Here is a 576716-nt window from a genome sequence, read left to right as displayed (position 1 = left end):
CATGGGAAAGCAGTCAGACAGAATGCAGTATGGCATATTGAAGACAGCAGCAGAATTCAAAAAAGTCTTCACCAATGGGGTTACATTTGAGGTTGCCCTAGATGAATGAAATGAATTTCTGTACCCAGAGAATGGAGGAATGTAGGAGCAGGCAGAGGGGAAAAAAACAGCAAAGGCACAGAAGGGTAATGAGATGCAGCAGTCCGAGGAGGAGCAAGTGGTCCAGTGTGAGCAACAGGCCTCATAATTCTCCAGTTATGTGGGAGACTTTCATTGTTGTTTTGCATTGTGTCTTAAATCTCACAGCCATTTCAAGAAGCAGAAAGTGAGGGCCATAGGATAACTGAATTGTTTTATATATAGACTCAGCAATCTGCTTTAAAAAAAAAAAAAAAAAAAGGTGGGAAGGGGATATTCATTCCCTTGCTCTTATATACATCAGTGAAGACTTTCTTATATGACATTCATCCATTTTTTGCAGTAGGATCTCATTGTGGGCTCACATCAAATTTATTAATAACTATCACCTTAGCACCTTTTTTTTCCATCCACATTAATGACTTCTAACCTATATTTTCTGGCTTATAATCTTTTTTTTTTTTCCTTCAGATTTGGTCTTTCCCTAGTGGATTGCTTTCCATTTATCTTGATTAAACCTCACTCTATTGATTTCTTTCTCTAACTTCTCAGAAATCTGCTGTATATTAATTCAGCTTTCTGTGAAATTAGCGATCCCTCCTAGTGCTGAATAACATTTAGGGAAGTTTTAAAATCCAAAATCATTAAATAACCTCCTTCTCAAACTTTGGGTACTATATTTAATTCCAATAGAATGAGAAAATATGTGCATACATATTTCATCCTAGGATGACAAATTCTTTGTTTTCAAATAATTTGTTTTTATTTTATTGGAGAATATTATAAACTTTAAGAGTCCTTGAATAAAAAGTCAAGCTTTAATGTATACTTTCCTTTATAATAGGACAGAACAAAGGGGAAAGTTCATGAAATGTTCATACCCTACAATCAAGGTATACTTACTATTAGAGATGTATAACAAGCAGAATAAAAAGTATGTATAATTACTTTTTATTTTTCTATTTACCAAATAATATTGAATCATCACTGTATCTCCAGGAATTAACATTGAGTAATTTATTCAATGTGAACAGCAAGATGGGATTTGAACCCAGATACTTCTTACACTTTTCTTGTTAGTATAGCATGATGCACTTTTAGTTCTTTCATTAAACTCAATAACTATTTAGGGTGAGTCTTGCTTTCCAGCCACAATTCAGGATGTCAGGGACCCAGTGATGAACAAAGAAGCCTCCTGCACTTAGGGTCTGTGAAGTGTGATTCACTTTGAGTTCATGCATTAAACTCAATAACTATTTAGGGGGAATCTTGCTTTCCAGCCACACTTCAGAACATTAGGGATCCAGTGATCAACAAAGCAGCCACCTGCTTCTTAGCATCAGTGAAGTGTGATTCACTTTTAGTTCATTCAGTAAACTCAGTAACTGTTTAGGGGGAGTCTTTCTTTCCAACCACACTTCAGGATGTTAGGGATCCAGTGATGAACACAGAAGCCTCCTGCTCTTCGTGTCTGTGACGAAGATAAATCGCTATCTTAGGTTCATTCATGTTCTTTTCTTTACTGCACAGAAACATGGAACCCTCAGACATGAACTCCTTCCATTGAGCTTCCCTCCACCAAAAAATGTATCTGTGTGCCTCCCCAGTCCTCACTTCTCTCCATTTCACCTGAGAGGACAAAGTGTCCATCCACTTCTCTCTTTCAGAAGAGGCAGCTGCTGAAGCTGTGGCTTGGCACCTGCAGCCCCAACATGTCTGCAAATGTTTTCCATCCATAATGGCAAGTCTCTCTCTCTCTCTCTCATCTTTGGTCTCTTTCTGCTAAGTTGTTTCCTTTGGCCAACAAGGAAACTTCAATCGCCCCAATTTTTTAAATTGGTTTTGTGTCTTTCTCAAACTGCTGCCTTCACTCTTTCTCCTCAACAATAGATTAAACCGATTTTAGACTCATTTTTATTATTTTCAGGCATCCCATTCACTCTTCAAATCAATACAATTTTGCCCTCTCTGTTACTCCACTTGAAGGTGAAGTTCCCTCACTCCCTAAGAGGGAGAATTCTGAGGAACATATTCTGCACATCTTCCCTGGTTCCCCTGAGTTTTGCTGTGGTCATGAGGAAGCAAGGCACCGCTAGCCACATTACCCCTACCTCACCCCTCTCCCACTTCCCTTCCAGCATTTTCTGTACTTCACCCACTCACATCTTTATCTCAGGGTTAGCATCTGAGAGAATCCAAACTAAGAATAGAGACGTTCTCATACCAAGTCCTGTCAATTCTAATTCTTTACTTTCCAAATCATCTTTTCTCTCATTTCCTCTGTAATTGTTTTATTTTAAGCACTCATCTTCTGGCTCCTGTACTAACTTGTCTTTCTGCCCCTACCACCTTCTCCCTCTAATTCATCCCCCACGGACTTGCAGTATGTATTTTTTTTTTCCTATAAACCTTGTCTTGTCACTCCTTTCCTTAAAAACCTTTGATATGTCCCTTACTGCCCACAGAACCAAGTTTAACATCATTGATGTGAATATTGGGCCCTTTCCAAACCTGTGCAAGCCCTGAATCCTGCCATTCTCCTTCCAAACCTGTGCAAGCCCTGTATCCTGCCATTCTCCTTCCTAACCTGTGCAAGCCCTGTATCCTGCCATTCTCCTCATTTTCCAGCTATATCAAGTTAACAATTCTGTCTCTAAACACACACCCTTTACTTTCCTAACTCCACCTTTGCACATTGTTTCTTCTTCATGAAATGCCCTTCCCTCTCTGCATCCCCTTCGCCAGAAGATTGTATTCATTCTTCAAGACTCCACTTGAATTCATTGTCTCTAGAAAACATTTCTTAGTGTCCCTAAACATAGCTATATGTTGCACATAATAGTCCACTGAGACCTTCTAACAAAACACATAGGTTTTATTGAAATTTTTGTATATCCATCTCCTTCCCTGGACTGTACATTTTCCCAAGTCAAAGCCACATCTTACTGTTTGTGACGGTTAGTTTTAGATGTCAACTTGACTGAGTTGAGAAATACCTAGAAAGCTGGTAAAATATTATTTGGGGGGTGTCTCTGTGAGGGTGTTTCCAGAGGAGATTGATGTGTGAGTCTGAGTGGACTGAGTGGAGAAGATACAACCGCATGTGGGTGGGCACCACCCAATTGGCTGGAAGCTTGGATAGTACAATAACAAAGGAAAGGTGAATGGGTCCTCTCTTCCCCCAGGAACTGGAGTGTTCTCCTCCTCCTGCTCTTAGACATCAGAACTCCACACTCTCCAGCCTTTAGACTCCAAGACTTCTACCAGTGGTCCCCACCTCAACCCCAGATTCTTAAGCCTTTAGACTTGAACTAGACGTTACACTACCAGCTTTCTGGGTTCTGAGGCTTTTCTACTTGAACTGAACCACCCTACTGGCAGTCCAGGGTATCCAATTTGCAGGTGGCCTGTCATGGGACTTCTCAGCCTCTGTAATCATGGAGACAGTGCTTCTAATAAATCCCCTCTTGTACATACTTCACACATACATAGACAAACATATATATGTATTCTATATATGTATACACATATACATAGAATACAATAGAATGTGTTTATATATACATATATACACACATATAAATAGAATACATATATGTGTCTATATATGTAAAATATTAATACAAATATGTAGAATACATATGTGGGCATATATATAAATGCATATAAGTAGAATACATATAGAATACACTTATACTATGTATATACACATATATGCATTTTATTTATAGAATATAAATGTATGTATATGTATATATATGTATATATACACACACAGATATGTACTCACAGATACACATACACACAGGTACACGCTATTGGTTCTCTCTCTCTAGAGAACCCTTACTAATACACTGATCTTCTTGTTTCTAATTACTGTCAACAATGTCTATCAATAAGTATTTGGATAAATGCATGAATTAATTAACATGAAGGGAAACAAGCAAGTGGGATTATCCTGGGCTTGTTGTTGTCTCGTCTCCTCCATCCTCCTCCTCCACCACCATCACCATGGCACAACTAAAATTACTAAAGTACATTTAATTTTAAAGCAAGCCTCAAATGCAATATGATTTTTGAAACAAGAAGGCCATTCCAGCTCTAAAAATGTCTCTCGGACTGGTTCTCCAACTAATCTTTTCCGAGAACACAAACCTTATATTTCAATATGAAAAACAAAATGGTCAAGTTCAATGACTTTGGAATTAACACGTGTATATAAATTAGCTTTTTTGCTAAAGTAAATTACATCAAATTCTGCCTGTTTTGATGTGGAGAGAGGATTAAAAATCAAGAAGGCAAAGAGTCTCTGAAGAGGTAGGGTTATAAATACCCAAATCCATTCCTTGATCTTGAGACAAATAAAATGTATGCACAAAAGTTTATATTCCATATTTCCAAGCATGTTCTACTAAGTTTCAGATATATTCATATTTCTTTTACTACCAAAATGCTTATCAATATTCTATTTTCTTGGTACCCTGCTCTGCACTTCATAGGGTAATACTGAATAAACCTGGGTAGTCAGATCAGCTAAGCTGGTAATTCCCAAATTTGTCCAATTATATGAGGTATTTGTTTGTTTTTTAACAGAGTTTATCAACTGCTCCTCAAATCTATTAGGTTTGAAACTCCAGGAATGGAGCCTAGAAATCTGAATTTTAAAATCTTCCCAGATGACTTTGATGCTCATCTAGGTTTCAAAATCCTTAGGTTGACAAATATATTACCTCTTCTGTAATATTTCATTTAACTTAGGTATTAACTGAGTGTTGATTATATGCATGACATAGAGAATATGTTTAGCTTTTCACAGTCTCTGTGAGGGTTTTTTTCCCCATTGATTTCTCTAATCCTAACTGAGCATTCATTTTCTCTAGGGAGAGTTGTTATGGGTAAACTGATTGAGGGAGCCAAAATAAGTCTCCGTATAACCTGAAAATGATTTCAAAGGATGTGCTATTTAATACCTTTACCATCCTCCTTTCCTCAACTGTAAGGTTTCTGTCATAAGGGTGAGGAAGGGAAAGTGACAACACCTTAAATATTTAAATATTCAAGAGAAGAGAGCTTAGAAAAGCACAAGAGCCCAAAGTCATCTCCCTGTTCTCAACAACCCCCATCCCAACAAACAGGCAAACTTCTGTAATGCTAAGGATGGGTAGAAAAGATATGGCACCATGGCCAGAGACAGCCTGCAGAATTTCCCTTGACCTAGAGAACAGTAAAAATGTATTCAAATTTCCCCAAGTCTTACAGAGGATCAAGGAAGTATCAGACGTGGAGTCATACCTGAGAATATCCTAAACTTTAACACGGCTGTAACCCACGTGGTCTAGTGACACAGGCCAGCCTGCAGCCTGAACAGATAATAAACAAGCACCACGCTCATCAACCCCCCAAGATTAATGGGTAACCTCAAGAATGAGGATTACCCAAAATTAGGTACCACTTGAATTGACTGAGGTCAAACTTCTACCAAACAGAAAGAAGAAAAAATGAAGTAACTTCGATTCATAGGAAATGGAAATAAGTGGTATCTCTTGGAAAACTAACTCTGTGGTCTAATATTTATGCCAGTACTTTAACATTTATTTAAAGTTGAAGGTGACTCCAAACACAGAGCAAATTGTTTTTGTTGCTGCTGTTGTTGTTGCTGTTGTTTTGAGTCTCGCTCTGTCACCAGGCTGGAGTGCAGTGGTATGATCTGGGCTCACTGCAACCTCCACCTCCCGGATTCAAGCAATTCTCCTGCCTCAGCCTTCTGAGTCGCTGGGATTACAGGCACACGCCACCACACCCAACTAATCTTCATATTTTTAGTAGAAACGGGGTTTCACCATGTTGGCCAGGATGGTCTCGATCTCTTGACCTCATGATCTGCCGCCTCGGCCACCCAAAGTGCTAGGATTACAGGTGTGAGCCACAGCACCTGGCTGCAAATTGTTTTAAATGTCAATTCTTCCTTTAGAGGAGCCACTGGAAGGATGCAGTAGAAGGAAAACAAGCTTTAGAGTCAGATAAATTTGAGGTAAATTCTGAGTATCTTACCAAGAGCTAGGTGTTTATCTTCCCAAAGGCTCACTTTCTTCACCTGTGAAAGAGTGTTTTAGAATTCAGTGAAGGACAGAAGTTAAGAGCTGTATACATATTATAAGCTCAATAAATGTTAGTTTTGGCTTTTAAAGAGTCAAAAGATAACAGATGCTGGCGAGGTAACGGAGGAAAAGGAACACTTATACACTGTTGGTGGAAGTGTAAATTAGTTCAACCATTGTGGAAAGCAGTGTATGGCGATTCCTCAAAGAGCTAAATGCAGCACTACCATTTAACCCAGCAATCGCATTACTAGGCACATATCAAGAGGAATATAAATCATTCTACCATAAAGACACATGCAAGCAAATGTTCATGGCAGCACTACTCACAATAGCAGCAAAAACACAGAATCAACCTAAATGCTCATCAATGACAGGCTGGATAAAGAAAATGTGGTACATATACACTATGTATATACTATCCAGCCATAAAAAATAATGAGATTATGTCTTCTGTGGGAACATGGTCGGAGCTGGAGGCTACTATCTTTAGCAAACTAATGCAGGAACAGAAAATCAAGTACTGCATGTTCTCACTTACAAGTGGGAGCTAAATTATGAGAACTCATGACCACAAAGAAGGAAACAACAGACGCTGGGGTCTACTCAAGGGTTGAGGGTGGGAGGAGAGAGAGTGGCAGACCAGATAACTATTGGTTACTGGGCTTAATACCTGGGTGATGAAATAATCCGTTCAACAAACCTGCATGACATGAGTTTACCTGTGTAACAAACCTTCACATGTACCCCTGAATCTAAAAGTTTAAAAATACATAAAAAATAAAGTAAATGCTAGCTCTTTCATTTCTTCAAAGAGTTTTAAAATCTTAAATTAGAGGCCATATTTATACAAAACAAAGTATAATCATGCCAAGGTATCATAACTCAATATTATAATTTCTTGTAAAGCATGACTTTGTGGATTTCCCATCACTGCTTAAAACCTAATGCATGCAGGGCTTAAAACCTAGATGATGGCTTGATAGGTGCAACAAACCACCACGGTACATGTATACCTGTGAACAAACCTGCACGTTCTGCACATATATCCGGAACTTAAAGTAAAATAAAATTTAAAAAAAAAAAAAAAAAACTTGGAAGAAGGTGATGTTCTTCCGAACATGTGGGTGACAATTCCTTCCCTCCCACCAAATATACCAATAAAGCAGATGCTGGTTTTACCTGCTCCTAAATTTCTTAGATGTTTGAATCAGAGTTTAACCTAAATCACTCTGCTTGCAATACGTACATAGAGCTGTAAGCCAGGGTATTGTTTTGATTACAATAGCAGAGGGAAGATTTTTATTTTTGCTCAGAGTGGTAAGACTTTGTGCAACTAAATTTGAATTGTAAAATCCATTTCAAACACACCCTCCGTAAGCACTGGTCTCTGCAGATGGAGGAAGTAAAATGAGTTTCCTAATTTACAGTCAGTGTTATGATGCACAAGGTAACCATAGCTTTCGGGTAAGGAAAGTGGGGACTTGACACAGCAATTTAGAATTTTTATAGTGAGTATCATTTTCTTGTTAATAGGCCCATTGACAACCATAATACTGGGCCATAAAAGTTGGTGTTAACTTGACTTTGCCATTCTCAAATTTTCACCTTACATTTTGTTCTTATTCAAACAATCATTGCCTGTTATAGCTGAAGAGGATTTTAAAGATCACCAAATCCAGGAATAGAAAAGTGGCAGTCTCTCGGCAGAATTCTGTCTATAGAGATGGTTTTATTTTCCCCAACAACATGTTTCCTTTTTTTTCTTTATTTTCTTCTTTAATTCTTCTCTTTCTTCCTTTTTAAATTTTTCTTTCTATATATGAAGATATGACTGAGCTACAGTGAAGTGTCCACATCTTAAGTGAACTTTTATATATGTATATCCTAATATAACTACACCCCAATCAAGATACAGAAAATTCTCACAAAGCTTCTTATACCACTCTGTGGGGGGGAAGGGGGGGTGTGTTTGATGGGGTGTTTTAATTTTCTTTAAATATGTTGTCTTCAGAAATAACAAATTTATGATCAAAAAGAGAAATAAGATTTACATGGTATTGGCCGGGCGCGGTGGCTCATGCCTGTAAATCCCAGCACTTTGGGAGGCCGTGGCAGGCAGATTACGAGGTCAGGAAATCGAGACCATCCTGGCTAACACGGTGAAACCCCGTCTCTACTAAAAAATACAAAAAATTAGCCGGGTGTGGTGGCGGACGCCTGTAGTCCCAACTACTCAGGAGGCTGAGGCAGGAGAATGGCATGAACCCAGGAGGCGGAGCTTACAGTGAACCAAGATTGCACGACTGCACTCCAGCCTGGGCAACAGAGGGGGACTCCATCTCAAAACAAAACAAAACAAAAAAGATTTACATGGTGTTACAAAGTTGAATAAAAAGTTCTAAAAAATTGTAATAGATAAAAAAATAAAGTTCTTTTTCTAACTTTTATTTATTTCTAATTTTTATTTTAGATTGAGGGAGCATATGTGCAGGTTTGTCACCTGAGTAAATTGCATATTGTGGGGGTTTGACATACAGATTATTCATCACCCAGGTAATGAGCATAATACCTGATAGGTAGTTTTTTGATTCTCACCCTCCTCCCACCCTTCACCCTCAAGCAGGCCTCAGTGTCTACTGTTCTTGTCTTTGTGTTCATGTGTACCTAATGTTTAGCTCCCACTTACAAGAGAGAACACACAACATTTGGTCCTCCATTAATTGACTAAGAGTAACGGCTTCCAGCTCCACCCATGTTGCTGCAAAGGACATGATCTCATTCTTTTCCACGGCTGCATATGTGCTGCGTTTCCATGGTATATACATACCACATTTTCTTTATTCGGTCCACCACTGATGGACATCTGGGTTGAGTCCATGTCTTTGCTGTTGTGAGTAGTGCTGTGATGAATATGTGCATGTGAATATATGATCCCTTATAGCACTCTTACATAACCAAAATAACCCAAAATTACTTCTATTCTGACAACTATTACTCCCCGAATAATTCTGATTATTTTTAAATTTTGCACAGATGGAATAATATATAACCTTTTGTGCCTGAACAAAGTTGCTCTGAAAAGTTCTCATATGTGTTTTGGTGGACATAAACATTGATTTCTGATGTGTTTCTACACAGGAGTTAAATTGGTGAGCTCACAAGTAATAGTTCAAAATTATACTTTTAACTGCCAACCAGTTTTCCAAAACAACTGAACTAATGTATATACTCCCCAGCAACACATGAATTCTAGTTATTCCTATATCTTTACCAATACCTGGTAAAATGTTTTCAATCCATTTTCATTTGAATGTGTTTAGGGTATGTGTGCACCATTTACAGTCCTCATTGTTTTATATTTAGCCATTTTGAGTTCTTGTTTTAACCCCACAGCCCTCCAAGGACTTTTGAGTTTACCAACTACTCATCTAATCCACTTTCTCATTTACCATTTTCAGAAAACTAGTCCCAGGAAGTTTAACTGGCTAGCCCAACATCACGAAACTCATGACAAATAGAAGTATTTGTCAGGCTGAATTTCTCAACCAGCCTTCTTTCCACTGCATGGCACTTCCACTCACTGAGAGTCTGCCTCCATTCCAGCTCTTCTCTCTACTCGCTAAAGTTCCATTTGAATAACTTTATGAAATGCACCCATCAGTGATGTGCCTTGACACCATAGCAGTCTTACATCACACTTCTGCCACTCCTTTACTTGAACAATAAACGGAAAGCATAAACTCAAACATGTGTTGTAAAGGAGGCAGCATCCAGGTGGAAAGACTGGAATAAGCATCAGCTGACCCCCTCCAGTGTTCACACTCTTATTCAAGAAGGAAGGAGCCAGGTAAGAGTGGGAACAGGTCATTCTCATCCTGCTTCAAAGGACTGTGTTACCAGATTCACAAACGCTTCATAGAAAAGTGTACTGATTATCTGGTAGGTATTTCTCCCTCCATCTCCATTTTCTTTACATGGGATAAACACCTGCTTAAAAGCAGAGGAGCATACAGAAAGTGACGTGAGTGAATATGATATTATTTGAATTAGGCAAAGGCTATTAAAGAGAGTAGAAAAGTAGCTAAAGACACTAAGTCTCTTGACTTTTCCCTCAGTTTCCCCATATATAAAATGGGAAGTTAGCTAAAGTATTTTTAAGATCCCCTCTAGCTTGGTAGTTCTGTGAATGGATTAGCCATAACTATCATTTATATGACAGAGGGAAAACATAAAACAAGTCCAGAATTTACTTATAAATATCTGGTTTGAGAAACAAACTTAATTATCTAAAATGGACACACATGTTATGTGATAAACTGTATTTCTGCTAATTGGTCATTGACATGAAATTGATCTTATTATTTCATAATAAATTGTCCCCCTTCTCCCTTCTCACCTGTCTTCCAAAGGAATTTGATTAAACAAACTTATGTTTAGTATTTCATAAAGAAATACTGGGTTTTTTTCCTATAGAGTTACACTGTATCAAAGTGATATATTCCTTACTGGCTTATCTGAGAAATATGGGATCAATTATTATGCTATATCAAAGCAGAAATCTGAAAGTAATAAATCCACCTCAAATAAATAATATAAAATTGTATTTATAGAGTCTAAAATAAAATTAACATTTGTCATCTTTTCACCAAATGATCTGAAACATATTTCTTTTTCCAAAATGATCTCGAACAATAGAATAAAAAGGCAGGAAGAACTCTTGGGATTTCTTATACCTAAAAGCAAACAAGGCCTATAAAAAAAAATTGTGGGGGTCTAGATTAAAATTACCAGTGAGTGTTTTGATTTGTTTTGACAGATTGGGAATTAAGAGACAAGACATTCAGTACTTTACTTAGGAATCACCTTTTCCCCTTGTCATATGAGGATTCATGTTTTCTTTAATTAGAAATTGATCAGAAGCCTAATAAAGCTTGATGAGTGATAGCACTAAAAGTCCCTTTCCCAAAAGCTGAGTTCCATCTACTCACAAATTTTCTCCCCTTGGACTCTCTCCATGCCTCCAATTCACATCTGAACAGAGATGGGGGGAAACTCAAATTAATTGTCTTTATATGGTTTCTCACTAAATGTTTCATTGCCACGAGTAGTTCTGAAGAGTAAGTCAAAGTAACTGAAGAAGTATAAATAATCTTCGTACAGAGTAAAATGCATAAATTTAAAGATATACATGGCGAAGTTTCTAGAGATTTATAGAGGTGGAAGAACCTAGGCTTAGAAGACAGAAATAATTTAGTTTATGCCAACGGGACCTGTGGTTTGTAATTCACTCAGACCATAATCCTCAACTCTCCCCTTAGGAACAAACATATGTCTAAAGAGCCAAAAAGTATGGATAGCAAGAGTTAATGAAACATTTTGAAAATCAGCAGGGTGAGGAGAGGCCGCTGAAGAGAGTTCACAGCTTAATAACTGTAGATGACAGTGTAGGTGATGGCCCAGTGTCACATCCTCCTTATGATCAGGCTCAGGATTTATCGTGTATGTATTTTGATGGAGATATAAATATATATGAATATATATTAATCTCTAGAGCTATAGGTAAATCTCTCTTGGTGATGGGTAAACAGGAGATCCTACTACTTTCTACCATGGAAACAAAAATCCCATGGAAAAACAGATCAAATAAAAAAAATATGAAGTAGGCAGAGGACAGCTAAAGTGAAAACAAGATACAGAAAAGTACCTGCCTGGACTGTTTTGCTTGGGTTAAGGGTGCACTTAGCATCAGAGTCACCACCCGGGCTGAGGGTAGGGCTGCTACATGAGCAAAAGTAGAACAGAGATGGCAAACTGGGGTCATGACTGGGCATTCAAGCAAGTAGTCAGAGACACACCGGATACAGTGTGGTCCCAGTGGTGTCTGGCTGAGCTGGTGAAGATGTGCTTAGCTGGATCTGAGGGATCACGGTCAAACAACAGTGAAAGCTAAGAGAATGTTGCAAAGCTAGAAGAAAAACTAATCTGAGATGACCTCGGAATTCTGTCTTTTGCAAGGATTCCTGTTGTTCCCACAATTCAATGTGGTAGTTTATCAGGGAAATGACAAACATCCCCTTGGCAACTCTGTCCTAGACTGATCTTTCTTACTAGAAGAATTCTGGGCCCAAGGAATTTTATTCTCATCTAACCAAACTTTTTCTAGGTCTATGCCATATAACGGTCATCACTGACCAGCCTGCAGCCATACCCACCTAATCAGTGGAGAAGAAGTCTTTGAGTCTCCTAAAACTTTCATTGTTAGCTTCTTCCCCAAAATAAGAGTTTTAGTAGCTAAACTTTTACCTGAGGTTCTGACATAAATCAGAAAAACATGGAGAGTCACAGAAGCTTGGTAATAGCAAATTACGTGACTCTGGGGAAAACAAAAATAGCCAGTTGACTCTTGAGTGTCCAGTGGGAAAACTGAAGCTGGATCAAGGATTGGATTTTAATGAAAAGAGAAAGAACGAACAGATTTCTTAGAGGTCCTAAGAAAGAAAAGTAGATGCCAGGTACGGATCAGATTTGGGAGATAAACTGGGGGCATTTGCTATAAATTTCAATAATTGCATACCTGAAGAAATATATGTTTTTAAAAATCTTCATGACTGCTCATGCCTGTAATCCCAGTACTTTGGGAGGTCGAGGCGAGCAGATCACCTAAGGTCAGAAGTTGAAGATCAGTCTGGCCAATATAGTGAAAACCTGTCTCTACTAAAAATACAAAAATTAGCCGGGCATGGTGGCACATGCTCGTAGTCCCAGCAGGCTGAGGCAGGAGAATTGCTTGAACGCGGGAGGCAGAGGTTGCAGTGAGCTGAGATTGTGCCACTGCACCCTCACCTCCAAAAAATCGTCACAACTGTAGTACTGCAGTCTCTGTTTCATAATATCCTTTTTAACCACAGTGAAGGGATTAGGGAAAAAGACAACTAACCTTAGTACATTTTTAAAGCAGTATTTTAATTGGACATTTTGAGGCTAAAGACAGAAGGAACCATACATGAATATTGTACTTGGGTTAGTAAACTCGTTTCTTGAAGGGGCACAGGTTAGAAAATTTAAATATAGTTTAATTGTATCCTAATATTAAGCAAATAAGTAGTTTATAGATAATGAAAGGCAAGTTTTTCACTAATGAAGAAAGAAATACAAACAGTAAAAAGGATAAAGAAGACTAGAATAAATCCTGTGTTGCTGGACTGGAACTGGAGGTATTAGTATGAACTCGCAGTCTTTTACTAGATAGATTTTGATAGAGATATAAATATATGTGAATATACATTAACCTCTGGAGCTGTAGGTAAAACTCGCTCAGTAATAGGTAACCAGGAGATCCTACTACTTTCTCCCATAGGAAACAAAAAATCCCATGGAAAAAAAACAGATCAAATGAAAAAATATGGCCTAAAAGTGAAGTAGGCAGAGAACAGTTAAAGCAAAAGCAAGATACAAAGAAGTGCCTATCTAGAACATATCGTTTGGGAGGGAGAGATAGGTAGGCAGGCAGGCAGGCAGGCAGATGCATGAGTTAATATACATACATATAGTTCCTAATTCTGCCTGTTGAGAGGACTTAAAAGCAATAATACCCAGTAGAAATTAACACATCTTAGGACCCACATTTTGGTTTTGCTTTTTTTTTTTTTTGAGATGGAGTCTCGCTCCGTCGCCCAAACTGAGTGCAATGGCATGACCTTGGCTCACTGCAACTGCCGCCTCCCAGGTTCAAGTGATTCTCCTGCCTCAGCCTCCCAAGTAGTTACAATTACAAGTGCCTGCCACCACATCTGGCTAATTTTTTTTTTATTTTTAGTAGAGACGGGGTTTCACCATGTTGGTCAGGCTGGTCTTGAACTCCTGACCTCATGATCCACCCACCTCGGCCTCCCAAAGTGCTGGGATTACAGGCGTGAGCCACCGTGCCTGGCCCACATTTTGGTTTCTAAATACTTTCTCCAATAAAAGGAAACATTTGGAGAAGTGGTTGTTCTTACAGCTCAGACAGGGGAAACAAGATGATCCTGAAGAGCCATAAAGTAAGGAATTATTCCAAAAAGGATGAGAGAGCAAAGGGAAAGAACACAGGAACCAACTAAAGGGTTCCCAGTGGCCAAAGCTGAAAATATTTGAGCAAATACAAATGAATATACAAATAAATAGTATTCTAACCCATAGAATAAAATAAATATAAAAAATGTGGGGGTAATATATCTCTTCTTTATAGCAGAATTTCCATTGATAAGTGGAGAAGGAATGAGAGAACTAGAAAGTGGCCATTAGACCACCACAGTAATCAGTCTGCAGGCAAGACCCCACTGGTGGATACTAAGACTAGTGGGTGAAAATTTGAGAAACTGGAATGTCTCAAACGATCTCCCCCAAGACATTGATTAATCAAAAAGGAAAAATAGTAACTTCACAATGGAGAAATCCAGCAGACACCACCTTAAATTAAGCAAGTAATTGAGCTTAACATCAACTGTCATAAGGCACATAGCCATCATGTGTCCCTAAGGTACACTGAGAAGGACACGTCACTTCGGTGACATTCTTACCAAAAACTGCACAATCTCAACCCATTAGTGAGAGAACACTGGACAGATGCAGACTGAGGGATGTTTTATAAACAATAATCTTCCAAAGTATACATGTCATGAAAGACAAAGAAAGACAGTAACTGTCACAGATCTGAGGATAGTACAGAGACATGACGAAGATCCTGGATTGAATCCTACAACAAAAAAGACATGAATGGAAAAACTGGTGAAATCCAAAAGAAGTCTGTAGTTTAGTGAATCATATTGTCCAATGTCAATTTCTTGGTATTGATAATTGTATGATGGTCCTGTATGTTAACATTAGACGATGCTGGGTGAAGAATAGAAAGAAGCTCTCCATGCTGTTTTGCAACTTTTCTGCAAGCCTAAAATTATTTCAAAATAAAAATAAAAAAATAAAAACGCCTAGATAAAGGTCTGTCTTCTCACTAAATATTGAATTTAATTGAATTCAAATGTATTAAACTCTAGGAATCAAAGATAGAAGAAGAAATGCTATGAAAAAGAAATAAGGACGGAAGTAAAGCCACAGGAAAGGGTCCCCAGGTGATGCACCACAGTTTTGGGGACCCCGGGTTCAGTGTAAACTGTATCCCACCAAAGAGTTTTAGACTTCTCTAGGCATAGGCGGTGGACTGGGGAGCTGTGTCCTCCAGAAAAATGTTTACATTAGGGACTGAGGAAATTCTAGACCTTATCTGAGGGCAGTGTTTCTTAAACTTTAGTTACTTTGCATACCATTTTTACAATTTTTCTTAGCTCTCGCACCACCTGAATTGTTTGCTCAATATTTTCCATCACATTGACTTCATTGGAATGATGCATTTTTTTTAACTTGCTCTTATCTCTATGCTACTTAAAATCACATCACATGTCACTTGTGGTCCACATACCACAATAGAGGAGCATCTGAGTCCTAGAGATTGCAAAGGAACATTGCAAGTAAAGAAAAAACTAAAAGGACTGTTCTCCATAAAACAAACACACCACTCAAACACACACACACATGCACACGCACATACATGCATGCACACACCACTGTCTCAGACTAAGCAGAGGGAAACACAGAAGGGGAGCCAGGCATTCTTGCTGCTTTTCCATGGAAAATTCCATGGCTTTGGAGCATTGAGGGACCCAGAGACCATAATGTAGGCCTGGAACATTAAGGACATAGACCACTGGGGATCCAGATGTGGCAGAGATAGTAGAGTATGGCGGAGTGGTGATAGTACCCAGGCAGCGGAGAAAGGCAGAACTAGGGTGTGAGCTAATGCCACCGTCTCTGGAAGCAATAAGAGTTGCCAAGTGCGGAGGTAAAAACAGTGTTGTCCCTAACAACAAGAGCAGCAGCTGTAAGACCCTGTAAAGGCAGTTGTGGTGCTGTGGGGGCTGGAAACTTCACTGAATTGGGCTGGAGTAGGAATGAAGAAAGCGACTTTACCTCAAAGTATCAGAATGAATTTGTATCATGAGTATATGTACAATATCCTTGAAGACTCTGAGCAACAACTGGAGGCTAAGTGGGGTGATTTTGTGCAGATGCAGATCCTATACGTGGGACCAGAAGCCAAGGACAACTCGCCACATCCATGGAGCTACAATGTGCACTTGTGGGAGTGTAATCTGGTAAAGTCATTCTAAAAACACCTGGAAGTATTTAGTGAAGTAAAGTGGGATAGATTTTATGATCCCATCATATGGGAAAAAATCCTACACAGCCCTCTAAGAGGACATGTTCATTGCAGCTGCGTTTGTAATAGCACAAATTTGGCCAGGCACAGTCGCTCACGCCTGTAATCTCAGCACTTGGGGAGACCGAGGTGGGTAGATCACAAGTTCAGGAGTTCAAGACCAGCCTGGCCAATATGGTGAAAGCCATTTCTACTAAAAATACAAAAATTAGCCAGGCATGGTGCATGCCTGTAATCCCAGCTACTCGGGAGGCTGAGTTAGGAGAATCACTTGAACCCGGGAGGCAGCTCACTGGCAGTGAGCTGAGATTGCACCACTGCACTCCAGCCTGGATGACAGAGTGAGACTTTGTGACTTGTCTCAAAAAAAACAAGAAGGAAAGAAAAAAAGCACAAAATTGAAAGCAACCTAGGCAGTCATTATTAGACTATTGAATAAATAAAGTCGAGTATGTGTATACCATGGAACACAGGGCAGATTCAGAATAAGGAATTACATGTGTGTAACACCAAAATGGTTTGATCTTAAAAACAGAGAGTTGAGACAAAACACAAATAAAACAATGTAATAGCTGACACTCATGTAGCAATTATTATGTGTCAGGCACTATTCTCAGCACTGGACATTATTAATTCATTTGCTTCTTGAAAAAACCTTATGAGATAGATGTTGTCATTGTTCCCAGGTTATTTATGAGGAAACTGAAGAACAGCAAATTTAAGAGACTTGCTCAAGGTCAGATGGCTAATAAGTGGTAAAGAAAATATTGAGAACCAGGACATCTAAGTCTAACCACTACATGATATTGATATCCTCTAGTGATAGAAAACAGGAAGAAACTCTGAGGTAAATGCATTATTGCAATTTCAAAATCATACCACCCAAAATTAGAGTAAAAATGTTACTTATATTTCCAAAAATATGCAACACAAAAACAACAAAATGATATGTATTTTGAGGTGGAGTAGGTAAAGATGAGAGAGAAGAATAGGATTGAAAGAGGAAAATAAAATAAAATAAAGCGACATAAAACAGAATAAGGCTTAGAACTGACAGCGCAGACAGGGAGAGTTTTAAGAAAAAACAGGAAGGTCAACGCTGCAAGAGTGAGCTCAGCAGGGGCCAGGCTGAGAGAGAAACAAGTGAAGCCTGAGACAAATTGTCCCCCGCATAAATCAAAATGCATTGAGTAACTGAAGGAAGAACTGCTCCAGGATACAGAATTCTTCCCTTGGTTAGTAATCACTGTATAATATTCATTAGATTTCTTGCCCATTTATTGACCAATGCAGAATATTTTGATCCCAAAATTTACTCCCCAGTGTCCCAGATTCTACACCTTTGAATTACTAATTCTCTTTGTCATGTCTGTCAAGAATTAAATTATGGCTATTTATCATATATCCAATTTCTAATAAATCTTTCTGGTAGTGAAAGTCACTATAAACTCAAACTGATGACTACAGTTATGAGTTTAAAATTTACCAATGACTAAAACTGGTTGGAAGTATCAAGCATTTCTTGAAAAAGAGAGATCTGCAAAATCTGACTCAAGGAAATTGGGTGTTGTTTGTACACAGGAAAGATATGAAAGAAAACTGACAGTAGTAAAAATGTTAATCTCCAATATTAGACTAATAGATGAACTTAATCTGTGTTGTAAAATTTATGGAGAAAATTGATTTCAATGTAAATGGTTTCATTAAAATAAAAATAGAATGAAATTTTTTTTGAAATGGCTTAACCCTGCTCTATAAAGAAGTGATTAAGTAATTTAATTATAGTTAGCTCCAGGAAATTATTTCTCAATGAAAATCCATCCACGATAGTAAAAGAAAACTGATTTAACAGGAAATCAACCTTTCTTAGGGTCAAAACCAGAGAAAATACCAGTTTCTCTTATCTTCTTCACAAGCATCTTCCCCAGCACCAGACGCCACAGCTGTTTGGATGGGGGGTAAGGCAGACAAGCCCATCCAAATCTACTTTGTAAAGATGATAAGAATTCTATTAAAATTTTACATTTATAGAGCAATCACTGCTGGCTAGAGAGAGGAGACTCTTTGTGCAGGGGGGGAATGGTTTTTGATCTGGGCCTTAATGGTGGATAAGATTTTAATGGGTAAGGATCACAGGTCAGGAAAGTGGACATTCTAGCTAGAAGGAACAGGCTGAGCGTATTAATGGAATAGAAAAAATACAAGGTAGGATCAAAATAAAAAATGTTACCTTCATGACTTGATCTTGGGTTTTACACAGGGAAATAGTAAAAGAGGCACCTAGAAAGGAAGGTTTGAACCAGATTGTAAGGGATCTTAAAAAGCAGGCTGTGTAGTTAGTATGTTTTTGAACAATGACAATGCCCAATATTTTTGTTTGTGTAATAAAAAAAAAAATTTAAAAAGAATCTTTAAAAAAGTTCTTCTAAGGTACTTGTTCAGAGGGTAGTTACCCTCTCCTAATAAGTAGAATAAATTTACTGCTTAGAGTTCATCCCTATTCTTCTACTCAGATCCATCACGGCAGCTCCTCTACCTTCAATGCAATCATCCAAGGACTTGGAACTTTGTTTGTGGCTATGGCATCAAGCCCAGGGCTCTTCCCCTCTTCCACTGAAGCAATACAACTGTGACTGTGGTAGAATGAAGCCTGGACAGAGCTCAGAGCACAGGGTTTAGGGCTCAGCTCAGCCCTCCAGAGGTTTCTGACCTGGGCAACTTTCTTAGCCTCACTGGACTTCATTATCTTTCCCTGCAATATGAAGAACTTGACTTGAGATGACCTCTAGGTTTCCTTTAAGCTTTGACATTTTATGTCTCAAAGACATTCCTTTAGTAAGCTATTCCAACATTTTCAGAACTATTTTATTCAGCATGACACAAAAAGTACTTAACAGGTGATGAGAGATCAGTATGCAAGTGAAAAAACGTAAGCACATAAAGCAAAAGTAGCTCTTCCTATGTTCAGCTTAAAATGCACACCTTACTAATGTGCGTTGTTACCAAATACCTTTAAGCATACACAACTGAGCTAACTGAGCACAGTCTGTTTTTGGCCAACATCATTTCACTGCATAAATGGAGGGGATGGGGGTGGGTATTAGTCTATTCTCAGGCTGCTAACAAAGACATACCCAAGGCTGGGAAAGAGGTTTAATAAAGGAAAGAGGTTAAATGGACTCACAATTCCACAGTGCTGGGGAGGTCTAACAATCATGGTGGGAAGTGAAGGAGGAGCAAAGGCACTTCTTACATGGCGGCAGGCAAGAGAGCATCTGCAGGGGGAACTCCCATTCATAAAACCATCAGATCTCATGAGACTTATTCACTACCATGAGACCAGTATGAGGGAACCACCCCCACGATTCAACGATCTCCACATGGCTCCAGGGGATGGGGGGTGATCATGACAATTCAAGGTGAGATTTGGGTGGGGACACAGCCAAACTATATCAAGGGGAGTCACAGAATTCTCTTCAGTCTGCCCTTAAAACTATGAAAGAATTAAAAGTAATGATTGATAATATAGAGACTGGATTCAGGCTGACCTATGTTTGACTCATCACTACTGGTTACTAAGTTATCTTGACCAAGTTGTTTACTTTCGCTAAGCCCCAGTTTCTATATGTATAAAGTGTATTTTCATGAGAATTAAACAAGATAATGTAAATTAAGACATGACACATAATAAGAGCTGATAAACAGTAGACGACAACAACCAGGCTAAGTATACAGAAAATGTTGACCAAAAATAAGGGAATCTTTTATATGGAAACCTCCCTAATAACTGACTTGCAAAACTAATCTGCAGAGATTTCCCTTCATCAAATTAAGTAATTCTCAATATTGACTTCACAACAGAATCACTTAGCAGGTTTCAAATACTACAAACTCCCAGGCCCCATCCATATCTAATAAACTGGAATATCTGGTTAACGTAGATGAGGAGATGTGCTGAGAAGCTCAGCTATTCAGACCATTGGAGAGCTGCTTTTCAAGATCCAGATGTAATTTAAACTTTAGAGATATCAGTACAATTTGGTTACCTCCCCCCATGAATACCTGAAATTCACAGACCTCAATTAGTTTACAGGTGAACTCATACTACATCTCATACAGTGAAAATCTCCTTCTGGGAAGCAGTGGTTTCCCCCAAAACCTGGTAATCTTATATATTCTGGATATTCTGAGACACTTGCCATTTCAAATATGCCAATAAATGTCTAAATTTGGAGTTTAGAATCTATTGGCATTAACTCAGACATACAGATAGAAATCAGGCCTAAGTGATATGTGATGGCAAGATTAATATCAATGAACCATCTCAGGTAATTTTATTATATATATTTGTACACTAGTACCTGACGTGATCACAGGACATGAATTAAAACAAAGAAACAACTTTAAAGTTTGATATTCTTGTATTAATTTCAGAATCCTTTTCTCAGTTTGATAAAGATATTTTGCATTTTGGGGGTTGGATATTTGTCCCCACCAAATATCATGTTGGATTGTAATCCCAATGCCTGAGATGGGGCCTAGTGGGAGGTGTCTGGATCATGAGGGTAGATCCCTCATGAATGGCTTGGGCCATCCCATTGGTGATAAGTGAGCTCTCACTCTGAATTCATGTGAGACATGGTCAAGTAAAAATGTGGGGCACTTCCCTTATGCCCACTTTGTTACTCCTACTTTCACTATGTGAATTGCCTGCTCCTGCTTTGCTTTCCACCATGATTGAAAGCTTCCCGAGGCCTCCCCAGAAGCAGATGCTGGAGCTATGCCTCCTGTACAGCCTGCAGAACCATGAGCCAATTAAAACTCTTTTCTTTACAAATTACCCAGTCTCAGGTATTTCTTTATAGCAATGCAAGAATGGCCTAATATAGAAAATTGGCACAAAGAGTGGGGTAATAGGCAGAAGTTGAAAGAGTTTGGAGAATTCAGAAGATGACAGAAAGATGAGGGAAAATTTGGAATTTCTTAGAGACCAGTTAAATGGTTGCAACCAAAATGCTGGTAGTGATATAGATAGTGAAATCCAGGCTGATGAGGTCTCAGATGGAAATGAGGGATTTACTCTGTATTGGGGCAAAGGTCACCCATGTTATGCCTCAACAAAGAACTTGACTATGTTGTGTCCATGCCCTAGGAATCTATGGAAGTTCGAACTTGATAGTGATGATCTGGGGTACCTGGTAGAAGAAATTTCCAAGCAGCCAAGTGTTCAAGATGTGCCCTGGCTGCTTCTAACAACGTACACTGAGATGTGGGAGCAAAAAAATGACTTAAGGTTGGAGTTTGTATCTAAACAGAAAGAAGATGATAAAGCTTTGTAAAATTGGCAGCCTGGCCATATGGTAAAGAAAGAAAAAGCTTTTAAAAGTGAGGAATTCAAGTAGGTTGTGGAGCAACCAATTGCCAGAGAAATTTTCATAACTAAAAGGGAACCAAGTGCTAATATACAAGACAATCAGGAAAAGGCCTCTAAGGTATTTCTGAAATCTTCATGGTAACCCCTCCCAACATTTCCTAGAGGTCTAGGAAAGAAGAATGGTTTCATGGGCAAGGCCAAGGGCCCTGCTGCCCTGTGCAGCCTCAGGAACCCAGGACACTGCTTCTGGCATCCTTGCTGCTCTGGCTCCAGCCTTGGCCCACAGGGTCCCAGATAGGCTTCTGTTTCAGAGGGTGTAAGCCATAAGCTTTGGCAGCTTCCACATGGTGTTAAGCCAGCAGGCACACAGAATGCAAAAGTGAAGGCAGCTTAGGAGCCACCACCTAGATGTCAGAGGATGTATGGAAAAGGCTGGGTGTCCAGGAAGAAGCCTGCTCCACGGGTGGAGCCCTTTCAGAGAACCTCTACTAGGGTAGCATGGAGGAGAAATGTTGGGCTGGAAGCCCCATACAGAGACCTCCCTGAGGCACTGCCTAGTGGAGCTGTGGAAAGGGGGCTACCATCCTTCAGACCCTAGAATGATAGTTCCATTAGCAGCTTGCATCCTGCTCCCAAAAACCCACAGGCATTCAATTCCAGCCCATGAGGGAAGCCTGGGGTGCCAACCCTACAAAGCCACAGAGATGGAACTGCCCAAGACCTTGGGAGCCCACGTATTGCACCAGTGTGTTCTGAATGTGAGACATGAAGTCAAAGGTGATTATTTTGGAGCTTTAAGATTAATGACTGCCCTGCTGGGTTTCAAACTTGCGTGGGGCTGATACCCCCTTTCTTTTAGCTGATTATTCCCTTTTGGAATGGAAATGTTTACCCAATGCCTATACTTCCACTGTATCTTGGGAATAACTAACTTGTTTTTCATTTTACAGGCTCATAGGTGGAAGGGACATGCCTCATCTCAGTTGAGACTTTGTACTTTTGAGCTAACACTGAGATGAATCAGTACTTTGTGATACTGTTCAGAAGGCATGATTGTAATTTGCAATGTGAGAAGAACATGAGATTTGGGAGGGGGAAGGGGCAGACTGATATCGTTATTTATCTCTGCCCAAATCTCATGTTGAAATGCAATCCCAATGTTGGAGGTAGTGGGAAGTATTGGGATCATGGGGGCAGATCCATCATGAATGGTTTGGCTGTCTTCTTAGTGATAAAGATATCCCAAATATCCTGTACTTAGGAAAAGGTCAAGTTTCTTTAACACCAAGACCCCAAAATACAACGGCCTAAAAAGCATTTATTTATCTTTATTATAGCAACCCAGCTAGTCTAGGATGGTGGCACTGCTCTTTTCTATGAGTAATTCTGGCATTCAGTTCCTTTCCTCTTGTTACTCCACCATCCCCCTAGGGAATTGGCCTCAGCACAATTTGGAAGTTGAAAATTCCCTTAGTAAAATAGTTGCTGTTTTAAAACCTCCATTTCCAGATGAAGAAAAAATCATAGAAAGTAAATGACATGTCTAGTATAATATAACAACTTGAGGTTAGCATTAATCCAGGATGCTATGAACTTGCATCTTCCATCACGTCAAACTCAAACCATCTACTACTTAAGAAGACAGCCATAGAAACATCGATTCTAGAGCCAAGCAGACATTTCTTTGCATTCCAGATTTCTCAGTTGAGCAAGTAATATCATATTGCTTAGATATAAAATGGAGATTATTTTATGGGATAGAAGTCAATATGAAATAATATGAAGGGGAGAAATGAATAGGCAGTGCCTATTTTTAGAGCAGTGAAAATACTCTACATGAAATTATAATGATAGATACATATCATTATATATATGTCTAAATCCATAAACTACAGGCTTTGGGTGATTAGGGTGTGTCAATGTAGATTCACTAATTGTAACAAATGTATGACTCTGGTGGAGGATACTGACCATGAAGAAGGTTATGCTTGTGTAGGATATATGGGAAATCTCTGGATCTAAAACTGCTCTAAAAAACTAGTCTTTAAAATGTAATGGAAATAAACTTGCTCATTATAGAGCTACACACATACTAAATGCCTCATAATGCATCTCTCCCTTCCTAACACCAACGTGAAATACCTTTCTGCGCTCAAGTACTGCATTGTGATGCCAAGATGTTCCCCCCAAAACAGCTCCGACATGACCAGCCTTCTGAGTGATACAATGATGCTTTACAATTACACAGTCCTCTCTGATTTCCAAACCACATTTGCATATATTATCTCATGCCCTACAACACCATGAGGCAGATAGTGCCTGTAGAACCACCCTCACTTCACAACGACATGCAACCACTCTGTCGTACCTTGTATTTCCAAAGCACGCCTTCGCATGGTGTTTCATCTGAGGATCCCAATGCTGTGAAGTGGGAAGAGAAGATAATCATCATTTTATAGGGATGACGAAACTGACTTTGAGAGTTTTTAAGAGTATAAATGGAAAGCTAAAAGTACAATTAGTTATAGAAAAATATTGATTGTCCCCAAGGAATTTTATAAAGAAGTGAACAATAAAAACATTTTAATAGTTAATTGTGGAACTGTAGTTCCACATCAAAATTTATTAGTAAAAATGTCATTATGCTTAAGGTAATATCACCAAGGAAAAAAATAAGTATGCCTCATTACAGCCTGTCAGTTACACTGCACACTTCCAACTTGATACCGTTTACTTGTTCCCTTCAAAGAGAGTTTGATTTTTATCACAGTAGGGAGCTAAAGTAATATATACTTAGTTCTCAAAAAACTTTTTTTTTTAGTGAGAAAAGTAAAGAAATAAATCCATATCTTGATTTCAAATACAGTTTTATTCTGAAGTGTCAGAGAAAACTATACATACGGTTAGGACAAGATCCCAATTTTTCCTATATATAGACCAGTATACTCCCTGCTATGTTGTACTAGCAAGTGCCCAAGGAATCAGAGCCGCAGACATCAGGGATTGCCAATTGCCTAATCACTTCTCTCAGCACTGTTCTCTGAAAAGATAGACAGCCACTTCTGTGACCGTGGAGCCTGCCTGACTATTCTGTGAGTCTCTTTTCCTCTACTGCTACCTCACCAGGATGTCTAGCAGCAGGATCAAGGTAGAAGTGTAGTTATTCCTAACAGCCCAGTAACTTAAATCTAGTATGTTTTCAAGCAGTATGTGCCATTTTAATCCATTTTGTTTTACAGATTGTTTTATCACATATTTTATCAAATGACAAAGCAATATGTATTCATTCAAAATTTAAGATGCAGAAAAGAGAGAAGAGGAAAAAAAATTAAAATCACTTCTATTTTCCAGAGAAAATACAAGGTGCAAGTGTTGGCCCACCATGCCATGGTGAGGTAGCTTCATTGGCCGGATAGTGTTCTTTCCACTGGGACATAATAACCCTCTTATTTCGTTGACCCTGAAAATACATTGCTAGAAACTTACTCTAACAGTCAGGAATGCTTTGGGCTGCAGAGGTTTGTTTTTTGTTTTTTGTTTTTTTTTAAATCAAAGAGGGATTGATTTAAAATATATATATTTATTTATATATGGAAAATCTCTATATAGAGAGTATATATTTATATATTATATATTATGTATTTATATATTATATATTTACATATTTATATAATATATATATATATAAAGAGACTGCTGACCTTGGTTCAGTGACTCTATGATAGCAGGTGCAATATGTCCATTATTTTCTTGGCCTTTCTTGGCCATATGATCACTGCTACACTGTAGCTGCAGCCCTCACATCCCTTTCTAGAAAAGACAAAGCTGGACAGGGGAAAGGTGGTGCCTATAAACATCTTCTTGACCACATTCCTCACTGGCCAGAACTCTATGACATGGTCACCTGCAAGCAAGGCTAATCACCTAAGCTAGAGGTAATACCTGCTTTTGTTAATCTCAGGAGAATACAGTGTGCATATTTGGGTCATGTAGAATTTTCTTGTGATTTGTTCCTACTGCTTTTCAAAGTCAAAACAGAAAAATTGAGAAAAGATCATGACTTTCTTTTCCTTCCCTGAACAATGTCCAATGACACTCTCAAAATCATTTACAAATTTCCTTGGCAAATAAATATGTACTAACATGCAAAAAGTTCTAAAACCTTTTGTATATACACACGTGTTGCCTAGAAGATGAACTGGAAAGATGTAAACCAAACTCTTGCCAGCCATAAACTGTGAAAAGGAAGGTGAACTCCATTTACTTTGTTTAGTTTGTAATAAGAACATGTGCATGTATTACTCAAATTCATTGTTTTTAAGAAGATATAGGCAAAACAGTCTTTGGAAACCAAGTCGTGATGCTTTAGTTATCATACATCTTCTTCATGAATAATTTGTCTCTATGGAAAGGATGTTTTTCTTACAGGAGATCTAAACACTCAGCTTCTAGGTAATTTTAATAAAATTAATTTCTTAAAGAATTGTCCTCTATAGTCTCGAAATTTTTTTGTTGTTGTTGTTTTTTGAGATGGAGTTTCACTCGTGTTGCCCAGGCTGGAGTGCAGTGGCACGATCTCAGCTCACTGCAACCTCCGCCTCCCAGGTTCAAGGGATTCTCCTGCCTCAGCCTCCCAGGAAGCTGGGATTACAGGCACCCGCCACCACACCCAGCTAAGTTTTTGTACTTTTAGTAGACATGGGGTTTCACCATGTTGGCCAGGCTGGTCTCGAACTCTTGACCTCAGGTGATCCACCTGCCTTGGCCTCCCACAGTGCTGGGATTACAGGTGTGAGCCACCGCGCCTGTCCTACTCTTGGATATTTAAAATCATAATTTAAATGGAACAAAACAAGTTTAGTTATACCATGGGCTCACATTAATTTCTTCTCCCTAGACATAACATAAAATGCATTAATAAGATTTACTCTATGATGTTTAGTCAAACTAATAAAATGACATACTTAAGTGCCACATGTACTACAGGAAGGAGAGTAATTATGTGTAATGAATCTATAAATCATACCAAAACACTTGACTGAGACTGGACTTATTGGCAATAAAGAGATGGCATAATAAGCCCAACAATGAAGTGATGTTCCATGTGGGATTATTAAACAGCAGTTTTTTAAAGAGTATAAATGGAAAACTAAAAGTACAATTAGTTACAGAAAAATATTGATTGTACCCAGGAGTTTTATAAATAAATGAAAAAATAAAAACATGTAGTTCTATGATTAGTTATTAAAATAGAATACAAGCAAAATTTCTAAGTCAAAATGTCATTATATGTAAGAGAGTATTACCAAGAAAAAATATAAGTATACCTCATTACAACCTATAAATTACATCCCACACTTCCAACTGGATATCATTTAGTTTGTTCCCTTTGAAAAAATAAATAGCCTCATTTTGTTAAAAATAAAAAGATACATATGCATTTAAAAATTGAACTATGTGGGCATTTTGAGAAGTTCATTTTCTAGAATTATGTTGACAAATAGCAGGCACACAATAACTACTGTTGAGTAGATTACTAAATTGAAATACATACCCAAAAATGTTATCTCTGGAAAATAGGATTAGAAGTTATTTTAATTTTCTTTCTTGTTTGCTTTTTTTCTATGTTAAATTTTTAATGAATACACATTACTTTGTCACTAGATAAAACAATCTTCAAAGCAAAACAGATTTAAAATGGCAACTACCACTTGAAAACCTACTAGATTCAAGTTATTGGGCTAGGCAGTGAGAGATAATGAATAATTGGTGTCGTCTGAGGGAATGTTACTGCAAATTAGGTAATAAGGACAGAAAGGAGAGGCCTGTACTCTTTATAGACTTTACCAACTTGGTTGAGATCCAGGAAGATGTTGCCCTTCTTAAATATAAACCTAAATATCACTTTGCTAACCTGGGTCATGGCTGTAAGCAAGCCAATAGACTCAGGTCCTGAGAGATAATTTTTAAGATATATATGGGGAAAAAAGTTGAAGCTAGGCAGAGTGGCTCATGTTTGTAATCCCAGCACTTTGGGAGGCCAAGGCAGGAGAACCACTTGAGCCCAAGAGTTTGAGATCAGCCTGGGCAATATAATGAGGCCCTATCTCTACAAAATACTTTAAAAAATAAAAATTAGCCGGTTGTGGTGGTGCATGCCTGTAGTCCCAGCTACTGGGGAGGCTGAGATGAGAGGATCACTTGAGCCCAGGAGGTGAAGGTTGAAATGAGCTATGACCACACTACTGCATTCCATCCTGGGTAACAGAGCAAGACCCTGTCTCAAAAAAAAAAAAAAAAAAAAAATTGAAATACTAAGTTTCTGCTACACATGTCTATATGGTCTGAATTCAAGCACTCCACATAGAGTACATAAGTCCAAAACAAATCTAAAAATTAGTTTGAGGGAGAGACACCACATGAAAGCCAATCCCTTGGTGAAGCTTTATGACGGTCTTCTCTTGTGAACATTTGAAGATTATTCTCTCAGATAATCAGTGTGGACAAGGATTCAGTGTGGACAAGGATTACAAAATATTTGAGGAAGTTCAGAGCCATATGAGGCAGTGCAAAAAGTCAACATATAGGAAAGTTCACAGAGGAGAAACCAGAGAATAAAGCAAACTGGAAAAAAAAAAAAAAAAAAAAAAACTAAAACTTTATAATACCATTGTTTAAAGTGTTCAAAGAATTACCAAGTGATATGGTTTGGCTCTGTGTTCCCACCCAAATCTCATCTTGTAGCTCTGATTAATTCCCACGTGTTGTGGGAGGGACCTGGTGGGAGATGATTAAATCATGGGGGTGGCTCTTTACCTGCTGTTCTCATGACAGTGAATGGGTCTCATGAAATCTGATGGTTTTAAAAATGAGAGTTTCTCTGCACAAGCTCTCTCTTTGCCTGTTGCCATCTATGTAAGACATGACTTGCTCCTTCTTGCCTTCTGCCATGATTGTGAGACTTTCCCAACCACGTGGAACTGTGAGTTCTCCATTAAACTTTTTTCCTTTGTAAATTGCTCAGGCTCAGGTGTGTCTTTATTAGCAGTATAAAAATGGACTAATACACCAAGGGAAATATAATATTTTAACAGGAACAAAAAAAAATCAAACAAGAAAAAGAGGAAATGTCAAAAAGAGAAGATAGAAATTGTAGGTATGAAACACAAAGTCAATGAAATCAAAGTAAAATAGTCAGTAGGCTAAAGAGTATAATAGACACAAGCAAAAAGAGAACTAGTGTGTTGGAGGAAAAAGAAAAAAGACATCTCCCTAAACATAGCACAGAAAAGTTAAGAAACTTTGAAAGATAAGTCAACACTTGAAGAACAATGAAAATTAGAAACTCCAACATTTATCTAAGGAGAGTACCAGAAGAGAGGAGAAAATATATGACTGAAAATATATGAGAAAATATGTAAAGTGATAATGGCTAATAATCTTCTAAAAATTAGTTAAAAGATAAGCCCTTGACTGGACACGGTGGCTCTCACAGCTGTAATCCCAGTACTTTGGGAGGCCGAGGTGGGCGGATCACGAGGCCAGGGGTTCAAGACCATCCTGATCAACATGGTGAAACATCTCTACTAAAAATACAAAAATTAGTGGGGCATGGTGGCATGCACCTGTAATCCCAGCTACTCCAGAGGCTGAGACAGGAGAATTGCTTGAAACCGGGAGGTGGAGGCTGCAGTGAGCCAAGATCACGCCACTGCACTCCAGTCCGGGTGACAGAGTGAGACTCTGTCTCAAAAAAATAATAATAAATAAATAAATAAGCCCTCGATCCAAGATCTAGACCTAGACGCACAATATAGTGAAATTATAGATTATCAAGGATGAAACAAAACATATTGAAAGCCACTAAAGACAAAAGGGAGATTTCCTATCAAGAACTAAAAACAGAATGATGTAGACACATCAGTAAAAATCAATATCAGAAGACAGTGAAGGAACATTTTCAAAGCACTGACATTAAATAAAATTTTTAAACAGCCAGATGTCATTTTAAGGAAAGGATAAAAAGATATTTCAGAAATACAAGGATATAGAAAGTTCACAGACCACAGAACCACTGAACTTATTTCTGCTTAACTCAGATGGTTTCATAGGTAAGTTTTACCAAATCTCTATTATTTGAACACTTCTTCAGAAAAGAAAAAAGTTATCCATTTCACTTTATGAAACTTTTATTAACATGATACCAAAACCTAACAAAACCATTACAGAATGAGATAAACCAATTTTATTTATAATTACAGAAAAAAATTCTAATAAAGTTTTAATCAGTAACTTAAATCCAACGGTATATACAAAAATGTAATATATCATGATGAAGTAGAATTTACCCCCAGGAATGCAAAAAATGATTCAACTTTAAAAATTATAATATTTTCCAACATATTAAAGATTCAGGGAGAAAAACATATAATCACCTAAACAGAAAAAAAGTTGAAGAAATCGGTATCCACTTATGATTTTTAAAATGCTAAACTGCATATTTAAGAGGAGTTGCTTTACATGATAAAGTAAATCTCACAAAACTCTAAAACAAACATCATACTTACCGGTGAAACTTTAGAAAACAACATCATTAATGTTAAAAGCAAGACAGGAAAATCTGCTATTAGTACGTCTAGTCAGCATTCTACAGGAAATATGAGTTAATACAAAAAGAAGGAAGGAAACAGATATATGAATATTTAGGCACCCTGAAATGGTGGTAAGGATTGGTCTTGCCCTATCATGGATAAGCAACTATAATACTGGACAGACAACACAACTATTTCCAATTACTGGACCACAAGTGTGCAGGGAGTGGTCCTTAAGAGTAAAATAAAGTGAGCTCCACTTTCCAAACTGTGACATAGGGAAGTGGAACCCAAATGGAATGCAGTGGTTTTGTTGAACTGAGGAAAGTATTTGGCAGTTGGGCTGCTGAGGGAGCTGGAAACTGGGGATAGGAAACCGGAGAGGAGGAGCCCTAGACATCCGTGTAGGGATTCCAGCTTGTTCTTAGCCAGGTCCTATGTTGTGCATATACAGGACATCTCCCTGAAGCCTATTAGTGAACAGCTCCTGGCCTATGTTGAAATCCTACCCACAGTGTGATGGTATTAGGAGGTGGCTTTTGGGGGGTGAATAATTAGGTCATGAGGGTGGGGGCTTCATGAATAGGATTAGCACCCTTATAAAAGGGACCCCAGAGAGCTTGTGAGCCCTCACCAGACACTGAATCTTCCAACACTTTGATTTTGGATTTGTTAACCTCCAGAACTGTGAGTTTTTGTTTTAGCCACCTAGTCTGAGACATTCTGTTATAGCAGCCTGGACTAACTGAACCAGGATATAAATTATTTGTGAATACATGAAAGCAGATACTATGTTTATGAAGGAGAAAACAACATTGAATACATTCTTTTCAAATTAACCTACAATTTCAATTAACAAACATTTCTCTTAAAATTCACATGAAAAAATAAAGGGGTATGAAAACCTAAGACAATTTTTAGAAACGAAAACAAAGGGGATTTTACACCTCAAAGTAGAAAAAATGTTAAACCACCCAAATCAAAAGACAGATAGCGAAGATGTGGGTTTCATGTATCAAAACTTCCATATGGTTAAAGAAACTATAGCCAATATTAAAGAACAAGAAAAGACAAAGATTACCCAGAACATATATAGAATTCTTGGAAATCCATAATTAAAATCCATTAATCTAACGGTGAAAATAGGATAAAATAGGAAAAGACAATTGGCAGAAGAGAAACACTAATGGAAAGTAAACATATGAAAAGTTGCTTAATGTCAACAATAGTCAAGGAATTGCTGACTGAAAATATGAGATACTGTTTTCCACCCACCAAGTCAACTATTTAAGTCTGCCAGTGTAAAACGTTAGTGACGATATAAGGAAAAGGAATTCTCACACACCGCACGTGGGAACAGAAACAGGCATAGTCCCTTCAGAGGGCAATTAAGCAAAATCAAATACTGTTGAGAATACTCATCACCTGGAACCCCTGCTATTTAATTTCCAGGTATATAACCTCTTCTTCCCAAGCCCCACCCCAGAAAAGCTTGAACATTGCACAAGGAGACATATTCAGTATGTTTACTGCAGCATCTTTAATAACAAAAGAACAAAAGCAAAAAAACAAGGGGGGAATTTTTGTAAGCATAAAAATGAAAAAACTGCAGTATTTTTATGATGAAATATCACATAGGAATTAAAACAAATGAGTTAATTTATATATATATAAACATGGATTGATCTTAATGACAGATTATAAAAAGCTAATATAGAGTATGTATGATATATACATACACACACACACATAAAGCACAATAGAGATTATGCATGAGTATGTAATTTAGAATAGTAACATCATAGAACTTACTCCAAGATCAGAATTATGGGTGATTTAGCTAAATCTATCATGTTTTATTTAAAAAAAAAGAAATACTTAAAGCAAATTATGACAAAATATTAACATTTGCCAATTCTAGATGGAGAAAAAGTAGATGATTGTATATTATTCTTTATCCTTTTTTAATGTTTTCAAGCTTTAAAAAAATTAGTGTTTGCATAACAGGCAGAAGTTATCGGCAGTTAAAAAATAACTGAAGAAATCTTGGTTGCCAACAAATACTTTCACAAATTCTAAGTCATTTGGTTGGGGAATCTGGCTTTGTTTGATAAATATAGCTTTGAGATATCCAGATTTTATTTTTTATGGAAAAGGTATATCAGAATCACTTAAGCCTTAAAAAAGAAACTTTTTGTTTGTTTACCTTAACTCCCATCTGATGTATCTGCTGGTAACACCTACTTGAAAGCATTATTTTGGTCCCTATTACCAGTCAGTGAAGTTTTCCCCAAGAACATTTTGAAGCAAAAACCAGATACAAGGCTATACTCTAATGGCACCATTAAATTGTTCAGTGCTTGGTTTGGTACTTACAGTAATACTTAAAGCATTCCCCCAAGGCCCATCAAAATAGAGCTAAGGTATTATGTTCATTCGAACAAATGAACAAATGTCTTGCAATTTATACCTAATGAAATCTTTCTCTAACATTGTTTCCTTCACTCCTCCCTCGTTCATCAAATAAAAGGGAGTAGAGTTAAGATACCAAGTGTAACATAATGTGAAAAAGTTTCCCAGCATTTCACAACTGGGGAGTAAGCAAATAACACATGGTTTTTAAAAATGTGTGCAATATATCAAAAGTGGAGAGAGGAAATTAATGTGAACCTGGGGAAAATAATACTGCTAATATTGTTCAGTAGCAGATCTTGGATATGTTTTTTCTCTTTGATTTGGAGATTATTGGATACTTTTATGGACATTGCCAGTAAAATAATTCTCATTTTATTACTATCCATATCCTGTGGTTTTATTTCCTAATAAAAAGATGTGTAGTGTTAGTGTTGTCCTGAAATGTAATTGATTTCTGAGAGGTATAATTTGCTACCTGGGAAATAGCCTTTTGAATTTCTATAAAATAGTGCATGGATGAATGAGATGCTGAGAAAGACTGCAGAGCCAAGCAGTAATAATGGAGATAAAAATTATTTTTCATTATTTTAGTATTGGACAGTTTTGAGTTTAATTTACTGAGCTTTTTTAAGCTTTTACTGAAATTACATATTTCAATAGAAACCTTCAAAAATCAGTTTGATGTCATGAAATATTTTCATTCCTCAAATCATTATGCTATCAGTAATTTTTAATTGAGCTTTTTTCCTAGGAAACGTAGCCAAATATATGTGGAGTGAAATCAGAGATTACAGAAGATGTAATTGAGCAGTTCTTCCACACGTGAGGGTTCCTGATCTGAGTCGGGGCTTGCCACCAGAATTACCTGCTGTAACCACCGCAGGAAACTTAAATATTTACTAAAGCACAAATCCTAAGCATTTTGGGAAGCACATAACAGCTAACTGGGCAGAAAAGGTGTTGTCTCCTATTGCAGCCCTCCTGACCGCCTCCAGGGAAGAGCGAGATGCTCCCAGGCTCCTCTCCTGGACCCCGCCCACAAATCACAGCTCCCTCAGCAGCCGCAGCCTTCAGATGGTTTCATCCTCCCAGCAAGAAGCTACTCTTCTCTTTGGATTTCACTTCTGTATATCACAGTTTGGAAGGCATCCCCAGGGACAGGGAGCACTTCGTATTTTCACTTTCTCCAGGACCCTCCTTGCACATCTGTCAAATTCTTCCAAACAGTTGGGTTGCATATTTTCTCCAGTGACAGAGTTCTCACTACTTTATGGTCAAAACGGAAGTGTCTTCTCCTCCCATCATACCCATACAGCTCTTATTTTCTCTTTCTTTTGTGTTCTCTCTGCTCCTCCCATACTAGGGCCTGAGCTACCTGAGGACCGGATTTATGGATTTGCTCTTGTGACAGACCTAGGACCTGCGGAAATGTATACTGAATGAAGATAAAGGGACCAAAAATTTGAATGTAATTGATAATCCGGCACATCCTTCCAACCCTATGTTTTTAGTATTTCTTCTGAACAAAGATGATTCCATTTGCGGTCTCTCTTCAGAATAAGAATACAAGTATCAAAGATTACAGTCACCATATTACAGATCCATTATCCCTTATCCAAAATTCGGAAAACCACTAAACCCCCATAAGTTTTTGTAAATTTGTGTCAGAACTGATCTGGCAGCAAAGCTGGAATTGAACTGGTGTGAACGGTCTTTTGTTTCTCAATGCCCTTCCCAACTACATGCACCAGTATTTACTATTGGGTTTTTATCTTAGAAATTTGGGTTTAATTATATTACAACAAAAAGAGTTAAATATTGGGCAACATTGAAAATAAATAAAAGCATTTGCCATTATCTGTATTGTAGAAAATGGAATTAATGGGTGACTGAAAGCATTTTTTTTTTTTTTTTTCTAACAGAGGTTCACTCTGTCGCCCAGGCTGGAGTACAGCGGCACAATCTCGGCTCACTGCAACCTCTGCCTCTTGGGTTCAAGCAATGCTTATACCTCAGCCTCCCGAGTAGCTGGGACTACAGGTGCGCACCAGCACACCTAACTTTTTGTATTTTTTTGGTAGAGATGGGGTTTCACTATTTTGGCCAGGCTGGTCTCATACTTCTGGCCTCAAGTGATCTCCCCTCCTCAGCCTCCCTGTAGGAAGACCCCCTGAAACTATTGCTATGGAATAAAAGATGAAATACTCCTGATTATTGTAAATACAAAATTGCATGCAGGATTGTGTAAAGACAATGCCAGGTTGGGCTGCCAGAATGAGCCAACAGCACATGATGTGTTTCCCCCCGCAGAGAGTCTATGAATGGACGTGCAGTCAGGGAGGTTTCACATCACCAAGATTCCTATCCCAGAAAAGCAGATGTTCATAGCCCTGGGAATGGAATGTGACCCTCGTGGAAAGCCTATAAACAGACGCATGGGGGGTGACTGTCCATGTGGATAAGATACGGCTATAAACGCCCTCATCTTGCCACGGCTCTTCTAGGCCTCTTTAGGGTTAAGGCATACTCCCTTCGGAGAATTTCTGGTCTAACCAGTTGTCTAACTTCACATCCTGTTTCTATGAATTGTTCGTAACCAGCTTTTGCTGCAACTGTTACTGCTGATTAATATCTTGCTAATCATAGGTTATGGAAAGACTGTGTTTCTGTTTTAAGGCTCTATTAGATATTAAACTTCATGTCCTGTTTCTATGAATTGTTTGTAACCAGCTTTTACTGTAACTGTTACTGCTGTTCCTGTTTCAAGGCTCTGTTAGAAATGACTGATGTACACACTATATTGTAAATTCTTATCTCTGTATACTGTACTTCTGCATACAGATGTTATGTTAAAGAATTACTTCATCCCCATGTGACCATCTCACCTCATAATCAAATGACCCTAAATCCCTCACTAACCTACCCCCGCCCTCACTAAACTTAATAATAAATGCTGGCATATCCAGTGCACTGCACCACAGGACCAGAAGGTGGTGACCCCCCTGGACCCAGCTTTCACTATCTTGTGTGTGTCTATTATTTCTTGACCTCCCGATCCACCTGGGAGCAAAGAGAGAGCCCCGTTGCATTGCGGGCTGCTGGCCAGTTCCCACAATACCTCCCAAAGTGCTGGGATTACAGGCATGAGACACTATGCCTGTCCTGAAAATCATCTTAAACTAAAACAAATATATAGTATGGGAACTACAGTTATACATGATTAAAAGAAAAGACAAGAAGAGAGCTATGGATTTTTTTTAGTGTGTAATACCAGGAAACTAAATTGTAATGCTATCATAATGTTCTGGCTACTTTCTCTGAGGAGGAGCGTAGAGAAGAATGGCAAAAGAGTTTGATATATTTGCCCACATGAAAACTGATTCTTTTATCCCCTACCATTTTTATTTGTGCCATTAACTGTGTTTAATAATATCAAACTAAGATCACAGTAAGTAGAGCATTCTAGAACATTTTTCTGCATCCTATTCGAGGTAAGGAGACTATTTGATTTTTCACTTATTTTTACATAATTCTGTTTGTATGAATGCAGCCACCAAAGGGACTTTTTCTTTTTGCCTTCTTGAATGTAAAACCAACTTAATGAACCCTGTCTTGATCTAAATTGCCGTTTGGAAATCTAGAAACTATTGATTTATTTTTTTATTTCCATAATATCAACACAACTCTGGAAAATGTGCCTAATTTCACGGATTGTTTTCTAAGTATCTGAAGTCATTCCTTTTACGTTTAGTGATTTAATAAAAATATGTAAATCACATTCCTTTTTCTCTTTAAAAAATGCTTAAGAACCTTAAAAATTAAATTCTCAAACATAAGATTTGTCAATAGTTTAGATATAATTCCAAATGATTTTTTCAAAAACTTCATACTTTCTCCACTCACTGAAAAAAATAAAAAGATTATAAAAGCTGTTAAGAAAACATGAAATGATCTTATCCTTAATAATTATAAAAGATATACAGATCTCAACAGTGAGGTATCGCTTTATCTTACTAAATGAGCAAAGAAATTTTCATTTTAACTTTAACCTTACTAAAATATGTGGTAAAATATGTTCTTTAACATTGCAGGTTTTTTGGCTGGGCGCAGTGGCTCACGCCTGTAATCCCAGCACTTTGGGAGGTCAAGGCGAGCGGATCACGAGGTTAGGACATCGAGACCATCCTGGCTAACATGGTGAAACCCCTTCTTTACTAAAAATACAAAAAAAAAAATCAGCCTGGCGCAGTGGCGGCACCTGTAGTCCCAGCTACTCGGGCGCCTGAGGCAGGAGAATGGCGGGAACCCGGGAGGCGGAGCTTGCAGTAAGCTGAGATCGCGTCACTGCACTCCAGCCTGGACGGCAGAGTGAGACCCCGTCTCAAAAAAACAAAACAAAAACAAAAACAAAAACCGGTTTTCTTGGAAAGCAACAGAACAACAGACATTCAGTCATAAAAATGTTCATGAATCAACTATTTAATGATGAAAAGTATAACCTCACATAAGATTAGCTTATATGAAATACAGACAACAATAATAAATATTATGTCCACTATAATTGCAAATGTAGGTAAAAGGAGAAGACTTTTCACTCACATAGAGATTTGAGAGAAAGAGCTGTGCCTTTAGAGAGCAGCCAAAATGCTGCCCGTGAATTTGCTCTGCCCTTTTTTTTTTTTTTTTTTTTGAGACGGAGTCTCGCTCTGCCGCCCAGGCTGGAGTGCAGTGGCCGGATCTCAGCTCACTGCAAGCTCCGCCTCCCGGGTTCCCGCCATTCTCCTGCCTCAGCCTCCTGAGTAGCTGGGACTCCAGGCGCCCGCCACCTCGCCCGGCTAATTTTTTTGTATTTTTAGTAGAGATGGGGTTTCACCGTGTTCGCCAGGATGGTCTCGATCTCCTGAGCTTGTGATCCGCCCGCCTTGACCTCCCAAAGTGCTGGGATTACAGGTGTGAACCACCACGCCTGGCCTACTCTGCATTTTTTAATGGCAAAAATAAATTACCTTTATGTGCTAGAGCTACAATATCCAAAACAGTAGCCACCAGCCACAGAGGGCTATTGAGCACTTGCAACATGGCTAGTCCAAATTGAGATTAGTTTCAAAGACTTTGTATACAAAATGTAAAATATTAACAATTTTATATTTATTAAATTTTCAAACCATAATATTTGGCTGCATGGGGTTAAATAAGCTACATTATTGAATTAATTTAGCCTGTTTCTATGTATTCTTTTAAAATTGTGTACTAGGGTATTAAACATGACCTTATGACTGAAGAATGCCCTTAGTCACAGATTCTTAAGAGAGGGATCCACCAAAACTGCAGGTGACTTTATACATTGTACCAAAAAGAAACGGGCAGCACTAACACCTTCTATGGGAGAATGTTTTATTGGCTACTCTAACATTAGTGAGACTGCTTTTGACTGCAAGCAGCATAAAACTCAATTCCAAATATATTAAATAATAAACAAAATGTATTGGTTCATGGAACTCAAAAGGACACAGAGAGTTCAGGTACCAGTTGATGCCTTGGCCCAACAATGTCACAAAAATCCCATTTCCTTCTGTACTTCCATCCTCCTGTATGCAATGTTGGCTTAATCTTAACAAAAGAATCCCCTTGTGGTTCTCCTAATGGTAACAAGTTAGTTGCCAGTACCTAACGGGGGCTTTAGGCTTCCTACTGTAAGACCAGAGGTGTCTTTTTTGTGGTTGTTTAGTTGTTCTCAAGGAATGAAGAGGAAGTTTCTTTCCCAAAAGATGCTAACAAATGCCTCCTGGTATCTCATTAGCCTTAATAGTGTCCCAGTCTCATCTTTAAGCCAGTCATTGTCAAGTGTTAAGATGAGCTGATTGACTGCAGGCAGTCCGGGATCATTGCGTGCATTTGAGAGCTTGAGGCTGGGGTCAGTCCTACCCAAACGGTACCGCAGGAAAATTCAGAGTCATTAAGAACAAACAAAACAGAAAATGGACAAATGGATACTAGAGATGTAACCATTAAATATCCACGCTATAACCTCAGGCATAAACACAGAGGCAAGAATGCTAATGGGAATTTTAATTAACATCTTAGCATGAGAAAAAAATGCCCACAAGGGCAAATGAATGTATAAACTTGGTGAGATATATTTTAAACTTTGTACAATCCCAAAGTCTTCTCTCTTTCTCCCTTTCTCTCCCTCTCTCTCAAGGGTATAAGTGCTTCTTTTTCTTAATATCAAGGAAAGGAATACTGAGTGGATATTCAGCTAAATTGCTACAGTCATCAGCCCAATCAAGTATGGAGGGTTTGGAAGGAGGAATACCAGTCCGTCCATACATACTCCTGCTTATCTGTCCATGTCTTGACTAGTTCTCACCAAGAAAAGAAGAATTAAAATTCTGATTTTGATCAATGGCTGTAACATTGCCTGCACTACAATGAACTACTGGAGGTTGATTTCTGTACATTAAATGCCAGCATCCCTGAGTGGAGCTCCACTTATGCTTCCTTTATTCGTATTAAAAAGTAAATCGGTACAATATTTCTATCCATAATTCTATCTCTGTTACTTAAATTATGACCCATCAATAGGGTAAGAGTGAAGGCTGCACCATAGTTCCAGTTATATTAGATATAAGGGGGGAAAGTAGAAAGCCTCAGAGTATAAGTCTGAGGTGGGTTGTCCAACCCAACTGACACTACCGGTTCTCCAGTCCAACCACCACACTGAAGGGTAATGTGTGTTTGTTTAGATATTTCTAAAGGTAATTTTTGTCTAATCTGCTATCATTCTTGAGAAGCATACTCACTTAACAAACCCAAAAAGAATGAGTAAAAGAACTGACAACATTCACCAAAGAGGGGGGAAATGAACTTAAGTGATTGGCATGAGTAGTGGCAAATAAAGAAGAAAGTTAAGTCAAGATTGAACCCTGAAGATGAAAGGATTTAAGGATACCGACAGATCAAAGATGGTATGAGAAAGTCAACAGTAGAAAAGCACACATGAAGAAAATATGACAATCTTTTTTAATTTTAGGTTAGCAGTTTTGCCATGAGTGTATTAAATTCAATAATTTGCTTGTAAGTAACATTTTAAGAGAATTTGACCTAGCTGAAGCAAAATAAAAGGTAAGCAAGGAAGTTCACTTCGGGTATTGGCAGACTAGCTTATTTTGAACCAAACATTCCAGTAAGAATAACTAAATTACATTGACAAGATATATATATACATACACACATATGTATGTATACACATATATGTATATATATGTGTGTGTATATACATATATATATATATATTTTTTTTTTTTTTTTTGAGACAGAGTCTCGCTCTGTTGCCCAGGCTGGAGTGCAGTGGTGTACTCTCGGCTCACTGCAAGCTCTGCCTCCTGGCTTCACGCCATTCTCCTGCCTCAGCCTCCCCAGCAGCTGGGACAACAGGCGCCTGCCACCAAGCCCGGTTAATTGTTTTGTGTTTTTAGTAGACACGGGGTTTCACTGTGTTAGCCAGGATGGTTTCGATCTCCTAACCTCGGGATCTACCCACTTCGGCCTCCCAAAGTGCTGGGATTACAGGCGTGAGCCACCGCGCCCAGCTGACAAGATATTTTTTAAAACTGTTTGAATGCTTCAGAAAGCTAGTAGAGTGGATACCCTAGTTCACTCACTCCCTATCTGCCCTCAATGAAGTATCCATTGTCCCAGCTGCTGAGAGTGTTGGCAGCCTTCCACTTTCAACTGAGTCCTTCTCAAATACTTGTCATCAGCTTAAGAAAGTCAGCTATTCCCAGGTTATGCCTCCTTACTGGGGAAGTCCTCATCCAGTGGACGAATGATGATGGAGCAAAAAGATCCAGCATTTTCACCCCAGCACGGTTCAACTCTAAAGGGCTATCCTAGCAGCAAAGTATCACGGAAGGATTGCTGGGGACCTTTGTTGCAGCTGCACTGTAGTTCAAATCCTCCTTCCACTCAGTGATATTTCCTTCACTGTCCTGTAGAGACTGAACTCTAGATCACTCACCCATAAATTCTCTGCCTGCAAATCTCAATGTGTGCTTCACAGTAATGGTTAGATCCAGGCACCAGGTGGCTATGTCATCGTTAAAATTTTCACTGATGATGAACAGAGACAGAATACCAGTAGGGGAAAAAAATCCCTGGTAGTTACAATGTATCGAACATTGAGACATACAGGGAAAATGATATTAATAATTATAAAGATTCTGAGATGGCAGTGACTAGGGGCTAGTTTGGAGAAAGACAATGAAAGGATGAGGGCGACTGATTGCCAATTTAAGAAGTGTAAAAGGCTGGGCACATTGGCTCACACCTGTAATCCCAGCACTTTGGGAGGCTGAGGCGGGTGGATTGCCTGAGATCAGGAGTTCAAGACCAGTCTGCCCAATATGGTGAAACCCCATCTCTATTAAAAGGACCGAAAATTAGCCAGGCATGGTGGCGTGTGCCTGTAATCTCAGGTACTCGGGAGGCTGAAGCAGGGGAATCTCTTGAACCAGGGAGGTGGAGTTTGCAGTGAGCCGTTATCTCGCCACTGCACTCCAGCCTGGGAAAAAGAGCGAGACTCCAGAAAGAAAGAAAAGGGGAAAAGAAAGGGGAAAGGGAAAGGGAACAGGAAGGGGAACAGGAAGGAGAAAGCGAAGGGGAAGGGAAGGGAAAAAGAAGGAAGTGTAAAAGTCAGAGGCCCTTCTTGTCAGCATTTTAAAACTCTTCTGCAGCCAGAGAGCAGAAAAAGTTAAACAACTGGTCCAAGACTTAATTATAGGAATAGCAGAGCTCCAGAGAGAGTGAATTATAAAAGTATACAAATTTGCTATGCCTGTTGGGTCCCTATGATTGGGAAAAAATCGAACCGTGAGCCTCTTCTTCAAGACAAGAGGGATCAGGAGATTTAAGTTTTCAAGCATATCATCCCAGACATCCTAACTCCATGTCTCAATGGAGATCCCTAGGACTCTCAAGCTCAAGGTCATGCCTTCGGCAGGAGATTCCTAGGTAGATCAATGTAGGTATCTATGGGTCCCGAAAAAGGTCATGCTCTTTTGGGGGAAAAAAAAAAATTCTAATAGAGACAGAACAGGTGATTACGCACACATGGACATCAAGGGCCATGCAGCCAAAATTGCCCTTCATAAGTTATCTCAGACCCACCAAAGGCAGGAGGGCCCAGCAGCAATCTATAGTAAAACTTAAGTAGTTAATTTGGGATTGGGCTTGACCAGGGCCAGAGGGCACAAGAAAGAACCTGATGGCACCCACAGTTACTGCAATAACTCCTCTCCCTCCACTCCACACCTAGGATATATGTGTAGTCTCTTTCCACCAACTGATCAAGGAAGAAAAATGCTAAGTTTACATTACAGATGGGTTGTCCTGGCATGGAAAAGCAAGCAAGATGGCCCTGAGAGACATCAGTGAAACTTCCCAGTGGGCAGAACTTTGGACAGTTTACCTAGTCACTCAGTCTGTGTGGAAAGAGAAGTCACTGAAGGTTAGAATACATACAAATGTATGAATGTTGGTACTTTGGCTGGTTGTCAAGGGACCTAGAAGGGGAAAAATTATAAGACAGGAGACAAAGGGTATGAGGAAGAGGAATGTGGGTGGATCTATGGGAGTTGGTTTTATGAGGTGTGACTGTCATTGTAGCATATGTTGCGGTGGCCTTGAGATGGGTCACCACAGGTAGGCTAAACTGCATTACCCAAAAATTCCCTTTCTAGTTTGTTTCCAGTTAGATTTTGTCAAGAGAGTGGGAAGATGGAGGGAGGGAGGAGTCAGCTCTTCTTCCATTTATTCAGTCGAACACTATTCCAAGCGCTGCTATAATGAAAGCCTCCAGATGTAATCAAAGTTCCAATGCAGCTAATTTTATGTAATCAAAAGAGAATATCCTAGACAGACAGGACTTAATGACGTGGAAGTCATTTAAAGAGACTGAGCCCTCCCTGAGGTTCAGAGACCCTAAGCAGCAGAGGAGAGAAAAAAACCATAAGATACCTCTACATTCTGAGATTTCTACATTCGCCTCATTTTTGCTAATATGCCAATTCATTTCATTGGCTTAAAGCAACACTTGGGCCTACTGGGCTCTCTTCAGTTTGGAACTTTCTTGCTTTCTTGACTCATAGGCCAGATGTATGTATTAGTCCATTCTCACAATGCTGTAAAGACCTACTCAAAACTGGGTAATTTAGAAAGGAATGGGGTTTAACTCACAGTTCAGCATGGCTGGGGAGGCCTCAGGAAACTTACAATCATGGCAGAAGGCAAAGCAGAAGCAAGGCACCCTCTTTTCTTCACGAGGTGGCAAAAGGGAGAATGAACACAGGAGGAACTACCAAACACATAAAACCATCAGATCCCATGAGAACTCACCCCCTATCATGAGAGCGGCATGCGGGTAACCAGTCCATGATTCAATTACCTCCCCCTGGTCTCTCCCTTGACACATGGGGATTATAAAAATTATAATTCAAGATGAGACTTTGGGTGAGGACACAGCCAAGCTATATCTGTGTGTAAAGTTATATGATGAAAAACTTTGGCTTCAGTAGTATAACCTCATCACCAAGGTCAGAGGCAACGAGAACAGACAGGGATGTCAGACTGTCCTTGTGAAGTTCTAACTGATGCTTGTGGGTTTCCAGCCTGCTCAGTCTTCCATTGCTGGCTGGCTGGCTGTGGTTCTGGGCTTCAGCATCAGATGTGGAAATAACTACCACATGTGTGGATGTGTGGAGACTGCATAGCCAGACTTCATGTTGTGGAAGCCAATTCCCTGTCATAAATCAAGGGGGAACATGGGGCTAAGATTCTGGAGATAAAGGAAGACCAGAGAGATAAATCTGTATTTGGCTTTGCTTTCTCCCTTGAGAATTTGTTTATTTCAATCCGTGGCTGAGAGACTCAAAAGATAAGAACAAAGCACAAACGGAGAGGCTAAAAGGCTGAGTAAAGCTTTTGGCAGTTTCATAGAGCTTAGGGCTTTCTTAGGGCTGACCTTAGAGCTAGTCTTCGGAGAGAGGCCCTGGTAATAGCACCAGCTGTCTGTTGTTAGCACAAAGCACTACACCTCAGGAAGAGGAGGGTACTGGTAATAAACTAGCTTCAAAGACTAAACACCAGGTTTGACATAGTTCAATTTCTGAATAGATTTATGTGATCTGCCCCAACTGCGAAGCAGAAGGAAATTTTTCCTAAAGGAAGAGAAGGCAATGAGCCATACATTATCTCCAAAATTTAAAAAACAAAAACAAAAATGAGACATTTAAATTTTAAAACTACAACTGAGAAAACCAAGAGAAAAAAAAGAAAAGAAAAGCAGGTGGTGTAGAAGTGGCATTACCAGGTGGAGACATTACAATGCTGATGACATGTACAATATATTTAATGACAAGATAGAAAACAATGGCAAAGAATAAAACAGATATTCTTAAACTGAAAAAATAACCGCAAATAGAATCCAAAAGATAGGCAATCTTACCAATACATTAGCAACAGCTGTAGAAGATTATTATTGTAGAAGATACATCAGAAGAAAATAATCAGAGTGAAGTACAGAGAGGCAAAAAGATTAAAAAAAAAAAAAAAAGGCATGGCATGGTGGTTCACATCTATAATCCAAGCACTTTAAAAGGCCAAGGTGTGAGGAATGCTTGAGCCCAGGAATTTGAGACCACCCTGGGCAACATGGCAGGACCCCCATCTTTATTTGATTTTTAAAAATTTTTTTAAAATGTTTAAAGATTTAAAATGCAGAAAAGCAGGCATAAGGTACATGTAAGACAGGATGAAAAGTGTAATTGTAGTTCCAGAAGGAGAAAAGAGAGAGAATCGAACAGAATAATATTTGGGATCTGAGTCCAGAGCTTTTTCAAAGATTTCCAAAGCAAGCTATCAATCCACATGTCAATGACAATCCGTACCCCCATGTTCACTGCAGCATTATTCACAATAGCCAACATATAGAAACAACCTAACAACCTACTATCAACAGATGAATGAAGAAAACGTGGTATACATATAAGTGTGTGTGTGTATATATATGTATGTGTATATATTTTATACATATATAATGAAATGTTATTCAGCCTTATTTATAAGAAAGAAAAAAATCCTGCCACATGCAACAACAGGGATGAATCTGGAGGTCATTATGCAAAGTGAAATTAACCAATCACAGAAACACAAATAGTGCATGATTCCATTTGTATGAAGCATCTAAAATAGTCAAATTCATAGAAGCAGAGAGTAGAATGCTGGTTTCCAGGGGATAGAGAAATGGGAGGTTGTTCAATGGGTATAAAGTTTCAGTTACGAAAGATGAATAAGCTCTACATCCAGTGCACAACATTGTACCTATAGTTAATATTCTAGGCCAGGCGTGGTGGCTCACATCTGTAATCCCAGCACTTTGGGAGGCTGAAGCGGGTGGATCATGAGATCAGGAGTTCAAGACCAGCCTGGCCAACACTGTGAAACCCCGTCTCTACTAAAAATACAAAAATTAGCTGGGCGTAGTGGCAGGCACCTGTAATCCCAGTTACTCAGGAGGTTGAGGCAGGAGAATCGCTTGAAACTGGAAGGCAGAGGTTGCAGTGAGCCAAGATCGCGCCATTGCACTCTAGCCTGGGCAACAACAGTGAAACTCAGTCTCAAAAAAAAAAAAAAAAAAGACTATTGTGCACTTAAAATTTTGTTAGGAGGGTAGATGTCATGTTAAGTGTTCTTACCACAACTCTGTGTACATGTATTTATTTATTTGTCTTCTACAAGTTCAAGATATACAATGAACCCAAGCAGGTATAAGACCAAAAAAATAATCAAAGTTCATTACATTAAAAGTAAGACAAAGAAAATCTTAAAAGCAAGTAGAGAGAAAAAGATGCCCTATCTTCAGCACAGGAGTAATGGGACTTCAGATCATTTCTCAATATAAACCATGGAAGCCAAAAGGCAATGAAAATGTGTCTTTAAAATACTGAAGGAAAATAACTGCCAAATTCAAATGGAATAGTCAAAGCATCCTTCAGAAATAAAAGCAAAATGAAGTTATTTCCAACAAACAAAACTGAAAGAATTTCTCTGTAGCAGAACAAACACCATGAAAGGAAATATTAAAAGGATTCTTCAGGAAGAAGGAAAATGATCACAGTTGGAAGCTCAGACATACGGGAAGGAAGGAACAGCAATACATAGGTAAATAAGTGGATAAATATAAATGAATATTAACTTATTAAACAATGAGAATGTCTGGGTTTTAAATATACACAGAAGATAGAACTTGAAAGCACTAACAAAAAGGGAGCTATCATAGCTACAGTATTAGATGAAGGAGGCTTCAAAGCAAGAAGCATTAGAAATTAAGGGAGACACTTTCTAAGGATAAAAGGGTCAATTTACCACAAAGATATTAAATATTTAGATTTGTATCTTCCTAATAAATGGCCTCAAAACATATGAAGCAAAACTTGGCAAAACTAAAAGGAGAAACAGACAAATCCACAGTCATATTGGGAGACTTTATCACACTTGTCTCAGTAATTTATAGAATAAAGCACCAACAAAAATAAAGATATAAGCTACTGGACCTATTTGGCATTTCTACAACAACTGAACTGCAAACTGTGCACTTTCCAGACATACAAGGAAAATTTACTAAAAGTAGATCACATATTGTCAGTCTATTTCATAAAGATGAAAATATCTTTTAAAAAAGTGCAAATCAAATCCAACAATATATAAAAAGGAAAATATATCAAAACGATGATGGTTTTATTCCAGCAATGCAAGCCATGCAAGGTCAGTTTAATAATTAAAAATTAATCAATAATTTGCCACATTAACAGAATAAAGTAAAAGACATAATCAGCTCAATAAGTGCAAAAATATTGGTAGAATCGCATACTAATTTATAGTTTTTAAAAATGTATAACCCTCTAGAAATAGAAGAGTTGTTATCAGATAAAGAATATATGATTCCTGCCGGGCCCGGTGGCTCAAGCCTATAATTCCAGCACTTTGGGAGGCTGAGGCACGAGGTCAGGAGATCGACACCATTCTGGAGAACACGGTGAAACCCCGTCTCTACCAAAAAATACAAAAAAAGTAGCCGGGCGTGGCGGCGGGCACCTGTAGTCCCAGTTACTGGGAAGGCTGAGGCAGCCTGAACCCGGGAGGAGCAGCTTGCGGTGAGCCGAGTGCGCGCTGCGGCACTCCAGTCTAGACGACAGAGGGAGACTCCAGCTCAAAAAAAAAAAAAAAAAAAAAAAAAGAATATACGATTGCTGTAACAGAAATTATATTAAGAGTAAAATATTAAAAGATGTCCTCTTGAAATTGGGAGCAATATAAGGATTCTTAGAAATAAATTTAAACTATTTCTCCCTTGACTGAAGCAGCGAGATAAACTAAAAAGAATAAAAATAAATAAACTGTTATTGTCATTATTGTCAGACCACTATTGTACAAACAGAAAACCTAAGTATCTCTATATAAACCATAATAATTAATGTTACTATAACTGTGTATAAATGTAACAAGGCCATTGGATTGAAAGGGCAAGTAAAAAATCAATTGTAATTATTTGAAAAAATAGGAAATTAAGTTTTTAAAATATCTTAAAGGTGAAAATAAAGATTATATGCCATGTTCTTCAGTTGGAACATTCAATTTGCCATGATATCAATTCTCCCAAGATTGGCCCATATTTCAATACATTCTAGCAAAAAATCTCACCATGTGTTTTATGTAAATATTTATTAATATCCACACTTATTACAAAAGATACAGTACTTATAGAAAAATGACAAGTAGACCAATAGAACAAAATAGAGAGTCCAAAAGAGTCCTGCAGATATATAAATTTTATGATACAGATGGCATTAGAAAGCAAACAGTGAAGAATGGCGATTTCTTTTGAATATCCTTCAATTGCTGAGTCAATTAGATAACTACATGCATAAAAAAAGAAAAATGAATCTTGACCTCTAACACAAAAATTATTTCCAGGTTATCTGTAGATCACCATATTAAAGGAAATATTTAAGCTTCTAAATGATAACATGTGAGACTATCATCATGACCTTAAGACAGGGAAATATCTTTTTAAGGATATTTTATATCATAAAGGAAGATTAAAAAATGATAGTACATGAAAACTGTGAGCTTCAGTTAGCCATAAACTGAAAGAAAAATAAGTCAGTGTGGAAAAAGATATTTGTGATACTTACAACTTCAAAGAACTCATAGTCAAGGCTCACGTGTGTATAAAGAATATATAAAGAATGCCTATAATTTCAAGGCACAAGTGGGTAAGAAGAAGAGATTCAATAGAAAAGTCAGCAAAAATCCTGAATTGCACTACAAAAAATGGGAAAATCCAAGTACCAAGAAACATATTAAAAAAGTGATCATAATCCCAGCACTTTGGGAGGCCAAGACGGGCAGATCACGAGGTCAGGAGATCAAGACCATCCTGGCTAATACGGTGAAACCCCATCTCTACTAAAAATACAAAAAACTAGCCGGGCGAGGTGGTGGACGCCTGTAGTCCCAGCTACTCGGGAGGCTGAGGCAGGAGAATGGCGTAAACCTGGGAGGCGGAGCTTTCAGTGAGCTGAGATCCGGCCACTGCACTCCAGCCTGGCCAACAGAGCGAGACTCCGTCTCAAAAAAAAAAAAAAAAGAAAAGTGATCAACTTATTGGTCATCTGAAAAAACACACATCAAAAACCACAAAGACAGAAGTTAACAGAACCACCAGAATAGTTACAATTAAAAATGAAAGCACTGAGCATTGTTGAGCACACCTGATCTCTCAAAAACTGCTGCTGAGGGTGGACTTTGATACAACTACTTGGAAAAAATGGTTTGGCACAGGAACAGAAAACCAAATGCCTCATGTTCGCACTTATAAGCAGGAGCTAAACATTGGGTACTCATGGATATACAGATGGCAACAATATAGACACCGGAGATACCAGAGAAGGAAGCAAGGGAGGGCGACAAGGGCTGAAAACGTGTTAACTACTCTGCTTACTATCTGGGTGATGGGATCAATTGTACCCCAAGCCTCATCATCCTGCAATACACCCATGTACAAACCTAAATGTGTACCCCCTGAACCTAAAATATTAGTTGAAATTTTTTTCCCTTTTTTTTTTGTTTTGAGGTGAAGTCTCACTCTGTCACCCAGACTAGAATGCAATGGTATGGTCTTGGCTCACTGCAAACACCGCCTCCCAGGTTCAAGCAGTTCTCCCGCCTCAGCCTCCCGAGTAGCTGTGACTACAGGCGCGTGCCACCACAACCAGTTAATTTTTGTATTTTTAGTAGAGATGGGGTTTCACCATGTTGGCCAGGCTGGTCTCGAACTCCTGACCTCATAATCCACCCTCCTCGACCTCCTAAAGTGCTAGAATTGCAGACATGAGCCACCATGCCCGGCCAAAATTATTTTTTAAAAGGGAAACTATTTGCTAAGGTTAAGTATATACATACACTAAGATGCAGCAATTTAAGTCCTAGTTATTGGGTTCTAATAAGTAATTCATTTTTATTCATTTTATCTTGAATGCATACATGAAGGGTTCTGGGTCAGAAATAGATTTCTTAATTGTTATCTCACCATAAATAATGCGTGTGGTCTATTCTGCCTGCCTTGCCCGTGACCTTTCACCTGGGATCCTGCAATGAAGCCATGGAAATTTTTCATACACAGTGGCAAGATTCTCCATAAACTAGGGATAAGGGAGAAATAATTTTTCTCTCTCCTTCCGAAAGTGTCTCCTCTGGATTTCAGCTCTTCAGTATGTACATAAAATTTCTCCAGGAGCCCAATGGCCAAATAGTCTTGGCTTTAAGGAGGCTTGAGGAGAGCCTCATTCCTCCTTGAAATGCAAGTATCTCAATGGATAAGTCTACAGACTTTTCAGGCGTCAAGCTAACCTAGGTGCCTATCCCTTTAGCTTTAAGGGAGATAAGAGATGTTTTATCATCTTTGGGATCAGAGCAATTAACTCCTTCATTAGGGAGATTAATGGCTACAGATCTAATCTTCTTAGTATGTGAAGGTGTTTCTAAGAAATGTGGGAACAAAATTCTCTAACTTTATTGTGTACGGTCATGCATCGTTTAACCATGAGTACACATTCTGAGAAATGCATCATTAGGCTATTTTGTGCTTATGCAAACATCATACATGTACTCACACAAACCTAGATGGTACAGACCACTACATGCCTAGGCTAGATGGTATAGCCTCTTGCGTCTAGTCTGCAAACCTACTGTAGACACTAAAAGTACTGTACACTTAGACTATATATTTTTTAAATTTTCTTTCTTCAACAAATTAACCTTAACTTACTGAAACATTTTTACTTCATAAATTTTTAACTTTTTTTAAAAAAAGTTTGACTTATTTGTGGTAACACTTAGAACACATTGCATAGCTGTACAAAATTATTTTCTTCCTTTATATCCTCATTCTATAAACTTTTTTCTATTTTTAAAATGTTTTATTTTTTCGTTTTAAAACTTTTTTGTTAAAAACCAAGGCACACACATTACCCAAAGCTTACGCAGGGTCAGGATTATCCCTGTCACTGTGTCCCCCACCTCCACATCATGTCCCATGAAGGTCTTCAGGAGCAATAACACGCATGGAGCTGCCATCTCCTAGGATAACAATGCCTTCTTCTGGAATCCCTCCCAAAGGACCCACCTGAGACTGTTGTACAGTTAACTTTTTGTTTGTATAAGTAGGAGGAGGACACTCTAAAATACAATAAGAAGTAAAGTACAGGCCAGGTGCATTGGGTCACACCTGTAATCCCACCACTTTAGGAGGCTGAGGTAGGCCAATGACTTGAGTCCAGGAGATTGAGATCAGCCTAGGTAACATGGCAAAACCTCATCACTACAAAAAATCACAGCTACTCAGGAGGCTCAGGTGGGAGGACCACTTGAGCCCTGGAAGCAGAGGTTGCAGTGAGCCAATAGCACATCACAGCACTCCAGCCTGGGCAATAGAGCAAGACTCTGTCTCAAAAAGAAAAAAAAAAATTAACAAAATTAAAAATAAAAGAAGTAAATACATAAACCAGTAACGGTCATTTATTAATTTCAAGTATTATATGTAACACATAACTGCATGTGCTATATGTTGATATGACTGGCAGCACAGATTTATTTACACCAGCATCACCACAAACACGAGTAATGAATGCATTGTGCTATGACCTTACGATGGCTATGACATCACGGGGCCATAGGAACTTTTCAGCTCCATTATAATCTCATGGGACCATCATCATATATGGGATTTGTCTTTGACCAAAACATTGATTAAGTGGCACATGACTGTATTTGTTTCTGTGGCTAGGCCTTTTATTTATTTATTTATTTATTTATTTATTTATTGAGACGGAGTCTCACTCTGTCACCCAGGCTAGAGTGCAGTGGCATGATTTCGGCTCTCTGCAACCTCCGCCTCCCAGGTTCAAGCGATTCTCCTGCCTTAGCCTCCTGAGTACTATGCCCAGCTAACTTTTTATTTTTAGTAGAGACAGTGTTTCACCATGTTGGCCAGGATGGTCTCAATTTCTTGAACTCGTGATCCACCTGCCTCAGCCTCCCAAAGCGTTGGGATTACAGGTGTGGGCCACCGCACCCATCCAGGACTTTTTACAAGAACACTGAAAATGTCAGAAATGTTGTATTTTGCCAGGTTATATATCCAACAGAAATGTGAACACATGTATACCAAAGACATGTTCAAGAATGTTCACTGCAGCATTATTCTTAAGGGCCCAAAACTGGAAACAAACTAAATGTCTATCAACAGTAGAATGGACAATTATCTATTATCGTGTATTGATACAATGGAATTCAATAAGAAATAAAAATGAAGGCAGCTCCACTACATGCAACAATGTGGATGATTCTCACATGCATAGCTTTAAGCAAAAGTAGCCAGACATAAAAGAGACACACTCTACAATTCCACTGAAATGAAATTCAAAAATAGGCAAAACTAATCTATGATGTTAGAAGTCAGGATAATGCTTACCTTTTGCAAGGAAAATGGGGACAATTGACAGGAGGCGGCATAGCCAGGACTTCTGAGTAACACTCTTTGTCTTGATCTGGATAGTGGTTACATGGGTAGGTTTATTTTGTAAATTTGATTGACGTGTACTTTTCTGTACATACTTTATATTCAAAATTTGGATTATAAAAAAAAAAGGAGGGAGGAAGTTATCATAAGGGCTCAACAGTTCTCACAGAATTCAAGGTCAGCAAAGCACCCTGGCTTTTGGAAATGCTAAAACCGAAAAAAGAAAATAGTTTAACTGATATGGTTTGGCTCAGTGTCCCCACCCAAATCTCACCTTGAATTGTAATAATCCCCACATGCCATGGGAGGGACCCATGGGAAGTAATTGAATCATGGGGTGGGTTTTTCCCATGCTGTCCTTGGGACAGTGAATAAATCTCCCGAGATCTGATGGTTTTATAAAAGAGCAGCTCCCCCTGTACATGTCCTCTTGCCTGCTGCCTTGTAAGACGTATCTTGCTTCCCCTTCTCCTTCCCCCATGATTATGAGGCCTCCCAGCCACGTGGAACTGTGAGTCCATTAAACCTCTTTCCTTTATAAATTACCCAGTCTTGGGTATGTCTTTATTAACAACATGAGAACAAACTAATACAATAACCCAAGTATTTGTTTTTCTCTGCCTCTCACCTCGGCTTCCCTCTTTCACTTCATTCATTATTTTCTCTCAAGTCTGTTTGACAGAGTAAGACAGATGAAGTGGTAAGACTAGTGAAGAGTGTGGTTAATATTGTTTATTCCTACAGGATTTTCTTCATGGAGAGTACCTAGGATTTGAGCTTTCTGTATTATTCCCAATAGGAATTAGAAAAGAGTGGATATTTTTAGTCCATATGCCGGTAGGGGTGGGCAATTATTCCAATTGGTATTTCCCCCTCCACACTTCTTATTAAATTTTTGAATAAGACCTCTGGCTTCGATTTTTTTAAATATGTAAAGGGAAAAAAATATTTCATCTCAAAGCAAATAGACTCCAATTATAAATTTAAATTTTTTACTTTTCTGTAATGAAAACAATCTGACCACTGAAAGAATAAAATAAAACAATCTGACAGTTTTCTATGCCAACGGGACTACAGGTGAGAGCTAGTAAATTGAGAAATATCTTTAATGTTCCAGAGCAATTTTCTAAAGCCCGAATCATTCCTTCACACACCTGCAAAAGATTCAGAAGCCCATGGGGAAGTAAACATTTATTTCAAAAATAAACTTCAAGGTTTGGAAATAAAAACAGACAAGCTGTTTTCTTACATAAGAAAATGTGGCTCTATGCCACCAGAGGCACTGTAATCAGAATTTCAAAGAGCAGAAATAACAGGTAACAACTTACTCAGAGATATTCAAACCAAGGGAACTGCAGAACTAGTGTCATTTACATCCATTAAACACCGTATCAGCAGAGAGGACTGCAAATAAAGAGACAAGGATTCCAACTCTGGTTTTGCTACGGACTTGATGAATTTTCTCCTCTGTAAAATGGGAATAAGAACCCCTGTTCTTGAAAACCAAATTCCATATGTTCTCACTCATAAGTGGGAGCTGAGCAATGAGAACACATGGACACAGGGAGCAGAACATAACACACTGGGGCCTGTCAGGGGTGGAGAGAAAGGGGAGGAAGAGCACTAGGACAAACACCTAATGCATGTGGGGCTTACAACCTAGATGATAGGTTGACAGGTGCAGCAAACCACCGTGGCACATGTATACCTATGTAACAAACCTGCCTGTTCAGCACATGTAGCCCAGAACTTAAAGTAAAAAATATATATATAAACTGACAATTTCAAATAAAATAAAAATTTTTTAATTGTCTTAAAAAAAAGAACTCCTGTTCTATCATGGAAAACAAATGATCAAGGTGAAAATTCTTCCAAAGGAAGTAACTTAGAAATTATGTTTGTAATTATTATTACAATTTTCTTTTCTGTGTGTGATGAGTTTTAAGATTTTTTTTTTCCATAAGCTATTGGAGATTCCTTAAAGAACCACCATTTGATCCAGCAATCCCATTACTGGGTATCTAGCCAGAGGAAAAGAAGTCATTATTTGAAAAAGATACTTGCATACACGTTTATTACAATTTTCTGAAGCCCTCTTTTCTTTTTTTCTCTTTCTCCTTTTCCTTATGTATCCTCTTTTCCTTCCCCTTTACATTTTTCCTCCCTCCTTTTCCCCCCTTTCTCCTTGTCTTTAACTTTTTCCTTTGCTTTCTCCCTTCTCTATCACTTTGGTAACTTTCCACAGTATGTCATTTTAACTGACCAGATAGTACATATATTTGTATTGTATCTGAAATATCAAATAAGTTGCTTTTGCTTGTTCGTGATGCAAAATTGATTTAGTTTCAGTGAGTTACTGATTCATAAAAGAAACAGCAACACTTTTTCTTACTCTAGTCTAAAAGAATCATCCTTGGGTTTATTGAAATGAAAGAATCAGTTTGTAAGTGAACAGTATTTCAGGGTCACAAGGAACCAACCTACTAGTGATTTTCCTTTCAGGGACATTGAACCAAACACCACCTCATTTCTTTCAGCTGCCCTGTGTTCTACCCTTGGGTGAGTATGTATCTAGCATGCCTCCCGACTCTGTCCACTTTCTGAATATTAAATGAGATCCTAGGATCTCTGATCAATGTTAATCAATCAATAAACACTTTCTTAGCATTCATAGTATACATAGCTTATGTTAGATCTTTGGAAAACTGTAGTTAGAAAAAATGTAGTTTTTAACTTCAGGTATCTCCCCACACCTTTATACTGGAAAAGAGTATATATCTTATAAACAGGGATAGATATATTAGGCTTCATTCATTTTATTTTTAAAAATTATAATCATATATAATTATGGGATACACAGTAACGTTATGATATACAGTCATGCATTGCTCAATGATGGGGATACATTCTGAGAAATGCATTGGTGGGTGATTTCATTGTTCTGCGAACATCATAGAGCATGTCTCCACAAACCTAGATGGTATAGCCTACCACCCACCCAGGCTATACGGCATAGCCTATGGTGCCTAGGCTACAAACCTGTACAGCATGACACTGCACTGAATATGACAGGCAATTGTAACACAATGGTATTTGTGTATTTAAACTTGGAAAACATCCAGTAAACATATACTATTATAGTCTGATGGGACCACCATTGTTCAAGCGGTCTGCTGTTGGGGTTCATGACTGTACAGCTCCTTGCCGAACACTGACATTTAAAGGGGGTCCAGAGCCCCTTCAAACTCATCAAGTCCCAGCTCTACTTTTCTGGCTGTTTCTTACCTATAATAATGCATGAGTCTCTTACCTGGTCTGCTCTGATCCATTCTCAGTGCTCAGGACTGGATGATTATTTCTAAATTAAAAATTGACTCTTGACATTTTCTTACTTAAACCATACAAAGTTTTTCCATTGGTCTTAGCAAAAACCCAACCTTTTTTTTTTTTTTTAATAAGATGTGGATTATCTGGTTATTGCTTACACTCCAGCTGTCTGTTTTGCTCTCCTGACCTCTCGTATTACATCCCAGTGATATTGAGTTTTCTCTAATTCTTCAAATCAAATACACACTGTCTTAATTCTGGAACTTAATCTTTGTGTCCCCACTACCTTGAACCCATACTTCTCCTGCACTTTTTCCTGGATAAGACTTTCCCATTCTCCAATCTTAAAGGTTTCCATTTCTGAAATGTCATTTCTGAGCCCAAAATGCAGGCTCGATACTGATGCTCTGTGCTCTCCTTTGTAGATCTTATTGCACTGAGCTGTCATTGCCCATTAAACATGTGATTATCCCCTCTAGACTGTAAGGGCCATAAGGGAATGATCATGTCCATCTTGAACAATGTTCTACCCCAGGTTTTTGTCACACATAGAATGCAACATATCAGAGGAAAGACAGATCAGAACTGATGAAAATAAGGTGAAAGTGAAAGAGGAAAAAAAGAAGAAATCAGTTTAAAGAGAGATCGCTGGGTGTGTGTGAACCACAGAATGAATGCCTATCTAGAGAGAGGGTACCTGATTAAATTTCAGACAGAGCAAATGCATAAAAACTGGCTAGCTGATTCAGAGGTAATGTTTACAAGGGTATATCTAAGTTAGGGGCTGACTTAAGCACTGACAATGTTATGGTTAAGTCTAATTCTCTCATTTCATTAAGACTTTTTTGAAGAGCAGAATTACAATCACCTGAGAGATCATCTAAAGATTTTTGACTAATTTTCCCCTTCTGGATTTTTTATTCAGTTCCTTGGCTTATACTCAGCTCTCGGAGGGCTAGAAGCACTACCCAGAATTAACACTGTATATTGAGATCACACACACACTGTGATAAAACATCACTATAGAATCCTAATATGTGACCAGTGAATTTAAACAAAATACAGACTGGCACAGTGTTCTTTCCAGTTAAGACATTTCCTCAAATAATTTAATAATCCTATCATAACTGGCTGAAACAAGTTTACCTACCTAGGCAAATGGAGTAAAATAGGAGTAGGAAAAGAAGGTTATTATTTATTAAGATTATCAACTTATTAAATAATTATTTGGTATATCTCATTGGATTTGTCTGTGCAACTTTAATCATAAACTCTTACAGGAGTGGTTGAATCTTCCATTCAGTGTTACTGCTATTGGTATTCAGTTGACATTGTAAGTACAGAGCTGAGCTCTATTCGCTTTCATGAGACTTACCTACAACATAATTACTTTTTCTGTAAACACCACTACATGACTATGTGCTGAAGAGGAGCATGAAACAGTCATAGAATTTCCTCTAAAATGTAATTGTTAAATTACTGAAATTTGATAATGTTAAATACCCTCAATATATTTCTTTTTTTGATTCGTGTATATGTACGTGTTTAATTCCGAAGTGCTCAAGATCAATTTCATGTGTTTATATGGATAGACTTTTGGTAAGTCAATAACTGAGAAACTAACCAATGTTCAATAATCATGTGCAAATACATTTTTAAGCATTTAGCCAAAGAAAGCAAACTACATGGGGCCCGTTGATCACAAAGGGTCCAGCTAGAGGAGAAGACATGTTATCATTCCATCTCATGGAGGAAAGGGTCCTTCTGAGGATGGGTGAAATGTGGTTCAACACAAGACACTCTGGGAAGAATCCACTCCCGGGATTTCGAGAACAGCAGGACCTACCACAGAGTTTGCTCTATGGGGTCTGCCATTCCCGGGCACACTGAGGGACAAGGAGAGGTGTGAGTGTGGACATTTGCCAGACACTGAGACAGTGACCTCAAAAGAAACCTTCTTCTCTTTTTAGAGAATCTATGGTATAATAGACTGCTTATTATTGAAAATTTAAAAAAAAGAAAACAGACAAAACAAAAAACAAAAAAAAACCAGCTTACATGGTCCAACCACAAAGATAACTGATTGCCTCAGCAAATTAAAAGTCCCAAGATAATTAGGCTTTAGGCAAGTCTTTTTCAGTGGCAAAAAAAAAAAAAAAAAGAACAAACGAACGAACTGGACCCAACTGAAAACTCTCTCAATTTCTTTGTCCTGCCTCCTAAATATAGTTTCCTCAATATGGTTTTTGTTAGGCTCTCCTCTGGAGACCCTAAAATTGCTTTTGCATTTTCCTGAGCTACACAATCCCAGGTTCAAAGTTCAAAAAAGTCTGCTGCATGAAGAATTCAAACAAAAAAAATTTAGATTTTAGATTTTATGGAAACTTTTGGCTTGACTTGACACAAATGCCTCAACCAACCACTGTAGTCAAGGGAATGGGACATGTTTTCTCAAGGTAGTTCCATTTTAACTTAGGACCTGACAGTGGTGTCTATCCAACCGAAATCACACAGCTAAAAACGTGGGCTATTGCGAAAGGAAGAAAAGGCTAGATTCTGAGGAGCCATCTAAGAAATCTTATTTCATATCACGTTAGTTATAGCAAAAATGCGCTGAGTACTTAGAACATGCCAGGCACTGCCCTAGGTGCTGAGGTTGGAGAAGATTTGGAATGACAAGAAAGAAATGCGCAAGATGTATAAATGGATATGACACAGTTGCTGCTCTCAAGGAGCTTCATGCTCTGTCTGTTGGGCAGACACGTAAAATTTTTTATTTTCTTTTTTTTGAAATGGAGTTTCACTCTTGTTGCCCAGGCTGGAGTGCAATGCCATAATCTCAGCTCGCTGCCACCTCAGCCTCCTGGGTTCAAGCGATTCTCCTGCCTCAGCCTCCCAAGTAGCTGGGATTACAGGCACGTGCACCACGCCCAGCTAATTTTTGTATTTTTAGTAGAGACAGAATTTCACCATGTTGACCAGACTGGTCTCAAACTCCTGACCTCGGGTGATCCACCCGCCTTCGCCTCCCAAAGTGCTGGGATTACAGGCACGAGCCACCGCGCCCGGCCAACACGTCTCTTTGATACAGCCACGCTGGATGTGACTGCAGGACAATTCAGCAGTGAACTTGATCCCCTTCCTGCTTCACGTCCAATGTTTCCACATCCTCTGTGTTAAGGTACTTCTACAAAGCACATTTTCACAAAGCAGGAAGCTTCCAAAATGTGAAACTGTCGTAAGGAAATTGGGAAAGCAGCAGATATTCTCATTTTAAATTATTGAGAGTTTTATGAAACCAGTGATTGCCAAGGATAACAATACTCATGAATTTAAATCATCTTCTATATGTTGTCTTTCATAGTTTTCCTTTGTTTTTTTTGTTTTGTTTTGTTTTTTTCTGAGACAGAGTTTCACTCTGTTGCCAGGCCGGAGTGCAGTGGCGCAATCTCGGCTCACTGCAACCTCCGACTCCCTGGTTCAAGCAATTCTCCTGCCTCAGACTCCCAAATAGCTGGGATTACAGGCATGTGCCACCACACCCAGCTAATTTTTGTATTTTTAGCAGAGACTGGGTTTCAATGGCACAATCTCGGCTCACTGCATCCACCTCCCAGGTTCAAGCAGTTATCCTGCCTCAACGTCTGGAGTAGCTGGGTCTACAGGCACCTGCCACCACGCCTGGTTAATTTTTGTATTTTTAGTAGAGACAGGGGTTTTGCCATGTTTGGCCAGGCTAGTCTCAAACTTCTGACCTCAGGTGATCTGCCCACCTCAGTCTCCCAAAGTGCTGGGATTACTGGCGTAAGCCACTGTGCCCTTCCCACAGTTTTCTTTAAATCTAGTTTAAACAACTCTCATTCTTTCTCCAGCGTGATGACTTGCCTGTCTCCCTCCTGCTGATGGCGTTTTTAAGCCATGACAAAATGACATTAAAAATGCAATCAAAATGTCTACTTTTTATCATTATTTGACTAGAATGATGAATTAACTGTGAAGTATAGCATTTTACCTCAGCATGAGGAAAGATATTAGAACCTGTCATCAAGATTCACAGGGTTTCTCTTATAATACCAAATCCCACTTCGGTTTTATGAAGTCTCATTGTCTCTGGTTGGGGCATGACCTAAGTATCTGGTTATCTCAGGAATTGCCAAAATATGCTTATTTTATAGTCCTCTGTTAAGATTTTTAAAAATATTTTATATGACACTAAAAGCACAAGCAACAAAAGCTAAATTAGACAAGCAGGATCAAACTAAAACTCTGCACAGCAAAAGAAACAATCAACAAGGGAGAAGGCAACCGAGAGAATGGGAAAAGTTTTTTTGCAAACCATGTATCTGATAAGGAACTAATATACAAAATATACAAGGAATTCCTAAAACTCAACAGCAAAAGAAAAAAAAAGAAACTTCAATTAAAAATGGACTGGAATGACATTTCTGAAAAGAAGGCACGCAAATGACCATCAGTTATATGAAAAGATGCTTTAACATCACTAGTGTCAGGGAACCACAAATTCACAATAGACGCAACATGGAAACAATCTAAATTTCCACTGATAAATGGATAAAGAAAACGTAGTATATATCCGTATAAGGAAATATTATTCAGCTGTAGAAAAGAAAAGAAATCCTGTTATACGCAACAAACATAAACCTGGAGGACATGATGCAAGTGAAATAAGCCAGTCACAGAAGGGCAAACACTGTGTGACATCACCTATATTAGGCATCTAAAATAGTCAAACTCATAGAAAGAGAGTAGAATGATGTTGCCAGGTGACGACTAGAGGCGGAAACTGGGAGTTGCTATTCAACGGGCGTAAAGTTTCAGTTATGCCAGATGAATGAGTTCTAGAGACCTTTATCTGCTATACAACAGTGTGCCTGCAGTTAGCAATACTGTTTCGTACACTTAAAAATTTAAGAGAGCAGATCTCATTTTAAATATTTCCACCAGTTTTAAACAGGAACAGAATAAAATAAAATGGTCAATGAACAACAACAAAAAAAAAAACAAGATTAGTTCTACTATCTGTCTTCATACAATAAAATACAGCTATTTAAAAGATAAGGCTGGGTGCAGTAACTCACACTTATAATCCTAGCACTTTGGGAGGCCAAGGTGGGCGGATTGCCTGAGGTCAGGAGCTCATGCCCAGTCTGGCCAACATGGTGAAACCTTGTCTCTACCAAAAAAAAATACAAAAATTAGTCAGGTGTGGTGGCACACACCTGTAGTCCCAACTACTCGGGAGGCTGAGGTGGGAGAATTGCTTGAGCCTGGGAGGCGGAGGTTGCAGTGAGCTGAGATCACACGACTGCACTCCAGGCTGGGCAACAGAGCGAGAGTCTATCTCAAAAAATGAAAATAAAAAAGATAAACATTTTCCAGAAATATCAATTTAGCAAATATTTTATTTTTTTTAATCTCCAGTTCAGAGATGAACAGCTAATATTTTAAAGCGATATATATTTTCAATAAGAACAATAAATACTTATTTAAAAAATAAGAACATAGAATATCTGTTATAGGAAGCCTGGTAGATGGCTCTCCAACATCAGAAGACACACGAGCTTCCTTACTATTCTCCGATGGCACTGTTCAGGATCGAATCAGACCTTGGGTACTGGTAAAGCCATTTCAAACAGGAAAATAGAGGTGAAGTGAAGCCCTGAGAGTTTATAAGTTAAGTGTGGACGTCCTAAAAAATCCTGATAAGGAAGGGCAGGAAGGTTAACAGTGGCATACAGATCTCAAAAGATAAGTGCTAACAGGTTATCAGCCTCCGGGTTGAGAACAAGCAGAAAATGAGGTAACATGACTGAAGAGAACATGAGGGTGCACAGGAAGGGTGGGGAGGACCTAGGTGATGAGGGACGCTCCATGCCACATGGGAGCACCATCAGAGGAGAACAGAATATAAGGACTCACCTTCTGGTTTTGCAGCCAAGCATGCAAACAATTTTGGCTGCATGATGCCTGAAGCCAGTAAATTCCTACAAGCTCAGTTCTGAGGCTTCGGAATTTATATAAAATGGTCCTGTCTATGGGAAGATTACTGCTCATGGAAGATAAGTAGAAACATGTAAGTTAAAATGTACAGTCCTCTATCATCCTTTTAATGAACTCCGAGACAGATTACGGAGTGACCCTCTCTTATTTCCCAGTTGTTTGTCTGAATTCAGAGTTAGCAGTAACATAACCACTACAATTTTCTTCTCATCCACAACAGAAAGTACTTAGCATCTTTTAAGAAGCATTTTTAGTCTCTCCCATTACTTGAGAATTTAGTTGTACTTAATGTGTGTGCTTATTTGATGTTTGTTCATTGGCCTGGCTGCCTTTTAAATTCATGTGTGCCTCAGTGATGGCTTCAATTCCTGAAATTGCAGGTTACCAGGGAAAGAGAATCTACCTAATTCTACCTAACACAGTATCATATTTAGGTAAGTATATTTAATAAATTGTTATTACGAGAAATCTTACATGCAATATTATGTCTCAAAATTGTTTCTTTCTGATGTCTGTGATGTCTTTTGGGGGAGTTCTACTTATCTTCCTTTGCAATTAACTTTTTAAAAAAACGTTAATAGTATCCCAGTATATGAGGACAAGCAGCAGCAATCCTTGAAGAGTGGAGAAAAAAACTAGTAGACAGGGTCCCCTCATCTCTGGATATTGCCCTCATCCCAGAACTCTGGTTTCATTTTCTCCACGTGCAATTCAGATCACATAGTTTTGTAAGACACAAGCTTCCCCTGAGAATTAAAAATGGCTGCTTTTTACTCAAGCCCCCAACTTCCACATCTTTGCATGTCAAAAAGGTATCTTTTTTTTAATCCCTTATTTTACAAATGAGGGAATTGAGATCCTTAGAGGTTAAATGGCTTGCTCATGGGGACGCAGCTAATTAGCAGACTTGCAGACATCATTCATCAGCCTTAAAAATGTCCTTTCAGGATGTTGTCAAGTATAACCTATTACCCTTAAGAAAGCTCCTTTGCTAAGAGCTGGGAGTTTCGTCAATACTGTCCACCTTTCTTTATAATTAACTTCTGTTTTATCTCTCTTAATAGAGTCCATAAAATAGAGGACAAAGAGCAGTAGGTATTTTTAACCTGTTACAGTTTCTGTATGTTATTAAACCAACTTTAAAACAATGTAAATTATTTAAAATAAAAGGCATCTGGAGTCCCACCAACATAATAAAACCACAACTATTAATTTTGTGTCCTTTCCCAAACTTTGTTTTTAATCTATCAATGTATACTTTTCAGAAGGCTGTGGTACGGTATTGGTTGGATGTGTATTTATATGTATTGTTATTCTATTTTTTGTCATATTATCATTTTCTTTCTACAAAATTCTACAAAAAAATACAAAGTGACTGCATCATCATGAAGTAATAGGATAATTAACTTAACCTTTCCCCTGTTTTTGGACACTTGGATGTTCCTAGTTTTTCACTATTTTTTTTTTTTTTTTTTTTTTTTTTTTTTTTTTTTTTTTTTTTTTTTTTTTTTTGAGACGGAGTCTCGCTCTGTCGCCCAGGCTGGAGTGCAGTGGCCGGATCTCAGCTCACTGCAAGCTCCGCCTCCCGGGTTCGCGCCATTCTCCCGCCTCAGCCTCCCGAGTAGCTGGGACTACAGGCGTCCGCCACATCGCCCGGCTAGTTTTTTGTATTTTTTTAGTAGAGACGGGGTTTCATCGTGTTAGCCAGGATGGTCTCGATCTCCTGACCTCGTGATCCACCCGTCTCGGCCTCCCAAAGTGCTGGGATTACGTTTTTCACTATTTTATGCACAACGCAGAAGAAAGCACATCTGCGCTTTAGTAGAAACACCGCCATCTTTACACACAGGAAACCAAGACTGTGTCAAATATCCTCACACCCAGTGAAAAATTTGGTTCAAATTTACCTTCTGTGAAATAAAATATGCAGGTCGGGCATGGTGGCTCACACCTGTAATCCCAGCAATTTGGGAGGCCAGGGTGGGCAGATCAGCTGAGGTCAGAAGTTGGAGACCAGCCCAACCAACATGGAGAAACCCTGCCTCTACCAAAAATACAAAAAAAATTAGCCAGGCATAGTGGCACATGCCTGTAGTCCCAGCAACTTGGGAGGCTGAGGCAGGAGAATCGCTTGAACTGGGGAGGTGAAGATTGCAGTGAGCCAAGATTGCACTACTGCACTCCTGCCTGGGCAACATGGTGAGACTCTGTCTCAAAAAAAATAAATAAAACATGCAAATATCAAATGTTCTTTTGACCCAGCATACTCTTGTTTTACTATGACAGGCTGGGGATAAAGCAAACATCTCTTAAAATATTTAAATATTTTTCTTGAAAACTAGACCTTTCTATTGAACTGTAAACTCTGTATGAGGAAATTTTTTTTCTTCAACTTGGAATAGAATACACCATTATAAATTACAATATTGTATACCATAAGCCAAGTACTTAATATTGATTATGTAAAACCCTCCCAGAGACCCTGTAAGGCAGGTGCTGTTCCCCTATTTTATGAATTTATGCTGGGGGAGGGAACCTGAGATTTGGCATGTTCAACAGCTGCCAGAGCTTATGTAAAACGGAGATTTACTGGGTACTAACGAAAAGTCTCACAAGCATGTAATCATTTGTATCACTGCCGTTGCCTTCCCTTTGTTAGGGAAAATGTATAAATACTAAACCTCCTGGGCCAGGCACAGTGGCTCACACCTGTAGTCCCAGCATTTTGGGAGGCCGAGGCAGGTGGGTCACCTGAGGTCGGGAGTTCGAGACCACCCTGACCAATATGGAGAAACCCTGTCTCTACTAAAAATAAAAAATTAGCCAGGCGTGGTGGTGCATGCCTGTAATCCCAGCTACCCAGGAGGCTGAGGCAGAGGCCACGGTGAGCCAAGATCACGCCATTGCATTCCAGTCTAGGCAACAAGAACGAAACTCTGTCTCCAAAAAAAAAAAAAAAAAAAAAAAAAAACTAAACCTCCCAAGAACTTCTTTGGAAAAAACATCCACAGAAGTTTCTATGATTCGTGTTTTTCCCGGGCATGTCCTCAAGCTGGCTCAATAAACCTTGATTTGAGACTTATGCCTCAATCAGTCATTTTGGTTGTCAAAGTCATTTCCTATAATAAATCTCCTGTTAGGTAAGTCTATATATTCTGTTGGCTCTGTTTCTGTGGATAATCCTGACTGATACATGCGGATATACCACATTTTGTTTATCGATTAAACCACTGATGGACATTTGGGTTGTTTTTTTACCTTTTAGCTATCATAAATAATGTTGTAATGAATATTTATATGCAAGTTTTTGTGTGGATATGTTTTTCTCTTGGCTATATACCTGGGAGTAGGATTGCTGAGTCATGTAACTCTGTTTAATCATTTGAGGAACTGTCAGTTTTCCAAGGTGGCTGTGCTATTTTACATTTCTACCAGCAGCATCTGAGGGTTCTGATTATTCTACAACCTCATCAACACTTGCTTATTCTCTGACTAATTGATCCTGGCCATCCTAGTGGGTGTTTTTAAGCTAAAAACTTAGTTGTAAAACAAGACCTAGTTTTGTAATTTAATGTTTTAATTACCAAGAAGCTTCAGAGTTGTCTTCACATGGGCCCGAAGACCACCTGTCACTGTCTCTCAATATCTTTCTTTGGGACAAAGTAGATCTGTCCTGTCACAGAAAAATCTCAAAGCAAAAGAAAAAGTTAAGGACAAGGCAGCTGAAAAAAAAATGCATTTTATTTCCATCAATCAGACACATAGGCTTAAGCTTAAGGACTGTGTATCTAACTTGCATATTCATGCGTCACTGCACTTCAATATGAACCTGCTGGGGATTCCTCTTGTTAGCTGGTTTCAGTTGCAAAATGGTATTTGTCAAATGACCCTTTACCTCCAGCTCCTACCTTCATTTCCCACTTTTTCATCCAAAGTCACTTGTAGATGTGTGAAATTCTCTAAAGTCTCATGTTGCCTGCTTTCCAGGACTGTTAGGCTATCTATTCAATACAAACATGTTTGCTGCGTATCTCCCCTGTGCTAGACGCTGACTCTGAAAGGCGTTAGAGCTACAGTTGTGAACAAAACCAAATAAAATCCTTGCCATCGTGGAGCTCACATATAGTGAGAAGGACGTTATCGATCAAATAATCACACAAAGAAACGTAAATCTACACCTGTGCTAAGTGCCATGGAGGACAGGTACTTAATTCATGGATTTCCAAAAATGGTGGGTGCAGAGGCGAGTGGGGGAGTGAGGGAGGGAGTGGGGGAGTGAGGGAGGGAGTGGGGGAGTGAGGGAGGGAGTGGGGGAGTGAGGGAGAGAGTGGGGGAGTGAGGGAGGGAGTGGGTTGGCAGAAAAACTATTTGCAGGAAACATTTGTGGCAGTGAGATGTTGAATTTATGGCTGTGTATTAACAGTTTCGTTCTATTTCTACTTTTTGTCAGACCACACTAATAAATGGCTCCCAGGTAAACCGTCTGGAACCCCAGAAAATAGCCGAATGTCTTTTTGCCTTATAGTAAACAAAAGCAGTTTCACTAATATTAAAGCTCATAATCTGCTGTGCATGTAAATGAGTCTCTCTACTAAGCTACTTCAGACATTGATATACATTTCCATGGACCTAATTCCACAAAATCTATTTTCTTCTATTTTTTTCTTTTTTTTTTTTTGTTTCAAATTCTGCTTATTTTTTCAGGTGTTTGTCATTGTGCCATTTGTTTTGTTATTTTAATAGTTTACGTCACCAAATCTATAGCCTTTTTCTTTTCGAACATTTGGGTTTTATCTCTTATTTCATCTCTAAATAAATCTAAAGTTTGTTTTTAACGCAACGAATTTCTTGGAGATTTCTAATTGACTTAAGATTTGATCTTTTATAAGTTTATACAAAAATGTAGCTGTCTCCAATGTATATGCCTATGATTACTTATTGTATATGCCTATGATTACTTATTGTATATGCCTATGATTACTTATTGTATATGCCTATGATTACTTATTGTTTTGCCATCGTTCCATCGTTTGGAACATTTGGCTTCCAAACAGTGGAGTGACTTTACCTGGCTTCACTATATCTTAATATGTGATGTTGTACAACTGGTATAAGCTCTGAGGTCAGAGCTGAGCTTCAATCCAGACTATTATTTATTATTGGTGTGATCCCTAACCAGCTATTTAACCTCTCAAGACTTCAGCCCTTTCATTAAAAGAAAAAGTGAAATTAGTGGGACATATCTTTGCAGAATTTTTAGCATTAAATAATCGTTATATCAAACATTTTGTATACTGTCTAGCAAATAAAATGCTATAGAAGGCTAATCTATTAAATAATTACTTTGCTTTGTATTTCCACTGCTCTCTATTTATCCGGAATGAAGGAAAGGTTATTTTCTCCCTCCCAAAAGAGTTACAAGGAATTTTGTTCCTAAATACTAAGCCCTCTGGTCCAGCGAGATAGGTAAAGCAGATAGGTTCTTCTACAGTTCTGGGGTTTGAAGCCTGGCTCCCTGAGAAATGAAGCACTTGCTGATTAGCCAGCAAGTTCCATGGATGGAGAAATGTGTATGAAGTGGGATTTGTTCTATTTAATTGGAGGAAGGAAGGACAAAAAGAAGGCAGCTGGCCCTTGGATGGCTCTCTGGAGCCTAAAGGAGAAAGGTTGCAAGGAATTTGAGGGTGGCACATGGATGCAGCGCCTAGGAGACAGACTTCAGAACCCCGGGTGGGGTGTGCTAAGTGCTATGGGGAGCCTGTAGCTGGCTCCAGGCCTGAGTGACCTTAGCAGACAGGAGCTGCTGATCTGCTCTGCAGAGGAAGCAGAAACTGGGAGTGGCAGGGAGCAGCAGGTGGTGGGGTTGGTGACCAGACCCCCAATCCACCATGGTAGGACAGAAAGGAAAAGGAACCTCCAGAGGAGTGGCAGCCACAGTTCAAAGACTAGGGCTCCTGCCTGTGACTCAGAAAAATAAAGGAGCTTTGTAACAGTCCAGTAATTAAAAGCTTTGAAGACTCTGAAGCAAAAAGCTGATACTGGTTTCCTCGCCTCTTCTTTTTCATTTTTCATTTTTTTTTTTTCTGGTGGAGGATGCAAGGGAAGCATCTTGAGCTTTTTCTAATTAAAGCAAAAATGAAACCAAATACAATATTGCATTCTTAAGTGATGTGGAACTGTTCATAACTATTGCATATATCCAAAAAAAAGGAGCAAGTATTAATCATTTGATAATTTAAAAAGCCTGTACATTATTTTAGCAACAACATTGAGATAATAAATGCTTCCATGCTATTATTTCACCTTTGTGAGTCCTTATTTCAGATCAACTCCTATGCTTTAGAGAAGGGATGTAAACCTTAGGAGGCCTGATCCTGTTCCCTAGTTTCCCAGCCCCTCCCTTTGCCTTTCGCCCTGTTTCTTTCCCTCTCTGCTGGTTATCTGTCTCTCCTTTGCATTTTCAATTCCTCTTTCTCTTTCCTTTCCCTTCTCCACTTTCTGTTTCTCAGTCTCTCTCCTTTCCTGGTTGCCTCTTATTTCAAAGTCCACAGCTCACCACCTCCCTTTTCCCTGTTTCGCCTCCTTTTCTCCTCCCCACTCACCTTTCTCTGCTTCACCTTGCCTGTCCTTGCCATTAACCCCATTCCACTTCCCCATCTTGCATTGACTTTTTCAAAATAGAATTTTCTCTAAATAGAATCAACAATCTTGATCTATATTTCCTCCAATTCATCCACAAGGGAAATCTCACCCCTCAGATGATAATAAGTGGGAAGCTTCAAATGTAAGCCCTTGAGTGCTCTAATATTCTGGACAGCGATTCTGAAATCTGTATATGTCTGTGAAGAAAACTTTATATATAAATAAAAAGTACTTAAAATATCTATGAGAACTTTTTTAAAACAATGTTAAGAGCTTTTCAGGCAAAAAGAAAAAGGAAGAAAACAGACATGGCCCCTGATAGCAGAACGGGTTATTTGGGGCTGAATTTAAGAAGCTGAAAAAAGAGATTCAGATAAAATATCATCTGAGGCAAAACCATAACATCTCAGTGTAGCAAGATTCTGTATTAAAACAGCTGAAGTAGAAAAAAAAAGTACATGTGATATTCTACCTACCTAATTATGACGTACAATTTCTTTCACTGCTGTACCTGCAAAGCCTGTCCTTGTTTACCCTTGGAACTTCCTTTCTAGAGGCAGAAAGAGCCTTGTGTGGGCTGGGGAGAGACAGCAGGACTGCTGAATTCTCACAATGGTTTTGATTTGAATAGATGGACCATGTGTTTCCTTTTAAGGATTGGCATTCTTTTTCTGAGAGGCTAATCAACCAAAACAGAAGAGTCGGTTAGTGTGCATCCAGTGTACTTTTTACCTGGGGGCCTTTCAAACAGATGCCCAACAGGACCTCGAGAAACACTTTCTAATAAATAAAGTGAGTTCCTGTGAACAGAAAGAAAGTTCCAAATAAAGAGGGGTGGCGCAAGTGGAGGAAGGAGCCACGAGAAAGGGAGGCTCACGCATTTCTTTCCTTTTTCTCCTCAAATATAATATTTTCATTTCCTTACCTCACTTTCTACACAGATAATCATTCATTATATTAAGATGATTCAAAATTTACCACTACCCAAATGTCCACCAAAGAGTGAACAGATAAACAAAAAGTGTGTATATACCTGCAATGGAATATTAACCTTAAAAAGGAATGAAATTTTGACATTGACATGTCACAGCATGAATTAACCTTGAATACATTATGCTAAGTGTAATAAGCCAGACCAAAACAAACAACCCCACAAATATTGTATGATTCCACTTAGATGAGATACCTCAAGGAGTCAAATTCATATAGACAGAAGGTAGAATGGTGGATAACAGGGTCTTGGGAGGGGGAAATGGGGAGTCATTTTTTAATAGGTACACAGTTTCATTTTATTTTATTTTATTTTTTGAGATGGAGTCTTGGTCTGTTGCCCAGGCTGGAGTGCAGTGGTGTGATTTTGGCTCAATGCAACCTCCACCCCCTGGGTTCAAGGGATTCTCCTGCCTCAGCCTCCCAAGTACCTAGGATTAGAGGCATGCACCACCACACCCAGCTAATTTTTGCATGTTTAGTAGAGACAGGGTTTCATCATGTTGACCAGGCTGGTCTCGAACTCCTGACCTCAGGCAATCCTCCTACTTCGGCCTCCCAGGGTGCTGGGATTATAGACATGAGCCACCATGCCCTTTGAGAGTTTCATTTCAGAGTGATGAGAAAGTTCTGGAGATGACTAGTAGTGACGTTTGCACAACACAAAAATGTAAATGTACTTTGTAAACTAAAAATAAGAACAAAAATAAAATTCTGAGCCCCCCAACTTTTTGAATAAACACCTCCTTTCAGCCAAGGGCATTCCAAAGTTAACCTGAAAAACTAGTTGAGGCCATGATGGAAAGGTGGGAGGCGAGACGTGACTCACTATACCTTCCTCCCTTTGGAATTCAGGCACAACTGAACAGCATTAACATTAAAACAGAGATCTTAAGACTTTTTGTAGCAATAAGATATCAAATTCCAGCCTGACTCTAGTGTAGCATCACATAACAGATAGCAGGCCCTAAAAGAAATAGCAGTATTTTACCCTCAAATATATTTCTTTGACATATTTTGAAATGACTCTACAAAGCTATCCTTGTGAGGAAAATCTACATTCTATACGAAATCTCTTTCCATTTCCAGGTCTTTTCCTTGATTCAGGAGAGAATTAACTAAGAGTCTGGCACCTTTTTAAGTCTGATAAGAAACCTTTAAAATCTATTCTCTCTGAAGCCTGGTACCTGGAGGCTTCATCTGTATAAGAACCTTGGTCTCCACAATGCCTTATCTTAACCCAGACATTCCCTTCCATGGATTCCAGGTCTTTCGATACTCTTTTAACCAACTGCAAATCAGAAAACCTTTGAATTAATCTGTGACCTGGAAACCTCCCTCCCTGCTTCGAGTTGTCCCATCTTTCCAGACCAAACCAATGTATATCTTACAAGTACTGACTGATGCTTTAGGTCTCCCTAAACTGTATACCAAACTGTAGCCCAACCACCTTGGGCACATGTCACCAGGACTTCCTAAGGCTATGTCATGGGCATGTCCTTAACCTGGCAAAAGAAACTTTTAAATTCATTGAGACTTGTCTCAGATGCTTTTTGGTGTACAACTGAATGCCACTCTACTTCAAAGTGAGTAAAAAGGTAAATTTTATATCGTGTATAGTTTAACAGAAAAAAAAAGTTCACTGCTATAAACCCTATGTGAATAACCAGGCTTTCAGCTTTGAATTTATTTCCTTTCTGTGGGAAGAATAGCTTCTCCATATTGCTTCATAATCATAGTTTGGGAAGTGTTATTATATTATTAATTATAAAACTACACCTTATTTTCCATATGATTGAACACTAGGTGATTTATGCAACAATTAGGAGGGTAACTTTCACTTGCAATTAGAAATGCAGGACCAAGTAAGCGATGCAAAAACAACAGCTACAAACCGTATTCTTGTTACAGAAGAGAGTGTGCTTGAGAAGGAGAAAATCAGTTCAGTTCAGTGGAGGGATTGTTGTTCTAACAAAGTAATACATGAAATTCTGGCTTTGGATGAGACATTAAAAAGGCTTTGTTAGTAGTAAATGAACAAAAGGAACTGCCAGTCTTTTCTGTAAAGACTCCCACCAGTGTTGTACTCAGCATCTCAAGATATATGAGCTTCGAAGGCAGAAAGAAGGGAGCATTTTTTTAACTTAAAAGTCCATTAATTAGTACATATTTATTGAGCGTAAGGATAACATAATCTTGCAATTCAGAGCAAAAGAAACCTTATATTTCATGGTTGAGAGAATATGTTCTCGACTTTCCTATCAATCGGGTATCCTGCCCATAGAACCAATGTAATAACGGAAAGCCCACGAGTTTAATTGTTGGAAAGGCCAATGTTCAAATCCCAGCATCGACATTAACTATTAAAACATTAGGAAGATGTTAGGTTCTCTGAACCCCTGTCTACTCACCAGTAAAATGGGGGAAATATTTACTTTTCAGAGTTGCCGTGAGGATTCTAAACAGTTTATATGAAGTGTCTGACATTGATAACTGATCGCGATTACTAATCTCCTTATGGAAATCGGATTAGGACTTACTCAATTTCTAGATCTAGTATATCTTTGAGTGAGTACAGTAAAAGCTGCGTTTCGCCTTATACTTTACAGAATAATCACTGCAGCAATTCAATAATTGGTTATTTAATTACCCATCTAATGTCTCTTTCCCTTGTAACACTAACTCCGTGAAGTCAAGGACCTCATCTGTTTCCTTCACCAATGTATTCCCGGATCCTTTGTAAATCATGCAAATAAAATGAGGAGACCTGAGAAGAGAAAGCATGATGACATCTAACAATGGCCACCATAATTCTGAGAGCAAGAATTTTATGCTCTCTCAGACCAAGTTAAACAAGGCAAGGAATTGCCCAGGTTCAGCCAGCCTAATGAGTGGAGCATGAATGAATTAAACAAAGGAATGTGGGTTCCAGTCTCACCTTGTCACTTTCTTCACATAATTCACACTCAATGCACATGAATCCCAGGGTGTGTATGCATGCTTCCCCATCACAGTTCCAGCACATAATGGTGTTCAATAGCTATTTTGAATAAATCAATTATAAATCAACCTTAGTCATGTACCGGTGTGAGTGGTGTCCCTGACCTTCAACAACGTAACGGTACTGCTTGTATATGGTGTATTACATTTAACCTAAGTAGTCATAGAAATAATCATATGTTGTTTTTGGCATAAGTGCTGTTGTAGAAACAACACTGGATCTAGTTTTGGAAAAATGCAGGTTTTAAATGTTACTTCAGTTTCTCTGTCTCTAAAACTGGTATTTTGTTTTTGTTTGTTGAGAGGCAGTCTTGTTCTGTCGCCCAGGCTGGAGTGCAGTGGCGTGATCTTGGCTCACTGTAACCTCTGCCTCCTAAGTTCAAGCAATTCTCCTGCCTTAGTCTCCCATGTAGCTGGGATTACAGGTCTGTGCCACCATGCCCAGCTAATTTTTTTTGTATTTTTAGTAGAGATGGGGTTTCACCATGTTGGCCAGGCTGGTCTCGAACTCCTGACCTTCAGTGATCTGCCTGCCTTGGCCTCCCAAAGTGCTGGGATTACAGATGTGAGCCACCATGCCCAGCCTAAAACTAGGAATTTTGAATGAACTCCAGTTTCCTTGCAGATATACTATATGATTTTTTAGGTATGTATACTTCATCCAGATAAGGAGAAGGTAGTAAAAGACATAATTAAAACAATGAGCAATTTCTCATGATTCAAAGCAATGTAATAGCTTCTGGTCACTATAGGGTTCTGGACAACTTATTTATATATAAAATCTTAATTACTCAAATTGATATATGTTTAAGGTACTGGTCCTAATCATTCTCTAATATCAACTGAAAACTCACGGGCATTTTCTCTATAATGCATCCCATGGATAAAGGCTATCTGGACCTGAACCAATATTTCTTGACTATGTAACAAATTTGGACACTACAAAATGGACCCTTGAAAGACAGAACTGTAAATGCATTCAGTTCACTATTCAACCCATTGTTGACTCATAAGAACAAACTGTCCACCCAAGATATTTGGATGCCTATGCCTCTATTCAGCAACATTTAATATAATTCAGGAGCATGCCTCACTCCACCTTCTAATTTCAGAGGTAAGAAGAAAGTTCCATCTCTTGCATCTGTCCTCTCTAGAGTGCTTGTTTGGCTATATAGTCTTTACTTCAGCTCCCACTTTTATTATGACCAGTCCTCTGAAGTAGAGGTGACTATGACCTAAAAGTAGCAGTCTATTTGGTACGAGGGAATCTATCATCAGTGGACCTTAAAAAGAGATGGGTGTGAAACAAGCTGTCATTACTCACCTTTCTGTACCTTCAGAATCCCCCAAGATTAGTATATTGGTTTCTGCAGATAAAAAGATGGAGTGATAGTCAAAAGATTTAACAACTGGCTCTGCAGAAGCATGAGCCTATAAGAAAAGATAAGGGTCTTTAGTTCTGGAGCAAGAGTCCTAGAGGTTCTCTAGGACCATTTAATCATTTACTTTTGGGACTCCAAGGAGATGGGGGTCCTAGGAATGAGTCTAGAGTGGCTGAGATAGTACAAAAAGTAACATTTTGAGAATCTCAGGGTAGCATAAGAATTTAAATATTTTAACAATGAGTATGGTCATAATATTGTATACTGAATGAATGTTAGCCTTGAGTGTATATGAATTGCTCTACCAAAATTTTAAGACAATTCCAAGAGAATTACAGTATGAAGGAAAATGTTAAAGTTCTAGCTAAATTATACTTTCCTTTGTAACTACAAAGTAAAGGCAACAAAAATGTAAATCCTAATCCTCTGGTCCAAAATGCCCACTCCCCTCCCCACTCCCTCAGGATTGTGTCTCATTTTCCAAGTGCCACCTTAAAACTTTCTATTGCAAACTCAAACCCTTCATCCTCAACAAAATACTAGCAAACTGAATTCAACAGCACTTTAAAAGGATCATACACCATGATCAAGTGGAATTTATCTCTAGAATGCAAGGATGGTTCAATATATGCAAATCAACACATATGATACACCCTATTAACAGAATGAGGGATAAAAACCATATGATCATCTCAATAGAGCAAAAGAAAAAAAATTTGATAAATTCAATGTACTAAGGCCATAGATGACATGCCCACAGCTAACTTATCATACTTAGCAGTGAGAAGTTGAGAGCTTTTTCCCTAAGATCAGGAACAAGACAAGAATGCCCACTACTGCCATGTCTATTTAGCATAGTACTAGAAATCCTTATCAGAGAAACTAGGTCAGAAAAAGAAAAGGCATCCAAATCAGAAAGGAACAAGTGAAATTGTCTCCATCTGCAGGTAACATGATCTTATATACTGACATTGTAAAACTACTGGGGGCAAACATACAAAAAAATCTCCTTGATACTGATCTGGGCAATAATTTTTGGATATGACTCCAAAAACACAGGCAACAAATGCAAAAGTAGACAAATGGGATTGCATGAAACTAAAAAGCTTCTTAACAGAAAAGGAAACAATCAACAGAGTGAAGAGATAACTTATTGAATGAGAGAAAGTATTTGCAAACCATACATTTGATAAGGGGTTAATATCCAAAACATATAAAAAGAATAGAAACAACCCAATACGAAGAAAACACAGAGCCTACTTAAGAACTAGGCAAGTAACCTGAATAGACATTTCATAAAAGACAACATGGAAATGGCCAACAAGTATAAAATGTTCAACATCACTAATTATCAAAGAACCAAAAATTAAAACCACAATGAGATATCACCTCACACTTATTAGAATGGCTATGATCAAAAAGACAAAAGATAACAAGCATTGGCAAAGATGGAGAGAAAAGGGAACACTTGTACACCCCCAGCCTTCTGAATATATATATATGTATGTACAGACATTATAGAAAACAGTATGGAGTTTTCTCAAAAAAACAGAAACAAACAAAACTATCATGTGATCCAGCAGTCCCACTTCTGGGTATATATCCAAAACAATAAAATCAGTATGTCAAAGAGACAGCTGCACTCTCATGTTCATTGCAGCATTATTCACAACCACCAAGATATGGAAACAACCTAAGTGTTCATTATAGATGGATAATCATGATACATACACACACACACACACACACACACACACACACACACACAGAGGATACTATACAGCCTTAAAAAAGAAGAACATTCTGTCATTTACGACAACTTGAATGGACTTGAAGGACATCATGCTAGGAAAAAAAAAAGCCAAGCACAGAAAGATAAATATTGCATTATCTCATTTATATAATGTAAAAAAGTTGAATTCAGAAACAGAAAGCAGAGTAGTAGTTTTCAGGGGATAAAGGTTGCAGGAAATAGATGTTGGTCAAAGTCTGCAAAGTTCAGTTACGCAGGATGAATAGGTTCTGGAGATCTAATGTACAACACGGTAACTGTAGTTAATAATACTGTGTTTCAACTTACCAATGGTAACAGAAAAAAAAAATACTGTATTTATATTAGTCTGTTCTCATGCCGCTAATAAAGACATATCCAAGACTGGGTAATTTACAAAGGAAAGAAGTTTAATGGACTCACAGTTCCACATGACTGGGAAGGTCTTACAATCATCGTGGAAGGCAAAGGAAGAGCAAAGGCACGTCTAACATGGCAGCAGGCAAGAGAGTATGTGCAGAGGAACTCCCCATAAAACCCGCAGATCTTGTGAGACTTACTATCATTAGAACAGCTCAGGAAAAACCCATCCCCATGAGTCAATTACTTCCCACTAGGTCCCTCCCACCACATGTGAGGATTATTACTATTCAAGGTGAGATTTGGGTGGCAATACGGCCAAGTCATATCAGTATTACATACTTTTTAAGATGTTGAGAGATCTTAAATGTACTCAACACACAAACATACACATGCACATACAATGTTAACTATGAATTTCCAAATTTTTTTCCTTGGGGAAACTGTTACATCCTATTGAAAGAAATATCTTCCTATGGATCCTTCTTCCCTTCACCCAATACCATGCCCAAGTGTGAATCAAGCAGGCTTAAGAGGTTCCTGGGAATGCTTCAGCCAGTAGACAGTAACACCCACCATCACAATGATCTTTATTTTCTAGAGACAGGGTGTTTCTCTGTATCCTAGGGTGGAATGTAGTGATGTGATCATAGCTCACTGCAACTTCCAACTCCTGGGCTCAAAAATGATCCTCTGCTTCCTGGGTAGCTGGGACTGCAGGTGCATACCACCACATCTGGCTAATATTTTTTATTATTTTTTCTAGAGGCAGGGCTTTGCTATGTTGCCCAAGTTGATCTTGAAATTTCCGGCCTCAAATGATTCTCCTTGCCGCCACCTTCCAAAGTGCCAGGATTACAGGCATGAGCCCCCAATTCCAGGCTTCTTCACGTTGATCTTTAAACAGATGAAAGTGGGCTCCAGTGCTATTGTAAAGTGGGACCGTGATTCTCTAGTCTGAGCCTCAATATTATTTGCCGATGAGAACTTTAGACCTCACAGCTCCAAATGACATCAAATTGTTCTTAAACACAGCTACTTAAAACCCTCATTAACCATTTTCAGACTACATAGTCTTATCTGATACTGAGAAAGAATTTTCTCAATTAGCATCAGATCGCTCTATCCTCTGAGCCAAATGGTTCCTTTTATCCCGGAAAAGCATCATTTTGTTTTCTTTTGCTTGATGTTTGTATAATTGTTCTGACCTAGTAGCCTATTTTAATTATTAAAAAGAGAACACAAATATTTGTCTTCATAGTTGTTTTCTAAGCTTTTGAAAAAAGCTCTACAAAGGAACTTTGTGATGAGGGAGATAAAAGGTCGAGGCTTTGCTGCTTATTCCATATGCCAGACTAATAATATCTTTCAAATCTACATAGTTCCTTATGAAGAACTTTCCCTTGAGTTTTCCAAACCCTGAGACATATATTTTTATTTCACCTCAAAGATGATAAAACTAATGAGTGTGAGGAGTGGACCAATTAAGAAATTTGCCAAAAGGCCGGGTGCAGTGCCTCATGCCTGTAATCCCAGCATTTTGGGAGGCCGAGGCAGGTGGATCACCTGAGGTCAGGAGTTCGAGATCAGCCTAGCCAACATGGTGAAACCCTATCTCTACTAAAAATACAAAAAATTAGCCGGGCATTATGGCAGGTGCCTATGATCCCAGCTACTCTGGAAGCTGAGGCAGGAGAATCACTTGAACCCAGGAGGCGGAGGTTGCAATGAGCTGAGATCATGCCATTGCACTACAGCCTGGGCAACGAGAGTGAAACTGTCTCAAAAAAAAAAAAAAAAAAAAAAGAGAAAGAAATTTGCCAAAAAACCACCAAAATAGAAATATTACCATGCAAACACCAAATTAAGTATTCTTTCTATGGGGGTCTAAAATGTTTTCCACAATAGTCCTTTATCTCAGTTTTATTCATTTTTTTGTATTAATCTAGTCCCTCTTAGAGGGTATGTTCCAAGAGAACAGAACTGTGCCTAACCAATTTTACACAGCATCTTACGCACATAGCTACTTAAATTAACATAATTCAAGAGATACTTATGAAGCTTCTATTATGTAAAAAGCACTATATTAGGCATTCTCTCCAGGCCTTTGGGAACTTACAGTTACCATTTGATGATAGCCTTAAAATAGAATTACATTGTTTAAAAACATATGTTTTTTACAGGGATGTCATAATTGATCCTGGAATAAATAAGGTTTCAGAAATGACAGTGGGCCTCTATGATGTTGTCTTCCCAGCATACTCTTCGTGTATTGTTGATCCCATCCAACTATTTTGGTAACAAAGGAGCTGACTTGTTCCTATGTTATATGACCCACACTTGATGACAGTTGATTGGCCCAGCAGTATACCTGACTTAAAGTAAGACAATGAGTTCATTCCCTCGAGTTTTAGAATCTGATATCCAGAAGTCTTCATTTGGAGGCTGAAGATTTGAAAATTAAGTCTGGGGAGTTGTCACTTACCATGTGTCTTACCAAGTGGAGAAAGGTAGTCTGCAAAGAATAAGAATAAAGCCAACAGGCAGGAAAAAGTGAAGATAATGGCAGTCTGCTGCCCTTTAAGTCTCTGTTCTAGTTATCCCTGAGATCTTAGTTCCTCCTGCCCTTTCTGAAATTCGGTTGCTACTCTTCATTGAATTTCATAAGCCCATATTTTTGGTATTTTGTGGGTATTTTTTTTTTTTTTTTTTTTTGTCTTAAGCTAAGTTGGGTTTGTGGCTTTCAATCAAAAGCCTCAGCTGATACAAAGAGGCTAATAGGTTGTTATTGATTCACACATCATTTTACTAGCACAAATGGAGAAAGGAATTTAATTCACCATAGTCCTACAAGGAAAAAGAAAATGTATGAAAAAAATTCTAGTAGTTTTTAACACAAGATATTCTATCATTTGACTTTAAAACATTATTTCACATAGAAAAGCTAAATTTCAATTGCAATTTTTTTCATGGCAAAATTACGTTAACTATAGTCACCATGCAATACGTTAGATCTCTAGAACTTCCTCACCTTATAACTGAAATACTGTACTCTTTGACCAATATTGCCCTATGTCCCCCACTCCGCCTCTAGCCCCAAGTAACCACTATTCTATTATTGCCATGAATTCAACTTTTTAAGATTCCACATATAAATGAAATCATGCAGTATTACCATTTCTGTGCCTGACTCTTTGTACTTGGCATTACATCCTTCAGTTTCATCCACGCTGTCATGAGTGGCAGAATTTTCCTTGACATTGAATAATATTCCATTGTATATAATACATATGGAATCTTGACCCTCTGAGTTTTTTTTGTTAGCAATGTTGTTGCAAATTCTGCAAGGTATATTTAAATATCTTTTGCATCTTTAATAGTTCCAGGCACAATGCATTAAAATTGAGCCTGCATGCTTGATAGCCATCAGTCTGTGGATAATTATAAAAGTGCTGAAAATCAGTTTTTCAAGGGAGCATGATATCAAGAACCAGTATTTTTGGAAATACCACAGTTAAGAGGCTAGAATAGACTAAGAAAGAATCATTGAAAAATGTAGATAAATGAAGTTGAGTCATCAAGTTTTCTGATCCTTCTACTGTAAATCTCTTCCTTGCTCTGTCTTCTTCTCCTACTTTTCCTGGCTAACTCTTCCTTCTCCTTCAACTCTCAGTTAACATCTCACTTTCTTACAAAACACTTTTCCAGTCTCCCAGAACAGATTTCTAATCCCCTGTAATAAGTTTTTTTTGCACTCCATATTTCCACTTCTGTGGCACTTATCACACTATTCATTATTTTTTAGTACAGTTGCCTAACAATGTTTCCAACAACAGACCAAATATACAACCTAGTGGTCCTACCAGATTATAATGGAGCTGAAAAAGTCCTACCATTTAGTGATATCATAGCTGTTGTAATGTTGCATCACAAAGATTACCTTTTCTGTGTTTAGATATGTTTAGAGACACAAATACTTACCATTGTGTTACAATTGCCTATAGTATTCAGTACAGTAGCATGCTATACAAGCTTAGGCAATAGGCTATACCATATATCTAGATGCATAGTAGGCTATACCATCTGGGTTTGCGTAAGCCCACTCTGAAATTCCCACAAAGATGAAATCACCTAATTATGCATTTCTCAGAATGTATCACCATTGGTAAGGGGCACATTAGCATGATGCTGTCTTCCCAGCATACTCTTCTTCCCCTACTTTTCCTGGCTAACTCTTCCTTATCCTTCAACTCTCAGTTAACATCTCACTTTCAGAGATGACTTTTCTGGTCCTTCAGAATAGATTTCTAATCCCCTGGAATAAACTGTTTTTGCACTCCATATTTCCACTTCTGTGGCACTTATCACACTATTCATGATTTTTTAATATAGTTGCCTAACAATGTTTCCAAAAACAGACCAAATATACAACCTAGTGGTCCTCCTGGTCCTAAATGGTGCACATTAACTGTATTTGCATTCCCCTCAAAAATGAAGCTCCAGGGACCACATCTTTCTTATTCTCTGATATATCTGTGATCCTAACCCATCCTTGGCACATAGACAACACCTATAAATACTGTATTTATTGATCGAAAATACATTGTGAAAGAAATCAAGAGAAAGGAAAACATGTAGAAAAATAGGAAATTAATTCATAAATGTTTTTTCATTATGTATTGTACAGTCAATAAGTTTTTATAGCCTATCATATTCCTGATACCATGCTATATGGAAATGGGAAGGAAAAAAAGCTGCTGATCCCTGGGAATGGTGCTCTTCTAAAGGAGAGAGAATCATTTCAACAAATGCATTCTAGGTGAACATATAGTTATATGAAACAGTGTTACCAAATATCACAGTGAAGTCAAAAGGAATCAGGCACACATGCTAAGCATTTAATTAGTAAATTAAAGGTTTATAGTGTCTTTTTAATTATTTGATATATTAATTTAAGACTTGTCTTTTTTAGAAAAGTATATGCTTAATTCTTGTGCTAAGTCACACAGGTAAAGATTATAAGCCAAAATATGTATTTAAAATATATATTCAAATGATTCAAAATACCTTAATTCTTAATGTATCAATTATGCAATGATATTCTGTTTCTTCTAGATTGAACTAAATATTGAAAATAACTAAGTTTAGGATAAAAAGAAAATGGTATGTAAAAATATTTTACCAGAAAAAAAGATAATATTGCATTATTCTTTGCTCTTTATATGTGTATTCCACCTACTCTAGTGAATAAAGAAGAGACTGTTAAAAGTTCAGTAAAAGATAAAATACTAGTGAGCCTGAACCCCAATTTAATTAGGGTTGGCTAGGATTTATTATGAGTGGAGAGAGACCGTCAAGACGTTTTAAGAAGTAATGCTAAGTAGAGATTATCTATGCAGTGTGCATATATATTTATAACTCCACTGGGCTTTTAACTCAACAAATAACCTTATTACTCTGTTGCCCAAATAACTTCCTTTTGTTTAAAAAAAAAAAAAAAAAAAAAAACTTCCTTGAACAATAGGAACACTTCCTTTTAAGTATAGGAACTGGGCTTTCAGGTGGGTCAAAAGAGGCTACAAATCAAGTGATTCGTACAATATATTTGAAATCTATGACTAGCAATATGGCGGATTGAAAAGCTCACCCTGCTGAAATGATGATGCCATTTTTGCACTTCATCTTGAAGGCACATGTTCCGGACTGTCAAGGCTCCACTAACTTGTGAAATTGTGATTTTTTTTTTCCTTTTGGGGACAATGCCACTGGGTCTTAACTCATAGCAAAATAGAGTGACTAAATTATATTCTAGGAGTACAGCTGCTCACTCAGTTAAGAAACATGCTTTTCTTAGTTATGTACAGCCAGGTCCCTGGAACAAAGTGCTGAGCACTGGTGGAATAGCATAACTTATGCTTACCAATGGCCATGCAAAACAACAGAACAGGTTTACTGACATTATATTATAGATGCCAATTTATTCCATTGAGTGAGATTGTTGGACTTTAAATGCCATCTGTTTTGTTGGTACTATTTTGCACCCTTTCTCTAGAGAAAATTAACATGATTCAACAGGCTACAAGAGTTTACTGTGAGTATGGGAGAGTTCCAGGAAGTTTAGATGCAATTAATTACTCAGAGCTTTATAATTCTAATAGAATCTATTGTCATGCCAAAGCGTCTTTCAATATTTTGTTGAAAATCTGGAACATTAGGTCCTTGAATGTGCATTACAGTCCCTGAAAAGAGCTAAGGGAATTCATTTCCATTTTGTTTTTTTAATCTTTGTTTGAACTTTTAACTAACCTATTTTTTTCCACCCTACTCTTTTGCTGTTGCTGCTGTGGTGAGTATTTATACAGCTGTTCTCATCCCTGAGCTGCTGAATAAGGAATAAGGTCCTGATTATTTCAAACAACTTTTGTAATTAGCTTTCAAGAAGCAAATTGCCATGTTACATACAGTATCTGTGATTACAATAAGCTGTTCTTTTTAATAACATTTCAGTGTGGGCTTTACTTGACAAGCCCCAGCAGCTTGGTGAGCCTTCTACAAACTCACTCAATATGTTGCAAAAAATTAAAAAATAAAAAGAAGAATGTTTGACAATCAATAGAACAAGTACAGTACGTTTAACTCAGTTTGGTTTTTAAAGGATCTATTAAATTAAAAAAAAAAAAAACCTAAAATACAGTGTTATAGTTCTCCCTGGGGGTACTCCTGTGGCTCAGAAGTAGTGATAACTTAGTAAGATCAGTAGTTCAGACAGATAAATCTTACAATTTCTACCATGCTTTGATATTTCTTGATTTAGGCACTTGCTTAACAAATATTTAAGCAAACACTTAGTATCTCTTAGAAATATTGCCAAGCATCTGCCAGAGAAATGTTCCCCAAAGCATCTCTCAAATTTGGCCATACAAGATGCTGCTGGGAAATGTGAGGCTAATCAAGAATACACCTCCCTGCCGGGAGGGACGGACTGTGCTGGGGACAGAGACCACAACTGTTATTTTCCCTTTTCAAAAGGAAATATTTTTTGCAGTCATCCTGTCTTCCATATACCTTACTTCCTGGGTGTGTCTGGGTGGTTAAATGTGTAAGTTAGGCATAGGTTGCTATATAATTAGGATATATATCTCTACATAACAAGATTATACCATTCAGAAATCCAGAGCCTAGAACTCGATGAGACTTGGATTTTTGTTTCTTTCATGAGAAGGTGAGTGCGTATCTGAGGTTACATATAATAGTTGCTTTATGCTAATGGAACATGTTTGAGATTATGAATATAAATGTATGTATACACATATGTGGGCATCCAAGAGGCGAAACCTAGTAGACATCCATTGTTTCTTCCTGTTCTGCGTTCCTCCTCTATTCTGGTGTAAAACTCCCTTTTCTTTTGTCTCCCTTGTCTGACGGTATTGACAATTACAAATTCCATATACGACACAGAAGTAGATGTGACTGGTCAAAAGAATCCTCCAGACCCTTGTCCAGAAATGGACACTGAACTCAAGCAGGCCCATTCTTTGCAAGGAATGATCTGCATATTGGAAGACCATAGATGGGATAGTGCTGGAGTGTTGGGAGCCCAAGCAGAGTCTCCCACAGATGAGCTTGACATGAAAAAAGTAAGTCTGCTGACAGCCTCTTACGGTAATGATGAGTTATCACATTACCTATGCAGGAAGCAGATCAAGGAAGGCTCATTTCATATGGAACTGTACACAGTGAAGGAGCAACACCAAATAATGGCAGCTGGAAAGTCAGCAGAATCGTGAACATGACTAAGAAACCCTTCAAGTATGAGGACATCTACAAGTTTCTGCAGCTCCTATACAACTCTGAAATGAGATTGAGTATCCCCAAAAGAACAGACATTGTTGAACTTGTATCTTTGTATCTTTGAATCCTGACCAAAGTCAGGATTGTGATATACATAGCTTATTTTGGAAGTGATTCCAGGAAGCAACATGAGGAAGTGTGTAGTCAGAAAGGAAAGCCAACAGAAGCACTGAGGAGTAAAGAACAAGTTATTGTTGTGGGCAAATGGGGTCCAGTCTTACTGGGGACCCTCTAAGAGACCACGTAGAACTCAGTGGAGGGCAAAGAATCTGGAGTTTATCCATCAACTCTTCTCTCTCTGTAATTGAGAGTTACTGTTGAGCATAATTTATACCATGCAGTCAACTTGCCCCCAAGGTTATCTGCACTGCAGAGAATGCACCCAGAGAAACACAGGAAGCTGAAATTGTCTGTGAGAAACTTCCACGGTGAACACAGAGGACTCGCGCAGGACACCAAAAAAGGTTATCACAGTTTATCAACAATCTTGGCGAGTGGAGTCCTAATTGTTATATTTGATTTTTAAAAATAAGATTCTAAACAAAATGACAAAATAAGCTAATTCATGGAAACCACTTCTTTCTATTCCAAACACAAATAAATGAAAAGTTAAAGTATTTAGTCTAAAAATAGTTTATTAAAGCCCATATCAAAAGCAAGGAAAGAAATCTCCAGGTGACGTAAATAACAAGAACAACTGCAACAGTGATTTGAAGCTCCATGGTCCATGGGAATAACCAAATATATCACCCTGGGTTAGGCATGTAATACTTGAGGGAGGGCTGCTGTTGTGAAAATAAATCAAACAGATTCTAGAAGTGAAAAATGAAATATGCGATAAAAAAATCAGGTAGTCTGAAGCAATGCATAACTGACATGAATACACAAAGACAACATTTTAATACAATTGTAGGACTGGACCCATACCTTTAAAATTCTGAGGGGAAAATTATAAAACAAAAATTGATTGTATATTTGGCTAAATTGTCCATCAAATGATGGCAGAACACAGATCAGTTTAGATATACAATAATCCTAATAGTTATGTCTCAGACATCTATTCCGAGAAAGATGCTCAAAAGTGCATTCCAGCAAAACAAAGGAGAAAACAAAGAGGATACAAAGTGTCCCAAGTACAGCAGCTCCAACCCAAGAGTTTAGTTAAAGAAAGGCCTGGGATAATAGCTCTGCTATAGACTTAGAGAACAACCAGTTTGTGTTGGACCAAGAGACAGAGGACTCCAATATCAATAGAAAAGGGGAAATAACATTTCGTAGACAGTATTGGAAGGAGAGGGCATTCCAGACAGAATGTATGAAAAATCAGAGGCATGAAACCACATTGTGTGTTCAGGGAACTTTCAATATTTCAGAAGCCAGAGATACAATGAGATGAGTCTGGAGAAATGAGTAGAGCAAGATCACTAGGGTCATGTGTGGCAGGCACACTAGATTTGCTGTTATCCCAGCTGTCATTCCTACTGCTCACTTATGAATGTAAGAACCAGGCCCCATCAGTATCCTTCACCCCCTTTCAATCTCTTTGATTTGACACCATCCCATATTCAAACAGCCAAACCCAAGTGTGGCCAAATTTGAAATACTCAAGTATCCTCGTCAATGACATTTTTTATAACCTTTGCTTCAATGGCTGGATCTACTCTCTAGAGCTTTCGATTTTTGTTTCAATCTATCGAAAAGCTTCTAAAATTAATCATTTATTACTTGAGTGACATAAATGAACATACTATTATCATTTTAAGGCCTTTTTTAATAAAAAATTGTAACATGAAAAGCTTTGCTCTCTATTTGGAAGTTTTCTATTGTCAGCAATCAGCTAACAGTGATTCAGTCAAGGAAATTTTTCTGAACTTACATAATATTATCATCATTTAAAAATAGATAAACCAGGTGGAAAGTCCTTTGGGTTTAGGGAAAAAAAGATAAAATAATATCATACTTTTAAATTTAGTTAACTTTTTAAAAAATACATAATTATATAATTAAGGGAAACGGTAATTAGACTTTTTGGTTTACTTTTCCCAGTGGTTTCATCCTTATAATCTTTGGACTAAAGTTACATTATGATGAAACACTTTCATACCGCTCATTGCTCACCTAAGGAATCTTAGTCTGCTCAGGCCGCCATAACAATACCACAAACTGGATGTATTAAACAAACGAAATTTATTTTAGCACAGTTCTGGAGGCTGGAAGTCTGAGATCAAGGTATCAGCCTGGTTCATTTCCTGGTGAAGGCTCTCTTCCTGGATTGCATACAGCTGTCTTCTCAGTGTATCCTCATATAGTCAGACAGAACCAGCTCTGGTTTCTCTACCGCTGATTAGGGCACCAGCTGTATCAGATCACGGCCCCATGCTTATGACCTCATTTAGATTTTACCACCTCCCCACAGGCCATATCTCCAAATATAATCATGTAGGGGTGGGGGGGGGGGTAAGGCTCCAATAGATGAATTAAGGGGAGAAGGACAAACATTCAGTCAATAACATAAGGCAATCCAGTATTATTATTTGTACTTTTCCTAAACTTAGCATTCACTACCCTATATACAGATAGAAATTTTTCTTCAGTTATACAAACAGTGTCTATTGTAACACACTCTGATAGGAATCAAGTTAATAGATACTATAATACTTTAGTAACATGGGATACACTATTATCTATCAGAATGTACAGGACAACCTAATATGTTAGGACAGTTCTAAAACTTTACACTGCATTTAGCCCAAACCAGTTAATAGCTAAAAACAATCACCAGGGTTTAGCCACATTAACCTTTTTACTATGTATGAATCGACAAATGTTAACTTCACAAGCTTTACCCCCTTTAGAAGCCAAGGAAACATCATCGATTGCTGCAAAACAAATCTTTCATTTCTGACACAATAAATATTAAAAATCACAGCACTTAAATGAAAAGCTTGTAGTACTATAAATGTAATACGTACATGAACATGTTCTGTATAGTGGAAAGTGCTATACAGATGTAGTATAAATGCCATAAAGTGGCAACAGGAAAATCAGGGCAAAATCTCGATGGCTAAGAAACACAGTAACCTCATCTCTTAGCAGAAGCAGGTACGAGTCAGTAAAATGAGATAATGTCGAGGATTCTAAATCTCGTAACTTTGGGGACATAGCTTGAATTTATGACCTAATCGTTTGTGAGTCCCTTTCATGCTAAAATATATTATGGTCTATAACATAACAAATATCTGTAGATACTGCCTTTGAAGAGTTAGTTCTCTCAACATGATTTTTTTCCACAGGATTTTTGGGTTCCCCATTACAGTCTTAAATTCATTATTGGAGACTATATAGGGTGACAATATATTTTCTCACCCAAACCAGGGCACTTGTAAGAATGAAAGGAGAGGGTCAGGCACAGTGGCTCACGCCTGTAATACCAGCACTTTAGGAGGCTGAGGCAGGCAGATCACAAGCTCAGGAGATGGAGACCATCCTGGCTAACACGGTGAAACCCCGTCTCCACTAAAAATACACACAAAAAATTAGCTGGGCATGGTGGCGGGCACCTGTAGTCCAAGCTACTCAAGAGGCTGAGGCAGGAGAATGGCATGAACCCGGGAGGCAGAGCTTGCAGTGAGCTGAGATCACGCCACTGCACTCCAGCCTGGGAGACAGAGCAAGGCTCCATCTAAAAAAAAAAAAAAGAATGAAAGGAGGTGCTATCAGGCACAGAGACCAACCTGAGCAGCCTGGGACGTATTAGCTATGGAGATGAACATTAGCTATGGTTACTTTAGCTATAGAGATGAACATTATTACTTCTACTTTATGAACTTTTCCAACTGTCCTTTGTATATTGCGGTTTGATTCTTTGGAAGTATGAACTATCTAAAGTATGTTATCTATCTTCTATTTAGCTTTTTCAGATATCTCAACTTTTTAAAATTGCATATTTTAGCAATCAGATATTTGGATCCAGGTACAGTATATTTTCCAGTTCTTTTTGGGATCAGGTGAAACAAGCAAAACATAAAGGATTGTATATGATACCAAAAGAGTCATTATTATAAATATTTAAGTTTATTCTATAATTTATCAATAAACTTTTAAGTGTTTATTGTACACATCACTACTAATTTATAGTGTATTATAGAAGACCAGAAAGGAAACATAAAACACAACTTGATAAGTACTATTCTAGAAGCATACAGAAATAATTGGTAAAGGGCAGGTGTAAGAAGAGTTCCTAAAGACAGCAAGGTTTAAGTTGAGTCTCAAAAGGTAAGTTCATTAATATGATCACATTTTAATTCTACATGGAAAAGTAAGAAAAAAATTCAGAAGCATGGTATGTTCATGCAGGGAGATGTAAGACTGCATCAGTATGACTGAGTGTAGCCTTTTTTTTTTTGAAATGGAGTTTTGCTCTGTAGCCCAGGCTGCAGTGCAATGGCCTGATCTCGGCTCACTGCAACCTCCATCTCCCAGGTTCAAGCTATTCTCCTGCCTCTGCCTCCTGAGTAGACGGGACTACAGGCGTCCACTATTGCACCTGACTAATATTTGTATTTTTAGTAGAGATGAGGTTTCACCATGTTGTCCAGGCTGATCTCAAATGCCTGACCTCAAGCAATCCACCCGCCTCAGCCTCCCAAAGAGCTGGGATTACAGGCGTGAGCCACTGAGACCGGCCCCAGTGCAGCTTTTGATGGAACTGACAGGTAAGTTGAAACCCATTCATGAGAGACACCGGGCAAGGCTAATGATAGCGCACACCGTGAAGGTTATGTTTTAAGGCAGTACACAAGGTAAGAATTGCACTTAGTTAAAATTGGCCTTGAAAGTCATTTATATTGCCTATGAAGTACAGTATTTAAAAAAAAAAAAAATTCTTTGGGATGTTCTTACGCACACTAAGGCGTGAGAACCACCAAGTTTCCTGTAAGAAGGAATTGACATCAGATAATCTGGTCATCCAACCCTTTCTACTCTTAAGACGACTACAAAAGCACTATGATGAATGAGATGGGTGGCATGGATAAATTCTCAGCTTGCCTACAAGTGTTACCAAATTCTATTTTAAGATTAAATCTCGGCTGGGTGCCGTGGCTCATGCCTGTAATCACAGCACTTTGGGAGCCCGAGGCTGGCCAATCACTTGAAATCAGGAGTTCCAGACCAGCCTGGCCAACATGGCAAAACCTTGTCTCTACTAAAAACACGAAAATTAGCTGGGTGTGATGGTGGGTGTCTAAAATCCCAGTTACTTGGGAGGCTGAGGAAGGAGAATTGCTTGAACCCAGATGCGGAGGTTGCAGCGAGCCAAGATTGGCCCGCCATACTCCAATGTGGGCTGGACTCCATCTCAAAAAAATTGAATTAAAAAAATTAAATCTCTACAACCATAATTCAAACAATTAGATTACATGATATGACTTCACTGTCTTGATTAAAGTCACTTGATATAGAATATACAGGCATATTTTATAGATATAGAATATATTTTAGTAAACCAACTGCAAATTCAGAATCCATGAGAATTTATCATGAATTAAATATATCAAAGAGAAACCATTTATATGGCACATTTATATTTTAACTAAAAACAATTGCCTAACAATAAACTTAAATTTTGAATACATTTTATTCTCATGCAAATATAAAATTCTAATTAAAAATTGGCATTAAAGCCTCTACTAGAAGATACTGTTAGTTGGTTGCTGATATACTTAAGATGCATTTATTTAAAAACTTTTTCTATAATGCAGTTCTTCACTAATTCAAACTGACTCATTCTCTCAAACTGTCCCTCCCAAACCTGTGATGCTAATTCAGATAAATGATATTTTACGGCTAAAGCATTCTCCATTTCCAATTAAGAATGATATTAGACAAATCAAATTCAAAATAAAGCAGAGGCTGCAAAACCAAGTTGAGATTGCTGATAACATATGAACACAAATAAATAGATTACCATGCCCTGGTTTTTTAAAAGGATTCATTTTGAATGATAAATCACTCATATTATGAGTATTACAAAGGTGGGTTGCAATCTACCAAAAGTTGTTTTATTTTTTCAAATAACAAAACATATTATTCCATGTTATTTATCTTTATCTTGGTGCTTCTAATTTAATTGTACTAAGTTATGGAAATATGAAATTGGCATTAAAAAAGAACTTGAGATCCAGAGTGAGTAAATACTTATTGAGTTCCTACCATTTAATGTGCAGAGGGAGTATCTTAATAAGTTCATACAAAACAATAATTTGAGATATTTTTTAAAGGAAGCATTTCAGTATATTGTACTAGAAGTCTCAGTTTTTTTTTTTTATTTGGTATTTCTATATATCCCACCTTCCTCTAGAAAATGGCTTAAAATTACCAATTTCTGAGAGTAAAGTATGTACAAAAAAATACTATCAATCAGCATATGCCATATGCATTTCATAAGCATGGTACAAACCAAAACACAATTGGATTCTGATGAGAACAAACCACTTCTGTCTTTGGTGATAAGAGAAGTCTTTGAGGATTCAGAGCTCTTTGAATCTGGCTTTGAAGGATAAATAGGATTTCAGTAAAGAGAGTAGCAGAGATAGCATATTTCAGATTCCAGAAATAGCTTGCTTAAAGGAATCAAGGCAGGCAAGCCCAAGATGCATTTGAGCAGAGTGAATACGCCTACCTGTTGTTGATGGTGGTCCATTAATTTGTTGGTTGGTTGGAAGAGAAGGGAGAGATGATTCATTCATTTCATTTTTTTTCCCCAAGTACCAAGTTCCTGCAGGGGAGGGGGAAAAGATGAGACCAGAAGTAGTGTAGTGAAGGTGGGTTTAAAAACCAGATAGAATTGGAATCAATACCAGAGTGAATCATTTACCCCTTCAGAACCTCTCCTTTTCCTTCTAAAAGGAGGTTTATAATTGGCTGCTACAAACTTAAACGAGACAGCATATGTAGACCATCTAGACCACAGTACTGATTGGATTTTTACTATTAGAAAGAAACAGGATAATGAAAGGCTTTTAATGTTTTTAAAAATAAGCATTTTATTGAATCTTGTACTATGTGCCAAGCCCTGTCTTCAGCATTTAACAAGTGTTAATTTACAAGAGATTAAGGCAGTAAATTCCCCCAGGTCACAAAGCTAGAGCTAGGATTTGGACACCAGAGCTAGCTCTAGTGCAGCTGCTAATGCAGAGGCTCAGGAGTTAGGACACTGGGTGTGAGTACTGGCTTAGCCACTGTCTGGCTGGGTGACACTGTGAAGTAATAACCATTTCTTTGCCTCAAGTTTTTCTTCATGTGTAAAATAGACTTAGGCCCTCTTAGGGACATCTGTGATCCAAAAGAACTTTATTTATAAAAACAGACAGTGGGCCAGACTTGCCTCCACCTACCCCATCAGAGTTTGCTGACCCCTGTTCTAGGCAATTACTAGCTGGGTGATATTTGGAAAATTATTTAGCTTTTCTAGCCCTCACTTTCCCCTTCTGTGGGGAAAGCAATTTGGAGATTTCACAAAGAACTTAAACAGGACAACCATTTGAAACAGCAATTCCATTACCGGGTACTTTCCCCTTCTGTTATAACAGGTCAACAGCAAAGCATTATTGTGGGGATAAAATTAAATGATGTGTACAGAAATGCTTTGTAAATTCAAACTACTGTCAACTTTCAATTTCATAGTATAAAGTCTACAAAACATAAATTGCTCTGATGAAAGATAATGTCCATTTCTATGGAAGGGTTGTTCATCCCAGGGACCCTGCTATCTCAGAGTCTTAAATTTCAATCATGTTTGAAATATTTCCTCTCTAAACTTTACGGGGATCTAAGACTAGTCTCAACAGCTTCCAAGAGTTTTTGTTTATTTTTGACCTCTCATATCAAGCCTGTTCTTCTCAATTTGTGTCCTTGTGGATATTGTATTCTGGAACTAATAAAGGCTGAGGCTGTTCACACGGAGTTAGTGACAGATGCTGAAAAGAAATCAAGAACAGGAAACATTTGCCCATTACCTGAGGTGCTATACTCACTCAGTTCATCTTTTTTTTTTTTTTTTTTTTTTTTGAGACGAAGTCTTACTCTGTCACCCAGGCTGGAGTGCAGTGCCACAATCTCGGCTCACTACAACCTCGGCCTCCTGGGTTCAAGCAATTCTCCTGCCTTAGCCTCCCGAGTAGCTGGGACTACAGCATGCACCACCATGCCCGGCTAATTTTTGTATTTTTTTTTTAGTAGAGACGGGGTTTCACCATATTGACCAGGCTGGTCTCGAACTCCTGACCTCATGATCCACCTGCCTCAGCCTCCCAAAGTGCTGGGATTACAGGCGTGAGCCACCGTGCCTGGCGGTGCATTCTTTCAACAAATGTTCATTGAGCATCCATTAAAAGTCAAGGACAGCCAGGTACTAGAGATACAAAGATGAATAAGACACAGTCCCTAGTCTGTGTAAACAGATCAGTTACAATCAACTGAACTGTTTTAGAAGATTAAACTCTACCTTGAATGGTTCAGTAAAAAAAGCAACCTTTGAGCTGGACACGTAAAGATTTTGCCAAGTGGAAAACTAATTGTTAGGGAGGAATCTAGACCCAACATGGCGGCGGTACCCGCCGTAGCAGGCCCTTTGTTCGAGACTTCCCTTCCTCTTTGAACACACCCGCAGACTTGCATACCTCAGAAGTTCCGGCTGGGCAACCACACTCCCCCATGACCTGCAGCTCACCTGCATTCCACAAGTTCGTAAACAGCAGTTTCGGTTGACAGTTTCCAAAGACCCCTTCCTCATGACCCTTACTCAACTCCTGCCCTAGCAGTTTCAAGACCCCCCAGGCCCTGTTTGCACAACCAGCTTCCCTACCTCTCAGGCTATAAGACGCCCCTACCCTCCTCCCTCAGCGCGACTTCCTTGGCCCACGCCTTTGGACCGAGGAACCTCGCCCGCAAGCCCTAATAAAAGGCTATTCTCACTGCCATTTGCCTTGTGTCTTCGTTCCTGGTTCGGCTCCAGCCTCAGTTTACCTTTACACTAATGTGTGTGCAAAGGCAGCATCATGAAAGGACATCATGGTAGGGCCATGTTTCAGAAGCTGCACTCTTGTGGGGCATCTTCAGAACTTTATCATACCCACATACCATGTTCCATTATTTACGTCACAATTTTCTTTAAGTCAACTCATATTTTTAAACTTAAGTAAATCTGTTTACAAAAAAAGTTTTGTTGTACTAGTTACAAATTTCTGATGCAAAAATTAAAATTCATAATTATGTAAATAAAATAATAATGAATTAAAATGTAATTTTATACCATTAAAAATTGTTTCTTTGACAACCACACTTCGGTTAACAGTAGTTGAAGGAGTGGTGGACTTCAAGTAGAAATTTTAAACTACCTACTAGAATTACAGCATGTTTAGTCTAGGATCGAAGAAGCCATGTAATCTAATTGCCATCATTTTACTGAGGTCCAGGAAGAAAGTATTTTGCCCAAGATGGCAAAGCTTAATCTGGAATTGATATTAATGTTCTTTGGACTTAGCTTTCAACAGTTAATGACTGATAAATTTATAGACCACCAATTTCAGCCTGAGTCATTTAGAAACATGCTTGAAAAAATTGGATTCAATATGCCCTGTTCTTTGGTGATGATATTAAAGCTTTAAAAAACAGTTATGAAATTTCTGTTTCACTTGATACAACCATTAGCCAAAATTGAAAAGGTTAGCTGGGTATGATGACTCACACCTGTAATCTTGGCAGTTCAGGAGGCTGAAGCAAGAGGATCCCTTGAGACTAGAAGTTCAAGACCTGCCTGGGCAATGCAGCAAGACTGTCTCTAAACACAATTTAAAGAGAGTGAATAATCATACTTCTAAATAAATATGATAGATACAATATGTGTTTATTTCTGCCATGTCATGAAAATGTCACTAAAAAACAGTAAGGATTAAATAAACAAAAAGTATAAAGTATATATAGCTCTACCCCTACCCCCCCAAAAAATTATGAGGGACAACAGTCGATGGAAAGTAGCAATAAAAATTGAGAAAAAAGATAATAAGAGAATAAGCAGATACTTATTAGCTAAGTAAAGATAAAGTAGCTAAAATTAAAGTGCTAGCAAGCCAGGCTGTAGGGAACCCAAAAGCAGAAATAGGAGGCTCCCAGCACAACTGAATTGAGGGGAAGAATTCAAAGTGGAGGTAAAATTAGAAGAATCAGCTGAGAGTCTGGACAAGGAGCAATTAGGCTTTGCTATCACCTACCCAACCTACACAGCCAGATGACTGGACCTACTTGAATGATTAAATCGTCAAGCGCCTGGACTTGAGACCCCAGGCATAGCTAAGGGCTATGTCCAAATGAGCAAGTTAAATGAAAGCGAGTTTAGCAGCCCAGTGACCTTCCCCTTAACTTCACTCTGCTCCCATTGCAGAGTATCAGGCCGTAAGATAATTTCTATCTGATGAAAGTAACCAGGCCAAAAAAAGGATCTACAATTACTGACACTTGAATATCCCTTAACCAAATGTCCAATTCCTCAAATCAGTTAGTTGCCCTACTAAAAGGTTGATCAGCCTACTAGCCAATATGCCTTCTACCCCTAGACTGGTTTTTTTCATAACTCCACTTTAAATGTACACGGACAATGGATCACTAGGTATTTTAGGGACAGCATTAGCATAAAGGATGGTGACAAAAATAAACAGATAAAGTAATTTGGAGTTTATAGGTAGAGGGACAAGAAAAACAAGTAAAACTAATGTTTAAAATAAGATAATTGTATTCATTAAAAAATAGATTGTAGGCCGGGCGCGGTGGCTCAAGCCTGTAATCCCAGCACTTTGGGAGGCTGAGACGGGCGGATCACGAGGTCAAGAGATCGAGACCATCCTGGCTAACACGGTGAAACCCCGTCTCTACTAAAAAATACAAAAACTAGCCGGGCGAGGTGGAGGCGCCTGTAGTCCCAGCTACTCGGGAGGCTGAGGCAGGAGAATGGCGGGAACCCGGGAGGCGGAGCTTGCAGTGAGCTGAGATCCGGCCACTGCACTCCAGCCTGGGCGACAGAGTGAGACTCCCTCTCAAAAAAAAAAAAAAAAATAGATTGCTAAAAAATGAGTAACACTTAAATGTCAGGAATAAGTTCTTGGAAATTATAAAATAGAGTAGGGAAAATATTCTTAGACATTTAATGAAATTGAAAAGAGGAAATAAAACAGAAAAAAGTAATCGGAAATAGGAGCAGGAGAGAAAAGGTTTTTTAAAGTGGATCTCTTCATAAGACTTGAATAGAGTCGATCTATTTAAATCATAATAAGAAAAACAGGCTGAGCGTGGTGGCTCACGCCTGTAATCCCAACATTCTGGGAGGCCAAGGTGGGTGGATCACCTGAGATTGGGAGTTCGAGACCAGCCTGACCAACAAGGAGAAACCTGTCTCTACTAAAAATACAAAAATTAGCCAGGGGTGGTGGCACATGCCTATAATCCCATCTACTTGGGAGGCTGAGGCAGGAGAATTGTTTGAAGCCAGGAGGTGGAGGTACGCGGTGAGCCAAGATTGCACCATTGTACTCCACCCTGGGTGGCAAGAGCAAAACTACATCTCCAAAAAAAAAAAAAAAAAAAAACAGCTGGGAAATTTTCCCAAGTAGCTCCTTGGGTATCTTCTACCCATATTCTATACGCCCCCCCAGACTTGCTCCAAATTGAATTATCTAATATTTTTATCAGGAAGATAACATTTTAAATGTTTAAAGTCATTCATGTACAACTTAACCTTAGAACACGCAGTCTCAGGCACTCTCTCCAAATATATGTATAATCACCATTATCACATTCCTGTTATAAGCCTCAGCCAATTTGTTTCATTACTTTTGGGAGAAACCTCCTATGTGGCTCATTTGGAACTCTCACTTCCAGATCTCACTTGCAGATACCTGCTTCAGTGACCTGGGGTGATGCAGTGACAGAGGGGAGAGCAGAATGGCATTGAAGAATAGAGGTGGGGTTGGGGGGTAAAAGTATACATAAGATTTTCCTAGGCCAGGTGTGGTGGCTCATGCCTGTAATCCTAGCACCTTGGGAGGCAAAGGCAGGTGGATCACAAGGTCAGGAGTTTGACACCAGCCTGGCCAATATGGTAAAACCCTGTCTCTACTAAAAATACAAAAATTAGCCAGGCATAGTGGCGCACATCTGTAATCCCAGCTACTCAGGAGGCTGAAGCAGGAGAATCACTTGCACCTGGGAGGCAGAGGCTGCAGTGAGCCGAGATGGCACCACTGCACTCCAGGCTGGGTGACAGCAAGACTCCATCTCAAAAAAATAAAAAAAATAAAAAAATAAAAAAATAAAAAAAAAAAAAGATGTTCCTGAGCAGCATAAGCAAAGTCCCATAAGGTGATGTGTAGTGTAGTAGTTTCTGCAGTGATTCCTAATACCATGGCTACCCACATATGAGAAGGCCACTGTCAAACAAAATCAGAGCCAGGACAGTAGCTGGATCAGTAAAAGCTGATTTGACCCAGTATCTGCTGCAATAGGGAAAAAAAAAAAAGACCTCAGTATAGAATTGGGCTAAATTCCAAATACAGCCTGGACAAGTGGGGATTACAGCCAAAGAACAGGTTGGGATTGGAGGGGGTGCATGTCAGCAGATGGAAAATTACTAAGAGTAAACCCAGGGGTACCGGGATTCTTGCCAAAGGTAGCCCAGGATCATCAGATAACACCTGGGGGATAGTGAGTGATAAGGGTATTTGATCAGATATCAAGTGATCAGACAATGAGGGTGGGAAATTCTAGTAAAACTGATTTAGCAGGATTCTTGCTAACACTGGGTTCTACAGGGACAGCGATGGAACCCTAAGGTCAGGCCTCATCAAGCAGAGAGCTCAGAGGAGCTTCACTAAAGGAGAGAATCATGATCACTTTAGAACAAAATTGGTATTTACCAGAGTTATTGTAGTTCTTCCCACCACACTTTGTCAATTGATACAAGGAAGTGGCACCCTGGCCAGTAAAAACCAAGGCTCAGAAGCAAGCCTCCCAGGCTAACTCTCCACAGTCCACTGTACTCACTGTGGCAGCTGAAAGCAATACTCAGAAGCAAGGTTCCCAGGCTAACTCTCCACACCCGGCTGTACTCACTGTGGCAGCTGAAAGCAATACTCAGAAGCAAGCCTCCCAGGCTAACTCTCCATACCCCCCCCGTACTCACTGTGGCAGCTGAAAGCAATACTCAGAAGCAAGGTTCCCAGGCTAACTCTCCACAACCCGCTGTACTCACTGTGGCAGCTGAAAGCAATACTCAGAAGCAAGCCTCCCAGGCTAACTCTCCATACCCCCCCCGTACTCACTGTGGCAGCTGAAAGCAATACTCAGAAGCCAGCCTTCCAATCTAACTCTCCACAACCCCTGTATTCACTGTGGCAGCTGAAAGCAATACTCAGAAGCAAGCCTCCCAATCTAACTCTCCACAACCCTCTGTACTCACTGTGGCAGCTGAAAGCAATACTCAGAAGCAAGGTTCCCAGGCTAACTCTCCATACCCCCCCCGTACTCACTGTGGCAGCTGAAAGCAATACTCAGAAGCAAGCCTCCCAGGCTAACTCTCCATACCCCTCCCCGTACTCACTGTGGCAGCTGAAAGCAATACTCAGAAGCCAGCCTTCCAATCTAACTCTCCACAACCCCTGTATTCACTGTGGCAGGCTTTTCTAAGTTTTCCACCTCAACCCAGAAGCTGAGATGTACATGTGTATTCAGAAGTCATATCATATGGAACATAAGAGCTCAGACTTCAGGAGCCAGAGGGTATGGGATCAGATTTTGACTGTGGCACCTGCTAACCATGTAATCTTGATAAAGTTACATAATATGTTTAACTCAGTTTTGTCATTTGTAAAATAGGGATAATAAATGTACCCAACCCTCATTGAGTTGTGGAGAGCAACACAACTCCACAACTGTGAAAACTTGGAACAGTGCCTGGTATATAGTAAAACCTATATTGGTTTTAGCCATCACTATTCACCATTTCTTGATGTTAATTATTCTTCCAGGGAATATAGAATTTGTTCCTCCACCACCCCCATTCTCTGTCCTAAGATTTCCCCACTTATCTTCCCCTTTGAACCTAAACCAATTGCTACTTGCTTTTTCTCAACATAATCCCTTCCTATTTCTCTAGATCAAACCAAGACAGTATTGTCAAATAACAAACAAAAAATCCCATGTAATCTTAAAAAGAGGGTGGGCAAAACGATCACTGAGGCAAGCCAGTTGTCCTAGATCCTTGGAAAACCAGAAATTTTATTTTTAATGGATACTGTAATTATTATTTTTAAAAACACAAAGATGTGATTTAAAAAACTGCTCCTCCTCAAGGGTTTTTGTTTTCTTTTGAGACAGGGTCTTATTCTGTCACCCAGGCTAGAGTGCAGTGGCACGACCATTACTCACTGCAGCCTCAACTCCCCGGGCTCAAGCAATACCCACCTCAACCTCCCAAGTAATTGGGACTACAGGTGCATGCCACCACACAGGACTAATTTTTGATTCTTTGTAGAGACAGGATCTCACATCATGTTGCCCAGGCTTGTCTTGAACTCCTGGATGCAAACAACTTTCCACCTTGGCCTCCCAAAGTGCTGGGATTATAGGTGCGAGCCACCTCGCCCAGTCAAGTCAAAGGTTTTTTGGGGGTTGGTTTGTTTTGAGACAGAGCCTTGCTCTGTCGCCTAGGTTGGAGTGCAGTGGTGCGATCTCAGCTCTCTGCACCCTCTACCTCCCAGGTGTAAGCGATTCACCTGCCTCAACCTCCTGAGTAGCTGGGATTACAGGTACCCACCACCACGCCCAGCTGATTTTTGTATTTTTAATAGAGACGGGGTTTCACCATGTTGGCCAGGCTTGTCTGGTCTTGAACTCCTGACTTTGTGATTCACCCACCTCAGCCTCCCAACGTGCCTGGCCCAAGTCAAAGGTTTTTTAGCCGGGCGCAATGGCTCATGCCTGTAATCCCAGAACTTTGGGAGGCTGAGGTGGGTGGATCAGCTGAGGTCGGGAGCTGGAGACTAGCCTGACCAACATGGAGAAACCCGGTCTCTACTAAAAATACAAAATTAGCCGGGCATGGTGGCGCATGCCTGTAATCCTAGCTACCTGGGAGGCTGAGGCAGGAAAGTTGCTTAAACCCAGGAGGTGAAGGTTGCTGCGGACCAAGATCTCACCATTGCACTCCAGCCTGGGTAACAAGGGCAAAACTCGTTTGGGGGCAGAGGTGGGCGGGGGGATAGTTTTTAAATGAGAAACAGGTTCCGTGTCCCTGTGAATAAGAAATACATATATTTACTTTTCTCTTTCTGGCATAGGGCTCCTAAAACCCTTGGAATTTCCCAAGTAACAGAGATGAGAGCAGTATCTTTTAAAATTCACAATGAGCCCCTTTCCACCGCATCTGTGTTTATGCTAAAGAGGTAACTTCGATGATGGGCTCTGGATGCCAGAGGAACCAACCATGTGATTAGAGGGTTGGGACTTTCAGCCCCTCGACCTCTGGGAAGTAAAGAGGGGTTAGAGATTAAGTTCAATCACCAATGGTCAATAATTTAACCAGTCATGCCTACATAACAGAACTTCCATAAAAACCCCAAACGATGGGGTTTAGAGAGGTTCCGGGTTGGTGAACACATGCAGATGCTGGGAGGGTGGTGCACCCCAGAGAACGCACAGAACCTCCATGCCCCTTCCCTGTATTTTGCCCTGTGCATCTTTTCCATTTAGCTGTTCCTGACTTGTAACTTTTACTATAAACCATAAACATACCTAATGTGCCTTTCTGAGTTCTGCAAGCTATTGTAGCAAATTAGTCAAACCCAAGAAGGTGTGGAAATCCCTGAACTACAGTCTGTTGGTCAAAAGTATAGGTCACAACCTGGGACTCTCAACTGTCATCTGAAGTGGAGGGAGGAGGGCAGTCCTATGGGACTGAGCCTTTAACTTGTTGGGTCTGTGCTAACTCAGGGCAGTTAGTGTCAGAATTAAACTGTAGGATACCCAGTCGGGGTCTGATAAGAATTGGAGAATTGGTTGATGTGGGAAAAGCCCCCACACATTTGATGTCAGAAACATTGTGAGTGTATTTTTAAAAGGGTTTTCCATGTTAACCCCCAGCCTGCAAATCCGCTTTTTCTTGAAAAGCAATTTTTAACCCTTTGATGTTTTTCCTTCTTTTTGTAGTTATCTCCCTGCTCTACGTAGGTTTATATTCATATTTATCTTTTTCCATATTATACATTATTTGATTTTCTGCAATGATTGATGAGGCTGTAATTCCTGTACACTATTTCTCCCGATCCACCTAACACAGTAATATTATTCTTTAGGTTAAATCAATAAAGCATAGTTATATTACTATAAATATGTACTATTGTTTACTACAGAGTAGGATATTGTGATTAGTTTTCCATTTTTTCTATAACCATTTGTCCCCCTAGAATTTCAAGAATATAACCGTTTGTCCTCCAAGAATATAACCATTTGTCCCCCTAGAATTTCTTTGTTCCTATCTTTTCTCATATTCTAAAAATCAAGTTCTCAGTCATAGCACATATTCTACCAAATACCATTGATTCCCTCAGTAGTTTCTATTTTAGTTCCAACATTGTCATGTCTTCATCCCCTTCGATTTCTGGATTGTTCTAGAAGGTCATGTTGGGGCTCAGAAACCAATACACCAAATATGGCACTTGGGCATGTTGAATTCAAGAAGGAGCCACAAGAGCTCTCTGACATCCCCCCTCGCACCCCACCTGGGTCTCCCTGTTCTCTGTGTCTCCAAAACACAGAATGAAGTTGTTCTGAGGTTTCTTATCTGCCTAAAAATCCAGACCTGCCAAAAAAGAAAACAATGACCTCTGGTCCCTTCCCTAACTTTTCATTAACTGTAGTCATTATCGCGGAAGAAAGACGGAAGTCTATCTACTCGCTTGGACAGACTTTTGTCACGGACCATTGTCTGCTCTGCAGGCCCGAGAGACTTGTTGGAGGCCACTGTACATTCTTCAAGCCCACTGAATTCCCCTAAAAATCATTACTTTCCCCCTAAAATCATCAATACTTCCCCAACCCCCTAAGACATAGGGTATATAAGCATCTGGAACCACTCCCCCTGCCTTGCTTTTTTTTGAGACCAAGTCGTCTTCTGTCATCCAGGCTGGAATGCAGTGGCACAATTTTGGCTCACTATAACCTCTGCCTCCCAGGTTCAAGTGATCCTCTCACTTTAGCCCTGACCAAGTAGCTGGGACTACAGGCATACACCACCATGTCTGGCTAATTTGTGTATTTTCTGTAGAGATGGGGTTTCGCCATTGTTGCCTAGGCTGGTCCTGAACTCCTAGGCTCAAGTGATCTGCCCACCTCGACCTCCCAGAGTGCTGGGATTACAGGTGTGAGCCACCATGCCAGGTCTCCCATGGTAATATTGGGCAGTCACTGCCCTGGACTGCTAATCAATTTATATGCCCTTTCTCCAACTAATACCTTTTGAGAGTTGATTTTTCTGGGAACCTTCAGAGGGTGAAAGGGAAGTTTTCCTTGGCCCCTATGGTAGGGCAAGTTGCTCTTATTTTTGTGATCCATCCTTTTTGGTTCTATCCACGTGCCATCTTTGTCTTCTTCAGGGCACTCAGACCACCACACTTTGATGATCTCTGACTTAGGATCACTTATTTCTTGTGGCTAAGGTTCACCATTGAGTAGTAGGAAGACGACTGGCTCAGTGTCAGACTCAGATTTAAAACCTAAATCGCCCACTTACCAAATATGTGACCTTATGCCATGTAATCACTGTAGTCTCTCACATGTACCACTGTGCATTAAGAATGTGTTAGAGATTTCTTCAGAAAACATGCATTTCCAGCCATAAAAAGAACAAGATCATGTCCTTTGCAGGGATATAGATGAGCTGGAGGTCATTATCCTTGGCAAACTAATGCAGGAACAGAAAAACAAAAATGGCGTGTTCTCTTACAAGTGGTAGCTAAATGATAAGAACACATGGACACAGAGGACAGCAACATACACTGGGGCTTATCAGAGGGTGGAAGGTGGGAGAAGGAAGAGGATCAGAAAAAATTACCAATGAATACTAGGCTTAATACCTGAGTGATAAAATAATTTGTATAACCCCCATGACATACAGGATGTGTAACAAACCTACACGTCCTGCACATGTGCCCCTCAACTTAAAAGAAACAAAAAGAAAATATGCATTTCCTTATTGAACATATATTATGTCCCTGGACACTATTCTAAGCTCTTGATAGGCATTTTCTAATTTAATCCTCAACCGACCTTATGAAGTAGACAGTATTATAATCCCCACAATACTTGTGCAATCTGAGGCAGGAGGACATTACACCGGAGGTCAGCAGCCTAGGGGTAGAGCCAGGAGTCACACTCAGACTCTCAGAGTGTGCCTCTGCTTGTGTGAACATACATCTCAACAGACTGTTCACCATGATAACAAACCATACGGCTTCTCCTATGCATTCCATGTCCCAGGATTTATCTGTAAAGGATGATCAGTCTAATGGAACGTTTTGTTAAGAAACTGATCAACTGTAACTATTCTCCACGCAAGAGCCGGAAGCCAGAAAGCAGAGTAGCACAGAGTGAATGAGTATGTTCCACCAAGCAGATGTGAGCCCACATGCTGAGGTTTAATGAGCCTTCCTCACTATATTATTTCTTTCACCACCAGATGCATTATGCAAAAAGTTCATTTTACAGCTCTAGAAGCCCTGAATTGCAGCTTCCCACAGCAGTCCCTAGTTCATTATCAAGAAGCAAGCCCATCTTCCTTAACCTATTGCATTGGCTTGTTGAAAGGATTACATGAGCATGTGGGCCCCCAAATTACTGGTCATCTGAATCACCTGAGAAATATCCCAAGTGACTGACAAGTTTACACACGAGAGAGAGACAGACAGACAGATATGGGGGGTAGTGAGGGCAGTGCTATATTCCCAGGCCTCACATCTAGATATTCAGATTAAACAGGTCCAGGGAAGGGCAATATTGTATATTTTTTAAAGCTCCTCATGTGATTCTGATAATCAGCCAGGTGCAGGAAATACTGTTCAAAGCACCTAGCGCAGTTACCACTGGGAAGTGTTCACTCTTCACTCGCTTTACTTCCTCCCATGTGGGACACTGCAGTCAGCTGGCATTACTCTTCAATTTCTTTCATCTTAAGGACATCTGCCCAAATGTTAACCCATATATTCTCTATTTGGATTATCACTGAAATAAAACCACAGATTTATTTCTCTGCAGATATTTCATTAACCTACACTGTTTGCGTTTTAAATGGATATTTCAGAACTTTTCCTTGCCAATTTTTCATATGAATTTCCATGGAAATATACTGAATTCTTATTTTCTCCCATTTACCTCGCCAAATCTTTGCCTCTGACCCCTACACAACCCCTGCTTTCCCATTCCCCCTTGGGTCCCGGCTGCTTCTCTCTGCAACCTTGCAGAAGGGATCATCCACAGATGTGGCCATAGAGACAGGTGTATTTCAGGGACGAGGAAAGGGCTTAAAAAAAAACTTTAAAGGTCACCTCGTTGTCTAATTCCCTGTTGCTTTCTTCTCCACACCAGTTGCTCCTGCTTTCTCAGCAGGGAATGAGCAAATTGAGGGAAATGGTGGGAAGGTTTTATGAGAACAGGAGGGAGGAAGGGACAAGGGCACAGGTAGAAAAGATACCATTATCAGAAGATTGATCCCTTGTACTTTTAGAGAAAGGACTGAGAAAAATATATGGATATATATGTGTGTCTGTATATATATACATATATATAGACCTGGGTTAAGAGTAGCTAAGGGGCTGGTGCCAAACTGTCCGGAAGTATGAAACTGTAACTTCAAAAATAGGGTAATTCGCTGCTCCAGAAATGATGTAAGATTAGGTGTTTGAAACAAAATTCCTCATTTGTAAAATAAGTTGGTGTACTGGTTCATTTTCACACTTTTAAGATACTACTAGAGACTGGGTAATTTATAAACTGAAGAGGTTGAATTGACTCACTGTTCCACATACAGCTTGGGCGGCCTCAGGAAACTTACAATCATGGCAGAAGAGGAAACTCACTTTCCTTACAAGGTGGCAAGTGCAGGGAAACTGCCCATTATAAAACCATCAGATCTCGTGAGACTTATTCAGTACCACGAAAACAGCATAGGGAAAACCATCCCATGATCCAATCACCTCCCACCAAGTCTCTCCCACAACACCTGGTGATTACAATTCAAGATGCGATTTGGGTGGGGATACAAAGCCTAACCATATCAGCTGGGTTCTGGTAAACCTCACACTGATGGGATGTCAGTAAGACAATAAACTGGAGAGAGGCTTTTCGTACTGGGTGGGTAAATATTTCTCCCCCCAAGGAGTGGCAGTGGGAGATGGCTTTCTGATTGACTTAAAATTATATTGTTGCCAGGTGCAGTGGCTCATGCCTGCAATCCCAAAACTTTGGGAGGCCAAGGCAGATGGATCACTTGAGGCCAGGAGTTTGACACCAGCCTGGCCAACATGGCAAAACCCCGCTCTACTAAAAATATAAAAATTAGCTGGGTGTGGTGGTGGGCGCCTGTAATCCCAGCTACTTGGGAGGCCGAGACACAAGAATCACTTGATCCTGGGACACAGAGGTTGCAGTGAGCCAAGACCACACCACTGCACTCCAACCTGCATGACAGAGTGAGACTCCATATCAAAAAAAAAAAAAAAAAAACATTTTTGAGTCAATGTATGATTATGATACTTTATTATATTTATTAGTTCATATTTTAAGTCAAGTAAAAGTACTCAAGTGGATCATTCTCCTGAATATCCAATTTATAGAATCCTGAGTTTGCCAGGTTTAGTTACCAGATGCCTGGCACCTTATTTTCACCTGGAGGACATACCCACAGGACAAGAAACACTGGTGGTGGGTGGGGGAGTCAGGATGTAGCAGACTGGGGCCAAGACGCATTATTTCTTTTTTAAAAATGCTACAGCACAAAAACCACAGCTAAACATACATACCATAAGATTAAAAACATGTAGTGGAATGTTTTTATGTGGAATACCCAGCATGGAATACCTTCTGCCTTGCCTGGCAAACTTTTACTTTCTGTTTATGGCTGGAAGCTTCCTCCATAAGCCACTATTTCATGGCCCCTCCAGGCATCCTATTTCTCTCTTTGCCACCACAACAATTCGAACTTACTGTTGAAAGTACCAAGTTCATCACGGTGTGATTTAAATAATTGAATACATCAATCTCCCAATTATATTTTGAGCTTCTCTCAGGAAGAATGTTCTATTAATCCTCTTAGTCTTTCTGGGGCAGTGCAGTGACAGGGAACGGAAGCTTACAGATAAGCGTGGTAAACATAATGAAAACGAACAGAAAATATTTTAATAAGGTGTAGGCAGGAGACCCTATCCAGTGCACCCCTCACTCAGGGAAACACTAAAAAATCTAACTCAAGGATTAACTAGGCTGAAAATCCAGTTGCAAGATAAAGATAGAGGAGATTCGTCAGGGCTCTCAGATTCTTGTCAATGTGTGAAATTTCCCCTGTATAGAGGTTAACAGCACTGCCTTTAAAGTCAGACAGCCTGGAATGTACTAGTTACAAGGCCGAAGGCAAGTCGCTACCTCCCGAAGCTTAGCTCCTCATCTGTGAGATAGGGACAGTAATAGTTTCCACTTCACCAGGTTGTTGTGAAAATTAAATAAGCAAATGAAATAAGCACCATCCTCAGTATTCAATAAATTACTTACTGCCATTATTATTATCATCAAACCAGATTTGCAAAATGGGGTAAAACAGTGCCCAGAAATAGTCAATAACTAGAAATATAAACAGTAACAATCACTACCTATGCATTATGGATATCAGAAAATCTTGTAGAAAACTCAAAAGCAGAGGCATAGTACTAGGGCAAGACTCTCTGATTGAGATAGGCAGGTATGTCTGTGTGTGCGTGTCTGCACATGTGTGTATACATGCATGACAGAATGTGATGGAGAAAGCCACAAATAGTTGCCAGGTTTCATTTAATGATGCACCTTATAAAATAGAATCAATGGCTTTCCGGAATGTTATGGACTGAATTGTTTCACCCAAAAGTTTGTACGTGAAGCCCTAACCTTCAATGTTACTGAGTTTGGATACAGGGTCTTTAAGGAAGAGGTTAAGGTAAAATGAGGTCATAAGGCTGGACCCCTAATTAAATAGGACTTGAGTCTTTACAAAGAGAGAAGGCAGGCTGGGCGCAGTGGCTCCTGCCTGTAATCTCAGCACTTTGGGAGACCAAGATTGGCAGCTCACCTGAGGTCCGGAGTTCGAGACCATCCTGACCAACATGGAGAAACCCCCTCTCTACTAAAAATATAAAATTACCTGGGCATGGTGGTACGGCCGGAATTGGTGGGTCCTCAGCCTCGCTGACTTCAAGAATGAAGCCACGGACCCTCACGGTGACTGTTACAGTTCTTAAAAATTGCGTGTCTAGAGTTTGTTCCTTCAGATGTTCACATGTGTCTCCAGTTTCTTTCTTCCTTCTGGTGGGTCCATAGTGTCGCTGACAGGAGGGATGTTGCACACCTTCAGGTGAGTGTTACAGCTTTTAAAGACGGCATGTGTGGAGTCCTTCCTTCACTCCTGGTGGATTCCTGGTCTCGCTGACTTCAGGAGTGAAGCTGCAGACCCTCATGGCGAGTATTACAGCTCTCAAAGACCATGTAGACCTAAATAGAGAGCAACAACATTTACTGCCATGAGCAAAATAAAAAACCTTCCACCACCTGGAAGATGACGCAAGCAGATTGCCCCGGCTAGCTCTGGCAGCCTGCTTTATTTCCTTATCTGGCCCCACCCACATCCTGCTGATTGGTCCATTCTACAGCGAACTGACTGGTCCATTTTGACAGAGTGCTGATTGGTGTATTTACAAACCCTGAGCTAAATACAGAGTGCTGATTGGTGTGTTTACGATCCTTTAGCTAGACATAAAAGTTCCCCAAATCCCAACTAGACTCAGGAGCGCAGCTGGTTTCAACTAGTGGATCCTGCACCGGGGCTGTAGGGGGAGCTGCCTGCCAGTTTCGAGTTACGCCTGCAATTCTCAGCCTTCTAGCAGTCGATGGGACCGGGCACCGCTCCCGGGCGCCACGGGGCTGCGGCCCGTCGGGGAGGCTCGGACCGCACGGGAGCCCACCGCGGAGGAGGGGGTGCTCAGACATGGCTGGCTGCAGGTCCAAAGCTCTGTCCTGCGGGAAGGTGACTGAGGCCGGCGAGAATTGGAGCGCGGTGCATGCAGACCTGCAGTGCTGGGGGACAAGGCGCAACCTCCGCAGCTGCTGGCCCTAGCTGCCCTGGGCCGGCGGCGGCCGCCGGCCGCTCTGAGTGCAGGGCCCGCCAACCCTCACCCTCGCCCGCAGGAACTCACGCTGTCTTATGAGCGCCTCTCCCTCCACACCTCACCGCAAGCTGAGGGAGTCAGCTCCGGCCTTGGCCCCCGTAGGCAGGGGCTCCCACAGTGCCGTGGCGGGCTGAAGGGCTCTTCAGGCGCCACCAGAGTGGACGCCGAGGCCGAGGAGGCGCCCAGAGTGAGGTCTGCTACCACATTGTCACCTCTCAGTGGCACACGCCTGTAATCCCAGCTACTCAGGAGGCTGAGGCAGGAGAATTGCTTGAACCTGGGAGGCAGAGGTTGCAGTGAGCCAAGATGGTGCCATTGCACTCCAGCCTGTGCAACAAGAGCAAAACTCTTGTCTAAAAAAGAAAAGAAAGAAGACTGGGTGTGGTGGCCTGCAATCTCAGTGCTTTGGGAGACTGAGATGGGAGGATTGCATAAGCCCAGAAGTTTGAGGCTCCTGTGAGCCCTGATCATGCCACTGCACTCCAGCCTGGGTAACAGAGTGAGACCCTGATGAAAAATATAAAAAAGAAAGAAAGAAAGAAACACTAAGAGCATGGGAGGACACAGCCAAAAAGACAGCCATATTCAATCCAAAGATAGAGGCTTCACCAGGAATCAACCCTGCCAGCCTCATGGTCTTGAATGTCTAGCCTCTAAGAGTCATGAGAAAAAAAATATCTTACTGGGCATGGTGGCTCATGCCTGTAATCCTAGCACTTTGGGAGGCCGAGGCGGGTGGATCACCTGAGGTCACCTAATATGATGAAATGCCATCTCTACTAAATATAAATAATTAGCCTGGCGTGGTGGCACATGCCTGTAATACCAGCTACTTAGGAGGCTGAGGCAGGAGAATTGCTTGAACCTGGGAGACAAAGGTTGCTAAGCCACTCAGTCTGTGATGGCAGTCCTAGCAGGCTACTACAGTACACTGGATAATGGTCATCTTAGCCAAACATGTCTAAAGTTCCAGCTACTTGGAAGACTGACGTGGGAGGATCTCTTAAGCCCAAGAGTTGGAGTCCAGCCCGGGCAACACAGCAAGATCCCATTTCTTAAAAATTAAAAAAAAAAAAAAAGAAAAAGTAGTAGTCTTTTGTTTCTCATCAAAATGTCTACCTCTCTGAAAGCAGGTGTTTGGGAACCACAGTTTGATCCTTCATTCTTGGCGGCCCTCACCTCTTCCTGTGCATACCCAAGCCTTCCTACTCAGGGGCAAGGGGGAAGCCCCCACTTAAAGTTCTTGTCAGTATTTGTCTAGAGAGCAAATATTAATGGCAGATACTCTTTGTCTGTTAAATGTTTATTCTAAAGTCACATGAATAGTAAATAGGAAGACCCGATTCAAATCCAAAGATGTTCAAATCTGATGATTATACTTCTTTTTTTTTTTTTTTTTTTTTTTTGAGATGGAATTTCTCTCTTGTTGCCCAGGCTGGAGTGCGATGGTTCGATCTCAGCTCAAAGCAACCTCCGCCTCCTGGGTTCAAGTGACCCTCCTTCCTCAGCCTCGTGAGTCGCTAGGATTACAGGGACCCGCCAACACGCCCAGCTAATTTTTTTGTATCTTTAGTAGAGACGGGGTTTCACTGTGTTGGCCTGGCTGGTCTCGAACCCCTGACCTCAGGTGATCCACCCAGCTCAGTCTCCCAAAGTGCTGGGATTACAGGTGTGAGCCGCCGTACCCGACCCCACACCCTTTCTGTTAAAACACAGCTTCCTCCCACAGTTTCACCAACCTGGCACATGGGAGACAGTCATAAAGCTTGGCTGAATGCATGACTGAAGATTAAACAACACAGCAACTTGTATTATGCATATTAGGTAATTTAAAATATATATACATATATTAGTTTATGGTGCTTTACTTTGGACAGGAGGAAAGATAAAACTAAAAAACTACTAGAGGATAAATTTGCATAAAGTAGCTGAAAAAATTAAATTATCAGGAGCCTGCACAGAAGTGTTTAAATTTGCTAATGAATTCTTCAGCATTACCCTTTTAATGCCGGATTTAAATAATTCACAGATGTACTTTTTGTTATCTCTGTTTTAGCAGGATCAGTTTTTACTTTCTTCCTTACCTTTAGAAAAAGCATCTGTTTGGGATTGCTCATGTTCCCAAGGCTATAGCTAGAGCATGGAATTAGCTGATGCATAAAAGGGCTTGCCATGTGCTTGCACCTCCTGCCCCCACCTCCAAGCTATTACGGCTACTGCTGACTCTGCGGATGGTGCAGCTAGGAAAAGCGACGAGTCTCAGATTCTGCTTTACTCAAGGAACGAGAAAAATAAAAAAAATAAAAGGAATAGGATCTAGCAAACTTACCTATTTCCTCCTCTTAGATACGCAGAAAACTCACTTTTTCCCAAAGCTTTGAGTTTCTAGTAGCCCAGGGAAATGCAGGTCATCAATATTTTCACACTCTTAAAAATACTGTCTATTTCTGGAGATTCACATTGGTTTATTAGTTGCTTTCTTTTTCTGTTTATTTAGTGATTAAATAAAAGTGAATACCTTTCGCTCATTGCTTCATCCTTAATCATGCAGAAATTGAGATGGGCTTTTAAAAGTTATCATGGCCGGGCGTGGTGGCTCCCGCCTGTAATCCCAGCACTTTGGGAGGCCGAGGCGGGCAGATCACTTAAGCTCAGGAGTTCGAGACCAGCCTGGCTAACATGGTGAAACACTGTCTCTACTGAAAATACAAAAATTAGTGGGGCGTGACAGCGCACGCCTGTAATCCCAGCTACCCAGGACGCAGAGGCGGTAGAAACGCTTGAACGCAGTAGGTCGAGGCAGCAGTGAGCTGAAATCATGCCACTGCATTCCAGCCTAGGTGACAGAATGAGACCCTATCTCAAAAATAAAAATTATCATAAATGTTCAACAATAAAGCAAACAAACAAAAACTAATCTGTGTAGCAGGCATCTACCACTCTCCAGTTTTCATTTCCTGAAATAATTTGAGGAGGGAAGGGAGGAGAAATGATGACACCTGATTTACTCCTATAATGGACTTTTTTGCAGGTTAATTTTGTCCATCCTTTTTTTTTTTTTTTTTTTTTTTGCAAAATTTATATTTTGAACATTTGTTTCCTATAGTTGGGATGACTAAGCCCAAACTTAGAACTTCTTCCTTTTTCTCCCAATTCTTCCCAAGTATTAAAAAAAAAAAAAAAAAAAAAAATGAAAACAGAGATGGTAATGTGGGACACTGAATAGTAACAAATTTTTTGAGCATATCATCAATTTAGTAAAACTTTTTAGGATCCAGAGAAATATGATCTCTTCACATTCAGGCTTAGCTATCCAGAAAAAATAATTAAAATGCTGCAAATGAAAAATTTGCAAAATACTGTGAATTCAATCATATTTCTACATACAAATTTGGTGAAGAATTTTTTAAAGGATTAGAGTTGATTCCTAAGATTTAATTAGGGAGGGGGAAGCACTGAAAAACACTTTTTCAAATTAATTACAATCAAATACAAAAATAATTGAAGCAAAAAAGCATTTTTGACAACTAATCATATTGCAAACAACTAATCATATTGCAATAAGAGAATCGAATGAAAAAGTCAGAATTTGAAACTAAAAGTAGATACCTGGAAAAGAGTCACAGTTGCTAATATATCCCACTGGCAGATATTTACACTATGAAGAAGGCTAGGAGAAGAGAAATGATACTGAGAATCTATTCACAAATGACCTCAGAAATAACTGAGTTTTTTATTCTCAATCTTTTTACTAAAAAATAATGACCAGTTTAATATTATGAAGTGACAATAAGTAGTTAAAAATTATCCTGTATTTTTGACAAAAACAAACTGACAAGTAGGACCTGATTAAACTAAAGAACTTCTGCACAGCAAAATAAGCTATCAATGGAGTAAAAAGACAACCTACAGAATGGTAGAAAATATTTGCAAACTATGCATCTGATAAAGGACTAATATCCAGAATCTATAAGGAGGTTAAATCAATAAGAAAAAAACAAACAGCCCCATTAAAAGTGGGCAAAACACATGAACAGACACTTCTCAAAAGAAGATATACAAGCAGCCAACACACGTATGAAAAAATGTTCCATGTCACTAATCATCAGAGAGATGCAAATGTGAAAACGACAATGAGCTACCTCACACCAGTTAGAATAGCTATTATTAAAAAGTCAAAAATCAACAGATGCTGGTGAGACTGCAGAGAGGAGGGAATGCTTATACACTGTTGGTAGGAAGGTAAATTAGTTCAGCCACTATGGAAAGCAGTTGGGAGATTTCTCAAAGAACTTGAAACAGAACTACCATTTGAACCAGCAATCCCATTACTGGGTATATACCCAAAATAAAATAAATCGTTCTACCAAAAAGACACATGTACTCATGTCCACAATACCAAATACATGGAATCAACCTAGATGTCCATCATGGTGGACTGAATAAAGAAAATGTTTACATATACATTATGGAATACTATGCAACAATAAAAAAGAAAGAAAGCATGTCCTTTGCAGCAACATGGATGCAGCAACATGGATGCAGCTGGAGGCCATTATTCTAAGCGAAAAAATGCAAAAACAGAAAACCAAATATCATATATTTTCACTTATAAGCTGAACCTTAGGTACACATGGACATAAAGATGGAAAATTAGACACTAGGGACTCCAGAAAGATGGAGGGAGCAGGGCAAGGGCTGAAAACCTTCTTAGTGAGTATTATGCTCACTACCTGGGTAACAGGATCAGTAAAAGCCCAAACCTCATGATCATGCTCTCTGCTCTTGTAACAAAACTGCACGTATATTTCCTGAATCTAAAACTCCAATTCAAATTTAAAAAGAAAATAATAATAAATTATCTTGCATTTTTCGTTTCAGAAAGCAAGAATTGATTTAGTATTTTCTTCATTCATATGAGATAGAGAAGGAAAGGATACATAGATGTTTGAAATGTAGGGTTTATATTCAGAACTTCTTTTTATTCTTTATTCTTTGAAATTGTGATTTAGAAATCAAATGTCCTTAATCCAGATGGAGAAGGAAGAGGTAGCTGCTATGAGCTCAGTTAATACGTAAGCATTTGGGTAGGTTGGTTACGTATTGGGGAACTGAGAAACTGGACTCCAGCTCTAGACAGGTAGGAGGAAGACATAAACTAACAGAAGGACAGATTTTGACATGATTGTGGGGGTTGTGGTGACCCTCTCCCCTTTCCATGCAAGCTTCTATAAGTTCATAGACATTTCTTTTTATTTTTCTTCTTTTATGGCAAGAGTACACCATAAACTATTAGAACTAACAAATGAGTTCAACAAGATTGCATGGTACATAATCAAAATTTAAAAATCAACAGTGTTACTATACATTTGCAATAAACAATTTTAACATGAAATTAAGAAAACAATTCCATTTATAATTATATCAAAAAGAATAAAATACTTAGCAATAAATTTAACAAAAAAGTACCAAGTTTATGCTCTGAAAACTCCAAACATTGCTGAAAGAAACTAAAAACATAAATGAATGAAAAACATTTCATGTTCATGGGTTGATAAGATGGCCATACTCCCCAAATTGATCTACACATCCAATGCGGTCTCCATCAGAATCCCAGCTGCCTTCTTTATAAACATTTAAAAATTCATTCTAAAATTCATATGCAGTTGTAAGGGATTTAGAATAGCCAAAGCAATCTCAAAAGGAATGAAAAAATAGGAAAACTCCCACTTACTAATTTCAAAACTTACTAACAAAGGAATAGTAATCAAGACAGTTACGATATTGGCACAAGTATAGACATATAGACCAAAGTAACAGAATTGAGAGTTCAAAAATGAAATCATGTATTTATGGTCAGCTGATTTCAACAAGGGTGCCCAGACCATTTAAATGAGGAAAGAATAGTCTTTTCAACAAATGATGCTGGGACAAGCGGATAGTCACACAAAAGAATGAAATCGGATCTTTATCTTACATCATCCATAAAAAGTAATGCAAAATTGATCAAAGACCCAAATGTAAGTGCTAAATGTATAAAACATTAAGAAGAAAATATGGGAGTAAATCTTTATGACCTCAAATTTGGGAAAAGATTTTTAGATAAGACTCCAAAATAATGAGCAACAAAAGAAAAAAGTAGATAATTTGGACTTTTTCAAAATTGAAAATGTTTGTACTTCAAAGAACACCATCAAGAAAGCAATCTCTTCAATGAAATTTGTATCAAACTACCAATGACATTCATCATAGAAATAGAAAATAAATTATAAAATTTAGTATGAATACAAAAGACACTGAATAGCCAAAGCAATCTTGAGCAAAACAACAAAGCATAGATGCATCACACTATTTGACTTTAAAATACACAACCAAGTTCTAGTAAGTCATGGTACTGGCATAAAAAACAGACACCTAGAATAATGGAACAGACTAGAGAACCCATAAATAAACATATGCATTGACAATCAGCCCGTAAGTCATGGGACAGACATAAAAAGCAGATACATAGAATAATGGAACAGAATAGAAAACGCAGAAATAAATATATGCATTGACAAGCAGCCCATTTTCAACAAAGGTGCCAAGAATATACATTGGAAAAAGGACAGTCTTTTCAATAAATGGTACTGAGAAAACAATAATCATGTACAGAAGAATGAAACTAGACCCCTATCAATCAAATCAAAATGGAGTGAAGACTTCAATGTAAGACTGGAAACAATGAAACTACTAGAAAAATACATTGGGCAAATGTTCCAGGTCATTGATCTGGAACAAAGATTTTTTGAGTAAGATCAAACACAGGGTACAGAAGCAAAAACTGACAAGTGAGACTACATCAAGCTAAAAAACTTCTGCACAGCAGAGAAAACGATTAACAAAGTAAAGAGACAATCTAAAAAGTGGGAGAAAACATTCACAAACTATCCAACTGACAAGGAATTAATAACTAGAATATATAAGAAAGTCAAACAACTCAATAGCAAAAAAAAAAAATCTGATTATGAAATGGCAAAATATCTGAACAGACATTTCTCAAAAGGAGACATACAAATGACCAACAAATATAGAAAAAAATGTTCAACATCACTTATCATTAGGAAAATGCAAATCAAAACCAAAATGAGATATCATGTAGCCCCAGTTAAAATCGCTATTATCAACAAGACAGGCTAGGCATGGTGGCTCACGCCTGTAATCTCAGCACTTTGGGAGGCCGAGGAGGGCGGATAACCTGAGTTCAGGAGTTCCAGACCAGCCTGACCAACATGGCAAAACCCTGTCTCTAGAAAAAATACAAAAATTAGCCAGGTGTTGTGGGGCGTGCCTGTTTTCCCAGCCATGGGATGGGGGGATGTTGAGGCAGGAGAATTGTTTGAATCCGTGAGACAGAGGTTGCAGAGAGCTGATATCAGGCCACTGCACCCCAGCCTGGGAGACAGAGTGAGACTCCGTCTCAAAAAAAAAAAAATTAATCTCATGGATGTAGTGAGCAGAATGTTGGTTACCGGAGGCTGGGAAGAGTGTGGGGGTGGGGATAAAGAGAGATTCGTCAGTGGGTACAAACATACAGTTAGAGAAGAGTAAGCTCTAATGTTCCATTGCACAGTAGACTGACTACAGCTAAAAAATAATTTATTATATATTTCAAAATAGCTAGGAGAGAAGATCTGGAATGTTCTCAACGCAAAGAAATGATAAATGTTTGAAATAATGGATATCCCAAATTACTCTGGTTTGATCATTACACTGTGCGCATTTATCAACATACCACATGTATCCCATATTATATGTACAACTGTAAGGTATCAATTTAAGATATTTATTGCAAAATAGTTATCTCCCACAGAATGGGAGTAAATATTTGCAAATCACATATCTGATGAGGAATTCATATCCAAAATATGTAAAGAACCTACTACTCAATAACAAAAACAAGCCAATTAAAAAATGAGCAATGAAGCTGACTTGACATTTCTCCAAGAAAGATATACAAATGGCCAACAAGCTCATGAAAAGATGCTCAACACTATTAATCATCGGGGAACTGCCAATCAAAAGTGCAGTGAGAACCACTTCACACAAGGATGGCTGAAATCATAAAAGGCAGACAATAATAAGTGTGCCAAGGATGTGGAGAAATCAAGAGCCACATACACTGCTGGTGGAATGTAAAGTCAGGTGGCTGCTTTGGAAAACAGTCTGACAGTTTCTCGAACAATTAAATGCAGAGTAACCATATGACTCAGCATTTCAACTCCTAAATACATAACCAAGAGAAAACATATGTCTATACAAAAACTTGTACGTGAATTATTATAGCAGCATTGTATAATAGCCAGAAAGTGTGGGAATAACCCAAATGTTCATCAGCTAAGGAATGGATAAGCAAAATGTGGAGTGTCATACAATAAAACATTGGTAGTAAAAAGGATAAAATACTGATATATGTTGCAACACTGATGAACCTGGAAATCTTTATACTAAGTGAAATAAAGCAGTCACAAAAGTTGACATACTATATGATTCAATTCATATAAAATTCTAGAATAGGGCAGTCTATAGAGACAGAAAGTAGCTGCTCAGGGCTCAGGGACTGCTTGGGATTGGAGGTATGAGAAGAAAGGGAAATGATAGCTAAAGGGTATGAGGGGTTTTTTGACATGATGCAATGTTCTGAAATTGACCTGGGTGATGCTTGCACATATTGTGTACTGTAAACGGATGAATTACACAGTATGTGAATTACATCTCAATAAAGCTATTTAAAATTTTTTAAAGTGTGCCATATCAGTAATCTGAAAAGTAAAGAAAATTATACTTAAAAATATCTGGTACATTATACATTTTCATCTAGTCCTTCATTGCCCTAGTATTTTCAGAACTGCAGCAGGATAATTTTCTTTTCTTTTCTTTTTTCTTTTGAAATAGAGTCTTGCTCTGTCACCCAGACTAGAGTGCAGTGGTGCTACTTTGGCTCACTGCAACCTCTGCCTCCCAAGTTCAAACAATTCTCCTGCCTCAGCCTCCCGAGTAGCTGGGATTACAGCCGCCCGCCACCACGCCTGGCTAATTTTTGCATTTTTAGTAGCGACAGGGTTTCACCATCTTGGCCAGGCTAGTCTCAAACTCCTGACCTGGTGATCCACCCACCTCAGCCTCCCAAAGTGCTGGGATTATAGGCATGAGCCACCACGTCTGGCCAATAATTTTCTATAACACAAAATACATCAAAAACCAACTTTGTAGTTTGTGGAGAAAAACTATAAATAAGTCTAAACCTTAGTTTTACACTATCTTAAGAAAACATCTTTAATTAAAAAATTATAAGAGCATAAGTAAATAAAACCATACAAAAGTGTATATAGTAAAAAGCATGTCTCTTCTACTTGAAATTTCTAGTTTCCTTCCCTAGACACAAGCAGTTGTCATTTCTTGTGTCTTCCCAGAGATGCCTACTGTGACATTGTTCTGTATCCCAACCTGTCATGATCTCTCCATACATATCAACTTGTTCAGCACCTAAAATCGACTGCCTTTATTCTTAATTATCTTTTACATGCATAAAAGCTATGTTTCCCACAGAAAGTACAACTATGTGCTATACTTTTAAAAATTCAGCCGTAGCACCAAAACCCTAGGTCCTTCCACATTGTAGATATCCCAGTAAATATCTGTTGATTGGCAAGATTAGAGAAAACTGCTCAGAAAAATTCTCAGCTCTCTGGTGACAGTAAGGACTAATAGCTTAACAAGAGGAAAGGAGGTGAGCAGGGGTAGAAGCATATGGAGAAAATGTTTTCTTGAATGTTTTCACGCATGATTAGGGGTAAAAACAGTATATTAACTTTCACTGAGAATAACAAATTTGGTATCACTCTTCAGATAATTTTACATATTGGCTGAGAGTACACCATACTCCCCATGTGGATCCATGGCCAAATAATTGAGTTCATGAAGTGTTACAATTTTACACCCTGTAAAGCAATTATTTATTTTTCAGCTTGAAGTCAAAGGCATATTCTACTAGATTACAAATTCATTCAGTAACATAAAAGATTTCCTTTTCTCAGCTCAAAACCTAACAATGAAGATAACAATGAAACAATTGCTCTATTGCTATCTCTATAAATATTTGATACTTGGTATTAAGAATAATGATGTTGCTCTTCAATTAACTTTTGTAACATATTATTTTCTCTTCCCAGTTTTCCTGGATATGTTTTTTGACCTTTCTTAGTCAATCACCATTAGATTTACTTCCTTTCTTCCCTACTCACTTCATAACATTTAATGACAATCTTAGTTTTTACACTCTATTTTCACTTTGCTTCACTAATTAGGAACTAAACAAATATTCCCCTGAAAAACACAAGCACACAAGTGTGATGAATTCATCTTGCGTTATTAAGTAATAATAATATTTTGAAACTGAACCTGATTTTCCAGTATCTATCAATCTTCATCTTTGCAAGGTATTGTTAATGATACCAGAGTAGTAACTTGCCTGGACAAAATGCTTGCAGGAAACGAATAAAACTCACTAATTAGCGAGCTGCATAGTCAGAATATATTAATGTTTGAATTGTAAAATGTTAAAAACTAACAACTGGCCACTGTAAAATATAGAGAATAACAATTGAGATACTAAGTGATTTATTTAAATTTTTCCAATTGTAGAAACTTTGTCCTGGATATATTTTTTTAATTTGTCTTAACTGTTGTTAAAATAGTAATATGATTAAGTATTCCATTTCTTCCATCTAGAGGGTAGTGATTAATTTTACATTTCAAGATTTCTTTTTTCAGCCATGTGCCTTAACTTGACTCAAACTGATAGCATGAATACCCCCAATTAAACAAATGCAAATCTGTTATATTTGAAAAGAAAAGAAATACCCCCACACTTTTAGTTACATTACATTAATTCAAAAATTGTATATACTTTTAAGATGTTTGGTTATTCACATTTAGCTTAAACATATCTAACATAACTTCCTTTACCTGCGTAATATGTTTAATAAAACATATTTTATATGTTAAAAGATCTTTAAAATGTTGCTTAATAAATGACAATGATGTCTTATATTTGTATCTGTACTCATTACAAACAATAGAATAATCCGTTGGTGGGCTTTCATTGTACACCCAGAGATGACAAGACATTTTGTGAGCAATTTACTGGGTATCTCATTACCTCTTCATCAACTAGGGACATGAAAGTTCATTCCATTACCCTTAATAAGCTTGCTTTTGAAGCTCTTTGTTTCTAAGATTTAAACGGGAACTCTGTCATCTGTCAGCCTACTACTGAACTTAAACAAACAGACCAATAAAGTAGACGCGATGTGCTGCTAAACATTTCATCTGCTACAAATGAGTTAGGAGGTTCCCTTTCACACAAGGGATGCTATTTATAGCCTGTGGGAGAATGACAACTTAAGCAGGAAAGTTTGTATAGTTTCTAAGCATGAACGTTCCTTCTTCCCTTTAGGTGGATGACGCACATCTTCTCTCTCTAGGGCTGACCTCTATAATCCTCAGCCCAGAAACTTGATGTAAACAGAATAATTTAAAAATCCAGGAAGTATATATATATATAAATTTAAAGCCAGGCGCGATGGCTCACCCCTACAATCCCAGCACTTTGGGAGGCCGAGGCGGGTGGATCACTTGAGGGCAGGAGTTAGAGACCAGCCTGGCCAACATGGTGAAACCCTGTCTCTACTAAAAATATGAAAATTAGTTTGGTGTTCTGGCGCACACTGTAATCCCAGCTACTCTGGAGGCTAAGGCAGAAGAATCGTTTGAACCTGGGAGGTGGAAGTTTCAGTGAGTTGAGATCTCCCTCTGCACTCCAGCCTGGGCAACAGAGCAATACTCTGTCTCAAAATAAGTAAATAAATACATAAAAATAAATAAATAAAATCTAAGGTTCAAAGAACTCTCTTTTTTTTTTTTTTTTTTTTTTTTTTTTGAGGGGGACGGAGTTTGGCTCTGTCACCAGGCTGGAGTACAGGGGTGCGATCTGAGCTCACTGCAACCTCCACCTCTCGAGTTCAAGTGATTCTCAAAGAACTCATATTTTGAACTGAGCCAAGACAATATAAGACAAGTGAATGCTATTCAAAGTTTTGGTCCTTTATAAAGATGGATTAATGATGTTTCAAATGCATTTTTACTACTGAATGACATGAAATGGTGTTCATAAAATTCATCAATTTTTGTTTTATAAAGTAATGAGAAAATACCAGAGTTTTAATGATTAAACCATTTTAATATCTAACCCTTCTACCCAATCTCTAACAAGTAGCTGCTTAGCCATTGCTGGAAAATATTGAGTTACATAGAACTGAATACTTCATTAATGGAGAATCCCAGATTTTAAAAATTCTTCCTTATTCCTTTTCTCTTTTTTTCTTTTTCTTTTTTTTTTCCCCCTGATAAGGGGTTTCGCTCTTGTTGCCAAGGCTGGAGTACAATGGTGTGATCTCGGCTCACCGCAACCTCCGCCTACCAGGTTCAAGCGATTCTCCTGCCTTAGCCTCCCTAGTAGCTGGGATTTGTAGGCATGTGCCACCACGCCCGTATAATTTTGTATTTTTAGTGGAGACGGGGGTTTCTCCATGTTGGTCAGGCTGGTCTCGAACTCCCGACCTCAGATAATCCGCCCGCCTCGGCCTCCCAAAGTGCTGGGATCACAGGCATGAGCCACTGCACCTGGCCAAAATTCTTCCTTATCCTTAATCAAAAGATAACTTCTACTCATTTTACCACTTGTAGACATGTAAATCAGTCTAAATTCAAGGTGTAAATACAATTATCATTGACCAAAAAACAAATGCATTTCAAACTTTGTTTTCTTGAGTTGTTAAATGGCCCAGTTTATGTATAGAAACTTTCCCAACCCTGTTTACTAGAAATTTCAGTGAGTAAGATAAACCCTAATGTGGAGAGATAGATATTGTTGACATCAGAGAGATGAAGAATATATTTGTGAATATTTGTCCACCTACCTCTGAGGACTTTCCTCTATTTTAATTATTCTTCCCTTTAAATTAAAAATCCTTTTACCTGGGAATGATTTCAGCTAGATTCCTCTCTGATTAAAGCAAATGGCATTGTTAGTCCAAAGAGAACTTTGTTAGAACAAGTGAATATCTAATTTGTGAAATGTAAAGAGTAGACTATTTTGGTGCTTTTTACCTCCAAGAAACCCTTTCTATTTATCCCAAGTAAATCACCAGGTAGTGAAATACACAGAGCCACCTGCATTGCTTAGTAATGCACAGCACACCATATTTGCAAATAGCTCTGCACTTTGTAGGAAATAATGCCTTCAACACCAGAACCTAGCATAAGATAGCTTTTACCTTTCTGGTAGAAAGTTATCCTCAAGGTCACTAGTAAAATGCCTTTCTCTTGCAAACGCCAGCATTCAAATTGAATTCCATCTCTGCACTCTGCAGAATCAAACAAAATCTCAGCTTACATAATGATGCAGGCCCACAGCACCTGAAAGCGCCTTCTTTGTGGGGATGTGATAAATGAGGACTGCAGCTAGAACTTTCTTGCCAGAGGTAAAGGCTAAGTGTGAATTTGAACTGGGTCCAAAGCCTGATGCTTATTTGGACATTAAAACTGTCAGGTGATCCTACAAAACATGCCCAGTGATTGTTTACTGGGCCAGTTGGCTTTCTAAGTGTATTGACTTCCAAGTTCTGTCTCATACTGTCACTCTACTTGAAGAGCAAAGAGACGTGAAATTGGTGATAACAAGAGGATATCAAGTTTGTAATAAGATATTCTTTTTTTTATATCAGTGCATTAAAAAAATATATAGGGCACTTAAGGATGTTCAGACAATTGAGTTTTGGATAGGGTTAACCCTTAAACTTTGTTATGGGTTTTAAGCAGCTTCGTGGTATAAACTTCCCATAACATACAGTTTATTTTACTTATGTATGAATGTAATGATTAATCAAATAAACCTTTTTAATTGTTAGTGTTTTAAGAATTCATTTTCTGTGACAATACAGAACATCATAGTCCGGATTGATTGCTTTTTTTTTTGTTCTCAATAGGCATCCTGGGTGTGTTGTTGAAAATGCATTTATGAAGATGTAACTTTCTTTTTATATTAATAGGTATAAGTATGTGAACAGTTGCAAACAAAAACTCGATTGGGAAAGAAGGTAAGAATGAAGGTGTGAAATAGTCACTTTTAACCATTCTATTTCGACTATGTGGCAACTCATACATGGAACTATATTGCATTGTGCTTCTTTTAAAACTTTCTTAGCCTTTCTGAGCATCAGATTCCTTACTAATTAAATGGGTATAAAAATATCATATTTTATCAAATCTGAGACACCAGTGGTGGTAACACACACCATTACTTTATATATCAATAGGGAAAACAAAATATTGCCTAAATTATAGCAATGCTTTCTTATTCCTTAGAATTGTTATTTTATACTTACTGAAAGATCCTTTTTTAAACCTTACTTAGACATACTTAATTGTATGCCACACATTTGTTTCTATGGTTTTCTGTGGGCATAGTATCTTTTAATATGGTATAAACAGCTATGAATGACCTGTGCATTCACAGGCAATAGAAACTAAGTCCCTTATGACTGACAATGACTATAGCCCACCATCAATTATAGGTGATCCCAAGGTCAAAAGTGTCATGACAATATCTGAAGATGAAAAAGAAAATGTATCTTGGACTTTGTCAAGTGTGGAGTTATGTTATTATCAATACAAATAACTATTATTATTATAATGATGTCTATTATTATCAAAATCTTTTGTATGCCATAGATGACTATATTTCTAACTGAACAAAAATGAACATCCTGAAGATAATCTGCTTCCACACTGTAGAAACTATTGTATTACAGTAATTTTTTAGTATAGTAGAGAAAATAATATCTCCTTTGTGCAGCATAAATTTTTGTGGGGGCTTTCTTTGGCCAACTGTCATCAATAATTTGATATCCAGTTATTGGATATCCAGAACTATCAAATTCTTCCAGGTACTAGGGATGGCACTACTCTTGAATAGATTTTCCCATAAATAAGGGAGCATATTTCCCTTTTAACAGTGACTCTCGGCCGGGTGCAGTGGCTCATGCCTGTAAACCCAGCACTTTGGGAAGTAGAGACGGGCAGATCACGAGGTCAGGAGTTTGAGACCACTCTGGCCAACATGGTGAAACCCTGACTCTACTAAAACTACAAAAATCAGCTGGGTTTGGTGGTGGGCACCTATAATCCCAGCTACTTGGGAGGCTGAGGCAGGAGGGCAGGAGAATTGCTTGAATCCGGGAGGCAGAGGTTGCAGGGAGCTGAGATCATGCCACTGAACTCTAGCCTGGGTGACAGAGCCAGAGTCTGTCTCACAAAAAAAAAAAAAGAAAGAAAGAAAAAAGTGACTCTGTGTGATTGGCCCAAAAGTACAACCAAGTATATAAACCAGACCCTCACACTTGCTTTCCTTTCAACTTCTACTTCCTCCTGTGACAGGGAAGCTAAAAAATAAATGATAGCTCCATCTGTCAAGCTTTACCGACTTTAGGGCTTTATATAAATTCCATGAAACCTACATATTCTCATTTGATAGACTCGTCATAGCTGAACACTGCATTGCACTGCTTCTCAGTCAACAGAAGTATCTTTGGAGTCATTTGGCATGTGCTTTGCCTCTGTGATTCGCTGTGTCCATAGTGCAAGGTATATAATGCCACAGAATATATTTCTCTAAGTTCAGTAACCTTCCTAGTTCACTCAGGCAAACAAGAAAAATATTAGATGACAAAACATAGACATTAATTCCTAAGTATGATCTTTAGAAGGATCAAAAATGTTTACAGCTTAAACTCCCTTCATCTGTGTAATAAACACAAACCCATTTAAAACTTGTCACTTTTGTGTTTTCAATAAAAGCAAGGGTGAATCATTAAAGACAGAAAGTAAGAAAAGCCAGGGTCTGCTACTTTTAATAATATTATGCACATCATGTATATTTCTGTCCAGGAGAATAAGATATAAAATATATATATTCAAAAATCAACATGTATGAAATTCTCTGAGTTTTCCAAATTTTGAGATATTTAGCCACCTCATAGTCACTATAGCTTCTCAACTTCTAACTTCTCAAATTGCTTGTCTTCCTCTTCATGACCTAGCCACACATCATTCCAAGCAGAGCCCTAACAAGGGGACTTGGTATGTGTCCCAGGATTTTTGTCTTGAGATGTGCTCCTCTGCTGCCCTCTACTGTAAGGATCAATAATTTTTTACAAGGAGCCTGAATATATACAATGTTTTTTATTAATTGAAAAGCAGAAAGCTAATTAAAAACTCTACTTTGGGGGAAAAAAGGCACAATGGCAAACTAAAAATGAGAGACTATAATTCTTTCTTTTCTCTTATAAAAGTTAGACCTATACAATTCTTTATTATTATAAACTGCCTCCAAAAGTTGCTACTTTAAGTCACCATTATTAAAACAATGTTCCAAAAACATATTAAGTCATGCTAAGCAGAATTGGCTGTATTGGTAGTGGCAGGAAGAAATTGTCTCAGGATCTCAAGTTGCAACTTTAAAATTCATTCCATGACAAGTAAATCAGTGAAAATAAGAAGGTAGTAAAATGCTTATCCTTTGACTTCTATTCCTAAAGTCCTCTTTCTAAATGTATTATTTCTTTACTAAGGAGAGAAAACAAGTTCATTTATTTTCCTTTCTTATCAAAACTAGAATGGAATGGATTGTCAATTATTTACCTTAGTTTATAGTTGGATCAATTTCACTTTAACAAAACCTCATTCAAATTAAATCTCTCGCTATTTCATGTCCTTCTTTCCAACCTTCCTTCTTTAAACAAATATTTATTGAGTATATTTTGTGTCCCAAGTACCTTCTTAAGAACTGGAACAACACTGGTTCCTGCCTTCCTGGAACTTACAGTCTATGGAGACATTTAATTAAAATATTAGAGGAATAAGAATTCAATTGTAATTGTAATTTCCTTTTTTTTCTTTTCTTTTCCTTTTTTTTTTTTTTTTTTTTTTTTGAGATGGAGTCTCACTCTGTCGCCTAGGCTGGAGTGCAGTGGTGTGATCTCGGCTCACTGCAACCTTCGCCTCCCGGATTCAAGCGATTCTCCTGCCTCAGCCTCCAGAGTAGCTGGGATTACAGGCATGTGCCACCACGCCCGGCTAATTTTTTTGTGTGTGTATTTTTAACAGAGATGGGGTTTCACCATATTGGCCAGGCTGGTCTCGAACTCCTGACCTTGTGATCCACCTGCCTCAGCTTCCCAAAGTGCTGGGATTACAGGCCTGAGCCACCGGGGCGGCCTATTTAATTGTAATTTTCTGAAATATTATAAGCAGAGTGAGTAGTGTATGGAAGGGAACTTGGTGCACTCAAGGAACTGAAAGGTTAACGTGCTGAAGAAATGTTGTACGTGAGGCCATAGAATGAGGCAAGAACAGAACATGCTGGTCTTTGGGACGTGTTACGGATTTTCGCCTTTATCCAAAGAGTAGTTGGAAACTATTCAATCATTTTAGGCAAGAAATGATATGATCAGACTTGTGTTTAAGAGAGATCCCGGCCGGGTGCGGTGGCTCACGCCTGTAATCCCAGCACTTTGGGAGGCCAAGACGGGCAGATCATGAGGTCAGGAGATAGAGACCATCCTGGCTAACACGGTGAAACCCCGTCTCTACTAAAAAATACAAAAAATTAGCCGGGCATGGTGGCGGCGCCTGTAGTCCCAGCTACTCGGGAGGCTGAGGCAGGAGAATGGCAGGAACCCGGGAGGCAGAGCTTGCAGTGAGCTGAGATCACGCCACTGCACTTCAGCCTCGGCGACAAAGCAACACTCTGTCTCTTAAAAAAAAAAAAAAAAAAAAAAAGAGAGATCCCTATGCTGTCCACATAGGATGAGTGGGAACATGACAGAAGGTAGGGATTTTTGTTTTGTTTTTAGGAAATATTGCCTAAATCCACTGAAATATAATAAAGGTCTGAAATAAGGAGAAGGTAGTGTACAACTTGGAGAAATTTTTGGGTGGTACATTTAAAATAACTCAGTGTGTGGTTGGATAGATGTATACAAGGAAGAGGTAATAAAGTTTCACAAGGGAAGAGTAGTTCTGACGCAGAGAAGGAATGTGAATTCACTAATAAGTGTACTAAATTTTCTCTGTAATTTAAAACAAAACTGTTATTTCTTTACTCCTCTCCCTTGCTTACATACAAGCATACCCAAATATACATAATCATCCCAACATTTCAAGGGAATTCCAGGCATGTTTCAGCCATATTTCAGACTAAACTGATATGGAAGATGCATCTATAAATAAATTGAAATGATTAAATTTAAATATGCAAGTGTATAAATATATATTCATAGATGTATGAATATGTTTTAGGTATGTATGTATATGCATGTAGATACAGGTGTGTGTGTATATATGTATATATATGCATATACATATGTATATAAAATCCAAAGCCTGCAGTCATAAGCAAATAAAAAACCGCTGCTTACACAAAATCACAAATTGTAAAACATATAAGGAAACAAATAACAATATTTGTTATTTGTAATACAACCAACAGGAGTATTAAGACCTAAAAACTACAGATAATGTAACAATCTGAAAAGGACTACAAAATAAACTTAAAGTGATTAAAGAAGTAAAAGAAAGATTGGCACCATAATAACATAAAACAGTTTGAGTGAAAGATCATGCAGATTTTAAATTAAAACTAATTCTGAAAATATCAAAAGTAAGAGAAAAATATCTTTAGAATACTACTAAACAATGGAAAAAAAGAGAGAATTGCTGGACCACCCTAATGAAAAAATCAAAGGTTTATCTTCTGAAGACACTTAACCAAAAAAGACCTGAACTCAGGAATAGCTGAGTTTCAAAATAAGATGCCCAGTAGAAAGGTTCTACAGAGAATGACTTTTATTGGGAAGGGTGATGAAATCAATTACCCATTCTGTCGTGTATCCAACAGTCAGAAACTCCTGACCATGCACACGGAGTTTCTAATGAACTTTTCAGAAATTAAGTTTTAATCTTAAACTTACTGGAAATAAGTTCTACTTCCTCCATGTAAAAGTATGTGGTGGCCGGGCGCAGTGAGTCATGCTTGTAATCCCAGCACTTTGGGAGGCCAAGGTGGGCAGACCATGAGGTCAGGAGTTCGAGGCCATCCTGGCTAACATGGTGAAACCCCGTCTCTACTAAAAATACAAAAATTAGCCAGGTTTGGCAGTGAGTGCCTCTAATTCCAGCACTCGGGAGCCTGAGGTAGAAGAATTACTTGAACCCAGGAGACAGAGTTTGCAGTGAGCCGAGATCACGCCATTGCACTCCAGCCTGGTGACAGAGCAAGACTGTGTCTCAAAAAAAAAAAAAAAAAGTATATAGTACAGTGTTTAGGTGAAGGAGAAGGGACAAAATGGAGGAAGGTGAACAAGATGGCACAGTCCCGATTGCTTCCCGGTTCTTCATCACCAACTTTCCCACGCCTGGGAAAGTGCAGGACAACCATGCGCCAGGTGACGTCAATCCGAAGAGATCGAAACTTACCCGGCCACGCCTAGGGAGATGCCCCTATCACGCCCTTATCCTGCCTACTGCCCTCCCCTTTCCAGTAACAATGCATAAAAGTCTGCCGCGGGCAGGAGCCGATGTGACTTCTTCGGCCCCTCCTACTTGTGGACCAGAGAACCTCACCCCAGAGCGCCTGGGCGACTTCCCTGGCCCCATACCTGAGGACCGGAGAACCTTGCCCCAGAGTGTGTGCATATTTGCAATAAAAAGCTGCCGCTTTCTTATGTACGTTGGCCTCATGTTTAACTATTTAGCTCTCCCAAATTAAATTAAATTAAATTAAATTAAATTAAATTAAGACATACAGGACCTGCCTTCCTGCATACACAGCTAGAAAACCAGGCAAAATATATGAAACAACACACAGAGCAGAACTGTGATCCTTGAGGGGTAGGGGGAAAAAAAACCTAAAACCAAAATAGCCCTACGATCATCTCAGCTTCCCATCTGGAGATAATTTTCAGACTACAGCATAGGGAGGGAAAAGTAAAGCCAATGCCTTCACTGAGATGAAAAGAGACAAGGATTTTAGGAATTCAAAGTGGCAGGTATTTTAAGGGCAGAGTACCAGGGAACCATGCAGAAAAAGAGCTCCAGGCTGGACATGGTGGCTCACGCCTCTAATCCCAGCACTTTGGGAGGCTGAGGTGGGAGAATCACCTGAGGTCAGGAGTTCAAGACCAGCCTGGCCAACATGGTGAAACCCCGTGTCTACTAAAAATACAAAAATTAGCCAGGTGTGGTGGTGCATGCCTGTAATCCCAGCTACTCTGGAGGCTGAGGCAGGAAAATCGCTTGAACCTGGGAGGCAGAGGTTACAGTGAGCCGAGATCATGTCACTGCACTCCAGCCTGGGTGACAGAGCGAGACTCGGTCTCAAAACAAACAAACAAACAAAAAGGCTGCAGAATGCTGCAGAAAAATCCATTCTAATATTTTTTAATTTTAGACATGTGTTAAGTAAAATTCAATAAAACCAGGCAAAGTATAATACCCAGAAAACTATAAGCTGAACAATTTCCAGATTTCATACAAAGTTTGGAAATACTGGAGTTCCTACCACCCAAGAAGGAAAGATGCTAAGTTCACAGGACATTCAATAGAGATCGCGGAAGAGGCATGCCTTAGTAGTAGCACTAAATAGTCCTAAAGCAAAGGGTAGCATAGACCCATACTAATAAAGCCTGAAGACAAACCTCCGAAGAGTAGAGCTGATCCCCATGTAACTGAACTGTTTGCCAAAACAAACTTTAAGATCATTAAAGGGAGAAAACAAGATTCAGATACTCAACCACATAAAAAGTATAATGTCCATCATCTAAACAAAAATTGCTAGATATTCAAAGAGAAATACTTGATCTATACCAGGAAGAAAAGCAAAAGTGCAATAAAGAGATCCTGAAATGGCAGGGGCAATGGAATTAGCAGATAGAGACTCCAAAACAGTTATTATAATTATGCTCAAGGATTTAAAGAAAAATGGAGGGCTGGGCGCGGTGGCCCACGCCTGTAATCCTAGCACTTTGGGAGGCCGAGGCGGGTGGATCATGAGGTCAAGAGATCAAGACCATCCTGGCCAACATGGTAAAACCCCCTCTCTACTAAAAATACAAAAATTAGCTTGGTATGGTGGCATGCACCTGTAGTCCCAGCTACTCGGGAGGCTGAGGCAGGAGAATCACTTGAACCCAGGAGGTAGTGGTTGCAGTGAGCCGAGATCATGCCACTGCACTCCAGCGTGGCAACAGAGTGAGACTCCATCTCAAAAAAAAAAAAAAAAAAAAGGAAAATGGAAGATATTTTTACAACAATAAATGGAACTTCTTGCATTGAAAATACAGTAACTGAAATAAAAAATTCAAAGGAATTATGTATCCAAAGATAAGAAATTGCAAGAGAAAAATTCATTAAACTTCAACATGCAGCAATAGAAACTATCCAAACTGAAGCACAAAGAGAAAAAAGACTGGCAGGAAATGAATGGGCTTTTATGAATTTTGAGACAATATCAGATAGTATAACATACATGTACCTGGAGTGGCAGAAAGAGGTAACAGAGATAGAAAAAAACTATTTAAGAAATAATGGTTAGAAATATTCTTAACTTGACTAAAACTCTGAACCCACAGATTTGAGAAACTCAATAAAGTACAAGTAGGCTACAAACAAACTATCACAATCAAATTGCTGAAAACCAGAGATAAAAAGCATTTATGAAAAATAAACAACACACACACATATTATATATAGAATTATATACATTGAAAACCATAAAGACTATCAAAAAGCTCCTGAAGCTGATAAACAACTTCAGTAAAGTTTTAGGATACACAATCAATATCCAAAAGTCAGTAGCATTTCTATACATCAATAATGTTCAAACTCAGAAGCGAGGGCGATCTGGTTGCAACATCTGTCACCCCATTGATCACCAGGGTTGATTCAGCTTATCTTGCTGGCTAGGCAGGTGTCCCCTTTCTCCCTCACAGGTCCATGTGTGTTCCTCCCAAAGTTGTGCACTTGGTCAAAGAGGACAACCACCCCTGATAGAGAAGGAGCTGTCTTCACTCAAGGGTATACGAATGGCTGCACTCCCTGCTAGAACCTCCAAACAAGCTCTCAAAATCCATTTGTAGGAGAACATAGGGTAGTAAAGCTTCCAAGACTCCAGACACATCTGAATGAGGCACTGCATGTGGCAGTCGGCCTTTCTCTTTTAAAAATAGTCATAATGGCTGGGTGCAGTGACTCGCGCCTGTAATCCCAGCACTTTGGGAAGCTGAGGTGGGTGGATCACCTGAGGTCGGGGGTTTGAATCCAGTTTGACCAACATGGAGAAACCTCATCTCTACTAAAAACACAAAATAAGCCAGGCGTGGTGGTGCATGCCTGTAATCCCAGCTACTTGGAAGGCTGAGGGAGGAGAATCACTTAAACCTGGGAGGTGGAGGTTGCGGTGAGCCTAGATGGTGCCATTACACTTCAGCCGGGGCAACAAGAGCAAAACTCTGTCTCAAAAATAATAATAATAATAATAATAATAATAATAATAAAAAAATTGAGAGCCAAGTCAAGAATGCAATCCCATTTACAATAGCAACAAAAAATAATAATAAAATACCTAGAAATCCATCTAACCTAGGAGGTGAAAGATCTTTACAGGGGGAAGTATAAAACATTGCTTAAACAAATCATAGATGACACAAACAAGGATTATGAATTGAACTAATCAATATGATTACAATGATCATTAAAACGGCCATACTGTCCAAAGCAATCTACAGATTTAATGCTATTCCTATCAAACTACCAATGTCCTTTCTCACAGAACTAGGAAAAACTCTTTTAAAATTCATATGGAACAAAAAAAGAGCCCGAATGGCCAAAGCAATCCTAAGCAAAAAGAACAAAGCCAGAGACATCACATTACCCAACTTTGAACTATACAATAAGGCTACAGTAACCAAAACAGCAGGGTACTGGTACAAAAGCAGACACGTGGACAAATGGAACAGAATAGAGAACCCAGAAATAAAGCCAGTAGCAGTAATCTGATCTTCAAGAAATTTGACAAAAATAAGCAATGGGGAAAGTACTCACTATTCAATACATGGTGCTGGGATAGCTGGCTAGCCATCTGCAGAAGAATGAAACTAGACACCCATCTCTCACCATTTACAAAATTTAACTCAAGAGGATTAAATATTTAAGTGGAAGACCTACAGGAATCCAAAACGAACTACAGGAATCCAAAAGAAAACCTAGGAAACACCATTCTGGACATTGACCTTGGGAATTACTTTATGACTAAGTCCTCAAAAGCAATTGCGACAAAAACAAAAGTAGACAAATGGGACCTAATTAAACTAAAGAGCTTCTGCACAGCAAAAGAAACTTTTAGCAGAGTAACCAGACAACCTACACAATGGGAGAAGATATTCACAAAATATGCATCTGGCAAAGGTCTAATATCCAGAATTCATAAGGACCTTAAACAATTGAAGAAGCAAAAAGCAAACTCATTGAAAAATGGGCAAAAGATAAGAACACACGCTTCTCAAAAGAAGACATACAAGCAGTCAACAAACATATGAAAACATGCTTCACATCACTAATCATCAGAGAAGTGCATATCAATCCATAATAGGATGCTATCTCATATTAGGCAGAATGGCTATTATTAAACAGTCAAGAAACAACAGATGCTGGTGAGGCTGTGGAGAAAAGAGAATATTTACATACTGTTGGTGGAAATGCAAATTTCTTTAGCCACTGTGGAAAGCAATTTGGAGATTTTGCAAAGAGCTTAAAACAGGACAACCATTTGACACAGCAATTCCATTACCGGGTGCATATCTAAAAGAAAATAAATTGTTCCACCAAAAAAATTCATGCGCTTGCATGTTTCTTGCAATACAGTACACAATAGCAAAGACATGGAATCAACCTAGATGCCCATCAACGGTGGACTGGATAAAGAAAACATGTATGTATACACCATGGAATATGACACAGCTGTAAAAAAGAATGAAATCATGCTCTTCGCAGCAACATGGATACAGCTGGAGCCCATTATCCTAAGCAGGCTATTGGAATTAACACAGGGACAGAAAACTAAATACTGCACATTCTCACTTATAATTGGGAACTGAACATTGGGTACTCACGGACATAAAGATGGTGAAAATAGACAATTGAGACTACTAAAAGGGGAATAAGGGAGGTGGGGCAAGGGTTGAAAAACTAACTATTGGATACTACGCTCAGTACCTGGAGGATGGGATCAATTGTACCCTAAACCTCAGCATCATGTGATATACCCAGGTAACAAACCTGTACATGTACCTCCTTGAATCTAAAATAAAAGCTGAAATTAAAAAATAACACAAAGGCAAAAATAGGTTGAGAGTAAATGGATAGAAAGTTATATTCCATGGAAATGCAATATAATCATAAGAAAGCTAGAGTGCTTATATTAGTATTTGACAAAGTAGACTTCTGGAAAAGGAATATTAACAGAGACTCTAAAAAGACATTTTATAATGAAAAAATGGTCAATACATCAGCAAGATTTAACCATCATAAGTGTGACTATACCTAATCATTATGCGTTGCTTCACGATGGAGATAAGTTCTCAGAAATGCATCATTTGGCAATTTTGTAGTAGTGCAAACATCATAGAATGTGCTTACACAACCATAGATGATACAGCCTACTGCACATCTAGGTTATATGGTATAGCCTATCGCTCCTAGGCTGCAAAATGTACAGCATGTTACTGTCCCGAATACGCAGGCAATTGTAACACAATGGCAAGTATTTGTGTATCTAAACATATGCAAACATATAAAAGGTACAGTAAAAACAAGGTATTATAAACTTATGGGACCACCATCACATATGCTGTTGTCAACCAAAACATTGTTATGCTGTGCTTGACTGTAGTTTCAAAATAAATGAAGTAACAGCTGATAAAACTGAAAGGAGAAATAGACAAATACATAAGTTTAGTTGGAAAGTTGAACACTACTTTCTTAGTAATTGATATAACAATTAGAGAGAAACTCAGTAGCAATAGACGTGACAGGAACAATCCTATCATTTAACTTGATATAATAAACATGTACAGAACACTACAGAAAACAGCTACACAATACAATTTTTTTTTACAAGTGGAAAATTCCCTAAGATAGATTATGTGCCAGGATATAAAACAAGTCTGTGGAAATATGAGTATATGTTCTCAGACAACAGTAGAATAAAACCGAAACTCAACAACCAAAAGATAGCTAGAAAATTCAAAATTATTTGGACATTAAGTATCATACTTCTAAATTGTGCATAAACCAAAGAAGACAAATCATAAACGAAATTAGAAAATATTTTGAACTGGAATGATAATGCATAACACATTAAACTTTTGAAATGCTTTAAAATTTCTAGACTTAAAAGCTTATATTTGGTGAAAAGAATCTAAAACCAAAAACCTTACCGTCCAACTTAAAAAGCTGAAAAGGAAGAGCAAATCAAATCCAAAATGAGTAGAAGGAAAATATTCAAATTTATAAAGTTGAAAAAAAAATTGAGAAGATTAATGAAATTTAAAAAGCATCTTTTCAGAAGATTAATTAAATTTATAAAATTCCAGCTGAATAATGATGGATTCTGACAAATGGAATGACTGTATCAGGGATGCACATTTAAATTAATGAGAGATATTATCACTTACCTGAAAAGGATTTACCCATTTATAATACACCGAGGTTCATGAAAACACCATTTTTGCAAGTCCTCTTAGATGTTAGATATTAATCTTTTTTATTCTTTAATTAAAATTTTTTATTGTTTTAGTTTTTATTTCCAATGATGATTAGAGAATTGAGAATCTTTGATGTATTTATTGGCATTTTGTATTTTTTTCTTCCATGATCTGATCTTTGTTTTTTTCTTATTGCTTTGCAGAAGCTCTTTTGATGTTCTGGACAGTAGGATTTTGCCTGTTACATATTTATGTGGCATGTATTTCTTTCTTGTGTGTTGCATCTCTCTTAATTTTGTTTTATACTCTATAGAAGTTTAAATATTTTAGTCAAATCTGAGTTGACTTACGAGTTTTGTGATTACTGTGGAAGCTCTTCACTATACAAATTTTCTTAAAAATCTTTATTCAATAATTGGATTTGACTTTTATATTTAGCTTTTAGAAATGTATCTTGTATGGCATGAAGTAGAAATTGACTTTTGCTCATTTCCATGTATAGACAATTATATCAAGAATATTTATTAAATACACCACTATACTTTTTCCTCTATGGTAAAACATCACCTTTATCATAAACTAAATTCCCACATGTATTACTTTGTTTCTGAACTCTATTTTGTTCTTTCAAGCTATATAACTATTTCTATGCCAATACTACATGGTTTTAATTATCATGGTAATATATGGTTTTCTATAGGTAGCAGGAAAAAGTTTCCATTAAACATATTTTTGAGACTTTGAAAAGTATTGTACTACGTTTATTAGAGTTACTTGGGGAATTTTTTTTCTTTTTTTTTTTTTTTTTGAGATGGAGTCTTGCCCTGTCGCCCAGGCTGGAGTGCAATGGCATGATCTTGGCTCGCTGCAACCTCCGCCTCCTGGGTTCAAGTGATTCTTCTGCCTCAGCCTCCCGAGTGGCTGGGATTACAGGTACTCGCCACCACACCCAGCTAATTTTTTGTATCTCTAGTAGAGACGGGGTTTCACCATGTTGGCCAGGCTGCTCTCAAACTCCTGACCTCGTGACCCGCCCGTCTTGGCCCCGCAAAGTGCTGGGACTATGGGCATGAGCCACCGCGTCCGGCCAGGGATTTTTTTTTTTTTTTTTTAACATCATGAGTCTTCTCATTTAAGAAAATGGGAATAGTTTTTATTTATAAACGCCTTAACAAAAAGGGACCAATTTATATTATACTTTCTTGTTCTTTTTTTTAAATTTATTTATTTCTTTTTTTGAGACAGAGTCTTGCTCTGTTGCCCAGGCTAGAGTGCAGTGATGAGATCTAGGCGCACTGCAACCTGCTCCTCCTGGGTTCAAGCGATTCTCCTGCCTCAGCCTCCTGAGTAGCTGGGACTACAGGCGGGTGCCGCCATGCCCAGCTAATTTTTTGTATTTTTAGTAGAGACAGGGTTTCACCATGTTGGCCAGGATGGTCTTGATCTCCTGACGTCGTGATGCACCCGCCTGGGCCTCCCAAAGTGGTGGGATTACAGGCGTGAGCCACCGCGTCCAGCCTTATACTTTATTTTTCTAATGGTGGAATTAGAAATATTTTTTAAACTTTTATTTATTTTAGGTTTGGGGTACATGTGCAGGTTTGTTATACCAGTAAATTGTGTGTCATGGGGGGTTGGTGTACAGATTATTTTATCACTTGGATAGTAAGCATAGTAAGTAGGTAGTTTTTCAGTCCTCATCCACTTCCCACTATCCATCCTCAAGTAGGCCCATGTGTCTTTTGTTCTCTTCTTTGTGTCCTTGTGTACTTAATGCTTAGCTTTCACTTAGAAGTGAGAACATGTGATATTTGTTTTTCTGTTCCTGCGTTAATTCACTGAGGATAATGGCCTCCAGCTTCATCTGTGTTGCTGCAAAGTACATGACTTGTTCTTTTTTTATGGCTTCATAGTATTCCATGGCATGTATGTACCACACTTTCTTTATCCAGTCTACCATTGATGGGGATTTAGGTTGATTCCATGTCTTTGCTACTGTGAATAGTGCTGTGATGACTGTATACGTGCATGTATCTTTATGGTAGAACGATTTATTTTCCTTTGGGTATATATTTTTGTAGGCTCTGCAAACTTCTAAAATCTATTGATTGAAATATATATAATCATCAAGATTGCCATAAATTAGGTGAGGTTTTTATGTAAATTTATTATAGTATTCATTTCATTTTTGTTTTTTGTTTTTGAGACAGAGTCTCACTCTGTGGCCCAGGCTGGAGTGCAGTGGCGCAATCTCGGCTCACTGTTATCTCTGCCTACCGGGTTCAAGCAATTCTCTCACCTCAGCCTCCCAAGTAGCTGGGATTACAGGCGCCCAACACCCCACCTGGATAATTTTTGTATTTTCAGTAGAGACCGGGTTTCACCATGTTGTCCAGGCTGGTCTCGAACTCCTGACCTCAGGTGATCCGCCAGCCTCGGCCTCCCAGAGTGCTGAGATTACAGGCTTGAGCCACCACACCCAAATATATAAAATGAATATAGTATTCATTTTAAATTTACTTTCCTCCCCCTTAACTAGTCTCGTCTTTCCCCATCTTAGTAAATGAAACTACTATATGCTTTGATGCAAAAGCTAAAAATTTAGGAGTCAAATCTCTCACACTCTATATCTAATGCATAACCAAAATGTCAATAATGGTCCCAAAATATTTTCCAGATCTTTTCACTCTGTTCACTCCAGATCAATTTGCCATCATTTGTTAATAGATGTATCAATGAGGACAAAGGGTGAGTATCATATAACCAACTCTTGCCCCCTCGCCCCTCAAAAAAACCCAACGAAATACGAGTGGCTTAAACAAGATAGAGCTTTCAAAAACAGTAGAGTGGTTTAACAAACAAGAAAGGAGTTTGTTCCCTTCATTACTGAGGGCCAGGTTGCTGACTCCTAAAACAAGAATTTTGTTTTGTTTTGTTTTAGACGGAGTTTCACTCTTTGTTGCCCAGGCTGGAGTGCAATGGTGCGATCTGTCGGCTCACCACAACCTCTGCCTCCTGGGTTCAAGTGATTTTCCTGCCTCAGTCTCCTGAGTAGCTGGGATCACAGGCATGTGCCACCATGCCTGGCTAATTCTGTATTTTTAGTGGAGACGGGGTTTCTCCATGTTGGTTAGGCTGGTCTTGAACTCCCGACCTCAGGTGATCCGCCCGCCTCGGCCTCCCAATGTGCTGGGATGACAGGCGCCAGCCACCATGCCCAGTCAAAGATGTTTTCTAATATGCCAGTGACTTTCAGACTGTAGGGTGTTGATGCCTGGGAGTTTACGGAGTGATTACCAGGTGTCCCCAAATGTTTATGTACTAAATATTATCCATAGATTAAATAAATGGTAGTATTGATTTAGTTTATATTTATTCTATGATACAGTAGACATTACCGTGTGATATGTACACCTTATGTTGGCTAATGAATCCTTCACAAATTTATATGTGTATATATATATAGAGAGAGAGAGAGTGTGTGTGTGTTTACTATGCACCATGTACTGTGTTTGACAGTGAAAATATAGCATTGAATAGATCAGGCCAAATCCCTTCCTTGTCATGGAAGAGAAAGTCAATAAATAACTTAACAAGACAAGTGTTCCCAAAAACAAAAACTGTGATGAGAGAGAGTAATCAGAGGAGGTTGTTTGAAATTAAAAAATCAAAGAAGGCTTCTTTGAAGAGGTGCGATATAAGCTTAGAATGAGCCAATTATGTGAATAAGTGGGGAAAAGAGAATGAACATTCTAGCAGAGGGAAAAGGAATAGAAAAGACTTGTTCAAAAACAGAAAAGAAGCAAGTTTGACTGGTACTTCACGCGTAAGAAGAATGGTGCAGAATAAGACTGGAGATAGAGAAAAGCCAGTTTATTCAGGGCCTTTTCAGTATGCATTTTATTCTAAAATTAGCTGATGAGTTTTCAGCAAATTGATATGATTTATTTCAGAATTTAAAAAGAACTTAGAGTTTGGTTTGATGTCAATGTGCGGTAAATACAGGGAGAGATGAATCTCCTATCAAAGGGTCTATTTGGGAATAATATACAAAAAAATTGCAATTTGGGATACACAAACCAGGGTAGCCCCTAGGTGCGTCCAAAAATGAAGGGAAAGGCTGGGGTTTTATTGGGGAAAAAGAGGAAGGTTAGGTAAGGGGGTACTGTCAGTATCTTACGGGAACTGGTGAGTGGCAGCAGTTACTAGGTAAAATTTATAAACTGAAAGTCATAGCAGGCCTTCGATGTTTTGGATTAGGTTTGTGAGACAGCTCTTGAGGTAGGTATTTGTGACATGCGTGTTTTGCCTATGGTCCCCTAACTCTATTTTAATTGGGTATGCCAAAAATGACTCTATTTTGCATAATCATTGTTCACAGTGGGTACTAAGATCAGAGGGGACAAGGGTAGAAAAGGGTCACATGGGCAGAAAAGGGTCATATGGTCATCTGGGTGCGGCACAAACTAGTTGACTAGTTTGCTTTCCACATCTGTTCTCCTTTTTCTATTTAGTAATAGCCTCAGTTTTTACCTGGCCATATCACTTCTGTGAACCCCAAACATTTGAGACAGGTCTCAGTTAATTTAGAAAGTTTATTCTGCCAAGGTTGGGGACGCACCTGTGACAGTCTCAGGAAGTCCTGAGGACAGGTGCCCAAGGTGTTCGGGACACCACTTGGTTTTATACGTTTTAGGTAGACACGAGACATCAATCAATATGTATGAAGTACATTACTTCAGTGCAGAAAGGCAGAGACAGCTCAAAGCAAGGCCCCCCCACCGAGGGCTTCCAGGTCACAGGCAGGAGAGAGACAGATGGTTCCATTCTTTGGAGTTTCTGATAAGTCTTTCCAATGGAGGCAATCAGAATATGCATCTATCTCTGTGAGCAGAGGAATGACTTTGAATAGAATGGGAGGCAGATTTGCCCCAGGGGTTCCCAGCTTGAAGAGGCCCAAGACATTTTCCTTTCAAGCTTCTCATCTAAAAGACTCCATTTTCCACCTGTCCCTAAAGCCAGATTGAAGACATGTGATTAAGTCCTGAACAATTTGTTTTAAGCAAAAGTAGAGTGTGAAACTTTCAGGAAGCTTCTAACATTGCCTGAGCCCTGTACTGAAAAACAGTGATGATTGAGAAATTCCTTCACCCTTTTGTTTTCTGAAACCCATCCCTAGCCCTGCCTTGCCTTTTGTGTTCCAGGAATGAATTACCTCAAAGAACTACCCTTTCTCACATGAGGTAGATAAGACTGTGTCTGTGTCTCCTGGCTTCTGTAATACTCTCAGATGACTCCCTTGTTTTTGCCTGAACCTGCTGACAAGGTCAGTCATGAACTCTCCAAGTCCCATTGTTTGTCTCATGAATGATTTAGCTGAGATTAGAACAGTTTGTCTGTTTGAAACTAGCCAAATACTGACATAAACACTGCCTGTTCCGCCAACCGACCAGGACTTCCCCTGATTGTAAAACAACCCCAAATGGCAATCGCCCCACGTCTACTCCTTTCTATAAAAGTCTAAGAAGGGCTGGGCACAGCGGCTCATGCCTGTAATCTCAGTGCTTTGGGAGGTGGAGGTGGGAGGACTGCTTGAGGACATGAGTTCAAGAGGAGCCTGGGCAACATGCCAAGGCCTTGTCTCTACAAAAAAAAAAAAAAAAAAGAACCAGGTGTGGTGGCGCGCACCTATAATTCGAGCCACTCGGGAGGCTGAGGCAGGAAGATGGCTTGAGCCCAGGAGTTTGAGGCTGCAGTGAACTCGGATCATGCCACTGCAGACCAGCCTGGGAGGCAGAGTGAGATGCTGTTTCTATGCTAAAAACAAACAAACAAAAAAATCTAAAGGAAAATCGCACTGCCAAGGCACTCTGACATTAGGGTCTAGGCTGTTCTGCTTATGGCAATAGCCTGAATAAAACCATCTCCTTAATTGTCAAGATCACGCCACTGCACTCCAGCCTGGAGACGCTGTCATTAAAAAAAAAAAAAAATTAAAAAAATATATAATATTGTTCCAAACAATGCTATAATAAAAGTGCTCTGCAGTGAAATAAGTTTTGAAAATACTGTACACTATCACCAATATCCTTTGGGGTTTATAACACATTATTCACTTTTAGATATCTTCTGAGGAACGCAAGTAAAGAAGCTGCTTAGGCTAGGCGCGGTGACCCATGCCTGTTATCCCAGCACTTTGGGATTACAACACCCAGGTGGGTGGAGTGCTTGAGCTTGAGTTTGAGGCCAGCCTGGGCAACATGGCAAAACCCTGTCTCTACAACAAATACAAAAATGATCTGGGTGTGGTAGTACCCACCTGTAGTCCCAGCTACCCAGGAGGCTGAGGTGTGAGGATCGCTTGAGCATGCACAGCAGTGGTTGCATCGAGCCAAGATCGTGCCACTGCACTCCAGCCTGGGCAACTACAGAATAGTGTTAAGTTATTGTGATCCTCCTGCCTCAGTTTCCCGACTAGCTGGGATTACAGGTGCACGCCACTACACCTGGCTAATTTTTTGTATTTTTAGTTGAGACGGGATTTCACTATGTTGGCCAGACTGGTCTTGAACTCCTGACCTTGTGATCTGCCCTCCTCGGCCTCCCAAAGTGCTGGGATTACAGACGTGAGCCACCGTGCCCCGCCCTAAGGTAATTTTTATATGCACTGGGAAACCCAAAAATGTGTTCCAGATACTGACTTAATTGCAGTATCTGGAATCAAACCCATAGTATTTCCAAAGTATGGCTGTATTAAAAAGAATGAGCTAGACAAATATGGCCTCATGTGCCATATTTATGGCACATGTGGAATTAATATTTTAATTCCACTCATGCGGAAAAATGTCACCAACAGAGTAAATTTTGTAAATGTAAATGGTAGAATAGCCGGGCACGGTGGCTCATGCCTGTCATCCCAGCACTTTGGGAGGCCGAGTTGGGCGGATCACAAGGTCAAGAGACCAAGACCATCCTGGCCAACACGGTGAAACCCTGTCTCTACTAAAAATACAAAAATTAGCTGGGCGTGGTGGCACGCGCCTGTAGTCCCAGTTACTAAGGAGGCTGAGGTGGGAGAATTGCTTGAACCTGGGAGGCAGAGGTTGCAGTGAGCCGAGATTGTGCCATTGCACTCTAGCCTGGAGACAGAGCGAGACTCCATCTCAAAAAAAAAAAAAAAAAAAGGAAGAAGAAATGGTAGAATAGTCTCACTTCTGTTTTTGATTATGCATAGAAAATGGATTTGGAAAGTCATAGAGAAACTGAATTGTTAAAACGACCTCTGAGAAAAAGGGATATAGTAGGTAGGAGCCAGTAGGGTGAGAGTGATACCAATTTTTATTTCATGTACTTTTAAAATTATATTAATACGTTTAAAAAAATATGTATATTAAAGAAGTTTAAGACATTTATAAAAATGTATATTAAAATAAATTTAATGAGTAATTATTGTTAACCTTTGGTACATTTGGGGCTTCCAAGGAAAGCAGGATAAATACAAACACGCGGGCATACATACATACGTGGAACAATTTTCAGGGGAGAGATTCCAAATCTTCAACAAAATTTTCAATTGATTCTATGATCCCAAAAAGATTAATACTGATGGTAAACAGGTCCACAGTATGACTCCACAAAGTAGGAAGAAACTCCAAGTCGTAAGTTATATAGTTTTCTCCAGGATACAAAGAGGCTCTTCTATCTTCCTCACCAAATATTCTCCGGCTCTGCCCTCATTTTCTTATACTGGTGGCGTTCAAAATATATGGTATATTTGCCGGGCGTGATGCCTTACGCCTATAATCTCAGCACTTTGGGAGGCCACAGTGGGCGGATCTCTTAAGGCCAGGAGTTTGAGATCAGTCTGGTCAACATGGTGAAACCCCATCTATACTAAAATTACAAAAGTTAGCCAGGCATGGTGACACAAATCTGTAGTCCTAGTTACTCAGGAGGCTGAGGCATGAGAATCACTGGAACCCAGGAGGCGAACGTTGTAGTAAGCCAAGATGATGAGATTGCAGCAATTCAGTTCCATCTTCAGGCTCCACTTCTAATTCTAGTTCTCTTGCTATTTCTACCACATCTGCAGTTAACTTCCTCCACTGAAGTCCTGAGCCTCTCAAAGTCAGCCATGAGGATTGGAATTAACTTCTTCCAAACTTCTATTAATTTTGATATTTTGACCTCTTCCCTTGAATCATGAATGTTCTTAATGGTATCTAGAATGGCGAATCCTTTCTAGAAGGTTTGCAATGTATTGTACCCAGATCCATCATAGGAATCACTATCTATGGCAGCCACAGTATTACAAAATGTGTTTTTTAAATGATAAGACTTGAATGTAGAAATCACTCCTTGATTCATGGTTTGCAGAATGGATGTGTTAGCAGGCATGAAATCATTAATTGCCATCAGAGTTTTTGGGTGACCAAGTGCACTATTAATGAACAGTAAAATTTTTAAAGGAATTTTTTTTTTCTAGGCGGTAAAATAGTGGGTTTAAAATATTCAGTAAACCATGCTGTAAACAGATGTATTGCCATTCAGGCTTTGTTATTCCATTTCTAGAGCACAGGCAGAGTAGATTTAGCATAATTCTTTTTTTTTTTTTTAAGTTGTCCTGAACATTTATACATAGGTCTTCCTGAAGACACACATTTTCATTTCTACTAAATACCTAGGTATAACTTTAAAATATATATGTGTGTGTGTGTGTATGTGTGTATATATATCCACATAAAAAAATAAAACTTCTGGGATACATGTGCTGAATGTGCAGATTTGTTACATGAGTATACATGTGCCATGGTGGTTGCACCTATCAACCTGTCATCTAGGTTTAAGCCCTGCATGCATTCGATACTTTTCCTAAGATTTAGCGTAATTTTTTTTGTTGTTTGTTTGAGATGGAGTCTCGCTCTGTCGCCCAGGCTGGAGAGCAGTGCTGTGAGAGCAGCGGGGTTTCACCATGTTGGTCAGGCTGGTCTCAAACTCCTGACCTCATGATCTGCCCGCCTCAGCCTCCCAAAGGGCTGGGATGACAGGCGTAAGCCACCGTTCCTGGCCAGATTTAGCATAACTCTTAAAGGCTGTAGGAATTTCAAAATGGTAAACAAGTATTGGCTTCAACTGACAACCACCAGCTACGTTAGGCCTTAACAAGTGAGTCAGCCTGTCCTTTGAAGCTTTGAAGCCAGGCATTGACTTTTCCTCTCTCTCTCTAGCTATCAAAGTCTTAGATGTCATCTTCTTCCAATATAAGGTTGTTTCATCTCCATGAAAAATTATCCCTTAGTATGACCACCTTCATCAATGATCTTAGCTAGATTTTCTGGTCAACTTGCTACAGCTTCTTCATCAGTACTTACAGCTTCACCTTACTCTTTTATGTTATGGAGATGGCTTCTTTCCTTAAACCTCATGAACCTCTGCTATCTTCAAACTTTTCTTCTGCAGTTTACTCATTTCTGCTAGACTTTAGAGAATTGAGAATCAAGGCCTTGCTCTGGATCAGGCTTTGGTTCAAGGTAATGTTGTTGGTTGTATCTTCTACACGGACCACTCAAACTTTCTTCATAGCAATAAGGCTGTTTATCTTTCTTATCATTTACTTGTTTAGTGGAGTAGCACTTTCAGCTTTCTTAAAGAACTTTTGCTTTGCATTCACAACTTGGCTAACTGATACAAAAAATCTAGCTTTCTTTTGACAAAACTTTCTCACTAATCTTATCATTTCTAGCTTTTGATTTAAAGTGAGACACATGCAATTCTTCCTTTCACTTGAACACTTAGAGGCCATTGTGGGGATATAAAATGGCCTAATTTCAACATTGTTGTGTCTTAGGGAATAGGGAGGCCCAAGGTGAGAGAGATACAGGAGAATGTACTGGTCCTGGGGCAGTCAGAAACGCACAACATTGATGTATTAAGTTTGCCGTCTTATAGGGGCATAGCTGGTGGTACCCCAAAACAATGACAAGAGTTAACATAAAAAAATCACTGAACACAGATAATGATAATAAATATAGTATTAATGGAAATGTTTGAAGTATTGTGAAAATTACCAAAATATGATGCAGAGACATGAAGCGGGTGTATGCTTTTGGAAATACGTTGCAGATAGACCTGCTTGATGCAGGGTTGCCACAAACTTTCAATTTGTAAAAAATGCAGTATCTGTAAAGCACAATAAAGCTGAACACAATAAAAGGAGGTACGCCTGTAATTCCTGGTATGAAGTACCATAGTTCTCCATTTTTTCCCCATTACTTGTTAATCTGTTTCACATTTACTGAACTTCTCTCGGTGACACACTGTGAGGCAGGAGAAATAGCAGAGAAGGCGACAGACATGGCTCCTGCCCTTAGAGGGCCAGCTCTCTAGCAGGGGGAGACACATCATTAACAAGTAAACTGTGCTAGAGTGAGGTTTCAAAGGCGAACAATTAAATTTTGGTCCTTGTTCTCCTGGAGCCTACATTTTAGGGTAATTAAATAAAATATGAAAGACCTCAACACTGACTGGAACATCATAATCGATCAGTAAATGTAAATTTTTGTTACTGCTTAAAAAATCGGTTACAATCTGCCATTGAATTCATTGTTCAAGATTGCGTTCTGAATACTGGTGATGTGTTTTTGCCATTTGATTACCTTCTATAATTTGCCTTGCCTGTTCATAGCCTTGGTTATGATTTTTCTGGTTTGGCTTTTACTAATGGACATGTAGTTCTGAGGCAGGAGAATAGGGTCTGGAGGCAGGGAATGTAAGGTTGCTTCACGCTGACTTCTTGGAAATAAATCAAATTGAAATACTTCAGCAATGACAGGAAGCATCCTCTCCATTTACATAAGGCTTATATCCAGTAAATGAATTTGAACTTTACTTCATCCTCTTCATTTACATAGAGCATATGCCAAGTAACCAATGGAAACTTCTAGAGGGCATTTAAACCCCAGAACATTCTCTAACGGCACTCTTGAGCACCTATGCTCAGGGGCTCCTAACCTATGGGATGTACTTTCATCTTCAATAAATCTCTTTTTTTTTTTTTCTTCATTCTTTTCTTGCTTTGTTTGTACATTTTGTCCAATTCTTTGTTCAAGACGCCAAGAACCTGGACACATCAACTGGTAACAGCTCTTCCTTGAATAAACACATGACAACCACTTGTCTACTACATGTGCTGATAGTTTCCTCCTATTACACTCAGTTGTCTTTTAGGTTCGTTAAGGTCATATTTAAACATGGACTTTTGAGATCTGTTGTAGCTAAACCCGTATATAAGCATTTGGGCTTCCTCCTCCTTTGGGTCTTTTCTTGTGGATGCCCATGCACACAGCTGTAAGCTTTTCTCCTGTTAAACTGTCTTATGTCAATTTGACCTCTTAGGCACAGGTGGAAACCTTAAGAGGGTAGAGGGAGATTAGGTTTGCTCAGTATTGGAAAAGCCTGTATTGCAAGAGTGACGCTCTGCAGCTGCAGATAGGTGGCTTGAAGTTTCTTCCAACAAAAAAATTGTTTCCACAAAGCAAAGGAAGGAAAGCTCTTAACGGAGTGTTCCCTAAATAAACAAAGTTTTTTTTTGGTTGTTGTTGGTTTTTGAGATGGAGTCTCCCTCTGTTGCCCAGGCTGGGGTACAGTGGTGTGATCTCGGCTCACTGCAACCTCCGCCTCCCGGGTTCAAGCGATTCTCCTGCCTCGGTCTCTCGAGTAGCTGGGATTACAGGCGAGCGCTACCATGCCCGGCTAATTTTTTGTATTTTTAGTAGAGACGAGGTTTCACCATGCTGGCCAGGCTGGTCTCGAACTCCTGACCTTGTGATCCGTCCGCCTCGGCCTCCCAAAGTGCTGGGATTACAGGCGTGAGCCACCAGACCCGGCCAGGAAGGAAAGCTTTTAACCCGACGGCTGAGGGAGGACACCGGTAAGCAGCACTGTGTAGTTTTGTTTGGCTCGGAAGCCAGGTCAAGCATGGGTGATGGGGGATTCGCCACTTAGTTTGGAGCAAATGGTGGCCTCCTTTCTAAAGCTGACTGAGTGCAGAGGGCCCGGCAGCAATGCCACAGCTAGCAGAACCAGCCCAGAGAACGCAGCATTGGAGACTTGAGGCGGATGGTGCCGGACACAGAGCACGGGGCGCGGCTCCCACTTGCCTCCGGCTCCCGGAAGCGGGCGGGGCCACCTCGCGTCCCGGGGGCTAAAACCTGCGAGCGAGGACCGCGCGCCGAGGCTCCTTAGCCGCGCGCCGAGCGGTTGATCGCCGTAGCTCCCGCAGCCTGCGCTCCCCACTCTGTGGCTCCATCCGCCATTGTGTAAGTGCGACTGCCGCCGGGCGCCCGGGCCGCGGCAGGGGGCGGCCGCCTCTCGCTCCCCAGGTTCCCGGATGGTGACGGATCCACGGGCAGAGGCGGCAGGGGAAAGCCCTCGGACCTCATAGCAGCCCGCGCGCGCCGGTCTGCGGGGAACCCCGCCCGCGCCGGCGCTGCAGGCTAGCCGTGGCGGGTCCCAACGCTGGGTGCCGCGCCGCCGCTCAGCTGGCTCCTGGGTCCCGAAGCGCGCCGCTGCCGAGTGCCGGGTTCAGGCGTCTCCCGTGCTGTTGGTTTTGCGCAGTGTTTAATTACAACGGAGAAAGTCTAACTTCACTTTTTTTTTTTTTTTTAAATGCAGAGGCCAATAATCCGTTATGGAGCATGCCTTTACCCCGTTGGAGCCCCTGCTTTCCACTGGTACTGTATTTCTTTCCACGTTTTAGTGTCACTGACATGCCCCTCCCCAGCGACGGGAACAGGTCGAAAGGACGGGGCTCTAGAGCCAGCGTGACTTCCAGCCTGGGTTCTGTCCCTGATTTCCTAGCTCTGTACCGCTAAGCATATCAACCTCTCGCCGGCCTCATTTTCCTCATCTGAAAAATGAGCTTACGTATCAGTCCTTGCTGTGAGGACGAAATGACACGATATAGTGTGTATAGTCCGCCTGGAGCCCAGTAAGCTCTTCCCGGCTGTTGCGCCTCCACCAGCAGCACGAACAAATCTGGAACATAGCGGAACATTAGACGTTGCAGGCATTAGGGACGGTCATCGTTGCTTGACCGTGATGCATTTTTAATCCAAAGTGCCCCGAGCTTACCTAATAAAAGATTGGTAAATGGTTATATCAAGTGCTTTAAATGTATATGACACTCAGGATTTTTGTTCTTCTAAGATTTGAAATTACTGTGTAACTGAGTGCAGGCTGGGCTGCTCCGCTGCTTGCCGAGCCAATCAACAAGGACGAAGTGCCCGGAAAGGAAAGTGACTACTTTCCAAAGCTAGCAGTGGGGAAGTGGTCCAAGCTTCTGCCTTAAAGAAACCATTTCAAATTTGGAGAAAATGCAAGGGCTTAAAAAGGGGAGCTTGGCATCGGGGCTCGGAGGCCCCAGTCTCTGTGACTTGCTCAGATATTTATCTTGGGTTGTTGCCTCATCTGCTGAATGGGCTGGCGCCATCTGGAGTATAACTGGGTTGCAAATTAACTGCAGCCTTGAAGTAATCTCCAGGTGGAGGAGAATGCAATAGTCGCCTGAATTGTTTCAAGATTAGTCTCTGGAACTTCAGACGAACACATAATTAGATAAGGGAAACGTTGTGTAAGGGGGTGCTTGGGGGAAAGAAGGAGAGCAAAGATTATCATCTCATTGTTAAAGGTAAGACAAGGCATGGCACAGGAAAGAGAAAAACTTTTGAAAACAAGACATTTGGGTACTTCACGTGGAAATAGATGGAATGAATGAGTTTGAGACAGGTTGTTAGCATTCATTCTTGTGTAATTGACTACTGTGTGATAATTTGGTAATGTTAAAGTATTTTTAATTATTTTTATTTTCTCATAACTTTAATAAATTTAAACAGAAAGCATAATTGTTTAAATGTTTACATTTGTTTTCTGTCAACATGAATTCATGGGTCTTGTTTAGGGCATTGAGTTTAACTTGTACGTTTTTCCACATGCTGGGAATAGTAGGTGACATTGACTCCTTACTCTCAAGTCATGTTTTTGTTTGTGACAGGGTCTTGCTTTGTTGCCCTGGCTGGAGTGCAATGGTGGTATCATGGCTCACTGCATCCTCGACTTCCCATGCTCAAGCGATCCTCCCACCTCAGCCTCTGGAGTAGTTAGGACTACAGGTGTGCACTACCCGACCTGGCCACTTTTTAAATTTTTTGTAAAGAAGGGGTCTCCCTGTGTTGCCCAGGCTGGTCTCAAACTCCTGGGCTCAAGTGATCCCAGTCTCCTGTTACCATGCACAGTTATGCCAACTGCTTTATATGCATGTTTATGTCTTATTCTACAGGCGAAGGAAAACAGTTACAGAACTAGAATCTTAACCCGGTTATTGTTTTAGGAGGTTAAAAGGTTGAGCGTTTATTACCTTAAACAGCTTTTCAAAAGTTAAAAAAAAAAAAAAAAAAAAAGAGGCCAGGTACGGTGGCTCATGGCTGTAATCCCAGCATTTTGGGAGGCTGAGGCAAGAGGATCACCTGAGGTCAGGAATTCCAAAAGCAGCCTGGCTGACATGGTGAAACTCTGTCTCTACTAAAAATAGTCTCTACTAAAAGTTGGGTGTGGTGGCACATGCCTGTAATCCCAGCTACTCGGGAGGCTGAGATAGGAGAACTGTGGGAGAATTGCTTGAAGCTGGGAGGTGGAGGTTTTAGTGAGCTGAGATCGCGTCACTGCACTCCAGCCTGGGAGACAGAGAGAGACTCTATCTTCCATCTCAAAACAAAAACAAAAAAAAATCAAAAACAAAAAAAACCCAGAAGGCATTGGCAAGCACATTTTGCAAATTTCCTACTTCTCGTTTATCCAGTATTACCAGGACAAACAGCATTTTCTAGAGTAAACATTTGATTCGAGTGATCTGTTGACTTTCAGATTTGTTAGTGAAACCTCAGAGCCTTACTGTCTGAAGATTTCTGATGGTTTCTAGGTTAAAAGACATATATCAAGAGATACTGACTGCTGCGCAATAAAGATTATATTGAGGAACTATAATATCTGAGTTTAAATCCTAGCTTTGCCACTTAATAGTTATTTGACCTTGTACTTCCATTTCTTCATCTGCAATATAGGAATACATCATAGGGTTATTATGTGTATAAATGAATTAGTACAAATCAAGCACTTCAGTAGCTATAAGCTGTTCAGCAGTAAGTTTGAGGGGAAAGCAAAAAGGCAGTTGAATCTCAGGGTGGATACTGAGATGGAAAAGGAGGGAGCAGATAACTCTGCCCCTTTGTTTTTATTAGAGGCTTAGTGGGGAAGGCCTTGACTGCTTAAGTCAGGACTTTCGTAAGTTCCACATTGGAACAGGGCTGGTAGGGACATGGTGATATGTGAAGTAGAGATCAGGGGACAGAATCCAGTGCTCCCTTGGGTGGTTCTCACAGTTTCCTCCTGTTGTTCCTATGGGTAAAACTATGTAAGATTCTTGCCTTATCTGTAGTTTTGACCTTGAAACAAGGATTCGGGCAAGTTTGTGATTAGTCTAGATAAGTATAAGGTATTTAACAACAGAGCTGTTACTATAAGGGCCAGTGTAATGCTGGGTCTGTTACAGTCATTCAGTAAATTTTTGAGGTTAATTTTTTATTGGAGAGATTCCCTTTATCAAACAGATTTAGTGTTTAATACTCATCTGGCAGAGAAGTTTTTCTGATAGCAGCTTCTGTGAATTTGATTTGTTGGTGTTATCTGTAATGCTTACTAAGATTCAGTAGAGTGGGCAGTCCAGCGATAAAGGTAGTTCTCTACAGATTAAGAAGTTGCTGAGAAAAGTTTTGTGGACCAAAATACTTACCCTCTGGAATGATCACTAGCTCAGGGAAAGATGGAATTCTTTTTAAAAAAATTCTTTTTTTTTTTCACAACTAAAGTAAGTGCCCATTATTTAAGAAAAAACAACTATCTACCCTAGAATGTGAAAGTTTCCTGTATTCCCTTTTCCAGAAATAACTATTATTTCTCATACTTTAAACAAAATGGGTTCATATTACAAATTGTTTGTAAATGACTGTTTGGGGGCAGTGAGTTAAAATACATAAATATTTGTTACTACAAACATCATATGTGCTCTTTGTTCGTTTTTTTATTTTTTTTTCAAACTAAGTAAAAAGTGTATCCTAGTTACCAGACATTATCAATCTAAAAATTTGTGTTCTTTTGCATTTTGTGTGTATGAATAAACAAAAATAGGCCTATTGAATACCCTTTTCTGCAACTGTTTTCACCTACTACTTTGTTATGTCTGTGTGTAATAGATATCCCAACTGTTTTGGTTTTTTAATGGGCAGTATGGACTCAAATTCACTGGGCATTCTTTTTTTTTCCTTTTTCTTTTTTTTCGAGATAGGATCTTGCTCTGCTGCCCAGGCTCCAATGCAGTGGTGTGGTCATTGCTCACTGTAACCTCTGACTCCTGGGCTCAAGCGGTCCTCCTGCTTGGCCTCCCAAAGTGTTGGGATTACGGGCATGAGCTGCTGTGCCTGGCATCACTAGTCTTAATAATTGACGTTTGTGTTAGTTACTTCCAGTTTGTACTATGACAGACCACAATGCATGTCTTTGATCCTACTATTTTTCATGTTTATGTATTTTAGTAGTGTCAGTTTCTAGAAATGCAGTTGCCAGGCCAAAGGGCATGTCTGCATTTCTGGTTATTAAGAGGATCTATCAGCTAACTGGTGTATATCCTTTGGTACTAGGTGCTGAGGGGGATACAAAATTGAAAGAAGTGGTCCCTTCTCTCCAGGAGTTTATGGTCTAATTGATTGTCAAGAATAAAACATAAGATTCCAGTGAGATGTTGAATTATGTATTATAGAACCCACATAGGAACTGTAGAGACCGGGATGAGAGGCAGGCTGGAGTTGGCAAATAAATCATGGGGTAAGTCCGACATCAGCGGGGCCTCCAAAAGAGCACTGGATTTAAATGGAGAGAAGCACAGAGGTTTCCAGAAGAGCATTGCAGGTGATGGGCCATCCTAGAGAGGGAGCTCAGTGCTGCATCTGGACATGAAAACGGACACGGTGGTGAGTGAGAGAGAGTGTGACTAGGTTGGAGCGTGTTCATGAGGGTTTTGGAAGAACGTGGTTGAACAGCGAGGGTAGAATCAGATTGTGGAGGAAGAGACATTTATCGCAGAGAAGGAGATGGTTTTTGAAAGTTTCTGTGTCTTCTGCCTTTGGAACATTCTATACAAAGCAGCTTTTAATAAACAGTAATCCCCCCTTATCCTAGAGTGATACATTCTAAGAACTCCAGTGCAGCGAGTCACCCACCTTTTTTGGCACTAGGAACTGGTTTTGCAGAAGACAGGTTTTCTGTGGACCAGCGGAGGGTTGGGTGGTGGTGGTGGTTTCAGGATGACTCAAGCCTTAAGTTTATTGTGCACTTTATTTCTATTGTTATTGCATTGTAATATATAATGTATATAGGTATATATTATTTTATGTAGTATATATAGTAACAGATCATCAGGCTTTGGGATCATGTGAGAATCTAATGCCCTGCTGATCTGACAGGAGGTAGAGCTCAGCTTCACTCCTTCCTGCCCTACAGTGTGGGTGGGTTCGTAACTGGCCACAGACAGTCTAGTTTACAGATGATTTGAAGTATACAGGAGGGTGTGTGCCGGTTGTATACAGATAAGGGGGGACTACTGTACTTTAAAACTCATTTAGGTGTGTCATTGATGTCATGGTTCTGATTTGCCAACCAAATATAGGTTAAAGTCCTTATCTTGAAGGCAGTTTTCAAGTGTACAATATATTGTTTATTAACCATAGTCACTGTGATAGTGCAATCCCCTCTTTGTACTAAGGTAAACTCACATACCCACTATTTCCTTATAGGAACATTTGTTCTTGCTTCAGCATTTTCCCTTAGCTCATGCTAAATTTGCCACCTAGAATGATCTTTGCCAATCCTTAGAATTATTATTCTTAAATTTTAGCCATTCTGTTGGGTGTGTATAGCGATGTGTCTATGATTTTTGTCATTTTCCTTATGACAGATTTCTCATAATGTGTTTATTGACCTTTTGCATGCCTTCTGAAGTGTTTACGGCTCTTACTCATTTTTTCAACTAGATTGTCTTTCCTTTTTTATAAAAATGTATTTTAGGAGTTTTTAAAAAATATATTCTGGTTGCAGTTCTTTACATTTTGATTTTCTCATTATTAAAATACGGAGAATGACACGTTCCAAGGAGAGTTGTGAAAATTAAACAATGTGTGTAAAGCATGTAATGGTGACATGTAAGAATTCAAGCATTTTAAGTATTTTTTGTCTTTTTAAACTTTTCATCTGAAGGGTTGTTATTTTTAAATTAATACAGAATATTTAACCGGTAAGGGTGTACTATTGCTATTTGAGGCCTTGTAAACATAGGTGCCTTTTCAACATATTCTTAGACATCTAAACTTTTTGCTGTGTTCTTCAGTGCCTGTGATCATTTCAGTTTTTATCATGAAGATTTATGTTCAGAAATTACTATGCTTTAAACTTTTTTAAAAAAGTAAGGTCTATTTACTTTAAACACTTTATAGCCAACAGAAAGGTAAATAAATAGTCAAATCTCAGAACAGTTATTTGCCATGTGCTTATTTCACAAACTCGAGACACAGCAGTTACAGAGGTTTGAATTTCTAGTTTACTAAGAATATTGATCTTTTTATTTTTATCTTTTCAACTTTATTGAGGCGTGATTGACAAATAAAAGTGCTATATTTAGCCAGGAGTGGTGGCTCTCGCCTGTATTCCCAGCACTGTGGGAGGCCCACCCATCTGACTTCACTGTACTGTATTTACTTCTTTAAAGATCCTGTCTGCAAATACAGCCATGTTCTGCGGTTCTGGGAGTTAGGACTTTAACTTATGAATTTGGTGGGAGTCAGGGGGTGGGTGGGCCCAATTTAGCTCATAACAAATAGGGTATGTCAATTAACTTTTCAGCTGTAAACTAAAAAAAAAAATCGACTGGGTCCATATTTCAGTATTACCATGATTTCCCAAAAAGAGGTTTTAACATGTAATTCTAATAGCATATAGGTAGTATATGAAGCAGAGAGTCAATTTCGGTCTTAGTTAGTTGCTGTTTTCTACTTATATACAAAGGTTTTTCTGTTCATTCCTGTTTATCCCTTACGGGCCACACTGTAGTAGATGTTGTAGGAAAATAACAAAGGGTTGACAAATCTTACTGCGAAAGATTTCAGCATATAACAGGCTGTTTAGTACAACACAATGGAAATGTAATTTCATGCATCATATAATTCAAAACTTTCTAATAGTCTCATTAAAAAGGTTACAAATTTTAATTTTAAGTTTATGTCTTATTGAATCTAATCTAATCCAAAATTCTATTATTTTGACATGTGGTCAATGGAAATCATTACTAATGCTATAGTTTACATTTTTTTTGCACAAAATCTTCAAACTCCAGTGTGTAGTTTACATATCTAGCACATCTCAATTCAGATGATAAATTTTCATTAGACATACTTGATCTCTATTTAATTTGTGATAATTTGTCAAATGTTTTATTTTTATTCATATTAGCAAGGAGCAACTTGTAGCCTTGTAACTTTGGAATGAACTTTATAGGCAAGGAAAAGAATATTTTGTTTCCAAAGAAAGCCTGGGGAATGGATACTAGAGACAGAGCTGGACTAAAACCTAGGTTTCCTGATTATCTATTTACCTTAATATTATAATGACTTTTGTTGTTGTTTAAAGTAGTATGCCTGCTTTAAAACCTAGAAAACTTTCAGGGTTATTGTTGATGTTGATTGGTTTTTCAAGATACTTTCATCTGGTATGGTAAAGAAATTTCTGGCTAAAGCTGCTATGTAAGGATTAGCCTTATCTGTTGCTTAAGGATTGTGATATTTTTGTTAACAAGGGCTATCTAAGATAGTGGAAGATATGAATTTGTGAATTCTAGTTTCGAGGATTTTATGGTACTCTCCTACCCAATCAGAAATCCTCTGACGTAGCCCTCAAATCTCTGGAACGTTTCCAGGACGCTCCCTGTGTTGACTGTTCATGTTTTTCTTGGTGTATAAGGTATAATTGTTGGAATCCTTCCTTTTTATTTCTTTTAGCCTATTTCTGATTTACTAAGACTTGCTGTTAACTACCCTTTACTTATTTTTTTATTTATTACTTATTGTATTTGGTGTAGTTTAACTTTTCTTATTTTATTTTCATATTTGCCTTAATTTTTGCTGTGCTTTTAATTAGATTAGTTATATTTGATGACAACATTTTGATGCATCCTCATTGTCAATGAGCAAATTGTTTCTCTTGCCTTAAATAAGATCTCATTAACTTTATAAGCTATCTTTTCCTCATCATCTAGACAATCAATTTCCTTTGATTCAGTGGTATTTAGTCTTGTGGCACCTGCCCCCCCATCTTTACATGTTAGCATTTTAATAGTTCATGCCTTTAGAAACTAAAACTTCTAAAGTGAGTTTAAAACTAATTTTAAATCTTTAAAAAATTATCTAAATTTATATTTTGTAGCATTATTAGAATGGGTTTTTTTTTTTTAGATGAAACAATTAAAAATATCAAGTGAGCCTGTGGGAGTGGTTTTAATATTCACAGTGATAAAATGTTACAGCATAATTACACCAAAAAAATCTGTGGATATTGACACATTAACACCAGATATCTTTGAGGTTTTCTAGGAAAATGAGATGTGTTTGTGCGTTAACTTCCCATCAAATTTTATTTTTTTTGTTGCTGTTGGTAGAATGCATCCGAAAGTTATTCTTTGTAGGTGGCAAACAAATGCTGAAACAAATGGATTTCATTCTGCGTATTTCTGTATCTTTATCATACCATTGTCTTTGAAGGTAGTCATTTTTCACAGTGGAATTGTTTCTTTTGTTTTTATGACTTCCAGTGAATTTAAGCTTTTGATTTACTCGTATAGGTCATGTGTAAGGTTTTGACTTGCCAGCCCAATTGCTGCCAAAAAACTCTTCTTTTTTCAAAGTAGGAAAACTGTTCTAGAAAAAGTTTCTTCCTAATCCAAGTACACATGCTGTGAGTGAATCCTTTGGATGGATAGGAGGCCTTTACAAACTTTACCGTTCCTGGTGTGTGTCTTCCTTAGTAATCCTCTGAGATAGCCATCTGGTTTTTTTGCTGGATTGTTCAGATAGCTCAGTCTTTTTGAGGAAACATGTACCGTTATTGGACAGACAATTGATGACTAAAAATGTGTATTTAAAATAAGCTGAAGTTTACCTTTAGTTCTCTATTTTCCACCTTAAATAGCATAGAAGATCTTTACTTGTTTTCTACCTAATTACCCTTCAGTTACTGAAAAATCTTAACCAGATCATAGTCATCTGTTGAACAATTATTTGAGTGCCTGCCTGCTGTGTACTGGGAACCATTCTAGGCATGGGAAGACATATCAACAATTTTCTTTTCATTTAATGCTTTCCAACCTATCCCAATATAGGTATCAGTGATCTGCTTCTGGAAAATCAGATGTCTTCATCAAGAATGCTTACAGGGTCCTGTTTTCATGATTTTATTTTTATTTTTTGAAGGTGGAGTCTCACTCTACTCAGGCTGGAGTGCAGTGGCACAATCTTGGCTCACTGCAACCTCTGTCTCTAATGTTCTATCAGTCCTCCTGCCCCATCCTCCTCAGTAGCTGGGGCTACAGGCGGGTGCCAGCACGCCCTTGTATTTTTAGTAGAGACGATTTCGCCATGTTGGCCAGGGTTTTCTCGAACTCTTGACCTCAGGTGATCTGCCTGCCTTGGCCTCCCAAAGTGCTGGAATTACAGATGTACCACCGTGCCTGGCCTGTTTTTGTTATTTTATTTTATTTTATTTTTGGAGATAGAATCTCGCTCTGTTGCTGAGGCTGGAGTGCAGTGGCACAATCTTGGCTCACTGCAACCTCTGCCTCCCAGGTTCTATCAATCCTCCTGCCTCATCCTCCTGAGTAGCTGGGATTACAGGCGCGTGCCAGCACGCCTGGCTAATTTTTGTATTTTTAGTAAAGACAGGGTTTTGCCATGTTGGCCAGGGTTCTCTCGAACTCCTGACCTCAGGTGATGTGCCCGCCTTGGCCTCCCAAAGTGCTGGGATTACAGGTGTACCACCATGCCTGGCCTGTTTTTGTTATTTTAAATTGCAGCTTCTGTAGGATATTGAGAATCCTGAAGAGGAAGGTCTTGATAAATCATCAGGGGAAACAATCAGTGCTTTGGGATTAAAGAAGAAAAGAGGAAGCGGGGACAGGAAAATGGAAGGTGGCACCGTTGCATACCTTGTTTAAGTTTATAAATTTCTTTGTATGGTGCTGTAAAATCTTGTTAACTTACATTGAAATTCTTAGGCCAGTAACACTGGCAGGCCTCAATGCCTGTAAGAAAAGCAGAATCTCAGGCCCCACTTCAGACCGACTGAATAAAAATCTACATTTTAACAGGACCCTCTGTCAGCCTTAATGTTCCTTAAAATGTGAAAGGCACTACCTAAGAGGAATAGCAACTTCCTTTTAAAATAATTAAAACGAAAACATCTTCCATCACATTTAATGATAACATTTATCATTATCTAGAACTTCTTTTCAACGATTAACATCCAGTGGTTTTCTTTTGAGCTTTATTGTTGTCTGTGGAAATGTATAGTGTGATAATGCGTTCAGGACACGTACCCAGTGGCAGAGAATGGCTCACCTGAGTGCGGGGAGGTGATACCTTTTTCCATATCAGCAACATCTGAGGTGCATATCCACTTTTTTGGCCCTTGGTCTGCCTTTCAAAATGTGTACATGTAATGCTGATATTCTATCAATGTAGTTGGTTAAGATGTGACTTCAGACTTTTCTCATATATAATTTTGTTTTGGTGTTTTATTGAGTTTGGGGGAAGTAAATCTAAAATTTTCCTTTGTAATTATTGGCCAAAAATTACTATATTATGCGACATATACACTCTATAAAGTTTGGGTGTTAAAATCACGCGAACAATTTTCTTTTGGAAGATTGTTAACCAGAGAGATGTTCTGTAAGTTATGCCTCTTTAGGCTTTTCAATTCCTGAGTATCCCTTTACAGATGAGACATCTGTGACTGAATACATTCTTCTAGATACGGCTTGAAGTCAAAGAAAGTGGTCATAAGATCACATTCTTTTCTCTGGATGATATCATCCTGTTAAATAAGCCCATGCTTTTGATTTTGAGGAATGATAGTTGAGGAGTTGTGAAGTTTGAAGTCAGTAAAGCCTTTTCTGACCTCACTTTTTTTTTTTTTTTTTTTTTGGTGAATCTGGCATCTGAATTGGTTACTATAAGTCAGAATGTATCAAAGCCATTAGAAAATGGAATTAAAATGGCCTCTTTGTGAAAAATACTTGTTAATACTTGTAATTATGGTTTCTTTTCTATAGGGGAAACATATGTTCTCAGGCTGTTTAACATTTTATTCATTGAGCCAACATTGTCTGTTATGCATGTGGCATCATACTAAATCCATGCAATTGAAATACATGGTCCAGGGTTTCACAGAGATTAGAGCCTAGTAGGGCAAATGGATAAGCAAGTGAGACATTACAGTACAGTATGATAAGAGACATGCAGGGGCAACCTTGGTTCACATAGGAAGGATTTGGGGGTTTATTGAAGGCGTCTGGAAGGAAGAAATATTTAAGGTGGTAAATTGTTTTAAAATTTTTATTTTTGTGATTAACACCGTGAGATGTTTATGTACCTTAGTCCACTTCTGATTGTACGCTGAGTGTATACTTCTGGGAGTAGAATTAAATAAAGTTATGAGCCTCAAGGGTTTCCAGTACATGTTCCTAGGTGGCTTTCCAGAAAGGCTGTAGCAGGTTATGTGGCAGTATCAGCACACTAGTGTGTCCCTTTCAATATGTCCTTGCTGGCAGTGGATGCTCTGCAACTCTGGACGGAAATATTCATGGATTATAGCTGCTCCTGCTTTTTTCATTCCCACATCATGATTTTTGCGGTACTCTTGGTAGTACCGCCCGTAATCTAAGGTGGAAAACATTGTCCAAGACTTGAAAATGATCAGAAAAAATTACTAGGAGTCTTTTCAGTGGAACGCTGGGCTTGGTTAGTGGATTCTGAAGTGACTAGATACAGGGTGTATACCTTTCACTTTTTTTTGATTAGGCAATTTTGCAACATTGTAGGGATAGAAGTTAACGAATAGTCATGCAAATGATTTTTTTTTTTTTTTTAGATGGAGTCTCACTCTGTTGTCCAGGCGGGAGTACAGGGGTGCAATCTTGGCTCACTGCAACCTCTGCTGCCCAAGTTTAAGCAATTCTCTTGCCTTAGCCTCCTGAGTAGCTGGGATTACGAGCATCTGGCACTGCACCTAGCTAAGTTTTGTATTTTTAGTAGAGACGGGGTTTCACCATCTTGGCCAGGCTGGTTTTGAACGCCTGACCTCATGATCCACCCACCTTGGCCTCCCAAAGTGTTGGGATTACAGGCGTTAGCCACTGTGCCCGGCCACGATTCTTATCTATAATAATGCAAATGGAATTTTGTCCAGTGGAATAGAATTGATTTCCACCCTGAAGAAATATCCCCAGATAGTATGTTTCATTGTTCTATGGTAGAGATTACTAAATTTCCCGTTTTAGTCTTCAGTGTCTCAGTAATTTTTTCATGGGGCCACCAGCGCCAAATACCTCATAGTAACTTCTATTAAGTAATTAGGTCCAAAAAACCTGTTAGTAGTTTGTACAGTGGCCCCTGTTGGTTCAGCGAGGCACCCTGAATGCTTTGCCAGTCAGCTTGGGAACCTTTCTTGTAACCAGATTCACCACTGATTTCAGTAATACTCTGCCCCCCCCCCCCCCCCCCCCCACACACACACTCACACTCTCTCTCTCTCTCTCTCTCTCAAGTTTGTACTCATAACCTCATTAATTGATGAGCTGAATAATATCTTTGGCATGTGTTCCCTTTATATTTGCATGAAGGTGGCGATTCTAAACCTTTTCGAAATCACTCTTTAAGCGCCAGTTAAATTCTCCTTAATTTGTTGTTAATTGAAAAGGTGAGTAAATCGGTCATCTGAACTTTCTTTGAAGTCGGTTTCCTTATCTCTAAATGACCCATCATAGACCATGAGAATTAAAAGTAAAAATGCATAGCATGGAGCCTTTGAGGACAATGTGCAAAGTGGGCAGGTCACACATACCTTGGAGCTTGGGGGATTCCTCAGGTGCTCATCCCATAGAAAGGACTTAGGCTAGGCTCGCCTGTGCTGCAGGGTGCCCTGGTAATCACTCCAGGAGAGGAATCTCAACTGCCGCCCTCCCACCCCCACAAAAGTTCCACATATTTGCGGGGACCTCCAGGTGACTGTGTGACACTGTGTGTCTGGGAACTTCCAGGTTACTAGAGTGGGGAGCTTGTGTTGCTAAGCTGATAATTTCAGCCTATTTTTGCATTGTTAACTCTGACCTACTGAACTAGCTCCTTGAAAAGATCCAGAAACTGGGGAAGGGAAGGAGGTGAAATGAACTCCAGGACCATCTGTATTTGTATTTATATTCCCTCACTTGTTTTCTAAAAAAGTGAAATGTATCCAGTAGTCATAACTTTCCATTTGGACAGCAATTATATAGTTTTGTCATTTTAATTTCCATATGCTTGATCTCAATGTGCTAAGTATTACCTTCTAACTGTAGATTTGACTTTATTTCCCCAAACCAGTGAGTGTTGGAGTCAACTCTAAAAACGTTTTCTTCTTCAAATTTTAAACTTCTAAAATTATAACTAAAATTTGGAAATAGAATAGCATATATTTAGGCTTCATGAGATATCCAAGGAATGGAAAGTGAAAGAAACTGACCTAGACTGAAGTACAAGGCTAGGAATATTTACATAGGAACATCAGGCGTAGATTAGGACTGAGAAAAAAGAGATGGCAATGGGAATTTACAAGTGGGTGTCCAATACCCAAAGCTCTAAAGTAGCTTACAAAACCACAGTAGTTAGGGTGTGGGAAGCCTGGTGGAATATTTATACTGTTTTGTTCAAAACTATGAAATAGTTTCCTTCTTAATTTTTGCTGTCTGTCTTGATCCAAATTACTATTATCATAGGAACAATTGGTTTCTGAATTGGTTCTCAATTGAACAATTGGTTCTCTCTTGCCTATTATCAGTTCAACTGATTTAGTGTTGTCTGTTTCAGTGGATCTGTTAGAATCTGCCTGCGACAATTCTTGTTGATTAAAAAAAAAAAAAATGCCAGTGAAGGGAACCATGTGCAGACCAGCTCATACTAATGACATTCATAGAAACTAGTGATTCCATTGAAGTGTGCATTGGACTGTGACACTAGATAACTATGAAAGGATTAGGCATATGGTGGTATTGTATACTTGAAGCCTATCATAAATTTAACCTTTCTATTACTGTTAGGAGATGAGTTATTGTTTCCACTTGCCAGGTAAAAACAATACTTGAGTTGAGATCCGACATTACGCTTTTGCCCTTGCACTGCTTTTTGAAGTGTAAATGGCTTATGTTTAGTCAATCTTCTTGTTGTGAAATTGCATCATTTTTATGCCATCCAAGAGTTAGAGCTGCTGATGCAGCTATTAACAGACACAGAAGCACTACTCAGTTGAGACAACGTGTTAGAAGTGGGTGAGTTCTCTGAGGAATTTTCTGCTCACTTGTACCACACAATTTGAGTCATGTTTGCGCTGCATAAACTGTATCATTCATTTTTATATATTTATATATGTTTGCATAATACAGATGATTACCAGTATTTACTGAGAGCTTACTACTGTATGCAAGGAGCTGTTCCAAGTTTTCCATGTATTACCTTGTTTATTCTCACAGTCATCTTTTTTTTTTTTTTTTTTTTTTTCTCTTTTTGAGACAGAGTTTCACTCTTGTTGCCCAGGCTGGAGTGCAATGGCGCATTCCCGACTCACTGCAACCTCCGCCTCCTGGGTTCTAGTGATTCCCCTGCCTCAGCCTCCCGAGTAGCTGGGATTACAGGCATGTGCCACCACGCCCGATAATTTTTTGTATTTTTAGTAGAGACAGGGTTTTTCCATGTTGGTCAGACTGGTCTCGAACTCCCAACCTTAGGTGATCTGCCCACCTCAGCCTCCCAAGGTGCTGGTATTACAGGCGTGAGCCACCATGCCCAGCTATTCTCATAAATATTCTTAAGAGGAATATACTGTTACCCCCATTTTAGAAATGAGAATGCTGGGATAGATACAGAGAGGTTGACTATCTTGCCCAAGGTCACATGTCCAGGAAGCAGCAGAGTAGAGGTTTAGACCCAAGTAATCTGGCTGCAGAGCCTGTTGGGTAACCACTGCCACAATACTGATTTTGTATGTGTATATGTGGTATGGCTGATAGAGTTTTATTTCTTTTTGAAGACTTTTTTTCCCCACAATCTATACCTCTTTTGTCTCTGAGATCACTTTAAGTTTATTCTCAACCTGGTCAGTGAGTCTATCACTATCCTTAGTGGGAAACAGTACATCAGCTAAGGAATGCATTTGGGTGTAAGTAATAGGGAAACTCATCTCACCGTAGGTTGAACAATTAGGAATTGATTTTCCTTAAACGATGAATCTGGAGGTATAGGTGGTGGAGGGCTGGCATAGCTGCTATACACCGTTGACAGGGATGCAGGCCTGTTCTTTGCTCTTCTGTCTTTCTGTGTTGGCTGTTAACCTCATGCTTGTGATCTCATTAGAGGCGAGGTAGTTATTACAACTTCAGGCATCAAGGATGCATTATAAGCAGAAAGAAAAGTATGGAGGGATTTTAAAAAGGGTCATGGCAACCTGGTTCCTCCCCCTATATCAGAAAACCAAAAGCCTTCTCAGAAGATCCACAATCCACATAATTGACTTATTTTATTTCATATTGGCCAGAACTAGGTTATGTGGCCATTCCTACAAAGCAATCACGTGGAATCCTGTTCTTCTGACTGATTTTGGCCAGAAACAGTTCATTTTCTGGGACTGGGATATGGGCATACTAGCAACTAAATGAACTGAAGTGGTACTGACAGAGAAGTTGGATGGATGGATATGGTGGAAACAGTGGACAGAATTGGCCACAGGATGACTTCCAGGAACTCTAGCCAAATATTCAAGGTTTGGAATCGTTGTAATCTTGCTTGTAGTTGGGATCTGAGTGTTCGAGGTGAAAGTTGCCAGGATATATTTCCCATCTTTGATCTCAGATCAAGTGGTTCAATTCTTGCTTTTTCTTGGAAGCCTTTTTGTAATACTCCCAGGAATGTAGTTTTTCTGGATTTGGGAGTTTACCTTGCTCTTTGTTTTCTGCCCATTCCAGAGCTTCTCAAATATGACATTCTTGCTCCTGAATTCCAGCTAGTGATAAGGCCTTGTTACTTGTTGACAGGTTTCTCTGATACTGTCCTTTGTCCCACCGTATAGTCTGCTTGGATTTTTTTATTCTCCTACCTGAGATGCTTATTTTATATTGAACCATTCCTAATGTCTCAGTTTTATTCACTGTGTTCATATCATTGGTCAGGCACTATTTTAAGATAACTAGGTGGTCTGATTGTATGCTAAAGCATATAAAAATGACAGTAGCATGCCACCAAATTATTTGCTTTTAGCTGACATTCAAATTTTAATGGGCAGTCAGGCATTTACATTAAACATTACTTGGTAATCTTCTATGGGTTAACTTACCAAGGCTGGGATATATGTCATAAATACCTAAGATGTAGCTGTAGTGGTTTGGGACATAACTTTTTTTATTCTCATATTTATGTTTTTTTTCTTTTGATATTCCTGTGTGTGCTCTTTATGTCTAAGAGAAAGGATTGCCTATTTTTAAGCTTTTGGAGAGGAAGGTAGTTCAGAGGAAAGTCAATTGAGGATCACAAGGCAGTGTCACTTATTGAGTGATACTGTAGTTGATCTGTGTGCTTAGCTATGCTCTGGGAGGGGAGTGACATGAATTCTTATTCATCTTTATGCCTCATATGCTAAGCATCCTATCACATATATTTAGACAATGAGTTGACTTTAAGTTGACTTGCCAGGCTGCTCATCTCCAAATCTCTACCTTGCATATCCCATGATTTTTTCCCCCTGTCCTTGCATTGGTATCAAAACCCTAACCTATAAGGCCCCTAGCCTTTGGCTAGACTTCCTTCACTCCCCCTCTTGCCACTGAGCCTCAGCAGCATCTGCTCGTGAGTTTGTTATTCTGGCTTCAGATTTCCACTTGGCAACCCCTGCCCCCAGTTACACACAAACTTGGGGATTTCCCTCTCTTGTGAGGGCAGCTATGTTTTTCGAGAGTGGTATTTATCTATTTATTCTATTCCATCCAGCATTTAGAGGGGTTCATGCTCAAATAGTTCTGTATATGGGCCGGGCATGGTGGCTCACGCCTATAATTCCAGCACTTTGGGAGGCCAAGGGGGGTGGATCATCCGAAGTCAGGAGTTTGAGGGCCAGCCCGGCCAACATGGTAAAACACCGTCTCTACTGAAAATACAAAAATTAGCCGGGCGTGGTGGCGCGCACCTGTAACTCAGCTACTCGGGAGGCTGAGGTGGGGGAATCACTTGAACCCGGGAGATGGAGGTTGCAGTGAGCGGATATCGCACCACTGCACTCCAGCTTGAGTGACAGAGTGAGACTCTTATCTCAAAAAAAAAAAAAAAAAAAAAGAATTATTTATCAGCTTAGTCCGCTGTGTTTCCAAAACTGTCTTTCTTATAAAGCAGAGAATCTTACCCACACCGAAACCTTTAATAGACAGCTGACTGTTGTATGAACTATGTATATCACCCAGTGTGATTTATTTTTTCCTCATGATTCTGCAATCTGGGCTGGATCAGGTGGGTCTTTCTTCTGTTCCAATTGCCACCTTTTCAGGTTGGAACGTTTAAGATGGCTTCTTTACTCACCTGTTAGGTGCCTTTTCTGGTAGGCCTGGAAAAGGCCTGGCTGGGCCTGTCTTTCCACGTGATTTCTCCAGTGTGGCTCCTGGATCTCTTTACTAAGGACTCCAAGAAGGGCATACCAGGAAAGTAATCCCTGATGTAGAAGCTTACCTTCTGCATGCTAATGTTACACTGCCAAAGCAGTCACATGACCCAGCTGGGAGCTAGATGTACAAGCACTTGGATATTAGGGCTGTAGTTTGGGTGCCATCAATGTGAGGGAGTGGTTTACCACCTTATGTACATAATTTCATGCAATCAGTTTTGTGGAAGGAGTGCTTTTTATTCCATTTTGTTTTATCTGCAGTGAATTTTGTTATTATAACTATCTTCGTGCAACCTTAATATTATACTTCATAACATACTAATGTTACATGCAGTGTAATATTAGCATGTGTAAGACAAGCTTCTACATCAGGGATTACCATCCTGGTATGCCCTTCTTGGAGCCCTTAGTAAAGAGATCCAGGAACCACACTGAAGAAATATTTTGAGATGTTAGATTTACTAAAAAGTTGCAAAAATAGTAGAATTGCCTTATGCCTTTCACCTGGTTTCTACAAATGTTAACATACTGCATAACCACAGATTAAAAATTAACATTGGTATAATGCTATTTATGAAACTGCAAGCTTTATTCAGTGTCCACCAGTTTTTTCACTAATACCGATTTTCTGGTGTAGGATTGAATCCGGGATCCCGTATTGCATTTACTTGCCACGTCTCCTTAATCTTTCCAAGTCTTTCATGGCCTGGATACTTTTGGAGAGTAGTGGCCAGTTATTTTGCAGAATGTCCCTGAATTTGGGGTTGTCTCATGTTTCCTCATGATTAGGTTTAAGTAATGCATTGTTGGCAAGAGGCCCACAGAGACAATGTGCCCTTTTCAGTGCATGATGTGAAGGGTATGTTATGTTAATATGTCTTACTGGTGCAGGTAACCTTGTTCATGCTTGAATAAGATGTTCTTACCCAGCTTTTTCTACTGTAAAGCTACTTTCTTTTTGCAGTTAAATATCTTCAGGTAGATACTTTGGAATTATGCACATATCCTGTTTCTTCTCAAACTTTGGCTCAGTATTTTTATATCTCATTGTTCGATGGGTTTTTGTCTGCAACAATTATTACTGTCCTGTTCTAATGGTGATTTTCTATTTCCCTCTTTCCTTTTACATTTATTTTTATTATTTTTATTTTATTTTATTTTCTAAATGGAGTCTTGCTCTGTTGTCCAGGCTGGAGTGCAGTGGCCTGGTCTTGGCTCACTGCAACTTCCACCTCCCAGGTTCAAGCAATTCTCCTGCCTCAGCCTCCTGAGTAGCTGGGATTACAGGCATGTGCCACCATGCTTGGCTAACTTTTGTATTTTTAGTAGAGATGGGGTTTCACCATGTTGATCAGGCTGGTCTTAGTCTTAAACTCCTGACCTTGTGGTCCGCCTGCCCTGGCCTCGCAACATGCTGGGATTACAGGCGTGAGCCACTGCGCCTGACTGCCTTTTACATTTATTAATTGGATTTTTTTTGTAAGGAAAAGCTGCTCCATTTATTTTAAATTTATTATAATTTACATCAGTATGAATATGTAGGTATTTTATGTATTATAATTCGATGCTGTTTATTTTGTTGCTCAGTGTTCTAGCTTTGGCGATTGGAAGTTCAGTTTGGTTCCTGGGTCCATTTGATATATTCCCATTCTTTCTGAGCATTCTTAATTTCTGGCACCGCAGGATGCTCTAGGCTCATCTTGTTTGTTCCCTGCCCCAGCCCCAGAATCAACCACTTCAAGGTGCCTTGACCCCTTATTGGAGAATGGTATCTAGAAGCCAAGATCTTGGGGCTACCTGTGCTCATTGCTCCTGTGGTGTCAGTTGCTTCAATGTCCTTTCAGTGACTAGAGTCAGGAAAATATGTATACTAACTCATACATACATACAAATCTGTATTTTGGTATGTACATTTATGTGTTAGTGTTCATATATAATAAAAAACATTAGTTCATACTGATATGTTGGATTACAGTCCAACAACAGAGTTCACTCTAGCCTTATCAGTTTTCTTATTTGTAATTTCTCTGACAGTGAAAAACTTGGTTCTCATTACCTATAATATTATTTGTTCATACATAGTATACATATAAAGTGGCTTTGCTTTATATGTACACATATAAAGTGAAGTGGATAGTATACATGTAAAGGATTGCTAGCCCATATCCCTGTGAGAAACAGACTTATTAACTAGAGTAAGAATTTTGTGTACAGTCTTTTTGTCTTTAGCCTTACAGTATCTAGTCTAAATACTGTTTTCCAAAGTTACTTTCAATTGTTCTACAAACCAAGTAGTTGTTAGAATTGTCAAACATAGTAAATGAAGGAAGATAGGAAAAGAGGAAAATTAGGTAGCAAATGAAGGCATTAAGCCAATTTTTTGAGGAAAATGTGTGTGTGTTTTTCTTTATTCCTGAACCTTTTGACTTCTATGTTTGTTGCACAGAAGTATCTTGGATACTTTTGGTTAGAGTCTCAGTTTGCTGGAGAGGTGAGGTGGTACAGTGAGACAATGTTTACATTTCTTTAACTGTGTATGTTGCCCATGCATTTTTAAACACTTAAAATATGTAAATATTAAAAACAGCTCCTTTTGACATATATATGTAAAAAGTTAAGTAATAATATATATGAGAACGATACAGGTATTTTCAGCCATATGCCTTTCACCAGTTGTTTTAAAATAATTAGGTAACCTGCCTGTTTTTACTTTAAAGGTTTTTTAGTAGAATGCTCTAGTATTCTTATAGAATGTTAACAGTGTAATACATTAAATCTTTCTTATAGTGACTGAATTACTGTTCTGTTGTTTTCTAGAAGAGGCTGAGTTTGTAAAAGGTTGGGGAAGATTTTCTACTGATGATGTATGGATAACCTTATTAAAAAAAAGAAATGAAGGCTAGCATATAGAAAACCTTGGAGCCCAAGATATTTTGTCTTTTGTAGAGCTTCTAACTTAGATGGTACATGGTAGTGACTGAAGGCAAAATGAATGAAGGTTATGATGGAATGGGAGGAAATTGGAACTTGAAGAAGATAACACTGTGACAGGATTTTAGACTTAATAAAAAGATATTTGACCTGGAAAGCCATTGTAGTAAGAGAGGTAGTGATTGCATATTTAAAGGAGTTTAAAAACAAGAGCAGTTATATTTGCTGTAATTTTTTTTATGTGAGCCATAACTCATAGAAGAATGGCTATCTAAACAGTGTTATTCTAGTCAACTGCATTAGATAGCATCTGGGTGAGTGTTATGTAAATAGCCTGCTTACTGAAAAATTTCAGTGCATATTACAGTTTATAATATGTTAAATAAATCTATTAAGGAAAAAATGCTGTCAAAGTATAATGAAAATGTAAATGTATTCATTACTTTGTGTTAGTGCTATGGCTACTAAAAATATCGGGTTTTAATGTATGTCTCAGGAGGATTTAACAAGTAACAAGTCAGTGGGTCTAGGAAGTATTAATTGGTGGTTTGAGTTCATCAAAGTTAGGTCTAATTAAGGGTTCACTTAAAAAGGACAAAATGGGATCTCAGAAAAGTTATAAAAAGGTGTTTTCATTGGTTTAGCGATGTAACTTGAAATTGGATCTGCAATGGCTACCTGCACCTTATAAGTTATAGTAAGCGGTATTAATAATAATAAAAAAAAGATTGATTACAGATTATTCCTGGCCTTCTCCCCTTTCCCTTTTCCCTCTTCTCAGCCTTTTAGAAAATTTTTTTACTTTTCCTGTCTCTTTGTTTGAAGCTTCCTTTCAATGTGCCCTGGATCTTAAGGATCTGTGTATTGAGATATAAATAAAGGGAACTAAAGAAGTCCTCAAAACAGGTTAAAATGGAATAAAGATATATATATAAAGTTCTCAAAGTCACTTGTAATATAAATTGTCCCTTTGTCCAAACTACCACCTGCCCTATTTTAGCCCTACCTCATCACAGAAACTTTGATGAATAGTCAGTTTTAAAATATAGGATTCAGTCAATAAATTACTTATAGGAATAGGTTCACTCTGTTTTTGGCAACACTAGAAAGTGAAAACACAGAAACGAATCCAAAACCAGTTACCAGAACATCACCAATATAGGATTCATTGTAATATGTGCTAAATGCTTTATTCTGCCATGTAATAGCATATGGGAAAGGGCTGTGGGTCATAAGCATTTTTTAAGTTGTTGTATGTGGCTACTGTGAATTTTAAGTCAGTTTTTGGCCTTTGTGCATAGTTGAAGATAAGATACTTGCTTGGTTTAATTTTTGTTTTTTAAAGTTAATGGTGAATGGTTGAGCCTGGAAAGTGTCAGGTTTACCTTAGTAAAAGAAATCTATTAGCTGTGCTGATTAGCTCTAATTAAGTTTAAATGTGTGCAGACAGCCTTATCCAAAGTCTGTGTTTTGTTTGTAGTTTTAAACTCAGAATATATTTTCTCATGGAAATGAAATTACAGTGTTGGTTAAGGTCTTAGACTACCTCATAAAAACTCACTCAATGCATAATGTAGCAGGATTTTAGTACTTTTGGCAATCAGATATGCTTCCCGGCTTCTGAATTTTTGGCAGGAAGTGTGAGATTGAGACTCCGGAAGTGGCCGTGGTAGCAGGTTGGAAGGCAGTGGAGGAAGTGTCTCCAGGTTCCAAGCACGACAGAAGCTGTGGCCCTTTAAATATGTGGGTCCTAAATCTGGTTGGTTGCCTGTATTATATATTCCAGCCCATTTTTCTTTGAGCCTCACTTCATCTATTAAAGCTCTCCTTTCCCAGTAAATCACAGGTTGCATTATAATATTTTAGTTTTTCTTTTTTCCTTCACGTAGTCACTGTGCATGAGCAATTCAAAGTTTCAATTGTGAAAGCTAATTATAATGTGAAACTGAAGTCTGTGTGTTCTTGAAGAAGCTTGGAGTGTATCGACAGTTTTTTCTTCGAGAATTACTTTAATTTCTTTTATCTTTGTTCAGTATCTTAAGCTTTTAAAATAAGGACTAATTTTCAGAAGAGCTGTTCTTCTTTCCTGTAATGTCAGAATCTCACATAGTGATAGCAGGCTAAATTTTCACTGAGGACTGAAAAGCAATTCTTCTCCTTTTTTAATGGCACCACTGTCAAACTAGTGCTAGAATGATATAAATAATTCTTGTGGGCTGTAACCATTACGATCCTACACGTGTAATTTCAGGTGTATTCAGTCTTTATGTGAGCTTGAATTCTAGGCAGCTGATCTGATAGTTTGCACATGCCAAGATTTTAAAGTTTATTATATTTTTATTGAAAGTTCTCATGTATCCAGTTGGTTTAAAAAATGATGTTTTAAAATGTGAATTCCTGCAGAGCTGAATTCTATGCTGTTGAATGCCTGTACTCTACATAGAAATGGTAAAGTTTCCAAGGGATGACAAAATAGGCTGAATTATTCTAAATTAAAGGTTTCCTGGTTTTCTATCTCTGGCAAGTTTCTTCTATCCAAAGAAATGGTGGTGGAGAGTTTCTTCTAAAGCTATAAACTTTAAATTTCCTTTACCTTTTTTTCCCAAACTTGCCTCTATGTAAGGCTATTCCGATAATGCTGTGGTCAGCTCTTGAGAGTACAAGATTTCTTTGCTGTAAAGAGAAATAATATTGGGATGTGAATGCTATTTAAAGGAAGCTTTGGCTTAGTTCAACAGTGATCAAATAGCTACAGTTTGTGTCTGGCTTATTCTGACTATAATTTTTGGCGGTGCTCTGGATGTTATAACATTAATTTCAGGTTGAAATGGCCGTCTAAATTCAGATTTGGCATTTCTTCTCTCTAGATTTTGCCCAGCACATCTTTGTCCTTGTAGGGAGGATATTCCTCTGTTGTTATTCTGCCTTTTTATCATCTTCCTGTTTTTGAGGTGTTGGAGCATTAGTCTTCAAGGCCTTCTAGGGAGAGATTGAACTGGATGGGTGGTTGGATTTACTTACATTGATTTTCAGCCAAGGAGCCTGTGACACCAGCTTGCCTCTACAGAGTGGGACAAAGGGGAGGACCAGCAGTGTGCCCTGTCTAGTGAAGCATATATATAGATATTTTTTTTCTGGTCACAGGAAGTAGTTAGGGATTTTGGACGTCTTGGCTGTAGGTGATGAAATCCGATTTGTTTCCTCTGATAAAAGGGCAGTGAAGGCAAGAAGTGTGATCAAGTGTATCATGGAGAGTGGTTGTTAACTAAAGAATTCAGACTTGGCTTGGTGGTTTGAGTTGATCATAGGTCACTGAGGACTCCTGCTTTGACTCAGTAGAAAGTAGCCAGCATGTCGAAGAAGTAATTTTTTTGGTGAAAAAGTGGTGGGCATTTTGTTTGATATAATTACAGATATAGCAGAATATCTTGGCATTTGTCACTCAATCTTTTAATACGCCTCTTGCAGAACAGTAAGAGAATGTGAAAAGCGACAAACTGTTGAAATATAATACTAATAAAAGCCATCACAATCGCTGCAATTGTATGTAGAGATGTATTATTAAAGTAAAAGACTTAAAAGAAGTTTCATGTAAGGCTGGGGATTTTTCAGTGATTTCAGGATTTGAAATAAAGTTTTATTTTTAAAATGTGAAATTTTGTGATAATATACAGGGGAAGAAAAGTAGCTTTCCTCTGCTATTACATGCTGCATATAGAGGGATAAATGAAATTTGCTATGAAAATATTTTTATTTGGAACCTCCAGTGAGTATTTATACATATTTGTGTAGAATTCATTTTACGTTTGTTACACATTGAGCTAAGGAACACAAAAATGAAACTTAAATTTCAGGAGGATAAATTATTTTAATAGAATCTTATAACTGCAAGGGTAAATAGTAGCTTACCATTTTTATAGTCAGAATTTTCATTACTACACAGTGTCACTTAAAGAGCCTTGCATAAATTTAATTTGTTGTTTATTAACAAACAAATCCAGAAGCATGAACTTGTTCAACTTACTGAAGAAAGAGAATCTGAGTAGTTACCTGTTTCTCGAATTTGATGATGTTTATTTAGGAATATCATGCTGATATTCGGTGTATACAAATGTGTATGTTTTTGGAATTACTTTAGAACTATTTCTTTTATATTAAGTTAAAATGGAATAATTTCAAACTTGAAAAATGAACTTTGAAATTAAAGTCTTTTTTCTTTAAAGTTTTATTAGGATTGAAATTTTATATTGCAATTTGCATAACACTGATTAGTAGGGGTTGGAGATGAAAATGTAAATTGGATTTTGCAATCAAAGACTGGTATGACTTGAATTTTTTTTTCCCTGAGCTTACAAGTTTGAACTATGAAAATGTGGGAAGTAAAGAATATATTAGTTTAAGAAAACTTGCAGAGGAGAAAATAGCATTTTTTAAAGCTCCATATTGTAATATGATGATTTTTGTATAATATACTTTTGAAATAAATGTGAAGGTAATGTAGTTGCTATTTGTATTTTGAAGAGGGGACATATTTTTGGATATGTCCAAAACTAACTGTAAGCAAATAATTTGATATCTTTCTTGAAAGATAAAGGTGACGATGTTAACTGTGTATAGTTTCAGGTAGCTTTATTACTGGTAGCAAGAAATAAGCTGTTTGTGAAAATAGCGTGAAATCAAATTCAGAACAGCTGTCTAATTTATCAGCCAGAACATACTGCTCATGTTTTACAGTATATCAGTTACTCTAGGTACCCATTATTGACCTGTTCAATCTACTAATGTTTGCTCAAATCTAGAGAAAGTTTGCAAATCTTTTAAAAATAAACCAAGTAAACCTCTTATACTTCTTTTGAGTATTCTTTCGTTTATTTTGGATTTGTGTCCACTGACTATTTTAAAACAAAATACTATTTTAAAACGAAATTCTCAAAAGACTTTTTGAGGCATTTTGCTATAACAGAGCAGTGAAATGATGGGGTGGCCTGAGGAGGAATTAGGGGTGTGTGTGTGTGTGTGTGTGTGTGTTTTAAAGCATGGAGAATTAACAGGATTGTATGTGCTTCAGCAGAAAGGGAATTAATTTATAATGTAGGAGAAAAGAGGGAAGAACTACAGAAATTATTGTCAGTTCCTGGTGCAAGTAGATGGGGTCCAAGGCACAAAAGGGTAAGTTGGGCATTAGCATACATTAATTATTTATGTAGGAAGGGGCACAGAGTATATGAGCAGAGAGATGATGGTAATTGGATATGTGTGTTTGTATGAATTTGTGGAAGTTTTCTGATTGGTTCCATTTTATCCCTGAAGAGGAGTGTAAGGTTATAAGGAGAGTGAGAATGGGGAAAAGATTTGAGGTGAGAGAAGATGTGAAATAAATAGTCTAGAAGAGAGTGGCAGACTGTAGACCCTGTGTGCACCCATGTTGCAGTTGATTCACATTTGGCTATCTCTCTGTCCCTGAGTTGCACATCAGCAACTTTTTAACATGGTTTTCATTTGGTTTAAGGTTGGTTGTTTTTAGCCATCTCCATGACATTTAATCTCTGTGTGTAATTCTTTTAAAAAATTTCCAACTTTTAAGTTCATCTGCATATAATTCTGATGTATTTATAATGCCTCTTTGTTCCACAGCTTTGCTGTTGTCAAAACTGGAAAAAAGATGTTTCAGTCAGTATCCTCCCAGTTATTTGGTCCAAGTAATCTGGGTAAGTTAGGCGCAGATCTGACTTGCTATGGTATTAACTGGCACTTTTCTTCTGATTCTGGGTGGACTCATACTGTCCAGTAAAGGCCTCTTTTTAGTTGTGCAGAAGCAGTTTGAGTGGCACAAAGACTTCTTGGGGGCTTCTTCTTAGATCCGTAATCAAACTGGCTAAACACCAAGAACTGGGTGAATAAAGTAGAACGGAAAGACAACTGTAAGTCTCAGTATCATAATTAAAACACTGCACGAGCATTCTCTTGCTTTTAGGAGGAGGCAATAAAGGGTTTACAATTTCTGTATGTTTACCTTAAATTCAATGCGCCTTCTAACCTGAGGATTAGCATTTTTAAAAATTGGAAGTGTTTATAGATATTCTGAGGAAATGTGACATTTTGTGGTCATTTACTGTAAAAATTCATTTGCTGTGCCAGCACCCTAGAAAAATTCTGAAGTACTAGAGAATTAAAACTGCAGTGTGCAAAAAGTGCTGTTTTACTGAGGAAAAGAGAAATCTACTGTTTTAAATGAGACATTTTTGTAAAATAGTTCATTGTAATTGAGTTTCAGTGAAGCATGGCGCTAATAGAAATCTTTTATGATATGTTTCTTATTGGATGTAAAAGAATGAAATCTTTTATGAAAGTGAAAATGGTGGCTTCATAGAATATTGTGGCTTGGATCTTACTTTAGTTAAGAAGCATTTGTTGATCACCTGCTGAGTGCAAAGCCCTATAGATGATGCTATAGGGGAGACAGAAAGGAAATAGAAGACCAGATTTCTGCCAGTGAGGTTTGAGGTAGAGATGATACCAAACTTGATCTTTGAGCTTGCCAAAATGGCCAAATAGGAACAGCTCCGGTCTTCAGCTCCCAGCGTGAGCGATGCAGACCAACTGAGGTACCGGGTTCATCTCACTGGGGCTTCTCAGACAGTGGGTGGAGCCCATGGAGCAGGGTGGGGCATCGCCTCACCCAGGAAACGCAAGGGGTTGGGGAATTCACTTTCCTAGTGAAGGGAAGACGTGACAGACAGTACCTGGAAAATTGGGTCACTTGCGGCCTAATACTGCGCTTTTACAACAGCCTTAGCAAACGGCACACCAGGAGATTATATCATGCACCCGGCTCAGAGGGTCCCACGCCCATGGAGCCTCACTCACTGCTAGCACAGCAGTCTAAGATCAAACTGCAAGGTGGCAGCGAGGCTGGGGGTGGGGTGCCCACCATTGCTGAGGCTTGAGTAGGTAAACAAAGCGGCCAGAATGTTGAACTGGGTGGAGCTCACCTCAGCTCCAGGAGGCCTGCCTGCCTCTGTAGACTCCATCTTGGGGGCAGGGCATAGCTGAACAAAAGGCAGCAGAAACTTCTGTAGACTTAAACGTCCCTGACAGCTTTGAAGACACTAGTGGTTCTCCCAGAATGGAGTTTGAGATCTGAGAACGGAGAGACTGCCTCCTCAAGTGGGTCCCTGACCCCCGGGTAGCCCAACTGGGAGACACCTCCCAGTAGGGGCCGACTGACACCTCATACAGCTGGGTGCCCCTCTGAGATGAACTTCCAGAGGAAGTATCAGGCAGCAACGTTTACCATTCTGCAATATTTGCTGTTCTGCAGCCTCTGCTGGTGATACCTAGGCAAACAGGGTCTGGAGTGGACCTCCAGCAAACTCCAACAGACCTGCAGCTGAGGGTCCTGACTGTTAGAAGGAAAACAAACAAACAGAAAGGACATCCACACCAAAACCCCATCTGTACATCACCATCATCAAAGACCAAAGGTAGATAAAACCACAAAGATGGGGAGAAACCAGAGCACAAAAACTGAAAATTCTAAAAATCAGAGTGCCTCTTCTCCTCCAAAGGAATGCAGCTCCTTGCCAGCAACAGAACAAAGCTGGATGGAGAATGACTTTGATGAATTGAGAGAAGGCGGCTTCAGACGATCGGTAATAACAAACTTCTCTGAGCTAAAGGAGGATGTTTGAACCTATCGCAGAAGCTAAAGACACTGAAAAAAGATTAGACAAATGGCTACCTAGAATAACCAATGTAGGGAAGTCCTTAAATGACCTGATGGAGCTGAAAACCATGGCACGAGAACTACGTGACGCATGCACAAGCTTCAGTAGACTATTTGATGAAGTGGAAGAAAGGGTATCAGTGATTGAAGATCAAATGAATGCAATGAAGCCAGAAGAGAAGTTTAGAGAAAAAAGAGTAAAAAGAAATGAACAAAGCATCCAAGAAATATGAGACTATGTGAAAAGACCAAATCTACGTCTGATTGGGTTACCTGAAAGTGATGGGGAGAATGGAACCAAGTTGGAAAACACTCTGCAGGATATTATCCAGGAGAACTTCCCCAACAACTTCAATGTTGGCAACGCAGGCCAACATTGAAATTCAGGAAATACAGAGAATGCCACAAAGATACTCCTTGAGAAGAGCAACCCCAAGACACATAAATGTCAGATTCACCAAAGTTGAAATGAAGGAAAAAATGTTAAGGGCAGCCGGGGAGAAAGGTTGGGTTACCCACAAAGGGAAGCCCATCAGACTGACAGTGGATCTCTCGGCAGAAGCTACAAGCCAGAAGAGAGTGGGAGCCAATATTCAACATTCTTAAAGAAAAGAATTTTAAACCCAAAATTTAATATCCAGCCAAACTTAGCTTCATAAGTGATGGAGAAATAAAATCCTTTACAGACAAATGCTGAGAGATTTTGTCACCACCAGGCCTGCCTTACAAGAGCTCTTGAAGGAAGCACTAAACATGGAAAGGAACAACCAGCACCAGCGACTGCGAAACCATGCCAAATTGTAAAGACCATCAATGCTAGGAAGAAACTGCATCAACTAACAAGCAAAATAACCTACTAACATCATAATGACAGGATCAAATTCACACATATTAACCTTAAATGTAAATGGACTAAATGTTCCAATTAAAAGATACAGATTGGCAAATTGGATAAAGAATCAAGACCCATCAGTGTGCTGTATTCAGGAGACCCATCTCACATGCAGAGACACACATAGGCTCAAAATAAAGGGATGGAGGAAGATTTACCAAGCAAATGGAAAACAAAAAAAAAGTGGGTTGCAGTACTAGTCTCTGACAAAACAGACTTTAAACCATCAAAGATCAAAAGAGACAAGGCCATTACATAATGGTAAAGGGATCAATTCAACAAGAAGAGCTAACTATCCCAAATATATATGCACCCAATACAGGAGCACCCAGATTCATAAAGCAAGTCCTTAGAGACCTACAAAGAGACTTAGACTCCCACACAGTAATAGTGGGAGACTTTAGCACCCCACTGTCAACATTAGACAGATCCACGAGAAAAAAACATTAACAAGGATATCCAGGAATTGAACTCAGCTCTGCACCAAGCAGACCTAATAGACGTCTACAGAACTCTCCACCCCAAATCAGCAGAATATACATTCTTCTCAGCACCGCATCACACGTATTCCAAAATTGACCACATAATTGGAAGTAAAGCACTCCTCAGCAAATGTAAAAGAACAGAAATGATAACAAACTCTCTCAGACCACAATGCAATCAAACTAGAACTCAGGATTAAGAAACTCACTCAAAACTGCTCAACTACATGGAAACTGAACAACCTGCTCCTGAGTGACTACTGGGTACATAATGAAATGAAGGTTGAAATAAAGATGTTCTTTGAAACCAATGAGAAAAAAGACACAACATACCAGAATCTCTGGGACACATTTAAAGCAGTGTGTAGAGGGAAATTTATAGCACTAAATGCCCACAAGAGAAAGCAGGAAAGATCTAAAATTAACACCCTAACATCACAATTAAAAGAACTAGAGAAGCAACAGCAAACACATTCAAAAGCTAGCAAAAGGCAAGAAATAACTTAAGATGAGAGCAAAACTGAAGGAGATAGAGACACAAAAATCCCTTCAAAAAATCAGTGAATCCAGGAGCTGATTTTTTGACAAGATCAACAAAATTGATAGACCACTAGCAAGACTAATACAGAAGAAAAGAGAAAAGAATCAAATAGACGCAATAAAAAGTGAGAAAGGGGATATCACCACTGACCCCACAGAAATACAAACTACCATCAGAGAATACTATAAATACCTCTAATAAACTAGAAAATCTGGAAGAAATGGATAAATTCGTGGACACATACACCCTCCCAAGACTAAACCAGGAAGAAGTCGAATTCCTTAATAGACCAATAACAGGTTCTGAAATTGAGGCAATAATTAATAGCCTGCCAACCAAAAAAAGTCCAGGACCAGACAGATTCACAGCCGAATTCTACCAGAGGTACGAAGAGGAGCTGGTACCATTCCTTCTGAAACTATTCCAATCAATAGAAGAACAGGGGATCCTCCCTAATTTATTTTATGAGGCCAACATCATCCTGATACCAAAGCCTGGCAGAGATGCAACGACAACAGAAAGAATTTTAGTCCATATCCCTGATAAACATCGATGCAAAAATCCTCAATGAAATACTGGCAAACCAAATCCAGCGGCATATCAAAAAGCTTATCCACCACGATCAAGTTGCTTCATCCCTGGGATGCAAGGCTGGTTCAACATATGCAAATCAATAAACATAATCCATCATATAAATAGAACCAAAGACAAAAACCACATGATTAGATGCGGAAAAGGCCTTTGACAAAATTCAACAGCCCTTCATGCTAAAAACTCTCAATAAACTGGGAATGATGGGATGTATCTCAAAATAATAAGAGCTATTTATGACAAACCCACAGCCAATATCATACTGAATGGGCAAAAACTGGAAGCATTCCCTTTGAAAACTGGCACAAGACAGGGATGCCTTCTCTCACCACTCCTATTCAACATAGTGTTGGAAGTTCTGGCCAGGGCAATCAGGCAAGAGAAAGAAATAAAGGGTATTCGATTAGGAAAAGAGGTAGTCAAATTGTCCCTGTTTGCAGATGACATGATTGTACATTTAGAAAACCCTATCATCTCAGCCCCAAATCTCCTTAAGCTGATAAGCAACTTCAGCAAAGTCTCAGAATACAAAATCAATGTGCAAAAATCACAAGCATTCCTATACACCAATAACAGACAACAGGAGAGCCAAATCATGAATGAACTCCCGTTCACAATTGCTCAAAGAGAATAAAATACCTAGAATAAAATCCAACTTACAAGGGATGTGAAAGACATCTTCAAGGAGAACTACAAACCACTGCTCAACAAAATAGAAGAGGACACTAAAAAATGGAAGAACACTCCATGTTGATGGATAGGAAGAGTCAAGGCCATACTGCCCAAGGTTATTTATAGATTCAATGGCATCCCCATCAAGCTACCAATGACTTTCTTCACAGAATTGGGAAAAGCTACTTTAAAGTTCATATGGAACCAAAAAGAGCCTGCATTGCCAAGACAATCCTAAGCCAAAAGAACAAAGCTGGAGGCATCACGCTACCTGACTTCAAACTATACTACAAGGCTACCGTAACCAAAACAGCTGGGTACTGATACCAAAACAGAGATTTAGACCAATGGAACAGAATAGAACCCTTGAAAATAATACCACACATCTACAATCTACAATCAGATACTACGCATCTGATCTTTGACAAACCCTAACAAAAACAAGAAATGGGGAAAGGATTCCCTATTTAATAAATGGTGCTGGAAAAACTGGCTAGCCATATGTAGAAAGCTGTAATTGGATCCCTTCCTTACACCTTATACAAAACTTAATTCACAATGGATTAAAGACTTAAATGTTAGACCTAAAACCATAAAATCCCTAGAAGAATACCTAGGTCATACCATTCAGGACATAGGCATGAGCAAGGACTTCATGACTAAAACATCAAAAGCAATGACAACAAAACCAGACTTGACAAATGGGATCTAATTAAACTAAAGAGCTACTGCACAGCAAAAGAAACTACTCTCAGAGTGAACAGGCAACCTACAGAATGGGAGAAAATTTTTACAATCTACCCATCTGACAAAGGGCTAATATCCAGAATCTACGAACAACTTAAACAAATTCACAAGGAAAAAAACAAACAACCCCATCAAAAAGTGGGCAAAGGATATGAACAGACACTTCTCAAAAGAAGACATTTATGCAGCCCACAGACACATGAAAAAATGCTCATCATTACTGTTCATCAGAGAAATGCAAATCAAAACCACAATGAGATACCATCTCACACCAGTTAGAATGGTGATCATTAAAAAAATCAGGAAACAACAGGTGCTGGAGAGGATGGGGAGAAATAGGAACACTTTTACACTGTTGGTGAGACTGTAAACTAGTTCAACCATTGTGGAAGACAGTGTGGCGATTCCTGAAGGATCTAGAACTAGAAATACCATTTGACCCAGCCATCCCATTACTGGGCATATCCCCAAAGGATTATAAGTAATGGTGCTGTAAAAACACATGCACATGTATGTTGTGCACTACTCACAAGAACAAAGATTTGGAACCAACCCAAATGTCCATCAGTGATAGACTGGATTAAGAAAATGTGGCACATATACACCATGGAATGCTATGCAGCCCTAAAAAAGGAGGCGTTCATGCCCTTTGTAGGGACGTGTGTGAAGCTGGAAACCATCATTCTGAGCAAACTATCGAAAGGACAGAAAACCAGACACTGCATGTTCTCACTCATAGGTGGGAATTGAACAATGAGAACACTTGGACACAGGGTGGGGAACATCACACACCGGGGCTTGTTGTGCGGTGCGGGGAGTGGGGAGGGATAGCATTAGACGATATACCTATTGTAAATGACGAGTTAACGGGTGTAGCACACCAACAGGGCACATGTATACATATGTAACAAACCTACACTTTGTGCATGTGTACCCTAGAACTTAAAGTATAATAATTAAAAAAAAAATTTTGATCTTTACCAGAACCAAATGTAGTCTGTTGATTACACTGTAATTACCACATGAATACATTTTAAATTTACAGAATACCTAATCAGTTTAGGAGTTTTATTTTCTTGGGGGGAGATGTGGTCAACTAAGAAAACTTTATTCTCAAACTAGTATTTTTATATGTGCTTTGTGGTTTTTATAGTTTCTTAGACTTTGTTCTTAGTATTTAGTCATCCTTTTTATTGATGCCTTTTAAAGACAATAATTCCATTCTTGACAAGAATATAAAATTCAAGTGTTGAATTTTGTGTTTTGTACTTATTTGCAAGTGAATTTTATTATTGCCGTAAGAAAATTGTTGAGTACTTGAATCAAGATAATGTATACTTAGAGTGAATATAATCTGTAAAATTTGCTTTAAAATGGTATTTTAAATATTGTATCATTTAGGATGACAGTGTTAAAACAAGGATGGTTTAGTAGCATGTTAATATTTCATGAAAATAAGTAACAGAATTAGTAAAACAGGACATTAATTAACTATTATCTGATTTAATAATTACTAGGAAAATTGAGTGATGGCTAATTGGATTAGGATAGCAATTGATGTAATTTGGCTGTTGTCTCCACTCAAATCTCATCTAGAATTATAACTCCCATAATTCCCGTGTGTCATGGGAGAGACACAGTGGGAGGTAATTGAATCATGGTGGTAGTTCCCCCGTATTGTTCTTGTGGTAATGAATAAGTCTCACAAGATCTTATGGTTTTATAAAGGGGAGTTCCCCTGTACAAGCCCTCTTGCCTGCCACCATGTGAGACGTGACTTTGCTCCTCCCTGCCTTGCACCATGATTGTGAGGCCTCCCCAGCCATGTGGAACTGTGAGTTCATTAAACTATTTTTCTTTGTAAATAACCCAGTCTTGTATATGTCTTTATCACAGCATGAAAATGGACTCATACAGCATTGTTTTAATATTTAACTGCTTATTGGATACACCTGTGCTAACTAGAAAACATCAACCCTTAGAAAGACGCTATGAAATTTTAGAGAAAGATTTATTTCAATGTGAAGTTTTAAATATTTTGTGTGGGACAAATGTATCTTCTTTTAAATTAACTTGTTTGTTTAAATGAGAATAAAATACTGTCTCTGTTTATATGCTTTTGAGGATAAGGGATATACCGGTATCTGTTTTACCTTATACACTTTGAGCCCTGGTGTGGAGGCCTGTGATAAATGTTTTAGCAAACAGACCCCCACAGCCGTTGCCTGGAGGTTTATATTATTTGAATTCTGGCAGTACTTTCCAGTGAGTCAATCAGTCATCAGTATTTGAGTATTTAATATTGGTCCCAAACCCTCCTAGGCATTGTGTTACAGAAATGTCACCAGTATTTGGCAGGTATTTCTCTAATACCCTGTTTTTGAGGGATGGTGCCAAATTGACAGTGTATATCCTGAAATAAGTAACTGTAACAAGCTAGTTGTGATGAGGTTAGTTATCTTGTGTAACTGCAGTAGCTATCTTTTGGTTAGTGTTTTCCTATTATATATTTGTTTCTAATTTTATACTTTTAGACTTATTGGGTCCTTAGATTTTAGCTATCTGTCTTGTAAACAGCATATAGCTGGATTTTAATTTTACAGTCTGATAATCTGTCTTTAAACTGGAGATTTTGCTTTTTTTTTTTTTTTTTTGACGATGATTACTGATAAGTTTATATTCATTTCTCTGATTTTATTTAACATAAAAGTTTGTATCTGTCAGTCTATTCTGTGCCATAACCAAACACCGTAAACTGGGTAGCTTGTAAATGACAAAAGTTTCTTTCTCACGGTTCCGGAGTCTGGGAAGTCCAAGATCAAGGTGTTGGCAAATTTGATGTCTGGTGTAGACCCACTCTCTGCTTCACAGATGGTGCTTTCTAGTTGTGTTCTCAAAGGGTGGAAAGAGCAAACAAACTCCCTCGGGCCTATTTTATAAGGGAACTAATTCCTTTTATGAAGGCTCTGCCCTTAGGACCTAATCACTTCTGCAAAGGCCCCACCTGCTAATACTGTCATACTGATGATTAGGTTTCAGCATATTAATTTTGGGGAGATTCATTCAGACCGTAGCAGTGTTGATATGTTTTTTACCTTTTTATTTTAAAATAAGTGTAGATTTACAGGAAGTTGCAGACAAAATATACAGAGTGGTCTCTTGTATGCCCCACCCAGTTTACCATGATGGTAACATCTTGTATAAATACAGTACAATCGCAAAAGTAGGAAATTGACATTGGTACTATTCACACAGCTTATTCAGATTTCCCGTTTTACATGTATACATTTTGTGTGCGTATGCGTTTGTGTGTGTGTGTAATTCTATGCAGTTTTATCTTGTGTACATTTGTGTAAGTGACGCATCAAGATACATCCACCAGACTCCGTTATGTTACCCCTTTGTAGCTTCACATATTCTTCTCTTTTCCCCCTCCATCCCTAATCCCTGACATCCTCTTATCTGTTCTCTATCTTTATAATTTTATTTTAAGAATTTTATATAAATGGAACCAATTGTATGTAACCTTTTAAGATTATCTTTATTCATTCAGCATAATTCTCTTGGTATCCATTCAAGTTGTTGAATCTATCAATAGTTCATTCTTTTTATTCTTGAGCAGTATTCCATGGTAGAAATGCACTATTATTTGTTCAGCCATTGATCCTATAATGGATGAATTTGGGTCACTTCCAGTTTTTGGGTGTCGCAAGTAAAGCTGCTGTCAACATTCACATACCGGTTTCTCTGGGATAAATGCCCCGAAGTGCAATTGCTGGGTTATATGGTAGATGCACGTTTAGTTTTTTAAGAAACTGCCATACTAATTTCCAGAGTGGCTGTTCTCACCAGTGATGTATGAGTGATCCAGTTTTTCTGTACCCTCTGAATCATTTGATATCACAATTTTTTTTTTTTTGAGACAGTTTTGCTTTTGTTGCCCAGGCTGGAGTGCAATGGTGTGATCTAGGCTCATCACAACTCGGCCCGCCAAGTTCAAGCAATTTTCCTGCCTCAGTTTCCTGAGTAGCTGGGATTACAGGCATGCACCACCACGCCTGGCTAATTTTGTGTTTTTAGTAGAGACAGGGTTTCTCCATGTTGGTCAGGCTGGTCTCAAACTCCGGATCTCAGGTGATCCGCCCGCCTCGGGCTCCCAAAGTGCTGGGATTACAGGTGTGAACCACCGCACCTGGCCATCATCACTATTTTTATTTAAACTTTTTTGATAGGTGTGTAATGATAACACATTGTGGTTTAATTTGTATTACCCTAGTAGCTAATGATGAACATCTTTTCATGTGTTTATTTTCTATCCATATATTCTCTGGTGAAATGTTTTTTATAGTTTTTATGCATTTCTAATTGGATTATTCATTTTTTTACTGTTGGATTTTGAGAGTTTTTTCTATATTCTAGGTACAGGTCTTTTGTCAGGTATGTGGTTTTCAAATATTTTCTCCCAGTCCATAGGCTGTGTTTTCATCCTCCTAAACAGGATCTTTTGCAGAAAGTTTTATTTTGACAAGGTCCAGTTTACCAATTTTTATTGTAATGTAATGTCCTTTGGTGTGAAGTGTCTTTTTTTTTTTTTTTTTTTAAACCTCCTCTCTCATCTTTTCTGTCTAGGCACTTTGTTGTTATACTTTATTTGTTATTTTCTTATTTCATTTTCTTTTTCTTTACTGTTTGAAAAGTTATATATTGCTTGTGTACATTCTTTTCATCCTTATACAATTTCTTGCTTGGATGTTTGACTTGAAGTATAAAGTTAATCACTGTATTAGTGTGCTCTCACACTGCTGTGAAGAAATACCTGAGACTGGGTAATTTATAAATGGAAGAGGTTTAATTGACTCACAGTTCTGCATTGCTGGGGAGTCCTCAGGAAACTTACAATCATGGTGGCAGGCAAAGAAGCAGGTACCTTCTTCACAGGGTGGCAGGATGGAGTGAGTGCAAGCAAGGAAAATGCCAGATGCTTATAAAACATCAGCTCTCATGAGAACTCACTCACTATAACAAGAACGGCATGGGGAAAACTGTCCACGTGATCCAATTCTCCCTTTACCTGGTCCTGCCCTCGACACGTGGGGATTATGGGGATTATAATTTGAGGTGAGATTTGAATGGGGACATAGAGCCAAACCATATCAATCACTATATTTACCTTTCTTCTAAGCAAAGTATGGGATCTCAGAATGCTTTGACTCTTGTATCTTCTTTTCAGACTTAGACTACTCTTAGTTACTACTTTGGTTACTCTAGATATCACTGTAATTATTTTATAAGTGTTTTATTTAGATTTGTCTTATTTGATTTATTCATGTTTACTTCTTTCCTCACTATACTTCGTCTTTTAGACTTTTCTTCTAGAATTTTTTTTCTTATCCATGAAGTATATACCTTTTAGAATATTCTTTGTAAAAGACTTTATTCATTCAAAAAATGCCTTCATTGTCTGTAAATATATTTGTTTTGTTCATTTTAGGTATCAAAGTATGGACACTTTATAGTATTCCACTGTCATCTGGATTCCCATGTTGTTGCAGAGTAAATCGTCAGTCTGATTGTCATTTCTTACTGCAATGTCTCTTCTCTATGGCTTTAAAAAACACACACACACAAAGAAATTCCTTCCAGAATGACTGTTAGATAAGGAAAAAGAAGCAAGTGTTTATCTTGCCATTCTTGTATAAACTAAACATCAGGGTAAACAAATGATTATTATGAGGTAATTTTTCTTTACCCATATACTCCAGGTAATAAATGTGGTAGTTACTCATGATAGAATTCGAATCTTACTAGCCCCTTATAAGTAATGTTAGAATTAATGAGTAAAAGTAGCATTCAAATTTCTTTTTAAGTTCTGGGATACATGTGCAGGATGTGCAGGTTTGTTACACAAGTAAACATGTGCCATAGTGATTTGTTGCACCTGTCAACCCATCACCTAGGTATAAAGCCCAGCATGCATTAGCTACTTTTCCCGATGCTCTCCCTCCCCTTGCCATCACCCCTGACAGGCCCCAGTGTGTGTTGTTAGCCTCCCTGTGTCCACGTGTTCTCATTGTTCAACTCCTACTTCTAAGTGAGAACATGCAGTGTTTGGTTTTCTGTTCCTGCATTATTTTGGTGAGGATAATGGCTTCCAGCTCCATCCATGTCTCTGCAAAGGACATGATCTCATTCCTTTTTGTGGCTGCATAGTATTCCATCATGTATATGTGCCACGTTTTCTGTATCCACTCTATAATTGATGCACATTTGGGTTGATTCTGTGTCTTTGTTATTGTGGGTAGTGCTGCAGTGAACATATGTGTGCATGTATCTTTATAACAGAATGATTTCTATTCCTTTGGGTTTATACCCAGTAATCGGATTGCTGGGTCAGATGGTATTCCTGGTTCTAGGTCTTTGAGGAATTGCCACACTGTCTTCCACAATAGTTGAACTAATTTACGTTCCCACCAGTAGCGTAAAAGTATTCCTATTTCCCACAGCCTCGCCAAAATTTGTTGTTTCTTGACTTTTTAATAATGCATTTTGAATGATGTGAGATGGATCTCATTGTGGTTTTGATTTGCATTTCTCTAATGATGAGTGATGCTGAGCTTTTTTTCATACGTTTGTTGGCCACATAAATGCCTTTTTTGAGTGGTCTGTTCATCTTCTTTGCCCACTTTTTAATGGGGCTGTTTGTTTTATTCTCGTAAATTTAAGTTCCTTGTAGATTCTGGATATTAGACCTTTGTAAGATGGATAGATTGTAAGAATTTTCTCCCATTCTGTAGGTGTCTGTTCACTCTGATGATAGTTTGTTTTGCTGTGCAGCTCTTTAGTTTAATTAGATCCCATTTGTCAAATTTTGCTCTTGTTGCAATTGCTTTTGACATTTTCATCATGAAATCTTTGCCCATGCCTGTATTGTGAATCGTATTGCCTAGATTTTCTTCTAGGGTTTTTATAGTTTTGGGTTTTACATTTAAGTCTTTACTCTATCTTGAGTTAATTTTTGTATAAAGTATAAGAAAGGGTCCAGTTTCAATTTTCTGCATATGGCTAGCCAGCTATGCCAGCATCATTTATGAAATAGGGAATTCTTTCCCCATTGCTTGTTTTTGTCAGGTTTGTCAAAGATCAGATGGTTGTAGATGTACAGTCTTATTTCTGAGATCTCTATTCTGTTCCATTGGTCTATGTGTCTGTTTTTGTATCAGAACCATGCTGTTTTCGTTACTCTAGCCTTGTATTATAGTTTGAATCTGGGTATCATGATGCCTCCAGCTTTGTTCTTTTTGCTTAGGATCGCCTTGGTTGTACGAGCTCTTTTTTGGTTCATGTGAATTTTGAAGTAGATTTTTCTAATTCTGTAAAGAATGTCAATGCTAGTTTAATGGGCATAGCATTGAAATCTATAGATACTTGGGGCAATATGGCCATTTTCACAGTATTGATTCTTATTATCCATGAGCATGGAATGTTTTTCCATCTGTTTGTGTCTTCTCTTATTTCCTTGAGCAGTGTTTTGTAGTTTTCCTTGAAGAGGTCCTTCACTTCCCTTGTTAGCTGTATTCCTGGGTATTTTATTCTCTTTGTAGCAATTGTGAATGGGAGTTCACTCATGATTTGGCTATTATTGGTGTATAGGAATGCTTGTGATTTTCGCACATTGATTTTGTATCCTGAGACTTTGCTGAAGTTGCTTATCAGCTCAAGAAGCTTTCAGGATGGGTTGATGGGGTTTTCTAGATACAGGAATGTGTCATCTGCAGAGACAGTTTGATGTCCTCCCTTTGTATTGAATACTCTTTATTTCTTTCTCTTGCCTGATTGCCCTGGCTAGAAGTTCCAATGCTGTGTTGAGTAGGAATGGTGAGAGAGGACATCCTTGTCTTGTGACAGTTTTCAAGGGGAATGCTTCCAGCTTTTGCCCATTTAGTATATTAGCTGTGAGTTTGTCATAAATGGCTCTTATTATTTTGAGCTGTGTTCCATGAATACCTACTTTATTGAGAGTTTTTAACATGAAGAATGTTTAATTTTATCTTAGGCCTTTTCTGCATCTATTAAGATAATTATGTGATTTTTGTCTTTAGTTCTGTTTATGTGATGAATTGCATTTACTGATTTGCATGTGTTTAACCAGCCTTGCATCCTGGGGATGAAGCTGACTTGATCGTGGTGGATAAACTTTTTGATGTGCTGCTAGATTTGGTTTGCCAGTATTTTATTGAGGATTTTTGCATCGATGTTGATCAGGGATATTGGCATGAAACTTTCTTTTGTTGGTTGTATCTTTCCCAGGTTTTGGTAATAGGATGTTGCTGGCCTCATGAAATGAATTAGGGAGGAGTCCCTTCTTTTCAATTATTTGGAATAATTTCAGAAGAAATTGTACCAGCCCCTCTTTGTACCTCTGGCAGAATTTAGCTGTAAATATGTCTGTTTCTGGGCAATTTTGGTTGGTATGCTATTTATTACAACCTCAATTTCAGAACCTGTTACTGTACTATTCAGGGATTCAGCTTCTCCCTGGTTCAGTCTTGGGAGGATGTATATGTTTAGGAATTTATCTATTTCTTCTAGATTTTCTAGTTTGTTTGCATAGAGGTGTTTATAACATTCTCTGATGGTTGTTTGTATTTCTGTGCGGTCAGTGGCGATAGTGGCTTTATCATGTTTTATTGTCTCTACTTGATTCCTCTGTCTTTTCTTATTAGTTTAGCTAGACTATTAATAAAATAGATGTATTTTATTAATTTTTTTCAAAAAAACAGCTTCTGGATTCATTCTTTTAAAAATTTTTTTGAGACAGAGTCTTGCTCTGTCGCCCAGGCTGGAGTGCAGTGGCGTGATCTCAGCTCACTGCAACTTCTGCCTCCTGGGTTCAAGCAATTCTGCCTCAGCCTCCCAAGCGGCCGGGATTAGAGGCGTGTATCATCATGCCTGGCTAATTTTTATATTTTTGTAGAGATGGGGTTTCACCATGTTGGCCAGGATGGTCTTGATCTCTTGACCTTGTGATCCACCTGCCTCAGCCTCCCAAAGTGCTGGGATTACAGGTGTGAGCCACCGAGGATTGGTCTTTTGACATAACCCTGTAGTTCTTGGAGGTTTTGTTCATTCCTGTTTATTCTTTTTTCTCTAATCTTGTCTGCCTTATTTCAGCAAGATAGTCTTCAAGCTCTGAAATTTCCTCCTCTACTTTGTCTATTTTGCTATTGATACTTGTGGTTGCATTGTGAAGTTCTCATGTTGTGTTTCTCAGCTCCATCAGGTCATTTATGTTCCTCCCTGAATGGCTTATTCTGGTTAATAGTGTTTTATCATGGTTCTTCTTTGCTTTGGGTTAGAACATGCTCCTTTCGTTCAGTGAAGTTTGTTATTACCCACCTTCTGAAGCCGAATTCTGTCAGTTCATCCATCTCAGCCTCAGCCCAGTTCTGTGCCCTTGCTGGAGAGGTGTTGCAGTCATTTGGAGGAGAAGAGGCACTCTGGCTTTTTGAGTTTTCAGTGTTTTTTTCCTTGTTTCTTTCTCATCTTTGTGACTTTATCTACCTTTGGTCTTTGAGGCTACTGACCTCTGGATGGAGGTTTTGTGGGGACTTTTTTGTGAGGCTGTTCTTGTTTTTGTTTTCTCTTTGTTTTTCTTTTAACAAGTCCCTCTTTTGTAGGGCTGCTGAGGTTTGCTGGAGGTCCACTCCAGACCCTCTTTGCCTGGGTCTTATCTGTACCTGGAGGTGTCACTATTGAAGGCTGCAGAACAGCAAAGATAACTGCCTTCTCCTTCCTCTGGGATCTCTGTCCCAGAGGGGCACCGACCTGATGCCGGTGGGAATGCTCCTGTACAAGGTGTCTGGCGACCAGTCAGAAGGCCATGGGATCAAGGACCTGGATAACAAAGCACTCTGGCTGCCCTTTGGCGGAGAGAGTGCGCTGTTCTGGGGGGAATCCTACTTGTCCAGACTCTTCAGATTCCTCAGAGCCAGCAGGGAAAGACTAAGTCTGCTGATCCATGGAGAGCATGGCTGACCCTCCCCCGACAGGCTCTGTACTAAGGATATCAGAGTTCTGTTCACATATCCACAGCTGGAGTTGCTGAAGTTGTCGCAGGGAGGCCCTGCCTGGTGAGAAGTGATGGGTCCAAATTTGGCCTGAAGAGGCAGTCTGGCCATGATCACAGCACCTGCTGTGCTGCACTGTGTGAAATTCCTCTTGGGTCCAAATCGCCCAATCTCCCTGGTACTGGCAGGGGGAAATGGCAGACTGGAGCTGCAGTGATGGTTGTTGCCTCCCCTCCACCCAGGAGCTCAGTTGTCTTAGGCAGCAGGCATCTGCAGTGATGGTGAGCTCCCGTTTCCCCCCAGGACCTCGGTAGTCTTAGGCAGTCTCCAGCCAGGCAGTCACTGAGAATCTGCACAGATCCGTGGAAAACATGTGGTTTCCCAAGTAGGGTAGCACAGTCACTTGCCGCCTGCCTTAGCTAAGGGTGGGAGCTCCCTGTGCCCTGTGCAGTTCCCAGGTGGGCTGTTCGCTGCACCCAGCTCTGTAGTTCATTCCAACCATCTAGTCAGTTCCAGTGGGAGAACCTGGATACCTCAGTTGCTGGTACAGAAACCACTCACAGTTTTCATTCTTGGTAGGAGCCTTCCACCGCAGCTGTTTCTACTTGGCCATCTTGGCCCCTCCCTCTAGAATTAGAATTTTAACCCCTAACAGAATGATAGATGTCTAGATTATAATCATAACAAAAATAGACAGCCAGACTTTTGCCTCCTGACAGAAGTACTCAGCCTGACTTAGGAAATAAGGCTGAGTCTGATTAAGCCCTTAGATTTAACTGAATATGTGTCATGGTCTAAATAAGGATCAGAAACCATACAGTTACTTGAAAATGGAAAGTTTCATCTAAAGAATGGTCATAGCCAGGTGGCTCACGCCTGTAATTCCAGCACTTTGGGAGGCCGAGGCAGGCGGGTCACAAGGTCAGGAGATTGAGACCATCTTGGCTAACACGGTGAAAACCCATCTCTACTGAAAAAATACAAAACATTAGCCGGGTATGGCAGTGGGCACCTGTAGTCCCAGCTACTCAGGAGACTGAGGCAGGAGAATGGCGTGAACCCGGGAGGTGGAGCTTGCAGTGAGCCGAGATGTAGCCTCTGCACTCCAGCCTGGGCACCAGAGGGAGAGACTGTCTAAAAAAAAAAAAGTTCACTAGGGAGGTGGAGTAGGTGGATTAACTAATAAGAGACAGAGATATATATGAATAGCAGATATATGGAGAGCAGTCACCACTACCAGGATCAGGATGGAAGAAAAGTGTCCAAGGAAGAGGCCACCCACTCTCAGGGCTGAAAGCCTAGCCTGGGTGGAGGCTGTGCAGCTGTGGCTTCCTGCTGGGGGTAGTTGGTCGAGGTTCTGTGCTGCCTGGAAACCCGTTCTCACGCGTGCTGTGGAAAGTATTCACAGGAAGATGCAATGGCTTGGAATTTCCTGAGTCAGCCTATTCTCTGGGATGGGCAGGTGTCAGAGGATTTGTTCGAATGGAGGTGCCTACCTGGTGGCACCCTTCTTCAAAGACACCTGATGGTGGGTGTCAGTGGAAAACCACTTCTCAATCCCTGTCACTGCCACTCTGCTGCACAGCCATCTGTGGGTGGGGTATTGGGGACTCCAGGGAGGTCCTCTAAAGGCAGGTGGCAGCTCCCGTGCTCTATTGCAAAACCTCCGGGGGATGGGGTTGATCTGGGGGAGGCTGGTGATGGTGAAGTGCCCTGCTATTGGCACTGGTTGTGGAAGCTCCCAAAAGGGATACACTGGCCAGGGGTGTGTGTGTGTGTGTGTGTGTGTGTGTGTTTGGGGGGTGGGGGGTGTATGGCATCCATGGGAAGGTGCTGGTTGATGCTGGCTTTTCAGCTCGGCTGTAAGGAACTGCATGCTATGCTGAAGCCCAGAGAGACAAATACACTAGAACAGGAAAGGGAAGCTCTTCCTTCTGCATGTCCTTCCACTGCCTTCTAGTGACAGAGCCTTATACTGGGATAGCTCATCAGAGGAGAAATATTTACAAGTTCAACCCCACTCTTGCAGAGCTGGCTAGGAATAATAGATTTATATCTGGAGGCAAAAAATTGACAACAGACACAAACTACTAGCTTGTAAGAAATTCAGGGAGTAGAGGAAGATATCAAATGATATCATTACATAAAATCAGCAAAATACAGTATGTGGGATAAACAACCTACTTCCTTCGACAGATAAACATCAAGGAAAACAACACAAAGAAATGGAAGAGAAATCTGGATTAAGAGAGATTTAAGAGACATGTGTGGGCCGCCTTTGGATTCTCATTTCAATGAAGTATAAAATTGTGTGTGTGTGACAGGAAATTTGAACATTCTGGGTATTTGATATTAAGCAATTATTGTTCATTTTTGATGTGGTAATAGTGTGTTTATTTTTTTTCTAAGAACTCCTTTGGTGATACATGCTGAAATATTTACAGATGAAGTGATACAATATCTTGGATTTTAGTAATAAGTTTATTGCCTTTGTGTTGAAAAAAATCAAAGATGTGAAAATCGTTTTTTCTTACAGGGTTTAAAAGTTATTACTATACAATAGCCTCTACCTCAGTTTTATACAGAAATCAATCATGAATGATGACCTGTCTTTAACATAATTTTGAATCTTGTTCCTGGGTTTTGTTTATAATGAACTGTTAGAAATTTATGACAACGATAACTGGCATTTACTAAGACATATTCCATGGCTATACTCATGCACATATTCTGACTTGGTAGTTTATGATGTGAACAAAAGTGTCTTGTGCTTTATGGGATAGTTGATATTGTCTTATGGAAGGAAAGAAAATCAACTATCATTTTCAGCAGTCTTGTTGACATAGACATATGTTTTCTACCCGCAAGCCTGAATATGTATTCTTCTGACACGTTTACTGTTTCTATAAACCATGGTATTCTTAAACATTTCAGAAATGCAACCGCTATTATATTTATCCTCTGCTGATACGGTGTTTATCGCATATACTAGAATTTTAGATTTTGAAAAAAGTTCATATTAAAACAACTACAAATTCCCAAGAGACAATATTTTAGGCATCAGGGCTTTTTTTAGTCCATGAAAATTTTTGAAATAAGTCTTTTGTAATTTACTAGTGTTCTTCAGCTCTCAATGATAATTTCACTTGTTTATTTCATAGCTGAAAATAAAATATTAGAAATTTATAAAGTTCAAATATCATGATATAAATAATAAAATTGGGCATTTACAAATATTGGTGATATTTGTGGGTAGGGGGAAGGGCTGAGTAGAGGAGAATAGGATGTGTTATTAAGTTTATTAAGATTTTTCACTAGGTGTGGTGGCTCACGCCTGTAATCACAGCACTTTGAGAGGCCGAGGTGGGTGGATCGTGAGGTCAGGAGTTTGAGACCAGCCTGACCAGCATGGTGAAATCCCGTCTCGACTAAAAATACAAAAATTAGCTGGACATGGTGATGTGTGCCTGTAATCCCAGTTACTCGGGAGGCTGAGGCAGGAAAATTGGTTGAACCTGGGAGGTGGAGATTGCAGTGAGCTGAGATCATGCCACTGCACACCAGCCTGGGTGACAGAGCGAGACTCCATCTAAAAAAAAAAAAAGAAAAAAAAAAGATTTTTCTTAACTTTTTTAGGGGTTTCATAAATGGTTGCTTGCAGCTCATTCTTCTGCCTAAAAATATGATAAAATACTCTCGTGTGTATATGTGATGCTAAAAATGTCAAGAACAGGGAATCGCTTCAGATTTTACCCCATTTGCAAACTAACAAGTCAGCCACAGTTTCATGGATACTGGTGGGCGACATGAGACTCCTGAGTCAGAGATGAAGGACAATTTCTTACAGCAGTGGCAGCGGCATTTTTGGGCCAGTTTTCTGGACCTTGCTTCCCATAGGATGATGGGAAGACAGTCAGATGGCACCTAGGACTGCCTGAGACAAACCCAGAGCTTATGACTCTGGAATTTTTCATAGTGTTAAGTAAATGCCCTGGAAGGAGACGTTATCTTTGGTAAGCATGGTTGCCTTTTGTTCCAGAGCTGACACTGTCTCTGTCTCTGTCCTCTAAGCTATCCTTGAAAAGATGATCTGGAACAAAAACAGGCAGTACCTCACAAGACACACAGAAACATGAGAGACCCATGGAGAACTACTTCTCAACACCATCTGCACTTAACTCCTGAGCTGTCTTGGCTTCTGATGAATTTTAACGTGAATTCTCCATTCTGTCAGTCACTCTGGTTAATTGGATTGACAGAGACTCAGACGAGACTGTTCAACTTGTCTCATATGAAATTTAACCAAGGGCATTATCAGTAATAGTCCAAGCAGCAGAATGAGGCCAACCTGAGATAGGACACTAGGAATAACTTTAGTATAATAAGGTTCATCAAGGCATATATTGACCAGAGCTGTGAGAGTGGCTGTGAGCTTTGCCTCCCTGTGTAGAAACACCACAGCTATTTTCATTTCTGCACAGTTGAGCACTGAGATTGTACAGCTGTAGCAGTCCAGTGGACACTGAGTTTCAGCTTATCTGAACCATCAATGAACCAAACCCAGGCAATTTAGAGGGACTTCTATAAACCCAGAGCTGCATGAGCCAACGACTTTGCTTCAGGTACCAGAGTTGGGGGGTAGATACAGTTTTCCCCAGAGGGATAGCTACTACTTTTTTAAGGTAAAGCTGAGATGCCACTGGGAGTAGGCTAGTTGGTCCCTGAAGGTATCATTTCTATTTGATAAGCTAAGCTTATTGAGTCCTACTCACCTTGATAGTTATAGAGTCCTTCAGTGGGACTATCAGGCAAGCGAGTCACAAGGCCTCTGTGGGTTAGGTGGAGAGTTTAAACGAGAGCCCAGCAGCAAGCTCATAGCTGCTTTTTGAAAGGGATGTACCTGGCAGCCACATCAGGGAGGTGGTGAGCCCCGAACCCCAACGGTTGCTGCTAGTTGGAGATCATCTCCCTTCACTCCATACTTGGATTCACAAACTCATCATAGAGACGAGACTCGTCGTGAGACTGTGGAGCGCCAGAGGTTGAGAGAGTGCCACAGCTTGCTGGTCGGTTTCTGTCTGGGCTATGCTCCAAAGGTGCTGGTTTTCAAACTAACCAAAGTAAAGCACCAAGTAGAATGCCAGCGTGAGGTGTATACTGTCTCCTGTACCCAAAGAGACTAATAAGACAGCAGAATTCCTTAACTGCCAGAGGAATTGAGCAGAAAACTGTCTTCATAGTCCCAAGAACTTTTACTTGGGAAGGCTCTTGTGCATTGTGAGAGTTTCTCAGCCTCCTTTTCAGGCAGAGGTGTGGTAACACTACAGTCAGGACTGTTGAAAGTGAGGCTTCTGACTGGGTGCGGTGGCTCACGCCTGTAATCCCAGCACTTTGGGAGGCTGAGGCAGGCAGATCACGAGGTCAGGAGATTGAGACCATCCTGGCTAACACGGTGAAACCCCATCTCTACTAAAAATACAAAAATTAGCCAGGTGTGGTGGTACACCACTGTAGTCCCAGCTACTTGGGAGGCTGAGGCAGGAGAACGGTGTGAACCCGGGAGGTGGAGCTTGCAGTGAGCCGAGATTGCACCATTGCACTCTGGCCTGGGTGACAGAGCAAGATTCTGTCTCACAAAAAAAAAAGGAAGTGAGGCTTCTGACTTGTTTACCAACAGGCTCTCCTCTGTGATGAAATCTTTAGATGTCACAAGGCACAAAATCCTGTCTCTACTCCCTCTTGGCAAATAGCTGCGAAGAGTGTAGCTTCCTGTTTGGGAGTACCTGGAGGCCTTGCATGTAAATGAAAATGGATTTTGGTCCTCAGGTACCTGTGGGATGAAAAACAACATGTTGGTAATGCCCAGGACCTCGTTTGTACTTAGTGCCAGCAGCCTGTGCAGTGGTTTCAGTTACAGTTGCAGTGGCTAGAATAACTGGGACTCTAGGAGCAACAACTGAATTCAGGTGATGAGCGTTCACTGTAAGCCTCCAACTCCTGTTAGTCTTTTTCACTGGCCAGATGTGGCCGTTGGTTGTATTGAGATGTTGCTTCTCTTTACTACCCCGCTGCCTTTAAGTCCTTAATCAAGACTGTGATTTCCCTTCTCCTGGGATTCTATTTTGCTGCTTTTGGACCACAGATAGGGAGAAGGGTTGAGAAGCAATTTACATTTTCCACTAGCACTTTACATGTCACTCTTCCTCATCTGGGTGGTCCACTCTGGCTCTTATGGGACAGGGAAGTACAGGCATTTAATGCTTCTTACTACATATTCGGAGGTGGAAGATACCAGAACAGTGTATAGAAGAGTTCCCTGTGAAGTCAGCTCCTCTTTAGGAGGAGTCCCTCCTGTTTTCCTTTTTTATTCACTGTGCCTTTTTGGTCTTCTTTAACTCCTTTTACCTTATGATAATTCCAATTATTGAGTGGAGAGTTAATACTGAAACTTACCTGTTTGTCAAATATGATTGAACATTGATTTGGTAGTAGTTACCTAGGCACCGAGACTGCAGTGTTGAACGAAACAGGTAAAAATTCCTACCCCATGGGTTTACATACTCTATGCTAGACATTGTGCTAAACTGTCCATATGACTTAATCCCCATGATGGCTTCATGAGAGTGATATTTTCTTCTCTCTCCCACTGGAGCTCTGACATCCCGTGATCAGCCACCCCCACCCCCTTCACCCTTGATTGGCTCTCTGACACTTCACTGTAGGCCTGGGTGACTCCCTCCTCACCCTTCAACACACGTACACACACACACGCGCGTGCACCTGCACCTGCATTGCTCTGGCACACCTGAATTGTTTGAGAAGGGGAAATGGGCACTAAGTGTGTTGATATGGTTTGGATCTGTGTCCCTGCTGAAGTCTCAAGTGTTGAGGGTGAAGCCTGGTGGGAGGTGACTGGATCATTGGGGGCAGATTTCCCCCTTGGTACTGTTCTCCTGTTATTGAGTTCTGAGATCTGATCATTTAAAAGTATGTGGCACCTTCCCTGCTACTTCCTCCTGCTCTGGTCATGTAAAGTGCTGACTTTCCCTTCACCTTCTGCCATGATTGTTAAGTTTCCTGAGGCCTCCCTAGAAGCCAAGTGGATGCCACTATGCTTCATGTACAGCTGTAGAATCATGAGCCAATTAAACTTCTTTGTAAATTACCCAGTCTCAGGTATTTCTTTATAGCAATGCAAGTGCTTATATATATATATATATATATATATGTATCTTAAAGAAAAAGTTACTTCCTACATTTGTATGCACGTTTTGTATGCATGAACTTTTTTTTTTGTTTGTTTCCCCAGGAGCTTACTCATAATGTTCCTAAGAAATCAGTGACTCAAAAACATTCTCTGGAGAACACAACCAAGTTGAAGCCGTGTAGGTGGTTCCTCTTAGTGCAAAAGAGCCTGCTTTCCCCTCTACTAATTAAGGAGCTAATTCATAAAGGAGCTAACTCTATATCCATACAGATTCTTCTCAAGAAAATCTCAAATATAGGCCTCATGATTAGAAATTAATACATTTTTTAAGACCCATGAATTTTTATTGCTAACAGTGGGGTATTTGAGAAATTATCTATTAAAAAGATTCTGGCTGTGATTCAGGTATATGGCATTTTCCCCTTTTCTCTAATCCTTTTAAATAACTTAGTTTAAAGACAGAGTGAATCAATTTTATAGTTAATTTTACACAGATATTCTAATTTATTAAAAACAGTTGTTGGTGGTAATACAATGAGAAATGGGTAGGAGTTATTTATCTCATTAGATTAATACCAGTTTTGATGAACAATTTTGGGATAGGTTGGCTAAATGACTTTGGCGTTGAAGCTATGCCAGTTTGAGGTTTATTCTTACGCCTTTATTTCTCTTCCACAACCTTGTGTTAATGGTCTGTCTCTCACTAAACTCTGGGCTGTTGGAGGGCAGGTACAATATTTCTATTTTCAGTGCCCTTATCCTGAGCTCATAAAAATGCCAAGTGTGCTAAAACATGTTGAATAAACAGATGGATGAGAAAATTGAGGTCTATGGGAAAATTGAGGACTGACTTTTAAAAAGCTACATTTATATAGTGAACGTTTCTTATTCGTTGAGTCCTGTAGACAGAGCTGTCATACAGCCCTTACAGAGCAGAAGTTGAACTACTGGCAGAACTGGAACTCAGGTCCAGTTTTACATCTGTGTCTACTCTTTGCTCTTTAATGAAGAAGAAATGAGAAATAATGGCTGAATCCATGATATTATTTTGTGGTTAGACTCAGTCCATTTGGACTTGTGAGATTTTCCCATTTGGTAGCCAAAGATAAGGACTAGGTCTATGATTTCTTTTCTTTTCTTTCTTTTTTTTTTTGAGATGGAGTTTTGCTCTTTTTGCCCAGGCTGGAGTGCAATGGCACAATCAGCTCACTGCAACCTCCACCCTCTGGGTTTAAACGATTCTCCTGCTTCAGCCTCCCAAGTTGCTGGGATTACAGGCATGCACCACCACACCCAGCTAATTTTGTATTTTTAGTAGAGACAGGGTTTTTCCATGTTGATCAGGCTGGTCTGGAACTTCCAACTTCAGGTAGTCTGCTTGCCTTAGCCTCCCAAAGTGCTGGGATTACAGGTATGAGCCACTGTACACGGCTGTGATTTTTTTTTTTAATATTGCTTTTGGGCCCCTAAAACAGGTGTTTATCAAATTCTGTTTCTCCACTTTCTTTCCTTGCCCTGCCTCGCCCCATGGTACTAAGAAACAGTATATTTAATCAGAGATGGGCCTGTGGATAGTTTTTCTTCCTGTTCCGTAATTGACATGTCATTTGCCATTCAGCCTAATCACAAGGTGTCTGAACCTACGACGACTCCTTGTACGGTATATTTCCCCAGATTTATTCAGATCCATTTGAGCTCCTGTTTTATATATAGTTTTATCAAAATCTTTTGTAAATAATTTCCCATTTTTTAAAGTCAGTGACCTTGCTGAAATTTCTGACCACAACCTTTTGTGGTTCCTCATATGCTTGATTCTTACTCTACTAGTCTCTTTGCTCCACCTCCATCAAAAGTTGTACAGAAAGAGGAGGAGAAAGTCCTTGCTTGTATAACCATGGCACTATATCAGCCCTTTAAAGTATTTGCTTTCTTACTAGAGACCATTTTTACTTTGTTTTGACAACTTAAAGTTCTTATAGCTCCACCTTATTTTTGTTTGATGCAAATACAAACACACATACACACACACACACTTGAAGAAAAGCAAGTTGGCCTTCAAGCTTTATATTGATGTGTTTTGTTTATTGTTGATTTATATTGATAAAGTGTGCGTGAAGATTACTTTGTATGCATGTGGTATAGAATAGTATATAAATTAACTATAATATGAAAATCCACAATTACAGCAATTACAATTACCAACAGTGAGGGCCTGCTCCATAGCTTATGCAAGTAAAATTACTATTTTGTTTTCCATTGAAAACATTCAGCATTTGTAGGGGTTCCCAAGCTCTAAGTCATATGTTTGTATGAAGTAATCTTTATCTGCTGTTCATTCTTTCCATTTTATTTATTTATTTAAAAATTTAAATATACAGTCTCTCATAAAATGTCAACACATCTAAGAGTTTACAAAAGACTCATTTTTTCCAGTTTATATGGAAAAATATAAAAAAGTTATATACTTTTCTGTTGAACATTTTTTTACCTTAGATGATATTATAGATTAAATATTTTTTAAAAAAGGAAATCATCTACATATGGAGAATTTCAAAGCAAACCAATAATTGTTTTCATTTGATATTTATTGAGCTTCTACTTAGTACTCCTTTTTTTGTAAGGCTCTTAAAAAGAAGCAAGACGTTTCTGTTCTTGAGATACTCTCTTGCTCTTTCTCTTTTTCCATGGATTCTTAGAGACACATTTTGCTGTCATATTTTAAGCTTCCCACAATTGGATGGCACCTTGCAATCACTGTCAGCCAGGTGGCAGTCATGACCTAGTTGTGTGGAAATTATTACTTGAAACATTCTCGTAAGCTCTGGTTTAGATTTAATGAAATGAAATATTACTTTGAAAAATCCCAATAATGTAGTTATTGGATATAATTTGGGAAATGCTTTTAAAAGATTAATAGAAGGAAAATAATAGTGTAAAAATAGAAATAAATTAATAATCAGAAAAATTTAAGATACTCCAATAACCACATTTTCCACCAAAATTGTCCTTTATTTCTGAGGTTCTTAGGGGAGGAAAATAATTTTCCCTCTACACTTCTGAATTCTTAGCTGGGACCTTTGTAACAAAAGAGACTAACGAGAGAAACAAATTCATTAACTTGTATATATCTTATAAAGGAGAAAACTCAAGGAAAGAGTAACTCTAAGAGGTGGCTAAGAACTATGGCGTATATAGCATTTTCTCCCCAAAGTGGTAAATGTTTACAGGGGGACATGACATTGGAAAAGAACTTTAAGTGTTTAGGGGTACACATTCTGGGGAGGTATAGATACAGGGGAGACTAATGGTAAATAAATATAGGGCAAAGTAATGGCAGTTAGTTAGTGTACTTTGTTACAGAGGTTTCTCTGGCACCCTCTCTAGACTAATAAGGGTCAGAAGTCATCTCTGGTGATTTACTTGTCCTTTCTGATAGAGAAGGGAAGAGGGACAAGTTGAGAAATTTATGTCTGGCTTTTAGGCAAATGGGAAGGCAGAGAGCTTTTCTTGTATCTGTTTCTTCTCAAGTGCCTTTAGCTCAAAATAATCATTGAATGTTGTCACATATTTTGGAGTGGTATATTCTGCTGCCCTTAAGATTCCTCCAATTTTCTATTTTCTACTTCGTTAAAGGTTCATAAGTAGTGTGTTAATCTGCTGGAAACTTAGTTTGCTGATGGGTTACTCAGAATCTTTCACTTAGCCTTTTCTGAGTTTTCTGTAAACCTAATGCTACAGGTTTTCTTTAAACCTAATGCTCTTGATATTTGCATTAAGTGTAGTCATCAAGGAAATCCACCTAGATCGGAAAGGGGCGGCCTAGAGATTGAGCAGGAGACTGGCTTAAAATAGTCTGGCCTTGTTATGCCACTTGGCAAGTGGCCTCTGGTCACTTACTTTCCTTCTCAAGCCTTAGTTCTTCCTTTGGCAAATAGGAAAAGTAATAGGATTTTCCCCATAATATGTAGGGCTTAAATGAAAGAGCGCATATATGGTACTTTGATTTCTAATTTTTGTTTTCTTTTTACTTGTATTTACTGGGTGTTTACTAAGCTTCTCTGTGTTAGGTACTAGGGATACCTAGTGAATAGGGCACAAAAATTCAGCTCACAGTAGTGCAGTGAGATCATCTTGTGTAAGAAGTTATTATAACACCTTGTATAAGAAGTTATTATAACATCTTGTATAAGAAGTTATATAACATACAGTTTATGTAACAGTAGAACTTACTGGGTAGTAAAATAATAGCACCTTGTTATTCTCTTGGGGCTGACAATACCCGGGGAAATGAGAACTCTAATTATCTCCTTACACATCCATACCTTATGTTACCTGCTTCATCAGTGCTCAAAGGAAGGAACTGCCAAGAGTTTCAGATGACAGCTTGCTGTGTTGGCACTTATTATTCAGATGCTAATGGATAAATTCTTTGGCTTTTATACTTGGGAGCAGATTTAACGTGTCTTCTTAGTTTTCATTCATAATCTTATTCACAAGTTCTTTTTAGCTTCTTTGAGAAGTCTATAATTTTAGAAGCCCTAGCTCCTGAATCATAATGTGGGAGAACATGAGTTGATTAGCAAAAATAATGTTAAGAGTGATTTCTTTTTAATTCTAGTGTGTCAAGTCTAAAGAAGACATTGACAGTGTTAGGGCTATATGTAGCACCTTGACATTGCTCTAAGCAGTAAGGCCAGTAATAGTCATATCAAAATGGAGATTTTAAAAAATCATTTCTTTGAGTCTTCCAACTGAAATTGATGGGGGGAGAGGGAGCTGGTGATCTTTACTTAAAATGGCCTAAAATATATTTTACTATGTGGCCACCAACTGTCTCCTAGGTTTTCTGCTGTCATCGCCTCTTTTTCCCCATTCACAGTATTGGCCACTTTTCATGAGTTTGACCCTTTGCATATGATGTTTTCTACAGGACTATCCTAGCTCCTTCACATGGGGCACTGTAACTCAGCCTTCAGTACTGCTAGAATGAGTCTTCTATAACTTCTTCCCCATTCCCCTGGGACAGCATCCCCTTCCCTGTGATCTCATTGCGTTTGGCACATTGGGTGTTTTCTTCAGTCTGTTGTTCGTCACACTATTTTTGGGCCTGTGTTCTTCATTGGATCCAAAGCATTAATAACAATATCATTTGCTTTTTCATGACATTATAAGGAAATCATGGTTTTTAATATTATAAACATTACCTTTTGTTAGAAAAGCAGAGAACATGTTGATTATTCTTTGTTAATATTTAGTATCTTTTATTCTGGCATCTTAATTCCACAAATTTTGATTTATTTATAAACCTCATTACAACTCACAAATATTCATGATATTGGTGTAAAATAATAAAAATAATAAGTATAGCTTAAATACTGGTTTAAATTGCACCCTTGATGCCGTTAATTGTAAGATGCATCATTATTTTATGTACCACTAAGAAAGTAACAGCAATTGCCAGTTACACCCACATTCTGAATGTATTCTAGAATGCACATCAGAGATGTTAAAATATGTAAAAATGTTCACTTTTAAATTGATGATACATCTAAAAAGATGTAAGAACTCACTTGAACAAAATGAAATATTTGTTTCTGTTCGTTTTCCTTTCCTTCATTGCCTTTGGTAGGTGTACTAATGAGCAGCAAAGTCCTCATAAATGCTAGACAGCCGAAAGATGGAAGACCTGACAAAGGATTTGGGAACCCAGCATATTACATAATCCATTCCTGTGATGTTAAAAATAATCTACATATAAAGTAAGGGAATTGTAAGTAGAGAGTTGATTAGCCACATTGTTTATTCGTAAAATTATGGATACATGTCTCATAATGTGTGAAAACTTTGTACGTTCCCTTTTGTTGGCTGAGATCATTTCCAGGTGTGGATGTGAGTCGAAGAATGGTGGGGGAGTACAGTTTAGATGGAAACCTTCCAGGCATTTGCAATTATAAGCACTTTTTATTATTAACTTGCCCTGTAAATGTGGAAGTGTTTTATTTTTCTTTCTTTAGATTCAATGTCTGACTTATAATGAATATCATGAGAAGGAATAAAATTCAGTTTCTAGCTGATTTAGAATCAGATCATATATTTCATTAAGTGAGGGATGCTGATATTGAGTGCGTTATACCTTGTTCTTTCTGTCTCTATGTGTCTGTCCATTCATCTGCCCATTGGTTTTAAGATTATGTGTCTGTTCATACAGAGTATAGTATCGTTAGAAGCAATATTGTGCTTCTGTTGTGCAATATGGACATAGAAAGTTTTAAAGATTAAGTGGAAAGGAACTTAGAACACTCTGAAGTTGTGATGGTTTAGTTTGTGTGCATGTGCACAAATTTAGTTTTATGGGTAACTATTTTCGTGACACAGGAAACAGCCCAATGAATGGCTTTTTTAGGTTATGTTAGAAACAGTTCATTGTATAACTTCTTTGTGCCAGGTCTTATGTTGAATTTTCAGGATATTAGGATGAGTAAATTATGTTTTCAGCATACCTAAAATTTATAAACTGTTAAATGAGATGTATATGGCTATTATTAGAAGAAGGAATTGAATACCATGATTGGCAGGTGAAAATAATTAATGGGTAAAAAGAAAAGATGTAGGAAAAGATGTAGGAGGAGGTAAAGTATTTTCTGTTGGTTTTGAAAGATAAGTAGGTCTTTGGCAGGGACAGGAATCTACATTTGTTGAATATTTACTTACATTGTGCGAGGCACTATACATCTCTCTATATGTATAATCTCATTGAGTCTCCCGTTATTATAGTCCACACTTTGCACCCTCAGAGGTGTTAAAATAATTTCCCAAATATTTCAGTCAGGCAGCTAATAAATGAGAAAACTCAGATTTGAGCTAGGTCTGATTCCAATCACTATATTAATCATTCTGCCTAATCACCGTACTATTCTTATTCATATGTACTTAATCACTGTGCTATTCTGAAAGATATTCGGGACAGAGGAACAACCATGAATGAAGACCTGAGAACTATGACAGTGCCTGAAAGTTTCACAGAATGAGGATCAACCTGCAAGACTAGAACCACCATGTGCTGTTCAGTCATTGATCAGGTTTTTGATCAGCGTTACTGAGTATCTGTTGTGTGCCAGGCAGTTTGCTTGGTGCCAGGGATTCAGAAATGAGCACACGCTCTTGCCTGTCAAAACTGAGTCTAGTAACAAAACTGAGACTTTCAGTGATGATTTCTTGCTTTGCTTGTTTGCCTAGGAAGTACTTCCTCACTCAATATAAATGTCTAGATTGTTGAAGTATCTTATAGTTTCAAAATTATATTAGGTACATGTGTTCTGTTCAGCATGTGTCCCCCAAAATTCATGTGTTGGAAACTTTATCTTCCAACATGGCAGTATGGAGAGATGGGGTGCTTAGGTCATGAGGGCCCTGCCTAGAAGGCCCTCGCTAGACATTGATGCTGGTGCTTTGATCTTGGACTTCTCAGCCTTCAGAATTCTAATAAATTTCTGTTCTTTATAAATTGCCCAGTCTGTGGTATTCTGTTATAGCAGCACAAACAGAGTGAGAATCTTCTCTTTCTCTCTCTCTCTACACACACACACACACATATATATAGACATATGTGGTGTACCTATCTACACACTATGTATATACAGAGATGTAGTTTTATAACGTTATTCTGAAATCGAGGCAAGTAATTTTGGTATCTTTTTATCTTCAATTTTTTTTCTAAGAAAGAGGCCCCTTTATTTTCCTTGTTGAACTACTACTACTTTGATATACTTGGTTCTCATAATTTCAGTGCTGAAGCTATTGACTCAAAAGTGCATTGCTCATGCTGTTAAAATTCTTGAAAGTTTCATAAATGAGTATCAAATGAGATTTGTGACTAAATGAATGCAAATGCAGCATTGCTTTCCTTTAACTAATATGTGGCTGTTGCTGCTGCTGCTGCTTCCTCTGACAGAATAGAAATATTTTGGAGTGTACCTCAGCCTGTTAATAATTTTCCAATCTGTTTGAATCTTCTGTAATTACTCATAAATTTCCTATCCTCACTTCTTTTTAACAAAGCTTTTAAATGTAGTACAGACTTAGTATAAACATTTATCTGATCTAAAGGCAAATATAGAAAAAGTTAATTTTCCTTTCTGCTTTTCATTTCTACTCTCCTAAGGTATGGTTTTGACATGTTATACCTTTTCTGTATTCATTTCTAGTAACTATTGATGAAGAGAACTGTTGTTATGTCAAGAAGGTTTTTAAAAAGATGAATAGAATTAGGAATTGGGATGGATATGAGTAAATTCTTAAATATAATACTTTTATAAAATCTCCCCCTAAACTCTGAAAAATAAATGTTTTCTGAGTTCCCTATAACTTATTTCAGCAGAGGGAAAATCTCCTACATCATGTTTACAGTAGAATGAGTTGCATCTCCTTTTGCTGTTTAGGGAACTGATGGTCCTAAGTCCCTTTCCCTAGTCTCTTAGAAGTTTCCAGTCTACTCAGACAAATCAGCATGAATTATTTGGTAATTTTTGGGAAGAAAGGATGCTAGATAGTGTTGCAAAAATTATTTGCTTTACTTTTAGTCTGAAACCCAAACAATCTATCATTTTAATGACCCTTTGTTATATTCTAGCCTAATGTTTAAGGATTGCTGGCCAGCGACTTCTTAGGAGTGGGATACATTGCCTGGGCGGTCGCTTTCCTTTTCATCAGTAGAAACTTGTATTTTACATATATACAAGATATTATATACATATATACAAATATTACATATATACAAATATATATATAAATATTTTTTAAAATAATAGAGGCTGGGCACAGTGGCACATACCTGTAATCCCAGCACTGTGGGAGGCAGAGGCAGGAGGATGGCTTGAAGCCAGGGATTCAAGACCAGCCTGGACAACATAGAACAGTGGTCCCCAACCTTTTTGTTACCAGGGACCAGTTTCACGGAAGACAGTTTTTCCACGGACAAAGGGGTGGGGTGGATGAGGGATGGTTTGGGGATGAAACTGTTCCAGTTTACATCATCAGGCATTAGGTTCTTATAAGGATCATGCAACCTAGGTCCCTTACGCGCAGTTCACAGTAGGGTTTGTGCTCCTGTGAGAGTCTCATTCCACTGCTGATCTGACAGGAGGCGGAGCTCAGGTGGTAATGCTAGCTAGCCTGCTGCTCACCTCCTGCTGTGCAGCCAGTTCCTAACCCGCCATGAACCAGTACCGATATGCCATGAACCAATACTGATATGCCATGAACCAGTACTGATATGCCGTGAACCAATACTGATATGCCATGAACCAGTACTGATATGCCGTGAACCAATACTGATATGCCGTGAACCAGTACTGATATGCCATGAACTAGTACTGATATACCATGAACCAGTACTGATATGCCATGAACCAGTACTGATATGCCATGAACCAGTACTGATATACCATGAACCAGTACCGATATACCATGAACCAGTACTGATATGCGGCTGGGGAGTTGGGGACTCCTGACATAGAGACCTCACCTCTACAGAAACAACAACAACAACAAAAAAAACTAACTGGGTTTGGTAGTGTGTTCCTGTAGTCCCAGGTACTTGTCAGATAGGCAGGCAGGAGGATCACTTGAGTCTAAGAGTTTGAGACTATTGTGAGCCATGATTGCACCACTGTCCTTTTGCCTGGGCAACAGAGTGTGAGACCTTGTCTCTTTACAAAAAAAAAAACAAACAAAAAAAACGAAACCGGGTGCAGGGGCTCACGCCTGTAATCCCAGCACTTTGGGAGACTGAGACGGGCTGATCACAAGGTCAGGAGATAGAGACCATCCTGGCTAACATGGTGAAACCCCGTCTCTACTAAAAGTACAAAAAATTAGCCAGGCGTGGTGGCGGGCGCCTGTAGTCCCAGCTACTCAGGAGGCTGAGGCAGGAGAATCGCTTGAACCCATGAGGCGGAGGTTGCAGTGAGTGGAGACCACACAGCTGCACTCCAGCCTGGGCGACAGAGTGAGACTCCATCTCAAAAAATAAGTAAAATAATTGTTTAAAAAGTACAAAATTAATAAGATATAAGAGTAAGAGATGCAAAGTAATGCTGCTTTTCACTATTCTGCTCTAACATTTTTCCCTTTGATGGATAGTCTAAGGATGAAAAGATACAAATGTAAAAATATACATATATATTAAAATTTTTTTTACACAAATGGTTAATGTAATATCTATTATTTGAACCCTGCTTTTCTACTTATTTTTGTCTTGGAGAATGTTCCTTGTTAGGTAATACATAGCTATTTCACTATGTGGGACATAGCACAGCTGTATCAATGGGATTTTGTGTTCTTTCCATTCTTTCTCTTGAAGACAAAACCTTTGAATATTCTTTCTTAGCAAACTTTTTTTTTGTGTGTATGTATACACACACACACACACACACACACAATTACATAGGCCAGATGTGGTGGCTCGCACCTGTAATCCCAGCACCATTTTGGGAGACTGAGGCAGGCGGATCACTTGAGATCAGGAGTTCGAGACCATCCTGGCCAACGTGGTAAAACCCTGTTTCTATTAAAAATACAAAAATTGGCTGAATGTGTTGGGGCATACCTGTAATCCCAGTTACTTGGGAGGCTGAGGTATGAGAATTGCTTGAACCTTGGAGGTGGAGGCTGTAGTGAGCTGAGATCGTGCCACTGCACTCCAGCTTTGGTGACATATAATCTCTATGAAAAAGAAAAGCAATTGTAGAGAAACCTGACTTGTTCTATTTACTTCACCTGGACCTGGATCTGATTAAGGGACACTGAGACTGAGGTGGTATTATTTGCCAGAGTACTTATCTGTGGCCGAGTGCAAGTCATCAGTTGGTGTCAAAACTTTTCCTATTGAGAGCAGAAGTTACTCTAATTTTTCTTAAAGCCCACGGTGCCCGTGAGATGAAAATGTTTGCCTACTTTGGGTTTAGTAAGATTTTCTTCAGTATGGGTTTGATTCTTGATATGGTGGATTGTGTCTGTGTAATCAGAAGTCATTCGTGAAACAGAGGTCTTTTGCATTTAAATTTTTACATTTTATTTTTAAAAAACTGAGTGAATAAAATGACTTCTATTCAGAAGTACTTTGATGACGTAGTGTGTTATGTAATCTATATCATTTAATGAAGATCATTTAAAGAAGGTTATTAAAAGTGCTTTTTAAACTCTGTAATTTCAAGTAATTGTCAGTTTTTTCCTCTCAAACTATAGGTCTCAGGGGACATCAGATTGTTGTTTAAATAGGTCTAATTTAGCTTAGTGGGTACTTATTTTGATTGTATTTTTAGTATATATGCTGGCAAGTGAGCACATGTATTTAATTATATGTATTGGTATGACTCGAGTCAAAGTCCTCTTTAAGGAATATTAAAAAAAGAAAGAAAAGATCTACATACTATAATTGTTTATTCTTAGTATTGTTGATATGGTTTGGCTTTGTGTCCACACCCAAATCTCATCTGGAATTGTAATCCCATAATTCCCACATGCCGTGGGAGGGACCTGCAGGGAGGTGACTGAATCACAGAAGTGGTTCCCCCATGCTGTTCTCGTGATAGTGAGTAAGTTCTTACAAGATCTGATGGTTTTATAAGCGTCTGGCATTTTTCCTGCTGGCACTCATTCTCTCTCCTGCTGCCTTGTAAAGAGTTGCCTTCCGTCATGATTGTAAGTTTCCTGAGGCCTCCCCAGCCATGCGGAACTGTGAGTCAATGAAACCTCTTTCCTTTATAAATTATCCAGTCTCAGGTATTTCTTCATAACAGTGTGAGAATGGATGAATACAGCTTTTACATATGAAGCCCACAAAACTTTAAAGCCCACCTGTTCCCAAAATAATTCTCATCAAACCTAACCAAACCTAAGTAGAAAGGGTTTTAAAAGGGAGTATTTACTGCCATGTTGAACTTCTTTGGCCTTCCTTCTACTGCTTGCCATGAAGAGATTCTGTGCTTTTTGATATGGGTGGACATGGGCTGAGGTTGCAGGAGTAGTCTAATGATAAAAGTTAGGCTCTCTGTTTGTTTTAGAAGCGCATTCCAAACTTAGAGTCTGCCTTCAGGGAGTGTTTTGAACAGACTTTTCAAGTGTGAAGACTATTGTGGGCCCTGTTGTCAACATGTCAAAACTAATGTGATGGACTATAATTTTTAGTACTTTATGACGAACCCTTAGGGTTATGGCATTACATCTACAGTTTGCTAGGCAGTGATTGATTTTCTTGATTGACAGGAAACACAGTTTATTGTGCCCCATGTCTGCAGGGCAAGGGACAGTTGATGGAGCAGCTTTGAACTCTGCCAGCAATCCAGAGGTGACAGTGTGCCACGATAAAGAACTCAACTTCATTCATTTGGGTTATAGTGAGAATGTGTTTATTGGCAACAAGAATATGGCTAACCTTTGTAAGGGTAAATAAAGAAAAAACTTCTTGCTATAACCTTCTACTTTCATGTCAAGAAAGACTCAGAACTTTGTCAGGTTTCACTTGCACTTCCCCCCACTTCCTACAGAGCAGAAGCTTACTAGTTGTAAAATATAAAGTGTTCTTTTTTCTCATGCATTTCTAACATTTATAGATTCTTGTGAGAATTTATTGGGGCATTTTGTTTATAGTGGCATAGATTTTATAATATTAGGTTTAGTAAACTTGGACAGACCCATTACAGTTGCATCATGGGAGGTAATGCTCTTAGATGGAAATTGATTTAAACCATTCAGAATCTGTTTACACTTTCAACTTGAAAGGTTGGATGACAATAACTAGATATATGCTCAGGTTTGTAGGGCTCAAGGTGTATTACATGGATTTCTTTCTTCCCTATATAGGTAGTAAGCCTAAACATCTATTTACCTCAAAAATACTTAATCTATTCTCAAATAAATTATTTACAAACTTTGTAGTTGCACTTTGTGAACCATCTCCAGTTTCATTAGATTGTTCTTGAACTATCATGAGCAAAACGATTTAGCGATTTGAAGGGAAGACAATTGGCATTTGTAGCTGTTGCCGTTGTCCTTTCTACTACCCCTCCTGGAACGTTTTGTGTCGTATTGATTTAAGTGTAGTACTCAGGGCTTCAGGACCTAGAAAGGGCCACTGATTTTTAGGAGGGAGTAATTTCATTCTGCAAAGAATCCTTTGGGCAAGCAACCAAGGGAAAAGTACCTATTCAAATTGGGGACGAGTCACTTGATTATTAGAGAAAGTATGTGGAGTTGATTTATTGTAAATGGACATAAAGTCATTGCTGAAAGAGCCACTCAGCAGGTACTTACTGAGTGCTTACTGTGTGTGTGGCACTGTTTTAGGTAATGGATCCAGGAATTTATGTACTAGTGTGGGGAGACAGACATTAGAAAAAAGATTGAATGAACAAACTGGTGATACATTTATTATAAAAAACAAATCAGGTTCAGAGTGAGTGCTAGCGTGTAGTCGGAGGTGTTTCTATCTTACATAGATTGCTCAGGGAAGTTCTATGATAACTAACATTTGAGCGGAGAGCCGAGGAATTAGTGTGAAAGGGAAAGTAAGACATTCACTGAATATGTGGCTATCTATAGTAAAGTCTGAGAGATAGCATTGTGCTCCGTATGTTTTAGGAGCAGCAAGGAGGGCAGTGTGTCTGTAGCAGGGATGGGGGCTGTGGGGGAGGAGGGAGGGAGATAGGAGATACAGTAGGGAGAGAGAGAAGCCAGGTCATGTAGAGCCTTGTAGGTGATTTGTGAGGAATTTGACTTTTACTGTGAAAGGAAGCCAGTGGAGGTTTTTGAACAGGGAAATTACTTCCTCTGACTATATTTTAACAAGATCCATCTGGCTGGTGTGTGGAGAATAGAGTATAAGAGAGGCAAGTGTAGAAGTAGAGAGGCCAATTAGAGGACTGTTTTATACAATCTAGAGATGAAAACTGTTCATGGGGAATAGAGTGTTGGTGGTAGATATGGTACTGGGTTGGGCGGCACTGTGGATGAGCAGGTTTGCGTGGAGATAAGATTCAGGAGTCTGATTTTGGACTTGTTGAGTTTGAGAGATCTGTTAGCTATCCAAGTGGAATTGTTGAATAGGAAGTTAGACATAGAGTTCTGGAGTTTAGGGGGAAACCCCAGGTTGGTGTTATGCATATGAAAGTCACCATTATAGACAGCATTTGAAGCCATGAGACTGAAGGGGATTACTTAGGGAGTGGGTATAGATTGAGAAAAGGCCCAAAGATCTGCATCTGGGACACTCTTACATATAGAAACTAGAGATATTCACTATTTACTCAACAAGTTTTATTCAGTACTTTCTATGCAGATAAGGAATAAGCAGCAAACAAGACTGAGAAGGAGTGGGTCAGTCACATAGAAGGAGGAGAACCAATGGAGGGTGTTTTCCTCAAGTCAGGGGATGGGGGGGATTGCTTGCCCAAAGTGATTCTTTGCAGAATGAAATTACTCCCTCTTAAAACTCAATGGCTTTATGTCCTGAAGCCCTGAGTACTACACTTAAATCAATATGATACCAAATGTTCCAGGAAGGGTACTAGAAAGGACAACAGCAACAGCAGCAAAAACCAATTGTCTTGCCTTCAAATTGCTAAATCATGTTTTGATCATGAGAGTTCAAGAAAAAGCTAATGAAACTGGAGACGGTTCATAAAGTGCAACTACACAACTCTCTCCCTACTTTATTTCCTGTCCCCGTCCTTTCTTCCCCACCGCCCCCATCCCTGATCATTCAAGAAGAAAGATTCAAGGAGTGATCTACCCTATTATGCTGCTGAGATGTGGTTAGGCAAGAAGAGAACTGAGAATTAGTCGTTCAGTTTTACAGGAGAGGTCACTGGTAACCCTGACGAGCATTATTTATGGGATGTGGTAGGATGTACATCTCATTGAAGTAAGTTTTGCTGGAGACTGAAATAGAAGGATGGGCTGGAAGCTGAAGATGATGGAGGATAGAGTGATTATATAATTTATTGTCTAAGCCAGGGCAGTTTGCGAATGAATGAAAGGGGACACAGTTTATTATTATACTGGTGTGTTGGGAACAGGCCCCCCAAAATCTAGCCATAAACTGGCCCCGGAACTGGCCATAAACAAAATCTCCGCAGCACTGTGACATGTTCGTGATGGCCATGACGCCCACACTGGAAGGCTGTGGGTTTACTGCAATGAGGGCAAGGAACACCTGGCCCAACCAGGACAGAAAACGCTTAAAGGTGTTCTTAAACCACTAACAATAGCATGAGCGATCTGTGCCTTAAGGACATGTTCCTGCTGCAGATAACTAGCCAAACCCGTCCTTTTATTTCGACCCATCCCTTTGTTTCCCATAAGGAATACTTTTAGTTAATCTATAATCTATAGAAACAATGCTTATCACTGACTTGCTGTTGATAAATACATGGGTAAATCTCTGTTCGAGGCCCTCGGCTCTAAAGGCTCTGAGACCCCTGATTTCCCACTGCACACCTCTATATTTCTGTGTGTGTGTCTTTAATTCCCCTAGTGCCGCTGGGTTAGGTTCTCCCTGACCAAGCTGGGCTCAGTACTGGTGCAACTGGCATATATCATATGGTCACTCTTGGGAGAAGGCAAGAAAGATTTCTCAAGGAAGTACCTGTTTATTTCTACTCTTTGTTTACTTTCTCTGAAGCAATTTCTTATATGTGACTTGCCAATTTTTTTATTCCATTGGTAATTCAATTATTTTAATAGACTTTGGTATGGAATATTTGTTCAGAGCCTTTTAAGAGTTCTGCTTTGTCCACATGCAATTTATTTCCTCAAAGAACGAATTGACTTGACAGTTTTGATTTCCCTGTGCACACTTGAAAAAAATCCTCTTCTTAAATATAGAAGTTTGTGCAATATTAATACAAAACTCAGTGCTCTAGAGCTTTCATGGTTTAATTGAAATACTTTTTAGGGATGAGATATTCATAACAATAGTCTTTGGTCCTTTGGCAAAATATTATAATGACTGGCATGTGCTTTGGCTAATATTCATTTTATCTGAATTTCAGTAATTTTTTTAAACAGAACATAAAAACCCTTGATAACTTGCCATTAATATTTTTTCTGTTGTAAATTGTGTTTTATTGTAATGTAATTTAATTTACAATATTGGGCTTCAGTTTTTTTTCTAAACAAATCTCATACCATATCAATTTTCAAAGGGGAATTCATTTATGTTTATGAAAATCTACAAATTATTGTTTGCTATTTATCAAATTATCAGAGAACAGCAATGAAAAAGAGTGAGATACAGATGAAATTAATAGTGTTTTAAAGTAACATTGCTGGTTATGAGGGCTTTACACTGTCATTAGCTAATAGCATAAGACATCATACCAGTGGGTCTCAACTTTGGTGACCTGTTAGACTCTTATGGTGCTTGTAAAAAGTCTGATGCATAGGCCCTACTACAGGCATGTTGTATAAAGATCTCTTGGGGGAGGAGTTGGCTTGTTTGCTTGCTTATTTATTTAGAGAGAGTGTGTCACTCTGTAGCTCAGGCTGGAACGCAGTGGCGTGATCAGAGCTCACTGTAACCTTAAATTCCTGGGCTCAAGCAATTCTCCCACCTCAGTCTCCAGAGTAACTAGGACTACAGACATGTGTCACTGTGCCAAGCTAATTTTTTAAACTCTGTTTATAGAGACAAGGTCTTGCTGTGTTGCCCAGGCTGGTCCTCAACTCCTGTCCTCAAGCAATCCTTCTACCTTGGCTGCCCACAGTGCTGGGAGTATAGCCACTGTGCTAGCTGGCATTAAAAAAAAAAAGCTGTTGATTATAGAGAGGCTGCGGCCTATTGCTCTATATACTGAAGGATAAATTTATCATTTATGATAATTGATGTAAATCTAAAGTTCCAATGTGTTTATAATTTCCCTTTCTTCAGAGCTTAGTTCTTGTCAGAGCTAGTTAGAGTGTACTTCAAGCTTGTTAAGACTTGCTAGTTCTAGGAGGTAGAAGTCATCAGTTCAGCATTTACTTGTATGCTTTTGCATGCTTGTGCAGAATTTGTATTATCTTCAATATGTGTTAAAGAATATTTTTAAGCCACTTACCCATTTTATGAAGATTATGCAAAACTGAATAATCTGTAGTTTTACTTTCCTGGGCACAGGTAAACTGCAGGTCATCCTGATATACTGGAGAAGAGGGTGAGGTGCTGCTGACAACTCTGTGTGGTGCAGCTCTCGCGTTTCCTTAGCATATCTCACTCACGGCAGATAACCTATGACCATCTACTATAAGGCCAAGTGAGGTCCTTGTGCTTGTCTGCATACTAAATGTCATCTTAATTTCTTTTTAATTAAAAAATACATCAACCTTTCACTCCTGAGCTGCATGACTGCGTTTTCAAGATCGTTGATTTAGAGAGGTGACTATGGTCTATCTCCTGGAATCCCAATAGTTTTCATTCTCAGAGTCGGAAATAAAAAGAAATTAGTTTTCTCGAGATTTTCTCTTCTGTTCTTGTTTTACTTCTTAATGAAAAGAAAATCTGGATGTAATTTAGTTTTCCAAAGATGGAATAGAATTATCTTTTCCTTCTGGTGTAGTAGGTTTTTTTCTTGACTGTTTTCCTGAAGTCCAAACATGCTTTTGTCGTAAGGGTTGACAGTTTCGTCTCATGGAGTTAATCACTGAATGCATACCTGATGGAATCGTTTTCAGTTCTGTTTTTGCTTGTCCCAGAGCTTTTTAAAAAAGAGTTAATAGACTGAGAAAAATAACTTTAGATTTACAGGAAAAGTTGAGACAATAGTATAGAGAGTTGTTCCGTAAGCCCCATGAGCAGCTTCCCCTGGATTAACATTGGACGTTAGTATGGTACATTTGTTATAATTAATGAACCAATATTGATACATTATTATCAGTTTATTATTCCACAGTTTATTCAGATTTCCTTAGTTTTGGCCCAATGTTCTTTTACTCTCCAGGCGTTCCCTCCAGGATAGCACCTTATGTTTAGTTGTCAGGTCCCCTTGGCTCCTCTGACTGTGGCAGTTTTTCAGACTTTCTTTGTTTTTGCTGACCTTGGCTGTTTTGAGTAACATTGGTAAGGTGTATTGTAGGATGTGCCTCTATTGGAATTTATCTTCTGTTTTTCTCCTGATTAGACTAGGGTTATAGACTTGGGGGAGAAAAACCCCAGAGACAGAGTGCCATTTTAATCACATCATGTTAAAGGTACATACTATAAACATGATTTATGACTATTGATGTTGACCTTGATCACCAGCCTGAAGTGTAGTGTTTATTATATTTCTCTACCATAAAGGTTTCTCCCCTTTTTCATAATCCTCTTTGGAAGGAAGTTTCTACGTGCAGCCCACTCTCTGCTGTGTATAGCCTATAGCTATGTTCTTTCTTCTTTAGGATGGAGGATTGTGTAATTTGTTTGGAATTCTTCTGTCTGGGTGATTTGTTTCTTCTCCCCTATGTATTAATTAATCCATATGGACTCATGGATATTTATTTCATACTCTGGGTTGTAATCCAATGCTACTTTATTTTTTGCTCAAATTGTTTACAGTTTTGGCCATTGGGACCTCTTTCAGTTGGCTGTTGTGCCCCTTTGACCTACTCTCATCTCTGGGTATTTTTGTTTGTCTCTTTGGGGGATCATGTTCTTTCCTTTCTGGAACTACCTGGTGCTCCGGGCTCATCTTGAATAGTTCCTTAATAATAGAATCAGCCATTTATCTAAAGAGGCAGAATTTTGTTGTTGTTTTTGTTACACAAGAGGGAGAACTACGTACAGTAAAGACAGATGGGATGCCCCTCCCTCTTTCTTAAAATTTGAACTTGTTATGTTTAGTTTTTTACCTTCAAAGGGCCTCTTCCCTTTTTAGCCCAAGGCTGATGATTTGACCTCATTTTTATTTTCATGTTATAAACTTGGACTTTTGTGCTTAACTCAGGATTTTCATGCAATTTGGAGCATTTTGGTTTCAATACATCCATGATCAGAGATTTTTCGTCTTCTGTAATTGAAACCCATTCGAGAAAGCAATTCAGGGACTTTTGACTTAACATTTGAAGGATTAAGACCAGTCTGTCTTTCTTTGTTCTTTTAAATGGAGTGCATCATACATTTTTATAAATAATGAAAAGGTTCTTTCACCATCCCATTTGAAATCCTGCTGCCTGTGCCGACCTTTGTCTGTGAGATTGCCTTAGGACACTTCATTTTAAAAAATTATAATTTTTATAACATAATGAAGAAGTTCTTTCTATTTTTTTTCTTAAATCTTTTTGCATATCCCAGTAACAGTATCAATGTGACAGCTTGAGAACTACTTGAAATAAGACTATTGATTTTTCTTACTTCCTTGGTTCCCAGAGTTTTCTGAATTTTGGAACATTTGGAACCAGAGTCATTGTCCCATAATTCAGTATCTGAGAGTGATATGGAGCTATATTGTGGTGGATTGTTTGTCTGAGAAACTGCCATACACTATTTAGGAATCATGGTGGTTCTGTATGCTACTTTTTCTGCAACCCATTATGGATTAGTAATCAGGAAGGCTTTGAGCGTAGAATAAATGGCATACTGACTTCCAGGGGAGACAAGATTAGAAAAGGAAAGACTATCAGATCTTATTAGAAAACTAAACTGATTAGAAAAGAGTATCAGATCCCATTACCTAAATATCTTTATATACAGAAACAGCCTACCATAAATGTTATATATAGAAATAGCTGAAGTAGTTAATTCTTTTTTATTAATAACATCATTAGTAAAGCCTAACTGTACTATACATTTTATACTGCTTCATTCTTTCCAAAAATGAAATGCCTTCATGGATATCACCTTAATGAAAGTAGGTCTAGAGGAGCAGTAATGTGGATAATAGTGCTTTCCTCTCTTACCAGATGGCTTTGTGAGGCACAAAAATACCTAGTTCATATATCAAATAATGAGTAACAGCAGTTTCAGTCATTCATGTAAACTTACATTCAGTGTTGTTGAATGCCTCTTTTGGCAGTGTAGACTTTGCTACAGAGAAAAGGGCCATTGGGTTATCCAAATTATTAGCTCCTTACTATTGACATCTTACTGAGTATTTACCATGAACCAGGCTCTGAATCTCTTAAACCAATGCTCCATCCAGGTGGAATGAATGAATGAGCTAATGTCCTGCATTTTCATGCTTGTCTGCTCTTCTTTAGAGTCATCTCAAATCCTTTTCTAGTTCATCTTTACCTTAACACAATCTGGACTGTGATCACTGCATTTATTACAATTGGATTTTTTTTCACTCGAATATAGAAACCCAAAATAATAGCAACTTGTACAGAATAGAAGTTTTTTTTTTTTTTTTTTTTTTTTAGTTTTTGCATCCCCAGCACCTAATTCAGGGCTTGACACTTATTACTTGAAATAAGTGTATTACCTTGCCCGATTAAACTTCACTGGTATGGTGATAACAAAGCAGGATTTCTTAAAGCTTAGTCCGTGGACCACCTGTGGTAGAATAACTTGCTTGTAAAATGTAGATCGCCATGCCTCATGCCAAGGGATATAATTTGAAAGGTGTAGGATAGGGTCTAGAAATTTTCATGTCTTATAAATTCCTCTGGGTTATCTAAGAACCACTGGGAAGGAAAAGAAAGGAGAGGAAGAAACTGATTTGCAGTCTCACAACCTTCTAATAAATTCTCATAAAGTAGTGGCAGGGGCTCTGTTTCCAGTCCTGGCTCCTGAACTCCTGGTAGGACCTTTTGCTTCTAGGAGTACTCTCCAGAATTAAGGCCAAGATTAGGAAACGGCTTAAAAGTTGATTCTTCACTTATGTAAAATAAGATTTGAGGCAGGTAGTGAAGTGCTGGAATGGAGGAAGATTCACGAAGTCATCAGCAACCCGGGCTCCTTTACTGATGCCCTTGTTCTTATGATCCAAGGTGGCTGCTAGAATTTCATTCAGTGAATCTATCAATTCTCACTTGCAGATGGCAGGAAGGAGAAAGGAAAGAAGTAGAAGACAAATCCCCCTTTATTTGAAGGAGACTTTCCAGATATTACATAGAAACTACATACATCTAAGAACTTAGCCTTATGGACCACATTTTGCCACAAGGTTATTTTTTTCTTACCTGGCCCAGTAAAATGAACCAAAAGCCCCTCAGGATTCTATTACTGAAGAAGAGGCCATTACTGGTTTTCACCATAATCATTCATTCTAAATCTGCCCAAATAAACATTCTGGATTCCGTTGACCTCTTGGCAAGTGATTTTGCCAATTCTCAAAACCAGCCATCATCACCATCCTATCTGTTTACGCCCACTCCTGTGTCTCCTCCTCATAATCAGTGGGAAAAGTGCTAAACTTATAGACAGATATGATATCATATTACCTTTTAGTTAATTCCAGTTAGATTTCTATTTTTAAAATTGTGTATTGTCATATCCTGTAATCTGTTTTTTACAACAGTTGTTTTAAAAATGTTCCATATTCTACTCTAATTCTCCCCTCATACTTTATTTTACCTTGTTTTAAGTAGGGGTAGGTGCAGACTGGGCATGGTGGCTCACGCCTGTAATTCCAGCACTATGGGAGGCCGAGGTGGGTGGATCACCTGAGGTCAGGAGTTCAAGAGCAGCCTGGCCAACATGATGAAACCCTGTCTCTACTAAAAATACAAAAATTAGCCAGGTGTGGTGGTGGGCACTTGTAATTCCAACTACTGGGGAGGCTGAGGCTGGAGAATCACTTGAACCTGGGAGGCGGAGGTTGCAGTGAGCGAAGATGGTGCCACTGTACTCCAGCCTGGGAGACAGAGCGAGACTCCATCTCAAAAAAATAATAAATAAATAGGGGCAGTTGCAGTGGCTCACTCCTGCAATCCCAGCACTTTGGGTGGTGGAAGATCGCTTGATGCTGGGAGTTGGAGAATGCTGCCTACAAAAAATAAAAATATTAGCTGGGCATGGTGGTGTGCACCTATAGTCCCAGTTACTCAGGAGGCTGAGGCAGGAGGATCACCTGTGCCCAGGAGTTTGAGGCTACAGTGAGCTATGATTGTACCCCTGCACTCCGGCCTGGGTGGCAGAGTGAGACCCTATCTCTTTAAAAAAAAAAAAAAAAAAAGACATTCTCAGTTTTTAGGCACATGATGTGCCTTCAGGTGCCTCAGTCTCAGTCCCTTTTTTTCAGTAGGAGATATGCCTTATAGGTGGTGGTGGTGGGGTGGGGGGACATGCCATTTCTCTTGACTGCTGTTCAGAGCAGCGCCTGGACAAGGCGTGCTCTGAAAATAACCTGTTGAAAGAACAAATGGATAATTTCCCTTCTTCCTCTTACTTCCCTCCCCTATTTAGGATATAAGATTCTTTCTGTATTTAAAATGTTTTATCTTTGTTCCATTTTTTTTTCCCATTTCTCACAGTTAACTTTTTATATTTTAAGGAAAGTGACTATTCTTCCTTCTTAATCAACTCCTGACTGTTCACTAATCCCTTGGTCACTTCACTATCTTGAGTCTCCCTCTATGAATTTTCAGATTTTCTTTGAGATCCCCCTCCCCTTGGCCTCTTGTTCAATCTCCTTGACATTTCTGTAGCCTGCTGTGTTATCAGCTGCATGTTCTTGGAAATACCTTCTTATCCTCCTGCCTTTATGGGTTTTCCTTCTGTATTTTCTCTGTTGACCTCCTTCGGCTGTGTTATGGTAGGAAAACACAGTGTCTTTGCTTTCATCTTTATTCTTTTCTCTCTTTGCCCTCCCATGCTTTGTGCAGTATCTCAGTGGCTTGCCTACTCTTTTACCTTCAGCTAGGATCTCTATATGGATTCCCAAATTATATAAATTGTGTTTACTACTCATTACTGCATCACTCTTTTTGTAGATGTTGAGATGCCTCAACTTAAATTCCTGTGTTATCTTAAACATTATGTTTAAAATTACTGATGTTAGTATTAATGTCCTACGATCAACTCATTAGGGCATTGCTTCTGAAACTGGTCACTGGAGTAACCCTAATGAATAAAGAGAGCAGCTTCTTGTGAACTGTTTTTCTTGTCTAGAAAGCCCCTTCCTTTATTCTTTGCACCTTCTTTCTCTTTGTAAGATCAAGTTCAAAAATCTACATTTCACAAAACTTTCTGGGATGACACCAGACTTTATTGGCTTCCTAGCCTTTGAACTCCCGCTATACTCATGTGTCGATTTATCTGGCACTCCTCCTGTACTTCTCTTATATTGTATTTTGAATAAATCATCTTTATTGTAAGTGTCTCATCTCACAGCTTGTAATCTTATCCCTGTTTGTACTCCCAGTGCCTGGTATACAATTGGCACTTAATAATATTTGCTATGGATGATGGCATACCCTTTTTATTTATTTATTGTGTTCCATTTCTAACGGTGAGATTGCTTAAAAAACAATTTTTCTTAAACATTTTATTTTTCACAAATGAAATGGAGGGTGCTTGGACTGAACCGAATGACAGATTTTCAATACCCGATTGTACTTTGCTTTGCACTATTTTAAGTACATTATAAAAGGTGTGGAATGATTGTCTCAAAAGTAACTTTTCTTCATCTTTGTCTTTTGGCGTGTCATTAAAAACCTGGAATAAGAGAACCGTGAGAAGACCTAGTAAGATTTGTGAAAGCACACAGGATTTTGCTTTGGAAAGTCCAAAATCGGGTAAGGGTGGAAGGAAAGAAAGAGAGAAAAAGAATATGGATGAATGTGAAAATACACACCCACTAGACCCCATACTGTTTGGTAAATAAGGTCGGGGTGATATAAAACCAGCTAGGTAGAAGGTAGTTGTGTCAAAGTAGTGGATATATTGGAAGGATGAGAATTCATATCAAGAACATTTGTACTCTTCGCCCCCTACAAAAAGTTTACCCAGTTGTTTCTATGATACATTGCTCAACAATATGGTAATGTGACAGATATACTAAGTAAAGTAGGACCTGTTAATGTATGATGCCTTTTAAAATTAAGGTATGGGAAATTCGCTGTGATTGAACTTTAGCTCTGTGTATACTGAAAATCTGGACTAGTAGGGTATGATTTTAGACTCATATAAGGGGAACAAAAGACTCAGTTCACATATGTATTTTATTTTGCTTTCTTTTTTTCTCTAGGGAATTTGAAGTACTGCCTTGTAATTCTTAATCAGCCTTTGGACAACTATTTTCGTCATCTTTGGAACAAAGGTAATCTTAATTAGCATTTCTATTTCTTTGCTTGCTTTCTTAATTTGAGACTGACCAACATGACTATTAAATACCCTGAAACCTGACTAAAAAGTGGAATTCATAAGACGGTGATTCAATTATTAATGATTGGAATAATTTATTGTTGCTTCTCTGTTAAACTGTTTAAAAGTGATTTCCAAAGCATGAACCCCCAAGGATGGAATACCGTACCATATTTCAGAACTACAGTGCGGATATTAAGCCTGAATCCTCAACAAGTATTTGTTCAAGTGTAAATTAATTTTGGCACCAGTGATAGCAGAAAAGCATCCACATGCCTCATTTGTTGCAGCATCCAATAATAAGATATCTTCAGGGTGATCAGATTTGCAAAACCAAAAATGAAGATGATGCTAATATGTAAGAACCTCTTGGGGTGCTGAAAAATATGGTTAAAAATGGAATAGTGTCACAGAATGGATACAGAAAGGTTTTGTGTAAGAAACAGGCTTTATTAACTGTTTGTTTACTTTATTCTTTAACTTTTATAGGATTACCTCTTGATTGGAAAATAATGTTCAATATCATTTGCTGTTTTGAATCTTTTTTTTTTCTTTTTCCTCCAAAGGAGCATTTTTGTTGAGTTGTCAGTGGAAGTTTTAGACCAAGGTAGATAGGCAGAAGCACTTGATTCTTGACGCATTGATACATATTTTTGCTATTCCTGATTGCCTCTTATCATCACAGAACTCTAGTATTTTCAACATTATGTTTATGTTTCTTAGAATGCAAACCTCACATGTGAATAAGCTCACATCTGTGGTTGAGATAGTTGTGATAGTAGAGGGAATAAATCATCGCAAGTGATTTTTGTATAAAGAACTTTGTCTAATATGATTACAGTGGAAACTCTTGGTGTTCTAAATTGAACTATGTTTAAGTTAGTCAGCTTAAAATTTCACATTATAGTTGTACAAACATTTCTCTCAAATTAACACCCCACTAATTAGGTAGTTATTTGAATGGCTGTAATGTCTTTTGTCACCGTGTCTCTAGTGCCTAGTGCAGTATCTGTCACATAATTGCTATTAATGACAATAAATGAAAGAATGAATTTAGTATGGCTTATATTGCTAGAAAATACTAAAACTGGTCAGGCACATCCTTTCTATTTGAATTTGTTGTATCAGATTATATATTGTTTGGGGAGAGTGTGAGTGACTGTTTTATTGCAAACATTAGAAATAGGCAACCATTGGTCCAAACCGTTGGAGACATTGAATATTCAAAGCTACATCTAAAGAAGTCTGTTATGTTTGAGGGAGTTGAGAGTCTTAATTTTGCACATAGTGTGAATGATGTAGATTTTTGAGCCAAACGAAGTTCCTCATTTCATTAGTGTTTCTATAAGGATCAGTCTGTACATGAAAAAAACTAAAGGTATCTGAAATATCAGAAATACTGAAATGGCTAGTAAATTCTCATTTCCAAAATAACTTGTCTTTTTTTAGGTTATTGAGATGTTAGGTTCTTTCACATATATGCTAGGATAATCCTTGGTGTTCTGGAGCCTTTAACCATTGTAAGAAGCAGGCCTATTGATAAATACTAAAGAGTAGGTTTTTTGTGATTCTCTTAACAGAAGCTGTGCTTTTTTATGTTTGTAGTGACCTCTTTTGTGTTTCTTTTCTTCCGAGTAAAGGCAACAAAATAGGGAAATATTGTGCTTGAGTTGTTAATCTTAACATAGGAAAGGCTTAGGAAATGTATAGGGCAGCATTGAGAGTTTGGGAGAGATGACAGTATTATGGGTTGAGGTATTAGCAAGTATGAAGTGGCTTGAGGGTGCTGCCCGCATTACCTTTTAACCCATGTGCTCAACATTTTCTGTAACTTCTGTTCTATGATACAAAGATTTGTGAAGAGCTGAAATCAAGGGATGGGCTGTTAAAATGGGTGAAAACTTCAAAATGCAGAGGAATCTGAAGAGTGTTGCATAGTATATAAGACTCCTGCATAAAACTGGCAATTTCACTTTATCTCAAGAACTTCTGTTAAGTAGGTGTTTCCTGAGATTCATTTCAGGGGAAAGACTATGTTGAAAGTTTATCTTAAAGTTTTTTCCTGCAATGATTAGGTGATATTTTTTACCAGCGGCGAATCCGTAAGGGTCTGCAGCAACCTGATCTTTGCCTGCTCAGGGAAAGAATTCAGCTGAGGGGCAGAAGTAGGTTTAAGGTAAAGGGAGAGACTGAGGCAAGTTTTAGAGCCAGAGTGAGAGTTTATTAAAAAGTTTCAGAACGGGAGCAAAAGGAAGCAAAGTACACCTGGAAGAGGGCCAAGTGGGTAACTTGAGAGATCCGAGTGCCCTGTTTGGACCTTGATTTGAGGTTTTATACATTGTCATAGTTTGGGGTTTGTGTTTCTTCTCCCCTGATTCTTCCTTTAGGGTGGGCTGTCTGCATGCACAGTAGCCCAGTGGCCCAGTGGCCTGCCAGCACTTGGGAGGGGCCTCGTGCTCCTTGTGTTTACTGAAGTTGTGTGCATGCTCTTTTGAGCCGCTTTTCCCTTACCAGTCAAGTGTTCCTAGAGGAAGGTCATATACCAGTTAAACTCCACCATTTTGCCTCTTAGTGTGCATGTGAGCCCACTCACCCAACTCCAGAGACCTTATAAGGAAGCAGCTGATTACCAGCTCCAGATGTTTTCTATCTATTGGGAGATTGCCTTTCCCTGGTGCTGGCTGCCACCAGTTATTTTAGAGAAACAGTTTAACAACTGCCCGACCATCACCCATGGTCCCCTGACATTCCTGGGGAGGGGCCTTCTCCTGCCGTGCTCATGTCTGCCTAACTACCTACTCTAACAATAGAAGTTATGAGATTTAGCTTAAATGCCTAAGGAGGGAGTTCAAGGGAGATTAAAATTATGGAGGTTTTAATGTATTTTCTCTTTTATACATCATGAAGTTTGGTGATTTTCTTGGTTAGAAGTCTTGGAGCATATCTCTCTACCTGTTCCAGCATTTTCTACTTTTGGTTTGATGATAAAATAAGCACTTAGGTAGGTAGATAGGTAAATAGAAAGACGGGTAGATAGAAGTAGGGTTAATATATAACTTTTCTGTTAATACCAGAGGTTATTGCTATTTGTGACTTGCTATTGGTCTTACATTTACTAACTTTTTTTTTTTTTTTGAGGTGGAGTCTCGCTCTGTCGCCAAGGCTGGAGTGCAGTGGCACAATCTTGGCTCACTGCAACCACTGCCTGCCGGGTTCAAGCGATTCTCCAGCCTCAGCCTCCTGAGTAACTGAGATTACAGGTGCGCGCCACCATGCCCGGCTAATATTTGTATTTTTTAGTAGAGATGGGGTTTTACCATGTTGGTCAGGCTGGTCTTGAACTTCTGACCTCGTGAGCCGCCCGCCTCAGCCTCCCAAAGTACTGGGATTACTGACTTGAGCCCCTGTGCCCAGCTACTAACATGTTTTTAAAAAATTTTTTGAGTCAGGCTTTCTTATTTTAGGAAGTGTCTTTCTCTTCCTGAAATACGTGATAAGTGCAAAAGCAGAGATATGTATGTTAGAAGGGCTCTGCATATGTCTTGTAGGTTAGTTATTCTCGATTGGGGTCACAATGCTAACAGTGTTCTCAAATTAGTAGTGGAGATCTCTGTGCTACAAAACATCATGAAAAACAGACATACTGGAATAAAGTTATATTGAGTGACTGTGTATGAGGTTTCTAGGAGTTCAGCACATATCCTCATTGTTAGCATGTATTCACAGCCTTTCCCTACTTTTCCCACAAGATTTACAGAACAGTGGTGATCATGTTAATTAGATTACGATTAGATGATCAGATTCCTTTAACTGTCATCCTTAAGATCACACCAAGGTATGGGCAGCGTACTTATTTTCATTGAAACTGAAGTCATAAAATATTTGACATACCAGACAGGTCTTACAGATTAAAGAGAGGCACAAGTAACATTAGTGAATTAAAGTATAAGCAAGGTCTTTGGTTTTACAGCATTAGTTATATTCCATTTGTTATTGACTGACATTAGTTGAGACCCTTCTGTGTCAGGCATTGGGCTAGTTGCTAGGGACATGATAGTGGCTAGAGTTGAGAGTTGGAGTATGCAGGTGCAGCCTGTTCCTGTGACTGCATGTCTGAGGCTCTGTCCAAGCCACAAGTTTTTAGAATGAACTAGCCATGCCCCTGCTTCTTAAGAATTGATACTATTGTAATGGTTGGTTAATTGACTCTACTTCGTTCATTTCCATATGCTTTTCTTTAAAACAAAAACACTCTACCTAAATAGTTTTTAATAGACTAAATAGACTTGCCGCAGTAATTATGCTAATTTTGTGCTAGTGATTAGTATTGGCATTAGATTTGTTTTAAATGAGGTAGAAATCTGCTATAAAGCACCTTACTTCAGTTGTAGTTTTTTTGTAACAAACTCTTTCCTTCTTAAATTATGCACCCCAGGCTTTCTGTAAGCGTCTTTTCACTTGATTATTTTAAGTTAAATACAACCAACTTTATATTATTTAAAGTTTTATGTCCTGTAAACTTTATATTAAAGTTTTCCTTTATCTTTCCTTTTTCATTCTAATTTCTTTATTTAGTGGAACCTATATTATCTCACTTTGGGTGTCTTATGTGTTTTTTTTCTCGTTAAAATAGAGAAATCAGATACCTGTCACTTTTACGTGTAGATTGGTTGAATAGATAGTTACACTTTAATATGCTTGTATCAGTTGCTATTTTAATCCCGTTTTATCTATTGTATGCATTATTCCTGTTAGAGGAATTTTAAGGGAAACATATTTTTTGATGATAACTTTGAAATTTTGAAATCACCTTAAGGTGATTTCTTTAAGCTGACCCTGGAAGGGCCAGTCCCCACAAGAATGCATATCCAATATAGTTTTTTCCTTTGGCCTCATCTCCATGACTACCTCTTCCTGTGTATTTAATGATTCATCTAAATAGAGCTGCCATTTACTTTTTTTCTGTGTAAAATAGACTTTTACTTATTTATATTGCAGACTTTCACCCATCCTTTAAGGTCCAACTCAAATGCCACCTCTTCTGAAAGCTTCCTTAGCTTCCCCAGGTAGAGATAGATTTTCTCAAATGTCACCTTGTCTTTCCTTGAGAATGAACTTCTTGAAAATGGATACAAAGTGCTTAGCTGATGGTGTTTTCTTAGTTCTTGTGAGACTGGCCTGGTAGCTATTGTGGGTCACCCTGACAGTTGGGGAAGGTCACTGCCTGTCTTTGATGCAGCCAAAGACAGGTCCTGGAAATCGTCTTGCGCTGATGTGGACCAGTTAGCAGGCTGCAGGCACATGCTTGTGCCTCCTCGTGGACTCTCTTTCTGTCTGTTTCCCGAGATTCCTCTTTGGTCTTCAGTCTCAGTTGGGTCCCTTTTGTAATTCTGCTGAACTTGAGCTTTGTCACTCACATTTTTTTTTCTCTGCTCTATGACTCCTCTGTACTTATTTGATGCTTCCTGGTACACCCAATCAGAATTGATATTTTCATTAATCTCTCCTTTCGTTATAGTGCATGTGTAAAAATGTATTTTTTTTTTTTTTTTGGCTTTTTGGTTTCATGCCTTTGACAGTTAAGATGCCAGTAAATATATCAGTTGAATGTATCTTCTTTGTCTATTAAGATATTATGGTAGGGTGCATCTTTTAATTATAGAAGGATATATAAGTTAGCAGTACCCTTGTCCTTTTTGTTAAATAACTTGTTTATGAGAACTGTAGATTAACTTTATTCATTCATTTATTTATTTATTTATTTATTTTTGAGACAGGGTCTCACTCTGTGACCTAGGCTGGAGTATAGTGGCATGATCACAGCTCACTGCGGTCTTGACCTCATCAGCTCAAGCAGTCCTCCCACCTCAGCCTCCTGAGTAGCTAGGACGACGGGCATGTGTCACATACCCAGCTAATTTTTTTTTTATTATTTATAGAGGTGGGGTCTCCTCTGTTGTCCAGACTGGTCTCGAACTCCTGGTCTCAAGTGATCCTCCTGCCTTAGCTTCCCAGAGTGCTGACATGATAGGAATGAGCCACTGTGCCCAGCCGTTAACCTTAATTTCATAAATATAAATTCTTTAGTTTTTCCTTAGATTTTCATCTTTAATTATAGAACCATGTGTGCATTTTTAAAAGTTAAAACCTCACGGTTTGGTATAAAAAAATGTCAGTCCCCATTAACTATATATATAATTTTTTTTTTTTTTTTTGAGATGGAGTTTTGCTCTTGTTGCCCAGGCTGGAGTGCAATGGCACAGTCTCGGCTCACTGCAACCTCCACCTCTTGGGTTCAAGTGATTCTCCTGCCTCAGCCTCCTCAGTAGCTGGGATTACAGGCACCCGCCACCACGCCCAGCTAATTTTTGTATTTTTAGTAGAGACGGGGTTTTGCTGTGTAGGCCAGGCTTGTCTCAAACTCCTGACCTCAAGTGATCTGCCCACCTTGGCCTTGCAAAGTGCTGGGATTACAGGTGTAAGCCACCGTGCCCAGACCTATTAACTGTTATTTCTGTCATTATCTTTGTTTTATGCTTTTAATTTTTCTTTTTCATTATTTCTCATGAAATGATTTTTAAATGTAATTTCTGACAGGGTAATAAGTGAAATACTACTATTAACTAGAAAAATGCCCCTGAATTGGTGATTGTAAGACCATGTGACCATGTGTGCTTCATGGCAGTTAGTATAGACATTTCAACTGCCTATTTTACTTCATTCTTTATGCCATTTAGATCTCTGTCCAACTGGTATGTCAATTTTTAATGTATCCAGAAAGTCACTGCCAAGTTTATATGACTACTTAAGTTTTCTTTTTTAACATTGAATATTTTATGTATGTTTTTTCAGTGTTTGCTCCATGTTTAATTCACTTGCGTATACATACACGCACAGATACACAAACACAGACAGACACACACCGTTTTATCTTTTGTCTGCTTCAGTGAAGTGGGCCTGGTGTGTGGATAATTTGAGGAGTTTAAGCACATTGCAAATAATTATCCTTGCTAGAGAGGCTAAGTAGTATCTTTTGTGATACTGTACCCTCAGTGAAATAAATTAAAATAAAAAAAAAAAACACCAAAGAATTCTATTTCTTTTTTTTTTTTTTTTGAGACAGAGTCTCGCTCTGTCGCCGAGGCTGGAGTGCAGTGGCTGGATCTCAGCTCACTGCAAGCGCCGCCTCCCAGGTTCACACCATTCTCCTGCCTCAGCCTCCCGAGTAGCTGGGACTACAGGCGCCCGCCACCTCGCCTGACTAGTTTTTTGTATTTTTTAGTAGAGACGGGGTTTCACTGTGTTCGCCAGGATGGTCTCGATCTCCTGACCTCGTGATCCACCCATCTCAGCCTCCCAAAGTGCTGGGATTACATGCTTGAGCCACCGCGCCCGGCCAAAGAATTCTATTTCTATACTAACCAGGTGGTGGGCTATTACATAAAACTAGAAAGTATAACTAGAACTTCAAAACAGACAATTTACTAGAGATGAAGTCAACATTGTGCATTTCTTTTCTTATAGTTGTTGGTGTCCAGTTCTTTAGACGGTGTGGTATCGTTCTCCCAATCAAAATGCTTGGGTCTGAAATGCCCTTTCCTGAAACGCAGACATCTTCATTTTTAACAAATACTTACTTTCCCGGTAAAATATTTGTTATGGAGAAATGAAGGTCTTTTCTCCTTGGTGGTGTTTTTTTTTTTTTTTTTTTTTTTTTTCCCTCTCACTTGTAATATACATTTAATCAGTTAGTTTTAAAGACACCTGAGAAAATAGGCTTGGGAAAGCAGTCAGAGAAACGTGGTGGGGTTCACCTTCGTTTTTTCCCACATTGCATAGTGTATAGTAATATATGGAAACAGATATTTTTGCCCTGCTGTACTATAAGCTCTACCTAATGTTATATGTTAGGTAGATATTATTGTTCCTCCTATGTATATTTAAATTGTCATTCAATGTTGCTTCTCTTTTGTAATAATTTGTTCCAAGATTGATTCCTTCTAGAATCTTATTTTTAAGATGATACTTTTAATTGAATATAGGTGAATTAAAGAACATTTACACTGAGCATTTGTGTATGATTATAGATTAAAAAATAACTTGAACTTTTTTAATAGTCCTAGCTCTTGGGGGCAGCTGAGGCTTTTGAGTTTTCAGTTTTACAGTGATAGCTGCTTTGGGGTCTATGGAAAAAAATGTCCATGGCGCAGAAAAGATCACAAGGGGATATAACACGCTCTCTTCCCGTCAGGCTACCTGACTTCAAACTATACTAAAAGGCTACAGTAACCAAAACAGCATAGTATTGGTACCAAAACAGAGATACAGACCAATGGAACAGAACAGAGTCCTCAGAAATAATACCACACATCTACAACCATCTGATCTTTGACAAACCTGACAAAAACAAGAAATGGGGAAAGGATTCCCTATTTAATAAATAGTGCTGGGAAAACTGGCTACCCATATGTACAAAGCTGAAACTGGATCCCTTCCTTACACCTTATACAAAAATTAATTCAAGATGGGTTAAAGACTTAAATGTTACACCTAAAACCATAAAAGCCCTAGAAGAAAACCTGGGCAATACCACTCAGGACATAGGCATGGGCAAGTACTTCATGACTAAAACAGCAGCAAAAGCCAAAATTGACAAATGGGATCTAATTAAACTAAAGGACTTCTGCATAGCAAAAGAAACTACCATCAGAGTGAACAGGCAACCTACAGAATGGGAGAAAATTTTTACAATCTACCCATCTGACAAAGGGTAAACATCCAGAATTTACAAAGAACTTAAACAAATTTGGAAGAAAAACATCAAACAACCCCATCAAAAAGTGGGCAAAGGATATGAACAGACACTTCTCAAAAGAAGACATTTATGCAGTCAACAGAGACATGAAAAAATGCTCATCATCACTAGCCATCAGAGAAATGCAAATCAAAACCACAGTGAGACACCATCTCACACCAGTTAGAAAAAAAAAGTCAGGAAACAACAGGTGCTGGAGAGGATGTGGAGAAATAGGAACACTTTTACACTGTTGGTGGGACTGTAAACTGGTTCAGCCATTGTGGAAGACAGTGTGGGGATTCCTCAAGGATCTAGAACTAGAAATACCATTTGACCCAGCGATCCCATTACTGGTTATATACCCAAAGGATTATAAATCATGCTGCTATAAAGACACATGCACATGTGTGTTTATTGTGGCACTATTCACAATAGCAAAGACTTGGAACCAACCAAAATGTTCATCAATGACAGACTGGATGAAGAAAATGTGGCACATATACATCATGGAATACTATGCAGCCATAAAAAAGGATGAGTTCATGTCCTTTGTAGGGACATGGATGAAGCTAGAAACCATCGTTCTGAGCAAACTATTGCAAGGACAGAAAACCAAACACTGCATGTCCTCACTCATAAGTGGGAATTGAACAATGAGAACACTTGGACACAGGAAGGGGAGCATCACACACCAGGGCCTGTTGTGGGGTGAGAGGAGCGAGGAGGGATAGCATTAGGAGAAGCTCCTAATGTAAATGACGAGTTAATGGGTGCAGCACACCAACATGGCACATGTATACATATGTAACAAACCTCCATGCTGTGCACATGTACCCTAGAACTTAAAGTATAATAAAAAAAGAAACATGCTCTCCTCCAATTCACTGGGAGACAGACATTTGAAAGCCCGGTCTACGTTCTTTCTATGTTTATAGTTTACAGGTGATGTTTGGACAAATTGAATGGGGTGACATGGGAGAAACCATGGGCTGAAACACTTGTTTATGCTGGTAGAAGAGGAACTGTTGGGGGAAGAAATACTCTATTTTTGAACATGTTCAAAAGAGCTGAACAGTGTGCACTCTTTGACATATCTAGTGGCAGAATCTCTATGGAAGTAAAATAGTCATACCTTTAGGTAAGGCTTCTTCGTTATCTAACTAGTCACGAATGTAGCTTTTAGGGATTTGCTCGTTACGAGTACATGAACAGGCAGACTACCATGTACATTTTTATCATTTAAATGCATCCAGGCAGAGATGCAGGAGGTCACTTCACCTGGAAAATGCTGGACTTTAAAAGGATATCTGAATTTCAGTTAGGATGATCTGGGAGGCATCTGTTCTAGGATTGAGTAGCTTTAGTCATTAGAATTGGAATTCTGTAATAGTTCAGCTATTACAGTTGTATTAAAGTACCAAATTGACATTATTTGTGTCTATTTCTGTGTTTAGTGTTTCATAGAACTTATGCTTTGAGCACATTTAAGTGAACATTGAGCCAAAGATCTGATGAGCAATTTGCATACTTGGTTCAGGTCCATTGAACAAAACAGTTATGTACAAGCTGTAGTTTCTGTAAATAAGGCTGGCAGACAAGATGTATCTGAGTCACACAGAAATATTTGGGAGACTGCAGAAAGATTATTTAAATGTATAAGACATTTTAATATATTGGTGGTACAGAAGAAAATACTTATTTCTTTATATGAGGCCAGAGGTAAATTCTATTCCCATCCCCCAAATGATGGCCCATTTCTATTGAAATCAATATTTAATCATTCTACGTATTGTCCTACAAATATTGTGAGATTTAAAAAAATCTCTGTGCTACCTTCTTTCCCAGGATTCACCCAGACGAGATGGAATGACTTAATCTTTGTGTTTAGTGCCACTTCTGGTCATATTCCTCTACCACAATTAAATGGTATCTCTTCTTTTTTGAATTTACTTCATCCACAAGCTTCTTGCCATTAACTACCACCATGTTTTTCGGTAAATTACTGTCTTAGAATTTATCTCTCAAATATATTAATTCATTAGTTAATTCATTCAGCATTTGACTAATGACTGTTATGAACCTACTACATTTTAACAGTAGCCAACACACAGATAGTACTTATCATGTGCCAAGTAGTGCTCGAAGAGCTTTGCATGATTAACTCACTTAATCCTTTGTCACCCTTGTGAAATCAATACTGTTATCATACTAATTCTACAGATGAGTAGACTGAGGCGCTGTAAGATTGAATGGCCAATTTTCATTCACACTTCTAGTAAATGGAAAAGCTGGGAATTAAACTCAAGCAGATAATTCAAACAGTGTAAACATTTGTGTAGTGTGTGCCAGGCATATGTATGTTTGGTGACTTGAATGTTAGTGTTAAGGCTTATGTGATTATGCCCTCAGCTCATAGACAAGGAGGGAGGCAGAGTTTTTCTGTGAAGAGCCAGATAGTAGATATTTTCGGCCTTGCAGGCTGTGTGGTCTCTGTCACGACTCTTCAACTCTGCTGTTATGGTGCAAAATCAGCTGTACGAAATCCCACCAGGCCTGCCGTACAAGAGCTCCTGAAGGAAGCACTAAATATGGAAAGGAAAAGCCGATACCAGCCACTGCAAAAACATACCAAAATATAAAGACTATCAACACTATGAAGAAACTGCATCAAGTAATGGGCAGAATAACCAGCTAGCATCATAATGACAGGATCAGATTCACACATAACCATATTAACCTTAAATGTAAATAGGCTAAATGCCCCAAGTAAAAGGCACAGACTGGCAAATTGGATAAAGAGTCAAGTGGCCCATCAGTGTTCTGTATTCAGGAGACCCATCGCACTTGCAGAGACACATATAGGCTGAAAATAGAGGGATGGAGAATATTTACCAAGCAAATGGAAAGCAAAAAAAACCAAAAAACCAAAAACAAAAAACAGGGGTTGCAATCCTAGTCTCTGATAAAACAGACTTTAAACCAACAAAGATCAAAATAGACAAAGGAGGGCATTACATAATGGTAAAGGGATCAACATAACAAGAAGAGCTAACTATCCTAAATATATATGCACCCAATACAGGAGCACCCAGATTCATAAAGCCTGTTCTTAGAGACCTACAAAGAGACTTAGAGTCCCACACAATAATAGTGGGAGACTTTAACACCCCACTCTCAATATTAGATCAACGAGACAGAAAATTGACAAGCATATTCAGGACTTGAACTCAATTCTGGACCAAGCAGACCTAATAGACATTTACAGAACCCTCCATCTCAAATCAACAGAATATACATTCTTCTCAGCACCACATCATACTTAAAAATTGACCATATAATTGGAAGTAAAACACTCCTCAGTAAATGCAGAAGAATGGAAATCATAACAAACAGTCTCTCAGACCACAGTTCAATCAAATTAGAACCCAGGATCAAGAAACTTACTCAAAACCACACAATTACATGGAAACTGAATAACCTACTCCTGAGTGACTACTGGGTAAATAATGAAATTAAGGCAGAAATAAATAAGTTATTTGAAACCAATGAGAACAAAGACACAACATACCAGAATCTCTGGGACACAGCTAAAGCAGTGTTTAGAGCAAAATTTATAGCACTAAATGCCCACAGGAGAAAGCAGGAAACATCTAAAATCGACACCCTAACATCACAATTAAAAGAATAGAGAAGCAAGAGCAAACAAATTCAAAAGCTAGTGCAGAAGAAAAGAAATCAACTAAGATCAGAGCAGAACTGAAGGAGATAGCAACACAAAAAACCTTCAAAAAATCAATGAATCCAGGAGCTGGTTTTTTGAAAAGATTAATGAAATAGATCGCTAGCCAGAGTAATAAAGAAGAAAAGAAAGAAGAATCACGTAGACACAATAAAAAAATGATAAAGGGGATATCACCACTGATCCCACAGAAATAGAAACTACCATCAGAGGATACTATAAACACGTCTATGCAAATAAACTAGAAAATCTAAAAGAAATGGGTAAATTCCTGGTCACATACACCCTCCCAAGACTAAACCAGGAAGAAGTTGAATCCCCGAATAGACCAATAACAAGTTCTGAAATTGAGACAGTAATTAATAGTCTACCAACCAAGAAAAGTCTAGGACCAGACGGATTCACACCCAAATTCTACCAGAGGTACAAAGAGGAGCTGATACCATTCGTTTTGAAACTATTCCAAACAGTAGAAAAAGAGGGACTCCTCCCTAAATCATTTTATGAGGGCAGCATCATCCTGATACCAAAACCTGGCAGAGATACAAAAAAAAAGAAAATTTCACGCCAGTACTCCTGATGAACACCAGTGCGAAAATCCTCAATAAAATACTGGCAGACCGAATCCAGCAGCCCATCAAAAAACTTATCTACCACAATCAAGTCGGCTTCATCCTTGGGATGCAAGGCTGGTTTAACAGACACAAATCAATAAACGTAATCCATCACATAAACAGAACCAGTGACAAAAGCCATATGATTATCTCAATAGATGCAGAAAAGGCCTTCGATAAAATTCAACACCCCTTCATGCTAAAAACTCTCAACAAACTGGGTATTGATGGAATGTATCTCAAAATAGTAGCTATTTATGACAAACCCACAGCCAATATCATACTGAATGGGCAAAAGCTGGAAGCATTCCCTTTGAAAACTGGCACAAGACAAGGATGCCCTCTCTCACCACTCCTGTTCAACATAGCATTGGAAGTTCTGGCCAGGGCAATCAGGCAAGAGAAAGAAATAAAGCCTATTCAAATAGGAAGAGAGGGAGTCAAATTGTCTCTGTTTGCAAATGAAATAATTGTATATTTAGAAAACCTCGTTGTCTCAGCCCAAAATCTCCTTAAGTTGATAAGTAACTGCAGCAAAGTCTCAGGATACAAAATCAATGTGCAGAAATCACAAGCATCCCTCTACACCGATAATAGCCAAATCATGAGTGAACTCCCATTCACAATTGCTACATAGCGAATAAAATACCTAGGAATACAACTTAGAAGGGATTTGGAGGACTCTTCAAGGAGAACTATAAACCACTGCTCAAGGAAATCAAAGAGAAACAAATAGAAAAACATTCCATGCTCATGGATAGATAGAATCAATATTGTGAAAATGGCCATACTGCCCAAAGTAATTTATAGATTCAGTGCTATCCCCATCAAGTCACCATTGACTTTCTTCACAGAATTAGAAAAAAACTACTTTAAATTTTATATGGAACTACAAAAGAGCCTGTATAGCCAAGATAATCCTAAGCACAAGTAACAAAGCTGGAGGCATCACACTACCTGATTTCAAACTATACTACAAGGCTATGGTAACCAAAACAGCATGGTAGTGGTACCAAAACAGATATATAGACCAAGAGAACAGAACAGAGGCTTTAGAAATAACGCCACATGTGTACAACCATCTGATCTTTGACAAACCTGACAAACGCAAGCAATGGGGAAAGGATCCCCTGTTTAATAAATGATGTTGGGAAAACTGGCTAACCATATGGTAGAAAACTGAAACTGGACCCCTTCCTTACACATTATACAAAAATTAAGATGGATTAAAGACTTAAATGTTAGACCTAAAACCATAGAAACCTTAAAAGAAAACCTAGGCAATACCATTCAGGACATAGGCATGGGCAAATATTTCATGACTAAAACAGCAAAAGCAGTGGCAACAAAAGCCAGAATTGACAAATGGGATCTAATTAAACCAAAGAGTTATTGCACAGCAAAGGAGACTCTGATCAGAGTGAAGAGGCAACCTACAGAATGGGAGAAAATTTTTGCAATCTATCCATCTGACAAAGGGCTAATATCCAGAACCTACAAGGAACTTAAATTAAAAAGAAAAAAACAACCCAACCAAAATGTGGGCGACAGATGTGAACAGATACTGCTCAAAAGAAGACATTTATGTGGCCAACAAACATATGAAAAAATGCTCATCATCACTGGTCTTTAGAGAAATGAAATCAAAACCACAATGAGATACCATCTCACCCCAGTTAAAATGGCAATCATTAAAAAGTCAGGAAACAGCAGATGCTCTGTTCTAAAAGCATTTTATTTGTAAAAATAGGTAGAGGAGTGGATTTTGGCCCATAGTCCATAGTTTCCTATCCCCTAGTCCATTTTAGCTACCAGTCAGTACCTCTTATCTGGAATTTGGATATCTTCCTGGAAAACTGTTCCACCTTCAGTGTCTCAGGATCGTATGTTTCTCTCTTTGACTGGTAGATCATTATCTCCTGTTCTTTCATACTTAATGATTCTGCTCCTAATTTTTATTAGTGCATTCAGATATTTAGTCTGTACCAATTTTCCTAGTATGTTGGTTACTATCTGCTTTTATTCTGACCCTGATTTTAGTGATACTATTTATCCTGTGGTAATTCCCTACCCTCTCACTTCTCTATCTTTTCTAGCATCTGAATAGCCTGAATTATCTTTTTACCTTCCTTACCATCTCTCATTCATGAACAGGCTTACCAAGTCAGCTAGTGGAAGTCATGCTATGCTGCCAACTGAGGGCATATAGATTTGATTTTTAATGACAACTGAATTCTCTTCTGTATCATCATATGCACCTCAATTGTATATATTGTATATTTTCTACAACAGCTATAAATAGGGTGAACTTTGAGGAATCTATTGGAGAGAATAAAGTGTTTTGTTATTGCTCTTAGTTTCCAAATAAGTGTCTTGCTTTAAAGCTTGTAAACTGCCTGACAAAAGACATTGTCCCTGCTTTACTAAAAAGGACATTATCTAATGAGAGTTTTTCTCCTTACCTAAAAATGTCTGTTACCATACTCTTCATTTTCCAATTTTCTCTCATTTGTACCCGTCTTTTTCTTAGTGTGGTTTCTCTTTTCTTATTCTTTCTTCTTTCCTTCCTTCTCTCCTCCTTCTCATTCATTTTTTTCATGCTTCTATATTTTGTCTCCTTCTCTGTCACTTTTTCCTGTCACTAACTGTTCACATATGCTCTCATATACATGCAGATGCTTTATCATTTGTTCTGACCTCTTCTTCCAAAAGTGATAGTAAATAATTAGTTTTTTGGCTAATTGTTATAAAAATGGTTATTATTTAAGACTTTTCACATTTTTATTTCTTTTCTATAAATATTACTAATACATAGCTATTATAATAATTATTAGTAACAATTTTCATTTCATGGCACTTAGTGGCCATGCCTGATTTCTTCATGAAACTGAAATGAAAAGTAATAACAAATGCATAAAGGATTGAAAGATCACAATTCAGAAATATATCTAAGATGATATCAACTAGTTATAATTATTAATACAAATTTTACCTATCCCTTCTTCAGAAGTGAGAATGTGATTTTCTGACTCTATTTTGGAGCTATGAATTGTTACCTACTAATGAGTCATGAAAACAGTTTAATGGGGTAAGCCCAGTATTTACAAAAAGTGGAAATTGAAGACTAAAAGACAGTGTATCAGGAGTGAGGATAATTATTGTTTCTTGAAACATACATGCGTATGTACCTATATTTACACATAGACATTTCTGTGGGTGATGGAAAATGTACATAGGTTATGATTAATCACTGGCATGTTTATTAATAATAACCATAGTAGTCAGTATGTATTGTGTGCTTGTCACTCTGCTAAAGCACTCTACATGCAAGTTTGAATGTAATCACCTCAGCAGTCTTATGGGATTATTTATTTTTGAGACGGAGTCTCGCTCTGTCGCCCAGACTGGAGGGCAGTGTCGTGATCTTGGCTCACTGCAAGCTCCACCTCCTGGGTTCACACCATTCTCCTGCCTCAGCCTCCTGAGTGGCTCAAGCCTGTAATCCCAGCACTTTGGGAGGCCGATGCGGGCAGATCACAAGGTCAGGAGATCGAGACCATCCTGCTTTACACGGGGAAACCCCGTCTCTACTAAAAATACAAAAAAAAAAAAAAAAAAAAAAAAAAAAAATCAGCCAGGCGTGGGATAATTATTACAATTATTCTTATTTGTTAAATGAGAAACATTGAGTACAGAGATAACAGAGCTAGAGAATGACTGAAGCCGGACCTCTCTGCTTTAGAGCTTCAGCTCTTAGTGGCCGCTTCTTGCATATATACTTTCCTCCTTTTTTTTTTTTAAAGGAGATAAGATGCTTTTCTAGAAACTGGGAAGCCTAAGTGTGTTTCATGGAAATACTACTAACTTATAGGACACCGAGTCCTCATTTGCACGTTCTCTTAGGGGTCTCAGTGAACATTCCTCCTAGCAACAGCTTTAAATTTCAGATTGTTTTTCTATTTCACAGATCATTAGTTTCAAAACCTACCATTTGTAAAGGAATATTCCAAGCATTCTAAATCTCTTTTATATTAAATGTTATGTCATAACAAATATAAAACAAACATTTGAAAGTAGTAAAAAGAAGTCTGAATGGAAATATTCACAACCTTTTCTTTTAGAGTAAGTAAAGTGAATGAATCTCAGATAGCTAGCATTGAACTATCATTTTTCATAATCACATTATGTGTGTGTAGAATCTTTCTTATGAAATTTTATACCCTTATACATTTTTGTTTTGTTTTAGTAATCACGGTATCACAGGGCATTCAAGGAATTTATGCTAAAGTCTCAAGAACTTAATATTTCAAGTGAGTTTATAAATCTGCTTTACTTCCTAATTCCGTGATACGGTGTATGAAGAGTTTCGCTTGATGTTTATAAGAGAAGTCATTTTTTAAGTGCCAAGCTTTATAGTATAACATTTTAAAAATACGTTTCCTGAAAGACAAAAATGTTTCCATTGTTTTATTGTTTTTACTCAATATTTTTTGAGCACCTTCTGTGTCAAGCAGTGTAAAAAGTCTGGAGATAGCACAGTGAGAAAGACACAGGTCCTGTTCTTGAAGGGCTTACAATCAACTGTGACATAATGTTCTTTAATGATTCAAGTGTATTATTTAGAAGGCTTCTTGCCAAGTTGAGAAGAAATGTTCAACTCTCTCTTCTCTATATAAGCATGATCTCAAAGGTCCTTTTCATTTATAAGCCTGGTGCCAGGTTTTCTTGTAGGCAGTCTCAATCTTATCTTAGTACTTTGTAGCTCCAATCAATTACTGTTGGACATCGAACCTTCCCTTAGAATTTTGTTATAACTAGGGTCTGATATTGGCCCCTCTTTGTTTGTAGAAGAAATTTTGCTGACTTCAGAAAACAGTGGAAATATCTCTTGTATTACGTATTTTTTTGATAAAATGAGAACTTAGGGAATATATTTTGGACACCTGAAACAGATATAGAACAAAGTATAGATGATATAGATTAAAATGGATTGTTTTGTTTTGTTTTATTTGTTTTTTGAGACAGAGTCTCGCTCTGTCGCCCAGGCTAGAGTGAAGTAATGTGATCTTGGCTCACTGCAAGCTCCGCCTCCCGAGTTCATGCCATTCTCCTGCCTCAGCCTCCCGAGGTAGCTGGGATTACAGGCGCCCGCCACCACACCCAGCTAATTTTTTGTGTTTTATTAGAGACGAGGTTTCACAGTGTGAGCCAGGATGGTCTCGATCTCCTAACCTCGTTATCCGCCTGCCTCGGTCTCCCAAAGTGCTGGGATTATAGGCATGAGCCACCACGCCCGGCCTAAAGTGGAAATTTAAATAACTCACCTATCTATGGTTATTTGGGCATCAATCTGTTGCCCTTTATATAGATAAGAATTTGCCTTTCTTGTAAAACATCAATTAGGATTCATTGAATTACTTTGGGACTATCATAAACTTTAATGAAGGTATTCTGTAGGTCATTGCACAGTAAGGCCAATCTGCTCCTTTATAGGATGTAGTCGGCTGGTAGTATGATAGCCAGCCCCATTGCCCTAGATTTGTTCACAGAATGGTAAATAAGAGATTATAGTTGCCACCATTGGCAACTGTAATTTAAAGAGTTAGTAAAACTCTTTCAGTACTAGGTATGATCACTGAGAGAAAGGAGGATGTTTTAGATGTGGGGCACGGTAGCTTTTAGACAAAGATTTGTATATTTTTATAAAAGAAGGGTTACTGCTATGCATACTGTTATTTTGTGGATTTTTTTTTATTTTAATATTTTGAGTTTTTGATGTGGGAACCTGCATATGTGTATATATATACCTTTAATAAAAATGTTTAAGATATGTGACTTGCTTTTGAATATCTTCATTAGAAAAATAGCCTACCTTTTTCCCCTAACTCCTGCCATGTTAGTGCAAATATAAATATAAACATCTGAGTTTTATGAAGTGAATAGACTCATTGGTTTGTCCTTCAGGAAAAGAAATTCCTCAGACTGTCTAAGGATAGATATAGGTCAGTGAAATCAGCCAAGATATACTCATCAAACCTCGTATCTTTTCAAAGTTACCGGTCTTCCTCTGTCTCTTTCTTTCTCTACAACTTAAGATAGTAAAGGGGAAAAACTATCAGGGATGGTGGTTATCTCCTCTCCAAGAAAACATAATTAATGTAAGAAAGAATTTAATGTTATATTTTATTTTGAAATTTTTTACTTTTACACTTAAATTCATCTAGATATAAATGGTCAGTGTTTAAAACACATTCCAAAGTTATAGTAGAAGTTAATGGAGAATCATCCAGAATATTTCAGTTTTTGAAATTACGATTCTGTCGCTAAAGGAAAATTGTTGTGTGATTTTTTACCTTGAAGTGTCCAAAATGTGCCCTCCCTCGTGTTCTCCGTTGAGGTCTTGTGGAGAAGTACTGTGATTTACTCAGTGATGAGCTGTGTTCTTGAGAGTTCGGAAGAGTAGACCTTAGAGGACAGATAAGATACAGCCGATTTTTTTTCCCATTGCCAGGAATGTTTGGTTATTTTAAAAAAGGAATGATAATACTATATTTAAAATGTATGTATCATTATCAGCCTGGATTACTCCATTGGACGAATATTTATTGAACTTATTAATTCTAACTAGTTACAAATCCAAGCCAGATTTTTTTGTTTTATGATTACTTTATACATCTTTTTTTATAATGATGCCTTCAGTAATTTCGGTCTTTTTCCTGCGGTTTCAATTGCAGTTAATTGTGCTTCATTGCATTGTGCCTTCTTTACATTCAATAGCACATAAAACACTGCAAAAATAACAACAGGGGCATCATCTTGGAACTGCTTGGAAATGGGCTGGGTCTGTCATCTTAGAAGAAAAAAAGATAAATATAAACTGAAACTTAGAGGAGTATGGATGTGAGTGTTCACTGGAGGCAAATTTAGGATCTTGGGAAATATAAATATGCCAACTTAACCATATTTATTTGATGCAGTTGTTTTGATTGGTGTCAGTTATCCATATGGCTTATCCATATCCATATGCTTAAATTTATCAGACTCTCCTTTGCTTTGATTATGTAGGTAGGTCTGTTGGTTTTGATTTTCCTTGCTTTTTATTTTATTAATCTCAATTGTTATTGAATCAGAGACCTTCAAGAGACAGTATGCATTCAACTATAACCTTCAATAGGCCTCTAAATATTGTGTTCTGAAACTCTTGCTGGTTGAATAAAATCCCATTTTTATTGTTGGAAATAAAATAGGAATATTTTATAATATTACAATCGGAATGCTGTTTCTAGTTTGTATGGGAAGTTTTTAGCAGAGGCCTCGAGAACTTTCATTTCATTTGTGCCCTTTTTATCTTGTCTTACAGAACAAAGCAGAAGTGCACTTTTTTGACTATAGAGTAGTCTAAAACTAGTATTTTCTATCCAATGATAACAGAATTGTTTAGTCTAAAACTAGGATTTTCTATCCAATGATAACAGAATTGTTTAGTCTAAAACTAGGATTTTCTATCCAATGATAGCAGAATTGTTTTGTCTAAAACGAGGATTTTCTATCCAATGATAGCAGAATTGTTTTATCTAAAACTAGGATTTTCTGTCCAATGATTGCAGAATTGTTCGCTTGCTTTAATAATTTCTTAACAGTTTTTTTGAAGAGGTGAGCTGTTGATATTCTCAATGTGTATAAAAAAATCTAGGTATATCTGCTTTCTAGTTTTAAGGAAACAACGCTTCTTTCCTCTATGAGGGGAGAATAAACAGGAAGCATATGCAAACTTTTTTTTTTTAAAAAAGATAAGCAATATTTTTATACTTAACAGTATTAAAGACTATGGCTGCATTACTTTACATATGTTTCATGAAATGGGGTTGTGAGGGTCTACTTGTAGAAAATGATTTTTATATCATTTTCTAGATGATAGAAATGGTTGTGAGGTTCTACTCATGGAAAATGAAATACAACGTCTATTATATTTCCATGAGAATGCAACTGTGAACTACCATAGCAAAGTAGAATTCTGAGGCTTTCACAGTAATTGGAGGCATTCTGTCTTTTCTCATTCATCCCGTTTAACAAAAATTTGTGGCTATTTTTGTATTTTGAATTTTGTATTTTGTTCTTTTTTAGGCATGTATGGTGTTTAAGTTTCTGACTTCCAGTGAAGGGAAGATGGGGTGATACAATACCTGTATCCTAGCAGTCTTGTATATCTTAGGAAAGTAGAAATTTTTCTGCTAACTATACTTTTAGAAGTTATAAATCATAAATGTCAAACTCCCAATCAGTATTTAAAAACTTGGTAAAGATTCAGTTCATTCTCTTTTATTTATTCTATCTCTGCACTAATGAGTCTTCAAATTCTGAGTATTAACCTTGGTACTTCGGGATCTTTTGCCATTACAGCGGGTTTCAGTTATGTTTTTATATCGTGCTTATTATGTAAGGAACTTTCACTACTTTTTGTGAGGATCTTGATACTTGTTAAACACCTGTTTAAACAAATTGGAAGTGATTATATATTACTTAACAAATATATCTATTTCAATGTAATACCTAGAATAACTTTGTTAGCATTCAAATTTATTATTAATGTAAGATTTACTTTATCCTGCTGATGAGCATTTTGTATCCCTTTTAACCAGTTTTATGTTATCATACACTGTTGATGTATTCATCTCTAAGGCAAGGGCAAAATACCACCAGTTTCTTTGCATAGCAAGAGTGATGTTTACTCCAGTTCCCAACAAATTCTTCATCTCCATCTGAGACTACTTCAGCCTGGATTGTATTGTCTGTATCACTATCAACATTCTGGGCAAAGCCATTCAACAAATATCTAGGAAGTTCCAAACTTTCCCACATTTTCCTGTCTTCTTCTGAGCTCTCCAAACTATTCCAACCTCTGCCTGTTCCAAAGTTGCTTCCACATTTTCGGGTATCTTTACAGCAACACTACACTCCTGGTACCAACTTACTGTATTAGTTCGTTCTCATGCTGCTAATAAAGACATACCTGAGACTGGGTAATTTATAACGGAAAGAGGTTTAATTGACACACAGTACCACATGGTTCACAATCATGGCAGAAAACAAAGGAGGAACAAAGTCACATCTTACATGGCGGCAGGCATAGACAGCGTGTGCAGGGGAGCTCCCCTTTATAAAACCATCAGATCTCATGAGACTTACTATCATGATAAAAGCATGGAAAAGACCCACCTCATGATAAAATTACCTCCCACAACACGTGGGATTATGGGAGCGACAATTCAAGATAAGATCTGGGTGGGGACACGGCCAAATCATATCAGTTGATGATGTCTTTCTTTTTTTCTTTTTTTGAGACGGAGTTTTGCTCTATCGCCAGGCTGGAGTGCAGCGGCATTATCTTGGCTCACTGCAACCTCTGCCTCCTGGGTTCAAGCGATTCCCCTCCCTCAGCCTCCCGAGTAGCTGGGACTACAAGCATGCACCACCACGGCTGGCTAGCTTTTCGTATTTTAGTAGAGATGGGGTTTCACCATGTTAGCCAGGATGGTCTCGATCTCCTGACCTTGTGGTCCACCTGCCTCAGCCTCCCAAAGTGCTGGAATTACAGGTGTGAGCCACCACACCTGGCCAATGTCTACCTTTTTTATCTTGAACATTGAACTAATTATAATATGACTGGTCTTATTTTCAGTTTTGAATAAAAGTTAAAAGATAATTATATAGTACATAGATCGTATTTACCTTAGCAAATTTAAGGAGTATTTCAAATAAAAGCCAATCATAAATAATTAAACTTCTGTTCTTTCATTTAATGAATGATACCTGCATAATTCTGCAACTTAAGCAAACTTACAATAAATATGTCAGCAAAATGAATGAGAAAAGATTATAGAGATAACAAGTTATTTCTAACTGTGGAATGAGGAAATTATAAAACGAAATTAACTTAAAATGTATACAGAATAATATTTATCACTGAACTTTCTGTCATTGCCTGTGCTTTTTTTCTGTCTTGAATGATAATTTTTGAAGTGTTGGCACCTATAGTCTTCAAGCATATATGTTTAGAAAAATGTCATATTAATGGAAATGAATGTTACCTTATGTTGAGATTTTTCAGTACTGGACATCAGAATTTCCTGAAGATGCTGGGAAGCATTTGATGTGTACTTGGAGGCTGTATTTTTCCCCCAGAGGCTTGTTTTATACTGACTACTATATTTCTTTCCCTTACTCTTTCTTTTCCCCTATTTTTTTACTTTTTTATTTTTTGAAGTCATTCTTTTCTGTTCCTATACTGCATCATCCTTGTTATTATTGAGACTCGTCTTTCTGTTTTCTTTTCCGCCCAGTCTCATGTGTGCCTGTGAGTTAAATGGTAGGTACTAGAACAGATTTAATAAAGGAGATGTGAAAGACTTGTACTAATAGGGCTGATGGTACTATAACCCATGATTGGTGCCTCTTGTGAGCCTGTGAGACCTGCCTTGTGAGACCCACTTCTCCATGTTAGTATCAGGATATTTCCCAGAGAATAACTCATCATTCTGATTAGGCTTTCCTCATCTGCTTAGTCTAATCAAATATTACCTTATAGTTTCCTACAAACTTCTAATTTCTAATCGGGTCAAACTTTTACTCTCTGAAACAGTGCTGGTTGAGATACTTTGTGCCTAGTAGTTTTTGGTTCTCCAGAAATGACAGATGATCAATGGAGGTAAAAGAAGCTACTGGATCCTGCAAAATGTTTACAGACTCAGTTTGCTCATTTCTGGTTTTTCCCTTCATCAAGCTTCACCCATTTCTTCCTCCAGCCAAAAATAATCCTGTCTTAATGTCATCTCGTGTGTGTGTGTGTGTGTGTGTGTGTGTGTGTGTACACGATCTCCTCCAGTGTGACTGTAACCTTAATCTTAAGACAGTCTTTGGATGATATATGACTACTGTGTTGTTACATAAAATTAGGTGGTTATTATACTTGATTGCTTAATTGGGTGTCACCATTCTGTTTATTAGACCTCACCAAATAGCCCATTTTCTTTTCAGTTTTGGTGCCGTAACAAAAAGCGAGAGAAAACATTTCTCCAAAATAATCAACATATTTACTACTATTTTGTCTTCTTACAGCATTAGTAAACAGATGTGTTTTTATTTTTTAAACTTACGGAATGGGTTGTTTTTGATTAATTTCTTCAAAGTTTGTATTATTTTTGCACATTTTATCTACTATCAGTGTTATTTGGAATGATTAAAATCTTAGCACCTTAGATAATGTAATAGATGAAGATGGTATTTTTAATGTTTAAACTAGCTATGTGAAACTTTCTTTTAAAAATATACTAATAACTATTATGTTAAAATATAACTAGTAACTGAAGGAAGTTGAAGAATTGGAAAGAATAGTATTCTTTATGAGTATTTAAAGTATTTATTTAAGTCTGTTATTTAAGTCTGTGGAATATTGTAAAATACAGGTATCTTTCAATATGCCAAAACAACAATAACAACAATTCCAAATCCAGTTGAGTTAAGGACCATTTTCTAATTTTGGAAAAACTAAATTTCTCCTAACTTTATTTTCTCAGGAAATGGAGTCTTTCCTATACATATTTTATAAAGGTAAAGGCAATAATGTTCTTTTGAGCTTTTGGAGATAAAGATTATATAGTAGCAAATAAAGTGAAGATTTATGCTAGAACCTAGGAGGTGGAGGTTGCAGTGAGCTGAGATTGCACCATTGCACTCCAGCTTGGGCGACAGGGCAAGGCTGTCTCAAAAACAAAAAAAAAAAAAGTGAAGATTTATATTTCATGAGATTTAAATTCATTAATACAGCATGTACATAGATTATAAGCAATAATGAAGCTTTTAAATGGCCACATTAATGTCAGAAATTGAGGCTACGTTTATTTTTCCCTTCAGTTTTGTCTGCTTCCAATTTCTTTTGCTACCTATATTCCATATATAAACTGGCACTTTTTAACTGTGTATATCCCCTCTCTCCCTCCCACCCCACAAGCCCATCTAAGTTTTGCTTTATAACTGTGCTTGGAGAATAGCAATAGGCAATTTTAATTAAACAGTGTGGAAGTTTTTCATAGGGGACTACATTTAATAGAATTGTTTTGGCTGTTAACTTTCAATATTGGATTAAGATTTATTTGTTTTCAAATTGCTAAACTGATGTTAACTCTATTATTCTTAGCCTGAAATATGCTCTATACTGCATATTTCTTTTTCCTTTTTTTTTTTTTGTTTTCTTTTTGAGATGGAGCCTCACACTATTGCCCAGGCTGGAGTGCAGTGGCACGATCTTGGCTCACTGCAGCCTCTGCCTCCCAGGTTCACGTGATTCTCCTGCCTCAGCCTCCTAAGTAACTGGGACTACAGGTGCATACCACCACGCCCAGCTAATTTTTGTATTTTTAGTAGAGACAGGATTTCACCATGTTGGCCAGGCTGGTCTTGAACTCCTGACTTCAAGTGATCCTCCTGCTCAGCCTCCCAAAGTGCTGGGATTACAGGAATAAGCCACCATGCCTGGTCTCTACTAGATATTTCTATGTAAGTCTCTTACCTAACACATTTGAAACCACCTCATCTTTGTCTTAAAATCAGAACTTCTGTGGACTTACCTCCTTTTTTATTCACTAAGGGTCACTCTATGGAACTATTTTTAACCCGCCACTTCCTTTTTTTTTTTTTTTTTTTCCCATCCTTATGGGTATGATCAACTATTGTCAAGTTTTTCTTTACAGTGTTTTCATATTGTTCTCATCCATTTTTACTTCCTACCCCAAACTAATCTCTTCTTAATACTAATTCTGTCCTATTCTATTTCAGCTGTTCTTTGAGTTGTCTGCTTCTGATTATTTTCCAGTTACATTTATGCTACACGTTACCTTTAGATTCATTTTTCTGTGTTCTTGTTCTCTCAGTCCAGAAGCTTTGCAGGTGTAAACATTGCCTAGAGCGTGACGTCCAGATTCCTTAGGTTTTAAGAAGTGTTTACAGTTTATATTTGACGTGTCTTTCCCATCCTCACTCATATATGTGTGTCTTCACCGGTAGACTGAGCGCAAAGTCTTTGGCTTTTCTCTATGTCAGTGCTTCATAGAACACCTTGCATGTTGTACACCATTGGAGATTGTGTTGAAAAAGAGAATCTCGGCCGTGCGCGGTGGCTCAAGCCTGTAATCCCAGCACTTTGGGAGGCCGAGACAGGCGAATCACGAGGTCAGGAGATCGAGACCATCCTGGCTAACCCAGTGAAACCCCGTCTCTACTAAAGAATACAAAAAAAAAAAAAAAACTAGCCAGGCGAGGTGGCGGGCGCCTGTAGTCCCAGCTACTCGGAAGACTGAGGCAGGAGAATGGCGTGAACCCGGGAGGCGGAGCTTGCAGTGAGCTGAGATCCGGCCACTGCACTCCAGCCTGGGCAACAGAGCGAGACTCCGTCTCAAAAAAAAAAAAAAAAAAAAAGAATCTCTTCTTAAAGAAAATATTTACATTGATACATAATAGTTATGCATGTTTATGTGGTACATGTGATATTTGATATATGCATACAGTGTTTCATGATCCAATCAGAGTATTTAGCATATCCATTGTCTCACATATGTATCATTTCTTTGTGTTGGGGACACTTCAAATCTTCTGTTTTGAAATATATATGATTGTTAACTGTAGTTACACCACTGTGCTACTGAATGAATACTAGAACTTATTTTTTCTATCTAACTTTACGTTTGTACCCATTTACCAGCCCGTCTTCATCTGCCCATCCCCACCCTTCCCAGCCTGTGGTTACTATCCTTCTACTGACTACCTCCATGAGATCAGCGTTCTTAGCTCTTGTGATCTCTGTTACTTGTACATTTCTGTTTTTCTGCCTGCCTGCACTTCTTTCTGTGTGTCTGGCAGCCTGCCTGTCCGACTGCTTACGCCCATTTATTTACTGTGACTTCATGTTCTGCATTTTCCATTTGAGGAAAAGTGGTCTGATGTCTACTGGCTACTTCAATGAGATCCACCCCCTCCTTTTTTTAGTGAGCACATAAACAAATTTTTTTTTCAAATTTTACTTCTAAAATGTAAAGACTTCAACCAGTTTTTTGGTTTTTGTTTTTTGTTTTTTTAAGCAGAGTATCATTACATTGCTTCCTTGAGTCCCTTATAGCATGGGAGCTCTCTGCTTGGTATATCTCAAGGGAAATTATCCTTGTAGTGTATAAAGTATTTTTAAAGCATTTCCGTGGAAAGCAGATGGACTCTTTATTTTATATATCTCTGTATTTCTGATTATCCATGCAGTGGAAGTGATTAATTAATATAGATGATGGCAAGATTTTCACAGAACCATTGACTTTTACATTCAGGTAACTTATTCATGATGCTCTTCTGGAGTTAACTGCCACCAAGTGGTTGTGTGCCATAGCTCTGTAACATGAACAGTGTTGCCAATAAACTATCCACCGCAAAACCCGGAAGTTTCTATATGTTAATATCCAGCATCTTAATGAAAAATTACACTTAGCATTATATAGTGAATTGAAAACCAGTGTTTTTCAGGAAACATTAAAAAAGTAAACTTTTTTTCTGTATTTTTTTTGTTTGTTGTTGTTTTTGTTTTTATTGTTTCTTTTTTTTGCTTTTTTCTTAATTTGGCTTTTTTTAGTATTTTTTTTTTAAGTAAACACTTTTTGTTTCAAAGATTGCTATCAAGAAAGTGAAAGGAAGCCCAGAGAATGGGAAGAAATATTTGCCAGTCATATTTGCCAATCTTATATCTGATAAAAGACTTATATCTAGAACATATAAAGAATTCTTACAGCTCAATAATAAGAAAAAATGATCCAATTTAAAAATGAACAACGGATCTGAATAGATATATTCCAAGGAAGATATACAAATGGCCAACATGCACACGAAAAGATGCCTGACATCATTTGTCATCAGGGAAATGCAAATCAAAACCCAAATGAGATACCACCTCATACCCTCTAAGATGGCTAGAGTAAAAAATTCAGATACTAGCAAGTGTTGGGGTGAATGTGAAGAAAGCAGAACCCTCATATACCTTTGGTGGGAATGCAAAATTACGCAGTGACTTTGGAAAACTGTCTGGCAATTCTTCACATTGTTAAAAATAGAGTTACCATTTGATGCGGCTATTTCCACTCCTAGATATATACCCAAGAGAAATGAAGATATATGTCCAAACAAAACTTGTATTCAAATGTCCATAGCTGTGTTACTTGTAATAGCCCAAAGGTAGAAACCACCCAAACGTTCAGTAATGGATGGATGAATGGAAGAAACAATGGATAAAGAATATCTTCCATTCATATAATAGAAAATTACTTGGTCATAAAAAGGAATGATGTATTGATACATGCTGTGACTTTGCTGAACCTTGAAAATATTAAGCTAAATGAAGGAATCCAGACACAGAAGACCACATATTATTGTTCCATTCATATGATATGTCCAGAACAGGCACATCTACAGACATCCAGAATATATTAGTGGATGCTGGAGACTAGGGCAATCGAGGAGACTAACCAAAGTGTACGGTTTCTTTTTAGAATGATGAAAATATTCTAAAATTGGTTGTGATGGTTGCACAACTCTGTGAATATACTAACCATTCATTGTACAATTTAAATGTATGTTATGGTGTGTGAGTTATATTTCAATAAGGTGTTACCCCCCAGAAATAGACATTAAGGTGTAATTTATTATCTTTTAATCTTTATTATCCCATCAAGGTAATATCTGTCTTGATTAGGATGTTCACTTTTTTATGAGCTTTAACTTATAACAAAATTCATTTTATACTCTGTCCTCACTTCTGGATATGTTCATTTTGTTTATGTGCTATGGGCCAGTGGTTCTCAAATGTAGCATGCATCAGAATTACCTGGAGGGCCCTAGCATAGCATTTTGGATTCAGTGGGTCTGGGATAGGATTTAAGAATTAACATTCCTAGCAACTCTGTCTTACTTCCTTCTCTTCCTTCCCTGCTCGCTTCTCCCCCTCCCTTCCCCACTTCCCTCACCTCCACTCCCCTGCCTTCTGCTGCCCTCCCCTCCCTCCCTACTTTCCTTCCTTCTTCCCCCATGTTTTGATTCTTTTCTCTTTCTCTTTTTGTCTTTCTCTCTCTTTCTCTTTCTCTCTCTCTCTCTCCCCTCTCTCTTTCTCTCTCTCTCTCCCCTCTCTCCCTCTTTCCCTCTCTCCCTCTCTTTCTCTTTCTCTTTCTCTCTCTTTCTGTCTTCTTTTTTCTTTTCTTTCTCCCCTCCCTCCTTTTCCTCCCTCTGGTCTGATTTGAGAACCAGTGGCTTAGGTCTTAGGGAACCATTTTTGTTTTAGCACAACTTTTATTAGATTCTGAGATAATGACCTTCATAGATTTAGACTTCAGCCCTACTAAAATTTCATATAGCATCACTTCTTTTACCAGTGAGAACATAGCTTTTTAATATTACATTTCCTTTTGTGAATACTTCCGTCCTCCTCTCTGTGTAATACGTTTGATGTTTCAGTGAAAACTTTTGTTTACTGAGTTTTAATTTGATTTTCTTTAACATTTATGGCAACAACTTCTTTGAAAATATGTCCTTAGAAAGCTTAGAAATTCTGGAATGCTACAGAAAATAAAATATTTTGAACAGAAAAAAACTAATTTCTTTAAAAAGTGATCCATTTATGAAGCTAGGCAAAAACGTCAGTTGTTACCATATTCTGGTGTACCTCACTGTTTTTAGTGCTTATTATTTTAATTCCCAGATCAAAAAGGGATCTATTGTTTATTTTAATTAGACCACTCTTGTTTACAATATTTTTACTAGGGTAAGCTTTATGTGGAAGAGTGTGACAAGCATTCATTATTAGCATTAAATTCTTAATTAAGGACACTGCTTTCTGAAGAAATTTATCTTCTTGATTTAAAACAAGCGAAGTGTTTAGTGAAAAGGAAATATCCTTAGGATTATGTTACTATAAAATTCTTAAGCCTCTTGTCCAATGTTGCAAATTAACAATGTTCAAAATGCTTGTTAAGTTAGTAAATGAATGAGCTCCATGAGCTGAGGAGCTAGCAGATTGCCGGGATTACAAAGACAACCAGACACAGGACCCTTTCCTTAGCAGGATTTACAATCTGTTAGTGTGTGTTGTAAATCAATCAGTGAGGATTTATGTAGCATCTGGGATTTTACCAATGTACTGTGCAGGATGCTTGAAAGGGAATTTGAGAGGCAGATAAGGAAGGCCGTGCCCTTGAGAGTTTTTAACCTGTACTGAAGATGAAACCCAGCGTGAGAAATAACCACCTGTGTGCATGTAGTATTTTGTGTGGTGGGGAGTCTGCATGCTGCTGGAATTCTAAAAGGGACTTTAGGGATTAAGCAGAGATCTGTGTGGATGCACACACATCAGGAGTTGGCTGAAAAACTGCTGTAGGCAAAAATGCCATCGCTGATAATAAATTGTAAAGAGATCAAAAGTGATGTTTCAAACAGGAAAAAAAAAAAAAAACAACACCAGGGCATAGAATTCTTTATTTATTATGCGGATGTGGAAGGGAACAGCTGTTGTCTTTCAAACTGAAGAATCCTGACTGACCCTGACCAGTTTAGTGCCTCTCTCTTCTACTGTATTACAGAGGATGCTTTGTGTTGGGCTTTGGCTGGCATGACAGTGTTTGAGGATCCTTCTGGAAAAGTAGAAGAACCTGGAAGCCAAACACCCAGCCAGGTTACACTTAAAATATTTCACAATGTTGAAGTAAAGTATGCCACTAGGATTAAGAATTCTACTTTATAAGCAGAGGCAGAAATGTAATGAAAAAGATAGTAATATAGAGAATATTAGAAGCAACCTACCTACTACCTTGGACCTATCTGCCGCACTTGAGTGTTAGAACAATCTCGAGTCCTAATAACTGTGGTAAATTTGATTTGAAATATCCATTTTTAGCCAAAGAATTGGATTGTCTGTTCTTCATATAACAGTAACAGTTACATTGGAAGATTTGTATGGAGAATGTTATGTACAGTTAGGCACTATCTGCTGAAAACACTTTGAGTTTAACCTAAAACTTGTTTACTCATTGTAGTTTTTTATGTATGTGTATTGAATTGCAGTCAGATACTGTAATTATTATATCAATATAGTCTTGCCTAAGTCTTATGACTTTTAATTAACGAGAACATGCTTCCTTGACTTAGCCAGATTTTTAAATTAAGGAGAGATGCTTGCTAGGGTGAATTAGCCAACAGTTTATAAATACGATGGGTAGATAATACCTGTTCACATTTTTTTTTACCGTATTGCAAAAATGATTTAATAAGGAAACTTGAATCAGTCAATTTAAACTACTTTGTAACACTGCTGATTTAAATGTCTTCAAAATATTTTCCTCATCTATAAATTCTATGTGATTGTATTGGACCCTTATGTAACATGTGGAAATATTTCCAAATACATACAAGTACATAAATGTAAAAAATAAAATCAAAAATTTTTGAAGGCAATCAGGATATATATGAATGTAGGATTAGGGAAGGTCTTTCTCATCTAGGATTGGAAACCTAGAAGTGTAAAAGCTAGGCATATTTGACTGTAGAAAAGCGACTAGCTGGGCATGGTGGGACACATCTGTAGTCCCAGCTAGTTGAGAGGTTCAGGCGGGAGGATCACTTGAGCCCAGGAGGTTGAGGCTGTAGCGAGTCATGATTACAGCACTGCACTCTAGCCTGGGTGACAGCGAGACCCTATCTCAAAAAACAAACAAAAATGTACATTTTCTTTGGCATAAAATACCATAAGCAGTGTTAGTAGAAAAACAATAGAGATGGAATTATAAGTATAAACAAAGTAAATGCCCAATCGTCGCTGAATAGTATTATATATTGTGGCATATATGTGTCAAAGAATATTATGCTGTTTTGAAAAAAAAGAATGAGAGCTGTACTCATTGCCTTGGAATTTCAGTGAGGTATTATTGAGTGAGGAGAAAAATAGCATGCAGAAAAGTTTCCATTATTTGATCTGATTTTTACAAAATAAGTGAAGTAAACAAATCCACATATACATGTTTTAGTGTGTATGGCTGAAAATTTATTTGTCTCTGTATAAACATGGAGAAACAGGGATCCTATAATGTGTTTCTTAGGGGTTGGGAAGGGAATAAGGTGTGAGCATAGAGAAGAGAGAGGGAGAGGGGAAGCGAAAAAGAAAAACTGCAGAAATGGCATAAATAAAAGCCTTTATGATATGAACACATTGACACATATAAGATTTAGATAATTATATAAACTGTGTATGTGTGGCTAAAATTGAAGACAAGTAAAAACAATGTGAAAGAATGGGAGCTGATATGTGTTCAAACAGAATTGACTAGACATCTCGTTTGTTTGGTTATAGGCAGAGCTATAATGAGGTTTTGAGCAATATGTATTTGATAATTATAAAAAAAGCTTTTTTTCATGTCCGTTTGTTGTCTAATGGTTAGTAAACCTTTTCATATTGCAGTGTTCCGTGTTGCTGTAAATCTCCAATTTGAGAAAGAAATGACATTCAGAAATGCTTAATAGATAATATTCAATTATTATTTCAATAAACATATGGATAACACTTACGTATGACGTAGATAGGCCCTGCGTATAGTGGCACAGAGAGGCGAGGTATATAATTTGCCTGAAGGAGATCAGGGAAGGCTTCCAGGAGGATTCAGAGAACGCATGCTAGGTGGGGGGCAACAAGAAAGAAAGTACGGAATGGAGAAAGAGTATATATTTCTGTTTTAAATGCAATGGAACAAAACAGCAAAGCAACAGATTGTAAATGGAAATTAATTGCTGCATTTTATTGAGTCTAAGAGACTATCCGTTTTATGATGCATGAGTATTTTATGTACCACAGGAAAGAAAAACTTGCTTATTAAACTATTTCATATCTATATGTAAATATATATGTATATAGATATAAACTATTATATATAAATATATATGTATATTCATATAGTTTAATAAGCAAGTTTTTCTTATATATGTATATATATTCGTGTGTATGTGTGTATATATATTTATTTTATTTTATTTATTTGTTTATTTTTTGAGACAGAGCTTCGCTCTTGTTGCCCAGGCTGGAGTGCAGTGGAGCAATCTTGGTGCACCACAGCCTCTGCCTCCTGGGTTCAAGCAATTCTCCTGCCTCACCCTCCCGAGTAGCTGGAATTACAGGCATCTGCCACCACTCTGGGCAAATTTTGTATTTTTAGTGGAAACGGGGTTTCTCCTTGTTGGTCAGGCTGGTCTCAAACTCCTGATGTCAGGTGATCCACCATCTCAGCCTCCCAAAGTGCTGGGATTAGAGGCTTGAGCCACTGTGCCCAGCCTATTTATTATATTAACAGTTATTATCTCACAGATTCTCTGGGGCAGGAATTCAAGAGCTAGTCATTATAGGTGGATCAGGCTTAGTATCTCTTATGAAATTGTGTTCGAGATGTTGGTTGGTGCTGTGGTCCTCTGAAGGATTTCATGGGGCTGGAGAATGCACTCTCAAGATGGCATACTCACATTGCCAATGCTGATGGCAGAATCCCTTGTCCCCCATGGAGATGGTTGACTACTTTCACAGCAGGGTGATTGTCTTTCCCCAGAGTAAACGATCCAAGAGAACAAGTGAGAAACATTCTGAAAAGTCTTTAATGACCTAGTTTCCAAAAATCACATTTCATTACTTCTATCATATTTGTTAGAAGTGAGTTGCTAAGTCAAGCCAACTTTCAAGGGTGTGAAAATTAGACTCTACCCTTCTACGTGTCAAAGGAGGAAAAACAAAGAATTTGTGGGCATATTTGAAACCACAGCTTTCTTAAAGCTGTAAGTGAAAAAAATGGTCAAGGATATTTTTTAAAACTGCGTTTATTGTCTAACTCTTCTGAATCCCTTTGCAAGAGAGTCATTGATGTTCGTGATGTTCTTGTTTTCCAACATAATATTGTCTTCTGTGCCACCAATAACATTGGTGATGAAGCATTTTTAAGCGAATGATAGAAGTTGATTTCCAGACCTTTCTTCAAGCTACTGTCATCAAAGATGCAAGTTTCAGTGCTAGTGTTTTCGTCATCTTAACCATATGAGTCAATGGAAAGGATTTAGTGAAATAGGAATATTCATTTACCTTGCTAAGATGGTTCTCAAATGGCTTATTGATTGAAATGTTGAAAAGTTTTCTGACCCCGATACGTCACCCAGGTTTTGCATATATGGATAATGACACTGTATCATGATTGTCACCGGGCCATCAAATGTATTTGAGACGTATCTATTTTCAGATTGTTAAAACAGAAAAAGAACATGTTTGTTATTACTCAGTGATGTAGATAGCTATTCTTTTTGTTGGCTCAGTCGTCCCCCTTTGTTGGCAAAAATACCTCTCCTGTCTCATTCTGACCATGTAGTTCTAGTGGAAGTCGCCAGTCACCATAGCCCAGCCATTGGCTGCAATGATGGATTCCCTGAGCTGTATCCAGGTCGATGGTCCCCCTGGCCACTGAGATTGCAGGGATGGACACATGACTCAGTTCTATCCGTGTTCTTTGGATTTTATTTTTAAACTGGAGCTAGCCAGGTAAAGTACTTTCTGACATTGTTTAAGTAAGAAATATGAAAGAAATTTCAGCTTCCCTTGCAGACAACTGTTCCGGCTTGGGGTGACAGGGGCAGAACCTGCAGAAAGCCATGATGCTAACAAGGACTTTTATAAATAAATTCACCTGCTTTGCTTAAGGTAGTTGAAGTTGGGATCCTGTCCTGACTCATTAAAATTTGTAAACTATAATTCCATTATCTATGTGTTTTTCCTTTGTATACAGTAAAACATAAAAATCACACCAGCCTTGAGGGCTGATACGATTTTTTTTTCTAACTTTGTCACCAACCCTATTTTTTCCATTAGCTTTTGTTTTCTTTAACTGAAGATACTTTTACTACTGTGGTTTTCAAAAACATCACTCTTGTAGTTGGGAAATAAATAACCTTTTATTAATAATATAACTTTTAGTCTAGGCATGGTTGTTCACAGCTATAATCTCAGCACTTTGAGGGGGCTAGGCAGAAGGATCCATTGAGAACAGGAGTTCGATACCAGCCTAGGTAACATGGCGAGAGCCCATCTCTGCAAAAAATGAACGGAGCATGGTGTTGTGTTCCTGTAGTGTCAGCTAAGGCTGAGGTGGGAGGATCACTTGAACCCAGGAGGCTGAGGCTGCAATGAGCCATTGCTGTACCACTGCACTCCAGCTTGGGCGACAGAGACTGTCTCAAAAAATATATGTAACGGTTAGATTCACCAGTAAGTGACTTTCTGATGCATAATTAATACAAAGGGAAGATAAGTAGGAACTTGTTAGATATCCAAAATGTTTCTTCAGGAAAATAACAGACTTTAGAAATTGCTTAATATTGTTCCTATGGTTTACCTTTGGCTTTGACGAAATTTGACTAAGAAGTAGTATCAATTTGTAATAAAGAAAATTGAAGTCTTAGCAATACCAGAAGTGTGAAGTACTGAACAATTCAGTTTATATGTGGGACATTTGTTACACCAGGCTTCATGCCACTGAATATGGCTGCTCAAGAGAATAGTTTAATAGTAATATTTATATAGTGTTTTTATAAAGTTTACCTGAACATGAAAAACTAGACATTGCTGAAAAATTACTGGCTTTTAGGTTCTTTTTGATTTCTTTCATCAGCATTTTGGTAGTTTTTACTATATATATATATATATATATATATATATATATATATATATATATATATATTTCCTTTGTTTGTTTTGTTTTGAGACGGAGTCTCGCTCTGTCGCCCAGGCTGGAGTGCAGTGGCGCAATCTCGGCTCACTGCAAGCTCCGCCTCCCGGGTTCAAGCCATTCTCCTGCCGCAGCCTCCCGAGTAGCTGGGACTACAGGCGCCCGCCACCACGCCCAGCTAATTTTTGGTATTTTTAGTGGAGACGGGGTTTCACCGTGTTCGCCAGGATGATCTCGATCTCCTGACCTCGTGATCCGCCCGCCTTGGCCTCCCAAAGTGCTGGGATTACAGGCGTGAGCCATTGCACCCGGCCTAATGTATAATTTTCAATGTTTAGGTAAACGCTGTGTAAACAGTATAGAAATATTACTATTAAAATTTATATCTAATATGACTCAGCATTTTGGTAATTTTAAACATACATATTTTTTAAATGGTCTTTAAAATATATTTTTAAAAATATGTGGTTAAAATTACTAAAATGCTGATGAACAATGGTATTTTAAATACCATAAAATGATATTTAAAAAAATATAGTACATATATTTTAATGTTTTTGTCTAAGTGTTCTTTTTCTTTAAAGTGATTATAAATGACATTGTTTTTTAAATTTTGTTTTCCACATGTTCATTACTGGTAGATAGAAATGTGATTGATTTTTGTATGGGAGTAAAGAGATCCTAATTTGAAAATTAACACTGTTTGTTCCCATAGAAATAATGAACCACACAAAAGACAATGTTCTTATTTAGGCAAAATCTTCAAATTTTTTGTTAACTTTATTTTAGGTTTTATATAATGTTCAGTTATATCATACAAATTGTTTAAAATACAACTTCAGGAGAAAATTTTTGAAAGAAATATTCATCAAGAGAAAATAATTTTATAAGGAATTGAATGATCCACGATACATAATTTTTGGAATACATTGATAATATCAATATGCAGAAAGACACATTTAAGTTTACTTTTTTTTAAAGACTAAATTAGTTTTGATTATCTGCTTAGTTATCAAAAGTCAGCTTGATGGCCTTGCCTCTAAAAATCACTCAGTGTATCTCCTTCTAAATAGACATATATTAAACATAAGGATTTGGACATCTAGTTAATGACATTTAAAATAAATTATACATATTATCTTTGCTCATTCAATCATCTATTTAAAAATATATAATAGGTAAATTTAGTAGTCAGCACACATTTTCATATTTGAACTCTTACAGTAGATTTATGTGTTATTTTCTCAGTAACCTAAGGTTTACTAGTAACTTTGTTATCCTCTGATAAAACCTGCCTTTATTAGTTAATGTTGGCTTTGCTGCCTTCACACAATATTCACTACCACTCTTTATGGGTTGCAGAGTTACGACCACTATAAATAAAGAGAGCATGAAGAGAAGGAAGAGATAGAATAGACAATTTATTTTCATGCATTTTTGGCTACCATCTAAATCACACTTGTCAGAGGAAAGTGGAGTTTAATGGTCATCCTTAACAAGTTTAGGAAAAAAATGTGCATTTTTACTCCCTCCATGTTGTGTTTTATGGTTATATCACATTTGGTTCAGAATAATGATGATTCAATAATGACATTTTATTATTCAAGCTTGATGAATAGGATTGGGAAGGGTTGTTTATTTTATCCTTCCAATTCCCTGTAACTAACAGTTTGACAAGAGTGAGAGGCACTGACTGATGCTGTACAGAGACTGTTTAATGTTTTTTAATGAAGTGCTGGAGTTAAAATGGAAATATCTCTAGCCTAATTCAGATCCTGGCAGGTAAGGCTTGTTCCTTCTAGTGTGTTTATCGGAGCTCTGTCCAGCTTCATTTCACATGTGTGTTTTGGGGATTAGATATGCAAATACATATGTGTATATTAATATAATACCTATATAAACATGATATGTACACACATATTTGTATATATTCAGAAATCTTTTACAGTGGTTTTATTTTGTTTTACCAGCAAAATTCTTTTCCTCAAGTGAAATCATATATAAGAAATCCTCTGGGAGTTTCCAGGACAGAAAACATACAAATGGAGCTCCTCTGGCCGCCAGGCTTCCTTACTGCCCTGCTGCACCCTCTGCTGATCTGTTCCAGTGCATGTAAATAGCAGGGATTCTTGCTAATCCCTCCTTTGCTGTTCCTTCAGTTTATTTCTTCCCTATATAGTAGGCAAGTCGGTAACTACCCTTGGATTACAAAGAAGTTTTAAAATGGCCAATGACATATTTTAACCAGTTTGGATGGAATGAACCCATAGCTCCTTTATTTTGTTTAATTCATGAGCTGGTATCACTGTAAGCAAGAGGACTGTTTGGAGGAAAAGATTATTTTTAAAGAAGTGAGAATTTGAATTTATACATTGGAAATGGAATCAATCCAAAGTAAACATACAGAATTCCATCATGCCTCTAATTTTGGTATTTGTTAACCAGTTTCCTTATGTTGCCTGTGTAGAGTGACAAAAGTAATAGATGGCCAAATTAAATTGTTCCGTTATTTAACATTAGTGAATTACACATTACTGTGTTAGTAACTTTTATAGGATATTTATGTATAAATGTATTTATTTTAGAGATGGGGTCATGCTCTTGCTGAGGCTGGAGTGCAATGGTGTGATCATGGTTCAGTGCAGCTTTGAACTCCTGGGCTCAAGGATCTTCACGCCATGGCCTCCCAGGTAGCTAGGACCTACAACTGGTGCACACCACTGTGTGTGGCTAATTTTTTAATTTTGATTTTTTAGAGATGGAGTCTTGCTTTGCTGCCCAGGTTGGTCTCTACCTCCTGTCTTCAAGTGATCCTCCAGCTTCAGCCTCCCAGTGCTGGCGTTACAGGTGTGAGCCGCTGTGGCAGGCCTGAAATCAGAAATAAAAAATGCAGCACAACTAGAATTTTTTTCAATTATATGAGGTTTGAACAAGTATTCTTGGCTTAAAGCTTTTAAATGATTTTTATATAGATAAAATTATGATCATTTCCCCTTTGACAATTGGAGTAAAATATTCTGCAATTGGAATGTCATGCTAATGTGGCTTGTCTTCTGGCCAAAATAGGATATAATGAAACATGCTTTATGCTTCAACAGACTGTGGACAGTTGTCTTTCCATCATCCTTCTGAAGGGGCCACTCTTGGTATCCTGGACGCATGTTAATGCCGAATGTCCTTGATATGTGATTTGTTTTTTTTTTTTTTGAGATAGAGTTTCGCTCTTGTTGCCCAGGCTGGAGTGCAATGGCGTGATCTTGGCTCACCACAACCTCTGCCTCCCAGGTTCAAGCTATTCTCCTGCCTCAGCCTCCTGAGTAGCTGGGATTACCCCTGCCCGGCTAATTCTGCATTTTTAATAGAGATGGGGTTTCTCCATGTTGGTCAGGCTGGTCATGAACTCCCGACCTCAGGTGATCTGCCTGCCTCAGCCTCCCAAAGTGCTGGGATTACAGGCGTAAGCCACCGTGCCCAGTCTGATATGTGATTTTTAATCATTTGAACAAAACTGTTATTTTGGGACCAAAAGATTTTATTACCTTTTTCAGTGTTATTATAAAGAAGATGTAGTTATCACTGCTGCAATCCTAGTAGGATTTGTACATATTGGTGTATAGCTTGGTATAAAATTTGAGTTTATAATGGAAATAAATATTTAAAAAGTTAAAACTTAAAAAGTGGTAGAGAGAGTTTTTATAATGAAATCTTTTAGACATTTAGAGAATAGCACCACATCTCCACTGAAAATTTAAGTCAAAGAGAGAGTGAATATGTGTGTGTGTGTTTGTGTGTGTGTGCGCATGCCCTCCAGTTTTTTACAATGGAGTCTCTGTTTTCTTAAGTTATAAATAGAAACAATAAAAAATATCTTATTAGTTTACTGTGAGGATAAAATAATATCTAAACTGGAAGGTTGTAATTACTTGATAAATGGTAGCCATTATTAGAATTGTTATTGTTAAGAACAATGTACAGTTTCTATCTTTTCAGCATCTAAGTGAATTTCGTAATTGTCATATACCTGTGGTCCCATGAAGTTATGTTTAAGGACTATAATTAGATTATATCATTAACTTGATTCAGTATTACACTTGTTCTTTCTCAAGAGCAAAACTGAAAGAAAAACACAAATTTAAAAACAATGTTATAAAAATTGCAAATGCAATTTAAGAACTTCGACAAAACAATAAAAAAGAAGCACCCAGGGGAAATAATAATAAATGTCTATAATTATACCATCCAGAAATATCCCCTGGTAACACCTTGGACCATTTCTTTTGAGTTTTGTTTGCATAGGCATGTGATCTTACTTACTAAAATGGATTCATATTGTAGATATAGTAGCATTTCAGATGATGGTGGTGTTGGTGGCAGTGATAATGATAGCTAACAATTTATCCTGTTTACTATGTGTCAGTCACTGTTCTGAGACCTTTTCATAGATTGACTCATTTAACTCTGACCCTGAGAAGCAGGTGCTGTTATTATCTTCATGCAACAGATGAGGAAATTGAGATTCAGAGAGATGAGTGATTTGCTCAAGATCACATAGCAAGTCATATGTACTCAAGGTCACACAGCCAGTGGCTGAGTTGGGCTTAACCCCTAATTTATACGTATCTGCTTAACTAAACTTTCTATTAAGTCATTAGTGATTCATTTCCTTTTATCTTATGGAAAGTTAATGATTACAACATATAATACAGTAGTTTGTTTTGGAAAATGGCCTCTTTCAAACACTGTTAGTGTTTAACAAAACTTTAAAAAAAAAAAAAAAACTTACTCGGGGCTGGGCACGGTGGCTTACGCCTGTAATCCCAGCACTTTGGGAAGCCAAGGTGGGTGGATCATCTGAGGTTGGGAGTTTGAGACCAGCTTGGCCAACGTGGTGAAACCCTGTCTCTACTTTAAAAAAAAAAAAAAAAAAAAAATTAGCCAGGTGTGGTGGCGCGCGACTGTAATTTCAGCTTCTCAGGAGGTGGAGGTTGCAGTGAGCTGAGATCGTGCCATTACACTCCAGCCTGGGCAAAAAGAGTGAAACTCCATCTCAAAATGAAACAAAACAAACAAACAAAAAACAACAACAAAAATCTTACTAGGGAAAACAGACTGTAAACTTTTATCTAGTTATATTGTTTGTAATGTGACAAAACATTTTTTTCAGGCTTTGAGTCTTTGGATCTTAGTGCTTAAATTTGCAGCAGTGATTACATGCTTGGGATCCAACACATTCAGCATCCCTAAGAGCTTAAACATATGCTCTGCATCCCAAAACAGTTCCAGGAAAACAAATGCCTCAAGGATCTCTTATGTCTTAAATTATCTCCGGGTCTCAGTTAACCATTTACACTTTATTAAAGATAATTTACTGAGTCTTAACTAACGTTTAAGTTGAACTACAGTTTAAGATTAATAATGTTTGATGTTCATGCAGTCAATTATATGTCACATTTTTATTAGGATGCAATGACCAACGGTAAAATACTTAGTTAATATTTAAAACATCGGTTAATATTTATCCAATTCCTTAGTTAATATCCACTAATAAATGTTAAAGTATCAGTTAATATTTAGAGAATATTTATAGCTTGCCCAAGGTGTAAACTTTATAAATATATTTGACCCAAAGTACTATGCATTTTGTGTGCTGCCTGACTACAGCATCATTGTTTGCTTTGATATATGATGTTGATAATATTCTATGAAAACCTTTTAAAAACCATAGCGTTTGAATCATTTTTTATGTTTATTCTTGACTTCATCTAAAGCACACAGGCTTATGGAAGGGCAGGGTAGAATGAGGTAGGGTTTTTCAGTTTGTTTTTAAATGTGTTTTTGTTTTTAAAAGTTATGTTTAATGTTGGTATAGTGTGTTAGGCTTGCGTTTTTTAGTAAAAATTAATTACAAATTACATGGTCAGAGTTCACAGTCTTTTTCCTTAGAAGGGAGTGCTCAGTGAATGGGTAGATCCGTGTGAACACATAAAAGCAATGAGCACATTTTTAAGTGGAGAGAATAGTTTAATGAGCCTCCATCTTCAACATTTGCTAACTCATGGCCAATTTTGCTTCATATTACCCTTTTCTACTGGAGTATTTGCAGGCACCTGTGAGATAAGTCATTTTAATCCATAAATAAGGAAATAATTGAAAAAATATTCCTAGTCTTTGTTTTATGTGGCTGCACTTAATATTACCGTAATATACTTAAGCTTATTGTATTGAAAAATGCTGGAGGGCCTCTTTTGGCATGCATGAATCAAGCCAGCTGCCAAATGAAAATGTGAAAACAGATGGAATTTTTATGTGTTTTAGATGTTGTCATCACATGTGCCACCAATCCTTCATTCTGCTTTTCAGGATGGAAGAAACATTGAGTCATCCTTGATGCTTCCTTTTTTTCCTTCTCCCCTTTTTGATGTATCTTCAAACTTTATTGGTTTTCATTCCTTAAATGCCTCTTTAATTCACTTTTAACTCTGTATCTCCATTGCTGCCACTTACTTACTGATTATGATAAGTGTCTTTAGGCCGGGCACGGTGGCTCATGCCTGTAATCCCAGCACTTTGGGAGGCTGAGGCAGGTGGATCACTTCGGGTCAGGAGTTTGAGACCAGCCCGACCAACATGGTGAAACCCTGTCTCGACTAAAATTACAAAAATCAGTCGGGTGTGGTGGTGCACACCTGTAATCCCAGCTACTCGGGAGGCTGAGGCATGAGAATCACTTGAACCCGGGAGGTGGAGGTTGCAGTGAACCAAGATCACGCCATTGCACTCCAGCCTGGGTGACAGAGCAAGACTCTATCTGATTGCCCTTCCTAACTCTCACCATATCTTTGTAGTAAAGACAGTATTTAATTACATGGAGTCATAAAGAATGCACATTTTGCATCTTGCTCCTTTTGCATAATAAGATTTTGAGGTTTATCCATGTTTTGCATGTATCAGTAGTTTACTTGCTGTCTTCTTCTACTTCTTCCATCCTTATTGCCATGTATTAGGCTGTTCTTGCTTTGCTATAAGGAAATACCTGAGACTGACTATAAGAAAAAGGTTTAATTGACTCATGGTTCTGCAGACTGTGCAGGAAGCATAGTGCTGGCATCTGATTCTGGGGAGGCCTCAGGAAGCTTATAATCATAACAGAAATCGAAGAGGGAGCAAGTGTCTCACATGGCAAGGGTAGGAGCAAGAGAGAGATTTGGGGGGAGGTGCCACACTTCACAACAACCAGATCTTGAACAAACTGACTCACTCTCTCAAGCACAGCACCAAACCATGAGGGATGCACCCCCATAACCGAATAACTTCCCATCAGGTCCCACCTCTGGCATTGGTGATTACATTTCAACATGAGATTTGGGTAGGGACAAATATCCAAACTATATCATTCTACCCCTGGCCTCCCAAATTTCATGTCTTCCTTGTGTTGGAAAATACAGTTGATGTCTTTCTAATAGTCTTCCAAAGTCTTACTCATTCCTGCAGTGATTGAAAAGTCCAAAATCTCATCTGAGACAAAACAAGTTCCTTCCACCTATGAGCCTGTAACATCAAAAACAAGTTATTTACTCCTAAGATACAATGGGGTTATAGGAATTGGGTTAATATTCCTGTTCTGAAAGGGAGAAATCAGCCAAAAGAAAGGTACTCCAGACCCCATGCAAACTCAGAAACCAGCAAGGCAGTCATTAAATCTTAAGACAACAAAATAGTCCTTGCCTTCAGGTTCTGCATCTGGGGAACACTAGTGTCAGAAGCAGGATCCCAAGGCCCTGGGCAGCTCTACCCCTGTGGCTTTGCAAGGTGGAGCCCCTATAGCTACTTATAGGCTGTTGAGTGCCTGCAGTTTTTCCAGGTGCAGGATGCAGCCTCTGGTGGATCTACCATTCTGGGGTCTGGAGGACGGTGGCCCCCTTCCCATAGCTCCACTAGGCAGTGCTCTAGTAGGGACTCTGTGTGGAGGCCCCAACCCCACATTTCCCCTCCACCCCACCCTAGTAGAGGTTCTCTGTGAGGGCTCCAGCCCTGCAGCAGTCTTTTGCCTGGATAGCCAGGCTTTGAAATGGAGGCAGAGGCTGCCAAGCATTCTTCATTTTGCACTCTGCATGTCTACAGGCTTAACACCATGTGGAAGCTGTGAAGGCTTGTGGCTTGCACCCTTTGAAGCAGCAGTCTGAGCTGTATCTGGGGCCCTTTGAGCCAAGGCTGGAGCTAGGGCATCCAGGATGCAGGGAGGAGTGTCCTGAGGCTGTGCAGGGCATCTGGGCCTGGGCCTGGCCCAAGAAACCATTCTTTCCTCCTAGGCCTCTGGACTGTGATGGGAGGGACTGCTGTGAAGGTCTCTAAAATGCCTTCCAGGCCTTTTCCCTGTTGTCTTGGATATTTTAATAGTACTTGGCTCACTTTTAGTTGTGCAAATCTCTCTACCCAGTGTTTGCTCCACAGCCGACTTGAATTTCTCTCCTGAGAGAGGCTTTTTCATTCTCTGCCACATGTCTGGGCTATAAATTTTTCAAACTTTTATGTTCTGCTTTCGTTTAGATACAAATTTCAACTTTAAGACATTTGCTCCACATCTGACCATAGGTTGTTAGAAGCAGTCAGGGCACATCTTGATTGCTTTGCTGCTTAGAAATTGTATGCACCAGATACTCTAAATTACCACTCTGAAGTTCAAACTTCCACAGATCCCTATGGCAGGGCACTTTGCAGCCAAGTTCTCTGCTAAGGCATAACATGAGTGACCTTTGCTCCAATTCCCAATAGGTTCCTGATTTCTATCCAAGACCTCACCAGCCTAGACATCACTGTCCATATCCCTAACAGCATTTTGGTCACAATGATTTAACCAGTCTTGAAGTTGCAAACCTTCCCTCATCTTCCTGTCTTCTAGCCCTCTAAACTCTTCCAATGTCTGCCTGTTACTCAATTGCAAAGCCACCTCCTCATTTTCAGGTATCTTTATAGCAGTGTGCCACTCCTTGGTACCAATTTTCTGTATTAGGCCATTCTTGCATTGCTATAATGAAATACCTGGCAGGGCGCGGTGGCTCACGCCTGTAATTAGGTCAAGGCGGGGGGACCACCTGAGGTCAGGAGTTCAGCCTGGCCAACATGGCAAAACCCTGTCTCTATTCAAAAAAAAAAAAACAAAAAAGATATATATATATATATATATATATGAAAAGCTGGGTGTGGTGGTGATGGCACACACCTGTAATCCCAGCTACTTGGAAGGCTCAGGCAGGAGAATCACTTGAACCTGGGAGGCAGAGGTTGCAGTGAGCTGAGATTGCGCCACTGCACTCCAGCCTGGGTGACAGAGTGAGAGACTATCTCAAAAAGAAAAGAAAAAAAAGAAGAAAAAAGAAAAATACTCGAGACTGGCTAATTTATAAGAGTTTTAATTGGCTCACATTTCTGTAGGCTGCACAGGAAGCACAGTCTTAGCATCTGCTTCTCCTGAGACCTCAGGTTTGAAGCTTAAAATTATGGTGGAAGGCAAAAGGGGAGCAGGCATCTCACATGGTAGGAGTACGAGCAAGAACGAGAGTGACAGGGAAGGTGCTACTCTTTACAACAACCAGATCTCGAGATGACTCACTATCTCTGGGACAGCAGCAAGCCATGAGGGATCTGTCCCAATGACCCAAACACCTCCTACCAGGCCTCACCTTCAACATTGGGGATTACAGTTTGACATGAGATTTGGGTGGAGACAAATTTTTAAACTATCCCTTCCCATATATTAGCCATTAATTGAATAAACTATACTTTTTATCTATTTTTCTGTTAATGGGTTGTATTTGATGTTTTCAGTTTTTGCCTTTATCAGTAAAGCTGCTGTAAAATCCTTGTACAAATCTTATTGGGAGGAAAAAAAGGTAACTATGTGAGGTGATACGTTAATTAGCTTGATTGTGGTAATCATTTCGCAATGTATATGTATATCAAAACATCATACTGTACACCCATGATGGTTAATACTGAGTGTCAACCTGATTGGATTGAAAGGGGCAAAGTATTGATCCTGGGTATGTCTGTGAGGCTGTTGCCAAAGGAGATTAACATTTGAGTCAGTGGACTGGGAAAGGCAGACTCACCCTTAGTGTGAGTGAGGACCATCTAATCAGCTGCCAGCATGGCTAGAACATAAAGCAGGCAGAAAAATGTGAAAAGGCTAGACTGGCCTAGCCTCCCAGCCTACATCTTTCTCCCACGCTGGATGCCCTTGAACATTGGACTCCAAGTTCTTCAGTTTTGGGACTCACACTGGCTTCCTTGCTCCTCAGCTTGCCGACTGCCTGTTGTGGGACCTTTTGATCATGTGACTTAATAAAATCCCATATATAGATGTGTTATTTATATATATAGACATAATCCCATATAATATATAATATACATATAATACATAATTATATGCATATTATATATATTTATCTATTATATATAAATACATATATATTATATATAAATACATATATATTTATCCTATTATTTCTGTCCTTCTATGTTGATCACACCTGGAAAAATCTTTTTTTGTTGACATATATTTTTCTTTATTTGGGCTAAATACCATGGAGTAATTGTCTATGTAACATTATGACCTGCCAGCAGGTGTTCTAAGTGGTTGAACTGTTCTGCAATTCTACCAGCCATTGGTGAAGTTTCAGCAGCTTCACACCCTCTCAATATCTGGTTTTACTTGCCTTAATTTTCAGACATTCTAGTGGATGTGAAATAGCATCATTGTGGTTTTGATTCAATTTTCATTTCCTTTTCATGTGCTTGTTTAGCTATTTGTGTATTTTGTTTTGTGAAGTGTCATCAGTTCAAACCTTTTGCTTAATTTTTATTATGTTGGTGGTGGTTTTATTGATGATTTGTAGCCATTGCTTATATATTTGAGATACAAGCATTTTGCTACGTATGTATGACAAATGTGGTCTCCCAATCTGTGACAGTTTTCATTGAAATGTGGAGGAGAGTAGTGGAGGAAGCTGGTGAATTCTCTGAGTCCCAGGAGTACCCATACATTTGGTAGCTGTCTTAATTCCCTCTGGACATAATTGTTTATTTCAGAGAATAGCCCTAACATGTTAAGACTGCGCAAATTCTTGGCTTCTCTTGTTAGACCTAGGCCAAGAACTGGGGTGCTACAGTCAGATTATTTTTTTCTTTAGTTGTTTCAGTTTTATTTGTTCTGTTCAGCACTGTATCTTTAAGTGATTCCTTTTCATATTCCTGATTAGGTTAACAAAGCATTGTCTTTTTCCTTCTCCAAATAATCAGTTCATTTAACTCTTTAACCACATCTTTTGCTTTTGACTTAAGGAAATTTCTGGCTCTTTTTTGTTGTTGTTGTTGTTGTTATTTCTGTTTTATAATTAATTCATAGTTTTATTGCATTGTGACCATAGAATATTATCTGGCTTATTTTTTGCTATTTGGACCTTTTGTGTAGTTTTCTTTGTGGCCTGGGTATGTTTCAACGGACAGTGAAAAAGATCTATTTTTGTAAATTTTCAATAGACAGTGGAAAATATCTATTTTTTAATCACAGCATTTGATATACTTCACTTAATTATAGCTCACTAGTTATTTTTTATTTGTCCTTTATCTTCCTGAATTGAGAAAGGAAAATAAACTTCTTCCACTAGTAATGTATGACCCCACTTCCTTTCAGTTCTTAATTACAAGGCAAGCCTTTGCCCATTTTCAATATTTTAGAGTTCTGTTAGTTTAGGGATATTATTTATAGCATATAGTTGGGCAGTTTATTAGAAATACAGGAGGGACACAAGCACAGAAAAGTGGAATCAGAAAAGATTTTAAGGAAAAGCTGCTGCTTGAGCAAAGTCTTGTTGAAAGGAAGAAGGACCATGGTAATATATGAGGTGTGAGGAAGGGAGAGGACACCGTGGGAAATATAGGAGGTATGGTGTGAGGAAGGGAGAGGACACCACGGGAAAAATAGGAGGACCCTGAGGCAGAGGTGGCTGCTACAAGACTTTGGAGTGACAGCCAGCCAGTCATAGCCTTTCCAAGTAATTTTTTATATATTGAAGTTTCTTTTCTGGTAGTTTTTTTTTTTTTTTTTTTTTTTTTTTTTTTTTTAACTATATAAATGAAATTTTGTGGGTTTTAAAATGTTTCAAAGTAAGCATTTGTTTCCTTTAAACTTTTGGGGGGTTTGTTTTGTTTAAAATTAAACAGCAGTTTGGATACACTTTCATTTCCTGAGGACTTTACAGGGGTCTTTTAATTGCTTAAGTATATTGAATGTTTCTATGGAGAGGTCTGAGATTGGCTTGATTTTTTTTTTTCCACTAAGAATACTTTTGGGCTTTTGCTTTTAAGTACCAGCAATTTCAGTTATACCCAATTCAGTGTTATCCTTCTGTATTGGTGTGTCCTGACATGTGTGTGCCCTCCCAGTCTATAAGTTTAAGTCTTCTGCTAGTTCTGGAAAATTTGTCTTTAATTTGTTCTTCTTGGGAAAGCAGTTAGACACATGTAATTTTTATTAATCTTCTTTCTAATTCGTTGTTAATTTCCATTTCCTTTTGCTCATTTCTTCATTGTGTCTTTCATGCCCCTTAATGGATTTTTCAGTGATGCTTTTTTCACTTTGAGCAGCTTCCTGTATAGATTTAATTTTTGTTAATGAGCTCTGCAAGCTCATAAGTCATCTCATTCTGTGGTTTTGCCATATCTTTCAAGAGCTCTTTTATCTCTTCTTTGAGTGATTTTACTTTTTCATTAAGTTCTTCAAGTTTTAGCGATATTTTAGTCATAATTATTATTTACTTGGTGGAACTTTTTTTCTGGTGACATTTTCTTAGCTGTTTTTCTTGTTTTTCCTATCACTTAATCCTCCATCCCATCCTTTGCTCCGTTTCTTCCCTACCTCTTTTCTTTGCCCTCCTTGCCTCTCCTTTAATATCTTGGTCTATTCTAGGTCCTATGCCAGTTCCTCTCTCTGAATCTTTGAATGAATTGAATTCCCCCTGGACCTCTGATCTGAAACAGGTTTATGTTGGGGCTGGAAGAGAAGAGAGAGCAGCATTTCTTCCTTTATGGCACAGGAGTGTGTATTAGAGAGGATTTAACCTTGACTGCTTACTGCCAGTGCCCTGGAAGCCACAGTCTGTTCACTGATCACTGTTTTCTACCCACTTCAGTAACGGTGTTTCCCACATGGAGTTTGAGTGAGTCTGTGGCAGAGCCCTCCTCTGCCATCTTCCCTCACCCTCGCTTGGGTTTCACGGCTCTTTCATATACCTTGAGAGTGGGATGATAGATTTTTGCCTGGCTTTATTTAAGATGGGAATTCTCTTTCTTTTTAGAAATTCTTCTGTTGTTTTGGGATATAGTAGGGGCAGGTTTCTTCTCAGAACTGTCTTAAAACAAGGTTTTTCTTTCCTTTACATCTTTCAGTAAATGTGTTCCAGCTAACAAAGCCTTCTTCAGAGTAACATTTAAGATTTGGTTTCCTGACTCCTTCCATCCTTCCTTTCGTTGTCTGGTGATATTTCTTCCCATTGTTGTTTTCCTTGAGGACTAGATTTCACTGTCTATGGTTTGCAATTCCCAGATGAGATAACTGTGAACAAGTAGGGCATGAGTGTACTGTGAGGATTATTTGTTTGGAGGGCATACCTTGGTACTGCATTTATTAAAAATATTGTAGAGATCAATATTTCCATCTCAGTTTGTTTCTTTGGGCTATGTTGTACTTCTTTGTGCATTTATGAGGATGTGTATTTTATGAATTAGTAAGGCAAGCTTGGCTGCATCTTTTAAAAATAATAGGCATAGGTTTTACTTGCTTGCCATTTTTTCTGGAAGCACTGGTTTCCTTTTATTATTGAATTCTACTTAGTGTTACCAGCTTAGCATTGCTTTTTACATTTCAAAGATCAAAGATATAATTTTAAAAAGTGCATAGTTCTATACTTCAATGGGGGAGGAGATAACTATTTTAGTTTCTACCATCAAATACCGAAAGTTATTTTCAAAGGCACTACAGACAAAAAAGAGTTGGAATGGGGAAGAAAAAACAAAACAAAATCATTACCTGCAATTCAGTAAAAATGACTAACAGCATATGCTGCCATGCAGTGTTTACAATTGTTTCAAATTTACAAACAGAACAATAAAACACATTTTGCATAATGAAATATTTATTTTTATCCAATATATTTGCAAGCTGTTCTCCATTCATCATATTTGCAAACAGGAGCAGCAACATTTAACATGAGCCAAATGTAATTTCCAGCTGTTGAAACTGTTTTTTAAGTCTTGTTAAAAACAATTATCTAACAACAAACCTCAATACATCCCCTTTTCCACTTTGTTCTTGATTTTATTTATACTCATGAGTAAGTGTTTTTCAGTGATGCTTCATGTTTGAGATAGGAATAGAGTAAATAAAAGGCATTCTTGTCTTTATATAACTTATTCTTTCATTCACCAGGTGAGTTAATCAAAATTTTAATTTTGCATTCTTTTTGTTTCACAATTTAAAAAGCATAGAGTAAAAAGACAAAAGCCCATGGCCTCTAAAACAGAGAAAAGCTAGCTGTAACATAATGCATTTTTGAACTGCTAAAAATGTAAAGATTCTATTATTCTCCTGTAGATTTGAGTCAAGACCTGTGCAAAAGCCCTGGAGGTTAAAATAATTCCTCAGCTGCATCCTTTGTTGTGTAAGTTTACATACACGATGGGTGTTATTCTAAAGCTGCTTATCCTTTAGATTCAGTGATTCTTATAGTAGTTAGTATTATGTAGATAAATGGTCAAAAATTACTTTCTGTATATTTGATGTTTTTTGTTTCAGTTGTCTAAAGTTGCTTTTTTAAAGGAAGAAATAATACAAAAACACTGATTATTGTTATTATTCGCCCAAGGTTACAAAAGCAAACTAATCAACCCTAGTTTTGACTAATCTAGCTAGTTTTTGCTCTGTTTTGCCTCTGGGCCTCTGCCCGGAATAATTCCACTCCCTTCATCTTTTCTCACTTAATTAACTCAAACTGTTTAAGTAATAATAAAACTTCTTACCATTTTGATTACTTGTGGTCTCCGTTTCTGTGGTTTGCTTTCTTTTGTGCTCATAGCTGAATTGGCTTTGTCTTTTCTGCATGCCCCTATAGAGCTTTGTACTTACCCACCTTGGGAATCATCTCACTGTATGATTCTACTTGTCTCTCCTGTCTTCTTGACCAGAAATATATTTTACATTTATAAAATATAAGGTGAACCACATATGTAAATTTCAGTCTTGCTGTAGCCATATTAAAAAAGTAAAAGAAGTAGGACAAATTCATACTGCCTTGTCTTCTACCATATTCAGAATATCATTTTAGCAAATAACTAATATAAAATTATCAATGATGTATTTTATATTCTTTTTGTACTAAGTCTTCAAAGTCTAGTGTTTATTTTACACTTACAGCACGTCTAAGTTGAAATGATCTGCTTTTCAGATGTCCAATACTACACATGGCTGGTGGCCACCATATTGTTATACAATAGTTCTAGTCTGTGGTCTGCTTGAGGACTGAAACCATGTCTGGTTTTTACTGTGCTTATGGCTACAGTTGGTGCCCATTAAATATGTGCCTATGAATGAATGAATGAGTGAGTAAAATATGCTGGGAGGGATATTGTATTGAGTGATGCCAATAGCTAATAATATTAGTACCATTCGTCAAGAGACCTAAAGGTACATTGGCTAAAAATAAGACTGTGATCCCAGAGTATTCTGCACATTTCAGTCGTAAGTTAGGACAGTGGGGACAGGTTTTGAATAGATTAATTGCCAAGGATTGATTACTGGGGACAGATAGGAGAAGAAATTAAGAGGATGGCCGCCAGTCTCTATCCCGGGTCTGCTTTCCAGCTGATATCCTTTGATCCAGAGCATTTGACAGTCAGCCATCACTTTTACTGGTAGACTAATCGCCTTCTACCACAGTAGTCCTATTCGAATTCAAAATCAAGTCCTGTGCACACCCATTTAATACAAATAGAGGCCAATGTGTCTAATTTGGTTTGTTGCTCAAAATATAAAATTTAACTTGGTATAACTTGTTACAGTCACTATGGATAGCAATTTGGTGTTATGGAGAAATATTTATAGTGTGCATATCCTGTGACCTAGTGATGATTTTGGTACAGCCATGCATTGCTTAGCAATGTGTCTATGTTGTGAGAAATGGATCGTTAGGTTATTTCGTCTTCGTGCAGACATCATAGAGTAACAGAAATCTAGATGGTATATCCTACTACATAACATGTTATATCCATCCTATTGCTTCTGGGCTTCAAACTTACGTGGCATGTTACTGTATCGAATACTCTAGGTGATTGTAACACAATGGCAAGTATGTATTTATCTAAACATACCTAAATAGAGAAAAAGTACACTAAAAATACAGAAGAAAAGATAAAAATGGTCCACCTGTCTAGGGCACTGACTATGAATGGAGCTTGCAGTACTTTCCTGGAAGTTACTCTGGGTAAGTCAGTGAATGACTGCTGAATGAATGTGAAGGCCTTGGACATGACTGTACATGATGTTAGACTTTCTAAACGCTGTACACTGAGGCTGTACTTATTTTATTAAAACAGTTTCCTTTCTTCAGGAATAAATTAACCTTAGCTTACTGTAACATTTTTACTCTATAAACTTTAAATTTTTAAAAACTCTTTGTAATAACACAGCTTAAAAGAAACACATTGTAAGCTATACAAAATATTTTTTCTTACACCTTTATGCTATAAGCTTTTGTCTATTTAAATTTTTTTTTTTTATGCTTTAAACTTCGTTGTTAATAACTAAGACACAAACACACCCATTAGCCCATGTCTATACAGGGTCATGTTACTGGTTTAATATTACTTTCTTCCACCTCACATCTATCCCACTAGAAGGTCTTCAGGGACAGTAGCATTCATGGAGCTGTCATCTGCTATAATAACAATGCCTTCTGGAATACCTGCTAAAGGACTTGCCTGAGGCTGTTTTACATTTAACTTTTTAAAAAACTAGAGAGTACACTCTAAAATAATGATAAATGTATAGTAAATACATAAACCAGTAGCATGGTCATTTATTGTCATTATCAAGTATTATGTGCTATACATAATTGAATGTGTTATACTTTTTTGTGACTGGTAGCACAGTAGATTTGTTTATACCAGTATCACCACAAACACATAGGTAACACAACCATGACATTATGTGCCATGATATTACGATGGCTATGACATCACTGGATGATAGGAATTTTTCAGCTCCCTTATAATCTTTTGGGTCTACTTTCATATATGCAATCTGTTTCTGACCAAAATGTCGTTATGTGATCATGAGTATATGTACTATTGAAAAAACGTTTTATATTTGCATAAGGAGGCCTATAAATGATAATTGCAGCTTTTTAAAACATCACGAACACATGTAAGTCACCTAACATCTATTATTAGGAGATGAGATAATTTTGACACATTCATTAGCTCTGTATAGAAATCAAATGAATCTAGTGAACTAGATTTGTATTTCTCAATGGAAAGCCCTTGAAAAACATAGTGTTGAATGATATAAGCATAGTGTTGAATGGTATAATGATATAAGGTAAGTTTTGGAACACCCTTTTAAAAAATTAAAAATAACACATCACACAGTATTACATATTGCTCATTGATGTAAATGCATGCCATATAAAAGGAAACAAAACATCCACAGCTAAGCCATAAGGGTAAAGCTACAATAGTGTATACTACTGTTAGGGGCGTGGGAGTGGGTTGGAGGCATTAGAGAGGACTCTAGGGCCTAAAAGCTTCTGTAGTTTTACTGTATGGCAAAGCACTGAATGATAGCAACTGGCAATTTTAGGTGGAGGTCACAGAGGTGTTGTATTATTCTTTGATGTATTTTGAATTTACTTTACGAGATACATTTTATACATTCTCGGAGACCCAGAGGATTTCCCTTGGGTCTATACAATGTATTTTGAAAGTAAAAATTTAGGATTAAAACTAGTAGGGATATTTTTTCATTTTAGTCCTTTCATAAATTATTTCAGTTTTTTGCTGAAAAATGGTACACAGATGGAGAAGTAGCCCTTTTGATGTACACAAGTACAAAAGTGTGTTTTATAAACAAATTAGCTTTATCCTGTCTCTCAGGCTGGAATTGTAATATATTAGGAAATACCTAAAAACTCAGTGTCCCACAGGGCTTTCTGTATTCTCATGTGTTAAGGTAAAAAGTATTTTTTAAAGTATGAATTGGCTTGAGCCTTTGAAACACTTTAGGCTGTGATGTATTTTAATTCAATTACACGAGCACTTATGGAAGGCCTGTTGTATGTACAGATACTGCATCAGGCATGAGGATGACTAGGAGAGAGTGAGTAGAAAATGAGAGGAGGCGGGGACATGACTGCTTTAGACTTGTAGGATATTGAAACAGTTGGGAAATGATCAATGGAATAAATAAACCTTGACTGTTGGAGTGGGAAGCAGTATATTTTGTTTATAAGGTTACCAGTGTATTGCCTTTTAGCTCTGCATCCTGCCTTTATTACCTGCCCTGATAATGGAGCTGGACCTTTAGAGCATTTCTCCTTTGCCATGAGTTTGATGTTGATCTGGTCAGTAGAGAGCTTAGAGGGATGCTGCTGGATGAACGGGCTACTCTTCACTTTCCAATGTCCTTGTCTTGTGAGGTGCCTGAAGCACAGTGTTTTCTCTGAAGTACTCTGTGGTCTTTTCCCTTGGTCAGTTTCCCGGCATCCTCTTGGACAGTTACACAGATTACTATCAGGTGGGGACACCTCCCTCCACCTGCTTTCGCTACTACCCTTCAGGTGGCTTTGCAGTGAATTTCAAGGCTGGCACCTCCCTGTGGATGTGTCCCCAACACTTAGGAGTGAGGATGTCCAGCTAGTCTTCCATTGAGCCCTTTTTAGTGATGTCATTTCTTAGTCCCTGCGGGTGGCTTCCTAGTCTCTGGATCTGCTCTCAAGTTCAAATTACTTTCACAAATTACTTTTTCTATTCAAGTTAGCCCATGGGACCTTCTGATAGAAAGCAAACATGCTAAAGTCAACAAAACAGACTTTGATATTTAAAAGATCTCTTAGGATCTCTTTAATCATTTCTCCATTTGTCTTTCTGTAGGGCTTTAACCTAGCTCTGTGAATGGATTACTGGATTAGTAGATGTGAACATCTCTATAGCTCCTACCATGTATTGCATTGGAAAAGCCATCTGCATTATTGTCATTAATATAGTTGATGTTTAAGATGTTTACATTTCATATTTCATCCTTTACGCTTCACTTTTGCCATCCTAAATGCACAGTGGTGGCTCTGTGGTGTAACAAAAATAATGTGGAATTTATTGCCATCTGGATCTAGTTTCTGATTCAAGTGCTACTCTTACAATTGTGTAACACAAAAATAATAACTCTTATATATCTAAGTTCTCACTTTGAAGACCACAGGAAAATAATTATGTAATTTATGTAATTACTTTGCATCTTCGAGCTGATTTTCCACGAGACTTTCTGGTTGCTGTCAGGTTACTCATGTTATAATAAAACATTTGGCATAGAATATGGGGAAGAATACTATCGTCATGGATAGCTACCATGTATTAGACATCTTTTGTGTGCTTTTTTTTTTTTTTTTTGAGACGGAATGTCACTGTGTTGTCCAGGCTGGAGTGCAATGGTGTGATCTCAGCTCACTGCAACCTCTGTCTCCCAGGTTCAAGTGATTCTCCTGCCTCAGCCTCCCGAGTAACTGGGATTACAGGTGTGTGCCACCATGCCCAGCTAATTTTTATTTTTATTAGAGACAAGGTTTCACCATGTTGGCCAGGCTGATCTCGAACTCCTGACTTCAGTTGATCTGCCCGCCTCGGTCTCCCAAAGTGCTGGGATTACAGGCATAAGCCACCACGCCCAGCCTATTGTACGCTTTCTAATATGGCCTCAGTAAGTGGCAGCTATATTGTTTCTGTTCTTTAGCTTATTTTAAAAAAATTTGTCCTTGTTTGTTTAAAACATAGTACTAAAAACAAAATTATTATATTTCCTACTATATTATTTAGTATCATCAGTAAGATTTCCATGAAAGAATGCTGCACAAAATAGTATCAGGACCTTTCATGTAGATTAATGTGATTGCTGCTGTTCTATCATTTTCAGTTAAACATTTTATTTTGAAATACAGAATCATATGCAGTTTTAAGAAGTAATATAGAGAGATCTCATGTGCCCTTCAGCAAGTTTTCACCGCTGGTAATATCTTGCAAAATTATAGTACAGTATCACTATGGGAAAATTGACACATTGATACAATTCAGTCATCTTCTGCAGATCTCACCACTTCTGTATTATGTGTGTTGTATATGTAGGCATTCAGTTCAGTTAAACCTTATCACATGTGTAAGTTGATGCAGTCACCACCACCACAATCAAGATACAGAGCCCTTCCATCTGCACACGCATGCCTGCTGTTACCTTTATAACCATGCTCTCTGCTCTTCATTCTTAACTTCAGGAAACCACTAATTTATTGTCTATAATTTTGCCATTTCAAGAATGTTGTATGAACTGAATCATGAAAACATTATGGGTTTTGATTTTTTTACCCAGCACCTTTCTGTAGAGATGTATCTAGATAGTCGTGTGTACGAAGAGCTCGTTCCTTTTTGTTGTTGAGAAGTATTCCACAATGTGACATACCACGGTTTGTTTTACCTCTCACATGTTGAAGAGCAGCTGGGTTGTTTCCAGTTTAGGGCTATTACAGATAAAACTTACATGAACATTCTTGCATAGGTTTTTCTGTGAACGTAAGTTTTCATTTCTCTGGGTTACATGCCCAAGAGTGCAATTGTTGTGTTGTATGGTAGTTTCATGTTTAGTTTTATATGATACTGCCAAACTGTTTTTCAGAGCGACTGTACCATTTTACATTCCCACCAGCAATATATGAGTAGTCCATTTTCTTTGCTCCCTCACCAGCATTTGATGTAAAATAAAAGGTATGTTGTGATGTCTTATTGTGGTTTTTATTTGATTTTCCCTAATGACTAATGATGTTGAACATCTTTTCATGTGCTAGTCTGTCATCTCTATAGCCTCTGTTCTCTTTGTAAAAATTTTTTTGAAAACAACATTTCTTGTAGTTTTCTTACAATTCTTTTTTGAAAATACGCAGGAAAAAAACAGATCTGTTTAGGTTTCTCTTTTGGCTATTTGCTACAGCAGTCGTTCCTGGGTTTCCAAACGTGGCTTCTTTTCTAGAAGTTATCTCACATATCTAGATTTATCTCAGGTTTTTCCTAACTATATTAGTTGTTCTCATATTGCTGTAAAGATACTACCTGAGACTGGGTAATTTATAAAGGAAAGAGATTTAATTGACTCCCAGTTCTGCATGGTTTGGAAGGCCTCAGGAAACTTACAATCATGGTCGAAGGGGAATAGGAAGCAAGCACCTTCTTCACATGGTGCAAGGTGAGAGGAGAGTGAACAAGAGCAGGGAAAATGCCTTTTAAAAACATCAGATCTCTTGAGAACTCACTCACTGTTTTGAGAACAGCGTAGGGGAAACCGTCCCCATGATCCAATCACCTCCCACCTTTGACACACGGGGATTACAATTCAAGATGAGATATGGGTGGGACACAAAACCTAACCGTATCATTAACATTATGTTTTCATATTTCCTTTAATTTGGAAATAACTAAAATAAACAAGGAAACCCAAACTCAAGCCCAAACGACAAAACTGCTCTGAACCACAACATTCACTAACAACGCATCTATTCTACAAATTTTATTTAATGTTTTAAATTCTTAAACATTTTTTAAAATAATGCCTTTTAATTTTTAATCACCATTAGCGTAAAATATTTCCATTAAGCAGAGACACCTTGGGTTAAATGCAATGTAGAGAAAGTGGAAAAGTGGGAGATAAGCTATTTAAAATATTGTATCATTCATTGTAAGGAGATCATAGGAAGGCCCACATAATTAGAATATAAACAGAACAGTAAAATTGTGAAAGGTGATAGAGAGCCAGGAATTGCAAGAAACATCTTGTGAGATGTGGCCTAGCATTGGAACAAACTAACAAATAAGCAATACAGAGGATACTAAATAGTTATAAATAGTACCAGAATCTGTCAGTTGCTCAAGACAGGAACCTGAAGGTTATCTTTGATTCCTCTTGCACTGTCTTTCATATCCAGTCTCAGCCAATCCAGTCAGTTCTAGCTCCTGAATACATCTTGACATACATCCATTTTCCCTGCCCTAATCCAAGTCACTGTCTTTCCTGGGCTATTGGAATGACCTCCTAACCAGTTTCATTAGTTTCACTCTTGTACCCTTCTAACTTGTTCCCAGCATAAAATGAAGAATAATCTTCAGAAACGTATTAAACGATATTAATTGATAAATAATAATTTATATATATATGGGGCTACAATGTGATGTGCTGATATATGTTTACAATGTGGAATAACTAAATCAGGTTAACTAGCAAATCCATCACCTCAAATACTTATTTTTTGTGGTGAAAACGTTTAAAATCTACATTTTATTTGATTTTAAAATATATAATTCATTATTATTTATTATAGCCATCCTTCTGTGTAATAGATCACTCAAATTCCACTTGTCAAACTGAAGCTTTATACCCTGTGAACATCTTCCTTTACCTCATCTACCCCAACCCCCAGCCTCTGGAAACCCCCATTCTACTCTCTTCTTCTATGGGTTCAACGTTTTTAGATTCCACATGTAAGTGAGATCATGCTATATTTATCTTTCTTTGTCTGACTTATTTCACTTAGCATAACGTCTTCCAGGTTCATTTGTGTTGCTACAAATGACAGAATTTCCTCCCTTTTAAAAGGCTAAATAGTACTCCATTGTGTGTATGTAGCACATTTTCTTTATCCATTCATCCGATGACAGACACCTAGGTGGCTTCCACATCTTCGCTATTGTGAATAATGCTGCAGTGAGTATGGGGGTACAGATATCTTTGACATACAGTTTTCAACTCCTTTTGGAAATATACCTAGAGAGAGAATTGCTGGATCATATGGTAATTCTCCATACGGTTTTTCAAAATGACCGTGTTAAAGCAGGTTGCTCATAAGCAAGAATGCATGCAAGCAAAAGACAATGGAGTAAGACAAACTATCACAAGAACAGAAAACCAAACACCGCATGTTCTCACTCATAGGTGGGAACTGAACAATGAGATCACTTGGACTCGGGAAGGGGAACATCACACACCGGGGCCTATCATGGGGAGGGGGGAGGGGGGAGGGATTGCATTGGGAGTTATACCTGATGTAAATGACTAGTTGATGGGTGCAGCACAGCAAGATGGCACAAGTATACATATGTAACAAACCTGCACATTATGCACATGTACCCTAGAACTTAAAGTATAAAAAAAAAAAAAAAAGACCTTTAAAATATTTTAAAAAGTAAGTATCAATTCAGAATTTTATGCCCACAGCAAATATCTTTCCAAATTGGAGACAAACTAAACTTTTCCAGAAATGCAAAGTAATTTATCTCTAGAAGACCCCAAAAATGTTAAAGGAGTCCTTCAGGAAGAAGGAAAATGATACCAGGGAGAAATATGAATCAACACAAAGAAACAAAACAATGCTGGGAATGGTGTCTATAAGGCAAAATATAGGAGAATGTTTTTCTTGTGATGTAAGTATTTTTGGAAGATAATTGACCATTTAAACAAAAATGATAAAAATGTAATGTGGGGTTAATAACATATGAAAAGACTGGGCTTGGTGGCTCATGCCTGTAATCCTAACACTTTGGGAGGCCAAAGTGGGCGGATCACCTGATGTGAGGAGTTCGAGACCAGCCTGGCCAACGTGGTGAAACCCCATCTCTACTAAAAATACAAAAAATAGCCAGGTGTGCTGGCAGACACCTGTAATCCCAGCTACTCAGGAGGCTGGGGCAGGAGAATGGATTGAACCTGGGAGGCGGAGGTTGCAGTGAACTGAGATCGCACCACTGCACTCCAGCCGGGGTGACAGAGTGAGACTCCCTTAAAAAAGCAAATCAAAGCAAAAACCCAAAACCGTATGAAAAGCAGAATGCATAATAATAACAACATACAAAGACCAAAAGGGGAGAAAGGAAGTATACTTTTATATTTTTATTGTACTATGTGAGAAGTTATATCACTTCTAAGTAGACTAGGAAAATTTCAAAATAAATATTATAAATTTAGAGCAATCATTGTAACAAAACTAATAGTTATCACTAATATGCCAATAAAGAAGAAAAAAATTCAAAAAAAGAAAAAAAAAGTGTTTAATTTGCATTTCCTCAACAGTGTGCAAGGGTTTCTTTCTCTCTACATTCTTCCTTGCCAACACTTGTTATCTTTTGCCTTGTTTTGAAACAGGGTCTCACTCTGTTGCCCAGGCTGGAGTACATCTTGGCTCACTATGATCTCTGCCCCTGGGTTCAAGCTATTCTCCCATTTCAGCTCCCCAAGTAATTTAAATTACAGGCATACACTACCACATCTGGCTACTTTTTTTTTTTTTTTTTTTTTTTTTAAAGTAGAGATGAGGTTTCGCCATGTTGGCCAAGCTGCTCTCGAACTCCTGACCTCAAGTGATCCGCTGGCCTTGGCCTCCCAAAGTGCTGGGATTACAAGCTTGAGCCATTGTGCCTGGCTTAGCTTTTGTCTTTTAGATAATAGCCATTGTAACAGGTACTAAGTGATATTTCATTGTGATTTTAATATCCATTTCTCTGATGATTAGTGATGGTGAATAGTTATTTGTTTATCTGTTATTCATTTGTATGTCTTTTATTGAGAAGTGTCTGTTTAGGTCTTTTCCTTGTTTTTGATTGATGCATTTATTTTCTTGCTATTGAGTTATTTGAATTCCTCATGTATTTTGAATATTGACTTCTTATCAGATATATAGTTTGCAAATATTATATCTCAGTCCATGGATTGTCTTTTCCCTCTATTAGATGCTTTCTTTGCTGTGCAGAAGACTTTTAGTTTGATGCAATCCCATTTTTCTTTTTCTATTTTTGCTTTTGTTGCCTGTACTTATGGCAAAAGAAATCTTTGCCTAGCCCAATGTCATGAAGCATTTCCCTATGTTTTTTTCTTGTAGTTTTACAGTTTCAGGTCACATGTTTAATTATTTAATCCATTTGAGTTTATTTTTTTATATGGGGTTAGAAAAGAGTCCAATTTTATTCTTTTGCTCATGGATATTCAGTTTCCCCATTTATTGAAGAGATTGTTCTTACTCTATTGTGTGCTCATGATACCTTTGTCAAAAATCAATTGACCATATATATGTGGGTTTATTTCTGGCCTCTCTATTCTGTTCTTTCAGTCACTGTATCCGTTTTTATACCAGTACCATATTGTTTTGATTACTATAGCTTTGTGCTAGATTTGAAGTCAGATAGTGATGCCTCCAGCCTTGTTCTTATTGCTTGAGATTGCTTTGACTATTGAAGATCTTTTGTGGTTCACTATGAGTTTTAGGATTGTATTTCTATTTCTGTGAAAAAAGACATTGGAATTTTGCTAGGGATTGCATAGACTCTGTAGATCACTTTGGGTCATATGGAGCATTTTAATAGTATTAATTTTTCCAGTCCATGGAGACAAGAGATCTTTTTCTTTGTGTCATTTACAACTTATTTCATCATTGTTTTATAGTTTTCTGCATATAGATCTTTTGCCTCCTTGATCACATTTCTTAAGTATTTTATTTGTTTGATGCTATTTTAAATGGTACTTTTTTCCTGATTAGTTTTCCAGATAGGTCATTGCTAGTATAAGGAAATGCTATGGATTTTTGCATGTTGATTTTGTACCTTGCAGCTTTACTGTATTTGTTTATCAGTTCTAATAGTTTGATAGTGTAGTTTTTAGGGTTTTCTATATATAAGATCTGGCATCAGCAGACAGACATTTTTACCTCTGTATTTCCTATTTGGATGTCTTTTATTTCTTTTTCTTGCCTAATTGCTCTGGCTAGTACTTACAGTACTATGTTGAAAAGAAGCTGTGAGAGTAGGCACTTTTGTCTTGTTCCTGACCTTAAAGGAAAAGCTTTCCACTTGTCACCACTGGATATGGTGTTAGCTGCTGTGGGGTTTTCATATATGGCCAGTATTGTGTTGAGATAAATTCCTTCTATGCCTAACTTGTTGTGAGTTTTTGTCATAAAAGGATGTAGATTTTTTTCAAATGTTTTTTCTGTATCTGTTGAGATGATCATATGGTTTCTGTCCATTCTATTATTGTGATGCATCACATTTATTAATTTGTGTATGTTGAATTATCCATGCATCCCAGGGATAAATCCTACTTGATTATGATGAATGATCCTTTAATGAACTATTGAGTTTGTTTGCTAGTATTCTGTGGAGGACTTTTGTATTTATGTTCATCAGGGTTATTGGCCTGTGATTTTCTTTTCTTACATTATCATGGAAGAATGGTCTTTAACATGTGAGCTAGAGTATAACACTCTTCAGCTTAAAATCTTTTATGACTTCCCTTTATATTTAAACTGTCTTTGTCGTTGTGGTCTAAATAATTAGTTTTCGACGACCTCTCAACTTTATCTTGTGTAATTATTCTGTTGTCTAAGTAAACTCGAAAACAACTGGCCTACCTTTACCTATTTTAAGTTACAAGCTTTTCCATGCCTTGATCAATCATATTTTAAGGATGAAGATTAATGTATTCCTAACATACCCTGAGATAGCCTAAATACCAAAAACCATTCTGTGTTCCACAAACCAAGAAATGTGGTAGTTAGTAAAGCATTCATTTTAAACACTTTGACCTCCTTTAAACACTTTGCTCTTAAATTGCCCCTCACCGAACAAGATTGTAGCTCTTCATCTACAGAAGGCCCACTATGAATTTTCGGGTAATTGTCTCTTGCTTTTAACCTGAATCCAGTTATTCTTTTTCTTTCCGTTTTTCTTTTCTAGAAACACTATCCATAATTCCTCTCCCTTCTTTCTATTCTTAGTTTTCACAGTCTCCCCTGGTTCCTAAGCAGGAGGAAGAATTAACTTTTGATTGCGCTTATTTAGAAAAAGAGCATAGTCAAGTTCTAAGAGCATAGTATGTGAAATTCTTGCATTAGTCAGTAGTAAAAATATACAATCATTTCTCAGTTTCTAATTATTTGGCATTATGGTCTAATTTCCCAGTTAACCTATTATCACCTGTTAGATTTAATGATCATTTTTAAAGAGGATATATGTGTTTGCTAGAAACTCCTACTCAGTAAATTGCGTTGATATTTTTATAAATATATCAAAGGTACCAGGAAAGGTGGAGATATTATCTGATTAGGTGCTTTTTCCTCCTACCTCTACAGAGTAAGATAAAGGTTAAGTATCACATTTTTGTGTAATAAAATATCTGATTTTGATGTGCTTTCACTTTTGATATATGCAACAATGAATCTCTCACTTGAAATATGCCTTGTGTATGAGTTCTGGGATCTTTGACCACTGATCTAGAAAAGATGAAGAGAGAAAGGAATTCTGGTGACAAACAGGCAAGAAGGCGAAACAGTTCGAAGCTGCGCCACCTTCTTATACATTCGTTATGTAATACGGTTGCAGCAACAGAGTTATTTTAATTTAAAAGCTTTACTTAAATATTTTTACTTTAAAACCTTTACTTTTGCTGACTAGACCAATCACCACCATTATTACCTATTTATTTTATTCCAGCGCTTCTTGGTAGTTATATGTATTTTATTATTTTGCTCATTCATAGATATCTGCCACATTTCATTATTTTGACACTGCCACTTTACTGATGTTTTTATATTATGAAGTGAACTGGTTCAATAGAAATGTCACTTTTGATGCTCATTCTCTATGGTGATGATATGTGTGGGATGTTTTCTTTCTTTTTCTTTCTTTTTTTGTTTTAAACAGTGTCTCTCTGTGTCGCCCAGGCTGGAGTACCGTAGTGCAGTCTCAGCTCACTGCAAACCTCTGCCTCCTGGATTCAATCAAGTCTCCTGCCTCAGCCTCCTGAGTGGCTGGGATTATAGGCATGTGCCACCATGCCTGGCTAATTTTTTTTTTTTTTTAGCAGAGATAGGGTTTCACCATGTTGATCAGGCTGGTCGTGAACTCATAGCCTCAAGTGATCTGCCTGCCTCAGCCTCCCAAAGTGCTAGGATTACAGGCATGAGCCACCATGCCCAGCCGGATGTTTTCTTTTTCTCACCATCATGGGAGATGATGTGAAATATCTAGCAGATTCAAGAGGGTAATCAGAAGGACCTGACTTTGACTGTTGTCACTAGTATAACAATAATTTAGGAATAGGTTCTCAAATAAATAGGAGGCACAAATGGAGATGGTGTGGGATTATAAGACTACCCAGAGTATCACAGTTATCTGTACATATCCAGATTGTATGAGAAGTCTTACTGAAGATTCAATAAGTCTGAATTGGAAAACGTTGTTACCTGTGCATCTGGGATAGATGTGAAAGCAACTTAGCTAGCACATAAATTGCGGTGTTAATTTACCTGACTTCGGTGGCCAGGTAGAATGTGGTTTCTGGGTGATGGGTTTGCTTTCAAAATTGGAAAAGTTAGAGAATAACAGTGAGCAGTCTGCTACACAGCTCAGTATTATGGGACTGTGGGCAGCCTGCTGAAGTTTGAGTTGTGCTCTTCGTTGCACTGGTTTTCAACTGGTAGTGATTTTGCCCACCAAGTGACATTTGACATTTGCAGATATTTTGGTTGTCACAACCGAGGGTTACTATTGGCATCTAATTGGTAGAGGCCAAGAATGCTGCTAAGTATGCTATAATGCACCAGATATCCACCCATAAAAAAGACCCAAATGTGATAGTGCCAAGGTACTAGAGCAACACCAACAAAGTTCTTTTGTAAGTTTTCTTATTCGTTATAGGTTGAGCTTGCATGTTTGCTACCCTGTTCCTAAAGCATGGCCAATCTTTAGTAAAAAATCAATGACTGAGGGTACACATGAACCTTAATGGTTCCTGTCAACTAATATTTGGACAAATGTGCATGTACTGGCTTTACACATACGAGATTTTTTTTCTGTGCTTCTTATCTATTTGCAGTTTCTATACAATATGAGTTTTGCCCATCTTCTAGAAAAAATTTTCTGTGCCACTTTAGGATGAACAGAGATAGTTTGATGTTTGGTTGTTTCTCTCAGATTTCTTAGTAATGAGGTATTTAGTGTCACTCAGTGTTAAAGAATTATCTGATTGTAGACTTTATGAATAGGATCAAGGATGACTAAATGTCATACTTTTTCTCCATAGTGAATAACTAGGAGAGGAGGAGATAGGAAGTGTTAGAGAAAAAGGGTAATAGAATTTACCCAACAATATTTACCAAAAGGTAATAAAACTCTTCATTACATGGCATGAACCAAATCATTAGGACTAGCACAGCTCTGTACATGTAGATGCTTAATATCAATACCACTTGATTTTTATTTCATGTAATTCTGTGCTACTGACTTGACTAAAATTCAGAGTATTAGACTCATTATTTATAGGATATTACAAATAATGTGAGCTTTCTTGATAATTGCACATACATATACTGTAAATAAAACCTTCAATCTACAATACTGAAAGAGTTCTCTAAACAACAATTAATTATGCATTTCAGCACTCCTATGAGCAAAATAAATTGTTACTCTCTCTCAAGAACAGCTTATATTTCCGTGAAATGCTTGGAATACAAGTTTTTCACATGAAATAATGTCTTGATAGGGAAATCATACTAATCTGTTTCTGTTAACTATATCCATGAACTGATGAGCAAAGGCTCTTGCTTCTCTAGTTCTTTTAATTGTGATGTTAGAGTGTCAATTTTTGATCTTTCCAGCTTTCTCTTGTGGGCATTTAGTGCTATAAATTTCCCTCTACACACTGCTTTAAATGTGTCCCAGAGATTCTGGTATGTTGTATCTTTGTTCTCATTGGTTTCAAAGAACATCTTTATTTCTGCCTTCATTTCATTATGTATCCAGTAGTTATTCAGGAGCACGTTGTTCAGTTTCCATGTAGTTGAGCAGTTTTGATTGAGTTTCTTAGTCCTAAGTTCTAGTTTGATTGCACTGTGGTCTGAGAGACAGTTTGTTATAATTTCTGTTCTTGTACATTTGCTGAGGAGTGCTTTACTTGCAACTATGTGGTCAATTTTGGAATAAGTGTGATATGGTGCTGAGAAGAATGTATATTCTGTTGATTTGGGGTGGAGAGTTCCATAGATATCTATTAGGTCTGCTTGGCGCAGATATTAGTTCAATTCCTGGATATCCTTGTTAACTTTCTGTCTCGTTGATCTATCTAATGTTGACAGTGGGGTGTTGAAGTCTCCCATTATTATTGTATGGGAGTCTGAGTCTCTTTGTAAGTCTCTAAGGACTTGCTTTATGAATCTGGATGCTCCTGTATTGGATATATATATATTTAGGATAGTTAGCTCTTCCTGTTGAATTGATCCCTTTACCATTATGTAATGGCCTTCTTTGTCTCTTTTGATCTTTGATGGTTTAAAGTCTGTTTTATCAGAGACTAGGGTTGCAACCCCTGCTTTTTTTTGTTCTCCATTTGCCTGGTAGATTTTCCTCCATCCCTTTATTTTGAGCCTATGTGTGTCTCTGCATGTGAGATGGGTCTCCTGAATACAGCAAACTGATGGGTCTTGACTCTTTATCCAGTTTGCCAGTCCGTGTCTTTTAATTGGACCATTTAGTCCATTTACATTTAAGGTTAATGTTGTTATGTGTGAACTTGATCCTGTCATTATGATATTAACTGGTTATTTTGCTCGTTAGTTGATGCAGTTTCTTCCTAGCATCAATGGTCTTTACATTTTGGCATGGTTTTGCAATGGCTGGTACTGGTTGTTCCTTTCCATGTTTAGTGCTTCCTTCAGGGTCTCTTGTAGGGTAGGCCTGGTGGTGACAAAATCTCTAAGCATTTGCTTATCTGTAAAGGATTTTATTTCTCCTTCACTGATGAAACTCAGTTTGGCTGGATATGAAATTCTGGGTTGAAAATTCTTTTGTTTAAGAATGTTGAATATTGGCCCCCCACTGTCTTCTGGCTTGTAGAGTTTCTGCCGAGAGATCTGCTGTTAGTCTGATGGGCTTCGCTTTATGGGTAACCTGACCTTTCTCTCTGGCTGCCCTTAACAGTTTTTCCTTCATTTCAACTTTGGTGAATCTGACAATTGTGTGTCTTGGAGTTGCTCTTCTCGAGGAGTAACTTTGTGGAATTCTCTGTATTTTCTGAATTTGAATGTTGGCCTGCCTTACTAGGTTGGGGAAGTTCTCCTGGATGATATCCTGAAGAGTGTTTCCCAACTTGGTTCCATTTTCCCCCTCACTTTCAGGCAGCCCAATCAGACGTAGATTTGGTCTTTTCACATAATCTCATACTTCCTGAAGGCTTTGTTCATTTCTTTTTCCTCTGTTTTCTTTAGACTTCTCTTCTCACTTCATTTCATTCATTTGATCCTCAATCACTGATACTCTTTCTTCCAGTTGATCGAGTCAGTTACTGAAGCTTGTGCATTTGTCACGTATTTCTTGTGTCATGGTTTTTATCTCTGTTCATTTATGGCCTTCTCTGCATTGATTATTCTAGTTATCCGTTCTTCCATTCTTTTTTCAAGATTTTTAGTTTCTTTGTGCTGGGTACGTAATTCCTCCTTTAGCTCTGAGAAGTTTGATGGACTGAAGCCTTCTTCTTTCAACTTGTCAAAGTCATTCTCCATCCAGCTTTGATCCGTTGCTGGCGATGAGCTGTGTTCCTTTGGAGGGGGAGATGCGCTCTTATGTTTTGAATTTCCAGCTTTTCTGCCCTGCTTTTTCCCCATCTTTGTGGTTTTATCTGCCTCTGGTCTTTGATGATGGTGACGTACTGATGGGGTTTTGGTGTAGGTATCCTTCCTGTTTGTTAGTTTTCCTTCTAACAGTCAGGACCCTCAGCTATAGGTCTGTTGGAGATTGCTTAAGGTCCACTCCAGACCCTGTTTGCCTGGGTATCAGCAGCAGAGGCTGCAGAAGATAGAATGTTGCTGAACAGCAAGTGTACCTGTCTGATTCTTGCTTTGGAAGCTTCGTCTCAGGGGTGTACCCCACCGTGTGAGGTATGGGGTGTCAGTCTGCCCCTAGTGGGGGATGTCTCCCAGTTAGGCTACTCAGGTGTCAGGGACCCACTTGAGCAGGCAGTCTGTCTGTTCTCAGATCTCAACCTCTGTGTTGGGAGATCCACTGCTGTCTTCAAAGCTGTCAGACAGGGTCGTTTGCATCTGCAGAGGTTTCTGCTGCTGCTTTTTTGTTGTTGTTGAGCTGTGCCCTGTCCCCAGAGGTGGAGTCTACAGAGACAGGCAGGCCTCCCTGAGCTGCTGTGGGCTCCACTCAGTTCGAGCTTCCCAGGGCTTTGCTTACCTACATAAGCCTCAGCAATGGTGGGCGCCCCTCCCCCAGCCTTGCTGCTGCCTTGCCATTAGATAGCAGACTGCTGTGCTAGCAATGAGGGAGGCTCCGCTGGCGTGGGACCCTCCCGGTCAGGTATGGGATATAATATCCTGGTGTGCCATTTGCTAAGACCCTTGGTAAAGCGCAGTATTGGGGTGGGAGTTATCCGATTTTCCAGGTGTTGTGTGTCTCAGTTCCCCTGGCTAGGAAAAGGGTTTCCCTTCCCCCTTGCGCTTCCCAGGTGAGGCGATGCCTCGCCCTGCTTCAGCTTTCGCTGATCGGGCTGCAGCAGCTGACCAGCACCGATTGTCCAGCATTCCCTAGTGAGATGAACCCAGTACCTCAGTTGAAAATGCAGAAATCACCTGTCTTCTGTGTCGCTTGCGCTGGGAGCTGGAGACTGGAGCTGTTCCTCTTTGGCCATCTTGCTCCGCCCTCCCTATTTTTTGACTTTTTAACAATAGCCATTCTGATTGATGTGAGATGGTATCTCATTGTGGTTTCAGTTTGCATTTCTCTAATAGTGATTGTTGAGCATTGTTAGATATTGTTGGCATCATGTATGTGTTCTTCTGAAAGGTGCAACATGATGTTTTGATATACATAATGATTACTCGAGGTAAGCAATTTAACATGCTCATCATCTCATATAATTTTTTTTGGTAAGTACATCTAAAATCTACTCTGTCCAAAATGGTTAAAGGACTTGAATAGACATTTCTCTAAAGAAGACACACAAATGGCCAACAGGTACATGAAAAGATGTTCAGTTCACTAATCATCGGGGAAATACAAATCAAAACCACAATGAGGTATCGACTCACACCTGTTGGATGGCTGTTATCAAAAAACAAAAGACAGCATGTATTGTTGAGGATGTGGAGAAATTGGAACACTTGGACACTGTTGGTAGGAGTGAAAAACACGTGCACTTAGTTGGTTTACACTGTTGAAAACTGTATGGAGATTCCTCAAAAAATTAAAAATAAAATTACCATAAAGTCCTGAAATCCCGCTTCTGGGTGTTTAATCCAAAAGAATGGAAATCAGAATCCCAAACAGGTATTAGCACTCCCATGTTCATTGTGGCACTACTCAGAATAGTTAAGATGTGGAAACAACCTAAATGTCTGTCAACTGACAAATCAATAAAGAAGACTATACATATAATGAAATGTTTTTCAGCCTTAAAAAAGAATGAATATATGACAACATAGATGAACCCAGATAACATTATGCTAAGTGAAGTGAACCAGTCACAGAAAGACAAATACAGTGTGATTCTACTTAATATGAAGTATCAAAAATAGTCAAACATATGCAATCAGAGGGTAGAATGCTGGTTACCAGGAGCTTGGGGGAAGGGCAAATGGGGAGTTGCTCTTCAATGAGTGTAAAGTTTTAGTTAATGCCAGATGAGCCAATTCTAGAGATCTTTTGTACAATATCGTATCTATAGTTAACGGTGCCGTTTTTTATATACTTAAGAGATTAAATCTGATCTTGTGTTCTTAATGCAATACAAATTAAAACAAAAACAAAAACTCACTTATCCTCCTTAGTGCCTGATAATAAACTTCCAACTGATACCTGTGTAGTTGTGTACGTACTCACGTATTTAGCAAATAATTATCTCTTATTGATGTGCAGTTGCTAGTGGACTGTTTCTGAGGTGCATTCAGACGGGATGTATTTTCTTTTCCGCAGCTAGGCTAACTCTTATGGGTGCTAGAGGTGGCTTAGCAGAAGTTGGAGATTAAGTGGTTTACTTTTGTTTCTCAGATTTGGGACAGAATCCCTAGCTCAAACTATGAATATTGACAGATTAGATTGATTTCAGGAACATAAGACTTAATTGAATCTTTGGAGTACTAGGGGCAAGAACTTGGTTAGGAATAAACAGGATTTAAGTAATTGGAATTATTTAGCTCTCCTGGGACTCAGTGAAACATCTTCTAAATAAGATTCTGGACCTTCTCTGTCCTCTAATTTAACTGTAGACACCTGTGACTCAATCCTGACCAATCTGGCAAAATATCTAATTCCTTCTCCTGAGATTGGATCTGGAATCATTCTTGCTATATCTTAAGTCTGTAACTCTTATTTTTCCTTTTAATTTTACTGTTGGTTTTAAAATTGTAATTACAATATAATTCATATTACTGAGAAATAGTTTTAACAGCACAGTGATTATTGTAAGTAATTTTTTAAAAAGTCTTTTTCGTAATGCCATCCCCATTCCTCATAAATAATCCCTGTTAATGAGTTTGGCGTATGGAATATAGAAGTGTTCTTGTGTTTGGATTAACAAACTAATAAGGCATGATAGGCTTTACTCAATGCCAAGTTTAAGGCCATGAGGCAGGTAATAAAGCTTGATAACAAAATTAGTGAGGTCTGTCATTTCACAGTAATTGCTTTCAAATGTACCAGTCACTCCACATTTGGGATATGCTTTGCCGGGAAAGCCGTTGATTTTGGGGTCTCTTTAGTTTTTATCCCTTGGTTTCCTTCAGGGTGCCAGACTAGGGCCCATTTTCCAGTGCGGGTGCATCTTATCAGTGCTGATTGCTGATTACTTGATCTATAATCTTGACATAAAGACCTTTACCTGATGCTTAGTTTTCTTGGATTGAGTATGTTCCTATACCTTCCATGAATTGCTATTGCAAGGAAGATTTGACCAAGGTTATTCAAAGTTTAAAAATACCACTATATCTCCTAACAGATAATATGCTAATACATATAAGATCTAACATTTCTGATGGTAGTAAAATAGGACCATGGTCTATTTTACCAACATTCACCTGTGGGCCATATAAGTTTACTGTTAGTTTTTCATGATTACACAGACTGTCACAGCAAATATCCTTGTACATATTTCCTTGTAATTCTTGGCAAGTATTTATGCAGGCTACGTAGAATTTCTGGGTAAAAAGGTACACACCTTTAAAGTTTTTATAAATCTGCCAAACTGTCCCTCAACGTTGTAGCCTCATCAACAACGTGTGAGATGATGTTTTCTCATGCACCTTCCTTCTAGTTTTATTTATGTTGTGTCTCTCTAGTCCTTGAATTTGTGTGTGTGTGATTTTGGTAGGATATACCAAATGATCTTGATTTTGCATTAAAATCAGAATGCTTAGGATTAACTCAACATCATAGGACTAAGTGGCTGATCTAGACTAGCACTGAAATCCTCTGTCTCTTGTGTTCTTTAACCGAAACTGCAGAATCTACTTTGTTTTATTCTCCCACCTTAATAAGGAACTAATTGATAATCTACTTTGCAGAAAGTGAAGTTATTTCAACTCAACTTTATTCCAAAGAAATAGGGAGCTATTTGAAGTAGGGAACTAACCTCTACTTGTGCCTGAAGCTCTTCATTATTTGTCAGTAATGTTAACTTATGCCAAGTAAAAAAAAAGTTAAAGATTGCTTTCACCTACTTACGGGTTCTACTAAAATATAAAGTTGCTGTAGAGGTTTTTAATATATTTTAGTCTTCATCTGTTTATCAGCCTGTTGCATGGTAAGTAATTGCCCAGCCATTGAAGTTATAGTATGTGACAAATCTGCAGAAATTTTGCTGCATAAGCCAATGGAATTTTTACATTAAAAGATAACTCATGCAGTAACTTCTGTTCATTAAAGCTTGGGACAACTTAAATGATGATGAAGTGAACAGTTTTTTTAGGCAGATTCATTACAATTTATCAAAAATTAAAGAATGTCCCCTACTTCTGGTTCCTTTAGTTGGTCACTTTCTCTAACAGTGATATTAGTTTATGCATTTTTCAGACGTCACTGTGCATGAACTTATGCCAATGTTGTTTACAATATGTTGGAAACATTTTATTTTTCAAATGCAGTTTTATTTATGTTTATAGAAAATATTTGAAACTGGTGAAAACCTTTTGGTTAATAAAATGTAGGAGAGGTAGAATACATTTTTTTGGTCATGCTTTACTGAAAACAAAAAGGTTTTAGGGACAGACTGGAACTTGTTTTTCCTCCCTACTCTCAACCTACATGCACTGAGAAAATAGTCTATACGTATCATTGTGCTTATTTTAGCTCCCTTTGCCATTTAAAGCAGGAATAGATGTGGACAAATTTACTTCCTGTGATATAGGTGTTTGTCTTTTTTATAATCTGCTCAAGAAATATCAGTTTAAAGATGGATGTTAGAAATAACAGCATTAGCATTTTTTCTATTGTAAAAGTAACAGTGATCTTAGCTGAACTGGATTTATTATTAGCAGTTTTACACATTTATCCACTGAAATTCATTTCTTCTTTCCTTGTCTTCCTATTGCATTTTGGTGACTTTCTCATAGCCCTCACCGCAGTCTACAGTGCATTGCATGTATTTGCTTCTGTTTTCATGTTTTTCACTATAATATGCGCCTAGAGAACTAGATCTGTTTGTTGTTCATCTTTTTATTTTATATAAAGCCTAGCACATAATAGGAATACATGTTGAATTCAACTGATCTTTGCAAAATGATATAATGTGAAAAATTGGCAAGTCATTCTGTTTGATAATCCTTGATCATTAAAAACTACTATTTCTGAGATTTTCATATTACTTTAGTGAATCGATTATTACATAAAAATGTTCCATACACTTGTTAGTTTTATTTGCAGAGAATTGTTTTATATACTCAAAAGATAATTACTGAGAGTTTACCATCTGTTTCTATTAATGAGTTGTTTCTTTCTCCCTAATCACTTGTTTTGTGCTATATTTTGTACGTGAGATGATCTCTGTATTTTAGCTTTTGATAGTTTTAATACTTAGGAAGTGTGCAATGTCTTCTGTGATCTTCTGCAAGTTATATTTGTGACATAATTTGAATTTGGGTGCCACTCCTTACAAGGAAATGTGTGTTGGTAATTTGTGACGTCCCTTTTAGATGTCTTTCTGAAAACTCTTATTTTTTGTTTTTTACTTTCTAAGTAGATATGGCTTTTCTTTTCCAGGAACACAGTCTTTTCAGATTTTTTTTCATTCTGAGAAAAATGGAGAAAGAGGACTCATATTTATTGAATGCTTATGTGTTCTTGTATCATAATGGGCACTATATATAATTATTAAATAATTACTTAATAACCTTATTCCATAAGTCATATGCTTATTTACAGGTGAGTAAGCTACAGGGAAAAGGAATGTTTTTTTCCACTTGTCCTCTGCTTTATTTCTCATGTAACATAGAACATATAAAATAGCCTTACATATCATGGATAAGTGGAAAACACATTGGAACTTTTATTTCTGACAATATAGTCATGTTCTTTAAATATCCCATTCATAGGGAAAGGATATTTTTAAAACAAACAAAAAAAAGGATAAAAGAAGGTATAGAAAACATTAGCAACAGATTATCAGAAAAGACCTTGAATTGAAAAAAGAACCAAATAGAACTTCTTTAAAAAGAATCAGTAAGACTATAAACTTTTATGTTTTAAACAGGTGACTAGACATAATTGAAAGAGAGGTTTGAAGAAATTACATGCATATACAGAAAAGGTGAGAGAAGTGACACAGTTTAAGAAATGTGAAGGGCAGAATGAAACTGTCTAAAAATATGTTTAAATGGAGTGTCAGAAAATTGATGCATAGAGAGAATGGAAGACATGAAATAATGGAATTAAAAGTGGCTAAGAATTATGCAGAACTGAAGAAAGTCATGGGTCCTCAGATTTAGGAAGCACATTTTGTTGTTTTTCAGACAGGGTCTGACTCTGTCGCCCAGGCTGGAGTGCAGTGGTGCCAGCTTGGCTTATTGCAGCCTGGACCTCCCCAGGCACAGCAATCCTCCACCGCAGCCTCCTAAGTAGCTCTGATGACAGGTGAGTGCCACCATGCTCAGCTAATTTTTAAAAATTTATTGTAGAGACAGGGTTTTGCCATGTTGCCCAGGCTGGTCTTGAATATCTCAGCTCAAGCATTTCTCCCGCCTTAGTCTCTCAAAGTGCTGGGATTACATTCCTGAGGCCTCCATGCCCAACCTTGGAAGCACAGTTAATTTCAAATAAGCTACATCATGGTGAAATTTGAAAAACCAAAGATAAAGGGAAAGTCTTAAAACTTGCCAGAAAGAGAAAACAGGTTAGATACACAAAAATATTGGACTGACAGCGGCTTTCTGAAAGTATCAGTGTACCAATGGCAATCAGAAGCCAATGTACTAATACCATCAAATTTACTACCAATTTACAGTATTATACTCAGCTAATCTGTTATTCCAGAGTGAAGCTGAAATCATTACATTTGCAGCCAAACAGAAGAGGAGTGTCTTTACCACCAAGAGACGCTCATTAAATGTGCCTTAAAGCTGGGTGGGGTATACAGGTGTGAAATGTCAGGAGGTGGTTAGGTCCCCTGCTGAGATTTGGGACCATTCCATCCTATTTCAAATATTTTCATAAGACATGTTGCGCTCGTGGGTGGATTAAATTCAGAGGAAATTCCCACAGTGGAAATTGTGGATTTTTATTTGTTTAAGTGGTCATTTTCTAGCATCTATTATTTTACAGTTTCTAAAACAAATCACGTATCACTGATCTTTTTCTAGAGGCTGTACTCATCTGAACTATTTTATATTTCAAATACCTGAGGAATACATAAGGGAAAGTGGCTGCTTGTTTTCTTTCCCTCAATTCCACTTACCTGTGCCATTAATTTTAATTTCAAAGAAAAGTAGTTTCTCACTATGTTGGTCAATTCTGAGAGTGGACGTTAATTAATCAGCTTCTGGCTTATTTGTACTGGTTAGAAGTTGCTTAAAGTGGAGACCCTGTCACATTATCTTAGGACTCTTGCAAAGAACCTGCTAGTTTGATGCCTAACAATGTTCATTCTGAGCTGATGCTAAGATACTACATATTTCTATGAAAAATAGAAATCAGAAAGGTAGCACCAGCAACAAAAAATCGCCTTCCATGGACTGCAAAAACTTCAGGGAGTAGTTGATTAGCAGTGTCAAATCTGAGAGCAGTAGCAGGGAGAAATCATGGGAAAGGAGGAGGCCAAGGCCCAAGGTGGAGAGACAGCAGGTATTTGATTACCTTAGCATTTCCAAGTTTCAGTTAATTTTGTACCACCTTCACAATTTTTACATTGTGCTCCTATTATCTAGATTATTATTTACTTATATTTTAAAATAAACATGCTTATCTTTTATTTTTAAGAGGAAATGTTTTAATCAAAATAAAAATTGAAACCCATACTACATGTTGTAAATCAAAAGTATATGTAAAAATTATTAAAAGGAGAGAACACAATGAAAATCATATCCTGCCAGGTGCAGTGGCTCACGCCTGTAATCCCAGCACTTTGGGAGTTCAAGGTGGAATTTGAAACCAGCCTGAGCAAACCCTGTCTCTACAAAAAATATAAAAATTAGCAGGATACGGTGGTGTGTGTCTGTAGCCCCAGCTACCTGGGAGACTGATGTGGGAGGATCACCTGAGCCCAGGAGGTTGAGGCTGCAGTGAGCTGTGATCGAGCCATTGCACTCCAGCCTGGGTGACAGCGCAAGACCCTGTCTCAAACAACAAAAACAACAAACCATTTTCTGTTGCCTGTCATGGAAGAAACATTGAAGACATGCTAGCACCGTCTACAGTCTTCTCCTTTATTTAATCAAAAAAGATGGAAAGGCTGGGCATGGTGGCTCACGCCTGTAATCCCAGCACTTTGGGAGGCCAAGGTGGGTGGATCACCTGAGGTCAGGAGTTTGAGACCAGCCTGGCCAACATGGTGAAACCCTGTCTCTACTCAAAATACAAAAATATGCTAGACGTGGTGGCGCATGCCTATAATCCCAGCTACGCGGGAGGCTGAGGCTGGAGAATCACTGGAACCCAGGAAGTGGAGGTTGCAGTGAACTGAGATCACACCACTGCACTCCAGCCTGGGCAACAGAGCCAGACTCCGTCTCAGAGAAAAAGAAAGAAATAAATAAAAGATGCAGAAAGGAAATAAACTTGTCATTTGTCACATGCAATATAGAATCCTTTTTAGTACCAGTAGCGTCAACAGATGAATGTGAAATGATTCACGGAGGTTAGCGTGACTGTGTGCGTCTGAGTGCCTGCTTTTTAGTGATCATCATTTGAAAGATATTGCTCTGTGCCTCCTGTATTGAAATGATTTTGTTCTTTCTATTTGAAGCTCTTTTAAGAGCCTGTGCTGATGGAGGTGCCAACCGCTTATATGATATCACCGAAGGAGAGAGAGAAAGGTATGCTTTCTTTTAGCCGGTGTGCATAGTACCACTGATTTCTGCTCTCTGTTGTTTTATTTTCTTCTTGGAAGTGGATATTGTTACTTTTCCTTCAGACTCTTTTATGGAAAATCTCCCCAGTGAGGGAAGAGTAACCTGAGCTGCTTAACCATGTTGTATTATTTCTTGCTTTGAATGGTATCTTTTAGTAGAATGAGGTGCATCTATTCTTATTTTCAAAACCTTTATTCTGCTACTTCAAAGCCACATTAAGTAGCATTGTCAAATCTTGATACTTGTGAGAACTGTGAAAGTCAGCTAAAATAAAACTTCAGATGGCAATTTGTTATTCAAACAGTGTAAATGAATACAAACTGATTTTATATAAAGTAGGTGTATATTCCCTCATGGAAAATATGAGATTTTATATTACTGTTGAGTAAAGCCCAGTATAATTTAACTTAATTATTTCTCAGTTATGCATACACTTATATTTTAGGAGATGAATAGTTTCCTTAAGATTTACTCTCCTTGCTGTCTGATTTTTCTTACTTTGTGTGGTGAGGTATTTTTCAATAAGATAATATGTTTGATGGAAGCAGATTTTAAACCTAGCTCATTGTGAACATGTTTGTAGTTCAAACACCTTGGCAAACACAAGAATTTATAGTGAAGATATAAGTAGACTAACTATGAAACATAGTTTCGTCTCTGTCATATGTGCTGTTAAGTATGTTGAAATGTCTGTAGTTTAAGAAATTACCTCCTTGCTGCAAAAAATAAAAACATTATGATGTAACATACTCTAGGTACAAATTAAATGTATGTGTTTTGAAATGATATGTTTTTCTTTATGGGATCAAAATTTCTGACACTGGAGCTGCTTTTTGAAAGCAGCCGGTTCTTATAGGAGGAAGGCATGTTTCCTTCGAGACTGGACATGCTAATGCTAATGTCTGGGGACTAGATGCATTATCAAAAAATATAGCAAGAGTGACAGCCTAAAAGACAGTTTAAACTCTTAACGTTTTTTGCTCCTTTATTTTGTAACTTTACAAATTCCTCTGACAGTATCCTCCAAGACCTGACATGGACAATGTGTGAAAAAGTACTCAAGTATGTGTTGTAAAAAAAAAGTGTCTAGGCCGGTTGCTTCAGATAAGAGCGTAATGCCCATGAGGCCAAGCTTATGTATTGGACCTGTAGCCTGCTTGCTGGCAAACAGTCTGGTGCCAGGTATTCTCTACTGGCAGGTGTAGCTTGTGAACATAATTATAATCACAAATGAAAGGATCTCAGCACCGTGCCTCCCAAGTGATCTTTGATCATAAGATCTATCGATAATGCTTGTGAAGAAATATAGATTCTCATATTGATTATTTTTACTGAATTGGGTTGGACACTAATAAGAAAGATAACAGAGCACTTTAAAAATGATTTCAACTCTTATTTTAGATTCACGTTACACGTGAAGTTTCGTTACACGTGTATATCGTGTGATGCTGAGGTTTGGGATGTGAATGATCCCGTTACCCAGGTAGTAAGCATAATATCCAGTAGTTACTTTTTCAACCCCTAACCCCCTGCCTCCCCATTCTCGTAGTTACCAGTGTCTGTTGTTGCCATCATTATGTCCATGAGTACTCAATGTGTAGCTCCCACTTATAAGTGAGAACATGCAGTATTTGGATTTCTGTTACTGCATTAATTCACTAACGGTAATGGCTTCCAGCAGCATCCATGTTGCTACAAAGCAGATGGTTTCAAACAAAATGCTTTTATTCATATTTGAAAGCAAAACAGATGACCAAATTTAGGGGGCGAATACCATTATTTTTTGCCCAAATTTCAATATAACCACGTGTGATATTTCTCAACACATTGATAAGTAATCTTCTAGAAATCTTCCAAGAAGATTTATATAATTCAACAACTGTTTGTTCATATATGCAGATGTTCAATAAAACATTGTACTTTTCATTGATTTTCGAGTTGTAATTGTGTGTTTGCAATGATTCCTACTCTGATGCCCAGGGACATTGCTGGCCTGGGTGAGGATAGAATCTCTAATAGGAAGATGAGTGAAACTAACTGTCTCATGTGGGAATTAAGTCCTTGAATCAACCTCTAAATACAAACCCTAACCAGTCAAACTAATTGGATTCAGGTAACTAAACATAATTCCTCTTGATTGTATTTCTATTAGAAAGGCATTAAAATAAAAAAGGAAAAAATATGCATGAGTTTTAAAAAGTCAGTATGTACTTTGTGGACCACTACTTGTCTTATTCTTATTTATTTACTTAACATCCATATGTACAATGTAATGCCTCATAATTATGTGATAAAACATGAATTTTTAAAGAATCCATCTTCAGTTGAAGACAAAATATTTATACATTTGGAACAGAAGGAAGGAAGACATATAGACAGCAGCAGAGGAACAAAGTTTACAGAGGAGTAAAGCTCAGGGAAAAATCAGTGGTGGGACCTTCTCCCCTCTGCTCAGGCTGAGGAGGGGCAGGGCATGAGGCCCCAGGCCCCGTGTCACTCTGCTTCTGGATGCCCCTGGACATTCAGGTCCACATCTGTCCTTCCTGGAGCCAGGGCCCTAGGAGAGCCTGCAGAGGACCCAGGTGTGCCCCAGGCCCCTGCCTGGGCCTGCTGGCTCCTTTACTCTTTCATGGACCCAGAGGGAAAGGGAAGGTTGAAGTGTGGCAGGTGAGGCGGGTGGGACTCGTGGGGAGATGTGTGTAGTAAAAAGAAAACTCAGAAAAGGGTATTGAATTTGACTGTAATCAGCAAGTGGAAACATATGCCCATTTATCCTGCAGCCCAGAAAGTCCAAGATTACTCAATGGAAACATAGTTTATGAAAGAGAGATGATTAATGCTCTTCTGTTCCCTGCTTTCAGAATACTGAATTAGTGCCCCAAAACTGTTGGCTTATACATATTAGATAGGTTTCATTTTAGTACAGATGTGCAGATATCACTGTTTTCAGTGTTCAGATTGTCTCGTCTTTGGCCAATAGAAACTTCTTTAAGTTAGATCCTATGTTCTTTGTAAAAAATTACCTTTCTGTAGGTTATATATACACACACACACATAAAAATCATGTGTATTATATGAATCACATATATAAATTATATAATTTTTAGGCATAGTTAATGTATAATGAAATGCATATCATAGATGTTTAATTACATGGGTTTTGTCAGACATTTATTTATAGCCTCTTATCCACCATCCAAAACAAGATAGAGAACATTTCCCTAGCCCCAGAAAATTCCCTCATGATTGAAATCCAGACAGTATTTTTACCTTTAGTCAACTGCTTTCTGATTTCCATTACTATAGACTTAAAAAAAATCTATTACTGAATTTCGAGCAAAAGAAATCATATAGTATGTGTTCTTTTGTGTCTTTTTTCTTTTGCTCACGTGTTTTTGCAATTCATTCATGTATTGGTAGTTGTTTTTTATTGCTCAGTGGGATTTTATTGTATGAATATACCACAATTACATTTGTTTATTCACCAAATGTACATTTGGTTGTTTCCAGTTTTTGGCTATTATGTGTAAATGCCACTTCTTATACAAGGGTTTCCGTGAACATGTTTTAATTTGGGGAAGTGGGTACAAAGAATGAAGTTTCTGGGTGACAGGGTAAATATATATTTAAGTTTCTAGAAATTGACATTTCACTTTTCCAAAGTGGTTGTACCACTTTATGTTTCCATGAATAATGTCTGTATTGTTCCATATCCTCACAAATATTTGTTCTTTTTTATCTTGTTGATTTTAGCCATTTAGTGTTTGTGAATGGAAATTGTGATTTTAATTTACATTTCTCTGATAACTAAGGATGTTGGGCATCTTTTCACGTATTTATTGACCATTGCTAGTTCATGACTTGATTTATAAACACCTTGTAAAATAATTCTTATTTATCACTTTTATTAATTAAAAAAACAGCCATGAGCTTAGGTCCAGTTCTATACTAGATGTGTGAAATGCTTGCACACAATCTTTATTAAAATTGTTTTAAAACTGTGGTAACAAAACTTAACATGAGATCTACCTCTTAGCAAGTGTTTGTGTATAATACATATTGTTGACGACAGATACAGTGTTAGCCATTAGATCTCCAGAACTTACTCATCTTGCTTGACTGAAACTTTATGCCCATTGATTAGTAACTCCTCATTTCTCACTTTCCTCCACCCCTGGCAACCCCATTCTACAGTTTGATTCTATGATTTTGACTGTTTTAGATACCTCAGATGAGATAATCTGGCAGCATTTGTCTTTCTGTGACTGGCTCATTTTATGTGGCATAATGTCCTCAAGGCCATTCCATCCTTCACAAATGTCTGTCTCTGTTTCAACTATGAAAGCAGCCTCTCTTCATTTATCAGGTTTTGTTTTGATAAAGAAGCCCTAAATATTTTTTCTTATCGTGAATTGCAGTGTATCTATTAATATCTATTGATTCTGACCTGTGGGACAGTAGGACATATGATTAATTTTTCTGTAGTTACTTGTTAAGTGGATGCAAGCTCAGTAAACATAAGCTCCCTGGTGCCATTCAGTATGATGGATTATATGACATATACAGAAAATTCGAGTACAATGTGATAGATTCTGTAACAAAGGAAGACATGGAGCAAGGAGAGTTAGACCAGAATGGAAGAATTAGAAAATATTCTGAGGATCGTAATGGGCTGTGAAAGATTGGGACCACAGAGCACGGGAGGTACGCATATGTGTGTGCATTTGTAGTGACTGGGGAGAGGCGGGGAGATTCTCCTTTGGCTCCTGGATGAAATCTAAATTAACCACCTTGAGATGCAGGGTTATCTTTTTCGGCATGTCCAATTTCTTCCCTTATATTCTGGTCAAGCAGAACTGCTCACTGTCCTAAATTTGCCGTTCCCTTTCTCCTCTCTGCCTTTGCTCTGGCCCTTTCTCATGGCTGATCTCATATACATTAGCACCACCCATTACAATTGTGTGGCCACTCCAAATAATCCTAATGGTAGATCCTGTGCTGTCCTCATTCTTAGATGGTTTTAGCAGCGTGTGCTAGCACGTTTTGTAGCAATCCTATCCATGCATCAGTGTTCCAATAACACACCATGTACTCCAGGAGGGCTCCTCTTCCCTTCCAGCCTGAAGTGACTTGGCATTTCCTACACTGTAATAATACTCTTAAATCACAATGTTACATTCACATTTTCCCTTGATTTAAAGCTGTGAAGACTTATATTCTTTACTAGGTTGTAAATTTCTAGTGATCTATTACCCTTTAACTTTGCATAATACTTCGTAATTATTTACTTTCTCATTTTATCTTGTGACTTAGCTATGCTTAGATGTATCTTATCGTCTTCACTAGGTGGTAAACTCCTGGAAGGCAACAATCATAATTAATCATCTTTATATGCTTCATATCTGGTACACTAATGAGCATTTGAGAATTTATTTGAATTAGTGATTTTTCCTTGATATGTTAGCAGAGATGTAAGACTAAGCTTTTGTTAAGTCAAGGATTTCTAAGATATAATACCAGCTATTGGAAGTATCTTGTTGTTAAAGAAACTTTCAATAATTATATATCTTATTAGTATTATAAGCCAGAAAAGGTTTATGTCTAAAAAGATTGTGCATTTTTGTCTGAAGTCATGTATAGTATATATCTCACTTATTTTCAGAGTATCTTATGTTACATTGCATTCTAATTCCTATCTAAATGAATCTTTTATCCTGGAGCTAAGGTCCTTGCCTTTGAATTCATTGGCATTTTGAGAACAATATGTACCATGAATATCAGTGCTAAATGTGAGGGTTTTTTATTTATTTGTGATTTTGTGGTACTTAGAGATTCTCAGACTCATCAGCATAACAGTCTAAGAAGTTGCTATATCTTTAGTATTGTGTGTAGGATATCTGAAATGTGGGGAAGGTGGTTTTTAGGTTAGTTTTCTCAGAGTAATTAATGAATTATAGAATTCTGAATGGAAAGTTCTACAGGAGAGTATCTTTATATAAACATTGTTCTAGGTTAGCTCAGATGTTTAGGAGTTTCCTTTCTGTTTAAATATGAGCACCTAACAAAAATCCCTTGCATTCATGGAAATGACCACATAATTAAACACTCATTAACAATGGCAGGATGATGAGGACATATTTAAACAGAAAAGCAAAATATGTTCCTGATCTCTTTTTCCTCTCACTTCATTAATTTTCTCACAGTTACAATTTCAGTCTTTGAGCTTTGTATAATCATGCAACTTACTCATCGGATCAGTCTACTTTTTCGATTAATCAAGTATGAAGAGGATGACTGTTGTAACTCTAACTCTACGACTATTTGTGGCCCAGCTAAATGAAGTTCAAAATATAATTAAAATAACTGAATAATGTGGGAGGATAGCTCTTAAGAATTAGCTTCTAAAGCCTTTATCAATACAATTAACCCAGGCATCTGGTAGCAAGTATCTGATTACTCTTGAAGGAATCAATGACAGTCTAAGTCTGGCTATCTGTGAGTAACTTTGGACACTTTCATTTTATTTCATTGCAGGGAGCAGCAGCCTCCAGAATGGACATTATGTAGTCAGAGAGTTCGATTAAGGTTCACAATCGGATTCTGCCACTTCATTACTTTTAGCAAGTAATTTAACTTCTCGGGCTGTAGTTTCTTCATCTGTGACATTTCAGGAAGAGATAACTTTCTTTTGGAGTATTTAGAGAAATCTTGATGAGGTAACATTACTGTGGCTAATTACAGAAGATCTGGATAAATCAAGAGGATGGAACATGGCTCTTAAAAGCTATAGTGATAAATTATTGAATAGTTCAGTGTGTACCTGATGTAGTTTTCGGCCATAGCTGTAAATATTTTTGTCATACTTAACTATTCTGAATGTAGTCATTGTTTTACTTTTCAGAAAGGTTATGTGCATTTTTCAGATAGTGGTTGGCATATAGGAATGTAGTATTTGGCATCTGATTTCTTTTGTTTTAAATCCGCTTTGTTCAGCTATAATTTCATACATCCACTTTAAACATACAGTTCAATTATTTTTGAAGCATTATATACTTGCGTACCCACCACCACAGTCAAGATTAAAACACGTCCATCATCCCAAAAAGTTCCTACCTCTTGCTTTGCAGTCATTCGCCGCCTCCTACACTGTGTCTCTTGTAGACTTCTAGAATGTCATACAAATGAAAACACACAATTTGTTATCTTTTCTGTCATTTTTCACTTATCAAATGCTTTTGAGATTCATTTGTGTTATTTTATGTATTTTAATTCATCCATGTATTTTGTGTATTTATTATTTTATATAGTTTGTTCCTTTTTACTGTTGAGTAGTGTTCTAGTATATGGATACACTACAATTTTCTTTCTTTCTTTATTTTACACAGTTGATGAACCTAATTTCTAAAACTTGTCTTTTTGTTGGAATTTGTTGTCAATTTTTATGCGCTTCTTTGGAATATATGTTCTTTTAGTTGGAACCAAGCAAAATTCTCAATGTTTTCAATTCAATCCTAGATAGACATTATATAAAATAGTAATAAAGACTTGTGTCTAAGGTCTGTATTTGCTATATCTTAGTAAAAAGTATATAAAAGCTTGTTCAATACTATTTTTAAAGGAATAAGACAATAAACATGAAATCAGTGTGAAATAAGTTGGTGTCAAGTATCTGAGCATAAGTTGTGGTCTTGATAACCTTCAATATATGTGACAGTTGATTTCAGTCTCTCTATGACTAGTTTTCTCACTGATTGTGATTTTTTTTTTTTTTTTTACTACTTTTCAAGCCTCTTATGGAATAGTCAAAACATGTAATTTCTGTATGCTTTAACATTTGCAGAAAGGAAACAAATATGAACCAAAGATCTTTGGTTCAGTCGATTCTTATAAGCCTAGCCTTAGCAATGATTAGTCATTTGCGTCAGCAAATTTCCATTAAAAAGTATTTATGCCATCAAATTACCAAGCTCTGTAAGCATGTCAACATTATTAGGTCTTTGAATCAAAATGATGAAAGGTAAAAATGATTAGTGCATTTTAAAGAGAATTTACAACAGAAGTCTTGGTATTAAAGAACCTTACACAACAAACTGTGAAGGCATATTTATCTTAAATTATTGATTAGATTAGTTTAGTAATATATTTTAGTCTGTTCGTTATCAAATGCTATAAATCAGAGGTCTCAAAGTTATCCATGTGCAGCTATGAATCATTTTGGAATATTGGAGGAAGGAGGAATGTGTATGCAAAGGTGCTGTGTTTCTCAGATCGTGCGTGAACTCAAAATAAATTTTCAGAGTGAGACCATTTTAAGCAGCTGCAGGAAGTCAGTTTACAACTAAATTTAATCAGAGGCATTGTTTTTTATGGCTATTCTATTTCATAAAGTATGTTCCTGACAGAACCCTTTTCCCTTCCTGCACTGTGGATAGAGTCTTCAGAAATAAATTATCTCCCAGTAATTTTTTTAGAGAATGCGAGATCATTTGTCAAAAGTTTTGAGTAGCATGTGGCTTTTTAAATTTTACTTTTTTAAGAAAGAAATGTTGAATTGTTTTAGTGATTGTTACTATAAGAGCTCATGTTTTCTTGTCACGTTTTAAACTTATTTTTAATAGATTTTTAGATCAATGAGTTAAGAAGTGATGGTTGAAAGTAATCACATAATACTACACATACAAAATTGTGTCTTAAAAAGTTGTGGAACGGTCCCTGTCTGGTTTTTCATACACACTTACGTGATCACACATACACGTCTTCTTGGAAACACACACTTGGGTTCTTCCTGCATGGTTTTCTTGTTATTAAAAGTTGGGATTTGTATTATTGGGTCAAGAGCAAACAGAATAACTCCAACACTAGACAGGATGGCTTATATTATTTGTTGACACATCATTATAGAGGGCAGGACATTTTAGTTCATGATAGGATTGCAACTGAGCTATCCATCGTCCTCCAGTTGTTAGGGAACAGAAGTGACAGCTGGAATTCAAGTTAAGCAAGGACTAGTGAATAAATTTTACGGGAAAATATCCAAATGGCAATGACACAAAGATGAGCACTGAACTGTCACTTGCAGTGTGGGGTTACAAATCTGAGAGTTGTTTGAGGTGTGTTCCTTAAAGCCTTCAGTTTTGCTTCTGTAGCCAGCAAAGTCAAGAATATGCTGAGGAATCTCAGAGAGGACATTTAAAATACAACAGACGATATTATACTACACTAAGAAAAAAGTCATTTTGTGTGTGTGTACATTATATGCAATATACTTAACTACAGTATAGTTAACTCTGGCTGTTACTAGCTTTTTGAAGTAGAGCTAGAGAAAGTCAGAGGAAGGGAACTTAAATGATGAATAAGAAGGCATTTAGTCTATGAATGATTAGACTGAAAGGAACTAAAATAAAAAATCATAAGTATTAAAAATGCTGACTTCTCTAAATCCTATGATTTCTAATTACAAGGAGCAGTTTGGTTGAATGAGACTAACAGTGCTTCTGCTTAGACTACAGGGAAGATGGTGTTGTCCCTCTCTACGGGGCTTAGACCAGGGAGCACTTTCTTATGACCTTGGATATCAGGTTCCATCCATTGCTGCTGGGCATCATGTAGGGGTGCCGACACCTGGGCGTGTTACCCAGGGCTACAGGAGCCATGAGGGGAGAAGATGTGTATGCATTAACAGTGTTTAAAAGATTTTTTAAAATCTTTGTGCCATCTAAATGTTGAAAAAAGCCTATTATTTTCAAACCATTGGAGTGCCCTTGGAAATATCAAGGAGCAGGTTTTAGGTACAAATGGAAGTTTTGGTTTTTTTCTTTTTTACAGAACACTATGTAATTCAGTTCTAAAAGCCTCCTGCTTTCTTCCATGTGTTATGCATCATTATCTTTCAAAACTCACCCATGTGTTGTGTCTCCCCAGAAATCTTCGTTTCCAGAGACCCAAGTTAGGAATGAATTTTCTAAGCAGTCCTTCACCGTAATGCCACATGATGTTGAAATTATCCATGGGAGCTTCTATTTAATTGGGAAAAATTCCCTGTTCTTGTTTTATTCATTTTTGGAAATAATCCTAGCAGCTAGGATCAGGTTTGATAACTAATAGATGATAAGTAAATATTTTTAACTAACCATCATTACTCCTTTTAGACAGTTCACCCTGAAAATAACTTCCCCACATATTCAATTAAGCAAGTAGATGACAAATCCTAAATAATTTAAGGGTGTTTCGTGGCTAGATTTCTTACCTTACCAGATTTGTTACATTATTATTCTGTGTCTCTCTTACATAATTTGTCCTTGAAGTTCTCTTATCCAACACGTCCATTATCAAACATTTACCACATCATATTTGAGTCACCTCTTTACATATTCCCACCAGCCTGTAACCTCAGTGAACGCATACATTTCTCTAGCATTTTTACTGTCTCATCCCCAGCAATTAGTTCTTAATTATGTGCTTAAGAGTTATTAAAGAATGATTAGAAATACTCGTCAAGACTTCATATAGCATACTGTCATAGATTGCAGTGTGAATGTTTCTGACCCAAAAAGTAATTCTTAAGATTATTTTTATTCAAGAGGAGAATCAGAGACCAATACCAAAATCTCTTCTGGTAACAGTATTAGGACTTATTTAACTTTTTTGTATTTGTGTGGGTTTTTAGTTGTAAAGAACAAGAACTCTGGCCAATGTAAACAAGAATCAAAAGTGGTATAATTAATAGAGAAAGTGAGAAGGCTGGGGGAGTATGCAGGAATTGCGAGGCTTGGGAAACAGGAATCAAGGGAAGCTGGAAGCCAGATCCACAGCTCTGCTTACACTCTAAGAACAAGTGAGGACTTGCACTTAGCCACCTGTGAGCCGGCCACTGGGTGGACTACAGGTGAATTCCTAACTGTGTCTCTTTTCTAGTGTAATATCGTGTTCAACTGAGTTGAGGTGGTTCTGAGGGACTGTCTGCCCATGTCCTTGTTTCTAGTGGTTGTGTTTATTTCTGGAGTGGGATTTGCCTCCTGTCAATACTGAGACCATACTAGTTTCTGCACACCTAAGTGGGACCAGCCAACTACAAATAGGAACAAAAGAATCCTTATGAGTATAGATCTGCAGCGTCTTTTCTCTGCTGCCTGTGATGTCTTCATATCCTAGGGTAGTCTAATGTTGTTTATTAATCTCCTCCTTACTTCTCCCTCCCCACACACCTCCCTAACTTACTGGGGTATAAAATGCCCCTGGTTGGGAACTGTTTTTATTCCTCACTATCTAATGACAGTGAAAGGGAATTAAATGGTCATCTGTCATGCAAATAAGTCACAAAAATGCCTCTCATGTATTCTGAGAAATTTAGTAACATTCTTTTCAAATTTTAAAAAAAGTATATAGGAAGTATAATTCTTCTTTAGTTTTATAAAATTGTTTTTAATCAAAAGATTCTTGTTTTCTGAATTCATGTTACATTTGTTTCCAAGTAAACTTTAAAATTTTACTCTTACGATTCATAACTTTCCAGGGAGAGGGTTGTACTTTTTTTTTAGATATCTTTTGCATTTAAAAATATTCCCCCCCCTTCATGAAATATTACCAAGACAAGCTTATATTTTACAACATAGAGCTTTCTTCAGTTGGTTTGGGTCTTTGTGACAACTAAGTGAGAGAATAACATTATTTTTCTAATTCGTGATATATAAAAAGGTTTCATTACTTAAAGGTAAGGCTTTAATTTAAATATACAATACTAGTAAATTTTTACAAAATTTCCCAAGATGAAAACTTCCCAGATTTAGTTTTTATTAAAAAATATTTAAAGTGAGAAATAAGAAAAAAATTGCTTTCTGACTTCCAGCACAGTAGTTAAAAGGGCAGCTGAAGCTTAGAAGCTTAGGATGCAGTTTTCTTTGTAGAGCTAGCATCATTTTTTTTCCCCACTTCATGTAAAATGCACTTATTTATCACTAGCGGCCTCTAGTGTATATTCAGTTTTTTTCCTGCTCGACTGTACATTAGTTGGTTATTAGTAACTGGAGAGCTGTTCCATGTGTTAGGAACAAGAAAAACAGCTACAGTTTGTATCATCTTGGCATTTTATCAGTCAGTAAAAAGAACATTTTTGCATAATAGTGTGGTCTTATGATTCCTATTAGCAGTAATAGGGCTTTCCCAGCAACTTTCCTCCATGTGGCAGTTGCTCACCAAAGCTTAATTCTGATGTGGGAGGAAGAGAGTTAGTGATCATGCATTACACTGATGCCCTCTAATGCTTTTAATAGGATGCAATCAAGTTAGGATACAGGAGGCAAGGATTATCAAAGTGAGATTTTAGCCAAATTGTGTGGCAAAAATCTGAACTGAACTTATTTATTTTAATTGAGCCTATTTGTTCAATTTTAAATAAAACCATATTCAAGTAATTTTTGATGCAGTCATAATTACAAAATATATAAAGATAAACACCTCAAATTTGTGTCATTTAGTATTTACCTTTCTTTTAAACTTTGTATATTTTAAAAGACAAATTCTCTGCTATCACCTCTAACTTTTCCCCCACTTATGGACATAGGATTATTATAATGAATTTGGGGAATAGAGGAAGACATAAAGAAAAAAATTAAAATAACCTAAAATCCCACTCCTATAGATAACTTCTGTTAATATTTTTACATATATAATTTTTTTCAAATGTACATTTTTGTATGTTTATTGCTCTGTATGTATGTGTGCACATGTAATGAAATATAGATTTTTATCTATAAGTTGCTTTACATCATGCCTGTTTTTAACATTATATTATGAACGTGCTACCAGGTCATTATATATAAATTTTGTTACATTTTTATCTCTCAACCATTCTCCATATATCAGAAAGGTACGTAGCTCATATGTTGTCTTTTTTGTTTTGTTTTGTTTTGTTTGAGACAGAGTCTCACTTTGTTGCCCAGACTGGAGTGCAGTGGCGCAATTTTGGCTCACTACAACCTCTGCCTCCTGGGTTCAAATGATTCTCCTGCCTCAGCCTCCCAAGTAGCTGGGACTACAGATGTGCGCCACCATGCCCGGCTAATTTTTGTATTTTTAGTAGAGACGGTGTTTCGCCAGGCTGGTCTCAAACTCCTGACCTTAGGTCATCCACCCACCTTGGCCTCCCAAAGTGCTGGGATTACAGGCATAAGCCATTGTGCCCAACCAGCTTACAAGTTTTTTATAAGTAAAACTTTGGTAAATAAACCTTTGTTAAGTATTATAGAAACATTAAGTATTATTATAAGTGTATGAGTTTCTGACACTTAGAGTAGTTTCACAGATGTTAAGATATGGGCCAGAAGTTATAAATTTTAAAAAATGTATTTAAGTCTAAGTTGACAACTTGCTTTCCAGAATATTTGTGCTTAAGTTAACCTTCATCAACAGTATAAGACAATTTACATTTCTCTCTGCTTTTGCCAGCTTTATTAACTTAAATTTTATTGATATATTATGTAGGAAATCATATTCCATTATTATTTTAGCATATTTTAATTATGGAATCATTCTGTATAATAGGCATTATTGTAGTCACCTGTGATGCAGCAGAGAACAAAATACTTGACTTCATTGACCTTCCATAGAGGAAATCAGCAAGATAAATAATTCAAATATAAAGTATGTTACTAGTGAGAAGGAGAATAATAATGCAGGAGAAGGGGTAGCATGCTTTGCAGTAGGTTGTTAGCAATTAAAGTGAGGGAGAGCCTCACTGAGCAAGTGACTTCTGAGTTAAGACCTGCAGGAGGTAGAGAAGCAAACCATTTGCTCAGCCAAAGGAAGAACCTTCCAGGAAGTGAGGATGCTTGTGCAGAAGCCCTGAGACATGAGAATGATACCAGTTAGCTTTTGCTGTATCACAAGCCACCCCCAAAATTAGTGGCTTTAAACAATGATTGATTGATTTACTCACAAGTCTAAGGTTCAGCTAGGCGGATCTTGTGGGCTCATTCATGTGCCAGTTACGTGGGTTGGTAAAGGAAAACTATTTCTGTACTCACAACACTTCTGCCACTAAATGTCTGGGTTTTATACATCAATTTGCCAGTGGTCATCAACTGGGTATACAACAGTTTAATTCAGTCTGACATTATTCAGAATAAGCGCAGACCACCACCCTCCGACACACACAGGTAAAGGACTTAGTCCCACTAGATGGCCCCGCACTTTAAATGCCAGTTGCAACTCGTGACTCCTCAGAACTCCCTCCTCGTGTTTGGTAATTTGCTGTAATGGCTCACAGAACTCAGGGAAATGCTTATGTTTACAATTTATTTAGAAAAGGATGTTATAAAGGATGAACGTGAACAGCCAGATGATGTGGTACACAGGGTGGGATCTGGAGAAGTCCTAGTGCAGGAGCTTCTGTCCCCCTTGGATTTGGGATACACTACCCTCCCGGCATGTGGATATGTTCCCCAACCTGAAAGCTCTCTGAACCACGTTGTTTAGGGTTTTTACATGGGGGTTCTGTTACATGGGCATGATTGATTACTTCATTGGCCATCGGTGATTAGCATAATCTGTAGCTCCACTGGGAGTGGTGGGTGTGAACATTCCACACTCTGATCATGCCTTTGTCTTTCTTGGGAATCAGCCTCCAACTTGAAACTCTCCTAGAGGCCCCCAGTCACCAGTCATCTCCTAGGATACCAAAAGACACCCATTACTGTGGAGATGCCAGGAGTCTTGGCAACTGTTTTATCAGAAACCAGAAGAGAAGACCAAATGTATATTTCCTCTTATATCATGATATCACAGTTGGGTAGGCAGTTTTGTTGATGATGTCAGCATGTGGAAAGGACTCAGGTGTTTAGAGGTGGGATGTCTGTAAGCTGTACCTGACTCCAGTCTCATCCTCCATCCATCAGGCATGCTCAGAATTACTCTCATGGCAACAGGGGAGGGTTCCAAGAGAGCAAAGGGACGGCTGCAGCTCCACTTGAGGCCTCCATTGCTAACTGCCGTGCTGTCACTTCCACTGCATTTTTTTAAGTGAAAGCAGGTTTCGAGGCTAATATGAATTCTCGAGGTGGGGAAACAGTCTGGAAAGTCACATTATAAAGGGGTATAGATTGGGAGGAGAAAATAATTATGGATAATTGTGCAAATGATCTACAAGTGGAGATAATGAGGGGAACTTACGAGGAAGGAGAGTGATCAGAAAGATAACAGGGTAGATCTTAAAGCGCCTTTGTACATAATATTGATGATTTACTGTGAATGAGATGGGAAGTCATTGGAAGGTTTTGAGCAGAGAAATGCCATCAGCTGTTTTTTCAGGATTGTACCATGGAGGATGCAAAGAGCGAGCTAGACTGAGATTGTATTTTTGCCTATAAAACTGGCTGACAAGACAAATCAGTTACTAGGTACAAGAAAGAAAAGTCAAGGATGACTCCAAGAAAAGTCAAGGATTTTGAACTAACAATTAGAAAAGAATGATTTTTCCTTAGATGAGATTGAGGAGGTTGTAAGAGTAGTGGTTTCAGTGGGGGAAAGGGCAGAGATTCAGTGATTTGAGTTTGAGTTATTTATCCATCTCACGTTGAGTAGGTTGTTGGATACAGAGTCATCAGTATATAGAGAGCCATATAAGGCCATGAGACAGTGAGATAACCTAATGACTGCAGATAGAAGAGAAAATAAGTACAGATACTGAGCTGTGGAATACTCCAGTGTTAAAAATTCTGAGGGACAAAGCAGGAGTAACCCATGAGTTGGGGGAAAACCAGGAAACTATGGTCATGGTCCTTAAATGATGAAAGAAAATCAAGGAATACAGTGATCATTTGTGTTACGTACTTCTGATGGGTAAAGTGATAGGATAATTGACCATTAGATTTAGCAATATGGAAGTCTTTGACATTGGAAAATATGTATATATGTGTGTGTGTGTGCATTTGTGTGTGATTAGAGATTAATACGGTATTTAAATTCCTTCCTTTTTGTGTCATGTCTTTTTTCTATTTTATTTTTCCTATATGATTTTATTTTCATTTAATAAGCCATTGGGATCAACTCTGTTTGAACAAGGATACTCACCCTTTGTCTTTTGTATTTCTTTTAAATGTTTTTCCTGATATTCTTTTTTATTTTAATAATAGTCATCTCATGATTTTATGATTTCTGGGTGCCCTATACAAAAGCCATTGTCATCTGGCTGCATTCTTTTGGATTCCTATAATGCAGAGATCAATATTAAATACCGTAGAGAACCACCCATGCTCTCGTCTCTGTCTTTTAAGACAGTGACTCATATATCTATGTAATGGATAGCTGCAGCAAGATAAAAACAGAAACTATCCAAGGTAGAAAATACAGTACTTACTTCACCAAGAAAGTGTATGCCTTAAGACATTCTTTTTTTGTGTGTGTGTCATTTTCTTAAGTAAGGTTTTAGTTCCTGCTGTGAGGAAGCTGTATTGGAAAGGCAGAATCAAGATGAAAAACACTCCCCTAGCAGAAACTGTAGCTAGGCAGCTTATTACTCTTTGCTTTGGAAAACTTGGGAGGAGCAGACAACCTATTAGTGACCCTAATGGCATTTATCACTGGTTGTATTTACTGAATTCTGTGGATTATGCCTCAGCTGAATCACAGAGAGAAGCATAAAGCAAACAAATTACACAAAGTAATTCACTACCAGTGAGCTAGCTTTTTATATTTGTTAAGGTGAAGAGTTGGCATTAACCTATAAATATACTTGGGGACTCTTCCATGTTTGTAAATCAGAAAAGATGAAACCTTCCACTGTGGACTACATGGGGGTTAGCATGATTCTTCTAAATATATATATATCGCATTTTCTGGCACTACCTTACCCCACTGCCGCTACCACGTCCTTCTAGGAAAATAACTCCATAGGTTACTTTCTGTTCAAATAACCTTTCATTCTTCTCACCCCTTCTGGCCTCTTTTGGAAAACAAATAATTACAACAAATGACTGAAGGGGAAGTGACCTGATGTTCAGAGCCAGAGGAAATATTTACTTGTACAACTTTTATTGAATACATTAATATTATACAAAGCCCTGTTTTGGGGCTAAGAGATCCTGCAAAGTCACTCACTCTTTAAAAATTGTAGCATGGCTAGCCACATGTAAATACAAGTGATTGAATGAGAAGTGAGCTATATCTTAGTCTGATTGGGCTGTTATTTTTTTTTTCTTCAACTTTTATTTTAAGTTCAGGGATACATGTGCAGGTTTGTTATATAGGTAAACATGTGCCGTGGTGGTTTGCTGCACAGATCATCCCATCACCTAGGTATTAAGCCCAGCATCCATTAGCTATTCTTCCTGATGCTGTCCCTCCCCTACCCCCAACAACAGGCTCCAGTATGTGTTTTTCCCCTCAATGTGTCCATATTTTCTCATCACTGAGCTCCCACTTAGAATTGAGAGCATGTGGTGTTTGATTTTCTGTTCCTGCATTAGTTTGCAGAGGATAATGGTTTCCAACCCCATCCATGTCCCTGCAAAGGACATGAGGACATGATCTTGCTCCTTTTTATGGCTGCAGAGTTTTCCATGGTGTATATGTACCACATTTTCTTTATCCAGTCTATCATTGATGGGCATTTAGGTTGATTCCATGTCTTTGCTATTGTGAATAGTGCTGCAGTGAACATACATGTGCATGTATCTTTATAATAGAACCATTTATATTTCTTTGGATATATACCTAATAATGAGATTGCTAAATCAAATGGTATTTCTGCCTCTAGGTCTTTGAGGTATCGCCAAACTGTCTTCCACAATGATTGAACTAATTTACGCACCCACCAACAGTGCATTCCTTTTTCTCCTCGACCTCGTGAGCATCTGTCGTTTTTTGACTTTTTAATAATATCCATTCTGACTGGCATGAGATGGTATCTCATTGTGGTTTTGATTTGCATTTCTCTAATGACCAGTGATGTTGAGCTCGTTTTCATGTGTTTGTTGGCCATATGTATGTCTTGTTTTGAGAAGTGTGTGTTGATGTACTTTGCCCACTTCTTAATGGGGTTGTTGTTTTCTTTCTTGTAAATTTGTTTAAGTTCTTTCTAGACTCTGGATATTAGACCTTTGTCAGATGAATCGATTGCAGAAATTCTCTCCTGTTCTGTAGGTTGTCTGTTCACTCTTATGAGCAATTGTGAATGGGAGCTTATTGATGATTTGCTTGTCTGCTTGCCTGTTATTGGTTTATAGAAATGCTGGCAATTTTTGCCTGAGACTTTGCTAAAGTTGCTTATCAGCTTAAGAAGCTCTTGGGCTGAGACAGTGGGGTTTTCTAGCTATTACAACCCCTGCTTTTTTCTGTTTTTCACTTACGTGGTGAATTTTCCTTCATCCCTTAATTTTGAGCCTATGTGTGTCTTTGCCCATGAGATGGGTCTCTTGAAGATAGCATACCAGTGTTTCTTGGCTCTTTATCCAGCTTCCCATTCTGTGTCTTTTAATTGGGGCATTCAGCCCACTTACATTGCTGAAAACTCAGAAAGCCAGAGTGCCTCGTTTCTTCCAAATGACTGCAGCACCCCTCTAGCGAGGGCACAGACCTAAGCGGAGGCTGAGATGGCTGAGGTGACAGAAGTAGGCTTCAAAAGGTGGGTAATAATGACCTTCACTGAGCTAAAGGAGCATGTTGTAACCCAGTGTAAAGAAACTAAGAGTTATGATAAAAACAATGCAGTAGCTGATAGCCAGAATAACCAGTTTAGAGAGAAACATAACCAACCTGATGGGGCTGAAAAATGCAACATGAGAAATTCACAACGTATCACAAGTATCAATAGTGGAATACACCAAGCAGAGGAAAGAATTTCAAAACTTGAAGACTGTCTTACTGAAATAAGATAGGCAGACAAGAATACAGAAAAAAGAATGACAGGAATGAATGAAACCTCTGAGAAATTTGGGATTAGGTAAAGAGACTGAACCTATGACTGAGGTACCCAAAAAAGATGTGGAGAAGGGAGCCAAGTTGGAAAACACACTTCAGGATATCATCCATCAGAGCTTCCCAAACTAGCAAGATAGGCCAACATTCAAATTCTTGAAATGCAGAGAACCCCAGTAAGGTACTCCATGGGAGGATCAACCACAAGACGCATAATCAGCAGAGTCTCCACCATCGAAATGAAAGAGAAAATGTTTAGGGCAGCCAGAGAGAAAGGCCATACCACTTACAAAGGGAAGCCCGTCAGGCTAACAGCAGACCTTTCAGCAGAAACTCTACAAGCCAGAAGAGATTGGGGGCCAATATTCAACATTCTTAAAGAAAAGAAATTTCCAACCCAGAATTCCATATCTGGCCAAACTAAGCTTCATAAGCAATGGAGAAATAAAATCCTTTTCAGATAGGCAAATGCTGAGGGAATTCATCATCACCAGGCCTTGCAAGAGCTCTTGAAGAAAGCACTAAACATGGTCCTTTTCAGGACCCTGAAATATTTGTAGTGGTATTACCAGCCACTACAAAAACACACTGACGTACAGATCAGTGACACTACGAAGCAACCACATAAATGTGTTTGCAGAACAACCAGCTAGCATCATGATGACAGGATCAAATTCACACATGACAATACTGCCCTTAAGTGATCGGGCTGTTATAACAAAATATTATAAACAGTGTGGTTCATAAGCAACAGAAGCTTAGTTCTCACAGTTCTGGAGCCTGCAGGGTCCAAGATCATGGCACCAGCAGCTTCTGTGTCTGGTGAGGGACTGTTTTCTGGTTCATAAATGGTGTCTTCTCACTTTGTCCTCACATAGTGGAAGAGGCAGACAGCCTCAGGCCTCTTTTATAAAGACACTAATCTCACCTAATCCTCTCCAAAGGCCTCACCTCTTGATACCATCACATTGAGAATTAGGTTTCAACATATGAATTTTGGTGAGGGGAGGCATAAATATTCAGACCATAGCAAGCTGTGAGCTAAGAAATGAAGTGGCCTCGGTGGTCTTCCTTGCTTCTCCTTCATTTCATACCATTTCTTTTACAAACACTTTTGTCTTCCTACTTTTCTTTCCGTTCCCTGAATGTGGGTATTATTTTTCTCTCTCACCCTCTTGCCATGGCTTCATTTATTTATTTGGACTTTTCTTGTCGTATCAATTCCTAGGAAGCCTTTCCTTCCTTTTCTCCTACTAGCTTGCTCCCCCAAGCCTTGCACTGTTGTGTGCCACTGTAGCACTCTGTCCATTACTTATAGTGTCAGTTCCATGATGGCCTGACTTGTCTATCCCTACTCTTAGACTTCAAACCTATTGTGACTGTGACAACTATTGTATCGGTAGTCTAGTGTATATAAAATACATATTTAATAAATATTTGATGAATTTGATTAAGTATCCTATATATGGAGGATTCACCAGTGTGTAGTTTTGGCTCTGGCCTCTCCTGAGCTCTCCTTCTGCATTTGCAACTTTCAGCTGAACTTGGACCCTGAAATATTCCATAATCTCAAACTCTGTCTAAAATATTGTTCTTATTCTTGTTATTTATAAGACTCACATACTGGTTTTTTATTTTAAAATTAAGATAGTATACTGTTTACACAAGAGAATGTTGAGAAATACGATTAGAAAGGTTGAGTGAATCAGCTTATATAGAATGCCTTAGTGACTTGCCTATCTTTATAGGAATAGATGGTGGTGACTTGTTAGAAGAGTTTTATATTAAATCATTCTGCTTGCTGTGTGTTTAGATGGGCAGCAGTAAGCCTTAATTAAGTAAATGGCAACCCACTTTTCTTTTTCTCAGGATCTTTCAGGAATGATGAAAGAGAATAAAATGACTATAGTCTGTGTGCTTAAGTGTAATTATAAATTTTGCTTTTTGGAATCACATCATATAACACATGTGATTTAGTACAGAAACTATCTTCAGAGAAACTCCTGTTCTTGCCGTATTAATCACCTCAGAGAAAATTTGCTAGGTTATATGTAGTACATAAAAATTAAAGTATTGTTTATCTCATATGTAGTACCTAATTCAATTGTATACAATTGTGTGTGCACAGTTTTTGCTCTCTGTGCATGTATTGTTTATATTCTATAATTTTTATTTCCTTTGTCCTATTTTCTTAGTGATTTCATCTTTCTTTTTCTAGAGCAAAGGGGACAGTACATTTTGGGCAAAGAGTTGATAGTAAATTTTAAAACTGCTTTTCATCGAAAACCTTTTAACCTTAGGTTTGCTATTGACTTTATCTTTTTCTTCCTTAGATCTCATCCTTCCTTTTCTTCAACTAGACAGGTCATTAATTAAAAATGTAAGCTGGTTCTCTAGACTGGAAATAATCTCATTTCCATAAGCTGCTGGTCACTTTATATAGAGTTTTCTGAACCTTGAAATCCTAGCAAAACCGTGAAAGCAGACCCAACATTTTCTTTCCTATAGGGAAAATTTGTCATCATGAGTCATGAAAGTTACTGACAACACATTCTGCCACCTAAATGTATAATACTAAACTGCTAGCATTGGAGATACAATGAAATAATTTCGGATAAAGCATACTAAGCCTAGTATAATAGTGTCTTAGCAAATGTTACACTGAATATTAAATTTTTAAAGTAAATATGTGATTATGAAATTACTGTTATATATTAAGAATAATCTTTATGTAACATTTTAGGTGCTGATTAAAATTTGAAATTATAATGTAAGGCAATGATGAAGTGACTTTTTAAAATGTATCTTTTTCAAAATTTATGTGTGCCTGAACTATAAAATATTTCAAAATTAGCTGTATATTCATTAAATATAATATGAATAAATACTAAATATAAGATCTAAATATATAATCTAGTGGGACAACTTAAACTAGTGTAAATAAGTAAGATACAATATGAGTAGGAAAATTAAAATTTTTAACTTGCTTTAATATAATTGGTTTCAATTAATATCAGTATTATTGTGTACAGTAGATCTTTAACATTGTTGATAGTTTTTTAGAAACTGTTTTTAAGCAAAATGACATAAGAGAAAACCCATTTTACCCTAGGCTAATTTATATCAGCAAGAGTTAAGTTCTTACGGCATATTTCTGGTCACAAAAACATCACCAAACTTCTGAATAAAGACCAAACAGTTCTAATATTTAACACTGAAATAAATATGAGCTATATGTACATTTAAGAAAAATCAATAAAAATCACTTCTCAGCCTTTTAGCTAAGATCAAGTGAAGAAAGATCAATAAAAACTAGTAAGATAATTATTTACCAGCTCATTTCAGTTCAGGGTGATGGGCAGTTGGAGCTTCTCTGGGCAGCTCAGGGGATAAAGAACTGACCCAGGACAGGACACATTCTGCTCTGAGGCACACTTACACACACACACACACACTCTCTCTCTCTCTCTCTCTCTCTCTCTCTCTCTCTCTCTCTGTCTGTCTCACTCTCATAGTGGGACTGTGTAGACAGCCAGTTCACCGAACGTGCACATCTTGGGATGTAGGTAGAAACCAGAGTACTTAAGAGAAAACCCACATAGACTTGGTGAGATCATGCAGACCCTGTACATACAATGACCCTAGCCAGGTTTTTCCCTCATCAACCTTATAAGGAAATGACCTTGAATGAAAGGACGTTATTCAAGGATCTTGATACAGTTTGGCTCCGTGTCATCACCCGAATCTCACCTCGAATTGTAATCTCCATAATCGCCGTGTGTCAAGGGTGGGACCAGGTGGAGGTAATTGGACCATGGGGACGGTTCCCCTGTGCTGTTCTTGTGATACTGAGTGAGTCTCACGGGATCTGATGGTTTTATAAGCATCTGGTATTTCCCCTGCTTGTTCTCACTCCGTCCTGCCACCCTGTGAAGAAGGTGCCTGTTTCTCCTTTGCCTTCTGCCGTGATTGTAAGTTTCCTGAGGACTCTCTAGCAATATGGAACTGTGAATCAATTACACCTCTTTCCTTTATAAATTACCCAGTCTCGGATGTTTCTTCATAGCAGTGTGAGAATGGACTAATACAGACCTGCTTTATATAAATGGAGGTTTTAAAGCCTCAACTAATTCTGATAGAAGTCATAGTCCATTCTAGAGAGTACTAATTACAGTTGATTAAAGAAGGGAGAAAAGGAAGAAAGGTATGTGTTAGAGAACATACTTTTTATGATTTCATCCCTCTTAAATCGACTGAATCTTGTTTTATGGCCTAAAACAGGGGTTCGCAAACTACTCTAAACAGAGGTTTCCTGGAGCACAGCCATGCCCATTGTCTTCTTATTTTCTACGACTGCTATCATGCTGCCATGGCAAAGTTAAGCAGTTGTGACAGAGACCTTATAGCCTGTAAAGCCCAAAATATTGACTGTCTCGTTCTTTAAGAAAAAAAAAATTGTAAGGCCGGGCGCGGTGGCTCATTCCTGTGATTCCAGCACTTTGGGAGGCTGAGGCAGGTGGATCACCTGAGGTCGGGAGTTGGACACCAGCCTGACCAACATGGAGAAACCCCGTCTCTACTAAAAATACAAAATTAGCCGGGCATGGTGGCACATGCCTGTAATTCCATCTACTCGGAAGGCTGAGGCAGGAGAATTGCTTGAACCTGGGAGGCAGAGGTTGCAGTGAGCTGAGAATGCGCCATTGCACTCCAGCCTGGGCAACAAGAGTGAAATTCTGTTTCAAAGAGTTAAAAAAATGTTGCTCCCTGGCCTAGAATGGTATCTAATTTGAAGAATGTTTCATGTGCAACTTAAAGAGAATGTGCATATCTGTTGGTGGTGGCTGGAGTATTCTAGAAATACCAGTTAGATGAAGCTATCTGATAATGTTTTTTGTACTACTTTTTAACAGTTTTATTCAGATATAGCCATATTCTAAATAATTTACCTGTTTAAAGTCCACAGTCCAGAGGTTTTTGATGTTTATAGATAACTGCAACCATCTCCATTTTCGGCGGTGGCAAGAATGCGGAGCAACAGGAACTCTCTTTCATTACTGTCAAGTTTGAACGTTTTTACCACCTCAGAAAGAAACCTGTACCCTTCAACTATCATCCTCCTCCTTTCCCCCAGCCCTAACAACCACTGAGCTACTTTTTGTCCCTTTAGATTTTCCTCTTTGGTATTTGCAAATGAAAGGAATCATATGTTATGTGGACTTTTGTGCCTGGCTTCTTTAACTTGGCATGTTTTCAAGGTTCATCCAAATTGTAATGTAGAAGGTTTTTGTATGCACATGTGTTTTCATTTCTCTCTGTATCTAGTATATACCTAGGAATAAAATTGCTGTATGTTTTTATTATAACTCTGTGTTTAATCATTTATTGCCAGATTGTTTTCTCCTCTATTCAGATCCATTGCGCATTCTGTTAAGGCTATTTTTTTTTATGGAGACGGAATCTCGCCCTGTCGCCCAGGCTGGAGTGCAGTGGCACGATCTCGGCTCACTGCAAGCTCCACCTCCCGGGTTCACGCCATTCTCCTGCCTCAGCCTCCCGAGTAACTGGGACTACAGGCGCCCGCCACATCGCCTGGCTAGTTTTTTGTATTTTTTAGTAGAAACGGGGAAGGCTATTTTTTAAGAGCAGTTTTTAGGTTCACAGGAAAATTGAGAGAAGGATACAAAGACGGCCAAGATAGCATATGTCCCCACACATTCCTAGTTTCCCCATTATCAACACCCCCCCACCAGAGTGATACAATTTTTTTTTTTACAATTGAGGAACCAACATTGACACGTTATTGTCACCCAAAGTCTGTAGTATACGTTAGGGTTCACAGTTGGTGTTTTACATTGCATAGATTTGGACAAATACATGACATGCATCCACCATTATAGAATCATACAGTAATCACTTCCCAGAGCTGTCATTTTCCACTGTCTGAATTTCTACTTCTTTTGTGTGGTTTTCTAAGTGGCTGCAGTGAGAGGTTAATTCCCATTGCAGGGGTGGAAGTAGCAGTCTGTATGTTTTCATTTCCTACTAACCCATAAAATTTACATTGCTTATGTTGATTGCTCAGTTGTGGAATTGAATATTCGATTTGTTTGTTTACTAACTAGAATGAAATACGCTGTCTAGAAGCCTCATGTGATTTTGTGATGGTGCCTCCCTTCCCTACTTCTCCATTCATTAAAACAAACCATGAACCTAGCTTCACGTGAGAGTGTGCCTGGGGGCCTGTCACTTGTGCTGTGGGGCAACTTTGCATTGCCCTCCTGCTGCGGCTTGATGACTGTGCACCTCTGTTGGGCACGCAAGCAAAGCAGATTACAGACAAGGGCCAGGATTTTGGAAGAGGTGAAATTGCATCCTGTGCAGGAGGTGGAGCAGGATTACTTCTCTATGCTAGTCAAGGGCATATGTTCAATGAAGAAAGCAGGAGGAAGAGGAGGAGGAGAGAAGACCTTTTGAATCTGTGTAACACCAGTGCAGGTGGCTTCATATGACTCAGCCCTGGCTTTCCACCATAAAATTCGGATGATGAAAATCAGCCTGATAGGAGTGTTATGGAAATTAGCTAAAATTATGTGAATTAATAAACATAAAATGTGTGAATAAAATACAGAGACTGGCATAGAACAAATATTCAAAAAAATATGTTTCCTAGAAGGTTTTCTCTAGGGTAAGAGCCCTCAAGTCTTCCCCTTTTTGGCAGCTTTTTCTGTGTTTCCCTCTTTGTCTCAATCAAGAGATCTTCTGCAAAATTATATATTTTTTCTTGTCATTGATCCATCCTCATTCTGTTCCCCAATCATTATTGTAACTGTGTGATACGGAGATTCTATCTATATTTCATTTGTTAATGTTTTTGTTACTGTTTTTTCCCTCTGGATGTCGTTAGCATATAAAGACATCCTTAAATAATTATTTTGGGAAACAGTGTTATTTTCTGCCTTGTGATGAATCTTGGGCTAGACAGTTTGAGACGATGCAATCAATTATTCTAAGAGATAAAACACTGTCTTCTTTGGGTAACTTAACTAAAGTCATTTATAACAACCTCAGTGGCTGCTAAGTACTATTTAATGTTCTTAGAGTCTAAGAGTTTTCAGTTAATTTTTCATTTTCCTTCACATTTTTATTTGCTTTCACAAGTGGCATTATTAATTTTCTTTTAGGTTATTAAATTAAGGTATGCTTTATAAAATTTTTCAAAGAAAAACTAATCCCATCCCCTGAGATAATCAGTGGGAATAGCTTGAATCATTCACTTCCATAACTTCCTTTGTGTTTATACAAAAATGCACAAATATATTTAGGCTTTTTTTACTTAGTAACATGTGATGGGCATTCCCCCTAGAGCGGTAGACAGTGGTTAGCTCGTCTAAAAGCTGCCTGCTTTCCCTAACAGGTTACATAATGTTTTATTCCACCTTCCCTATGTTGTTGGACATTCAGTTTTTTTCTCTCCTTGTTATATCCCTTGCTTTATTGTGCAGATATCCTAGGTACTGTCAAAACAAAACAAAAACAAACAAACAAAAAAGCCAGGATGGATTCCTCAAGTGGGATTGCCTGTTTGTAGGCAGTATCCTAGTCACGACTTCACTAGTCTGTGTTTGTGCCTATTTTCGCTGTTTCAGCCTTGTCAATACCCACTTCACTGTTCTCAATTTTTGAGTTTTGGTGTAAAAGAAAGTACTCTATTTTTGCTTTAAAATTTATTTCCTTGATAATTATTTTAGATTTACCATGTTTTCATATACTTACTGCTGGTGTGAATAGACTTTGGCCCTTTTTCTATTTGTGTCTTTTTCCTTTACCACTTTTGGATGCTCTCTGTGTCTTGAGGACAGCAGTTCTTATGGGTTATATATTTTACATATGTAAAAGTTATAATTTGACCTTATCTTTTTATTAACATATTGCTACATTTTTACAGAATCTGTCAGCTTACTTATTGTTGTGTTTTCTGTCTTTCCTAAGAATGTCTTTTACCCAAAGTTACACAAATATTTACATATCTTTTGGCACTATTATTATATTTAGAGACTTATTTATTGAAAATAGTTGCGCTGATTGTATTTCTAAACACAGTTAAAATGTGGTAACATTTTTATATATTATATTTTGTGTCACTCTTGTTCCCCCACCACCAAGTTTATATGATTTTACGGAGAATATTAGCACAAATATTTAAATGATTCATTCCTTCTTTTTTCAGACCAACTACTACTGTCTTTCTAGGTCTGTAGTCATGCTCTTCTCCAACAATATTCCCAAACTTTCTTCTCCTAACATAGTCTGTCCTCAAAATCCTGTCCTTCTTTCTGGTACCACTAGCACAAATCCTTTTTCTCTTGTGCCTCAGGGAAACCTTTATAAACTATATAGGTTGACCAAATTACTAGTGATTAATAAAATCAGCAGGAAAGAGTACATTTATGCAGAGAACCTTCTCTACCAAAAGCGTCATTGTGCTGTTTCGTAAATGCGTGTATGTGGGAGGCTGTATACTTAGCCATTAAATAACAAAGATTGAACTGCCTGGGTTTGAGTTCTGGCTCTACCTCTTATTATTATCTAGGGCAAACTACTTAACTTCACTTGCAGTAATTTTTCTTTGAGCTGAACAGCTCAAACTGTGCTTACTGTGTGCCAGGCATTTTCCAAGTGTTTCACATATATTAACTCCTAATCCTCACAAGCACTCTAAATTATCCTCATTTTATACATGGAGACATGAGGTTCAGAAAGCTTAAATAATCTGCACAAGCTAGGGAGTGGGGGGAAGGGCAGTTGTAATCATAAATGCCTGGTAAATGTTTCTTTCCTCATTCTTCTTTTCTACTCCCCTCTAGTCCTTCCTTTCCTCTCCTGGCTTTCCTCTTTGTACCATTTTCCACCTCCTCCTATCTCTTCTTCCCCCACTTCACCCTTTCCCCCCTCTTCACCCTTCTTTCCTTTTCTCCTTTTCTCCTTGTTCCTCCTACTCCTCTTCTCTCCCTTTCAGCCCCTGCCTCATTTCCTCCTTCTTCCCTCCTTTCTCCTTCTCTACCTCGTCATCTTATTATATCATTTTCAGTGTCAGTGTCCTTCATCCTTTGGGGCATACCAAGATCAATCAGAGACAGATCCTGCTTCAGAGGCCTTACCATCTATTAGAAGCTAGAGGACATAGAACTTGCTTAAAATGAAATGGAAAGTAAGAGATTTTAGTGGCATTCAAGTTTTAAGGGAACAATAGTGTCTTTCCTGGGGGCAAAACAAAACAAAACAAAACAAAACAAACAGCTTTATGGAGGGACAGTCTCCTTCAATAGTATCAGGAAAGGCCCTGTAAATGCAGTAGTTATATTCTATCTACTCTACTATATTTAGAATATTTCCTAAATTTATCAGCCTCCCTCTTGATTATTACGTGTGATGGATCTTAAGTTCACTAATTGATCTCAGTACTTTTTAGACTCTTATTTTGTAATGAATGAGTGACCAGTATGGTAAGAGTTAAAATGAAAATGTTAAAGGAGTCTGATTGGGCCATTTGTGGAGAGTTTGGAACACCTTTCAGTACTAACAAGTCAGTTCTCATAGATTGAGAATAGCAAAGAAAAGATAGATCGGTGTGCCTAAGTCGACAGTAGGTAGAAACATGGTCAGTGGCTACACAAATCCATATACCCCTAGTCAGTTGCTATGTGTAATCAGTCCCCAAAGAGTTCTGAAAATAATCTGCTTGTGTAAACTGTCATTTATATCATAACGTAGCTCTTCTACTTCTGTGAAGTGTCATCCTCAGTAAGTACCTCTTCAGAATGCCCAGGCACCATGGCAACAGGCACCTCAGGAAAAGTGAGATGGGCTTTTAATTGCAGCGTCAAAAAGTACATTTCAGCAAGTTTCAAAAACGAGTGCATTATATGACGAAAAGTTATAATTATTTTAGTCATCTCAGCATGAATGCCAGGTGTATTTTTGGCATGGGTCTTCTTAGAAATAAGCATCTTGATTCAATTTGAAAGCATACATGTTACATTGGAGAAAATTTTATTAAAAGTTACCAGAAGTTAGGTATCTACTACCTATATAAGTTTGTGTTCCTATTAATATTTTCCACTAAAATATAAGTGAATTTGCATGAATGCTTCCTTTCATTACTCACAGTGTAAGATATAGGGAGACCTCATTGTCTTCAGGATGGTTTGTCCCTAAGGGGATAGATGCTCAGTTGCCTGTGTGTATCAGCTTTTATTTTTCGTTTTTATTTATTGACAAAATCAATATACTATTTGGAAACTGCCAAATTGGTTCTAGAGATCTGAGAGACTAAAATTTGGAGAGCAACATAAGGTCGGTCTTCCCAGGATATTGCTTGAACCAGACCCAGAGTCCTAATTTTAAATGGTTGCTTTACTTGGTGAAATAGATTGGACATTGGCTTTACAGATAAAATGCCCTTGACGTCTTGGGTCTCAGTTCTTCAGAAAGGATAAAGACGATATTAGAAGGGTAATTTCTTTTATTTCTTCCAGCCCTTATGTTCTGTGATTCATCTGAGTATTAATTTGCACGCAGTTATATGGTGATGGGTGGAAGCATTTAAAGAAACTTTGAAAATGAATGAATTCATACGACAAGAAAAAATAAAGAGAAAAAACTTAATAGTCCATTTTTGGTCCTATCAGGGGTAAGGTATAAATTATTTACCTTAATAGGTATAAAATGAAATTGAAAGTAATAGATACGGTGTACAGGGAAGTTTCCAGGAAGAAAACTTATGGGAAGATGTTGAAACCAGATGTGATTTAAACACCTAAGTACTCACATTTACTTTCCAGTTCTACTTTTTTCTGAAATTAGCTGTAGTCTTTCGCATATAGTTAGTGTTCAGAGAATATTTGTAGAATGAATTAACTAATAAAAAATAGTTGGGCCTAGCTCATCCGAGCTAAGGAGTTTATGTGGTACAGATCTTTGTGGTAACACAAAGAAGAGGTGGCCCAACACAGATATCAGTTAGATTAGGTTTGACTTCAGAAATAATATTGCCAATTGAGTCAAGAACCTTACAAAAAGAAATGTGCTAAAGGACAAGGTTAGTATTTTTTTCCCCCAAATTTTGTCTGTATTAATTTTCTTCTGAACTCACACATCAGATTTTCTGAGAGAGATGTGTCATAACATTCGTCCCCTTTGCCCTAGTTTGTTACCCCTTGGCCCAAGCAGTGACGGCCAGGTCCATTGTCCTCTGCTGGTAGTTGCACACCCATAGGTGAAGGATAAGGCAATATATTTTTATTTTTTATTTTTCTTATTACTAAGTAGAATATACAGCTGTGTTTCTCCCCTCTTGAAAGGGTCTCCTTAGAAATTTTCTGGACCTGAATCCTAACCCCTTTGGTATATTAATAAAATGTCTCCAGGAGCCAGATGACACCCCCCATGTTTTATATATTATGACATAGAGTTTTCTGCAAGTTCTGGGGCTTCACCTTTTTTGACATGTAATACCCAGAAATATAACACCTCAGTCTTCTTTAGCTAGGGACCTAGTTCATCAGATAACAATTTGGCCCTCTTGAGAAGACCTAGGAAGTTTTAGTATTTTGAATCAAAGCAATTAACTAGATAAATGGTTACAGTTTTAATTCTCATGGCATGTGAAGGGTGGAATATTTTTACAGGAAGTGAAAGCAACCGTTCCCTTCTTTGTATCATATACATTTCTGAGGCTCAGCAGGCTAAGGGTTTCTGCATACTACTGAGAAATCCAGGGATGTTTTATTTCTCTACAATTAGGTGTTTTAAGTGGGAAGAAACTCTACCAGGTCATGTAAATATTTTATGTAAAAATAGCAAATGATGGCTTATGTATAATAGATGGAGTAAGGTATGCTTTCTAAAATGACTTAAAAATATAGCAGGGAGAAAAGTAAAGGCAGTAGTAATATTATTAGAAACAACCACATCTGGGAATCTCTCTCTATATTTAATAACCTTGACTCTTGTAGTATTTCAGACTTAACTAAAAGATTCCTGTTTCTAGACATATGTCGATAGAATATTTGGAAAATGTCTTTGAACTGACTCTTGCTTGGCACAGAATTTCAAAGAATCCTCGTGATCATTTGTTCTATTCCTATCTGTTGAAATTTCTGAACTTGGGTGAGGTGCAATAATGTAAAACCTTATATATATGTACAAGGTAATATGCAAAGATGAGTATTTCTGTCAGGATTTTTTAAACCAATTACCTTTAATTTTTATGTATTTGTTGAAAACGATAAGTATTCTCTGACATTGTGACTCGGGTGATGAATTGGTTGGATACCGATTGTTTGCCTCCGTCATTGAAACCAGGAGTATATGGTATAACATCCTGTTCTCTCTAAAAATAGTTCCTGTGTTTTTGGTTTTGTTCTGAGTATATTACTTTTCTCTTTGGTCCTTATAATCACAGTTTTATTTTTTATTTTTTAAATTAGAGATGGAGTCTTGCACTGTCACCCAGCCTGGAGTTATGCTGTCATGGATTACTATATCCTCGAACTCCTGGGCTCAGGTGATCCTCCCCGTGTAGCCTCCCAAGTAGCTGAGACTACAGGTGTGCACCATCATGCCCATTTTTAAATTTTTTAATTGTTTTGTAGAGAGAGGGTCTTGCCATGTTGCCAAGGCTGGTCTTGAACTCCTGGCCTCAAGCAGTCTTCCTGCTTCAACCTCTCAGTGTTGGGATTACAGTTGCAAGCCACGACACTTGGCCACAGTTTTAAAGTTTCAAAAATAAATAGAAATAACTATTTGACTTACTTGACTTACTATTTCTTTCAGCTTTTTGCCTGAATTCATCAATGGAGACTTTGATTCTATTAGGCCTGAAGTCAGAGAATACTACGCTACTAAGGTAAATTATAAACACTTTTTTGTTCAAGATCTTTCTCATATGGTTGCTTTTTCTATGTTGTTTCCAATTTTCACGATGTATAGGAAGACATTGATAAACTCATTGGTTGGTTACCTTTTATAGTGTTTTATTTTAGCAATTGTAATATACATTCAAAGTGGAAACTTACACTTTTTCGCCACGGGTTTGCCGCCAGAACACAGGTGTCATGAAGACTACCTCTAAAAGCCAAAATGAGAAAGGAAAAGACTTATGTCAGCATTATCGTCATTGGACACGTAGATTCGGGCAAGTCCACCATTACTGGCCATCTGATCTACAAATGCAGTGGCATCGACAAAAGAACCATTGAAAAATTTGAGAAGGAGGCTGCTGAGACGGGAAAGGGCTCTTTCAAGTATGCCTGGGTCTTGGATAAACTGAAGGCTGAGCATGAACGTCATATCACCATTGATATCTCCTTGTGGAAAGTTGAGACCAGCAATACTACGTGACGATCATTGATGCCCCAGGACACAGAGACTTCATCAACAACATGATTACAGGGACATCTCAGGCTGACCGTGCTGTCCTGATTGTTGCGGCTGGTGTTGGTGAATTTGAAGTTGGTATCTCCCAGAATGGGCAGACCCGAGAGCATGCCCTTCTGGCTTACACACTGGGGGTGACACAACTCATTGTTGGTATTAACAAAATGGATTGCACTGAGCCACCCCACAGCCAGAAGAGATACGAGGAAATCGTTAAGGAAGTCAGCACTTACATTAAGAAAACTGGCTACAACTCTGACACAGTAGGATTTGTGCCCAATTCTAGTTGGAATGGTGACAATGGGCTGGAGCCAAGTGCTAACATGACTTGGTTCAAGGGATGGAAAGTCATCGGTAAGGATGGCAATGCCAGTGGAACCACACTGCTTGAGGTCGTGGATCACATCCTGCCACCACCTCGTCCAACTGACAAGCCCCTTCACCTGCCCCTCCAGGATGTCTACAAAATTGATGGTATTAGTACTGTTCCTGTTGGCCGAGTGGAAACTGATGTTCTCAAACCTAGTATGGTGGTCACCTTTGCTCCAGTCAATGTTAAAACTGAAGTAAAATCTGTCAAAATGTACCATGAAGCTTTGAGTGAAGCTCTTCTGGGGACAATATCAAGAATGTCAAGAATGTGTGTGTCAAGGATGTTCGTTGTGGCAACGTTGCTGGTGACAGCAAAAATGACCCACCAATGGAAGCAGCTGGCTTCATTAGTCTGGTGATTATCCAGAACCATCCAGGCCAAATCAGTGCTGGCTATGCCCCTGTACTGGATTGCCACACGGCTCACATTGCATGCAAGTTTGCTGAGCTGAAGGAAAAGATTGGTCGCTGTTCTGGTAAAAAGCTGGGAGATGGCCCTAAATTCTTGAAGTCTGGTGATGCTGCCATCGTTGATATGGTTCCTGGCAAGCCCATGTGTGTTGAGAGCTTCTCAGACTATCCACCTCTGGGTTGCTTTGCCGTTCGTGCTATGAGACAGATAGTTGCTGTGAGTGTCATCAAAGCAGTGGACAAGAAGGCTGCAAGGTCACCAAGTCTCCCCAGAAAGCTCAGAAGGCTAAATGAGTATTATCCCTAATACCTCCCACCCAGCTCTTAATCAGTGGTGGAAGAATGGTCTCAGAACTGTTTCAATTGGCCATTTAAGTGTAGTAGTAAAAGACTGGTTAATGATAACAATGCATCATAAAACCTACAGAAGGAAAGGAGAATGTTTTGTGGACCACGTTGGTTTTCTTTTTTGTGTGTGACAGTTTTAAGTTACTAGTTTTTAAAATCAGTACTTTTTAATGGAAACAACTTGACCAAAAATTTGTCGCAGAATTTTGAGGCCCATTAAAAAAGTTTAATGAGGAAAAAAAATTGGAACTTACAAAATGACAAGTTGGAACACAATCTTGGGGAAATTTTATTACCATTATGTAAAAATTAATCTTTTAAACATATATATTTAAAAAGCGCTTATAATTTATATATGCTCATTTAATAATACACAATTGTTGTCTATGTTCTCATTATTATGCATTTCTCATGGATCATTTTAACTTCATTTAATGAATGTGTCTTATTTCATTTAACCAATTCCCAATTAATGTACATTTCAGGTGTGCATTTTTTGGTTTTGTAAACTCTGCTAAAATCATCTTTGTAAATGAATTTTTGTAAAAATGCATAATTGTGTACTCACTGGAATTTAGGACTAACATTTTTTCTTTAACATTTAGTTTTCTTGAAATTATTATTACTCTGTTTTGAGTAAAACTATTCGCTACAACTTGAGATTGGTAATAACCTACATCTTTTGAAAAGGTGTTAATTTTCTCATTATTATGCAAATCTTTCAAAGATCCTTGCCACTTAAGAACATATCAATGATCTAATTGGGAATGATATAAGTCACGTGGGAGTGTATTAAAGTAACCAGTAATTTAAGATCTCAGTGGTTTTGGAAGACAGTGAAGAGTTTTTCAAATAAAAATTAGAGCATTAGTAATACTAGCCACAGCACCGTCATCTGTGTTTAATTCTAAACTGGCATTAGTAAAGTATGTATTTTTTAAAAAAGAAACATCAGGTATTGAAATCACAAAACTTTAAATTCTTCATGAGGCTTGCGGGGAGATGAGATAATTCATAAAGAGGAGAAGGAGCCTTTCTCAGAAAGGAAGGAGGGAAGAGAAAAAGGTAGGAAAATGAAGAGAAAAAAAAGGAAACATGATTCTAGGTGGAAACACAAAGGTGCTTTGCTTATAAGGTATGTCCTGTGATGATATGGAAATTCTGGGGCTGGTGGTGAATGCAGGTCTCTGCACATCCCATCTGCCCACCAGCTGATCAGACTTTCCCTCAGCAAATGAAGACCGTTCCCAAGTCAGTGTTTGATATTCATGCTCAATTACTTTAACATTGGCATGTTCCTGTTCATTCCCCCCAGTCTCCCTTCTCATTAACTCCATACCTCAACCTCGTTGGGATGGAAAAGTCACAGCCTTGCTTACAATGCAGAGTTTTACAAATGCATAGGTATTAATCATATTTGCAGCAGCAGAAGAAACAGTGAGAGAGGCAGAGACAAGCATACTCAAAAAACAAGTTGAAGATCTGGTCAGGTGTGACTCCTCTCCCCCTTCTTTAATGCTGCTGGCTTGCCAAAATCAGAAGTGCCAGCCTGATCACACCTATCCAAGATAAGAACAGAGGGGAAGCCAGCCTTTTTATATGTTAGGCGGTAAAATGAGGGTCAAGGATAGAGGAAATTTTTGAGTTAATGCCCCTTGATGAATTTCTCTTATATTTCCTGCTTCACTTTATTTTAACCTTAAAAACTAAATTATATTTGTTGAGGTTTAGTTTTTAAAGTAAGATTTAGCTGAATCTTCTAATTCTTGAACTGCCTAGTTCTAGGTCAATACAGTATAATCCACTTTCTTCATGTATCAGTGTTGAACTCACTGCTTTGAACTTTTAGTCTAAGTTCCTAGAGGGCACAGATGATGTCTTTTATACAGTTAATGTGCCCTGTAGAGCACATGGTGAGTGTTTGGCTGTAGTTTTAATAATGATGATAATTACAACAAGTTAATGCAACATTACACACGATTCATATAAGCCATTATCTCCAACTTAAACAGCCTTTACACCGCGCTTTCACAATTGAAAGGCGGTTATCTTCATTTTCAAATACACCCCTCCCCACCTGGTCTGGGTTTGCAATGAAGGTGAAACTGGGAATCTAGTAAAGTCAGAAATTTAAAATACCAAAACTTTGTTAAAATCAGAAAGTGGATTGTGTAGCCAACATTTCTTCATACAAAGCGTTGAGCCTGGCAACTGGTGTACAGTCCTGAATTTATAAAGTCCTTGTTTTCAGGTAGCTGTAACATCTTGGTGCTTTCCCTTTTGCCTGTTTGTCTTAGCTCCTCTCTGCCTGGTTCACTACTATTAACTCAGAATGAGGAATATCTCTTACTTATTTTCCTCTTGATATTTTATTTTTCATTTTTCTGGGTCAGTCAGTGCTTCTTTGATTCAAAGCTAAAATCACCTACTTCAGTCTATCTATTATGCATAGCCCCATGTTAATTTTCTGAGAACGTTAGAAGAAACTATGCTATCTTATCAAACTCCTGATATTCTTTCATTATTGTATTCTGTTGGGTCTTCAATGGATTTAGGAAAGGGAGTTTTAAACATGTTTCCTTAATATTTAGGGGGTTAAGGAACTACTTGCAGGATTTAGCTAATACCTTAAAAAATTACAGAATAACAAGGGTTTGCCATTAATGAAGGTTTATAGGATAGGAGTTAAAATATGTAAATGTAATAAAAATATGAAATACAGTCAACCCTTGGTATCCAATGATTCATCCAACAGTATATAGGGAACCTTGGGATATGCAGGGCCTATTAAGGGGCTTAAGCATCCTCAGACTTTGATGTTCTCTAGGGTCCTGGAGCCAATCCCCTGTGGATATGAAGGGCCTACTGTAATTTAAAATAGAAGAAATTAAACAACATTCTTTATCCCAATTTTTTGATGAGGGAACTGAGGCCCAGAAAGCTAAGCGACTTCAGCAAAATGGTAGAGCTAGTGAGAGACAGCTTTAGGATCAGTGCCCATGTTTTCTATAGAGAGAATGTTGTTAGAACTGGGACTGGGTCACTGCTACTGCTTCTCAACAGGTAACGCCTTTGGCCTATTGGGTAAAACAGCTGTTCCTTGCACTGGATATGTAGCACCCCTGGGAATGAATGCTACTATCACTGTCAATGTGATAACAGTCAACAACAGAATCAAATACTTTATATTATGTTTCCAGTATGTCCCTCTAAACCGTTGATTTTGAGGCAGCAAGGGTAAAGGTGTGATAGTTGGACCAGACCATGAAAGATCAAAACCTTTTAAACTGATAAATTATTAAATTACCTATTAATAAAAACTACCTATAAGATATTGGATTGAGCCAAGATAGAACACTGAAGAATCCGAGTGATTTGGTAATATGAAATTAGCAAGGGTATAGGCAGATTTTTAGTATGTTTTTCTTTGTGTTATCAATGAGCATTTTGCCATTCCAGAAAGTGTTACTGTCAACACAAGGCCATGTTCTAGATGGTGTGATGAAAACAACCCTAGTCATAAGTCACGAATAGGACTCTAGGTCCAAGTTCTGATTTTATCTTCTTGTTAATCCTTCCAAGTCTTAGGAGAACATAGCATGAAGAATATTGCAAGAAGGTGCCCAAAGATTCATTGTAACTGTATTTATGAAAGCAAGCTTGATTAAGGAAAACATTGAGCCCATGTATATATGGTGAATGAGGCTAGCAGAAAGGGTGAGTCGATGCTGAACCACAGATTTTCTGTTACAGAGATAATAAGATCATTCCAGGTCCCCTGGTAGTTATAGCACTATAAACTGGAGGAATGGAGAAAGAAACATAGGCATATTTTTGTCTCCTGTCTTCCATTGTATCTTTTTCCCTCTTGGGAAAGATAAGGGTTTTTTAAAGCAAATTGCATGAATTATTGAAGAATATATCTTATTAAACCATTATTTTGTATAGTATTTTCACATCGTCATTGAATACTTGCGTGGCCATACCCAATTTTTTGAAGAGTGCTCTCGATGGGCAGGGGTAGTGTATCTCATCTTTAAAACCCAATGCTCCCTTTTATAAATAGAAAATGCTATGAATGTTAGATGCAGTAGCAGAAAATGTCTCGTCATTTTACATTTCATCATAATGGCTATTACTTGTATAAATGTGCTTCAGTTACATTGTAAGGAATTGGGGATTTGGGTTTAAATATAACTTTCTCAGTCAAAATAATTGGAAATTGTCACCTGGTTGGCATTTGAATAGAATGTCTGATTTTTCGTAAATGGGCTACTGAGGGTAAGCAGAAAGTGCTTATATTTTAATTCCAGTTTAAACCCATTGACTCTCAAATAGTGGGGAGGACGGGTTATTGGGTGGAGGGTACATTCAAGTGTGGATATCAAATGACTATTACTTAATCTTGGCTGTTAGCAGTGTGCATTTTAGTTTTTAGACTTTTATAAGTAGAAAAGTGACTGTTTTCTTGAACTAAGTGCAAATTACATTTGTGTTGTTAATTTACATATATGAAAATCTTACCACCACACGTGAAACTAAATCATGGTGTTATATCCCCAACTTTCTCATGTGCTTCTAGTAATGATCTAATAATGGCATACAGGTAGAGTTCTCTGGAAATTCTAAAGCACTATTTTAATATCAGCTGGTAGTATTTTATTTTACTTCCTAAAATTGTTTGCTTAAGACCTTTTTAATATTTTATTATTTCTCAGTAACATTGCTTTTTAAAAATATTTTCAAACACTTCATCTTTGTAAGTGCATAATTTATGAATGTAGATGTGATTCATAATCAGAATTGCTTGGGATATCCTTTTGAATTTGATCAAGCCTCAGGTTTGATTCTATTTCCATTTCACAGAATCTCCAGTTAAAAACATCTGCATTGATCCACCTAATCTCATGAATCTTATTATTTTCTACTCTTAACTACGTCTCTTTTTTCAGTTCTTCTCAGCCACATGCCAACAACTTTTAGATGAAAAATTAATTAGAGAAAATGACAAACTGGACTGTTAGAAATTGTGAAGTTAGTTAAGTTTGACTATTATGCCAAACAGAGGAAACTATACAAAATATATAAAGCTCAACTCCATTTTTTGATATATTTCCTTTAAAAATATAAACAAAATGAAACAAAGCCTGGAGTGTAATAAATTTTTAGGCTTAAGCATGAAGTCTAATTAACATATGCTAAGATATAAAGGCTTTGCTAAGGGAATTGTAGACAGGTAGTTTCCCTTGACAACTGACAGGTTCTTCACTTTATATTCCTTAGACTGGCTGTCTAACCCTTATTAGCATCTCACCAAGGGAATGATGAGACTGCCAGGGGAACATTATGTGAAACCATCTCTTGAGTATACCTTAATTCTTATGCTTGCCTCAATCATAGTCCTTTTAAATTGACTTTATTGCCATCGATGTTTTTTGAAGCTTGTTTTGTTTGAATTTGTTTAACATACTGAAGGCTTTTAGAAAGGGCAAGACTTTGCCCTTTACATTGAAGAGCTCCCAGTGAGACACACAGGAGGACCTCCAGGGGCACCTGCCTGCCTCTCCTCATTCATCTGATGTTACACTCTGTGTTCTCCAGGGCCTCTGTGACTCTCTCTTCCCTCCTTTGTCTGACTCATGGGATTCTTCCTTCGCCTAAACCAACCAACTGTGACAGTCTAAAAAGTAATAACAACCAAATATTTTTAGTGCTTAAAATATGCCAGATATTTTTATATGCCCTTTCATTTATGAATTCATCCCTTCACAGTTCCCCACCTGGAGGTGGTGGTTAGTCCCTTGTTTATACTGTCTTGCAGAGTTTGAGATAAACAATTCTATCATTTTACTCCTTTTCCCTGTTAACATATGAAGTTCTGGAAGCCGAAGTCTGTGGTCATTTATCCTGGTATCCCCAGTCATTAGTGGGTTCAGATTGAAGTTTATATGAAGCAGGTATCTGATCCTTCTTTTAGAACTAAAACAGAAAAGCACTGGTCCTGCTTTGCTTCATATAAAGAAGATTTCTGTGATCTAATGGTTTTGTGAAATTTGCCACATTCTGTATGCCCCTTTTGGAAACCCACTGTGCATGTATCATTTTAAGTAAGTCTGCCAAAAATCTAATTTTACCTTAATGTTTCTCAAATGTATTTCACCCCGGAACATTTACTCTTTACCCTACTAAAAATACAAAAAATTGGCCAGGCGTGGTGTCACACACCTGTGATCCCAGCTAATCAGGAGACCGAGGCACCAGAATCGCTTGGACTCTGGAGACAGAGGTTGCAGTGAGCCGAGATTATGTCACTGTACTTTAGCCTGGGAGACAGAGTGAGACTCTTTCTCAAAGAAAGAAAGTTTTCTATCAGTGTAGAAACTATTTACCATTCAAGTTTCCTGATGTCAGCCAAAGGCCAATCTTGCAAGCAGGCCATTTTAAAGACAGCAGTCTCAAGCCTGCTATGCTAAGTTTTCCCTGTACCCTCTTTCAGCCAGAAGTCTGGCTTTGGTTTTAAGAAGAAAGCCATTATTTAAAACCCTGTGCTGTTCTAAAAAGACGTTCGACTTACATTAACAGAAGGGATGACTTTCTTGTTTGAAGCGCTATAGCTTTCGTTCAATGCCTTGTTGAAAGAAAAGGTTATTTTACAACACATAGGACAATGAAGATTATGCTAGATTAGAATGTCTCTTTAAGTTTGGGAAAGAATGGAGAATTGCTACAAGGTTAAATTGCATTTCTTCTTTTCCTTTATACACCATCTAGATACCAGAAAAAGGATACTAGATTATATTAGGCAATATACTTAGAGTTTTTATACTGTTACTTAGGTTTTTAAGAGTTGAATCCTGTGACATTCTTGCTGAAGAAACCATTCCTTGAAGGCTGTTATTTGATGATTTAAAAAACAACCTTTTTAGCTTGAAAAGTATAAATGTTTCTAGAAGCCTGGTAAATAAAAGGAACAGTCTGCCACAGGACACTTTATACAATGAAGAAAAAAGTGGGAATTGGTTATTTCATGATTATATCTCTGCAGGGAAAAAGACGATGTTCATACCTGTATCCACAAACAGAGATCTTTTAGATTTCAGTTTACTTTATGGAACGATTCCCCTTCTTAGCAGATCTGAGAACAAGTTAGAGCTCATTTTAGATCTGTATCTTTGGTTATTTGGAGTATCTGTCATTTTGCTCTATGCCTGCTGTGCCCTTAAACTGGCAGGCAGTTTTTAATTACAGAGTTCCAGTCAATTCCATTTAATGAATGATTATGGACTCTTATTATTAAAACTTGAATATATTCAATTCTTCCAAGACTCTGGAAAATATCCCCCCCAAATATTTTTAAGTGTATATCTTGCATACTGATGAAAAGAAAGGCAATGTCAGCAATGAATAGGGGAAAATAAAGAAGCTAACATGTTAAAACCCAGTAAAACTTTTATCATTGCCTATTTGCTAAAGAAAATCCGTATCAGTATGCCAATATGAAGGTATAGGAAATTATACTTCATGTTTTCAGAGCCAACTTTAAAGATGGTCTTTGATATCTTCTTACCTCGTTTACCTTACTGATAGACAACTGTTTTCCCCTCTGAGCATGTCCATTTCTTTTCGTACTGTCCATTGGCCACTCAGTCCTCAACTGAAAGAACCACTTCCTATCCCTGTTGCACACTCCAAAATTATCTTAACTTTCTCTTTCCTTCTCCTCCAGTGGAAATCATCTTTCCCGTAATGAAACCAATTTTTGTTTGCTATTAAGGAGCAAGTAAATCAATTCCGTTAATTCACAGCAAGAAATCCATGATGAATTGTCTCTCCTAAGATTACTTATATTTTTAAAGGATGAACTGTTCATCCTTATATACAACTAATAGGAATACATATTTTTACAACTTTCCTAGAAAGCACTCTGGCATCAAATATCAAGGAACCTGGAAATGTTCTCATAATTTCCCCAGTAATTTTATTTCCAGAATCCATTTCTAAAAAAATAACCAGCACCAAACATTTATACACAGAGATGTTGATTGTAATTGTATGTTTCAAAGAAAAAGAAAAAGTCAACTCATAAATATAATAACAAAGATAATAGAATGAGTTGAAGAAGAAGGAAAAAGGGAGGGAGGGATAGATAAGCATTCATTGCCCATTTTCAGGAGGCCGCGAAAATCGTGAAGATTTCTTAAGTCTGGATGTAGTATGGTTATGCGGGTCATCACGTCTGCCTAACAGCTAATGGAAGTTCAGGTATTTAAAACTAGAGAAAAACAACTAAATAAATGTTCCTATAAATTATAAAGGCATTTTTCTGCTTAGTCGTGCCCAAATAACAAAAGTTAAATTAAGCAGGGTACTAAGCAAAGTACAAAGCATGATAGGTTCAGATCCCACACGGTGTTCCCATCAATTGCGTGACCTTGGGCAAGTTATTTAATCTCTGGGAACTACAGTCTGCATATTTTAAAATGTGATAGTACATTTGCCTTGTAAGGTTATTATGGGGATTCAGAAATGTAATTCATGTAAAGTGATTCATATCTCATATAATATTAAATGTACTCAAATGTTCTTATTAATGTTACTCATTTAGTGAGGGAGACAGTTGTCAATAGATCACATTCTTTAAGATTGGATACTTTAAAGGTTATCTTATTTATCAGAGAATTAGGCTATGTTTTGTTGGAGAATTTTAGTTTATTGAAAATCTTAGAGTTTATTATCTATATATACATTGGATTTAGTTATACTAGGTAAGGGTCTATATGCGAGTCACTGGAAATACATTTTCAAAAGTGATATGCATGATACCTAGGAGGAAATAGCACTTATAAGTTCCTAACCTTATAAACTCAGTCCATAAAGTTACAGTAGATGTCTCAGAGCCCCATAAAATCTTGCCAGGATAATTTGCACAAGTGTTTTCTGTCCTGGGTAAATGAATGAGTACTAAATGATGACATGACCTAAAATGAAAAAGCTAATAGCAAACCTAGAAATGTTTTCACCAGACTTAACTCCTTGTCTCTAGTTTTACGAAGCCAAGTCTCTTTGGATATAATCCATAAAATAACAATTAATATGTTATTACAAATTTTTTCAAAGGATCTGTTTTCTTTCCCATTAAGGAATTTTAGAGGAGTCAGCATAGTATAACCTGATAGGTTTTATGTGTGTAAAATGTATAAACTCATTAACCTATATTAGTTAAATTATTGGCAGACAGTAAATTAAGTAATTGAGAATGACAGTCTAATGGCTTTTGCATTGGACTTTTGAAATTAGGTTGATTATTGACACTCATTGCCTTGTAATAATTTCTTTCAGTTGTCAGTAAATTAAAAAATAGTTTTGCAAATATTGACACAAAGTTCTTTGGAGAATATTAATATTTTTCTCACTGTAGTAAACTTTGATGTGAGGTGGTCTGCCTATAACATCTGCTGTTTCTAAAGATTCTTCCCAGGTTCTAAGGTGAGCATTTGATACGTATTCATCACTGTGCATTATCTCACTTAATCTTAACAGCAATTCTGGTTTTTCTTTGTTTTTTTTTTGTTTTTTTTATTATTATACTTTAAGTTCTAGGGTACATGTGCACAACGTGCAGGTTTGTTACATATGTATACTTGTGCCATGTTGGTGTGCTGCACCCATCAACTCGTCAGCAGCCATCAACTCGTCATTTACATCAGGTATAACTCCCAATGCCATCCCTCCCCCCTCCCCCCTCCCCCCTCCCCATAATAGGCCCCAGTGTGTGATGTTCCCCTTCCCGAGTCCAAGTGATCTCATCATTGTTCAATTCCCACCTATGACTGAGAACATGCGGTGTTTGGTTTTCTGTTCTTGCGATAGTTTCCTAAGAATGATGGTTTCCAGCTGCATCCATGTCCCTACAAAGGACACAAAGTCATCCTTTTTTATGGCTGCATAGTATTCCATGGTGTACATGTGCCACATTTTCTTAATCCAGTCTATCACTGATGGACATTTGGGCTGATTCCAAGTCTTTGCTATTGTGAATAGTGCCATGGTAAATATACGTGTGCATGTGTCTTTATAGCAGCATGATTTATAATCCTTTGGGTATATAACCAGTAATGGGATGGCTGGGTCATATGGTATTTCTAGTTCTAGATCCTTGAGAAATCACCATACTGTTTTCCATAATGGTTGAACTAGTTTACAATCCCACCAACAGTGTAAAAGTGTTCCCATTTCTCCACATCCTCTCCAGCACCTGTTGTTTCCTGACTTTTTAATGATTGCCATTCTAACTGGTGTGAGATGGTATCTCATTGTGGTTTTGATTTGCGTTTCTCTGATGGCCAGTGATGATGAGCATTTTTTCATGTGTCTGTTGACTGTGTGCATGTCTTTTTTTGAGAAATGTCTGTTCATATCCTTTGCCCACTTTTTGATGGGGTTGTTTGTTTTTTTCTTGTAAATTTGTTTGAGTTCTTTGTAGGTTCTAGATATTAGCTCTTTGTCTGATGAGTAGATTGCAAAAATTTTCTCCCATTCTGTAGGTTGTCTGTTGACTCTGATGGTAGTTTCTTTTGCTGTGCAGAAGCTCTTTAGTTTAATTAGATCCCATTTGTCAATTTTGGCTTTTGTTACTGTTGCCTTTGGTGTTTTAGACATGAAGTCCTTGCCCATGCCTATGTCCTGAATGGTATTACCTAGGTTTTCTTCTAGGATTTTTATGGTATTAGGTCTAACATTTAAGTCTCTAATCCATCTTGAATTAATTTTTGTATAAGGAGTAAGGAAAGGATCCAGTTTCAGCTTTCTACTTATGGCTAGCCAATTATCCCAGCACCATTTATTAAATAGGGCATCCTTTCCCCATTTCTTGTTTTTCTCAGGTTTGTCAAAGATCAGATGGCTGTAGATGTTAACAGCAGATCTCTCAGCAGAAACTCTACAAGCCAGAAGAGAGTGAGGGCCAATGTTCAACATTCTTAAAGAAAAAAATTTTCAACCCAGAATTTCATATCCAGCCAAACTGAGTTTCATCAGTGAAGGAGAAATAAAATCCTTTACAGATAAGCAAATGCTTACAGATTTTGTCACCACCAGGCCTACCCTACTAGAGATCCTGAAGGAAGCCCTAAATACGGAAAGGAACAACAGGTACAAGCCATTGCAAAAACATGCCAAAATGTAAAGACCATGGATGCTAGGAAGAAACTGCATCAACTAACGAGCAAAATAATCAGCTAATATCACAATGACAGGATCAAGTTCACACATAACAATATTAACCTTAAATGTAAATGGACTAAATGGTCCAATTAAAAGACACAGACTGGCAAATTGGATAAAGAGTCAAGACCCATTGGTTTGCTGTATTCAGGAGACCCATCTCACATGCAGAGACACACATAGGCTCAAAATAAAGGGATGGAGGAAGATCTACCAAGCAAATGGAGAACAAAAAAAAGCAGGGGTTGCAATCCTAGTCTCTGATAAAACAGACTTTAAACCATCAAAGATCAAAAGAGACAAAGAAGGCCATTACATAATGGTAAAGGGATCAATTCAACAGGAAGAGCTAACTATCCTAAATATATATGCACCCAATACAGGAGCACCAGATTCATAAAGCAAGTCCTTAGAGACTTACAAAGAGACTTAGACGGCCATACAATAATAATGGGAAACTTCAACACCCCACTGTCAACATTAGACAGATCAACGAGACAGAAAGTTAACAAGGATGTCCAGGAATTGAACTCAACTCTGCACCAAGTAGAACTAATAGACATCTACAGAACTCTCCACCCCAAATCAACAGAATATACATTCTTCTCAGCACCACATCGCACTTATTCCAAAATTAACCACATAATTGGAAGTAAAGCACTCCTCAGCAAATGTACAAGAACAGAAATGATAACAAACTGTCTCTCAGACCACAGTGCAATCAAACTAGAACTCAGGACTAAGAAACTCAATCAAAACTGCTCAACTACATGGAAACTGATCAGGCTGCTCCTGAATGACTACTGGGTACATCACGAAATGAAGGCAGAAATAAAGATGTTCTTTGAAACCAATGAGAACAAAGATACAACATACCAGAATCTCTGGGACACATTTAAAGCAGTGTGTAGAGGGAAATTTATAGCACTAAATGCCCACAAGAGAAAGCTGGGAAGATCAAAAATTGACACTCTGACATCACAATTAAAAGAATTAGAGAAGCAAGAGTGAGCACATTCAAAAGATAGCAAAAGGCAAGAAATAACTAAGATCAGAGCAGAACTGAAGGAGATAGAGACACAAAAAACCCTCCAAAAAATCAGTGAATCCAGAAGCTGGTTTTTTGAAAAGATCAACAAAATTGATAGACCAATAGCAAGACTAATAATGAAGAAAAGAGCGAGGAATCAAATAGACGCAATAAAAAATGATAAAGGGGATATCACCACCGACCCCACAGAAATACAAACTACCATCAGAGAATACTATAAACATGTCTACACAAATAAACTAGAAAATCTAGAAGAAATGGATAATTTCCTAGACACTTATACTCTCCCGAGACTAAACGAGGAAGAAGTTGAATCCCTGAATAGACCAATAGCAGGCTCTAAAATTGAGGCAATAATTAATAGCCTACCAACCAAAAAAAGTCCAGGACCAGATGGATTCACAGCTGAATTCTACAAAAGGTACAAGGAGGAGCTGGTACCATTCCTTCCGAAACTATTCCAATCAGTAGAAAAAGAGGGAATCCTCCCTAACTCATTTTATGAGGCCAACATCATCCTGATACCAAAGCCTGGCAGAGACACAACAAAAAAAGAGAATTTTAGACCAATATCCCTGATGAACATCGATGCAAAAATCCTCAATAAAATACTGGCAAACCAAATCCAGCAGCACATCAAAAAGCTTATCCACCATGATCAAGTGGGCTTCATCCCTGGGATGCAAGGCTGGTTCCACATATGCAAATTAATAAACGTAATCCAGCATATAAACAGAACCAAAGACAAAAACCACATGATTATCTCCATAGATGCAGAAAAGGCCTTTGACAAAATTCAACAGCCCTTCATGCTAAAAAAACTCTCAATAAATTCGGTATTGATGGAACGTATCTCAAAATAATAAGAGCTATTTATGACAAACCCACAGCCAATATCATACTGAATGGGCAAAAACTGGAAGCATTCCCTTTGAAAACTGGCACAAAACAGGGATGCCCTCTCTCACCACTGCTATTCAATGTAGTGTTGGAAGTTCTGGCTAAGGTAATCAGGCAAGAGAAAGAAATCAAGGGTATTCAGTTAGGAAAAGAAGAAGTCAAATTGTCCCTGTTTGCAGATGACATGATTGTATATTTAGAAAACCCCATCATCTCAGCCCAAAATCTCCTTAAGCTGATAAGCAACTTCAGCAAAGTCTCAGGATACAAAATTAATGTGCAAAAATCACGAGCATTCTTATACACCAGTACCAGACAAAAAGAGAACCAAATCATGAATGAACTTCCATTCACAATTGCTTCAAAGAGAATAAAATACCTAGGAATCCAACTTACAAGGGATGTAAAGAACCTCTTCAAGGAGAACTACAAACCACTGTTCAGTGAAATAAAAGAGGATAAACAAATGGAAGAACATACCATGCTCATGGATAGGAGGAATCATTGTCGTGAAAATGGCCATACCACTCAAGGTAATTTATAGATTCAATGCCATCCCCATCAAGCTACCAATGAGTTTCTTCACAGAATTGGAAAAAACTGCTTTAAAGTTCATATGGAACCAAAAAGGAGCCCACATTGCCAAGACAATCCTAAGTCAAAAGAACAAAGCTGGAGGCACCGCGCTACCTGACTTCAAACTATACTACAAGGCTACAGTAACCAAAACAGCATGGTACTGGTACCAAAACAGAGATATAGACCAATTGATCAGAACAGAGTCCTCAAAAATAATACCACACATCTACAGCCATCTGATCTTTGACAATTCTGGTTTTTATATTACTTCTATTACAGATGGAGCTATGAAGTTCAGAGGGATTTTTTTTTTCAATCTAAGCCTTTTTCCTCATATTAAATTTCTTACGATATACAGCATTTAGTTGTTTATGGACAATATCTAATTGTAGGCCTAGAAGAAGGGTTGATTGGTAAACTATTAATAAAACTCACAGGCCAAATATGGCTTGATAGCTGTTTTTGTAGTTTTGGCAGGCTAAGAATGGTTTTCACATTTTTAAATAGTTGAAAAAAATCAAATGAAAATTTTACAACACATGAAAATTGTAAGCAAGTTAAATTTCAGTTTTATTAGAACACAGCCATTTCCATTCATTTATTAGAGTCTTTCATGCTACACAGGTAGAGTTGAGTAGTTTGGACAGAGACCCTATGGCCTGCAGAGTTGAAAAAATTACTATCTGGCCCTTTATAGGAAAATTTGCTGATCCCTTTCCTAGAGGGATAATTTATCTCATCTGCTATGCCTTTATAAATGACTTTATTCGTTATTGAGTGCTTACCACTTGCTACACACTATGTTGGGCTCTTGTCCTGGGAATAGTAAACAAAGGAGTACAGTGGGTAGCTGCAAGGAGCTTACAGCTTAAAGCTTATGTTTCAATTAATATTTTAATAGTCATAGGGTAGATTGATAATTCTGTATGATAAAATTATTTGGTTATTCTAATAAGATATGTTAATACTCATAAGGTAGACTTTAATATTCATATAGACCTAAGTAATTAATGTGCTAATAAAATATTAGGTTAATTCAATAGTAAAATTACTTAGTTAAAATAAATATTCACCATAAATCGTACTGTTTGAACCCTCTTTCTTTTTAAAAAATGCATACATATACCACACTGAACATAAACCTATCCCTTAGATGATTTGTGATTTTATTATGATGAGGACCATATATTACAAGCATATATTTTATGTTTGCTATAGCTCTAGATGTTGGCAGTATGGGAAATTGAGCTAAACCCTGATCATTCCAGGGCATGTTCCAAAAACTGTTTATTTTTAATTTTTTGCTGAGTTCCTAATACCAGTTTTTTCCTTGTCATTTTTGTTTTTTTAAAAAATAAGTTAAAACTTATTCAAACATATTCTGAATTTTTTCTGTAGTACTTTATACTACTGCATTTGTTAACCTCGATGTGCATGTATATTTCAATTTTCCTTACTGGATGTTAGTTTTGTTAACATTAATGTATTTTAAACTTTACTTAATTGCATATGAAATGCTAATTTTTGTTATTTTAAGAATCTGCATTAATTGTGTCCAAATAGAAAAGAGTTACTTAATTTCCTCAAAGCAGCATTCGTATATAGTGAGTAAAAAATAAGTATTTCTTCTCTGTGTGAGACTCATTTTCTGGTTTCTATATGTTTATATTTATAAGAAAAATACCATTATTTTTATGAGGAGAGAAATGGTTTTAATTGAACCACCATTTGTCTAGCCACTAAACGTGTATTGACTTATTGATATGTCCCCATACTACCCTAGTGACTGAGAGTGCAGACGTCCATTTCCCTGTATTCACGGAGTGTTGCGTTTACCCTTTGTGCCTGAAGATCCTGTTTTCCCCAAATAATAGACAAGATTTGCCAGACAAGAATTTTTGCTTGTGTGTGTGTGAGATTGAGTTGTACCACTTTAATTTGTTCCATGAGTATCCCTTTGTAAAATACTGCTTCTCTTTAAGTAAGTTTTTTGCCTCTTTCTGTTCTTCAGTCCCCTCAAACCTGATGGATGATCATGTGGACAGTTAGGATTAAATTACCTTATTTGTAACTTTCTGCACCTTTATTATTTGCTTTCAAATTTTGTGTTTGGAGACCTTAGGGCATTCATCATTTTAATGTGAACTTGTGATATTTCCTTTATCACTGTGAATTATTTCAGTTTGTTCTTATTGAACTTGGTATTCAGCTTGTTATTATATCTTTTCAATTCAATTTTTATTATTTTTGTTATTACAGCCAAGTATAATGGAAGATATCTTTATAATGTATTGTTTATTAAAAGTTTTTGGCAGGTCTCTAGTTTCATATTTAAGTCAAATGAAAGTTTAAGGAAAATTTACATGTGGAAGAAAATTTCTTTTTGTATAACCAGTTTGTTCCTAAATTCTGTCTTTTCCACGATGTATATATGTGTGTACACATACACGTGTGTATTTATATAAAATTTGCAATTTTGGTCCCTATTTTACTTAATGTACAGTTGTTTCTGGCTAATTTTCAATTATGTCTTAGGACCTTTTAGGTAATACCAAGGATAAAACCCTTGCTAAGGTACTAATTCTCTGTGTTTTATGGTAAAATTAGATATGTCATTATAAACTCTTATCTTGTGCTGAAATGGCTGAAGAAGGTAGAACACTATTTTAATGACAATACTTGATTAGCACAAATTCATTACCCAACCTGATAATGAGTTTGCTAATACCAGGCCAACATATCCTGTCTTTAGGGACCACGGCTTTCCCAATCTGGAGATCTATACACTTTTCAATGTTTCCCTTCCTTTGGCCTTCCAGTGTACATAGTCTTTAAATTTTTGCATGTTAAATTCCTAGATACTGACCTGGGCATGACAGGCAAGAACTTAAATATTAATCCACCTAGTATTCATTTTCATGTCTAAATGCAGATAAAACATTGAAATAGGCCGGGTGTGGTGGTTCACACCTGTTAATTCCAGCACTTTGGGAGGCCAAGGTGGGCGGATCATGAGGTCAAGAGATCGAAACCATCCTGGCCAAAATGGTGAAACCCCATCTCTACTAAAAATACAAAAATTAGCTGGGCATGGTGGCACGCGCCTGTAGTCCCAGCTACTCAGGAGGTGAGGCAGGAGAATTGCTTGAACCCGGGAGGTGGAGGTTGCAGTGAGCCAAGATCATGCCATTGCATTCCAGCCTGGGTGACAGAGCCAGACTGTGTCTCAAACTCAATCAATCAATCAATCATTGAAATGACGAAAGAAGTCATTTTTTAGGTGTCTTCTATTTCAGCCATGCCACATAAATGAATATTTTCTTCAGCTGTGGGAAGGCTGGTGGTAAGAACTGCTTATATTGTAAGCAATGAAAACAAATAGCTTTAACCACACCAAATAAAACAAATATTTATTCATATAACCAAAAAGGATACAGGAGGATTCAGCTTCAGTGAGGCTTCATGAGCTACCAGAACAGCCCCCAGGTAGTGGTTTCTTGTTTCTTAACTCTTTGACCTGCACTACCAGCTTCATTCTCAGGTGCCGCATTGTGGCTCTCTGGCTCTAGGCTGTCCTCTTGTGTTGTAGACTGGCTGCCATCTCAACATGTCTTTCTACTGAAGAGCAGAAGTCTCTTGCAGGGTTGATGCACACACCCCAGCAATTCTTGCTCTCTCTTTGGCCCAAATTGTGGCGTGTACTCATCTCCAAACAATTTGCAGTGGATAAGGGGATACATTATGTTGATCATCTTTACCAGTCCTGATACCTCCAGAACTGAGTATCTAATTGTGTACCTGAGAGAGAGAGAGGGTAAATAAATATTCAAAGAAAAGTCAGGTGCTAGTATCTAATAAAGAGAAGGAATGCATGCTGGGGATGTAGTATCTTTTTTTTTTTTTTTTTTTTTTACTATATAGGAGTCCTCTTTTTCCACAGGGGATATGTTCCAAGATCCCTAGTGGGTACCTGGAACCACAGATAGTACTGAACTCTGTATACACTGTTTTCCTATGCATACATACCTTTGATAAAGTTTAATTTGTAAATGAGTAAGAGATCAGCAGTAATAACTAGTAATACAATATAACATTGATAAGAATAGACTGAAAGAAAAGTTATGTAAATGTGATCATTCTCTCTCTATCTGATTGTATTATACTCACCTATTTTTGGACAGCTGTTGATTGTGGGTAACAGAAACCCCGGAGCTCAAAACCATGGAAAAGGGGGGACTACTGTACTTGTTCTGGTGAAGTGTTCATGCTAAGAACTTGAAGAAAATGGAAGAAATAAAAAGGACACTATCTTCATATTACCACGACAAATTAATCTGTTGCAAGCTTCCATTTTAGCTGGGACTACGTGTTTTGTCTGTAGGTTTTTAGCATTGATATCAGAAAGACTTGCAGTTGGGTGTATTTGTGAGGTGAGGGCGGGAACTGATCAATTCCAGTAGTCCCGCTTAAATGCACAGAGGAATGAAAAATGCCAATCAAATAATATGACAGGTATTCACATGTCACCTACTTGAGTTTAGCCTCAAAGTATTTTATTAGCATTGATCTATTACAAGAATATTAAACTAAACAGCTTGTTTATTTTTAATTGGGAAACGTCTTCTGTTGATTAATTTAGGCTACCAAGAGATTGAGGTGCCAGTCCGGCTGAAAAGCATAGACTATATCTGATATGGTTTGACTGTGTTCCCACCCGAAATCTCATCTTGAATTGTAATCCCAGTAATCCTTATCATCTGCACGTGTCAATGGAGAAACCAGGTAGAGGTAACGGAATCCTGAGGGTGGTTTCCTTCATGATGTTCTTGTAATAGTGAGTTCTCATGAGATCTGATGGTTTAATAAGTGTGCGCCAGTTCCTCCTGTATTCGTTTTCCTTCCTGCCACCCTTTGAAGAAGGTGCCTTGCTTCCCCTTTGCCTTCTGCCATGATTGTAAGTTTCCTGAGGCCTCCCCAGCCATGCTGAACTGTGAGTCAATTATGCCTCTTTCCTTGTAAATTATCCTTTATAAATTATCCAGGTTCAGGCAGTTCTTTATAGCAGTGTGAAAGTGGACTAATCAATTTCCAGCTTTATAATTTTAGGAAATAACAAAATGTTCCTTTTGTCATTATCAATAGTATTTTCTCACCACGGTACAATATGTAGAATGTGTACTGTTATTCAAACATATGGCATGAGACATCTGCATTATAACAAATATTCATTCATTCATTTATTGAGTAAATATTTACTGAGTGCTTACTGTGTGCTGTTTGAGGTACTCAGGATAAAACAGAAAACAAAACTGAGGATTAGCCCTGCCTCCTGCTATAAAGAGACAATAAATAATATGTGATATGTTAGAAAGTGTTATTTCTTTTGGAGAAAACAGAAAATTCTTAGTAGGGTAAGGGCAGTCGGGACAGCCCAGATCAGGCTTGCTAGGGTCGAGCCGAGAGAAGTGCATGAAGTCACAGTTTTAAGTAGGGTAGTCAGGGTGTGCCGCATTAAGAAGGTGAAATTTTAACAAAGATTAGGTGAAGGAAAGAAGTTATGAAAACCTTTTATACCCATGTCTTATTTAAGTTCAACAGCTACTTTTTGTTATGAATTGTATCCTCTCTATATTTCACATAAGAATCATAAGAGGCTGGGGCAATATAAAATTAGGGAGAGTTAGAAATTTTCTGGTTTGTGCCTTTTGTAAACAATCAAATTGTAGAAAATGATGATTCTTTGCGTGTGGTTGATAAATACATATAAGTGAAATCTTCAGTTTATGTCAAGGATATATGGCATATTTAAGTGTGCTCCTGGCAGTTTGAGGGTTCTGAATTTCTGTTTTGACTTTGTATTCGCACAGCAAGCACATACAGCATGTACATAGCAACATACACTTAATGTACTTTTTCTTGTGCTCTGGTGGTGGTGGTCAGAGAGAGTAGGAGTGGAGAAGCCCCAGCCACCTCTTGCCATTGTTCTTTCTTTGAGAGATGATTCTATTTAGTCAGCAACTAATGTGTTCTTCCTATACCTTTCTTTCCTAATTATTTTTGCCTTTGTTTTAGTTTATATATTTTTTCATTTACTTATTAGCTCATTGATTTAACAGATGTTAGATAACTAATATTTGTCTTTAGTGATTGTCATCATTGAAGTCATATTTTACATTTATTTAATATCTTTATATCTCATAGCATATAGATTTGCACATATGCTCTGTTGTATGTGTATATATAAAATGTTATATGAATGATCTAGTGTAGAACCTTCAGGAAATATTTATAACTATTATTGCCATTTTTCTAAGTAAGTTATTACTTCTCATGAGTTCCAGTCTCATACCATAGGTTTCACAGCATGATTTATCTATTTTCTGAATCTTCATTACTTGCAGGATACCATGTAAGAAAACAGTGTTTCTTTCCCTGCTTCTGTATATGATTATTTCTCATATACATGTAGCAGCTTTGAGAATAATGGCTTTGTTGGTGAAACTAGAACCAATGGTATTTGAATTGTTTAAAAACTGCAGGAAAATCATTGTAAGTTCTTTGTCATTTTGACATAAATCATCTTAAAGAATTATTTTCTTATTGCAAAAATCACACTCTAATATTTGAAAACATTTATAATACTTAATGCTTTACAGCATTTTCTTAATACAATATCTTGCTTTTGCAGACTGTTATTTTTTGATATATGTTCATTTAGTTTGGTTTTGGTTGAGAATATGCCTTGTCTTGTACTGATATTCAGACGCCCGGCACTGGAGAGACTGCTAATGTTTTGGTAAAGGACTCTGTTCCCACCTGTCCTAGTCAGTGTTGGGCTGAGATGTGGACGCAGCTGGGGAACACATGCTTATCTCCTCTGTGAGTGTCTACTGAAGCTGAGAGGGTTAGTTTATATGTTACTGGGTGTAAATCTGGATCCTAAATATCTCAGGATCAATGGAATGGAGATAAGAAAATGAAACAGAGTTTTCTAACTTAAAAGAAATGTATGACCTTTTCTGTATGATCTCAAGAAGGTACAACTAAGATCAGTTACAAGACAATAAAGGGAGATATACTTGATACAATAATATTATGAAATTTTAATAGAATTATTGAGATATCCAGTTGGGCTAGTTAGAAATTTCCTGTCACTATAATTTTGTACCACCTTAGTGTGAGGGATAAAGAAGGGACTCAGTTTGATCATAAACCAGATGTTTAATGTATGCTTACTGTGTATTATTTATTGTTCTAGATACTGGGGATATCAAAGTGAATCAACACTGGCCCCACTCCTTAGTAATAAGTACTAAATGACTTTAAAAATAGTATGAAATTTTATTAGTCCATTCTCATGCTGATATGAAGAAATACCTGAGACTGGGATAAAGGAAAGAGGTTTAATTGACTCACAGTTCCACATTGCTGGGGAGGACTCAGAAAACTTACAGTCATGGCAGAAGGCCAAGGAGAAGCAAACACCTTCTAAACAGGGTGATATGATAGAGTGAGTGCAAGCAGGGGAAATGCGTGACGCGTATAAAACCATCAGATCTTATGAGACTCACTCACTGTCACAAGAACAGCATGGGGGAGACTGCCACCATGATTCAATTACTTCCCACCAGGACCTTCCCACGACTTGTGGGGATTATGGGGATTACAATTCAAGATGTGGTTTGGGTGGTGACACAACCAAACCATAACATGCTGGACCCGGCCCCTCCCATATCTCATGTCCTCACATTTCAAAACACAATCACTCCTTCCCAAGAGTCCCCCCAAAATCTTAACTCATTCCAGCATGAGCTCAAAAGTCCAAGTCCAAATCTGAGATAAGGCAAATCCCTTCTGCTTATGAACCTGTAAAATCAAAAGCAAGTTAGTTACTTCCTAGGTACAATGGAGGTACAGGCATTGAGTAAATACACACATTCCAAATAGGAGAAATTGGCCAAAAAAAAGGGGGGCTACAGGTCCCATGCAAGTCCAAAATCCAATAAGGCAGTCATTAAATGTTAAAGTTCCAAAATGATCTCCCTTGACTCTATGTCTCATGTCTAAGTCATGATGATGCAAGAGGTGGGCTCTCACAGCCTTGGGCAGCTCCACCCCTGTGGCTTTGCAGGGTACAGACTAGCCTCACTCTTTCCTGCTTTCATGAGCTGGCATTGAGTGCCTGCAGCTTTTCCAGGTGGAAGTGCAAGATGTTGCTGGATCTACCATTCTGGGATCTAGATAATGGTGGCCCTCCTCTCATGGTTCCACTAGGCAGTGCCCCAGTCAGGACTCTGTGTGTGGGCTCTGACTCCACATTTCCCCTCAGCATTGCCCTAGCAGAGGTTCTCCATGAGGGCTCTGCCCCTGTAGCAAACTTCTGCCTGGACATTCAGGCATTTCTGTACATCTTCTGAAATCTTGGTTAGAGGTCCCCAAACCTCAGTTCTTGACTTCTATGCACTTTCAGGCCTACCACCATGTGTAAGCTGCCAAGGCTTGGGGCTTGGACCCTCTGAGGCAATGGCCCAAGCTTAATCGTGTCCCCTTTTAGCCACAGCTGGGACTGAAGCAGTTAGGATACAGGGCACCATGTCCCGAGGCTGCACAGAGCAGGGGGACCCTGGGCCCAGCACATGAAACCATTTTTTTCCTCCTAGGCCACTGGGCCTGTGTTGGGAGGGGTGCTGTGAAGATCTCTGACATTCTCTGGAGATATTTTCCCCATTGTCTTTGGATTAACATTGCATTCTTCATTACTTATGCAAATTTCTGCAGCCAACTTGAATTTGTCCCCCAGATAATGGGTTTCTATTTTCTATCGCATCGTCAGGCTGTGACTTTTCCAAATTTTTATGCTCTGCTTACCCTTGAATGCTTTGATGCTTAGAAATTTCTTCTGCCAGATATCCTAAGTCATCTCTCTCAAGTTCAAAGTTCCACATATTTCTGTGACAGGGGCAAAATGCCACCAGTCTCTTTGCTAAAGCGTAGCAAGAGTCACCTTTGCTCCAGTTCCCAAGAAATTCTTCATTTCCATCTGAGACCCCCTCAGCCTGGACTACATTGTCCGTATCACTATCAGCATTTTGGTCAAAGCCATTCAACAAGTCTCTAGGAAGTTCTAAACTTTCCCACATATTCCTGTCTTCTTAACCTTCCAAGTCTCCAGGAAGTTCTAAACTTTCACACACTTGCCTGTCCTCTCAGCCCCCAAAATGGTTCCAACCTCTGCCTGTTACCCAGTTCCAAAGTTGCTTCTACATTTTCAGGCATATTTACAGCAGCACCCTTCTCCTAGTACTTACTGTATTAGTCTGTTCTCATGCTGCTATGAAGAAATATCGAAGACTGGGTAATTTATAAAGGAAAGAGCTTTAATTGACTCACAGTTTTGTGTTGCTGGGGAGGCCTTGGGAAACTTACAATCATAGCAGATGGCAAAGGATAAGCAGGAACCTTCTTCATAGGGAGGGAAAATGGAGTAAGTGCAAGCAGAGGAAATGTCAGATGCTTATAAAATCATCAGATCTCATGAGACTCACTCAGTATCATGAGAACAGAAGAGAGGAAACTGCTCCCATGATTCAAGAACTTCCCACCTGGTACCTCCCACAATCCATTGGGATTATGGGGAGTACAATTCAAGGTTAGGACACAGCCAAACCATATCAGAAATGTTTAAGGTATGTACAAGTATAAAAAATAATAAACCAAATACTTTTGTAACCACAACCCGACTTAATAAATGCTCCCTATACAGTTCAAGACTTGGGTGACCCTTTCTCATGGTTAAATCTAAAATATTTTTATTCTCTTATATTTCTTAATACTTTAACAAAAGCAACACTAAATCCTATGTAAAGGTAATAAGCATGTTTTTACATTGTGTATATATATGCAGTTGTACTGCCTGTGTGATTCTGTAGCTCATGAATGTATCATTTATTCTTCTGTGATTTTTTGTCATAGAATAACCCAGTGTTTAAATATGCCACAAGTTTTTTTGTTAATATAAGGTATGACAAATGTATATCAGTGATTTTTATTTGGGCTTATCTGATTTCTAGTGAAAATCAACATCCTTTCATGTATATTGGCTTTTTCTGTCTTGCTAGTCTTTAACTTGCCTATTAAAATATTTTGTGTATTTGCTTTCATGGCTCACTGCAGCCTCGACCTCTTGGGCTCAAGCAATTCTCCCACCTCAGCCACCCAAGGTGTGCACCACCATGTTCGGCTAATTTTTTTGTAGTGATGGGCTTTTGCTATGTTACCGAGGCTCGTCTCAATTTTCTGCGCTCAAGCAATCCTACAGGTCTATTGGCTTTTTCATGTGTATTGGTGATATGGTTTGACTGTGTCCCCACCAAAATCTCATTTTGAATTCTCACGTGTTGTGGGAGGGACCTGGTGGGAGGTAATTAAAACATGGGGCCAGGTCTTTCCTGTGCTGTTCTCGTGATAGTGAGTAAGTCTCATGAAATCTGATGGTTTTAAAAAGGGGAGTTTTCCTGAACAAGCTCTCTTTGCCTGCTGCCATCTACTTAGGATGTGGCTTGGTCCTCCTTTCCTTCTGCCATGATTATGAGGCCTCCCCAGCCACGTGGAACTGTAAGTCCCATTAAACCTATTTCATTTGTAAATTGCCCAGTCTTTATGTCTTTATAAAGGGTGTGTCTTTATCAGCAGCATGAAAATGGACTAATACAATTGGCTTTTTCAGGTTTGCTGTTCTTTAACTTGCCTAGTAAAATATTTAACCCATTTTTCCATCCAGTTATTCTTTATAGATTTTTATAAATTCTTTATGTATGCTGGATAGTAACCTTTTGTTTTTAGTTATGGTTGTAAAAAATACCTTCTTTCATTTTGAAGCTTTCTTTTTTTACTTTATGCATGTTGTTTATTGATGACAAAAAGGTCTTAATTAAAAGTAGCTGAATTTATCAGTTCTTTCTCTTCAGATTTATGTTTATTTTTGCACCTTGTTTAAAATATTACCTACTGCAATCATTTTCTTTCTGTTTTTTTGTGAATGTTTTGAGACTTTGCTAGTACGTTTCAAATATGCATCTGTATATTTCTGTCTTCCCAATTCTGTTCAGATATCTATTTACCAACCATATATTGAACACTTTCTTTGTGCCAGTCACTGTTCTAGTTACTAGAAGACAGCTGTGAATCACACAAGCAAGTATCTATGCTTCTGTGGTGCTAATATTCTACTGTTTCATTCTTCCAATACCCTGTTATGTTAATTACTTTGTATGTCAGAATAACCGGAAAGGCAAGTTCAACTATCATGTGCTTTTGCAAGATTGCCTTTGCTTTTTTTTTTTTTTGGTCCCTTATTCTTTCATGTAAATCATAATCGTTTGTTTGAGCACGAAAAATATCATCCACTCAATAGATGACTTTTCTTATCTTTCTATTCCTGTGAGTCTTTGATACTCTTTCCATGTATATGTGAAAACTTATATTTTAAGACTAATTAGCCAGGAGTGGTGGCTCACACCTATAATCCCAGCATTTTGGGGGGCCAAGACCACAGGATCACTTGAGCCCAGGAATTTGAGACCAGCCTGGGTAACATGGCAAAACCCTATCACTACAAAAAAATTAGCTGAGCATGGTGGTGCACGCCTGTAGTCCCAGCTACTTGGGAGGCTGAGCTGGGAGGATTGCTTGAGTCCGGAAGGTCAAGGCTGCAGTGAGCCGTGATTGTGCCACTGCACTCCATCCTATAGGATAGAAAGAGACCCTATCTCAAAAAGAAAAAACCAAAATCGCAAAAGTATAATCTGAAAAGTGGAGCCACTTGTTGGTTCATAACATAATACATTGTATCCTAAAAACAATATATTTTATGTAATTGAGAAAAAAATCAAAGATAGAAGTAGTTGAAACAAAAATTCTCACTCACTGGCATCGTCAGTCTAGGTTTTGTGCATTTCTGTTAGGAAACTAACATTACAAACTACTTATTAGAAAGTCATATAGTTTCTTACTTTGCTAAATTTCATGCTTTTAATATCTTCTCAGTCCTTGGATAGTGAGTATGAGGGTTGTCTTTTTTTTTAAGAAAATATCATATCAGTGGAATTTTTCACAGCACCTCAGTGCTTCTGATGCTAGGAAATTGGGCTTTATTCTATATAAAATAACCATAAATATTAATATATAGTAGGTGAGTATTGCTTGGTACCTTATAGTATTTCTAGATTATTCCTTGTTAGCAGGATCTTGGTAGTGTCTCATCTTTATCTTTGTTTCTTCTCTCTTACATCTTAATGTTACCCTAAGAACCAGAAAACAGCAAAAACGTCCTTAGTTGGCCACAGGCCTGTTACTGCACTTTGGTTAAGATTTTGTTCTGCAGGTCTCCTTTCTAACTGTTGGACGCTGCCCTGTTATTAGAGCTGTTTCCACTTCTAGTGAGTTCGTTCTCAGTCTGTGATGAGATTAGAACCATTTCAACTTGTGAATGGCTGCTTTTTAGCAGTTAAACACCTTCAACGAGTTTATAGAAATTCTTGGGTTAGATTCAATCTGATTTTTTCAGTGCTAATAATCTCTTTCCATGTCCTGAGCCAAGCATTTCTATGTGTTTATTGTAAATGACGAGGTAAAGTAAGATACTCCCGCCTTGCTCATATGTTTCAAGTAGCTTTTCTTTTATAGTATCCTTCTTGTGAAACTAACTCTAGAGATGTTATATGACATTTTTCAATCAGCTATCTCAGAACTTGTTTTGCTTTGTGAGACTAAATAAATAGGATTTCTACTCATGGCTTTGCTGCTAATTACTACCTAGCTGTCCAGTTGTCAGCAAGTCAGTTTTTATCTCTTGTTTTTATTTTCTTAATCTACAAAATGTTGCAGTGGTAGACAGATTACTTCTTGGGTTTTGTTTAACTGTCATTTTCCCCATGGCTTTCTATGTGGATTCTGTGAAGGCAGATAATGATCTATTAATCATCCATTATATTGTTTCTATTTGCCATTTAAATTTTATTTCGTTTTTGGTGAGTATGTCTATTGTCAACATTTAAAAGAGGAAGACAACTTTCATTGTCATTTATGGTATATTTAGCAATAAGACACTGTACGATTGTACCCCCTAGCCAGTGTACATTTTTATAAATGTATTTGTAAAAATCCATTTTCTTCCTCAATAATATTATTTAAACATTTATTGAACATTTACTATGCAACAAACCAGTGCCTGGCACTGGAAACAATAATGAACGAACCTTCCCTTAAGGAACTTTCAGCGTAATGATTTTTGGTTTGGTGGCAGCCTGTTCTGTTCAACCATGCTAATATCCTGTACGCCCTGCCAGATGCTTCTGTCTTCTTTTTGAGGAGTGTTAACCTGAGAAGGGTCACTTCTTTATGTCCTTGCTTGGTGATTATAGTAAATTTCAATGTTCTTTTAGGGTCAAGAAAGTATATGTCGATGATCTTGTAAAGATGACATATACATCTTTTAGAGCATAATATATTTCTGAATGATGAGAAATTAATTTTTTCATTGGTCACTATATTGTAGGACAGTCATAAATGAATGAAGCACAGGTTGAGCTTGACACATTTAAAGAGACCTTGAAGTAAAAGAAGAACCTTTAAATCTACCGAGAATGGTTCTTAGAATAATTTAAGAGGCAGTATGGGTGTTTTGTATCCTTGAAAACTCTTTGAATGGCAACTTTATATACTAGATTATATTTAACTTTCCCTTACTCAGCTGTTTGTCAGAGTCCAAGAATTGTTTTATTCCTGAATTAAGAAGTCTGGAGTCCCATCGTGCTCACTTTTATGTACCTTTGCCTCTATATGACATTGGAGGAAAAGGTGTCATTTCAAAAATACGGTTTCTTTAGCCATCCAAGTTCACTAGTGCCAACAAACTGGCACTTTTGTGGCTTCATACTTATAAATATATTTCAGTGTTTTTCACTGGGTAAGTTATCTTGTAGAGAAGGCAAAGAACTTATAAATTCATTTCATAATGTCCAAAAGATAATCCAGGAGACATATTTTCACAGGCATAGCTCCTTGTTTTGTGTCTCACAAGGGAGAAAGAGGCTTTTATCAAATAATATTGTAGGACAGCTGTCTTGATTTTATTTAAAATGTAAAGTTTTATTATTACTTCAATATTCATATTAGTTTTTTCATTCATGTAAACTTGTCATTTCTGCTTAAAGAACTTCAAAGTTTCATCAAAATAGTTTCATTTTAATTTCAGGTAGCTGAGAATATAATTTATTATACATGTATCAAAGTCCTTATGTTAATCGTGAATGTCATCACATCAGTATTTTTTAAAGACCTGTTAATGTAGTATAATCTCTACTTTCTTAAGTAAAATGATTGTCATAATCAGTCCATTATTGTAACACTCTAATACCATTCCTGAAACGTCCCATGATGTGAAATAAAAAAGATAATGATAATGATTCTAATGATACGAGAATAGTAAAGACATAATAGGATATGTCTATTGATACCTTATCTTTACATTTGTAGCTCTTGATCTTGTTCATAAGGGTGAAATTACTACTTATTCTTACCTTTTCTTTTACTTTAATACATAGGGGTGTGAGCTTATTTCAACTCCTGATCAAGACCACACTGACTTTACCAAGTGCCTTAAAGTGCTCCAAAAGAAGATAGAAGAAAAAGACTTAAAGGTAAGATATACGTGTATTTGGTGGTTATTCCAAAGGATATGAAAAAAAATTGTTTTTTTTTTCACTCAGCTGAAATGGATATTTACTTTTGTGCTTTTTTTTGTTTTGTTTTTTTGTTTTTGTTTTTGTTTTTGTTTTTAATTGCTGTCAGGTTTTTTTCCCCCTGTATAGCAGATAAATCTGCACTTAGCTGCCAAAACATTAACGTGTGCACTTAAACCAGGGGACACAAATGTAAACATCTTACAGTGGCATGGTAATAAAATGGTTGAACTGGACCGTGTGCCAAGTAATCAAAACTGGGGACTCATTCTTGCCTGAAAGTGACTAGCTACTATTCATCTCTAGTTGATTGTTGCCATGAAGAACTCTATGTATTTTTGCACTATGTCTGTTTGCATATTATACAGGCAAAACAAATATGACCTTGATGTGGCCCCTGAGCTATCATTGCAAATTTTTATTTAAATGAATATCAACTTTTTTTAAGCCAGAGAAGAGTCTACTGCTTTGCATTTTCTTGCATTTGTGCTCTTTAAAGTTTTCAGTACTGATTTTCACCTAGCATCCAAATGTTTAATTGCATTAATTAGTACACAAGTTTATACTTCATTTTTTGATACCTGTTGAAATGGTATGCAAAGTATTTTAAGACTGTGTTTAATGAAGAGCTTCAAAATTAAACCTGAAGCATCGAATGACAATTGACCTTTTTTCCCCCGCACTAGCAAGGGCAATAAGTTTTAAGCTGAGATGAATTATCAGTTGCGTAATTTTAAACCAAGAAAAGTAGGAAAACACCCTTGTATATTAGAATGATTTTGATAGTACAAGTAACAGAAAATACATGTCAACCTGCATCAATACCAAGTGATATAGGGCAGTCTTGAGACAGAGCTCAATCAGAACTCATGCTCTTTTTCTTTTATTTATCTCGGCTCCGCTTTGTAGGTTTTGTCTTCACACTAGCTTCCCTGATTGTCTCCAACTGCCACCTGCCGTAACATTTTACCCTTCACATGTAGGGGGATTAAGGCATAGAGCTGGGGGGATACATCACTTCCCACCATCATTGTACTTAACCCTTAAGATCTCTCCTTTAAACCACTCTTGCTTTTGGCAAAGGAGAATGAGAGAATCCTGATTGTCTTGGACTGGAGCCAGGTGTGGGATCAATCCACGTGGCTTATCTATTCAAACTACGTGGCTAATACGTATTTGGCAGGATGGGATAGACATCAGAGCAGCAGCTCTAACCAAAATTTACTCTCTAGCAAAAGTTTGTTAAAGATACACTCTAACATATATTGACTAAGTTGCGGTAAGTAGTACATTCTTTTCTCCCTTTGAAGTAAAACCTTGTTAACTATCACAATTAGCAAGCAGCTTGATCTGCGAACTCAACAAAAATAATTGAGTGAACATTTCTCATCTCTGTTGTAGCTTTGCTGAACTATATCAAATGTATTGTGCTATTTCCAGCAGTAAACTGATATAATTAAACATTTGTTCAATGAAAGCAGAAAACAACCGATTGAGAGTTACCTATTTCATCCAGATATCACTGATTTGGTGTTTCTTAGGGAAAAAAATGTAAATATTCACAGCTGTCTTTTGTTTTTCCCAGCACCTCCACTGACATGATTAAAAGCTGAGATGCAATTATGTGAGTCTAATGCATTGTGTCTAACCAATAGTATCTATAATACAGTATTCTGTCATTGAGCCTTGAAACAAATCATCATATCTTAAATTCAACAAGGCCCAAATCTAGAGAGAGCCCCAAACTGGGAGATGAGGGTGTGATCTGCAAACAAATCTGACAGTCTTGGCCAATCTGGTGGGGAGTCGGGAAGCAAGAGTAGCTGTTAGAGGACCCTTGCATTGGGCAGAAATAGCAACAACCTTGTACTCCAACTGTGCTTAGTCACAGACTAGAGGGTGCTCACGAGGAGTGTGGACTTGGCTCAGAGGTTGCCAGGGAAGAGTACAGACTTGGTGGCATGATGTGCTGCCTCCTGAAGGGGTTGCAGCGGGGTGATAACGGATGACTGGCCTCTACACAGCCCAACAGTGAGTTCTTTTTTGAAGAGCGATGCAGTGGTGCACTGCCTGTGCTGCCTCAGGCCCTGACATGCTTTGGGCCCAATGCATTCTCCAGCCCCATCCTACACCAGTGTTTCTCCTTTTTTCTAAACTATGTCATATTTTCTCCTCTCTCCTGCTTTCACTTGTTTTTGTGTATGTTGCCCCCTCTGCTTGGAATCTGTTTTTCCTTTTTTTTTTTTTTTTTTATCTAGCCCATGCATGCTGGAGGGTTTCTTTTTTTTTTTTTTTGAGGTCTGATACATTCATTTATCTTTATATATTTTTTATTTCAATGGGTTTTGGGTTACATGTGGTTTTTGGTTACAGGGATGAATTGTACATTGTTGAAATCTGAGAGTTGAGTGCACTTGTTACTCCAGTGTAGTGTAGATTGTACCCAATAGGTAGTTTTTCATCCCTCAACCCCCTCCCACCTTCTCCTCTTCTGAGTCCTCGCTGTCCATTGTATCACTATGCCTTTGCACACCCATAGGTTAGCTCCCACTTATAAGTGAGAAAATGCAGTATTTGGTTTTCCATTTCTGAGTTACTTCACTTAGAATAGTGGGCATGGCAGAGTTTGACTGGCTGTCCTTAACAATCACTTGCAGTTAGGTTTAGCTACTCTACATTTCCATACCCTCCTTTATTTTTTCTTTAGGGCATTCTGAACAATTTTGATCATTTTATTAATTATTTCTAATTGTTTACCTACAGTCATTCTTGCCAGCTTGACTGTACAGCCCATGAGGCTGAGCTCAGGTCTGCTTATTCATAACTCGACAGCAGTACTTTGCATATAAGAAGTACTCCTTGAAAGTTTGGTACGTTTTATGCACTACAAGAACATACAGGAGAGTGGAACATAACACAGCTGGGGGACAGACTTTTTAGAGAAGGCTGAGACATAATAAGCAAATGGGAGCTAGACAGTGCATTAGTCCATTTTATGTTGCTATAAAGGAATACCTGAGGCTGGATAATTTATAGATACGAGCTGTATTTGGCGTATGCTTATGCTGGCTGTACAAGCATGGCATCAGAATCTATTTGGCTTCTCATGACCCCTCAGGAAGCTTTTACTCATAGCAAAAGGTGAAGGGGCAGCAGGCCTGTCACATGGCAAGAAGGGAGCAAGAAAGATGCCAGGCTCTTCATAAGAACCAGTTCTCTTGGCCAGGCACGGTGGCTCACACCTGTAATCCCAGCACTTTGGGAGGCCGTGGCAGGCGGATTACAAGGTCAGGAGATCGAGACCATCCTGGCTAACATGGTGAAACCCCATCTCTACTAAAAATAAAAAAATTAGCTGGGGCGGTGGCACGCACCTGTAGTCCCAGCTACTTGGGAGGCTGGGGCAGGAGAATCACTTGAACCCAGGAGGCAGAGTGCCGGGTCCGACCCACAGACCCTGACACAGTGACAGATGAAAGACATACACTGACACAGATATTTTGCCTGTCAGTGGGGCTAAGGGATTCTGCTGCCTGAGTCTGCAGCTTCGGCCTTGATAAGACAGCAAAGTTCACATTTATTTAGTACAGATTAAATGACAAAGTTCTCAAGTAAACACCACTAGAGGGTAATTAACATTGTCGACCTCCTGAGTAGAGAACAGTCATGAGCCCGCAGATGATCAAAGGTTGGTCCTAGGACCACTCAGTAAACAAGCTATTTAGAAAAAGTCCTAGGACCACATAGTAAACCAGCTATTTAGATAAACTCCTCTACATTCCTATGTATCTGTGCCCTAAGCTTTTAAGAGAATTCATTTCCCTTCAGCCAAATCTTTTACTGAAGCTACGCAAACCTGGTGGCCTTCCAAGAGGGTTTGTGTCTATTTCCTATAACTTTATCTTTGTAATTTCTCCCACTACCCTGACTGATCCCCTACAGGGGAGGTTGTGGTGAGCTGAGATGGCACCACTGCACTCCAGCCTGGGTGACAGAGTGAGACTCTGTCTCAAAAATTGGGGATCGCATTTCAACATGAGATTTGGAGGGGACAAACATCCAGACTATATCAGACAGAAAAGGGGAGAAGAGTGTTTCAAGAAGTATTATTGTAGTGCACACAGAGTGTGGGTAGCACTTGGTAGGAGTGGGCACAACTCTATCTCCATCCTCATAGGGTCCTGGCTAGGCCTTGAGAATTAAATTCACCTAAGATAGATTAACAAGAACAAAGCATAAAATTTTATTTCATACAAATTTTACACGACATGGGAGCCCTCATAAAGAAGTGAAGACCCAGAGAAGTACTGAAAGCCCGTTACTTTATATACTAGATTGGACAAAGAATAGTGTGTTGTGAAGAAGCATCTAACTTATGTGGGGAGGCTTGAAATATAAGAGTTATTATATAACAAGACAAGGATGCCCTCTCTCAGCACTCCTATTCAACACAGTATTGGAAGTTCTAGGCAGGGCTGTCAGGCAAGAGAAAGAAATAGAGGGTGTTCAACTAAGAAGAGAGGAAGTTCAACTATCTTTGCAGATGACATGAACCTATATCTAGAAAAGCCCATTGTCTCAGCCTAAAAGCTTCTTCTTTTTTTTTTTTTTTTTTTTTTTTTTTTTTTTTTTTTTTTTTTTTTTTTTTTTTTTTTTTGAGACGGAGTCTTGCTCTGTGTCCCAGGCTGGAGTGCAGTGGCGCGATCTCGGCTCACTGCAAGCTCCGCCCCCCGGGTTCACGCCATTCTCCTGCCTCAGCCTCCCAAGTAGCTGGGACTACAGGCGCCCACCACCACGCCCGGCTAGTTTTTTGTATTTTTTTTTTTTTTTTTTTTTTTTTTTTTTAGTAGAGACGGGGTTTCACGGTGTTAGCCAGGATGGTCTCAATCTCCTGACCTTGTGATCCGCCCGCCTTGGCCTCCCAAAGTGCTGGGATTACAGGCTTGAGCCACCGCGCCTGGCCAGCCTAAAAGCTTCTTAAGCTGATAAGCAGCTTCAGCAAAGTCTCAGGATACAAAATCAATGTGCAAAAATCACTAGCATTCGCATACACCAACAACAGGCAAGCTAAGAGCAAATCATGAATGAACTCCCCACTCAAAATTGCCACAAAAAGAATAAAATGCCTAGGAATACAGCTGACGAGGAAATTGAAGGACTTCTTCAAGGAGAACTACAAACCATGGCTCTTAGAAATCAGAAATGACCCAAACAAATGGAAAAACATTCCATGCTCATGGACAGGAAGAATCAATATCATGAAAATGGCTATACTGCCCAAAGTAATTAATAGATTCAATGCTGTTCCCATTGAATAATTGAATAATAAAACTACTAACACGTTCTTGACAGAAGTAGAAAAAAACTATTTTAAAATTCATATGGAACTGAAAAAAGAGCCCAGATAAGCAAGGCAATCCTAAGCAAAAAGAACAAAGCTTGGAGGCATCATGCTACCCGACTTCAAATTATACTACAGGGCTGCAATACAAGAACAGATACATAGATCAGTGGAGCAGAACAGAGAACCCAGAAATAAGACCACACACCTATAACCATCTGATTTTTGACAAACCTAACCAAAACAAGCAATGGGGGAAAGATTCCCTATTTAATAAATGGTACTGGGAGAACTGGCTAGCCATATGCAGAAAACAGAAACTGGACCACTTCCGTACACCATATACAAAAATCAACTCAAGATAGATTAAAGACTTCCATGTAACACCCAAAACTCTAAAAACTCTAGAAGAAAACCTAGGCAATACCATTCAGGAAATAGGCACAGGCAAAGATTTTTTTTTTTTTTAATTTATTTATTATTATTATACTTTAAGTTGTAGGGTACATGTGCACAACGTGCAGGTTTGTTACATACGTATACTTGTGCCATGTTGGTGTGCTGCACCCATCAACTCGTCATTTACATCAGGTATAACTCCCAATGCAATCCCTCCCCCCTCCCACTTCCCCCCTCCCCATGATAGGCCCCGGTGTGTGATGTTCCCCTTCCCGAGTCCAAGTGATCTCATTGTTCAGTTCCCACCTATGAGTGAAAACATGCGGTGTTTGGTTTTCTGTTCTTGTGATAGTTTGCTAAGAATGATGGTTTCCAGCTGCATCCATGTCCCTACAAAGGACACAAACTCATCCTTTTTTATGGCTGCATAGTATTCCATGGTGTATATGTGCCACATTTTCTTAATCCAATCTGTCACTGAGGAAAACCTAGGTAGTACCATTCAGGACATAGGCATGGGCAAAGACTTCATGTCTAAAACACCAAAAGCAACGGCAGCAAAAGCCAAAATTGACAAATGGGATCTCATTAAACTAAAGAGCTTCTGCACAGCAAAAGAAACTACCATCAGAGTGAACAGGCAACCTACAGAATGGGAGAAAATTTTTGCAATCTACTCATCTGACAAAGGGCTAATATCCAGAACCTACAAAGAACTCAAACAAATTTACAAGAAAAAAACAAACAACCCCATCAAAAAGTGGGCAAAGGATATGAACAGACATTTCTCAAAAGAAGACATTCATACAGCCAACAGACACATGAAAAAATGCTCATCATCACTGGCCATCAGAGAAATGCAAATCAAAACCACAATGAGATACCATCTCACACCAGTTAGAATGGCGATCATTCAAAAGTCAGGAAACAACAGGTGCTGGAGAGGATGTGGAGAAATAGGAACACTTTTACACTGTTGGTGGGATTGTAAACTAGTTCAACCATTATGGAAAACAGTATGGCGATTCCTCAAGGATCTAGAACTAGATGTACCATATGACCTAGCCATCCCATTACTGGGTATATACCCAAAGGATTATAAATTATGCTGCTATAAAGACACATGCACACGTATGTTTATTGCAGCACTATTCACAATAACAGGCAAAGATTTCACGATGAAGATGCCAAAAGCAATTGCAACAAAAGCAAAAATTGACAAATGGTGTGTAATTAAGCTAAAGAGCTTCTGCACAGCAATAGAAACTATAAACGGTAAACAGACAACCTACTGAATGGGAGAAAATTTTTGCAATCTGTGCATCTGATACAGCCCTAATACTCAGCATCTATAAGGAATTTAAACAGATTTACATGAGAAAAACAACCCCATTAAAAATTGGGCGGAGTGATTAAATCTGAGGAAGTGGAGTATCTGTGAGCTTCCACCTGACTTTACATTTAACTTGGAAGGTCAACACTGTATTTTATTTGGTGTTATAGCAAGATAAAAGCAACATTAGAAGGGAAAATAATACAAGATTTCCCTCCACCCATACTCCCACCTCCATATGGGATCATGAAGGCTTTTTAAAATTTCTTCTGATAATACACATAAACTGTATCAAATCTTTATATGCCTCTTCTCCATCTAATAAATCATATCAAATTATTATATATTTTGTATTTCTACTTATTAAATTATAAATATGAATTTATAATCAAAGTATATTTTATAGTAGGACTCTTACTATAAAATGTTAATTGTAATGTAAATAAAATGCAAAATAGTATTTAATATTAAAGAACTATATGTTAGAAATTCATAGCATTTGAATTAGGTCTGTCCTGATCCTAAAAGAGTTTACTATCTCGAACATGAGATTAAATTTTTTAAATTCCCCTAAATTACCTTATTAGTTCATGTATTCATCTAATTTAAACCTAATCACCCTTAACATTTATTCTCCTACAAAAGGATTCTCTCATACCTGAGACTTTTTAAGGCTTTGCTTTCATGTTGCCACATTGTTTATCTGTAACTGAGTCATGAATAATACATTATCAGGATGCCATCTGATATGCCTGAGTCTTCAAGGGACACATATTTTCGAATGCTGTGATACACACTTGAGATCTAAACCCTGGGATTTGGTGGAAAACATTAAAAGCTGTCTCTCTAAATATCTAAACATATAAGATACATATTCTTTACAATAAAGCAGAAATAAATTAAGATTCAGAGGCCCTAAGAATAACAGGATTAGGTCTCTTTAGGATATTTACTAGTATTATATGGCAACAGGATCAGTTACTTCAATTTTAAACATAGACTATATGTTAGACAAAATCTGAGCAGAAAAGTTCCCATTAATTTCAATCTGAATGCTTTAGAGATCTAAACCAATACTAGTTTTATTTGCTAAAACCTCTACATTTTAGCCTGCTTGTATTATGCCATGTTATTTCTTAAGCAGTTTTTTAATCAAATAATGAAGGATGGTGAGTAGGTTATATGAATGAGGGCAAATGCTTTTATATATATATATACACACACACACACACACACACATAAATGACTGTGATTTAAATACTACTAAAGACCATAGGTTTATTATATATATATTTTTTATTTTCTTAATAGGCTGGGCAAGTACTGAATTGTGATTTACATGTTTTAAGACATTTCTGTATTATTTGATTATGTCCAAATTGAAGTTCTTGACTCTTGACCATTAGGACTCTGTTAAGCGTAGTCTTTCTATTTAATTTCTACATGGCATTTCTCAGGTAGATACATTATCTTTATATATCAGCAAATATTATGAGCTTAGAATATTTTGTTATATCCTCTAATTATCAGTATTGGATTTAGGTGTCCATTATTTTTTTGTAATGGGCTTGTGGATTTGTTTTATGTTCATACTAAGTATGAACATTCTCCTCAATTGAAAATAAAATTTAAGACTAACTATCTGATTGGACGAATTACTCAGCAGCATAAAAAGATGTGACTGATGGGGTTGCAGGAAAAACCATGATAGTACCCCAAGAAATATCTTTCCAAGTACTCCAGTGTCTCAGTACAGCTTGTTCTCATGAACTGATATCTTTGGCATGATATAAAGGAAAGTGTGTGTGTGTGTGTGTGTGTGTGTGTGTGTGTGTGTGTGTGTATAAAAATGTATTCTGAAAAGGAAAAAATCTTTATAGCGGAGAAGGCTGGCAGATACCACGTCAATCAAGTGAACAGCATTAACATCGTTATATCATATTAATAACACCCTCCTACATGGATATAATTTAAGAAGGGCACTTGTGGAGTTCTTCTCTAAAATCCATAATTCCACTTTAACCTTTAAAGTAGTCAAAGAACCCCAAATTGAAGAATATTCCATAAAATGCCGGACCAACATTTTTAAGGCCAAGAAAAAAAGACTGAGAAATTGTTATGGCCAGAGTAGATGAAGAAGACATGACAACTAAATGCAGTATGTTAACCTGATTTCTGTTGTGTAATGGAAAAAGAGGACATTAGTGGAAAGCTGTTGAAATGTGAATAAGCTTGAAAGTCTAGTTAATAGTAGTGACCAATGTCAGTCTTAGTTGTATCCTATGTGCAATGTTTAGACAAGATGTTAACACTGCTGAAAACTGGATGGAGAGTATACTCCTTGTACTATTTTTGAAACTTTTTAGTAAATCTAAAATTATTCCAAAACATAACACTTCATTGAGAAAGTATATTCACTGTTTAAAATATGCTATTATCGTAGAACAGGTGTAATCTTTTGTTGAATGTCTCACGGTAATATAGAATAAAGGCAAGTGTTTCTTAGTACTTAGGCAAAAAACAAAAACAAAAAACAATGCCTTTGATGGACTCTCCCACCTTTAAAACATTTCTTCAGGAAATTTCAAATAGTGAGTTTCTGCTGCATATTTAGACAACTGTTTTACATGAAAATTATGCCTGATAGAAAATCTTAGGTAGACATTTGATGGTCTTTAAACTATGGAGACAGCCCAGAGGCTCTCAACTTTCCCACTTTCCCAGGGGATAAATTTAAAAATGCGGTAAGACTCTGTCAAAGGTAGAACTGCCACTAGATATGTTTTTATCAGGATTAACTCTAGAAGTAGTAACCTATGTATTCCTGCCTCCCCTTCTTGCCTGTCAGTCTCCATCCTGGTCTCCTTCAGCCTCTCATTTTCTCTGGCACTGCCTATGCTGACATTCTGACATACCTACTTTTCTCCTCTTTATCTTGTTTCCGTGGCCTTCACTTACCACTTCTGTGCCATTCATTAACTCCCTAATTTGTACCTTTAATCCTAAACCCCAAAGCTGGTTTTCTCCTTGCTAACTGGAAGACCAGAGGAGCTTCATTTTATTGTCTAAAACAAAATTCATCTTTGTTCTCACAAGAACCTCATTTTGTCTTTTTGCATTTCCTTTCTCATTCAATGGCGCTACCATCCACCTGCCTGGCAGAAATCTAAGAGTCATTTTATGCTTTACTCTACCATCCCTCAACAGTTGGTCACAGTTCCCTGAAATTCTTCAGATCTCTGTCCTGTGCCCACTTTTATCTTTGCAGTCTTGCTGCCGCTATGTTAGTTCAAACATTTATCATTTCTCACTTGGGTTATTTTATTAGCCTCTGCTTGCCCCCTTCAGTACATTATCTTACCAGAATTCATATCATATATCTTAAATGTACATCTGCTTTAAATTTTTTATTGTCTCTCATTGTTATGTATTCAAGAAATATGTATTTAATGAATAAATGCATCTCTAATAACATCAATGCAAATTCCAAAGGACATTATGCTAAAACTTAGCTGGCATATAGAACTTTCTGCAAGACTCTTCTTGCTAGCATTCTTGATGCCATGTTAGTTCTCCTGTGACATGTGTCCAGGCGCTTTAGAATCTTGCTTGTCTCTACCAATTGTGATAATGAATATGCTTATTATTGAAAGTAATAATTACCACCTTAAACTTTAATAAAATGTTAATCTTCAAAGCATTGTGATTAGAAGTCAGGTATTCGGGTGCTCAGGATAGGCCTGGCACTCTTTTTAGCTGCATGACAGTAGAAAGATATTTAAGGTTTTTTTTTTCATTTTGGGTTTTTTTTTTTTTTTTTTTTTTTTTAGACAGAGTCTTACTCTGTCACCCAGGCTGGAGTGCAGTGGCATGATCTCGGCTCACTGCAACTTCCACCTCCTGGGTTCAAGCGATCCTCCTGCCTCAGCTTCCCAAGTAGCTGGGATTACAGGCACACACCACCATGCTCAGCTAGTTTTTGTAGTTTTAGTAGAGATGAGGTTTCACCTTGTTGGCCAGGCTGGTCTCACCTCCTGACCTCCAAGGTGATCCACCCACCTTGGCCTCCCAAAGTGCTGGGATTACAGGCGTGAGCCACCACACCCGGCTAGTATTTAAGTTCTTTAAGCCTCAGTTTTCTCATATGTAAAGTAAGAATACTAACCCACCTATAACAGAGCATGGTAAAGCACTTAGTTCAGTGCCTGCTCCATAGGAAGTCCTTATTTTAAAAATTGGCGATAGTGGTGATAGTAATAGTAATACACTTTTGTGCAACTAAATGGAATAGATTTTGTGGAATAATATCACTTAAGAATTAGATTATGTCTTAGAAATCTCTTAAATTTGTTACAGTTTATTACCCAGGTTCATGGGACTCTCAACATAGTATTTTGGGTTTTTTTTGTTGTTTTTTTTTTTTTTTTTACATATTCTAATTTTACAGGAACTCTCAGTATCAGAAACTTGAATTAAACTGAGAGCTTCTTACATGTTCCCAGGTGAGGTCTGGAACTTCCCCTATTCCCAGGGAACCTATATATGTTAAATATATCTCTATATTTAATAGAATCCAACAGAGAGTGAGATGTACAACCCAGGTAACTATTTTTGTACCTTGCCTTTGTGTGGAGTAAAAAGGAAGGATCTGCTCTACCCTTGCTAATCCTAGTATGGACATTATATGCCTTATGCTCATGGAAGGATATATTACCCTAAGATTAGGCAAAAGTTCATGTTAGAGTTCCACAGACAAAGTTCCTCCTCTTAGACATACCATAGAGGCTATTAGGTATCTTCTTCGAGCCAGCTTAACACACTTTTACTTAATATCTGCTCTGTTTAAGTCAGTATGCTGTGATTTCATGACTAAGTCCATGATCTCAAACAGCCTTCAGTCTAATGGAGGAGACAGATTTACAGGTGACCATAAACTGATTTAGACTACTGTAATAAATACTGTAACTTGCCTCTTCAGAATAGATTCAACTTCTTTTGGATAGATTACTCTGCAGTTATTTAGATATAATTCCTCTTTGAGAAAATGGAATAATATAGTTTTTTTCTAATGAAATTGCAGCTCTTGTTGAAGCCTTCTGTGAACACCATATTTAAGGCAGCACCCCTCAACTCTACCTCTTGAATGCCTTGGTTGAACCATCTTTATATCCTCCCCTGTTCAATTTTCCTGTCGCCATCTGACATACTACATATTAAGGATATTTCTATTACATATTCATTCAATATATTATAAACTTCACTCGGGCAGGGAATTCTGCATGTTTGTACTCTGCTGTGTCCTCAGCACTTAAAACTATGCCTGGCACCTGCAAACATATTAAAACACATAGTGGGCATTCCATAAATATTTATTAAATGAATCAGTAGTTACAAATACAGAAGAATCTTGCAACAAACTCTTACCAAATGTTAGCAAACATTAAGTATCTGCTTTGACTTAACAAGGCTCATTCTATTGCCACAGAACTTATCCACTGAGAATTTTTTTTATTTTGGCAGTACATGGAAATATCCATTATTATATCTACTATTATATGAATATATATAATTATATTATAAATGGTATATATCTACTATTACATGATTATGTATGATTATTTGATTATAAATACCTTCATATTTATACCTGTAACAGAGGATCTTCAGTAGGATGTATGTTGTGTGTAAGTAAAAATTGTACAGTTCATATAATATCTTCCTCTCATTTCCTTAATTGATATTTTATAACTTTTGGGACCTGCTTCTTCTTCCGAGTTCTAAGCTATTTGTAAAAATCAAGAGCTAAAACATGAGAATACATGAAGCTTGTCTCATATGCCATTGCCATCGTGAACTTGGTAATAATAAATCTTGCTGTCTTTCTTGAAGAAGAAACAATGAAAGGAATACTGTTCAATCCCAACATCAGCTCTGTAACTGAGGCATTGTAATACTTCTATGACAAGTTCACTACCTTTTTGCCTGTGCCTGTGTACCTCAAAGGGATACGGTAAGCTTAAATTGATAATTTTTAAAAGATTTTAGAAGGTAACATGACACATGTATTCATTTTTATATATATTCAACCATTCAGTTACACATGAATATGTCTATATACACCACTCCTTGCTTTTTCGTGTATAACAACATTGTTCTGTTTGTTGAGTGCCAAAGTAACTACTTGTATGTTCAGATTTTGGAACAAACGCAGTGCAAGCTAAGTATCAGACAAAGAAGCAAGGCTAAGGAAAAGATTTCTGGGCATCAGCCTGTGTTAGCAGGCTATTTCCTAGATCATTTTGGAGAAGCCTTCAAAAGAGGAATTCACGTCTCTGTTTCTCCTTCTTAGAGATCAGCAATCTTTTTTATAGTGCTGTGCAACGAGAGAAAAGAGATAAACCCAGTGCTTTGAAGTGACTTGGGAGATGTTGCTACGGATATAAAAAGCTTGCTACCTTAGAGGCTGTGGCAACCTAATCCATCCCTGCCAGAGGAGAAGCATGCTATTTATAGGCCCCAAGACAAGGGTTAAGTTTATCTGCTTACCAGGAATCTCAGCTTGATGACTCACCTGCCAGATAAAATTTCTTATTAATGCAGAGAATTCCAGATTTGGTTGGTGTGAGGCTCCTCTTCAAAAGAGACTCTGACCTTACATGAAAAGGAGTATTTTATTTTGAATTACAGCATCGTGAGAATGCAGAAACTGCAGATGTAGAAAGAAACTATATATTGAGGAATTTTGTAACAATAATGCACATATAATAGAACATCCTGAAATTACTTAGTAGATTGTAAAATTTGTCCTTATTCTGTATATTCCTTAGCCAGAGAATATTACATGTGGTAGTCCCTATATCTATAATTATGATTGTCCACAATGATAATAGTGTCTATATTTTTAAGAAATGTTTTGGGGCTGTGCACAGGGGCTAATGCCAGCAACTTCAGCACTTTGGGAGGTCGAGGCAGAGGATTGCTTAAGCCCAGAAGTTTGAGACCATCCTGGGCAACATAGTGAGACCTCATCTCTAGAAACAAATAAAAATGAGCAGGGTGTAGTTGTGCATGCCTTTAGTCCCAGTTACTTGGGAGGCCGAGGGGAGAGGATAGCTTGAGACTTGGAGGTCAAGGCTGCAGTTCAGCCATTCTCGCACCACTGCACTCCAGCCTGGGCAATAGAGCGAGACCCTGTCTCAAAAACAAACAAACAAAAATAAATGTGTGGCTTATAGTTTAAGCCATGACTGAAAAACTGGAATGATGTTACTGCTCATGATGGGTCTATGTATGTCAGATTGATATATTTTTAGTGGTGATTAAATAGGTAATGAAGAAAAGAGATGCATGTAATTTTTTTTTTTTTTTTTTTTTTGCTTTGTGTCAGGTGATGAGCCTAGATATCTCAGAAAGTTCCATTTAAGTTAAAGAAGAAGATGGAATCCTATAGTATTCACTCTCTATCCGTCTCCTCTGTTAGTAGCTGGAAGTAGAAGTTCATGTTGTATCCATGACTGTCTGCTTTCCCATTTGTACTTAGCCCTCCATGGTTAACGTGCTGTTTCATAACAGAAAATGGCATACGAAAATCCAGATTCATGGAGTGGAAATAAGATGATACTAACTTCTTTCCTGAATCTGCTGTGTACCTTCCCCCGTGAACATATATGTCGATGTATATAATTCTCAGTATGAACAACTGGATCAGGATATCTTCAAACATATTAGGAAATAGGAATGTCTAAATCAAGTTCTATTGATTGCAGTTTAATTCTGTTTCCTCATCGATTTCTACTAGAGGATTTAGATGCCTGTAAGATTGACCCTAAAGATTCTGATTTTTCTTTTTTTGTAAAGCATCCATATAAATAAAGGGAATTATTTTAGAGAGGAAATTATTATTTGAACAAATATTTTATTCCAGATTACAGATTTACTGTGATGCTCATGGATATGGAATACGTTTAAGGAAAATAGCACATAGCGTAATTATCACTTTCAGGTTAGCCTGGGGGTAGCTTCAACTTATGAAGAAGACTTACTGCATTGCAAGAAATACACTTTAATTTAATCAATGTCACTGCAGTAACATGTTTAACATTCTCATTTGGCATTATGAAATGGTCCAGTGCGTATTTAGAAACCAGAGTGTTAATGACAAAGTGCCAAATTTGCAATCAAAATACTCTCTATTCTCCCAGAAGGTGGAAAGGGGATAATTAACGTAAATGTGTATGTTACACCAGATTGGTAGATCTAAGGATTGCACTACAGCAAGTCTGATGGCCACCTGCTATAACTGGGCAATAAACAGTAGAGTTTTAAACCACTAAACTTTGTGGGAAATAATATACCAAAAATAGTACAAATAGCCAAATCCAATTTATGCAGACATGGAAGCTAGATGTTTCATGTATCACTTTCAATGAGACTGTGCAACTAAGACTTATTTCATGACTGAATTCCAGCAAGAAATATGCTCAGATTAAAACAAATCATGATGATGAAAGAGGATAGTTGCTATTAAGAAATGATCACAAGTATAGATACACTAATCTCCTGGGACCACAGCATGTCTTTATCACAGTCGATCGGTTCCAAAGTGGCTTGGAAAATTGTCTTTTGTCAACTTGATCATTGGTGGGTGTGACTGAAGAAAAAGGATACAGATTCTGAGCTATCAACCCATTTTCCGTGGAAAGGGAAGGAGTGACTATAGTGTGCTTTCAGGTATTCAACTTTAGCGGGGCCTTATGTATGTTAGAGAATTTTTAGTCAGAGTAAACAGTACTTGGTACTTTTTGAGTAGGACTTCAACAGTAGATTTTGGGATGTTTTCAATTGTGTACCAAGCAACGTTTATAAAAGAAAATTGTATGGCTGGGCGCTGTGACTCAAGCCTGTAATCCCAGCACTTTGGGAGACCGAGACGGGCGGATCACGAGGTCAAGAGATCAAGACCATCCTGGTTAACACGGTGAAACCCCGTCTCTACTAAAAAATACAAAAAACTAGCCGGGCGTGGTGGCGGGCGCCTGTAGTCCCCGCTACTCGGGAGGTTTGGCAGGAGAATGACGTAAACCCAGGAGGCGGAGCTTGCAGTGAGCCAAGATCGCGCCACTCACTCCAGCCTGGGCGACAGAGCGAGACTCCGTCTCAAAAGAAAAAAGAAAATTGTAATATCCTTTCAAAGTCTATCTCCAAATAGCTAATTGTTTCTAAATATAAGTAACACTTATTTTTCATTTTACACTAAACACCTAGTGTGTTAAAGATGGCACACTAGGTATTACGGCCATTCTAAACCATAAACAATGGATCTTTCCATTCCTCATAACTCCTTTAATTCAAAAGGAATACCTTTGAATTCACTAAAATATCTTCATATCCTGAGAATGTGAGAGGTTTGGACACCATAATTACCTCTAGTAGGTTTTCTAATATCTATGCTGTTTATACAGACCCTGATTTTATGTATTGTTATTTACTCATAATTCCTAGTCTTCTCCTCAAAGAATTTAATTTTCAGCAAAGATAAGTTGAATGAAATTATGTTGAAAAAGAAACTTCCCACAAGGGTGTGGTTTTTTTTATTCCATTCAACTCTCCTTACCACTCACTTCTGATATAGGGAAATGTAAATACATGCATATTTGCTCTTCCTGTCCCATGGTGTATTTATATGGGGAAGAAAAATAACACATTTCTACATTTTCTAGATATAACACTCTTGTGTTTGTTTATATGCAAAAAAATGTCCCATCTATAGGGATCTCATTGATCTGGCTTGAAAACCTGTAGTCCAGTTAATCAAAGAAATATCAATATTCGATATCAATATTCAGCTTTGTGAGGAAAGCACTATTATTACATGATTATTACAAAATCATAAGGCAGCCGGTCTTGAAATGTTTAGTTAAAAGATTCAAAATCATTGCCCAGGGTGAATCAGAAAAGGTTTTCATTGTTCAGGGAGTGAACTCTCTGTCATTGTCCTATACACTGTCACGATCGGAGTACCTGAAATTAACGTGCTTTCAGAGATTCTTTGAAGCAATCTGAGGGTAAACAGAACACACCTATGATAAAAGCACTGCATCCAGTGTACCTAGGGAGTGCTCTAAAGGAGGAGAAATGTCACAGCAGTCATCAGATTTAGGTTGCTTGGGGTCAACATATGAAGAACCTTTAATTTCTAGATAAGAAATTTGAGCCTTGATCTATATAGATAATCATAAGCTATTAAAAATTTTTGAGCAGAAAATCATAAGGCAATTTAGAAAAATAATGTAATGGTTGTATGCAAGCTGCATTGAAGGATGGAGAATCTAATGACAGTAATAAAAGAACCAATTACCGTGTTCTTGGAAGGACAATACTTTAGTCATTTTCTCCATCAAGAATTTGAGAAAGGAATAGAGACCTCAGAAATTAGCCTTAAAGTATATACTTGGTGCTGATTGATCTTTTTTGACAAAATTGAAACCTCAAAACTATAACTATTCAGCTAACATCTATTATGCATGTGCCAGGCACTCTGCTAAGTATTATAGATTGAGAAATGCAAACTGAATGAGACCCAGTTTCTGACTCTAAGACTGTCCTGTCTTTTGGGGTGGATGCACTTGTAATCAGATTATCTTGATACACTGTCAGTAGTGCTACAGTAGAAGTCTGATAGGATGGGTGAGAAGCCCACTGGAAGCAAACATTTTCCAGTCTAGAGTGTTCTAAGACTCCTTCCTAGTGGAGGTGGTCAGTCTGCTGAGTCTTGAAGGTATGGTAAGGGCTTACCAGAATAAGGGGAGTGTTTACTTTGAGTATTCAAAGTTAAAGGTAAACCCCTTAATTCTGGCATGTCAGAGAATAGGCAGTCCTGCGAGAATGTAATAATCACACATACACCCTTGGTTCAGGCAATGTTTACATTTGCTTCCTTTAACAAGCTGGCAGAGAACTTTACTGGGATTGGTTAATCTCTCCTGGACTCTCCTACTGCTGGTTCCTATCTTAGTGTGTCAAGGATCTGTGCCAGCAAGACTTTCTTTTTCCACTTATGCAGGGAAGTTGGAGTCCCTTGGCTGAGCTCTCCAGAGAGGTACAGGGGCATCAGTGCTAGAGGGTTAATGAGGGTATAGACTGCCTGGGATTTTATGCTAAAACTTTTACCAGGGGATTATGGTTTATAGCAGACACGTGTCTTAGCACAGATCCTCGTCACAGTGCCCGTAGTTTTTCAGATGCAAAGAAGCTTGTATACGTTGCTGACTCGTCATGTTTGCACTCCTCCCCCTTTTTAGAAAACACTTTTTTTCCTAAAATAACATGTTGAAAAAATGGTTTTTTATAATCATGTGTTATAGACTGAGTTTTTGTGTCTCCGAAAATTCATATGGGAATATCTTACCCCCAGTGTGATTGTATTGAGGAGGTTGGGCCTTTGGAAGGTAATTCGTTCATGGGGGTGGAGACTTCATGAATTGGATTAGCCCTGATGAAAAAAGAGCTTGTTCCTCTGTCTCTACTCTCTGCCGTGACCATGTGAGGATGCAATGAATAGATGGCCATCTGCAAACCAGGAAGAGGGTCCTCACCAGAACTGCATCTGCTGACACCTTGCTCTTGGGCTTCCCAGCCTCCAGAACTGTGAGAAATAAATGTTGTTCAGCTACTCAGTCTAATTTGTTAAAGCAGCCTGAGCTAAGACAACACTTTTATGACATTTCTTAGTAATACGATGTTAAGAGTTCAGAAAAGTAAAACACTCTATCCAACCAAGTTCACTTTTTTTGGTGGTGGAGGTAGGCATCTTTTGGAAATACTTACAGTAATTACATGCTTTACAAGGAAAGGAGGGGAAAGGTGATAGTTTAAGCACTAAAGTCGGAAATCTTGTGATGTTTTCTGATATTTTTTTTTTTTTTGAGATGGAGTTTCGCTCTTGTAGCCCAGGCTGGAGTGCAATGGCGTGATCTCGGCTTACTGCAACCTGCGCCTCCTGGGTTCAAGCGATTCTCCTGTCTCAGCCTCCCGAGTAGCTGCGATAACAGGCGCATGCCACCATGCCCAGCTAATTTTTGTGTTTATAGTAAAGACGGGATTTCATCATATTGGTCAGGCTGATCTCAAACTCCTGACTTCAGGTGATCCTCTTGCCTTGGCCTCCCAGAGTGCTGGAATTACAGGCGTGAGCCACCACGCCTGGTCATTTTCTGAGAATGAAAGTATGGTTGTCCCTTGGTATCTATGGGGGATTTGTTCCAGGACCTACCGTGCATACCAAAATCTGTGGATGCCCATGTCCCTGATATAAAATGGCATAGTATTGGCAAGTAACCTATGTATATCATTCTGTATACTTTAAGCCATCTCTAGATTATTTATAATACGGAATGTCAATACTATGTAAATAATTGTTGTACTGTATTGTTTAAGGAATAATGGCAAGGAAAAAAATCTGCCCATGTTCAGTACAGACACAATTTTTTTTTCTGTATATTTTTGATCCATAGTTGGTTGAAACCTAAGGATGCAGAACCCCTGGATATAGAGGGCTGATTGTATTTCTAGAATGTAAATGTGGGGTGGGAGTTGAAGATGTGATTTATTTATGTCATTTATTATGGAGGCAAATGGACTTCATCTTGTGGAGCCTGGAGAACCAATACTTAATTTTTTTTTATTTTTTGAGACAGAGTCTCGCACTGTCGCCCAGGCTACTAGACTGGAGTGCAGTGGCGCGATCTCTGCTCACTGCAACTTCCGCCTCCCGGGTTCACGCCATTCTTCTGCCTCAACCTCCCGAGTAGCTGGGACTACAGGCGCCCACCACCATGCCATGCTAATTTTTTGTGTTTTTAGTAGAGACGGGGTTTCACTGTGTTAGCCAGGATGGTCTTGATCTCCTGACCTCGTGATCCGCCCGCCTCAGTCTCCCAAAGTGCTGGGATTACAGGCGTGAACCACTGCACCCAGCACCAATACCTAACTTTAAGCAGAACATTGGCAAGCTCAGATTTAATATTTGGAAAACTTACTGTCATAACCAATTGAAGGACTCCTTGGTTATAGAGGCAGCATTGTAGATAAGAAGGCCAGTGGAATTATCCATGTGAGAATTATGATTTCTGAATTAAGGCTGTGACAGGGATGATGAAATAAGAATTATTTGAGAAAAATCTAGAATTTCCTCAGATTTCTTATCTGTGAATGGAAGCCTCAAAATTTTGCCATTGCAAGAGACATTATTTCTATCTCACCCAAACATGCTTACACTAAACTAGACCTTACTAGTTTGGTGTAATGTAGCCTGCTTGAAATGGAAACAGGATCCCTGCAGTAGTGCTTCCATAGCTTGACAAGATGCAACAAGGTGTATCCTGTGTTTGTTCATATAACATACGTTGGTACTATAAAATACGAGTTCTTTACTTTCTCTCTGGTTTCTCATTGAGCTTCGTATTAATCAGTAGAATTATTTTATCGGCTTACTAAAACATGTTTTAGTATTACTTTTTTTTTAGTCAAATTATTTGTTCTTGCTCTATCTTGATCCCACTCATTCCTCCAAACCCTGAATTGGCTCTTCCATCTTCAAATTATAGGATGAAACAAACCAAGAATTTCATTATTCTACTGAAGCCTCACTAGAGTGCAGCACACATCTTTGAGAGTTAAAGGAACCTTATTAAGCGTAATCTAAATTTTTTTTACCCTAGTGTTTAATTTTGTTAAGTTGGCTATGCTAACGTTAGTTGCAGCTCTCAGACAGTAGGGTAAACATATGCCTTGGTTTACATGGGATAGTTCCAGTTTATGCCCGTATTCTTGGTGTAATTTATTTATAATGTCCCCTTTTTACTTTCAAAAGTGTCTCGGTTTGTACATTAAATTGTATGATCACCCTATCTATCAGGGAGAGCCACAAAGAAATCGTCCATTTATGCATTTCTAGAATTCAATTTATGAAAAGTAAATGTAATTAAAATATGCTGACAGCCACTGTGCCTGCTGTAGACTTCATTCATACTGTCTCTAAGTCTTTTTGAGGACAAATGGAGTAAAACTTGTCATTTGTTTACTGAAAGATTTTTACTGCTATAATATAAAAATGAAATTACTTCTCTTTTGGTGCTATATGTCCCTCAACCAGTCTTGTCATGATTCTATTAAGGTAAATAATGCAAAGCTGAGTTTTGCATTTATTTTCTAAACTAAATACATACTATGACTATTTAACTTATTGTGGTGGAAAACAGAGAACCTTATATGGACTTATAAGTGAAACGAATCTTGAAAAATGTGATAATGAATTTAGTGCATCCCCTCCCTTTACAGATGAGTGACCCAGATCACAAGGAGATTATGTTACATATATGTGGTTCATGGCTACTTAAGTAGCATACAGTGCTATAACTAGACCTCCATTGTTTTAATCCAGGGATTCAAGGTTCTTTTCGCTAGATGGGATTGCATATGAAAACCACAGGCTACCTTTATTCCCCTCCCAGTCATCTTGTAAACAAAAAGGTCCGTGGAAAACATCCTGACTTTAGAGTAGGAAATATATGGAAAGCAGTCAGAAATTGATATTTTACATTTCATATATTTAAAATATGGCATAATAGGTATGTGATGAGTACCTTTGTATATGTACGCCAAATTTTTTTTTTTTTTTTTGAGACAGTCTCTCTCTCTGTCGCCCAGGCTGGGGTGCAGTGGTGCGATCTCGGCTCACTGCAAGCTCCACTGCCTCCCGGGTTCACGCCATTCTCCTGCCTCAGCCTCCCTAGAAGCTGGGACTACAGGCACCCGACACCACACCTGGCAAATTTTTTTGTATTTTTAGCAGAGATGGGGTTTCACCGTGTTCGCCAGGATGGTCTCGATCTCCTGACCTCGTGATCTGCCCGCCTCGGCCTCCCAATATGTTTTAAATTTTTAATTGACTGCATATGTTTATGGTGTACAACATGATGTTTTGATACCTGTATATACATTGTGGAGTGATCAAATCAGGATAATGTGAATATCCATCACTTTAAGTGTTTATCATTTCTTTGTGGTGAGAACATTGAAAATCCTCACTTTTAGCTATTTTGAAATATATAATACATTATTAACTGTCATCACTGTGCTGTTCAACCACACCTTATTTCTTCTAACTAACTTTGTACTCATTGGCCAATGTCTGTTTTTCCTCCATCCACCAGCCTCTGATAATTACCATTTTACTCTCTACTTCTATGAGCTTGACTTTTATAGATTCCACATGTGAGATCAGACAGTACTTGTTTCTTTGTTTCTGGCTTGGATAGGTTCATTCACGTCACAAATGATAGAATTTCCTAGTTTTTTAAAAAAGGCTAAATCATATTCCATTATTTATAGATACCACAGTTTTTAACCCATTTGGTAGATACTTGGGTTATTTCCACATCTTGACTATTGTGAATAATGCAGTGAATGTAGGAATGCAGATATCTCTTCAGCATACTGGTTTCCATTACTTTGGGTATATTCCAGTAGTGGGATTGCTGGATCGTATTGTGATTCTATTTTCAGTTTTTAGAGGAAATTCTATACATTTCTTTACATAGCTGTACTAATTTGTAAAACCACCAAAAGTGTATGTATAAGGGTTCCCTTTTCCCCACATCTTCACCAACACTTATCTTTCAACTCTTTGATAATAGCCAGTCTAAAAGTTGTGAGGTAATAATTCATTGTGGTTTTAATTTGCATTCATCTGATGATTAGACCATGATGAGCATTTCTTCACATATCTGTTGGCCATTTCTGTTTTCTTTTGAGAAATGTCTTTAAATCCTTTGCCTATATTTTAAAAGGGTTAAAATGTGGCACATATACACCATGGAATACTATGCAGCCATATAAAAGGATGAGTTCATGTCCTTTGTAGGGACACGGATGAAACTGGCAACCATCATTCTGAGCAAACTATCGCAGGGACAAAAAACCAAACACCACATGTTCTCACTCATTGGTGGGAATTGAACATTGAGAACACCTGGACACAGGAAGGGGAACATCACACACCGGGGCCTGTTGTGGGGTGAGGGAGCAGGGAGGGATAGCATTAGGAGATATACCTAATGTAAATGACAAGTTAATGGGTGCAGCACACCAACATGGCACATGTATACATATGTAACAAACCTGTACATTGTGCACATGTACCCTAGAACTTAAAGTATAATAATAAAAAATAATAAGTATTTTTTAAAAAGGGTGATTTGTTATCTTGTTAGAGTAGTCTGAGTTTCTTGTATATTTTAAATAGTAGCCCCTTATCTGATGTATGATTTGCAAATATTTTCTCCCAGCTCATGGATGCCTCCTTTATTAATTGTTTCTATCACTCTGCAGGTGTCTTTTAGTTTGAACCAATCCCATTTGTCTATTTTAGCCCTTGTTACTTGTGATTTTGGGGTCATTATCTAAGAAGTTTCTACGCAGAACGATGTCAGTCTTAGGGCTTTTTCTCCGTGTTTTCTTCTTATGTTTTATGGTTTCTGCTCGTATGTGTAAATCCTTCATACATTTTGAGTTGATTATTTCATAAGGGGTGAGTTAAGGACCCAAACAACTCCCAGACTCAAGCGATTCTTCTGCCTCAGCTTCCCAAGTAACTAGGACTACAGATGCATGCCACCATGCAAAGCTAATTTTTTTTTTTTACTTTTTACCTTTTATTTATTTATTTTTAATTTTTTTTGGCAGAGATGGGAGTCTTGCTACGTTGCCTAGGCTGGTCTTGAACTCCTGGCCTCAAGCAGTCCTCTTGCTTTGGCCTCCATAAGTTCTGGGATTACAAGCATGAACTACCATGCCTGGCCTCCAATTTCTTTCTTTCATACGTGGATATCTAGTTTTTCCAACATCATTTATTGAAGAGACTACACTTTCTTCAATGTGTGCTTTTCACAATTTTGTTGAAAATCAATTGACCATAGATATGTGGGTTTATTTTGGAGCTCCCTATCCTATTCCATTGGTTGATGTATCTGTTTTTCTGTCAGTATCTTGCTGTTTTGATTACTATAGCATTGTAATATATTTTGAAATCTGGTAGTATGATACCTCCAGCTTTCTTCTTTTTATTGAAGATTGCTTTGTCTATTTGGTGTCTTTTGTGACTCCATATGAATTTTATGAATTTATTTTCTATTTCTGTGAAGAACTACATTGGAATTTTTATAGGGATTGCATTGAATCTGTAGCATTGTGAGTAATATGGACATTTTAACAGTATTCTTCCAATTGAAGAACATGGGATATCTTTTCATTTGTGTCATCTTTAATTTCTTAATTAATGTTTTATAGTTTTTAGTATTCAGATCTTTCACTTATAATTTGGTTAAATTTACTCCTAAATATTTTTTTGATCCTATTATTAATGGGATTGTTTTCTTCACTTCTTTTTCAGACAGTTCATTGTTACTATATAGAAGCTACTGATTTTTTATTTTGCACCCTACAACTTTACTGAATTTGTTAGTTTAAACCATTTTTTGGTAGCTTCTTTAGGATTTTCTGTATATATTAATAAGATCATGACATCAACAAACAGATATAATTTCACTTCATCCTTTCCTGTTTGGATGCTTATTTCTTTCTCTTGCCTTATGGCTCTGGCTAGGACTTTCAGGACTATGTTGAAGATACTTAATATGATTTTTATCTTCTAAAATTTGTTAGACTTGTTCCATGACCTAACATATGATCTATTCTGGAGAATGTTCCTTGTGCACTTAAGAAGAGTGTGTCTTCTGTTGCTGTTGGATAGAATGTTCTGGATATGTCTTTTGGGTCCATTTGTGGTACTTCAAAGTTTTTCTGTCTGGATGACCTGTCTAATGTTTAAAGCGGGGTATTGAAATCTCCTACTATTATTGTGTGGAAGTCTTTGTCTCCTTTCAGATCTCTTAATGTTTACTGTATATATTTAGGTGTTCCAATGTTGGGTGGACATATATTTACAATTGTCATATCCTCTTGATGAACTGACCCCTTTGTCAGTATATAAGAATCTTCTTTGTCTATTTTTACTGTTTCTACCTAAAGTCTATTTTGTTTGTATTATGTATAGCTGCCCCTGCATTCTTTTTGTTTCCATTTTCATGGAATGTCTTTTTTATTCCTTCACCTTCAGCCTATGAGTGTCCTTTAAAGTAAAGCAAGTCTTTAAAGGACACTCATAGAATGAAAATGAAGGAATGAAAAAGGCATTCCATGTTGAGTCTTTACAACAATATATTCAACCACTCTATACTTTTTGATTGGAAAAGTTAATCCATTTACATTTATATAATTATTGATAGGTGCAGACTTACTAGTGCCATTTTGTTCATTGTTTTCTGTAGAGCAGTTGTTTTTTAGATCTTCTGATCTTTTTTTCCGCTGGTGTTCTTCCTTTGTGGTTTGATGGACGGCTCCCTGTAGTAGTATGCTTTAGATCTTTTCTTCTTATCTTTTGTGTATCTCTTAGAGGATTTTGCTTTGTGGTTACCCTGAGGCTTACATAAAACATACTGAAAACTGGCTATTTCAAATTGATAACAGCTTAATTTTGATCCCATACACCTACTACACATTTACTCTTCTACTTCCCACATTTTATGTTTTAATGTCTTGGTTTATGTTTTTTATAATACATAATCACTTGAAAAATTATTAAAGCTGTAGTTTTGTTTTTAGTAATTTTGCCTTTTATCCTTTATACTGGAGGTATAATTGTTTACCCAGCACTGTTTTGGTGTTACAGTGTATTGGATTTGACAGTAGACTTGCTTTTATACTTAAAGTTTTATACTCTCATATATTTTAATGTTACTAATTAGTGTCCTCTTCTTCTGCTTGAAGAACTCCCTTTGGCCTTTCTTATAAGACAAGTCTAGTGGTGATAAACTCTCTCAGTTTTTGTTTATCTGAGTGTTTATTACCTCTTCATTTTCAAAAGACAGGATTGCTGGGAGTAGTATTCTTGGTTGACAGAACAACTCCCATCCCCCTTCAGGATTTTGAATATATGATTTAACTCCCTTCTAGCCTACGATATTTCTGCTGAGAAATACACTGATACTTTTATGGAGATTCGTTTACATGTGACAATTCACTTTTTCCTTGCTGCTTTCAACACCCTAACTTTTGACATTTTGATTATGATGTGTCTTGGTGTGGGTCTTTTTTGGATTTATCTTATTTGATTTATCATAGGCTTCTTGGATTTGCTTTCTATTTCCTTCCCCAGGCTGGGGATGTTTTCTGCCATTATTTCTTCGAATGTATTTTCTGTTCTTTTCTCTTTCTCTTGTTCTTCTAGTACACTAATAATATGTAAGTTGTTATACTTGATAGTGTCACATACGTCTCTTAAGCAATCCTTACTTTTTTTCACTTGTCAGATATTGCTGAAGGATTAAGTAATAAAAGGACTGGGAATTGACCACTGAGTTTTGCTATGTAGATGCCTTGGGTATTCATGTTTGTTGCAGTAATAAAGCGTAGCAAACTTATCTCTTATCTGTATTACTATAATGATCTCTTTTTATCTCCTGACTTCTTGCCTTTTCACAGTTTATTCTCAACACACTCCGCGTGGTGACATTTTAAAATACATAGATCATATCAATCCTCAGCCCAGAATGGCCCCCCATTTAATGTTAATAAAAACCAAGGACTTTACAATGACTTAACAAAGCTCTATACAAATCTAACACTTGCATTTTACTCTGATTTTTCCTACTTCTACTAATTTTTCATTTTTCTCTAGCAACTTAACTCCTAAAGCTCTTTGCCAATGCCTGTAGCCATGTAACATTGTCCCTATATTACTATAATCTGTTCTCTGAAATATCGTCCCGCCCCCTATTGTCCTGCCCCACGTATCCAAATATGTGGCTAATTCCCTCAACTTCTTTCAAGTCTTTGTCTACTTTATTACTTTTCCAATGCAGCCTACTGTAACTGTCTTATTTAAAGTTGAAACATTCCCCCCAACCATTTTTTATCTTCCTTTCTCTACTCTATTATTCTTTTTTAGCATTTACCACCTTTTTCACATTCTAACTTATATATTCATATAAAAAAAACCTTTTTATCAAGTGTATATTATCCTTCATTTGAATATTAACTCCATGAAGGCAGGGGCTTATGTGTTCTTTGCTGATATCCTAAGTATTTAGGATATTTCCTAGCACACGGTAAATAATCCACAAACATTGGTTAGTTTTTCTTGTCATTAACTTGTAAATGAAGGTTATAAAAGCATCAGATGTATATCTGAGCTAATAAATACGACGTGTTTGCTTTTTTCATAAGCTACTACCTGTTGGAATCATTTCCAAGTAAGAAAGTACTATTTTGTAGGAGTTAGGTGATGTTAACTCAGCCTAATAATTAGCTTCTTGCGTCTCTGGTTATTTATTCAGTTTTTCCTGAGTATTTATATGCTCAAGGGAAGCTCAGTAAACACCTGTTGTCTACTCTGTTGCAAACACTGTGCTAGCGGCTGTGATTCATAGGCCTCCTCTAGAAGGAGAGATTCACAAGTATGTCAATGTTTATAACAAAGTATGACTGGGTGACGTTAGAAATAAATGCACAGGGGTTTGGGTTCACACAGAAAAGACACACTTGCAGTCTACAAATGGTCTATTTTAGATTGAACACTCTGTCGTCTTTCTGATATCTCTGTGAATATCAGATGTCCTACTTACAGCCAGAACTAGAGAACTGCAAAAATGATCCAAAGCCAATTCCTTTTCTGTCCCACCTGCAGCTTGCATTGATCCTCGTGTTTTTAATCAATCTTGCTAAATACTTCCTGTAGGGAAAATGAGTAGTGATGAGAGGTAATCTTGCTGCTACTTTCTTCTGAAAATTTTAATGATTGATTTACAGATATTGCTTATTCATCATGATATCCCGTTGTAGAAGATGGGGATTAAATTTCAGTCTTAAAGGTTATGGGATCCCTCAAGGCTTAGCGTATAGTAATGAAAAATTGAGAACCTAAAAAGGGGATTTCAGATTCTGTATAGTGAATAAACTTTTATCAGACCTTGCTTCTGATATGAATTTAGGATTATGTGGATAGGAATATGCCATGAACTTTTTACTGCAGCCTTAGAACTTTCTCTATATTTCATATACAATTTCTTATTTATGTATTTCTTTTCAGTTTAAAGCAAATGCTCTAGTTTTCCTGAAGTCATAAATAATCTCTGGGCCTTTCCCAACTGGTCTATAGAGGCCTTCTTAATAAGGCCTCCAAAACATAAATAGAAATGATTTACCTAAGTTGATATCACAAATAGAAGCCATCCCTTTGATAAGTCTATGTCTAATTGCTTACAAGTTAACTCTTTCCTCTGAATATTAACAGATGTCCTGGACATTGTCTGTGTATTTGGAGTAATACATACTTCCTAGATTACATGGTCTTTCTGAGCCACAAAACCTAATTCTTTGAATTCTAAAAAGATCTCTAAGGAGAATAATAGATCCTTTAGATGTATGGTTTGTCTGGTTTCTGTTTCTTGTTTTCTTTTTCTTTCTTTCTTTTTTTTTTTTTTTTTTTTCTGAGACATAGTCTCACTCTGTCGCCCAGGCTGGAGTGCAATGGCGCAATCTTGGCTCACCACAACCTGTGCCTCCTGGGTTCAAATGATTCTCCTGCCTCAGCCTCCCCAGTAGCTGGGACTACAGGTGCGCACCACCACGTGGACCCAGCTAATTTTTGTATTTTTAGTAGAGACGGGGTTTCATCATGTTGGCCGGGATGATCTCGATCTCTTAACCTCGTGATCCGCCTGCCTCAGTCCCCAAAGTGCTGAGGTTACAGGCGTGAGCCACTGCACCCAGCCGCCTGGTTTCTTTGATTTTTAACTTTTGATGTTCCTGGGTACATACTAGGTGTATATATTTCTGGGGAACACACAGATATTTTAGTACAGGCATGCAACGTATAATAATCACATCATGGAAACTGGGTTATCCATCCCCCGAAGCATTTACCCTTTGTGTTACAAACAATCCAGTTATACTCTTAGTTATTGGTTTGCCTGTCTTAAAATATTTTAAGCTTAATATGAAGCATGTTACCCTTAGTAAAAATTCCCATTCTTACATTCTGATAAGGTCACAAACAGGAAACTCATTTCAGAACTTGGTTCTTCTCTGTAATTTACTTTTAGTGTTGTTATGGAACCCCATTTTGAAGTATACATTCCCACAGTATGGCAATTATCTATTTCTTCCTTACGCTAATGTGTCTTTTCTTGCAATATCTTCACTTATTCATTCGTCAAACTCTTGAACATCTGGTGTGTAAAGCACTTCGCAAAATTCCTGGTATAATCGTTGAACCAGAGAAACACAACATTTGGCTTCATGACCTGATACCACTTATTTCTCTGGGAATTGAATAGGTTCTGTTGGTGCTTGGTTAACAGGTTGTTATTCTAAACTCACACCATCTTTATGGATCACACAGTAAGCCTTTTTAATGTATTATTTTAAAACATAAACACCAATATTCTGTATTTTTACGTATTTTTATATGTGACTAAATATGACTCCCGGTTTTACCTTCCTTGCTTAGGTTGATGTGATCGTGACACTGGGAGGCCTCGCTGGGCGTTTTGACCAGATTATGGCATCTGTGAATACCTTGTTCCAAGCGACTCACATCACTCCTTTTCCAATTATAATAATCCAAGAGGAATCGCTGATCTACCTGCTCCAACCAGTAAGTCAAAAGAGAATATAATGTGAGCCCTTTCCTTCACAAAGCTGCTACCACTTGAGTAGACTAGGAGAAAACATTGGCCCTGCTTGGGTCTTTGAACTGTGAGTGGAACTGATCATGTGTGCTTTCTTGTGGCCACTTTAGTTTTGCCTCAGGTCACTGACCAGCAAAATGTGGAGGAGAATCCTGAAAGTTTAAATTTTGTTATGTCTAGAAAACAAGATAAAATGTTGCAACTCTAAATCGACTAAGAATTAAGTTGAGCACTTTTGCGTTTTGAACAGCTGAATGTGAATGACATTTGAGAAAAACCTCAATAGGGGAAACACAAGGCTTGGGAAATGCTGCTAATGTAATTCTTATGTATTTTGAGTGTTGTCATTATAATTGGATATAATTGGAAACTGGGTTTGATTTCATTAGGCACTTAGAAGACAATCTTGAGCTTTTACTATTCATAAGTTGCCTGGTGATTAGTTTCTCTGTCTCAGAATAATTTCTAATGATGTCTTTCATTTCCAATAATAAACATTAACGACATTTTCTCTCAGTGTAGTGCATAGAACAGAATTCTCACTAAACAAACACATTTTATGAGGTTTATTGGTGGATTTCAGTTTAAAAATATCATTTGGTAACTTTTTGTTTTTTGGTTTTTTTTGAAGATAGTGGACAGATCTTTCCATGTTTGCCTCTCATCGTAGTCTACTGCTTACAATTCTGCTTCTACCCTACCTACCATCTGTAGTGTGGCATTACTAGAAATTGTGGTTTGGTTAATAGGTTAATAGGGTGGGTTTAGTGTATGCTCACTATTCTTTAGCCAGTTTTGCATTTTTTTTCCTGGCTCTTTGTGTGTCTCAGCCATGTTGCTTTCTGGATAAAAGTAGAGGAGGAGAATTCAGATTTCAAACAATACTATCCATTTATTTAGTCAACAGTTACAGACTGCCTTCTGCGTATTTGTTGCACTGCATGGCAATGAAGGATAAAAATAAATAGTTGCATATGATCTTTGCTCTCCAGATTAAGTGTAATGAAAGATCCATTTATACAAATGTAATCATAATGCAGTGTTGAAAGATTAGTACCAAAAAGTGAAATAATAGAAAACTGGGGCATGTGTATTGTAAGAAAAGTCTTCACAGAGGCACTCATGTTGTCTTTACTCAATTACTTCAACAAACATTTCCTGAGTACCTGCTATTTGCCAGGCTCCTTCCTAGGGATAGAGCAGTTAACAATATAAACAGAAATCCTTTCATGCAACATACCTTCTGCTGAGCTTACAATTCAACAGAATATTCAAGGATGAGTAGATTCTTGCTGTGGAAGATGATGGGAAAGTTATTTAATTCAAGAGGAGCCAGAAAAGAAACACGGAGATGCAGGATATGTTACAGGATTTGCAGGTAATTCTGTGCAGCTAAAATATGGGGTGTGGATGGAAAAATGCCAGAAGATACGACGAGAAAACTAATTGGGATACTGATTGCGAAGAACTTTAAATTCCACACAGTGGAATGTGAACTTCCTTTTGCCATAGGTTTTGGAAAGTCATTAAAAGATTTTGGTTAGCAGTACAGGTATGCTTTTTAGATTTCTTATCAAATTATATGTTGGTTAAATACCCATAGATTCCCAACAGTTTCTGAAGTTTGAAACTTACTACTATGGTGAAGCATTGAGCTTTGTTATATTGCATTGAATTGATGGTATGACTGCTAAAGTATGCAGTCATAACTGGTCTCTGTGTAGATGCTCTGGTCAATATATTACTAGTTAAAGATGTCGTACAATACTTTTTAAAATTATAATTGGCAGATTCACGGATAGAAAAAGCTACATCTAAAATATGACTTCTATGTTCAGGTATTTTTACTGTTTTGGGTTTCTGTATTTTCCCTATAATTGGTATAATTATGAACTTTCTGAAATACATTTGGCTTGGGATTCATTGGATATCCTTCCAGCTACAGATTGTTGTCTGTCGTCATTTCTGGAAAACCCTCAACCATTATGTTTTCAAAGAGTGCCCTATTCTTCTCTTTTCTTCTGTACCTCCTATTACATGTATTTAAGACCCTCTACTTGTATCATATACATCTCAGCACTTTCATATTTTCTATGTCTTAATCTCTCTGGGCTGCATTCTGAAGTTCTTCACCAGCTCTGTGTTCTGTTCACTGTCCCGCTTCCACTCTTCCTATCTGCCGCTAGACCCACCCTCCGCATTTTTAATTCCTGCCATGAGCATTCTTTCTTACATGCGTGCCCTTTACTCACATTTTCAAGGGACTCTTTCTGAAAACATAATTATCAAACCGGTTTTATAGTCTAGAATAATTCTAATGTAAGCCAGCTGCCTTTTATGTTCACTTTTCCTTTCATATTTCGTGACCTCAGTTCCTTCTCTGTTTTATGATTTCGGGCCGGGACCTCACATTTCTGAGAACTTTAAGTGTGGGAATTGTTTGAGGCGTGGGTTAAAAGTAAATCCAGGGAGAATTTACATTTGCTTTTGCCTGGCTGCTGAGTGGACTTGTAGCCCAGTTCTGTGGGAGCACTAACTCCTTAGGACATTTTGTCTGAGGCTTTTTTGGACCACATTGTCCGTGTAGATTCTGAATGTAACACTGCTGAGAAATTGATGTCTGGTTACAAATGGTCAGGGGAGACTTTTTTCATCTTCTCAGCTATGGAGTGCCAAGGTTTGGTTGTCCACTTTTCCTAGCAGTCCAGTGGGAGTGTTCCTTATATTCATCTTGATATTTCGGATCTCTGCTTTACGTGGTACAGCATCCTTTGAGATGTCCACCTTGGGCAGGCCTTGGGCTTTGTCTTCTGACAACCTTCCATACTTGGGGGCTTTAGAAACTGAAGCTCGGGTTCATCTGATTTTTTAAACACTCTCCAGATGAAAGTTAGCCTTGGCCTTCTTTTTATATCAAAAGGTAGTTTTGGCTTCTGGGCAAAATTCTTTTTTCTTTTCTTTTCTTTTCTTTTCTTTTTTTTTTAGAGAGACAGTCTCCCTCTGTTGCCCAGGCTGGAGTGCAGTGGCGTGATCTCGGCTCACAGCAGCCTCTGCCTCCTAGAATTCTTTTTTTAAGAAAGATACATTTGATGCATTTTAGAAGATTCTCTTATTTATTTATTTATTTATTTATTTTTAGTATTTTTATTGTCTTCAGTTGGCCAGAGCACTAATCTATCATATTGCCTGTGTACCTCAGTTACCCCCCCAACGTCTATGTTGCAGTAATGGTCAACTCCAGATCTGAGAGGCTTATCCAAAATTAGGTTTATTAAGTTTTTTCTTTTTTCTTATTAATAGAATATCTGATGTGGCTTGAGAGGGATCCCACATTGTATATCTAAGCTAACTGGAACACATTGCTGAAGCAGGGAAACTGATGGCTAGAATATGACACCACATTTTTTAAAGGCCAGGCCTGCCTGTGACCTGTGTCACCTTCTGCGGGAGTGAAGTTCTGCCCCAGCCCAACTGCAAAGGCCGTCTAGGAACTGAAGCTTGTGGGCCCAGGAAGAGGAAACACTGACGTACAAAGCAAGTCTCTCTCACACCACCAGCCACGGATATCTTGAAAGAAATTCTGGAATCATGACCCTACATAACTTACAGGAATGTAACATCCAGTGTGTTAGACTTTAGTTATTAAGGCAGAATCCCCAGTTCTCTAAAGTGGTAAACATGTTAAGAGTACCTGTGTAGCCAAATCCCCAAATATAATGCAATGTAGATTCTCTGTGTGATAATTTTGATTTTGTGTCATTGGAATAACTATAAAATTACCTTATCCTAATGAAGTAATTATTACATAGTGTGGTGCAAAAAGCTCATGCAAGATGACACTCTCTGTTCTTTAAAGTAGTGACAATGGCAGGCACAGGCTTCCACCTATGGGGTTAGCAGATCAGCCTTTGCTCGTCTTGGCCACTCTGTTCTAGGGAGTTCTTTCTCAAGACACAGCCTGACTCTCTGCTCTTCTATCGTTCTTAGTAAGAAAATAGCAAGAATATTAGTAATACAAAAGCATATGTTGAAGTGAATATGTTTGGGGATTTAAGGTATGGATGGATCTCATGTGATCCACCATACTGGTAACAAGCTTTAATTGTATACCTGTGAATGGGATTAATACTAAAAATCAGTTAAAAACTCCTATAGACCGGGCGTGATGGCTCATGCCTATAATCCTAGCACTTTGGAAGGCCGACGCGGGCCGATCACCTGAAGTCGGGAGTTTAAGACCAGCCTTACCAACGCAGTGAAACCCCGTCTCTAAAAAATACAAAATTAGCCAGGCATGGTGGCGCGTGCCTGTAATCCCAGCTACTCAGAAGGCTGAGGCAGGAGAATCGCTTGAACCCGGGAGGTGGAGGTTGCAGTGAGCTAAGATTGCACCACTGCATTCTAACCTGGGCAATAAGAGCAAAACTTCGTCTCAAAAAAAAAAAAACTACTGTAAAATTACTGCACAGAAGCATTCTACATCCTAGAAATGAGACTTGCACCGTTGGGGCTGAACTGGCTCTGTCAGGTGTTACTTCATATAACGGTGTTATTAATATATGTGATACATGCACTGAATGTACCTATATGTTACATGGCGTGCATACATTGGGGAACGTATTCAGAATGGACATCTACAGCAGACTGTTCATTGTTTTTAGAACATACAATCACAGTCAGGACAGGCAGTAGAAATGTTATAAATTTAAACTGAAATCATTTAAAAATATTGCAAAAGTAGACTTAAGAAAATGTTCGTATGCTTTAGCACCAAATAAAGAATGACTTTAAAACTTAAAATTTTTGGCCTGGTGCGGTGGCTCACACCTGTAATCCCAGCACTTCAGGAGGCTGAGGCGGGCAGATCACGAGGTCAGGAAATCGAGACCATCCTGGGTAACACGTTGAAACCCCGTCTCTACTAAAAATACAAAAAATTAGCCAGGCATGGTGGCGGGCACCTGTCGTCCCAGCTACTCAGGAGGCTGAGGCAGAAGAATGGCGTAAAGCCGGGAGGCGGAGGTTGCAGTGAGCCGAGATCGCACCACTGCACTCCAGCCTGGGTGACAGAGCAAGAATCTGTCTCAAAAATAAATAAATAAATAAATAAATATATTTTTAAATGTATTTTTGTAAATTAAAGTTAACATACAATCGTTGAGGAGGAAGATAATACTGATACTTTTACAAGAAGCATCTTATCTGAGCCTTATAACAATACTGGGAGAAAAGCAGGATAATATGGTCACACAGTGAAGTGTTTTGTCTTAGCACTTTTTCCACAACACTACATTTCCTCCTTCATGGGGTTAATGGACTAAGATGCAAATAATAAACTCTTGAAAAAAGTCACAGCCCATAGGCTGGTAATTATCCATAAACAGTGTATAACTGATGGCCGGTTGGTGTGTGCATGTGTATATATAAATATATGTGTGTGTGTGTGTATATGTGTGTGTATGTACATATATGTACACACACACATACACACACACACACACATATATATACTTTTTTTTCCCCTATGATATTATTTTCAGGTAAGATAAATCTTGGATGCACTTTAAGGGTATACCTCATCTTGTTGCTATATCCTTAAGGAAAAATGACTTTCTGAAGTTTTATAATAAAATTTACATCTAACAATAATCTTTCATCATTTAAGCAGACTAAATGATTTACCATTAAGCTTTGCTGAAGTATGTTAAAAGTGGTAAAAATTCAATATAAATGGTAATTATTATGAGTGTTAGATTTGAGCCTAGTGTGTTCTAGAATTTTTTTTCAATTAGATGATCTGAAATTAAAGATAATAATAGGAGGAATAAGTCATCTTATATCAACTGTTTATCTGATAATTTTTTTAGTCTAGTAACTTGGTAAGAGAGCTTGTGTTGTATCTGCTACACTAATTTTAATTGGCTAGAATAGTCCTAGTCCCTGGAACCAGAATGTGCCTTTCTTGATCTTTTTTTTTAAAAATCTATCCTCATATCATCTTAGACTTTCTGTGATGTTCTCTGTTTCTTTTGGAGTGTTTACATGTGAGACACTCATGAGACTAGGTTGTGCAAATAAGTAATTATCTTCCATTCATTAAGATTCGTCATTTGGGACTGACCTATACGTCATAGTAGCAATTCACTTAAAGTGTATAGTTTGTTTCAGTCTAAAGTTTGTGTTCTCTTTTCAGTCCCCTCTCTGTGATGTATTTTTATTAGTTATAAATTGAGTTTTAAAACAAGGATACAGTGAGGTAGTTCCAGTTCAAAATGAATATGGGAAGACGTTTGGAATTTTTTTAGCTGGTTGTTTTTTTAGCATGTAAGGTTTTTCATATTGTATTTTTGGCATATTTCACTTACTACGGGTCAATGTCATTCTGAGTGAAAACCTTGGTAGGTAGCATTTACTTTGTAGGAATGTTCAATTTGCCATTTGAAAAATAGAAAATTCAAAATCGAATCCAAAATAGTCCCTTCCTTAAAATAAACATCCCTCTTTTACTTCCAGAAATGTGTTCTTGATAAGACATCATCACCTTTTATGAGGAGGGGATGCTATGAAATAGATGACAGACATTTCAGACACGAAACGTGGCTGATGTCAGTCACGAGTTAGGCCATCTTCTTGCTGAAGAGTCAGGCGCTCAGCGCCATGTTTATCATGCTGCCTGTGCGGAGTGTGGGTGGCTCCTGGTTTCACATACATGCTCTCTCATTTTCTGGTCCTGTGCGTCTCAGGAGGACAGACACATTAGCTTCTGTACACTGAGCATAAATTATCTTCTATCTCCAAGTTTTATGGCAGTTTGTAATACAAGTTAATAGGATTTATAACCAAGAAATGAGATGTCCAAGAGTTAATAAGGCATGGCTTTTGCATTATCCTAAACCTTGCTCGGTGATTCCCGCTCAGGATTCCAGTATCTGATACAGGAGAAGGTGGCACAGAGCAGACTTCTGTCAGTTTTTGTCTCACTTGAGCAAACTTGCAAATATGTTGTAAATATTTCTTCCTCATCATTTTAGTCATGCTTTACTGCCGCTTTTTTTTTTCTCTTTCACCAGATTGATTATTTACTATATAATGTCCTAACATTATTTACATTATACATTTGTAATGCTGGTAATGAATATGATAAAATATGCTGAGGGTTTGATAGAAAGAAGCTGAATATTCATGATATAAATTTGCTATGCCTGATGGTTTCTGTTGAGAACTGGGCGTCTGGGTCGGTCTACCCTTGTGTGCGCATGTCCAGCACAACCTCATCAGTGATAACATCAGAGAAGTGATTCTCAGCGTGATTTCGAGTAGGCGACCGGGGGTTCTCAATTCTAGACAAGGCTGAAATCTTCTCACACTCTTTATTACCCGTTTTAATTCCCTTCTTTGGAATAATCATTATTATTTTATTCTTCCTCTGTATCTTTCATGTAAATTTTATTGTTGCTTGGCCTTTTATAATTCCTAGTATAAACTACATAGTATCACAGAACTATTAAATATATATTATGAAATATAATAAACTATTAAAAAGTGTAAATAGTGTCAAACTTTAGAGATCTTTTTCTAGATGAGCAATTGCAGAGACATTCATGTGATCTGCCCGAGGTTATATGCAGTGTTGCTTTGGTAGGTAATTGATACTGAAATTGAAAAAGATCTGATGCAATAATAGTCTGAAAAAGGACCACTAGGCATTTCATACCAGAAATGGCCTGTTACATTGACCTTCCCAACCTTCCTCCATCTTCCAAAAGGCACATTGTGAATACCTGTTCCTACCTGGCCTACACCCACCTCAGCTCGTTGCCCTGGGAAAGTTTTGCCACTCAGGGTTCAACGCCTGGCCAAAATACTCTTTACCTTGAAATCGTGTCCTTGCCTAGCTCTCTCTTTTCTTTGGCTTGTTTGCTGTGCCATGCCAGTGCAACAGATTCTTCTACACGTGGAATACACACAGATACATCTTCGCTAAGCATCTTCTTCTTTTCCCTCTTCAAGCGTTGCCTGGCTTTCTAGGGAACAATTTTCAATACTCGTTCTCTCCTTCTTTTCTTTCCCCTTTCCTTTGTGTTCTTTTTCTCCTCCTCCTCTACATGGCATTTAAAAAAATAACACAAAAACCTATCCTGTTGTAGGATGTGTTAATCTCATACATGTAAGCAGGAAAACCTTGTATTTTAGTATGAAGTAAGACAATAAAATTCCAGAGCTATACAATTCTCATTTTTTAAGTGCCCTAGTGTTCCCTTTAAATCTCCATAGAAAAATGTCCTCTATGGTTTTATCCATGTTTAATTACTTCAAAAACAAACATTCAGTAAATACCTGTGACGCGATAGACACTATGGTAGGCACTCAGAGTGCAGAAATAAGAGGCACTGCCTTTATTCTGCTGCTCACAGTTTAGTACAAGAGACAGAATAAATATTAAAATTCGGAAATACATGTGAGAAAACACTGGGAGCTAGGGGGATGGCAGGAATAAAGCATCTTACCCAGACAGGACACAGGGCCGGTGGTCCCCAACCCTAACACCTGCCACTCACCCACGCAGCATGCAGACTCTTTGACCTTAAAGAAGCCTTTCACTGAGAAAGATTTATAGGAAGATGTCCATCAGCAGAAACTTAAGGTGATCCCTCAGTGATTCCAAAGCACTATAGGAGGAAATACCAAATTCAGTCTTCTTGGAAATAGTTAGAAAACGTATGTGAACTTTGACCTTTCCTTTCAACCATGAGTGAGGGAGAATCAGTTTTGGAGACTTGAATAGTTTCTAAGAGATGATATCAAGACTCCGTATGTGATATGGAGATGATATCTCAACTCAAGACTGCTAAGAAGTCAGGCAAAGAAAGGAATAATGACATTTAATGTGGAAGGAATATAAAGCAACAAGAGAACTTGGCACGTTTGGGGAACAGCAAACTGCTGGATCACGGGGAGCTGTTGGAGGTGCAGCTGGAGGGAAGCAGGCTCTAGAGCACGAAGGTTTGCTTGAATCCCCAGGAAGATGGTCTCTATATTGAGAATAAAGATCAGGTTTTAAGGGTTTTTTAATCAAAGGAATGACTTTGACATTTTAGAAAGTTTAATTTGGTGGGAGCATAGATTGTTTATGGAAGGAGTAGGGGCCAACCAATTCTCTTGGAAATCCAAGGAACAAATGGGGAGTAAACTTAAGTAAACATGAGAGTGAAGGAAAGATGATGGAGTTTGTTGGGATGTGTGCTCAGAAGTCTTCATTGGAGAAATGCAGTGGGAGGAGTCGGTGTAATACCTGCATTCTGCATTAGGGAACTGGGTGCTTTCCTTTTTTGAGATAGAGCAAATGGGAAGAGCAGATCAAAATGGGGAGATCAGCAGTTGACTCTGGGATATAAAGAGAAAGATCTGTCTTTAGAACCAAATGGAATTGCCTAAAAGGATATATGATCTGGCCTGGAGGTATACCTTGAAAACTGTCAATATGTGAAAAAGCAAAAGAGTGGTGAGCTTGGATGTCAAGAATAAATAGGATACAATGGATTTGGCAGCCAGGAAGAAATTTGAAAAGGTAGAAAGCCAGGAAGAAATTTTGATAAGTTTTTATGGCACAATATGGGTAGAAACTATATTACTATGAGTTGAGTATTAAATGGGAAGGGCAGTTGAAATACATTTGTTTTCTTTTGTATTACTGTTTACCCTTTTTTGTTGTTCCTTTATAGAAGTTGATTTTTTGTGCTAAACTGGGAAGTAATAATGGCTTATAAAACTGTTTTGGTGAGACCATTTGTCCAAGTTAAAAACAAAACCATAGCACCTGTATTTGGGATTTTGCCTTTATACTTTGTGCAGCATGACTGAGAGTGCAGCTGCCATGCTGCATGTCTGTAGAATGCTGCAGATATTTATGGACACTAATTATACCAGCGTACACTGGAGAAGTACTTTTCACCCTACTTTTAACCAATATTTTCTTCCAAAAAAAAAATAATAATAATCTCCTGGCCCAACCCCCAGCTCCACATCTCTTATAAACCCTTTGCCACCTCTTCTACTTGAACATCTGTGGTATGGGGCTAAGGCATGGTGGACCTCTGTGTCAAACCTTTTAGACTCCTTTTCTGGTCTAGGGAAAACTGGTCCACACTTTCCACAACTACTCTTTTCTCTGCTTTTTTGAACTCACTGTACACTTTCAAAAATATTTTTAAGTCATTCTTGTCTTTTAAAACCCTACTCAAAATTTTTGTCTCCTATGCAGCATTTCCAAATAAACCCTCTAAACTTCCTTCGCCTGGATCATTTTTATCATCTTTTGTCTTCATTTATTCGGGCTGCTATAACAAAATACCTTAAACTTGGTTTTATAAACAATAGAAATTCCTCTCTGATAGTTATGGAGATTGGGAAGTCCAAGATCAAGACGCCAGCAGATTCAGTGTCTGCTGAGGGCCCCTTTGCTGGTTGGCTCTTTCTTGCTGTGTTCTCCCATGGTGGAGGGGGCAACGGAGCTCTCTAGTGCCTCTTTTATAAAGGCACTAATCCCATTCATGAGGGCTCTGCCCTCATTACTTAATTGTCTGCCTAAGGCTCTACCTCTTAATACTATCACATTGGTGATTAGGTTTCGACAGATGAATTGGGAGGCAAGTGGGTGAGGAACATTAGGAACAACCAAAACCAACATTTTTTTTATATGTTTATATGGAACATTTTATATATTTATATGGAACATATAAAAACCAACATTTTTTAATGTTTTTTTTTTTTTTCTCCTGTGGGCCTCAAATACTCTAAACCTAAAACAAAATTCATTGAGTTATAACTTTTCTTTTTTCTGAACTTTAAAAAACATATAATTGAATATTTTGATAAAAGATGAAATAACAATTATCACAGTTTAACGCTAGCCGAGTCTAAATAGGAAGTTTTAGATAATCTAAATGCATTATTCCATTACCAAAAGTGTCCAGTATTCTTCCTCTTATAAAATGTGGGCTGCCTGGACATCCCTGGTTAAGAGTCAGAGGCTATAACTTGCTCCACTTGTTTCCCGTTTGACATTGCCTTTTTCCTTGTATTTTGGGTGCTCACTTGGGGTAGTGATTGTTACTTTTGGTGGCTGGTAGCATGTTACTGCTGAGCAAATACATGCAGATAATGGTGGTGGTGGTGGTGGGCTTTAAAGCAACCTGGATATGATGATGTTTCAAGGGGAAAGGAGTGAAACACTACCCTGATACCTGCCCCTCACCCACACAGCATAGAGGTTACTTGACCTTAAAGAAGTCATTCACCAAGGAAGATTTATAGAAAGATGTTCATCAGCAAAAACCTATTGTGACCCTCAGTGATTTCAAAGCACTGAGGGAGGAAATATCAAATTGAATCTTCATGGAAATTGTTTAAAAACTTATTTGTACATTGGCCTTTCATTTTCAACCATGAGTGACAGAGAATGGGTTTTGGAGACTTGATGCATTCCCTAAGAGTGCTGTGTGCAGGTACAACAATAGAAAAGATGGCATCAGCATTTGTCTGAGCTCTGTCACCATAATTTATCATAATCCAATTCTAGCTAAAGTAATGGAATATTGGATGCAAGGTGTCATCTTTTCCTTTATCCCCCCTCCCACAGTCCTCTGTGGCAAGGACACTGGTACCCTGTGTCATGTATACTTAGTTCAATTGAGCATTGCTGCAGCATCTTCCTTTGATTGAAAACAAAAGGTTGCCAATGCAGTTATCAATGAACTGTGAAGTGATTTGAGTGTTACCAGCAGGGAAATGAAATGAGCTTCTGGGAAGAAGATTGGCATAAGTGAAAGTTTCTATATAAAGAACTCCATACAACTCCAGCTGGGTTGTTCTACTTCTCGGCCAATTAAGGTTTTTTCCTCTAAATTTGGGAGCATTTTGATCTTACTTGTTCTGAAAGTGATCAAAACTAAAAGTGAAGAAAAGTGGAAAATTTTACAAAGAAAGTTAAGCTAAGACAGGTGGGGCTGGAGGGTATTTATTCAGACCATACATTCACTCTAGATATTTTGAAGCCCTTTCAAGGAATCATGTAAGATGTCTCCCTCCCCCACAATACATACATACACATAGAACACATGTAATATATAAGTACACACAAACACCACACAGTTTTACTAAGAAAAAGGAAAGGATTCTAGATCTCATGTCTATTGAGGATTTTTTTTTAAAACTAGTGTGTGTGTCTTTTAAAAGTTCTAATGAGTTATTCATAACTTTATTATCTGAATTATGATATTTGACTTAGATATATACAGAATAGTATAACTGAAATATTTTTTAAAAAAGTTTCAGAGTCTGAAAGCAGGTTAGCAGGATATAACCTAAGGTGATAGACACACACACAGAGAGAAACTTACTTTGAATAAACATAGAAGAGGAGAGGTATTCCTAATTTCATATTGTTTTCTGAAACAGACTGAGAAACTGCTTCTAAAATATTAAGTAGATTTGATAGTCTAAATGTTGAAGATATACTGAATATTAATATACTAAATCTCTTGACCAGTGTGCATGATTTATAAAATATCCTCTGTATCCAAAAGGATGGAAAATTAGAAAAATAGTAACATTTTTACTTATATACTTAACACTTTTATACACTTAACACTTTTACAATTTATGAACTACCTTCATCATCATCTTATTTGATTCTCCCAGCAACCCTTTTAAGTAAGCAGCTAGGTACATTTTTCCTACTTCTGAGATGAAGAAACTATGCATAGAACAACATGGTGAATCCATGGTAAATCCATCAACAATCTAGGAATTTTCTGAACACTACTTCTACACCTTTTCTTTATAAGAATCCGTAGTTACTCTCTAAATTTTATTGGATACATATGGAAGGCTCCAAAAGGATTAAGAAAAAAATAACCAGTTTTATGTATCTTCTGTGCACTGTGAGGTTCACCCAGGAGTAAGCATTTGTATTTGTCTGTTCTCAGACTGCTAACAAAGACATACCCAAGACTGGGTAATTTACAAAGAAAAAGAGGTTTAATGGACACACAGTTCCACATGACTGGGGAGGCCTCACAATCATGGCAGAAGGTGAAAGAGGAGCAAAAGCACACCTTGCATAGTGGCAGGCAAGAGAGAGTGTGCAGGGGAACTGCCCTTTATAAAACCAGCAGATCTCGTAAGACTTAATCAGTGTTACGGGGACAGCATGGGAAAAACCTACCCCCATGATTCACTTACCTCCCACTGGGTCCCTCTCACAATATGTGGGAATTATGGAAGCTGAAATTCAAGATGAGATTTGAGTGGGGACATATCTGTAACAGCATTGACATGACATGATCTATATGGCTTTTTCCCCCAATTTTTTAATTATGAAAATTATACATACAGATTTTCTTTTTTTTTTTGAGATGGAGTCTTACTCTCTCGCCAGGCTGGAGTGCAGTGCCGTGATCTTGACTCACTGCAACCTCCACCTCCCAGGTTCAAGCAATTCTCCTGCCTCAGCTTCCCGAGTAGCTGGGACTACAGGCACGCGCCACCATGCCCAGCTAATTTTTGTATTTTCTCAGTAGTTTCACCATGTTGGCCAGGATGGTCTCTTATCTCTTGACCTCGTGATCTGCCTGTCTTGGCCTCCTAAAGTGCTGGGATTACAGGCGTGAGCCACTGCACCTGGCCACATAGAATTTTTTAAAATAGTATAATGAACAATATATTTCAACCATTTTTAATTTTTAACATTTTATCACATATATTCCATTTAGTATCTCTATATAAAAGTGTTTTCTTTTGAGCCACCGAAATATGTTGCAGATATCATATCATATTATTCTAAATACTTCAGTATGGGGAATAATATTTAGAAATCAAGATCTGAGCAATAAGCGTGTTTATTTCTAGTGTAGTGGTATTGCTTTTAGACTTCCAGTGAACAGAGCTAAGAAAAATTGTGTGTGTGTATGTGTATACATATGTATCTATAAATCATGAGTTAATATTGATATTTTGAATTCAGTTTTACTATGAATTTTTAAATTTTTTGTTTTATGTTTATATTTCTTTAAAAAATTCTGGTTTGAAATAGCATACTTGCTTTATACTATAATGTATAGTAATTGGTTTCAAAATTAGAATACTTACATTTATACAAACAGTAAAACTGAGTGAAATTAAAGACTTTGGAAGTGTTTCTGTAGTTAAGTTATATCTCAGGTAGAGTATCGTCTCTAAAGTTTGTCACCTGAAATGCAAAGTTTTGTTCTTTCTGTGGCTATGATATCAATTTATTAAAATATTAGATTCATTTGTTGTAGTTTATTTGAAATTATAAGGCTTTATTTTTCAATTTTGCAGTCATTATTTAAAGGAATTACATAATTCAGAAGAGGACAGTCTTAGGAGATGTCTTGTTTTCATTCCTTTCCTCACTACCACCATCCTCTTTCAGAATCTTTGAAATTCTTGCACAAAGTATTTTAAAAGTATGTGTATTTCCTTTTCCTGTTCTTTTTAATAAAAAAAATCTAGGCCAGGCGCGGTGGCTCACGCCTGTAATCCCAGCACTTTGGGAGGCCGAGGCGGGTGGATCACAAGGTCAGGAGATCAAGACCATCCTGGCTAACACGGTGAAACCCGTCTCTACTAAAAATACAAAAACTTAGCCGGGCGCGGTGGCAGGCGCCTGTAGTCCCAGCTACTGGAGAGGCTGAGGCAGGGGAATGGCGTGAACCCGGGAGGCAGAGCTTGCAGTGAGCCGAGATCTGGCCACTGCACTCCAGCCTGGGCGACAGAGCGAGACTCCGTATCAAAAAAAAAAAAAAAAAATAGAAAATCTAGTATACTATAAGCATTTGTCTTTTTTTTTTTTCCCACTTACGTTATTTTGTAGCCTACTCTATATGCAGTAATTAGAGATCATCTTTGTTCCTCTGTTATGACTGCTTAGTACTCTATTGTGTGGATTTACCTAAATGGACCATGATTTATGCAGGTGTAGCTTTTGGAAATAACATACTGGAAACTCATATGATGTAGTGCATGCTTTGAGTTTAATGGGCATGTATGTTTTGAAAATGTTCTTCAAGTGATTCTTTGTAGATTCCTATTAAGCACAATTTTGTTCTCAAAGCAACCTTATGAGGTAGAGGCGATATGACTCGATTTTAAAGATGAACAAATTGGTTCTTAAAAAAGGCAAAGGGACTTGTCAAGGGTTATTTTCTCAGTTAGTGATAAAGCCACATTTCAAAACCTTGTTAGACTGAGCCTTTAACTCTCTCCACTCCACCATTCTGTCTCCAAAAAGATGATTAATGAGCGTAGTATGATGCCATTCAGTGTAGAGAAATGAATCGTAATTTTAAAGGTAAATTTTAAAAAGTAAATGAATTATGCAAATATAACCTATAAAGACCATAAAATTCTTCTATAACAGATAAGTAGGCTTCCCTGCCAGTTTTCTTTTCTTTCTTTCTTTTTTTTTTTTTTTTTCTTCTGAGACAGCGTCTTGCTCTTTTGCCCAGGCGGGAGTGCAGTGCCATGTAATCATAGCTCACTGCAACCTTGAACTCCTGGGCTCAAGCGGTCCTCCTACCTCAGTATCCCGATTAGCTGGGATGATAGGCATGTACCATCATACCTGGCTAATTTTTTAAAAAATTGTTTTTTACAGGTAAGGCCTTGCTAGTTTGTTCAGGCTGGTCTTGAACTCCTGGCCTCAAGCAATCCTCCCATCTTGACTTCTCAAAGCACTGGGATTGCAAGTGTGAGTCACTGCACCTGGTTACCTGCCACCTTCTATTGCATGTAGATAAATTTCTAAATAGAAATAAATAGATGTAATCAGTTTTCTTATCAAGAAGGAAGAATGTTCTGTTTTAGCTGAGATAGTGTTGATGAGGAACTGGATTGCTTCCTTTGTGGAAAAAGGCATGATGACAGAGGAGCCCCAAAATTGATTCATTGTGGAGACATTGGCCTTTCCAATTGTCTTATGACAGTAAGCCAATTTTATCCCTAGTAGGAGTCCTCAAGGTAAAAGACACAGAGTAGAGAACATTGGTCTCATTTTATCAGGCAAGTTTAACGTACACAAATGTTGCTCAAGGGACAGTGGAGAAGGATTGATTTTCTCCTGAGTGATGCTAGCCTATTAAGAAGTGGGCACTCTTTGAAATGTTGATAATAGTAATTGAAAGCTATGAAAGGATCTTAACATTTTTTTCTGAGCATATTTCATGCTATATAGTATTTCCAGGAGCAGAGAAAGCCATGTAAAAATAAAAGGCATTGAACAATTTTTAAAATGTATTCGTTCGATCAAAATATTATTAAAGACTTATTTGTATCAGGCACTTTGCTGGATTGAAGATGGATAATTTACTCTCAAAGAGCTAACCGTCTCTTCACTAAATAGAACAATGCTATAGAATGAGGTTTTTAAAAAAGTTAATAATAATAATAAACTGTATTACAAGTATGTGCAGAATATGATGGGAGCCCAGAGAAGCAGCACCAACCATGCCACAGACTGGTGTAGGCAGGATTCCTGGAGGAGGGCGTTCCTGAGCCTGCCTCCAAATAGGCAGAAGAATCAGAGTTACCAAGAGGGAAGGGATCAGGAGACCCCCTAGAGGGGATAAAATAAGCAAAATGTGTGCAGTTAAGACACTGCACAGTTTATCTGGGAGATGTCGAAAACTTGTTTCTCGGAGAGGAAAGAAGGGGATGGTGGTAGATAAGGCTAAAAAAGTGGGCAGAGAAGCAATTAGATACCAGCTCCCGTGCCGGGGAAAAAGTTTGGATTTTATCTTTTAGAGTTTAAAGAGATTCTTAACTTTTCTGGGTCATAAGCTGATTTGAGAATCTGATAAAAACTGTCAACCTTCTCTCCCTAAAAATGTACCTTTATAAATGTACTTAAAATTTTAAATATTATCTGAAGAGTTTATAGAAGCCCTAAGCCTGTCTATCCACGGACTTCCACTTGGGAACCAGCTATTTCAGACAAATTCTTACGTACCTCATTGTCGTATCAGTTAGCATGGAGAGGGTTTAGTGATATGCATAGATGGGAGGTTCACATTTAGTTATCAATTACAGTTATCAAACATGGGGAGCAGCTAGGCTCTTCATTAATAATGAAAATAGTGAACATGGCTAATGCTGACCGAGTCTCACCATGTGTCCAGCACCATGCTGTGATTATGGGTATTAACTTGCTTGTTTTTGTTTTCTGTTAACTTGTATAACAAGCTCACCACAATTCTGTAAAGTAGCTATTCTTATTTTTCCACTTTCTCAGGTGAAAAAACATAAGCACGAGGTATTATTTACAGCTAGCAAGGGGCAGAGATGGCATGCACCCGCATTCTGGTCACACAGGCATTGTTTCGTGTTCTTAATTGCTACATTATCCTCTCCCTGAGAAAAACAAATTGAAACTGTTTCTTTTTTTTTTGTTTTGTTTTAATTTATTTATTATTATTATACTTTAAGTTGTAGGGTACATGTGCATAACGTGCAGGTTTGTTACATATGTATACTTGTGCCATGTTGGTGTGCTGCACCCATCAACTCGTCATTTACATCAGGTATAACTCCCAGTGCAATCCCTCCCCCCTCCCCCTTCCCCGTGATAGGCCTCAGTGTGTGATGTTCCCCTTCCCGAGTCCAAGTGATCTCATTGTTCAGTTCCCACATATCAGTGAGAACATGCGGTGTTTGGTTTTCTGTTCTTGTGATAGTTTGCTAAGAATGATGGTTTCCAGCTGCATCCATGTCCCTACAAAGGACACAAACTCATCCTTTTTTATGGCTGCGTAGTATTCCATGGTGTATATGTGCCACATTTTCTTAATCCAATCTGTCACTGATGGACATTTGGGTTGATTCCAAGTCTTTGCTATTGTGAATAGTGCTGCAATAAACATACGTGTGCATGTGTCTTTATAGCAGCATAATTTATAATCCTTTGGGTATATACCCAGTAATGGGATGGCTGGGTCATATGGTACATCTAGTTCTACATCCTTGAGGAATCGCCATACTGTTTTCCATAATGGTTGAACTAGTTTACAATCCCACCAACAGTGTAAAAGTGTTCCTATTTCTCCACATCCTCTCCAGCACCTGTTGTTTCCTGACTTTTGAATGATCGCCATTCTAACTGGTGTGAGATGGTATCTCATTGTGGTTTTGATTTGCATTTCTCTGATGGCCAGTGATGATGAGCATTTTTTCATGTGTCTGTTGGCTGTATGAATGTCTTCTTTTGAGAAATGTCTGTTCATATCCTTTGCCCACTTTTTGATGGGGTTGTTTGTTTTTTTCTTGTAAATTTGTTTGAGTTCTTTGTAGGTTCTAGATATTAGCCCTTTGTCAGATGAGTAGATTGCAAAAATTTTCTCCCATTCTGTAGGTTGCCTGTTCACTCTGATGGTAGTTTCTTTTGCTGTGCAGAAGCTCTTTAGTTTAATGAGATCCCATTTGTCAATTTTGGCTTTTGCTGCCGTTGCATTTGGTGTTTTAGACATGAAGTCTTTGCCCATGCCTATGTCCTGAATGGTACTATCTAGGTTTTCCTCTAGGGTTTTTATGGTATTAGGTCTAACATTTAAGTCTCTAATCCATCTTGAATTAATTTTCGTATAAGGAGTAAGGAAAGGATCCAGTTTCAGCTTTCTACTTATGGCTAGCCAATTTTCCCAGCACCATTTATTAAATAGGGAATCCTTTCCCCATTTCTTGTTTCTCTCAGGTTTGTCAAAGATCAGATGGCTGTAGATGTGTGGTATTATTTCTGAGGACTCTGTTCTGTTCCATTGGTCTATATCTCTGTTTTGGTACCAGTACCATGCTGTTTTGGTTACTGTAGCCTTGTAGTATAGTTTGAAGTCAGGTAGCGTGATGCCTCCAGTTTTGTTCTTTTGACTTAGGATTGTCTTGGAGATGCGGGCTCTTTTTTGGTTCCATATGAACTTTAAAGCAGTTTTTTCCAATTCTGTGAAGAAGCTCATTGGTAGCTTGATGGGGATGGCATTGAATCTATAAATAACCTTGGGCAGTATGGCCATTTTCACGATATTGATTCCTCCTATCCATGAGCATGGTATGTTCTTCCATTTGTTTATCCTCTTTTATTTCACTGAGCAGTGGTTTGTAGTTCTCCTTGAAGAGGTCCTTTACATCCCTTGTAAGTTGGATTCCTAGGTATTTTATTCTCTTTGAAGCAATTGTGAATGGAATTTCATTCCTGATTTGGCTCTCTGTTTGTCTGTTACTGGTGTATAAGAATGCTTGTGATTTTTGCACATTAATTTTGTATCCTGAGACTTTGCTGAAGTTGCTTATCAGCTTAAGGAGATTTTGGGCTGAGACAATGGGGTTTTCTAAATATACAATCATGTCATCTGCAAACAGGGACAATTTGACTTCTTCTTTTCCTAACTGAATCCCCTTGATTTCTTTCTCTTGCCTGATTGCCCTAGCCAGAACTTCCAACACTATGTTGAATAGGAGTGGTGAGAGAGGGCATCCCTGTCTTGTGCCAGTTTTCAAAGGGAATTTTTCCAGGTTTTGCCCATTCAGTATGATATTGGCTGTGGGTTTGTCATAAATAGATCTTATTATTTTGAGGTATGCTCCATCAATACCGAATTTATTGAGCGTTTTTAGCATGAAGGGCTGTTGAATTTTGTCAAAAGCCTTTTCTGCATCTATTGAGATAATGATGTGGTTCTTGTCTTTGGTTCTGTTTATATGCTGGATTATGTTTATTGATTTGCGAATGTTGAACCAGCCTTGCATCCCAGGGATGAAGCCCACTTGATCATGGTGGATAAGCTTTTTGATGTGTTGCTGAATCCGTTTTGCCAGTATTTTATTGAGGATTTTTGCATCGATGTTCATCAGGGATATTGGTCTAAAATTCTCTTTTTTTGTTGTGTCTCTGCCAGGCTTTGGTATCAGGATGATGTTGGCCTCATAAAATGAGTTAGGGAGGATTCCCTCTTTTTCTATTGATTGGAATAGTTTCAGAAGGAATGGTACCAACTCCTCCTTGTACCTCTGGTAGAATTCAGCTGTGAATCCATCTGGTCCTGGGCTTTTTTTTGGTTGGTAGGCTATTAATTATTGCCTCAATTTCAGAGCCTGCTATTGGTCTATTCAGGGATTCAACTTCTTCCTGGTTTAGTCTTGGAAGAGTGTAAGTGTCCAGGAAACTGTTTCTAACGACAAGAGCCTAGACCAATTGGCCATAGATACAACTCAGTATGCAGATGTTATGTTGTGTTCATTGAACTGACATATTAGATGTAGATTGCTGCTCTTGAAAGCACTAGTTCATTGTGGCTACATTCATGACAGAACTTTGAATAGGTTAAATATGGCTTTAAGATTATTAGCAGCAACACTTAATGCTGCATATCATCTAGGTTGTTGTAAAGAATTTTATTTCTAAAGCTAAATAGTGTATAATTTTTAAAAAATTATTCTTAACATACACTTCATTTAAAACAATTTATGAACCCAATTCGAACTAGAACTTAGCGTAAAATGTTGATGTGCAACATTAATAAATCGATGCTCAACATTTCATTCTCTGTTCCTTTTATCTACAATGCTTTTTACTTGAAAATGTGCATTTGTACCCCAAAAAAGAAGCTACATGAACATCTCAATAGATGTAGAAAAAGCATTTGACAAAATTCAACATCTGTTCACGTTAACAAAGGCCCCCTTAGCTTGTTTCAAGGGTTCTCTGGATATATTTCATAGAACATTTTACTGTTCCCTTTGTAAATGGTGATATTTCTCCATTTTACGTTTAGATTCTAAGAAACAGCTCAAGGTGACTCTCATATGTAAATTGAATATGGAAATAGATTTTTTGATGCAAATTGATAATATGTTCATGGGATTAAGTTATCAAGCATTGCATATTATATTTTCAAGACCATCTTCCTTGAGAAGAAAATGTTTATAGACCTGTAGGTGTGTATTCTTTTTTACATGGTAAAAAAATACTTCAGAATTATTGTTAATAAAAAATAATACTTTAATTGATGAGGTTGTTTTCAATAGAAATAAGACACTTTCATACAATTCTTGTCAGGTCTTTGATGTTAGAATAGTCTGACAACTGGACTTGAAAACAACAGAAAAAAAATTTCAACCAAACATTAATATTAATATACTTTATTTTTTTAAGGTTCACAAAGATAATTAATTTTAGATTCCTCCCACACTGTGTTTCTTTTTTACAGGATTTACTTTCTGTTTTCATACAAAAAAGTTATTATACACAACTGTGTATCTATCTGTAATTTGACTTTTTATAAATTGTAACCAATTCATCATCACATGTATGTACATTTGGTTGTAAATAATCCTAAAATCCTAATTAGGATATAATATTATTAACACATATTTACAATTTATATCCTAAACTATATTTATAGTTTGATTTTTATTATTTAGGAAGAAAGTATATTATCGTAGCTATTTTAAGTTTATAGAGGTAACATTTTCTCCAAAAGGGGATGTGACCATCCTAGAAAAGCTAAAATAAAGAAAACGTTCCTTTTAGGTACACAGAAAGGAAAAAACAAAAATGTCTTGTATATCTTTGCTGAGGACTCATAAAAATGACTGGTGGTGCTTTCAGGCATCATTCATCAGGTTTACATTTTAGAGGAAAAAAAAATCTCATTATCCACCCCATACTCATTTAAGTTTTAAGTGCTCAGAAGCCTTGTCATAACCTAGACTCAAGCTCTGCAATGCTACGTCTTGACACATCTCAATTTCAGCAGCTCATCTTGGCAGTGCTAGAACTCTGAGTACTCATAGGTATGGGAGCTTTATATTCTCTTTTGCCCTAATTCTTTCACATTTTTTATACATCACTCCTAACTTTATAATGTTGTTAGCTTTTACACCTTCCTTTATTTTAAAACTGGATTAGTCTAAAAGTTTCCTATTGAGTAAGAAGTACCAAATGAACTGTTGAGCACGATGCATATGCATTAACACATTTAATCGTGGAGGGCAAGTGAAGAGTACTTTATTTTCTTCAAATGGGTCGGGAGAACTAGATTTCTATGAGGTCATTAAGCATTCTATTTACCTTAATTTTGTGCTCTCATGGCACTGGCCTTTGCCATACCATGCAGACTTCTTATGCAGCAGACACTGTAGAAGTTTAGGCTAGGGGAGAAGGTACTGAGAACCTATATGTTTTTGTTTGTTAGTATCTGAAAAGTGATGACTTAAAATGTGCTGCTTATCTTTAAAAGCATATATATATATAATACATATCATTCTTTTACTTGCAAAAGTACTTTATTTATGATAACATTTAGATACTAACTTTCCTCATTTGAGGTCGTAGTAGCAGTCTTTCCCTTCGGAATGCATTTTTTTTTAATAACTTGCTTAAATTGAATGAGGTCATTTATTAATACTCAAAGCTAATAAGGCATCATCCTTTAACTTTCAGAAGACGAATATAAGTAGAAACTAATAGGGGGAAATCTGCCTGGTTTTTAAAACTTTCCTTTTATACTTTCTAATGTCAGATTGTTTTTCTTAACAAAAAGAAAGTTGGATAAGACAACCCCTTCAGAATGAATCCTAATTTATCTCTATTGGATGCATGTGCAAACCTAGCTCCTGTTCCACCAGTATCCAAAGTTTATAAAAAATTGAACAGCTAATTTTTAAGTAGTATTTAAAATTCATTGAGAATGTAAAATGACCACAAAATTATATTTTTCCAATAATTTATTATATCCACTGTGATGTCCAACTTAGAGTCAGAAGGTATGGGTTCACATTTGAATTGCTACCTGGACAGTATGCCCAAACCGTGAATTGTGAATTTATGGCATTTATGGAGATGCTAGGATGTAAAAGCACTCAAATTCTGGTGCTTTTAAGACAAACAGAAATTTGGTGGTGTTGATGATTATTTCTCATGCGCTAGGTACTATACCCATTTATTTGTTCTATGTTTTCACAACAGCCTTGAGATTTTCGGAAAGTGACCTAACACTTCTGTATAGACTGGTCTTAGGATGGGGACCGAGGCTGAACCTGGGTAATATGGACAGAGGTGAATTTGCAGTAATGTGTTTCATGTAAAAGCAATGCATAGAAGTTTTAACCCATCTTCTGCCTTTTTTTTTTTTTTTTTTTTTTCCCATTGGCTTGTCTGGCAAAATTAGAGAATAATTAAAGATGAAAAACAAAGCCTCCATCCTCATAAAGCACACCTGTTTAAAAATGGAAAACTATAAAACTAATTTCACTTATCATAACGCGAAATATATCTATGGTAGTAATTGAAATAGTGTGCAGCTTGAGCTCTCATTAATACTTTGGTAATTTATAAGAAAATAACTCACGGAATCAAGAAAATGTGAGGTCCATATTATCTATGTTTTTTCACTGCTCCCCTCCCAAGAGACATACCATGTTAGAATCAAATTATAATCAGAGGACTGATGGTCAAGAAGGAATTAGCATGATAGGAGTGAGAGGAAACCGATGTCTGATAGTATCAGATTTTAGGAAAATTGATGTGCTCATTCTTGTGCTGGGGATATTCCTCCCAGTGGGATGGGAATGCTTGAAGATGGGAGTCGTCTGTCTCTCCCCTTTTTATCCTCCTCCACATGAGGGTTGATTTTGCTGATGTGGCTAAAATACTTGAAGTCAGAGGCACCAAAAAGTCTAGTTCTCTACCCAAGGTTACATTAATAGTTAGAGACAAGATGTGGCTGAATGGCAAATGCCTTTCAAGGTATGTTTATAACCAGGGAATCCTAGAATTATTCTGCCCATTTCAGGTCACATTTTCCTTTCAGGCATCTACAATATAAAAATCTTAATTCAGCAGTGAGGCCATTGGCCTTGTTTTAACCTGCACATTGTAAGAACATGGGTTATATAAAGCGGCATAGGAATGATCGTACCTGGACTGCTAAAATCTCTGTATTCACAGTACGACTTCACAAAATTTGGCAAAAATAATTGAAGAGCAATGGATGACATATTCAGTTATCTCTTTCTCTCAATGAATTTGTTTATGAGTTTCAGTCTGTTTCACTCTGGGGTAGAACTACCAAATAAGACATTTTGATTAAAATATAAAAAAATAAAATTCATCAAGTCTGTAAATGACTATTTCAGTGTAAATCTCTAGCAATGTGTAAAGGAGCAGCACTGTATTTCTCAATAAAGGCAACTTTTTCCTATCAAAGTTAGAATTTGACTGTTTTGAGATTCTGCATTGAGATGTGAAGTTATCTGTTAATTATTTTACTTGAAAGTATATTTTAAAAGGAGGATGAGCTGCGTCCCCATCCAAATCTCAACTTGAATTGTATCTCCCAGAATTCCCACATGTTTTGACGGGGGGCCCAGGGGGAGGTAATTGTATCATGGGGGCCTGTCTTTCTTGTGCTATTCTCGTGATAATGAATAAATCTCACGAGATCTGATGAGTTTCTCAGGGGTTTCCACTTTTGCTTCTTCCTCATTTGCTCTTGTGACTGCCATGTAAGAAGTAGCTTTTGCCTGCTATCATGATTCTGAGGCCTCCCCAGCCATGTGGAACTGTAAGTCCAATTAAACCTCTTTTTTTGCCCAGTCTTGGGTATGTCTTCAGCAGCAGCATGAAAATGGACTAATACAGAGGAAATATACCTTTACCTGTGTTTCTTACTTGGAGGAAAGTATCAGTCTTTTTCAAAATTTTGAACTATTTAAAATTAGGTCAGTGATGTCACAGTAAGTTAACTTATATCAAGTAAAGTTGATTTTCAATGAGAAACACTTATGGTGTTATGTGACAAAAAAGATTTCTATACCAAAAGAAACCCAACCATATTCTGGCCTAAAACTTACAAATAAATACTTCTTGGAAATTTAAGCCAACCTTTTATGTTATGGAAAATCTTTTGAGCTTCTCAGTAAGAAAGATTTAACAAAAGTTTTTGTTTGTTTGTTTTTGTTTTTTTAAATGACAGAGTACAGGACTAGTATAGGTTAATTAATTTATTTATTATTTGTTTCATTTGTTTATTTTTTGAGATGTAGTTTCACTTTTGTTGTTCAGGCTGGAGTGCAGTGGTGCCATCGCGGCTCACAGCAACCTCCGCCTCCCCAGTTCAAGCAATTCTCCTGCCTCAGCCTCCCGAGTAACCGGAATTACAGGTGCTCACCACCATACCTAGCTAACTTTTATACTTTTAGTAGAGACAGGGCTCAGCATGCTGGCCAGGCTGGTCTTGAACTACTGACCTCAAGTGATCCACCTGCCTCGGCCTCCCAAATTTCTGGGATTACAGGCATGAACCACTGCACCTGGCCAGTATAGATTAATTTATAATTTATGATAACAGGCTTATAAGTTTGTTTATCAAGAAGTAATGACTAGCTCTGAGCTTGTTGTCACAACACGCTTGTACCAACAGAGGCCCATTATTTCAGGGATCTTGTTGTTTCTAACACTGATACATAGTCTCTGTCTTTACTTGTTTATCTCTTAACTTCTCAGTTATATTTTGACCTACACTAAGGATTGAGGCTAATCATGTTCTGTTTTCAGTATTCCTAATCCTTGAATATCTTTCTAAATCCTTATTTACTTGTATTCAAACTTTTACAGTTCCATACCAAACAATCCCTTTTATAGAATATGACATTAACTTTGGGGGAAAAAAGGCCGGGCATGGAGGCTCATGCCTGTAATCCTAACACTTTTGGAGGTCAAGGCAGGTGGATCACCTGAGGTCAGGAGTTCAAGACCAGCCTGGCCAACATGGTGAAACCCCCATCTCTATGAAAAACACAAAAATTAGCCAGGTAGGGTGGTGGGCGCCTATAATCCCAGCTACTCTGGAGGCTAAGGCAGGAGAATCACTTGAACCCGGGACACAGAGGTTGCAGGGAGCTGAGATCATGCCACTGTACTCCAGCCTTGGGGACAGAGCAAGACTCCATCTCAAAAAAAAAAAAAGAAAGAAAATTGGAAAAAAATACTCTTCTTTTTAGAATAAACTAATAATATCGGAGAGAACAAAGCTACTAAATATATCAATACTTCATGGCAACATGAAACCATTACCTGCACGGTTGCAAGTCAAATGAATGGAATGAAAGCAAAGGTTTTCATGAGTCAGTGATTGTAACTCTTACATCAGCTTTCAACTCTTTCCTGTTAACCCTTTGTTGTAATCCCCTATTCTCTATTTGCATATTTTTAAGGCCTCCCTTGTTGCTTGTTCAGATTCCAAAGAAGAATATTTTGTGTTCACGTGACAACTGTATGCTATTGATCAGCTCAGTGGGATACTTTTGTCCACACAGCCATTTAGGCACCCAAAGTGTTTTAGCCTCTGCTATTATCAACATAGAGTTTCCAGAGTTGGCTGGGGTTCATGTCTATTTCACACAGTTTTAAAAAAAAGGAAAAATGAAAGCATGTGCATGGAAGGCCTAGAAGCAGTGTGCATTGCACCTCACATTGGCTACTACAGGCCGCTGCTGGGGAGTCTAGGATGTACCCTAGCCTCCTTTGCCACAAAGCTGTATTAATATTCTCTAGCAGATACCTCATTTGGCAGAGTGGCTACAACTGGGGCTACTACTTGGTTGAGTTTGTAGTATTTCATCATTCTCTCACATCTTTCTGATTGTTGTAGTGGACCAGAGTAAAGCATTAAATGAGGATGTGAGGGAGTCTTTAAGAGTGACTCTCATCTCTGTCTTTCTCCTCTGGATTCAATGTTATTTTAAAATTATCTTCTTAATGAGGAGGACAGAGAGGAGTGACAGTTTCAGATACTTCTACTTGGCCTTCCTCACTATAGTAGCTTTTATCCCACAGGCCAAGGAACCAGTGTGGAAATTCTGCCAACTATTGAGTATGTTCGTTCTAACCATATGGTCAAGCACCAGACAGTTCATGGACTGAGTGGGCTCACTGTGAGCCAGACTAGGTCCTGGACTCCGTTTATTACTCTCCCTACCCCATCTACCCCCACTTTGACAATGGGCCACGATATTGCTTCAGGTCCCTGGGTCTTGATGTCAACTCAGGTTCTTATTCAGCAGTGATGATTCATCTCCATGCAATGTCTGGATGTCCTCCTTTGCCCAGTGGTTACCCCAGAGGTTCTCATGGTTACCTCGGTAAACACTTGTGGATCTCTTTAGGGAAGGACTAGGGAATCATCAGTTATATAACTGAGGGGACAGAGTCCTTCCTCCTGAGAACTCATCCTCTCTTTCAGCTAATGCTTTCTACTTCTGAGAACAGGCTTATGGCCAGAAATTGGGCAAAAGGTCATGATTCTATTAACTGATTTATTTTAATCATATAACTGAAGCAGTGTTTCCGTTGCAATCCATTTATCTTGTCTCCTGGAACTTTGTGTCCTAGTAACCATCTCCAAAGTTTTTTGTGGTTAAGGTGCCCCTGGCTGTAACTAGTCTTGTCACTCTTTGTGATCATTGAGCCTCCCCTGCTTTTGACAGTTAGTGGCCATCATCTGGTCTGTATTTTAGGATCCTGTCGTCTCAGTTGCTCTCCTGGAGCCCAGTTCTGTGTAGCATCTCCTACCATTTGCATCTTTTCCTACCAGCCTTAGTCTATAGAGGACAGCTTCCACAGGACTTCTTTTGGATGCTGGTATCCCTTTCACTAGCTCATTCCTTCTCACTTTTGTCCTCCAGCTTCTCACAGAGCAGAGTTAACTGATGGACTTTGGCTTTGGGTGGCATATCTACTCTAGCGTGCTCACTTCTCTGAGCCTTTGGATCCCTTCCATCCTTTGCCATTTGCCATTGAAATTCTAGAAGTTTAAATTTCATTTACTATAAACCACCACTTCTTCCCAGCTTTCAAGAGCCAACTGGAGTTTTACCACTGCCTACTAGAGTCCTCTGTAGGGTGGTATATTCTTTGTCATGCCAAAGTGCTTCATTATCCATAAACTAGCTCTTATCTTACCTTAGGTTTCACCCTCTTTGATCCAGCATCTTTGGGGACCAGTCCTTTTATTACACCAAGTTGACTAGGTCCTGCAGCTCTACTGGAATGTAGTCCCTTCTTCCCTCAGCAGTGTCAGCCCTTTCATGGCTGGGGTTATGTTGGACCTTAACCTTTGTTATTGAACTGGTGGCCAGGAGGGGAGAAGAGGGGTAAATCTGGAAGGGTGACATGTTCCCATATAAGGCATCGGTTATAAATAATCTTAAGGAAAAGTGGAGTGCTAGCCTTTAACTGGGAAGAAAGAGCCACTTCTGAAATCTGGAGACTTCAGATGAATCAAGCAATGCAAAGTTTTTTGAGTTCTTGAACTCAGATGTTCCTATGTTGTTTTTCTGGGTCCTACTCCTTCCCAGTTAGTTCCCTGAGCTTGATGTAGCAGACTTGGGAAAAAGAATATGCTGAGAATTCAGCCTTCAAGGGAGCTCTGCTACCTATAATTAAGTCCTAGACCTGATCCTCAGCTTTTGATACCCTGCAGGAGATGGGTTCCTTCACAGACTTCCAACGACACTCACTGAATTTAGTGCCGTTCATACCCACTCATTGAAGTTCTCTATCATGGATGCCTTACAACAGCACATGTATAGTGCTGTACAATGAACTTTCATTCATAGCACATGTTGTGGCAACTGCTGCCTTTTGAATTGATGCAAGTGCTTGTTCTCATGTTAAAACCATCTCAGTTATTAGCCATGACAAATATCGTTACCTCAATTTTGAAAATGAAGGAATTGAGACACAGAGAGATTAATTTAACTGTCCAAAGTCACACAGCCAATAAGTGTCAGAATAGAATTTGTTCCCAGGTAGCCAAATGCCAGAGTCTATGCCGATTTTCACTACAATGATGCTGATTTTCTCGGTACTGTTTGATGCCAACCAATTATGAATTGAAACTTAAATATAGCAACTGAAATCAAATGCCAGTATTTTGTGATAAAACAGACATCTGGATGAACCTTAATATGATTATGTTAATTTTATTCAGATAAACAGCTAAATGAAAAGTCAGCATTTCATTATTTTTATAAAGGGTGTATTGATAATTCATGAGTTGAAAACATGGCAGCAGATTGAAGATTCCTATTTTTCACATTGTGTGGCTTTCAGACTGTTCACCAGGCATGTCAATACATTTCAGAAGAAATGTCCAGCTACCAAGACTGAGCTGCTAAATGCCAAATATTTTTAAATAATGTTACTAATTATTAAAATAAAGATTTCCCATGACCTACTTCTTAATGGACCCTGCAACAATTCCTGATATCTCATAGAGAAAAAAACTCACAAGATTTTTTCCTATCTTATTTTATTTGTCCTTAATTTTACTTGTTTTTTTTCTAAATAGTTAGTCGCATATGCGTATATGTGCCTATTTTCACTTGCCATTGTGTCATCAGCTGATATTACACTGAGCCGGAATTATCCACATCTTCTTAAGTATGGAACAACTACATCATCATAGAATTTATAGTGTTGAACAGTCACTAAGTTTGTGTTAAATTTGAATTTGGAGAATGAAAGAGGAGAGGTTATTAAAATTCCAGTGACACATAAGAGCAGGACCTTTTTAAAAAAAAAAAAAAAAAATCTCAGAGGCAGTTTCTTACAGATGACTTTAGAAATTAAGCCCTAAAAACATCCTTGGTGCACTGGTTTTTCTAAGTACTGGCATTCAGCAATGAAAATGCAGTGCTTTTCTTGTCCCTGTCTAGAGGAAAAAAGCACTATCAGTTATTTAGAATCTGATTTATACCTTAAGAGAGTGGCTGCCACTCTCTGTGATTTCAGGGAAGTCGGGTATCAAGGAGCAATTTTCAAAGAATTGAAAGCCGGTGCAGGGTTATGAATAAACTCTGAGAGCTTTGACCTTCCCTGTCAAATGATAAGGCCATAAATATGTTGGTAATTCTGCTTTGTTGTGAGGACCTGTTCTTTTTCATCATTGTGGAGCTTCTAGGATACCAAAAATTGATAACTGCCAAACTAAAACAAAAAATGTTATTGTATTAAAAATATTAGAAAAGTAGACAGTACAGGACAGAGAACAGCTTTTTGCATGTTGCTTTTGAAATGTGTCTGGAATTGCACTATCCAATTTTGAAAACTTTACAAGGTCCAATCAAATTCAGTATAACAATATGGTCACATTTTACCATTTCTTTGAATGAAGGCAGCATAAGTGGTTTTTGGACAGGAACGGAGACAGTTAGTGTATAATATTTTTAATGCTGTTTTCCCCAGTATGCCAAATTCATTATGAGATGTGGCTCATTCTTGCTCAGATGTAGGCTTTTTCAGTAATCACATACAGTACAGTGTGTTTGAGCATTTACAGTGCTGTTAAGCTTAAAGTGTTCTGTTTTACTGATTATGTTTCCATCTTCATTAAATAACTGTTGAGGAAACTTTTTTCTCTGACTTCACCATTACCTTTCTCAGATTGATAGCCCAGGAGAAAATAAAGACAAGGAGGGGGAAAAAAAAACAGTCCGGATAACCCCTAGAGAAGAGGAGGGAAAAGTGGTCATTTTCTTTTACTTTAGAAACAAAAATAAAGAAATAAAACTTCTTATTTTTTACAATTTTAAAAGGGACGCTTAAACTCTTTTGAACAAACACATAAAAAACACCGAAAATGATTTTTCTGTTTTATAGTGGCCTAAAAAGCAGAAAGAGCACAAGGAATGAGGAGGGAAAAAGGCAGTGGGCATACAAAGATCAAATGGTGCAGACAAAACCCTCTGGAAAGGGACAGCAAAAGATTGAGAGTATGTTACTTATCTATTGCTGTGTAACAGATTGCCTCAAAACTTGGTGGCTTAACGCAACAATAAACATTTATTATCTTTCAAAGCTTCTCTGTGGGTCAGGAATTTGGGCTTGGCTGGACGTTTCAAGCTTAGGGTCTTGTATAGCTTGGTTGTCCTGGCATCCGGCATCAGATTCCATGCGGCTGACAAGTTGGTACTGGCTGGTGGCGACGATGGGTGTGAGGTTGGATTCCTCTCAACATGAGCCTTTCCAAAGGGCTGCTTGAGTGTCCTCATGACATAAGGATTGGCTTCCCCCAGAGCAAGTAATCTTCAATAGCAAGCAAAAGGGCAGCTGTATTTTTTTTTTTTTAATAATCTAGCTTCAGAAGTTACAACACACTCGCACTTCTGCAATGTCCTACTCATACAGGTTAGCTTATTCAGTGCAGGGAATGCAAGGACACAAATACCAGGAGGCAAGGTTCACTGGGCGCTGTTTTGGAGCTTGATTGCCACAGAGAAATAGGGAAGAGAGTGGTAGATAAACACAGACACACAGACCTATATGAACAGGAGAGGGGAGAAGACTGGGTAGTTGAGTCAAGTCCAGGTTGGGGGTGATCATGTTCTCCTGAAGTGCTCATGGTTTGTGACAAGTGTAAAGGCTGCTTAATACCAGTTGTTAATTCTAACCCAACCTGTCACATCTAGTATGCTTAATTGTACTCTCATTGCAGTAATCTTTTCCAGCACCAAAATGGAAAGCTTAGGTGCATTAAGGCATATTTTTCTCAGAAATATTACCACAATTTTACCTTAAAGGATAAAAATCTATATATTTCCCCTCCAACACACACACACACACACACACACACCAGTATCCGTGCTTTTACATTTGTGATGTCAAAGTGTCTTACCTGATATAGAAGAGGTATCAAAATAAGACCACTATAACAATGAAGGTTGTAATCTATATAATTTGAAAGCAGTGTTTAGTCTGACATTTTTGCCCAGACACAGTAGATTGTAGGTTATGAAGTACTTGTCAAGTTGCTTTCAGAAGACAACTGTATCCCGACATTCGAGATCCCCAAAATGAGAGGCAGGTACATTGACTTTCTAAAAGTAAAAGTAATTAATTGTGTTACCTGTGATTTAATCCATTTGTTTTCTAAACATAATGATAGCAGATGTTTTTTAAGCATTTACTCTTTGGCAGGCACTATTCTAAGGGTTTTGTGTTTCAAGCCATTAAATTCCCACAACGTTTTTATTCTGGTTTTCTAGTTAAAGAAAATGAAACTTAGACACAAATAGAAAGGCATTGAAGTCCATGAAGTCTTTCTCCAGCACCTACAATACTCTGTCTATCCATCCATCCATCCATCCATCCATCCATCCATCCATCCATCCATCCATCTGAGACAGAGTCTTGCTCTGTCACCCAGGCTAGAGTGCAGTGGCACGATCTCCACTCACTCCAATCTCCGTCTCCTGGGTTCAAGTGATTCTCCTGCCTCAGCCTCCTGAGTAGCTGGGATTACAGGTGCCTGCCACCATGCCGGGCTAATTTTTGTATTTTTAGTAGAGACGATGTTTCGCCATGTTGACCAGGCTGGTCCCGAACTCCTGACCTCAGGTGATCCGCCTGCCTTGGCCTCCCAAAGTGCTGGGATTACAGGCATGAGCCACCGTTCCTGGCCTACTCTTAATGGTCACACTGCATGCAGGGTAGATTAACCCAGGCAAGTTCAAAAGAAGGATTCACTGACAATGACAGTGCTTTCCTCAGACTCCATGGACAGAATCTATAGTATCCCCAGACTTCTCAAGAGTTAGAAAAAGAAAATAGAATGCTTTCTGAAAGCTGGGAGTGTTTCTCCTGAGGGAAGGGGTCAACCTGGAGGTAGGTGGGTCTGATTTACTTTTTAAAGCAGTCATTTTCAGCGGCTGGATTGGAAGCAGACTCTAGTGAGGCAAGAGGAGACCTTATTATGGCAAAGTGCACAGGACAGTAATGAATGAGACTGTGAGATGTGATAGGAAGTGATAGGAATTCTGAAACTATTTAGAATAGGGTCGATAAGATTTCGGGTTAGATGTGGGGTATGGGAAAAGAAGAAATCCTCTGGCCTAAGCAGTTGGAAAGATGGAGTAGCTCTCAACTGAGATCAAAAGTTGTGAATGGGGTTGGTTTGAGGTAAAAGGTCAAGATATGTAAAATAGGCAACTGGACGTGCAAAAGCAGAGTTTGGGAAGGAAGTCTGGGCTAGAGATGCAAATTTGGGATTCCACAACATCTAGATGGTTGAGATCATGAAGAGTGTGAATATGGGCAGATGAGGGAGGAGGATCTTGCTGAGAGTAAGGAGCTGAGACCCTCCATCATTGAGAGTTTGAAAAGAAGGGGAGGAGTCAGTGAAAGATCCATGGGTTAAGCAGAAAATCGAAAGAGTGTGGTATTCTGGAAGCGAAGTAAGGATAATTTCTCAAACAGAGAGAATGAGAACCCATTGCAAACACTGCCGATAGGTCAACCCAAATGAAAAGTAATAACTGACCATTGAATTTAGCAGCTTGGAAGTCACTGGGTTTTTCAGTGAAAGCCAGTTTGGAAGAGTGATGGGGGCAAAAGCTTATTTGGTATGAATCTAAGACAGTATTAGGTCATTCTTGCATCGCTATAAAGAATCCCTGAGACTGGGTAATTTATAAAAGAAGAGGTTTAATTGGCTCAAGGTTCTGCAGGCTATACAGGAAGCATGGCAGCATCTGTTTCTGGGGAGGCCTCAGGAAGCTTCCAATCATGGCAGAAGGTGCAGGGGGAGCAGGTGCGTTACACAGCAAACACAGAAGCAAGAGGGTGGGGGGACGTGCCGCACACTTATAAATAACTAGACCTCACGAGAACTCACTCTCACAAGAATAACATTAAGGGGATGGTGCTAAACCATTCATGAGAAATCCACCGTGATGATCCAGTCACCTCCCACCAGGCCCCACCTCCAACGTTGGAGATTACAATTCAACATGAGATTTGGGCAGGGACAAATATGCAAACTATATCAAAGACAGAATAGAGGAGAAGAATTGCAGACAGTGAATTTAGACAACCGTTTCTAGGAATCTTAATGTAAAGGGGAACAAATGGAGTAATGAGGTGGTAGATGGCAGATGAAGGAGGTCAAGAGTCATTATATGGAAACTACTAAGCTTAGTGTTTTCCTTTTGATAATATTTATTGTACTCCTACTGTGTACCTAATACTATACAGGTGTGTGTGTGTGTGTGTGTGTGTGTGTGTGTGTGTGTGTGTGTATATCTCAATGAAACTGGGTGCAGTGGCTTATGCTGCTAGTTCCAGCTCCTCAGGAGGCTGAGGCAGGAGGATCACATGAGCCCCCAGGGGTTTGAGGCCATTTGATCAGTGTAGCCAGAACCCATCTCAAAATTAAATAAATAAATAAATAAAGAAGATCTGTTCCTCTCATTTATCTTCTGGTAAGGGAATTAGGCTTGGAACAGTGTGTGTGGAGAGCAGACGGTATGCAAGTAGCCCAGGTTTACAAGTTCAGTGAAGGATTCTGAGAAGGATAGTGAATTAGGTGGCATCTGAACTGAGTGTTGGGACTTGTACCATCTGAATATTAAGCCTACCTGCTTTTCATTAATGTTTTCTAAGATCAGGGGAGGGGAGAAGCACAACTGTCCTGTTTGTTCTTGCCTTATGGTACTGAATTTAAAAAAAAAAAAATGACTTTTGTATCTCAGTTTCCTTGTTCATAGCCAAGTTACTGATTTTGCTTTAACCATTCTTTGGAAAGCCCAGTAGGCATGTTTTGAAAACATGAGTAAGTGTTTCACACAGACTTATCTGCATCCTCCCCATATTCAGTCACCAACACAGAGCAGCCAAATGACTGGAGACATGATGACATAGGAAATAAAGAGAAGGGGATATTCTATTGAAGATACATGGATGAGGTCAAAGAAGAAAGGCATTCACTGACTTATTCATTCATGCACTGTACAAGTATTTATTATTTACGATAAACTTCAGGCAAGGTCATGCAAAAGCTTAATTTGGAAATTGAATATAGGGAATAAAAAGGAAGAATGGAGAAAAAGCAAGCAATGAGAGAAATGAGCCAGACTGGCTTTTAAAGTTAGAGTCTAGAAAGACATGACAACATAGTAAAAACAAATGGGCTTTAAAATCACAGCATACTTGGGTTCGGATATCACACCTACTGTTACTAGTTATCTTGAACAAGTTCATTACTGCCCTGAGTCTGCGATCTTTATTTTAGCAGTAATTCTACCACTCGAGGTTGTTATAAGAATTGTAGTGGCCAGCAGAATATTTGCACCTAGCAAATACTCAAAAATGGTTTCCTCACTGCTATCATCTGAATGTTTGTGTGTCGCCCCCGCCCCCCGCCCCACAAAACTCCTATATTGAAATCCTAAACTCCACGTTTGGAAATGGGGTCTTTAGGAGATGCTTAGGTCATGAGAATGGAACCCTTGAAAGGGATGGGTACCCTTCTAAAGGAAGCCTGAGAGAGATCCTTTGCCAGTTTTGGCACATAAGGACAGACTGAGAAGGTGCCATCTATGAACCAGCAAGTAGGTACTAACCAGACACTGAATCTGCCAGCACATGGATCTTGGACTTCCCAGGGTCCAGAAATTATAGTTGCCCAAATAAACTAAGATACTCTTTTTTTTTTTTTTTAAGGAGAAGTCTCGCCCTTATCCCCCAGGCTGGAGGGCAGTGGCATGATCTCGGCTCACTGCAACCTCCGCCTCCTGGGTTCAAGCAATTCTCTTGCCTCAGCCTCCCAAGTAGCTGGGATTACAGGCGCCTGCCACCACGCCTGGCTAATTTTTTTTTTTTTTGTATTTTTAATAGAGACGGGGTTTCACCATGTTGGCCAGGCTGGTTGTGAACTCCTGATGTCAGGTGATCTGCCCACCTCCCAAACTGCTGGGATTACAGGCGTGAGCCACCATGCCCGGCCAAGATACTCATTTTTCTCCCTGTTTTTTCTTTAACTTGATCTTTCTCATTATTTCTTCCAGGTTATAGAGTTTGATAGTCATGCTGGTTTTCGAAATAAATAAATGCAAAATTGTTGTCTTTCCCCCCACACTTTCTTCAGGAGCACTAACAGTATCCCATGAGTATTATGAACATGAGTGAAAAAAGTCACCAGACACCCAACATTCAGTTAAGCATGCTGAACATCAGCGATACTACATTCTCAGCTAGCAGAAATGCTGCCTGGAATTTGTTAATGAATAGGATCATTCTGGTAGTTCTCCCTACTGTTGAACCATCTCCCCCCTTATCCTCCATTCCCCTGTCAGTCTTAATGACTTGTAGCTTCTGAGATAACATCAAAGCGAAGTGCGTGGGATTGATGAATAGCTCATCTGACAAAAGGTAGGGGGTTCAGGTAGAAGGAATGTTTGTGCTTACAGTAATTGTGGGAAGCTGATTGTCTATGGAAGGGGACTCTCTTTGGTAGCTCTTTTATAGTAAGAAAGTTGGAGCAGTTCATAATACAGGAAGAAAGTTGAAATATGTATTGCAGTACCAGGATTCCAATCAATTCTTTAACAATTATGAGAAAAGGTGGGAAATATGTTAGTATATTTGTTAGTATATTTAGAATCTGAATGAAATGTTATTGAAATTATTACTAGCACTTAAAAAAGATAACATTGAGTTGCTGCAGTATTTGGCTAAATTCATGTGAGAATTCCAAAAAATAACTTGAAGAATTTCATGTTGGGTATAGTGACCAAATATTAGGCTTCAGAAGGGGTTCTTATAACTTTTTTTAAAATGATGAACAAAGTAAAAGAGGTACGCTCTTATTTAAAAATTCATTTACTAAAAACTAGAGCTTCTGTATGACAAATTGGAGACATTACTCTCCTTAGGATATCTTAATGTCGGCTGGGTGCCGTGGTTCATGCCTGTAATCCCAGCACTTTGGGAGGCCAAGGCAGGCGGATCACAAGGTCAGGAGTTTGAGACCAGCCTGGCCAACATGGTGAAATGCCATCTCTACTAATAATAAAAAAATTAGCCAGGCGTGGTGCTGGGCGCCTGTAATCCCAGCTACTCGGGAGGCTGGGGCAAGAGAATTGCTTGAACCCAGGGGGTGGAGGTTACAGTGAGCCAAGATCGCACCACTGCCCTCCAGCGTGGGGGCGACAGATTGAGACATTGACTCAAACAAACAAACAAACAAAAAAGATATCTTAATGTGTCATGGAGGTATAACGTTAAAATGTTTTTCTTTTCCCTTCTTTCTGCTAATATTTTATCTTAGTCTTATGCGGGCTAATCACTCTTTTTCTTTAAAAATTACTGGAGCAAAGTGGCCAGGTTTTTAAAATAAAGAAAGGAAAGAAAGTGTGGGTTCAAATTAAACCTGGCGGACCTGATAAAGGGAAAAAAGTACATCAACATATATAACATGAGTGCTTGAAATGCTGTTCTCGGCAACTTCGACGTGTTATTTAGTCCTGAAAATAACTCAGGGAGGCAGTATTGTAGTCCTCATTTTACCTAAACACATAAAACTACATTTTAAATGTATTTCGAGCACTAGTGACAGGGTATTCATGGTTATTGGCTGTGTACAGTTTACTTGTAGGATCCGATTAAGCAAACATTATCTAGATCGGGGGTGTCCAAGTTTTTGGCTTCCCTGGGCCACATTGGAAGAAGAACAACTGTCTTGGGTCACACATAAAATACACTAACACTAACATGGCTGATGAGCTTTAAGAAAATAGCAAAAATATTTCACAATGTTTAAAGAAAGTTTACGAATTTGCGTTGGGCAACGTTCAAAGCTGTCCGGGGCTGCACGCAGCCCGTGAGCCGTGGACTGGGCAAGCTTGATCTTAACAAAGAATACTGGTTGCGTCTCTTGAGTCCTTTCAGTTCACCTGGACCTTCCCTCATCTACTCAGATACTGAGAGAAGATGTTTCGAAGCATATTGACACCTTTTCATCAATGCATTTTCTTTAAACAATGAAACAATCAGGTATTTCTTTGATACATGTGTTCCTTCCGCTGTGTTGTAAGTCCAACAGAAAAAAAAAAAATTAGATTCTTGTTCTTCAAAGAAAGTTTGTTCTTTTTTAGGGATACAATATGAACCTCTTTGAGGGATGCAATGCAGTACCAAAGTGCTACATTTTGTAGCGTAAATAATTAAAATGGTAGCATTCAGGAGGAAGTCATCTTTGTTATTTGGAACACATAGGAAGTTTTCATTAAAAAAGTAAAGCTTGCGTTTTGCTTTGATGTTTCTCTCGATTAAGGGTGGAGAAACGGTATAGGAGCGGACAGGAGAGCATGGGCATCCTGATCATATGCTACGTTAAGAAAAGCATTTATCTAAAGCAATTTGAAAACTCTGAGATCACTGTAATTCAAAATATACCTTTCAATGCAACCTGTCCTGTTTCTGCTGTCAGTAACGCTTACTTCTGGGATAAATACTGTCTCTAGAAGTCATCATTTAAAATGTCTGTATCTTTTGAAGAGGCCAAGAGTGGGTTTTCCTCTGACTGGAATAAAAGGAAGGTGTGAAGATAAGATATGATCCATTGTGGGGGAAAAAAAAAAAAAGGTATACATGCAGAGGTCATAACAAAGCAGAGACATCAATGTCATGTTTTATTTTGAAATATCCAATGTGAGGCAATCGATAAGTAAATAAGCCTGTCATTCGAGTAATTTACCATCTCTAACAATAGTAGGCATTTCATACATATTTTTGACTTTTGAATAAACAAACTAACCCAACTAGCATTAATAAGGTTTTTTTATTTTTTTGGTAACTGCTGAGTATTGTCATTAACCCTTTAATAGTACAACTAGCTCACGTCAGAACGTGTATGTGATTTCAGCCGGAGGTTATTGACTAACTTCTAAAACAAAAATCAAATGGAAGTTATTAAATTCAAAACACATTCTTGAAATGTTCTGACTATGGAAATATTAAACCAAAATATGCTAGTTTTGGGTGCTGTGTGAAAAATATTATTCCAAATCAACATTTTCCTAAGTCGATTTCATGAAATGAGGTTTCCGTGGGAAATTACGAGATGATATTTGAGCAGCAAAGGGAGGTTCTGTGGTAAAGTAAATTTGGGAAACACTTATTCAGGTAAACAGGGTTTGTGTTTACTTGTTTTTGCTGCAAAACTACCTAGAACATCTAACATGCTGGCATACATCGTGGTTTCCAAGAGGGGAATTGACAAAGCGATTTTTCCAATCTGTATTTGACCCTGGGAGTAATATTCTATGGAAAGTACTTTAGAACATGTTCTAACATGATCTGAAATTCTAAAAGCTATCCGTATATAAGATATTAATGCTTTTTCAAAGGGAAAACCCCTCAATTTAATATATATATACATGCAACATTAATTTGATACAGGCTATTTCAAATAAACCCAATGCACTTTTATTTTGAATTCTACATTTGTGGAGCAGAATCAAAGAAAAACATATAAGACTCTGAAGTTTTATAACTACAAGTTCACTGGAGAGACCCTTTATCTTGTGTCTACTTTCAGCTATGTGAGCAGTCACAGTATGAAAATATACCAGCACAAAAGTCTGTTGTATAGGAGAAGTAACCTTTTTTTCCTGCTAAATATAATCTAGATACTTCTGTCTGCTTCTTTTACTCTTCTTTCCTGCAGGCTATTTAATGTCCTGCAGTGTTTGTGGATAAATTTTTAAAGTACCTGGACCAGCTAACAAAAGATGAGCTAACAGAGACTGGCCTTGTGTTTAATCTGTCTACAGCAGTGTTTCATTCATACAGGGTCTAACTGTGTGTCACTAATTGTGGCTGCCATTAGCCTCCGAGTGTAGGTTCAGCATTAACAACAACTTGATGAATGCATGGCCACTTTATAAACTAGCATTGGCACCTTCTCCTTGAATTTTTTTTTTAATTTATTTATTATTATTATACTTTAAGTTGTAGGGTACATGTGCATAACGTGCAGGTTTGTTACATATGTATACTTGTGCCATGTTGGTGTGCTGCACCCATCAACTCGTCATTTACATCAGGTATAACTCCCAGTGCAATCCCTCCCCCCTCCCCCCTCCCCATGATAGGCCCCGGTGTGTGATGTTCCCCTTCCCGAGTCCAAGTGATCTCATTGTTCAGTTCCCACCTATGAGTGAGAACATGCGGTGTTTGGTTTTCTGTTCTTGTGATAGTTTGCTAAGAATGATGGTTTCCAGCTGCATCCATGTCCCTACAAAGGACACAAACTCATCCTTTTTTATGGCTGCATAGTATTCCATGGTGTATATGTGCCACATTTTCTTAATCCAATCTGTCACTGATGGACATTTGGGTTGATTCCAAGTCTTTGCTATTGTGAATAGTGCTGCAATAAACATACGTGTGCATGTGTCTTTATAGCAGCATAATTTATAATCCTTTGGGTATATACCCAGTAATGGGATGGCTGGGTCATATGGTACATCTTGTTCTAGATCCTTGAGGAATCGCCATACTGTTTTCCATAATAGTTGAACTAGTTTACAATCCCACCAACAGTGTAAAAGTGTTCCTATTTCTCCACATCCTCTCCAGCACCTGTTGTTTCCTGACTTTTTAATGATCACCATTCTAACTGGTGTGAGATGGTATCTCATTGTGGTTTTGATTTGCATTTCTCTGATGGCCAGTGATGATGAGCATTTTTTCATGTGTCTGTTGGCTGTATGAATGTCTTCTTTTGAGAAATGTCTGTTCATATCCTTTGCCTACTTTTTGATGGGGTTGTTTGTTTTTTTCTTGTAAATTTGTTTGAGTTCTTTGTAGGTTCTGGATATTAGCCCTTTGTCAGATGAGTAGATTGCAAAAATTTTCTCCCATTCTGTAGGTTGCCTGTTCACTCTGATGGTAGTTTCTTTTGCTGTGCAGAAGCTCTTTAGTTTAATGAGATCCCATTTGTCAATTTTGGCTTTTGCTGCCGTTGCTTTTGGTGTTTTAGACATGAAGTCTTTGCCCATGCCTATGTCCTGAATGGTACTACCTAGGTTTTCCTCTAGGATTTTTATGGTATTAGGTCTAACATTTAAGTCTAATCCATCTTGAATTAATTTTCGTATAAGGAGTAAGGAAAGGATCCAGTTTCAGCTTTCTACTTATGGCTAGCCAATTATCCCAGCACCATTTATTAAATAGGGAATCCTTTCCCCATTTCTTGTTTCTCTCAGGTTTGTCAAAGATCAGATGGCTGTAGATGTGTGGTATTATTTCTGAGGACTCTGTTCTGTTCCATTGGTCTATATCTCTGTTTTGGTACCAGTACCATGCTGTTTTGGTTACTGTAGCCTTGTAGTATAGTTTGAAGTCAGGTAGTGTGATGCCTCCAGCTTTGTTCTTTTGACTTAGGATTGTCTTGGAGAATTTTTTATACTAAATATAATGCGTTTATGTTCTTTCTGTGTTCAGTGCTTTGTGAATGATCTTGTTAATTTGCTGTATAGTTTGTGATATCCACACTGAAATATCTTAGCATAAAACTTGGCATAGTTATTGGATTTAAGGATGTGGGTATGTAAACAGAATTCAGATATCTCTCTGGTATTTTTCTTCTTTTTTTTTTTCGTAGAGACATGGTTTCACTATGTTGTCCGAGCTTGTCTCCAACTCCTAGGCTCGAGTGATCCTCCCACCTCAGTCTCCTAAATTGCTGGGATTACAGACATGAGCTACCATGCCCAGTCAATGTTTGGTATTTTTTAGAGGCAAAATCTAGAGTCAGCTTTAATCTTTTCTCTCAGTTATGTTTTGTCCTTTGGAAAGTAGAGGTATAGTACAAAACAAAGGGACAGCGATTTCTCACCCCTTCATAGCTATCTATTTGTGTGTATTTTGTTCTACCTTGACATGAGAGTCTAGGGAAAGTAATACTATTATGCTGTCTGTCTTTAACATGATCATAAGTTTGCTTTCCAGCACACATACCAAGCAACATCTTTGTTACCTTTCCCTAAATAACAATTTCATACTTATTAAGGTTGTTAGATGTGTTGAAATAACCACAATTGGAAAAGCAACCTGACTGTGATTGATTTTTGTTCTTTCTTTACTATATAGGACTGCCTTTGACTTCAAAGAGTTATCTTAGTTCAGAAAAGAGGCCAGAGCAGGAACCTGTGAAATGATTCATGGGAGAAGATGGAAGTAAATGATGAGTTCATGTGCCTCTAGTCTCCAGTAATGGCATAAATCCTTAGGGAAGTTCTTTAATGTCAGCCTGTGTGCCTGCCTGTGTCAAATCACATATAGGCTAGCACATATTATGAATTAAGAAATCTGGGGAATGAACAAAAATTCCTTTATACAGTTGTTCATTTTCAAAAGATGTCACACAGACTTGAAGATACAGGAAGAAAGCAAAACACTGCTCTCATTTAACCATAAAAACTGTATTCGCATTTTATAAACACAAAGACCATTCACATATGGCTAAGCACCTTTCTGGAATGAGAGAAAACGTGGTTAATTGATTGTGGGCTAAGGCCTATCTGTGACTTCTCAAGTCCACAAATGAGTTTATTCCCAGAATGAAAATTTTAAGGTCTGTTGATTCTTAAAATAATGAGGAAGGCAATGAATATATAGCATGCTTACTACTGTGTCATTTAAATCACTGGATTTTATAACAGCCCTCCTCGCCCTGGGAGAATAAAACTTATATATATGTGCTGTTTCCTTTGCATTATATGATACAAGTTGAAGAATATTCTCTTAGGGAGTTAATGTCACAAGTTGAAAAACACTTCCTTCTTTGCTTCGCCATTCTTAACGGAAGTCACCTAGGAGCACCAAACATGCTAACATATTCAGCTAGGCACCGCCAAACCGTTAAGCAGGCCACAAACCAAGGAAAGAAAGTCGTCAATTAAGAGACAAGAACTAACTGTAACACACTGAAAAGAAGACAGCCCAAGAACACAGGAATTCCTCTTTGATAAGTGATGGAGAAGCCGCATTCTAACAACAGGTCTCATTGTCAGAAACACTTATCAGACGCAGAAGTGCAGAGATCTGGACAAGGTGTACCTTCCTTTCCTTGTTCTGCTGGTGCTCTCTTGAGCCCTCCACTCTCTGCCACCCAGTGTCCAGAATGCTACAGGTTACCTATAACCCTTCTGAAATTGCTGTGTTTTCTGATGGGAACCCTAAGAGTACTGCCCTTCAACAGGAAACTGGGTGGCGATCCACCTGTATGATAAGTCATCACCAATTCCTGTTCTTTCTCTGCTGAAGCCAATGTAATACTAAGGAAATCCAAATTTCTAAAACATCTGTCTCATCAACTCTTTTTTTTTTTTTTTTTTTTTTTTTTTTGGGAGACAGAGTATTGCTCTGTCGCCCAGGCTGGAGTGCAATGGCCCGATCTCGGCTCACTGCAACCTCTGCCTCCCGGGTTCAAGCAGTTCTTCCACCACAGCCTCCCGAGTAGCTTGGATTACAGGCACCCACCATCACACACAGCTAAGTTTTGTATTTTTATAGAGACAGGGTTTCACTATGTTGGCCAGGCTGGTCTTGAACTCCTGACCTCAGGTGATCTGTCCGCCTCGACCTTCCAAAGTGCTGGGATTACAGGTGTGAGCCACCACGCCTGGCCTCATCAACTCCTTCTATTAGAAAGAAGGTTTTGTCACCTCTTTGAGCATTTGTTTTAAAAGTGTGCTAGGTTTGGCATCTAGGGATGGTCATTTGTATTATGTTTAGTATATCTATCTTTAGAGAGAATTATTTATATAATGGAGAATGGTAAAAAGAAACAAATCTCAAATTTGTGTGGCAAGCTATTCTATATAAATCAACTTGGGGGGGAATTCTATACAAAGAAATAAAGGCAGCTCTTACCTAAAAGACAATAAAAACTTTAAAAAAAAAAAAAAAAAAAGCAAGGCCAGGAGTCGTGACTCACGCCTGCAATCCCAGCACTTTGGGAGGCCAAGGCGAGTGGATCACTTGAGGTCAGGAGTTCGAGACCAGCCTGGCCATTGTGGTGAAACCCCATCTCTACTAAAAATATAAAAATTAGCTGGGTGTGGTGGTGCCCGCCTGTAGTCCCAGCTACTCAGGAGGGCTCAAGAGGGTCGTAGACGCATCCTGCCCAGGTCTTCAGTGCACATTAACATCCCTTCTCTTTTCTCCTTCTTAATGATCATTTCTTCTCTCCTTCAGGGAAAGCACAGATTGCATGTGGACACTGGAATGGAGGGTAAATGGTGCGGCCTTATTCCTGTTGGACAGCCTTGTACGCAGGTTACAACCACAGGCCTCAAGTGGAACCTCAGTAAGTAGAACCTTTCCATAAAGGAATGATTTTTTTTTCTTTTTTTCTCTGTTTCTTTTTTTTTTTTTTTTTTTTTTTAATGTCTCTGTGGTCTATACCTAGGAGGAATTGCTGGGTCTTATGATAACTCTATGTTTAACCTATTGAGGAACTGCCAGATTACCTTCCAGTGTGCCCGAACCATTTTACTATGTGCAGTGTAAGAGTGTTCCACTTTCTCCACATTGTCAACACTTGGTATTATCTGTTTGCTGGTTTATAGCCATCCTAGAGCATGTGAAGGTGGCATCTCATTGGGGTTTTGATTTTCATTTCTCTGATGACTACTTATGTCAAGCATTTTTTCTTGTGCTCATGGAACATTCGTATATCTTCATTGGAGAAATGTCTATTCAGCCCTTTTACCCATATTTTAATTGGCTATTTTTACATTGAGTTGTAAGAGTCCTTTATGTATTTTAGATACAAGTCCTTTACCCAGGTGTGTGACTTGCAAAAATTTTTTAGCCCTTAGCATATATTTTCACTTTCTGAAATGTAATTAACTAAATTAACAAATGTTAATGAAGTCTATGTTTTTTCTTTTGTGAATCGTACTTTTGGTGTCGTATCAAAGAACTCTTTGCCCCACCTTCTTCACGATTTTGTGTATTTGAAAATCCTACTTTCCTTTCCTAGAGAAGCAGCAAGTTCTTTTCGTAGTCAAATCTCTGACATAAGATTTGCTGCTCTTATTAAATTTTAAAATGTTTTCCAGTAATTGTGAACTGTATTAGGTCCTGGTAGTACTAAAACCAAGTTAAAAATATTAAAAAGTAAGGGGGTCCTGTTCATGAGATACTGATTCCGAAAGGAACCATCAGTCATTGTGAAATGAATCAACTCTAGTCTTTCTAAGAATAGCAATAATTTAATCAAAGAGCTCTGATTGAATGTCAAAGGGATCATCTCCTGATTGACCAATATGGCAAAGTTGTACAAGTAAAATATGGAACTATGTCATTCTTTTCTAACAAGTAAAGCACTTAGATTCCCACAAGAAAATAAATCTTTTTCCAAGAAATAAATATTTTGAAACACAAAGACTTGTAAAAAGACCTTTCTATGAGCCACTGCTGAAACAATTAGGAAAAACTAGAGATATTTTGAAACAAATGTCTAGAGAGCTCATCAGAATTTGAAAGGACTGCGAGAACACATCTCCTCCAGTGCACAGAAATATGTGACAGGCTTTGAAGCTGTTTAGCTGAAATTGACATGAGCTCCCATTGGAAGCTTTTTTGAAAATGTTCTGGTCCCAAACAACTGTTTTATTTTTTATAGTTCTCGTTATTTCCAAGGGCACCCAATCTAGACAGTGGTGAACTTCCTGCTGGATCTAGGAGCAATCACACTTTTCAGGGCTGGCACCATGACAAAGGAGCACTGAGCAAACAGGAACGTTGGCACTAGGAGCAGGTGCCCCAGCTTCCTTTATCTTATAGTAATAAAAAAGAGTCATACATTAGACATGATTCTTCTGGGATCTTTAGCATGTTCTTTGATCCTGTACTTCCCACAGCAATATGCACATTGTGTTAGTCCATTCTCACATTGCTGTTAAGAACTACCTGAGACTGGGTAATTTATAAAGAAAAGAGGTTTAACTGACTCACAGTTATGCAGGCTTACCAGGAAGCATGATCAGGAGGCCTCAGGAAACTTACAGTCATGGTGAAAGGTGAAAGGGAAGCAGGTACCTTCTTCACATGGCAGCAAGAGAGAATGAGAGCGATGAGGGACGTGCCACAGACTTTTAAACCATCAAATCTCATGAGAAGGCATTCACTACCACGAGAACAGCAAGGGGGAAGCCCACTCCCATGATTCAGTCACCTCCCACCAGGTTCCTCCACCAACATTGGGAATTACAGTTCACCATGAGATTTGGGTGGGTACCTGCAGTCAAATCACATCGCACATCCTCGTTCTGTGTAAGACTTTCTCTGGTAAGGGGGCCTTTAGCATGATGAGGGCAGGGCTCTTAACCTTCCTGAGATAACTTTTGATCCAACATGCATGTAATACGCCATTACTTATTTATATAGTTACACAACACTTTGACTTTTGAAGTAATTATTTATTCTACAGCTTCATAAAAATAAAAAAAACTTCATGGAATATGCAAAGCAATAAAGTTGAAACACAACGTGTTTCATCAATTACCTGTTGTAAAAGCACTGATTCATGGGGTCTTCTGATAGGTCATATTGCCTCATTAAAAGTTAATAAAAATAAATGTGACATCATGTTGACTTGAAGAAAAGTGGGTAGATTTCATTCACAGAGAGGGTCCCTGCCTTCCTCAGCGCTGTTGTCTGTGACAGCAGAGCCCTGAGGTCAGGGTTATCTTATCAGTCATGGCTGCAAAGGGACAGGGTGAAGGCGGACTTGCAGAAAGAGAAGGAGTACGCAGACGTTTAGTCGGGGACAGCTCACTTCTTGAGTTAATGGGAGTAAGCAGGTTTTTGTGAAGAAACTTGTCAAGGTCCTCAGGTATGGCCCCGCGGCTTGATCCTTACCTGTCTCCACCCACTCTAAGTACATGATGCCAGAAGTTCTAAAAGTAGTTGGATTTATCTGTTACCAGGTTGCAATATTTCACATGCCATTCTAGCATTTAAAAAAATTGTATGAATGATACCTAGGTACCGATCACCGAGGAGCGAACCTTTTCAAATATTATTACTGAAGCTGCCTATATTTACAGTCTTTTATTTCATAGCAATATACTATGAATATTCTTTGACTTGTGTCTTGCATAAGAGTTTCTCTGGGATATATACAGTTGGGAGTGAAACAGGTGTGTCATAGATAATCACATCTTCACCTTTATGAGGTACACATATTGCTCTGTGCAGTGGTTGTACCAGTGTGCACTCAGCCCAGCAATACATAGAAACTCCCCTGCTCCTTATCCTCAACAATTCTTGCTATTATCAAACGTAATCATTTTTGCCAGCCTGATGAGTGTCAATGATATGTTTTTGTGGTGTCTGCTGATAAGGCTAAGCATCTTTCTGTAGTTATTATTCATGCTGGTTTCTTCTTCTGTGAATGGCTACTTTCTTTTGCCTATTTTTCCATTGGGATGTTAATTCGTAGATGTTCTAAAGACTTTTTCCTGGCTGTACTTTGACTTTTCAGTTTGTTTATGGTGTTTTTATATGAACAGAGTTTATCGAGTTAAATGTAGTCAAAATTTACCAGATTTGTCGTTTTTGTATAAGTCACCTTTCTATTCCCCATGGTCATAAAGATACTCTCATTTAAGTTTTAAGTTTCATGTTTAGGTCTTTTCTTTCACCTGAAATTGATTTTTGTATATGATATGAGATAAGGATCTAGTTTTTTAAAGATCATGAATTGCCGTCACATCATGTATTAATCCTTTCGCCAATGATTTGCAGTGTATGTAGCACAGGTGTTCATATGTAAGGGTATGTTTCTTGGATCTGTTTTATTCCTTTGGCTTACATACTTCTTCCCGTGTTGGAGCCACACCACCTTCATTACCATAGCTTTATAATAAATATTGAAATGTGCTAAGTTGAGTCCTCAGACCTTGTTCTTCAAAATTGTCACTCTATTCCTGGGTTTTTGCTCTTTTTTGTTTGTTTTTGTTTGTTTGTTTTTGTTTGTTTGTTTTTGACACGGAGTCTCACACTGTCACCTGGGCTGGAGTGCAGTGGCACAATTTTGGCTCACTGCAACCTCCGCCTCCTGGGTTCAAGCGGTTATCCTGCCTCAGTCTCCTGAGTAACTGGGATTACAGACACCTGCCACTACACCCAGCTAATTTTCTTTCTTTTTTTTTTTTTTCTTCTTCATTCTTAGAAGAGACAGGGTTTCAGCAGGTTGGCCAGGCTTGTCTGGAACTACTGACCTTGTGATTCACCCACCTTATCCTCCCCAAGTGCTGGGATTACAGGCGTGAGTCACCACACCCGGCCTGCTCTTCTTTATAAATTTTAGAAGTAACTTGACAAGTACCTCTCTGACACAATTCTATTATAATTTTTACTGCAATTACATTTAATGTCTAGATTAATTTGGGAAGAATAGAAAAATTGGGGAAGAAAATTTCTACATGAAATTTCTACATGAAGTGTCTTCCCATCCACAAATTTAGTTTAGCTCTCTATTTACTTAGAACTTTTAAATTCCTTTCAATAATTTTATAATTTTCTCTACAAACATCCTATGCAGTTTTATAAGGTTGATTTCTATAAACCCTATATTTTGTGTCCCTAGTACAAATTATACTTTTAATAAATTACATTTTCTGTTTGTTGGTGCTATATAGATGCATAATTCATTTTTGTCTCTTTTAATATTAATGTATTGATGAACATTTATTATATCTGAAAATGTGACTATAGAGTCACTTGGTTTTCTATACACAATCGTATTTCTATTAAAAATTAAGTTTTCTTCTGCAGTCTGTAACAAATAGAATTAAGTTATTATAATGGACTGAAATGGTGGCTTAAAAAAAAAAAAAAGCCTTTTTGTTGGTTTCCTCATGTAACAAAGTGCAGAGGTAAGTACCTATAGGGCAAGGGTTCTATTCTTTCCTCAGCCTTTGCCTCAAAATCTGAGATGTCTGTTGCAACTCCAGCTGTACTCTGCCCAGTAGGCATCAGAAGAGAGGAAAGGGAAGGGAGCAGGAAGGGTCTGTAACAGGAATCACAGGCATCAGAGACATCAGAGATTCCTGGCATTCTCAGAAACCCTTCCTGTGTCTCATCTTTTGCCTCAGTGGCCAGAACGGTAAAAAATAGTCACCCTAGCTTCAAAGGAGGCTACATGTGCAATTTTTTATCCAACGACATTGTCACTCCAAATAAAACTGAGGTTCCATCAGTAAGGAAGAAGAGAATGACTAGGGGTCTGCTTTTCTGTCAAAAAATGCCTTTGCTTCATTCATCATCTTGAACATTTTATCTATGTATATCATAAAACATTTATTTTAGTTTTCTTTCAGTCATATTCATATGGATTGCTGTTGTTTCTGTTGAAAAATCTACAATCAATGAAATTAATTCTGATTTGTTTCTAATCTGTCAAATGTTTCTAGACCTTATGTTTTGCTTTGATATTCTAAAGTTTTACAACAATATGTTTACATGTAACCTTTCTTTTGTTCTAGTTGCTTTTTATTCAATCTGATAATTGGTATAGTTCATCAATTCTGAAAATTCTTAGCCGTTTATCTTCTTTGATTGCTTCCCCTCTATTTTTTTTCTATTCTTTTCTCCTTGAATGTTTTAGTAAATATAGAACGTTTAGTAAATGTTTTAGCCCTCATCATCCCTCTTCCTTGTTTATTCTTTGTGCCTTCTAGGTTATTTTTTTTTTCTTTTTTTCTTTTTTTTTTTTATCTTTCTTTTCACTTTTTCTGTCTTTGGCTGTTTCTAATCTGCCATTTAATGATTGTGTTTTGAATTTCATAGATTTTATTTTTCACTCTTTTTTATCTCAAAAAATTTAAGATCACATCTTGTTTGGTGCCAGTATTTTAATTATATATTTAATTTTTAAATACATAAGCAGATTTTTAAAATATTGGAAATTGAGATGAATTATTTAATCTATTAGATTGTTTAAAATGTCATAATTTAATTGATAGGAGTTTTTTTAGATATTTAAAAATTGGGGCCTATTATAATAAATGGTATCTTATATTTGGTAGAATACAATATGGTATTTGAGCATTCTAGTTTCTTCATCTCTTTTTTGACCTAATTCTGCTATCTTTCCTTTTCTTATTTTTTGAGAGGGAGTCTCAAATTTTCCTTTTCCAATTATTTTTAACTTTTAGGTTCAGAGATACATGTGCAGGTTTGCTATACAGGTATATTGCATGTCATGGGGGTTTTACATACAGATTATTTTACCACCCAGGTAATAAGCATAGTACCCAATAGGTAATTTTTCAATCCTTACCCTCCACCCTCAACTAGACATTGGTGTCTGTTGTTCCCTTCTCTGTGTCTATATGTACTCAATATTTCGCTTCCACTTATAAGTGAGAACATGTGGTATTTGGTTTTCTGTTTTTGTGTTAGTTCACTTAAGATAATGGCCTCCAACTCTATCTGTGTTGCTGCAAAGGGCATGATTTTGTTCTTTTTATGGCTATGTGATATTCCATGGTGTATATGTACCACATGTTATTTCTCCATTCTACTGTTGATGAGGATTTAGGTTGATTCAGTGTCTTTGCTATTGTGGCTAGCGCTGTGATGAACACACATGTACATGTTCTTTATGGTAGAATGATTTATATTTCTTTGGGTATATATGCAATAATGGGACTGCTGGGTCAAATGGTAATTCTGCTTTGAGTTCTCTGAAAAATCACTAAACTGGTTTCCACCATGGCTGAACTAATTTCCATTCCCACCAGCAGTGTATGTATTCCTTTTTCAGCCTCACCAGCATCTGTTAATTTTTTGACTTTTTGATAATACTGCTGTTTTTAAATATTTCCTTTATTCTCACTCATGATAGACACTTTATCCTGTGTTTTATATATTTAGTTGTCTTTTTTTTTTTTTCCTGTAGAAATATGTAGAAGCTTAGGTTAAGCATGTTCTTTGACATGAGATTTTAAGTTGCTTCTGCCAGTGCCCTGAGGTATAACCAATCCTGGAACACTTAGCTATCTCGGTATAAGGTTTTCTTGAAGATGCTTTCAGTATTAATTAAAACGACAAGGAATTGAGGTGTCTTTTTTAGTTTTTACTACTGTGAAAGCCCAGGCTGATAGAGAGGTGTTTCCTTGTTTTGAACCTTTTCTGGCAGACCAGTTATTTCCTAGTCGCTATGTTCTGAAGGTTTATGTCCCCCTCCCCCCAATTCGTATGTTGAAACTTAATCATCAATGTGATGTTATCAGGAGGTGGAGGCATTGGGAGGTGACTAGATGATGAACCCTCATGAATGGGATTAATGCCCTTGTAAAAGAGACCTGAGAGAGACACTTGCCTCTTTCACCACTCAGTAAGAAGGCACCATCTGTAAACCAGGCACTGGTCCCTCTCCAGATGCCAAATCCATGGTGCCTTGATCTTGTAATTCTTAACCTCTAGAACTGTGAACAATACATTTCTGATATTTGTAAGCTATCTAGTTTATGGTATTTTATTAGAGTAACCCATATAGACTAAGACAGAAGTCTACCCTTCTATTAAAGATGTAGCACTGAATTTATATAGAACCTCAGCCCTAACTCTTACTTTGTCGAGGACCAACATCTTGATTCTTGATTGACATGTATCTGAAAAGAAAGGCATCTTAGTTAAGGAAAGAAGCCAACATTATCTGTGCAGGTGCCCTGTTTTCCTTCCATTTTAGATCACTGAAGAATTTATTTTCTTGTGAGCTTAGCATGTTAGTTACAGAACATTTATAACAAATTAGGTATTATGTCTAAGAGTCTGGTATCAGGAGAATTTCAGGATATATGGGCTACCATATGGCCAGAATGGAAACCTTCCACATCTCCTAGTTGAGGTTACTTGAGTAGGACAAGTGTAGCAACAGGGAACCCTCTGAAAGGCAAAAGCTAACAACAAAGGCTCTGGCAAGGTTTTTCAGAGGCCACAATTATATTTTGAAGTGACTCTACTCAAACTTTGACTCATGGAAACATATAAATACAAATCATTATTGTAAACATTCCAACACTCATATTTTCACCTTTGGGAAATCTGAATTTCAGACTTACTCTGATTTTTGAAGTTCCAAATGGAGCCACTGCTCATCCTAATCATTAACCCTAGAATCCTGCCCCTTTTTGGATATTTTTCAGAACCCAGCACACTGGCTTCATCCTCCCCATTCTCTTGTCTCCCTACTCAGCCACGTTCCATACTCTATTCCCAGTACAAAGATCCTCTTCAATAATTTACTAAAACTACCCCAGTCTTTCAAAATCTCCTGCCAGGAGATAGCTACTTAATCTGACTTATGTATTTGTGTTAATGGGTGTTAATAGCTCAAAGTTGGGTTTCCTTCCTAGATAATCCTGGTGAATTTAGCAGGGTGTATTTAGGTTGATATTCCATGTAATACCTATACAGTCAAGTGGCGGTATACTCTATATATGGGTTTGTGGTATTTCCAGAAGTTTTCGACTTTTCACAAAGGATGAGAACAATAATCAGAATTGTAATATTAATGTTCATATGATATTTCACATTTTTAAAAAAGTCTTTTAAATATTACAATAGGTCTGTGTGACAGGTTGGATTTTCTGTATTTTTCAGATATGGAAATAGTAATTAAAATCTCTAGTTGGCCTAAATTTACATAATTATGGATTATTGCACTCAAAATTTGAAATCACGTCTTCAATACTATTTATCTTTGTTTCCAATTAGTAAGTGAAGGACTTACATAAAACAAGTTGATGTTTAAAAAATTTTAATTGGGAATAAAGAGAATGTAAATTTGGGATAAAAGATGAATTTGGGATAAAGAGAAGATAGGAGGAAGGTAACTAGATGGGAAAGCAAAGGTGATACGAAAGAGAAGATAATGGCACAGAATGGAAAGTAATGGCAAGAAAAGTGAAATTCTGAGGGACAGAACTTTTAACTTTTCTACACTTTTTCCTAAGAAAAATATTAAATGGAGTTGCCTTCCATTTGTCCAGGCCCCTTTATATAGCACTCACGTTGAGATTGAAATTATATATTCATTGTTCTTTATGTTTTTTTTCCCCAAAGAAATACACAAGTAAATGACAAAGAAATAATTTCTCAGCATTGACTAAATGAGACTCAACTCTTTTAACCTAGGGGAAAGAGTTTTGAAAGAGAGAAATTATGAGAAAACAGTTTGAACAGATTTTTCATCTCTGTGAACATAAAAAAGCTGTAATATGCATATAAAGGTACCATGGTTTTCTGCAGGAATTTTCTATGAAAATTTTTAAGTGCCAGCCTAACAAGGGAACAGTTCATGCATCTGTAAAATTACACTTGTTAATAATGCATTTTTAGTGAGAAATGCTCTTAATTTTCACTCCACTGTAACTCACAAAGTGACTGTAGGCAGTTGTCATAGTATAGCTACAGCTATTCCCACTTAGGTTATAACCTCTTGTGAGCTAGTGCCACTAATGGGTGAGATGTTTTGTGTTTTTAAATGTCTTCGTTATTGTATTAATTATTGATTTTCCAGACCAGTGCTTTAAAAAGACACTCTGAAACTGTGACATCAGTATTTCTTGTCTGAGTCAAGGACGATGTCTTTCATACTGTAAGTCATCTATAATCAATAACTTACTCTGAATTGAATTAAATATGTTAACATTTTTCCAGGAAAAAAAAAGATGCATTACAGATCAAAGGTGACAATAAAGTTGGCAATCTTTTCCCCTCTGGTCCTTCCTAAAATAGATGCTAGCTGAGGTCTTTCACCCCCAAAACCCTTTTCTCGAGTTAACGAGTTGGTGAAATGATTGCATTTTATCACATTTACGATGCCATTGATAGTAAGATACATAGTATTTTATGTATACTAAGAAAAAATATACTAATTATAATTGCAGAGATATAGGAAAATATCCATGTTAGAACTGATGAAATTTGATAGATCAAATCAAATAGAAAATTAAGTTATTTATAGACTCTGTATATTAGACCTTTGTCAGATGCATAGTTTGCAAATATTTTCTCCCATTCTGTAGGTTATTTACTCTCTTGATAGTTTCTTTTACTCTGCAGAAGCTCTTTTGTTTCATTAGGTCCCATTTGTCAACTTTTGGTTTTGTTGCAATTGCTTTTAGTGTCTTCGTCATGAAATCTTTGCTGGATTCTACATCCAGAATGGTATTTCTTAGGTTATCCCCAGGATTTTTATAGTTTTAGGTTTTACATTTAAGTCTATACTCCGTCTTGAGTTGATTTTTGTATATAGCGTAAGGAAGGGGTCCAGTTTCAATCTTCTACATATGGCTAGCCAGCTACTCCAGCACCATGTGTTGAATAGGGAGTCTTTTCCCCATTGCTTGTTTTTTTCAGCTTTGCTGAAGATCAGATGATTATTGGTGTGTGGTATTACTTCTGGGCTCTCTATTCTGTTCCTTTGGTGTATGTGTCTGCTTTTGTACCAGTACCATGCTGTTTTGGTTACTGTACCCTTGTAGCATAGCTTGAAGTCAGATGATGCCTCCAGCTTCGTTCATTTTGCTTAAGAGTGCCTTGGCTATTCAGGCTATTTGGTTCCATATGAACTTCAAAATAGTGTTTTCTATTTCTGTGAAGAATCATTGGTAGTTCAATAGGAATAGCATTGAATCTCTTCATTGCTTAAGACAGTATGGCCATTTTAACAATATTGATTATTCCTATTTATGAGCATGGAATCTTTTTCCATTTGTTTGTGTCATCTCTGATTTCTTAGAGCAATGTTTTGTAATTCTCATTGTAGAGATCTTTCACCTCCCTGGTTAGCTGTATTCCCAGCAAAATACAAACAGCCTTGTTAAAAAGTAGACAAAGGACATGATCCGACACTTTTTGAGAGAAGGTATACATGTGGCCAACAAGCATATGAAAAAAATGCAGAACACCACTAATCGTTAGAGAAATGCAAATCAAAACCACAGTGAGATACCATCTTACACCAGTCAGAATGACTATTATTAAAAAGTCAAAAAATAAAAGATGCTGGCAAGGTCACAGAAAAAAGGGAGTGCTTTATGCTTTGCTGACGAAGTGTAAATTAGTTCAGCCATTGTGGAAAGCAGCGTGGAAATTCCTTAGAGAATTTAAAACAGAATTACCATTTGACCCAGTAATCTTACTTTTGAGTATATACCCAAAATAATAAAAATATTTCTGTCCTAAAGACATATGCATATGTTCATTTCAGCACTATTCACAATAGCAAAGACATGGAATCAACCTAAATGCCCACTAACAGTAGACTGGATAAAGAAAATGTGATAAATACACACTATGGAATACTATGCAGCCATAAAAAAGAACAAGATCATGTCTTTTGTGGGAACATGGATGGAGCTGGAGACTATTGTCCTTAGCAAACTAACACAGGAACTGAAAACCAAATACCACATATTCTCACTTAAATGTGGGAGCTAAATGATGAGAACTGATGAACACAAAGAAGGAAACAACAGACACTGATGTCTACTTGAGAGGGAAGGGTGGGAAGTGGGAGAGGAGCAGAAAAGATAGCTATTATGTACTGAGCTTAGTACTGGAGTAATGAAATAATATGTAAAACAAACCCCCATGACATGTGTTTACCTATGTAACCTTCATATGTACCCCTAAACCTAAAAGAGAAGTTAAAAAAAAAAAGAAAAAAGAAAATGTGGTACATATAAACCATGGAGCACTATGCAACCATTAAGAAGAATGAGATCATGTCCTTTGCATTAACATGGATGGAGCAAACGAATGTAGGAACAGAAAGCCAAATAACACACCAAGTATTCTCACTTATAAGTGGGAGCTAAACAATGAGAATACGTGAATACAAAGAGTGGAGTGGAACAGTAGACACTGGGCCCCCCTTCAGGGTGGGATTAGGGAGAGGATCAGAAAAAATACCTATCAGGGGCCATGTTTATTACCCAGGTGATAAAATAATCTGTACACCAAACCTTCATAAAACGCAGTTTACCTATACAACAAACCTGACCATGTACCCCTGAACCTAAAATAAAAGTGAACAGTGAAAAATGAGAAACAGAAAGATTCCTGAATGTCTTGTGATGGATTGTTAGGGCTAGTGTAAAAGATCCTTTCGGGGTTATCTGATTCTATAGGAAACTTAGCCTTTCGTTGTTTTTTTATTATTTTGAAACTCTGTTTAGTTAGAAGCTAACTGGCAAGGGGCTGATGATAATGTAAATGATTACCGTTGGTAAAAGTCAAATGAGTTTTTGTTCTGTTAAAAATGCACTGGATTCTCACCCTATAGGATTGGCCAGTTTCCTATTCATTAGCAAAGTCATGTCAGCATTCCCAATTATCTGTAGATGTGTCTGTCCTTTGTAGCGTCTCCTTGAAGCAGATTTTTTGTTTGTTTGTTTAACAGGCTTTCTTATTAATTAATGACTTAAATAAAATATCTGTCATGTTCATTTTATATTCGTATGAGCCATTATTTTACCTTTTAAAAACTATTTGTTAACAAACTAAATCGCAGTCACTCGTGATATTTTAAGGATCACAAGCCATTGCGGTCTTTTTAAAAAAAGTTGATTTCGTTATTGCAAAATACCATTTAACTTCCAAGTAGAGGTCAGCGGTAGCTCTGGAAACAAAGAGCTGGTTATGTCACTTCCGTATTTGTGTAGTGGGAAAAGGTCTCACAAAGAGCTATGCTGTGCTATCTTTGTATGAAAAGGATCATGGCCATGACTTTGAGCCAAGTTAAGCAAGAGGAATCAGATTTATGATCCTGATCTTCTAGGAGGCAGGCGTTGATTCTAGTTCTAGTAAACTAAGCCAGAAAGAAATGATAGCTGTTTTTTTAAACATTTTTTGAGATGTAATTCACATATCATACAATTCACTCACTTAACATGTATAGTCAATAGTATTTAGTATATTAAAATATGTGTGCAGCCATCACCAGACAAATTTAGAAAGTTCATCCTTTCAGAAAGAAACCATGTATCCTTTAGCTGTCACCCTCACAGCCCACCATCCCATCCCTTTTTGCTCCAGCCCTAAGCAACTACTTCTCTATTTCCTATCTCTAGATTTTCTTATTCTAGCCTTTCATATGAATTGAATCATGTAATTTAATCACGTAATCACAAAAATAGGGATTTTTGTGACTGACTTCTTTCACTTAGCATAACATTTTTAAGGTACATCAATGTAGAAATTTATCAGTATTTCATTAACTTATATGGCTGCATAATATTCCACCATATGGTTATACCACATTTTATCTATTTGTCAATTAACGTTTGAATTGTTTCCACCTTTTGCCTATTGTAAGTAATGCTGCTATAGACATTCGTGTACAAATTTCTGTGTAGACATGTCTTCATTTTTGAGGGGTATATACCTAGGAGTAGACTTTCTGGGCATTATTGTGTCTTTATGTTTTAATTGCTGAAGAACTTCCAGAGTGTTTTCCAAAGGGATTACACCATTTTCTATTCCTACCAACAGTGTATGAGAGTTCCAATTTTGCCATGTCCTTGTCAACGCTTATTTTTATCTGATTTTTTGATTCTAGCCAGTCTGGCGTGTGTGAAGTGGTATCTCACTGTGGTTTTAATTTGCATTTCCCTGATGAATAATGATGTGGAATATGTTTTCAAGTACTTCTTGGCCATTTGTATGGCTTTCACGCAGATTCTTCAGCCATTTTTTAATTGAGCTATTTGTCTTTTAATCATTGAGTTGTTAGAGTTCTTTATGTATTCCAGATACAAGTCCCTTATCAGATATACTTTATTCTATTTTGTGGGCTCTCTTTTTGCTTTCTTAATGGTGTTCTTTAAAGCAAAAAGAAAAACTGCTAGTGTTGACAAAGTCTTATTTTTTTCACTTGTTACTTATGCTTTTTGCATCATATCTAAGAATTGGTTGTAAAATCCAATATCATGAAAACTTATTCTTACATTTTATTTTAAGAATTCACAGTTTTATGCTTACATTTAGGTTCTGGATCTGTGTTGAATTAATTTTTATATTTCAGTAATTTTGTGTAAGTTATAGCTAGGATTCTAATAGAGATTGTGTTGATTCAAAATAGAGAGTATTTTGGAGAGTATAGCCATTTTAACAAAGTTGTCTTCTAATCCATGAACATGGAATGTTTTTCATTTATTTAGATCTCATTTAATTTCTTTTCATGTTCTTTTTAAATAGTATAAGTTGTGTACTTCTTCTGTTACATTATTTAGTATTTTTTTAATGCTGTAGTGAATGGAATTCATTTTATTTTGGGATTGTTAATTCCAAGTGTATAGAGATACAGTTGATTTCTGCAATTTATCTTGTATCCTGCAACCTTGCTGAACTTATTCCTTAGGACTAAGGTATTTTTAGCAGATTTCTTAGGAGTTTCTATATACAAGATCGCGATTTCTGCAAATAGAAGTACTTTTACTTCTTTTCAAATCTAGATGCTTTTTATTCCTTTTTCTTGCCAAATTGTCCTGGCTAGAACCTCAGGTACAATATTGAATAAAAGTGTTGAGAGTGTACATCCTTGTTGTGTTCCTGATCTTAGGAAGAAAGCATCTAGTTTTCTGTTCTCAAGAATGATGTTAATTGTGGGCTTTTCATAGATGTCTTTTATTAGATTAAGGGAGTTATTTGCTATTTCCAGTTGTTGAGTGGTTATATTATGAAAGTGTGTTGGATTTTTGTATCTTTCTGCATCTGTTGAAATGAACATTTGATTTTAAAACTTCTATTGATATGTTTTACATTAATTGAATTTCAGATATTAAATCAAATTTGCATCCCTGGAGTAAATCCCACGTGGTCATAATGTGTAATTATTGTTATATGTTACTGGATTTGGTTTCTGACTATTTTGTTGAGGATTTTTGCATCCATATTCCTAACAGATATTGTTCTGTGACTTTCTCTTCTTGTAATGTCTTTGTCTGGTTTTAGTATCGGGATAATACTCTTAAAGTTCAGGTATTCAAGAGAGAAACTATTAAGATAAACTATTTAAGATAATGCTCTTAAAGTTCAAGTATTCAAGAGAGAAACTGGGGAAGTCAGCCAAGGCAGCAAGAACAACCCAATTAAAGTAGAGTTAGCAGGCAAGATGCAGAATGTGGGGTACATGACACAGAGGGATTTTTACAGCGTAGAAAATTTTTATGTTTGACCATATATTTGAAGATAGATAGATAGATAGATAGATAGATAGATAGATAGATAGACAGACAGACAGACAGACCTAGAATGGGTGTTGATAGGTAGATGAAAAAAATTGACAATATTTGTTAAAATTTTCATGATACAAGTTTTTTTCAGATTTATCACTTCCCTATTGCTGCTATAACAAATTGCCACCAACTTAGTGGCCTAAAACAACACAAAGTCATGATTTTACAGTTTGGAGGACAGTCAGAAATAAGTCTCATGAGACTAAAATACAAGCATTGGCAGAGCTTCATTCCTCCTGGAGGCTGCAGGAGGGAATATTTTTCTAACCCTTTCCAGCTTCTAAAGGCCACCCACACTTCTTGGCTCCTAACCCTTTCCTCCATCCTCAGGACCTGGCAGCATAGCAGCATCAAATCTCTCTCCCTCTTTTTCTGACCTCTCCTTCCACTGTCACTTTTTTTTTTCTCTCTCTGACTCTGAGTCTTCTGCCTTCTTCTTTTAAGGAGCTTGTGACTACACTAGGACCACCTGGATAGCCAAGGATAATCCCATCCCAAGATTAATCAGATTAATCATTCTTAATCCATCTGTAAAGTTCCTCTTGCCATGTAAGTAGCATATTGGCAGGTTCCGGGGATTACAATTGAGGACTTTTTAGTGGCCCGTTATTCAGCCTACCGTATCAGATAGTAATCCAGTGATTTTCTAAAATAATACTTCTTGAATACAGTTATCATGCCATTGAATCTGTACAATTGCTCTGAAAAATCAATGTGTAAAGACAGTGTATAATTGTATTCTTTTTGAAAACCTGAATGTCAATGTTGTCATTCATCTTGCCTCAGGTAACTTGTGGTTAAGTATCAAGACATAAACAAATTGTGCAGGTCGGATTTATTTGATGCCCTCAACAGGGAATGAGGGCTACCATTTCCATTCAAGGTAGTTACTGTTCTCCAAAATTGTAGTAAGTTTAGCCAGGTGTGTATTTTGATGCTTCAGAACCAGGAAGGAAGTCAGCAGGTGTAGTTAGGCTAGAGCTCACTTTTCACTCCATGGCAGGTTGTATCTAGTCTCTTCTTAGACATATGTTTCCCAGCCTATTTGCATGTCTTCTCTTTTTTTAGGCTTTTTAAGTTGTACTTATATGAGAGACTGATACTTTATACCGATAAGAGGCAGCAATCTGATGTGGAAATAAGATTTTCGAGGCTCTTACAACATGTGGCTGTAAAGGCAACAAGAGAGAGTCTAACTTTCTCCCTCCTGTTTTTGTTGCCTTTCTGGCCACATGTTGTTAGAGTCTCCGGACTCTAAGGGTCCTTACAGATCAGTCTAGTAGTTGCCAGGTACTTCACTGAGCACACATACACCGTTAAACTGCTGGTGGACTACTTATGTGGCTATCACTCTTACTCCTCTCCCTTCCACATCCGCATATACTTACACTCAGATATAATACAAGTTTAGGTTATTTATTATGCACAAGATTTGGTCAGTTGGGGATTATAGACCACAAAACTGCCACTTTTGATGAGTTCCGATTATTAGTATTGAGGAATGATTGTACCAGTTGGCAATCGTGGGAAACTCTCGGACCTAGCTTTTTTGAAGAAGGCAAAGTCTGGGGAGGGGGTCGATTAGCAGGAGATATTATTTCTCTATAGAGAAAAATACATGGAAAAACAAGATTACTTTTTAGATTATGTCCTTCTGAAGATTGCATAGTATTCTACTTGTAAGCAAATACATTTTCAGGCATATGAGACTAATGACACACAACCAACTGCAAACTAGGATTTAATAATATATTCCATTAATTCAGCTCCAGTTCCATTTTCCGTGTTGTAGGATTTGAACCAGACACAAAAGATTTCTCTAAAGTCCTTGCCCTTTTGTGATTCTGCTGAGAGCACAAGGAACCCACAATAACTTACCATATGCCGTAGTCATCCTGTTTTGTTTCTAAAAAAACTCCCAACAACCTGACATACTTGTTATGGTTGATTCTTGGCATTTAAATATGAAAACAATCAATGTTCATTTGTAGAGAATATGACAAGTGGGAATTTGTGTGCAGGCCAATTTTTCATTGACCTGCATTCAGGAACATTATTATAACTCAGGCTTGCCTCCTACATTGTTTAAATGAGTTGATTTCCCAGTATTTGTGTGGGCAGGTTGAGTGATGAGAATGACTTCAGTGTAAACCCGAGTCCCTTTGTGTTTCCCCTCCTCCAGGTTTCATTTTTGTGCTGATTCAGATGTGAGCTCTGTGCATTCAACCATCCAGTTAATACTCTGAGACAAGAAAGCAATCACTTTTGGTGATTACATGAGTTGTAGAGAAAGAATCAAGGGGTGCAGGTGAAGAAACTTTTGCTCTGGAAACGGCACACTGGGTATAATTTTCTGCTGGTTCCAAATAACAATACTTTATGTCTTGAATAAGTCTTTCATGTATCTCCTACCTGTTGTATCTCTATACTCATTCTCGTTCCGCTATAATATCAACTTTTTTTAAATGTAAAGTATTATCATCCCCATTTTATAGATGAGAAAACTGAGACACAAGATGCCAGATGAATTGTCCAAGTTCATATTTTCTAACCTAGTCCTCTATATACATGAAATGGATTCATCACTAGGTATTTACATAACCATTTTTAAAATCGTTGGATGTGATATTAGTGAAATAGCCTATTTCCAAGTCATTTTTCTAAATGACAATGAAATTTTTCTGAAATTGGGCCAGCTCAAAGACAATCAAGACAGAGAGCAAACATCTTAGCAGTTAAAATCATATTTTAGGCACCATCCAAGAGATTCCTTTCCACTCCCTGAGCCACAAGTGCACAAGCTAGTAGATTTGTAGAGTGTGTAATTTCAGTGTAAGTTAGGCTTACTGTGATATCTGATTTCTAGGGTAATTATAAACTTTTCATTCATCGTGGTTCTCAAGGAATTTGTGGTAAGGATTCGAGGGAAGGAAAAAGATATATTTAGCATCCACAAAAGGGAATAAATGGTTAAAACAGTGTTTTTGAGTGTCTAAAGATTAAAGGGTGAAAAAGAACAACATTAATAGAGCTAGGAAGACAAGGTTGCAGAAGGTTTAAACTGCATGCAGGTTTTTCAGCAGTGAGCCACTGCTTTGTCCTCTATATTGTTTGGAGATCAAATTGTAAAAAAGCTAAAAATATTTGGAGAACAGTAAGGTTTAAATTAAAAGGAGGGGAGGTCAAACTGGGGAATGCCCATCATGCAGACCAAAATAGAAGTATCTGCATCCGAGAGCTTTTACGTATGCCCATATATCCCACATAGTTAGTAGTGAAGTATTTGCATAGCTGTATGCATCTATGGCTATACTTCAAGGAAAATCAAGGCATAGGTTACATGGAGAGCAGGTAAATTCCCAAGCTAAAAGGGTGCATCAGGGAATCATACAGTATTTTCTTTCCATTCCAGAGAAAAGAGTAGAACTGAACTAGCAAGAGAGGGTAAAGATCCTCTGGCTTTGAGAATATTATAAAAGAGTCAAAAACAAAAAATCCATGCTTTTTAAAAATTTTTTTGTTTTTTAACTTTTAGCTTCAGGGTTCGTGTACAGGTTTGCTCTCTAGATAAATCACATGTTGGAGGGGTTTGCTATACATATTATTTTGTCATCCAGGTAGTAAGTGCGGTACCCGATAGGTAGTTTTTCAATCCTCATCCTCCTCCCACCTGAATCCCACCTTCTGCCCTCAAGCAGGCCCTGATGTGTGTCCATGTGTACTCTGTGTTAGCTCCCACTGAGATCAGTGCTTTAAACATCTTGACAAAAAAGTCTCGAGATTATTGCATAATATATAACTTACCTTCTCTGTATGCAATTTATACCTTGAGTTTTCCTTAAAATGTAGCAGAAACAAAGTATGTGTCTGTTTACTTCAGTTCATAATGAGGAGGGAAGATGACAATAGGGTTCGAAGTCTGACTCTGCAGCTAATGAATTAAATGGTACCACCAGTAACATGGATTCTTCATATATACAAAGAGGACTGATTGTATATATGATGATAGATGGTATCCAAGGTTTCTTTTTGTTAGAAAACCGTGGCCACTGAAGCCACAGAAAAGGGCATGGGTCCAGATCCTAAATATCCGGAGCTTGAGAGTCTAAGGAGGCATCCCTCTCCTCCTTATGTTCCTGTGTGGCAGCAGTGAACGGTCCCCATGAGAAGCTGTAATAGGATGAGACTCAGGGGACTTTTGGTTGGAAGCTGTGTTGGGGTGACATCGCATTGTGCATACTCGTCTCTTGTCAGTTTTATCAGATGTAGTTCACCGTATGACAGTGGCTTTGAACATTATGGAAGAAGACGTCCTATTGCATCACTGCGGTTTATCATCTCCTGCTAAAGGTTCTCACTCTTCAGAAGTTCACAGCCAAGCGAGGACTGGGAAATTAGTAGTATTCCTCATTTACACTGAGACAGAGTTGAAGCTCTGGCTGCAGTCAATAAATCACTTTGATGATGATTCATTAGCCGTGTTGAGATCCCCCAGCCGCTCCAGTGTCAGCATCACACTTGGACTGTCTTCTCATCTTAATTGCAAGGTTTCGCTTTTGGAGAAGCACATCAGCCTTTTCCACTCACCTGTTTTCTGTACACATTTAATTTCAAATTAACAAGTTCTCTCTCGCAACTACCTTTAAATCCGGTTTTTCATCTGTGTGTGTGTGTGTATGTGTGTCTTAATGTGCTTAGGAAAAAAGGAAAAACCTGTGATTAGGAAAAAAGTGTGTGTGTGTGTGTGTGTGTATGTGTGTCTTAATGTGCTTAGGAAAAAAGCAAGAATGCATTCAGACTCTCTTAACTACAGATGATAACTAATTTTTATCTTAACCATTAAGAAATTAGTTATGTGCAGTGTACAAGTGGCAAGTCTTCCAGGAGAGAGAAACAAATTGTGGACCATTTAAATTTGACATACAATTAAGAAAAATGTAAATTGAAACTTGTGGTGTTTTCACTAACTTGTATCCCACCAAATGCTGATTTTCTAGAGATAATGGTGAAGAGGTGCCATTTCCTGCCGCCATGGTACATGCCAACTACCATATAAATGTAATAAATAAGGCTCATTCCCTATAAATGGGTACAGTACTAAAGGGAGGACAAATCTGGCTTGTGCTCGTAGGACAAAGTGAATGAGTCCAGAGATAGCCGTGGCAGCCTTCTCCTCCTCATCACCTGCTACTGCAATGATGATATAACTATGAGCTCAGTTCTCCCCATCCTTACTATGTAGCTGTCTTTCTTTAAAATGAGTAACTTTGAACTAAACTATCTCAAAATCTTTTTCATCTCTAGCATTAGTCTTTCTTCTTTATTCTCAGTAATAGAATTGTACTATTTTATCCTCTCCTCCTGAGAGCCTATTAAAAGCATTTGAGGTCCAACACATATTCCATTTTCCCCATAATACATGACCTCACCCCCTGGTGTTCTCAGAATGTGTTCTCCCTTTAACGTCTCCCCCTGCACAAATTTTACTCATCTACAAGGGCCATTTCAAATCACATCCTTCATGAAGCTTTTATAACTAAATGCAATTTCTCTTTCCTTTGAATTGCTAAAGTATACCATGTAACTCTTCCATATAAATAGCATCATTTTTTGTGCATATTTTTTATTCCTTTGACTAGAATGGATTTGCCTCAAGAATTTGATGCTTGTCATCTGTGTCCCCTCCTAGTCATCCAGAATAGTGCCTTTGCATATTTTATGTAATTAACCACCTTTTTTAAATCAGCAAGTGCATTTTACCCACATGAATTCTGTAATGGGACACAGAATCAATTGTGCTATGGTAAAAGATGTTCAAGCAAGAGTTCTTTATTTTAACTCTTAAAGCAATTAGAAGAATGAAGGATAAGTTCCATTTTAAAGGTTAAAAATATTTGCAAAACCTTCCAGAAGTTGATAGGGCTTAAAGTAATATGACCCAAAATGTGCCTATGACAAAAGAAGGTTTTTGAGTCTGAGTGAGTGTATGTGTGTGTGTCTCTGTGTGTGTCCAGACAGGGGCTGACCTAGGGAGTGGCAGTGCAGGAATTTTTGGAAATCATTGCCTTTTGGGGGATTTGGAGTTTTAAATGAATCCTCTGCTTCCCAAGATTTATTTTTTTTCCCCTCTGGCTCATTTCTTTACTGCTCTGAGCATGAGTCAAGATCTGAAGCATTTCATTTAGATTCATTCTCCTTTTAGATGTTGAAAATTGTACAGAACTCTTATTTGAGAGCAGGTATCGTTATAAAAACAAAGGCAGATGAAATTGGTTCTTCCATTATTGTGTCCTCATTCATGAAACTTGTAATATTTGCTTTGCAAAAAGAAAGAAAACAGAAAAATCCTAGTTCACCTTACTCTAGTGTTTCCCACAGGCGTTCGTAATGGTGTTACACGTATGTAGAAGGTGGGTTTATGTTTGCTCCAGTTATTTTGTAAGTTTTATCCACATAACTAGGTTGTATACTCTTTTGGTGTATAGGCCCTTCATGTTTTGCTTATTGTATTTAGTAAATCCTTAATATTAGATGCTTCATTGGCATGATTAATAATAGGATTCCTTATCAGGGTTGCTGCTTTTAAATATTCAGACCTTACACATTTTTCTGTCATTGTTAACTAGAAGAAGTAACTAAAGGGGTTACTTAGCCCTGGGAAACTGTCATATTTACAGATTAGTAAAACAAAACAAAACAAAAAAAAAATTGCAGATCCTACGTAAAAAACAAAAGGCAAAGAATGCACAGTGAGCAGACCAGGAAGAAGTTAGCCAAGAATTAAGCTATCATTTAAAGAGGGATTAATAAGTTGGATCATATGTAAAAGGGATTAAAATTGTTAGATTTTTACTAAAGAAATACATTGGTCACTCTTAAAAATGCAGAGGAGTAATAGTGTAGTAGGAATAGAAACCAGATTTATATTGATTAAGGAGGTGTTAAAAACATATTGAAAGCACAATGGCAGGAAATTTATTAAACCTTTAAAAAGAAGTTTATCAGTGATACAAGAAGATATATACATGTGAAGGCTTCATTATCAAGGAGGCCTTTATGTCCAAGATGAAAGGAGCGTATTGATGTTGAAAGATCAAAAGGACCAGGAAACTCCAGAGATCCAGGGAGAGATGGAAAAAATGAGGAGAGGATGGGTGAAGTGTGGAAGTGGTATTCCTCAAGATGGAAGATGGAATTCAGACTGGGGGTGGGAACCTTTCGAGAAAAGTATGTTTAGCTCCACCTTTGAAAGTAGAGACAAAGAACGAAATGAGAGATGATGAGTTAGGTATGAAGGTGAAGACACTCAAGGTGATGACAGCACTGATAGGTGGCAAGAGTCTTTACCAAGACAGAGACCACAGCACCGGGGATAAGGCACTGGGTTAAGGGTAGGGTTTAGAAAGTTTAAAATACTTATCGAGGAGAGTGGGTTCAATTTTGAACCACAACAGGGACTAAACTATGTTGAACATAAAAGATTTTTTCAGTTCTGAATTTCCCTCTAGCAGAATTGTAGTAGGAAATAGTGGGCAGAGTGGACTGGAGCCCCTGACTGTGGGCAAGCCTGCCCTCGGGCAGCTGTTCTCAAGTGCCACAATATGTCTCAATCACCTGTCATTTAGGCCCCAAGTACTCTGTAACTGAGTGTAAGTACTCATGATTTTGATTGAGTTTTTAAAAACTCATTAAAGCAGATTAAAATTCACTCCTAAAATAGTGCCTCTCACTGTCAATTTAGTGTACTTCCTTGAATTGGAAAGAAACCTGTGGAGTTAGAATCAGGGTTATGGAAATTATATGTGCTTTCCTCCTCATCTGAAGGTGACTCATGGATTCAGCTGCTGTTACAGATTTACCATTAATTGTTATGGCAGTCACAAATTATTTAGAGTTTTGTGGTTCAAGTTTTATAGTTAGTTGGGTTTTCTGTGTAGTTTTTCTGATGAATTATTTTTTTTCTCTGAGACAAGGTCTCGCTCTGTCACCCAGGCTGGAGTGTGGTGGCACGATTATGGCTCACTGCAAAATCCGCCTCCCGGGCTCAGGCAGTCCTCCCACCTCAACTCCCCAAGTAACTGGAACTAGAGGCATGTGCCACTATGCCCAGCTAATTTTTCATAGACATGTGATCTTGCTATGTGGCCCAAGCTGGTCTCAAAGTCCTGGCTTCAAGCAATCCAACTGCCTGGGTCTCCCAAAGTATTGGGATTACAGGCATGAGTCACTGCCACTGGCCACATGAATGAATTTTTAATAAAGAAGGTATTGGGCAAAAATACAAAAAAGTAGGCATGGTGGTGTGCACCTGTAGTTCCAGCTACTTGGGAGGCTGAAGTGGGAGCGTTGTGTGAGCCCAGGAGTTCAAGGCTGCAGTGAGCCATGATCGTGCCCCTGCACACCAGCCTGAACAACAGAGTGAGACCCTATCTCTTTAAAAAGAAAACAAGAAGATATTGGCCAGGCGTGGTGGCTCATGCCTGTAATCCCAGCACTTTGGGAGGCCAAGGTGGGCGGATCATGAGGTCAGGAGATCAAAACCATCCCAGCTAACATGGTAAAACCCCATCTCTACTAAAAATACAAACAATTAGCCAGGCATGGTGGCGGGCACCTGTAGTCCCAACTACTTGGGAGGCTGAGGCAGGAGAATGGTGTGAACCCGGGAGGCAGAGCTTGCAGTGAGCCGAGATTGCACCACTGCACCCCAGCCTGGGCGACAGAGCAAGACTCCGTCTCAAAAAAACAAAACAAAACAAAACAAAAAAAAAAGAAAAAGAAAAAGAAAATAAGAAGGTATTGAATGGAAGAAGAAAATGAGAGTAGCACATCAACAGATTTCTTGCACTTGTTTCTAAGCAATCTAAAAATACAATAGGGGGTAGAGGGGAGGTCAGTTTGCCATGTCAATTAGTATTTTCAAAAAAAAAAATAAAGACAAGTTTTTAAACTAGAAGTCACCAAATATGTTTTGTGTACACCATTTCTCAATAGAAAATGCCCCTTTGCTTGGTCTGGTCCTGGGTCTTTTTCTTCTTTTTATCTGTAAATTCTCCCTAAATGATCTTTCCATGACCCATGACTTTAAATACATCTAAATGCCATTGTTTCTCAAAAACATAATTCCCTTCCTGCCCTCTCTGGCTATTCTTCATTTGCACCAAGATTCCTGGGATGTAAGCTCACTAGAGCATAGAAACTTCATCTGCTTTGTTAACAACTTATCTCTAGTGCCTTCAAGAGCACTGAGTTACTCAGTAAATCTTTGTTGAATGAATGCCTAGGAACCTTGTCTAACCCAATAACTATAAACAAAAACCTGATTTTTACCTCACCTGTTCTGTTTTCCCCATGTCAGTAAACCACCGTCTACACAATAGCTCAAACTAAAAACCTTAGATTCATTCTTCCCTTTTCTCCATCTCCTAGTCCCATCCTAGTCTAGGTGATCTCTCCCATGGAATCCTGCAGTGGTCTCCTTCTTTATTGATCACTTTGTCTAATCACTCTTTGCAAAACCACCGGAGCAATCTTTCTGAAGCCAAAATAACACATGTCATTCCCCAGTCTGGCACCCTCTAATGGCTTTCCTTCACATTTAGCAGAAAAGCCACACTCTTGCCTGCATCTCATGACCTGGTTTGTTCTCTCTTCCCCAGCCTGCGTGCCAGTTTCCCTTCACTCACTTAACTCTAGTCTCAGTGACCTTTCAGTGTCTGCCTTAGGCCTTTGTACCTGCTTTTCCTTCTGCCTGGAATACCATTTTTCCTGTCTTTCAATGGATGTCCCACATTGTATTTTTTGAGTCTTAGCTTAGATGTGACTTCTTTAAGGAGGTTGTTTCTAATAACCAGATCTACATTAGCATGACCAGCCCACCAACAGAGCTTCTCCAGCACGTCACCCTGTTTTGTTTTCTTTATTGCAATCATCACTGTCTGAAATGACTGAATGAGATTGTTGAGTGTCTTTAAAAGCAGAAGTTGGGTCTCAGTCATTTCTATACCTGCTAAAACACAATTACATGCCTTAGACACAAATGGATCATGATAAACTTTGGAAGGAAGACGGAGCGGGCTTTAAATATTGGTTCTGCTACGTGCTAGGTATGTGATCTTGTGTTTCACTTCTCTAAGTTGCATTTTCTCATCTGTAAAACAAATAATGATAGAGAAAATAATAGCTCTTCATAGGGCTGCTGAAAGGACTAAATGAGATAGAGCGCGTCCAGTGCTTGGCACACAGTGTAAGTAGTGGATGTCGTTATGGTGATGATTTTTATGGGTACCCAAAATGTCAATCCCAATAGAATCCAAGAGTAACCCATCTTAAGTGACTGAGAGTCTAATATTGGTGACCTTCTATAATATTGACTGTCATGGAGCCAATAAATAAATATTGTACCAAAAACTCAGCTGTGAATTTAGGCCTATATTCTTAATTAAGAAAAAGGTAACAGTGGAAAATCACTTCTGAGCCTTATAAATAGGAAATTGGATTTCCTAATGGGTAATTTAAAATACTTTGGGAGCATAAATACACCTGGATCACTCAAGCTATAAGTTGGTGACTCAGAGAACAAGGGCACAGAATCCTGAAATAAGCAACAGCAAATGGGCTCTTAAGCACTTAAAGAGCAAATTGCAGAAAATAAATTAATTCTTTTAAATATGCATGAATCTCCTGAGTGGGGAATACGCTGAAATGGTGCTGAATGATTTCTTTTGTTATGTGTGTTCAGAAGTATTAATAATGCCTCACTTTGGCTTTATACCTTTGAAGAGAACAAATCCCAGAATCTTTTGCCTTTATAAATTGTTTTTAAAGTAATGGATTATAAAACAGGAAATTCTAATCAAGGTACACACTGGTCGCATTGATTTGGAAAAGTGGATAGGAAGTTTATCAGAGGATAGATGGATCCCCGAGAGAATGAAAAGTAGTTCTGATTACATCGTTTAAAAAAAAAAGTGGCGGAACCTTTGGGGAGGCTGATATAATTGTGCAGAAACTTCTTAAAAGTTAGAAACTTGCTGACCTTTTGCCTAAAATACACGCTAACATTTAACCAACCTCTCGGATACTGTGTGGCACAGCAATTTAACTTCTAAGAATCAATATACTCAATTGTAGATCATAGTGACACTTAGGATATTTATCAGAATTATTAACTCAATTATTTCAGCTCTCATCAGATCTCTTAATTTTCATTCTGGGCAGCACAGACACTAAAAATCTTGGTATTTTATGTCCTTGCATACTTAAAAACCAACTTTATGCTTACATAATTGAATAAATAAAGAAAAAGGACCAGGGGAGGAGGCAGACATAATAGAAGCAGAAGCAAACTCTCAATAAAAGGACTATAAGATGCAAAGCTATGCTCTCTTTGACCTTTTTAAGGAGAAGGATTTAAGGAAATTCCTATTTGCCCTGCTCATGCTGATTGCTAGGGAGCTTCCTTCCTTGGCCACATTTCATCTTTGATGCCAAGGCAGTGAAGGGGAGCTTGGCAGCAGAGCAAGAGCTGGAAATGAAGAGACCTCGACTGTGGAGGGGATGGAACTGAGAAAAGGATTTGGCAGCCCTGCCTGAGAACAGAAATAATCAAAACAGTTGCCAAGAACCATAAAACAAGGAGGGTAGGGATATGAGCTACATTGACTTGGTTTTCTGAACATGGAAAAATATTAAATCTATTCACAGTCTGTTATTATGCTCATGTATTTCTATGAGTTTGTTATTATAGTAATTTCTATTTTGCCGTAGGGCTATGAATAAGATCAAGTCAGATAAGTTCTGTTGTTGTTTGTTAAGTTTGGAAAAACACATACTTGCTCACACAGGATTTAAATATGTGTAACTTATGTATAAATGCATCTATCCCCATATTTGAATATTTCCTTTGATGCCAGAAGTTCATTTTTTTTTTTCTTTTGGGATGCAGTGATATGTCACAATTACAAATGATCTTAGAAATCTTTTGGAGCACTGTAGAAAGAAACAGGAGCACATTCTGGGAACGTGGTGCAGCATTTGCAAGAGTATGTCCTGATGGGTACATCGCTAGCATAGCAAGTAGAGGTGGTGGAAAGGTGAGAGGCATGCTAGAAGTGTGGATGGGATCAGCTCATGAAGGACACTGTGTGCCATAACACAATGTTTGGATTTGCTCTGTGGGTAATGGGGAAAGATTTTAAGCCGGGGTGGGGGGAAGTGCTCACCGTTGTGTTTAACAGAGATGCCTCTGGAATCAGGTACAAGATGTATTCCAGAAAGATACAGTAAATAGATTTTTTGTTCCTTTTTAAAATCAGACCATATAGTAAACTAGAACCTTATCTCAGTTACCTGAATAAACACTCAAAAGAAGCATTTCTTACATATTCTTAAAAAAAAAAAAAAAAATCTATTGAGCACAATTTTTAAAAATTTTGGCTACATTAAATGTGTTATCATCTTTTTCAGTATGTATCATTTACCTTTAAAATTCTAAATTCACCTTCTGTGTCTGCTTACGTGGAAGGGAATATAAGGATGTTCTGTCTTCAAGGTTATGATGTGTGGAATTACTTGGTTGTTCCAAACAAAGTTGCAAATGTCTCTTCTCCTTGTAAGAAGTGGTAAAGGACTTTATTTCTGTAATTTATTCTGTACTGTTGTTCTGACCAAACCTGATGACCCAGAAATCTTTTGTTTAAGGTGAAGTGATGTATTTTAAGGTCCAGATGTACCACAAATGAAGTTCTTTAGACATTAGAAAAATGTCACAATTACATACTCACTAACTCCTCACCCACCTTACTGCATTTTACACTGCCTGTTACTGTTGATAGAAGGATTATGCTCACACGTAGAATTCACAGAGGACCTACGTGACATGAGTTAGTATGTACTTATGTAGGTACTCACTGTTCATTGATGCTGCTTTAAGAAGATATATCCTGTAATAAACCGAAAAGCAGAATCTTCGAGAACTTTCAGTATGAAATATTTTCCATCCACTGTTATGCTTCTAGTGATTAACTTGCCTTTTTAATAGCTCTGTGAGATGTTTTTCTAATCAGTGCACATGAGCTGTCATCAAAACTAGAATTCCTAATTCTGAGCCAAAACAGTTGGAGACCAACCAAATCAGGACCTTTAATAAGGGCTTATAAGGAAAAACCATCAATCATTCATTCCCTCTCCCTGGCTTTGCATACATTACTGAACAATTTTATCAAAGTTTTTATACTAAAAAGCCTTTTATGACATTTGAATGGTATACATATTAGCATGTAGTATTATCTAATCAAAATTTGATTTGCAAGGGTGAATCAGCTAATATATTCCTAATTTTAATCCTGTTAACAACTCTGAAATTGGCTGATAATTACCTTAGGATTAGATGCTCTAATTTGTACATTGGTAATGTGTTTCCCGTCACCAGCTAATGTGATAACAATAATAAATTATACTTCTATCTTCATTGAGATCATGATGGACAGCTGAATTAGGATATTTCCACCAGAACTGAATACCAGACTTTTCCCCTGAATATTAAATTAAAACCTTGTAAAGTTTCTGAGCATTCAAGGCCATGTTTAGCGCTGTGCTAGTCAGTCCCAGTGGTTTTAATTCAGTTAAAATCTGTGCCTTAGAGTGTCTTATCAGCATCACTATCACTGTCAGCAGAGTTTCCTCAGTGCAGGGCCAAACTTAACTGCCTCGTAAACCACACGAAAGCCAAAAACTGGGCCATGTAGCTTTACCTGTATTTATAGCAGGCATCCATCTAATTCACGTAGTCAGGGAGGCCTCATCAAGAAAATTCCATTGGCCCAAAATATTTCTAATGATGTGTTTTAAATCTACACAATAAGAGTAAATTAATGATGTCAAGCCAAAGGGTTTTAAACCCCTTCTTCAACTGCAGAAGCCTTTGCTTCACAAACTTTACTTAGAATCTGAAAGCATAAAGATAAATAAGCAACTGTTTTGTCTGAAGTATAATACACATGCTATCACATATGGTGCTTTATCACGTAAGATTTTTTAAATCAGTGAAATAAGTTCATAACATTGTACATGAATTTCACACCTTATTCATGGACTCTTTTTTCCTGCAAAAAATAATAGCTCATAAAAATGAAGTGGATACTGAGTGCTTCCTTTTGTGTCAGCAACTCTTCCAGCTGCTTTCTGTGAATTGTCTCCTGTCATCTAACAGGGTCAAGTACTATTTTACAGGTGGGGAAACTGAAGCATAGAAATATTAGCTTTGTTGTCCAGGATCACAAAGCCTGTAAGCAATGGAGTTGGGATTTATTTTTTCCTCTGGCCATCTGCCGCCAACGCCCATGTGCTTACCACTCATACACTCCTACCTACAGTGAAGATGGGATCTTTGACCAGCATCTCAGAATTCACAAGTCTGCTATGGAGAGATTCTTCTTTTCAGACATACTTGAAGAGAATTTTGCAGAGCATTAGTTTCCTGATGACTTTCTAAAAGCCCAAGGGCCAGGGTTTGTTTGTTTGTTTGTTTGTTTGTTTCTTATTACCTTCTTTGATACCTCCTGATGAACTGCTGAAGCAAATGCAGTTAGAGCTGGATTCTCAACCCCGGCTGTGCACCGGAATCACCTGGGAGTCTATAAAAAGTACTGAAGCCTTGGTGCCACACATTGAGGGTCAAGGTAATTGGTCTCAGGTGTAGCCTAGATGCTGGGGTTTTGTTTTGTTTTGTTTTTTAAAAAGCTCCCTAGGTGTTTCCTGTGCAGCCGAGGTTGAGAGGGCTGCTCTGACAGCTGAGCTGCTGTGCTCACGCATTTGCCTACGTAAGGTGTGCAGCTACATAGGTGCAACTGGCAGAGTGAGGTGGGCCACAAAAATGAAATCATTCTGTTTTCCTGTAACGGGGCCTCTTAGTAATCCTGAGCGTTTATTATCTTCATATCACTCCACAGAACCCAGTGATCCCCTAAGAATTCACAAATGGATGCCTGAACAATAGTCTAGGTGGTCCCACTCATTGTATATATGTTTTATGACCCCTGGCCTTATAACATGTTTGTGATTTGAGAGGCAATACAGTCTCAACGTTTGGAAAAACACTGGAGCATAGAACACGGGACTGAAAATGGACAAATTCTGTTGAAAGGAAACATTTGTTTATGTCAATTAACTGCAGTGGTCAAAGAAACCTATTATTTATATGGAGCTCTTAATATTTCCTTAGTAACCCACACTACAGCTTTTAGCCAGAGGACATGTCATATGTAGTCCCTTCCTTATGACTATGACAAAGGCAAAATGGCTAGTGTCCAGGAAGGGAGCCATAGCCCTACAAAATATAAATAAATAAAGATGATAATAACTTACATGCCCATCACTAAATTATTATTAGCCAAGGAATGGCAAGTAGATGAGCTGTTTTCTGTGATTGCATGTGCATGCAATTATGTTTCTACCTAGAGTAATTAACTGTATTCACTTGTTTTCTTGGAAACAAAATAGATTATACACCATCACATGATTTTCACTGCAGAAAACAAATAGCTGTTTAGTGGTAAAACATTCCCCACCCTACCCTCAAAAGATCCGTAAGTTCTTCCTCCCCCAATCTAATTTTGGTGTCTTGTGACTTTTTAAAATCATGATTATTTAGTTCTACTAAGTTCACTGTGCTGTCATATTAAGGGTATTCCTTTTTTAAAATACAAATTAGAATTTATGTTGTGGCTTCCTACTTGCTTTTTTCTCTTTCTACATCCAGATTACAGTTGTAATTATTTTCTGCATAACTTCCTATGTCCTGTAGATAAGTTTTCTTTTTTCTGAGAATTTTGTTACAACATGGATTAACAGAATCCTTGGAAGCATGAAGACAAATAATTGCCTACAAAAGGCACGGACTGAGAAAAACAATAATTGATATGCTTGAGGTCTAAGTTAATTTGTACCAGTAGCCTATAGGATTGTTTTTAGCTAGAGGGCAGAGAGCAGAATCCTCTTGGACAGCTCCCCCCTTGGTAACTGCTGACTGTGAATGCACAGAACAATGAGTGCTGAATCAGGGCCTCACTGAAAAGTTGCCATTTTGATTTTTTTCAATTAAAATACATCATGTGTGATATTAGAGTTATTGAAATTATTATGCCAAATGATGCATTGACCTTATAGTAAATTTTGTGACTTCTTTAAGGCAAACCACTCAGCTGTGCACTAAAACCTGAGCTATAGGAATAGAAGAGTAATGACATTGCATTGACAGTCCGTTGGTTTTCTGATCCAGGCTGTTGCCTGCAAGGAGTCTAAGAGCCCTGGGTCCTTGTCAGATTCCTTTCAGTACCTCAATTCCTCGACAATTGAAAAATAAAATGATTGTGGTGAGCTGAGGAATTGTGGGTCGGGACTGATGGATTGCATCCTTTCTTTCTCTGTGTGCCCAGATTGCCACTCTGCTTTCTCATCATTCTAGCACCCTCAGACCGCGTCTGGATCTGAAGCATCTGTCTGTATTATTCCACACTCTTGGTAAAAGTCACTAAGGTTCAATTGGCCATATGGGTGGGAAACATGAGTGACTGCTTGAAGCAACACACTCTAAGGAAGGGAGAGAAAGAGAACACCTCCTCTTCTCCTGTCATCCTCTTAAAGTAACTGGCTCGGGCAAAAGGCAAGAGAGAGTAGCCATTGCCATGGTCTGGGCGGCCCAATGTTCATCAGCTGTAAGAGCTCACTACAGCCTGCATGGCACAGTTTCACACAGACAGAAACAGCCAAGAAGGTGAGGACTGGAGGAGGACTGGGTTATCTCAGCTATCTAAGAATTTTTTTTTTTTTTTCTGAGATGGAGTCTCAGTCTGTCACCCAGGTTGGAGTGAAGTGGAGCCATCTCGACTCACTACAACCTCTGCCTCCCAGGCTTAAGCAATCCTCTCACCTTAGCCTCCTGAGTAGCTGGGACCACAAGTGTGAGCCACTATGCCCAGCTAAATTTTTTGTATTTTTGGTAGAGATGGGATTTCACCATGTTGCCCAGGCAAGTCTTGAACTCCTAAGTGATCCACTTGCCTTGGCCTCCCAAAGTGCTGGGATTACAGGCATGAGCCACTGCGCCTAGCTAGAATCTTTTTTTTTTTAATTGAGAAACTTCAGCTTGACACTCGAATGGCCATGACAATTAACTGCTTAGACTTCCCGTACCAACGATACATGTTTCAGGATGTACCTGTAAAAAAAGGCCAGTCTGATGAATATGCGATTGAATGTCTGATCAACCGTGACTTGTTTTCTGGGCTAGAATTTGTCCTTTGCCAGAAGAAAAGAAGTATAATTCAAGTGTGTGGGTAAAGATACTAGTCTGATCCCTATGGCATAGTTTGAATTGTTTTGTTCCTCCTTCTGTAGTTCCATTACATTCGCCATTAGTGACCCCGGCAGAAAGGTTAATCCATCCATCAGTCAATACAAGATAAAATAAAAGTTTGGGTTTGAGGACCCAAAGCGTGACTCTTCTCTTTCTTAAATACTTCAGCTGACTTCCAGCAGCTCCTTGCTCTGGCTCAAGATGACAAGCTCACCTTCCTTGGCATTAGAGTCTGACTGTGGTGCAGTACCTCTAACTTCATCCCTTCATCCTTTACCTTCAGCAGACATTAATCTGCCTCCCTGCAGAATATTACTTAACTTCCTGGGGTAGGAAGTGAAACTCAAATGCCATAAAAAGCATGCCTTTGGTTTAGTCAGACCCAGAGCCCACAGGAATGATTTATTATGTACAGGTTTATCAATGAAACATTTTTCCACTTTAGGGAACAGACATTATTCTATTTCTGGCAATAAACTAAAATAGATGCTACAAGATAAACAGAATTATTTCACCAGTTCAGCCTTTGTGGGACCCAATACATTATAAGAAAAAATTGCAAATAAATTACAAATTGGAGTTGTGTCCTGCAATTGTATAAGACACTTGCCATTGCAGAGTGATTTCTGCTTTGAGAATGAATGTGGTTTTCATACAGTTCAATGTGACACTTATCTGAGCCCGACAGTGATAGCAAGACTTATAAGCCAAGCCCACTGTTGGACCTGCAGTGCCATCTACAGAATAGATTGGATAATGTGGATTCTGTTTCTCTTCTGCACTTCAGATCATGTAGCCACAAGGGAAGTAAGATGTGTATGTGTTTAGAATTAGCTGTGTACATAGAATAAGGGTTTGTTGCTACATAGAAAAATGGTTGCATATTTGCAAAATGTTGTTACTGTACTTAAGGCTCTATTACTTAGACTCCTAAGGCAATGCAGTGTTGTGTTTCCTATTAAATTGATTAACTGGATAGCCTATTTGATTCAAAAATTTGTTCAATAATCTGTGTAAGATGACTTTCTGGTTACCTTGAATAGATAGTATTGGAATGAATATTAGTTTCATTATTTATGTACTTACTATCTCTACTGCTTATATCTGTCTCCAACTGCCAGAACATAATCACCATGAGGGAAAGATTTTTATCTATTTTGTTCACTGATTTATTCCAAGTATTTAGAACAATGCCTGGCACAAAAGCAGGTCTTCAAATATTTGTTATTTGACTGAATAAATATAACTGTACTTTGCTAGTAAGTAGAACGAATGTGGAAAGATAGTCAATTATTCTCCTTGAATTTTAGGTTTGTATTTTTTAAATGGGCACACCTATACCTCTTCTTCCTATATTATTACTGTTGTATTGAGACTTACATGAACTAATGAATGGAAAAGTGCTATGAACTATAGGTACTATAAAATGTAGGTATTTTCCCAATAATCTTTTTTTTCTCTTGGTAGAGCTCTAGAAATTTTGAGAACGTAAAACATCTCCCCACTTTCCCCCATGATTTCCTGAAGCACTTTTAAAATGTATGTATCCGAGCCCCACACCACATAGGTTGCGACCTGCCAGTGCTCATGTTTATTAAGAATCTCAGGCTGGGCGCGGTGGCTCACGCCTGTAATCCCAGCACTTTGGGAGGCCAAGGCGGGGGGATCACAAGATCAGGAAATCGAGACCATCCTGGATAACACGGTGAAACCCCGTCTCTACTAAAAAATACAAAAAAAAAAAAAAATTAGCCGGGCGCAGTGGTAGGCGCCTGTGGTCCCAGCTACTCAGGTGGCTGAGGCAGGAGAATGGCGTGAACCAGGGAGGCGGAGCTTGCAGTGAGCCGAGATCGCGCCACTGCACTCCAGCCTGGGCGACAGAGCAAGACTCCATCCCAAAAAAAAAAAAAAACTCAGATGATCCTGAAGAATGCTATTATAATATTTGAGAACTTATATCATTAAAAGGGGGTTGAAATTGAATTGAATTCAAAATGGAAGTTACACCTTTAATATTATCCTCACCCATTATTCCTGATAGGAAGTTATTTCTGACTGGATATATTTCTTTGTCTTAAGGAAAATACATAATATTTTAATTGCTCTATGTTGTTTAGCTTATGGTATAGAGTATTGCCTGACTTAAAAATAGTATAAAAGGATCTAGACGTATGTAGTAAATTAAGATCATTTTAGTATATCAAATTTATTTAATTTTAGAGAATTTTACATATATTTCCCAAGGTAGGGTACAAACATTATATGAAGCGGTATAAAAAGGAAGTAAAAGAAAACCAACGTAAGTTTATATAAGACAGACTTTAATTTTATTTAAGAAATTTCACTTGGTAATTTTGGTGCTAAAATGCTGTATAGGGTATTAATGTACTTTGACATGTTATAAAAATAGTTTCTTTGCATGGAGGTTATTTCTCTATTGTCCTCCTTTCTTAAGCCTTTTCTGAGAAATAAATGGGGAAACACCATCTCTTTCCCCACATTTGCCAATTAACCAGGTAAGAATTAAAACATTCTTGGTGTTATAATAGTTTTATAGATAGATACATGCTTTCATAACACAAAAGTATCTCTTAGGCCAGTTAAATGCATTTTTACTTATATTTGGTATTGTCTTGAGAACTGTGTCTGTAAGCTGAGTCATCATCTATCTATAGCATTTGTTTCACAATATGAATGAATGGAATACATATTTACTCTAAAACAAAGAGAGGAGTATTTTGGATAGTGGAAAAAAGTGAAATTTAGAGTCAGGTAAGCCTTAGATGCAAATTCTGGCCCTACCACTGGACTTCTTCCTCTAACTCACCTTCTAAGTATATTCATTATATTCATATATTCATACATACACACACACACACACATATACACTGATTTAAGTGGTGTCCATGTACCAGGTACCACTGTGCTGCGGTGCCTGTGATAAATCAAATTCAAGAATTCAAGGGCTCCTATGACATTCTGGGAGGGAAGTGATCATATACCAAGTATAACAAAAGTGTAACAAACAATCAAGATAGACAGTATGATAAGTACTATAGAGTAAATTAGCAAATTCAAAACACATAGAATAACAGAGCAAGGTCCCATTATAATGTTTCCGTGAAAGATCCCTTTGAGGAGGTAAGATCTACAGAATGAGAAAGAACCCACTGCAAGAAGAGCTGAGGAAAGAGAATCTGGGCAGAGGAGAAACAAATGTAAAATGCAAAGTCCGTGGCATTTCTGAAGACCAGTAAAAGAGGCCTAGGACAGGGAGCAGTGGCTGAATTTGGTGTGGATATGAGAGAAAAAGGTAGGCAGGAGGGAAAACTGGTAGGCCATCACAGGAGGTGTGTGTTTTATTTGAAGAGCATTAGGGAATCATCTAAGGGTTTTAGCTAGGAAGTGATGGCAGAGTAAACTATCCAAAACATCTTGTTACTCTCCTCCCTAAATAGCCGATGGATGGCCATTGCCTACCCACAAGACAAAGCTCAAGCCCGTTTACCAGGTCATCAAGTCCTTTAGGACATGGTCTGTTGTTAAATACTCATTCCTCACTATTTTGTGCCGTGCACTTTTCATTCCAGCAACAGCAAACTGCCTTCAGACTCCAGCACCTCCCAAATTGTTCCCACCTTCCGGTTGATATTTCTGCTCCTCTACCTGCCAATATGCTCTCACTGTTTCAGGCCAGCTCCTCACTTTTTCAAAGAGCCTTTCTCCCTTGCACTCCTACCCCGACCATTACAATCCAGAACTCACAGTACCGTGTGTATGTTTAATATCCTCATCTGTTTATGAGTTTCCCTGGGGACATGTGGAGAAAAGCGCCAAGGACTGAAGATGCTTTCAGTAAATGTTGCATGAAGATTTTGGGTAAAGGTAGCTGTGCGGATTAATAAGCTTGATCGAGTGCCAAGGTAGCATAGTGGCACAGTCTTGAGTGGACAGTAGGTGCTAACCAGATCATCATTCACATTCATTCTCATTCCTTTCCCCTTGTCTGCCTGGCAAGCTTTTGTTCCTTCTTATCATGTGCAAGTACTTTACAATGGGCACTCTGCCACTAGGCCTTGCAAAAAGGGGTCAAATCCTGGATCTGCCTCCAAAGGGCTTAGAGTCTAGTAGAGGAGCAGGAGCAGATTCATAAAAGAAAAAGCAGATACACAAATGCACAGGATGAAGTGATAAATGAGATTATGAATAGGAATAGCTAAACTCTTGGACTGAAATGAAAGTCTCACCTCATTTGTTTCTTAGAAAAGAAGGCTGGAGAAAAATTTCACATTATTAAGCCTTCATTACTTTTCCAAAATATCCTGCGGCATGCTTACTAATGTATTATGAAATTCTTATGAATAAATAACTCTAATGTGGCATCTCAAAATATGTGAACAAAGGGTATTTTTTTTCAAATTCTTTTCTGCATATTTCATTTTGCATGTTACCTCTAAGAAATGCTATATAAACAGTTGGATATATTTATAGAATCGATGTGCCATAAATCCCATTACTCCTTTAGATAATCCTGCTGCTGATGAGTGTATTAACCCATTTTTACTACTATAAAACATCTTTAAATGGATTCTAGTTTTATAACATACCCATGGTCAAAGCATTTTAAAGTTTGTAAACAGAATGTTCATAAGACCAGGCCCGGTGGCTCACACCTGTAATCCCAGCACTTTGGAAGGCCAAGATGGGTGGATCATGAGGTCAGGAGATCAAGACCATCTTGGCTAACACGGTGAAACCCTATCTCTACTAAAAATACAAAAAATTAGCCGGGCGAGGTGGCGGGTGCCTATAGTCCCAGCTACTCGGGAGGCTGAGGCAGGAGAATGACGTGAACCCCGGAGGTGGAGCTTGCAGTGAGCCGAGATCGTGCCACTGCACTCCAGCCTGGGCGACAGTGAGACCCCATCTCAAAAAAAAAAACAAAAAAGAAAAGAAAAAAGACTAATTTAAAATACACCACAGTAAATTCCATTCAAGTTAGATCTTACACATAGGCATTTGAACTCCATTTTAATTGGCTTTAACATTACTTGTTCATTATTTAGTTTTGCAACAGTCGAAAAACATCCAATTGCTGAACATCGAAGGCATAAGAGATCATCTTTCCCTCTCAAATAAAATACCAAGTTCTAAGAAACATCAATATAGATGGTACTCATCCCTGTAAGCCTAGCAAGCACAGTGCTCATGCATCCTGTTTGATCTGAAGAGCATCATAGTCACTTGGAAGACACAAGATCTTCTACATAGATGAAGGAGACGGTATGTAGCAAAATACAGTTATGTATGTATTTCAGAAAATAGGTAGCAAGAAGTACAAGAACAGGAGAAATCACAGTCATGCTCTGGGAAGGCCTTTGAGTTGAGCCTTAACAGTTGGGTAAGATAAATAGGCGAAAAAGTGAAAGAGGCAAGTGAAGGAGATGGAAAACGAACATTCCAGGCAGGAGGGAGAATATAGATCTACATGTGGAAGCAGGAATGAGCATCCTGGCAACTGAGCAACCCACCTTCTCCTTCCACTGAAAATATCCTGGAACCTCATTATCATATTATTTCAGACTAAAGATAGGCCTGTCATACACCCCAGTGAAGGCAATTTTTATGCTGCTTCATATATAACAGGACTGAGGAGTATAGAGGTTTCAGCACCCGTTGTAGGGGAAGAACAGATCTGAGTGTGGGCTGAGAAAGGGGAGGAGATAGTGACCCGAAAATAGTACTTTGTCTTGACCAAAGTTTTCAAGTTCCTTGAGGATATTTTCAACTAAGATGCAAACAGCAACTGATTCTTTTACCATAAAATCAAAAGAAATGCTGTTAAATCCATCTGAGGTAACTTGACAGTTAATTTTTTTGCTCCCCTTTTCTTCCTCCCATGCCATCCTTCAATTTAATGTGTTTAGTTAAGATTTAAAAATGGCAAGCATGAAATGTAGCAAAACATGAAGTTTCTTACAAAGTTTTTTAGCTATATTTATACATCCAATAGCAAGGCCAGCCTATGTGACACAGGCATCATTTAACTAGAGATATTCTACTTGGTTCCCTAGGTCTTTGTACCTTATTACAGTGAATTATATGATTTAAGTCTTGCTAGAATTGTATCCTTTAACAACAAAATAATTTTGCTACCATCTGGGTGTTATATTATTTAAATATATCTTTTCAAAATGCATTATACATAAATATTCAAGTGAAGGTGTACCATTTTAGCTGGATGTGGTGGCTCATGCCTATAATCCCAGCACTTTGTGAGGCCAGGAGTTCAAGACCAACCTGGACAACATAGCAAGACCCCATCTCTTTTAAAAAATGTAGCTGAGTGTGGTGATGTGTGCCTGTAGTCCTAGCTACTTAAGAGACTGAGGTGCCGGTATAGCTCGAGCCCACAAGTTTAAGGATACAACGAGCTATGATTGCACCACTGCACATCATCAGCCTGGGCAACGGAATGAGACCCTGTCTCTAGAAAATAAAAAATAATAAAAAACAGATTTGACTTATTTGAGCACACGAGAAAGGGGAAGAGGAAGAAACTAACCTTTATTAAATGCAGATTTAAATGCCTTGTGCAGTCCTAGGCACTATTTACTCATCATAAAAACCCTATAAAATAGCTATTAGCATTTTCAAATTAGAGATTGGAAAACATTTAGACAGTTCAAGGCCTTTAAACTATGCCATGTAGAGTAGAAAGTATATAAGCATGTGAACAATGCAACAAGAAGTAAACAGAAACTAATTAAGTATATGTCTGGCCAGTGAAGTATGATTCTGAGTCCCCACACACATACACACACACATGCACACATGCGTGCACGATTATGAAGAGACAGGAGACATTTCGGAATATAGGAAAAAAGGAAGGTCATTTAGTTTCCTGTCAGTGACCACTTTTAGAGCTTTTAGGATTTATGATGACACCCAAAAGGTGTCATGGATAAAGTGAACATGTAGAAACGTCAAAGCTAAGTATAATTTTGAAAAGAACCTTATGTAAAACCTGCCAAGATAAAGCCTGGTTGGGGGAAAAAAAAAAAAAAAAACAGCAATAGGAAGATGATAATTGGGGAGATACATGAGCAAGAGCAGAGCGGAAGATGAATGGAAGTATAAGGCAGCTTTGCATAATTATGCACTTTATGTGGTTATATACATAAAAAGAGACTATGCTTAAAACCACAGTCCCAGGAATGAGCAGCCCAAAGGATTTGTGCCTTTGCTAGTCTGAAGAAATGTGGCATGTGATTACCCATATATTCTCGTTGCCATGCACTCTTCTACCCTCCTTTACCCCTCTGTAGGCATGTGATATGGGGGAGACAGAACATGTATTATTCATTAAATGAAACATGAACAGGGGGGACATATATCTTTGATAGTGTTAGAGAATTTGTAGGCAATTATATTATAATCACCCTCAATGTTTCTGTGTTTCTGATTTTGGACTGTTCATGGGTGGTAGCTACTGCAGGCTGTGATCAGATAAATGGATGCAAATGGTAATTGTAACTGATGAATGATTGACGATGGCTTTATGCTTTATTCTGTACTCCTGGAAACAGCCTCTGGCCTACCAGAAAAGGAACCTCTAACCAGAGAATAATTAGTCTAACCTATAGGCTCTAGCTTGTTTTCTTGGGGTGGTGGGGTAGGGTTGGGGGATGTGGCATGTCTTTGGAACATTGAGGCTGTCTTTTCTGGCCTGTGCCTTTCCTCAAGTCTTTTTACTTTCTGTCTCAGAGAATTGCTAGTTAGAGTAAGAGGGCTAGGAAAAGAATATAGGATTTCAGCATGGTCATTTAGTCAAATATGGCTGGGTTCTCAAATAAAAGTACCTGAACAAAGCTAGGCAGCCTGGGGGTAGATAGGGAGCCTACACCTCGGGGTTGAAGAATCATTTGGCCTACGTTACAAAAAAACTACTTTACTAAACTACCCTCTTCTCCCCAGAATTTCCTTGCCTCTTGTGCGTATCACTGACTGTTTACTGTGTTATCTGCTAGTTCATAGTGATAACCCTAGACTAGAGAAGGAAGGAAATAGGAGTTTGGAGGGGCAGCCATGAGAAAGCAGAAATTGGCCTGGAATCAGAGGTTTTCAGTTCTAGTCACATCTGCTTCACATCTGCATTTCCTAAAGTCTTACAACTGCTTATATAGATTATCTAATGCTCTTCAGATAACGTGATTTCTCAGCATCCTTCTAAAGTTGTGTGTGTGTTGGGGGGAGGGCAGACATATCTTGGTCACGTTTATTGACTACATTTGACTCCCTGAAGAACAGACATGAACAACATATATATTGGGGTGGTAATTTTCTTCTCTGCATCCAGAAAACTTAGTCCTATCTAGTTGGCCCATCTTTTTGAACTTTAGTCATACCTTGGGGATTCCAGTTGAAGTGTTATGAAATGGGAGCGTTCCCTGACCCCCTCGCAGGACTTGTGACAGGGGCATGGCTCATTTGCTTGGCCCACACCCCCTTACAGAACAGGGAGCATGCAGATGGGCTGGTGCAGGAGAGCTGGGCCAAGTGCTTCTGGACTCTGGCCCCAAAGTAGCTTCTAGAGGTGTGTTACAATCAATGCTCTTTTAGCAGTTGCTATCCATGGATGACTAAGTATTAAACCAGCTCAGTGGAGAGTTAGGGTGACATCCTTTTACACCCTGCCCTCTTGGTACCCGGGTCCTTGTCTGGCATTCAGGAAGAATCAGGTCATATGGACTTGAAGGATGGTGAATGTGGGGATTTTACGGAGTGATGGAGGTGGCTCTCCGCGGGATAGATGGGGAGCCGGAAAGGGGATGGAGTGGGAAGATGATCTTCCCCTGGAGCTTGGCCATCCCACAGCCAGTCTCCTCTCTGTCCCCAGCCAAATGCCTCTTGATGTTCATTTGTGCCTTCTTTTCTCTCCTTCTCTGCTATACCTTTCTGCTGCTCTTCTGTTCCCCTGCTTGTGGAGCTTGGGGTTTACATGAGCAAAGGATAGGGGTGTGGCAGGCCAGAGTGGTCTTGGAAAAGGCAACATTGGAGCATGAAAACAGAAATGCTTGTTCCCACTTAGGGCCACCAGGTTTCCAGGCTTGAGGCGGGGGCCTTTGCTGGGGAAGTACCCTCTTCTACCCAGAATTTCCTTGCCTCTTGTCCGTATCACTGACTATTTACTGTGTTATCTGCTACTTCATAGTGATAACCCTAGACTAGAGAAGGAAGGAAATAGGAGTTTGGAGGGGCAGCCATGAGAGCAGAAATTGGCCTGGAATCAGAGGCTTTCAGTTCTAGTCACATCTGCTTCATAGTTGAGTTATATGGCCTTGAAGAAATCTATATTTCCTGATTCACTCATGTGAGAGTCTTTTCCCCTGCACTCCCAAGGCCTCCTTTGTTCCACAAAGAGATTGGCAGAATTTACAAAAAGTCATTTGAAATAGAATATTAAAATAGAGAAAGAAGTCAAAACCATGGTGAAAAATCCGACCACAAATATGTAGGACAAAAACCAAATAATCTTATGATGTAGGGTTGTTGCTAAGTTCAAAAAAGGTAATATATTGAAAGAAGTTTATACTTTAAAGTTATTGACTGGGTGGTATTTCAGATAGTTACAGATTCAGCAACAAAATCTTGGAGCTGAATAAGACTATTTACAAGGTTTGGTTCAGTTTTTATTGTTTTGTTTAAAAGAAAAGTATTAACTAACGCCTTCTTGTCAAAATAGGATTTTGATTTTAGTAAAAATTCAAATACTCATTAATAGACAAGGAGGAAATGGACTATATGTGCCCAAACAAAGGGTCATAGTAAGAAGACAGACTTTAAAAGAAGATTTTAAATAATAATGTCTTAAATTCTTCATGTCTCATAAAAGCCTCGTAATTTGCTTCATATTGGATGATTGTATCCCTCAAACTATTAAGTCTAAGTCTGATCTTTCTACCACACACCACGTGTTTGAAGTCAATTAACATGCCTTGGTTGTGAACATGTATTTAAGGTAAATATCCCTAATTTATTTAATGATTCTTCATATAATATTTTCTCCAGTTACCTTCAACACACTTTCCTGTGGACATGTGGCAGTTATCAATGTCTCTCTTAAAATGTGCTGCCAAGAACTGATAATGGTGCTCTAAAACTAGGTTGATGAGTACATAGATCAATAGGTCGTTACGATCCTTTTTCGAACCTTATGGTTATTCTTTGATATCACTTAATGATAGCTCTTTCAATAGTGACATAATAACACTATCAACTCATATTGAGCTTACAGTCAACTAAAACTCTTGTGTTTCTTTCATATGAGACACTATAAGTCAGGCCCCTGAGATACTGTAAGTCAGACACCCTAACCTGATGTTACTATTTTAAATGTAATTGCAGGACCTTATTACTGTCCCTATTTCATTTTATCTTGACAGTTTCCTAGAGCCAGGGAAATTTTTTTTAAGTTTGTTTTGACGTGACTTTTATGTTAGCTGGTATATGCTCATTAAAGAAAATTTAGAATGTTAAAAAATTAAACATGATGTACATTAAAAATTAAAATTTAATATTATCAGTAATTATATCATTCAAATATAACTAATACCAGCAATTCTGATATATTTCTTCTCACTGTTCCTATATGCATAGCTATTATGCTCTTTACACAGCTTTTACATGCTGTTTTAAAACAGACTTAGAAGCATATCATATGGTGGCATATAGTCCTCATGGTTTTATATATTTATTACCTACACAACATTCAATGCAATGTAAATTTGTGTTTCCTTTGAACAGTGAGGGCGCTTTTACTATTACACATAACTCTGTAATAGACATCATCATGCAAGAAGTTTTATCTGTGTTGAAGATTTGTCCTCTTAGGATAAATGCTCAGAAAAGAAATTGCTGAGCCAAAGATAATGAATTCTAAACATGTCATTTCTACCCCTTAATTAGTAGTAAGTGTGGAGACAGACAGTGAATAGACGATATGCTTAGCCTCTAAAACACTCTTTACTTCTGTTTTCATTACACATTAATTACTTCTTCAATATGTGCCTTCATTGAGAGTGTATCCCTTAGGATTCAGTCCAGTTGAAAGAACAAAGGTCCAGGATCACAATGGCTTAAACGCAGGAAGGGTTTCTTTCTCCTGTAAAAGCCCATTCAGGTCAGTCTGGGGATGATCTCATGGTTCCACTTCACACAGTGGTCCAGGACACGCTTCTTCTGCCTTGCTGCTCCAGAGTGGAAGGAGCGTTCCTGGAGCATTCCTGGGTGGGACCTTCATGCTCATGGTCAGAGATGGAATAGAGCTCCATCCCAGCAGCGTTCCAGGTGGCAGTGGAGATACAAAGAAGCAAAAGCTTCAGCTGTCTCTTTAAGGAAAATTCCTTTAATTGCTTCACAAATTCTGCATGTATCATTTTAGCCGAAACTTTCTCAGACTTGCCTAGCTTCAAAGGAGGCTGAGCAGTATTATCTCTATTCTCAGGAACTATACATCTGGCTAAAAATCAGTGGTTCTGTTCTTCTGGATGAAGAGAAAAATGGATATTGGGGGCTACAAGCCATTTTTGCCATGGAGAATAGATGGTGTTTGTTTCTGTTTTTAACCTCAAAACCTCAGGACCTAAAGACCTAGGTCAAACACACAAAAATGTGGAAGATTTCTGAATATTTATTGAATTGAATTTGCAGTTCTTTTAGGTGCATTTTCCCACCAGTCACAACTTTCATTATGCCACTTGAGCCATTTATTTCTAAATCCATCCTATAACTTAAATTCTGATGGAATTCAGAGATGATACAATTCATCGCCAGATAACTGTTTTTGGCCAGTATTGCTGCAGCCCAAATCTATAAACTGTGGGGTTTGTATTCTGTTCCATATGAGATCTACCACCATAGAGGAAGTTTGTTTAGAAAGCATTGTGAATTAAAAATGTATACAGAGTTATTGTGTATATAGCACAAAAGCAGAAAAGTGATGGTCTCTAAACCATGGAAGCCAGGGAGAGCCCCACTGAATTGAATTAGAGTCATCATTTTCAGTATGTTTTATACAAACAAACAAAAGATAAATAAGAAATTGGGAGGCCAGGCGCGGTGGCTCACTCCTGCAACCCCAGCACTTTGGGAGGCCAAAGTGAGAGGATTGCTTGAATTCAGGAGTTCGAGACCAGCCTGGACAACATAGCAAGATCCCATCTCTAAAATAAATTACAAAATTAAAAAACTAACTGGGAGTTGTGGCACATGCCTGTCGTCCCAGCTACTCAGGAAACTGAGGTAGGAGGATCACTTGAGCCTGAGAGGTCGAGGCTCTAGTGAGCTGTGATCGTACCACTGCACTTAACCCTGGGTGGCAGAGCAAGACCTTGGCTCCAAAAAGAAAAAGAAAAAATTGGGCCGTTTGACTTCAAGAGGCTAATAATCTAAGTGGGTAATTAAAATCACCCATCCATTATTCAAAGACATGAATGATTGTCAGATGTCTATTCACACTTTTTAAAAAGATTATTTGCTTTCTACCCCCTTTAAATTTAAATACGAAGAAAAGACCAGGGGTAGATTTCTCATCCCTGGAATAAAAATGTCAGTTTTGTCAGAATGTGTAAACTTTCACAAATGAGACTGTAGCTTGCTCAGCAGTTTCAACACATATATAAGGGTGCTTGGTACCAGAGTGCTCCTCACCTGTTCCGTCATCAACAGTAAGTGACCTGACAGTTATTGTGCGAAGTTTGTAAATTTAACTTGGGAAGAATGATAAAGAATACAGAAACCTGAAGTATATAAATGAATTGGAAACCAAATTCTATTTTTTGACACTTACAAAGAAAAGATGCTCATTTGCCTGGATTCGAATTTGTTTAGTTTCTGTCTAATATATGTGTATATCATACTAGAGAACCATATTGCTCAATTTCTTTCCAATCTTTCTTTCAAAGCTATAAGAGCAAAATTCACAACCCTAATAAGGTTTTAGAAATAAAGAACATTTTCTGTCTTCCACCTGTTATTGATACAACCATTTAAAAAGTGGAGTGAATCATAAATCTAAACATTTCTGTTTTTTACTATTTGCTACATTTCTTTCTATTTCCCCCCTAACTACCATCCTTTTCATTTATTTATTTTTTGTTTTAAACTTTAGCTTATTATCATAATTGCTTTATACCAGAGTATACAAAGCTTGACTGATATAACAATTTCAGAAAACAATGTCATTAGTTTGATATATTGTGAAAAAAAACTATAGTATTGAAAACTATACTGACTAATACTCAAGGAACATGACCTTTCAAAATTAGTTTTCCTCTTTACCAAAGGAAGGAGAGAGGAGAGGAGGTATTTCTTTCCCTAAGCCATAGGCTGTCTTGAGATTTTTTGAATTTTTTCAAATACCAGACACCATGCATTTTCATACTTACATTGCCCGTTCTGGCAATCTGATAAGCGTTCATTCAGCATAGCTTCCTATCAGTCGAGCGTTTGGTTTTTATCTAGCTGTGATTGTTTTCTTCCATTTGTATCCAGAAATACATCACTTAGTAGATTATCTTCTAAGAGTACATGCCTGTTTTAAAAAATATAATCCTTTTTTCTACAAAACAAACCTATCCACATTTCTCCACCACATTTCATGTTTTTCAGGGTTCTCAAGGCAAAACTCTTTTTACTATGGGTAGAACAGGTAGACCAACTGACCCTTGGAGTTGCTTTTTAAATGTTTTTTAAGTTTCTATCTACTTGAGCCTAGCGTAGGAAGAAAAATGCAGTGACTGCAGAATTCAGAAATATGTCTATCAAAGGATATTTGGGAAGACTAACTTTTAAAGTAACTGAAGCGTAACTTACAAGGATACAGAGATAACAGGAGGTTTAACTGAAGTGAGAAAAAACAGAACGTCTCACATTGGATACAGTTCTTTCTCAAGACTGTGAATTGTCTGTATTTCTTTGAATTTTAAACTTGTCTGAATGATTCCTTTATTGCTGTTTTCAGCCATTACATTGATCTAGGAGAAGCAAGTGGGGCAGTTAAACTCTCGTTCCAAAGTAGAACTGCCTGTGGATTGATTGATAGTAAAGGCAAGGTGGCTGAAAAGGGACTGTGCTTTATTTCTTATTGACCAGTAGTGTGTCTGTCCCATTCGTCTGTGCCAAGTACAGACATAGCAGGTGCACGTTGTTGAAGGATGTAGCAACTGAGGTTTTGTGCTTCTAGGGGGGCCAGGAAAATTCCTGCCCCAAATTTATCACCACTGGATTGTTGATTATTTTTCAGCTCTATTGCCGGTGATTCACTCTTTTTGACATTTCAATTCAAGTCAGCTAACAGATATATTTTAAATCCAATCTTTATGCATGGCCCTGGGAATTTTAAAGGAATCAAAAATTAATATATATGGAACTATCCAGGGAGTTTGAATCTAGATGATGGACAGACACTTTCATGTCTAAGAATGTGTGTTCTGTGATTTCTTCAAACCAAACATAAGAACAGGTTATTAGAATTAGAATAAGAATTAGAAAGGTTAAATATACTAGAAGTACTAACAAGAACAAAACTGTTGTTGATTTTTATTGCACAAAGCTAGATTCGAGATAAACAATGTCAACAGAAATATAAATAAGAAATTTGTAGTAAATATTGAAGGGCATAATGAGGGTATAAGTATGTATACCCAAATTCTATTGCACGAAAATCCATATAGCATAAATTAAAGGAAGATTAAAAAAAGAAACACAATGGTGTTATAGGCTTTAATTAGCTTCTGTCAACCCAAGACAGATTAAGAAAGTAAACAAAAAGATGTGAAAGGAAGAAAAGTAAGTAAACAAAAAGATGTGAAAGATCTGAATTATTACTATTACATAATATGGATAAATGTATATATACATATTGTATGTTTCTACATATATGAGATATACATAAATATGACACATATATGCATATGATTAAAACGTATATAACAGAAACCATTTTTAAACTTGCTTAGAAATTTACAAAATGGACTATTAAGTGACAAAAACAGTGTTTCAGCCCTGAAATATAAATTCTACAGTCTGACCCAGTGCAATAAAATACAAAATATAATAATTCATAAATTCCTAACATGTCCTCAAAATTAAAAAATGTACCTTTAAGCAACTTTCAAATCAAAAGGCATATTTGTGCATTTTAAGAATTGAAAAATCCCTGCACACCACAGGATACAGTATATATAGCTTTTAATACTTATATTTTTATAAGAAAAAGAATCAGTTTTTAAGTCAAGAAGCTATAAATGGAATAATACAGTGAATATAAGGAAGTCAAATGAAAGAAATAAAGACGATCAAAGGAGAAATTTTAAATCATAAAATTATTAAGCAGTCAAAAAAAATTTGTTAAAAAGAGACACTACTGGACAGTGGGCTACCAAGAAACAAAAAAAAGAAATCACAAGCAAGTAAAATTAGAAATGAAAAGCAGCAAACAGTTACATTAGAGATTAAGTGAATGATAATTTGCAAGGGTCTAACAAATGCATTTGAATCTCTAATAATTTCAGCAGGAATACTGCACCACAGAGTAGACTCAGACTTGAGGGTTTGATTCAGAGTAACTTAATGAGACCAGAATTAGGAAAAAGATCTACAACTTGGCTGAGATTCCAAAATATTACAAGAAAGAATATAAAATACTATATTAACAAGTAGCTGATTTGATTAAAATATTTTTCTGCCCTTCCCTCTTGAAATAGCTGTGTCATTTTTAAGAAGAAAGTTGCTTATTGAGAAACAATTTTTCATTAGGAAAATGAATTTAAAAATCAGATATAAAATTGCATATGTTGTGATTGAACTGTGTAAAATAATCACTTACATGCGTAAAGGCAGAAAATGGGAAAATGTAGTAAGATGAGAGGCAATTTTTTTTATTTTCCAGACCGGGCGCAGTGGCTCATGCCTGTAATCCTCGCATTTTGGGAGGCCAAGGCGGGCAGATCACCTGAGGTCAAGAGATGGAGACCAGTTTGACCAACATGGTGAAATCCCATCTCTCCTAAAAATACAAAAATTAGCCGCTGTGGTGGTGCACGCCGGTAATCCCAACTACTCAGGAGGCTGAGGCAGGAGAATCACTTGAACCCGGGAGATGGAAGTTGCAGTGAGCCGAGATGGCACCACTGCACCCCAGCTTGGGCAACAACAGAGTGAGACACTATCTCAAAAAAAAAAAAAAAGCAAAGCAAAATAAAACGTCTTCTGCATATGAACCTAAACTATTCTATAGTTGTTCTCCTAGTAAAGGGACAAGTACAGTTACCTATCATTATCAAATTGTAAATGCCAAATTGTAACAATGAACCATTCTCTCAGCTGGATGTATTCTCTTTGGTTGTTATTCTTTAAATACCAAGCATTACAACAGTTCTTAGAGAAATCTTTAGTACAAACTCAGTTTGTACATTCTATGGAAAGTCAAACACATTTCTTTGTAAATTAACAGATCCTACCTGGTGAAGTAATTCCAGCATCACTTATTGAATTCACTTAAGTAGAAGGGACCAAGAGAGCACATTAGCTACTCCACTAGAGATGACGAATCTTAGAAATGATTCTGACTTTGGACTTTCCAGGGGATTACTTGAGGTGGCTGTCAGACTTTTGAGTCACTCAGACTCAGAGAGACTTTCTACCGTGATCCTAAGACGGTCTCAGCCATTGCATAGATACAATGATTTATTTTGGAGCTAGTAACTAAACTGCTAATTTTAAAATGTCTTAGGAATTTGTTGAGGTTTGCAGTGGTACTATTTATCAAAAGATACTATGGAAAATCTCCATTGCTGCCTGTATTGTGTTTTTGTGAGCTAAACTAACCTATTTTATGATAGAAAAGGAGGAGGTATTGTCCTGTTTTGTTTATGTTTAGTGTGTCACTAAAACTTTTGATCTTAATGCTTAGATGATTTTGGAGAGAGTACTTCCAGAATTTTTTGCAAGTCATTAAACATTATAAATCATGCCAAGAATTAGATGCATTGATGACAACTTGAGTGAAATACCACCTACTTTATGTATATATAAATATTTCAAATGCTGTATTAATGTGGAAAAGTATATTTTTTTGTTTCTTTAAAATTATTTTTACTTAGGAGGGGAGTCAGCCACTTAAGGTAATACTGCTTTAATTTACTTTAGTAATTACCACAAAGTCTCTAGATTACAATAAAATATACAGTACATTGCCTAAAGAAACACATACTATTCTATTACTTTCTCACTCTCTTTAAATAAAATCTTCAGAAATTCTATTAAGGATCAGAAGCCACTTATAAAACCATGTCTTTGATTAAGAGTTGCTTGAAAAATACATTTTAAAATAAAAATTTATCAATTTTTATAAAAATTATATTGTTGAGGTAAAGAAACAGTACAGACAGATAAAACATACAAAATGGAGGTCCTATCGCAATCTAACTACATAGGTTACCACTTCTCAAATTTGATATTTTTCTTCCTAGAACTTTTTCTATGTCTATATTTGTATATTTTTAACCGGAAAGTAATGATGAACATAATCTTCCACACTTGCTTTTTCCACTTAAGAACATATTTTCTGTATTTTAAATATACAATCCTATCTTACAAATGAGATCTAACTAATTCATTCAATAGGTGCATAGAATTATGTTGTATGGAGCTACTGTGACTTATTTAACTAGTTCCAATATGATATGTATATGGATTATCTGGGTTTTTTATTACAGTGTTGCAATCAAAATCCTTGAACATATACTTGTATTTAATATAAATAGTCAAGAGCATCCAATGTCCAGATGTAGGACAGCTGGATCATGGGGCAGAGGTAAAGATATATATATATAGCTCCGCAAACTTAGTTTTTTTGTCAATCTAGTGTAGAAAATTTTCCTTGTAATTTAATTGTTAATATGATTACTTAATTATTATAGGCTTTGTAAATTTGTTTTTTAATTGACTACTGTCTGTCTTTGCTCATTTTTCAGTAGCCTCATTCATCTTCCCATTTACTGAACAAACTCTTTTCTGTTATTTATTGAACTCTATGTATTGTAAATGAATTTGTACTTTGTCTTCTGACATGGTAAACACATGTGCTTATTTATTTTACCTTCTAGAAACTTTGAATTCTTTTGATAATTTCTTGAAATGCCAAGTGTAGAAAAATAATATAGTTCTCATTTATATTTCTATCATTCAGAGTTAGCAATTTCTTGTTTTTGTTTCTAGTCCTTTTATTCAACTTAAATAAATAAAACATTTAATACATTGATACCAAAACCAGATAAGGACACTTCAAGAAAAGAAAACTACAGGCCAATATCACTGATGAACATAGATGCAAAAATCCTCCACAAAAAAAAAAAACCTAGCAAACTGAAGTCACCAGCACATTAAAAGATTATTCACCATGGTCAAGCGGGATCTATCCTTGGGATGCAAAGATAATTCAAGCTAAGTAAATCAATAATTATGATATGCCACATTAACAGAATGAAGGACAAAAACCATATAATCCTCTCAATAGATGCAGAAAAGGCATTTCACAAAATTTGACATCCTTTCCTCATGAAAACTCTCAACAAATTAGGTATAGAAGGAATGTACCTCAACACAATAAAGGTCATATATGAAAAACCCACATCTAACATCATACTCAGTGGTGAAAAGCTAAAAGCTTCCTCTAAGACCAGGAACAATACAAGGTTGTCCGCTCTTATCATTTTCTGTTCAGCATAGTACTGGGAGTCCCTAGCCAGCGTAGTTAGGCAAGAGAATGAAATAAATGACATCCCAATCAGAAGAGAAGAAATTAAATTGTCTCTGAAATTAAACTGATCTTCATATAAGATCATGTCATCTGTATAGACAATTTAATGTTTTGTTTTTTATAAATAGAAAACATAAAAACTTCACCAAAAAACTGTTAAAATAAATGAATTCAGTAAAGTTGGAGGATACAAAATCAACATATGAAAATCAGTAGCATTTGTGTACCCTAATAACAAAGTATTTGAAAAAGAAATCAAGGAAGCAGTCCAATTTACGATAGCTACAAAAATAATAATCAAATATTTAGGAACAAATTTAACCAAGAAGGAAAGATCTATACACTGAAAAATATAAAGCACTGATTAAGGAAATTGGATACAACATAAATAAATGAAAAGATATTCATGTTAATGTATTGAAAGAATTAATATTGCTAAAAGATCCATCCCACCCAAAGCAATCTACAGACACAATGCAATCGCTATCAAAATGCAATGACATTTCTTTCACAGAAATAGAAAAAAACAATCCTAAAATTCATACGGAACCACAAAAGACCATGAATAGCCAAAATAATATTGAGCAAAAAGAACAAAGCTAGCTAGAGGCATCACACTTATGGGTGTGAAAACATTTACTACAAAGCTCTAATAATTTAAACAGCATGGTACAGGCATAAAAACAGTATTGCATTTTCATCTTGCTAATATTTGCAGATTAGATAACTTTATCACACTCTGTTGTTTTCCATAGTTTCTAGTTGATTATCATAGGTTCTGTAGGTTTGTCATCTGTACATCCTCTTTGATTAATGCGTTATCCAAATTAGTTCTCATCTGAGGCAATTTTGCTTCCCATGGGACCTTTGGCAAATATCTCAAGGCATTTTTTGATGTTACTACTTGAGATCCTACTGGCATCTCTGGGTGGATGTTGGGAGGCTGCTAAACAACCTGCAGTTCACAGGACAGCCTCCCCACAATAAAAAATAGTATCCATCCTCAGTGTCTCTGACAGCATAGTTGAAAAACCATGATTCAAATATTTTGCCCATTTTTTTTTTTTGGATTGTTGATGAGTTGTAAGAGTTCTTTTTATACTCTGGATACAAGTGCCTTTTAAAATAAGTTTTGCAAATATTTTTCCCAGGCTACCTTTTCATTTTCTTAATAGCTTCCTTAAAGAGCAAAAGGTTTCAATTTTGATAAATCTAATTTACCGACTTCTTTCATAATTCATGCTTTTTGTGTTTATTTCAGAAATCTTTGTCTAACACAAGGTCTCTAAAACATCATATTGTATTTTCCTTTTTTGTTTATTTTTACTTTTTTTTTTTTTTTTTTTTTGAGACGGAGTCTCGCTGTGTCACCCAAGCTAGAGTGCAGTGGCCAGATCTCAGCTCACTGCAAGCTCCACCTCCCGGGTTCATGCCATTCTCCTGCCTCAGCCTCCCTAGTAGCTGGGACTACAGGCGCCCACCACCTCGCCCGGCTAGTTTTTTGTATTTTTTTAGTAGAGACGGGGTTTCACCATGTTAGCCAGGATGGTCTCGATCTCCTGACCTTGTGATCCACCCGTCTGGGCCTCCCAAAGTGCTGGGATTACAGGCTTGAGCCACCGTACCCGGCCTACTTTTTTTTTTTTTAAGAGATGGGGTCTTGCTGTGTTGCCCTAGGCAGGTCTCAAATTTCTGGGCTCAAGCAATCTCTTGCCTCAGCCTCTCAAAGTGCTGAGATTACAGGCTTGAGCCACTGTGCCCAGCCCTTTTTTTCTTATATTTCTTCTGGAAATCTTATAGTTTTCGCTCTTACATTTAGATCCATGATACATCTTGAATTATTTTTATAAATGATGAGTTAAGGTTTGAAGTCCATGGTTTGCATGTGGATACCTTATAGCTCCAACAGCATTTGTTGAATTTTTTCCTCTTGCCTACTGAATTGCCTTGAAATTTTTGTTAAAATTGTTCATCTATGTGTATGTGTATTTTTGGACTTTCTGTGCCATTGTTGTATGATTATTCATATCCTAATACCACGGTGTCTTGGTTACTGTAGCTTTATAATAAGTCTTGACATCAGATAGTGTAAATCCTCTAACTTTGATCTTTTTCACAATATTGAATCTTCTGGCCCATGAACACAATATTGTTCCATTTCCCTGGGACTTAATTTCTTTCAGTGATGTTTTATAATTCTTAGTTTATAGCTCCTGCACATCTTTTGTCAAATTTATCACTAGTTATTTCGTATTTATTAAAGTTATCTTAAATAACCAGGTTTTACAGGCTTTGTTATTAATGCTGTATTAGCTCACATCAAAAAAAGTAATTAAACAGCATTTTCTGTGTCTTTGTACTCTGTTGAAGATTTAGAGGAATTAACAAATGGAGCTTTTGTGCTCAAAATGCTTTCCTCCTTACTTCTTAATCAAAAGCTACCCATTTATTTGAAAGGCAACTTTTATCTCTCTTTCCATATCCAACTTTTCTATACAATGCCAATGTAGTAAATTTTGTAGCAATTATTCTTTCTATAATTCATTTGGAAAGCATACTAACTCCTACCATTCTTTACATATTTATATTGAATTATTATTTATTGAATGCAATTAAACTTCATATGAAGTTAAGCTTGTCTCACCTTCTGTATAAATTTTATACCTCTTGAGGATTTTCTTTATAGCCCCTAACAGGATGCGTTATACAGCAGGTAAGGAACTGGATCTAATGCTTGGATGTTCAAAGACTGGTTTCCATAAGAGGTCTTAAAATACAATTATTCTTCTGAGGAAGGGAAATTGATTTTTAGGATAAATATTGCTTATAATACTCCTGGCTAGTTTAAAGATTATCTGGAAATTTACTGATAATTATTGAATCACTATTTCTCTAAGACACATGTCTGGTAGTAATTTCTTTTGGAGACATGTTAGAAGGAAATAGTGAAATAATATCAGAATGAAACATCAGGGCAAGACAGACTGTTAATATTCTTTTTCAACAGAATAAATACAAAGTGGCCTGAAATGTATTATTATCATTATTACTACTATTATTATTATTATTATTATTATTATTATATTTTGAGACGGAGTCTCGCTCGGTCACCCAGGCTGGAGTGCAGTGGCGCAATCTCGGCTCACTGCAAACTCCGACTCCCGGGTTCATGCCATTCTCCTGCCTCAGCCTCCCAAGTAGCTGGGACTACAGGCGCCCGCCGCCATGCCCATCTTTTTTTTTTTTTTTTTTTTTTTTTTTAAGTAGAGACTGGGTATCACCGTGTTAGCCAGGATGGTCTCAATCTCCTGACCTCGTGATCCACCCGCCTCGGCCTCCCAAAGTGCTGGGATTACAGGCATGAGACACCGCGCCCAGCCCGGAAATGTATTATTATGATTCAAACTTTTACCAGGTGCAATGAAACATAAAACAATGCACATTATTCACTTCACACAGATATTGTATGTAACCTAAAATTAACCAACGTATTTAAAGTTTTGGTGTGTGTGGTACTGGAATGGATATTGCCCCTGATAGAGGAATTACACCAGGACCCTACTGAAAAACAGTAGAAGACTGATAAAAGACTTTGACTTCAAGAAAGCATCTTCACAAAGAAAGCCTATACCATTTTTAACACTCGGATAATAGAGCTGCTGCTTTTTTTTTTTTTTTTTTGAGACAGTGTTTCCCTCTGCCACGCAGGCTGGAGTATGGTGGCATGATCCTGGCTCACTGAAACCTCCACCTCCTGGGTTCAAGCAATTCTGGTGCCTGTGCCTTCCAAGTAGCTGGGATTACAGGCGGGTGCCACCACGCCTAATTTTTTGTATTTTTAGTAGAGACAGGTTTTTGCCATGTTGGCCAGGCTGGTCTCGAACTCCTGGTTTCAAGTGATCCACCCACCTCAGCCTCCTAAAGTTTCGGGATTACAGGTGTGAGTCACTGTGCCCTGCCTAATAGAGTCTTTTTAACAAAGGGCCAGAAAAATGAACATGATAGGTTAGCTGGCTAGACAGACACCCAGAAAAGCTGCTTCCTTGGGAGCTGCTCAGGGTTGCCCAGAGAGATCAGAAGCCACATAGGTAAGACGTATGCCTTCGTATTACACATCTCTATACCGAGGAAATCCATTTAAAAGGAAGACTGAAGGCAAATTTTAAGCAGAAAAAGAAAAAAAGAGTAGAAAGGTAGGATGTGTTATCTCTGTAAGGGCTTCCAGTCATTTTAGCACCTGCTAATGAAGCATCTTTTCCTACCAGTTGCACTGGACTCTCTTGCCAGCGACAAGCAAAGGCAGCGCCTGACAGGGAGTTCGCTGGTGGCCTAAAATGTGGGACTCCAGGCCTGAGGATTAGTCTGGCCACTGATGTAAAAACGTTGGTCAATGTCACAACTGTACGAAAAGACTAGAGGGTTTCTATAGAAGTTAGTTCCACACAGGGGAAACTAATTTGGCCAGAGAACTTAAGTCGTTGATATTCATAATAAACAGAAACAAAAAAAAGGACAGTACTTCATAGCTGAAACTAATTGATACATTTATCAGAACTCTGAAAATCCATGAGGTAGCATTTAGATAAACAGTATATATTATTAGAGATAGCACAAAGTATAATATTAGAGGTGGTACTAAGGATATTATTAGAGATGGTACTAAAAGACTTGATTATAGCTTTTATTCTTATAAAAGTTTTCTCTGCTTTCTGTAGATGGTATTATATATTACATTTTTTAAATGCCTAAATAATGATGTTTTTCAAATAGAACTATTTAAAAATTTGCTGGTGACATTATAGTAATCATCTATATATTTACCTATCTTTGTTTTTCTTCTCAAGAAAGAACAAACTCTTGTGGTCCTATCCTGATGAAGAAGTACCCTCAGCCTGATGGCTGTTGTCTGAGGTTGAGTATGAGGACAACTAAGCAGCCACTCTCACCTCCTTTGTCTTTAGGCACTTAATCAACCTAGCATGAGTTGCCAGTGTTGGAACCTTACCTTTTGTGTGTTACTAGTACCTTTCTAGAGGATTACCTACATGTGCTGGCCTTTGGGGACACATTGGAGCATATTTTCAGATAATAGTTTTAAAAATCACTTTTAGGTTTCATTCCTTCATCACAAAACAAAACTTTAGAGCCCGTCTTATTACAGGGAGTTTAGGTTCTTTTTCCTCAAGGGCATTTATGCATCAACGCTTTATTTTAGTTGATATTTTTCTGGCTATTTTCACATGCTTATAAACCCGTATTTTAATTTATTCTCATCCGTTTAGCAATTTGTGTAGTATTATCTACGCAGTTGTGACTGTTTTCCAGATCTGTAGGCCTTTCAGATTATTTGTAAAATAAACAACATTAATCCCTGTAAACCAACTATTTACTCCTTTTGTTGAGAGAGTTGATTGATTCTCTCTCTCTCTTTTTTTTTTTTCCTTTGGAAGACTCAAACGAATTTCCTGTTAAAAACCAAAATCTTTATCCCAACCATCCTTTACCCTGATCCCCAACTACCACTCTATTCCATGCTGAAATAAAACTCTTCAGCCAACCAGAAAATAACAAAACAAAAAATACTTCTTTGTAGCAGCTTAACAAAGGACTTTTAAAAATCAACACCCACCCCATACTCACACACACATACACAGCGTGTCCACCTACACATCCACGCACGTGGGTTTAACGGATTCTCTCATTACATACCCTTTTCCAACCCCTCGAATAACTCAAGAATTTTATTCAGGTATTTCCGTTTTGAGTCTGATTTATGAACTCTCCGTTGTCTGGCCAGGTGCTAGCCATATTCCACAATTCATTATCTGTCACCAGAAGTAATGGCCCATTTCCAAAGGCGAAGCATGACAGTACTGTCTGCATGCATCAGATACACAGATTGTGTGGTAGCTCCGTGATCTGTCTGAAGTGGTGGGCTGAAGAGCACATTAACCTTTCAGCACACCCCCATTTTCCCTGTGGTTCTTTTCTTTTATGCTCTTCATTTTTCTTCATAAGAGCCAGGCCTGATGAATATCACAACATCCAGTCGCTAGTGAGCAGATTGCTCAAAACCCATAGAAGGTGAGTGGGTGGTGGTACCCAGTAAGTTTCAAAACATCTCAACCTTCCAACCTTGTTGTATGAAATGACTTCAGAAAGTCACTGGAACACAGAAGAAGATTGTTTTTGTTTTGTTTTTTGGTTCCTTAATGGCATAAGCTTTTTCCTGTGACACTTGATGGTGGGGAATCTACGGGCGACCTCCTCCTTTTCTTCACGTCTAACACAAGACTACAGATGGGCCTCTGTCTTGTAGGATTTACCCAGCAGAAGGATTCAGGAAGAAAACCTAACTTAGATAGGCCTTCAGTACAAGGCCTCATTTTGTTTCACTTTCATGAACCTGTACCTGTGCATACTGCTGGCATATTCATGCAGAGATACAAGATTTCCCTTTCAAGATAGGGATGGTTGTACCGCAGGGGCATTCAGTAAATTTGACCTGGTGTAGGTCAGTCCAGCCACCTAAGCAGGATCACAGACGGGTAGATGATCCTGAATAGATTCACGATAAGAGTGGGCACACGAAAATCATCAGGAACCAAATGTGGCTCAGATAATTAATGTTCCCATCAGTATAGGAGCTATGGAAATTTTAAAAGTTGGTCTAACCTCATCAGAGTTAATCATCTACATCTGTGTGCATGCATGTGGGTGCACCCGTGTGCCTCTACGTGCACATGTGTGCATTCACGTGGCCTCTCTATGTGTTCAAACTGCTTCAGAGTGAAAGTTAAGTTTCGAAGTTTTAAGAAGAAACTGACTGAATTAAAAATAAAGAGAGCAGGGGCATAAAATTCATTCCAGGAATGTGGTAGCCACAGAAACAGAAGTGAGGTGCTCTGAAAGCTGAAAGGGATATCAGTCATTGAAGATGGGGAGTAGGGAGGTATGTTTCTTGTTTTGTTTCTTAATAATGACCCCTGAGTTGTTCAAGAAGGAAAAAGGAGATGGTGAGGGAAAAAGAGAGACTAATGGTATTAGAAACGGAGGGGCTGATTTTTGAAAGAATGGCTGAGATGAGCAGGTCTCCCACGGGAATGTGTCTTGTTAAAATGCAGATTCTGGTGCTCTCTAGAGCTGTGGTGAGGACTGAGATCCTGCCTTTCTAACAAGCTCTCCAGGGATGCTGCTGCTGCTGGCTCACAGACTGCACTCCGAGGAGGAAGGGCATAGAATAAACGGGCAGTGAGGAGCCACAGAACGTAAGAAGAGGGATTAACTCTAGATGAGAAACCACAAGCGTTTTCCTCCAGTATCTGAAAGAAATATTAAAAAATAGAAGTTTGGGCAAGATGATGAAGGACAGAAAATCAATATGGTTTTATCTTCCAGTCCCAGTGTTCAATATGGAAGGAGAAAAAACTTAGAATGGGAAATTACTATCTACAAAACACCACAGCCCAAAACAATCTCCGGAGATTTTTTTTTTTTTTTTTTTTTTTTTTTTTTCTGTTCTTTTCTCCCCCTTCAGTATAGGTATCATTTACTTTGGAAATCTAAACTTTAACTCTTCTATTGTAATTTAACTTATCACATCTTTATATATTGTCTTTTTAACTCTCTACAATGATCTCGAAAAGAAAGTTTTAGTATAATATTTTACAAGTAGTAGAAGTCATTACTAATTTTTTGATTGATTTAGCCAGGAATCCTGAGTTCTGGTTTCTGGCTACTGGCTCCCAATCAATAGTAAGTCCTGTAGACTTTATCTGCCTCTGTTTCCTTACCTGTCACATCATACTCTTTCCTCTCCGCCTTCTACACTGCTAGGAGAGAGAAATTAGGTCTTAATTATAATGCTACTTCGAAAAATCTATTCAAATTTAGGGTGGTCTTCATTGTAGTCATATTTTATCAAGGACTTTATATTTTCTGTAAAATACTACACAGGAAGTCTTCCAGACTCACTAGAAAGAATCATTTGCTTACAATCCACTTTCTGAATAGCTCTCTCCATAGGCTCACTACTGCTCAAGTACTTTTTCCATCACAAAGAATTGCAATTCTATTTCATAGTCCAACTTTTGTGAACATTTTCTAGAGGTAATATGCAAAAACTGCTGATTACACAGAGTAAAAATAGAACTCCCTGTGAGCAAATGTATCTTCATTAATCTGCATCTGCTTCATCAAATGCAGATCGTGTGTGCATGCGCGCGTGCGCGTGTGTGTGTGTGTCTTGGTAAATGGGTAAGGAGTTAAGGAGTCCCAGTATCGCCGGGCGCGGTGGCTCAAGCCTGTAATCCCAGCACTTTGGGAGGCCGAGACGGGCGGATCACGAGGTCAGGAGATCGAGACCATCCTGGCTAACACGGTGAAACCCCGTCTCTACTAAAAATACAAAAAACTAGCCGGGCGAGGTGGCGGGCGCCTGTAGTCCCAGCTACTCCGGAGGCTGAGGCAGGAGAATGGCGTAAACCCGGGAGGCGGAGCTTGCAGTGAGCCGAGATCTGGTCACTGCACTCCAGTCCGGGCTACAGAGCAAGACTCCGTCTCAAAAAAAAAAAAAAAGGAGTCCCAGTATCGTTTATACTCTTCTCATAACAAGAATGAAAAGAAGGGTCTACACTGTCTTGGCTAACTGGCACCTCCCATGTGCTGCACACCAAGCTCAAGGTTGTCAAATACTCTGAAAACATGTAATGCATAATCTCGGCCCTCGAGGCATTTAGAGTCTATTTGGGACACCAAGTAAACATATCTAAAACTAGTCATGATTGGTTAAGCACCTACTATGTATAAGACAGTGTGATAAACACACGCAAGTGCCAAAGAGCAAGATACAGCCACACATGCAATTAAGGACTCTCAGTCTTTAAGGCCTCCATGTATCCTGAGTGAACCAGAGATGACTCCTTACTAGGCAGGGCAAGTAGTGTTGGTCGTTTCGTTCATGTAAATGATACACTCACAAATTTTTTAAAAAGACAGTTCCCAAGGAATCAAGAAAACATACATGAACGGCAGAGAAAATCAAATACGAAACATGAAGTCATCATATTTCCAATAAAAACTCCTCCCCTCTATATTTCTGACTTTTTTTATATAAATAGGCTAAAATCCATGCTGATATATATATAGCAAAGAAATGAGGCCTTGCTCATTACCTGCATATCCTCACATCCCTTTCAACATCCTGAACATGTACTCTAGCATAGCATTTTGATCTTTATTTTTCTGGGGGAAAGAAGGCTTGTGGCTTTGTGACACTTGGCTGGTTCTATATCCCTCTGTATTCTACTGCGTATATTTGACTTTTCTTTGGTTAAGAGGTAGAAGCTACTTCTTATGTTTTAAAGATAACTTGAGAATGACCCGATGAAGAAGTTAAATAGTCTCTTTATGAAATAGTAACATGAATCCTCTTTTATAAAAGAAACATAAAAAGATGATAAATATATTAATCAGATTTTATCTCCATAGATCCTTGGACCTATTAGCACAATATAATCACAAGTTGTAGGCTTATCTCAGCCGGTATTGTTTGATCTTTTTTATTTTTTGACAGAGAAGCAGAGGGCCTTAATCTCTACATTACTTTTGGTAAAGATAAAATTAAAATGATACATTGTTATTTTGTAATGTTATCAGTACATATTGTAGGATTAAAATATTACGATAGAATTATCTGTGAACAAGTATGGTTTCAAATAAGGCTGAGTGAACACTTCATTGAATTAAGAGACTTTAACGGGGCCGGGCGCGGTGGCTCACGCCTGTAATCCCAGCATTTTGAGAGGCCGAGGCGGGCAGATCACAAGGTCAGGAGTTCGAGACCAGCCTGACCAACATGGTGAAATCCTGTCTCTACTAAAAACACAAAAATTAGCCAGGCATGGTGGTACATGCCTATAGTCCCAGCTACTCAGGAGGCTGAGACAGGAATCACTTAAACCCAGGAGGTGGAGGTTGCAGTGAGCCAAGATCGCACCACTGCACTCCAGCCTGGCAACAGAGTGAGATTCTGTCAAAAGAAAAAAAAAAAAGACTTTAATGGTTATATTCAAACTTTAATTACTTGTTTTAATTAACCATTAAATGGTTAAATGTTTACCATTTTAAATAACCCTCCTCAACTTATTTCATTTACACTGAAATAAGTCGTAGTACAGAAACAAATTATTTATAATAAAAGTACAAAAAATGCATAATATTCAATTTGCCAAAATATTACAAAGCAACAGATATTTGTCATTTCCCCATTTTGGTCAATGAGCATTCCTATATAAGGTAATACTTCACTCTGTATCTTAAATAAGCATTTGAAGGATTTAAGGATGTCTTTCCTAACTACAAGGCTTTCTTATTCTCAGGAGCCCTCACTGAGGGCCATTACTCTTTGCTTTGATCCCCTCATCCCATTATAGAACACATTTATTGTGTGCCTACTATGTTCAGCACTGAGAATACAAAGATAGATAAGACTTAGCCCCTGCCTGCAGGTGCTCACACTCTTCAGTAAAGCTCAAATTTGGAACAGAGGAAGGAATAAGGATATAATGGATGTATGAAGACATTCCCATAACATTTTCTGCAGATATTTTTGACACACTTTCCTGTGTGTGATTGCCTGAGAGCTTTCTCAGCTACATAAATGATACCTACCATGAGATTCTATTGTGAATAGATTTCATATCCCTCATTCATAGGTCAATGAAATCATTTTTCTGTCTCTATGGATTTGACTATTCCGAACATATCATATAAATGGGATATGTGGCCTTTTGTTCCTGGCTTTTGCCCCTTAGCATAAAAATTTCAAGGTTTACCTGTGCATTCCTTTTTATGGCTGTGTGATATTCCATTGTATAGACATACTACACTTTGCCTATTCATGTATCAGTTTATGGGCATTGGTGGTGTTTTCACTCTTTTTCTATTATGAATAATTCTGCTAGGAACATTTGTGTACAACTTTTTGCATGAGCATGTTTTCAGTGCTCTTGGGTGTATACCTAAGAGTGGAATTGTGGGGTCCTGTGGAAATTCTGTATTTAACTTTTTGAGGAGTTGCCAAATTGTTCTCCACAGGGGCTGTGTCATTTTACTTTCTCACAAGTTATGTATTATGCTCCATTTTCTCTACATCCTCACCGTTTTCCTTTTTTTTTAATATCCATCATAATAAGTGTGAATTGGTATCTCATAGTGGTTTTGATTTGCACTTCCCTAATGATGAATGACGTTGAGCATCTTTTCACATGCTTATTGGTCAATTGTTCTGAGGTTTTTTGGAAAAATACCTACCCATATTCTTTGCCCTTTTTAAAAGTAGGTTATTTGCCTTTTGTATTGTTGGCTTACAAGAGTTATTTGTATGTTCAGATACTAGACCCTTATCAGATATATGATTTCCACATTTTTTAATGTGCACTCTTTTCACATATTTGATATTGTCCTTTGATGCACAGAATTTTTTACTTGTGATAAAGTCAAACTTATCTATTTTCTCTTTAGTTACTTGTGATTTTCTATTCTTTTATAACACTATTTTTATTGAAATAAGATGCTGTTTTGTATTTTAAATTCTTCTTTGCTATAATATTGTATTTAATTACAAAAATTATTTATCAGTCTCAATTTACTTCTGATCCATTTGGAGTGCAAATAACAGCCAAAGCAATTGTAAATATAAATTAAAGGACACAATTCAGCAAGGAAAAATAGAAGAAAACAAAAGCATATTGTTTTACTTTTGCCATTAAACAACAAATACATTTCTGATAATTTGTCAAATATTTGTCAAATTGTCTCCCAGTTATCTATAAGGTAGATAGCCTTCCTGGTAACCTGTCTCACAAGTAAATGATGTATTCATTTCTTGTGGCTGTTATCACAAATTACCACAAACTTAGTGGCTTAAAACAACACAAATTTCTCCTCATGTAGTTCTGTAGTTCATAAGTCTGAAATGGGTCTTGCTGGGCTAAAACAAGATGTCAGCAGACCTCTGATCCTTTCTGGAGGCTCTAGGGGACAATCTGTTTCCCAGCGTTCTCCAGCCTCTAGGTCACCCACATTTCTTGGCTTTCGGTTCTTCTCCTCTATCTTGGAAGCCAGCAATGTTGGGCCAAGTCTTTCTCATATTACATCACTCTCACTTCCTCTTCTGCCTCCCTCTTTGACTTTTAAGGACCCTTGTGATTTACATTGGGCCCACTTGGATAGTCCGGGATACTCTCCCTACTTTAAGGTCAGCTGATTAGGAAACTTAATTTCATCTGCAGCCTTCATTCCCCATGCGCCATGTAACATACATATTCACGGGTTCCAGGGATTCCAAGGTAGATATCTTTGGGCAGCTCTTATTCTGTGTACCACAGATGACTTCACTGGTGTCCTGTTGTCCTGAAGCTAGGGACTGTAGTACATCTGCTGACAAATGATGAATTTGAAAGTACTCAAAAAGAGAGAGAGACTATAGATAACTTTGTTCTTGCCTTTACAACCCTTTTTGGATAGTAGCACAGATCACAAAGGCAGGGATCTTAGCAGATAGGCACGTTATTGATTCCCAATTATAATGGCTAAACTAGATGTTTCTGTTCTTCCAATACTAGAAAAAAAGCAGCTTAGAAATTTGGCATTATGGATAGCAATCTTAAAATTGGTTTTCTTTTTTTTTTTGAGATGGAGTCTGGCTCTGTCGCCCAGGCTGCAGCGCAGTGGCGCGATCTCGGCTCACTGCAAGCTCCGCCTCCCGGGTTCACGCCGTTCTCCTGCCTCAGCCTCCCAAGTAGCTGGGACTACAGGCGCCCGCCACCTCGCCCGGCTAGTTTTTCGTATTTTTTAGTAGAGACGGGGTTTCACCGTGTTAGCCAGGGTGGTCTCGATCCCCTGACCTCATGATCCACCCGTCTCAGCCTCCCAAAGTGCTGGGATTACAGGCTTAAGCCACCGCGCCCGGCCAAAATTGGTTTTCTTACAATGGAGGTTTACGTCCAGGGGCTTTCTGTAGAGGCAGCGTGTACAGTAGAGTGAGCACGGGCTTTGGAGTTCAGGGCACCTGGGAACAGGTTTCAGTTCATCTACCATATTAGAAAAGTCCAATATCGAGATATGAAATTCAACCACATCCCCCCAAAATTAGATTTTCATGAATAAGTACAGCACTTTATGTAGTAGCATATCTCGAATATCTCTAACACAGAGACTGAAACTTTTTTAAAATGAGAAAAATTAGTGCTTAAAATGTCTCAAGTAGTTTAAAGACACTTAGGCTGTTTACTAAATGATAATGACTTTAGGAACACATGTGAAATGCATGAATTTAAAAATCAATTTGTTGATGTGATGCTAGAAATAAAAGGATTCTCCCTATCCAGTGCTGTTAGAAGCCACCACTGAGACGATGACAGTGAATTCCGTTAGGTCTTTTCTTTGATGAAAAGGAAAATGAGACAGCAGACAGGCTGACGTGTTTACTGCTGAGCTTCCTGTCCTGGCTCTCCTGCCCACATTTACTTTTCTAAGTAATCTATTGCCACATCTAGACCCGGGGCGGGGGGGTGGGGAAGACTCTAATCTGAAAATGAATAGAGTAGCATGTCAGTGCTCTTAGTGATGTACATAAAAATCTGAAGTTTTCTATTTCTATATGCATCAGGATATCTCTTGCCCTAGGTTGTCTGGATTGTAAAAACTAAGATGATTATTAAAGAGAGCAGCAAGCCATTTAGGAAGTGCCCTGTCTCCCTGTGACAAAAGCTTTGCAGCTAAGCACAGTAATTTATGTTGATAAATTGCAGCTGTCAGAGTGTCCAGAGCGCTTCATGGGATATGTTTCTAATGTTACATTTCTTGTTCATGCATTGTGATATATGGACTTATCTTTAAAAAAAAAAAGAATACCAGAGCAAGTCTTTGGAAGTATTCCCTAAATTGTCACAACCTAGTTTGAATAAGATTAAACAAAGCTAAAAATGATAGTAAGATAATAAGAATGATTATTAAGAGTGTTTTCTTTTTTGCTTTTCAAAGTCTGTAAGGATCTTAAGGTGGAAAGAAATGTTAGAGAAACTGGCCATTATTTGAAAGACTTAAGTTTCCAAGAAAAGAAAACAAAATGTCAGTAAAGTGGAAAAAATGGTTCCAAAGCACAGGGAAACACATACTAACAAAAACAGGCCAGACGCAGTGGCTCACTCTTCTAATCCCGGCACTTTGGGAGGCCCAGGTGGTTGCATCACTTGAGCTCAGGAGTTCAAGACCAGCCTGGACAACATGGCAAAACCCATCTCTACAAAAATTAGCTGGGTGTGGTGGTGCAGGCCTGTAGTCCCAGCTACCCCAGAGGCTGAGGTGGGAGGATCGCTTGAGTCCAGCAGGCGGAGGTTGCAGTGAGCCAAGATTGTGCTACTGGACTGTACCTTGGGCAACAGGTCAAAACTCTGTCTCAAAAAAACAAAGAAGCAAAACAAACAAAAATGGAAAGGGAAGATAGTTAAAAAGTTACTGAAAACGGCAATGGAGGCCGGGCGCGGTGGCTCAAGCCTGTAATCCCAGCACTTTGGGAGGCCGAGACGGGCGATCACGAGATCGAGACCATCCTGGCTAACCCGGTGAAACCCCGTCTCTACTAAAAAAAAAAAATACAAAAAACTAGCCGGGTGAGGTGGCAGGTGCCTGTAGTCCCAGCTACTCGGGAGACTGAGGCAGGAGAATGGCGGGAACCCGGGAGGCGGAGCTTGCAGTGAGTTGAGATCCGGCCACTGCACTCCAGCCTGGGCGACAGAGCGAGACTCCGTCTCAAAAAAAAAAAAAAAAAAAAAAAGGCAATAGAAAGGGCACAAAGATAGAACAGATTAAGTTCTACATATGACAGTGTCATACCTAGAGCAACAGGGAGAAAAAGTGATAGATAAAATTTACATTCGAATAAGAGCCTCCAAGCCTCAGTTCTAATCCCTGTTTTGCAACTGTATCCATTAGCTATTGCTACAAAGATACTGCTTTTCATACTTCCTCAAAGCTCTATGGTCCCTAATAGTCATGTACCTGACTGCAGCTGCAGCGCAGGTAAGATTTGGCTCATCTAAAGCTGAATTTCTGTACACAGCACCTGGTGCATCACTGCTCTGCCTCTTAAAATAGACGTTTGGGTGTCTGACTGGCCATGCTCTTTAAGTCTTTCTTTGGACTTGAGGCTAACTTACTCTTCTCAAGGCAGTGGCAAACACTTAAGACAGCAAGCAGAAACATACAAAATCCCCAAAGGCCTGGCTTCTGACCTGGCAAACTATCCTCTTTGGTCATATGCCCAAAACAATCATATGGCCAACCCCACATCAAGAGGCAGAGGAGGACAAGCTGCTGACAAAGAAAACTCCTGCGAAATTGGACCTAACATTGTACCGAAGGAAGCCTCTGTGAAAGAAAGATAATATAGTTAAATATATATTCTTATTTAAGTGAAATTATTGAAACTCTAGGTCTTCAATAGCCTTTAGTAATAATACATCAGAAATCCAATGGATATTATAGCTTTTTCCCTCTACACTCCATTCCCTAATTTTTATACTCAAAAAGTGAGCAAGTTGTGGAAACCTCATTATTTTTATTATTTTCTTAAATTTGTCAGCTTTCACATATAGCTGTGAATGTTTGAAAATATTTGTTGGAGACATGAATGAATCAAGCTGTCTTTAGTCAGAAGAACTGAGATCAGTGCTTTCCCAACCAAGAGCTCCCAAACTGAACCATTAACACCAGCTGGACATTTCCAAGGTATCAGTCTCACTTGAGCAGTTGACTGCATCAACCAACATAAATAGTTAAATGCTTTCAAGAAAAGAATTTAAAGCCTGGGTTTTCACTAGCAAAGGATTAGTAGTTATCATCTTAGTAGGGCAACAGCATATTGAATGCTTGATGCAAAAAGTATTTTATTTCAATTCTTACTAGTATGCTCTATCATATTTGTTGACTATTCCCAAAATATTGTCTAATCCAGCCACTCCTAATAAAAATGTTATGCAGTGACCCTCCACTGCTTAGTAGTCTAGAATTCAAAGCCTTCCTTATCTGGTTCTTTCTATCCTCATCAGTCTTGTCTCTTGAAAGACAGTGCCACTTACAGGATCATCAGTATTCGTGGTGACATTTGAATGTATGTTATGGAATACTATACTTTAATGGGAAAAGTTTACAAAGCTCTTGGTGGAGCATCTCTTCTCGCTGTGTTTCAACATCCAAGAATACACATTTTTCACAGAAAGCAGTTAGTAGTAAACAGTAAATAACAAGTGCTTTAAAATGAGTAACTTTTAGTGGGTTTTAGGGAAAAACTAGAATAGCCAGAGGCAAGAAAAAAAATTGGGAAGATTACATACGTGACAGTCAGATGTATAGAGAAACTTGAGTAAGTCACAGTTGCTTATGATAAACTTTGGTTCCAAGCCTCAAATTCAAAAGTAGATTGAAAAAGAATGTATCACCCATAATTACAAAAGGTTGTATTGTCATCTAGACTAAGTCATGGAGGCCATACATAATATAGGACTTGGTAACTGCTAATATTTATGATTACTGTATTTGAAGGTGGTATGATTAATGATTCTTTATGTAAATGTCACTAACTTGTAATGTGTGTTTATTCATTAATCTTATCTAAAGAAAAAGGATTTGTATAGCAGGATAAGCAATAGGTCATTTAAACTATTTGGATAAACAAGTTATTTGAAAGAATTTTAGGGCACATTTACTTTCTTAAATAAATTTATTTATAATTATTCAAATTAATTTGTTGTATCTTTCTGTAACTCCACATACCAAAAATTGCTATTCGTTTATTTTTCTCTGTTTTTAAATCCCAAACCATGTTCTGATTAAACATTTTGTTTTTTCAATGCTGAATAATTAAGAATATTGCTATTAGTAATGACATTCAGGTTATTTGGGCTAAGATGCATTGTGGCTGCGCCTGTGCGTGCAACCTGATTTGAATTCTCTATTTTGAATCTTTAGATTCCTTTTTCTGAGTTGATTTGTTTGGATGGACTAACTGGACTTGTCAAGATAATCTAAATCAATTTGTGCACATATCACAAACGATCAAATTTGTTTAGCCACAACATTTCTGATGGTGACCCGAAAATGATAGAGATCTGGTTCGTGTTGCATTGGATTCATCTCTCTTTCTCCCACTAAAGTTTTTCTGGCTGCAGGTCTTAAATAATGGGAAAATTGGAGAGATGAAATGTGGCTTGGAAAGTGAATAGGGTTGGCTGCTTTGTTGTGGATTTGTTATTTTGTGATTATTTTTAATGCCTTTCTAGACAAGCCTGCAAGCTTATACAGGGTATTCAAGGGTAATTGCTAATTTCTGGGTTTCTTTCATGAGAAGTGGTAGAAATATAAGCTGTTACCAATACTAATTTCTGAGGCCCCAGGGAATTGCCCCATCTAGGCAGTCTGGCCCCACAACTGTGGGAGCTAAATGGCCAACTTCCTTCCACGTTTGTACACACATCAAGGTCTTAGAGGTTTTGTTTCACTACCTTGTGGCAAGCACCCTGCCTAAATAGGTGGCCATGATTTTTCTTCTCTGTTATTGCTCTAATGACTCCTAAAATTATTGAGAGAGTGATAAAATCCTCCTGCGAAGTAGAACTTGAAATGACAGTCCTCCATCAGTATTGGGATAATGTCAGATAAATTACTACCGATCACATGCACTGAAAAGAAAAAAATAGGTAATATCTAAGTGTTTTTTTCTTCACCACCAAGAAATAAAAAGAAGATCTTCAGAATTGTCATCCAGCCTAAACTTTGAGTCATAGTGTTAACTTTTGTTTTAGTTTGAGTCAGTGCCTTTTCTTAGAGAAATTATATCATATTAGGATGACATTAGAGCAGCCATATGGATGAAATTCTAGCCTTTTGCCCAGTTCAGTTGTAATAATGTTTGCAACAGAAGGTGGTTGAATTTGCTGCCATCCTTAGCATCAGACTATATACAAGGATAATAAAATATCACTTCTGCAATCTGAGTATCTACAGTTTAAGTGGAAAGAAAAGACATACAAGTGTAAGTAATTTAAAGTAACATATATAAAAAGTTTTTCAAGCAGCTCGATGTTTCAGTGTACTCATTGTCATTCAAACAGCCTTGGTGTAGGGATGAGGGGTAACAGAGGATATACTTCTCTCTATCCTACAAAATCGGAACACACAGGAAAATAGACAAAAATATGAAATTACATGATCACAATTTGCTCATAATCTTCTGACCCAAAGACAACTACTGCCAGTATTTTGGTGTTTATTCCAGTCTTTTTTCTCCATATATGTTAGATTTCTTAATTAGAGAAGAAACTCGTATTTTTAATTTCGTCAAGTTTAAGATTGTGTTGGTTCTTGGCTTTTCTTTGTTGTTTTGTTTTTAAGCAGCATAATTATTCAGCAAGTATTTATTATGCATTCCTTCGTGGCAGACATGATGTCAGATGCTGAGGATCTAGGGAGAGGCTGCTGCTCAGGAAGCCAAGACTCCAGCGGACTGTCACCTGCTCCTGAGCCCACAGTCTACTCCAGGCCTCAGCCTGTCACCAGGGAAGCTTTCTCTACTCAGTACATTTTTTAACTCAAATATATGAGGCTTTACATTTTCCACTTAAACATTTTCCTGTTGCTTTTTAAAAATATGTATCAGCTTTATTAAGACATAATTCAGAAACCATAAGATTATTTCTTTTAAAGCGTGCAGTCTTCCCATTGCTTTTGGCTCATAACGTTTAAGTTTTCAGAATCCTTGTGAATCTTGATTCTTTGTTTGGTTTCTCTCTCCTAGTATTTTTTTTTTTTTTTTTTTTTAAGTTCCAGGGTACACATACAGGATGTGCAGGCTTGTTACATAGGGAAATGTGTGCCATGGTGGTTTGCTGCACCTGTCAACTCATCAACTCATCACCTAGGTAGTAAGCCCAGCATGCATTAGCTGTTTTTCCTGATGCTCTCCCTACCCCTGACTCTCCCCAATATTTTTTTATTGACAGATCAAATTAACTTTATTGGTGTTCTTCCGAGACAGTGATAGGAAGTTGAATGAGGTAGTCCAAGGACAATCTCTTGCCTCATTCAAGGCCATTCCAAAGAGCCACTAATCAATACTTTTTGGGAAAGATATTCGACATCTCAATATTCATATGTCTGTAAAATCATGTAGCCCATACTTCACCATGTTATTCTTGGTAATATATGAAAATAAAATTATAGTCTCTGAAAGGCATATCATCACTCAACAGTGATGGCTGGAAATTATTTTCAGTAATCTAAGTTGAGGAAATAGAACTTTATTTATTTGTTTATTTTTGAGATGGAGTCTTGCTCTGTCACCCAGGCTGGAGTGCAGTGGTGCGATCTCGGCTCACTGCAACCTCTGCCTCCCTGGTTCAAGCAATTCTCTGCCTCAGCCTCCTGAGTAGCTGGAATTACAGGCGGCTGCCACCACACCAGGCTAATTTTTTTTTTGTATTTTTAGTAGAGATGGGGTTTCATCATCTTGTTCAGGCTGATCTTGAACTCCTGACCTTGTGATCCACCCACCTCAGCCTCCCAAAGTGCTGGGATTACAGGCGTGAGCCACCGCGCCCGGCCGAGTAAACAGAACTTTAATATCACATCACATATCTTGAGTTCAACTTCCAGTGCACAACACATGAGATCATTTTCTGTGATGGAGAATGTGAAAACCAAGTAAGTGTGCAGGAGTTGATGTTACAGCATCTTCTTCAGGCAGAAATCAACGCCTTTGCTTCCAGCATAGCTTCGAAGCCCCTTTTTTGTTACTGAATTTGGCACATTTTGATACTTTGACCTTCCAGATCTTTAGCTTTCCTATTTTTCCCATCTTTTAACATATTCACTTGAATTAAGGAAACCCTTCCATTTCTGTTTTCCAATGGTGAGCCCATCCTCAGAGTTATGACTATGTAATAGCAATATTTCATCTGTTATAAAATGTAGAACCCTGTTGTTTGGAATTTTAACATGCTTTTTGTTGATATTAGAGGACCTCATTGGTTGAGAGTGCTCTGAGCTAGCCTTCATGAGAATGCCAGAATATCCTCATGACCTCAGTATGACAACCAGAAATATATCACATCCATCTATGTTACCTGCATTTTATAGTTTATCTGGGTGATTTTTTTTTCCTTTAACTTCCAAATTTGATTTTTAAGCTTCTTTTATGTAGTTTACGGGTTTCTTGCCAAATATTTTACTTGTACTGTATTTCAAGCCAGAAACCCAACTGAATCTGCACCTAGTGAACTCTGCTTCCTATACAGTCTCTTTTTGCACCCTGGATTCCAGGATAATCTTCTTAAGGGCAACACCATTAAAGTAACACAGTGTCCATGCATCCTTTGTTCTTACACTAAGGAAAGACATCTCCCAGTTGGTAAAAAAGGTTTTCATAGAACATCTTGGCAAACTGGCAGCTACCTTCGGGGGATTTTTTTCCTATGCATTTAACAATATTTAGGCAGAATGAGAAATAGATACTAATGCTTTTATTTTAGTAGAGATTTTTAAGGAGCTCAGAAAATTACATGAGTACTGTTATAGTGCAATATAAATACAGTATCTCACTTCAATTTTCTCCCTTGGCTCAGTTCCCAAAAATCAGAGGGCGTTCCTTTCCTTATAATTTGTGTTAACAACCTATTGTTCCTCCAGCTGTCTTTAGCTCCTCTATCCAGCATAAATTGATTCCAGTGGGAGGGAAGGCAAGATAGTAAATCAGTGCATCTATGCTTTTACTTCCCCTTTTGTTCTGTTCAACTCTCTAATTACACTTCATTTTCCTAGAGCAGATTTTCAAATTTAAATCTCATGAATTTCAATATTTATACATGTACATAATAGGAAAAAGGACTTCACTGCTCTCCCCCTCAATTTACACCTACAAACTAATATTTGCTGTAATAAGATAAAGGCAAATCCTTTTCTGAAAAAGATGATAGGGATTACCAAGTAACATTGTCTATAATTTTACCTTTTCAGAAATGGATGAGTGAACACTTTGGAGAAAGAAGAAGAAAAAATATTTTTTTCTTATTCTTCCCTAAAGTTAGTTTGACCAGGTAAAGCCCTCTAGAGGCCTTCAGAGCTGGGAAAAATGCCCCTACCTGCTTTAAAGCCCCAGCAGGCCACAGTTCCCAGCAAAAATAATTATTTGAGCATCGCTGTTATGACCTCTCTGGGCACATTTAATCAGTCAGTATTTATGGAGTATATTTCATGTGCCAGGCGCTGGTTTAGGTGGTAGAAAAATGATAATACTCAACATATACTAACTCTTTTTCTTATACCAGGAAATCTGCTAAGGATCTTTCAGGATATTTTCCTATCTAATAATGTTATTATATCAGAGGGAAGAAGCAAGGATGAATCTTAGGTGGCAGAACAGATGTCTGTCCTTCAAGGGGAGATGTAACCTCTGTGAGCTCCAGTTTCCAAATATGAACCACAGTAATAATACCCACTTTATCAGGTTGTTGTATCAGATGATGTAATTCAGGTAAAGCTATAAGCCAATGCAGAACTATGTTTAAAATTAGGAAATCCAGAGAAGTGAGGCTCTACTCCATGTCAGTTATAGGCACTGAGAATACACATTGTATTTAGGGGAAATGAAGTCACTGATGATCTTAGTAGTTTTAGTGCAGTAATAGAGGTGGAACCTACGTTGCAGCAGGTTATTAAATGAATGGAAGTTGAAGGGTAAATGAGTAATTCCAGTATTTGGACTCTGAAGTGGGGGAGAGAGAGACTGATAACTGAAAGGGACTTGAAGTGGGAGAGACTGTAAAAGAGTAAAATGGAATAGCCCTGAACACATCTAAGGGTTCATAGAAATAAATAAGATGATGAGAACTGTTTGAAGGAACAGGAGAGAGTGATGATAATCTGTAAATCAAAGCTGTGAGACAGTAAAGGAAGTGAGATCCAGAACCCTGAACAGAGGAGATGTCTACATTTCTGTTACAACCAGAAGAAGGGAGGAATTGAATGGATGAGGCTGTAGATACTGGCGTGAATGTTGAGAAGATGTGGAGCAAGTTCTTATTGGGCTTGTTTTCCCTGAGAAGATGGGGTAAAGTCATGTGCTCAAAGTAGATAGGCATTAGGCATTTGGAAGGGTAGGAGGTTTTAGTGTGTAGGTTTTTAAATAGTAGCTAGCAAGAACTTAAAAATAATAATTAACCAGGAAAACAGAAAGATTGCCCCAACTGTGGATCTAGTTGAAGCTGAGTGCGCTCTCTGTATCCTTTTGTTATACGCACAGTGGTAATAAAGACAAACCAAAAGAGAATAAATCAAGGCTGTTTATTCAGTCTTTTGCAGAGTAACTCATTTTAGCAGAGACTCAAAGGCAGGGAAAGAAATGGGAATGCTGTGTAGTAGAGAAAGAGATGGCTTCTGATGTATCCTAATTGGTGTCTGTTGGCCCAAAGAAGCTGCAGGCAGGCTGACTGGAAGCAAGCATCCTACACAATAGGTTAGAGGAGCATATTTGGCTTTCTCTGGTCGGTGCTAAAGTTGGCAGTGGAGCCAAAAATTAGGGAAACTGTCAGTTACCAGTTAAGTCATGGCCATTTGGGGCCAATTGTTGCAGAAATTATTGTTTGGTTTCCTGTGGTCTGAATCCCTACAAGTCTGACTTATGGTGGGCCAATTTCCCAGGCTAGTTGTTGTAAATAAGGGGTTGGTTTCCTGGGCACGTTTCTACAGTTTTGGGGTCAGCATTCTATTTTTTACATGATATTGCCATTGTCCATTTAGCAAGATCATATAAAATTGTCCACATAAAGTTTCCTACCACTTTTATTATTATTATTATTATTGAAACTTGAAATGACCTTCTCTTTAGAAGCTCTTCTTCCTTTAGTTAAAGGAATATAAAATCTGAGAGACAGATAAGACTCGGGAAATAGTAATGGGGTGGAAGTAAGGGAATTTGTGGGAATACCACTTAAGAAATTAACATGTAATTTTAACCTGTGCAGTAAAGGAAAAGTTTAAGAAACTGCATCACCTTGTTTTGAGTCTTGGTCAAGATAAACCCAAGCTATGTGATATGGTTTGGCCCTGTGTCCCCATCCAAATCTCATGTAAATTTGTAATCCCCACATGTCAGGGGAGGGGCCTGGTGGGAGGTGACTGAATCACAGGGGCGGACTTCCCCCTTAACTGTTCTCCAGATCGAGTTCTCACAAGATGTGGTTGTTTGAAAGTGTGTAGCACTTCCCCCTTCACTCTCTCTGTTACTGCCATGTGACAAAGGTGCTTGCTTCCCCTTTGCCCTTCTGCCATGGTTGTACATTTCCTGAGGCCTCCCTGCCATGGTTCCTGTATATCCTGCAGAACTGTGAGTCAATTAAACCTCTTTTCTTTATAAACTACCCAGTCTCAGGTAGTTCTCTACAGCAATGTGAGAACGGACAAATACACTTGAAAGTGGCACTTCAGGCCAGATCTCTCAGACCAATGGACTAGAGGATAGAGACTTAAGAAATAAGTGACTTGCTTAGGCCTGGACTTGAACCCAGTGCTCATTCATTTTCATTGACCTGAGAAGTAGCCATTACATCAATCATGTTGCAAATTTCTTTATCAAATTTGGAAGTGGAAAGTTTGAGTAATGCAAAACATCGACCTAAGTGCTTCATTAATTACTCCACAGAGCTGCCTAAAACCATAATAAACTTAACCTGTTGTTCAGTGTAGCTGCTTACAGGCTTAAGAAAGTTTAAGGAGAATGTAACCTTATAAATGTTTAACCATAAGGCATGATAAATGTTAGGATTAATGGTATGTCAGAGTGTGCATATTTTAGGATTATTCGTTAAGATTGGAGAAATTCCCCTGTTCCTATAAAATATTTGAGGGGCAGTTTACCTGATAAGAAAAACAAGGGTGTGTTACCATTGATTGATTATATAGTAAACCCTTACCTTGTCTCTCTTCACATAATGAATTTCTTTTTTCCCTACAGCCTGATAAGAAAATTTAATGGGATGCTTCCACCAGTAATAAAACCACTGAGCCATATAGAAAGTGGTTTTTACATCTAGTGAGAGAAACACCTTGATATCAGCTGGAAGAATCATTACTTCCACATGAAAGTTGTACTAAAGTGAAAGCTTAACAAACACTTAATATATCAGAAGCACAGTAGCATTTCCCAAAGCTCCATCCATGGATGCGTGGTATTCTAAGGGTCAAACAGAGGTAATCTGAAGTTGCTCGTGATCTCAAAGGGCAGGGGGACCTATGAAAGGGAGCAAGTGGGAAGCAAGGATCTAGCCATTGAGCCCAGGGTTCCTTTTCCCCCAGTGCTTCTGAACACACCCATATCAGGTGGCCTAGAAGCAATATTAAATACATTCTGGAAAGCCTGGGGTTGGTGTGCTTCAATCAGCAATCACCAGTTAAGGAAATGCTGAGTTCTAGGAAAGGGGCCTCCTTTGAAGTCATTTAGAGACCCTTGACCAGGGAGCTTAGGAAGAATAAATACCAAAGGAGTGTGGGTTTATGTCTTGGCTTTCTGGGTGAATTATCTGAGATATAGACCCAGGGCCTGGATGAAGGTTTGCAGAGCAGACATCTTTATTTGGATACACATTTATTCATTCAATAAATATTTATAGTAAGTCAGCTATGTTGTAATTGTAATCTATAACTAGGACATTTTCTTTGAATATGGTAAGTATACAGGAATAACAGAGAACAGAGCAAACCTAGTCTCTCCTGGACTCACATGATTCTGAGTAATGAACAAACTGTAGAAATAATACTCATAATATTAATACTTTTGTTTATTATAATAACTAGGGTACTACCTTTATGGAATTCTCTGTTTTTAATGGAGTTTCTCAAATTGGCATACTGTTGTCTACTAATTGAGAACAGCCCTTGCACAACTGTAACATAGCCTTCATTGCTTTTTTGTTTTTTGAATCTCTAAACAAAATGTTTTATTTGGTAGAACAGAATTGCAGTTGCCTTCATTCTTTTTAATACAGTTATTTTCTAATAACACCAAAGCCCTAATTTTGCACACACACACTGACCCTTTAATTCTGCCTAGGAGCCATGCTGGTATTTGTTATAATGTCAAAGTCTTGAACTGTAGAACTTGGCAAGTCCCTTACTGTAATGAATTAGTAGCAAAATGATTGGGGTAGCACATTTTAGCATTCTTATTGAATGCTTGCTTATGCCAATGTTTCTTACCTTTATTAAACCCATGACTCGTTTTTTTTCTTTTTTACTAAACATAAAAAGATCACACGTAATGTCAGAATGTTCACAATAAATTTTGTACTTAAAAAGGAAGTAACACAATTACAGTTTTAGGATTTTTTTTTCAAACTATATATACAATTCCCTACTCTTAAGAATTGCTCTTGCACATAATAAAGCATTTGAATGTCTTTGTAGATTATAGAAACTTGGCCTTTTTCATCATTTTTACAAAGTGTTAAAAAATTTCCAGGGAGTAGAAAGGGACAGAGATTTCAAGCATCCTAAAATGGCAATTAAAGCACCAAGTAGACATTTTCTATAGTCTTTGAAAATGAGACAGAATTTTAAAATGTAATTTTTTTCTTTTGCATGGTAATTATGATCATCTCTTAAGCCTCTAATGTCATAAATTAGCTATACTGAAGGAACCTAGTCCTGATGTTAGTCTGTTACTTTTCTATTTTCTTATTATCCTCTTAACTATTTTCCAGGCTGAGTAAATTCTTTGTACACTGGATTTGTGGCTAAATCAAAACAGAAAGTAGATCCTTCTATCTTTGCATTTTAGAAACCAGTAACACATATCACATACCAGAATGTATCTTTTGCATTTATTCACAAGCAACATGTTTGAAGGTTGAACCACATACAGCCAATTGTACTGTTAAAAATTTAATGCCTTTGCCTGCAGAATGTGCCAGTATATTAATTTAGTGGTGCCTTAAAGTTCTGCATTTGAGAGTCATGAGCTTACATCACTAAGCCTGGTAGATACCTGTCTAATAAGGTTCAATACGGTTAATATATGAGCTTTTTTAAAAGAGTAAAGATAACTTTTTACTTTGATTTTATAGATTGTTTTCATGAGATATAAAATCATTTATATAAGCAGCATCATCTCATGCTAAAACATAGCACTATTCTTGCATTGCACACTAAAAGAGCCATACGAGACTACTTTTAAAAAGCAGTCTGAATTTGTGGTACAGTTGTTTTGTTTTGTTTTGTTTCGTTTGAGACAGAGTCTCGCTTTGTCACCCAGGCTAGAGTGTGTGGCACAGTTTTTCAAGAATCTATACCTCTTCGATTCAGATATTATAAATACTAGGGCAACATAGGAAGATAAAGGCTTGCTTAAATGGCAAATTTAGTAAATAAAAGTTATTAGTATGTTGAAATATATTTAAATTTTGACTCAAGAAGAGATCAATCACTCTCCAGTGAAATGCCTGGGAGGATGCAAGGAAGAAAGTACACCAGGCCCTATACCAGAGGCAGGGCTGTGTCCAGATGCCCAAAATGGTGCCAAGAATCTGGAGGTTCCTCATCCCTGTTGCCATGTACACATATAAATATGTCTCTTAGACGAGAAGAAAAGAAACAATCTGCTAAGATGATTTCTTCATCCCTCAACAGGGAAATGGAGTATGGGATAGGTTGTGTATGCCTTTGGATTTCTTTGGAAGGAAAAGACCTCTATGGAATAAGGGCCAAAATAGATATTGTCAGTCCTGTTAACGCTTAGAACAAAAAAATACCTACAACACCGCAGCACCAATCCACAGGCCTGCAGCATGTACTGTAAGAGATGCCTCTTTGACTCAGAGAAGAGGAGACACACATCACTGCCACTCCATCAATGAGTGGAAAATGAGATACTCCAGCACTAACAGAATGAAGCCTAAGAGGCTCATAGCTAGTACTCATAAGTGAAGCTGCCCCAAGCCCAAGATCAGAGGCAGTTGTTACTCCAGATACATCAGATGGCCTCAAGTGCCAAGTAGAGGCCAGTCTGTGGTCACCTCCAAGCAAAGTATAGAACAGTGAGACCTCACAACTGTGTCCATCATCTCTGGATGAAGAGATTCACCAGCACTCAGCAGGCACAGCACTAAAAAGGCATATTGGTAATTATCCATTACATTTCTCCAGATGGTTCAGATGTTTTAGGAAGAATAAGGGGGAGGATATCTGCTTTCCCAGATTGCTTCCTGCAAAGAGTGTCATTGATTAAGAGAAGAAAGGTGAGAGGTCAAAATGGTAGCCATCAAGAGGGTTCCATCCAATATTGAGTGGACCACAATGAGTAGGTATGACCCTAGTCACCTCAGTCATCAACAAGGTGCCATAAGGGTCTGAATCAGAGGCTCCCCCAAAACCCCCAACAACTAGATACCACCGATGGCGTCAAAGGAACAGGGAGGAGCCAGGTATCTTTCATGTCTTTCAGGCTAGATACTCGCAAGGAATATATAGGATTGTTTATTTCTTAATTAAGAATACAGAAAAGCTATCTCAAGCCATTTCTACACATACATACTAGTTGTGATTTAACAGCCTTTTTAAAAAATTCGTTCAATTTTAGTAGACTTTTTACCAAATTGATTAGAGTTGTAAATTTGTCTATACATACCAAGTAAAGATGACCTCCTAACCTGCAGCTTTGATATAATCTAAGTTTGTACAAACTGCACAACTCAGCTTTTGAGGAATGATCTTTTTAGTATAAAAACAAAATTGCCACTCTCCATCCCTGTCTCCAAATACTTCAAAATGAATGTTTTTTCTGCATAGAAAGTTCGTAATCATCTTATCTTGGGTGTAATTGATGTCTGATATATTGATATTCTTTTAGTTGCAAATACAGCCATTCATAACAAGTGAATTGTTTTCTTCTCTAACAATATAGGTCTATTTTCCTAAACCATAAATAAAGGCTCTGTAGTTAGCCTGTCTTCTATACCATGAAATAATCTTGCCATGTCAGCAGTGAAAGTGGATTAACTGAAATTTCACCTTTAATTTTTATCTAATGTGTTTACTACCGATACAGCAAAATGTTTGTACTAAAAGCCAAGTATTGACCCAAGCCTTAGCAGCTAAGCCTGTGTGGCCATTTCCTCATTCCTCCCTGTCTAGACTGTTAATACTATTTCATTAAATAATGGCTGACACAACAAAAGAAACACTCCTATAGATAGTGGTTTATAAATGGAATTGGTGCATTTTCTAAATAAGAAAATGCAGTACAGAGTGCTTCAGTTAAGTACATTGCATCCTGTGGTCAGTAGCTTACACAAAAGTCAAGGATGAGAAACTTCTGGATCCATTTCGCCACTGGCTTGAAGCCTGTGACATTAGTCAATCTACATGAATCACTAAGCTTTAGGAAAAAATAGGTAACATAGTCACATGTTCAAGCAATTCAGATATTCAGTATGTAGTTTTAATCATTTAATTTTGCTTAGCTAATCCAAAAATTCTTGAGGAGCCAACCAATTTGTTAAACCCCTAATTTGACTTTGGGTTTTTAAAATTTATTATTATTTTTTAAATATAGAGACGGGGTCTCACTATGTTGCCAGGCTGGTCTCAAACTCCTGGCCTCAAGTGATCCTCCCACCTCAGCCTCCAAAGTGCTGGGATTATAGATGGGAGGCACTGTGCCTGGTCCATAGTTTGATTTTGTTATAGTAGAGAATACACTGAGCTACAAGTCAACAGACTTTGAATTTTAGTTCTGGGCATCCTAGGTCAATAAGGTATCTTTAACTTGTTTCCCTGTTTTGAAATAAAGTGTTTGGATATATATCCGTGGCTCTTTAAATACATTCTCTGAAGCACTGAAGACCTAGCCAGTTCCCTAAAACCAACTTGGTTTGGTTATGAGGTAAAGTCAAGTGAATAGAACTCTGAGCCTAGCACTTTAAATTGGTTAAAGTAGGAGCAGCCTCACTGTTACCTATATTAAACCACTGAACTAAATAATAGATAAAGTTTCTTCCAGATTAGATATTCTATAATAAAGGAAGTTAGATCAAGTCATATTTCTGCCCACAAGGAGCTTATAATCTAATTGGTAGGAAAAAAAATACTTGAACATTTAATGTGTAAGATAGTATTACACATGTCAGCATTCCACAATGATACAGTAAAATGCTAAGTAGAAGGTTATAAAGTTGAGGCTGGGATAATATGCAACTTTGCATGCAGATAGTTAATGCAAAGAAGGTTCATCAAAAAAAGAGAAGTTCAGGCTGTCATCAGGAAAAAGTCCATGGTATGAGTATTGAAAAATTGATTATTATAACTAGAACGAGAAAGAGAATATATTAATTGTGAATTAAAGTAGCTTGTTTCTAAGAATGGCTAATATTTTCAGACTTGTTAGAATATTCATATAGGAAGATGACAGCTATTCCTAACATGAAATATTATTATTGTATATCAGCAAGGGGAAATTAAAAATGAAAATAGGTCATGATGAAATATATTAGGAGCAAGCATGTATATTTATAGGTTTATGGACAAAGTCTAAGACACTGCTTCATTACCTTTGCTATAACAAATCATATCTGTTAATATTAGACCATTTGAACTTAAATCAAATAATGTTTTTCCCAAAAGGCAGTGGTCAGACTCTCACTAAATGAAATTCTGTTCTAAAAACAGCCATATGATTGAATGGATTCTGCTTGATGGTAAACACTCATCCCCTATTTCTGTGTTGTAAATATTTTTCCACAAGACAGTGAAAAGCCACCATGACCATTGAGATTTCATTTTCGGGGCTCTCACAGTTTCAGGCTGAGGTATAAGAAAGACATCTATTATTAAGGGAGTGGAGGTCAAGCCACGCTGGTGGCCCTCGTAGGGTAAAGCAGGGGTCGGGGAGGGGCTGGTGCAGGAGGGTGGCAGGAGATCTGGAGGAGCTAGGAGTGGCAGGTACTCGCTGTGACAGGGAATCTCAAGTGGAGTGGGCGGTGCAGCCAAAGAGGAAAGCAGGGCACTGGGTAGGGACACAGGCAGCAGGGAACATGCCTTTGTGAGAGGAGCGGGAATTTCATCAGCAAGAGGTGGCCTGAGTGGACCCGTCGGTCTGGCTGAATTGATCAAGATTGAGCCAGAATCTTAGAGGGCTTTACAGGGCAAATCTTTCAAAACTTCACAAGGGCTTTTTGTAAATTCAAAGATTCAGTCATGTGGTTAATTTGACTAGCTCTTCCCAAGCACAAATAAATGGAAAATTGACTTCTAATAGTACCTAAACTTCACTCTGATATTTCTGGCCTTTGAACTTTACCAAAGGTAACCTCCCACGTGCTCAGAGAAAGGAAAATTTAAGATAGTACGTGGAGGAGAAGAGACTAGACAAGGTCATGCAGAAATTAAATCAGAAAGCTCTTACTTCACAAGCAGGGAATGGAAACCAGACCACCAGTATGAAGGGGCAAAGCCCGAGCTACAGCACAGGGCAGTCTTCACTGTTCTTCCCAGAAGGAATCCAGAGTAGTTCATTGTGAGCTTACAAAGGCTTTTAACTACTCAAGATAATTTTTAGAGCTAACTATGACATAAACCCTAAAATTCCTGTTTCCTGGAAGGCAGAGACCAAGAGAAAGTACTGCCACATGGTAACAAGGTCAAGCCCCCAAGGACATAAAACAAGATGGAGCTAAACAGTTTTTTCTGGTTTTTTGTTTTTGTTTTTTTTTGAGACAGAGTCTTGGTCTGTTGCCCAGGCTGGAGTGCAGTGGCGCAATCTCGGCTCCCTGTCCTGCCTCAGCCTTCCAAGTAGCTGGGACTACAGGCACCCGCCACCACACCTGGCTAATTTTTTTGTATTTTTAGTAGAGACGGGGTTTCACCATGTTAGCCAGGATGGTCTCTATCTCCTGACCTCGTGATCCGCCTGCCTCAGCCTCCGAAAGTTCTAGGATTACAGGCGTGAGCCACTGCACCCAGCCAGTAAACGGTGATTTTTACCATTCAGTCAACCGTTTGCACAGAGAGAGAGAAACCAGAAATCTGACTGGTAAGAAATTCTTATCCTTTTGCCAGCATGCCAGGCTTCTGGGTTCTCTTTCCCTGAGCGGCCCTCGTGACTGAGCTTGGCACACCATTGCGCTGGGGCAAAGCCACATCAGAAAGGAAAATTATCTTTTTCTGTTCTGGCCAGAGTAAACTATGTGTGACAAAAACATAGATGTTCGCTACTCTGATTAGCACCCAATATCAAACTGGCAAGGCTCAAATTTGCCCCTGGTTGGTTTCCATCATTGTTAATCCGACCAGGAGTTTCAACCTGTGGTCTCTGGGCAAGATGGTTTCCCTGAATAATAGAAAAGATAAGAAAGGGAAAGGAGAGAGAGAGACAAGCATTGCCTGAGGCAGGGTGGGGAAGGCGAAATGATTAGGGAGGCCAGAGAAAGACGCACCCATTGCCACGACACTGAAAAAAAAGTTCAAGTGGCTGCTTCTAGGTAGTGAAGGGACCTTTTCCCGCAGTCCCATCATCTCTCAAGTTTCCCCTTTTAGGGAGGAAAAAGCTCCCCATGTCCCACTATCCTGTACATGCCTAATTCTGTCACCCACAGTTGTCAGCAAAGAGTGCAAGGCAAATTATTCCAAAGAGAATAGCAGTTGACATGTTGTAGTGCCAAACCCGTTCTTAGACAAAAGGGACTTTACTGAGAGCCCTTGTTTTTAAAATGTACTTCAAATGCATTGTTGTTCATTCGGAACATTCCAGTGTAGGTTATCTTTAGTAAGATTTTGCTGTTTCTGTAAGACTTCACTGCCTCCCAGGCCTAAAGTATAAGCCAGAAAGAACTTGGTTTTCCAGAAACTAAGGATCCCATTTTTACCTAAAGTATTGGCCTTACGCTCAGGTTCTCTTGATTAACTTAGCCAGTGATTTTTGTTCCTAAGTGTAAGAAAAATGAAACAAAGGGGTATAACACAAAAATCTGATTTTTCAAAAGTCACATTTTATAACTCCTACAATATTATTGCTTACTACCAGTTCCTTTCTGACCCAGCCAAATGTAAGAGGCCTCTAACTGGATCCAAGCCAGTTAATTCCCAGATCAAATCCATTCCTGGACCCAGGCCAGTTTCTGTCACGACTCCAAACCCAGTTTGGATCAGAAATTTGCTCAAAGAAACTCAGAGAGCTCAAAACACAAATCTGTGGAGCTCGGAAATCCAAGAGGGAGCTTGCCCATGATCCCCAGCGGCTGTGAGAGATCAGTGGAGCTTGGAAATCCAAGAGGGAGCTTACCCATGATCCCCAGCGGCTGTGAGAGATCAGTGGAGCTTGGAAATCCAAGAGGGAGCTTGCCCATGATCCCCAGCGGCTGTGAGAGATCAGTGGAGCTCCAAAATCCAAAGGGGAGCTTACGCATGATCCCCAGTGGCTGTGAGAGATCAGTGGAGCTTGGAAATCCAAGGGGGAGCTTACCCATGATCCCCAGTGGCTGTGAGAGGTCAGTGGAGCTCGGAAATCCAAGAGGGAGCTTACCCATGATCCCCAGTGGCTGTGAGAGATCAGTGGAGCTCGGAAATCCAAGAGGGAGCTTACCCATGATCCCCAGCGGCTATGAGAGATCAGTGGACACAGTGGGTCCTGCAGGTACCTTGCAGTGTTCACTCAGTGCTGCTGGGGGTCGGTAGAAGCTCCACTTTAGATCCCGCTCTGACACCATCTGATAAAAGTAAAACTTCAGCTGAATTAAATTTGAAAGAGTTCTATTGAGCAGTGAACGACTTGCAAATCTGGCAGCCCCCGGAATCACAGCAGATTCGCAGAGACTCTCTTGACTGGTAAATTCTAAAAGGGCATGGATTATGTCTCTTTAGCTTATTTGTATAGATACCACCTGCAGGTTTGAGATTGATGTTAAGTAATCACACTGTGCTACCGCACATGATCCTCTCTTTCTTCACTTTTCTATGCCATTTCTGTTTGTTCGATGTACTTGTAATAATCTCCGTTGACATTTGAAGGATAGAAGCAAATGCCACTTTAAAGCTTCCTTAGTGCAGATGAAATGATGATAATAATACAACACATTTTCAACACTTTCCTGGAGAAGTCAAAGCTCTTCACAGACTTTAACTCATTCATCTTCACAATAGCAGTATTAGAGATAACTGGGGACAGGTGTTATTGGCATTTTACATATGGATGCTGAGGTCACCTGAGGGACTTTTAACAGAAGTCAAAATATGACAGTGAAAAGTTCAAGTCTCTGTTTTCAGGGATGGCACCAAGGCCCACCAGTACAAAATGACTTGCCTTGCTCTACAGCCGGGCAGCAACAGATGCGGATGACTGTGACTCAGTCATCTTTGGCATCTGCAGGTCATAATTCTCACCCCTGTGGAATGGTTTGGGGGCAGGCCAGTGTCCACAGGAGGCAACACCAAGACACAGGATTTGAAGGCGACAGAGCAAAGTAAATCAGTTCAGAACAGCCTGCGGACAGCCTTTCTCTTCTTTGAACACACGTTTAAATGTGATACTGACTTTCCACACTGAAAATTTTCACGGAGTTCTACACAGATCATTCACTTTACCACTAATAATTAATGCAAATAGGTCACAGTTTGTGGATTTGGACTGTGGTTCTCATTTTATAAGCCCAGTAAGCTTCTCTTTTTTCTTAAAGCAGCTCTGATTGACTCTTTAACTGGAACATGGGGCGTTTTATGAGTAGAACATGCTGATGACATAATACAGTAGGGAATTCTCTTTAACAAATAAAAATAACGATTTTGTTTATTTTAGAAAGGGCTAAATATTTGAAAGTGATGATCTTTGTAAACATTTTCTAGCTGGCATGATTAGTTTTGACTCCTCCAAGCAGCAGCATTTTCCTGGTCTAATTGTTTTTCGATCAACAGGCTGAGTCATAACACAGAAAATGCGGAGAAGGAAGAATAATTGAACATCAGAAGCTTTCTAATGCCTTCCAGCCCTCATCCAAGGGCAAGGGAAATGTGACTTCCAAGAGAGATGAAGATAAATGCAGCCAGTTTCAAACAGAATTATAATAGCCCTTCCTTGGACATTTGAGTTCAAGGAAGGATTAGTTGTCAGGAGAGGGAGGTGATGAGTGTTCACCTTGGGAGGAGTCTTAGCAGATCAGGGTTTTGAGAGATAAGGCCCAAAAAGAAAGCACAGCTGATGGCTTGTTACCAGAGACATGCATAACAATAAGCCTCACTCTTATCATTTTCACAAGCACTAAGAAGTTCTGGTAGACACTGCACGTTAATTTCCAGGGCCTCCTGCATCAATGAGTGGAAGTAAAGGCTGTCCTTGGTGAGCTTCAATGAGTTGACAAAGGAAGGGTCCTCACCACACACAGGCTGTGTGCTCAGCATCTCTCTCTATGCTTTTCCAAGAAGTTGCAATGCAGATATATCATAGACTAGATAATTTCTTCCTGAATTTGGCACATTTTTTTTTTCCAACTTGGATTTATTTTGATGCACTTTAAATCAATGAACATTTCTTAATGCTTTGCGATGGCATTACTTCAGCTTTCAGGGAAACCAAGGGTAAACCAAGAGGGAAACACTTCCCTTCATAAGTTGCTAGCCTTTCTGCCCAAATTTTTTCCCCAGATTGTAATGTGGAATTTTAATATTGAATAACTTCAAACCTGCAGAAAAACTGAAGGGACAGTATAGCAAAATCTGTATACCTTTCACTTAGATTCACCAAGTGCTAACATTTTTTTCTACATTTGCATTTATTTCTTTGTATGTGTTACTAGGCCATTCTTGCATTGCTAAGAGACTGGGTAATTTGTAAAGAAAAGAGGTTGAATTGGACTTACCCCTGGGAAACTTTTCCTCATGGCAGAAGGCAAGGCAGGAGCAGGCACTCCCCATAGGGAAATCAGGAGCAAGAGAGAGATTGTGGGGAAGGTGCCATGCACTTTTAAATGACCAGATCTTGAGAGAACTCACTATCTCAAAGACAGCACCAAGCCACGAGGGATCCACCCTCATAACCCAAAAACCTCCCACCGGGCCCTTCCTCCAGCATCAGAGATTACAATTCAACATGAGATTTGGGCAGGGACAAATCTCTAAACAATATAATATGAGAGTATGAGTGTATGTGCATTACATTCTAAACTATTTGAAAATAAGTTGGAGACATGATAATAATAAACACCTAAAATTCTCCAGCTTGTATCTCCTAGGAATGAGGTCATTCTCCTGCATAACTACAGTGGTATTATCTAATCCCAAAATGTAACATTGATGGAATATTAGTGTACAGTCCATATTCTTACTCTCCAAGTGTCCCAGTAGTGCTCTTTATGACTTTTTAAAATCTGGAGTCTACTAAAAAAACATGTATTTAGTTGTCATATCTGTTTAGTCTGTTTTAATCTAGAAAAGTCCCTTCACTTTTTTGGTCTTTCATGACACTGACAGCTTTTAAGAGTTCAGGCCCACTAACCTGTCATCTGCCCCGCATTCTGCATTTGTCTATGGTTTCCCCATGATTCAATTCAGGTCAGGCATTTTTGGCCAAAAGTATTAATGGGTGATGTTGTATTCATCCCTAGCATCATAGCAGGAGGCACATGATATCAGTATGACCTTTTATTGGTGATGCTAAGGTTGATCATTTAGCTAAGATTGGACTCATGAGATCTCTCTGCTACCTTTTTTTCTTTTGAAATTAAAAGCAATACGTGGAGTACTACATTGGAACTGGGTTCTATCCTTCTCCTCCACATTTTACCCAGTAGTTTTAGCATCCATCCATTGATGGTTCTTGCCTAAACATTGGTGGCTGCAAATGGTGCCTTTCTAATTCTCTAATTCTGCCATTCCTTCCTTTAGTAATTGGCATTCTTCTGTAAAGAATAGGTTTTCTTCTCTCCACCTGCTTTTGGCAATTCATTATTCAATATATTATAATGCCTCTGTCTCAGGATTCTTTTCTAATGCCCCCAATTAGTTCCAGTCCTTGTATCCTTTTGACAGGTCTACATCTGTTTTTGAGTACTCGCTTGCTTTCTGGAACAAGATGTTTCAAGCTCACTCTGTACTTTGCCTGGTTGAGACAAGGCATCTAAATAGTCAGCTTTAAATACAAAGTGTGTTCCAGGGAAGCAATCAAGTCATTTGTAAATAGAAAAGAGAATTTTTAATTTGGCCTGTAGCAGTTGGAGAATCAAAGAGTGGTACAGGGTAGAAAGTGACATTGAGTTTAGACTTGAAGGATGAAATATGCAGAGAAAAGTCAATTTGTTCCTGGAGGGAACATGTCAAAAATTTTCATAGAAGCAGGAAATTCCTGATCTATTCAAGGAATAGCAAGTAGCAGAGAGTGGCTGGCAAGCAGGTAGGAAGTAGCCAGATGACAAAGGGCCTTAAGTGCCATGCCAGGATATTTGGGCCAGGAAGAGGGACTGTGTTTGCTTTGTTTTGAACGTTTCATTATAGGCAATTAAGGTTCACCCGTTATTCCTTCACAAGGGTTAGAGGAGTGGGAAGAGAAAGTAATAATTGGGAGAAAGGAGTACAATTAGAAGATTATTTGTAATTACAAGAAAAATTAGAAGATTATTTGCAAGTACAATTAGAAGATTATAGGTATTTTTTTGTATAATGACTTCTTTTCCTCTGAGTAGATACCCAGTAGTGGAATTGCAGATCATTATTCTAAGTGAAGTAACTCAGAAATGGAAAACCAAACATCAGATGTTCTCACTTATAAGTGGGAGCCAAGCTATGAGGATACAAAGGCGTAAGAATGATACAGTGGACTTTGGGGACTTGAGGGTCTTGGGGGAAAGGGTGGAGGGTGGGAGGTGGGTGAGGGATAAAAGACTACAAATTGGCCACAGTGTACATTGCTTGGGTGATGGGTGCACCAAAATCTCACAGATCACTACTAAAGAACTTATGTAACCAAACACCACCTGTTCTCCAAAAACCTATGGAAATAAATGAATAAATAAAATAAAATAAGTAACTCCTTCCCCCTTCAAAAAAAAAAAAAAAAAAGGAAGATTATTTGCCACATGTCCAGGCAGGCATCTATTTATTCTATACCTTATAGAATGTAATATATATTCTCTTGGTAATTTTAAACTAGGTTTGCTTGGATTTGGGATTTTTGGTTGTCCTTTCTACAGTTCCTGCTAGATAGTTCTCAGCCCTCAAGTTGAAAGGCAGAGGACTGAGTCTGTCTTACTGCTGAGCACATGTGAAGTATTTAAGTGTTTGTTGATCCACTCACATCATGTTTAAATCACTCGAAATGATATTATGTGCTCCCTTTGAATTTAATGTTCTCTTTATAACCTAGGACTCTGTGACTGTATATCTATATATGAAATGAAAATTTGTATCTGTATAATCAAACCAAAAAATAATGTTCCTCTGAAAAAAGCAGATAATTGAACCATATAGTTCCTGCTTCAATAACCTAGAACTGCACTGTTCAATCCATATAGTAACCACTAGCTATGTGTGGCCATTGAGTACTTAAAATGAGCCTTGTCCAAGTTGAGACATGCTGTAAATGGATTTCAGAGACTTAGTATGAAAAAGAATGTAAAAGACCTCAATTTTTATGTATCGATGATGTTAAAATGATTTGGGGTATATTGGGCTAAATAAAAAAGATATTAACATTTTTCCCATTTTTACTTTTTTAAGGTGGCTATTAGAAAATTTAGATTTGTGGATTACTTATTTTTATTTGGCAGTGCTGAGATAAATAAATATATTTATTTTATAGATGGTCTCAAACTTGTATTTCCTGAGATTCTAATAGAAATATAAGTACACAAAAGGCATGTACTCAACAGCTTTACATTAGGACTACTTTGAATTCTTGACTTCAAGAAAGTGAAAACACAACATATCGATTTTATTTTTGAAAATTTTCATGAGCAGCCATAAGTATAAATGCCATTTTATAAAAAACAAATTCATTAATAACATTTCCCAGAATTCATATTTTACAGTATAAATTAGCAATTTTTAAAATATAATATTTTGCCTCGTGTGTACGTAAAGGACCTTTTTAAAAAATATATTTGTCAAAAATTAAAATGGCAAAGACCTATAATAGTGAACTGATGTTACAGACAGTATAGTTTTCTTTTCCTGGTAATGAAATCTGAGTCATATTTTCTTAATGTGTTGCCATTTCTCCAAATGGGCTAAGAATCCTCAGAAAGTAAATGGTGAGTGTAGACAGTGATCCCATTATGCCTTAAATAGTTAGTGATGTCTAATATGTCTAACTTAACTCTCAGAACTTAACCTAATGTTCCAGAATAGTAGGGAGCCTTAAGATTCATCATAATGGGTTCATTAAGCATTTGTCTATATGAGATGTAAAGTATTCATTAAGTCTTAGAGTGATTTTTAGGCTGTCACTAACACATCTTCTTAAGTCTCTGTCAGGCTGCCGAAAGACAGCTCTGTACTTCAGGAAAACAGACCAGCAGCAGGTCTCTTCTTCAGAGCTCTTCAAAGAATCGCCTTAACCTCCCTTACTAACTTGTTAGTGTCTGACAACTTTTATTATCATCATAGCCTGTGATTTTAGCCTCTCTGAGCTTCATTTTCCTCATCTCTAAATGGAAGTTAAATCCCGGCTATGCTCTGAGTGCCTGGTGTACTGTAAGGACTCAGATCACATCTTGAATGAATGAGGATTATGCCCATCTCAAATAGCACCTCCCAGGCAAAGCTAGTTCACTCCATTTTTCCCTCAGGATTTATTGATTTTAGAAATGTTTCCATTGCCTTTTTAAATAATTTATTTATTTTTACAAAAGAACCAGTGTCAATCTACAGATTCTTGGGAAGCCAGGCCAGTGGGCGGGCCTCTAGGGATGCCAGTAGCCCCCCAACTGTCAAAGGCTTAACTTCCCTCTTGAATACACAACCCATCTTGGCTGCCAGGAAGGCACCTCTGCCCTCCTTGGGCTGCCTCATGCTTCTCTCCTGTCTACTGGGTTTGATTGTATATCTTTCTCTTTTACTAAAATGTGAGTCCTCATTTTAGTGAGGGCAGAGAAACTCATCCTTAAACCCTAGTGCCTGGCACAGAATGAGACTTTAATATCTATTAAATAAATGCATACGTATATCCAGGCCAAGGAATCACCTGAAATGATGTTAAGTATTTCACAAAAGCTAGCCTGGAAAAGTTATGAGTATACCTCATTCTACTTCTCAGCTGGCTATAAACTAATCACCTGAATTCAGGCCTTTGCTAATTGTTCAGCTCATGACATCTCTCTTTTTGTTAACTTTAAAAGACAAACCTGATCTATTTTATCGGCAGGATAACAGGAGAAAGCAAAGAAGATGGAAATTTCTTGAATATGTATCATATGTAAGATTGGCCACATAATCCATACAACTTCCCTGTGAAGTAGATATTTTCTACATTTTTACTGTTGATGACACAAGGCCAAAGAGTTTATATAACTGAGTTTGTAAAGCTGGTGAATGGTAGAGCTGGGGTTTGAACCTAGGTCTAACTTATTAACTTCATCATGATGGAGTCATGCTCTTTGATAGAGAGATGCCTTTTCTATAAAAGCACGTGAGCAGAAAAGTCATGCAGCTGCACAGAGAATGAATGCCTCCCACTGTTGTTTTTCAGTGCCAAAAGCATCCGAGGCCTTGCAGAGGACTCCTTCACGCTTCCAGCTCCAACCAAGGAGCCACAGTTCACTAATGTACCTTGTGGAGGAAAGATGGGCAGGAAACCAGGGACAAATGGCCCCACTAACTGAAAAGGGTTGAATAATTGGTTTCCACCAATTTGCCAGCTCTTGCTTTGTAGTCCCCTGTCTTTCCAGCTTTAGAGAAAAGCTGGGAGGACATCACTGAAAACAATAGAACACAGAGTGCTAATTCTCATCCTTACCTTTGGGAAAGGAAACAGCCTGAGATAATGGATGAAAATTGTAAAATCTATGTTAATGTGCTTATCACACAAAGTATGGTTGCTTATAAGCTTACACATAGATCCATAACTTTTATTTTTGCCTTTTGTTAAAAACGGGACTTGATCTGATGACTGGTTGTCTTTGAGCAACTATGGTTGGCTATAGTCCACTCTGCAAACAATGCGGGAAAAAATCCAAATCGGACTTTCTATAGTTAAGCCAGCTAAAGTGTTGATCAAATCCTCTAGGGTAGAAATGAAGAGGTGATTTGTTTTTCTGCTATCTGTACGCAGCTGTCTCTTTACTAGTTTCATGTACTTACGTCATGATTGGCCTTCAGATATTTGGGGTGGAGGAAATTCGTCATAATTCCAAATGTTTTTCTTAAATTTTTTTTTTTATTTTTCTAAGGGACACTTTAAGGTTTTGTCCAAAAATGATTCTGTGACTTGAAGAAAATATATTCCAAAATAATCGTAATGACGTAGTAAATTAAAATTCATGACTTTGTCTCTCAACTTACTCATCTTAGTTTTCTACCATTTTTATTGTACTTTCTATAAAGTTAGAGATAATCCAAACCAATTATTATCTTTAATTAATTGTAACATAACTGGTCTTGTTGGAAGTTTAAATACTATAAAATAAAATAAAAACATAATTTACAAGTATGGCTAACAGTGGCCTTGCTTAACTCAAATAAATGTTTCTTTCCAAAAAAAAATTGCATCGTCTTATGCCCAAATACAACCACTTTGATTATTTTCCCATTTGAAAATTAATTAGGTTACAACAGTGTCTTAGCAAACCCACTATGTATAATCTGGGTAGCTACCTCTGAAATTCTGAAATCCATAGTCTAGCTTCAAAAATCAGAAAAGAATTTATATGCAGCTATAAACTTGAAGCACAATTTTGTACTCCTGTTCTTTGGGCCTAAGTAAAAACTAGGATTTTAATTGAGTTTCTTGAATCATATAATGTATGTGTCAAATTCAAGTGGGTTGTGCATGCATGGGTCTTCACAAGGGAGTTTCCACTTTAAAGGCGGCAGGCCTGCTGAAGCACTCTAAATTGCCTTCACCATAAAGTGGTGTAAAGTGCTCCCTTACTCCTTCCCTCTTGGCTGTTGGGAAAACCTTGAAACCCTAGGCCTGGGATAGGTCTCAGAAAGTACTTGGTAAGCACCCAGTTCCAGGGAAGACCACCATTCAAGAGAGGTAGAGATTTCAATTGACTTTGCTGTGAATCCCTCAAAGATCACCACCCTGATCTACCAACTATGTTTAACAGTGTCTAGATCAATACATATTTTTGTGTATATCACCACTGTTCAGAAACATCATCTCACAGAAGTCCTAAATGACTCAAGAGTTAAGAGCTTCTTATATTGAAGTTCATATCAGGGCAATATTCACATGAGATTCACTCTGTATTACTGTGTAGTTTTACTTTTGTGTTTGCATTAGTAAAAACATTAACAACTATGAAAAATAATTTGAGTTTTAAGAAATAAGCTGTGTGAACTGGTAATACTGACAATAGATTATCTTGCAGTACCTTTCCTGAATTTTTAAATCGCCTTTTCAAGATTTCCTCAGAAAGATAGGAGGCTCCCTCTAGTGGGAAGTGAGCATTGTAATTGATTGATTTCCCCCAAAGCAGTGTGTATAACTTCATAGGTTTTATTTGAAGGCAAAGGACCCTCTTCTGACTCTGATAGTTTGGGCTCCATAACATTTGTTTATTTTTCTCTCTGAATTTTGGTAAAGAAAATAATATTGGTTACCAAGCTTATAGGACAGTTGTGAGTTTAGAGTCATGTTGATGAAGTGAATTGCTCCTGTATCAGCAAAGAGATGTGAAGTTACCAATCTGTGCCTAGGCATTAACTTGTTAGAGAATAAAAAATATGTATATGTATATATTTATGAAATATATAAATTCTAATCTTAATTCATAAACCTTTTACTTTGATAAGTAGGTTAAAGGATTATCTTACCATCTCTTGCCCTCACTTTATAGCTGAGCTTAAGTGACTTGCTCAAGATTACACATTTGAAAGTCGGCTTTGACCTTTGAGTTTCTATTAATTTTTACAGAATGTAAGCTGTATTCGCTTTGGCTTTTCTTACTTTATGAGAAAACAATGACCAAAATCACATGCATTTTTTAGGTAATTTTCTATCTGTCTCATATCATTTCTACTTGAAGCTAAAACTACATCTTTATAGAGTATAATAACTTATATTAAATTTTAATTCTGAATTATCAAGAGAAACTAAAATTGTACCCAGGGAAGGAAGGAAGTAGCACATTACAAATACAGGTTTTGGTTTTGTAATTATTAAAGGAAAAGAAAAGATTCTAATAAAATTTAATATTGAGAATGATATATAACCCAAAGTGGCCAATAACCACTTCCAGGAAGAATGTTTACAGCAAGTTATAGAAATTTCCCATTTTAAAGCCATACATCATATATTTCACCTATTCCCCATTTATATATTTTTTATCAAAGTGTGTGCTTACTTGCTTTTTGGTAAGTGACAAAGTTAATCTACACTGGAGGAAGAAAAAGAAATAGTTACTAATTTTTTTCCCTTATTTTCTTACAGAAAATGATGTGCTTGCTTTTGGAACATTGGTCAGTACTTCCAATACCTATGACGGGTCTGGTGTTGTGACTGTGGAAACTGACCACCCACTCCTCTGGACCATGGCCATCAAAAACTAACCTGTCGACTGGCATCCATAAATGTGCCTCTACCTTATCTCATTTCTCAACGGTTCATTGCTCAATAAGAACGATTCACCTGGGTTTGCAGGAATCTAAACCTCTCTAGGGGAAGCCCACTGGGTTTAAAGATGTTAGTGTTTAAATAATACAGGTAACATAAATGGCAGATCTCAATTTTATAGTAGTGGGAAAGATACATGCTAAGAAAGCAAATAAGTTCCATTACATTTGGTTGGAACCTAATGGGAATCATTCCACTATACAATTCAGTACTGATTATTCTTCTTATGTTATTAATCATTCCATTTATCCTAGAAAATTGTTTTTAATTTGAAGTAGAGATCATTGTTGAGGTTCCTCTTGGGAGTCTAGAACATCCTTAAATGTCTAACAACAAGGGCTACCTCTGAGTACCTTTTAGTATTAGTTTTCTGTATAAGATATATATTATTTTCTACTGAAAAAAAATTCCTTTCAGATTGGGGTGTTATAAGTGCACCAGGTCACTCTGACCTTATTACTGTCTTTGGTATTGTCTTTTTTAAATAAATCAGGAATCACTGACCTAATTGTCAAATTTAAAAATAGGTAGTTATTATAAGCAAAGAGAAATGATGTGAAAGATAAATGATGATTCATGGAGCCCTACTTACACATTAACCCCCCCCAACATCACAACCTAGGTGGAAAAAGCTGTGCAGAGGAAACAAGCATAAATATCAAATTTGTTTCTGACATAGCTTAGACTGAAAAACTGTTGGTTCAAAGACCAGAAGTGTACTCACATTACCAGAAAATGAGTTTGTCTATGGGGATACATGAACACCATACACTAAGGAGCCTAACTCCAAAGCCTGCGTTCTCATCCTAGTCTGATATTCACCTAAGTTTCTGGACCCCTTTCGTTAGCTGTAAAATGGCAGTGGTTGGACTGATGGTGTCTGAGGTTCTTTCCCACACTGAAATTCTAAATTTTGACACTTAGCAATCATAGGGCTGATAATACACACAGTTACTGACTTAGCCTAAACAACCTGGTGCATCAAAATGTATTCACCTTTCTTTTGTAAAGAGACCATCTTCTATCTTCTTTCCATCTTTCTCTATGTTTTATGAAACCAACTGTTGACATACAAATCATGATTGCAGGAGAACCTGTCCAATGTGTTTTATGTACACAAATCCCTATGTTGCTATAAGAAAAGTGACAGAAACTGTTTTCTTTTTGGTGCTATGACAGTGTGAGACTCACGTTGTCTGTAGAGAATGAAAGAAGCAGTGACCCACGTGACTGTGGCATTTTCGGCACTTGTCGTTACTTTCTGCTTGAGTGGAGGTTGAGACTCAGCCATGTTTCCATCTTCAGTTTCTGAAGAGTAGTTATATATTCCTTACTCAAAATATATTCATAATATATAAAAGTATATCTGTGATTTTAAAATTTTACTACCAAAGAATGCATGTTCTATTTGTCCTGAAAATGTTACCAGTGTTAATAAATGGATACTTATCAAAAAAGAATATAGTTTCCTGAACCTTAGTAAATACTGGGGGACAGGGGATTTAAAAAAAAGCATTGAGGCTTATGTCACACTACCACCTGAGTATCAGGCTGTAGCCATTGGGGGCCCACAGAAGGAGTTCTCTTAAAACATAGGCCACCATTCCCAGTTCCTGCCAGGCTACTGAGGAATTAGGTGCTGGTTTTAACCATACACATGTTGACAGGCCCGAGGGCCTCTTCCATTCTTGTCAAGGGAAGTGCTAACCTTCTTTCCTTTCATACAGCACTAGGTGCTGGTTTTATTACAGTCAGCCCTCCATATCAGTGGGTTCCACATCCATACATTCAGTCAATCCATCATGGATTGAAAATATTTGTAAAGAAAAGAACGGTTGCATCTGTCCTGAACACATACAGACATTTTTCTTGTCATTATTTCCTAAACAATACAGTATAACAGCTGTTAGCATTTATATTGTGTTGGGGATTATAAGTAATCTAAAGATGATGTAACATACACGGGAGGATGTACATAGGTTATATGCAAATACCACATCATTTTATATCAGGGACTTAAGTATCCCATCCATGGATTTTGGTATCTGCAGGTTGGGGGTTGGAGAGGTTGTCCTGGAACCAGTCCTTGCAGATACCAAGGGACAACTATATTTCCCCCCTTCCCATTCCTTAAAACTACCTAAGTGTGTCTTTCTCTTTCTGTGCTACCCCACCGTGGCAGTGAAGTATCCACTTATTTTTATAACAATATAAGGCTGCAGATGGTGAGATCTCAGGTACACCCAGTGAACTATCTGAGCCTCCCAGGAAGTCCGTCTTCTCTCACTCCTGTTCAGTTCAGATCCTGACCTGCAGCGTGTAGCCATAAAAGAGACTGCAGGTTGGGCCCTGCTGGGAAAGTGACAGGTGCTCCTTGACCTTCTGACTCCAGTCACTTTCTTCTTTCTATGGGTCAGATTTATAGCATTTATAAATTTAGTTATTGTCACCCCCAAATGTCATCAGTCTACCTAAATCACTGAGTAGTGAAAACATGCTATGATCTCACTTCTTGTTAGAAAGCAGGGAAAATCTGAAAATGGCTACAGCTATGGTAGCCTGGTTGAAGTCACACATGACCATGACATGTAATAAGTTATATGTGTGGTTCGAGGAATTGGGGCTAGAGGGGGGCATGGGTGAGAATCACTCAGAGCAAAGAAGTGGACACAGCCTGGGGCATTCATACAGGTAAATGCTCACACTTTTGTGTCACGCTTCTATGTGTGTGGAATGCATTTTGCGTTATGCTTCCGTGTCTGGCGCAGATCTTGCCTACTAGTGCTGCTCAGACTTTTCCACAGCTTTACTTGAACTGTGAAAATAAAGCAGCACATAGATGTGGCGTGAATGCGACTGATGATATATGCCAAGTCAGTACGCAGCAAGAAACTGTTCTTCTCTCCTCTAAGGCTCTGTCAGTGTGAGAGGCGTACGGTCAGAATGGTGACTTTCAAACTATATTTACTGTGGCCCACTAGAAATACATCTGGTATACCTTGTAACCCAGTCCATAGACACACGCAAACAATAAAACATGCGTGTACTCCAATAATTTTATTCTTAATTGAAAAACATCCAGAAATATATTCTAGATTGGAAAAAGAGCATCTAAGGGCAGAGCAAACTGCATAAAAGTACCTTTTTTAAAAAGTGTGTGTGTATATAGGCAAGTGTTTTGCACTGAACATTCATTTTTTTTCCATAAATCTAGGACAACAGGAGTGTAATTTTAAAAACTCTTTCCCATCAAAGAATCAAGATATCCCATTATTAAAATATTTTTAAAATATGTTTCAGAATTTAAATGATTTCAATAAATTATTTAAAACTAGTATATTTGAGCAAAAATATATGTGGAGATATTTCACCTTATTTGCTCATAATTTAACCAAGGTCACACACAGAACATTTTTCCACTCCTGTTCTTGGTGTTTGTTTCACTGCCTTTATCACCAAACTAATAATAGTTTCTATTCTTACATGTGTGTTAAGAGGAATAACCTACCAATGACAGCAGGTTCAATGTGATCCTATTTGGGAATAAAACAATCAACACAACTCTCTTAGGAAATGGGCAGGGGTATTCGATTATTTAAATTGTCTTTAGAGCATTCTGTTCAAAATAAAATGAATTATCCTTATACCTGCGGAGATTAAAATTGAAGCTACAAGGTCAAGCCTTTCTTGGGAGTCACGTACAGATTAGAAAATTCCTGGCGTGTACAGTACAAGTTTGCCCTTCCTTGCCCACAGCAGATTTCACTTATCAATCATAATTTTCTTTTCTGATGAGCCCCAGCCTGAGCCTCAGAATCTATCTCAAAACAGTTCTCCAGGTAGCCTTGATCAATTAGTCTCCATTGGGTTGGCATCCCTGGAGGCTCACAGCGTGCACAAAACAGCTCTGGGTATGACCCAGGAAAGAGGTCCTGGCAACATCGCTCCTCTTCACAGGTCATGGGAAGTAAATAGATCCAAGGATTGTTCTTTAAGTGCTTAATTCTACCGCCAAAAGCAAGGACTTTCTACACAACAAATAAAAACTAACTACATCCCTGCAAATAACTTGAAAAACGTAAGCAAGGCCCTGAGATCGCCGACAGTTGAAAAGTAGGAAATTTCTCACAATGGACCCATAGCTGGTCCCCGAGAACCAAGAAATCTGAGGTGTATACAGAGTCCAGAGGTAGAAAAGTGTTTTTAACTAATAGTCAAAGGAACTGATAAATGTAGGATGGCAAATCATACCATAACATTTATTTTTTTAAAAAACCTAAAGTCTAGTGAATATTTAATAGCCCATTATATTTTTGAACAATAAACATGGGAAATGATGAGAATAAAATTAGGCAAGAATAGAGCAGAGTTTCATCTGAATGGCATAATTTTTTTAACCATTAAACAGTATGAACCTTCTACTAGAATATGAACCCCTTGAGGTCCTTGACTGTCATCTGCTGTATCTCCTATTCCTAGAGTAGGGCCTTGTCTGTAGCAAGTGAGCAGTGAGTATTTACTCCACTGCTGCAGTAACTAAAGTCCCCACTTCTACCCGTGCTGAAGGAGCATACTGTACTGCTTCTCTAGTCCCTGACAACTATTGTTCTGTTCTTTGCTTGTTCCCTAACTAACCAAGATTTAAAGTAGATACAGACATTCCCTGACTCACAATGGGGTGACTTAGGATTTTTCAACTTTACAATAGTGTAAAAGCTAGAATTCAGTAGAAATCTTACTTCGAACTTTGACTTTTGTTGTAAAATTCTTCATAATAACTTCATTATGATAGGTTAGGGGTTAGATGATTTTGCCCAGCTGCAGGGCAATGTAAGTGTCCTGAGCACGTTTAAGGTAGGCTAGGCTAAGCTATGATGTTTGGTAGTTAGGTGTATTAAGTGCATTTTTGCCTTACGGTATTTTCAACTTAGGATGGGTTTATTGGGATGTAACCGCATCATAAGTCAAGAAGCCTCATGTTAATGTTGTTAATGTTGCCCTTGAATGGGTTCCTCAGTCTGAAAGATAAATATCCTAAACCTAGTCTGGTTAGATCTGGTTGTATCCTTCCTTGTTCACATATCTGAAGAAGAAAGTGATGTGCCAAGTTCAAGGCCAGGCTTAAAGGCATGGTCCAGGGCCAAACATTCAGCTAGTAACAAAGCAAAATTAAGAGGCCAAGCAATTTTAAGTTGCTCAAAATGGCTAGCTAAGGGAACATGAAAGCCAGGAGGCAAGTAATCAGATAGGCTTAGAACATTAGTGTAAGCTAAAAGAGTCAAAGTAAATACGAAGAGGACATTTATTTTTTATTTTTTTAATATACGGGTTCTTCCTGTGTTGCCCCAGTTGGATTCGAACTCCTGGACTCAAGGGATGCTCTTGCCTCAGTCTCCAAAGTAACTAGGATTACAGGCACGTGCCACCATGCCCAGCAAGTGAAGAACGTGTTTAATTGACTTCATTTAACAGGAAAAATGGAAGAAGTAAGAGGTTAAGAGAAAATTTTCAGAGTTAGAAATCTTGTAGCTGGAGTGATTTCTTGATTTGGAAGTTCAAGGCATGACCATGGCTGTCAAGAGTGGAGGTGGATTCCAGACAAGAGTACATGTGATTTTCAAATACTGTGAGACCTTGACATTCAATTCGAATATTTTGCTTGTGTTTACATTTACTTGTTCTACAAATTAAACCTTTAACTTGCATATGAAATTAGCCTGAGGAGTCTAAAACCATAACAAAGAAATGCTCTGTTATCTGCAGCTGAATTCCCTATGCTAAATCTCATTATTTGTGATTCGGATTCAGTGTTTTCAAAGAAATAAATTTCACTGTTACCTCACTTTTGGAAAATTACTTAGGCAACAAAAAATGTATCCAAAAAAGTTTTTTTGTTTGTTTGTTTTTTTGAGACAGAGTCTCACTCTTGTTGCCCAGGCTGGAGTGCAGTGGCAGGATCTCGGCTCAGTGCAACCCCTGCCTCCCAGATTCAAGCAATTCTGCTGCCTCATCCTCCCTAGTAGCTGGGATTACAGTCACCTGACACCATACCCAGCTCATTTTCTTTTTTTCTTTTTTTTTTTTTTTTGAGACAAAGTCTTGCACTTGCCCCCCCCCCCCAGTCAGGCTGCAATGGCGCGATCTCGGCTCACTGCAACCTCCACCTCCGGGGTTCAAGCGATTCTCCTGGCTTAGCCTCCTGAGTAGCTGGGATTACAGGCGTCCGCTGCCATGCCCAGCTAGTTTTTGTATCTTTAGTAGAGACAGGGTTTCATCATGTTGGCCAGGCTGGTCTCGAACTGCTGACCTCAGCCTTAGCCTCCAGCCTCCCAAAGTGCTGGGATTATAGGCTTTTTTTTTTTTTTTTTTTTTTTGACAGGGGTCACCCAGGTTGGAGTGCAGTGGCGCGATCTCAGCTCACTGCAACATCCATCTCCTGGGTTCAAGTGATTCTCATGCCTCAGTCTCCCAAGTAGCTGGGACTACAGGCATTAGCCTCCATGCCTGGCTAATTTTTTTTTGTATTTTTTTGTAGAGATGGGGTCTCTCCATGTTCCCCAGGCTGGTCCTGAACTCCTAAGTTCAAGCAATCTGCCTACCTCGGCCTCCCAAAAAAGTTATCTTTTGTTTTATTTTTGAGTTAGAATTCTTATTTTATAATAATTCTTTTTTGTTTGAGTTAGAATTATTATTTTATAGTTATTCTTTAAGTTTCGGGATACATGTGCAGAATGTGCAGATTTGTTACATAGGTATACATGTGCCACGGTGGTTTGCTGCACCCATCAACCTGTCATCTAGACTTTAAGCCCCGCATGCATTAGGTAATTGCCCTAATGGTCTCCCTCCCATTGCCCCTCACCGCCTAACAGGCCCTGGTGTGTGATGTTCTCCTCTCTGTGTCATGTGTTCTCACTGTTAACTCCCACTTATGAGGGAGAACATGCAATGTTTGGTTTTCTGTTCCTGTGTTAGTTTGCTGAGGATGATGGCTTCCAGCTCTATCCAGGTCCCTGCAAAGGACATGATCTCATTCCTTCCAAAAGAGCTACCTTTGGATCACTTTTATTAACATATGTGGTTACTCAGCAACTATTTGTAGAATGCACGAGAAAGCTTTTTATGTAATATTATGACATTCTACTCACCCCTCCCTTATAGAAATTCTCATGCTTTGTCCTACCACAACTTGCTGAATAACCCCCAAAATTTTAGTGTCATAGGTTAGGAAATTTTAAAACCAATCATTTTGAAGTAATGAGCCTCCCAGTATTAGAGCTATGGGACCAAATGTATGAAAGACATAGAATAAGAGATTCCTTCGAATAATATGTGAGTTTTACTTTTTTTGCGCTATAGAAAATACATAAGCACCCATTAATACTCCTCTCTCCACCATATCAACATAATTTATTTAAGAAATACCTTTCACTCTACCTTTAGTTCCTTATTCATGAAACAAATGTCCTAGGCCCCAATGCTTCACACATTATGCTCTTTTGGCATTCCTTAAAATTCAGGGAAGCCTACATGAATAATGAGATGGAGAGAAATGATGTAGAAAGGTGTTGGGATAGCTTTTAGTGAGTGAATTTATTAGGCATATTTTAAAGTTGACCTTTTAATCTAAGTTTTTATTCAGTTCTATTGCAAGGAACTGAGCAGCATGGCCAGTTGGAATATTTGCATGCCAGCGGCATTGAGCAGTGAGTTGCATGAGAAAGCCATGGCTTAAATCATGAAGAAGCCAATATACTATTTTCAAGGCTTGAGAGATACAGGAGTTTTGTTTTGTTTTGTTTTGTTTTGTTTTGTTTTGTTTTGTTTTGGTTTGGTTTTTTTGAGACAGAGTCTCGCTCTGTCACCCAGGCTGGAGTACAGTGGTGTGACCTCAGCTCACTGCAGCCTCTGCCCCCCGGGTTCAAGCGATTCTCCTGCCTCAGCCTCCCAAGTAGCTGGGACTACAGGCGCCTGCCACCACGCCCGGCTAATTTTTTGTATTGTTAGTACAGATAGGGTTTCACCGTGTTAGCCAGGATGGTCTTCATCTCCTGACCTCGTGATCCACCCGCCTTGGCCTCCCTGCCCTAAATTTTAAGAAGTGGATATGCAAATCATTTTCATAATTTCTTCTCTAGATACTCTAGTAATTATATACCCGTATAAATACATTAATAATGTTAGTCATATTGAGGCCATTGTTATTCATTCCTGTTTTGAGGAATGAAAACTTTCCACAAGTTGCTCTAAGGCTTAACCATCCTCGTGGGTAGATGTGTCATTTATAAGAGCCAAAGCTTCACAGAACTAAAATCAAGTAAATAATGTTAGCATTAAAGGGGATGGGGTAAATGGATTGACTACAAAGAATTAGAGAAGCCTCAAATTACTAAAGTTTCCAATTATTCATACTTTAGCCTCCTTAAAAAAATTCCATATACCAGAACCTTTTTGTTGACTCTGTGGGAGGCACTTTTCATCTTCACATAAAAAAGACTCTGCTAACAATTTTTCCATCCAAGGACAACTACAGACCAGACCCATTCCCACTAGACATGGCAAGCTCCCGGCAACAGAAGTGTTCAGTCTAAGGCTAGACAAATGCTTGTGGGGATCTGGCCTCTAAATTAATCTCCAAGGTTCTATGTTGAGTAACTCCCCAGGAAATCTAACATTTTACAGCTATATGAAGTTTGAGGGAAAGGGCAGAGGTATCTGCTTCCTTCTAAAATTGTGCTGATTAGCTAAAATCATCACAAGCAACCTTAACTTTGTACTTTTTGTAAATGCATTCTTATGGCCTCACTGAAAATTTACCAATACTGCAGCTACTGGTCAGGTTTCTAAGTAGATTTATGACTGAAGCGTTTGCTCTCTGTAAGACTATGGATGCAAGAATGTAGATAAAAATGAGTTTCGCTGGGTAGATGAGAGTTCCACAGTCCTCGGCAGGAAACTAACCCTGGCCATTTCATTAGAAGTTAACTTTCATTTTTTTTTTTTTCTTTTTTCTTTTTTTTTTTTTTAATTTATTTATTATTATTAAACTTTAAGTTGTAGGGTACATGTGCACAACGTGCAGGTTTGCTACATATGTATACTTGTGCCATGTTGGTGTGCTGCACCCATCAACTCAACTTTCAATAAACCAGACAGTCCAGTTATATGGGATATTCCAGGTTGACATGTCATTGTCCTTACACGCATATTTTAGTACCTACTGTAAGACAGACATTAGGGTATAAGGATGCCCTCACAGAACTTACATTATGGTAAATGAATAGGAGACAAACGAGAGAAAGGGGCCAGGAGTCAAAGAGGCATGGGAAGAGAAAGAAAAAGAGACAGAAGTACCAGGGAACACAGGGAAGACTGCAGAAAGTGCAAAAATGGGGCATTCACTGTGGGCACAGGAGATAGGGAAAGAAGAAGAGAGTGGAAAGTTTGCTTCCCTTTTCTAAACCACTCAGAATGACAGCATTACCTTAAATCATTGTTTTGTTTTGTTTCATTTTCAGACGAAGTTTTGCTCTTGTTGCCCAGACTGGAGTACGGTGGCACCATCTTGGCTCACTGCAACCTCTACCTCCCAAGTTCAAGCGATTCTCCTGCCTCAGCCTCCTGAGTAGCTGGGATTACAGGTGTTTGCCACCATGCCTAGCTAACTTTTTGTATTTTTATTAGAGATGAGGTTTCACCATGTTGGCCAGGCTGGTCTTGAATTCCTGACCTCAGGCGATCTACCTGCCTCGGTCTCCAAAAGTGCTGAGATTACAGGCGTGAGCCATCGTGCCTGGCCTACCTTAAATTATTAACACCAAAGTTGCTATAGAAGTGGAAGACAGTCTTTTATGCATCCAGTAAAAATGATGTTTGTGAGACATTTGTAATAGACTAATATTAAGAGCATAAAGGATACAGTGCATATGTACATTTTGATTACATGTATGTAAATAATAGCCAATACTAGAAGAGAATATATTTAAATTTTTAACATGGTTGATTTTGAATAATGATATTGTAGGTAAGTTTTTTCATTATAAATCTATCTACATTTTTCTATATTTTGTAAAAATAGGTGACATGTATGTTCATAAATCAGAATTTTTAAAAACAGTTGTATTTGATTTAAAATATTTAAAATATATGTGAGGAAAAAAACCTCAGTAAATTATTATTCAAACATTATGAAGACATGAATTATTATTCAAACATTATGAAGACACAGAGAGGCTCAATGAGGCCCACAGAGGCAGACAAAATCTAATTCTCCAAGGCCCTCATGAACAGAAATGTGTAGACAGGCCACGGAAGAAGGACAGAGGAATAGGCAGGGCGCACAGAACAGCAGCCAGCATGAAGACCCTCATTGTCTGACTCATTCTGCAATTTCTCAGACATTGAGATGGCACTTATTCCCAAGCACATGTTTTTTCTTTTTTATAAAGTTTCAACTTTTCCTTAAATCATTTATTCATTCAACAGACAATCATTAAGCACCTGTGCAAACTCCATTTCAGTTAGAATCATGCTATTGCTTATCCCCTGGACTCAGACTCACCAGGAAAAACCCTATCACAATCCCACCCTCTCCCTCTCCAGCACCTGAAAATTTCTGGGGGGAGGTAAAAAAAAAAAAACAAGGCCGGGTATGGTGGCTCATGCCTGCAATCCCAGCACTTTGGGAGGCTGAGGCAAGCGGATCACCTGAGGTCAGGAGTTCGAGACCAGCCTGACCAACATGGAGAAACCTTGTCTCAACTAAAAATACAAAATTAGCTGGGTGTGGTGGCACAGGCCTGTAATCCCAGCTACTCGAAGGCTGAGGCAGGAGAACTGCTTGAACCCGGGAGGCAGAGTTTGCAGTGAGCTGAGATCATGCCATTGCACTCCAGCCTGGGCAACAAGAGCGAAACTCTGTCTCAGATACATACATACATACATACATGCATACATGCATACATACAAAAACAAAACATGACAACTATGATGTCTGACCTCACTTAAAATTGCATGCACACATCCCAATACACCTTTTTTAAGTAGGTCTTTAATGATGCCTGGTAATTCTACTGCATATCCCCAAACAATTCATTCTCCCATTTTCTTCGTTTTTATTTCATGGCTGCTCCTCTTCCTCAGACTTTCAATACCCCTTCCCCAACTCCTCACTTCCATTTGGTGACCTAGCTTCCAACTTCTCTGAGAAAATTGTAGCAATCAAAAAAGAACTCAGACTCCATCCCATTCTCCACCCACCAGCATCTGCCCCTGCCACCTTTCCTTCTTTTACCATAGATGAACCATCCACCGTTCCCATCAAAGTTGGCCATCCACTTGTGCACAGTTCTCCTTTCTGGTCCCTTCAGGATCATCCTAAAACCTGCCCCTCTCCTTCCTACATCATGGGGGTTTTCCCCACTTTCCCCTGGATCATTCCAATTGGCATAAAAAGTACTTCCTTAAATTGCTTTATTGACCCTACCTCCTTTATCAGCCACCACCTCATTTCTTTATTCTCCTTTGCAGTATACTTTTAAATGTTGTCTAAGGTGCACTGTAGTTCCAATTCCCCTCCTGTTTCTCTCAAACCCACTCCAAGGATGCATTGGCCTCCCCATTCCACCAAAACAACCAGGTGCTGGTGAATCCATATTGCTGAAGTCAGTGGTCAAGCCTCAGTCCTCACTGGACTTGACATGTCTCATCAATATTTAATACAATTATCACATTCTACTCTTGACTCCCAGGACACTAAACTCTCCACTCTCCCGCTGTTACTCCTGTCTCACTGGTCAGTCTTCTGTACCCTTCGCTGGTTCCTCATCTTTTCCCCCAGCCTTTTAATGTAGGATGGCTGCTAGGGAAGGCCTCGTTCATTTCTTTTTCATTGTGTCTGCTCACTCTTAGTGGTCACACCTAGTACATATGGTCTCCAACAATGTGTACATGGAAAGTCACAGACTGAATCTTCTACTTGTCATCTTCACTCTGATATCCAATGGACTTTTTGCACTCAGCATGTCCAAGACTAAACCGGTACTCTTCTCCCAAAAGCCTGTGTCATCTCCTACCTCCCCGTCTCAATTGCTGATAACCCCATCCTTCTCGTTTTCAAGCCCAAAACCTTGGAGTCATTCTGATTTCCTCTTTCTCTTGCACTTGCTAGTTCTGCTTTCAAAATGGACTTTGACTCCTTCTTGCTCTGTCATGATCACTCTGGTTCAGGTCACGTGGTCTCCCTTGTGAATTACTGCAGTGGCCTCCCAGTGGTTCCTGCTTCTACCCTGAGCTCCTTCCTGACCATTAGCACAGTGGCTACCTCCGGTCATGCCATTTCTCTACTTAAAATCCTGCTTAGGATTAGGAAGAAAGGCAAAGTCTTTACAATGAACTGAAATAGCCTAGATGGCCTCCCATCACTTCTCTAATCTTATTTTTTGCCCTCCCTCTTCTCACTCTGCTCAAGCTTCATGGGCCTCCCTCATAGGCCTCCTTATTCCTCAGACACAACCCTTGCAGCCTTGGTCCTAGCTGTTCTCTCTGCCTGGAATGCACCTCCCCACATGTCCATCTAGCCAGGGCTCTTGCCATTTACATATCATTTTTCAAACCTAACTTTCTCAACAAGGCTTCCTCGGAGCTTTGTATTTTAATAAAAAAATAGGTCCACTAACCCAACTCCACCCCACCATACGCCTGGCACTTTCAACACCCCTTACTTAGTGCTGATTTTATTTTTTCCAAAGAATTCCTCACCTAGCATCCCACATAATTTACTTATTTATTATGTTGTCTCTCTTCCCCTTGCTAGAATGTAATCTCCATGAGGGCAACGATTTTTGTCGTTTTCACAGACGTTTCCCAAGGCTCTAGAGCAACATGGCAGATGCATTCCTTCATTCAACAAACGCCTGCTGAGAATTTTCCATGTGCCAGGCAATGGGAATTGAGCGCAGAATAAAACCATCATGCTGTCTGTCCCTTTAAAACCTCACAGTCTGATTCTTATTGAGATTTCCTGGACACTTAACTTTTAAAATATCTATGGGAAAGTGGAAAAGCACCAAGAAGAATTGCATCAGCCACACTCACAGCATACTAAATGCTCTCTTCAAACCTTGAGATTCTGCTGACTGAAATAAACACCAGAACTGTCCACTTGGGTTTTAGGCTTCAGTGCTATCTCAGACAATTAAGTGTCTACAAACTAGGACTCCAGGGTTCCTCAATCTAGTACGCAAAAATGTATTTGCCTTAATGACACTAGATAGAATTAATGATGAACAAAATAAAGCAAATAAGATACTATGTCTTTCTCACCCCAGGATTCCAGTCTCTCAATAATAATTCTAGTGTCCCAATAATTCTTCCCCTAAATTGAAAAATTAAAAGCTTTGAATGAAAATATCCTCATTAAAAAAATTCCCCTGACATGGTAACCGAGTCTTATGCTTTAGCCAATAATTAGCTGGACTGAAATTTTTCCATGCCCATTTTTCTGCAGTTCTGGCAGCAAATTGATAACCCCAGGCAATTTTTAATTAGCACCCTTTAAAAATGGTTTGCTAAATTAGTCGACTCTGAAATCACCTCACCCAAATGATTAAGTTCAAATTGCATTTCAAATCCATCACCTGTTTTGACTGTATGAACATACTATCAGCCCAGGATGGTTAATTACAATGTTTATGTGTCTGTGTGTTCACACCCGCATAGCACAGCATGCAGCAAATGCCAGCTGGCACATCCTGACACTGCTGTTTCTAGTGTCCTGCCAGCCTTTTGGTGTTGGCATTTCTATCACCAGCAATCGTGCTGGCGCCTTAATCCTGTGGAGACAGTATTTAAAGATAACTCTCCTTACATCCAAGTAAATCACTTGTTATCTTGAGAAAACCTAGGGCCTACTTTAGTGAGGCCTTGGGGGTGGCTGTGCTCAGCTGGCCTGACAGCTGTGCTAACTCAGGGGAAGCCACTCCGTCCTCACACCTTTCACACCCAAACCATATTTATGAAGCACCTATTAGTAAGTGCATTCAAATTATTTAATTCTAAAGACTAGGAATGAGGTAGTTTTTGTTTTGTTTGGTTTGGTTTGGTTTGGTTTGGTTTGGTTTGCTTTGCTTTGCTTTTTTGGGATGGAGTTTCACTCTTTTGGCCCAAGCTGGAGGGCAATGGCATGATTTCAGTTCATTGCAACCTCCACCTCCAGGGTTCAGGTGATTCTCCTACCTTAGCCTCCCAAGTAGCTGGGATTAGAGGCACATGCCACCACGCCTGGCTAATTTTTGTATTTTAGCAGAGAGGGGGTTTCACCACGTTGGCCAGGCTGGTCTCGAACTCCTGACCTCAGGTGATCTGCCTGCCTCAGCCTCCCAAAGTGCTGGGATTACAGATGTGCACCCTTGCACCCAGCTGAGGTAGTTTTAACTCTGACTTATTGATGAGAACATGGAACAACAGAAGGCTTAAATAATTCAACCAAAGTTAGTGACAGAGTCAGAACAGGACTTCTGGTCACCTGACTACAAGTCAATTGCCACCACCTAGTGCCCCCATCATCTCCAGTCTCCATTCCCCCAACCATCTCCTTGTCTCCCTTTCTCAAGTTCTGTCTCCCTCTAATCACGTCTCTACCTTGCAGCCAGTTCTTAAACCACAAACCTGCTTGCAATACTCTTTTGCTTACATAGCTTACCATTGACACTGGCTAAGGTTCAAGGTCATCCTGCAAAGCCTTGTGTCATCTGTCTTCTGCCTTCCTCTTCCATTTGCTCATCACACTCCAGCCCCGCTGACAACGTGTAGTTCTCTAAACTCTCTTTGCTCTCTCAAGGCCTTTGCTCAAGCGAATCCCTCTGCCTATGACCCAGTGCCTACCCCTGCACTTTCACTAGGGTTGTCACTGGTTCCTCCAGGCAGCCAGTGGGAAAGCTGAGTCCAGGCTCTTCAGTGAGATCTCCCTTGGCCTCTCCCAGGGGAAGGCAGGCTCCAGCATGGCTCTCACTGAACCTGGCACGGTGGGAGCTGCAGCGGCATTGGTGCCCATAACTGACCTGACTAGGCCCATTGAACTGGGCCTTCGCCAATGGTGGAAGACAAGGTAGACAGTGATATTCCGTGAGGGGACAGCAGTGATGGGACTCTTCATGGAGCCAGCAGCCAGTGGCCCAAGAAAAGGAAGCAAGGAAATCTGGGAAGGGTATAAATCTGATTCAACATATTGTTATATGGTCATTCTACAAGATCAAGATGTCTTACTTATTGTTCCACAACCCAAAGAAAGTAGATCATCATTTTCCTTTTTTTTTTTTTTTTTGTAGTTTTTTTTTTTTTTTTTTTTTTTTTAAGACATTGATTAGAAAAAAGAATCAACTCAAGGAAAATCTGTCAGGTACTTAGCATTGTTAAAACTTAACTTGCCTGCTTTTCCATTCTACTTCTTTACATGCTCCTTGCTTACAGGGCTATTTTCTGATAAAGGGAGGTGAGGATTCCTTCCTGTTGTAATTTGTTCCATGAGATCTATTCTAAGAGTGGGTGGTTTCTAGGAGATTTCACACCCGGCTTGGAACTGGTGGGATGTGTGTTAGCTCCAGCTGGCAATAAGAATCTTAATAATTCTGGCCTCAAGTTTATTCTCGAAGTCGAGGTGAAGACTGACACAACCTCAGAGCTGGAAAGAACCCTCGAAGACAAAGACTTTGGGGCCTGAGTCTTACTTGGTTAATGAGCAATCATATTTGCGGATAGCAGGTACATGCCCTAACACAACCACAATTATAAGTCTTTAATTCCTTTAAGGCAACGGAACTATTTTGGAATATCTTAAGCATCTGAGCATACAGTTAGGTGACTAATGACTTGAGTCTTACTTATGTGTTTGACACTGAAATGAACATACTGCAGAATTTCCCCCACCAGATGGCAGCCAAACCTTACTAAACCATGATGTGTATATTCCACATGTATACAAGTAGTGTGTATATTTCCACTGCTTATTGGCCAAGTAGCATTGTAAACGTTACATCTGTATTTTCAGCTCAGTTCAGTGGGCCCAGCATCTGCAAACCCTATGGACGGTATCCTAATGGTGAAGTACTGAAAAAATGGGGGATTGATACAAGCAGCATTATTAGGGTACCAGGGCTAAACAGCAACTCTGGGGTAGCTATTGGCGGTCCAGCCTGAATTGGGTTCATGTCTCAGATAATCTTCATTTAGCCATTGAAGTGGGGAAAATCAGATAGTGTACCATTGACACAGTCCTAAATACAAGACTTTCCGTTAAATCCCAGGCACCTCAGTTCAATAAATCCTACATTGCATGTTGGCTTTTGTCAACCTCTCTTCTAGACACCAGTGTAAGGAGGTCATAGCTATTGGGGGAAAAAATAGACTCATACTTTAAGTCCTTACTTGCAGGAGGGTCCTTTACTGTAGGAAGGTCATAGCTATTGGGAAAAAAATTGACTCATACACAATAAGGGAGTAAAATAAAAAGAAATCATTCTTATGAACCTTTCATCTTCCCTTCCCCAAATAAACTCCTTGAGCAAACTACAGAAATGCTAACAGCAAGAGGTCAATGTACTTAATTCTTTCAAAAATCACGATGTGTGATGGCCAGACAAACCACCCAAGGGTTCAAAATAGGGAAGGAAAGGAAGATGTTAGTTCATGGTAGCATAATATTACCAGAGATGTTACTGTTGTTCTCAGTGGGGAAAAAAATATGTCAATTTTATAGGGGAATGAGGACAGAAAAAGCGGTTCTTTCCTTCACCATTTACTCCTTTTAATCAAGGCTTGCCTGCCCAGTTCCCATCTCTCTGAGTCTTCTCTGAGGATCCCACATGTAAGTCTGCAAGGGAGAACAGGACAGGAAAGTTTGCTGATCAACTATATTACACTGTGTGTGACTGTACGTGATTTGTGGGGAAAGGGACAGGGGGCGCACTCACTGTCCCCACCCTTAACGAAGAATAGAAACAGGTGTCTCCGTGAGACAGCTGATCCAATCAGATGGGAAGCAGGATCACATGGGAAGCGAGGTTTTGAATGGTTTGCTCAACACACATGTTCTCTCTGATGTGAGGAAAAGTTTAAAACGAGAAAAGGTAAATAATTAAACCATAGCACTGTACCTCATTCCCACACTCAGATTACCATTTACCACAACATTCTCTCTCAGTGTATCTAAATATGATTGCAAGTGCTTCCCACACAATGCTTCAAGCAGCCCCGTCTGGTGGATTAATCTATCAGGCTTAGCAGAAAAGTTGAAAACTATTTCCCAAATACCAGCTCTAAAGATCAACTATACAGAAGACTCTTTTTGTTCCAGAACTATCCAATATGGAAGACACTACCATATGTGTCTACCAAGCACATGAATTGTGGCCAGTGTGACTTAGGAATTAAAATTGTATTTAATTTTAATTAAAAGTTTAAATTTAAATAGCCACATATAGTGGCTACTGGGCTGAACAGTGCAGATCTAGAACGTTTCCATCATCACAGAAAGTTCTATGGGACACCAATCTATTCCACAGCGACATCAGAAAGCTCTCAGTATTTATAGAACTCACAATTAGAACTTGGCTTCTGGCCAGGTACGGTGACTCACGCCTGCAATCCCAGCACTTTGGGAGGCCAAGATGGGTGGATCACCTGAGGCCAGGAATTCAAAACCAGCATGGCCAACATGGTGAAACCCTGTCTCTACTAAAAAATATAAAAATTAGCTAGGCATGGTCGCGCACGCCTGTAATCCCAGCTACTCGGGAGGCTGAGGCACGAGGATCACTTGAATCCAGGAGGTAGAGGTTCCAGTGGGCCGAGACTGCACAACTGCACTCCAGCCTGGGTGACAGAGCAAGACTCCATCTCAAAAAAAAAAAAAAGAACTTGGCTTCTTCATTTCAATATACCCTTGCAAGGAGTCTTGCAACTTCTTTATAGATCAGTTTATTGGTAATAACACCTGAATCAAATTAAATGTGATCTTTAGCTCGCATGCAATAGCATGCTGAGAAACTCAAACTCAGTGATGTTTGGGGCACAAGAGTCTTTAGTGCAGACTGCTGCTGAGATGCTCACCGTCTGAGCCCACATCATTCATTCACAGATGGGCGGTGTATTTCATTATTCTAAGCCTAGGCCTAGCAATCCTTCTTGATAAACCTCAAGAGCATGGATCTCAGAGTTAATCTCCTATTCCTACCCCAGGCATTCACACATCAGACAGAATTTTATTAACCAAATAGGCAGTAATGTGTAAATGGGGCATGGATCTTTACCATTCACAGATTACAAACACACACACACACACACACACACATACACACATGAAATAGTCATGGGGGGAGATTTGCATATGCCACCCATGCTACCCAGAGCCCCTTGCCACTAGCCACGTTCAACCTCACAGTATTCTTCAACATCGCCATAGCAAACCCTCGGGCAGCATCTCCTTTGAGCTGTTTGCAGACAAAGTTCCAAAGACCGCAGGAAACTGTCTTGCTCTGAGAACTTGAGAAAAACGATTTGGTTATAGGGGTTCTTGCTTTCACAGAATTATTCCAGGGTTTACGTGTCAGAGTGGTGACTTCACACACCACAATGGCACTGGTGGCAAGTCCATCTGCAGGGACAAATATGATGATGAGAACCTCATCCTGAAGCATACGGGTCCTGGCATCTTGTCCATGGCAAATGCTGGACCCAACACAAATGATTCCCGGTTTTCCATCTGCACTGCCAAAACGGAGTGGCTGGATGGCAGGCGTGTGCTCTTTGGCCGGGTGAAAGATGGCATGAACATTGTGGAAGTCATGGAGTGCTTCTGCTCTAGGAATAGCAAGACCAGCAAGAAGATCATCACTGCTGACTGTGGGCGAATCTAATAAATTTGATTTGTGTTTTACCTTAGCTACCAGACCATTCCTTTTGCAGCTCAGGAGAGTACCCCTCTACCCTATTTGCTCTCAGCATCCTATAATCTTTGTGCTCTTGCTACAGTTCTTTGAGTTCCATATTTTCCTTATTCTCTTCCACATCTAGTCAGATTGCAGAGTTAAGTTTATGATTATGAGACAAAAAATAACAAAAAAAAAAAAGAGAGAGAGAGAAAGAAATGGTGTGGTGAACTTACCCCTTTTCTCACTGCAGATAAACTATCCTCCAGGTTTGGCCCATCAGCCTCTTCAAAGCCCTTACCTTTTTCCTCCACACTGTGATTCAAAGATTTGAGGGAATGCACTCCTCTAAATCTGCTCTAGGGACAGCAAACACCGCACTGTTACCATCCCTGGTCATGGGTTCAAATTACTGCTTGTTAGGTAAAGAAAATGTTGATGTGTGGGGTGAGAGGGTTGAGTTGTCCACAAAGAAATTATAGCTTCCATTGTTTCTGATTTGTTTATAGCAATGATGCTAAAATACAGATGAACACCTTAATAAGTTATTCTTCCAGATTGATCAGGTATTGCTATTTGATAAGTAGCAATAGTATCTAACAACACATCCACCATGTAGCATTACATTGTAATATTGTAACATTACAATATTAACTGCCCTGATTAATGAAAATGATTTAATCAATGCAAATGGTATGTCTTCTTCCAAACTCAGCTATGACATTTTGCCACTGACCATGCAAGGTTTCAAGGAAGAGAATTTTAAAGTGGCTTCTCCATTTAGAATGTTCTACTGTTTACACAAGGCAGCCTACTCTTCTCCCTTGTCCAGACAGATTTGACCTGTCCAGATAATTTGAACATCAACTCTACCACTGTGTTAGTATTTAAAGGTTATATGTTGCTCAAGACCAACTTTTCTTCTAAAAGCCCTGATGCTGCAATTTCCAAGCAGAACTGGGACTAGCTTTGCCTCCTTTCATTCATTGCCTTGTATTATATGTATAAAGGCCCATTTCCTCACTGAGCTGTAAAGGCCTTTGAGGGCAGAGCCTAGATTATTCATTGTTATTTGCCTTTCTTCATTTTCCATACCTGGCCCCTACATATTTCTTAAGAGTTTTCTCTCATTCATCTGGCTAACTCCATATCATTTTTTTCTATTCTTTTCTTTTTTTTTTGAGTATGTGTGCATGGGGGCGGAGGGGGAGTGGGGACTTCTTTGATGCACCCAGCCCCTTTTGCTTAAATTTGCAAGAACTGATTTTTTTTACTGCACCCTGAACCCCACCTGATGTAGGCAAGGACGACCATATGCCTTCAATGCTTAACAGAGTGCCTAAGCTACCATCAGCACCAATTCACAAGAAGGAAAGTGTACTGAGTGTTATACATAGTAGGAACTCAACAAATGCCTGGTTGTTAGGATATGAGACTTCTAGTATCAGCCTTCTTTATTCTTTTTCTTTGCTACACTAGAAGGATAAGATGCAAATAGACCCCTCACTTTCTGAGCATTTGTCCTTGTGTTCTCAATGAAAGGGAAACTAAATTTTTGTCATTAATGATTCAGTATAAGAACAAGGTTTCAGGGAAATTGTAGAATGGAGAGAAAAAGCAGACAGCAGGAAGGAGCTTCATAAAAGAAAGATCTGTCCCTGCGCTGAGGAGGTGGGGAGTGTCAGGGAGGAGAAGCAAGACCTCAGAGAAGAGGACTGTGCTGCTTCTACAGAGATAGGCCCACCGAACCAGTTTACAGAATATCTTGTTTTCCCAAGCAGAGAGATCTCAGACCTAAAGAGAATGTTTAGACAAGAAGAGCAGATGTCCCTGATGATCTGTAAGGACAAATAACAGATAAGTAGGTGGTCTCTCCTGTATAAGGCCCAGGACCCTAGAGAACCCCTCAGTATGACATGCCCAATTTCTAATTAGACTGATTTGGAGAACATAAAGAAGATGTTAGCCTGTAATCCGAGCACTTTGGGAGGCTGAGGCAGGCGGATCACCTGAGGTTGGGAGTTTGAGACCAGCCTGACCAACATGGAGAAACCCTGTCTCTACTAAAAATACAAAGTTAGCTGGGTATGGTGGCACATGCCTGTAATCCCAGCTACTCAGGAGGCTGAGGCAGGAAGATCACTTGAACCCGGGAGGCAGAGGTTGCAGTGAGCCAAGATTGCACCATTGCACTCCACCCTGGGCAACAGGAGTGAAACTCTATCTCAAAAAAAAAAAAAAAAAAAAAAAAAAAAAAAAATAGTATTTCTCAGGTATCTGAGTATGTGAACCTAGATTCACATATACGTTATTAAATAAATTGGAAGTGCTCAGGATACGTTCCCATATTATTCAGCTTTGGCATTGAGCTGTTGGTTGTACTGCTCTGACTGACCATGAAGAGCAGAGCTTTAGTGCACAAACGCAAGGGAGCAGTGAGACTGTGTGTTCTTACAGGCTGCCCAGGACAAAGCTAATCCTTGCTCGAGGTCGAGAATAGAGATGATGTAGGCTTCTTTCTTTGGTGTTTAACATTCTTGTAAGTCTAAGGACAAATTTACGACGTAGAGTCCTCCCAGAACAAACGGTACTCTCTCACCTCTGAGCCTCCAATGATTTACTACCATCATCTTCCAACTCAGAGTTCAAAGAATCAAGGAAATTGAGGCCTACCTCTTCACCTTTTAAATTAAAATCTACAAAGAAAGTTTCAAGGTGAGAGAAGACATAAAATCATATCAATGTATAAAATACAAGACAAAGAAAATGTTCTAATCCTCTTAATAAAATACTGTCAGTGTAGAGGAAGGCAGTCTCCTTATTTAAGCATATCCTTCTAACCTCTCGCTTACCGTAAAGACAGAAAGTAAAGCCATACTTTTAAGCCAGGCTAGTGAACAATAGAAGAACCCTCAAAATAATTTCCTATGGATTGTTCCATGGTACAAAACAATCCTTTAAACCATCACGCTTGAAAAGAAAGATCCAAAGGAGATCATAAGGGCTGGATCATAATGTGCCCATACTGTGCCCAAACAAGAGAGTAAATATTCACTGCAGGTCACACAGAACATCCCTTGAGCAGGGCCAGAAGGGCACACTGACAAATAATTTGACTTATACTGTGCAAATCTGCCCTAGTGAAAACTTGTTGGGTTGCAGAAACAGAAGTCTAGTCAAAGTGGTACTGTTTACTATGATGAGGATTCAGGCCACTTTTGCATCAGTCACCTATTGCTTCTAGTCAGTACCCATTCTAAATGGTCAGTACCTGTGCCTTTCTAGTTATCTTTTTGTTGTTGTTGTTGAGACAGGTTTTCACTCTGTCACCCAGGCTGGAGTGCAGTGGCATGAATATGGCTCACTGCAGCCTCAACCTCCTGGGCTCAAGTGATCCTCTCACTTCAGCCTCCCCAGTAGCTTGGACCACAGGCTTACACCATCACACCTGGGTAATTTTCTTATTTTTTGTAGAGATGGGGTCTCACCATGTTTCTCAGGCTGGTCTTGAACTCCTAGGCTCAAGTGATCCTCCCATCTTAGCCTCCCAAAGTGCTGAGATTACAGGCATGAGCCACCGAGTCTGGCCTCCAGTTATCTCATACTGTATCAACCAAAGCAGCCACATAAAACTCAATTTCTGGAAATACAGACAAACCCCAAGGGATGCAGAAGGTAGAAGGTAGTTTCCCTGGATCTCCCTGATGCTATCGCCACAGAATAGGTAGAGAGGCCTATGAGAAGTTCTGTACTGGTGATGGTGGGACAGATGGAGTATAAAGTTAGTAATAAAGATGGCTTGAATGTAGTCTTTGCAATAGAGAAGACATACTGTTTTAGGGAAAAGATTGGGAAGACTTGAGAGATACAGCAGAGAAAACATTGGCAAAAATTTGTAATAGATGAAAACCCTGTTTCCCAAAGAGCACAGCCATTATTAGTTTGAAAATTTCCTGGTCCACCTGCTGAAAATGACAGACTCCTGGGCTTTCCTCCAGAAGCTCAAAAATCAGCACTGCAGAGGAGAGAGAGGAAGTCTAGAAAATCTGCATTTTTAACTCGTTTCTCAGGTGATTCTCAAAGAAATAGTCCGAGAAGGGGAAGAAGGATGATGTGCCTGGTCATTATCCTATGTGAGTTTAGATCCCATGGAGCACCCAAGAGGATGCCTCTGAATGCATTTGGAAAAACAAGTGTAGATGATCAGAGCTGGAGTTAAAGATCTGGGATGAATCAGAATTTTCTGATAAAATGGAGGCAGGCAATGACAGAGGGAGAAGTTACTTGTCTATATATTCAATATCCAAATACTCTCCTATTTTGGAAGAAACTTTACTGTGTGGATCTTGGTGGGAGCAGGGCCCCACCCCTCACTATGGGAGAAGCAGCCAGTTATTCCCTCCCCCTACCCTCTAGTGACCAGGATGTAAACACACATCAAGGTGAGGTCAATTAGATGCTTCCACTCAGGACTTGGTGTGTTGAACTGGAGACTTAAAGATGCAAAAAGAGTTGAGATGTCCCAGCAACCACCACTCTAGTATCAAGGTTCCCATGGTAATGCCCTACCCAGAATCTTACTGGAAGAGGAACTTCTCTTCTGCTGAGTCATTTTCCAAGTCTGGTTTTTCACTGCTGCCAGAATCTATGAGCTACTTATATATTTTTCCATAAATTCTCATACTGCCTCAGTTTATATGATTTGAAGAACCCTAAAGGACAAAAACAGACCCATGATAAATTCCTCTGGATAATAAAAAGAAGTACAAATATATGAGACAGAGAAAGCACATTCAAAAAACAAAGAGTCAAAGAGTTTCTTGAGATAAGGATTCAGGAGAGCACAATACCACAGAAATTAATAAAGAGCTCACTGAAGGAACCGATGTTCTAGGGCTGGCCATTTCCTTTTCTCTCCTCCCAGATTGCATTGATAATATTTCTATTTTTAAGAATTATCACACAATATTATAATTATTTCTCCCAGTAGACTATTGGTGCCAACAGGGTAAGAACTATCACGTACTCCCTGATAAATCCACAGGCCACTTCCAAGTGTTGTCTGCACACAGCATGTGCTCCAGAAATATGTAAGGGAGGCAGGGAAGAAAAAAGGAAAGACTGAGCCTTGAAAAAGGAAAAACAGGTGGAATGGCAGTTCCCCTGGGCCTCCCTGAGGTACAAACTAAGCCAACCTGTCGGGTTCCTCTCCCTCCTGCTGAGATGTCGCCAAAGCAGTACCTGAGTTCCCACCATGACCTCATCCTCCTTGGGAAATGTCTTTGCCCCTTTCAAAGATACTCGCCTCTCTCCTCCCCACCAGACACTTCAATATCATTTACACTAATTACGCAGTGGGATAGATTATACTTAGAAATATAAGACCCCTTTCAGACAGCCGGGAAAAGCCATAAAGTGGAAGAAGAGCCCCTTCTTTCTAGTGAGAAGAGGCCAATAAAGCAGAAGAGTGAATGCTCATAACTTCCATTCTTGGCTTTCCAGAATGTGTTTATTGATGTTAATCTGTTCTTGTTCTATCACTGAGTACTAGTTATATGGGCAGCAGAAAACTCATCTTCTTAGCTCTTAGATCTGCAGACCAAGAAGAGTCAGGTCCTAACCCGATACGGTGACTATTATATAGCATTCAGTGATTCTGGAATGGGTGCCAGATGCATTGATCAAATCGAACTTTTAGGTTGTCTATGGAAATTGGGAATAAGGAAGTGATATGGTTTGGCTGTGTCGCCACCAAAATCTCATCTCAAATTCCCACAGGTTGTGGGAGAGACCTGGTGGGAGGGAGGTCTTTTCCATGCTGTTCACATGATAGTGAATACGTCTCACAAGATCTGATGGTTTTAAAAAGGGGAGTTTCCCTGCACAAGTTCTCTCTCTTTGCCTGCTGCCATCCATGAAAGATGTGACTTGGTTCTCCTTGACTTCCACCATGATTGTGAGGCCTCCTTAGCTGCATGGAACTGTAAATCCAATTAAACCTCTATCTTTGTAAATTACCCAGTCTTGGGTATATCAGCAGCATGAAAATAGACTAATATAGAAAACTGGTACCAGTAGAGAGGGGCGTTGCTGAAAAGATACCAAAAAATATGGAAGCGAATTTAGAACTGGGTAACAGGCAGAGGTTAGAACAATTTGGAGGGCTCAGAAGACAGGAAAATGCTGGAAAGTTTGGAACTTCCTAGAAACTTGTTGAATGGCTTTGCCCAAAATGTTGGTAGCAATAGGACAACAAAGTTCAGGCTGAGGTGGTGTCAGATGAAGATGAGGAATTTGTTGGGAACTGGAGCAAAGGTGACTCTTGTTATGTTTTAGAAAAAAGACTGGTGGCATTTTGCCCCATCCTAGAAATTTATAGAACTTTGAACTTGAGAGAGATGATTTAGGATATCTGGTGGAAGAAATTTCTAAGCAGCAAAGCATTCAAGAGGTAATTTGGATGCTGTTAAAAGCATCCAGTTTTATAAGGGAAAGTGAACATAAAAGTTTAGAAAATGTGCAGTCTGACAATACAACAGAAAAGAAAATCCCATTTTCTGAGGAGAAATTAAAGCCAGCTGCAGAAATCTGCCTAAGTAATGAGGAGCCAAATGTTAATCCCCAAGACAATAGGGAAAGCATCTCCAGGGCATATCAGAGGTCTTCACAGCAGCTCCTCCCATCACAGTCCTAGAGGCCTAGGAGGAAAAAATGGCTTTGTAGGCTGGGCCCAGGGTCCTTGTGCTGCGTGCAGCCTAGGGTCTTGGTGCCCTGCATTGCAGCCGCTCCAGCCATGGCTGAAAGGGGCCAAGGTAGGACTTGCCTGTGGCTTCAGAGGGTGCAAGCCCCAAGCCTTGGCAGTTTCCACATGGTGTTGAGCCTGCAAATGCACAGAAGTCAAGAATTGGGGTTTGGGAACCTCTGCCTAGGTTTCAGAAGATGTATGGAAATGCCTGGATGCCCAGGCAGAAGTTGCTGCAGGGACGGGGCTCTCATAGAGAACTTCTGCTAGGGCAGTGCAGAAGTGAAATGTGGGGTCAGAGTGTCCACACACAGTCCCCACTGGGGCATTGCCTAGTGGAGCCATGAGAAGAGGGTCACCATCCTCCAGACCCCAGAATGGTAGATCCACTGACAGCTTGTACCATGGACCTAGAAAAGCCACAGACACTCAACACCAGCCTGTGAAGGCAGCCAGGAGAGAGGCTGTAACCCGCAAAGCCACAGGGGCATAGCTGCCCAAGATCATGAAAACCCACTTCTTGCATCAGTGTGACTGGGATATGAGACATGGAGTCAAAGGAGATCATTTTGAAGCTTTAAGATTTGACTGTCCTACTGGATTTTGGACTTGCATGAGGCCTCTAGCCCCTTTCTTTTGGCCAACTTCTCCCATTTGGAATGGCTGTATTTACCCAATGCCTGTACCCCCATTGTTTCTAGGGAGTAACTAACTTGCTTTTGATTTCACAGGCTCATAGGCAGAAGGAACTTGCCTTGTCTCAGATTAGACTTTGGATTGTGGACTTTTGAGTTAATGCTTAAATGAGTTAAGACTTTGAGGGACTGTTGGGAAGGCATGATTGGTTCTGAAATGTGAGGACATGAAATTTCAGAGGGGCCAGGGACTAAACGATATGGCTTGACTGTGTCTCTACCCAAATCTCATCTCAAATCCCCACAGGTTGTGGGAGGGACTTGGTGGGAGGTAACTGAATCACGGGGGCAGGCTTCCCATGCTGTTTTCTTGATAGTGAATAAGTCTCACGAGACGTTTTTAAAAGGGGAGTTTCCCTGCACAAGCTCTCTCTTTGCCTGCCGCCATCCATGTAAGATGTGACCTGCTCCTCCTTGGCTTCCACAATGATTGTGAAACCTCCCCAGCCATGTGGAACTGTTAAGTCCATTAAACCTCTTTCTTTCGTAAATTGCCCATCTTGGGTATGTCTTTATTAGGAGTACGAAAATGGACTAATATAGCGGGTAAATAGATATTCAGTGATCAAAAGAGCAGGCTGAGGCAAAGACAATACTGTTGTCCCAAATATTCCACTTTCTCACACATTTCCCAGGGCCCTTCCAATTAATCATGACCATAGACTAGTTCAGGCTAACAAAATATGAGCAGAAGGGAGGGGTGTCAATTTTCAATTTCCATTCTCCCAGTGAGGAATACGAATAAAGATCATCTTTTGGACCTGCAGATAGTAAGTTTTCAGGAAGAATGGAGAGACAGAGACAGAAGAAGCTGAGGCAGTTGAAAGGCCTTCATTTCTCCTGCTGGCAGGGCTGAGGAGGAAGATGTGCTCTCCAGATGAAGGAGCTGTAAGATGGTCAGCTTGGGCCTTTGTGTACATGCAGCAGAATGCCCTGCTGACCAGTGATGGACATGTACTATGAGAGACAAATTAGCTGTGTTGTTTCAAGACTCTGGGATTTGAGGATTCATTTTCTTAAAATGCAGCATAACATATCCTGTCCTAGTCACACTGCAATCTTCTGTTTCCTCTTTCATAAGGTTCACACTGTACACATCTTTCATGGATGGCTCTTTTTGAACAAACAGTGTATTAGTTTGTTTTCACACTGCTAATAAAGACATACCCAAGTCTGGGCAATTTACAAAAGGAAGAGATTTAATTGGACTTACAGTTCCATGTGGCTGGGGAAGCCTCACAATCATGGTGGAAGGCAAGGAAGAGCAAATCACATCTTACATGGATGGCAGCAGGCAAAGAGAGAATGAGCAAGACACAAAAGTGGAAACCCCTGATAAAATCATCAGATCTCGTGAGACTTATTTACTACTATGAGAACAGTATGGGTAATCCACCCCCATGATTCAATCATCTCCCACCAGGTCCCTCCCACAGCATGTGGGAATTATGGGAATACAATTCAAGGTGAGATTTGGGTGGAGACACAGAGCCAAACCATATCAAACAGTAATGAATATTATAGTCCCAATCCTGCCTAAAATGTTGCAAAACAACCTTACAGTCACTCTAAGCCACTTTGTACCATGTACTTTTGTCACTCCTTTAGAAAAATTCTTCAAATGCATTAGAGAAAGCTTTAAACTAGATTTGGTAAGAAAATGGTGAAGAAAGTCCCTCAGACTTCAGGGCCAGATATCCAGGATTCTTACGTATTCTCAAAGGCATATACTTTTTGTTTTGTTTGGTTTTTTGTTTTTAATGAAACAGGGTACCCAGTTCTCCATCTTGTTTTATGGAAACTTGAGCATTTGTTGGTTTATAATCACACACATTCCTTGGTCTCAAATGTCACTGTTTTCTCCTGTGCACAGAAAGAAGGACAGATCTTCCAGCCTTGGCCAACAAGTACCAAATATTCCACAGTGTTCTGAGTGTATCAAAGAAGATCTTTGCCATTTGAGTAAAATTAGAATTATGCTATAGGCCATGTAGGGCCCTGTATTGGGGACAGAGAATGGAAGGGAGTAATACTCACCAGTTCTGGACATCTAAGACACTAGTTCTCTGATGTTACCAAATCTAAAACTCTTTTGCCCCTGCATTTGATGATTTGCCTTCCTCAGGGTAGTCTAATTTCCAACACCAAGCATTCAGAATCTTATAATAAACAGGAACACTGTACTTAAGTTATAATAGAATCTAATTTTAATGAAGACTATGAATTAAGGTCATTTTTTGGATCTGCAAATAGTGTGTTTTCAGGGAGAAACAAGAAATAAAATAAGTTATATATGAAAAGGGGGGTGCAAGTATAGAAGTGGAAGGGACATTGTCAGAAGGAGGCAAAGAGTGCAGGGGGGTAGGCAGGCACAGTGGAGGCACTCACATATACAGTGTGCATGTAGGTGGAGGTTTGCTCCACAGAAAAGCTATCAGCTATTCACTGTTTATCCCATGAGAAGCAGGTAGGACACTGAGGGAGTTGGCTTACATACATCATCTCATTTAATCATCCCATTAGCTGATAAGACTGATATTTTCTGTTTTATATGAAAAAAACTGAGATTAAGACAATGTGTTCAGAAAATCAGTGACCAAATTGCAGTGCAAAACTAAGTCTTCCCTACCGCAAAGCCCAAATTCTTTTCTGCAGCATTTGATAAATTATATTTTTTCAGAGTTTTATATATCAAATATCATTAATTTTCCCCTACCAATATGCAGTTCGTGTTGCGCCCTTCTCCAAGCTAAATCAGGTATGCCCCCTGCCCAAATTCTACATGGCATAAATCACATGATAACATGTGTAAAAGGACAATTTTGCATTTATAGCTACATGTGCATAGAAGTCAAAACTGAGTGTTGGGTTCATCAAACTGTTTCCAATCAGATGAAGTCATTAAACAACCATGAACTTTCAGCAAACCAACATCCCAAGCCGATAAAGGACTCAGAACTGTGAGTAATCTGGTATGTCAGAACCTCAGTGTACCAAAGTACAGAATACTTTGACTAATGGGACATGATTAAGCCAAACATGTGCAGACAAGAACTCGTTTTGTTCCATCAGAGAGGGAGTTTTCAATCTCTACTTAGTATAACCACCTTGAAGCCCCTTCCTAGTGAATAGAGCCTTTTGATCCTCACCTTGACTCCCTCCTGTTAAGCATTCAGTGAATTTTGTTGACGGTATATATTCCTTTGTCTGGCAGGCAACTAAACTCAGGAGAGAGAGACAGAGAGAAAGAAAGACAGAGAATAAGAGTGTGTGTGTGTGAGAGTGTGTGTGTGAGTGAGTGTGTGTGTGAGTGTGTGTGTGTGAGAGTGTGTGTGTGAGTGAGTGTGTAAGTGTGTGTGTGTGAGTGTGTGTGTGAGTGTGTGTAGCACTCTGGTGGACTTTGTTTTATTCTGAGACATAACTGATTACGCTTCTCCCTCTTGAATAAGGAGTTGGGCTTCCAAAATGTTTGCTCTTTCCTAAATTGTTAGCCTTCAAGAACAGTTAAGAATCTTGAATCCCTAGTATACATTATACCGAGACACATGCCCCAGGCAGTTCAGGGCATACCTGAGACATAGCTGTCTAAGATACCAGCTTCGATCAGGCCAGAAGTAGCTGATTCCAGCTCTTTCAGTTGAAGCTGATGGAAGTGATTATATTCCCTTTATGGAACTTCCAAAGAACAACTCTTCCCGTGCTTACCTCTCCCAGATGTAAGTCACGGAACTCCACCATCTGCGAGAGAAAAATCCCAGCTATTGGCTTTAATTGTTTTAATGCTGAGATAAAGGCTTAGAAGAGAACCAGCACCTGCCCAGCATCCTCCGTGATTAACATAACACAGAACACCTGCTAGACCATGGCGGCTATTCCAGTCCAAGTTTTATTTTTTTAATCATTCCCACATTCCTCCAAATAAGCAAGCCAATACTATTTTCAGAAAGCAAGATTATGCACTGTGACAGGGCATTCATTCAGAAGTAGACATTTGCCAAGAACCTAAGTAAGGCACTAAGCTTGGCTGGGAGATGAAAATGTGAATACGAAGTCGAGGTTACTGCCCTTGAGGAGATGAAGACATCTCCATCAGGTGTGTAAGTCAAATAACAACACTCCATAATAGTATCCTAAGAATGTAATAAAATCATATCCTGTAGCAACTAACACTCAGGTCTGGTAAAATTTAACAGATATCCTGTAGCAACTAACACTCAGGTCTGGTAAAATTTAACAGAGGGACTGGTAATTGAGTTGGGTCTTGGGGAACAAGTGGAATTTGGAGAGATGGAAGATACAGGGGAATAAAGTCATTCTAGGCAAAGACAAGAGCATGTGCAATGCACTAAGACATGAAAAAGTACGGCTACAGTCAAGATGTGGCACACTGTCTTGAGTTACTAGAAGTGGGTGAGGTGTGGGTAGGGGATTGTCATGAAGTCTGCTTGTAATGTACTAAGTATGCTAAACTAATGACTTTGAACTTTATCCTGTACACGGTGAAAAACTAGTCAAAATGTATAGTTTGTGGGCACTTCATCTTCCAGCCAAAATGGGCAAATAGACACCATATTTACCCTACCATCCAAACAATTAGAACACTTTACAAAATATGTAAAACAATGATTTTCAGATATTGGACAACAGCCAGTACAAAACAATCATTCTTGAGAAAAAGGAAACAAGATGAGCCCACAATTACTGTGGCTTATTGTCTAGAGGAAAGTTCCAGATTTCAGGCCAGAGGGTGGTCTACCTGAGTTGAGGATACAGAATTGAGAATTTGGGTGGGTACTGGAAAGGAGAACACCCGGACAGGAGCTGAAGGAGAGAAGGATGGAGCAAGAGAACCCTCAGATGGGGACTAATTACTGCATGTGTGTGAGGAAACTACCCTAGCCAGGAAAGAACCAATTAAAAAGAAAAGGTAAAATAACCAGTAAAGTTTACACAGGGCCAGGAATAGTTTGGATTTCTACCAGTCAGTATGGAAGGACACTGTAATTCATGGGGCATTGGGTGGAGTATTTAGAATATATTGCTTTGGTAGTAGGGAAAATTAGCCTTAGATGGAAGCCTTCTTTATCTTAAAAAACTTAAAAAGTAGGTCTTGAAAGGATGAAAGTACTTCCAAGTAACAGGATACAGAACAAGCACACAAGCACACACACACACCCTTACATACACACACACACACTCTCACACAGTAAATCTAGTAAATTCACAATGTTACAATGTATAGCATCTAATAAAACACATCCAGCCATGCAAAGAAGCAGAAAAAAAATGAGCCATAATCTGAACAAAAGTATTGATAGAACTAGAAATAAAAATAGTAGACAAGGACATTAAAGCAAGGACATTAGACAAGTACATTTCATCCATTCAGGAAGGTAAAGGAGAATATTTTCATGTTTAGACATTGAAGATATAAAACACCCAAATCAAACATCTGGGGATGAAAAAAGTTAATGTCTGAAATGACAAATAAACTGGATATAATAACTACAGACACTGAATAAGAAAAAATTACAAAACTTGAAGACATAGCAATAGAAACTTTTCAAAATGAAACATAGAAACAAAAAACATGAACAGCTTTAGGCAATTATAAGGCAACTTCAAAAGGCTAATATATGTAAAATTGGTGGCCCCAAAGAAAGGGAGAGAGAGAAGGATGGAAAAAATATATTTGAACAAATAATGAAAAAATTATCCCAATTTGATGGAAACTATAAACTCACAAATTCAAGAAGCTAAATGAATCCCAAACACAAGACACATAAAGAAAACTACACTAAGGCACATCATAAACTATTTAAAATCAGTGAAAAAGAGAAAATATTAAAATCAGCTAGAGACAAGAATCACCTGTGCAGAGAAACAAAGAATGGTGATAGCAGCTTTCCCTTTAGTGACAAAGGTAGCAGCTTTCTCTTTAGTGACAATATATAAGTTAGAAGAAAATGGACCAACATCTTTATATATTCAAGAAACAACAACAAAACATATCAGCATAGAATTCTATACCCAGCTTTCAGAAATGGAGACAAGATAAACACCAATCACAAATATAAAAGCTGAAAGAAATTACCACCAGATTTTTACTACAGGAAATCTTGAAGACATTCCTTTAACATGGAAAATGATATCAGGTGGAGATTTGGATCTATCCAAAGGATACAGCACTGGAAATGGTAAATATGTAAGTAAATGCAGAATACTCTTTTTCCTTATTTTGAAAATATTTTTTAAAGATACCTGACCATTGAAATAACAAATAACCACGTGTTGTGGGGTTTATAACACATAGAAGAAAACTGTATAACGATAGCACAAAGGCTGAGAGGGGAGACACAGAAGTCTAATGTTGTCTGTAATCCCAGCACTTTGGGAGGCCAAGGTGGGCACATCACCTAAGGTCAGGAGTTCAAGACCAGCCTGGGCAACATAGTGAAACCTTGTCTCTACTAAAAATACAAAAATTAGCTGGGCATGGTGGTGCACACCTGTAATCCCAGCTACTCAGGAGGCTGAGCTGGGAGAATCACTTGAACCCAAGAGGCGGAGGTTGCAGTGAGCTGAGATCGCACCACTGCACTTCAGCCTGGGCAAAAGAGTGAGACTCTGCATTTAAAAAAAAAAAAAAAGTCTAATGTAAGGTTCTTATATTTCAATGAAGTGGTTTAATGTCACTTTAAGGCACATTCTGATAAATTAAACATATATCCTATAAGTCCTAATGCAATTACTAAAAAAAATCAATGAATGTTATAAGTCAATAATATATTCAATAAGCCAACAAATGAGATAAAATTGAGTCATAAAAATAATGACTCAAAAATTAGCAGAAAAGAGGAAATAAGAACAAATGTGACAAACAGAAAAAGAACACTAAGATCATAAATTTAAACTCAACCATATCAATAATTTTTTTTTTTTTTTTTTTTTTTTGAGACAGAGTCTTGCTCTGTCGCCAGGCTGGAGTGCAGTGGTGCGATCTTGGCTCACTGCAACCTCCACCTCCTGGTTTCAAGCGATTTTGCCTCAGTCCCCCGAGTAGCTGGAATTACAGGCATGTGCCACCATGCCAGGCTAATTTTTGTATTTTTAGTAGAGATGGTCTGGATCTCTTGACCTTGTGATCTGCCTGCCTTGGCCTCCCAAAGTGCTGGAATTACAGGTTCAACAAATTTTATATGTGGTCTAAATGCCCTAATCAAAAGGCAGAGATTGTCAGACTGAATTTTAAAAAGTGAGATTCAACTATACGAAGCCTACAAAGTCATTTTTTGGTTGTCTGTGCCCATCTTTGTACACTGTAACAGCCCTAATGGGCTGTAGCTCTAGCTGTTGCTTCTCTTCTCAGCCTCTGAAAAGCAATGGCCTCTGGTGACTATGGACTTTACCAAAGTATAGTGCAAGTCTCATTGTATTCCCTAGAACGGATATTAAAATGCCACATTTTATCCCTAGTTTCTGGATTCTTCAGCTCTCAAAATGGCCAACCCATATTTTCAGGAAGCGTTCTAACTTAATGTACTTACCAAATACCTGTAATGTATCAAATTGTGAACTTCCCAAAACTGCAACACGTATCATGAATCTGATAATCTTCTCTCTTCCAACTAAACGGTCCACATTATTAGTTCATTTATTAATTCATTCAACAAATAGTTAACACTTAGAGCCCAGCCACTGTGCTAGATACGTCCTATACACAGGTATACATTGTTGAAAAAAACTGGGATAGTTTCTGTACCCATGAAACTTAAAATATAGTAAAAGAGGTAGATTGTAAACAAATAAACATGTAATTACATGTTGTGTTAAGAGTTGTAATGGATTCAACAAGAAAATATCAGGAGGCAAATGTTAAGTAGATAATGTGGCTGAAATAATTGACATTGAGAGATATCATTTAAACTAAATCTTGGCTATGAACTAGTCACAAGAACAAAGAGAAGAGTTTGGCCAAGCACAGGAACAGTGTATGTGAACACCTTGAAATGGGAAAATTTGATCTATTTCAAGTGCTTGAAAGATCTGAAGAGTCACCTGAGATGAAGCTGGGGTGGGAAACTGGAGCCAGATCACACAGGATCACAGCAAGAAGTTTTAATTTTCCTCTAAGTACACTAGAAAATCACTGATGCATACAAATAGGAGAAAAACATATGTGACTTAATTTACATTTTTTTTTTTCTTTTCTTTTTTTCTTTTTTTTTTTTTGAGACAGTCTCACTCTTTAGCCAGACTGAAGTGCAGTGGTGCGATCTCAGCTTACTGCAAGCTCAGCCTCCCAGGTTCAAGCGATTGCCCTGCCTCAGCCTCCCTAGTAGCTGGAATTACAAGTGCACACCACTACGCTCAGCTAATTTTTTTTTGTATTTTTAATGGAGACAGAGTTTCACCATGTTGGCCAGGATGGTCTCCATCTCTTGACCTCATGATCCTCCTGCCTCAGCCTCCCAAAGTGCTGAGATTACCGGCGTGAGCCACGGCGCCCGGCCTTAATGTACATTTTAAGACTTTCACATGCAAGTCTCTGGAAAATTGGTGACAGTGGGCTGGGAGTAGAAAAAGGGCAACAGGAATAATCTGGCAGTTTCTACAGACACTGTGTGAGAGAAATCAAGGGTGATTCCAGCTGGGTGGAGGATACAAAGATCGGGAGGACAGGAGGAGTGACAAGTTTGGGGGTGGGAATCAGGAATTCAGTTTGAAAATCAGGTTAAGTTTGAGAGATGTGTTTCCCTTGCTCAGGAGCCCACATCAACAGAGAAGCTGAAGAACTGGACCTTGGAAGAGGATCTCTAAGAGTTCAGATCATAAACTAGGTCTCCTGATTCAAGAATGCATATCCAATGATATCTAGTACATCTCTAGTTCCAAATATGGCTTCTTCCTCTCTGTTGCTCTGCTCTCCTTTTCCTTATGACTGCTCTGAATGAGAGCCTAACTGAGCTCCAGGTTGCCCACTCACAACCTACACTCCCTTGCACCACCTTAATAACATGTGCAGCATGCAGCAATGCAGCTTGTAAAACAGAAAGGATCAGAAGCCCTTTACAAAACAAAGGCTGGATTTCATAGCCTATCCAGTTTGATTGCTTCCTTCCAACCAATGGAATGACAGGTTTTGCAGGCCTAATTACTTGTCAGGTAATCAATCTAGTCTGCTATCATTGTTTAATCTCCACGCCTCACTAAACGCAAGCCTAATATTTCACCATTCCCTCCTCCATGCAAAGGAAGTTGCTCCCAGCTTCTAACCCACACTACTGCTCTTGCCCTTGATTGACATCAAGCAAAGGAGATATTTAAAGACAAGCTCAAGTATCTTCAATTTTACAGATTTAGGATTGTCACTGTAAAGTTAGTGAGCCTAAAGTTTGTTGCCCCAAAAGGACAGAGGAACCTGCTGGCCATGACACTGCTCTCCTTTTGACACTAACATCACCAGACCTGGAGGGTACCTGGGACACCAGAGACAAGGATGGCTTCGAAGCCCAGGAGAGTGAACTCATGTCCTAGAAGCAACAGCAAAATTGTGAGCACCACACCCTGGACAGAAGACAGAGTTGTCTTCCCATACACCAAGGACTCTTGGCAGAGCACCCCCTTGGGATCCACTGATCTTAGACTCAAACATCAGAAAAATCTATCAGCCACCAGCAGAACTGGTACAGCCCCAAGATACCGAAGGAGGAAAAAATACCTTGTCCAGGGACATTCTTGCCTCTCACTAAAGCTAAGCTGCCCTGCTAGCTGTCAAGTTCATGACTCAGAATCCCAGACCTCTTCTCGAAGTTACCCTTAGCTGTCCACTTGCCAGCAAGGCAGCCTGTCTATTCCTGTGAAATATACAACTTCAGGGCTTCTCATGGGCTTGGGACTATTAAAAATATATATATATAGACCAATAACCAAGTGGAAGAGGTATTTATTTTTTAAAAGCTATTATGGGACAAAGATATAAGCTTTATTTCAAATTTGCCTTTTTAATTTTTTAAAATGTATAATATTTAAGTTAAAAAGATTGCTCCAACAGTTGGAAAATAGTTAGAGTACTGCCACTCAATAAATTCTGAAGACTTCGAAACAATACGGAACTGTGCTTCTCATAGTACATTTTAAGGAAGAAATGCTTGAAATTATATATGGAGTGTAATTACAATCATGAAAATCATATACAAAACAGCAGTAATGGAAAAAATCCTGTGAGGAAATGTGCCAAATTGTTAATAACTTATACTGTTGTTTGATGAGAAATATCATCTTTTTCCTTTCATTGTTCAGTATTTGCCATTTTTTCTAATAAATTTGCATTCCTATTATGAGACATGTTATTTACTTTTAGAACAAATTAGATATAAATTATTCTGCTTTGCCTGCCCACAGCCCTGTTAAATATGTAGGTATCATTTAAATCTATATTTTAAAATTACCATCAAGCAAAGGTTAATAATGCTACTATACCAAAATGTTATTTCTGTGAATTATATTTAACCAAGTCCAGGAGAACGAAACTTGCGGTCAGAACACTAGGATCAACTTTTTTCCTGCTTTTTGAGGTAATTGTAGATTCACATGCAGTTGTAAGAAATAATACAGGGATTCCATATTCCCTTTTCCCGTTTTACATCTTCTGTCATGCCAGTACAATACCACACTAGGAAACTGACTTGATACAATCTGTGACCTTACTCAGATTTCACCAGTTTTCATGCACTAGTGTGTATTTAGTTCTGTGCAGTTTTATCTTGTGTGTAGACTTGTGGAACCACTGCTATAGCCAACATTCAGAACAGTTCCATCACTGCTGCTGCGCTTTTGAACTCACAGCCACCTCACTCCCCTGCTCCCTAACTCCTGGCAATGGTCAACTTTTCGTCACTGAACAATGACCCATCCCCCATGCAGGATTCACTATGCCAGTATAGTGACGGATACAATCAAATAAACAGTGGAGGCTAGTGTTTAGGAGTGCAGGCAGAAACTACACTAACTGGGTTCAAATCTGAGGTGGCCACTGTCACCTTTGGAGAAGTATTAAACTCTTTATGCTACAGTTTCTTCATTAAGATGGGGATAACCATATAATAGAACTTCATAGGGTGGTTAGAATTCAATGAGTTGATACTTACAAAGCAAGAAGAAAGCACCGGGCATGAATGGATGCATGTTACTATCTAAGAACTCCCAATCCAGTGGAGAATACACAAAGCCCTGATCAGTTCAGCCTGTGAGCAGTGATGTAATATAAATGTAAACACAGTACAAGGGGAGGCCCTAGGAAGGAGCAGTTAATTCTGGCTGTGGAAGGCTGAGCTAGGCTTCCCCAGAAAGGGAATATTTGGGTTGGGTTTTGGAGGATGAGTAAGACTTTGCCACGGAAAAAAAAAAAAAAAAAGATGTTTCATGCTGATAAACAGCTTGATCAGTGACCCTGAGAAGGCATGGCCATTTCTAAGGGGTAAAAGCTTGGAACAAAAATCTGGAAGAGTAGGGGAGACTGTGGGGGCGGGGGAGTGGTGGTAGCCAAACAGGAAGCCTGAGTGAAGGTTGGGGCTGGGTTTTGAGGGGTCCTTGTATGCCATGCTGTAATTAGCAATCGCGATTGCAATCCTGGAGAAGACTAGAATACAATAGAAAGAACAAAGTGCCTGCAAAAGTCAGGCACATCAGGAGGAGAGAATTAGAACGGATGTGAAAGTATGTTCTAAATTACAAAACACCAGCAGTGGCGATTAATTGCAAACAATAGCAGCAGCAGAAGAATGTTTAAAGCACGGTCACCATTCTTGTTAGACGCACATTATCCTGAGTGTCTGGGGCAAAGGCATTAGAAGTTACAACGCTAATTCACGCCAGAACTTGTCCTCGCCCTGCCCGGCAGTTTCCACTCTAGCCAGGTGTTCCTAATTCCCTTCACAGGCAACCTGAAACCATCCTTTTCTGGGATTTCCACAGGAAGCCCCTGGGCAGGGACTTTGGCAGTTGCCAGTGTCTCTCCCAGTCTCTGGGACCATTCACTTTTTCCCTGTCATCGGTCCCCAGTATCTATCCAATCATCCGGCCATTTGCTCAGACTCTGGCAGTGCTGGTCCCTGAACATGTGCCTGGCTCAGGCTTCCCTTCGAGCTCTCTGCCTTGGACATGTCATCTCTTCCTGGTGGTTTTCCAGGGGCCCTGACCTCCCATACTTGCTGTGACTATCATCTCCCTGGCCAGGGCCTGTGCATATTTCTGCTTGTCTTTCACAACTTATTCTTGCCTTTCTGGTCCTAGGTCTTCCAATGACCTGATGCTGCCTACTCTGGGGTGTGGCCCACAGAACAAGAACACATTACCTTGTGGTTTTGCTTCAAAAAATGTTCTCAATCAGCTGTCTTCTTCTGGTTATTTTTCTCATTATAGAGAGAGAGGGAGAAGGACCAAGAACACTTATTTCACTTACTCTTCCTAGACTGAAAAAAATTAACTACTTTTTTTTAGTATCAGACACCTTCCTTTTTGTTCTGGTATTCTCATATCTGTGAGGGAAAAAAAAAAAAAAAAGATTTTGGAAGAAATGTCTCTTGCTAAGTACATGGGTAATGGTATAAAGTCTGGCTCTGAAAACCAGAAAAAGAAACCAGAAAAATAATTAAAAATTAAAAAAATACCTCCCTGTCCTCTAAACAAAGTTGAGTTAGTCTATGAACTAGTCAGCTGATCACAAAGATGAAATGCAACCAAACAGGACCTAGGAAGAAATAGCCCCAAGTTTCCTTAAAACAATACCTTATTGTCCTCCATATAACTGAGCTGCCTCTTTGCATCTAGCCAGTATTTTAACTTCCATGACAAACCTCCCTCATTTGAAGTTGATCCATGGAAGATATGACTTAACAGGATATGTCAAAAACACAACACCTTCCCAACAAAACTCATCAGACATTTTCCCATGCAATGCACATCTTAGATAAAATTCACTTGCAGCCGATAAAATTCTTCATATAAATAAACAAAACATCCAACTATATCATTTGTGGGAAAAAACCCCTCATTTCTATGTTTTGAAAAATGACAATTTTTTTTTTTTTTTTTTGAGATGGAGTCTCACTCTGTCACCCAGGCTGGAGTGCAGTGGCATGATCTCGGCTCACTCTAACCTCCACCTCCTGGGTTCCAGCAATTCTCCTGCCTCAGCCTCCCAAGTAGCTGGGATTACAGACGTGTACCACCACACCCAGCTAAATTTTGTATTTTTAGTAGAGACAGGGTTTTACCATGTTGGCCAGGCTGGTCTCAAACTCCTGACCTCAGGTGATCTGCCCACCTTGGCCCCCCAACGTGCTGGGATTACAGGCATGAGCCACTGTGGCCAGTTGGAAAAATGCCAATATTTTAAATTCCCTAAGTCCCTATGCCAATCTGTTGCAGAGTTAGAACCTGTATCTTTCACAGTTTGTGGAAGGGTGCCATATAGCCTATGGGGAATTTGGATCTTTGCTTTCTGACCTTCACCCTGGCAGGGAGGAGTCAGCTAGAGAGAGGAAATACAACATTAACGATGGCAGAGAAGGATGACTTATTTTCAGTTTAATGTGATAGGATAATCTGCTAAGAAATTAATTGCACCCCCTTCTCACTGCAGTGGACACCTCAGTAAAGGACAAAAGGTCATTTCCTTTCCCCACACAGGCCCCTACCATCCCTTGCCCCTACTCCTATCCACAGGATAGTTTTAACTGACTTTGTTTTTGCAAAGTCTAAAAGTGTCTCAAACTCTGCAACGTACAAAAATTACCTTAGGGGCTTCAAATGGATGTTTCTGGGTACCTCCTTGGACCAGCCAATTATGATTTCTGGGGACTGGAACCCCCATTTTAAACAAATTCCCTAAGAAATTCTGATCCAGGGGGTTTTAAGAACATTCTTTGAGAAACATTAGGCCAAAAAAGACACACACAACACCACTGAAATACCGGGGTGGGTAACACAGGGGAAATGAGGATCCAGGGGAAAGATCCGGATCTCAGAGCTTGGCATTCATCCTGGCAGTCAGGGGTCACTGTCAGGTTTTAAGCGGGACTGTGATGTGGTCAACTCCACAGCTCATAGCCCACGTGTCGCCTTCTGCAAGAAGCTTCCATCCTAGTCCAGAAGGGGTTCCTGCTCCTCCATGCTCCATAGTAGCCTTTCATACTTCTAACTCACCACTGACCGCACTATCCTGACATATCATTTGATGATCTCCCCTCCACTGGTAAGCTTCTGTGAGCAAGGACGTGCCTGGGTTCCATTTACCATGTCACCACCAAATGGTCCTGATTTTTCATCATCAAATGTTCCTGGAAGCAACGTCAGTGGCCCACAACTCCTTGCTCACTTGTCCTGGAATGCTTCATTTCTAGCAGAGAAACTGGGCCCCGTCTGCCTGAACGCCTCATAAAACAGAGGCTGTCCACATTATGGAAGGCATGGAATGAAACAGGGGATGCCTGAAGGCTTGATCATATTCGAAGTTAGTTTACATTTTTGTGTTTCAGAAAGAACTAAATCTCTCACAATCCTCCAAAGTCCACATGTGTAGGGCAAGCCCCTCAAGGCAATTAAAGGAATAGGAAAATGTACCCACAGCTGATTTCAGCATGAAAGCACGTGGTGTCCAGAGTCTTTTAAATCCTTAAAGCAAAACACCTGGATTCTGTTCCAGGCCGCCCGCTCCCCACCCAGCTCCAAGCACCTGTTTCTATCTGACCAGCCCTCCCACTTTCTACCCCTCCCCGCTCAGGAGAAGAGGCAAGAAATTTTAAATTCTGATTTTGCTTGTATAAAGATGGTAAGAAACATTCTGTGAACTAGGAATCATAAGGCTCCTCCCCCCTACCCCCCGCCATGAGATCTCCCCTATAGAAAGTCCCTTCCATTTTCAGAGAATAAAATCGAAACATCAAATGGATGGGAACACAGTGACCGCAGCGTCCCTGGCAGGGCCGCCTCCGACTGTACCTGAATTTCCTTTGTGTGCACTGCACCCGATCTACGGAGTCTGTGGCTCTTTCAGCTCCTTCGTTATCATCTGGTGCAGCCCTTGTGCGCTGGAGACCCTCAAATCAGTACCGGGGCCGAGCGCGGTGGCTCACGCCTGTAATCCCAGCACGCTGGGAGGCCGAGGCGGGCGGTTAACTTGAAGTCAGGAGTTCTAGTTCAGCCTGGCCAACACGGTGAAACCCGGTCTCTACTAAAAATACAAAAATTAGCCGGGCGTGGTGGCGGGCGCCTGTAGTCCCAGCTACTCGGGAGGCTGAGGCAGGAGAATTGCTTGAACCTGGGAGGCGGAGGTTGCAGTGAGCTGAGATCTCGCCACTGCACTCCAGCCTGGGCGACAGAGCGAGACTCCGTCTCAAAACCAAAAGCAAACAAAATCAGGAAGGGAACTTTGAAGCTCTTCAATACTGAGGCTTGGAGGGGCCCTAGCATGGGATTTGGGCAACCCAGCGCTTCCCCTTTGAGGAGTGGCTCTAGAAATCGCCTTCCACAGTCCACAGGGAAGCGCTTTAGCCACGATCCAGGACTGAGTCCTCCCTAGGGTGTGGGTGAGCCCACGGCTGGGCCCAGCCCCCTGAAGACCACTGGGTAGCCTCGCTCCCGTGCCTCGCCCCAGCCTCGCCCTACAGCCTCGCCCCGCCGCGGGAGGGGCCGTCTGGAGGAGACCCGCACCTGGGCCTGGGCTCCTGGCTGGGGGGGAGCCGAGCAGGCGGCGCCCAGGCCCGGGTCCTCCCCGCCCTCGCAGCTGCCCCAGCCGAGCCTCCCTCCCGGGCCGGCCTCGCCCTGGGGGTGGGGGTGGGGGTGAGGGGGAGCAGCCTCGGGCTGCGGCTCCCCCGGCCCGGCCCGTGCGGGCTGCACACCTGCCCGCCCGGTGAGGCTTCATTAGGCCGCGCCTGTGCATCACGGGCCGGCCGCGGCGGCGGGAGTCCAGGCCATGGAACCCACAGAGGATCCCTGCCAGGGACCGCGGGGTGAGTGTGGAGACCCAGTCCTGCGAGGGGCGCAGGCTTTGGGGGCTGTGGGAGGGGGGAGACCTGTGATCACCAGTTCAGCGTTAGCCGACCTAAGAGCTTCAGTAGGCCGAGGGCCGGGTGGAGTCGGTGGGGTAGGGTGGGAGGAGGCCGACCTCACTGCCCCTGCGCTTTGGGGTTGCAACCCATCCCCCCGCCTCCAATCTCCCAATGCCCTGGGGAGAGAACCCTGGGAGCCCCAGGACCCTTCCAGTCTGGGGTCTGACACCCGTCCCCTTCTTACAAAGGCACATCACTCCCATAGGACAAGTGCTTACGGAGCACCCGCAGTGCTGGGTACCAGGCTTTTTGCTACAGTACAAGCTCTCCTAAAATGCTGTAAAACAAATTTGTCCCTGCTTCCCCACACCACCAGCCAGCTTTGTCCCTTCACTCCATAGAGGCCTGCTCGTCCTCTTCACCAGCCCAGACCCTCTCATGCAAGTCGGGTCCAGCCTGTGTCCTAGGAAGGGACTTGGAACGGCACTCTTGACCATGACCTTCTTCCTTGACACTCTGTTAGAAAGTCATTCCTACCGCCAGGCGCGGTGGCTCATGCTTGTAATCCCAGCACTTTGGGAAGCCGAGGCTGGTGGATTACCTGAGGTCAGGAGTTGGAGACCAGCCTGGCCAACATGGCAAAACCCCATCTCTACTAAAAATACAAAAATTAGCTGGGTGTGGTGGCACACACCAGTAATCCCGGCTACTTGGGAGGCAGAGGCACGAGAATCGCTTGAACCCAGGGGGCCAAGTTTGCAGTGAGCCAGAATCGCACCATTGCACTCCAGCCTGGGCGACAGAGTGAGACTCCATCTCAAAAAAACAAAGCAAAACAAAACAAACAACAACAACAACAAAGTTATTCCTTAAGACCTATCTCATGCAATTTTCATTAATGTAACAATAGTTCTTAGTTGTTACTAAGCATTCATTACAAATGTTCCAATTTAGTTGGAAATGATAAAGCAGCTCCCTGAGCTCAGGGTTCTTGGGGTTATGAGTCAGTTGGGAGGTGAAAGTGGGGGGACCATTTGATGGCCCCAGGAAGGGCTCTATGTCGTGATTAAGTACACAGATTATGTGCTCAGGGTGCTGTGTGATCTTGGACACATTGCTGTGTCATCCTCATTCCTTCATCTGTTAGAAGGGAATATTAGCAGTGCCGTTCTCACAGAGGTTAAATACGCACTGTGCTAATCTTTGAAAGGTGCTTAGTGCCATGCCTGGAACATGGTAAGCTCCCGATGCATCAGTCAGCTCAAAGAAAGGAAGCCAAGCTTTAGGGATAAGTGGTAGGGTTTTTAGTTCTAGCTGGGCCACAATTTCCTTACTCGAAAAAGAGGTTGACCAGAGACTGAGATTCTGCTTTGCAGGGAGCGGGAGGAAATGGACATGCTGGGTGGTGGTTGGTGGGGGGGCCTGTATGGGGCTGAGTAGGGTTGGCAGAGACAGAGTTCCGTGGTTGTCCCTGTTATCTCTTTTGATGTTCTTGCCTCAGCTGCTGGAAAGGATCGAATCCTGCCTTGTCCCATCTCCAAGCAATAATGCCTACATTAATAATGATGCAGCAGGAACAGCATCTCGCCTTGGGAGAAGCAGAATCCCTGTCAATCTGTTTCTCTTTGTCTTCCTGGTCCACCCCCATCCCCAACATGATCCCTTGGAGATACCTGAACAGTCCCTCAAACTCATACCCCTGGTGTCTGGGAAGAAGGGAACTCACAGGGAGTGAACACCCCCAACTTAGGAGATACCATGAACTAAGGCCTTCTCAGAATTGCATACATTTGTCTAGATTTTTGAAAGAAGTTGGGTTATCTGATTTAATCCTCACAATAGTCAAGCTAGGAAGGTAAGTGTGGAATTATTACCCCATTTGATAGGTAGACAAATTAAAGCTTAAGATCAAACCGTTTGCAGAGCAGGAAGCAGCATTTCCTCTTGGCCAGTTCTTCCCTCTCCCTGATGCTAAGGTCAGTGGATGTTGGCTCCCCACAGGCCAGGAAGCTGCAGAGAAGCCCCTGGCTGCCAGACCCCGGGAGGAGGAACTGCTCCGGGGCTCAGCCCCTCATGCTCAGGACACTCAGAGTGAGGAACCGCCACCCTCCTGCACCATCTCAGGAGAGAAGAAGCCGTCAGCAGTCTCTGGAGAAGCCACCGGGGCTGATGCTGGGAGACCGTGCCCGCCCCCCCGCTCCAGGGCTCTCCACAAAGACAGAACTGTAGCCCGCTCCAGGCCCCAGGCACAGGGGGAAGATTGCTCCCTCCCAGTGGGCGAGGTGAAGACAGGAAAGAGGTCCTATTCTCCAGCCCCCGGGAAGCAGAAAAAGCCTAACGCCACGGGATTGGCCCCAACATCATCTCCTGGTGCCCCTAACTCAGCCCGTGCCACGCACAACCCAGTGCCCTGTGGGTCAGGCCGGGGGCCCTGCCACCTGGCCAACCTCCTCAGTACATTGGCACAGAGCAACCAAAACAGAGAACAGAAGCAGGGGCCCCCGGAAGTGACTTGCCAACTTAAGAAAAAGACACGAACCCTATACCGCTCAGGTAAGTCCCTAAAGAGAGGAAACTGAGGAGATCTGGGATCATCCTGGAAAAAGGTGGGGCTGTGCGAAGAATCTACCCCCAGGAGACCCGAGGGATGTGGTTAGTTTGTACGTCACTTTGTCCCGGATTCTCTCTTGGGCCGTGGTAGTGCCACTATCTCTGACCCTCAGAGGGAAGGTTGGGTTATCACATCAGAAAATGAGGTTGGAGCTGGGCACAGTGGCTCATGCCTGTAATCCCAGCAGTTTGGGAGGCCGAGGCAGGTGGATTACCTGAATTCAGGAGTTGGAGACCAGCCTGGCCATCATGGTGAAACCCTGCCTCTACTAAAAATACAAACATTAGCCAGATGTGGTGGCCTGTGCCTGTAATCCCAGCTCTTTGGTAGGTTGAAGCAGGGGAATCGCTTGAACCCGGGAGGCAGAGGTTGCAATGAGGTGAGATTGCGCCACTGCACTCCAGCCTGGGCGACAGAGTGAGACTCCTAAAAAAGAAAAAAAGAAATTGACCAGGGTAGAAAAGTAAGGAAAGTAAACATACCGCTCTCGGCTGTAGCACCCAAGCGTGAGAAGGCCCAGCCCAATAGGAAAAAGGCTTTGGGAAAGTGTTGGGTTGGTGCAGTGGCCCCATCTGTTAGAGATACTTGGTGAGCATCTCTCTTTCTCTTTGCCTGCCTGTCACTGGCATTTGTCCTCCTCACACAAGTTTCTTCTTCTTTCAGATCAGCTGGAGGAGCTAGAGAGGATATTCCAAGAAGACCACTATCCTGACAGTGATAAACGCCGGGAGATTGCCCAGACGGTGGGGGTGACTCCCCAGCGCATCATGGTAAAGGGGCCTGGCTCCCTGGTGGCAGGGTGGATTGGCGGAGGGCCCACCACTGAAACTCTTGAATTGCAGAGTGACTGCTTAGTGGCAGCCTGGGTAGAAGCTGAATTGAGGCCTCAGAAGTGGCTGTGTCCCTGACTGTTTCCAGAGTGCCACAGCCTGAGAGCATTAGGAGAAGGCACTGCAGAGACTTTTGATAAAACCAGCCTGACAGAGGCCTCAGAAGCAGAGTGCTGGAGTGACCTTTCAAAGTCCTGTCGCTCCTTGTGCAATAGACAGGACCTAAGCCTGAGTCTCTGCCCCTCTTCTCCAGTTCTTCAAGCACCTTTCCCCCGTAGGTGTGGTTCCAGAATCGCCGAGCCAAGTGGCGAAAAATGGAGAAACTGAATGGGAAAGAAAGCAAGGACAATGCTGCAGCCCCTGGCCCTGCCAGCAGTCAATGCAGGTCAGAATTCCTCCTCTTTCTGTATCATCCCTGTGGGAAGAAGTGGGGTCCAAGCTGGGATCCTGAGGGTCTAGAAGGAGAGCATTGGAAGGCTAGGCATGAGTCCTGGGGTTGCCAGGTAAGATTTACAGGGATTTTGGCTGCCGTGGGATTGGGAAGTTGCCAATGCTCTGTAGGAGGCAGAGTTTGGGAACTGGTATCTCTCCTGGCAATGAGCGCCTGTGCAAATCCAGAGACCACCAAAGCTACAGTCTTCATTCTTCCTGCCTCCAGTTCTGCAGCTGAACTCCTACCTGCTGTGCCCATGGAGCCAAAGCCTGACCCTTTCCCTCAGGAGTCGCCTCTGGATACCTTTCCAGGTGAGCTCCCACCTTCAGAGCTGGGGGAAAATGGCAACTAAAGATAGTGAAGACGGACCTTGTTTGATGGAGGTGGGAGTGACTGGAGTCCTCCAGTGTTTTGGCCAGCAAGGCCTATTCAGGGGGACCTGGCATGTCTTGTGTCTACCATTCAGCAATGCCAAACCTGTCTCCCATTGCCCTTACCCTTATAGCCCCTCTTTGCTTTCTGCTCCTAGAGCCCCCCATGCTGCTGACTTCTGACCAGACTTTGGCCCCCAGCCAACGCAGTGAGGGTGCTCAGAGGGTGGTGACCCCCCCACTCTTCAGCCCCCCACCTGTGCGAAGGGCCGACCTTCCTTTCCCCCTTGGCCCTGTCCACACCCCCCAACTGATGCCACTGCTGATGGACATTGCTGGCAGTAACAGCAGCCACAAGGATGGCCCTTGTGGGTCCTGGGGGACAAGGTAAGGAACCTATGGGGCGTAGGTCAGTCGAGTTATCTGGGCGGGGGTGGGGGTGTACATGGAGAGAAGATAGACCCTCAGAGAGAAGAGGGTTAACTGAGGGGAGCACAGAGTAGTACAGGAGTTGGGGATGAAAGAGTTAAGGGGATCTGGGGAATGGCCTAGGGGGGAACACAGCAATAGAGCAGAAACAAGGGCAAGATGCTAGGAGCAGGAGGCAGGAGAAGAGGCAGCTGCCGCAGCCTTGCAAGGCTGGGGTCACCATGGAGATGAGAAGGAGGTGAGAGGAAGGGACTCAGCTACTGTAGTAGGAACGGGGAGCTCTTCCACCCCTGCACCTCACCAGCTGTTCCCCTGTCCTTGCAGCATCACCCTGCCACCCCCCTGTTCATATTTGGAAGAGCTGGAGCCCCAGGATTACCAACAGAGCAACCAGCCAGGACCCTTCCAGTTCTCCCAGGCTCCACAGCCCCCACTTTTCCAGTCCCCTCAGCCCAAGTTTCCCTTCCTCCCCACTTTCCCCTTCTCCATGCCCAGTTCACTGACACTTCCACCGCCTGAAGATTCTCTGTTTACGTTTCCCTGTGGCCCCAGCGGGGGCACGTCGCAGGGCTATTGCCCAGGTGCCTCCTCAGGGCAGATCCTGATGCAGCCCCCTGCTGGGAATATGGGTGAGTCGGGGCTGGGAGAGAAGGTCCCCTTGGGATTGAGGAAGGTGGGAGGAGACAAAGAGCCACGTTATCTGGAGGGTACACTGAGGCAGGTCATGCGTGGTGAATGAAACCTTTGGTTTGCCCCTAGTTCTCTTTATGAAGCTCTTCTCCCTCAAATTGTGCAGAGGCTGCAGAGCACAGAGAGAGTTAGCAGAGAACTCTGGAGTCTGGCATTAGGAAAGCAGGTTTGAAATCCAGCTCGGCCAGTTACTAGCTCTCCTGAGTGTCAGTTTTGGGACTCTGAAATGGGACTCACAGTTCTATGTCAGGGAGGGATTTGGTGAGGATTATAAACAATAGGAGTGAAAATACTTGGCTTAGAATAGATGGCAGCTAATATTCTGCTGGGCCACTCGGACCTCTGAAATGCCAGAAACATCTATCATATTAAAACTAGATTCTAGCAGAAGGGGAGGAAAGATCAGGTGGTTCCCGGTCTCCTTGTTGCGTGTATGAAACAGCATTGGCCTGATCCATGGTTCGCTTTGTGTCAATGTTACTAAACCACAGGACCTTGAGTGCTGGAGCCTGTGTCCTAAGGGTGGACGACTTGCACTGAGGTCCTAAGCTGCATCTATGTGTGTTGGGGCACAGGGGGATCTGTTGTAGAACACAGTTAATGATAGTTGATACTGTCGATCCTGTCTGGTAATCCTACACCCTCTGACCTCATAGGCACAGCCTCCTGGAGTGACCCCTGTTTGCCAGAGCTGCCCTTCCCTGGTCCGTTCTGCCCGCAAGCTCCGGGGCATCCCCCAGGAGAGGATGGCTACTTTTCCGATCTATTTCCAACTCCCTGCACCCAGGCTCTGGGCAGGCAGCCTTCGTCAGCTCTCTCCTGGCTGCCCGAAGGGGCCAGACCAGGGACTGGGCTCTTCCTCAGCAAGGCAAAAGAGGAACCACCAGCTGCTTCCCTGGATCAGCCCTTAGCACTGGAGGAGGCCAGAGGGGATGACAAGAATAGCCATGTCCCCTAGTTGGGGGGTCAAAGAGTGAAAAGAGGCTGCTTGGTGGGACAGGATCAGGCCCGCTGAGAGGACAGGGGTTGGAGGTTTGGGAAAGAGTGTGGACTCTGTAGACTGAGGGGAGAGTCAGATGTTTCCCCTGTGTAGGCTCGTCTTGCTGATATGAGAAGGAAGAAAGAGGGCTGGCCCTTCCCTTTTCTTCACACTCCGTGTGGGGGTCCTGAAGGAAGCAGGTGGCCTGTGTTACGTCTGAATGTTGTATCAGGTGTTTTTGTTTGTTTCCTACCCTTGCTTGACAAATGAGCTGGAGTGTCCACCGTAAGCAGTAAACTAGTGTGTCCTGGGTTTTCTCTGTGGTTATGTGTCTCAATGATGTGTCTCTGCGCTCACACTAATGAAGAGCTCCGTTTTCTTCCTTTTATTCCACTTGGCTGAGCAGTTATGGGATGCCATTCTCAGGTGGGCACCACTGGGCAGGACCACATGGAGGGCCTCTTCCCTGGGCCCATCTCTCCCACTGAAGAAGGAACTGGGCATCTGGGGCTTTTCCTTCAGTCCCAACATGTAACCATATTCTATTCCCAAACCCATGACTGACCCTGAGCAAATTTGAGTCTGGGCCTTTCTCTGGAAGTTGGGCCCTGTAGGGACAGGATCACAAGAGAAGCCTGAGAATATGTGAGGTCACTTCTCCAGTATTGTGAACTATGACTTACTTTCCCACAGCTCTTTTGAGTGTGTGTGTTGAGGGGGCCCTGAGGAGCACTCCGAGGATAGCAAGTAGACAGTTCTCTCCCGCACAGGAGGACATGACAGCATCCCCAGACTGTAATGGCCCAGACCTTACTGGGCCAGAATGAAGAGTCCACAATCTTTTCTGTCTCTCCCACCCCAGCCTGCAGAGGCACCAAAAGACACTTCGCTAAGCACCTTGAGAGATCACCCCCTAAAATGATCACCAATGATTTCATGCTTAATTCTCACCCATAGACTGCAATTTTACCTCCTGCATTTGTTGATGATTACCATTTGAGGTTGGGTGCTAATCTAGGGAGGTTTGGTTATAGGTTGAGATGTGGGAAGAGGAGGGAACAAGAGACAACCAAAGATGGAGAATGCTCCCTAGATGTCTGCACAAGGGGTCAGGAGCTCAGGAAGGAATGGACACTGAGTGAGGATGTACCAGCCTCCCGTTCCATTGCACAGAGTGATTCTGCATCCACATTGAACTTGAATAGCTTCCTTCTGTCCTCTGGTGGTGAGTCAAATTAGGCAAATGACAAATTAGGCAATGAAGGAAGAAACATCAAATAGACCTTATTGGTTCTATGCTTGAGATCCTGCTTTAGTATGTTAAGGGCTAAAGGGAGCATGAGAAGGAGGGTACACAACCAATTTGTATAAAAAGAGAAGTGGGTGGTGCCTGGGAGATGGGAGAGATGGGACTGAAAAGGACCAGAAAGATGAATAAAGGGTGAAGACAGTAGGTCTAAGAAGTAGCAAAACGTTGACTGGGTGATGAAAGAGAAAGATAACCACAGAAGAAAATCTATCCTAAAATACATTTAAACAGAGGAGAAAAGGTAAGGCACAGATCTGGAGACTAGAGGAAAGGGACCTGAAGGGTCTAAAGTAGGAAAGAACAGGTTAGGAGGGGAACAAAGGAAAAAGGCCAGGGGTTGGGAGAGACAGGAGATGACACATGAATCAGGAAGTGGAATTCAAAAAGAGCAGCGAAAGGCCGGGCACAGGTGGCTCACACCTGTAATCCCAGCACTTTGGGAGGCCGAGAAGGGCAGATCATGAGGTCAGGAGATCAAGACTATCCTGGTTAACATGGTGAAACCCCGTCTCTACTAAAAAAAAAAAAAAAAAAAAAAAAAAAAAAAAGCCAGGCATGGTGGTGTACGCCTGTAGTCCCAGCTACTCAGGAGGCTGAGGCAGGAGAATGGTGTGGACCCAGGAGGTGGAGCTTGCAGTGAGTTGAGATCGTGCCACTTGCTCTCCAGCCTGGGAGATGGAGCTAGACTCCGTCTCAAAAAAAAAAAAAAAAAAAAAAAAAAAGGCAGAG

At 38.5% G+C, this 576716-nt stretch overlaps 2 protein-coding genes and 2 pseudogenes across 3 annotated transcripts; 3 read left to right on the top strand and 1 right to left on the bottom strand.

Annotated features, from left to right (window-relative positions):
* The first annotated feature begins 145002 nt into the window (after positions 1-145002).
* TPK1 (thiamin pyrophosphokinase 1) lies at positions 145003-527383 on the top strand. The gene is made up of 9 exons (XM_073009463.1): positions 145003-145096; positions 145452-145510; positions 218875-218946; positions 295741-295810; positions 327593-327665; positions 357683-357778; positions 387521-387667; positions 431815-431926; positions 525741-527383. Exons 2-9 carry the CDS (start codon positions 145468-145470, stop codon positions 525857-525859), a joined length of 732 nt encoding a protein of 243 aa, XP_072865564.1. The 5' UTR covers positions 145003-145096; positions 145452-145467; the 3' UTR covers positions 525860-527383.
* LOC103227161 (elongation factor 1-alpha 1 pseudogene) lies at positions 327591-329287 on the top strand (annotated as a pseudogene).
* Positions 527384-527508: 125 nt separating the features above from the next.
* LOC119621638 (U6atac minor spliceosomal RNA) lies at positions 527509-527653 on the bottom strand (annotated as a pseudogene).
* Positions 527654-568259: 40606 nt separating this feature from the next.
* Positions 568260-575238, top strand: NOBOX (NOBOX oogenesis homeobox). 2 transcript variants are annotated; one of them, XM_073008671.1, is made up of 8 exons: positions 568260-568296; positions 570337-570888; positions 571610-571716; positions 572055-572161; positions 572435-572520; positions 572739-572967; positions 573334-573638; positions 574356-575238. In XM_073008671.1, the coding sequence occupies exons 1-8, from the start codon at positions 568260-568262 to the stop codon at positions 574655-574657; spliced, it is 1725 nt and encodes a 574-aa protein (XP_072864772.1). In that variant the 3' UTR covers positions 574658-575238. The 2 variants fall into 2 exon arrangements, with proteins under 2 accessions (XP_072864772.1, XP_072864773.1); XM_073008672.1 differs by lacking the exon at positions 570337-570888.
* The last annotated feature ends 1478 nt before the right edge of the window (positions 575239-576716 follow it).

Source organism: Chlorocebus sabaeus, chromosome 21, assembly GCF_047675955.1.
Source record: "Chlorocebus sabaeus isolate Y175 chromosome 21, mChlSab1.0.hap1, whole genome shotgun sequence".
NCBI lineage: Eukaryota > Metazoa > Chordata > Mammalia > Primates > Cercopithecidae > Chlorocebus > Chlorocebus sabaeus.
This window is presented reverse-complemented; position numbering and strand designations above follow the sequence as displayed.

What these genes read in the sequence shown, in the direction of transcription:
- NOBOX (XM_073008671.1), top strand. Translation starts at nt 568,260, where the DNA reads ATGGAACCCACAGAGGATCCCTGCCAGGGACCGCGGG. An exon ending in TCCCTGCCAGGGACCGCGGG is followed by an intron (nt 568,297 to 570,336) that starts GTGAGTGTGGAG and finishes GGCTCCCCACAG; the next exon opens with GCCAGGAAGCTGCAGAGAAG. An exon ending in GCCCCCTGCTGGGAATATGG is followed by an intron (nt 573,639 to 574,355) that starts GTGAGTCGGGGC and finishes CTGACCTCATAG; the next exon opens with GCACAGCCTCCTGGAGTGAC.
- TPK1 (XM_073009463.1), top strand. Translation starts at nt 145,468, where the DNA reads ATGGAGCATGCCTTTACCCCGTTGGAGCCCCTGCTTTCCACTG. An exon ending in GGAGCCCCTGCTTTCCACTG is followed by an intron (nt 145,511 to 218,874) that starts GTACTGTATTTC and finishes TTTTTTCTCTAG; the next exon opens with GGAATTTGAAGTACTGCCTT. An exon ending in ACCGAAGGAGAGAGAGAAAG is followed by an intron (nt 295,811 to 327,592) that starts GTATGCTTTCTT and finishes TATTTCTTTCAG; the next exon opens with CTTTTTGCCTGAATTCATCA.